Source organism: Panthera pardus, unplaced genomic scaffold (assembly GCF_024362965.1).
Source record: "Panthera pardus isolate Hobbes unplaced genomic scaffold, ASM2436296v1 HiC_scaffold_17, whole genome shotgun sequence".
In the NCBI taxonomy this organism is placed as follows: domain Eukaryota; kingdom Metazoa; phylum Chordata; class Mammalia; order Carnivora; family Felidae; genus Panthera; species Panthera pardus.
In genome coordinates this window covers 71,640,006-72,216,721 of record NW_026526732.1, presented here as the reverse complement: position 1 = coordinate 72,216,721, position 576,716 = coordinate 71,640,006, and the positions used below count along the sequence as shown (strand labels likewise).

Sequence of the window (576,716 nt, the reverse complement as noted above, 5' to 3'; positions counted from 1 at the left end):
TTGAGCTGCAGTATCAACAGAGGTATCAGGTGACCCCATTAAGTTGTTCACTCGAGCTGGCCAAGTTGTTGTTGACCAAGTTGGGATGAGAAGGTTGAGATTTTAAACCACCCTCCCCCATCATCATCCAGTTATTGGATGAAAATCAACCCATAAAGGAGGCCATCTTCTTGGGAAAGGCAGCTCTCTTCAGCTGAGGCAATCCCCAGCTCAAGGCTGGCTGTACTCCCAACAGCTGGGAGAATAAGTCTTTCATTCCTGATAGGTATTCTGGGTATCCACTATAGCTCCTTCAGGACTTTATAGGCTTTGATTAGGATTTTATCTTAAATGCATTTGAAAACCATTGAAGAGATTAAAGTAGGAGGGTGACATGATTAGCTTTGTATTTTTTTAATGTTTATTTATTTACTTTGAGAAAGAGACAGAGAGCATACACAGAAGAGGGACAGAGAGAGAGAGAGACAGACAGACAGAGTCCGAAGCAGGCTCCAGGCTCTGAGCTGTCAGCACAGAGCCCAATGCAGGGTTCCAACCCATGAACCTTGAGATCATGACCTGAGCTGAAGTTGGACTCTTAACCAACTGAGCTGCCTGGGCGCCCCAATTGGTTTTGTGTTTTTAACATCTCACTCTTGCTAGTGTATAAAAAATGAAGCAGACCAAGGGTAGAAGCAGGAAACAGCTGGGAAGCTGCTGCAGAAGCCCAGATGAGAGGTGGTTATGGCTTGAGTTAGAATGACAGCAGTGGACCACGTTTGATATCTACTTCAGAGGTAGAAGGTTAGGTCTTAGAAATAGATTGAACTTGACTGTGAGGATAGGTAGGGATGGTGTTAGACATGATTCCAAGGGTGCTAGCATAAACCAGTGAGCAAACAGAGGTACTGTTTACCAGATAAGAAATACTGGATGAAGGGCCATTGGGAATGAGGGTGGGGAAGAGACATGCTAAGTTTGATGAACATGAGATATCCGGGTGAAAATATAAAGTAAGCCATTCTAAATGTAGACCTGGAGCTCAAGAAAAGAAGCTTGAGTTGATAGTAGAAATTTGGGAGCCCATGGATCCTTATTGAGCAAAAGGAAGCAATGGAAAGAGAAGGAAAATAAAGAACACCTGGAACAGACCCCTGGGGGACCCCCACATTGATGGGATGGATGGTTAGCAGAGAATGAAATACAGAAGAAACTGAGAAGAAAGGAATGGTCAGAGAAGGGGAAGGGAAGCCAGGGAGTGCAGGGCCATAGAAATCAAAGAAAGGGAGTGTTGAAGAAGCAGGGAGCATCTGGCAACATCTAGTACTGCTGAGAGAAAGTGACCTAAGGGTAAAGATGGCCAACTAATCCTGGTAAGCACCGCTTCTGTCAGACACAGAAGATATACAAGGGAGAGAAGAAAATGTTTCTGCTTTATTTTGTTGGTTTCTGTTTGTCTGGTTTTTGTTTTATTCAACTTCACACACGATTTTGGTAATGAGTTGTCATCACATCTCAGGCTTGTTGGCTTCTGAAATGGCAGGTGATCCAGGCTGTGTCATTCACCTACTGTATTAGTTTCCTGTGGATGCTGTAACAAATTACCAATAACCAGGTGGCTTAAAAACAATACAAATTTATTGTCTCACAGTTCTGGAGGCTAGAAATCTGAAATCAAGATGCCAGAATGGCCACACTCCCTCTAGAGTTTCTAGAAGAATATCTACCCCTTGTTTCTTTCAGCTTTTGGTGGCTGCTTCTTGGCCACTTCTTGGCTTGAATCTGCATCACTCCCATCTCTGCCTCTGTGGTCACATTACCTTCTCATCTTCTGTGAGTGAAACAGATTTCCCTCTATATCTCTGATAAGAACACTTATGATGGCATTTAGTGCCCAAGTTTCTTGGAAACCTAAATATCCAAGTTCATCCTTTACAGGATCTGCTTTCCATACAACTGTAGGACACAAGTCAGCTAAGTTTCTATCTGTACATAACAAAGATCACTTTTCCTTCAGTTTCCAATGACATGTTGAGCCCTCACCAGAAGTGCTTTTAATGTTTATAGTTCCACCAATATTTTATCCAAAGCAATTTAAGTTTTTTGCTGTCATGCACTGCAAAGTTCTTTCAGCCTATGCCTGTTATTCAATTCCAAAACCACTTACAAATATTTGGCATTTGTTAAGCACCACCCACTTCCTGCTGCCAAAAATCTCCATTAGTTTCCTATGAATGAATGTCTTCTCCAGTCACAGGACCAGTCTGAGGAGAAGGAACATGGCCCAGTGCAGACCCATTAGAGATCTACTGTGAGATTTTTAAAAGTTTACCTCAAAAGAGGAAATCCTTATTTATTCTCTAGTTAAGATTGTTAAGCTATATGTCTAGGTTGTGGACATCTGGTTTCCCTCTAAAGTAGAGAAAGTCTATTCTCACCAGGAAAGTGAGTGTCTCACCAAGACAGTAAAAACATAGATAAGGGACAGATATGCAGAGTGAAGATCCATCCTTAATTCTGGTTTCTGAACCTTTAAGCCCTTATCAGGACCAAGCCTGAGGGACTCATTTAGAGGCTGGATGAAAGATAGGGGACCAGCTAAGGAGACTGAAAAGGCGTGGGCAGGGGAATAGAAGGATACCTGGAGTTCATGATCTTCCAGACTCTGAAAGATAAAGTGGCTCGAGAAGAAAGAGATGGTGGAGTGAGTCCAGTAATGCAGAGATATCTAGAAGGGAAGACTGAAAAGTCTCCCCAGCAATCTAGAGCAGGGTAGTGTGCAGGAAGCCCATTCTAAGAAATTATGAAGACTGAGACAGGATTAGACATAGGTGAAGAATGGGCAGGTAGCAAGGAGGCACGGAAGGGATTGATTGAGAGCATAGGTGGAGAGATGAACTTTGGGTAAGAGAACAAAGAAACCTGAATGAATTCAGGTAGGATTGGTGATTTGTTGGCAGGAATATGAGAACCTCTATCTTCTCTGTAACACATGAGGTCAAGTCTGTTTGGGTGAAAAAGAGAAAAGCAGTAAAATTTAATGGAACAGGAGATGGGAGTGATATACAGAAGTTCAGAGGGATAGGAGTTTTAAAGAAAGTGGCAAAGACATTAAAGGCATTAAGGGTAATGCCTAAGTGCCTTACTCCAAAAACATCCAAAATTGCCTAGAAATTTTAAAATCTTGGTAACATAGCCCTATAAGCCATGTTGTACTGCTGTTCATATTAAATTATAGTCAGACAAAATCTCAAGTTCTCAAAAAGGGTCATTAACCCAAGCTCCCTGCAACCAGAGACATTTTTCATATTCCTTTTTTTTTTTTTAATTAAAAACCATCTGGGAACAATATTAGAGCTCTGAGAACCTTAGGGAGAGAAAGAAGAGAATGGATAGAGAACAGAAGAGAACTTGGAGCTACTAAAGACATCCTTGGTCGGGGACAAAAATCCTTAAGGTGTGAGTGTTCTAGGCTTTCCTGCCCTGCTCTCTAAAGAAAACTAGGTCTTTGCAAACTCAGTTCCTAAGGTTTTGTGATGTTGAATGGAGACTGAGCAGAAAAAGACAGAAGTGGGAAAAATGAAGGGGAAGTTGTGTTGTCTAGTGTTGAGATTTATTCTTGGCCAAGAATAAAGAATAAAGGCAGGAAGGAAAGGAAGGAAGACCAGAGTCCATTGCTGGCTTTGACAGAGAGCTTGGTTTGGAGACTTGAGACTAAGAAAGAACATTAGGGGAGCAGCTGCCGGCCAGTGGCAGATATTAAGACTGGAAGAGGTGGATAGAGATGGATTTTAAGATGCTTCATTCTGTATATATATATATATATATATATACATTTAGAGACTTTTAGATGGCTCTTTATATTTCTGCATTTCTTGCAGGTATACCAGGCTATCTTTTCAAAGATGCTTGTCTAGCAAATAGCCTTAGAGGACAGAGATGGTGTCTCCCTCCTGAGCAATGAGGAGGCATGCTTACCCCAGTATAAAACACTCAGGTTCCCTAAGCTCAGGAGTCCTATCCTATAATGCAACCCACTGAGTGTGTAAGTGTCATTTGGCTTTCTTTGTGTCACCGTGTGGAAACTGGGGCAAAAATGCCGATACGTTGGCTGCTGCTATTGCTGTGAGCAAGCTCTTTGCCTCTGACCCAGAAATCTCACGTTTTCTACCAGCATCCATGGGACTATGACACACTAACTACTTAGCATACAAGTAGGTTAAACCTCCGATCTGTCACAGTGCTGGACAATAACCTCTATCCATTCACTGGTCAGCTTCTTAAAAGACTAAAGCACAAATTTGAATTTTTTCATGATATTTTTCAAAAGGTTATTCCTTTGAGTTGACATCATGAAGAGACCAGGCTATCTCCGCATTGCTCAGTGAACACCACTTATATTCAGGCTATAGCCCACCTTGATCTTTTCTTGAAGTCAGATCGTGTTAGTCCTTTACATAAGCACCACAATATAATTTTTATTTCTTTCTGTATTTTTCCCTGCCACACACTGCAAAAGAGGACTGGAGTTACCTTACAAAAATTCATAGAACACGACAAAATAAAAAAAACAAGTAATTGAGGAAATCAGGTTAAAAGAAAAAACAAGGACAGGAGAAACAGTTATGAAAGCAAGTGCATATTGTCACATCCTGGAGATGGGTCACAGATTTTGTTCTGAGTTTTCTTGCAGTCATCACAAACATGAAAGCAATTATGGTTCAAATGTACTTGCTTTTCATGTGCTTGAGTTACTTATCAGCTCTTCCCTAGGATACAAGTTGTGTACCCTAATAAATCTAGTTTAAGTGTGAATTTCTAAATCTAAGAACTGTTTCTATTTTCGTACATGAGCATTACTGCAGATAGGGAAACTAGCTCAAGACTTTACTATGTACCATTTGTATGAACTTGGCAGAGTCCCTTAATCTTTCCAAATCTCTGTTCTGTTATCTGTAAAATAGGGATAGGGCCAAACTCACAAAGCTTATTCATTCATCCATTCATTCATTCATTCAGTCAGTCATTCAAATATTTACCTAGCATATGATGTGCGGCTCTGTTGTGAAAACTGGAAATAGAAGTAAACAAAACAAATGTCCCTGTCTTCATGGAGTTAATATCAGGCAGGAGAAATCAGCTATAAACAATATAACTAAGTGAATACAGTTTAGATGATGTTACTATGGGTAAAAAAAATAAAAGAGGGAGAGGGATAGTGAATGCTGGGAAAGTGTGGAAGGATTGCAATTTTAAACAGAGCCATCAGGAAGAGTCTTATCGAGAAGGCAAAACTTAAGAGGGAGCTAAAGAAGGGAAAGAAGGAGCTATGTGGGTATATGGAGAAGAGCATTCCATGCAGATGAAGCCATAAGTGCCAAGGTCCTGAGTCAGGAGAATTCCTAGCTTGTTGGTAGAACAATAAGGAGGCTTAGTCCAGCCAGAGAGGACTAAGCAAGTGTAAAAGTTGGAGGAGATAAAGTCAGTGAGGTAACAGGATGCCTGAGTAAGGCCTTCTAGACCCTCATAGGGGCTTTTATTCTGAGTGATATGGAGAGCTTTAGAGCATTTGGAACAGAGCCGTGACATGATCTGATTTTTATTCAAACAATCATTCTGGCTGGTGTCTTGAGAATGAAATGATGTGGGGATAAGAGTTCAAACAGGAGTAAAGGCAAAAGCAAGGGGCAAGTTATGAGGCAGTTGCAACAATCCATTTATCCAAAGATAAATGGGGAACTCGGTCCAAGGTGTTAGGAGTGGACATGGGGAGAAGAGGTGGAGAAAAGATACAAATGAGGTGATACATATGAAAACAAATATGAAACCTATGAATTCCAATGAGCAGATCAAAAATTACTTTTATACTGCATTTTGAAGGAAACCTCTCAATACAATCATCCCCAAGAGTAGCATCATCAATACAAAGGTCTTTGGCATGTTCCAAAGACTGGATTCCAACTGGACAGCTTGGAAGAGAAACCAGAGGAGAGAAATCCCATCCAAGATACAGAATTGAGCTATCATTTGTCTGTATTTCCTATACTTTTCTTCAGTTTTTAATTTTTTTTTCCCATAAACATAAATTTTAGAACTAGAATGTGATTGTTTTCCTCACGCACGTGACCCTACTCAGGACCATTCAGGAGCCATGCAGAGCACACCTCAGGACTGTCCACCCAAGAAATGGGGCAGGAGAGTATTTATCCAGACGCCGTACACCAAATGGTCCATAGGTTTCCCTTGGATGTTACCACCTTGAGCATGTGTCACAATGGCTGAATGGGCTCCTGCCAGCTACCAGGCGGTGTGGCAGAAGTGTAGCTGGCCATCACAGCCACAACTGCATAAAGAGGTGGGTTGGGAAGATGTGAAACACAGCTCGGGCACTTCCACGTTTACATCAAGGAGCATGCTGCGGTTTGCAAATCTCAGTGTAGAAATGTTTTCCTGAGCCCAAAACCAGGAATTAAAATGACTGTTCCTTAATAAATTTATCTGTAATTTAGAGATTAGTGTCCTGGACTTGGCCAAGAGATTGTTTCTAGCACCGCACATGTCTCCTTACCAGCTTGTGACATCTCCAAGTGTCAGGTTCCTTATGTGCAAATGGAGAGCAGTAGCTACTGTACCAGGTAGCACGGATGTGAAATTAGATGACATTTATGTGCATACACATACATAATCTGATACACACATACATCTAATGTTAATACATAGAATTCTGTAAAATGTGATCCCTATGTGCAGTGCTCCCGTGGCTCCCTGTTGGCAGTTCTGAGCAGAGCTCAGGCAGGGGAAGGATGCTGCATGAGGTCGGACAGGCGTCTTGGATCCTCCACAGCCAGCACAGTTAGCTTCTCTATTTCCTGAAGAGCAGCGGAGTCGGAATCTGGGGCACCAGTTCTTCCCACTCTGTTCGCTTTCCTCCTTCCCAGCATGTCCCCTTTCTGTTCCTAATTAGTGAATGTGCCCATCAGAGAATCCCTGTGTGGCCACAAAGGTGCTTCTTTACAACAACATGTAGGTCGGATTCTGCCAAAGACCTATACATACCTACACCTGCTTTGTCAGAGAAAACCAGGGATGATGTCCAGCCTCTCAGGGGCATCTCATTTTCACCTTTTCAAGTGAAATCCATAATCGACACCAACTGAGAATGTTAAACTGCTAATAGTCCCTTAAAAGTTTCACTTCTTCCTTTTAATTATCTCATTGCACTTGAAAAGAGGCAAAGGATGACAATTTGTAGCTATAAATTTGTGTTCTAAGTAACTCTATTTCCTTAATTTGATTTCAATGTATTTCAGGCTGTATCTTCTATGCTGTACCTGATGGGACAGGGAGGGAGAAAATACATTCTGGTTACAAAAGCATGTTTATGGTAAAAAAAAAAAAAAAAAAAAAAAAAAAAAAAAAAAGGCCGGGGGTGGGGAACTAGAGAAAAGTACAAAGATCAAAATACTCACAATGACTATTAATATATTGAAGTATTTGCTTCCAATAAAGTAATTTTTTGTATATTTGGGATTATTTCCAAAGTAAAATTTTGCATCCTGTTTTTCTGTATGACTTTATTGTGAGATCATTTTCACATGTAAGAGTTGACAATCTGAAGTTAGTGGTAGAAAAGGTAAATGAAAGGGGAACTTTGCCAGACTCAGCACCTCTGGCAGTAGACAGATGGGTCCTGCAAGCCTCACCCACCGTATAGGAGTGGGGTGGGGTAGGGGTTCTGAGGAAGTGGATAAAGATGGGCCACATGGAACATTCAAAGACAAGAAGCTTCTAAACTGGGAGATGAGAATATTTTCCCGATTATTCATCACACATGGCTCTTTCCTACCCAGGCTCAGAGTAACATGCCCAGTTGGGTAGTCTGATGCTGTTTCTAAATGAATTTGCCATCCAACCTTTTTCTGTTGGCTGTTCAGATAAGGTTTTCTTGTTTATTGTTATACAAACCTCCGGAAGTCAGATTTATGCTTTTGGCTTCACACAGCCCCTCATGTGAAACTCAAAGAAAACGAAAAGGTAGAAGATGTGGGAGGGGAAAGGTGATAAGCTTACAGATTCTCTATTCAGGGAACAAAACCCTCATTTTCATTGACTTCAAGGTTATATTCACTTTTCTAGATCAGGATGCGGGTCTTTACATTGAGATTTCAAGGAAGGCTGCACTTATAAATTAGTAAAATGTATGAGTCATTGCAAAGTTGTGTTTGATCCAAGATTCAGCTACCAGCCTAGCATAACACCCAGCAGCTGTCCTAAATTCAGTGGGCCCTTCATTAAAATACCATTCCTGGAATCCAACCAGTCTTGGGGTTAAACTACAGAATTTGTATGGTTGTCCACATTAATTTTCAATTACTTAAAATGCTGGACTCTTGTTAGAGGTTAGCTGCTGTTTGAGAATGTGTATTTATGTGAAAGAATGGTTGGATTATAAGGACCATAGCAAATGTAGCTTTTTAAAATGAACTTTGGATAATCACCTTGACCCCTGTGTTCCAAAAACATTAGCCAGTTGTGAACCACGCTGACGTGGTTTGTGGCTTTTGGAACATACTCAGTCTATTGGGAAATACGAGGGGAAGAGGGAAAATCAAAAGTTACTGTATCACTCAGTAAATAGTATTCAAAGATCGGTTCCATTAAACCAGTAGAAAAGTTTCTTTTGATGACAATTAACCTCACAGACCACAGAGGTTATTAAGTTGAATTATTTATTCAAAGGATAAAAGTCTAAAAGGAAAGGAAAAAGATCTTTAAATGACATTGCCTTGCACAGATTTTAGGCAATGAATCAAGTTCCCAAACAATTTCTCTTATTAATGGCCTTAATTGTATTAGATTATCAAATCAAGTGAAAGCCAGCACATTCCATGTCTGGGGCCTAGAATATCCACACATTATTGCATTCATGCATGTCTCTGCTGGCATAGGAAAAGAAGCCATGTTTCACAGGAAGAATGATTTTCCAGCTTTTAGTCCAAAACTGACACAATGCTGACACCAAGAAAATTGGGAGACTATCACTGAAGCTTCGATCATATAAATGGAAATCCAATTGTGTTTCTTTTGCATCCTGTGAAAAAGGGTGGGCTTCTCAGAGATTAGGGTCTACAGCAGGGGACGAGCCTTAAGCTTTGAGATTGGCAGTTTGGTGCTTTTGTGCAATCAATATTGTTTATGGATTGCTCTGACATGGCTGCATCCATTTGAAGGCAAGAAAAAAGAAACTACAAACACGTACACTTGAGAATTTCAGGAAATTATCCAAATGCTCAAATCCTTCCCTGGGGGCAATGGTTTTCAACAGGAGTTTACATGATAAATCCATGCAGTGAATACATTTAAAAAATAATAATCTGGCAGCCTCATGGAACAATAGCAGACCCATATCGGCTGCTTATTTTGAAAAGAGTCCTTAGTTCGAATGTGTATGAAATTAGGCCATCAAAAAGGAGACAAGACAAAGGAGATCCAGAATGACTATAACAGGCAAGGCAGCTTATCCACTAGTCACTGACAATGCCGTGCATGCTGTGGAAACCACTCAGAGCAGGGCTTACAAAGAGGCACACAAAGCCAGCATGGAAATGGATGATAAGCACAGATCTGCGGCCATCAAGAGGGAGAGAACAGGAGGCAGCTGCAAACACAGGAGGCCGGAAATGATAGAGTCAGTCCGTAAATAAGCACACCAATAGTAATGACCTCGTGAGGGCCAGAATTTGCTAGCTGGGTGTCACTGCCGTTAGTTTGCTCTTTGCCACCTCCACAGCTTATGAATTGTTGATAAACAAGGTCAACTTCCATGGCCAAAGTTATGGCAGAGTTCTAGTAAGGAGAGAAAAGCTGCTGCAGATTCCAAGTGTGGTTTTAAAAAATATCATGTCTGAAGCTAGAGTAAACAGCAAAGGCTAAATTTTCAAAAACAAAAAACTAGGGCCAGCATTTGTGAGAAAGCCCATTCCCACCCACACTCTGGCTGGCGCAGGAGATGTGGGCATAACTTGCAGGAAGTTGCTTCCGAAGTGAGAGCCCGCCGACAGCCATCATAATTCTCCCAGTGTAATCCTGCAACTCAGCTCCATCTTCTGTGAGTGCAGGATCGCCATGTTTCCAAGAACTTTTTTAACACCTGAGTCATTGCTTTACCGCAAGGGACAAGTGTTCCTCCAAGACAAGTGACATGCAAGGTATAAGCCAAAAGAAGCTGTTAAAAAAAAAAATCAGAATTTGCAAGAACCCTATTTCCAAAATATCCTCTTTATTGACAGTCTCCATGCCCATGCCTGCAATTTCTAAATGTTGTTGGCTCCATTTAAAGAAACTTGCCAGCCAATCACTTTTCGGCTTCCCCAATCCCCCGCCCCCACTCTGGAGCCATAGGTATAAACCATCACTGAAGAATCAAAGGCTATAGTGCCCAACCAGGACTTGCACAACATAAACCATCCCCTCTAGATTCCCAAATGGATGTGAGGCTATCGAAGTTACTTTGTATTTTCGGCAGTGGAAGAGTGACTTAACAAAAGCACGGTGAGTAACACAGTTCATTAACTGGTCAAAAGGTTAAAGAAAAGGAGTGAGGGACTTGCCCTTAAGAAAAAAGAAGTCTCCCTGATCGCGGTTTCATAAATCGTTCCCTAGCTCTAGCACAAAAGAATGAAGGGGGAAGGAACGGATGAAGAATATTGTTTTCTTTCCATTATGTCTCCTGGCTCCATATTTACTTGGAGAAAATTTCATGTTTTATAGCTCTACTCTGAGTCAACGTCTGCAGAATCACGACTGTGCTGTGCTTTCCCAGCTCAGAAGGCACCATGGGCATTTAGAAGGAGGCCAGCATCCCTAATTAGCAAGGTGGTGGTTTTGGGGGGTGGAGGAGCCCGTGATTGCTACTTCGTGCAAACAGAGAGAGAACTGCTCTTTGAAGCACAGCCCTCGTTTCCAAGTGAAAGGCAGGCTTCGAGAAAAGCTTCTGTGATAGGGAGTCTCCTAACATCAGCAGGAAATTATTGCGCAGCATTTGGGGCTCTGATGATTCCTCTGGTATGCCCCCCCCCCCCGCCCCAGTTCCAGTTCCATCCCTTGTTTGGATTACAAAAAAGAGATCGTACTCTCAGGCCTCATCATAACAAGACTCCAGGGGTTAGGGAAAGAGCTTTTCTCCAGTTCTTAAGAATATAAGAATTTTGTCAGCTGTAAAAACTGTGTGCCGAACCCTTCTTACCAAAGATCATATCGTGTTGAAGAGACATCTTTCTTTATGGTAGATTTGCTCTCAACGCTAGAAGAAAAGATGTCCTCATGCGGTTACCTTGAGGGGGACCAGCGCCGCTAATAACACACAGTCCAGCCTGGATTCTAAATGTGAATAGACCAACGGGCCTAGGGGGAGTCGTTCTGGGCTGGGGAAGCGGGCTGGCAGCGGCCCATCTCACAGCGTTGACTCATGCCTGAATCACAGCCAGGCTGGCAGGATGTTGTTTTGGGGAAGTTCGCAGGCCTGTCAAAAACCTGCTGTTGCCATTGGCTGATATTATGCAAGATTCCAAATGATATTTATTTATATTCTTCTTTTGGGTTTGTTGTGTGTTTTTATCCCCTCCCCTCCCCCACTCCACAGGCACTAGAATTTCAAGGGACCAAAAAGAAGAGAACATTTAAAAGGTAGGCAAGAGCCCATTAAAAATAAAAGGCACTTCGCCCCTGAGTTCCTATCAGCTCTCAAGTCAGAGCAATGCCAAGCAATTCACTCTAATTCATTAGACCCCTCTCTTCACTCCTGCAGATGGATGCGGTGGGGGGACAGGCCTGGGGAACGAAGCAGAGCCCCCATTTAGAATGCCATTGATGGCAAAGTGCAGCGCGCAGGTGTGTCCACGCATGTTCCTTTCCACACTCATAGACTCTTGCTGGACTAAGGGTTTCTCACGGTAAACGTGTAATTTCCCTGATGAAGTTTGGCCTGGGACTAGAAGGATTCCCTTTGTTTCGCGTCTGACTGATGATGGAGGAGGCGGAGGGGACTGTGTGGTTCTTCGGAGATTTGAGGAGACTTAAGCTTCTCAATCTGAGTCTCTCCCACGCCCGCAGTCTGTAGGAGTTTAACTCTAGAGCTGAGGAAATGCTCCCAACTGTAGCGTGTAGCGCTGATAAGTTCCTTTGCAGAAACTTGGTAGGCAGGAAGAGTGTGAGTGAATTCATTTATGTGGCTAATTTAAGACACAATTGAGAGGCACAGTGTTCTAATAGATGGCTGGGAAGTTAAGAAACCTGAGTTCCATTCTTAGCTCAGATGATAGCTCAGTGCTGTGAAACCAAGGGTTAGCACTTTCCAGACAAGTTTGAACTCTAGAGACAGTAATTCAGGATGAAATTATATGTAAATACAGCCATGATCCCCATTATCTAGAGCTTTCATCATTCTGATAAAACCCAAATTTTGCTCTCCCTAAATTCTTAGAAAAGTCCTAATGAAAAATGTTCTTTGAGTTAAGCCTCAGGGAGAAAAAAAGAAGAAATTGTTTAGCATTCACTGTGCAAGGGGGAGCTTTCTTTGGAACGTGGTTCAAAGCAGACCTGTGGTGTGGGGGAGGGGCACTCCCCCACCCTGGCAATGGGGAGACAAACAGGGTTCTTTCAAGTCCTGCCTAGGGCACTGGACACAGCTGCATCGCTGCCTTGCTGGAAAAATGACCTTGGCCATTAGCTTGAGTGCTTGGTGGTTGTTTCCATCTGAATAGCACACTAGGAAGATTTTAGATTTGGGAGACAAAACAATCAATGCCAATAGTTTTGCTGACCTTATATCCACTGCAGTCGACTCACTGACTAAGGTTTACTTTCTCTGGCCACAAGGATTACATAAAAATAGACCTCAAGTATGGTTATAATCAAATTAGTTACCAAATTGTCCCTCAAAATAATGATCACTTAACAAACTAGCACAGCGCCCGCTAAATAATACTGTAACACAATGTCCCGCTGAAAGTACTTTTTCCCCCTTCAGCACTAAAAACATCTTTGATTCTGATTTCCCTATGAATTTAAATTTTCAACTTTCAAAAAAAGTATCTGTACCCTGTTTGACTTTATCAGTTGTAAACATTTCATTTTTATTATATTTTATTGATTCAATCATTCAGTAAATATTTATCAGTGCCAACTGTGGGTCATGCACCTTGTTAGATATTTGGAAATCAAAGAGAAACGTCTATCCCTGATCTTAAGGAATTGACAGCCTAGAGGGCAAGACAGACCAATCAGGATAGACTGGGTCACACTGCTCTGACATAAATTTGTGCGGGTTCATTGGGGGTGTAAAGGCAGGAGAGGATGGGAAAAGGTTAGGAAAAGAGGTAATGTTGCCAGGTGAACTGGGGAGATGCCAGGACCAGAGGCTTCCACTCAGCCTGTCCTAAAGATGTTTCCAAAGGCTCTTGGTCTCATCAGGAGCACCCTGGGGTTTGGGTTTCTATCTATTATTGACAGTTGTTAACTAGCGGGGTAAACTATTCATTACTTGGGGTGGGGATTTTTGGGAACAAGGATTTCTGGCCTCCTTTGTCAGCCATCTTGGGCTTGTCTCCTTTGATTTGGCTTCATGTGGCTTTGTTTTGGAGGGCTGCCAGGACAGGCCTCTGACTTTCCAGATACCTGGCCATGACTTCCTCATTGCTGGCTTCCAGGAATCCTGTTAGAACCTAACTAACTGCCTCTAACAGTAATGCATAGGTATTTCTGTAGGTAGAGAAACGGGGTGTGCTTCTGGAGCAAATTCAAAGCACAGCTCAGCATGAGGTATTTAGAAAGTCTCAATGTTTGTAGCCAAGGCAGAGGGAGGAGCCAGGTAAGAGAAGAAGCAGAACGTGAGAAGTTAGCACAGGGGGTGCCTGGGTGCCTCAGTCAGTTAAGCATCTGACTTCAGACCACGTCATGATCTCGAGATTCATGGCTTTGAGTCCCATGACTTTCTCTGTGCCGACAGCCTGCTTCAGATTCTGTATCTCCTTCTCTCTCTGCCCCTCCCGAGCTCATGCTGTCTCTCTCTCTCTCTCTCTCAAAAATAAATAAAAACATTAAAAATATGTATTTGAAAAAAAAAGACGTTAGCAGAGTTCAGATCTTAGAGCCCTGCTCATACTTTTCTAGACTTTATCATGAAGGCAATGGGAAAGTATGGAAGGATTTTTATCAGGGAAGAGATGTGATTCAATATGCAGAAAAAGACCCCCTCTTGTCCCTGGATAGAGCTTAGGTCAGAGAGAGTTTTAATGGATATTTACTCCCAAGTACAAATTCTCTCTTTCCTTCTACTAACAAAACTGTGTTTTGCTTTAGAAACCAACTGCTCCCCGTGCCCCTTCAATGGGGTTTGTGTGGGATGCCTTGACCCTTCTCTGGCTTAGTCGGGCATATGACAAGATGGGAACCAAGGAGAGCTGAGCATGAGACTAGGCTGAAGCAACTAAGGAAGAGGCTGTCTCCTTCCACCGAGATGGCTGGAAGAACAAATTTGGAACTGAGCTGTGGCAGGATCCACATCAGGAGTGCCTGCCTGAGATGGAGCCACACAGAAGAAAGTGGAGTATATGGATGAAGCGAGTCAGTGCTCTAATTATGTCATTTTAGACCCTGGATCGAGCTGTCCCTGAATTTTCTGCCCTCTAAATTATAAAAGCCCATTTAGCCAAGTTTTCTGTCACTTTCAACCAAAAGATTCTCAATTAATGCAGCAAGGTAGAGAGATCAATTGGAAGATGAATGAAATAGACTAGGGCAGAGATGAAAAGAGGCGGAACTAAGGCAGAAGCAGCAGGAATGAAGAAAATAGTGAAAAAAGTGAAAGAAACCAAGGAGGTGGAAACCCAGGATTTAGTGACTGATTAAATGTGAGGGTGAGGAGAGGAATGTGCACCTAGGACAATTATTAGCTTTTTAACTTGACTGTCATGTCAATAGCACTCACCAACACAGGGGATATTTGAGATGAGAAGGAGAAGGTTTGAGGGAGAAGAGAATGAGTTTGATTTTGGATATAATGAATCAGGTCCTCTGGGATATCCAGATGGAGATGTACAGTAAGCAGTTGGATAATGTTCTGGAAGTCAGAAGAGAAGTCTGGATGAGCTTGAGATCTGAAATACCAACGTGGTCTACAGATTCTTACAATTCATGACAACTATTAGAAACCCAAGATGGGAATAATCGATAGATACGAACCAAAAAACAGCTGCTTCTCAAAGATGAGACAATTTACATTTTTGGCATGACCATTCTTATTTGTGCAAGAGTGTTCAGAATGTTGCTGAATTTTTAACATCTCCCACTGCTAAACAATAAATGTTGGAACACCTCCCATCCTTTAGTCAATGGGGCACCTGGAAATGCCCCCATATAGTTCCAAATATCCCCCTGGGGGGCAGTCATCCTCATACCCTGTCAATCACTATGACTAGTATGTGGATCTGTATGTTAGCAGGTGGGTAGCCCTTTGCCACTTTATCATTCACACAAATATAGTTGAAATGGCTTACCTATAAGTACAAGTGAAAAGCCACGCAATGAATACAAGTTAGAAGGCAGAATGCTTTCCCACTGTGTCATCCTGCCTGACTCTTCTGCTCTTCTCAAGACTTCAATCTGCTCAGACCACTCAGAAGTTCTATCTTCAGTGGCCACTCTCATTTCATGTACTGCCTCAAATGTATCATTTTCAAGTGACAAAACGACTAGACATATAAATGTGCATGAGCACTGTGTTACAGTGGCCTACGTGGTGCCTTTTCTTTTCTTTTTTTCCTTTTCTTTCCTGACCTTTCCTTTCCTTTTAGAGAGAGAGAGCGAGAGTGTACATGAGGGAGAGGCAGAAAGAGAGAAAGAGAGAGAGAGAGAATCTTAAGCAGGTTCCATGCTCAGTGCAGAGCCCAACACAGGGCTTGATCCCATGACCCTGGGATCATGACCTGAGGCAAAACCAAGAGTCAAACATTCAACTGACTGAACCACCCAGGCACCCCTATGTGGTGCTATTTCTAAGTTTGGGGAAATGTTTACTATCATTCAAAACTAACTAATATGCAGTACACTTTAAAATTGAGATCCTCAAAACATGAAGGTCACATTTATCTGCAAATGAGGTTTCCATGTGTGAGTAATAAGGTACCCAATGTGTTGGAGTGACCTGTAATATGGGGTTTGTAGAAACTTCCAATGAATAGATGTTACTGATTCAATGAATAATAGGTATATCTCAGACTAATTTGAAAGCCTTCATTTTTTTTTTTGACAAGCTCTTTAATTTGCACAGTACTGTGAATTAACTTGTATGTAAACATAGCAATCTGATGAATTAAATAAAATGCATTGAATGCATGCTATGCCATACTCTTGCTCCTGGAATTAGTCTCAAGGAAATTAAGTCATCTTTCTCTTGTAAAGCAGAAGCTGCAGGAGGCTGATTTTTCCTCCCATTTGTATTGGGAGAAGAGAGAACCTGAGGTAGGTTGGGGAGAAAAAGACAAGAAAGAGGAAAATAACAGGATGATCGAATCCTGCCAACAGTGTAGACCACAGCTCTGGACTAAGCATGGAGGAAGTGTCATCGTCTGTCAGTGCCATGTCTACAGGAGCTGAAGGCCAGTTTTCAGGCCCAGAGCCTGTGCAAAACAAAGAACATGAAGAAAAAAGCCCTGATCCAATATGCTTGTTAACAACCTCGCATCTGGCCAACATTTCATGGTGTCATCACTTAATTACCAAACAGAGTCACCTGTGTTAAGTGGCCAGTTTAGACTTTCTTCCCCAAATCATTAACATTAAAACAGAGACAATAAATGGAAACAAAGTGAACCAGACAATGTCTTATCTCTGCCATATTTCATAGTGTGTGTTCTATAATGTGGTGAAGAGACTGGAGCCCAGACACTTATTTCAGGGAATAAAAAGGAAGAGAGGAAGAGCCAGGCCATTTCCTCTACTCCTCTACTTAGGGGGAGTTCTCCAAGTGCAGAGCCATTTACCAGAAGGAAGAATGGCTTCTAATTGAGCAGTGGAGAGATTTGGCAACTCTCTGAAACTTACATCTACTAGAGGTTGAAAGAGGGCAAGGAAAAAAAGAAAGTAGGGGTTAAAAAAAAATGTTTTTGATGCATGCCCAGCAATTTTCTTCAACGAAATGCACTTGCTCTTTCTTCAGTGACTTCATCTTCAAAATCCCAGGACATGCTGTTTGTCCTGCACTGAGCAGAATCTCATTCAGCATAAGCTGCCACACGGCGATGCTTTTGTTAACAAGGAGAGCCTCCCATGAACTGACAAAACCAGGAATACTTCTAAATATGCTTTATAACTAAGCAAATGGAATCAATACTGTTTGGTGATACCACATGAATCAAGGACGATTCTTTACCTATTATTCCAGTGAAAACTAGATTTCCAAATCTTATTTTATTTATAAAATAATTAATAAAAATATCAGTAATATTATCAGTATTATTGGCACTACATATTGAAAACCTCCTTTGTGTACTTGATTAACTGTAGGGATTATTTTTCCCATTTATTGTTGACAAAACTCAGTATGTTCAAAATCCAGGGACTTGCCCAAGATTACCCAAATAGGAAGTGGAAATGCAAAGCCTAAGGCTAACTCCAAAGACTGCATTTTTTCTGCTACAGTATTTCCCTATGCCAGGGATTCTAACACTTTAGCATGTATCACAATTACCTGATTTCTGAGCCCAAACCCAGCACTCCTTTCTCAGTAGGTCTGGATTGGGACCCAGAATTTGCAGCTTTAACAAGTGCCCAGTGGTGCTGATGCTTCTCATCCAGAGATGGAGCACCACTTTGAGAACTAAATGTTTACGTTTATGTGTATTTTTGTCATCTTTGGTTCTTTGAAAGTGGGCTGCCCTTGTGTCCAGAAAACAAAAGTGCTAATTACTACCTGGTATTCTTTTCTCCAATGTAGTCTGGAGACATAAGTCAAATATGGGTTTATACAAAAGATAATGAGGTATTACCAAAAATTAACATCCCTGATGTATAGCAAGCACACACGCCATGACAGGCAATTGGATAGATGAGTCCCAATAATGTTGCTTCTTCAAAGACAGCCCTTGGAGAATTCATACCTATTCCAAAGATAATGTTATTAAATATCCTTGTGATAGTAAATATTTATTCTTTGAGGGAAGAAAATAAAGCCACTTGAAGTTTAATGAAGTAGAGAAAACTATCAAGATAGAATATATCTTGAATTTTTAAAAAGAAATTTTCTTGTATGCCCATTAGACTAATCATGAATAAAATTCTGAAGGAAGAGGTTCAAATATTCATAGAGTAATGGCAGGTTTCCAATGTAACTTCTTTGTGTATGTGGATGTATTCTGGACTAAACTATAAGAGTCCTTCAAACTCTGAAATACAATTCAATAGCAGGCTGGATCCAAAGGACTTATTTCTTATTACTGTCTATTGTGTATTGCAGGGTCCACAAATTCCATAAGATCAGTTTCCTGGAATGTTTTAAAGTAAAAATGTATTGCAGCATAGCATACATGGGGAAATGTAAACAAATTATCAGCACGCAACTCAGCGAATGTTCAGAATGAACACATCCAGATACTCACCACCAGGTCAAGAAAAAGATATCACCCACATCCCAGAAGTCTCCACCCTCATGCCCACTGCCAGTCACAATTCCTTTTAAGGTAACTTCCTTCTCTCCTTTATTTGGTTGCATAGTCAATTACATTGATTGGTTGATTTTCAAATGTTAAACTAATCTTGTGTTCCTGAAGTAAACCCAAATTAAAGTTTTTTGCCCTTTTTTTAATGGAGGATAAGATTTGCTAAGATCTTGCTGTACATTTTTGTATCTCAGTTTATGAGAGAAATTGAGTAGGCGGTTATCTGGTCATGGTATCGAGGTTATCAAATAGCCCTATCAAATAAGTTGGGAAATGCCTTCTCTTTCTCTGTTCCCTGGAAAATTTTGTAAGATTGAAGTTATTTCTTCCTTAAATGTGTGGCCAAATCCTCAAGTGAAACCTTTATGGACTCTAGTTTTCTTTGTTAGTAGTTATTTAAGATGAACTAATTTAATAGGCATAGGATCCTTCAGATGTTTTTGTAAGATGTGATTTTAGAAATTTGACAATTTCATCTGAATTTTCTAATTTAATAACATAAAGTTGTTTATAATATATCCTTATGTTTTTAACGTATATAAGATCTGCAACAATGTCTCCTTTTTATTTCTTATATTGTTATTTCTGCCTGTTCTCTTTCTTCCTAGATAGGAAGTTATCAAACATGTCAATTTTTTTAAGGTTTCAACTCTTGTCTCTCTTCAAAAAAAATATTTTCATAAACTGTAGCATGTAGTATGTATTAAACTATTAAACTACAAATTCATCAATCACAAAGGAAAAATGCAGAACAACAGAAATCTCAAACTAAAGATTAAACAGCCAAGCTTACAGGAACACCACAAAGTATGTTCCAGAGAAGATTCTAAGACCTAAGTTATCAGCTGCTTTCTTCGCATTTCCATTTCAGTAACTTTACTATATCGTGATTGTTATTCACCTATTATAAAATCCCAAATTCACATCCATTATCTCATTAAATTAAGCTTTTTTGGTCATACTGATGTCATAGGTGCCAAAGTTTAGTAATGTTTATGTCAATTCATACAAAAAAATGACTCGAGATATTATAGCTAGATAATTATTATACATTTGTTTTCTACTTCTCTAACTTCCAACCTTATCTTTATTATTTACTCCCTTCTACTTTCCTTGGATTTAACTTACTGTCATTCCTTTCACTTTCTGAGCTGGTTACTTATAGCATTGATTTTAAGACATTCCTTTTCTTATTTGTGTGTAACCTAATTTGTGTGTACCTAAATTTCCCTTCAAACAAGCTTTCACTTCATAACACAAATTTTGATATGTCATATTTTATTATCATTCAGTTCAACAATTTCTTCTTTGGATTGTCTAGAAGTATTCTCCTTAATTTCAAAACGTTGGGGGATTTTCCGTTTGTTGTATTCTTATTTATTTATGTCTAGCTTAATTCCACTGTCATCGATAAGCATACTTTTAACTGTCTCAATCTTTGAAACCTGCTATATCTTGTTTTATGTCCCAGAAGATAGTCAGTTTTGGTAAAATGTACTTAAAAAGAATGTGGGTTCTGTCATATGGCTGTGTTCTATATATTTCAATGACATCAAGTGTGTAAGTAAGTATTTCAAATTTTTGATATGCGTGCTTATTTTTCCTGCTTTTTTCTATTGACTATAAAAGAATTGTGTTATTATGCTCTTTTTGTATTTGCCATCCCTTTCCCCCCCTCTGCCTTTGTCTATATATTTTCTACTGTCTTCTCTTGCAGTTCACTCATTCTCTCAACTGTATCCACCTGATACTAGATGCTTTATTACAGCTATTGTACTTTTTAGCTCGCAAAATTCTACTTCATCCCTTTTTTCTATATAGTCCAATTATCTGGTGAAACTTTCCATCTCGTGATGTTTTCTTAAGCATGTCAATCCCAATTATGAAAAAAGAAACATATGACCGATGAATTTAATAGCTTGGACATCCATAAGTATGTATCTAATGTCTATTTCTCTACTTGTTCTGTTTCTTTTTATGAGCGGCAATTTCTTACTGAATGCCAAACTTGCGACTGAAATATTGTAGACGGGTGCAATGTCATCCTCCTGCCTAGTGAATTTACACTGTCCTTTGTCAGGGAGTGAGCAGATCATTTCTGCACTCTTTTGAGGCTCAGTCAACTTAGCCTGTATGACATAGTCAGCTGAGAGCCTGGGGTATTGAGCACTCACATAAAGGTAGGTCTTGGGCTCCCATTTTCATCTCCTTAGCACCATGAAACTGTTAACAACAAACAAAACCAAACAACAACAAAAATACGTCACTCTGCTTTCCATCTGCTTTCTGCTCAGTTTCATAGCCTCTGACCCTGCTCGTTTAAGAGTCAGGAAACGCCTCAAGGGGCAGACTGGTGCCAAGTGTGAACCAACTTCTCTGGACCTACTTTTCCTGTGGGATCAGGGTGCTTCCATACCTGGACACTTCGACAGGCCCAAACTCCAGCTTGCCACCTCAGCTCTGTGAGCTTGCCTGTAGCTTTGCTTAACAACCCAGCCTCTGTCTCTAGTCCAAGATTGGGGAAAAGCTCCAGGAAGAAAGCGGCATGTGGAAATCCCTCTCACCACAGCAAACTTCTCTTCTCTCTAAGGTCTTTGTCCCTTAGGTCTTGGCTGCCTTGGCAGGCCCTAATCCTTTCAAACTACTGTTTTTGCTTTTTGTTTTCCTGGCTTTTCTAGCTGTTGTCAATGGAACCATCAGGCTTTTATAAACCACACCATCATAACCAGAAGCTAGAGTACTCAGTTTCATGAAATATTTTTGTTATATGACAACCTGCCCTCCTTCCCATGCCAACTGCTACACTCTTGCAGATATCTGTAGTACGGGATAATGCTCTATCTCTTTCAGCAACACTGTCACCCCAAATTTATGATGGAATACTCTTACTAAACAAACATAGTAAACTTTAAAAACAGCAGCTTGCATTAGGATGCTGAGATTTCCAATGGGGCAGCCATGTAAGCGTGTCTTCAGGATCAACTATCGTGTTTGCATCAAGGACACACGCAGTCCTAGTCAGTGACTGAGCACAGCCAGGGTAGCAGATCCCAGCCATTTCTGCTCAACATGGGATTCTTCTACAGGGAATCCTTTACTGGCCTAGACTCTCTCAGAATAGTACTTATGCCTTAGGCTCTTCCTATGCAAGTGTCTTTCCTTTCTTCTCTTCTTTCTCCGGTGTCAAACCTGCACTGCAGTCTGAAGGCTTTCCCTGTCTACCCCTCTCCCTCTCCCTTTATCCTTTACAGGCATTACTCCAAAACAATGTTTTGAACTTCTCACTCCATCCACGTCTGCTTCCCAGAGGACTTGAACTGACACTCACGTGAATCGCATTCTTCTAAATATGTCTCTTGAACTCACTCATGATGGCTAAAGAAGTCAAAATCTTGGTTGGGCTTTCCCACCAGTTTCTGTCGCATGTACTATGGTGAGATTTATCTCACTTCCTTGGGAACTTAGCAGTGAGCACTTTTGAAATATTAAAACATTTCTTTTCTATATAGTTCGCTGTGCTTTGTTGTTGCTGCTGTTGCAACAAACATATTAATTTTTTCCTTAATTCTTTCATTTAAAAAGGAAACTTTACTGAGCATATAAAACATGATAGCCATTTTGCAAGATTTTCTTCTCAGAAAAAAAGAAGCCCTAAGGGCTGACAGCTCAGAGCCTGGAGCCTGCTTCAGATTCTGTGTCTCCCTCTCTCTCTCTGCCCTTCCCCTGCTCACGTCTGTCTCTCTCTGTCTCTCAAAATAAATGAATAAAAAATTAAAAAGGAAAAAAGAAAAAAAAAGCCCTGCCAGGAAGCAGGACTTAACGAGAAGACATCAGGCAACTACCAGAAAGTTGATCATCTTCTGAGGACAGGTATTTCCCCAAAAGTATGGCCAGGGAGAAGGCTCATGATGGCCTGTAGGAAGTTCACGATGACTTCTTAGTTCCCTTCCATTACTCATGCTAAAATGACTCTCATTTCAGAAAACATTTTTCTCTGTCATTCTCCTAAAATCCATGGAAATCAGCCTGAACAGTTTCATTACCATTATGTGGCAGAGAGGAAAAACAGATATCTGACTAAAATGCCTGCTCTAAGGCAGTCATGAGCACAAATGTGTCAGTGACAGAACTGAAAAGAGAATGATATGATTCTAACACATCATCCATTCCTTGGCTCACCAATCCCTTCCATGGTCTCATGGCCAACTCCACACTGCTGAATAATTTTAAAGAAAATGCTGGGCCCTGACAGCTGGAGTAAGATGAGCTCTCACTCTTTCACAGTTTTTAACACCAGGGTTCCAACTTTGATTAGTTACATGGATCAATAATTTCCTCCCTTCTTGACAGGGACCCCATTCTCAAATCTACTAAATTTCATGTGGTACAGTGAACAAGAAAATACAAATACAACAAACTCCGATGAGAAGATTGAAAATATAACTAACTGATAAGCTGAAGGATCTCAAGATAAGGAATTGAAATACCACAAAGAAATGAGAATTACAAAAGGGCTGTGTGTTTAGAAGACAAACACAGTTTAAAGCCCACTGATTCATTTTCCCAGTCCTAAAAGGACAATAAATCAGAAATACTCAAGCCACCAAAGATAAGATGATACTGAAGCAATTTTGCAATCCTAATTACAGTGAATTCTTTCTTTTTTGCCTTACATCCCTCTGTGGATGAGTCAATGCTTTTTCTTCCCTTTAAACTCAGGAGGAAACTTATGGTTGAGCTAGATAAGAAAAATGTGCAATATTTGTCTGCTCTAGTTTGCTACCACTGTTTGCCATTACTGAAGAGAGTGCGGATTTGTCAGGAAATCTTTCTGACAAAACTATGAGGTAACCCTATGTAGTACCCTTTTACCATCCTTTTCAAAGCTCCTCCTGGTGAAATACCCAGATGTTCCCACCCCAGGGAACCAATTCTGTGTGCTCTTTATGCTTTCCATTCCCTATCATCCTTGACCTGCTGAGGTGTTAATTCTACCAAGCTGTCAGAACAGAGCATGGCATTTTGGCCTCCAAACCTTGGCTCAACTCCCTCTCTGCCTAGAATTCCCTCCCCACTCTTCTCCATCTGTTTAATTTCTGCCTTTTCTTAAAGGCACACAATTGGTTAGGACTTTTTTGACTATATGTAACTAAAATAATACTCAACCCAGCTTAGGCCAAAAGTGCATTTTTTTCTTGAACTTAGGTACCCAAACTATGAGCAGAGTAGAATCTAGGTAGCCACCAGCTGTCTGGAACCAGGCTCCCAGATGCTGTCTAGACCTGCTATCTCCATTTTCCCCCTCTGACACTTTCAGGAGTTCAGCTTCATTCTCTTAAGTAAGCTTTTACATAATGTTGAAGCCATGGTCTTCTGCAGCTCAACTCTTCATAGCTTTGCCAACAGAGAATAAATGCTCCCTTAGGTGAAATGTTTAAATTCTATGTTAGGATACTAGGTCACCTAAGGTCACAAAACTATATTTATGCTCATGGGAACAGATCAATATTGTCTTCAGCCCTTACTAGGGGTATACAGTTGAAGAAGTTGAGAAGGAGAATTCCTTAAAAGAATTCCCTAAAAAGATGGACCTTTTTCCAGAAGAAGAAAAATGTGATGGTTCGACCAAAGAATGAGTGACCTCCTATGTCTCAGTTTAATTTGCGTCTGTTCAAATTATCTTCATGTACTTGGATAAGCTAGCTTGACTTTCTTGGCCTCAGTGTCTTCATCTATAAAATTAGAAAGTTGAGTTAAATTGTTTTAAGGATGCTTTAAGCTTTAGAATTTTATAATTCTGTGTTTCCAAGTCCCTCTAACATAAAGGCTTTCTTGAGCATCTTATATCATTCTATCCCTTCCCTGAATATTAGCATTACTGATATAATTTTTATGGATTATATAAAGAAAAATGTTTATGTTGAACTTTATAATTAGTCTCAGTTAACTATTTAGGATATTAATTCAGAATATTGATAGTATCAAACAGAAGCAATAGGAGTAAAATAAAAATAATTAAGATAAAGTTACTACTATGAGAGGAAAAAGGCGGTAGAAAAAAAGGAATTCTTCCTGCAGTCATCAGGTAAGATGGTAATTGAGCCCAGGTATTAAATCTCTCCCCAGGTCATCACCATAGTTAAAATGGAATAACCAGTGGAATGTAGGGTAATAGGAAGTTGGAAACAATTTCACCTCAGCCATGGAAAAATAAAATTCCACCTGTGAGGTACAAACTACAAGGTATTTTAGTTAGACACATTGCATGTAGAAATTCTGAAAGATATTAAGGTACCTTCCTGAGAAAGCTAAGCCACATTGTCAGAAAGAAGAAGAGATATGAGAAAATCTCCCCACCCTCCAAATATGTTACAGTGGGATTTGGGCTAAAACCAAGTGAAAAACAGGAGATAGAAGCCAATTCTTTCGGAAACCCATTTCAACAATTTGGGTCACCAACACTCAGTAGTATTACTTGAGTATCTGGAATGGAGACTGAAACAAAATTGAAAACTAGATGCAATGGGCCGGTCCCTAGTGCACTAGCATCATTAACAAGAAAAGAAGGAACAACAACAGAAAGAATAAAGCAAAAAAAATAAGGTTTTTTTTTCAAATTTCTTTTCTGTCAGATAAAGTGAAGGAAGGGGCCCCTGGATGGCTCAGTCGGTTAAGCATCTGTCTCTTGATTTCATCTCAGGTCATGATCTTACCGTTGTGGGATCAAGCTTGCTTAAGATTCTGTCTCCCTCTCTCTGACCCTCTCCCCTACAAGCACTTCGTGTCTCAAAATAAATAAACACACAAAAAAAACCTTTAATAAATAAATAAAATGAAGGAAATTTTGTAATATTAAAAGAAACAAGTTATGACCAAGAGTTCTATAGCCAAATCTATACCCAAATGGAAATAAGGTTGTATAAAGAAAACAGAGAGATATGATCAAATATGCAAGCGTCAAAATTGAAATTTTTCAATTTTTTCAATGCAATTGAAAATTTTCAAGAAAAGGGGAAGAAATAGAATTAAAAAGAGTTGTGAAGCAAACAAAGAAGTTCCAAATAATTGTAATAAATGTGGTAAACAAATGTAAATACCACAACTAATTTTTTAAACAGACACCTAAGATATAAACAATGCTACTTTAACTATATTAACTGTGTTATATTAATAACAATAATGAAGTAGGCAAAATCTTAAGGTATGCCATCCAAAATCAAGATGTGAGAATGGAAATAGTGAGATAAAGTCAAAGTCATCAAATAATATACTTAAAATTGGTGAATTTAATTATATATAAATTATACATCACTAAATAGAGCTAAATGCATATACACACACATACACATATGTACACATATATACAGAGAATATTATGAGCAACTTTATGCAAAAGAATTCAAATATTTAGATATAAGAGAGACTTTTTTAGAAAAAGACAACTTTGCAAATTTGAGAAAAGAAGAAATAGATAATATAAGTTGTTATAGTTCTACTAAAGAAATTGAATTTGTAATTATAAAAATTTTCCTGTGAAATATTTGACAAAATTCAATGTTAGTCCATCATAAAAACTTCTAATAAACTAGGGGAAAAAGTGAGCCTCTTTATGTGATTAAAAGTGTCTAAAAAAAAAATCCAACAGTCAAGGGGCGCCTAGGTGGCTCAGTCAATTAAGCATCTGATTTCGGCTCAGGTCATGATCTTGCGGTTCATGAGTTCGAGCCCCGTGTCGGGCTTTGTGCTGACAGCTTGGAGCCTGGAGCCTGCTTCGATTCTGTGTCTCCCTCTCTCTCTGTTCCTCCCCCCCCGCCACTCTCTCTCTCTCTCTCTCTCAAAAATAAATAAAGATTTAAAAAAATGAAAAAAAATCTAATAGTCAAAATCATATTTAATGGTGAAAATTGAAAACTATCTCCTTGAGATCAATAATAGACAAAGGTGCCCATAGTCAGCACTGCTATTCAACATTATACTAAAGAAACCAAGCCAGAGCAACAAGGCAAAAGTTTTAAAAATTGAAAAATAAAATATAAAATTAATTATATTTACAGTCGATACAATTTTATAGATAGAAAATACAGTCATTTACAGATAAATTGTGTGAATTAAAAGTAAATTCAGCAAGATTGCTGATACAAATTCAATATACAAAAATCAATTTTCTTTACATATATCAACATGAAAATTTTTTAATGACATTTGGAAACCAATAACATTTATAATAACATCAAATAAATAATTAAATACTTAGTAATATATTTTAAAAGTCAGAAAATATCTCTATCCAGAAAAGGAGAAAACCTTATTGAGACAAATTGAAAAAATCTAAATAAATAGATACATAATGTTCACAAGTTGGAAGATTCTATATTTTAAAGGTATCATTTTTCTCCAAATTAAATTATATATCCAATTCAATACAAAGAAAAATCCCAACCAGGTTTTTGTTGTTGACATTTCTAATTGACAAAATAATTCTAAACAGTACATGGACATTTATAGTTCCAAGAATGGTAAAGGCGTTCTCAATGAACTAGTCTGGAAGACTTACATATATCAGATGTCAAGGTTTATTATAAAGCTGAGTCAAGACACAAGGATATGCAAACGGAATAGAGACTACAGAAACAAACCCACAGTTATACAGTCACTTCACTTACAAGAAAAGTGACACTGCCTAAGAGAATTCTTTTTTCAATATAGAGAAAAATAAATGAATCATGACCTCATACCATACTTAAAAATCAATTAAATAACAACCCCAGGTAAAAGTTAGATCTAAATGTGAAACTTAAATAAATAAAGCCTCCAGATTATTGTACTGGAGTATAATTTCATGACTTGGAATAGACAAAGCTTTTTTTAATGACACAAAAATTCATAACAATAAAGAAAATGATTGATAATTGTGAGTATTAAAATTAAGGACTTCTGTTCATCCAGACACAGCTATAAAAGAGCCAAAAGCAAGCCAAGCCATAGAGGAAAATATTAATTTGCATGTATCTGGCAAATGACTCCCATCCAAAGTATATAAGAATTCCTAACAATAATTTTAAAAACTAGGAAATATTTTATTCAAGGAAAGTGCTTGAATAAGAACTCACAAAATATCTGAATAGTCATAAACAGGTAAAAAAAATTTAAGTTCAATTTCATGGAAATTCAATGACCACAATGAGATACTAATACACATCCAACATAGTGGTTACAATTACCAAGCGTTGAAAAGTATGTGGAGCAACTGAAAATTTCATACACTACTTCTGGGGATGTAAATTGGTACCAACACTTGAGAGAATTTTCTTCTTATTATTTCCTAAAGCCAAACATACACATACCCTATGACTCAGCAAATCCACTATCTGGTATATAGCCAACCAAAATGCATATTATTTACTTCAAAAGACATATACAAACATATTCATGGAAGCACTATTTGTAATAGCCTCAACTGGAAATAAACCACATGTTCATTAATAGTAGAAAAGAAAAGAAATGGTGGTGTCGTCATATAATGGAATACTATACAACAATAAAAGTGAATGAACCGCTAACAAGACAGAAGACCCTCACAAATACAATGCTACGCTAAAGAAGCCAGCATGAAAGAAGCATAGCGCATGGTTCATTCACATAAAGTTCAAAAGTAGTTGAAACTAATGGGTAGAATAGGTGATTATTTAGGGGAGGGAACTGGTAGTTCATAGAGAGGCTACATGGGAAGCCTCCAGAGGCCTGAAGATAATCTCTCTGCGGTGGCTCCCCAAATGGGTTCACTTCATGAAAAATGAATCAAATTGTATACTTACAATTTGGTGTATGTTGCTGTACATATCAATTAAAAATTACTTAAATTAAGCTCATGACATTATATGATGATATCAATTTTAAGGGAAAATGGTGATCTGTATATAAGAAAAAAAGTCAAAATGTGGGTTATTCCCGTGTATTAGAAATACTTAAGAATTAATTACTTCAGAATTCATTGCTTTAGAATTGATTTGAGTTGTTGCCTATTTTCTATTTTCCCTCAGTGACCAAGAATCACTTCTATTTTAAAAGAAAAATAAAAAGTATTTTAGATACAAGAAGGCCTCTTTAGGCATGACCCATCAGATGACTTGACCAGGAAGGCTGTATTTTACAGATGAATCTGGAAAAGAAGGTGCTTCTTAAAGAGGTGGCTGAGCTGAACAGGAGTGATTAAGGTGCAAACAAAAACTGAATCAGTCTAGACAAGTACAAAACATTGTACTTCAAGTTAAACTCAGTGAGAAATGATAACATCTCATATTTCAGTGGCCCTTTGTAGTTTCAGTGTACTTTCCTGTCCATATTCTGATGTTGGTCTCACAAAATTCTGTGAAGTAACTGGGACAAGGGCTATTATCATCATTTTATGAATAAAAACTGAGTCCTAGAGAGATAAAGTAGCATGCCAAAACCTAGAACTTAGTGAGTGGCAATATGAAAGAAAAAAATAGTGACCCAGAAATTCTTGTCCCAATTAGGTCCTCTTTTTATGAAAAATAGCAATACATGCTGTTAAGTATTCAAAGACATTCAAAATGGGTCTCTCAAGTCACCATCCCCCAAAATTACTCAAAAAACCAATTCTAGACACAAAAGCAGTATATAGTAATTAAAAAGCAGTAAATAGTAACTAAGAAGTTAGGCAGTAAAAAGTACGTGAAAAGATGGGGCGCCTGGGTGGCTTAGTCGGTTAAGTGTCTGACTCTTGACCTCGGCTCAGGTCCTGATCTCACCGTTCATGGGTTCGAACCCCAACTGGGGCTCTGCGCTGATGACGATGGTGCAGAGCCTGCTTGGGATTCTGTTTCTCCTCTCTGTCCTTCCTCTGCTTGTGTGCACACGTTCTCTCTCTCTCTCTCTCTCTCTCTTTCAAAACAAATAAATAAACTTAAAAAAAAAAAAAAAAGTATGTGAAGAGATATACATTAGCATTAAAACTAAACTTATGGAGGGGTGCCTGGGTGGCTCAGTCGGTTAGGCATCCAACCGGCTTCGGCTCAGGTCATGATCTCATGGTCCATGAGTTCAAGCCCCGTGTCGGGCTCTGTGCTGACAGCTCAGAGCCTGGAGCCTGTTTCAGATTCTGTGTCTCCCTCTCTGTGACCCTCCCCTGTTCATGCTCTGTCTCCCTCTGTCTCAAAAATAAATAAACGTTAAAAAAATTAAAAAAAAAAAAAACTAAACTTATGGAGTTAAACATAATAAATAAATATTGCCAAACTGAATCTAGTAAATAAAAGAATTATTAATCAGCCTTATATTTCTAGGTATATATGAGTCTGAGTTTATAGTCATTACTATAGTTAACATTGGCATGTATTTGACATATCATGAAATCAAATTTTATTTCCTTTTTCTTATACTTTGGAAGTTAAAGATATGCTTAAGGTATTTTGTTGAAATTTTCAAATTTGAAACAAATGCCCTTGTTATTATATTCTTTATAGGGTAAATGATAGAAAAGAAAAGCAGATGCAAAAGGCACAAGTACATATCAAACAAGATGACAGGAATGAGAACTAGTGGCTCATTTAGATCAAATGAAATAACTTAAATTTTAAATTAAAACACAAAAATTACAACATTAGATTAGCAAATAAATTGTAACTGGATGATTCTCTTAAAAAAAAAAAACACTCAAAATGATGCTGGAACCTTAAATTTTTTTTTATGTTTATTTAGTTTTGAGAGACAGAGTGCAAGTGGGGAAGGGGCAGGGCTCTGTCTCTGTCTCTCAAATATAAATAAACATTTTAAAATGTTTTTTTAAATGTTTAAATAGGCTTATATCAGGCAAAAGGAAAGAGAAGGCAAGGGAAGAAGTATTAATATCCAACAAAGTAGATTTCAAACCAGACATTAAATATGATAAAAGAGAATTATTTTATAATGAAGTGTCTCCATAATGAATATAGAACAATTAAAAAATACATAAAATGAATGAAGAAATATATAAAATAAGACCTTTTTGAAAAGAGATTGACCAAAAGGCAATCATAGTTAGTGAAAGATTTAATCAGCACTCTCAGGCTCTGACAGATTCAAGTAGATAATAAGGGCATGAAGCTTTAAATAATTTCAACACTAACCCTGAATTAATACATTTATAATATCTGTTCCCTACAGGGACTATGCCTTCTTTTGAATGCCTATGGATCATTTGCAAAAATTGATTGTAAATACAACTTTTGAATTAAAAGTAGACATTCCATGACCCACATACTTGGGGAGTCAGGGCAATATGTCAACAGCCAGTAACAAATGCGTAAGCCAGAAATCTCAAACAGCTTGAACATTTTTTTTTACTCTGTCCTAAATAAGTGTTAGGCCCACAAGGATATCAAAATTAAAATCACAGGCTCTTATTAAAATAGTAGAATTGAAAACATTACCTTTCAGAATTTTGGAAATGGGAATGAGTCATACTTAGTATTTGAAAAACTGAAGAATTTCTTCTTAATTTTCTTTATCCCTTTTTTTTTAAAAAAAAATCTGCCTTTCTGATGATGTTCTCTTAGCTGACAAGATTTAAATTCAATCATCTAATTATCCCTAATAAAAACTGAAAAATGAGACTATATTCTGGAAGAGTATCTGGACCAGCAATAGACCTGAAGAACTAAGTGCACTTTTGCAGCTGGGCTGTAAAGGCAGGTGCTAGAGTTGAACCTGCACAGACTTCGCATTCAATGACTGGAATTGCCATCCCTAATAACACCGCCCTCTGCTCCTTACATGGGTTTCTTAGCTGCCTACAAAACCTGAGAGTGACACCTGCTTTTCTAGAAATGATGTTCTTGGAAGACATCATCAGGGTGATGGCAGGTAGACAGGAGAAGGGAAGTACCGTCTAGCAAGTTCAATGCCACTGGTACCAGATTAATGTGAATAGCATGTCTGCAGTGGGCCATGGGGTCCCGCTCTGGCCAGGCAGTGATAATGCTCATAGGGTAGAGAGGAAAGATGGTACATGCAGCTGGACAGCTCTGATAACTGGGGAAGTCAGCTGTGGTGTGTGGCCACCCGTTGACAGATATAACAGTCCTGTAATGAAATTCACTAAGTACAATGATAAGCAAGTTTCATCCGTTCCATTTCAAAAGAGGAGTTAAGAAATCTGAATCTGAGGGACTCTTTTACACTCCATTGAAGGCAATAATCTCAGTATCAGTCAGGGCCAAATTTTCTCCATACAATTCAGAATGAGAAAATGCTTCTGCTTCCGGAATATCTAATATCACCATGCTAGCTTAAAGTCTATAAAATGCAGGTCATTCGGTCCCATTTCCATAGTAATCACAGCAAGTGGGACCCTGAATCCAAAAAGCTGCCAGCATATACTTCTGGTGTCTTTAAGGGACAGCTCAGCATTATTTCCTGGTATGACTGAGAGATTTATAAAGTGTGAAAGAGTCTAAGCATGTCTCTTAAAATGTGACTAGCCTTGGAAACCCTGGGTTAAAAGTCAGTAACAAAGATAGGGTAAAGGCAGGGGCACCTGGGTGATCAGTGGTTTAAGCATCCAATGCTTGATCTCAGGGTTGTGTGTTCAAGCCCTATGTTGGGCTCCGTGCTGGGCATGAAGCCTACTTAAATAATAATAATAATAATAATAATAATAATAATAATAGGGTAATGGCCAATTCTTTTGGAAACTTAACAAAGACAGATGGTAAATACAGTAATTATGAAACTACAGTTTGCAAGGTGCCTCCAAATATTAATGTGTGACTGGAAATCAGTGCCCCTTCACCGGAGAGAAAAGGGAAGAGCATGTTTTTGTAGAACCCTAGTTTCCTGTCCAAACGTGTAACCTAGATTCTATCCTTTCAAGCCTTGTTTATTCCCTGGTACTGTTTAAAAACAAAACCTGGTCTCCTGTCATATATTCTTACTTCTTAACAAATTCTCCCCACTTACTCATTAACTCTACAATTAGTCATTGGGTAAATAGTATCACATCGTATCTTGGATTCTCCTATCCTTTTTATTACTGATTTCTATAGTTAATACATATTGTGGATTAACATTGTGCTATCCCTTATCTCCCTTGAAAATAAGTGTTCTGAGGCACCCCGTTATTTTGCTGAGCCCACCAGGACTAAAGGCTCACATTTTTTAGGTGATTGGCTAGAGTCAGAGGGTTAAGTTTGACTTGGGAGCAATTTTCCTTCCAAATAAAATCAACTGGTTTGTGTGGGTCTAAATGAAGACTCTGAGACTGTGGGTTTCTATAGTTGTCTTCTGACTTGTAATTCTTTTCCTTGTTTTTTCCATTATAAAAGGTGGGTTAAGGCTCACTAAGCTGAAAAGTATAAAATTATATTTCAAGGTAAGGTAACTATGGCTGAATCAACATCTTAACATCTCTTCATATTCTCATGGCATTGAGAGAAAATTATTTACGTCATGAAAAAGTATGGAGTTTTCAGAGATGGCCACACTATCTAGTTCCAGCCATACTGACCTCTGTAATTTATGTGGGAAAAGTACTGGACTCCAGGAATGTATGTACAAAAGCAACTTTATTTTTATCTTCTATTGTCACTTCAGATTTTCTCCGTAGGGAATTTTCCTTTCTTTTTCCCTTGATGAGCATTGAAACAGGCCCTGTGACTTTTCTGTTCACTTATTTGTAACAGCTTTATTAAAGTATAATTTACATACCATAAAGGACCCCTTGTGAATGTACAGTTTGATGATACTGTTAATAAGCTTTAGTGATTTGTACATCCATCATTACAATCCAGTTGTAGAACATTTCCATAACTCCTCCAAGTTCCTTCAAGCCCATTTGCAGTGAATATCTGCTGTCTCCCAGCCTGAGAAACCACTGATCTAGTTTCCGTCAATAATTCTGCCTTTTCTGGACACTTCATGGAAATGGAATCATACAATTTAATTGTCTTTTGTGTCTGGTTTGTTTCACTTACTATAATGCTGTAAACTTCATCCATGTTGTAGCATGTATCTGTGTTTCATTCCTTCTTATTACTAAATAATATTCTATTCTATGAATATGCCACAGTATAGTTTATCCACTTCTCAATCAATGGACATTTAGGTTGTTTCCATTTGGAGCTATTGTGAATAATGATGTTATGAATATTCATGTACAAGTCTTGGAATATAAATGGATTTGCACCAATTGACCATAAATATAAAGGTTAGTTTGGGGACTTCTCAATTCTGTTATCATTGATCTGTATACCTATCCTTATACTAATACCAAATTTTCATGATTACTGTAGCTCTATATATTAAGTTTTGAAGTTGGATAATGTAAGTCCTCCAACTTTGTTCTGTGCTAAAATTGCTTTATCTAATTTAGATCTTTCACATATCCATATAAATCATTGAATAAGTGTGCCAGTCAAAATTCAACCAGAGAAGCAGAACCAGTAGAAGAGATATATATTATGAAATTTATTACAAGCAATTGGTTTATGGTATCGTAGGGGCTGACTAAGCAGATCTGAAACCATAGGCAGGCAGGCAGGAAGGTCAGCCTAGAACTCAAAGGCAGGGGCAGAAGCTCCTGTCTGCAGAGAGAACTTGTTTTTCTCAGGGAAGCCTCAGCCCTGATTTGAAGGCCTTCCAACCAATTAAATCAAGCCCATCAAGATTATCCACCATAATCTTTCTTACCTAAAGTCAAATAATTAAGATAATGACATCTGCCAATTTCCTTCACAGCAACACTTCAATTGGTATTTTCTTGAATAGCTGGAGACTATAGATTAGCAAAATTGACCCATAAAAAAAATTACAATCGGGTTGTTAGTTTCTACAATAAAAGCTTGCTATGATTTTGAAAAGGATTATGTTCCTTCTCTAGACCAATTTGGAAAGAATGTCCATCTTAAAAATATTGAGTCTTCCACACTAAAACATGAAATGTCTCTCCATTTATTTCTGTCTTTATAAATTTATCTTAACAATATTTGTAGTTTTCCATGTGGGGAGATTTTTAATTACTAATTCAAATTTCTTTACTTGTCAAAGGTACATTCAGATTTTTCTCTTCTTGCATCAGTTTCGGTAATTTGCGTCTTTCTAAGGAATTGTCAATTTCATCTAAGTTGTCTAGTTTATTGGCACAAAATATTTCATAATATTTTCCTATAACCATTTTAATTTATATGGCACCAGTAGTGATGTCCTCACTTTCATTCCTGATTCTGGTAATCTTTATCTTCTCTCTTATCTTCCCTGTCACTCTAGCCAAAGGTTTGTCAATTTTGTTCATATTTTTAAGGAACTAAATTTTTGGTTTCATTAGTTTTTCCACCATTTTTTTGTTTTGCTTGTTTTCTATTTCAAAAATTTCCACTATACTCTGTTATTGCTTCCTTCTGTTTGCTTTCAGTTTATTTTATTTATTTTTTTTTTTTAGTTTATTTATTTTTGGGACAGAGAGAGACAGCATGAACGGGGGAAGGTCAGAGAGAGCGGGAGACACAGAATCGGAAGCAGGCTCCAGTCTCTGAGCCATCAGCCCAGAGCCCGACACGGGGCTCGGACTCACCGACCGCGAGACCGAGACCGTGACCTGAGCCTAAGTCGGACGCTTAACCGACTGAGCCACCCAGGCGCCCCTGCTTTCAGTTTAGATTGCTCTTCTTTTTTCTGTTTTTTAAGGCAGCTATTTAAAGTTCTCCATTTTCTGTGCAGCACTACTTTATTTTTTTTTTAATATATGAAATTTGTCAAATTGGTTTCCATACAACACCCAGTGCTCATCCCAAAAGATGCCCTCTTCAATACCCATCACCCACCCTCCCCTCCCTCCCACCCCCCCATCAGCCCTCAGTTTGTTCTCAGTTTTTAAGAGTCTCTTATGCTTTGGCTGTCTCCCACTCTAACCTCTTTTTTTTTTCCTTCCCCTCCCCCATGAGTTCCTGTTAAGTTTCTCAGGATCCACACAAGAGGCTCAGCACTACTTTAGATTCTACATAGTTATATGTTGTGTTTTTGCTTCCTTGAGTTCAAAATATCTACTTTTCCTTTTGATTTCTTCTTTGACCCACAGGTTATCCAGAAGTGTGTTATTTAATTTCCAAAGAAATTGGATTTTACCAGGTATCTTCATATTGTGAATCTCTAATTTAATTCTGATCTGAATCAGCATTTGGTCTAACCTAGAGAACGTCGCATGTGCACTTGAAAAGAATTTGTATTCTAAAGTCTTTGGATGGAGTATTCCATAAATGTTGGTTAGATCAAGTTGGTTGTTGAAGACTTATGTGTTCCTGTTGATTTTCTGTCTAGTTGTTCTATCATTTATTGAGAGCAGTACATTGAAATCTCTATTACTATTAAACTGTCTATTTCTCCTTTCAATTCTGTCAAATTTTATATCATGTATTTTGAGGCTCTGTTGGTTTTATACACATTTTTAATTATTATATCTTCTTGATATATTGATCCTCTTATTATTATGAAACACCCATTTTTCTTCACTAATATTTCTTGTCTTAAAGTCTATTTTGTTTGATATTATTATGGCCGCTTCAGCTATGTTATAACCACTGTTTCATAATATATAATTTTCCATCTTTAACCTCGAAACTATTTGTGCCTTTGAATCTAAAGTGTGTCTCTTGTAAAACAACAACACATAGGCAGATCTTGCTTTTTTGTACAGCCTGACAATCTCTGCCTTTCAAGTAGGGTGTTTAGTTCACCCACGTTTATATAATTATTGATATCATTGGATTAAGTCAGAAATTTTGTTATTTGGTTTCTATTTGTCTAGAATTGTTTTTGTTCATCTGCCCTTCTTTTGCTGACTTTTGTATTAAATAAATGTTTAAGTATCCTAACGTAAGAGGAAAATCTTCTAGACATAGATCTAGGTTAAAAGCATTAGACATGAATCCAAAAACATAGTTTCTAAGAGAAAAAAATAAATAAATTGGACTTAATAGAAATTAAGATCTTTTGCTTTGTGAAATACCTTTTTTAAAGGATGAAAAAACAGATTACAAACTGAGAGAAAAGATTTGCAAACTACATATTTAACAAAGAACTTATACCCAGACTACATAAAGATATCTCAAAACTCAACAGTACAGAAACCATCTAATTAGAAAATGGACAAAAGACATGAACAGACATTTTACCAAGGAGATATTGATGACAAAGAAGCACACAAAAAGATGTTCAACATCAGTAGCCACTAGGGGAATGCAAAGTAAAAGCAAACAAAGTACTACACACCAGTTAGAATAAATAGCTAAACCAAAAAGCATTAACACCAAATCCTGACAAAGCATTTATCTTTGTATGTATCTTTTATACAAAGCTGGTAGGAATGTAATACGGTACAGCCACTCTCAAAAATTTTGCCATTTTCTTATAAAACTAAATATTTACTTATCATACAACCTAGAAACTTTGGGCATTTATCCCAGAGAAATAGAAACTTATGTTCATACAGTAACTTGTATACAGTGTTTATAGCATGAATCTTTACTTTTAATAGCCCAGTGCTGGAAACAACCCAAGTATCTTGCAATAGGTGAGTGGTTAAACAATCTCTGGGACAATCATACAATGGAAAACTACTCAGTAATAAAAAGGAACAAACTATTGATATATCCAACAATTTGGGTGTATCTTAAGGGCGTTATGCTCATTGGGGGAAAGGCAGTTTTGAAAAGTAACATACTCTGTCATTTATGGGATACCCTCAAAATGATAAATGAGATGGAGACAGAGTAGTGATCTCCAGCGAACAAGGATGGGATGGGGATTGAGTTTGGCTACAAAGGGTTAGCACACAAGAGTTCTTTATGGTGTTAAAACAGTCCTGTATTCTTATGTATCCTGATTGTGACGGTGGTTACACAAACTTATACTTGAAATCAGATTGCACAAAACTATACACACACACACACACACACATGCACACACACACACACACACACACAAATACATGTAAAACCCAGCAAAAGCTGAATACAGTCTGTAGTCTAGTTAACAGTATTGCCAGGGTCAATTTCCTGGCTTCCTGTCTTATGCTAGTTGTATACAATGTCACCACTGGGGGAAGCTGGTTGAAGGGTGTAAGAGACACTATGTAGTATTTTCACACTTTCCTGGGAGTCAAAATCAATTCAAAATAAAAAGTTAGAAACAAAACACACACTCACATACATACAAAAAATGTCTGGTACAATATATTATTCTATACCTCAATTTTCATCTAATTTTCATCTTCTTGGAGTTTTTCTTCTCCTGGATTGTTCAGCTGATCTCGTCCTCCATCAGAGTCAAAGTTGGGAGTAGGGTGGGCTGGGGGTACACAGTAAGGAAGAAAGCAGGATAGGAAAAGGATAGGACATTCCTATTTGATTGGTACTACTGCATTAGGATGGCCTGTTCTGCAGGCCTGGCAGGCATTTGGAAGTGGGTGCTCACCCACATTTGGGAGTTCTTCAGAGACTCCCCTGTTGGACCTTTGGACCACAACTGCCTGAGTAGGGGCAGGGCCTCTCCACTGGGTGGCCATCCCAGTCTCCTCTCTGCCTCTGTACCTATTGGTATACCCTATGACTTCTGAATGCTGACCCCTGGCAGGTCATTCCTTGTGAAGAATCTCTTAAAGCAATCTTATGCCAACACATTCTGTGGTTCCCACCTCCGGAAACTGGGACTCCCATACCTTTGAACTGCTGACAAAAGTGCGTGAAGTTACTGCACAAAGAAAGTGTCCACTGTGTGCCCACAGGCCACTTGATTTTTCTCAGAAGTGGGTTGGTGATCGGTTCTGTGTGTGCTCTCTCACTCTGATCTTAGCAGAGTGCTCATAACAACATGAATTTCAAATACCACCAGTATCTCAGCAAACATGTATCTTGCTTCTGATATCACTGCATTTGGTCTTAAAAACAAAACCCAGTGGCTTGTTGAATTAGTGTTGACTGCAACTTGTCTGATTTGTTTCTCATACCTAATAGAGAAACAGGTCAATATCTTGAATTTAGCTTGGATGGATTTTTTTTTTGTTTTTGTCACGAGTAGGCACTCTTTTTTTTTATTTCAAGTTTTTCTTTAAATTCAAGTTAGTCAATATATATGATGAAATTGGTTTCAAGAGTAGAATTTAGTGATTCATCACTTACATATAACACCCAGTGCTCATCACAACAAGTGCCCTCCTTAATGCCCATCATTCGTATTACAAGACATACCACCAATCCTGAAATTCATTGCTGGACCATGATAACACTACAGTTTAGCAACCAATTAAACACACACACACACACACACACACAAACACAAATTAACCTTCACCAAACTTTCTCACAAGCACAGATCTCTGCAGGGCCTGAAGACTGCATGGAACCCTGCAGCTTGAGCAACACTCTGTAAAATGACACACTAATAAGAAAAAAAAGAGGGGGGAGGGTGGTTTACAGCAAATGATTCAGCAGAGCTTGAGGGAACTAACAGGCAGAATCCTAAATTGGATATGTCACATTTTGGCAATAACAGCCACTTGTGATTAGTGTGAAACAAGGCGCTAACAGGCTAAAGGGCCCACAAGACGCCAAAATAAGTGGAAAACAAATGAACCTCCAACAAAGGATGGAAATGAAGACAACTCAATCATTGCAGGCTTCCTGGTCTCTCTGCAACTCTACCACCCCCAGTATACAGATTCGGACTCATTTCACAATCTTTCCTCACCTCCACACTGTGCTGTCTCCCTCCTCAAGCCCACCTCCTGGCCCAACAATGGGACCCGTCCTCACAAGCCTGGTCTCTCTGTGCTCCATCGCTACCTCTGATTTCTCCTCTACAAATCAGCAAACCTTCCTCACCTGCTATTTTCACCTCATCACTCCCAGGGAGGTCAAGAACGTATTGCATGTAAGGTCACTACCTAACTGTTCCAAACTCTTTGACTCAATTTTGTGAGTAAAAGCAGATTCTCTCTACAAGAATGTCCCTTTATGTTAAAACACAGACTCATGGAGAATACAAGACAACACGAGCACATTTTCATGTGGGTCTGGCTTTTCTGAGGACCCAGTCAGGGAGAAATGCGTAAGATCCCTAGCCAGAGAGGGTGTGGGTCTCAGGTTGTCACCACGCCTGGCGAGATGTGGCTCATGCTGATGGCATAGAAGGACACAGGCATGGTTCTGACCAACTGAGTCCTCTTTTAATGACAGATAATGTAATCTTTAGGGCTACTTGAAATATAATGTAAACCATGCATGAGTTTACGTTTTCTAGTGGCCACATTTTAAAAAAGCAAAAAGAAACAGGTGAGATTAATTTTAATGATAATATTTTATTTAACCCAATATAGCCAATATAGCTATACAACCCAATATAGCATGTAACCAACATGAAACAATTATTAATAAATTCTTCTACATTTTTTTTAGTACTAAGTATATTTTAGATCTGCTTCATCTCCTACCTATCAAGTGCTCAATGGCCACATGTGGCTAGTGGCTACATGCTGGACAGCACAACTTTAGAGAGTGTTCTTACACATTGCTGCACACTCTTGAACTGGATGACCGCTCCCAACGACACCAGTGATTTGGGGACAAATTTCAAGTTGATAATATTTTATTAAAATTTCCAAACATATTTATAGAAAATAAAGGTGTTTCTTATGAGAAACTCTAAATGTTTCCATGAGAGCAATCTTTACTCATTCTTTCAACTTCATTGCCACTTTTTTAAAAAAGTGTTATTTTCTAAAGAGAACTCAGTTCAAGCCAAATAATACTTTCATTTCATTTAAGGGAATTTATTTTAGGAATTATCAAAAGATCATTGACAAATTATTTTTTTACCTAAAGTAGTCTAAGATTTGAACCCAAATTTAGCAATATACTGTAGGTCAATTATCTTTATATGCTCTTACCTCTGATTCATTCCTATTGTCAATTCTTTCTTACTCAGACCATACTCTGGACCCTTGAAAATTTTTAAAGATATAAAATTAAATAAAGAAAATGTGTAAAATACCCAACTTGGTCCTTAGCTCATGATAAAATGGTAGAGAAGACACACCCATGTTCATAGCAGTGTAATTCACAGTAGCCAAAAGGTGGAAGCAACCCAAGTGCCAAACAACAATGAATGGATAAACAAAATGAGATATGTATGTACAATGGAATGTTATTCAGCCTTGAATAAGGAATTCTGACATATGCTATAACATGAAGGAAACTTACAGACATTTTGCTAAGTGAAGTAAGCCAGTCAAAAGGCCACTTTTGATTCCACTTACATGAGGACCCTAGAGGAGTCAAATTCCTAGAGACAGAAAATAGAATAGTAGCCACCAGTAATGGAGGGAGGGGAGAATGGGAGGTTACTGTTTAATAAGGACAAAGTTTCACTTTTGCAAAATAATTGGAATTCACTGCTGAAGATGAATTGATGGTGAAGGTTGCACAACCATATCTATAAACTTAATGCCACTGAACTCACTTAAAAATGATGAAAAAGGTAGGGACATCTGGGAGGCTCAGTCGGTTAAGTGTCTGACTCTTGATTTCAGCTCAGGTCATGCTCTTGCAGTTTGTGAGTTCACGTCCCATGTTGGGCACTGTGTTGGAGGCATAGAGCCTGCTTAGGATTCAACCTCTTGCTCTCTTTCTGCCCTTTCCCCTGCTCATGCTCGCTCTCTCTCTCTCTCTCAAAATAAATAAATAAACTTTTTAAAAATGGATAAAAAGGTAAATTTTATGGCATGTGCATTTTAGCACAATCTAAAAAAAATGGTAGAGATGAAAATCCCATCCCCCTAAGGAAGACGCTCCTACCTAAACACTGACAGTGCCCAACTATATGCAACATTTTCTCCGTAGATTTCTGGGCATTCTCATAAAGAACAGAATGTTTGTATATCCTCAGTTTTACTTTATCCTATGGTTTCAGCTCCATTCTCCAAAGAGTTTTGGCCTGCCTGGTAACTGATAACCTATGTAATCTGACCATTAATTTCTCTTTCTTCCTCCTAATACTGTTTTGCCAGTAGGGCCATGAGACCTCAGTCAGGAGTCTGAAGAATCGGAAAAGGGCATAAGGAATGAACAGACTGAATAATGTTACCCAGAGTCACAGAAAATGGACTTAATCACTTTCTGGGTATCTTCCGTATTGTAGCTTTCCTTCAAGGTCTTGGCAATGTAAGCTATGACATCTGGATGCCTGTCCTCATCAGCATTTGGTGGATCATGCCTGCATCTACTGAAAGATGTGTGCATTGCACCAGGACTGTATCCCCAGCCCATGTGCACAAAGAGTGTGTGACCTCAGTTTAAGCTGTGTGGCTGTTTTTCCTGGTGTGTCTGACAGTACTGAGAAGCTGGGTGTGATTAGGCAGAAGAAAAGATCCATATGAGGCCAGAGGGACTCCCTGGAAGCAGAGTCACAAGGACATCTGGCAAATTCCCATCATCTTGTACTAGGTGTATGTTTTGATCCCAATTTTTGTCATTATCAGGGCCTGGAACTGACTTTTGGCCCCAACCCAAATTTTGCCTCCACTCGGGCTACCCATATAAAGCCAGACTCTCTGGGTGGACAGAAATGGAAGATGGTTTAGAGTAGGAAGCAAAGGGCTCAGTGGCTACTGATCGGCTTTTTTAAAAACTGAATCAGGTGGTATTGTTAAAAAAAAAAAAATCTTCTCCATTACTAGGAAAACGTAATAATTACATAGATTTTCACTACTCTTTCAAATATTCAGTAGGTGCTTTTGGTATTTCTTGGTCCCATTTTGGTTTTGTGAATAGCTTTTCTTGAAAAAAAAAAAGGCAAACACCTTTTAAAAGCAAGATGAAAGCAGATTCTTGCATACTAATGAAAGAGTAAGACAAAAACTCAAGGTGCCAGACCCATGGCTGCCTTTCCTGAAACCACTTAAAGAGGGAGGATTTCATTAGGATCCCCAGCAACACTTGATCCACAGAAGGGTAAACACAGGGGAAAAACTGTTACTTCCATCTTCTGCTTTTATTAAAACTTTTTATTTTATAAACTGCGTTATTTATGTAATACTTGGAGGAAATAAAAATACTGATAGGCAGAAAGAAGAAAACAACCCGTAATCCCACCACCCAGACAGCTGTTGTCAATATTTTGATGTACAATACTATTTTAGATGGAAATAAACCAACACTCTATGTTACTTTATTTTTCTAATATTTGAAAATTAAGGTATAATTTGTATACAAAGCACATCAGTTATTTACTGCTGCCTTAAAAAGTACCCTCAAATTTCGGCAGCTTAAAATAATAATCAACATTTATTATCTCACACAGTTCCTGGGGATCAGGAATCTGGGAGTGGCTTAATTGGGTGGTTCTGGTTCAGGGTCTCCCATGAGGTTGCAGTGAAGATGCCAGCCAAGCTACAGTCATCTGAAGACAGGACCAACCATTCCAAACTCCCTCTCTGGTCATTAGCAGGTTCTGGCTATGAACTGGTTGTCCAACTGGGTGTTACAGATTCTCTTTACAGGGCTACCTGACTATTCTCAAGGGAGCAGCTGGCTTCCTAGAGCAAGTGATCCAAAAGAGAAAAAGCATGAACGAAAAGATCAAAATGGAAGCATCTTTAATAGTCCCTTTTATAACCCAGTCTCAGAAGTGACATACATCACTTCTGCTATATTCTAAGGGTCACACAGACCAACACAAGTACTACGTGATAAGGCATGAGTGCCAAGACATGGGGATTACCAGGGGCCTTCTTAGAAACTGGCTTCCACAGATAAAATGCAAAGATTTTAAGTGTACATTTTAATTTTTTTAATGTTTATTTATTTTTGAGAGAGAGAGAGAGAGAGCCAGAGCACAAGTGGGGGAGGGGCAGAGAGAGAGAATGAGACACAGAATCTGAAGCAGGCTTCAGGCTCTGAGCTGTCAGAACAAAGCCTGACGCGGGGCTCAAACTCAAGAACTGTGAGATCATGACCTGAGCCAAAGTCAGATGCTTAACTGACTGAGCCACCAGGGGCCCCAATTTTAAGTGTACATTTGATGAGTTTTGACAAATGTACACACTTACGTAATTATTATTGATCAAGAAATATTCCTGTCAGTGCAAAGTTTTCTCATGCCCCTTTCCAGCAAAACCTTACCTACTGCACCAAAAGCAACCACTGTTTTGATTTTTTTCACCATAGAATTATTTTGTTTGTTCATATTGTTGATATAAATGGAATCACAGCGTATACTCTTTTCTGTCTGGCTTCTTTCACATAGTAGTAGCTCCTGGACTCATCGAGGTTGTTAAATGTATCAGTAGTTCATACTTTCTTATTGCTGGCTAGTGTCTTATGGTATGAATATACCACAAACTGTTCATTCATTTACCTGTTGACAGATATTGTGTTGTCTCCAGTTTGGAGCTAATATAAATAAAGCTATTATGAACATTCTGATGGAAGTTTTTTTGTGAACATACGCTTTCATTTCTGTTGAGTAAAAACTAAGGAGCTTAATTGCAGGGTCACAAGGTTTAATTTTATATGTTTAATTTTATTTTCAAAATTGCCAAACAGTTTTCCAAAGTGATAGTACCATTTTACACTTCCACCAACAATTTATGAGAGTTCCAGTTGCTGCATATACTCACCAACATTTAAGTTTCCGTTTTTAAATTTTAGCAATATGGTTGGTATATAATGGTATCTTATTGTGGTTTTAATTTGCATTTAATTTGCATTAATTTGCATTGTGGTTTAATTTGCATGTCTAATGTTATTGAGCACCTTTCTATGTATTTATTGGCCATTTACATATCTTTTGTGAAGTATCTGCTCAAGACTTTTGCTAATTTTTTAAAAATTGGTTGTTGTTTTTTTTAAATATTGACTTGGCATTACTTATGTATTCTGGATACAAGTATTTTGTCAGATATATGGATTGTAAATATTTAATCCTAGTCTGTAGTGCATTTTTTTCATTGTCTTAATGGTGTATTTTTATGATGATATTCTGATAAATCCAATTTATCAATTTTATGTTTTATGATTAGTGGTTTTTGTGAGTTAACTAAGTAATCTTTGCCTCTCCAAAAATTGCAAAGATATTCTCCTATGTTTTCCTCTGGAAGCATTATAGTTTTAGCTGTTTTGTTTAGGCATCTGATCCATCTTGATTTTTTTTTTTTTTTTTTCTTGGTGTGTGGTGAAGTAAGAGGTGAGGTACATTTCTTTTTTCATATGGACTTCTGGTTCTTCTAACATTTGTTGCAAGGGTTTTCTTTTCCCTTTCAAATGTGTTGTGCCTTTACTGAAACTCAATTGATTGCATATATTTGCACCTATTTCTCATTTCCCTATTTCATTCTACCAATCTATTTGCCTAAATTTACACCACTACCACACTCTCTTGATAACTATAGCATGATAGTACCACTTAATGGAACCTGCTTTGAGCACAAAACAATATGTCATGAACATCTTCCCAGGACAACAACTCTACTGTGACACTTTCAGCTTTTATGAATGCATAGTATTCTATTCTATGGATGAATTATAGTTTATTAAACAAATTCATTATTGTCAGATTTTTTTTAGTATTTATATTTTTAAGAATCACTTAAAAATTCTTCAGTGAACATCTTTAGGATTGTTCTGAATTATTTCCTAAGAATAAATTCCTAGAAGTGGAATTGCTAAATTTAAGCATGTGTTGATTTTTAAGGATTTCCATCTATATCACCAAACTACCCTAAAAAACTGTGTCCATTTGCAGCTGTCAGTAGCGTATGAGAGAGCCAGTGCTATGTATTATCACTTAAAATAAAAATTGCTGTGTAATTTTAATTGATAGACAGCACTAGTATATCACTGGTGTTCTAATGTGCATTTGTCATTTATAATTTCTATTTATTAATAAAATGAAAATATTTTATGCAGATTGACTATACAGACGACCATACAAATACAAATGTCTTCTTTTTTGAATTGCCTGTTCATGCTATTCGATCACTTTTCTATTGCCTTTGTTTCATTCATAATGGACTAATGGTCAAAGCTAATTGTAGCCTAAATGTAGAAGTCCTTTCAGGATAATTACAGTATAATTAAATATATCATTTTTTCTAGAAATAGTATAAATGCAACGAAATCACAAAAGTGAGTCCATTAAATGGTCACATAATTGTATTCACTATAATTATATTATGACCTTGTTCCAACTACGAATTCATTTTCTTTATCTTCTGCTTAAAATTAAGACTCTGCTACTTCAGGGCTTTGGCACCACATTCAATCTGTCCAGATGGCTCCTGACTTCTCATTTTGCCCTTGCTTTGCCCTGAAAACTTGTTATTTCTGTACTCTTGGCCTGTTCCTTCTAGATGTGGAAGTGCCACTCCCTAGTCATTCCTTTCAAATTCCTCCTAAAAATTATTTTTTTACCTGCCCAAGTTTTTGACCATATAGCCTCACTATCAATCTCATGTTACTGAAAAATAAAATGGCAAAAGAAATGTTTCTTTAAAAACCTCAAAAACATTAAAAGGGAGAATTTCGTATCACTTACTCAACTGTTGTGCATAATTCTCTTCATCACTTGAGTGTCACTGTCTAGAACAGGAAATTTCCCTCTGATCTTAGTACCAGGAATAGTTATGACTTTGAGCAGTTGGTTTGTTTTTACGTATGGACTTCATGAATCATTGAATTGATCATGCTCTTCTGTCTAAGCTGGCTGCTAGAAATCTCAGAGTCAGATTTGCAGTCCATCTGTAGCAAGTGGATTGCATCTCAAGACATACTTTCTGTGTATTGATCCCACTCCTGTTTTTCATCATCTTATTTTTTTCTATTCTCTTCCTATTTTTCCTACTATTTATTGTCCATTTACCTTGACATTCTTTACTTAAAAAATTAAAATCTTATATTTCTAACACTGACTTAAAACTCTTTTTTCAGAATAGGATGGATTATCTATAAATAAACAGACAAGCTCCTATATACTAAGAGAAAAAAACAATTGTCATAGCCTAATGTCATAATTCATGTCTCACCTATCATGGGTTAAAAGCTCTAAAAAGCAGTACCTCTTGCAGTCCAATCTTATTCCCATTTGCAAATAGAGAGATAAATATCAAGAAGTTAAGTGAGGGGCACCTGGGTGGCTCAGTTGGTTAAGCATCTGACTCTTGGTTTTGGGTCAGGTCGTGATCTCACAGTTCATGTGTTTGAGTCCCACATCGGGTTCTGTGCTGCTGGTGCAGAGCCTGCATGAGATTCTCTCTCTCTCTCTCTCTCTCTCTCTCTCTCCCCCCCCCTCTCTCTGCCTTTCCCCTGCTCTCTCCCTCTCTCAAAATAAATAAATAAACTTAAAAAGAAAAAAGAAGTCAAGTAAACCACACCCAAGATCACAGCCTGAGTCAGTAACAAAGGTCTATAGAAAAAGTTACTTTAATTTTGATGGTCCTCCCGGCTCAAAGAGAAGTACAAAGTAGAAATATTCCAAAAGAAAATGCTATTATATCAATAAAAACATTAACCTCGTGTGTTAAAACATACAGAGTTGCTTAAGACATTCAAATTTAGGACAAAGATGATTTTAGTTAGCTGTCAGGGGAGACTGAAAGGCATACTTGAGGATTAGGATTAGGGAGAAGGGTTAAGACTTGAATTATTTAAGTCAGGTGTAAAGTCCTCTAGGAGACAGTGAAGGCCCAGAAGAAGGAATGAAGAAGGTATTTTGTTGACAAAGGAAGGACATCATTTGGCCAAAGTGGAGGGACTGTTTTGTTAACTGTGAGCTTAAATCACATTTCCCGCCTTCATAGGGCAAACCAAAAGCCAAGGGAAATTTTCAATTTTGCTCTTGGGAATGACTGGACGTCACCCTAGAATCCTAATAAGATAATAATGAGCTGGCCTTTTTGTTGTTCGAAAACACAGCTGAGAGAAGAATGGGAGGTCTCATTGAGAGGGGCTATGTTCGTTCGGATTCATTCACAGTGAACCTGGCAATGGAAAAGAAGTGTTCAATTTAAGATTCGTTGTCCAAAAGAAATAGAGAGGATTTAATGATTGTTTATGTAAGAAGTAAGTGGAAGAAAGGTAATTGTAAGGCCTCAAATATTGGCTGTTTTCAGATGTTCAAGAAGCATTTGGAGATATGGGCCTGGACACTTCATAAGAAGTCAAAACTGGAAGTGGCGATACACCAGTGTTTTAAGTCATTCAATTTGGCAATTCAACTACTGAGTTTCCACTTTATATCTTATACTAGACCATATAGAAGGTAAAGAAGAAAGGAAAGACATGGCAAGGCAAGGCTTAAGGACAAAGAGGTGTGCAAACAAGAGTGAGGAACACAGATATAAATCAGGAGCCAAGTGAAGTATAAAAAAGTCTTAAATAGAAAAAATCTCAAACAGAATGAAAGAGCATTCCACAGAATGGGAGAAAATACTAGTAAGCCATATATTTGATAAGAGATTAATGCCCAGAATACATAAAGAACTCCTACAACTTGATAACAGCAAAATCACAAATGACTCAATTTAAAAATGGGCAAAGGACTCGAATAGATATTTCTCCAAAGAAGACATGCCAATGACCAATAAGCATATCAGAAGATACTCAACATCACTGATCATCAGGGAAATATAACTAAAAACCACAATGAGATATCACCTCATGCTCATTAGGATGGCCATGATTTAAAAAAGAAAAGAAAAGAAAGAAAAAAAAAAAACAGAAAATAACAAGTGTTTGATGAGGATGTGGAGAAACTGGAACCCTTGTGCATTATTGGTGGAATATAAAACAATGCAACTGCATGGAAAACAGTATGGTTTTGAAAGGAAAACCTTTTAAAAAATTACCATATGATCTACCAATCCCATTTCCAAATATATATTCAAAAGAATTGAAAACAGGATCTGAAAAAGATATTTGCACACTCACGTTCATTGCAGAATTATCCACACTAGCCAAGAGGTAGAAGCAACTAAATGTTCACTAGCAGATAAATGGATAAAGAAAATGTGGCACATATATACAATGGAAAACTATTTAGCCTTAAAAAAAAAAAGGAAATCCTGTCACATGCTACAACATCGATGAAACTGGAAGATATATGCTAAGTGAAATAAGCCAGTCACAAAAAGATAAAAACTGTATGATTCCATTTATAAGAGGTATCTAAAGTAGCCAAACTCATAGGAACAGAAAGTACAACAATGGTTACTAGAAGCTGGAGAAGGGGTAAAGGGAAGTCATTGTTCAATGAGTAGGGTGTCAGTTTCGCAAGATGGAAAAGTACTAGAGATTTGTGGCACAAGAAGGCATATATAGCTAACACTACTAAACCATGTTCTTAAAAACTATTAAAATGCAGGGCACCTGGGTGGCTCAGTTGGTTAAGCATCCAACTTCACCTCAGGTCATGATCTCGTGGTCCATGAGTTTGAGCCCCACATCATGCTCTGTGCTGACAGCTCAAAGCCTTGAGCCTGCTTCGGATTCTGTGTCTCCCTCTCTCTCTCTGCCCCTCCCCTTCTCGCTCTCTGTCTCTCTCTCTCTCTCTGTCTCTCTCTCTGTCTCTCTCTCTCTCTCTCAAAATAAATAAACATTAAAAAAATTTTAATTGTTAAAATGGTAAATTTTACATTTTTTTTAATCACAATAAAAAGAAGAAGAATAGAAGAAATCTTTGAGGATGTGAACACTGAAAAAGAAATTCTAGGGCTCAGAATCAAGCCTTGGAGGAACAACAATTTGAAAGGAACTCTTGGAGAAAACAGAAGAGTAGAGAGGTTAAATAAAGGTATAATATCACTAAAACTGAGAGAAGGGATATGTTATAAGAAACAAATGCCACAGACAGATGAATAAGACATCAAGGAAACAAACAGAAGAATCATTATAGACCTGAGATGAGGCATTTTCAACATTTATTAATTGATTCAATCCACAAGTATTTATTGAGCTCTAACTATGCACCAGGCACTGTTTGAACAGAACAAAGGGGACAAAGTTTTTCTTTTTCACTGTGTTTGCAAACAACCAATAAATATATGCCAGCTAGTGGTAAGTATTTTGAAGAAAATAAACAATCTAAGAGGTGAGGGGGGGGGTCACTATCTTGTTATTCGGGTTTTTTTAAATAGAGTGATGAAGATGTCATCTGAGTAGAGAAATGAAGGAAGTCCTGTGAATATATGGGAGAGGAGCATGGGGAAGAGGGGCTAATGCGAAGGCTTGAAACAGGAGTGCACTTAGCCTTGAGAAGCAATAAGGAGGCCAGTGTGCTTGAAACAGTTTGAGAAGGACAGAGATGAGCTCTGAGAGGTGGCAAGTTGGCTGTGGCACTGAGGATCAAGAAGGGAGGGATATGAAGTTTGCAGTTATACAAAGAGCTCACTAGCAAAAGAAGGAAGAGATGAAAGAAACTGGTGATCAGTGTCTTATTGGTGTCACAGGAAGTTCTTGTTTGCTTTTTAAAAAGGATATGTAAACATTTGAGGCGGAAGAAGGAGAAGAAGAGACAGAGGGAGCTATGAAAGGGGAATTTTTAAATTCTTTATTATTTTTTATTTTAATTCCAGTATAGTTAACATACAGAGTTGCATTAGTTTCAGGTGCACAATATAGTGATTCAATAATTCTATACATTACTTCATGCCCATCATGATAAATGTACTCTTAAATCCCCATCACCTGTTTCACCCATCCTCCTCTCCCCTCTGGTAACCATCATGAAATGGGAATTATTATAGAAATAAAATCCTTTCAAAAGGAAGAAAGAATAAAATTGAAGACATAAATCAATATATTAGATTAAGGAAAAGGAAGAAATGCCTTTTTTTCTTCCAAAGACCCTGGGGATAGATACAAGAATAAACCTTACAGCCATTGATGCCTCCTCTAAGAATATGCTTCTAATACAGCCAACCCCCTAAAATATATATAAGTCAGACAGTATAAATTCAACTCAAATAGTAGACAGATGGTCCTAGAAGTCTGTAGGCATAGATAGATGTTTTAGATGATTCATTAGAGCCAAGTAAAGGAAGCTTTTAGTTGTTGACTTAATGAATTACTATAGAATTTTTACAAAACCTTAGACTTGGCTAGCTATGGATTTAATAAGTTTGGTAATCATCACAATAAAGGAGAAATTGTTTGATCTTCATTTTCCTTAGGGCTTCTAAAAAACTTGAAATTATCTTAAAAGAAATTTAAAACCAATACTTTATAATAATTTTGAGAGTTCATAAATATATTAGATTACATTAACAGCATGATTTTATAGAAAAAATCAAGCCAGATAAAACTAAAAAGTTCTTTAAAAAAAATCACAACCCAACTAAAGTAAACATTTGAGAGATTTAAATAATATTAGACCCTACTATTCAGCATTAGAAATGTTAAGTTAAACAGTCTTAAACATTTCTTTTTTTCCTTGTTCATGGCTCCTCTTTGAAAGGTTTGCAGTAAACAAGGTATTTTGGGTTTGTGATAAATACACAACATGTCTTGAAATGTAACATACGTGTTTGATATAACTGACTAGAGCTTAGGCCCAATACTGGAAACCATTAGAAAAAGCAGAGGGGCACCTGTGTGGCTCAGTTGGTTAAGCATCCGACTTTGGCTGAGGTCATGATCCCACAGTTCGTGGGTTTAAGCCCTGTCTTGGGCTCTGTGCTGACAGCTCAGAGCCTGGAGCCTGCTTCAGATTCTGTATCTTCCTCTCTCTCTCTGCCCCTCCCCTGCTCACATTCTCTCTGTGTCTCTCAAAAATAAATAAATATTAAAAAAATTTTTTTAAAAAGAAAGAAAAAGCACAGACAAATGAGATGAAGGACAAGTTAACAGCATAGTACCTTTCTGTTAACCACAGTGCAATACCCACCAAGTATCAAAATGACTTTTGGTATTAGCTGATACCAGCCTTTAACTTCATTAATATCTTTCTAAATCGTGAAACATAGCATCCTTACAAAAACATGTATAAAATATACATGTAGACTTAATTGTGTGATAATCATCATCCTCCCATTGCTTTCCCTCAGGGATAACTGCCATCCTGAATTTTGTTACTCATTTCCATGCCCTTCTTTATAGTGTTTTCACCTCTGTAGATGTTCCCAGACCGAATACTGTATTACACCAGCAGTGGATAAGGGATCCTGTTTGACTTACATCCTGGCATTGGGATTGAACAATTTTTAGATTTTCACCCTTCTGGTGGGTGTGAAATTATACTTCATCGTGGTTTTGATTTACATTTCCCAATTACTGAGTTTGTGCATTTTTTCATGTGTTTATGGGACAGCTGGAATGGCTCTTCTGAGGGTAACTCTTCTCATTTTGTATCAGGCTGCTCATTTTTTTCCCCTTGATTTCTAGCAGTTTATTATATAATTCTTTGAGTTATACATCTTGCAAATATCTTTCCGAGTTTTTGACCTGCTTTTTCACTTTTTGATGTATATCAGTGAACAACCATCCTTAATATTAATGTAGCCAACATTTACCAGTTTTCCCCCTGTGGTTTCAGCTTTTTGTATAAATGACTTAATTACATGATGATCAGAAAATGATTACAAATTAGTTGGGCTGGCTCTTGTCCTAGCAAGAATTCAGTTTTTATAAATGTTTTATGTGGGCTATACATTAGTATGTAGAATGTGTATTTTCAAATGTGTATTGAATGTTGTGTTTTTTAATTTTTTTTTTCAACGTTTTTTATTTATTTTTGGGACAGAGAGAGAGACAGAGCATGAACGGGGGAGGGGCAGAGAGAGAGGGAGACACAGAATCGGAAACAGGCTCCAGGCTCTGAGCCATCAGCCCAGAGCCTGACGCGGGGCTCGAACTCAGGACCGCGAGATCGTGACCTGGCTGAAGTCGGACGCTAAACCGACTGCACCACCCAGGTGCCCCAAATGTTGTGTTTTTTAAATGCCCATTAGATCAAGCTTCATTGTTCAGTTAATATCTTCTATATTTTTACTAACGTATGTCTGCCTGACCTATTCATATTTTACAGAGTACTATAGTATAGGTTTTTCCATTTTTCTTTGTAGTTCTGACAACTTTTGATTTATATATTTAGGAACTATGTTATTTTGTGCATAAGGCTTAGTTTTGTATAACTATAAGGTGAATTAAATTTTTTAATGTTATATTATGGTTCTCTTTATCTCCTATTCCCTTATAATTTTCTTAATCTAATGTTAAAATAACTTCCCCAGGCTTCCTTTGATTATTTGTCTAGCACGTCATTTTTCCATCCTTTGGTTCTAAATATTTATGTTTTTGTGATGCATGTGGTCTATTGTAAATAGTATATGGCTGGATTTTTTTTTTTTTTTTTTGAAGAGAGCATACGAGTGGTGGGGAGGGGCAGAGAGAGAGACAGAAAGAGAAACAATCCCAAGCAGGTTCCATGCTCAGCATGGAGCCCAATACAGAGCCACAACCCTGGGATTACAACTTGAGCCAAAATCAAGAGAGACACCCAACTGACTGAGCCACCCAGGCACCCTTGGATTCTTTTTTTTAATCCAGCCTGGCCATCTTTATATTTTATCTATTGTGTTCAGTCCATTTACATTTATTGTGATTGATAATATAAAGAATCTATCTATCTAAAGAGATTTACTATGAGGAATTGGCTCACATAATTATGGAGTCTGAGAAATGCCACAATCTACTGTCTGCAAGTTGGAGACCCACAAAAGCAGGTGGTATAATTAAGTCTAAAGGCCTAAGAGCCAGAATAAGTCTCAGCCCAATGGCAGAAGACCAATGTCCAGCTCCAACAGTTAGGCTGAAAAGGTGGAATCTGCCTCCCTCCATCTTGTTGTTCCATTTGGACCCTCAGCTGATTTCATGATGGCCACCTTCAAAGGAGAAGGCAAGCTGCTTTACTGAGTCTACCAACTCAAAAGCTAATCCCATCCAGAAACACTCTCACAGACAACACCCAGAAATTATGCTTAGCTAAATGTCTAGGACCCTGTGATCCAGTCAAGTTGACACATAAAATTAACCATCACCCCTTTTAATAACAATAATGCATTCCTAAAATGTCAGATGTATTGCATAAAAACAGAGTTTATTTCCTATTATTTTAAATGAGAAAAATGTATAAATGTGTTATACTTTGACCCTACCTCCAAACTAATTTTCTTAAGTAAAATACTTAAATATAAATAAACCATCACATTAGGATGTAAAATGCTTAAGACATTGTTTTAAGGTTATCAAATATGAAAGTCTGCATGCATTTGATGAACACTATGTTGACAGTATGGCAAAGTAAATAAAAGCAAATAAATAAATTTGTTAGAAAAAAAATGCAGTGAAAAATTTCCAATAAAAACAAGACAATTACCTGCAATAAGCTGTAACTCACCAAGTGAGGAGAAAACTCGATACTTGATGAAAACTGCAAAGGGAGCAGGACCAAAGCAGTAATTGTCACTGGTTGTAGAAAGAGCTGATGTGCATGAGTGAGTTGATAACAGTCAATTTCAAGCAAACTATCCAACTCAGAAGCTGATAGAAATTCCCTATCATCTGGCACTGCTGAAGAGGCTCTTGAACAAGAGAGCTGTGAGACATTTTCAAAGAAGGTCACCAACATTTAAGCATGAGAACATTTGTAAAACGGAGCTTTATTTAAACTCCCATTATTTACATTTGTTTTCTCTATTCTCCACATTTTCTTTCAATGCTTTCGTAGAGAGAGAGAGAGAAAGACCTCCTCATTACTAGTCAAAAATGAAGGCTAAATATGAAAGGCCCTGTGGAAATGTGCTCAGGACAAGCACACAGTGGCAAAAGAGCGGTTCCCACTGAGTGTGATGCTACGACATTTTGCTCAGGGCCAGTGTCCCTTTTGTCCGAACTCTGCATGCTTTTCAAAAAATCTTTATGTGATTCTAATGATTCGCCCATTGTATTTAGAATGTAACCTGATACCTTTCCAGCACATCATTTTGTTAAAAATGCATTGAGTATTTGGAATACAATTAGACACTGCTCCTATATAACCAATGACTGATTAAAAAAAAAAATGTATTCACAGATATGTAAGTTCTGTGATACTTGATTATTAAAAACCAAGAGGAATTCTACTGAAAAGATATGAGCTGAGGAAAAATATGCAATATAGGCTTGAATTTTAATCTACTTTTACTATCTGATTCTTTTTTCCATTGTATCCCTATTCTCTGTTCTCCCTCCCTGCTTTTTTCTTGCTGCCAAGCCCAAATGTGGGCTGGTTTGTGGTCATGAATTATCGAGGGAGATACCAGATACTGTTTTTCTCATTCTTTACACCAATTCGAGTCAGGGAAATTGCCCTTGCTGCTCCCTTCGACATGGTGGCCTTCGTTCCTCATTTTCCACCGCGCTAAGGGTGGGGCTTTTCAAAGTCCAGGCTTATTGGGAGATCACTGCTAAGACTTCCCCAGCCCGGCTGTCCTGCCCCGTATCAACGCCTCTGCCGAAACAGAAGCAGGAGCACCTATACAGCAGCCCCAGGACTCCAAGCACCAGGGCGCGCATTTACTCCAACATCTTTATTATTGTTTGAACCCAGGGAGTTAGAGGGCTATCAATTAGCTTTTTTCAGTTCTTGCTAAATGAATCCAGAAAATTGACCAAACAGGTCAAAAACGCCATAATGTTTTCATGGGGCAAAATGTGACAAATCAGATGAGCAAGCTGAAGGTGAGCTGCGTAGCCAGCGGTCGCTGAGGGTAGTGTGCCTAGCGGGGCATGCTGTCCACCAAATTCAGCAGGCTGATGGTTACCAAGCATCTCAATAGGGACAGCTGTAAAGAAATGTCATCCTGTTTTTGTTTAAATAATCGTAGGGACATAGAAAAAAAAATGGCTGGTTATCTCTGGGTGATGGGGACTATGCCTTATTACTTATTTTTGCTTATCTTTTTTCCCCAAAATTTCTAACATAAACCTGTTTTATTTTGTAAAAGAAATGGCAGTATGTTTCCTGAAGGCAAAGACAAATGATATACAGCATTTTGGGGACTGGAGGCCAGGTCTACACTGAAACTTCAGAAGGTCAGAGCTTTGCTGTAGATTCCACAGTGTGGACGCACCTCTTTGGTCAGAAAGAACAGAAAAAATGATAAAATGACTTAGGAGAGTAAATGCTGTGGAAAAGTTTCAGTAGGCAAACACAGCAGAGGATGGTTTCTAAATGTTACAGGTCTAAGAACTTAGGAAGATCTATTCCTTCAACTCACAACGAAATGCTAGCACTAGAAGATTAAAATGAAAACGGTTCTTTTGAAGGCTCACAATGAGAAAAAAAATCCTGAAATCGCCTAAGATTAGAAAATACATTTAAATTTTAATTAGAATGATTAATTGGCTCAATATTCCACACACACAGAAAGGTACCAAAAGAAAAGCAGGCTTCTTCTTGAGGTGGTCCGTGCTGATGTCAGCAAAGAAGTTTCTTTATACAGTCCATCCATTCATTCGATTAGCAAAAATTACTGAGTACCTACTATATGCCAGGTACTATGGCAGATCCTGGAACCACAGACAACTAGTGTATCATTCATTTATGCTCTCAAGGCATTTAGTTCTTTTTAGGAAGACAGGTTTGTACATGGGCTACATGTAGCATGACTGAAGCATGTTCATTGGCAACTAAATCCCTTTGTGAGCTTTCCTCAGTATAGTGATCTCTTTTATCTCTTCACCAGGCTTGTAAAGGGACCAGTTTCCAGTCTTCATATCCAACCTATTTCCCCCCATCCAGAGCAGTAGTTTCCATTGTACTCAGGATGCATTTGCAGAAAACAAAGGAAATCATCTTAATCACCTACAATGTGGACAAAAGGCTTTGACAAATTTTCACCAGGGGATGTAGAGTCCAATCTGTGGTAGATTGGCCAGGTCCAAGCCCTGCCCTCCTACCTATACTGCACAATCATTGGTGGCTAGAATATGTGATCCCCAAATGCAACCAAGAAACAGAACTCAGATAATGGTGTTTTGATGTAGAGAATGTATAGATTGATAATCTCTGATCTAGAAACTTCCAGAAATTGCTTCAATTTTATGGTTCTGCAGAACTGAAAAGCTGTACCTCAAATGCAGCTATGTGTCTAGTCAAGAATACAGGCATTTGATACAGTCACTCTTATTGACAAAGCAGTTTGAGGAAGTGACTCCAAGACAATAGAGTGAAGTCAGAGCATGATGGAAAGCTCATGACTTGTCAGGTTTATGCCCTCTGCTTCCTAGGACCCGTTCTCGAGAACCTGCCCTATCCATCAGCCTTGGAAAGAGCATTTCAAAGGTGACTTCCCCATGGAGTAGGTAAGCCAATCAGATTCTCAGGAGAAGGGTTTGAAAACTTAGTGATAGAGACCAGACTGTAGTGAGTCAGAGGTCATGATACAGAGTTAGAGCTATGGCCCTACTGGGTAATGGGCAAGATGAGTAAGAGAATAAACCAGCCAAAAAAGCAAGACTAGACAGAGGAGAAGGAAGTGGAGAGAGCCAGAGATAAGAGAAATTGTAGGATCCTGAGATATGGGGAAGGCATTGGTTCTTCACGCCAGTCCTGAATCCATACACAGTCATTAAGTGATCTGCATTTTTAGATAAGAGCTCTCTCTTTACTTGGGCTGTCTTAGGTGGATTTGTTTTCTTCAGATTCTAAAGAGCTTCGACTAAGACAAATCAGAACACAGTTGAGCAGAACCATTTTATTACTCGGTATAAATAACATTCAAATGCTTCAGTGAGTAAACAAGCTCTATTAGTGAAAAATCAACAGAATACTGCAACGCAAATCGTGAAAAATGCACTGCTGGCTTCCATGGTACCTTACCATGAGAGGGTGAAATGGATTGCACATTCAACTTGAGATTCTATGGGAAAGCAAGAGGCATGCCACAAGGGACATTTTAAGCCCTCATCTCTGATGGAAATAACAGCTTGAGTGCCTTGATCGACTACCGGGCTCAAAAATGTTATGAAATCAGATGGTCCCAATAGCAGCAGTAGTGATATTAATTTAAGAGTAATTCATAACTCAAGACAACAAGCTGAGGTTTCATGACAGGCCTCTGGATTTTCCAAATCACAGTAGCGTCTGATGGCCTGCGGGCATCAGCTTTTGTTTTCTGCATAGTGATATCAGAATAGCGTTTATGTGCCTGAGCCACAAACACATTTACACAATCTCTTCCAATACTTACAATTCATTTATTAAATGGTCATGGCTTATTCCTCCAATAAAGACAAATTAGTCTTTTGCTTAGGAGCTAAACCTATAAACTGGTTTCTTGTCTACAGCACTCATCCATTATAGATCTTGTGCCTTCTGAAAGATGAATAATTATAGTCCCTGAGGAGATTTGCTATATATATTGCTGTGGTAGTCATCAAATTTGAGGGAGGGTTGATAGGTGTGAGCAACAATGATAAAACGAACAGCCCTCTTGTCTGTCAGGCAGCAAAGTGAATCGGTGAGAACAGCCCTCATTACCTCAAGTTGAGTGGGTATGTGTGTGGCGTCCAATTTCTGGGCATGGACTCTTTCTCTCTGTGATAAAATAAATACTATACCATAAAGACTTACTTATCATAAACAAATTCATCTCACGAGCAAGTAAAAGAAAGAGCATACATGACGTATAGATGAGTTCATTTGGGGCCCTGTTTTATATAAATAGGCTGCCCTTTAAAATAAAATAGCCATATTATTTTTTGCCACACTGGAAGTCTATATTCCTTTGGGAAAAATGGCAGATCAGAAATCAGAATCTAACAAGCTGTGCATAATAAATGTGTAGCATATGTTACGGCTGAATTCATCCCTACTGTTTGCAGCATATACATTCTACCTAGAATTGCAGAAGTGCTTGTTATCTTGATGACACTGAGGCAAGGAGAGAAGATGACAAGAGGAATGCCATATATAGCACAAGATATTGCCTCTTGGGACCGTGTCAGGATTCCTAGCAATAAATCCTAGGGAATAAATTCAGGAATCACTAGAGTTTAAAATTGCCATATCCTAATTATAGACTGCTCTTAGCAGGTTCTGTGGATTAATTTTACATACTATGTTGATTTAATTATAACATAGAGCTTTCACAAAATGCAGCTTATAAATGATGTGAACCTCCTGTTAATTCAGTATATTCTTTGGATGATTCTTTCCTACCAGTTCATACTGGTAAAGCAAATCCTCTCTCTCCAGCTTCAAAATCCCCAGTTTCGTCTCTTTAAAATGTCTACATGATTTATTATCTTATCCTTCATTCAGCAAATATTTATTGACTGCCAACGATGTGTAAGGCATTCTGCTAGGCTCTAGGAAAGATGTAAGAATGTATAACGCATACCGTCTAGAAAATTCATCTTTTTCGGACAATAAGGCACGCACATATGAAAACTGAAACATCAATACAGCACTTAGAATAATGCAGGATAATAAAAGAGATCTCTCAAAACTGTACATTTTGAAATGCCAAATAACTAGTATAGACGAAAATAAAAGAGACTAGAAGAAGCAGTAATCTTTTAGTACTTGGTGATCAGAAAAGGCTTTTTGAAAAGGAGCAGAGAAGATTTGAACCATTTTAAAAGAGGCAGTCTGAGCATGGACAAGCAGGGGTTCATATGCAGAGGTGAGCAAGGCATGGCAAGTTGGGAGAAAATGGACCATTCCTCAGGCTGGGGGTGGGGGATGGAGATTTAATTGGAGTGCAGGAGAGCAAGCAGGAGAGTAATTTGAAGATAGTTTGTAAAGCATCTTGACTAGCAGTATGTGCTTCGTCTTAAAGGTAATGAGTATCCATAAAAGATTTTATTATCAAATCAACTCTATTAAGGCATAATTTATATAGTCAGTTGCACACAGTGTGCATGTACTGTTAGATGAGTTTTAACAGATGGGTACTTTCATGTAAGCACCACTACAAACAAGATATAAAACATCCTTATCACTCCAGAAAGTTCTCTTGTGACCTCTTCCAGTCAACCTCTCCCAAACCCCTTCTTTTTCATTAACAATAGGTAATAGCTAATAGTGGACCAGTGGACTGTGGTCCACTATTACCTATTACTGGACATTTTGAATAGTTCCAGGTTTGGGCTATAAGATTTTTAAGCTGCTGTATTCTATTTCATACAGCTATAAACACTTTCAAACAGGAGGGTTTTTAAAGTTTGGTGAATTATTGTCTTAAGCCTGAGCCTCCCAAGTGGTCTTATTGGGTTAAACTATATGTATTCCATTCGCCCACTAGATTTTTTTTAAGTGTGGTATGACATCTGATGCCATATTTCTGCCTTGCTCTGACTCCTAGCCCCAAGAAGACATGCTAAATTCCTTCATTGGTTTTATGATCAGCATCAGTAAGTCCATTTAAGACTTGAGGTTAAACATGGCAAATGATCATATGCATATGCTTCCTCTCACTCTCAAGACCCTGAAAAAGTGAAAGTAATGAGATAAAGATACATATCATATATTTATCCACAAGACAAAGAGAGGTGGGTAAGATATTGGCAGCCAAGAAGTTTCAACATATCTTGGGAAGACAAAAGGCAGATAGAGTTGCAGTAATTGATTTGGCAGAGAAAGCCATATTTGAAAGATCCTTAGAGATAAGAAACCACTTTATCCATAGAATCCTTGAGATTATCATACTATCAGTTAAATACTGCAGAAAGAGGGGTGAGGTATGCAGTTGAAGAAGGGATTGGCTGGAAATATGCATGTATGCAATGGCTAAACCCCAAGGCTCCCTCTCTCACATTATTCTGCCAGGCAATTAACACCATCTCTCCACCCCAACTCTGCCCCAAGCAGGAAAAGAGTTTAATTTCATGAGAAAAAGATTTAATTTCATGAGAAATTAAGGAAGAAGTACTGAATTCAGAGATTCCAGAGCTAGTAGAAGACATAAAATGAAGAAGTTAAATGAAAGAGAGAATACTGAATGGTGGATGGTCCTTACTTTACTCACTCCCATGACATTGGTAGCCAGTAGATGGCTTGCAGGAAGTGGATAACTCTTCTCATAGAAGCTGAAGCCTTCAGGTAATTAAACTCCAAAGGGTGCCTTTAAAATCAAATGGCCACTTCACTGCCTGATGCAGTGAAGTCTCCCAGCTGACAAATCTCACCTGTGCATACAGAGATTCCAAGAAACTCATTATTGCTTCTTTTTTTCCTTAGAAATGAACAATCAAGAGCTATTGCCACTTTAGGAAAACCTCCAACATGAAAGAGAGAAATAAAAGCAGAGAGTAGAAAGGAACCCAGAAGAAGGAAAACAGTGCTGGAAATGGAATAAATCTTGCCCCCCAAAAGTAAATACCCTTAGAGTGATAAAAGAATGTGCTACATTCATAAAATAAGAATGGAAAGCTTTCAAAAAGGAATAGCTAAGAATCAGAAGGTGCTCTTTAAAATTAAAAATTATAGAGAATCAAGGAATTCTCCCAGAAATAAAGCAAGAAGACAAAGAGGTGGAAAAATAGTAGAAAACCTAGGAAGTACATCTGAATTCTGGAGAAAGAAAACAGCCAAAAAGGAAGGAAGAAAATTGCCAAAGAAATATATGAAGATTGTATGAATACCTAGACAGAAAGGGCCATTTAGTAAAGTTCAAAGAGACTCATATTAAGGTATATTGTTGTGAAATTACAGAATACCAAAAATAAAGAGAAGGTTAATAATTTATTAAAGCTTTCAGAGATAAAAACAATACCACATACAAAGGAACATAGATCAGGATGAATTGGATTTTATAATAGCTACAATGGATACCAGAAAATGATAGAGAAATATGCTAAAAGTTCTGAAGGAAAATTATTTAAAACCTTGAAATGTATATACCCAGCCAACTATCAATCAAGGGTCGGAGTAAAAGGAAGATATTTTCTGAAAAGTGAGTCTCAAAAACTAACTTCCCATGCACCTTTTCTTAAGAAACAACTGAAGGATTTTCCCATAGAAATAAGGAAAATTATTGACATAGCAGAAGACATAGATTCAAAAAACTGTGAGAATTCAACAGGAACACTATGAATGAAATTCCCAAGATGACTTGAACAGAAGTTCCTTTTGACAGCTGTGCAGGAAGCCTAGAGACTAGCATGTCCAAGATAGGACAGGAGCCCCAGTGGTTCTGGGTGGGGGTCCCCAGGAAAAACAAGATGGAATTGATAGACTATCTGAAATGTTGAAATGTCTTACAGAAAATCATATGAGAAAAAAAAAGAAAGCAGTTAATAAATTCAGGTCTGAAATGAACAGGGAGTGGGGGTAATGTGGGATGTAGGTGTGTAAATGCACGTGTGTGCATTACATGTGTGTGCATGTGTGTGTTACACATGTAGATGTACAAGTGCACAGGCACTCATGTGCGGACACGTGTGTGTGTGTGTGTGTGTGTGTGTGTGTATGCGATAGGAGAGAAAAGTGAGGACAGAGGAAGAAGGAAGAGATTATACTAATTCAGAGGTCCTGGCCAAAATCTCAGGCTTCTTTATGGAAATCCTCAGGTGATTTGTTTGTTTTTCAGTTTGCTGTAAGGTTAGAGGTCACTGCTAATTCTGCGGAGTGGACTGTGGTGTGTTGTACCTTCTTGGGAGCTGAAATTTCTCAAATGTGGCCATCCTCACTGCACAGCCCCTGACTAAGGGCTAGAGTTGGATGGCATTCAGAAGTCTTGCTACAAGAACTTTAAAAGTCAGCAGGTTCGGGAAGGAGCCAAAATAGCAGAACAGCATGGAAGTTTTTTGTGTGTCTCACATCCATGAAATACAGCCAAACCAACACTAAACCATCCTACACACCTAGAAAACTGCTTGGAGGATTAACACAATAATCTACACAACCCAAACCACAGAATTCAGCAGGTACTCGGCGGGGAGAGGTGAATTTGGGGAGCAAGAAGACGCGGAGGGCAGAGAGAGGACAGAGACGGGGGAAGGGGAGAGAATACGGGAAAAGCACCCCTCCCCAAAAGCAGCTGGAGAGAAAGTGGAAAATTGGAAACAGCCACAGGGACTAAACTAAAAAGAGAGAAAGGAGAAAGGAGAAGGTTTAAATTCCATTAAGACTGTAAAAAAGGGGAGCGCAAAGGCTGCATCTCTGCAGCTCGATACCTTGTGGTGCTCTGGTGGGAAGGGTGAATCTCCAGGAACAGAGTGGGGTCCAGGAGGTTCTCAGGCCACATGCGGAAAAGCGGTTCCACTGCTGGAAGGACGTTTTGTAGAGACTATTGAAAGCACCTGGTCCCAGCAGACCCCAGAAAATGGCCACATTCGCTGGTGCTGGAACAAGGTCCTTAAGGGTGAAGCCTGGTGCCAGATGTGTGCTGTGATTTTCCATAATCCCTGAAATGCTGCTGCTACACTATCTTGCAAACTTTTTCTGGCGGTCTGGCACCTGGCCGCAGTCTCAGGGCACCGGCAGCAGCAGGGTCCAGCAAGTGTTCCTGGTTGCAGCCGACATTCGGCCAGTGCTCATTCGGCCATTGCTCAGGGAGACCCTCCCGCAGAGGGGCGGAACAGGTCAAAGCGGCAGTCCTGCAGAGGTAAGGGGCCGGAGAAAACAGCCGCATCCGAGACAAAACTCGGAAGAGAGGTACTGCCTGGAACCTGGTTACGGAGAGTGAAAAAGCGGGGAGTGGACGAAAGCTGAAGACAGAGGACAGGTGCGCAATTGCTGATCTGGGAGAACAGACTGGGTAACTGGGCGGCGCCATTCTCACTGCTCTCGCGCATGCGCATACGCACCTACGAGCCCCGAAACAATCCACCCCAGTAGGATAGCAGCGCCATCTAGTGGAGAGCGGAGCTGTTACACTGAGCCCCACCCAACTGGGCCAACTTCACGCTTCAAGAACACAAGTTTCACTGCAGGCTTTGTTTATGGACTATAAAGTGCTACCTAGACTTCTAGGGGAAAACAAAGTAATTTCAGTCCTACTTCAATCTGTTAGCAGGTTCATCTATTCAATTTTCTTTCTTTTTTTTCTTTTTCTTTTTCTCTTTTACACTTCTTTTTCTTGAATACAAAAAGAGAAAAAATTCATTTTTATTTTCAATTTTTATTAAAAATCTTTTTCTTTAATTTTTATTACTATATTTTTTACTTTTGTGTAATTTTTTTCAAATTCTATTTTACTTCCATCATTTTATTTTAGTCTACTACAGTGTATTCACTTTTTCAAATTTTCAAACGATTTCTTTTTTTCTTTTTTAATCTTTTTTCTCTTTTTCGTTTCTTTTCTTTTTTCTTGGATACAGAAAAAGAGAAAATTCATATTGATTTTTAATTTTTATTAAAAATATTTTTCTTTAATTTTTTCTACTATATTCTTTACTTTTGTGTATATTTTTTCAAATTCTATTTTATCCCCATAATCTCATTTTAGTATACTTCAGTGTATTCATTTTTTCAAATTCTCAAACAATTTCATTTTTTTCTTCTTCTCCCCCCCCTTTTTTTTCCTCTAATCTGTAAAACCACTTTCAACATCCAGACCAAAACACACCTAGGATCTAGCATCATCTACTCGATTTGTGTGTGTGTGTGTTTAATTTTTAATTTTAATATTTTTTAAATTTTAATTGTCTTTTTAATTTCAATTTTTGTACCTCATTAATTCCTTTTCTCCCTTCAAAATGACAAAACGAAGGAATTCACCCCAAAAGAAAGAGCACAAAGAAACAACGGCCAGGGATTTAACCAACACAGATACAAGCAAGATGTCTGAGTCAGAATTTAGAACCACGATAATAAGAATACTAGCTGGAGTTGAAAATAGGTTAGAATCCCTTTCTGCAGAAATAAAAAAAGTAAAAAATAGCCAGAATGAAATTAAAATGCTATAACTGAGCTGCAATCACGGATGGATGCAGCGGTGGCAAGGATGGATGAGGCAGAACAGAGAATCAGCAATATAGTGGACAAACTTATAGAGAATAATGAAGCAGAAAAAAGAGGGAGATGAAGGCAAAAGGGTACGATTTAAGAATTAGAGAAATCAGTGACTCATTAAAAAGGAACATCAGAATCATAGGGGTCCCAGAAGAGGAAGAAAGAGAATAGAGGTAGAAGGGTTATGCGAGCAAATCATAACAGAAAACTTTCCTAACGTGGGGTAAGACACAGGCATCAAAATCCAGGAAGCACAGAGGACCCCCATTAGATTCAACAAAAACTAACCATCAACAAGGCATATCATAGTCAAATTCACAAAACACTCAGGCAAGGAGAGAATCATGAAAGCATCAAGGGAAAAAAAGTCCCTAACATACAAGGGAAGACAGATCAGGTTTGCAGCAGACCTATCCACAGAAACTTGGCAGGCCAGAAAGGAGTGGCAGGATATATTCAATGTGCTTAATCAGAAAAATATGCAACCAAGAATTCTTTATCCAGCAAGGCTGTCATTCAAAATAGAAGGAGAGATTAAAAGTTTCCCAGGAAAACAAAAATTAAAGGAGTTTGTGACCACTAAACCAGCCCTGTAAGAAATTTTAAGGGGAACTTTCTGAAGGGAGAAAAGATGAATATATATATATATATATATATATATATATATATATATATATATCAAAAGCAACAAAGATTAGAAAGGACCAGAGAACACCACCAGAAACTCCAACTCTACAAGTATCATAATGTCAATAAATTCATATCTTTCAGTACTCACTCTAAACATCAATGGACTCAATGCTCTAATCAAAAGACATAGGGTAAGAAAATGGGTAAGAAAACAAGATCCATCTATATGCTGTTTACAACAGACCCACTTTAGACCTAAAGGCACCTTCAGATTGAAAATAAGGGGATAGAGAACCATCATGCTAATGGTCAACAAAAGAACACTGGAGTAGCCATACTTAGACAAAAGATGCAGAAGGGAATTATATCATAATCAAGGGGTCAATCCACCAAGAAGACCTAACAATTGTAAACATTTATGCACCAAATGTGAAAGCACCCAAATATATAAATTAATTAATCACAAACATAAAGAAACTCATCGATAGTAATACCATAATAGTAGGAGATTTCAACACCCCACTCACAGCAATGGACAGATCATCTAATCAAAAAATCAACAAGTAAACAATGGCTTTGAATGACACACTGGACCAGATGGACTTAACAGATATATTCAGAACATTTCATCCTAAAGCAGCAGAATATACATTCTTCTCCAGTGCACATGGAACGTTCTCCAGAATAGACGATATACTGGGACACAAATCAGCCCTAAATAATTGCAAAAAGATTGAGATCATACCCTGCATATATTCAGATCACAATGTTATGAAACTCGAAATCAACCACAAGAAAAAATTTGGAAAGGTAACAAATACTTGGAGACTGACGAACATCCTACTAAAGAATGAATGGGCTAACCAAGCTGTTAAAGAGGAAATTAAAAAAGTATATGGAAGTCAATGAAAATGATAACACCACAACCCAAAACCTCTTGGATGCAGCAAAGGCGGTCATAAGAGGAAAGTATATAGCAATCCAGGCCTTCTTAAAGAAGGAAGAAAGATCTCAGATACACAACCTAACCTTACACCTTAAGGAACTGGAAAAAGAACAGGAAGTAAAACCCAAAAACAGCAGAAGACAGGAAATAATAAAGATTAGAGCAGAAATTAATGCTATCAAAACCAAAAAAAACAGTAGGACAGATCAATGAAACCAGAAGCTGGTTCTTTGAAAGAATTAACAAAATTGATAAACCACTAGCCAGCTTGATCAAAAAGAAAAAGGAAAGTACCCAAATAAATAAAATCAAGAATAAAGAGGAGAGATCACAACCAACACAGCAGAAATAAAAACAATAATAAAAGAATATTATGAGCAATTATATGCCAGTAAAATGGGCAATCTGGAAGAAATGGACAAATTCCTACAAACATATACACGACCAAAACTGAAACAGGAAGAAATAGAAAGGTTGAACAGACCCATGACCAGTAAGTAAATCGAATTAGTAATCAAAAATCTGCCAAAAAACAAGAGTCCAGGGCCAGATGGCTTTCCAGGGGAATTCTACCAAACATTTAAGGAAGAGTTAACACCTATTCTCTTGAAATTGTTCCAAAAAAATAGAAATGGAAGGAAAACTTCCAAACTCTTTCTATGAAGCCAGCATTACCTTGATTCCAAAACCAGATAGAGACCCCACTAAAAAGGAGAACTATAGACCAATTTCCCTGATGAACATGGATGCAAAAATCCTCAACAAGACCAATATTAGCCAACCGGCTCCAACAATACATTAAAAAAATTATTCACCACGACCAAGTGGGATTTACACCTGGGATGCAGGGCTGATTCAATATCCGCAAAACAATTAACATGAGTCATCACATCAATAAAAGAAAGGACAAGAACCATGTGATCCTCTCAATAGATGCAGAGAAAGCATTTGACAAAATACACCATCCTTTCTTGATAAAAACCCTCAAGAAAGTAGGGATAGAAGGAGCATACCTCGGGATCATAAAAGCCATATATGAACGACCCAACGCTAATATCATCCTCAATGGGGAAAAACTGACAGCTTTCCCCCTGAGGTCAGGAACAAGACAGGGATGTCCACTCTCGCCACCGTCATTCAACATAGTATTGGAAGTCTTAGCCTCTGCAATCAGACAACACAAAGAAATAAAAGGCATCCAAATCGGCCAGGAGGAGGTCAAACTTCACTCTTCACAGATGACATGATACTCTATATGGAAAACCCAAAAGATTCCACCAAAAAACTGCTAGAATTGATTCATGAATTCAGCAAAGTTGCAGGATATAAAATCAATGCACAGAAATTGGTTGCATTCCTATACACCAACAATGAAGTGACAGAGAAATCAAGGAATCGATCCCATTTACAGTTGCACCAAAAACCATAAAATACCTAGGAATAAATCTAACCAAAGAGGTGAAAAATCTATACACTGACAATTATAGAAAGCTTATGAAAGAAATTGAAGAAGACACAAAAAAATGGAAAAATATTCTATGCTCCTGGATAGGAAGAACAAATATTGTTAAAATGTCAATATTACCCAAAGCAATCTACATATTCAATGCAATCCCTACCAAAGTAACACCAGCATTCTTCACAGAGCTAGAACAAATAATCCTAAAATTTGTATGGAACCAGAAAAGACCCCAAATAGCCAAAGAGATCTTGAAAAAGAAAACCAAAGCAAGAGGCATCACAATCCCAGACTTCAAGCTATACTACAAAGCTGTAATCATCAAGGTAGTATGGTACTGGCACAAGAACAGACACTCAGATCAATGGAACAGAATAAAGAACCCAGAAATGGACCCACAAACATATGACCAACTAATCTTTGACAAAGCAGGAAAGAATATCCAATGGAATAAAGACAGTCTCTTCAGCAAGTGGTGCTGGGAAAACTGGACAGCTACATGCAGATAAATGAACGTGGACCACTCTCTTACACCATACACAAAAATAAACTCAAAATGGATGAAAAACCTAAATGTAAGACAGGAAGCCATCAAAATCCTCAAGGAGAAAGCCGGCAAAACCCCTTTGATCTTGGCCGCAGCAACTTCTTACTCAACACATCTCTGGAGACAAGGGAAACAAAAGCAAAAATAAACTACTGGGACCTCATCAAAAGAAAAAGCTTCTGCACAGCAAAGGAAACAATCAGCAATACTAAAAGGCAACCGACAGAATGGGAGAATATACTTGCAAATGACATATCAGATAAAGGGTTAGTATCCAAAATCTATAAAGAACTTATTAAACTCAACACACAAATAATCCAGTGAAGAAATGGGCAAAAGACATGAATAGACACTTCTCCAAAGAAGACATCCAGATGGCCAACCGACACATGAAAAAATGCTCACCATCACTCATCATCAGGGAAATACAAATCAAAACCACAATGAGATATCACCTTACACCTGTCAGAATGGCTAACATTAACAACTCAGGCAACAACAGATGTTGGCGAGGATGCGGAGAAAGAGGATCTCTTTTGCATTGTTGGTGGGAATGCAAGCTGGTGCAGCCACTCTGGGAAACAGTATGGAGGTTCCTCAAAAAACTAAAAATAGAACTACTCTAAGACCCAGCAATTGCACTACTAGGCATTTATCCAAGGGATACAGGTGTGCTGGTTCGAAGGGACACATGCACCCCGATGTTTATAGCAGCACTATCAACAATAGCCATAGTATGGAAAAAGCCCAAATGTCCATCGATGGATGAATGGATAAAGAAGATTTGGTATATATATTCAATGGAGTATTACTTGGCAGTCAAAAAGAATGAAATCTTGCCATTTGCAACTACGTGGATGGAACTGGAGGGTATTATGCTAAGTGAAATTAGTCAGTCAGAGAAAGACACAAATCATATTACTTCACTCATATGAGGACTTTAAGAGACAAAACAGATGAACATAAGGGAAGGGAAACAAAAATAATATAAAAACAGGGAGGGGGACAAAACAGAAGAGACTCATAAATATGGAGAACAAACTGAGGGTCACAGGAGGGGTTGTGGGAGGGGGGATGGGCTAAATGGTTAAGGGGCATTGAGAATCTACTCCTGAAATCATTGTTGCACTATATCCTAACTAATTTGGATGTAAATTTTAAAAAATAAAAAATAAAATTAAAAAAAAAAAAGAAGTCTTGCTACAAAAGGATGTCCTGGGGGTCCATATCATAGACCTTGCGCAGAAGTCTGCCATCACAACCTGGTGCTGAGTTGTATAAAGTAGACTATGTCAAATCTGTCTCAAATGCAATGCTACCTTTTAAAGCCTCTACATGATACTTCCACTGGTTAAATGGGTTTCAGCAAGGAGTACAGGAGACAGGGAGGCTTCCTGCTAATTTTGAGAAAACAGATGACTTTGCTTTTTTAACCTCTGAGTGGAAGTCACAGTGGGGATGCTATTTTGCTATGTTTACTTTCTTTTTTTCTCTACTCTACTCCCTTGACTATTATTACTGATTGTTAATATTTGTCATTAAGATCTGAGACACACACACACAAAATCTTGAAAATAGTCTTTATTTCACACAGCATAATCTTACACAAATGACAGAGATGACACCAGGATAGAGTCAGAATAGCTGCCTAACCAAAAAGAACAGCAGGTATGTCAAGGGCATGGGCCTGGCCATGGCACCAGATGGTGCAAGAGGGTCCTAACAGGGTGTAATAATTGGGCAGCAGTCCCTGGAGGCTGGGATCAAAGATTTGAATTCAGGTCCTGGCTATGAACACAGGCAAGCAATGTGACATGCTTGTGCCTCAGTTTTCTTATCTGTAAAATAGAAATAATTGCTCATATTGTGGGATAGTTTCAAAGAACATATGTGAAAGCTGTTTACATGTAAGGATTATAAGTATAATTTATTATTATATAATTCATATCATAACATTATATAATTCATATGATATGCAATACATAATTACAGTAAAACCTTGGTTTGTGAGCATAACTTGTTCTTGAAATATGCTTGTAATCCAAAGCACCTGTATATCAAAGCAAATTTCCCCATAAGAAATAATGGTAACTCCGATGATTCATTCCACAACCCAAAAATATTCATATAAAAATGATTATAATACCATAATATAATACAAAATAATAAAGAAATACAAACTATAAAAAAGAATAAACAAATTAACTGCATTTACCTTTGAAAACCTTCGTGGCTGGTGTGAGGGAAACAAGAGAAAGGAGGGTAATTGTGTAGGCCGACTTTCACTATAACCAATGGAATCACTGCTATCTATTGGCTCAACGGAACCTTTTTCTGCATGGGGGCCATTGTATGTGCTCACACAGATGTTGACTACTGTACAGTATTAATAAACTCTTGTCATACCAAATTTAATGTAACTGGCGATAAGGCAGCAAAAGAAAAGGTCTATATTTGCAGACGGGCTGACCTAGAATGAAGCAAAGCACTCCTAAGCTTACTCTTCTGTGGAAAAGCAAAGGACCGTCCATGCGTGCTTTGAAATGAAAAAATACACTAGTGCCAGTTGTGGGCACCTTCCAATGTTCTGAAACAAATTACTGATTTCTGCAAACACCAAAGCCTGAGACCAAGCATCTGAGCATGGGAGATGATCACCCACAATCCTGCAGTGAATACGTGCGCGCGCGCGAGAGCGAGAGCAAGAGAGAGAGAGAGAGAGAGAGAGAGAAAAGAACCATTGGCTTAGTTGTGATCATGTGACATTCGGCATCACACACTACTCGTATTGGAAGACATCACTCACTCATCAAGTTAAAATTTATTAGAAATGTTTGCTCATCTTGTGGAACACTCGCAGAACAAGTTACTTGAAACCCAAGGTTTTACTGTGTTATGACATATTTTATCACATAAAACATATTGAATATATATTAAATATCTTTCCATTTTTCAGAATTAATTTGAGGCATCGCTCCCAACATGTAAACAATTAAACTGTGGCTGATATAAAATCATCACTAAGGTGACAGTCTTCACATTATGCATTTGGTGCAAACACCAATTTCTCAGCTGAGGTAGCTGCTGAGTTGTGAACATAGCACTGGGTGACCTTGGGATCCAACACAAGTCACCTTGATTCCACCACTCCTCAATGTGCACCCTGGTCAGGTCACACCCCCTCTCCGAGCCTGAGTCTTCATATCTGTACAATGAAGGAGTTAGATCAATGGTCTCCAAGATTCTCTCCCTGCTTGGAAATTCTATTTCTCACGTGAGGCATCTGAGTTAGGCATAAGGGTAGTCAGCAACTGTGTTAATTACCTATTACTGCATAACAACCCAAAACTTAGCAACTTCAGCCTCATTTATTATCTCACAGTTTCTGTGGGTCAGGAATCCAGGCTCAGCTTAGCAGGGGGTCTTTGACTCAAGGTCTCTCATGGTCTTTAATCAAGCTCTTGGCCAGAGCAGCAGTCATCTTAGGGGTCAGTGGTGGCAAGAATCCATTTCCAAGCTCATCCATGTGACTGTTGACAGAATTCAGTTCCCCCAGGGTTATCCTCCAGGGACTGAGGACCTGAAGTCATTGCTGGATGCTGCCCAGAGCCACCTTGCCAGGTGGGCTCCATAGAGCTACCCAAAACAAGGTACCTGGCTTTCCCCAGAGTGAAAGCTCTGAGAAAGAGTCAGAAGGAAGGAGAGAGGAAGGAAGGAAGAAAGGAAGGAAGGAAGGAAGGAAGGAAGGAAGGAAGGAAGGAAGGAAGGAAGGAAAGAAGGAAGGAACTCCCTGACAGAAAGTGTAAAACACAGTAGGATCAGAAGGAGCAAGGGCTGGGACGCCTGGGTGACTCAGTGGGTTGAGCATTTGACACTTGATTTCAGCTCAGGTCATGATCTCACAGTTGTGGGATTGAGCCCTGCATCAGGCTCTGTATGGAACGTGGGGCCTGCTTGGTATTCTCCCCCTTTCTCTCCTTCTGCCCCTGCCCCTCCTTGCTCATGGGCACGTGCCCTCTCTCTCTCTCTCTCTCTCAAAAAAAAAAAAGAAAGGAAGGAAGAAAGAAAGAAAGAAAGAAAGAAAGGAAGGAAGGAAGGAAGAAAGAAAGAAAGAAAGAAATGGGTTCAAGGGCTGCTTATTCCTTCAATTTTAAGTATCCATGACCTTTACAGTTTTCTGCCTCCCTCTATCTTTCTTGATGCCAAGATCCAAGGGGAAAATGGTGTCATCTTCATCAAATGCTGGTACTGTGCATTGTGGGCACCTGTTAGTAGTCACATGAGAGGGCTCTGCATGACACACATGTCCCTAAATGGGATAAATAGTATCCCCCCAAAATTCTTGTCCACCCAGAACCTCAGCAAGTGACCTTATTTGGAAACAAGATCTTTGCAGATGTAATTAGTTAAGGATCTAGAGATCTAATCATGCTGGATTAAATCCAATTATTGGTATCCTTACAAGAAGAGAAGAGGACACAGAGACACAAAGAAGAGCATGTTGGCGCCTGGGTGGCTCAGTCGGTTAAGCGGCCGACTTCAGCTCAGGTCATGATCTCGCAGTCCGTGAGTTCGAGCCCCACTTCAGGCTCTGTGCTGACAGCTCAGAGCCTGGAGCCTGTTTCAGATTCTGTGTCTCCCTCTCTCTGACCCTCCCCCGTTCATGCTCTGTCTCTCTCTGTCTCAAAAATAAATAAACATTTAAAAAAATTTTTTTTAATTAAAGAAGGGCATGTGAAGACAAAGAGTCAGTGATTGCAGTTATGGCACCACAAGCCAAGGACTCCCAGGAGACACCAAGCTGGAAGATGCAAGGAGGGCTTTTCCTCTAGAACCTTTGAAGGGGGTGTGGCCCTGCCAACACCTTGATTTCATTTCTTCTGGTTTCCAGACCTGTGAGGGAAGAAATTTCTATTATTTTAAGTCATTAAGCTATGTTAATTTGTTTCAGTAGCCTCAGGAAACTAATGCAGTCTCCAAACACCCATAGGACTAGGGGTAACTCAGAAACAAATGAATCAATAATTATTTCCCTAAAGTGAGTGCTAAATTTTCAAGTCCTCCTGTAGCTAAGGTGGGTTGTTTTCTGCTTTGGTGACATTGCAGAAGAGGGGAAAAGGAGCAAAGAAAAGTGAAGTGTTGGATGTGTTTTGGTTTTCTGGCCAAGGATGTGCCCTGCTTGAACACTGTCCACTGTTCCTCAGAAAGCATCACTGTGGACAAACGTGCATCAATCTGTAGACAGTGTCTTCTAGAGCAAGGCAGGGTAGTGAGATCATGGGGCCACTGTGTCCCAATTGAACTAGAGGGTTAGAGATGTTGAGAGAATTATTCCTTCTCAGAAACTGCAAAATTAGCAAATTCTGCAAGGCACTGACTCTGTGTGTGATCATAGAGCTCTGCTCAGAGAAGGAAGCTAATTAGGGAAGTTTGGGAGGAGTTCAGAATGACATGAGATGGGGAGCCAAGGAACATGAGGGGAGCAGACAGTGTCTATGCGAGTTAGGCATGCAGACCTTGGCGCTAGATCAGCTCGGGGTTTGCAGCCTCGCTTTGTTTCTTACCACCTGTACCATCTGAAGGGACTCTAAAACTTCCTAGTCTCCCAAATTGGAAGATCTACCTATCTTATGCTGTTACTGTGAGAGCTGATGCAGTAATGTTCAGAGAACATCGGATTATGTGCTTAAAACACAGCTTAATAAATGTTAATCATTGTCATTATTACTATTATGGGCTAGGACACGGTTTTAGCAAATTGGACAGGTCCTGATGGACGTGGGCGGGGGGGGGCAAGTCTCACTGATTAGCCTAAATGATCCGGGTGGTGGGGCCGGGTGGTGGGGACGTGGGTTGCAGAGCTTTCAGGCTCAGAAATGAGACTTCCTTCCTTCGGACCCTGAACTGTTCCTTTGAAATTCGATCAGTACAATGTGTATTTATTCTTGTTAAGACTGAAATCCTACAAGAGTTGATGATTTAGAAAACGATTCATTTTATATATAAAGCAATTATTAAGAAACTGTCAAATAATTAAATAGAGAAAGAGACAGTCATCTTATTTAATGAAAGAATGAATTAGCTAGCTTACTTTGGAAAGAACATAATTTTACTTTTGAGCCAATACATTACAAAAATTAAAACATAAATGCAAGCAGAATATAGACCTGTACTGCCCAACACAGTAGCCACTAGCCACATGTGGGCTATTAAAAATTTGATATGTGGCTAGTCTGAATTGCAGCATGCTATTACTGTAATATTTACTCTGGAGTGTAACAGCTTAGTACAAAAAATAGATTTAAAATATCTCAATAATTTTTATATTTATTACACGTTGAAATGACAGTATTTTACATATGTTGGGTTAAATAAGAATGTATTATTAAAATTAATTTCACTTGTTTCTTTTTCCTCTCAATGCAGCTACTAGAAAATTTTAAATTACATCCATGTCTTGCATTTGCCTTTCCCATTATACCTTTATTGGATATTCTTGCACTAGATAACAAGAGGCAGGAGCTCCTTGAATTTATTTATTCATACATTTATTCTACCATTATCAGTTCATTGTACTGGAAATACTAAGACAAATATGGCGGTCTTTGTCCGAATTACAAGGTCAGAGTTTATCGAATTAGGGTAGGTTGCATGGAGCCAGCAGGCTCAGACACTTGTGTGCTGGGCTGGGTAAGCTACCCCTTGTTGTATCCTGTTCTATGCCTGGCAGTCGCAAGACTCACCCTGCTCGGTCTTCTGATTTTGCTCTTCATCTTTATCAAAGCCTTTCCTTCCTTTGCACCTACTCCTGCACCACTGCCCCTCCCAGCTCCAGCAGGAATGCAGGAATGCAACACTTACATCTGCCCTCCAAGGACCACACATCCAGAACTCACCTTCCACAGTCTCTAAACCACTCCCAAAGAGCCAGCTTCCAAAGAGGCTAGACCTGTCTATCTGGATTATTTACTAAAAATTAGCAGAGTTCTTTGTTTGAGACACAGGTGTTTGGGGGGAAAAAAACCATCCCAGACAACTATAGAATGAATAATTCTCTACCTTCCTTTCTCTGCCCCTCCCCAGCTCCACTCTACAAAATTCTATAATCTCCATCTGATAACATCAGTATGTAATAACATGACATGACTATGAATTTAACTTTTTTACACCTGACTCTTCCCTGCTACAATTTAGTCCTTACCCTGTGATTCTTCTCACAGCAAAGGAAAAACACCCTACGGGAGCAAGCTACAAGCACTTACCTATGTTTGCACATAGTTCATGAATTAGCCTTGCTTCTTTTTTCATATTGAATAAATACAAAATTTTAATATTTTTTGTTTTTTTGATCTGGATATCTTATGCCCTCACCTTATTCTACTTGATTTCAAAGCGTTAAATTCTTTCATGTACCTTCAGAGTTCTTATTTTCTAAAACTTGTTTACCTTAGTCTCTTTAAAGCCCCACCCTTCTACCAAAGGTTTTGGTGTTCCATTATGTAAATGAAAACAGTGCTTTAAAGTATGGCATGCAGAATGAAAAACAGAACCGTCGGTTTCCACTTTTTATACTTCTCTTTATCTTTACCCAGTACATATTCCCCAGCCTAGTAACAGGGTTACGTTACTGAGTCATGTTCAACGTCCATGTCACTCTTCCCTGTCTGTCATTCTTGTACAATCTGCAATTCCCAACAGAATTTTGTTTCCCTGCCTTTCTCGCCATCCTGCTGTTTTCATCTGAGGTTCCATTCCACCTGCTTTAAAATTGGCAAAGAAAAACTCTTAAGAATGGTTGTTTTTAGGTTGTAAGCGAAATTGTATAAAATGGGAGCTCTAGTCTTTTTTATTTCTTCAGCTTATCTTATTCCCCAAAGTGAAAAATGCATCTGCTACTTAAAGCATAATTCTTTGGGCAGTGGCTTCTTGGTCAAAATCAAATTCCTTCCTTTGCCTTCAAAAATAGCAAATACATCAAGAGTGTTGTTTCATTCTATATATTGAATTATGGAATACCCCTAATATTTCCTGGCCCTGAAGATTTCTTAATGTTTGCAGGATGTAGTTCCAGAACACTATTAACTCAGTTAAAGATATATAAAGGGCATGTGAATTTGGAGTCAGAAAAAGATGCTGATATACAATGTTTTTATTTTTAGCATGTTGATACGGGAGGCCAATTTTTGCATTGTAGCTTACACTGTTTTCTTGTGACTAAAATTGAAATTGAAAATAACTTTGGCTAGTTGGTAAGAGTTTTATGATCAAAAGTCAAATTATGGAAATATTAAAACCATTTGTAAAATAAAAAATAAATTTTAAAAAAATAAAAAAGAAATGAAACCCAAGGCTTTAAATCTTTTAATAATCTTCGTTGAAATCTCCTAACTCTAAAAAAATAGTACATTTCCATTATAGAAAATATGATGGTTGAAACAAAGGCACAAAGAAGAAATAAGATTATTTTAATGAGTTTTTATTTTTTTATTTTTAATTTCTGAAATGTTTTTAATGTCTGAGAATCCTTCTTGCTCATAATTCTCTTTTTGCATGAAAACTGCTCTTTTTATGGCCTCAACACTCAATGAGGATGCTACTTAGACTTCTTTTCACTCTCTTTTTTTAAATAATTTATTTTAAAAGTTTATTTATTTATTTGGGGTTTTTTAATATGAAATTTACTGTCAAATTGGTTTCCATACAACACCCAGTTATGCTAAATGAAATAAGTCATACAGAGAAAGACAGATACCATATGTTTTCACTCTCTTAATGTCTACCATTAATCCTCTTTCCCTGGCATAATTACTCCAATTGTCTAGGTAGATCGCTTTCTATGCTAGCTCCTGATTCTCTTCGAATACCTAGTGCTTTTTCTAATGCTGATGCATATGCTGATTTCAGTATTAGTAGCTGGAAGTTGTATGGAATGGATCCATCTGGTAACTGTGTAAGTCAGACTGGTTAACGTCACAGGAATGCAGGCCCTCCCTCACGTCTCTCATTGCCTCCCAAATCACACAAGATCCCAAACTACATCAGTGGCTTTGTTCCTGCTGTGGTCCATGTAACTCAGATATGAATTACACTGTGAATTTGTGAGAGTCCCAGAAAAGCTGAGATTCCACCAGGGTACCATAAATGCAAATATATCTGTCAGCTATACCCTTAAAGAGAAACTAAAAATTCAACTACTAAGTAGAGATAGTAGAGTACTTGAACTCAACTCCACAGTCTCCAGTCATGATACCCTCTGTGAAGCACAACTAATGGACACGGGAAACTCAAAAAAAAGAAAAAAAAATGCGTATGTGCCAGGAAGTCCTTTACATCTTGACCTCAGGTGAGGTTATACTGAGAACACAGGTAAAGCCAGGTACTGCCAAAGATAAATTCAAGATGATGTCAACATGAAACTCTATATCACAGGGGGAAAAGAAATAAAAATTTTAGTTACATGGACAAAGAAATAATTTTATCAAAATGGCAGCAGACATGCAGGAGACTATGTTATCCACTTTTCAACTGCATTTTTGTCAAATGTACAAAGACCTTATGTCCCAAATTGTTGTTTTTGCCCTCATATCTGTCCTCTCTCTGAAAATATCATGCGTTATCTTTTACTGAATTGTCAGCCTAACTCTAGTTCACCTTGATCTCTGTTCCCCTTCTGATCCTAGCTTTTGAAGAAACGTTCAGCAAAGCTTGCTCTGGCCTGGTAGACACAGAGCACCGGTTAGGAATTTGACACACTTGGGTTTCCATAGCAGCTCCATCCCTTACAAACTGCATGACCTTGGGAAATTGCCTGGCCTCTGTCACCCTCAGTGTCCTCACTTGTGAATGTTAATGAGAATGCTCAAAGTATGAGCAACATGTTACTCAAGTATGAAGAGTAGGGGCCCAATTAGGGAGAAGAGGAGTATGAATCCTCCAGTTTTTAACTGGAGCCTTTAGAAATTTAAGGATTCCAGAAGTTCCTTTCATGTACAATGCCCTGCATGGGTGCTCAGAGAACATAAAACCTCCAGGGTAACCACATACCTTCTCTCTGGGTGCATAAGCCCAGCCTGATCAAACTGGAGCTCTGAATAGAATTGGAATAAAAGTTCCTTTTGCAGAGATAGCTCTCCTGGAAACAATGCTGAAGCCTAATCCCAAAATTTTTCTGCATTCCCCTGCCAGGGGCAAGGACAGGTGGCAATTTCACTGAGCTCTGAAAGCCCTTTAATCCCTTCTGGAAATTATTTAAGGTCGCCTCACTCCATTGCCCAGGCTCCCCTCTTGGGCCCACGAACATCCAAAGTTATCTTCTCGTTTTGAAAATTCCTGGCTCTGGAACCACCAGGGCTTCCTTTGCCACAGAGGAAACTTCCAGTGATGTGTTCTTAAAATTAGAGTCCAATTCACGAAGCTTCAATTTCTTACCATTACTAATAAGGAGATTTCCATGCAGAAGTAATTCGGATAATATAGGGCAGGGGTTAGTGAAGGAATTACAGGTTTTCTTCTTATTTTTACTGTACTACTTCTGATTTTTGATTTAATAAACTGTGCTAAAATTAAACACACGTGCATGCATCAGAACATGAGATCAATAAAACCCAAATATAAGGTAGAGATGAATATTGACTTCTACTAATTACCTTCCCTCTACTTCTTTGACTCCAAGAAAGATTTTTCTTCAGCGCCCTATCAGTTTGGGACCCTCCCACCAAGTTGAAGTCTGAACCGAAAAAATAAGTTCCAAATACTCTCAGTGCTGGTATTTGGGAGAGTTTTGCCTACACCCATCTTTTGTGGGAGGACAGGCACTTTGAGGGAAATGGATTTCTGCTCCTACTTGGCCGACCTGACACGACAGACTTAGCAAAGAAAGCATGAAAGAGACCCCTGAGGCAGCCATTGTTTCCCCCAGCTGCCTCAGAGCCTGATGGTTGTTCGTGTCCATTGAAATATGGTCCACGTATGTTTCGTTCTCGGCAACAAAGTCAAGCAACACTCTATTCTAATAGAATAAATGCGCACTGCTCTCCTCTACGGTTCCCAGCCATTTTCGGTTAGGCACGGCCGTGTCCCAGCTGTGCCAATGGGTTGTGAGGAAAGATGATGTGTGTCACTTGTGGACGGAGACAGCAAAAAACCCATGAGTGGTCCTCCTTTCTGTCTTTCTTTGCTTCAGGGGCCAGTGGCATTCCAACATTCCAGGTGGCAGCACATCTTCAAGCAGAGACTCTAGGGACAATGGCCAACAGAGCCCCCCAACCACCACTTTCCACTTCAGTTCACAGTGGATTTGTCATGTGCACAAGCAATAAACCTTCAGGATTTCACACTATTTGGTGACCATGGCATAACCTAGCTGATCCTGGCTAGTACATCCTAAAACCCAAACCCTTTTTCTTACTCCAGACTGGGAGCATTTCTTTTCCTTGTACCCAGAAGTCTAAGCCACCCATTCATAAATGTGAGATGACAGTCACAACAATGCAGAAATGACATCTGACCAGATGCCTATTGTGTGTACGTGCATTAATAATTGGAAACATTCACAAGGATTACCTCTGGACAGTAGGATTATGGATAAATTCAATTTTTTAATGTTTATTTATTTATTTATTTATTTATTTATTTTGAGAGAGAGTGTGTACATGTGCCTGTTCAAGCAGGGGAGGAGCCAGAGAGAAGAAGAGAGGGAATCCCAAGGAGTCTCTGCACTGTCAGAGCAGAGCCCCACCTGGGACTCCACCTCAGGAACCAGGAGATCATGACCTGAGCCAAAATCAAAAGTTGGATACTCAACTGACTGGGCCACCCAGGCGCCCCTGGACAAATTTAATTTCTGTTCTTTATATCTTTCTGTATTTTTTCTAGTTTTCCTCAACATGTGTATATTCCTTTTATAATCAAAAAATAATATTAATATTATTGTATATATAATTAATAATAATAATATTTATCATGTTATTAATATAACATATAAGAATATAATAATATTAATATTTTTTTAAAGAAATTTGTCACATTGATATCAGTAAAAGATATCAGGGCAGATGGGCTTCAAAAAACAGGTTCTTCAGCACTGTAGGCACGACTTGCTTGCCCCTTCCCTGCCCCTAGCTTCAACCTCCCCCATCTCTGCTTACCAATATCAGCCATGGCTTCCGTTGGGGCCTGGGATCTCATCACTCTAATCATAAGCCACATATTTGTGGCCCTAAACCTGCACTAGACCCCAAATTCGAGGGAAGGCCAACATCACACTGAAACACAGTGTGAGCAGAGCTGTGCCCTCTCCCAGACTCTGGGGGTGAGTCTGCCCCATTCCCCGCTCCAAGCCTCCGGCATTCTCTGGTTGGTGGGTGCCTGGCCCCACCTTCACATCACCTTCTTTTCTCTTAAGGATACATGTGATTATATTTAGGCCCCACCCAGACAATCTAGGATAAACTCCTCTCTAGACCATTAACTTAATCACATCTTTTGCCTTAGAAAGTAATATTCACAGGTTCTGGGAATTAGGACATGGACATACATTTTGAAGGGCCACTATTCAGCCCACTACACCTAGCAGAAGATGAAATTAGCATTCCATAATATTTGTTAAATGGACCAATAAATTATGAATAAGTGAATGACTCCTGCAGGTTTGACCTCCTTCGTGAAGTCTGACTTACCTTTTTTCCCAACCCTGGTTAAGGATGCCTTATCTACTCCAAACTGCCTATGCCCAACATTATTATCACATGTTAGAACTGTGTGTCTAGAAAAAAAAAGTGCATTTTGACCTGAACGTGTGGCCCTTGACCGGCTAATACATTTTTGGCACAGAACTCCTTTGGAAGAGGAAAGGCCTTGTTTCCTTTTGTCCCGTTGGCTGTTTAATAAGGACAGTAGCGTGCTGAGCAAATCCACATGCGGTCTGCAGCCCTTTCTCTCCAGACTGATGGGAGGATTAATCTCCATTGGTGATACTTCTTTCTTTTGCAGTCAAGTCAGCGGGAGCTCCCAGAGTGAATCTCACCAGATGGAAGGGTGAAGGTCCAGACACTGCCTAACATAGAATCAACACTGTAATTATTAGTCACAATAAAGAATCAAAGTCATTGAGTAGAGAGGCCTGCTATGGCAATCAGTGTGAGGACAACTATTGGGGAAGAATGCATACCTCTAACTTAGCATTAAAACTGCTTTTCTCTTCTTAGGTGAATCAGAGATAATCCAGTGCAGTGATATCTGTACTTCCTCAGAGACCACGGATCCGCTCAGGCATTGTCCAAGATCTGCATTTCTGGCCAAGCTGATTCCTGGTGCCATGTCAGTGTTATAAACTTAAACCACAGATTGGATTTAAGACACATCTCTCATTGTATCGAATCTTAAATTTTGTATCAGTATGAATTCTCATCATCTCTGAAGCATCGGAAGGCCATAAATTATGAAGGAGTGCATTCACATGGGCATTGGATGGGGAACCGGCTCCTCCTGGTCACCCCCAGTGGGCAGCAGAATTCCGAATTCAGAGAGCTGACATTTGACATCCCTACCTGCACCCTCCTTGTCCAGACAGATATGACATGAGTATACATTTGCTACTGACACGAGCATCCCCCAAGGAGCCCTAGTGTTTAGAGATCAAAGTCAAAGCACTGCTACTGTCAGGGGAGCCGGCATCAGTGAGAGGGAAACAGGAGCAAAATGACCTTTTAGCAATGAGGCTGCTACAAAAGGGCTGCGGTTCTCCTGGCGGGATGCAGGCCCAGGCCGTGTGGAGGTCCAGGGGACACAAGGCTGTGAGGAAAGGGCCCGGATGGAAAGAGGCATTGCTCCCCAGGGAACGTGCCTGTCACTGCTGATTACAGGCTGGCCCTGGATCCTACCCTCTGCTGAGAGGGATGGCCATGAAAGCACCCACACTATTAAGTGAAAGAGTGTCCCCGCATCCTTTCTTTACCTCTTGCCTTCCCTTTGCACACTCACTTTAACAGACTAGCCCCAGCTTCTTTTTGGCTTCCCGTCCCTTGCTTCCCTGCTTACACAGCAAAGCCTTGAGCAGCCAAGATCAAAGAAAGTTATCCCTACTAATCGATTTCTTCAAAACCACTAGTCAATTGGGTTAGCCTTCACCTGAGTTTTTACAAATTAAAATACATGTTCTTTTCCCTATAAACAGAAAAAGCCTGGAAGAATGTACACCAAAATGTAAATAAGCTAAAAGGGATTCTATATGACTTCTTGTAGTTAAAAGAAATCAATAAAGGGGGTGCCTGGGTAGCTCAGTCGGTTAAGTGTCTGACTTCAGCTCAGGTCATGATCTCACGGTTGGTGAGTTCGAGCCCTACATCGGGCTCTGCACTGACAGCTCAGAGCCCGGAGCCGGCTTCGTATTCTGTGTCTCGTCTCCCTCTCTCTCTGCCCCTCCCCCGCTCACATTCTTTCTCTCTCAAAAATAAATAAACATTAAAAAAATTTTTTTAAAAAGAAATCAATAAAAAATACTTTCTATTAAAAAAAAAACAAAAAACAGAGGGGGCACCTGGGTGGCTCAGTCGGTTAAGCGCCCAAGTCTTGCTTTTGGCTCAGGTCATGTTCTCACAGTTCCTGAGATCTAGCCCTATTTAGAGAAAGAGAATTCCAAACAGGCTTCATGCTTACAGCAAAGAGCCTGCTTAGGACTGTCTCTCTCTCTCTCTCTCTCTCTCTCTGCTCCTCCCTTGCTCTCTCTCTCAAATTAAATAAACTTAAACACACACACACACACACACACACACACACACACACACACACAGAGTAAGTTCAGTTTCACTCACTGCTTTACCAAAAGAAAACAAGAAGATCTATCTGAATCGCTATTCGGGAAGCGACGGGTGTGTTGGGGCGTGTGTGCCTGTGCTGTGCTTCTCGTAATGATACAGTGTGTGTGCACTTGAAGAGCTCAGGGACAACAGAGCAGGGAGGGCTTTTGCCTTCCATCTGTAAGACCCTGAAGTGTGAATGCTTCATCTGCACTCCCCTGCTTGTGCAGAAGAAACAGTCAACACCTCCTCTCCAAATCACAGCTGTGCAGCCAGGAGGAGTAGGGCTCCTCTCGGTGTGTGCGCCAGGAACCCTCTGGAGGAGGTGGTGCATTGTGCCTGGCTACCAACAATACGTAACTAGCAAAAATAAAGACGTAACAAAAACTATGGATAGGGACGTGCACACACACATTCAACCAACTAAGCCAACAGAAATTACACATGTAAATAAACATTAAAACAAGGAAATGGAAAAAAATGAAAGAGATAGTGGAATTACTAAAGTGACTGAAAACGGAGGAAGCTGACCTAAAGATGCCCTTGTGTTGAGGGGGAGGAGAAAAAAGGGAGAAGGGAGGACAGAATTTCCTCTTCTTTATATCTCATCCTAAAGCCACGCCTTGGAAACATAACAACTCTCAGAAAGCAGTTGATATTTCCAGTTTCCCTCTTGGAAATGTAGAGAGCTGGAAAGAGCATTGCAGCCACAATTTACAACAGGAAATACTGGGACAAATAACAAACTGACAACTTTCCCTGAACCCATAAAAGAACTGAGGTCACAGGGCAAATATCCAAACTTAATTATAGGGAGAAACAGGCACCTGCAAAGAGAAACAAAGCCTAGTATTTGTTTACCTGGAGCAAACACTGCCAATTTCCAAATAAGCTGATAAGAAGATTTCGTGAAATTTAACAGAATCTCTAAAGGCCAAGGGTGGGTTAGTGAGACAGTGTGAAGCCCCTGGAGCCACAGACCTAGGGAGTTCATAACCTCTTGCAGAATTTATTCCACAAGCCTCCCCAGACTCATACAGGGAAAGCTTGCATCCACAGTGCGGGGTGGGAACAGCAACCCCTGCTGAGACTCCACCCAGACCTCTATTTCCCGTCTTCCCTGTAGAATGAAAGCTTTTATCTGCAAGGAGAAAGAACAGCAACAAAAATCTACACCTTAGATCACTGGTAAAGCCTACCGGAGCTACAAGAAGGGAACAGATTTTTTTAAAAGCTCTACCCCTGGGGAATGGCAGGATCATGTGCTAGGATAGCACTACCGATGGAAGAAGGGCAGGAACACTCGTCAGGCCTCCTGCTGAGACTCAGGCTCACAGTGCCTGCTGCTGAAGACTGAGGCTAAGTCAGAACATCAGAGAACAAACAACCCCCTTCCCCAAACCACTCAGTAACAGGCGCTGACAAAATAACAGTAGGTTGCAGCTGGAAGAAGTCCAAGTAACAGACTCTCTCTGGTTAGCAGACACTGAGAAAACTCCTCTGGCAAAGTAGCCCACACTCTGGGGCCCCAGGGTGGCTCAGTCGTTAAGCTTCCAACTTCGGCTCAGGTCATGATCTCACAGTTCAGGAGTTTGAGCCCCGTGTTGGGCTCTATGCTAACAGCTCAGAGCCTGAAGCCTGCTTCGAATTCTGTGTCTCCTTCTCTCTCTGCTCCTCCCCCACTCATGCGCGCGCTCTCTCTCTCTCTCTCTCTCTCTCTCTCTCCTTCAAAAATAAATAAAAACATTAGGAAAATTTTTTAAAAAGTAGCCCACACTCTAAAAAAAAAGGTATTACTAGGGAAGTTTGAAGCCCGTGGTATACTAAGGGTAACCCAGCACAAAGAGTCTTCAAAATCTCTCCAACTCCTGACTGAATTCACACAAACCTCCACAGTAAAGACATAGAGGGGAAAACAGATCCATCTTCAAGCATAAGAAATAATTACTTCAATATCTTCTGGTATCTTCTATCCTATAAAATATGGGAAGTTCTCTACAAGAAAGAAAGAAAGAAAGAAAGAAAGAAAGAGAAAGAAAGAAAGAAAGAGAAAGAAAGATAAAAGAAGCATATAAAAAGGTAAGGAAAACTGAATCTGAAAAGCTAAAATAATAGAAACAGACTCATATATGACACAGGTGTTGGAAATCAGTCAGGGAATTTAAACCAACAATGATTAATATGTTTAAGACTCTAAAGGAAAAAACAGGCAACATACAAGATAGGTAATTTCAGTTGAGAGAGAGAGACACTGTAAGGAACAATAAAAGAAGGCCTTCAACAGAGCATTTAGGAGCTATGCTATATCAAATGGTTTGATATTGTAAAGTTGGAATCCCAGAAGTAAAAAATAGAAAGAACAGGGCAGAAGAAATACTTAGATAAATAATGGTGGAGAATTTTCCAAAAGTAACAGCATATACTAATCACAGATCAAATAAACTCAGAAAACACTCAGCAGATTAAACACACACACACACACGCACACACACACACACGCACACACACACACCTAGGTTTATCATATCAAAACTTGTGGAAATCAAAGACCAAACAAATCTTATAGGCAGCCAGAGGGAAGAAAACACATTGCTGATAGAGAAACAAATTAAAACTACATGAGATATCACTAAAAACTTACTAGAATGACTAGAAAATAAACTGAGAATATTGAGAGCTGGTGAGGATGAGAGGAAATTGGGGACTTATATTGCAGGTAGAGTATAAAAAGCAGTTTTCCAGTTACTTATAAATATACATGTATCATATGACCTCACACCTAGTACCTCCCCCAGAGAAATGAAAAGGTATATTCACACAGATGTTTATAGTAGTTCTATTTATAATCACCAAAGCACTAGAAACAACTCAAACGTCCTTCGTTGGGTAAATGAACTTTAAAAAATATGTTACGTGCACGCCATAGAATTACTTAGCAATGAAAAGGAATGCACTATTGGGGTGCCTGGGTGGCGGAGTCGGTTAAGCGCCCGACTTCAGCCAGGTCACAATCTCGCGGTCTGTGAGTTCGAGCCCCGCGTCAGGCTCTGGGCTGATGGCTCGGAGCCTGGAGCCTGTTTCCGATTCTGTGTCTCCCTCTCTCTCTGCCCCTCCCCCGTTCATGCTCTGTCTCTCTCTGTCCCAAAAATAAATAAAAAACGTTGAAAAAAAAAAAAAAAAGAAAAGGAATGCACTACTGATCCAAACAGCAACATGGGAGAATCTCAAAGGCACTATGCTGAATGAAGAACTCAGTCTCAAAGTTGATATATGATTTCATTTATATTACAATTCTGGAAAAGGCAAAGCTATAGTGATGGTGATGTTTGCCAGTATTTTGTGGCGAGGAGAGGGTGTCACTACAAAAGGGCAGCATGAGGGATTGTTTTGGGGCAATGGAACTGTTTTGTGTACAAATTATTGCTTCCATATGCTATACGTGTTTAAACTTATAGAACTTTTCCCCCTAAAAAGTGAATTTTATTGTATATTAATTTTTTTAAGGTAACAACAACAACAAAAAAGAAAGGTTGAGACAAAGAGACACTGTGAAATTTTATAACCAGGAAATTCATGCTCCAGCCAATGAGGCTTATTCTCTCGTGATCATTGGATTACTTGATCCTGGTTGTGATTTGTTAATAGCATGGGGTTATCTTGATTGCTGGTAAGATTCTAGTTCAATGTTAGAACACCCATTTTGCCTTGCTACCAGCTATCATGCAGTTCTGCAACGGGTCAGAGAAAGTTGCCTCAGCAGAAGGGTGACATCATGGTGGTGCCCTAGAGAACCACCAACATCATGATAAAAATACATATGTTAAAGAGCAGCAAGTTTTCTGGCTCATTCTATTTAATTGTAGCAGAATAATGATGAGTTATTTTTTTTAATTTTTTTAAATGTTTTTATTTATTTTTGAGACAGAGAGAGACAGAGCATGAGCAGGGGAAGAGCAGAGACAGAGAGGGAGACACAGAATCCGAAGCAGGTTCCAGGCTCTGAGCTGTCAGCACAGAGCCCGACGCGGGGCTCAAACTCACAGACTGTGAGATCATGATCTGAGCCAACGTTGGATGCCCAACCGACTGAGCCACCCAGGCGCCCCTAATGATGAATTATTAACTTATGTTTTCTTCTTACCATATTTTTCCCTCTTGCCTCCAATCTGAGCAGATGGACAGACTTTTGTTTGCCATTGCCTCAGAGAAGTTTGGAGCAGGAGATCGCATAAGCAACCTGCAGTCAACCAGTCTTCTTACTTCGGTTTGCCAAGTCCTGAGCCAAATGAAAGGGTGCTGCTCAGGACTAAGGGTGATAGGGAGCTAGAATTCCTTTGAAGGATGACAGCATCAGAGCAGAGGATGCACTTGGAAACATTCAGGTTCCAACAAAGAATGAAGATCCATGGTCGACTGCCTGGCAGTGCCCTTGGGTGAACTTGGGATCAACAAGGGAAAAACAAAAGGTACCTGAGGAGGCAAATACCCAGCACTGGAGCTCCTGATCATAGCAAAGCTTTCCAAGTCCAAGAAAGCAAAAAAGCTTCCAGACATATGTAGAAACCATTCTGATCCAAACAAAGGTGGAGTGAAACCCATGGCCTCCCACATAGTTTGCTTTGCATGAGTTTCCTGGAAAGGAGCCAGGAAGAACCTGAAAAGGACCAAGAAGAACTCCATTAATAGATAATGTTATATTTTCTGAAGGTTAGCTAGATGTGGGCTTGGAATTAGGTTAAATCTCATTTAAAGAAAATGAAATGTTGTAACATTTTTTGAATGCCGTCAGTGCTATTGGGTCCCCACCCAAATACCTTTAGCACCTTGCTTGCTGGTTCAGTTTCCAAATGCCAAAACCTCCAAGCCTATGTCTAAGCGCTCTCCGTGGCTGCTGGAGTAATCTCTGCCTGCATTAAGTTCCAGAAAATTAATGCCTCCCCAGCCCCACCCCAAGAGGAACCTTCAACCTATGACTAGTGAATATCCCAGCTCCTTTGCCTATAGGGCAGCATAAGACATGTGTTTTATATTGTTTAAGTGCCGGTTGCCCACAGTGGTAAATTTCTTGATAAAACACTCATGCTGTCTTCCTTCGTTTCTCTCTCATTTCCCCAGTGACTTAACTAGTAATTTCCTGAGATTACTTCCATATAGGAAGTAATATATGCCAATGTTAATATTTTATATGCTAAAGTTTGTATCCCCCCACCCCCAGAAATTTTTATGTTGAAAACTAATAATCCCCAATGTGATGGTATTTGGAGGTGGGGCCTTTGGGAGGTAATTGCATCACGAGAGAAGAACCCCATAAGTGGGATTACTGCCCTTATAAAAGAGACCCCAGGGGCACCTGGTTGGCTCAGCCAGTTAAATGTCCGACTCTTGGTTTCGACTCAAGTCATGATCTCACGATTTGTGGGTTCAAGCCCCATGTCAGGTTCTGCACTGACAGTGTGGAACCTGCTTGGGATTCTCTCTCATTTTCCCTTTTTCTCTGCCCTTCCCTCTCTCATGTGTGTGGGCATGCTCTCTCTCTCAAAATAAATAAATAGGAAAAAAAAAAAAAAAAAACAACTTTGTAAGAGACCACAAAGCACTCCCTTGCCCCATCTGCCTTGTGAGGACACAACAAGGTTTAGACTTCCCGGCCTGTGAGAAATAAATGTCTATTGTTTATAAGCCACAAAGTCAGTGGTGTTTTGTTACAACAGCCCAAATAACTAAAACACTGCAGACACCATTTACACTCAAGTCCTTATCTCACAGTCCATTTCTGGGCAGCTCAAAATGAAAACTCCCAAGGTCCTGGCTGCAAATTAATACCAACTACGTTATTTTTTAAATTTATATTTTTCCTGATTATTGTTGGAGAGAACATTTATTCTGCCCCCCTCCTATTTCCATAAGGGGAAGGATGGTCAAAACGTTAGCAGATTCTTACTCTCTGTCCACATGCACCCCTACATGGAAGGAGCAAGTTATCTGGTTGGTGACTTCAAGGAGAAGAATGGAGCGTGTTTGGCTCTTCTCAGCCCAGAACTGCCTGCCCTCAGACAGGGTGCCTTCTGGTCTATCCAGCCCTGTGGCAGTTTCCAGGTCAGGATATGCCTGTCACTGTACAAGTGTCACATTCAGAGGTTAATAATTAATATTTAACCCAATTTGATTATTGATCTAAGCCATTCTCTAAGTCTCTAATCAACTCTCCGCGTGATACAGCTTAATGCTGATCATCTATCTCCTCTGTTTTACTTCTTAACTGATCCTAAAGAGAGAAAGAGGGCAAAAGATGATATTTAATTGTTGTTTTATAAGTTCTCCCAACTATTTTTGAAATTAAGCATGTATTTCATTTGTTTATGGATTATTTATATGAGTTTAGAATTCTAGGTTGATAGAATTTTGTTGTTCCAGTTCTTCACAAATGTTGCTCTCTTGTTTTGTGAGAAACAATACTATCATCCTCAACTTTCTGTTCCTTTGTTTATGGCATGTCTTCTTTTCTGGCTGCTTTTAAATTTTTCTATCACTGGATTTGAGCAAATTATAATACTATGTACCTTGGTTAGATTTTTTTTTTTCCTGATGTTTCTCCTGCTTGGAGCTCGCTCACTTTCTTGGATCTATGGGGTTTTAGTTTTCACAAATTTGGAAATTTTTCTGCCATTATTATTCAAACTTTTTTCTATTCTCTTCCCTCCTGCAAGACTCTAATTACATATATATTAGGTTGTTTCATACTGTCCTGCAGCTCACTAATGAATGCTCTTTTAATATTTTTTAATCCTTTTTACTCTGTGGTTCATTTTGAGTTGTTTCTATTACTATGTTTGCAAGTTCACTAATGTGTTCTTCTGCAATATCTAATCTACCATTAATTCCATCCAGAGTATTTTTCATCTCAAACACTGTAGTATTCACCTCCATGAATTTAACTCAGGGTCTCTTTTATATCTCCCATGACTCCAGTTGATGTTTTGAACATCTGGATTACAGTTACAACTATTTTTTTTTTAATTTTTTTTTTAACGTTTTATTTATTTTTGAGACAGGGAGAGACAGAGCATGAACGGGGGAGGGGCAGAGAGAGAGGGAGACACAGAATCGGAAGCAGGCTCCAGGCTCTGAGCCATCAGCCCAGAGCCCGACGCGGGGCTCGAACTCACGGACCGTGAGATCGTGACCTGAGCCGAAGTCGGACGCCCAACCGACTGAGCCACCCAGGCGCCCCAGTTACAACTATTTTAATTTCCTTGTGTGCCAAATTTAACATCTGCATCAGTTTTCAGTTAGTTTTGCTTGGCTGGTTTTGGTTTTGTGTTTGTTTGTTTGTTGTTGTTGTTGTTGTTGTTGTTCTCTTCATTATGGGTTGAGTTTTCCTGAATCTTTTTCGCATGTTTAGTAATCTTTAATTGGGTACCAGAGATTATGAGTTGTGCCTTGTTGGGTGCTGGATATTTTTTTATTCCTATAAATATTCTTGAATAACTTGGTCTAGGACACAATTAAGTTCCTTGGAAACTAATCCTTCCCCCAACCCCAGCTTTGTTGAGGTGTAACTGAAAATAAAAAGGTATTTTTTAAAGCATACAATGTGATAATTTCATATACATATATACTATGAAAGGATTCCCCTATCAGCTTAATTAACACATTACTTCACATATATAACCTTTGTGTGTGTGTGTGTGTGTGTGTGTGAGCACATTTAAGTTCTACTGTCTTACAAAACTTCAATTATACCATATGATATTATCAACCACAGTTACCATGTTTTACATTGGGTCTTCAGACTTCACTCACTTTATAACCGAAAGTTTGTATCCTTTAACAACCTCTCCCCATTCCCACACACCCCCCACAAATGTTTCTACTATTTCTGAGTTCAACTTTTTGTTTCGTTTTTTGTTGTCATTGTTTCCACATATAAGTGATACTAGGGCAACTGATTCTTTAGGCTCTTTCTTTTAAGAATTGTTAAGCAGGGGGCACCTGGGTGGCTCAGTCGGTTAAGCAGCCGACTTCGGCTCAGGTCATGATTTCACGGTCCGTGAGTTCGAGCCCCGCGTCGGGCTCTGTGCTGACAGCTAGGAGCCTGGAGCCTGGAGCCTGTTTCCGATTCTGTGTCTCCCTCTCTCTGCCCCTCCCCCATTCGTGGTCTGTCTCTCTCTGTCTCAAACATAAATAAACGTTAAAAAAAAAAAAATTAAAAAAAAAAAAGAATTGTTAAGCAGGTCCAGAGCAGAGGTTAATCTAGAGCTAATCAGTTCCCATGGCTGAGGAAAGACCCCTCTGAGTCCTCCATCCTGTGAGTTAGGAGGTTTTCCAATCTGGTTTGTAGGAACAGGCACTGTGGGAGCGATGGCCACCGTTCCCCTGGTCTTTCCAGGTGCTTTTTCTCAGGTCTTTGGTTGTCTCCTCATATGTTTGTGCTGATCAGTACGCTGCTAAAGACTCAGGGGCCTCCATGTGTCTCTAGAGTTCTCTCTGTGCACAGCTCTCCTCCCTCTGGTACCTTTCTGTCTGCACTCAGCCACTTTGCCTCCGTGGACCTCAACTCAGGAACATTTCCAGCCTCTGTCTGGGTTACCCTCCCTGTGCTCAAGGCAGTAAGCTAGGGCAAGTGTAAGTTTCACCTGGTTTGGTTCCCATCTGTCAGGGATTACTGTCCTTCACTGCAAAAAGGAAGATGAAATAAAGTCTTTGTCAAGCAAAAAAGAAAAAAAAAAAACAACTGAGAGCACTCACCACCAACAGATCTTTAACAAACATGTTACAGGAAGTTCCCCTGGCAGAAGAAAAATGATACCAGATGGAAATTTGGATCTACACAAAGGAATGAAGAATGTCATAGTGGTAAATATCTGGGTAAATATAAAATCATTTTATTCAAATGGATAGCCAGTCCCAGTACCACTTATAGAATAGTCCATTATTTTCCCACTGAAACGAAATGCCTCCTTTATTATCTACCAAATTTCTTAAGTACACTTGGATCTGTTTCCCTGTTCTCTGTTCTATTTCAGTGACCTACTTGTCTATAATTATATACTAGTACCATTCTGGTTTTATTTCAATCACTATATAATTTGTTTAATATTTGTTAGGACAAGTTCACCTTGTTCTTCATTTTCAAAATTTCCTTGATAATTTCCCCATGTTTATTCTATGATATAAATTTTAAAAATCAATATATCCACTCTGCCTGCCCATAACATATATAAGTTTCTGTTGGGATTCTGACTAAAATTATCACAAATCCATACGTTAATTTTCAGTACAACAGTTAGCTGGGAACAAGTTTTCATTAGAAGAAAGACATCACAAGATTCTGGACCTGGGTAGAACCATGGGATACTGCATTTCGTGCTGAAGCAGTGGCAGCTCAGGACAATCTCAGGAAATGTTTTGTGGAATACCAGCTGGGCAGGGGACATTAGTGAGAGGGCACATCCAGCTCAGCCGGGGAGCCAGGAGAGCAAAGCGTGCACATGTGATGGCCATTCTGATTTACCTAGCTCAGTGGCCTGTCTTAGAAACATCATCAGCTTTTCTCCCAGAGGTAAATTTATTGCTAAGAAATTCATCAAAGGAAGAAAGGGGGAGGGAGATTATCATAAACCCAATGAAGTAGACAGACCCAACTAGAAAGGTTTCTAATCCTTGGTCATGAACTTGCCATGGCTCTGCCATTCATTCTTGTATGTGCTCTTTGACATTCTCAAGGAAAGGTGAAAGGGGCCATGATACCGTGATATTTAAAAACAGGTGGAAAAACATACTATAAAAATATTAAATAATTTTAAGAAAACAAACAGCTAAAAGATAACGTGTTCCAAGAATTTAAATTTCCCCAATGTACATGGAGGACTCTTTCAGTGGAGGCAGCTGCCAAAATTCCCACGGGTAAACTTCACCAGCCACCTGCCTGCCTTCACCTGGAACCCACTGCAGCGGTGAGAAGGGCGAGCAGTGGGCTTACCTGAGCTTCCGGTCTGTGGAGCAGGGCTCACTACCAGAGGGAACCAAGGGGCACTAAAAGTCAATCTGACCTTATTCTTAGCTGTGCTGGGAGCTGATGGTTCTCCATCCCTGAGATGATTGTACTTCCCAACTGAAACTCTAAACTGAGAAGGGTTTGAGATAAAAGCTTATAGCACTCACATAGAAATGTGTTCACATTTTGCCTAAATGCTTTCATACAAGAATTTCAGAGCACTATAAAAACCACGTGGCATCAGGGTTCACATATCCCCATCTTTAATGCAGAGGAACAGAGGAGAGAGGGAAGTATTGAAGTCACTTTGAGCTGGAGGATGACTCGAGGTTAGAGCTGAGGTTAGAGCACATGCACTTGGAAGCATCCCACCCCCATTGCTGCTCTCTCCCAGCTTGCACGGCAGTTCAAAAATATTCCATACGATACAGCGCTGTGCCCAGCAAGTGCCTGGTAATTACAGATATCAAGTATTCCTTATGCCAAATCCTCAGCTTACATCAGTTATTGGGCAGATTCAAAGGAAGGGAAAGATGGAGCCCCCATCACCTTCAAGAGGCTTACAATGTACTCAGAAAAGACATTGACACATAACACAGGTATGTCACACTATGAGTTCCTTGAGGTTGGAAACTGTTTTATTCAACTTTATACCCCCAGAACCTGGCCCTCCCTCAAAAAAAAAAAAAAAAGGGTAGGCTAAACTAAACACTTGTTTAATCCACAAATGAGCAAGATGGAAAATCAGCAGGTTCTGAAAATGGAGGATTCACAGTGGGCTAAGTGAAGAGGGAAGGCTACATGTCAGACCCCAAAAATCCTTGGAGAAAAATTCTTACATGATTATTGATCTTAAGTCCTCCCTTTTCACTTTGTACTGTGGAATATAAGTGAGAAAGTGGGGTCACAATGAATTATTTTCTTTATCTAATAAGAACCAGCTCATTCATTCATCCTACAAATGGTTTTTAGTGCCTACTAAGGGCCTGACATTGCCTCAGGGCCAAGAGATGTAAAAGTGAAGAAGTCAGGTGGTCCCTGCCCCGATACTCCAGAAGGCCATAGGGTCCACGTGCTCATGTGCTGATTTCCCCTTGCCTCTTCTTGCATTTTGTGTTAGGTCACAAGACTATCCTAATATCAGAGCATAATAGATCCTTTTATTTCTCCTTTTACCTAAAGAAGAGAGATGAAAGCCCATTAGGATCCCTCTGTGCAATGAAAAGGTTAGCAGTGTCTGTAAACAACAGATTATTCCCAGGCCCTTGGGAACCTCTAATGAGAAGAAACTGTCATGCTCAAACTCTCTGGTGACAGTTTCTTTGGGGAGTTTCCCTTGGGAAACATTGACTGGACAAAATGCACTTTTTTGTACTATGTACAATCCATTACTCCCAAGAGAAAGTAGAGCTGGAAATAGTTCCAGGACACTATAATTAGCAGCACAATTCTCATAGCAACAAGGAAATCAGAAGGGGAATTCAATCTCAACAGCAAGCCACTGTCTTGCACCTTCTTGCTCTTCGACTTTAGTTCCATTTTTACAGCCATCTTTCTGGGATACAATGTGGACTGTCTCCCACAAACACCTATTCTATGGGTCCTGATATGCTCCCAGATCCATTTTCTAACTTCACTGGGTACCTGTTCTCTGACCCTGTCCAGTTAAGTCAAACACATTCTCAGAGATCTATTGAGCAACGTTACTACAAAGGACAGATGAGAAAATTATGGCGCATAGGCCAAATCTGGCTTATTGCCTGTTTTTTAGATAAAGTGTTATTGTAATGCAACTCTACCATTCATTTATGTATTGTTTAGGGCTGCTTTTGAACTACAACTACAGAGTTGAATAGTTGTTATAGAGACTGTATGACTCACAAAATCTAAGACATTTACTAACTGCCCTTTACAGAAAAAGTATGTTGACTCTGCTATAGGATGATTGAAATTTAGGACACACGTTCTATACTTTTCATTATATCAACGACACAAATGTTTATGTAAAGAAAATTGTATTTATATCTTATCTTTTCAGATAATATAAATTTCATATGTAGTTTTGGGTAATTTATCTCCGGTCATAAAATTCAATGGGATTTGTATCTGCATTACTGTTTCATTGGTTCCCAGGGTGGCTAAGGCTAATGATATATTCCACTGGGTTCAAAGCAAGGCTAGTAGATAAAGAGGTAAAACATTTCGAGATGGGCTCAGATGAAGTTTGTTTAGAGAAAGGGAACTTGGAAGGATATCTTGTCTTGACATGTACCCTTCCTCCTCAGGTCAATGTTTCAAGCAGTCCATACAAAATTAAAACAACAACAACAACAACAACAACAACAAAAACTGTTGTAGACTTCATAAGATTAGTATCATTTTCAGTTTGAATGAAAGGAGATCATCTCAAACATTAAAAAGAAAAATCCTGAAGGGATCTAAAATTAAGCCCTACCTAGGAAGCAGGAATTCCTGAGACATAAAAATCTTGTCTGCTATAAATGATCCTTTATTAAACTTGCTTAGGGACCATAAGAGCAGGAAGGCCTCTCACTGAGCAAGCAGTCATTTTTGTCACTTTGATATAAGCTATCTGTAGTTACTACTTAGCTAGTTGATAGTTTATTGGCTCAAAAGAGTGGCCTGTACCTTAAATTTGTAGAAATAGCTTTTTCTCTTGATAGGAAAGTTTACTCCGGCAGTACCTCTGACAGATCTATGGGTCAGCAGAATAGCACAGACGTGCTGAGTAGCTGCCATCCAGTGGCTGAACTGAGTAACTGCTTTAACCCTTAGGGGAGATTCAGCTTGGGGCCTGAAGAAAATAAATCACAGAAATGTGTCTTAGATAGAGGCTTTATTGACTTTAGTCACACTGAAAGTGTGAGTGAAACTTATTTGCAGGTGGTATAATTTGATAATTGAAAAACTAAAAGTCTCCATTGAAACTATTAGAATAAGGGAATTTGATAAAGAGGCTGAAGATAAGATAAATATACAAAGACATGAAGCTTTTCTTTATGCTAGTGGTAACTGATTCAAAATGGAAATGGGAAAAATAATCCCATTTGCATTAGTTAGGAAAGCATGGGAGAATGGTTTTCTTTCCTCCAGGAGGCTTCAGGCAAAGTATTTGGGATCATGACACTGATCTGATAGCTTTCAGAGCCATGAGGCTCTCATGAGCCTCTCAGTTTCTCTCATGAGCACAAACCTTCCTATTTACAATTTTTATGGGGTTTCTCAGTTCTACACTATACTGAACAAACCCTAATGCCATCCATCCCCATTCCTTCCATTCCTGCTAAATTCTTTTACTGAGCTCTCTAAAACTCTTAATCTATAATCAGAAACCTAATCTCTGAATGATTGTCCACAGAGAACATTGCTTCTCCTGCAGTCCTCTGGCATTTTATTACTCCCACATTTCATGCTTTTTGGAGCCAAAATGGAAGTAAGCCTATTTCTCATTCACCTTTGCCTCTTTTTGATGAAGTTTTGGGGTGATGGGGAGGTTTAGAGCCGACAGCCAAGAAAGAATTCTTAAAGATGTTTGGTGCAAAAACGTGATTTTATTAAAGCACGGGGACAGGACCCATGGACAGAAAGAGCTACACAGGGGTTGTGAAGAATAACTGGTTATATACTATGGAGTTGGAGGAGGTAAAGTCAAAGGGTAAGTTTTCAAAGAAATTTTCATATGCTAAAGAAGATTCACAGGATACTGGAGGCCTAGCTATTGTCAAGCTAAGGTTATTTTTCCCTCCAGCAAGGCATTAACATTAAGACAGTAGGGAGTTCCTGGAGAAATGTTCTACTCTGCCAGCCTCAAGTATTTGTCAACGGGCTGCAGGATATAAGGAAATTTAATTTTACCTGCCATTTCCTTCTTGCCTTTGTTCCCCATATCACTATGGAGGAGTGATGTTGGGGTTCCAGGAAACTGTGTCTACAGGTTTCTGGAGATTAGGCTATTGATAAGGTTGCCTTTTTCTTATAATTGAGTAAGATATTTGTAAACTGATGGAGGCCCATGTCCTATATGACTGTGATCTCTATCCATTAACCATTTGTTTTCTGTCCTTTCCTTTGTTCTTGGGCAGCCGGGAGTACCTGAGGAATATCACACACATCCCATCTGGGGTGGGGTGGGGGGGTGTGCTGGCTTGTGCTTTGTCCTTAGCTTGCCTTATGCTCCCTTAGCATTTTCACTCAGACTACCACTTCATACCTTCTCTTACTTCAAACCTCCTACTCCTTCTCCCCCAAACTCTCGGCTGATGACCTCATCTTACACCTGACTGAGAGAACAAGAGCTATCATTAAAGCGTCCTCCTTCTCAGTGTAAATGTATAGAACAGTGGTTCTCAACCAAGGGCAATTTCCAGAAACATTTTGAATGGTACAACTGAAGAGAGGTGCTACTGGCATCTAGTAGTAGGTAGAGGCCAAAGATGCTGCTAAATATTGTACAACCGACAAGACAGCCCTAAACTACAAAGATCCACCTGGCCCAGGATGTCAACAGTGCTAAGTTGAAAAACCCTAGTGTAGACCAACCTGCACAGACATCTCTTTCTTCTCTTATTCCAAGGTAAAGATATCTCTGTCCCCATCAAAACTAGTTATCTCTCATTCTCAAGGACTTTCCTCTTGAAACAATCACTTCTTTCTTCATTTCTCCCTCTCTATTGTATGTATTCAGTCACTCAACAAAAATATTGAACCCTTACATATTCCAGAAATTCTTCTGAAGTGCTGGGATACAAAACAGATGGAAATTCCTGCCCTCTGTGAAAATTACATTCGAGGGGAGGAAGACAATCAAAATTATAAATAAGTGAAATACATGTATTAGTGATGAGTACAAAGGGGAAAAGAGAAGAAAAAAATAAACTCCATGTGAGGGCAGGGGTTAAATTTTAAATAGGGTGGGAAGAAGAGGGCTCCCTGATATGTTGTAATGTGATAAAACCTGAAGGAAAAAGAAATACAAAGAAGGAGTGAGCCTGGTGTCAGGTTTGCCAGGGGGGGTCCAAGGAACAGAAAAAGGCTGGTGCAACTGGAGCAGATGAACCAAGGAGGGAGTTGTAAAATATGAAGTTAGAGAGGTAATGAAAGACAAATACTTGTATAATTTTGGCTTTTACTCATCTAAGTGACAAAGACTCATCAAAGAGTCTTTGGAGGAGTTGAGCAAAGGATTTTGTCATCTAACTTATTCTTTTTTTTTCTTTTTCTTTTTCTTTTCTTTCTTTCTTTTTTTTTTGAGAGAGAGAGAGAGCTAACGCACAAGTGGGGAAGGGGCAGAGAGAGGGCGGGGAACAGAGGCTCTGAAGCAGGCTCTGTACTGACAGCAGAAAGCCCGATATGGGGCTCAAACTCACAAACTGCAAGATCATGACCTGAACCAAAGTCAGACACTTAACCAACTGAGCCACCAATGTGCCCCCATCTGACTTATTCTTTAACGCAGAAGTCAATAAACTATAGCCAGCAGGCCACCACCTGCTTTTTGTAAATAAAGTTTTACTGCAACACAACCATACCCACTTTTTTGAATATTGTCTATGGTTGCTTTCAACCTACAGTGGTAGAAATGAGTAGTTGCTGCAGAGACCACATGGTCCACAAAGCCTAACATATTTGCCATATGACCCTTTACAGAAAAATGTAAACAGTAGAGAGACCTTAATAAATTCAAGAAGTTCAAAAGGCATAAATAAAAAGATATATTTGACCACACAAACTTTAAAGTTATTTAAGTTGTTAAGTAAAAGTTATTATAAACAAAATGCAGAAACAAATAAGAAATTGTAAAAAATACATTAATTACAAATAAAGAATTAATGTTGCTATTACACAGGGAGTCCCTGAAAATTGATAGAAAAGATACTGAAATCCAGGAGAAAAACAGGCAAAGAAGATGAACAAGCAATTCATAAGAGAAAATGCAAATAGCCAGTAAACATATTAAAATATGCTCAACATCACTAGTGGTCAGAGAAATACAAACTAAAACCATAAGAAGATCCATAAGAAGATACCATTTGTCACTTCAAAATTTAAGAGCATAAAAACAACTAGTCCTAACTAGGATGCAAAGGAACAGACACTTCCCATCCATTGCTGGTGGGGACGTGAATTCCTTCAGGCTTTTGAAAAGGTAATCTGTCAATAGCTATTAAAATTAAAATATACAGATTTCTTGAGCAAGCCATCCCACTTTGGAAAATCTATAAAGACAAAAGTGTCAGTCTATATATATAAAAAAGTATCAGTCTCTCTCTCTCTCTCTCCCTCTCTCTCCCTCTCTCTCTCTCTCTCTCTCTCTCTATATATATATATATATATATGTATATACACATAATAATATATATGTATATATTATTATATATTTTATATATGTATATATATGTATATATATGTATATATGTATATATTATTATATATTATATATATTATTATGTATATATATTATTCTTTCAACTTTATTTGTCCATGCAAACAAGCACCAAAAAGGGATGGGGGGGAGTATCTCGTAATAAACACCAGTACTACATAATATTATATAGCTATGTAAAAGATTGAGGCAAAAAAAAAAAAAAAAAAACCACCTAATCTCCTTAAGTTTCCTTAATGCACAAAGAGGCTCCATGAATCAATATTGAAAAATACAAATAATCCAAGTTTTCAAGTGGGCATAGAATACAAACAGTTCATAGAAAAATAATCCATATGCCCTTAATGACAAGAAATGGTACTGAGTCTCACTCACAATGAGAAAAGTGCAGTTTAAAACTACCTTGAGATACAACTCCACCTATCATTGCAAGGGACAGAAAGTTTGATGGCATAACTATATTGCCAGAGCATGAAGATTTGGGTCCTGCCTTACTGGTAGAACTATAAATGATACAGCCTCTCTGGAAGGCAGTTGGACTATAGGTGTCAAATTAAAATCACACAATGGACCTAGCAATTCTATTTCTAGAAGTGTGTCCTACAGATAAATTTACATGTATGCAAAGTGATATAGTTACAAGGACAGGGAGAGGTAGACTAAATTTCTATTGGTAGGGAATGCATGAAATATATTTTGGTATATTTATATAATAGAAAGCTAGGCAGCCATCATAAAAATGAGGGGTACCTGGGCAGCTCAGTCAGTTGAGCATCCAACTCTCCATTTCAGCTCAGGTCATGATCCCGGGGTTGTAGGATCAAGCCCTGTGTCGGACTCCACATTCAGCTTAAGATTTTTTTTCTCTCTCCCTCTACCCCATCCCCAGTCTCTCTTTCTCTCAGATGAAAAAAAAACGAAGGAATGAAAAAAATAATAATAATGAAAGAATGAGGTAGTTTTACCTGTATGGATATGGAACACTTTCCAAGATAAATTATTAAGTACAAAAAAACAAGAGAAGACAGTACAGGAAGAATTCTACCCTGAAAAGAATGTGTGTGTTTTCACGTATAGAACAGCTCTGTAGGGCTTCAAAACATAATATGATGGTGATTGTGCTATGGGACAGGAGTAAGAGAAACATAATTTTCACTGAATAACATTTATTCCACCTTTTTTCTTTACCATGTGCATGTAATGCCTTTACAAAAATAAATAAGCTTTAATCTTAAAAGCAGATCTATAGTAATGGACCTAGAGAGGTGCCCACAATGTATTATTAAGTAAGAATTTTAAAAATTGCAGAGTAATATGTATAATATGATCCTATTTTTGTTAAAACACTAAGTAAATCAAGCCATATATATAAATATATATATATGTATATGTATATACATATACATATATATATATGTATATACATATACATATATATGCACATACACACAGAAAGAAAGGTGTGGCATGAGCTATGAACATAGATTATCCTGGTGGAAATGGGTTTGCAGTAGAGTGGGTAAGAGATGATTAGCTTTTCCTTATATGTCTCTTTTTTATTTCACTTGTCATAATAAAATAACATCATTTCTAAGTTTTAATAATCTAATACAGTAAAGAAAAAAGACCTCAATGGAACTGTGAGTGATATTTATGTTCTTCATTATTCTTCTGTTGTATTTTGATATATATTGCAATGAGCTCAAAACCACAAAGTCTTAACCTATTCAGCATCATTCTTCTCTTATAGTCTCCTTTGGAGATATGTGTACTGTGCCCCACTGAGACTACATGCTTTTCTGTCCAGAGATGCAATGTGTATCTGTTCTGTGCACAACCCCGTTGAATTACACTCTACATATACAAATACTTAAGAGGCCACATTTACCTTGAACACACACTACCAGAGTACCTGCTGTCTTCACTTCTCATTTGGCCCTCGGTATAAGCTACGGCATAAACAGTAACAGTGCCATGGCAAGCCTTAATGAAGCTTGAGGCAGAAGGAAAAACCAGGAATACTGATCCTGTCTTTATTTAAAATATTGATATTTTTTTAAAAAAGTTGATATTATGTTCATCATGGGTTGTTGCATTAATTTTTATTTTTAAAACACTGCATTATTAACTTAATGAGTTTGTTGGTGCCCCCTTGAATTTTACACCAGAGGCAAATGCCTCTTGCCTCACCCCAGCCTTGCCCTGCTCAGGCCAAGACAAAATGAAAAAGGAGGACTAGGATGGGCTTATTCCAGGAACCCAGAAATTAATGTCAGAGGTTTATACACAGCCAAGAGCCACTGGGTGAATTCAAACACTCCCACCTACCCAACTAGAGCATGAGCTCCTTTGGTTTTGCCTTTTATGCCAGAGCTATTCTGTGCAGTACAATAGATTCTAGTCACATGAGGCTATTTAAATTTATGTTAATTAACATCACAGATGTAGAAGGAGGAGGAGGAGACCCTGGTACACGTCTGAGGCAGCTCTGTGAGGACTGAGAGGGTGCTTCATGGGAAACGCATGGGACATAATGCAATGCCCGGTTCACAGTAGATACAGAGTCATTAGTTCCTTCACTCGTCCATTCAACTGCTATATGATCTTCTACGTAGCAGGGATGCAGTAGAGAACAAAACAGAGCAAAACGTCTCTGCCCTCACTGAGCTTACATCACATTAAGGGGGATAGAGATAAACAAAATAAATGAGCAAAACAGTGATAAGTGCTAAGAAGAGCAATAAACCAAGGAAAGGGGATGGGATGTTTGTCTAAGCGTTAGGCAGTAACAGCAGCAAGGAGGGTGTGGAAGAGTGGTGCAGGAAAAGTCACATTTGAAGAAAGACCTGAAGAAGGTGAGGGAGGGAGCCATGTGCATATCTGAGGGACAGGGTCCAGGCAGAGGAAGCAGCAAAGACCCTGAGGTGGGAAGGGAGCCATGTGCATATCTGAGGGACAGGGTCCAGGCAGAGGAAGCAGCAAAGACCCTGAGGTGGGAAGGGTTTGGTTCATTGAGGAATGGCGAGGAGGCTACCGGCCAGAGTAAGAAGTGAGGAAGGACGGGGATGGTGTGGCCACCATTGGTCTGGTGAGCATTAGCCTCTCCTGCCCAGGCATAGATCTTGCTACTCTGTGAAGCTATCCCTGCCATATTGTCTTTTTTCCTGTCCCTTTCTTATTTTAGGCTACCACATGAGGTTGTGTCACCATCCCACTGCCTCCTCTTGGCCAGCAGGACCTGCTTTCTGACCTCCCCTCCCCCATCACTGGAGTTTCTCCTCTGGAACTCTGAGTCTTCATTGATTTTCCTTCCTCCAGGAACATTGCACTGGTCAACATTCCATTCCTCGGGCATCACGCACCACCACAGTGTCTGCAGGGTGTCCATCTGATCACCAGTCAGCCTCCACTATTTAAGTTTACAATTCTCGTTGCCTTCTCCTTGTGGATCAAAACTACCTAAGACCAAGTGTGATACTCCAAATGGTCAATAACACGCAGGCAGGGCCTGGCAAAACACGTTAAAGCTGGAGCAGGTGCCGGGCCGCACCGTGCCAGGTTAACTTTGCTGCTGGCTGGTGTAAGGTCTGGAAAGGGCGTGGCACGTTCCGGGTTCGGAGTGGTGGCTGCTTCCTAGCCGGCGTGGAAGGGTTGACTATCTAACAACTGGTACAGCCATATCAGCACCTGTCAGCTGAATGTGCACCCTGCTTCAGGCCACGTTTGCCACTTACTACTGACTGCTGCTTTAGTTTCCTATCTGAGACCCTGGCTTAAAACTTACCTTAGACTTAAAATGGACTCCTCCAGCAATGATTATCAGGAGAAGCAAACTTTGTCTCATTTGTCCATGAGTCAACTACACTCATCAGGACAACCCTCGTGGAAGGGGCAGTAGTCCTCTTCTAGAACCATCTGTGCAGGGAGAAAGATACGTGAGTGGATGCAATTCATCCTCTTTAAATCATTCAGAGATGATCCACTCACGTGCGACACCACCAACTGCTCATTTTACATCAGACATTCAGATCATGTTCACAGCCACTGAAACAACACCACATAGGCCTGCTGAGCGATCAGACACCAGGATAATCTCTGCAGCTAACAGAAGCTTATTTGTGACCCTGACAAGTGGAACCTGTGTGAAAGACGGAGGCCGCCTCCAAGTTCCCCTGCCTTCATGTTTCTTCTTTTTTTAAATTATTTTTGCTCTATTGATTTTCTTTTATTAATAACTGTTTGATTACCTCATGATGCATCTTTTTCATGTTTCTCATTAAATCTGAAACCACAGTCACTCCCCGAAAAGCTCCTCAGCACAGACAGTTCTCAAACTTTTGAAGATTGTTGTGCTTTGCCAGTGCCCAATACAAGGCAGGTGTGGAGCGTGGCAGGGAAGGGGCAGTGGGGAATGTGAAAAGAGGTGGGTTTGGTAGGCACTCCTCCTACTGCCTTTCAAAAGTCCTGTCCCCTCACCTTCTCTCATCAGAGAGAGCATTCAACTGATACTGCCAGGAAGCACAAAAGCAAAGGGCGTAAATGAGGTCATCCTGCATGCATCTGGGTTTTTCGTTTCTTTCTTTTTTTATTAACTTTACTTATTTATTTTGAGAGAACAAGAGCAGGGGAGGGGCAGAGAGAGAAGGAGACAGGGAATCCCAGGCAGGCTCTGCACTGTCAGCACAGAGTGCCCAACACAGGGCTGGAACTCACCAACCATGAGATCATGACCTGAGCTGAAACTAAGATTTGGATGCTTCACCGACTGAGCCACCAGGTGCCCCTCATTTGTTTATTTCTTGAGCTACCTTGTCAGCTAACAGATGTTGGAGGAAACTTCCGGTTCAAGTGGGCAGACTAGCTGCATCTATTTGCCTGCTACCCCTCATGGTAGTTGCTCCCCTCAGCAAAATATGCACAGATGCCCCCGCTCCCAGAGACCACCAGAAATATGAGGCATTAAATTAGCAGAGCAAGGGCAGGACTTGCCTAACAGAGGGTACTTACAGAGTTTTGTTAGGGAGGGATTTATGGTAGAAGTTAGAATTCCTCCCTAAGAAGGAATTGGTCAGAATTTAGAAATTAGGCAGTTACTGGAACAGTCAGTGCTCTCAGGAACTTGTAAGTCCACAGGGGTTTCTAGTAATACATTAACTGGTATTGAGGCAGTTTGAAATGCTTGTCTTACCTGTCGTGGCTTTGGTATACTTCATCTGTTTTGCAAGTCATGGTACTACTCTTCACTGCAAACAGTGGTTCTGTTCTTCAAGTACAAAGATTGAAAAAGAAAGAAATCCATAATAGGGAGTGCCAGAAATGGCATCACCAGCAAATGAGAAATTGCAGCAAATTCCTGGAAAACAAGAACAATGTGAGTGGTTAGATGGATGAAACAGGCAGAGAAGACACAACCTAGGATTGTGAGAGAGTTTATAAAGAGGGACCACCTTTGTGTGTGACCAGACATCTAAGAGTAATAGCTGCTTTGTTGTGCAGTGCTCTCTGGGCCATGTGCTTTCCATACATTATTTTACTTCATCCTTGGAATGATTGATATGGTAGAAATTACTACCAATTTTTTATAGATTAAGTATCTAAGGGGTACGTGGGTGGCTCAGTCGGTTGAGTGTCTGACTTTGGCTTAGGTCATGATCTCATAGTTCATAAGTTAGAACCCCGCATCAGATTCTGTGCTGACAGCTCAGAGCCTGGAGCCTGCTTTGGATTCTGTGTCTCCCTCTCTCTGCCCCTTCCCTGCTCACACTGTCTCTCTCTCTCTCTCAAAAATAAATAAACATTAAAAAAAATTTTTTAAAGAATCTCAGACTCAGAAAGATTAAATAATTGCCTAAGTTCTCACAGTTAGCAAGTGTCAGAACTTGCTTTCAAACTCACAGAACTTGACTGCAAGCTCTATGAAACAAGGATTGTTATCTCTGGTTCAGTATTGTATCCCCAACTTAGTTCAGTAGTTGACACATGGCAGACTCTCTTCTCTCTCTCTCTCCCTCACTCCCTCCCTCTCTCTCTACTCCTCTTTCTCTATCTATCTATCTATCATCTATCAAGAGAAAATAGATGAATATTGGATGGATGGATGGATGGATGGATGGATGATTGGACCAACCCAAACCCAAGTCCAAAACCACCACACCTAATTGTCTCCCCAGGGCTCTAAAGTACCCTATAAATCAGTCTTGAGACTATATCCAGAAATGTTAGTTAAATCCAGAGAGATGCAGATGGACCTTAGAAAGAAAAGTTCAGACTTCGGGTGGGAAGGAGATGAGCAGCAGAGAGGCAGGAAATAGGAGATTATGGTCAGACGAGGGGCTAAGAAGAAGAAGCCAATAATTGAGAGAAATTTTGAGTGGCAGGCCTGGGGCACCATCCCAGCACAGGAAAAGAGCCTATTACCTTGTGCTTGGATTGAACCAAAAGGCCAAGGAAGCAGCAAAGCATGATGTGCAGCCAGAGGCTCAGGGAGCCAGGTGCTCGCTATATTTATTCATGTATGTATACGCTGCATGCTTCTAAGAAGAACATAAGGTACCTTACAAGGATACACCAAGTACAAGGTAACATAAGTAAGAGCTAGGTGAGAAAGGAAAAGGCAGATAACAAGGACTGGGGCATAAGAGGAAGACAGGAAAGATACAAGCATGCATATCTTAAAACCCCATGCACAAGCTGTGGGGCAATCGCACATCTACCTCTAAGCTTGCTAGAGGAAAGGAGTCCAGGGGGCACTCAGTAGTCCCTTTCTTCCCTGTCCAAGTATAGATTACTTAAGACACAGACATGGAAATCAGACATGTAGCAGGAGCATGGTAATAGCAAATTTTGAACACACAGCTAAAGTAAGCAACCAAATCAACTTGCCACTGCTCTCCACTGGCACACAGCCTCTCATGGCTCTGTCCTCTGTGGGAATGTTTATATCCAAAGGCAGGAGCACTTAGCCAAGAGGCCTGGGGCAAGGAGGGATGGAAAGAACCCAGATCCTCAATGCTCAGAGCCTTTTACAAGTTAAGCCTTAGCCAGTCAAGAAACATTAACTGTTGGTTGTTACCCACCAGCCAAGGAGTCCTACACTGTGACAGAGAGAGAGAGAGAGAGAGAGAGAGAGAGAGAGAGAGAGAGGAGTGGGAAAGAGGCTGAGACTGTTCCTCCAGTGGCAGTGCTCCCCATGCAGACACAAGGAGTGGGGCTACCTGCTGGCTGCTGACATGACCCTGGGGACCATAATGAAAGGGTTTGTTCACTTTTTCATCTTTTTGTGTCCTTTTCCTCACCTTATAATTATTGGCAGCAAACATGCACCAGGGTAGGTTGGGAAAATCTGGTTTTGTCTAGGCTGCACACAGAGAGCCTAGCTAGGTGGGGAATGCCACCTTGGCTCTCCAGCACCATGTGACAGAATGGCCTGGAACCTTGCTTTGTTGTTCTGCTCCTCCAGTCAGGAGAGAAATGAGTGCCTGAGACCAGAGCCAGGCCTAGCGTGATGCAGAGCCTGTGGTGAGCTCTTTCACAGGGAAGTTTGCACCTGGTAGCATTCAATTATTAATCATTGCAAATCCCCTGTGATTTTCAAGAAAAATGACACCTGAGAACTATCCAATTTTCATATCAAAATCTAAATTTTTGAAAATCTTATCCCTGAACTATCTATAGTGAGGGTGGTAGAGACAATACAATGGGTGATGGTCAGAGCTTAAATTATGTAACTCCTGGTGTCACAGATACTTTTGCATAAAGTCTGACTCAGAACATTAAAGAACGTTTCCTAGAGTAAATGCAGGAGCTATACTTAAAATCTGTGGGGAAAAAGGAAACTGTAGCTCTTAAGCATGAGACAAATTTCTCTCTCCCACTACTTTTCTTGAGAAAACTCAGAGATCCTCATTTGACCTGAGTTTTAAGCTATTTCTGGAGCCATGTAGAACACCAAATCTGCTAATAGGAAGCATTACCATTGTGTTATTTTTAATGTTTTGGCACTAAAAGTTCCCTGACTAATCAATTATTTCCAGCTCAGCTAAGCTTTCCACCTAAGACTCTCCAGCTCAATGTCTGTCAGCTCCTCGTCGCTCTGTTTCACCTCAGCACCCTTAGAGCAGACAGGAAGCTACAGGGTCCTTCATTTGTAAAGTTCTTCTCAGAAAGAGACTATAAGGGCTGAGAGCTACAGTGAACTTCTGAAGGACATGGATTAACTTTCCACTCTATTACCAGCTTTCTTCAAAATCTTTTCTTAATTATCCCCTTTCTCAAGGAGTTATTATCATTAAGCTAATTTAATGAACAATGTTAACTATTATGGGGGGAATTAAAAAATATTGAAGTCCTGGGGCGCCTGGGTGGCTCAGTCGGTTGAGCGTCCGACTTCAGCTCAGGTCACGATCTCGCGGTCCGTGAGTTCCAGCCCCGTGTCGGGCTCTGGGCTGATGGCTCAGAGCCTGGAGCCTGCTTCCGATTCTGTGTCTCCCTCTCTCTCTGCCCCTGCCCCGTTCACGCTCTCTCTGTCTCAAAAATAAATAAAACATTAAAAAAAAATTAAAATAAAAAAAACATTGAAGTCCAGTTGCTTCCATCACAACAGAATTGAAAAAAATGAATATACATACTCTATCCAATAAATTATTGCTCAACCAATTTATACATAAGGAAATATAGGCAGTAAATTATCAAGGATTGAAATGATTGACTTGATAGCAATGAAACAAATCCAATTTAAATAATTTCAGATTATCATTACTCATCTATTTAAACCATTATTAAGCCTTGGTGATGGATCTATTCAGAAATATATGTTCTAATACATTTTGGGGAGAGCAATTTATCAACACTGATTAAAAGTGATGAATGTCTGAAAAAATTTAGTTCCATTTTATGACATCTACCACAAGCAAAAATGAACAAAAACAAAAACAGTGTATAAAAATGTTCACAGGGATGTTATTAATAATAGTAGAAAACTGCAAATAATCTGATTCCTAGAAGTAGGAGAATGGTGGAGAAAATTGCTAGATACCAACACAATTGTTGCTGTAGTACTAGACAGCTCTTCAAAAATATGCTTAGTCAACTCACATTTAATGTAATTATTGATATGATATGTGTTTCTGTTCATGTCTTTTGCCATTTCTCTGTTCCCCTATTACTGCTTTTTTTTTTCTTGTGGTAAGCAAATATGTTTTAGTGTTCCATTTTAATTCCTCTGTTGATTTTTTAGCTATATTTTTAAGGTTATTTTCTTAGAAATTGCTCTTGGGATTATAATGTGCATATTTAATTTATCACAGTCAATTACAGATTGATAGTAACTTAATTTTGGTAAAATATAGCCAGTCTATTTCAATGTAGCTCCATTTCTTCCCTCTTCCTTTGTTATTATTGCTATATATACTATATATCATTATAGATACCATATATACTCATGTATAATAATATATAATGTATGATATCACAAATAATTATATAGCATATCTAATACATCATACTATATATTGTGCATGATATATATCACAAATCCAACAATATGATATTATAGTTATTGCTTTAAGCAGTCATTTTTTTTAAATAAAATATGGAAAGAGAGAAATATATTTAATATTTTTAATGCTCTTCATTTCTTCCTGTGGATTTGAGTTACCATCTGGTAGAATTTCATTTCAGCCTGACTGACCTTCTGACTTTCTTCAGTATCTTTTGTAGAGTAGGTATTTTAGCAGAATAGTCTTCCATTGTTTTGCTTATCTGGAGATGTATTTATTTCACCTATATTTTTGGAGGATAGTTTGCATGATACAGAATTCTTAGTTGGGTTTTTTCTTTCAATGCCTTGACTATGTCATTTCACTCGCTGTTAAGCTCCATCATTTCTAATGAGAAATCAATTCTGATACTTTCCATCCTCTTCTTATTTTTAAGGTTTCCATGTTTGAATCCATTCATCTTGTTTTCCATACTTTCGTCTCTTTAATTTAGTAAGATGTGCAGTATTATTGCTATTGTTGCTCATTTAACTTTTTAGTCTGTTTGTACTGCTTTGTATAGAGGGTGAGTGGGTCCAGGTTCATTGTCCTTCAAAGTCATAACTTCCTGTCTTGGTGCTGCTTCAATCCTATGAAACATCCAATTATGGCAGGTTTAACTGAAGTGAGATGAGGCAGAGCTAAGCACCAAGAACCTGCAGAACCCAAGCAAGTGGGTGGCATTAGCAAGGTCCAGCAAGAAGTAACAGGATGAATGACAGATAAACAGGACCGTCAACAGAGGTCCGGCAACATTCAGAAGCATAAGCAAGAAGATAACCAGTAGCATGGATGCCTATGATCAAATTAGCAGAATCCAGCCGAGTGCTGGGATCAAAGTTTGGTTCCAGTTTGACTCTGTGGAAAACACCAGGGCTTTGGCATTAGAGAATCTTATGTGATCTTGAGTAAGTTCTCAGTCTATGTGAGCCTTATTTTCCTATCTATAAAGAGGGCTTATAATACCTGTTATTATTGCAGGATTTTTGTAACGACTAATATGTGTAATGCACAATGTGGGACATGGTAGGTGTTTAATAAATGGTAACTGCTTATGGTATTATAAGTGAAGGGACTGATAATATAAGCAGGACCTCATTCCTAAAGAACCTGTCAAAGCTTAGATGTAAGCACTAGGTGAACAAAGTGAAGATTTAGTTCTTAAAACTTAGACCCAAGGTAAGATTCCATTTACCTTCATGGAGGCAAAGGTCAGAGCTGGATTTTGTTCATAAGTCACCTAAATATTGTACCAGAACGCCTCATGTTTCTATTTGAAGCATCTGACAATGGTGATACAAAATGAGCATGTTTAACAGTTTGTGAAGTTCTTTTCTACAATGGAGATCATACATTAACACTGTTCCAGTTACCATGACTTGGTAACAAATTTCTCCAAAATCTAGAGGCTTAAGCCAATGACATTTGCTTATGAATCTTCAATTTGAGGAAAACTGGGTAGGGTGGCTCTTCTACGCATGACTCAGTGTCAGCTAGGGTGATTGGAAGGCTGAGGTTGGCAGTTATCTGAAGACTTTTTCCTTCACATGATGCCTGCTGCCAACTGAGACCTTCGCAGGGGCTATTGGCTGAGACACCTACTCTTCATATATCTTGAACATGAACCTGGACTTCTTCTTTATATGATGGTTACGAATGAAGTGTGTGTGTGTGTGTGTGTGTGTGTGTGTGTGTGTGTGACAGAGAGAGAGAGAGAGAGAGAGGAAGAGTGAAGGGGGGGAGAAAGAAAGAGAGGGAGAAGAGAGAGATTCAATGAATGGAAACATAAAACCATATCCTTGATGGAAGAGTACCAACATTATAGTTTAAAAAGAGCCTGTTGCATGGAATATGGTGATGTAACCATCTTTGTAGGAAAAACATCTGCCACTCAGCTTTTGAGGGGTTTGTTTCCAGAATGTATGAGAAAATTCAGAATTAAAAATAAATAAAGTTTATTTATAACAGTAATTTGATCTAAATGAAAAGTCATGATTCTCAGAGCGATATGAAGTGCACTTTCTGCAGCTGCACATGTTACTGATCTGGCAGGGGAACAATCTTAAAATAATTACTAACTTTGGAAGCAAATGCTAACATTTCTTTGGTAGGTTTAGGTCTTCTGGTTTTCATGTGGTCAATGATATTACTACAGCTTCCTTTGGTGGGTGACAATTTCAACAAATCATTGTGTAAGTTATACATTCATCACCACCTTTCTTGAGAAACAAAACTTCAATAATTGATATTTCATGAAACATGAACTTTTGTTTTTTGAGCTCATTGACCAACAAAAGAGTTTATTGTAAGATGGGGGGTGGATAAAATAGGTGATGAGGATTAAGGAGGGCACTTTCTATGATGCGCATCAGGTGTTGTATGGTAGTATTGAATCATGACATTGTACACCTAAAACTAATATTACATTGTATGTTAACTACCTGGAATTTAAATAAAAGCTTTAAGAAAAGAGACATAAATAAATAAATAAATAAGTAAGTAAGTAAATAAATAAATAACTTATAAAAAAGAGTTTACTGGGTTGCCTGGGTGGCTCAATCAGTTAAGCATCTGTTATTAATGTGATGTATCACATTGATTGATTTGCAAATGTTGAACCAGCCCTGCATCCCAGGAATGAATCCCACTTGATCACGGTGAATAATTCTTTTTATATGCTGTTGAATTCGATTTGCTAGTATCTTATTGAGAATTTTTGCATCCATATTCATCAGGGATATTGGCCTGTAGTTCTCTTTTTTTACTGGGTCTCTGTCTGGTTTAGGAATCAAAGTAATACTGGCTTCATAGAATGAGTCTGGAAGTTTTCCTTCCCTTTCTATTTCTTGGAATAGCTTGAGAAGGATAGGTATTATTTCTGCTTTAAACGTCTGGTAGAACTCCCCTGGGAAGCCATCTGGTCCTGGACTCTTATTTGTTGGGAGATTTTTGATAACCGATTCAATTTCTTCGCTGGTTATGGGTCTGTTCAAGCTTTCTATTTCCTCCTGATTGAGTTTTGGAAGAGTGTGGGTGTTTAGGAATTTGTCCATTTCTTCCAGGTTGTCCAATTTATTGGCATATAATTTTTCATAGTATTCCCTGATAATTGTATCTCTGAGGGATTGGTTGTAATAATTCCATTTTCGTTCATGATTTTATCTATTTGGGTCATCTCCCTTTTCTTTTTGAGAAGCCTGGCTAGAGGTTTGTCAATTTTGTTTATTTTTTCAAAAAACCAACTCTTGGTTTCGTTGATCTGCTCTACAGTTTTTTTAGATTTTATATGGTTTATTTCTGCTCTGATCTTTATTATTTCTCTTCTTCTGCTGGGTTTAGGCTGCCTTTGCTGTTCTGCTTCTATTTCCTTTAGGTGTGCTGTTAGATTTTGTATTTGGGATTTTTCTTGTTTCTTGAGATAGGCCTGGATTGCAATGTATTTTCCTCTCAGGACTGCCTTCACTGCGACCCAAAGCATTTGGATTGTTGTATTTTCATTTTCGTTTGTTTCCATATATTTTTAAATTTCTTCTCTAATTGCCTGGTTGACCCACTCATTCGTTAGTAGGGTGTTCTTTAACCTCCATGCTTTTGGAGGTTTTCCAGACTTTTTCCTGTGGTTGACTTCAAGCTTCATAGCATTGTGGTCTGAAAGTATGCATGGTATAATTTCAATTCTTGTAAACTTATGAAGGGCTGTTTTGTGACCCAGTATATGATCTATCTTGGAGAATGTTCCATGTGCACTCGAGAAGAAAGTATATTCTGTTGCTTTGGGATGCAGAGTTCTAAATATATCTGTCAAGTCCATCTGATCCAATGTATCATTCAGGGCCCTCGTTTCTTTATTGACCGTGTGTCTAGCTGATCTATCCATTTCTGTAAGTGGGGTGTTAAAGTCCCCTGCAATGACCACATTCTTATCAATAAGGTTGCTTATGTTTATGAGTAATTGTTTTATATATTTGGGGGCTCCCATATTCGGCGCATAGACATTTATAATTGTTAGCTCTTCCTGATGGATAGACCCTGTAATTATTATATAATGCCCTTCTTCATCTCTTGTTACAGCCTTTAATTTAAAGTCTAGTTTGTCTGATATAAGTATGGCTACTCCAGCTTTCTTTTGCCTTCCAGTAGCATGATAAATAGTTCTCCATCCCCTCACTCTCAATCTAAAGGTGTCCTCAGATCTAAAATGAGTCTCTTGTAGACAGCAAATAGATGGGTCTTGTTTTTTTATCCATTCTGATACCCTATGTCTTTTGGTTGGCGCATTTAGTCCATTTACATTCAGTGTTATTATAGAAAGATACAGGTTTAGAGTCATTGTGATGTCTGTATGTTTTATGCTTGTAGCGATGTCTCTGGTACTTTGTCTCACAGGATCCCCCTTAGGATCTCTTGTAGGGCTGGTTTAGTGGTGACAAATTCCTTCAGTTTTTGTTTGTTTGGGAAACCTTTATCTCTCCTTCTATTCTAAACGACAGACTTGCTGGATAAAGGATTCTCGGCTGCATATTTTTTCTGTTCATCACATTGAAGATCTCCTGCTATGCCTTTCTGGCCTGCCAAGTTTCAAAAGAGAGATCAGTCACGAGTCTTATAGGTCTCCCTTTATATGTGAGGGCACGTTTATCCCTTGCTGCTTTCAGAATTTTCTCTTTATCCTTGTATTTTGCCAGTTTCACTATGATATGTTGTGCAGAAGATCGATTCAAGTTACGTCTGAAGGGAGTTCTCTGTGCCTCTTGGATTTCAATGCCTTTTTCCTTCCCCAGTTCAGGGAAGTTCTCAGCTATGATTTCTTCAAGTACCCCTTCAGCACCTTTCCCTCTCTCTTCCTCCTCTGGGATACCAATTATGCGTATATTATTTCTTTTTAGTGTATCACTTAGTTCTCTAATTTCCCCTCATACTCCTGGATTTTTTTATCTCTCTTTTTCTCAGCTTCCTCTTTTTCCATAATTTTATCTTCTAGTTCACCTATTCTCTCCTCTGCCTCTTCAATCCGAGCTGTCATCGTTTCCATTTTGTTTTGCATTTCGTTTAAAGCGCTTTTCAGCTCCTCCTGACTGTTCCTTAGTCCCTTGATCTCTGTAGCAAGAGATTCTCTGCTGTCCTCTATACTGTTTTCAAGCCCAGCGATTAATTTTATGACTATTATTCTAAATTCACTTTCTGTTATATTATTTAAATCCTTTTTGATCAGTTCATTAGCTGTTGTTATTTCCTGGAGATTCTTCTGAGGGGAATTCTTCTGTTTGGTCATTTTGGATAGTCCCTGGAGTGGTGTGGACCTGCAGGGCACTTCCCCTGTGCTGTGGTGTATAACTGGAGTTGGTGGGCGGGGCCGCAGTCAGACCTGATGTCTGCCCCCAGCCCACCGCTGGGGCCACAGTCAGACTGGTGTGTGCCTTCTCTTCCCCTCTCCTAGGGGCGGGATTCACTGTGGGGTGGCGTGGCCCGTCTGGGCTACTTGCACACTGCCAGGCTTGTGGTGCTAGGGATCTGGCATATTAGCTGGGGTGGGTAGGCAAGGTGCACGGGGGCAGGAGGGGCAGGCTTAGCTCGCTTCTCCTTAGGTGATCCACTTCAGGAGGGGCCCTGTGGCAGCGGGAGGGAGTCAGACCCGCTGCCGGAGGTTTGGCTCCGCAGAAGCACAGAGTTGGGTGTTTGCGCGGAGGAGGGAGCAAGTTCCCTGGCAGGAACTGGTTCCCTTTGGGATTTTGGCTGGGGGATGGGCGAGGGAGATGGCGCTGGCGAACGCCTTTGTTCCCCGCCAAGCTGAGCTCTGTCATCCCGGGGCTCAGCAACTCTCCCTCCCTTTGTCCTCCAGCCTTCCCGCTTTCCGAGCAGAGCTGTTCACTTATGACCTCCCAGATGCTAAGTCCCGCTTGCTGTCGGAACACACTCCGTCTGGCCCCTCCGCTTTTGCAAGCCAGACTCGGGGGCTCTGCTTGGCCGGCAGGCTGCCCCTCCGCCCCGGCTCCCTCCCGCCAGTCCGTGCAGCGCGCACCGCCTCTCTGCCCTTCCTACCCTCTTCCGTGGGCCTCTCGTCTGCGCTTGGCTCCGGAGACTCCATTCTGCTAATGCTCTGGCAGTTTTCTGGGTTATTTAGGCAGGTGTAGGTGGAATCTAAGTGATCAGCAGGACGCGCGGTGATATCATATCTCACTTACATGAGATCCCTAGAGTGGTGAAATTCATAGAGACAAAAAGTAGAATGGTGGTTACCAGAGGCTGGAGGGAAAGGGGGATGCAAAGTTAGTGTTTAACTGGTACAGAATTTCAGTTTAGAAAATGAAAAAGTTCTGCAGATAGATGGTGGTGATGGTTCCAGAACAATGTGAATGTACTCAGTGACACTATGGTGCACACTTCAAAATGGTTAAAATGGTAAATTTATGTGGGGTGTCTGGGTGGCTCAGTTAAGCATCTGACTTCAGCTCAGGTCATGATCTCACGGCTCATGAGTTTGAGCCCTGCATCGGGCTCTGTGCTGACAGCTCAGAGCCTGGAGTCTGCTTTGGATTCTGTGTCTCCCTCTTTCTCTACCCTCCTCCACCTGCTCACTCTCTCTTGCTCTCTCTCTCTCTCAAAGATAAATAAACATTAAAAAAAAATTTAATGGTAGATTTATGTTATATACATTCTGCTACAACAAAAAATATAAAAAACAAATAAATAAACTTATTTATATTTATTTCACATACTAAATGACTAACCATTCTTCAGTTAACATTCAGAATACATGCTCAGTGGAAGGACAGCTATGCCTCCATAGCTTGTACATATTTCACTTGTTTTACATAACCTATCATTTTCCAACTTCCCCACTGACCCCACCAACTAGCAGCCTGGTGGCTTCATGCAAATGGCTCACATGAGTGGCCAGTTGGCACCCAAGTTGTTGGTTGGAGCCCGTAGTGGCCAAATCCTTTTCCCACCAAACTGGAAAGAGATAGCTGAGTGCACTTTGTTTTATTGGTATGTCTTCACCTTTAAGTGCATGTTGCACTTAAGAGGGAGGTGTTACTTACTCTGCATCATGGAAGGGTCAAGAAAAAAGAAAAGTATTATCACTCTTCATCATCTTTCAGATTTAACACATGTGAAGGTGAGAACTCTGTTCCTTACACACTTTCTTACCTACTACTAGCTAAGACCATGACAGAGGCCAGAAGTACTCCATGAAGATGGCACAAAAGCTATCAAGATTATTTGAATGCAACTACTACTAATAATATTATCTTTAAGAAAGGAAACATATGGGGAAAATATCAAATGGAAGAGGGTCATGTAGACAATAACAAAAACAGAACTGCCCTGGGTATACTAGGACTTATGGTTACCCTAAAATGGGTATAATAACTAAACACACCTCATTACAAGGGTCATTATAAGAATTCAATGTGGTTATGTTGTGAAAGCATTTCATGCGATCTAAAGTGCTATATAGAGTTTTCTATATATAGATCCATATATGCATCCTCTCTCACTGATTATTTCAAAGAATGTTACTATCATTTTGTAAATTTCCGTAAAGTATCTTGCTGTGATTTTAATAGTCATTGCATTAAACCTATATATTAACCTAGAGAGCATTTTCATACTCACTGTTTTTAGTCTTTTAAATAAATAGTATGGCACAGCTCCCTACTTACTCAAGTTTGCCTTTATTGTCCTCATTAGACTTTTATACATTCTTCAAATAAATCTCTTTGTCCTGGATTATATTAATAGCCAAGGATTTAATGTCCTGTTGCTATTTTAACAGAATCTACATTTTCATTGCATTTTCCAGCCTTGCATCACTAGAGTATATAAAGATGTTTTTGTCTATGTGATGAATTAATCTTGCATTTTTTTTTCTCACCTCCTTTAATCTCTTTTGCCTCCTACTGCTCCAATTCTGATGTCTCTACCCCAAGTCCCACTCCCCTGAGCACCAATCACATCTATACAACTCCCCACTGCCCAAATACCCCTCAGGCATCTCAAATTTAACATAACTAGAAGAAATTTCATCTTCCTCCCAGAACCTCCTCGTCCTTTGATATTCTTAATTTCAGTGAACCACATATCCTGTTGTACAAGGTAAAACTTAGAAGCTAGCCTTGACCCTGTCTCCTCTTTCACCATACACATCATCACATACCAAGTTATATACAGCCTATATCCCTCATGTCTGAAATCCAGTGTCTCCTCTCTCTTCAAGTTCAGGGCTGGAAATGGGCTTTTTTGTTTGCCTGTTTGTAGCTCTTCTCCCTCCTTCTATTTTTGTCTGACTCTTGCTTTCCCCCCAACCCCTGCCCACCCTTACATACATTCAAGTTGTTCTTCATACTATAGCCAAAGGGATCTTTCTGAAACCATGCTGCTCCTATGCTCAGAACCCTTCAAAAGTTATCCAACATGTTTGGGAGAAAATGTGAATTTCATCCTCCTCTTAGGTGAGTACACAAGATTGGTGACTTGGTGCCAACCTGTATCTGCATTGTCAGTTCTCAACACTGAACCACCCCCCCCCCCTTTATTATAGCCACAATGCTTTACCTCTGCTACCCAAAGCAGCCATTGTCTTCTTTGGATTTTGAATGATTCCCATTCCCTCCATTTGGAAACACTTACAACTCTTTTAGGTCTTCTTTAGGAGAGCACCCATCTCCAGAAAGCTTTCTCTCACCTCTGGGTAAGAGGGTAAGATTCCACAGTCTCTTTGTCTCCAGAAGCAAAGCTTGTGTGTGCAAGAGGCAGGCATCCCTGAAGTGGGCTTATGCCGGGGACAACACAATATGCTCCCTGTTCTTGGAGTCTTAATACTCCAGAGGGAAAGCAGATCACAACTGAAACAGATCAGAGCTTGAGACTTGGTAGTACATGTAACCAGCCACCTGACTGGAAAGTCCAACTTACTCTCACATTTGTTCAGCATGCATGGTAAGAATAGCAAAACTTTGTCACTGAAATCCAAGAGCAGCCATACAGACAAGTCCAGCTTTGTGTCAGATTGAGGTCCCTCCCACTTCTGCCAGGGTCACTGATCAGGGAAACAGACGGTCAGTATGGTAGACAGTAAAGGTAGGAGCAGAGGATGCATTGTGACATACCCTCACCTACATGGGAAACCCACTGTTTCTCATTTTTTTTTTAATGTTTATTTATTATTTTGAGAGAGAGACAGAGCTTGAGCAGGGGAGAAGCAGCGAGAGAGGGAGACACAGAATCTGGGGCAGGCTTCAGGCTCTGAGCTGTCAGCACAGAGCCTGACGCAGGGCTTGAACTCACAGATCGCGAGATCATGACCTGAGCCAAAGTCAGACGCTCAACTGACTGAGCCACCCAGGCTCCCCCCCCTCACTTGTTTTTAATTACCAGCTTAAAAAAAAACAGGATATATCATTCTGGGATTATCACCTACAGAAGTACAATGACTAGGGGTAGTTCAGAGGGAGAGTTGTAAGCCCACAGGGCAGTCTATTGGATTGCACGGTGGTTTCCATGGAGGGTGGGAATAGCAAAGATGGCAGTGGAAGGTGTTTTTAATTTGATTTTTGCAGTGAGTTGCTATCTTTAAATGTATTAAAAAGTGTAATGTGTGAACAAATTCTAGTACAGCCGGTTATTTATCAGTTTTCCAGTAAATTCTAGCATGGCGTAAGAGGAAAAGGCACTGACATATTACATTCCTAGTGGACATTTGCTCTCCCTTTGCCACAGACACCTGCCAGAACCAAGCCAGGTTTGTCAGGAACAGCAGCGCATTTCATTCATGCCGGCATATGTGCTCACCCTAGCTTGCATCTAAGTTTTAGTCTGTGTTCGTTTCAAGAGTATTTCTTGTATGCAGCTACATGCTTGATTCTGATTTGTCATCGTTGCTGCTGTTGTTTAAACTAGGAATCAACCCTTCATTTTCTATAACAGATCCATCCCATTAAGCTTATGTAATATTCTCTATATTACCCTATAAACTTCACCATTTTTCTTTGTTTCCTCCTTTTAGAATGTAAAAGTGTGTTAAATTCTTTCTTGTGTTTTATTTTACTTTTTCATGTGTATTTATTTATTTTGAGAGAGAGCATGAACTCAGGGAAGGGGCAGAGAGAGGAGGGAGAGAATCCCACTGACAGTGCAGAGCCTTAAGTAAGTAGTTATAGTACTCTTATGTTCATTACAACATCAAATAATGATTCAACAAATATTTATTGAGAATCTAGTATGTGCTGGGCTTGGAGGCACAGTGGTGTATCAGCTTACTTTTGGTACATACCTAATCACCCCCAAATTTTGCAGCTTCAAACAATAATAGACTGTTTCTCACAATTCTGGGTGAAGTCAGGGAAGTTCTAGTCTGAGCCAGAGGGGAAGATCTCCACTGGGCTTGCTAGCAGCTCAACTGGTAACTAGTTAATCTAAGATGACCTCACGCATATGTCCAGCAGCTGGCAGGTGTTGGCTGAGGTGTCTACATTCCCCTCCAGGTGGCCTCACATCCTTTGCAGGCTAGCTCAGGCTTATCCATGTGGCAGTCTCACAGCTCCAGCGGCAGCAAGAGAGCACAAGCCCCAGTGCACAGGTGCTTTTACACCTCTGCCTACATCATGTGTGTTTGCTAACGTGCTATTAGCCAGAGCAAATCACATGAGCAGCCTAGATTGCAAGGATGGAGAAACAGATGCTCCCTGGGAGCAGTGGCAAAGTCCAGAGCAAGAGAGAGGATGCAAAGGAGGAAGAACACATGCTACTCCTGCAGTCCACCTTAGTCCACCTCAGCTACAACTGATATACATTCTTCTCACATGCAAAGTATGCCTGTTCCCATCCCAGGACATCCAAAAGTCCTGTTCAATTATGGCGGTAGGTTTGAAGTCCAGGATCTCATAACCTAAACCAGGCCCACATGTAGCTCCTCTTAACCCAGAGGCTGATGAACTTAAAAGACAAGCTATCCGATAGTAGTCTGGGCTTGCAACTGGCATCTGAAGTGGGACGTGGAGCAGTCTTATAGGACTGAACTCTTAACCTATGGAATCTGACATTATCTCTGGGTAGATAGTGTTAGAATTGAATTGAATTGAATTCTTGGACACCTAGTTGGTATCCAAGAATCGCTTGGTCTTGGGGGCAGGGGAACCACTTCCCCTAATGTTGTAATTGGGAACCTTAAAAGACTAACATAGCAGCAAAGTCACATTGTGACCTACCATATTTACAGAGTAAACCACCTACAAACAGCAACCATTTATCACTTCCCATGATTCTGTGAATTGACTGGGCAGTTAATGATCTAGGATGGCCTTATTCAGTTGAGCAGTTTATAACCTGCACATTGAGTTGCTTCAGTCCTTCACTTGCTTCTCACTCTCCAGCAGGCTAGCTCAGGCTTGGTCATATTGCAGATTGTCACAGATTGAAAGTATGCACAAATTCTTTCTCTCCCTATACTCATCCCTTTGCAATGGGATGTCGCAGACTCTGCTGCCCACAGATATATAAACCAGCTCAGCAGAGATCAGCTGAGACAACCCAGATCAGAAGAACTGACCCACACAGTCACAAGAAACAATAAATGTTTATTGTTTCAAGTCTCTAAATTTTGAGACGTTTGGTTTATAGCAAAAGCTGCACATGTTAATGTAATATGCAAGGTAATATGCAATGGTAAACAAAACAGACCTTCCATCACATCAACCAAGAATAATTTTATTAACAAAAAATGTAGACATAAAATCACCCCCCATGAAGCTATGTCCATAAAAATCAAACTGTTTCAATTAATAATGGTTCTATTTTCCTCATATCTTCCAATAATATTTAACCCCTATCTATTCTCTCATATAGCAGGAATGGGTTTTAAGAAAAAATTTGATGAGGGAGGGTAAGGGAGTATTAAAGAAGTTATGTTCAACTTTTTTCCTGCATATTGCAATCATTTTATTAGTGGGATACCAATATTTTACAGAAGGGCATTTGAAAACGACATGTCTAATTTATCTATTGATTTTATTTTAAAATATTGATCTTGCCCTTTGGGCATGTTCTAGTCTACTTATCTCTTATTAGTGTGTTTCATCTACTTTCAAATCCATAAAATCCCTTGTAATGATCTTGCCAACTGTGAAACTTTGTTGATAACCCACATGGGCTCTCTAGCCCTTGAAATCATCTACTTCTATTTTAAGAACATGAAGTGAACTTGACGAGATATTATAATTGTGGTGATAAGTCTATTTCTCTTCATTTGCATTTCATTCCCCGCCCCCCCGCCCAAGCCCTTCTTTTCTCTAAAGCTGAGGGTCAATAAAATCATTCTTATTTTAACATGTTTAGAATTTATTTCTGTTTTCTTCTCAACAACTTATAAGTTCCCTTTAAAGTTGTGGATATTGTGACATGGATGTATCTGCTGAATCGAATGCTGGGCCTCATATGAGATTATGTTTTTTCCATGCACTTAATCAATGAGTATTTATTGAGCATCTATGACATGAAAAATATTCAGCTAGACACGGTGGGAGTCACCAAGATGCCTTTCAGAGCCCTGACGATACAATCACACATTTATTCTAATATTCTTATTCTTCTATTTCTTCTCATACTCAGGTTATTCACTAATTCTCTCTCTTGTGTTTATTTTCTCTATATTAGTTCTCTCTTAAAAACTTAACTCTGATTGAACTTCACTGAGTTGTGACCTTGGTCATCATCAATTCTTCATGGGGCAGTGTCTCTCTGCCACTTTCATAGATTTTTTCTTTTAAATTTTTTTTAATGTTTATTTCTGAGACAGAGAGAGACAGAGCATGAGTGGGGGAGGGGCAGAATGAGAGGGAGACACAGAATCTAAAGCAGACTCTAGGCTCTGAGATGTCAGCACAAAGCCCGACTTGGGGCTCGAACTCACAGACCATGAGATCATGACCTGAGCCGAAGTCAGAAGTTCAACAGACTGAGCCACCCAGGCGCCTCCATAGATTTTTTTTTCTATCATCATTAAGCATAATTTAAATTGCAAAGTCAATCATACTATAACAAAATGAAAAAGTGTTGACTATTTATTGGAGTAGCTGAGCACTGAAGTATGGAAAGGTTTTCCATGCTTAAGTCCTAGAGAGAGTATAGAATGTATTATTTTACCCAGAGGCAGGAGCAGGACTACAATTATTTTCAGAAAAAAAAAAGTTTTGCTTTAAATTATGAATTGTATTCCTGGTTACTCTACTATTCTCAAAACTGGGGAAGAAGAGAGGGAAGATGGCAGCGTAGGAGGATGCTGGGCTCACCGCGCGTCCTGCTGATCACTTAGATTCCACCTACACCTGCCTAAATAACCCAGAAAACTGCCAGAGGATTAGCAGAACGGGGTTTCTGGAGCCAAGCGCAGACGAGAGGCCCACGGAAGAGGGTAGGAAGGGCGGAGAGGCGGTGCGCGCTCCAGGGACTGGCAGGAGGGAGCCGGGGCGGAGGGGCAGCCTGCCGGCCAAGCAGAGCCCCCGAGTCTGGCTTGCAAAAGCGGAGGGGCCAGACGGAGTGTGTTCCGACAGCAAGCGGGACTTAGCATCTGGGAGGTCATAAGTGAACAGCTCTGCTCGGAAAGCGGGAAGGCTGGAGGACAAAGGGAGGGAGAGTTGCTGAGCCCCGGGACGACAGAGCTCAGCTTGGCGGGGAACAAAGGCGCTCGCCAGCGCCATCTCCCTCGCCCATCACCCAGCCAAAATCCCAAAGAGAACCAGTTCCTGCCAGGGAACTTGCTCCCTCCTCCGCGCAAACACCCAACTCTGTGCTTCTGCGGAGCCAAACCTCCGGCAGCGGATCTGACTCCCTCCCGCTGCCACAGGGCCCCTCCTGAAGTGGATCACCTAAGGAGAAGCGAGCTAAGCCTGCCCCTCCTGCCCCCGTGCACCTTGCCTACCCACCCCAGCTAATACGCCAGATCCCCAGCACCACAAGCCTGGCAGTGTGCAAGTAGCCCAGACGGGCCACACCACCCCACAGTGAATCCCGCCCCTAGGAGAGGGGAAGAGAAGGCACACACCAGTCTGACTGTGGCCCCAGCGGTGGGCTAGGGGCAGACATCAGGTCTGACTGCGGCCCCGCCCACCAACTCCAGTTATATACCACAGCACAGGGGAAGTGCCCTGCAGGTCCGCACCACTCCAGGGACTATCCAAAATGACCAAACAGAAGAATTCCCCTCAGAAGAATCTCCAGGAAATAACAACAGCTAATGAACTGATCAAAAAGGATTTAAATAATATAACAGAAAGTGAATTTAGAATAATAGTCATAAAATTAATCGCTGGGCTTGAAAACAGTATAGAGGACAGCAGAGAATCTCTTGCTACAGAGATCAAGGGACTAAGGAACAGTCACGAGGAGCTGAAAAGCGCTTTAAACGAAATGCAAAACAAAATGGAAACGATGACAGCTCGGATTGAAGAGGCAGAGGAAAGAATAGGTGAACTAGAAGATAAAGTTATGGAAAAAGAGGAAGCTGAGAGAAAGAGAGATAAAAAATCCAGGAGTATGAGGGGAAAATTAGAGAACTAAGTGATACACTAAAAAGAAATAATATACGCATAATTGGTATCCCAGAGGAGGAAGAGAGAGGGTAAGGTGCTGAAGGGGTACTTGAAGAAATCATAGCTGAGAACTTCCCTGAACTGGGGAAGGAAAAAGGCATTGAAATCCAAGAGGCACAGAGAACTCCCTTCAGACGTAACTTGAATCGATCTTCTGCACGACATATCATAGTGAAACTGGCAAAATACAAGGATAAAGAGAAAATTCTGAAAGCAGCAAGGGATAAACGTGCCCTCACATATAAAGGGAGACCTATAAGACTCGTGACTGATCTCTCTTTTGAAACTTGGCAGGCCAGAAAGGCATAGCAGGAGATCTTCAATGTGATGAACAGAAAAAATATGCAGCCGAGAATCCTTTATCCAGCAAGTCTGTCGTTTAGAATAGAAGGAGAGATAAAGGTTTCCCAAACAAACAAAAACTGAAGGAATTTGTCACCACTAAACCAGCCCTACAAGAGATCCTAAGGGGGATCCTGTGAGACAAAGTACCAGAGACATCGCTACAAGCATAAAACATACAGACATCACAATGACTCTAAACCTGTATCTTTCTATAATAACACTGAATGTAAATGGACTAAATGCGCCAACCAAAAGACATAGGGTATCAGAATGGATAAAAAAACAGGACCCATCTATTTGCTGTCTACAAGAGACTCATTTTAGATCTGAGGACACCTTTAGATTGAGAGTGAGGGGATGGAGAACTATTTATCATGCTACTGGAAGGCAAAAGAAAGCTGGAGTAGCCATACTTATATCAGACAAACTAGACTTTAAATTAAAGGCTGTAACAAGAGATGAAGAAGGGCATTATATAATAATTACAGGGTCTATCCATCAGGAAGAGCTAATAGTTATAAATGTCTATGTGCCGAATACGGGAGCCCCCAAATATATAAAACAATTACTCATAAACATAAGCAACCTTATTGATAAGAATGTGGTCATTGCAGGGGACTTTAACACCCCACTTACAGAAATGGATAGATCAGCTAGACACACGGTCAATAAAGAAATGAGGGCCCTGAATGATACATTGGATCAGATGGACTTGACAGATATATTTAGAACTCTGCATCCCAAAGCAACAGAATATACTTTCTTCTCGAGTGCACATGGAACATTCTCCAAGATAGATCATATACTGGGTCACAAAACAGCCCTTCATAAGTTTACAAGAATTGAAATTATACCATGCATACTTTCAGACCACAATGCTATGAAGCTTGAAGTCAACCACAGGAAAAAGTCTGGAAAACCTCCAAAAGCATGGAGGTTAAAGAACACCCTACTAACGAATGAGTGGGTCAACCAGGCAATTAGAGAAGAAATTTGAAAATATATGGAAACAAACGAAAATGAAAATACAACAATCCAAACGCTTTGGGTCGCAGTGAAGGCAGTCCTGAGAGGAAAATACTTTGCAATCCAGGCCTATCTCAAGAAACAAGAAAAATCCCAAATACAAAATCTAACAGCACACCTAAAGGAAATAGAAGCAGAACAGCAAAGGCAGCCTAAACCCAGCAGAAGAAGAGAAATAATAAAGATCAGAGCAGAAATAAACCATATAAAATCTAAAAAAATTGTAGAGCAGATCAACGAAACCAAGAGTTGGTTTTTTGAAAAAATAAACAAAATTGACAAACCTCTAGCCAGACTTCTCAAAAAGAAAAGGGAGATGACCCAAATAGATAAAATCATGAATGAAAATGGAATTATTACAACCAATCCCTCAGAGATACAAACAATTATCAGGGAATACTATGAAAAATTATATGCCAATAAATTGGACAACCTGGAAGTAATGGACAAATTCCTAAACACCCACACTCTTCCAAAACTCAATCAGGAGGAAATAGAAAGCTTGAACAGACCCATAACCAGCGAAGAAATTGAATCGGTTATCAAAAATCTCCCAACAAATAAGAGTCCAGGACCAGATGGCTTCCCAGGGGAGTTCTACCAGACATTTAAAGCAGAGATAATACCTATCCTTCTCAAGCTATTCCAAGAAATAGAAAGGGAAGGAAAACTTCCAGACTCATTCTATGAAGCCAGTATTACTTTGATTCCTAAACCAGACAGAGACCCAGTAAAAAAAGAGAACTACAGGCCAATATCCCTGATGAATATGGATGCAAAAATTCTTAATAAGATACTAGCAAATTGAATTCAACGGCATATAAAAAGAATTATTCACCGTGATCAAGTGGGATTCATTCCTGGGATGCAGGGCTGGTTCAACATTCGCAAATCAATCAACGTGATACATCACATTAACAAAAAAAAAAGAGAAGAACCATATAATCCTGTCAATCGATGCAGAAAAGGCCTTTGACAAAATCCAGCACCCTTTCTTAATAAAAACCCTTGAGAAAGTCAGGATAGAAGGAACATACTTAAAGATCATAAAAGCCATTTATGAAAAGCCCACAGCTAACATCATTCTCAATGGGGAAAAACTGAGAGCTTTTTCCCTGAGATCAGGAACACGACAGGGATGCCCACTCTCACCGCTGTTGTTTAACATAGTGCTGGAAGTTCTAGCATCAGCAATCAGACAACAAAAGGAAATCAAAGGCATCAAAATTGGCAAAGATGAAGTCAAGCTTTCGCTTTTTGCAGATGACATGATATTATACATGGATAATCTGATAGACTCCACCAAAAGTCTGCTAGAACTGATACATGAATTCAGCAAAGTTGCAGGATACAAAATCAATGTACAGAAATCAGTTGCATTCTTATACACTAACAATGAAGCAACAGAAAGACAAATGAAGAAACTGATCCCATTCACAATTGCACCAAGAAGCATAAAATACCTAGGAATAAATCTAACCAAAGATGTAAAAGATCTGTATGCTGAAAACTATAGAAAGCTTATGAAGGTAATTGAAGAAGATATAAAGAAATGGAAAGACATTCCCTGCTCATGGATTGGAAGAATAAATATTGTCAAAATGTCAATACTACCCAAAGCTATCTACACATTCAATGCAATCCCAATCAAAATTGCACCAGCATTCTTCTCAAAACTGGAACAAGCAATCCTAAAATTCATATGGAACCACAAAAGGCCCCGAATAGCCAAAGTAATTTTGAAGAAGAAGACCAAAGCAGGAGGCATCACAATCCCAGACTTTAGCCTCTACTACAAAGCTGTCATCATCAAGACAGCATGGTATTGGCATAAAAACAGACACATAGACCAATGGAATAGAATAGAAACCCCAGAACTAGACCCACAAACGTATGGCCAACTCATCTTTGACAAAGCAGGAAAGAACATCCAATGGAAAAAAGACAGTCTCTTTAACAAATGGTGCTGGGAGAACTGGACAGCAACATGCAGAAGGTTGAAACTAGACCACTTTCTCACACCATTCACAAAAATAAACTCAAAATGGATAAAGGACCTGAATGTGAGACAGGAAACCATCAAAACCTTAGAGGAGAAAGCAGGAAAAGACCTCTCTGACCTCAGCCGTAGCAATCTCTTACTCGACACATCCCCAAAGGCAAGGGAATTAAAAGCAAAAGTGAATTACTGGGACCTTATGAAGATAAAAACCTTCTGCACAGCAAAGGAAACAACCAACAAAACTAAAAGGCAACCAACGGAATGGGAAAAGTTATTTGCAAATGACATATCGAACAAAGGGCTAGTATCCAAAATCTATAAAGAGCTCACCAAATTCCACACCCGAAAAACAAATAACCCAGTGAAGAAATGGGCAGAAAACATGAACAGACACTTCTCTAAAGAAGACATCCGGATGGCCAACAGGCACATGAAAAGATGTTCAACGTTGCTCCTTATCAGGGAAATACAAATCAAAACCACACTCAGATATCACCTCTCGCCAGTCAGCGTGGCCAAAATGAACAAATCAGGAGACTATAGATGCTGGCAAGGATGTGGAGAAACGGGAACCCTCTTGCACTGTTGGTGGGAATGCAAATTGGTGCAGCCGCTCTGGAAAGCAGTGTGGAGGTTCCTCAGAAAATTAAAAATAGACCTACCCTATGACCCAGCAATAGCACTGCTAGGAATTTACCCAAGGGATACAGGAGTACTGATGCATAGGGGCACTTGTGCCCCAATGTTTATAGCAGCACTCTCAACAATAGCCAAATTATGGAAAGAGCCTAAATGTCCATCAACTGATGAATGGATAAAGAAATTGTGGTTTATATACACAATGGAATACTACGTGGCAATGAGAAAGAATGAAATATGGCCTTTTGTAGCAACGTGGATGGAACTGGAGAGTGTGATGCTAAGTGAAATAAGCCATACAGAGAAAGACAGATACCATATGGTTTCACTCTTATGTGGATCCTGAGAAACTTAACAGAAACCAATGGGGGAGGGGAAGGAAAAAAAAAAAAAGAGGTTAGAGTGGGAGAGAGCCAAAGCATAAGAGACTGTTAAAAACTGAGAACAAACTGAGGGTTGATGGGGGGTGGGAGGGAGGGGAGGGTGGGGGATGGGTATTGAGGAGGGCACCTTTTGGGATGAGCACTGGGTGTTGTATGGAAACCAATTTGACAATAAATTTCATATATTAAAAAAATAAATAAATAAATGTGAAAAAAATTTTTAATAAAATAAAATCTTTAAAAAAAAAAAAGCTGGTTGACATTATAAAACTATGGTATGCTACAGGGCTCTGGGGTTCAAATTTTAGTTCTGTCCCTACCTGATACATGACACTCACTTTCTAGCCTCAGTTCCTTCATCTGTATAATAGGGGTGATAATGAAATCTAGCTGAGAGGGCTGTCATGGGTAGTAAATGAGAGAAGCTATGTAAAGCATTTAACATTGTGTCTATGATGGAGTAAATATTTAATGAATGGTAGTTAGTATTACTATGTCTGCACCCAGTACTGACCTTAAAAAATGAAAGTCATTTTATTTTTCACAAGTGCTTCTTTACAGGTTGTGAATTTGGCCTCATCAACCATTCCCCCAAGTATGCATATCTCTGATTTAGAGGAAATCATGAATCACTAAGCTTGAAGAATGTCAGTGTGAAAAGAAGTCAAATAAATTTATTCCATCCCTATTGTGAGTACTGACCAATGTTGGTATTCAATTGAATTTGAATAGTACTCCAAACAAAACCATAAATATTCATTACTTTATAAATGCTATTTTAGAAATCATTAGAAAATTCTTAAGAGTCATATATAATGAGACGGAAGAAAATTCCTGCATTTCTGATTTACCTACAGGTCTTTAGATACCAATCTGAAAACAGCATGACTTTCAAAATTCACATAGAAAACAAAATGATAATAATGTTTAGCTTTTAGAAGTTTAGACTCAAAAGCTTTAATACAATTTACAGTTCTTTTTAAAAAACAACATCATTGTACACAGAGATAATATCCTTATAAAACTATAACAGTAAAATTAAATGGCCAATGTAAATTCCCAGAACAGCCAAAGAGAAAATGAAATGAAAATAAAATAAGTATTACTGGTTTTCTCATTCAGAGCAAAGCTATTCAGTTTCTGAAATATTTGGAAGCTATAAGAAAGTTTTTCACACAACTGTTTTATCATTTAAACATACAAAATGTATTTGACAAATCCTAAGGAGACAGAGAAGACAAAAGTGAGTTTACTGAGGGATAGAAACTCCCTCCCAACGAAGTCAGTAATCCTGTGGTTTTATGGAGGTTTTTGTGCCTGTGAAAGGGGTTTAACACCACGTTTCCCTGAAATCCCTAAAGCAAGACTAAGGTAAGAAGGCACTGAGGCTTCCATATGTGATTCCAGGGACACATCCTCTCAGAGAGCAACACAGATGTAGATAAAAAACTTTATCCCCCAGCTGAGTTTGAAAAAGAAGACCTGATGCTTGAAGACACTAAGAAGATTAAAGCATTAGCTGGTTTTTTTGTGTTTTTTTTTTTTTAAGCTTCAACACACTATCTTCCAGATGGTCCTTATTGAGAGTAGAGAGCTTGTTGGTTTTAAATGTATAAGAAATCCTTAGACTCCCTGGGTACAACCCTTACAGAACGCAACTTTTATTTTCACTTCCTGGGCAAAGCTCTTGTCCGTGGCCCCTGGTGTGGAGTGAAGAGGAGCTGCCTCAGAGAAATTCCCCACCAAGTCCCACAATGTCAGGAGGAAGGAGTGTCAGCAATGGCCAATGGGATTCAAGCAGCAGCGACAACAAAGTTCAGGATGTGAAATAGAAGCCCCATTACTACTCCCATCAGCTCATTCATTATTCTGTTTGCCGATTGTGTAAGCCAGATTGGAAAGGAAGTCCAGATTTATTCATGTCAACAGAGGACAAGGTCCAGTGGCCAAGCTATCTATGCATTTGAGGTGGGACTTTTCCCCTAGGGGGTTAGAAAGAAGGTGATTTCAGATACAGCAAAAAAATAACGAATAAAGGAAGGTTGGAGGAGTGGAAGGGGCTTTCACCAAAACTTCATTCAGTGAGGAGCTAATGTAAAACATGACTGTGGTCGATAACACTGTACTGTAGAATTTAAAAAAAACAAACAAAAAACTTAGTTCTGCTAAAATATCACCTCCTCAGACCAAAACACTCTGTTCTTTTGCCCTGCTTAGTTTGTCTCTGTAGAATTTATACTCCCTAAAGTTGTATTATGTAGCTATTTGTCTATTGATGGATTTGTCCATGCATCAGCTTTTTATTGATCACCTACTCTGACAGGCCTATTCTAGGCACTAAAATTACAGCACTGAATAAAACAGGCCAACAACTTGCTCTTATAGAACTTATATCTCATTTAGGAGCAAGGGGAAAGATTGAAAATGAGCAAATAAACAAGTAAATAGAAAGTCTGTCAGATAATTATAAGTGCTTTAGAGAAAAAATAATGCAGGAAAGAAAAATGAAGGACAACAGCATGTAGGGAGTGGCAATTTAGACAGAATAGGCAAGGAGAGCCTCACTGAAAAGATAAAATCTGAGCAGAGAGCTATAGGAAGTAAGGAGAGGCACATGTGGCTGACCAGGAGGGAAGAGTGTTCCTCCCTAAGCAGAGGAAACAAGTGCAAAGTCCCTGGGTCAGGAATGTGCTTAGTGTGTTTGAGGAACACAAGAGGCCAGTGGTCCAGGAAGAGGAAGCAGGGAGAAAATGGTGAGTGATGAGATCATAGAGACATAGGCACCTGGGCATATAGGGATGTTTTAAGGATTTTGCCATTAACTTTGAGTGAGAAAATCACTGGTTCAGGGTTTCAAGATAAAATATAAAACACCCAGTAAATTCAAACATCAGATGAAAACCAATTTTTTTAGTATAAGTATATCCCAAATATTGCATGGGACATATTTATATTTTAAAAGTATTTATTACTTACATGAAATTTGAATTTAACTGGTCATCCTGAATTTTTCTTGGCTAAATCTGGCAACTCTACATTGGATAGTTTTGAGGACAGGACTGACAGTCTGATCTAAGTTTTAAACAGGATTGCTCTGGTTGCCGAGGTAAGAATAGACAATGGAGGCAAAAGTGGAAGCAAGGAGAACCTCTTAGGATGTTATGGAAAAATCCAAGATGGCGAGGCTTTTTCTCAATGCCAAAGGAATGAATGAATCAACAAATGGATGGATAGATGGATGGTACTTTAATTTGACTAGAGTGTGGGGCAAATTAAAGTGGGAGACTGGGAAATATGCTGGAATGCTGGAAATGTCTACTGGGGCCAGATCAGAGGGAGCTTTTAGTATCAGGTGAGAGATTTGTACTTCATCTTTTAGGAAATGGGAAGCCCACAGAGGTTTTAGAGTGGGTGAATGATATCATAACTGGGTTTTAAAAGGACACTATGCCACCACAGGGCTAAAGAAAGGAAATAACTAGCAAGAGACCAGTTATGGGACTGTTCCGTCTCTGGTTTGGAGATGCCGAGGGTGAGAACTAGGGTGGGGCCTGCCAGACTGTTACTCATTAACTCTAAAAAGATGTTCTTCCTTATGAATTGACCCAATACCAAAAAATTAAATATTTATGAGCTCCTGAAATAAGAGCAAAATGTGTGGACAGTCATATATATATATATATATATATATATATATATATATATCTCAAGAATTCATTGATCCAAGCAATGGGAAACCCTCCCCCCACATACACACACCCCCAATGGAGATACAGAGATCTGCCCCCACAAAGACAACATTCCTCCATAGATAAGTAATTAGACATGGAGAAACAGGAGATAATTTATATGAAACCATTTGGTAATTTGTCCCTAATATCTACTTCAAAACTTCCAGTTAGAAGGCAGTTCTGAATGATCCCAAGGTTGCTGGGACCATGGATGTACACACTTCCTAATAGCACCCTGGCTGTGTTCAGGCCTCTTTACCCATACAGCCATGGTTGGCAGAGAGGGCAGCTCTCATCCCTGCCCCAGGGGTGGAACTCACCGGTCTAAAGGCAATTCTATCCCCTTTGTGAGTGATGGGTAAAGAGTTGAACCTGTCCCATTTCTCACTGAAAGTTAATAGGAAGTAAGGGAGGGAGAGTGATTCTGGGAAAAGTGTCCTTCATTCTCAAACAGATCTATAGGAAGCGCCACCCTCACTTCTGATTATGGACAGTGTAGGGTCTGGATGTGATGAGTCCAGCTCAGGGGATGGATGATGGAATGAAGAGAAGGAAAGAACCTGGTCCTTGACCACATGACTGAACCACTGAACCAACAGCCCTGAGGCCCACCTTGCCTCTGTGATCTCTGCCGTGTGAGATACTAAATGCCCTTGTGGTTTATGCCACTGAGCCAGAAATTCTATTGCTGAGAGTTGCTGCTACCTGTGTCTTCACTGCTATACCCAGCACAGTATGCCAGACTCAGAGACCAGCAGGTCTCAGATACTAACCATGACCTCTGATGCACAAGAGTTAGCTCATACTGACCCATTTGCAACACTGATGCCCACTGGCAAGGCCTTTGCCATGTGAGAAGGGACATCCTTTTGTCCACATCCAGGAGGGGCTTCGTCTATAGAAACCTTCCCCCCTCCCACTTACTCTGCCCCAGAAGATGGGGAAGGATCTGTCTGATTGGTAAGAGGCTGATTAGCTCAACCTCTCCTCTCCCTCCTGGAGACACCAGTCCTGCCCCTCTACTGTGTCAAGGACAAGGTGGCTAAGTCCAATTCAGAAGTGAAGTGTTAGCTAGCCCACTTGGCTGCAGCTTTAAAGGCACTTTTCAGTCTTGTTGTATCAGTAACAAATGTCGTATTTTGACCCACATCTGTCTGGGTCCAGCATCCCTCCCTTCACTGGTTCTAAACTCAGGGAAGAAAGAAAGGGCTGTCGCTTCCATCACTACCCACCCCCCATGTATTGTTCAGGTTAAGGCTAAGCTTCTATAATGAGGTGGCTTAGCTAAGACAGAGGTGATTTCTCTCACACATGAATGAGATGAGACTCTGGATTAGCAGCATGTTCTGCCGAACACAATCATTTGTGGACCCAGGTTCTTCCACCCTGTGCTTCTGCCACCCCCAGTTTATCCTCATATGCATTATGGAAGCGGGGTCATCGCCGTATCCATATTCCAGTCCACAAGAAGGGAGAAGAGAGGATAGAGAAACAAATGCCCTGTGTAGTAAGGCCATGACCTAGAGATAGTGCCTGTGATTTCTACTTAACTCCAAATCCAGTCCTGTGGCTACTACTGCCGACTACAAGGGCAAAGTGTATCTTTGGCTTGGTGGCTCTACTCCCTAGACCTCTCATTTCTTTGGATGATTCACTCCAGGATTACTGCCTTGTTCCACAGGATAGAATAAGAAAATCCACTTAGCTACACAATACTGAGCTGTAATTGGGTGCCAGTGAAGACTGTGGTTCTTCTTGGACAATGTGATTCCCATGAAGCAGCTCCTTCATATTGATGCTTCTCAACCGTATTTTTGAGGGGCTTCTCCTGCCCATTCTAGGAGGTGAAGGAGCTGAGCATTTGCCACCAGCAGCCATGACTGGGAGCCAGGTCTTAGCCTTGCCTGGTGCACAGAGACACTTAACAGATGAAGCAATGAATAAATAAATGGGTGGGTATGTTGGTGGATGGATGGATGGATGGATGGATGGATGGATGGATGGAATCAGTCCTCTTCAGTCTAATGCTGTCTCCTATGGGTTATGCCACAGTACTCCATCTGTGATAAAGTGGGGAGTTCCCGGGCAGGAACATTCTAAGGACTGTCCAGCAAAAAGCAGCACCTAAGTGAAATAAGCATGGCAGAGAATAAACATTTTTTAAAACTTTGTTGTTTTCTTTGCTGTGAGGAGTCTTGCTCTAAGGATGACACTGGCCATGTTCCCTCCAAAATATAAAAGTTAAAAAAAAAAATCCCTTCTCTAAAGTCTCTGCTGCCTGGAGTTAGCTATTTCTCCCACATTTAAGTCATGAAGTCAGAGGAACAAGGGTCTGCATGTTTTTCAGGGTGTGAGATGTGTCTCTGTGCAAGGGAGGTCTTGGGAAGGGTTGGTCTGTGGACCAGCAGCTGATGCTGCTGGAGCCACAACCCTGAGCAGGTGGCATGTCAGTCCCGGCAGCCAAAGAGAGAACAATCTGTGGACTATGGATTGAGACCTTCCAATCCTCAACTAGCGCAAGCCAAGGTGCTCTCTCACAGCATCTGGAGCTTCACTAACAAGTTCCATGCTTCAGTGTTTCCCCTGTCACAAAAAAAGGTCAGGTACCAATTCATCATGTAGAGTTGTTTTGAAGAAAATAAATAAGTAAAAAGACGTGTCAGGTAACTCAACAGGGTCACATAAATCAAAATTTATATTTGCACAGCTCTTCCCCCAGGCTCCTGTCCGAGGTCAGTCCTCATTCCTTTGGTTCGCTCTTCTCCATGCAACCCCATCTTTTATGCCACTAGTCTATCAAAACAGCTCAGACCCCTTGGGAAGAAGAATCTCACCTTCCCAGTTACCATCCAAAGAAGTTCATGAAGAGTGCAGTGTCAGGAGGACCCGGAAAGGGTTTTAAAATAATGAATCTGCCCTCTTGGTAGTGTCCTTTGACAGACTTTAAAAACTTCCCTTTTATAAGAAGACTTGTCTTGGTGAGCAGGTAGGCCACCTGAGAAAGAAAGGAGACTTTTCAGTGGAATGCTTTTATCCATCTAAGTACCCCCATCAGACTGTGGAGATCAAGCCCCAAGTGCTACAAAGGAAAAGGTGGCATTACCGTGCATTTGGAGAGACTTTCATCTGCCAGGCAGGCAGGGAGGGAGGGAAGAAGGATGAAGTATTATTTTAACCTGGTCCTGAAAGCATAACAATAAATGGCAGTTCCCTGCCCCTCCTTCTGGGAAGGACTTCACTGCAGCCTCCTCAGGCCTAGTAATTGGCATTGGCTTGGCTGGGCCCTGGCACTGCAGTAAAGCACTGCCCTTGTCTGCCGGCTGCCCCAGAGGCCCCTTCCCTCCTCTGACACCCCATCGGGTGGGCCTGGGAAAAACCGCAAACAAGGAGGGTAATGGGAAGCTGCGGAATGGAAGGATAGAGGTTGCTAAAAGATTAGAGCAGGACTCCCATGTGTCCTCTCTTTGTTGTCAGTACCTGAGTTCAGGCTCTCCACTTGCTATAAAAGACATGCTTATTGCCTCATAAAGCAAACATTTTGCACCTTACCAGGAGAGAATTTTCTTTTTAATGCCATTCTGGAGGGAGAAGCAAAATTCTCTCTTCCTGAGGTCTGAGTATTATTGTGCATGTTGGGTATTGTGTATACCGTGCATATTCAGTAAGTGCTCTCCTGAGCCCTTTGCTCCTCGTCCAGAGCAAACATCCCTGAGCCTGTCTGGGTTTAAATTGCCAACTCCCGACACCTTGTGGGTAGGGGGCTGGAGAACTCACTCGTGTTTCTCACCCCACCGAGAGCAGGGCCACTATTCCTCTGCCAGTTTGAGGTGAACTAGTCGTTCATCTAACAGATTTTCAAGGAATTGACAGCAGCTGTCCAATTCAAACCTCCATGCACTAACCTGGCATTCCTGTCTTGCCTAGGGCCACACACTGATTATGCTGCATTACGAATGCTTCTTCATTTCCTTCCTGCAGCAGACTGTGAGTCCTTTACAGTCAGGGGCTCCCTTTCACTTTTGTACCTCCAGCACCTGACACAGTAGCCCTCTTACTGTTGGAGTGATCACAACATTTATCATTCAAACCAGGAAACTTTGAAAGTGGGAAGGGCTGCTAACTCAATGGGATATTGGGACGACTGCCATAAACCAGGACCATCCTGGGCAGTAGGAGTCATGATCAGTCTATTTGTAGCAATTAATAAAATTGCTCAAATAAAAGGCATTCACAGGACTGGGCCACTTCCTGTTAATTGTACAGTTTGAGCGTCCCTAAGTAGAGATAAGAGAAACCTGGGATGATATGAAGCACCCCACTGAGTGCCAAAGGTGTTCGTCCCAATCTACTCCCTGCACCATGGTTCTGTGGCTAATGATATGGCACCCAGCACAGAGAAGCACTCCATAAATACCCATTGAACTGAATTAATACACTTTGCTAAAACGCTCACATAGTTGAGGTCAAGAATATTGTTATGGGTTGAATTGTGTTCCCTAAAAATATATGTTCAAGTCCTAACTCCTGGTAACTGTGAATGTGACCTTACTCGGAAATACAATAATAGTTTTTTGAAGATATAATCACATTAAGATGAGGTTATACTGGATTAGGGTGGGCCCTAGTCCAATGACTGGTTTCCATATTAGAAGGAAGAAACTTGGACACAGACCCACCAGAGAAATGCTACGTAAAAGACACAGGCAGGGATTGGAATGAATGCCTACGAGCCAAAGAACTTGAAAAACTGCTGGAAACCACCAGAAGTTAGCAGAAAGGCATCGAACAGGTTCTTCCTCAGAGCCTCCAGTAGCAACCAACCCTGCTGATATCCGAGTTTTTACTTCTAGCCTCCAGAATTGTGAAAAAAAAAAATTTCTATTGTTTTAAGCCAATCAGTGTGTGGCAATTTTTTACTGCAGTCACAGGAAATTAATATAGATGGCACATGTTCATTGTAAATGAGAATAAAAATTGCAGTACCAATATAACCTGGCATAATCAGTCCTTCACACTCTTACCTCCACCTACCTCTCTAACCTCCTTTCCTACTACACTCCTCTGAGCATCCTCTACTCCAGCCATGTTGTCTTGTTCATCTTTCCAGGGACGTGCTTTGCTATTTCGCAGTTCTGTGGCTTTGCAGATGCTATTCCCTCTACACTGATCTCCCACATACTAGTTGAATAGCTAACTCCTCTAGAAGTCTTTTCTAAGCCTCTCAGAAAGATTTAAAGCTCCCTTCTTTGAAGTCCTACAGATGTTCTCCCTCTCTCCTCGTGTTCATGGTTGTGATCTCTGTTCTGGTCTATTTACCGTTAGGTGTTGAGTGCTTCCAAGACCTGTGCCTACTCCTCTCTGAATCCATGGTACCTAGCAGTGCACAAAGTGGGACATCATAATAATTCAAACAATAGATTGGAGAAATTTGACCCTAGGGAATAGTGAGGGTTTAGTAAGCAGAGCGGACAGTGTCACTTTTTGTGGGAAGATAAAGCTAGCAAGGTAGGTTGGATCCAGATAGGGACAGGTCTAAGAAGCCATGAAGAGAAGTTTGACCTTATCCTGCAGACTTGTAAGAGCCCATGGATATTTTTTGTCTGTGACCTGAAAGGATATGTGCTATGGAACAATGGTTCCTATAGTAGCATAGAAGACAGGTTAGAATGGAAGCTGCATAGGTGTCCAAAAGCTCAGCAGGGAGGCATTTGCCAGTCCAGGTGGGAGATGGCAAGTCCATGAACTAGGGAAGATGTGATTCAGATGGACTCAAGAGATGTGTCTGAGATATAATCAGGAGTCTTCACAGCCAAATCGTTGGTCAAAATGGTGGAGAAAAGGAACCCAGGAGAAGCCTGAAGTTTCCCATGTGTGAATATGATAGGCAATCGTGCCATCCATCATGAGAGGACCACTCAGGAGAAGCGCATAGTTTGGGGGAAGGACCAGGGGTGCCCAGAAAGTGAGTCCTGTCCTGGACATACCTGGAGATTCCCAGGAAGCCACTGCATAAGTGGTTCTGGAGCTCAGACAAGACAGCCGGTTGCAGACACTACTCTGGGAGTTGTCGAGGTACAGGCAGGGGAGGCTGAAGGAGTGGACGAGGCCCTCGCGGGAGAGCCTACACTGCAAAGGCAAAGTGGGCTGTTGACAGACCCTGAAAAACACCACAGCAAGTGAGAGCCTCTCCACAAGGCACTTCCTGGATTTCCTTACTCTGAAACGGCGATGAGGCTGCCTGGTGTTTCCGCAGCGATCTGCCCTCAAAGTCCTCTGGGCCGCCTCAGGAACAGCTAGCTCTCCTATGAGGAATAACTCTTTTAGTCTGCCATCTCTCAAAATTATTTTTTCTGTTTGCTAATAATATTCAGGCACAAAAACTCTGGCTCACAAGCTTGGGATTAATGTGATGAAAATCCATATTCACCTTGAACAGGCTGTTTCAAATAACAGATATTTATTTGATCAGACTCCATTATGCCCTCAGCTATATCCCTGCGTACAAGAAAAAAGGCTCAGCCCAAGGTTTTGGAGACCATTGTTCGGGGTCCTTTGGTCCCTGGAACACAGTAACCACAAGAAGAGACAAATTAAAAATTAATGAATGTGCTGTACTAGATGTCTTGTAGTCAAGGATATTTATGTAGATAAAAGAGCAAGGGGGGAGGGGAAGCCTTCGTGGCTAATGTTTTTCTTTATAATTATTAGGCAGGGAAAATTGGTAAAGAAAGTGGGGGCAGGGACAGGGCAACCGAAACAAAATTAAAGGCCTGCATTAAGGAAGCAAGACAAGCAGAGATGAGAGTGTGGAGACAATCGGGCCTTTTAAGCTTGTATTGCATGGGGGACAGTATACAAAAAAGTGTGGGGTACTTCAGGGTAATGAGCAACCCCATCTCCACTCAGGCCACTTTGCCCAAATCCAGGCCAGCCCTGATTTGGATAATGAGACTGTTTGGACTAGCTTGAGGCCAGTGGCAGAGACTTACATAACAAAACAAAAAAGTCTTTGGTTTATCTACCTTCCTCTAAGAAGACAGGAGGCTTCCTATACGTTGTAATCTTTTTCAGCTATGGAGTAGTTTTCTGCAGCTGCTATTGTGATTACCACCAAAGGAGATGTGTGTTTCCTAATAGGAAGTGGATTAAAATGCCAATAATCAAATAAAAACATCCCCCACTCCAAACACACACACACATTTGCTGAACCCTGAAAAAAAAACCTAATACTTCTTTTTAAAAACTATAAAATCAACAGATTTCCCCCCAAAAAAGTACCTAGAGAATTAGAAGCAAATCTACATATTTTTTAAAACTACTGAAGTATCACAAACCCAGAATATGAAGAAGCTTTCCAAATCAAGCCTGAAGCAAACAAAGATTCCATTTGGTTAAAGTCGTGCTTCATAAAATATACTACTATGCTATTTTAAGATGATAACTAAAACTTTGTGGATTAAATCCCAATAGAAAGCAGAATATACATATTGAGGATGAGGAATTGGTTAAGTGATAAAAAATATTATTTGTGAAACAGACTAGCTTTTGGCAAATTCGATCAGTTGGTTAGAGCTTAAAGAGCAGCAGAGCCAAGATTAGGGCTGTGAATGCCTCGTGGGCCAACTGGTCACTGCTTTGTTTGGGACTGTGAGCCAAAGGATCACCAGTGACCAGTATTGTGCTTCTCATGAGGTAGAGCTGATGTAAGTGTCCTTTTCCAAAGTACATAAGCCATCCCAAAGTACAGAGCCTGCTGGGTTCCCCAGCACAGTGGGTTGTGATTTTCATTGTTCGTTAGAATCACCCACAGGAGCTTTTTATTTTTTTTATTGTTTATTTTTTATTTTATTTTTATTTTTTTTCCCACAGGAGCTTTTTAAATCTATAGACACTCAAGCCTCACCCTGAAATTCAGATCCAGTGGTTGGAGGGGGTTGTGCAGCCCTGGCATCTGTGGTTTATAAAAAAGCTCTCCAGGTTCCACTGTGCAGTCACCACAAGAGCCCTGCCTTCACCAGCCCAGCTGGTGGCTGAGTCCCCTTCCTTTTCATTCACATTTCTTCCTGGGTCAGGGAGTGCCATTAATAACCCCTCCTCCACCAAGTGTCTGCAGATGGTGCAAAGCCTAGTCACGCTGAAAGCTAAGAGAGTCGGTGATTGTCTCCAAGCAAGGAATGATGTAATCTGATTTGTATTTTAAGAAAATAACCATGTAGGCAGGACAGCAGAAGGACTGAGGAGGGAGAGCCTAAGGGCAAGGAGACCAGTTGGGCGCTTGACCAATGTTGTCCATCAAGGCCAGGGAAAGGCAGTCCAGGGATGGGAGGATGTAGACAAAGTCTGAAAACATGTCTGAGATTGAATCAATAAATTTGTCGACTGTTTCAAGAAGGGCGAGGGCAAGGAAGGAGCTGGGGGTAGAAATACAAGATGCAGAAATAAGATTAAGTGGGACAAAATGAACAAAGGAGAAGACCAACTGATTTGGGGAAGGAGAAAGAGCATCAGTCTGCCTGGAGTGCTTGCCTTCCTTTCTAATCCATTGCCCAAAAGGGCTGGAGCTGGTGACACAGAGCTAACATTAGACATGATACTATGGGTTTGTGCTGCAGTGATCTGTGTTTTTGTCTAGACTCTGAGCTGCTGAAGAGCAGAAACTGGTATTGTTCATCTTTTTTTAGTCTCAGCACCTAACTAACACAGTAAGCACGAAAAACATGGTTGTTTCACAACAAGGTTTTTGATAAAAAGATGAGTGACATAATGGAATTGGGAACAGCCTTACTGGGAAATCACACTGTTATCAAGCCAGCTTTATGATATAGACAGTTTCATATAAAAAGGAGCCAAAATGCCTTATTCACTTGGGCTGCAAATGGCTTACATGACATGATGATTCCAGCAACATCTTTTGGGAGGAAGTGTTAATGAGGAAAGGTTTTTAGGCTAATGAGGAAAGGCTCTTAGGCTTGAGTCATCACGCTTTGGTGCAGCTTGTGCTCTCCAGGATAGGCAGCCTTTGACAAAAGCCACTGTCCATGGTAGGTGCCATATTTTTAATGTGGGAGAGAAGGCCACAGATGTGGAACTGAGACCGGAGCCTGTGTCTGTCCTTGTCATGGACAAGGACACCCCCAGTGGGGGTGGAATTAGGGGAGGGGGGACATGGATGGGCAAGAAATGAACTTGACCAGAATAACCTGAGGAAATGGGGATATGCTACTCAGCTCAACAGCAGAGAAACCATTTTTGAATGGAATGCATGATGGTGGCAATAGCTGCACAAGTCAAGCAATAATTTCCAAGAGCAGAGTGAAACAGATTCTATGGCTCTTTTTCAGAATTGCCATTCTTTGCTTTCAGCTCTCCCTGCAACACCCCCTTTCTTTTCCTGAGTTCCCTGAAATGACACACTGAATATGGTTAATTAATCAGTCAATCAATAACCAGTGATTATCAGACAGCTGCTATATGCCTACCAGAGAGGAAGCCACCAGTGTGCAAACTGGGGGGTGACCCAGACCAAGGCATGCCTAACCTCAAATGTTCCACAGGCAGCCTTCGACCAGATGCTCCTTTCTCACCTCTCCTCACAGATGCTTTCTAAATACTTTGGTCCCTTCTATACTGGGAAATTGGTCATGTCAGCTATAGTTATATTTTTCCCATGAAATCCCTCTGTGTGACTTTTTATGGTCAACCCCCCCCTCCCCCCCCCCCCCCCGCCCCGCCACCACCAACCCACTCCAATCCCTGAGGGTGACAGTATTGCATTGCCAATGAGAAGTACAATATCCAGACTTCTCTGTCTGCAATGCCATGAAGGCTTCATTTTCACATTTCTTTTTGGCTGGAAGTGTTAACTCCTGGCTTCGGGAGTTCGCGATGGGTTTTCCTTTCGACATCTATGATATTCATTATAAACATGTACTCGCTTTCCCTGTCGTCCAGGTTTCTCTCTTCCATGTCTTATTTGCTTCAAACCAGAACTCAGCAAAATTCTGCACTGGGCAGTGTCCACGGGGGACTGTTGCTGATAGCTTGGGAGAGAACAGAAAGAAAAGGGGAAGAAGAGAAATAAAGAAGAGGCCAGTAGAAAGGACTCTTGAGGCAAAGGGAGTTATTGAAATGGTTTGGAAACAACTCACGGCCTCCTGTTGTCTGCGGTCAGCTTTTGTTTTCAATGTCTTGAACTCAGTCACTACTTTATTTATTCAGTTCTGTGAGCCTGATTCAGCTTTAAAAGTGCCTGATACATGTCTAAGCATACTCCCTGCAAAAGCATCCATCATGGAAATGAAGCCATATTACAAGAAAGCACAACTAACACGGATGGGGTAAATTTAAACTATGAGACAGGGAAAAATATTAACATATAAATATTCAGAGCCTTACCCTCTACTGTGCATGAAAGAGTTCTGGACTTTTCTATGTGTGTAACAAAGGCTGTGGCAGGAAGAACCTTGAAGCCTGACTACCTTGCTTTAGAAGGAGCATAGAATCAATACATAAAGGAGCAACCACCACTTAGAAGCACACCAGAGGAAAGGAGAGAAAGTAGAGAGAAGCTGAGGACTGGAGGGTAGTGAGAAAGAGAATTTTTAGATCTTTTCTGCACACTATGACTATAATCTGTCTTCAGTATTTTCCCAATAAACCAGAGTGAAGATTCAAGTTACATTCAGGGGTAATAGATTTTACTTTGAAAGTGACTCCACACTGAGGAAGGGCCACGTGACAGCTTATCTTTATATGGGTTACAGATGCATCGAACATATCTATAGAAATTAAGTTTGAGTAAGAGCTGACAAAGAAAGCAGTCAGGGAAGGGTGTTCGGGGGAAAAGGTGAGGGAAATAAGACTCTCATAACTGTATGAAAAAGTCAGCCTTAATTTTTCACTAGCCTGTCATTGAATACTCAACAGTCATTTATGGAACAATGACAATCACGAAAGAGGCCCAGGGCCCTATATCTCCTGTAGGTAAAACCTTCTTATTAAATGTTAGTTCGTGGCTTCCTCTGTGGGCAAAGCAGCAATGCTGACCTGCACCCCTTCCCAATAACAGGCTAACTGGAGACACCATGGCAGTGAGGTCAGGACTCGTCTGCTGGAGAGGTTATTAGCCTCACTTCTCATAGGATTAGGGGCCTCCTCTTTGCTCTCTCTCAGCAGGTTATCTGGATGTATCCACCATCTTGGAGGCTAAAGGGAAACTTTGAGAGAACAACCCCTTTCCCTTAGGGTTTACTGAAATTATTAACAAATTACCATAGGTGAGAAATCACTTCATAGCAAAAAGAAGTGATCAGTTCCCCTAAATCACCATTCAGAATATTTGAGGGAAGAATGGTTTTGAGAGATGCTGGGAAGGTGGGCAGGGATGTTCCCTCGCCTTGCCTCCACAACTCCAGCTTCTTGGGCTGCATACCTGGGGCTGTATCCGGGCCCAGTGGAATGAAAGAGGTTGTGCCCAAGCAGAGAGTCTCGGAAGCTCCAGGCCGGGCAGGTGGAGGGCTTGTCCCAGAAGATGCAGGCTTCAACCCTCACCCCCAGCCCCCTGGCCTCTTCAAGGAAGAAGTAGGAAATTTTCCACCCTAGGGGATGTTACTTTGTCAAAACAACCACAGCAATCCTGACCCACATTAATGTCAACCCCAAGAGTGGCCCAGGGAAGTCCAGGGTCAAGTTTTGGTGCCTGGTATCTAAAACTACATAATCACCATGATCACTGTTAAACTCTATGAAACATTTACACAGACAATAGATTAGAAACATAGCCCATATTTACATTAGAGCTATTCTTATTTTCTTCATCAAATTAAGTGTTTCTATTTGCCTGATTTTCAACCACAGCCATTTGTAACTTTTACAATCAAAAAATATCTCTTTTAATTGTGAAAAAAATGGCAAGTCCTTCCTCTGCCCACGATTAGGGTAATAACCTCTCCAAGCCTTGGTTTTTTTTTCATCTATGAAATGAGAGGCTATGTGTGTGACTTGTTTGCCAAGGTCCCATTCAGCACCAATATTCTGGAAATTTGTGAGAAATTTAATTATAAGCAATACTAATTTAGCCACAAGAGAGTATAGTTCTTATAAACCCATTAGAAGTCCCAATTATTTGTATCTAACTTGACAGGAAAAAAAATCAAATTTGGCTTGACATAAGGGAAAATCATTATATATACTAATTCTATTTTCTCTTTTGGAGAACTTAATGGTCCATTCATTTATCAGATTTGGTTAAAGGCCTATTACGTTCCAGGAGCCCTGCCAACCATTGTTATAATCTTCACAGCAGGTCATACTTCTATGAGAGTGGTGTATCAGTTAAGGTAATGCTAGCTGTTGTAACAGACAAACCAACAGCTATCAATGGCTTCCTACAAGAGACATTTGTTTCTCACTCACTTCAAGCCCAAAACGGGTATTCCTGATTGGTGTGGAGGTATGATCTTCCACGTGATGATCCAGGGGCGAAGGTCCCCCATCTTGTGTCTCTGCTACCTTCAAGACACATACCAGCTCACAGTCCTCAACCACCTTAATCTGGCAGAGGGAAAGAAAGCATGGGGGTTTTTCTAGCAGCTGGTATTGTAAGTGATCCTCATAATTCCTGCTTATATTCCATGGACCTTCCTCAGTCACATAACCATGCATCACTTCAGGGGAGGCTGGGAAATACAATCTCACTGTGTGCCCATGAGGAAGAAGAACAAGTCTGGTGATTAGCTGTCAGTCCTTGCCTCAATAGGCATTATTCCCATTTTTAAATTTTAAATTAAAAAAATGTTTTTAATGTTTATTTATTTTTGAGGCGGGGAGGGGCAGAGACAGACAGACAGAATCCAAAGCAGGCTTCAGGCTCTGAGCTGTCAGCACAGAGCCCCATGCAGGGTTCGAACTCACAAACTGCGAGATGATGACCTGAGCCAAACTCAGACGCTCAAATGACTGAGCCACAAAGGTGCTCCTATTTCCATTTTTAAAATGAGAAAATGAGGCTTAGTAAGTAGGCGGTGACTCGAATTTGAACGCAAGACCCCAACTGTGACACAAATGCCACATTCACATAAATAGAAAATTAGCATTGTTAATGCTGTGATACTGATAAGGGGAAAAAAATAACAAATTCATTGGGAAGGGAGATTAACCTTGCCTATTAGAGGTTTGGGGACAGAGGATCAGAGAAGTTAAGTCAACTACTTAAGACCAGACAACTAGTAAATGGCTAAACTGTGACACCAAGCCCAAAGCCCCCTTTCTACTATGCTACCAGATTTCCTGAAATTCCATCTTGAAGGATGAATGTGTGGTTGCTGGCTGACAAGAGGAGACAAGGCACCGAAGGGAGAAGGAACGGCATGTATATAAGTCTGCAGGCAGAATAAAGCCTCCAGAGAAAGAGCAAGTCGCTTCATATGGTCAGTTATCTGTTACTAAAGCAATCAAACTGTCTATAGCCAGCCCCAAAGTAGATTACGTCTGTGGAATATTATTTCTTGGATAGCCCAATTGTTATATTGCCTGTCATTTTTATTTTTGCATAAAGTTGAACTTTATGGTTCTATGGTAATAAAATCCTTTCATTTATACCATGTTCCTACTCACTAAGCTTTCACTAAGATATACCCTTTTATGTTACAGCTATATACTTTGATTAAAGCAGTTACAAATTCATCTAATTCCACATTCAAATAACTGCCCGATCAATTTTTATTTTCCATACTTTCCCTTTTGATCCATTATCCCATTTCTCCAGAATGGCTCTAAGATAATCTGCAATCCCTGGCATCTTGCTCTACGTATAGGTTCTGATCTATATGTTTAATAGTCTTAATAGTTTTGCAAATCACCTGGTTTGCTCTGTGTTATTCTTCACTATTTGCAGCTTGATTAAAGTCATGAATCTCTGAAGTATAACTATGTTTTCAAGATTGCCATCTAAATTATGTAAATAACTAGCCCTGTAATTAGCTCTCTTCTTTGATGAGCTTCCTTTCAGGTTCAAAGCATGTCATCTATATTTACCAGGTTTGAGGTGCGCTTATCCGCCAGATAGGCATGCCTATACAAGAGGTGAGGGTCCCCAGGGTAGTGTCATGTCAGCGTCCTGAGTGAGATGGCTTGCCCACCAGCCTTCCTCTCCTTGCTCTACTCATACTCTTGCCTCCCATCCTGGAAGATTCTTTCAAGGAATGCAAACTGCCAAACCCTTATTTCTCTTACTTCTCAGGCTCCTAAGTTTGAACACCATGTTTCTTTTTCCGTATTTTATCTCTATGGGGGATAACTTTTCAGATCCTTCTAAAGGAATTCTTTGTATTTCTCACCTTCACTTGGAGATAAGAAAACAACTAAGCAGTTTCCCCTTTAATAATACAGGGTTCTTCTTTCCAGCAGGATAAGAGCTAAGGCTTCCAGGCTGAACTTTGGAAGGACCCAGTCATTGGTCCTGTCCAGGATTTTGCTGTATGCAGGATTCCTGTGGGATGAATCTGGGCTTAAATTCTACTCTGCCACCTAGGAGCTACATGGCAGTTAATCTCTCTGAGCATCAGATTCATCACCAAAATGGGGTTATAATATTCACTTCATAGAGTTTTTCATGAGAGCTAAGAGAGGTTATTGTGTGTCAGATCCTCTGGCAGCATCCCTCAGAGAAGTGTTAATGCAATGATTACACATTGGATTCTGGACCAGGACCCACTCTACCACATCCGTGACTTTGAGCAATTTACTCAGTTCTGGGTCTCAGGTTCTTCATCTCTAAAATGGGCTTACTGATATCATTTATTCATTGGGTTATTTTGAGAATTAAACTAAGCACCAGCGCTGAGCTGGGAACCCAGTGGCCACTATGTTCTTAGTTAGCTATTACCATTCTGGCCCAGTGCTCACAGATGGCAGATGTTTGGGAAAGTTAGTTTCCTTTTCTCCTCATGCCCTTCTCACAGAGGCCCTAGTGTTGGGTGGGGGCTTATTGCCACCTCACCAAGGTTGGATAGTGGTAGACTGGAAAGTAGCTATAAGACCGGGAATAGGTCTTTGTTCGAGCTCTCCACAAATAAAACCATAGATTTCTGAGAACTGACACTTACTACTTGCTTTTTCCTGTCACAATTGAGTGTTACAGCTGGGGTAATTTGTGGATTTTCATCTTGACTTTTCCACCTTTGCCCAATCACCCTAGTGTCCTAAACCCAAACAGCTTCAGCCACTGATGTGACTTTCTGGAAATCTAACTAAATACAGACCTAGCTGGTCAATCTCCTCACTCATACATTCCATTGCTTTTTGTTTGTTTTTTCCCCAGAAAGAATGCTATGAGGCCCAGGACAAATCAGCCAGCAAACCATATTGACTCCATGGCACTGTCCACTAAGCACTGGCCTGAGTACATGATGGGAAGGCATCTGCCCCAGTAAAGTTCTTCTGCTAAAGTGAGCTGTGGTGGGCTCCATATCCATGAGGAGGAGAGCCCTTGGGCAATGGTTAGACAGTTGGACCAATGTCCAGTGGACCAATGATATGCCTCCTGGAAGAGAGTCTTGAGCTGGACTTAAAAGCAAGATTTAAAACACCAAAGGGGGAATAGAAATTATTCAGTTAGAGGAAGAAACCCTATCCACACTGTCTGTTAGGTTTGTAAGCCAAACACTTCACATTTGAAAATGGAACTCTGCAAACCCATAAAGACAGAAAGTACATTAATGGTTGCTGGGATAGGGACTGGGGTGGGATTGCTTATGCATATGGTGTTTGGGGGAAGGGTAATGAAAATGTTCCAAAATTAAATAATGGTAGTACTTGCACAATTCTGTGAATATATGAAAAATCACTGAATTGTTCATTTTAAAAGGGTAAATTTTATGGCATATAAATTATACTTCAATAAAGCTGTTATTTTAAAAATGGAAGAAGAATGAAATCCTAATAAGATCTTTTCATGGAAAGTTCTCTCTATTATGCTGGTCCTCCTCGGGCCTTGTGAACTGCCAGAAAGCAGACATGCTCATGATACAATGCCACAAACCATAAGGATAAGCACAAATAGTAATTGGTCATGACGTTTTTCCATCTAACTCAGTAGTTCTCAACCATGAGCAAAATTTTCTCCCAAAGGACATTTGGCAATGTCTGGAGACATGTTTGGTTGTCACAATTTTGGGGGGTGCTACTGGCAACTAGTGGGTAGAGGCCAGAGATGCTGCTAAACATTGTAGAATATACTAGACAGCCTCCCACAACGAAGAATTATCTAGGCCAAAATGTCAATCTGAAACCAGGTCTAGCCAAAATTCTACAGGTTCCTCTTAGCCATCTCTCCCTTAATGCAAGTTTTTTAAGGCACAGAAATGAATATCTAAAACAATTCAAAAGTTCTCTCTTCAAACAATTTTTCCCTGTGTATAATTGTAGCAATAATATCCTAGTTTCAATTTGTTCCAGATTCACAAGGAAAATAGGCTTTTCCTGTAATTTCCTGGTTTATTCTTCTTTTGAAAGCAAAACTAGGTGAAATCTTTGCAAGAATATGGTATTTTGCTAAATTAAAAAGTTAGTATATTCAATTCAATTATTCTCTAAAGTTTCCTAGGTATTCCTCTGGGCGCAAAAACACTTTTACTTAAATAAACAAAAAATTTTTTTTCTTTTTCCTTTAAAATGAAATTTGGAAGAAAACTGTATTGTTGGAAAAAGAGAAGTAGGTGTTCATTGTTAAGGGGATGTTGAAACCAGGAGGCAGTTTGGGGAAGGGAAGGGAACCAGAGCTTTGAGTTACTACTCTGAGTTTGATTCTGAGCTCTGCCTTTGTCATCGGTGTGGCCTTGAGCAGGTCACTGTTCTCTCTAAACCTCATTTTCCTCTCCTAAAAAAAAACAGACTTAATGCCCATCCTTCCAGGTTCTTGTGAGAGTCAAATGAAATCATGCATGTGTGGCACTAAGCCTATGTTCAGTGATGTCCACCACACCCTAGAGTAGCCTTGGCCTTGGGCCAGTCTAGACCATCTACCTTACCCCTGATACACATCACTACCTACCTACCCCCACACATTAGTAAATACAGGACCTCTTTGCTCCTTAGCAGGCAGGCATTAGTGATAGTTCCTAGAAATGGCATTAAGGAAATGGGTTTGCAACCAGGGGTGGCTCTGCCCATTGGCCAAATCTAGAGCAGGGCTTGTTGGTGATGGTTTCTACCACCTCCAAGGGGTAGCACCTTGGGACTGCAACAGCCATCTCCCTGTCTACGGCCAGGCAAGTACCCCCTGGTACTGTGCCCCTTCTACTCTTAACTCACATGCATTGTGTCTCTTATGTCCTTACTTCAGACTCCAGGTCAGCTGGGGAATGCCTTCAGCAAAGGGGGCACTAACCTTTGTAGAGAACCCACCAAGTTCTAGCACATCATCATCTCATTTAACTCTTAGCAGTAAGTAATCATGATCGTGAACATGACCTTTAACAATTGCTTAATTATGTGCCAGGCACAGTGCTCAGCACTTCACATGCATTGACTCATTTTAATTCATAATAAACATATGAAGAAGGTACTACTATTATCCCCATTTTATGTGAGAAAACTGAGGTACAAATGGGTAAGTAATTTGCTCAACAACACAGGAGAGGTGAGTCGGGACTTGCACCTTGTACACTAAAGTGTTTCACATGAAATCAGGAACATCTGCTTCCTTCGCCCTCTCCTGCCTTACCCTAAACTGGCTCCTTTCTGTTTAACAATGACCTACCTTCAAGGTGGGAACCATAATTAACCTGATTTGCCTTAAGTTAGCATATTTGGAACATTGTCCACAGGGATAGTGTTTCAGGACCAAGTTCACCTGCCTCCTGGAATGCCAAGAATCAAGTGCAAGTTCTTAAACTCAGATGCCAAATCGGACTCAAGTCAAAAGCATACATTTAAAAATTGGATAATACTAAAGTCTCAGCCTTCAAAGTACTTTTAATTCTAAAATGAGGTAGTCATGCTAGTTTTCCATTCCCCTTGGGATAGAGGAATGTTTATGCAGCCCCTGATGGACCTGTTTACCTTTAGGATAGAAGGATCCATGGTGCCTACAATTTTTGGGTGTCCTGATCTGTACCCAATCATCCCAAGAGAGTTCTAAACCTAGGTCTGTATTCATGTGGATTCAGGGGCTCTGTTCTATTTTGAACCAATTATCTTTCCTTCCAGTAAGTTGTGTGCTTATGGGCAGTCCTAGATTCAATATGGCCCTTCTATATCTCCCAACCCAAGAAGGACCACACATTCTAGGACAGTTCTGGGCTATAATCAATTCCCATGCTCAATACAGCCTAGACTTTGAACTCAGAAATGACCTCTGGGGAAATGGAATATACTAATAGAATATACCAAACATGATATATCACTGATGAATCATCCATCAAAGATCTACCCCAAATGACATATTCCCTCTGCTTAGAGTGCCTGTTTCCACTTTCCTCCCAGCATCTTACTTGGCCTTCAAGAGATGAAGCTCAAATGCTTCCACCTCTGGGAAAACTTTCCCATATGTCTACTAAATGAATCTCTCCCTCTTTTGGATTCCTGTAGAAATGTGGACCGATGGCCACTCTAGCACCTACTGTACCTTGAAATGGCCTGTTTAGGTCTGTCTCCTCCACCAAATTGGGCTGTGGGCAGATATTATGTTTACTTGTTTCTGGAGTCCCAATGCCTACCAGTATCTGGAGTAGAGTAGTTAGTGAAGACCTTTGTGAAAGGAGGGAAAATAAGAAAAGAAAGAGGGAAGTAAATGTATAAGATGAAAAGCAAGAGAATGCTGAAGTTTTCCACAAAGAATGGACCACCAGATGGAAATTATATTAGTGTCCCAGGGCCACCACGAAAAATTACCACAAATTTGGTAGCTTAAAACAATAGAAATTTATTGCCTCCCAAGTCTAGAGGCCAGAAGTCTAAAATCAAAGTGATGGCAAGGCCATGCTCCCTCCAAAGGCTCTAGAGGAGAATCCCTTCTTTCCTCTTCCATCTGGTGGCTCCTGATGTTCCCTGGCTTGTGGCCATATCACTGCAACCTCTGCCTCCATCTTCACATGGCCTTCATCCCTGTTTGTGTCAAATCTCCCTCTCCTTTCTCTTATAAGGGTATCAGTCATTAGATGTAGGGCTCACTCCCTAGATTCAGGATGACCTCATCTCAAGATCCTTAACTCATTGTGTAAAGACTCTTTTTCCAAGTGAAGTCACACTCATAGGCACCAAGGGGTAGGATTTGGACACATCTCTGGGGGAACACAACTCAACACACCACCATGTAGAAATAAACTCCACATCTTCAACACCCCCCACTCCCATCCCAACCCAGGAGTTCCCAGACTGAGGCATTCTATTCAAGGGCTTCCTAACTTATTCACCTCCCAGCACACATATAAATGATGTTGTGGTATCATGTTGGCCTCATGCCCTGAGGTCCCCTCAGAGAGGATCTGGTTGCCCCAGGCCTGCTCCACTGCTCCATGGCCCTGAGTTGAGGGGCTCATTATCTGGCCATTCTGGTGATCCATTTCTAGCAGCTGCAGCACACCATCAAGACTCTGTAAACACCTAAGAGTCACAAACCTTGGGATTGCCACCTCCAATCTCATAATATCTAAAGCTGGCAGAGGCTTACAAATATTTCCCCCAAGGAATCTTTTTCTTCCTTGGTGTCTACCTCACCAGAATTTCTTGCTCTCCTGTCGTGGTCTAGGAATGGATGAGACAAGGCAGGCCTCTACCTTTGACTATAAAATACCAGAAGGTGGGGTGCCTGGGTGGCTCAGTCAGTTGAGCATCTGACTTTGGCTCAGGTCATGATCTCATCAGTTGATGAGTTCGAGCCCCACGTCAAGCTCTGTGCTGACAGCTCAGAGCCTGGGGCCTGCTTCAGATTCTATGTCACCCTCTCTCTCTGCCCCTCCCCTGCTCATTCTCTATCTCTCTCTGTCTCAAAAATAAATAAACATTAAAAAAAATTTTTTTTAATACCAGAAGGTATCAGGTGACCTCTCTCTTCCCAAGTAGCATGGATCTTACCTCTGTGGTTGTAATCCAGTTTCAAATTTACACTCTAATTTCTTTCATTATGCAAACTGGGTTTCTAATTATGTGCAGGGCATGCCCCAAACCACGCAGATGACTGGTGTTCTTTATTCTTTCACTCCTGTGTGTGTAGAGTGAGGGGCTTTTATTCAGCAGTTACGTGAATTTTTTGTGTGAGATCTTGAGAAGAGGAAGATACAATTTTCCTCTATGTGGAACAATTCTACCCAGCCCCAATATGGATTCAGGAAAAGGCTGTTCCTAGATAGAATTCACTTCACATCTCTATTTTGTATTCTGATGGTGATTGGAGTGTAATCTGTCTTTCCTGAAACACCCTAATCAACTAACTCAGCCAAGTTCTTTCCTAAACAAATCCTGCACAGCTTCCAGTTCTTTTTCTGCAAGAAATACCAAATTAGCTGCTTTGTGGTTTGCTGGTAAGCCCTGAGACCTTTATTTCATTGTTAGGCACTCCCTGGCCTATGGGGAGCACCACCGGAATATCTAAAACTGTCTATTGTTGAAGTTCATTCCATTTCATTTCTGTGCCTGCTTCCGTTGGTGATCGTGAACATGGGCTGTATATCAAAATGTTACCAGAAGGGGAAAAATACATGAATAAGATGATTATGATGGCAAAAGAATCCAATTCATTTAAAATACCCACATTTCTTTTCAGATTTAATCATTCTTTCTTCTGTGCGAGGATGATAGTATTGGCTGATCTTAAAGATAGTTAAATTTTCTAAGAATACATTCTCAAGCATGCTGCAAAATATGTGGCTCAGCCTTCCATATTCAAATGGGAAGGTAATTTTGATAAAAGCAATTTTTGCAGAGGCTATTCAAACTCACTTATAGAGCTGGGGATGTTATTTTGGTGGGCAGAGTCAGTTTGCCCTTGCTGGGTTCACATGTCAGCAAGGACCCTGACAACCCCGGGAATTTGACAGGGCTCATTTGCAGCTTCAAAGACAGGAACCATTTAAATTCACAGATTTCATAGCAGTTGGATATAAGGAATTGTGGTGATGCTGAAATATTGCCCCTTAATTCAGCTGTGAGGCAGCGCATAAACTATCACATCACAGTGCCAAAATTTTTAAGGGATGACTTTACTGTTGTTAACTGGATTAAGACGGGTCATATACATGCTTGTCCTATGCCCTGTGACTCCTCTGGGGTAACTATATAATTTATCATCCAAAGAGGGACACTTCTAGTAAAAGTGTCTATACTTGTAATAATTTACAAGAATGGGGGGGGGGGGGGGAATGGCATAAACCAGTACTATCCCATGCAAACTAGGAAAGATCGCCAATCCCTATGTCATCCCCACCTCATCCCTGAACATTCCCCCCACGTTCCCCCCAGTGACCTTGTGAATAGCAGTGGTTGTGGGGGTTGGGGGTCGACCATGGTGGCAGCCATCTGTATAGTACCTCCCTTCAATATCACATTCATATTTTGCCATTGTCGATATATAAGATCACATGGAGATGACTGAATGGTGGTCTCAGCAGGAATGCATGTGGCTCCCAAATGTATGCAGGAAACTTCTCCATCCTCAGTTATCTTTAGTTGCCAACTCACTATACAACTACCCACCTCACCGTCACCATTTCCTTCAACCCATTTATAACACATAAGCTAGAAGCACCCAAACTTCCATTAGGCAAATGATATTCAGCAACTCTTCTGATTAAACCAACGTTTGGCCTTGAGGACAGAAATAATTTAGAATCATAGATTTGGGAGAACCCTGGAGAACAAGGCTGCTCCATCCACTGACCTTAAAGGGAATGGTTTCAGTCACATAAGAATAAATTTTATCATTAGAATCTGTCCAGAAATGGAGTTTCCAAAGCCTATTTCAACAAGTCTATTCTCATATTTACACACATGAGTAACCAGAACTCCTTATGTTTCACATGTTCTGCAGTTGAGGATTTATTTCCTCTTGTCTGCCAATATGGAGTGCCCCCTGTAAGACTTACCTCTTCTCTGCTCTTTTCTTTCTAGCCTTCTTGTTCCAAGGTTTTCATAATGTTTTTGGTTACACAGACTATCTGACAGATGATTCGGAAAGGATAGTTTTCCTATCCGATATTTCAAGATCCTGGAAATCTAGACTGATAATAACAATATTCATGGTTTTCAACAGAGACACCCAAATGTTATTCCACCTCACTTGGTCACAGACACTGCTTCACCACCTAGTTTTAAATATGGATTTCAGGGGTACCTCGGTGGCTCAATCAGTTAAGCATCTGATTCTTGTCTTCAGCTCAGGTCACGATCTCATGGTTGTGAAACTGAGCCACACATCAGGCTCTGTGCTGAGCATGGGGTCTGCTTAAAATTCTCTCTCTCCCTCTCTCTCTCTGCTCCTCCCCACCTCAAAATAAATAGATGGATAGATAGATAGATAGGGATTTCAAATCTAGAGAGTTCAAAACTATTGTGTCCTGGGTTTTTTCCCACCTAGTCTTTGGCATCTAACCCCTCCTCTGATGTATCAAGGACATTTGTGTTCATTAATATGTGTTTCTGCCTTAACTAAACCAATTAAGATGAAAGACAGTTACAGATGGAAAAACTGTAAAATGCCTTGCCTTGGGAGGACACATGATGCCTTGAGTACTCAATATATTTGCAGAATTGAATTAATTTCAAGCCTACAATGTCCATTTTAAAAAGTATTTGGACATATTTGTCATGTCTCCAGTGAAGAATTTTCTGTTACTTACCCTGAAAGAAAGTTGGGGATATTTCATCATTAGGAAGGTTTTGCTTATGAGTCACACTTATGAGATACGTCGGACAGGGTTCTTGGCTGGGAGCCCTCCTGGACCTGAATCCAGTTCTGTGACCTTATAAAAAAAATCACTTCACCTCTCTGGCCTTGGGGTCCTCATTCATAAAACATAGAGCACAAACTAGAATCATACTCAAATCTCCCAGATTGTAAATTCCATGATTCTATTCTTCTATTTAGATAAATAATGCATTTCCTTAAATTCTTTTTTAAATGTTTATTTATTTTTGAGAGAAAGAGAGCAAGTGGGCAGGTGCAGAGAGAGGGGGAGGCAGGTGCAGAGAGAAGGGGAGACAGGCTCTGTGCCAACAGCTGAGATCCTGATGTGGGGTTTGAACTCACAAACCATGAGATCATGACCTAAGCTGAAGTCAGACGCTCAACTGCCTGAGCCACCCAGGCAGTGGTCCTTTTTAAATTCTCTTTTTAAAACTACTGTTCATAAGAAACATTTAAAACATACAGAAAATTACAAACAACAATGTAACAACTATTAGCTATCCGCCACTATTTAAAGCATCTTAAAATTGTTTCAATCTCCTTAAAATTTTCTCTTTAAGGGGCGCCTGGGTGGCTCAGTTGGTTAAGCATCCGACTTTGGCTCAGGTCATGATCTCGCATTTCGTGGGTTTGAGCCCCACGTTGGGCTCTGTACTGACAGCTCAGAGCTTGAAGACTGCTTCAGATTCTGTCTCCTCTCTCTCTGCCCCTCCCAGGCGCTCTTTCTCTCTCTCTCTCAAACATAAATAAACATTAAAAATTTTTTCTCTTTAAGAAAAAATATAAAGGAAGGAAGTAAAGAATCCTTAACCACCTTTGGTGCACTTGTCCTATGGAAAAACAATTTCCAAACAGTGTAGAATAAAAAACAACGGTTTCATTTCATTTATAAACAGTGTCCTTTGGGAAGCCTCACAGAAAGGCTCGCTACACACTTGGGTGGACTGGTAAATTTCTCATACTTATTCATCAACATTGTCTCTCTTACAAGGTAAGCACCAGGGAAACCTCTGTCTTGCAGAGTGTCATAGAAAATACCATGTAATAAAAGTTCTGTGATAATAGTGATGGCATTCACTCCTCTGGATCTAAGGCACTGAGGAAAAAGGACTGAGACAAATCAAGATAAACATTAACCTTTATTTGTACTAGAATCACATACCTTGTAATTACCAAACCAAAAGAAAATTAGCATCAGCATTATTAAATCCTCTACAGCTAAAAATGGGCGAGAGTGATAATGACCACTTACTTACTTTAGAGCATCTCACATTAATATCAGAGTACAAAGTAATATTCCAACATCCAGTGGAAAACATAACTTTCTGCATTTTATAAATATTGCTGCTGTGGGGTACTGAAAGACCAAGTTATTTGATAAAATTACATAAGACAATGAATGGTCAAGCTAGGATGTGAACTCTGATGGAGAGAATAACATTAACCATTCAAAGAAGTTCTTGCTGTTAGGCAACAAAAAACATTTCTAAAGCAAATGAACTACCATGCATCTGAAATAATGAGCAAATTAATTCCCCATCTGGGAAACATCTTCCAAATTGGTAGATATCCACCTGGGAAAATGGTCCTTTTCTAAGGTCCTAAGAGACTACAGACACATGAGAAAACTCAGATTAGTACCCAACAGAGTGTGTCAGACTGAAGCATCTAGTTGTGATGTTAAACTATGTGCCATCCTGCATCTGAGATTCCAAAATCAAAATTCAAAAAGCAAGCTCTTTAAATACCTTTCTAGCTTACCAAGAGGGTATGACAAAATGCCCAGGGAAATCAGATATGATGAAGGGAATTTCTTAAGCATGAAAAGACAATATTTACACACAAGGCACCATTACTGACTGTTAGAAAATCACCAAGAAAGTCCAACACCAAATGCATGGTATATTTCCCTCCTACTCTCCCAAGTTCTCGTCATTCATGACTACACAGAACAAACATTATACAGCTATTCTTAACTGTTGAAAAAAATATCTCTTAACATGTTTAAATATTATATTGATTTAATCTCTTTCTACCATTACCCTAGTAATAGCTAACATTTATTAATTCCTCCATGAAAGGCACCTGTGCTAAGCACTTCACATGCATTTTCCCATATGACCTTCATAACACATGCATCAAGTGGTATTTGGGTGGGGGATAGATAACTCAATGAAAACCAATCTAAGAAGAACTATAGAAAGCAAAAAGACCACATAAAAGACAGTGCAAGCCTGGCTTTAGGTGTAGCTTAATGCCAGGCTCAGTGGTGGGGCTCATTTTCCTGGCTCAGCATTCCCAAGTTGCTCTTTCCCCGGGCTAGCTTTATTCTGTACGTGGTCTGGGTCTCATAATTTTAAGATGGTGGCCAATAGCTCCAAACCTTACTTCCTCTCAAATCAGGCCTAGTGGAGAAAGTGTCTGCCTCTATTCCAGCATTCTCAGCAAAAGTTTCTGGATCTGAATAGGTCACAAGCTGATCCCCACACCAATCGCTGAGGCCAAGGAAAACAGAATGGCATTTCTTAGGCCCAGGTCCCATAATGCATCTGAGTGGTAAAGTGAAGTCCCACCCAGACACTGGGGCTGAGAGCAGGAAAGAAGTGGCTCCCAGACGGAAATTCCAGAACAAAGGTAAGTGGATGCTGGAAAAATAGTTGATACAAATTTTATAAGGCATGACAGAAAGTTTGAAAATATTCTGGGTGGGGAGAATAGCATGATGCAAAAGTGTGGAGGGACATAAACATGGTTTCTGTATAAGGAAACCGAATTCATTCCATCAGCAGTATACCGTGATTGAGCAGTGGAAGACAACATTAAATAAGAAGGAAACATCAAAAATATGGAAGGCCTTCAGTTAGACCTGGAGGTTTAGATTTAATAGGCAATAGAGTCGTTGTATAAACTTGGAGAACTAAGATGAAAAATAATTATGCAAGAAAGTTGGATGTGAAGATGTGATTCAGAGACAGCTGGGTATTAACTCTGCTTTCATTAATGTCCCATCCCTGAAGTTATGGCCTTTTTGATGCTGAGTTTGGCTTCAGAACAAGGAGAGCTTAGGCATGTTTACAAACCTTCCCTTAATTAGAAACACATAGACTATTAGTGTCAATTTTTCTGGAATATTGATATAATACTTCAGACTAAATGGGCAAGGTCTTAGAAAAAATTGTGCTTTCATGATCTAGAAAGAAGTAGACAACATTGCTGGCAACTCCAGAGCCTCATTAAGGATTTCATGGGCCAAGAGAAGCTACACCAAGATATGCTCTAGTGTTCCTCCTCTGCATAGTCTCACTGATTGCAATAAGATTGTGTATTTCTGGCTATTTAAGAAAGGAACTTGGGGTGCCTGGGTGGCTCAGTCGGTTGAGCGTCCGACTTCAGCTCGGGTCATGATCTTGTGGTTCATGAGTTCAAGCCTCGTGTCTGGCTCTGTGCTGACAGCTCGGAGCCTGGAGCCTCTTCAGATTCTGTGTCTCCCTCTCTCTGCCCTTCCCCTGCTCGTGCTCTCTCTCTCTAAAATAAATAAACATTAAAGAAAAATTTTAAAAGAGGAACTTAATATAACTTTACACCTGAGGGTAATGCAGGGGAGTTGGTGGTAGAAGAGAGTCTTTACCCACAAATCCACACCCCAACAGCAATACCACAGTTAGTGTCAAAAGTAAGGTTGGCACAAATACCCTTCAGTTACTATGTTCAACTTTGGAGGGAATGTTGAGAGGTCGAAGGAAGGAATATGAGGGGAAAAAAATGAAAACTGGATATAGACAGCATAGCCCTTAATATGAAACTATAAAATGAGACTATTAAAGTTTTAGGCATATTTTGAGGGACAGACATATTAGTGGAATTAATCTATTTATCTACCTCCAACAGGTCAGCCCTAGGGGATAATTTTAAAAATCATTTCTCAAGAGAAGATGTCCCTCTGAGCACCATTCTCTGGCTTCTCCGAAATGTGCCAGTCATGGCACTAGGGGCGACTGAAGATCCCCAAAGATACGAAAGGATAATGAACCAGAAAAATTTCTCTTCTCCATCATCTGCCCCCCTCCAGGTTCCCATAAAGCAGAAATTAGAAAGTTGCTGAGGTTTTGGAAGTTTGAAGTGGTGAGCAAGGAGCTGTGATTTGCTTCAAATCTTGCCTACGTAACTGCTACCACAGAGGAATGACAAACCAAGGAAAAATTAAGTCTAGTCAAAAGATTTTTAAACACTATCTTCACTGGCCTTTAAAAAAAGAAGTGGCCAAGGAGAACACTAGTTCTGATTTAAAAATCTTAACTGTGAGTAGTTATTCTGCTTCTAAAAGTGTGTGCAAATAGTTTCCCCAGCATGCAAATCTGACCTTGAGACAGATTTAGACAAATGTCCTAGGAGTTAATTGGGTTAAATTTTGTGTTCTGAAGTTTCACATTTTTCTTAAATAAGAACATAGTATTTTTATTAGTAAAAAGGTAAACAATTGCTTTTTGAAACTTCTACTTGAAACAAGTATGCATATGTAACCTGATGCAGAAGCAGATTTGTGTGTCCCGGCTAATTGTAGAAGGAAAGGAATATAAGGCATGATTTTCAGGATGTTCATGGCTTCCAAGAATACTGAATTAAATGATCTCAAAACAATTCAGCTAAGGCATTAAGTATCTAACTTCTGTGTTTTAGACATGATTCTGTTTGGGGCATAAATGAACTTGCTGGATCAGAGCCAATGGAGATAAGGGGAAGCTGGCAGTGCGCCCAGTATCTCCAAAGTGAGAAATCTTACGAAAATAAGTGTTTTTCCTTTGTTTTGAGTCACCTTAGAATCTTGGCTTGACTTCTTTGGTAGTAAAGAGGGTGATTAGACAGCTATACTTCCCTCCTTTCTTCAGCAAAATGTAGGGAGATGTTGTGGAAGGTGAATATTGTAGAAGTCAGGGGGGAATGTGAAATGGATAAGTTGAACTGAGGGTACAGTACTGAGCACTGAAGAGAAAAAATATCAGGGTTTCTATTAGAAAATATGTCTCTTATGGAGAGAATAACCAAAAGTTGCTGAGACAGAAAATAGGCAGAGCCCCACTGGAGACAATGTGTGCCATTACTTGGAACACGAACACAAGGGACAGAGCCAGCCAGACCGGCAGGCAGGAGGGGAGTGGGTGGAGAGCCCCTGCTCCCTGCCCTCAACAGAACCAGGCCCCACATCCGCACAACCTCCCCCTGCCGGAGAAATAGAGACAGCAGCCCATGCCTCCCCCAGACCTACACAAACTGAGTAAGCCAAGCAGTGAGACAAGGGACGTCCATTGAGACCTCACAGGGGCACCTGGGTGGCCCAGTCTGTTAAGTATTGGACTTTTGATCTTATCTCAGGTCATGATCTCATGGTTCAGTTTATGAGACTGAGCCCCACGTGGGGCTCCGCGCTGGGGGGTTCTTGGGATTCTCTCCCTCCCTGTCTCTCTCTGCCCCTCCTTCTCTCTCTCTCTCAAAATAAATAAAATGAACTTAGACGAAAATTGGGGGACACAGAACTCAGCTTTCAAAGGAAAAGAAGTCATGGAGGAGAAAGCTACATGCTTCAGCAGTATTACCATGAAACCTGGCTGAGATGAACCCTGCCTGGGCCCCAGGTTCCTGTACAGTGGTTCACAAATATATTGTCTGATAAAAGCAAATGTAAAAAAGAAAAAACAAAAACAAAAAGCAAATATCTGACTAGCCACCTAGGATCAGGAGGTACACTTCAGTCAAATATATTTATAACCAAGTCCTCAGACAAACTATTAAAACACTCAGACTAAAAGGAATATATGGAGTCAGATACTGACTCTGGGACTGTAAAACAAACTGGAGGCAAAAAGAACGTTCAGGGTCTCTGGGCCCTGACTCTGTGTGCTAGAAGACAGTGGGCTTCAGTGATATATGTGATTATTCCTTACATTGAAATGCATGTTTGCTTGAGTAATACCTTCTGGAATGGTAATGTGAGCTCAGGTCTGAGGTCTGTACAGTAGCAAGAACTGATGGGGACCTGGATATGTGAGCAGCGCTGCCAGCAGCTGTGCACAAGGCAATCTGGGGCCACAGGAAGCCACTCAAAGATAGGCCATCTCTTCCCGCCCCGAGTGTCCCCCTCACATCTCATAAGATTCTGTATTCTTGGCTGATCAAAGCAGGAACTTGATATAACCTCACTGCTAACTAATGTGAGTGGGTGGAGAGGAAGTGGACCTCTTTTTGCCAGATTGTAGCCCACTTGACATATTACATACCTTATCTGGAAAAATGTTACCTAGACAAAATAAGCAGGCGTGCAATTTCTATAGCAAGAAGTCAGAAATCTCTGGGTTTTATCCTCTGTCCATTGCAAACATAATGCTATTCGCCACTACCTAAAGTGCTTCTTTAGTCTCTTCAACTGAAAAGTATAGTTTAGCTTACAAATATTCTTCCCTTATGTCTCACAGGAGGCTGTGAAATTTAACTAGAAGACATTTATGATCTCCGATGGAAAGTACTCATTAAGCATAATTATTATCATTACCATTATTATCATTACTTGAACCTATTTGTACTTTCTATTTGTACTTTCCTCATCATATATATATATATATATATATATATATATATATATATATATATCTTCATCTGGCTTGATGTAGTCCACAAGAGCTCTGGCATTAGTGTTTTTACCCACTCGCTCACATACCTCAGCGCCTGTCCTGGGCTAGCAGGTGGGTATTTCGAAGCCTTGGGTCTGGGCACTGGGCCTCATGGCAACCCTAGATCTCGTGTTCCCATAGGTGGCACTTTCTGACAAGCATAAAATTTCATTCCAAAACAAATGTGCCAATAGTTGGCTTGCTGTGGGTACAATTAGTCACTTTCTCAGAATGAGGAGCAAAGGGCTAATTGTTCTGCAAGTGGACAATTGCTGCTGTAATTATTAGCCCCTGTAATTTCTCATCCATCCATAATTGCACATGTGGACGAGGAGAACTTGGGCTGTTCTTGCAATTCTGTCCATAAGGCTTCTCATTGTTATGCTCAGGTTTTTTTCCACTTCTATCGGTCACAGTTGGTTGTGCTTTTCCATGATTGTCCTTTTTTCCTCCATAAAATATCAATGCCAAAGCAGCTTTTAAAAAGTTGTCCAGAACAATTTAAATACTGAATCAGCCCTCTAGTCAGGGTTTGTGTTAAATGTAACTTGAATATTTACAAAGGCAAGTTTCTGGCTCAAGTTTGTAGAACTGTAGAGGAGAATAAAGCTAGAAGTTTCCCCTAGGTTTCCAGTGTCTTTTCTCCCCCATAACCCACGCTCTCCTCCAAATCTCCAAGAAAAGAAATTTCGGTTTCACAGCCTCCCTTTGGAACTCCATTTCAGTGTTCTGCCTCTAACTTTAAAATGTTAGAGCCTTGTATGCTCCCATTTCATTGTGAGTTTCTTTGGCATTGTGGAGCCAGATTTGTTCTATCCACATCTGTAGCCAGACGCCACCTTCAGCGGTCAGTTAATCTGTTTTAGGTTTACGTGTGAAGTTTTCTTTACATAAAATGCTCCTGGAAGCAGCTGATCTTTCTCCTGAGGCATTTGGCCAAAACTCACTCAGATTCCTTTCACCTACATCCCCCAAACCTCAGCACATGGCAGATATGTATCTGGGTGATAGATGAAGCTACAGAGAAGACTTGCCTCCTTCCAGTTTGCAAAGCTGCTCGAGAACTCCTCGTACAGAAGGACATCCCACTGTTCCCGGTTCCTGGAGCGTGGCTGGCTGTCCTAGACAAACAAGTTTCCCCAGCGTCCATGATGCTGCAGGCTTATCTTCAGATGAGACCTGAATACCCAAGAAAATTCTTCTTAGTTTTGTGAACTCTCATAATGCAAGAAGTCACAAAGCTTGGTAATGCTGGGGAAAGCAAAACTGATTTAAAGGATTTGAGAAGAATCATGCCATTAGCCAATGCTTTGATTTTTTTTTTTCTTATTCTTTCGCTGGTTCCAAATAAAAGTGAAACTCACTGGAAGATATTATATCTACCTGCTAAAGTTGAGAAATAGACTCTGGTGAAATTATTTGCTATTAAAGGTAAGTCTGCCTGTACATAGACAGTCAATGCATGCCTCCCTGCCTGCAGATCTTTCTGGCAGCCTCAAAATAACATTCAGCTGCTCCCTACCTTATGACCCCTAAAAGCTACAGCCTGAACTCCCCCATGTAAGAATGTTAATAACCACTGTCAAGATCATGCATTGCATTTCTAGTGCCAAATTCCCCTTCTTTCGCTCAAACTGAATGGAATCCTAAATGCGCCACATTTGCTTTTATGAAGATGCATTTGCCAGTCGGCCTCAATGCAAGCCTGAGCACTTCAATAGCATTAATAAAAGGGGTGGTAATCTGAAGAGTCTTATTTTTGTCCCTAATGTTCACCCCAAAAGGAAATGTGCTTCTTACTAATAATAGAGGATGTGACCAAAAACATTGAGTATACTTATCTGTTCCTAGTTCAGTTGCCAAGGCTTATATTTCCCATCAGCACTCTTTTAGAAAGGCTAAAACAATTAACCTCTTTCTCACTTGCCCTGCCAAAAGCCAAGGTCTGGCAGTTTTTGTTTAGGAGATTCAACTGAAGACCAGCCCCTCCTCTCCTAACACACAAACCAAGCTGACACAAATACAATGAGAAGAGCTAGCATTTACTAAGAGCTATGTGCCCTGAGCTAGCAGTCAGGCACTGTTTAGCACTTTACATAGGCTCCCTTGTTTAATCCTCACCATAGCCCTGTGAGATAGGTCCTGCTAGGACCCCCATTTACCATCATGGAAACTGAAATATAGATGTGTTAAGTAACTTGCCCAAGATCACACAGCTGGTAAGTGATGACTGCTCTAGAGACACTGCTCTGGGTCACTATATGATCCACCTCTGTGTCAATGTTGTTTTACATTTTAAAATGATGTACACTGACCCACTGCCCTCTAGTTGGCATCAAGGAGCGTAGGCTAAAGCAAAGCTCTCCCCCATTCCTTAAAACCCATGCTCCCCTTATGTTTCCTGCTGTCACTTAGCTCATTCATGGTTTGGCTACATTTGTGACTTCCAAATCAAATGTGCTAAAAAAAAAAATCATGGGCCCCGGTCCAATACAGGTTCTTTCAGATTCACTCAGAAGCCCCTGAGTAAGTTTACAATATAGCACATGTATTAGACAGATGAGCTCATTATCAGATTATGTGTCTAAAGAAATAATGAGCAACACAAGAGCCAGTCACATCAGATTTATAGCCATCGGCATTTGTCAATGATAGTCACCAACTTTAGTGCTCGTTGGTAAGCGTCCGTGAACTGCACGTTAGCAAAAAAGAAGGCAGTTATAGGTAAGCAATGTTGTCATGTGCTTCAATCCTCGGTGACTTGGCCTATCTCCATATGCCATATAATAACAACTTTTGTGTTAATCCATATACAAATATCTTCAACTTTTGTGTTAATCTGTATACAAATATCTTCATTATTTTAAAATAAGTTTTCAGAAGCTATTAATCCTTGTCATAATTTGGATGGGCACTTGTATGCTGCTATTTTGTTTGTCTTTTAAACAAAGGCTAAATTTTTTCAATTTTATCTTGATAAAACTCTTATACTCTCATTTTTAATGCCTTCAGCAAACTCTGTATAGACAAAGCACTGAAAATAAAAGTTGGCACCAAACTATATCCTATGACATCAAAATGTTTCCCTAGTGTTAAAAAAAAAGTCACAAGCAACTTTTTTCTACACTCAATTTGATAAACTTAAGCCCCAGAAAATGCAAAGGGGATCCAGATTTTTATTCTACATGTTTAACAGGGTGTGTGTCCAGGCTGCGATCCTTTTCCTCCTCCTGAAATCAATAAACCCGCTTCCCTGGCTTATGTCCACCCAGTTCACCTACTCCTAGCACAAAATCTTATCTAGAAGAGGAGCAGACTTAGAAACACCTTTGCTCTAATTAAGTGTAGAACAGAATCACCCTGGGTTGAATTAACAGTGGTTTTTAATTTTCTAATAGTGGGTTAACTCATCACACATTTTAGGCCACAGAATGTTTTCCTCCTCATAAAAAGCTTGTGAGCAATATGTAAAACATCTTTCTTGTTCCCCAGCTTATAGCCTTCCAAGTTTTCTTCTCATAACTAATACTGTTTCTCTTCAGAGTAATTAACTCAAGGAGAAGCCAGCAATCTGCCTTTACCTTAACCTTCATTGGTTTCTAACTAAAAACAAAAGAAGAAGAATCCAATGTTTGGCCAATGGCCCAGACAACCACTTCCCTTGCCAATAGAGTTTCCAACAGGTGCTGCCATTCTCTGAAGGCCTAGAGATGTGGATTTTGAACAGCAAACTCTGTTTTCATTCTGCCTTTGGCTTCCCTCCGGATTCTAAAATGACTGTGTTTAACCATAGACCTACAGATCACAGAAGATTATTTTTTCTCCACTCCAAGCAAAAGAAAGCACAAGCCCAGGTTTATCAAAAAGGAAATTTCCAGCAGTACTTTAATTAAATGTTAACCTTTCTGTGAAGAATTATAAATTGCATTAGAACATAAACGTCAACTGATGACATTTGAGACCTGAGCTGAACTTATGTAATGTTTCCAATAATAAGTGTGTCTACTTAAGATGTCAGTTAAAAGTTCAAAACCTTGATATGTGGGTGCTGTCAAAAGGAATCGTTAGAGCCACACGTTGGAGTCGGTCTTCAGGGAGAAATTCCAGAAAGGTGATAGATTTTGACCAGAATTGAGGCTTACTTTTGGTCTCAAGATCTGTGTTCTTTCCATTCTCCTGGGCCTCCCAGATAGCTTGGAGAATTCTTAATACTAAACATGTTTACAAGTCAGACGCAGTCAATTCTAGAGTCAGGATCTATAATGCTCTTTTCCCTTTCCCTAACAAGCTGATAGCCCCTGACTGACATCCCTTCCCCTCAGAGTAATGATATGGCTGGTCCTAATCTCCCAAATTCCTTTCAATCTGCTTATTGGTAAGAAATGGCTATCCCTTCCATCCGGGTGACAGGTGCCATAAACTGCACATTATTCTGTCAGCCCTAAAGTCAAGGCATTGATAACTTCCACAGGGACAAATTTGATAATGATCTCTTGGTATAAAATTGTCTTTTAGAGAATTAGATAAATGTGAAACGCTCCACATTGTCAAGAACATCACTCAAGGCTGCTTCACCCGTCTTGACAGCCCACGATGGCAGGACACATTAGGAACCCAAAGACATGGACATTTGTTTTCAGACCTGCACTTCCTGCAACCTGTGCCCCTCTGCTTCATTCCAGGCAACAATCTTGGCTCCACAAAGTGCTTGCTGGCCACACTCTTAAACCTGAGCAGGACTGAGTCCTGGGAGCAAGGACTGCCTCTTAAGGGCAGGCTTTCAAGTCCTGCTGTGAAATCTGCCAACTCTGTGGAGAATAAATAATTCATCTCACTCTGGTAATATCTCTTTTCACAGAGACTTCTGTGACAGGGCCTTGACAATAGCAATGGTCATTGTGTTTGTTAACCCCCAAGTAGTAAGGAGAAGGACTGGGGACGGATAAGAAAGACCCTGAGTGACTTCCAGAATATAACTTCATACTGTTATCACAGTCAATGTTGGAAATTGTTTTAACAAAAGGAAATAAAGTGGATTCATAGGGTTTCTGAACTGGCAATTGCTGGAAGAGTCCATTTGGTCTAGTGTAAGGCTCAAGTAGGACCACATCTTGGTTGCTCAAGAGAGATCCCTGGCCTTCTAGACCTTCTTTCACTGGCTGCTTCTGATTTTTAATTTTCCAGAAAGGAATTTATTTCCTGTGAGTCAAAATTCCCATCTTGCCGCGGTGGACAGCCTTTCACTTGAGATTTTCCTTTTCCCAGCCCTCCATGAGCTCTCTCCTCCACCAGAAGTATTTGGAAGTATCTAATAAGCACTCCCACATGATGTGGCTCTGTGCAATTCTATCCAGAACACTCAGATGCCAGCCTTGAGATTTAAGATTTCGTAAGTTTACAAAATTCCATGAGGAGACAGAGCAAAGCTTTGCAATGGTTCTCCACTTCACCCTCAATAAAGACAGAAGTCCATACAATGGTCTTCAATGCCTGCATAATCTGCCCCCCCTCCAAACCCACCACCCTCCCCCCACACACATCCACACATACAAACTATGACCTTCTCTTCCTCTCCAACTTTTTCTCCTTTCCTCTTCTTATTCACCTGGCTCTAGTCACATCACCCACCCACTTCAGACCAACTCCTACCTCAGGGCCACTGCACTGGCTGCTCCTCTGCTTGGAGCTCTCTTCCCCCAGGTGACCACAAGGCTCACCCCTCTACTTCCTTCAGATCTTTGCTCAGGTGTCACCTTTTCACTGAGGACCAGTCTGGCCACCTTCTGTCATACTGCAACCTCACTCCACCCACGCTACCACCACACCTCTGACCCTCTGACCCTGTTCTGTGATGTTTTTCTCTTTTTCTTTTTTTTTTATTTAATTTATCTTTTTAATTTATATCCAGGTTAGTTAGCATATAGTGAAATAATGATTTCAGGAGTATATTCCTTAATGCCCCTTACCCATTTAGCCCATCCCCCCTCCCACAACCCCTCCAGTAACCCTCTGTTTGTTCTCCATATTTAAGAGTCTCTTATGGTTTGTCCCCCTCCCTGCTTTTTATTAGTTTTGCTTCCCTTCCTTATGTTCATCTGTTTTGTGTCTTAAAGTCCTCATGTGAGTGAAGTCATATGATATTTGTCTTTCTCTGACTAATTTCACTTAGCATAATGCTCTCTAGTTCTATCCACGTAGTTGCAAATGGCAAGATTTCATTCTTTTTGATTGCCAAGTAATACTCCATTGTGTGTGTGTGTGTGTGTGTGTGTGTGTGTGTGTGTGTGTACACCACATCTTCTTTATCCATTCATCCATTGATGGACATTTGGGCTCTTTCCATACTTTGGCTATTGTTGATAGTGCTGCTATAAACATTGGGGTGCATGTGCCCCTTCAAAATGCCATACCTGTATCCCTTGGATAAATAGCTAGTAATGCAATTGCTGGGTTGTAGGGTAGTTCTATTTTTAACTTTTTGAGGAACCTCCATACTGTTTTCCAGAGTGGCTGCACCAGCTTGCATTGCAACCAACAATGCAAAAGAGATCCTCTTTCTCTGCATCCTTGCCAACATCTGTTGTTGCCTGAGTTGTTTTAATGTTAGCCATTCTGCAGGTGTGAAGTGGTATCTCATTTTGGTTTTGATTTGTATTTCCCTGATGATGAGTGATGTTGAGTATTTTTTCATGTGTCAGTTGGCCATCTGGATGTCTTCTTTGGAGAAGTGTCTATTCGTGTCTTTTGCCCATTTCTTCACTGGATTATTTGTGTTTTAGGTATTGAGTTTGATAAGTTCTTTTTTTAAATTTTTTTTTAACGTTTATTTATTTTTGAGACAGAGAGACAGAGCATGAATGGGGGAGGGGCAGAGAGAGAGGGAGACACAGAATCGGAAGAAGGCTCTAGGCTCTGAGCCATCAGCCAGAGCCTGACGCGGGGCTCGAACTCATGGACCGCGAGATCCTGACCTGAGTTGAAGTTGGACGCTTAACCGACTGAGCCACCCAGGCGCTCCAAGTTTGATAAGTTCTTTATAGATTTTGGATACTAACCTTTTATCTGACATGTCGTTTGTATATATCTTCTCCCATTCCGTCGGTTGCCTTTTAGTTTTGCTGATTGTTTCCTTTCCGGTTGCCTTTTAGTTTTGCTGATTGTTTCCTTTCCTGTGCAGAAGCTTTTTCTTTTGATGAGGTCCCAGTAGTTCATTTTTGCTTTTGTTTTCCTTGCCTCCAGAGATGTGTTGAGTAAGAAGTTGCTGTGGCCAAGGTCAAAGAGGTTTTGCCTGCTTTTTCCTCAAGGATTTTGATGGCTTCCTGTCTTACATTTAGGTCTTTAATTTATTTTGAGTTTATTTTTGTGTATGGTGTAAGAAAGTGGTCCAGGTTCATTTTTCTGCGTGTCACTGTCCAGTTTTCCTAGCACCATTTGCTGAAGAGACTGTCTTTATTCCATTGGATATTCTTTCCTGCTTTGTCAAAGATTAGTTGGCCATACATTTGTGGGTCCATTTCTGGGTTCTCTATTCTGTTCCACTGATCTGAGTGTCTGTTCTTGTGCCATACCATACTGTCTTGATGATTATAGCTTTGTAATACAGCTTGTAGTCTGGTGTGATGTTTTTCTATATCAATTACTTTCTAACGTACCATATTATATACTTAGTTATTATGCTTATTCATAATAGGTGCCTCCCTCAGCTAGAATATCTGCCCCACTGGAGCAGAAATGTTTGTTTTGTTCACTGCTATATCCCCAGCACCTACAATGGTGCCTGGCACATAGTAGGTGCCAATAAAGATTTGCTTAATGCATGAACAGACACACAACAAACCAGTGATGGGCTTCCCAGGCTCTAGCAGAGAAGTAAGAGAAGAGGACTGGTGGGGAGATGGCTCTCACTACCCTGTTTGCTGAGCTGGAGATAGCAGTCAGTCACACAGAGCTGGAGAGCATTTGGGAGCCTCTCCACAGAACCTGGATTTCTAGAAGGCCTCATTTGCCTCCCTGCTGGCTCAAATACTGCTGTCTCTGATTTTCACACACTATTATTTCTCATAACAATCTCTTCCAGTTCATTTATGGACTCTACCCAATGTCTGTCCAACTGAGCTTACTAAACACAAATCAAATCATCCGCTCCACACATGGAGTTCCTACTCTGTGTCAGAAATATTCTAGGTGCTGGGGATGTAGCAGTGAACCAAAGAGACAAGATTCCCTACCCTAAGGAAGCTTACAGTCTAATGGGTGTGGCAGACAATAAGCAAGATGTGTAAAACCTATAGTTTAATGTTGCTGAGGAAAGGCCTATTCATTTCTTGCTTAAAATCTGTCCCCAGTTCCCTACTGTCTCCAGAATAAAACCCAAGCCCCTTATGGCCAGGAGCATACAGCTTTTCCATGTCCTTTCCTGCAGCTCAGTGCCTGCTACATGCACTCCACTTTCCAGCCAAAATGAACCTGTTGCAGTTCCCCGATTGTGCCTTGTTCTCTTACACATCTGTGTCTTTTTATGTGCTGTTCCTTCTGCCTGGAGTGCCCTTCTCCCTTCCCTCCACCTTTTTGGCCACTTTAATTTGTACTCAATACCTAGCTTAAGCACCATGTCTTCCATTAGTCTTTCTCTGTCGCCCCATTACACCACCCAACCCCTACTTCAATGGGGTACCCTTTTTTATTTTTCCCCTCTCACTGGGAATACCTTTATCCCAATATATTCCCCACCAGCTTATAACTTTCTATGTCCCCACTGTCTGCGGACATCTTTAGCCTTTATATCCCCTGAGTGCCTGACCCATTTCATTCAACAAATATTTGTTGAATAAATAAATGGATGAAGGGAAGAATGGAAGAAAGAAAGGACAAAGGGATTAATAAAAAGGTAAATGGATGGAAGCAAAGTGATATGGGTTGAATTGTGTCCCTCAAAATTCATATGTTGAAGTCCTAGCCCCCAGTACCTCAGAATATGACTATATTTGGAGATAGTTTCTTTCAAGAGGTAATTAAGGTAAAACAGAGTCATTAGGGTGGGCCCTAATCATACACAACTGGTGACTTTATAAGAAGAAGAAATTTGGAGACAGTGACACACAGACAGAATTCCATGTGAAGACACAGGGAGAGAATAGCTATCTAGAAGCCAAGGAGAGAAGCCTCCCATAAAAGCCACCCATGCAAATACTGTAATCTAAGACTTGTAGCCTCCACAACTGAGAGAAAATAAGCTTCTGTTGTTTAAGCCACCAAGTCTGTGCTATTTTGTTATTGCAGCCCTAACAGACTAATACAGAAGGATGGATGGATGGATGGATGGATGGATGGATGGATGGATGGAATGATGAAGGAAGGAAGGAGGAAGGGAGGATGAGCAGATGGATGATACCCCTCACACAATCTCTGTGGCCCCAGCTAAATGTCATCTCAAATTCTTGACTCTGCCTGTGATATTCTGACCGCTCCAGAAGGTCACAGTCCAACTCAGTATATAGTATAGAAGACTCAGCCTTTGGTCTCCACCCCTCACCCGTCCACTGTCCTCTGCCATCTCTACTTCCCCTGAAAATCCTCTCTCAGGCACCTTCTCCAGTTCTCCCAGAACACTCTCCTCCATCTCTGAAGTCTGTTCCTTCACAATCCCTTTATGAAGCCTCTTCAGCCCCAGCTCTCAGACTGCTGGAGACTTCCAGAAGAATTTACATCCTCTTTTCCTCTATTGTAGCCCATCTCCAGCACCTGTCTGGGCTCTCATATGCCCATTTTCCAGGATCTGAGCACTTAGGTGGCTGCATCTGGCCAAGCTTGTGAGGCTTCCTAGGCCTCCACTGTTGCTCTCCTTCTCCTCTCCTTAGTGTTGGTGCCCGAGTATGTACTCAAGCTGAATGGCCCAGATCCACTTGACCTTGGTTGGGCTGCTCACCAATCTCTCTGCCTCAAACTCCACATTTTTAAATGGAGATAAATAGTAGTGTCTGCCTTATAGGGTTACAGTGGAAACCAAATGTGCACAGAAGAGTCTTACTGGTTATTGCAATCCACTCAACTTTCTGCAAATAGACTTGTTGCCTCTAAACCCACTCACTGCTGCCACTTTTTTCATTACTTCCTCCAGGCACAGCTCTGCTTTTCCTCTTTCTTTTTAGTTTAAGCAAAATAGGAGATGTTTCTGGGCTCACAAAACTGGGAGGAACCAGAAGAACCTGGACAGGCCCAGCAAAGTCCCTCTCCCTGACCTCGCCTGCCATCAGCTTTAGTTTCTTCTTGTGCAGCCCAGCTTCTCCCTGGAGATAAGAGCCTGGCGTCGCCTCTGAAAGCCTGCCTGGGAATGGTCTGTTCTGACTCTCCCCCCAGGTGTTGGAGGCAGCATTTACTGCCCAGCTAAAAATATTCCCCATGACTGGGGAGCCATGGGGAGAAGCCAGGGTATAGAGGGGATGGCAGTTTTTCAACACAGTACTGCTTAATTCTTTTCACTTGTATACATGTATTACTATGACAAAAATTTAAGTGAAACAAATTGTTTCCTCCTGACTGGCAAACAGTTAAAAGACAACCTAACTGAAAAGCAAGAGCAGTTCACCTTTTCCTTTTTTAATTATGGTAAAACAGACACATAACACAACCTAAAACTTAGCCATGTTTAAGCATACAGTTCAGTGGCATTGAGTGCAGTCACGCTGCACAACCATCGACACCATCCATCTCCAGAATTCTTTTCATCTTGCAAACCCGAAACTCATTAAATAATAACTCACCATTCCCTGCCTCTTGCAACCACCATTCCACTTTCTGTCTCTATGAATTTAACTACTCGAGGTACCTCACAGAAGTGGAATCATGGGATGCCTGAGTGACTCAGTTGGTTGAGCATCTGACTCTTGATTTCAGCTCAGGTCATGACCTCAGGGTCATGGGATCAAGCCCACATTGGGTTCGCATTGAGCGTGGAGCCTGTTTAAGATTCTCTCTCCCTCTCACTCCACCCCTCCCCTGTTCACATGCACACACACATGTACACGCTCTCTCTCTAAGAAAATAAAATAAAATAAAATAAAATAAAATAAAATAAAGAAGTGGAATCACACAGTATTTGTCTTTTTGTGACTGGCTTATTTCATATAGCACAATGCCTTCAAGGTACATACATCTATGTTGTAGTATGTGTCAGAATTTTACTCCTTTTTAAGGCTGAATAACACTCCAACATGTGTATAGACCACATCTTGTGTATCCATTCATCCATCAGTGAACACTTGTGTTGTTTCCCCCTGTTGGCTTTTGGATATTATGCATAACACTGCTATGGACATGAGTTCACAACCAGCTCAGCCTTTAAAAGTATGTTTTTAGGAGCTTCTCTTGTTTTTATTATAAAGATTAGAAAAGCAGAAGGAGGCCAGGGCACCCAGGAAATAAATTATCCCTCCATCGTCCCTGGCCATCAAATGGGACCATTCTCCATATTCTTTGTCTGAGTGTCCTCTGAAGCAAAGATTATTATCCCCATTTGATACCAAGAAATTGAGGCTTAGAGAGGATAAGTCACCCAAGATAACACGGCTAGAAAGGGGCTGAGATTCAGCCCAGGTCTGACTCCACGGTCCAAAACCTTTCTGCCGTCTCTTGCTGCCTCCCACAAGTGGAGTCAAAGCTGTACCCGAGGTGTGTGCACATGGGAGAGAAAGCAGGAGGCTGAAACTCTATCCCTCCCTCCCCCGTGACTGAGGGGCAAATATCATTTTCTAGGGTGGCTCAGTCGGTTAAGTGTCTGACTTTGGCTCAGGTCATGATCTTATGGTTCGTGAGTTCGAGCCCCACATCAGGCTCTATGCTGACAGCTCAGGGCCTGGAGCCTGCTTCAGATTCTGTCTCCCTCTCTCCCCTCCATGTTCTCGCTCTGTGTCTCAAAAATGAATACATGTTAAAATAATTTTAAATACACAGAGAAGAAAGAAAAGTACAGAAAATTGAGCCTAAAGGATGCAGACACGAAGCCTGACGTTCAAGTCAGAACACACTTAACTACTTATAACAAGGCTGGAAGGGAGAAGAATTCTCAAAATCTGCAAGGAAAATGAACAAGAGGGATCATAGTGCCAGCAAGTATTTCAAGGCTATAAGTGGACGGCAAAATGGCAGATGAGTTTTAGGAGAGAAAATGCCAGGAATCACAATCAGAGAAAATCATCTAAGCTCAACTCACGGGAGGATTGCTCAGAGGAAGTAGTGTGGCTCTGGCAGAAACCCAGGTAGGTGCAGGCCGGGCAGAGGACACAGAGCTGCCCAGTGCACCTTTGCAGAGGAAGGGAGCAAAAACTACTTGCCATTTTTAGGGAGGATATTAATCACAAACCAGAGAACAAAAGGAAAACAACAATAAAAACGCTTACAAAGATGAAAACTAAGGCTTTTGTGAGGAAAATGAGTGGATCCCACTGCAAGGCATATAGAAGAAATCATTTTTCTGAGAAAATATCAGGGCTACGGCATCTGGGTGGCTCAGTTGGATAAGTACCTGACTCTTGATTTGGGCTCAGGTCATGATCTCTTGGTTTGTGAGTTTGAGCCTCACGTTGGGCTCTGTGCTGACAGCACAGAGGCACCTGCTAGGGATTCTCTCTCTCCCTCTCTCTCTGCCATTCCCCTACTCATGTGTGCTCTCTCGCTCGCTCTCTCTCTCTAAAAATAAATAAACATTTTAAAAAATCATTAAAAAATAAAGAAAATATCAGTGCTGCCTGTTATTTGCATCAAAATGGTATTTAGAATACTGAGCAGCCTCATGAGTGCTCCATGAGCAACCTGAGAACCTGCCTGGCTCACTCATCCCTGTCCATGGCATGTGCCCCCTCTGTGGTGTCTCAGGAAAGCAGCCACAGTTGTGACAAGGGTACAGGAAAAGAGGCTTAGCCAGGGGTCCACAGCTGTAGAGAGAGGCGTCCTAGGATGAGCTCAGGGGGACAGTCTTAGAATCTTGCTTTTGATGCATTGTGCTGAAACTTCTAAATCTAAAGCAATGCCTCTGCCACCTGGAACAAGAATCTCAGGTAAGAACAGTGATGAAAATTGTGGCTTCCTGGGTCCCATCCAGGTCCACGTATCAGGACTACCAATTTCCTTGCAACCAAGCACTTAGAAGTAGGGCTTCCCTGCGCCCTGGGTCTGGCACACGAGCCCCACATAGACTTGATCCAGGGGCCAGGTCCTAAGCTCAGTTTTAGATGGCTTCCCTCAAGGCTCCCGAGGGCCACTCTGACCTGTACTCGGGCCCCAGAGAAGGAACTTCTTGAACTTGGTGGGACTGTAGTTTGGGAATGAGAAGGGAGTAAGTACAGGAGATAGGAGGGCAACACTGAGGAACGGGAAAAGCATATTGTGGAGAGAAAAGGCTAGGCAGTCATGAGGCTCCCTCTGAGCTAGGAGTGACCAGTGGGGGGCCCAGTGCAGTTGTGCAGGTCTGTATAAAGACTTGTATAAAGGTACCCTACAGAGGTCATGCATGGAGGTGGGGGTACACACAGAGGCTGCCTGCCTAGGCCTTGACCCTAGCACAGGGTCCACCACAAGGGGTGTCCTTGTCCACCACAAGGACAGGGCCTCTTTCATATTTACACAAAGATGCAGCACATGGGAGTAAACAGTCCTGGGCTTCTCAGTACATATCACTGAGTGACCGTGAGACAGTTTGTGGATGTGCGTGCCCCCCTTCCTCTGGGGAACACATGGGTTACATACAGTGAGCTGCACCCATGCCTGGACTGTGCTAGGTCAGCTCTGGCTCAGCAAAGCCACATCCCTCGCTGGCAAGTTGGGGAGAAAGTTATATACATGCTAGGCTCATTATCCACAGGGAAGGTACCTACCTGACGTTACACCACGGGCTGGGCATCAGCCCTTTGCCTCATCCAGAGGCTTGGCAGGGCCCCAGCATGCAGAACAGAACAACGAGTCCCTAACCAGTGCAGCCTGCCCCCTCTCATTCCCACCCATAGGCATAAGAATCTCTCACTGCCATTAACCAGCCAGCTCCCAGGGAGCAGGGGATAATACCCTCCCTGTGGCTGCTCCACAGGGATGACATATAAGAACCATCCAAAGTGCAAGGGGATTGACCCTGCTCTGCAGCGCTCTTTTGGCTTAATAGGAACAGCTGGTCAGTGAAGTGTTTGCAAGCAATTTAACAAGGCTCAAACAGCAAGAGGCATCTGCCGATAAATCAAAAGGGAGCGCCCAGCTAAATGAGATTTAATTTAAATTCCTAACTCGAGCTGAGAGCAGAGTGTGGTTGTGCCTTCCAGTTGTATTAGTACTAGCAAGACCTGGGCCTTGGGTGGGGAGATGGTCCCAACGAGAGTGAGCTGTAAAACCAAGCCAAACTGATGACAGGAAGGTAGAGGGAGAAGGGAAAGAGATAAGTTGTCATTTCTTCTCTCATAGAAACAAAACAAGCTTCACTCCATTTGGAGGCCATAAAGCTCATCATGGCCATAAGCACGTCCACCATGGCTACCCCATTACAGCAGAGGGCAGGAGCCCACGCACAAGAGCACAAATGAGCCCAGCAGGGAAGAGAACTCGTATGGAAATGTCATCAGTTACAGTCATGATGACACCCAGGGAAAACACGAGCTGCTCTTTCTCATTGTTTCCTCCCACAAAGAGCATCTCCATCGGGTTCCATTAAGTCCTCCTCTGCCAGTGAGCTGTGCTCAACCTTGCGCTTCCATATGTAAATACCCAGTCCCGAATGGACTTGACTCTCCCTTCCCATTTCTTTTTAAAATCAGTGCCCTGGACTAACATCAGGCAAAAAGCTGATGGCTGCTTAACTCATTCCCTCTGCATGTGCCTCAGGAAGTTGAGCAGCGAGTCACTGAAGATTCCTCCTTTCAGGAAGCCTATCCCAACAGCCCTTCTCTCATGTTTCATTTCACTGGGGCTAGCAATGGCTTCCCCGTGGGTCTTGAGAGTGTAGGAGGATCTCAGTCCCCAGGGCTTGTTGGCAGAGGGAGTGACTCAGAAAGCACAGGGGTGGAGAAGGAGGTGACTCTCTACCAGTGGAGGACACCAAAAAGTATGGCTTAAAGTTTGTGCACATCCACTCACTCCTCATCCCCTCCCCATCCTTTCCAAGCAAAGTGTTTCCTTCCCCACCTCCATACTCCTCTCAGCTACTCTGACTCTCTTCTTCAAATACATCAGCCCATGTTTCCTTGAAATCAGAGCACGTTGGGGCGCCTGGGTGGCTCAGTCGTTCGACTTCAGCTCAGATCATGATCTCATGGTTCATGAGTTCAAGCCCCGCATGGGACCCTGTGTTGACAGCTCGGAGCCTGGAGCCTGCTTCAGATTCTGTGTCTCCCTCTCTCTCTGTCCCTCTCCCTCTCATGCTCTGTCTCTGTCTCTCTCTCTCAAAAACAAATAAACATTAAATAAATAAATAAATAAATAAATAAATAAATAAATCAGAGCACATTAATTAGAACATGTGACCTGCCACAGTGACCTCATCTGCCTTTGTAATAGGTTCCAAGGCTGACAGTCCAGGGCAATCCCTTACACAAGAGTGTATCTGTTAGGAATTGTGTTTGATTGTTACTAAGAGCAAAGAGAAGACGTTTATTTTTCCCTCACATGAAAGTTCACAGGTGGAAGTCCTGGCCTGGCTTGGCATGGCAATGGGCTTTGAGAACTAAGGCTCCATTAATTTTTTGACTCTATAGCTTCTGGCTTTCATTCTGAAGGCCACCTCATGAGCAAAGATTAATGATGAAACACCAACCATCACATCTGGATTCCAGGCAGAAGGCAGAAGAAAGAGGAGGGGGGAAAAGGCACTTCACAACTGTCTATCTTTTAAATAGTTTTCCCACAAGTCCCACCCAATAACCTTTTTGTGTATCTCACTAGTTAAAACTTAATCACATGTCCACATCTAGAAACACAGGAAGCTGGGAAATGTGGTCTATTAGTTGGGCATATTGCCACCTCCCACAATAACTAGGGATTCTTCTGCAAAGGAAGAAGAGGGGTGCCTGGGTGGCTCAGTCGGTTGAGTGTCCGACTTCAGCTCAGGTCATGATCTCACTGTTCCCAAGTTGAAGTCGCACGTTGGGCTCTGTACTGACAGCTCAGAACCTAGAGCCTGCTTCGGATTCTCTCTCTCTCTCTCTCCCTCTCTCTCTCTCTCCTCTCTCTCAAAAATAAGCATTAAAAAAAATCAAAGGAAGAAGAGAAAAATGGATTTGGGCTGGCACTAGCAGCCTCTGCCACAATGGACAGCATCTGGATTTCATTTGACAAAGACTCCCAAAAGGTTCTGAGGTTGAGATGGTGATACCCAGACTGGGGACCAGTCTGGGGGGATTCTAAGCAGCATCTCAAAGGGTGTTGTGGCTATACCAGCTGGGATAGAAGCCTTCAGTGAGCATCACAGGGCCTAGTCCTGATAGAAGATATTAACAATAGCTGGAATGAAGATTTTCTAGAAGACAGGATATTTGTCCCAGTGAGGAGGAGCACACATACAAAAATTAGCAAAAATACCAGTGTGACAATGTCTACAGGAGTCCAAAGGGGAGCACATCCAGGGCAGTGAGGGAACACACACAGTGAGTGATCTGCCCTGGATTCTGATACAGGGGGTTTTTCCTGAATCTTGGGCCCTCTAAACACAGCCTTGTTGTCTGTTGGTGTTTATACACATATAGATACCAAAATAATAAATAAAATATATTCCTTTTTGCATATACTTTGTGCTTAGTAAACATGTACTGACTGATCAAAATTAGCCACAGAATTCGTAACATCAACTTCAGTGATATCAGTGACAGGAGCAGATGGAGGAAGCAGGTTTAAAGATTCTACAGCACCTAGAAAAGAGATCCTCAGCTCTTCTCCCACAGATATTTTGAACATGACTATGTTTATCTGAATTGCTTGCAAGATGTTCTTCAAGTAATTACGTAGATTTGATGGACTAAAGGAAAGAGGCAGAAGAGGGACTCCCTCCAGTCCTGAGTGCCACAATGAACCAGGAACACTGCAAGTTGTTTGCAGAGTAATATTCAGAAATGGTTCCAGTTCAGGTTTTTGGTTTTGCTTTGTTTTGTGCTTTTTATTTTGAAATAATGTTAGACTTGCGAGTAGTTGCAAAAATACTAGAGAGTTCCCATGTACCCTTTATCCAGGTTCCCCAAATTATAACATCTTACACAATCATAGTAAATTATCAAAACCAGGAAACTGACATTGGCACAGTATTAGCTACAGACCATATTCAGATTTTACCATTTTAGCCCATGGATATATTAATGTAAACACCATCCTAATCAGGATATAAAAGTGTTCTGTTCCCACAGTGAAAACCCTTTTCTACCCTTTGACAGTTCCTTCACTATCTCTAACCCCTAGCATTCAATAATCCATTACTATAATTTTGTCATTTTTTTAAATGTTATATAAACTATGCCATATAATACATAACTTTTCTAGATGTTTTTTACTCAGCATAATGCCTTTAAGATCCATCCAAGTGACTATGTGTATCAATAGTTTGTTCCCTTTTATTGGTGAGTAGTATTTCATGGTATGGATGTACCACAGTTTGTTTAACAATTTACCATTGAGGACATCTTTGCTGTTTCCAGTTTTTGTCTATTATGAATAAAGTTGAAAAAAAAGTGTGCTGCTATAAACATTTGTATACAGGTGTTTCTGTTTCATAAGCTTTCATTTATCTAGAATAAATGTCCATGAGTATGACTGCTGGGTCGTATGGTAAATGTATGTTTAACTTTGTAATAAACTGCTGATGGTTTTCCAGACTGACCACATCATTTTATATCCCACTAAGCAACATGTGAGGGCTCCAGGTGCCTCACATTCTTGCCAGAAATTGGTACAGTCAATATTTTTTATTTTAGCCATTCTAATAGGTGTATAATGGTATCTCATCATTATTTTAATTCGTATTTTTCTGTATTTCTAATGGCTAATCATTTTTTTGTATTTTTATTGGAATAGCTTTATTGAGACATAATCCACATACCACATAATTCATCCTTTAAAGAACATAATTCAACATTTTTTAATATATTCACAGAATTGTGCAACTCATACCACATCAATTTTAGAACATTCTCATTACATCATAAAGAAGCCCTGAGTCCCTAGAAGTCACCTGCCCACCATTCCTCGCATCCTCCACTGCCCCCAACCCTAGTCCTAAGCAACCACTAATCTACTTTACGTGTTTATGGATTTGCCTAGTTGGGACATTTCATATAAATGGATTCATATAATATGTGGTCTTTTCTTCTTTTTTTTCTTTTTCTTTCCAAGTTTTTATTTAAATTCCAGGTAGTTAACATATAGCGCATGATTAGTTTCAGGTGTAATCATGTTGAACATCTTTTCATATACTTATTTTCCATTTATATATTTTCTTTGGTGAAATATCTTCCAGTCTTCTGCCCATTTTCTAATTAGGTTTCTTTACTGTCAAGGTTAAAGGGTTCTTGATATATTCTGATGTAAATTCTTTGTCAGATATGTGATTTGCAAATATTTTCTCCTAGTCTATGGCTTATCTTTGTATTCTATTAATAGTATCTTTCACAGAGCAAAAGTTTTAAATTTAGATGAAGTCTGATTTAACAATTTTATTCCATGGACTGTGCTTTTGGTGTTCTAAAACATCATCATCTAACCCTAGGTCATGTAGATATCATAGAAAGTATCTTCTCTGATCACAATAGGATAAAGTTAAAAATAAATAATAAACGGAAAACCAGAAAATTCATAAAATTGCAGAAATTAAACAACACACTTTTAACAACCAATGAATCAAAGAAGAAATAAAAAAGGAAATTAGAAAATGCTTAGAAATTAATGGAACTGAAAATACAACAGAACAAAACTTATGGGATGCAGCAAAAACAGTGTTAATGAGGAAATATATATGTATAAATGCTTACACCAAAAAAAAAAAAAGATCTCAAATCGACAACATAAATTTACAACTTAAGAAACTAGAAAAAGAACAAACTAAATCCAAAGCTTGCAGAAGAAAGCGAATAATAAAGATTAGAGCAGAGATAAATGTAATAAAGGATAGGAAAAAAATCAATGAAACTAAAAATTGGCTGTTGGAAATAACAAAACTGACAAACCTTTGCTAAGATGGACTAATGAAAAAGAGAGAAGACTCAAGTTACTAATATTAGAAATGAAAATAGGGACATAATTACCAATTGTATAAAAAAGAAAAAGATTTAAGAGGGTAGAACAATTGGACACCAACAAATTGGACAACGCAGATGAAATGAACAAACTCCTAGAAACCTACCAAGACTAAATCACAAGGAAATAGAAAATATGAATAGACCTGTAACTAGTAAGAAGACTGATTCAGTAACCAAATATCTCCCAAGAAAGAAAAGCCCTGATTTAATGGCTTCACTGGTAAATTCTACCAAACATTTAAATAACTAATACCAATCCTTCTCAAATTTTTCCAAAAAACTGAAGAGGAGAGAACTGTTCCAATCTCATTTTATGAGGCCAGCATTACCCTGATGATACCAAAGTCAGACAAAGATGCTACAAGAAAACTACAGATCACTATCCTTTACAAAGTGTGATGTAAATAGCCTCAACAAAATACTAGCACACAGAATTTAGCCACATACCAAAAATATTATACATCATGACCAAGTGGAATTTATTCCTGGAATGAAAGGATGGTTCAACACATGAAAATCAACTGATGTAATATGCCACATCAACGGAAGAAAAGACCCTTTCATGATAGAAACACTCTACAAACTATGAATAGAAGGAAATTACCTCAATATAATAAAATCCATGTATTAAAAACCCACAGAAAACATTATATTCAATGGTAAAAGCCTGAAAGCTTTTTCAGGAATAGAGGAATAGAGCAAGGATGCCTGTTTTCACCACTTTTATTCAACATAGTACTGGAAGTTCTAGCCAGACCAATTAAGCAATACAAAGAAATAAAAGGCATCCAAACTGTAAAGGAAAAAGTAAAATTATCTATTTTTGCAGATAATATAATCCTTTATGTATAAAACCTTAAAGATTACATACACACGTGCACACACACACGCGTACACACACACACACACACACACACACAGACTGTTAGAACTAATAAATGAATTAAGAAAAGTAGCAGGATACAAAGTCAATGTACAAAAATTAGTTGTATTTCTACACACAATGAATAATCTGAAAAGGAAATTACAAAAATAATTTCATTTACAATAACATCAAAATAATGAAATACTTAGGAATTAACTTGGCCAAGGAGGCAAAAGACTTATACAATGAACTACAGTGAGATATCACCTCACACCTGTCAGAATGACTAAAATCAAAAACAAGAATCAACAATTGTTGGCGAGTATGTGGAGAAAAAGTAACCCTTGTGCACCTTTGGTGGACAAATGCAAACTGGTGCAGCCACTGTATGGAGGTCTCTCAAAAATTTGAAAATAGAACTACCCTATAATCCAGGAATTGTACTACTGGGTATTTACCCCCCCCCAATACAAAAACACTAATTCAAAGGAAGATTTGCACCCTGACATTTATAGCAACATAATCTATAATAGCCAAATTATGGAAGCAGCCCAGTGTCCATCAACAGATGAATGGATAAAGGAGATGTGGTATATATATACAATGGAATGTTACTCAGCCTTCAAAATGAATGAAACCTTGCCATTTGCAATGACATGGATGGAGCTTGAGAGTATAATGCTAAGCAAAATAAGTCACTCAAAGAAATACAAATATCATATAATTTCACTCCTATGTGAAACAAAACATTTAAGAAACAAATGAGCAAATAAAAAGAAGAGAGAGAGAAAAACCAAGAAACAGACTCTTAAGTATGGAGAACAAACTGATGGTTACCAGAGGGGAAAGGGGAGGGGGAGGAGAGATGCATGAATTAGGTAATAGAGATTAAGGAACGTACTTGTCATGATGAATACAGTGACGTATGGAATTACTGAATCACTATATTGTATACCTGAAACTAATATAACACTGTATGTTAACTATACTGGAATTTAAAATAAAAAATTTTTTAAGACTTATACAATGAAAACTACAAAACAGTGCTGAAATAAATGAAAGACATAAATAAATGGAAACACATCCCATGTTCATGGATTGGAAGACTCAATATTGTTAAACTGTCAATATACCCAAAGTATCTACAGATTCAATGCAAACCCTATAAAAATCCCACTGAGTACTTTACAGAATGAGAAAAATCCATCCTAGAATTCATATGGAATCTCAAGGGGTCCTGAAAACCCAAAACAAAGCTACAGTAATCAAAACTGTGTGGTATTGGCATAAATACAGAAATACAGATCAATGAAACAGACGAGAGACCAGAAAAAAATCTTTGCATATATGTCGAATTATTTTTGACAAGAGTACCAAGATCATTCAATGGGGAAAAGACAGTCTTTTTAATAAATTGTGTAGGAAAACTGGATATCCATATGCAAAAAAAAAAAAAAAAAAAAAAATGAAATTGAGCCCTTACCTAACACCATATACAAAAATTAACTTAAAATGGACCAAGGATTGAAATGTAAGACCTAAAGCAATAAAATTATTAGAGGAAAACATCAAGCAAGAGCTTCATAACATTGGACTTGGCAGTGATTTCTTGGATATGACACCAAAGACACAGATAACAAAAGAAGAAATAGACTGGACTTCATGAAAATAAAAAACTTTTGTGCACCAAAAGATACTATCAATAGAGTAAAAAGGAACGCCACAAAACGAGAGAAAGTATTTGCAAATTACATCTCTGATAATGGATTAATACCCAGAATATATATTCAGGTAGAGTTAAAACAGTATCACACAGGACATCCTTTTTGAGGTCCTTTGGCTAGAGAGGATAGGCTTTTCCGAAGGTTTTCTGGCGTGTCAACTGGAATTTCCAGATTTTAGGCTTCTCTAGTGCCCAGGCTAGGATGTGCAGGAGGCACACACAGTCACATGCAGATGCATGTGCACACACAACACTCACCTCTGGATTATTCTCGAATCCCCAGGTCTGTAGCCATCTGTCTTCTTTCCTCCACCTTCCGAAGTCTTTTGGTAGTTGGTGCTTCATGCATTTTGTCCGTGGTTTTTAGTTGTAATTAGAATGAGGAATAGATGGGATGCACTTTCCCCATCTTGTCTGGGATCAGAAGCCCCTGTTCAGTTGTAATGGAAAAGTGCTGTGCTCAGGACGCAGGGTAGATTTAACCCTGCAAACAGATGCTCACTGGGGCAAGCTTGATCCGTAGACTCCGAGGTAAAAAGGGAGCAACAGCCAGCTCCCACAGACATAGGGCGTCCTGGGTGTCTGGGGGTTACATGTTGGTGATAGGGCTGCATCTGCTCTTGATTATCTACCAACAGAAGAGGATCACTGAGTTTTGGTTTCGGGTTTTTTGTTTGGTTTTGGTTTGGTTTTTTTTTACATCTCATGAGAGGGGAAATTAACTCTGCCAGTCAGCATCAGGGCACAGACCAGCCTTTGGTGAGATCTGGGGTGGGGGTGGGTGCTCCGGTTAAGCAGACAGGGCAGTAACGAGCCCACGAAGACTTCATGGTCCTCACAGGAGGGTGCGGGAGAGAGGTGATAAGCACCGAGGCGAGGCGCACTTTTGCAACCTCCCACGTACACGTGTGGGGAAAGGGCTGAGGGCCACACCAGGCACTTCGCGGCTCTAGGACGTGTGGGCCACGTCCAGACCTCCTCCAGAGAGAGGCCCCGTGTGACGGTGTCACCAATGTACGCACGCAGTCCACCTCCTTGGTGAGCAAGGCCAGCCTGGCTGTGAGTTTGAATACGGACTCTGGCCTCAGCAACTCACTCAAGGGAGTGAGCAAAACTGAAGGAATTAAGAGCAGACCCGGTTCTAGAAGGAAGCAAGACCCTTCGTCAGTGCACATTTGTAAGAAAGCACGAGTGCTGCCCATGACCGCAGCCTGTCACCCCAGGGTCTGATCATCAAGCAAAGCCAACTCGGGGCGCGCTGGGAAAAGAAGTTCGGTGTTTGCGAGCCTCAGGGTCGTGCAGCCAGGCAGTGCCCTCACCTCCTCCTGAGGAGGCGCCAGCAGCCTCGCCACGCCTCGCGCCGGCAAACTCTGCTTCCCAGAAGACGTTGCAGCAGCTGCGCGTCCTCGCTCCTCATTCTGAGGAGAGGCAGTCTCTCTTCTCTCTGCTTCAGCGAGTGAGTTCGCGTTTCCACTGTTTATGTGTCTTAAAAGCCAACATTTTCAGTGTGCTTTTGGTGTGGAAAGTGATCATTCCACAATTGGCACGGCGAGATTATGTCTTAGGCAAGGCACTTCCTTTGAAACTGAATTGCCATGTGTACAGTGTTGTTATTGAAGACAACACATTGCCTGGCTGCGCGGGGAACAGAAGAGGAGTGAAGTGACGAACCACCTCAGGAACGGGAGCGCCAGTCTCAGCTCCCGGGGCGAGGTAGAGCTGGTTTGGGCAGGCACCAGGCAGAGAACACTGCCTGCAACACACGTGCTCAGCAGGCTCTGCGCATGCGCAGGCCCCCTGGGGGGGAGGGGCCTCACTCCAGCAGTGCTCTGCCGCCCCCCCCCCCCCCCCCCCCCCCCCGCCCCGCCATCTCCCCAACAGCTCCCCTAAAGATCTTCCTGTTCTGGCCACTGATGGCAAAACTTGCTCAGAGCAGAAGGGTGGGAAATGGCTTCTTCTGGAACCAAATTCAAGTGGAATCCCAAATCTGCAAAAAATGTGGCTATGCTTCTTGTTTTAGTCCCTCTTGGAGGTGTTCCCACTCTTCACACACATTCTTGATGCTTCTCCCCTTCCCTTCTTCAATTTTCTGGACCTCAGAATGTAACCCTGAGGAAGTCGGCTAGGTTAGGCATTAAGCTTGAAAGTAGACATTTCAGTGAAAGAAATGTAATTGGGGTGTAGACGCTGCGAAATCAGCTTCTTGTGTCATCACACCCCTAAAGGTGAAGTCATGAAACTCAGGATACTGGAGGGTTTTTTTTTTTTTTTTTACTCAAAATGGATGGATGGGTGGATGGTTGAGTGAGTAGTTGGGTTGGTGGATGCATGGATGGATAGATGGGTAAGTGGGTAGATGCATGGATAGAAAGATGAGATGAAAAGTGAGGAACAACAGGCTCCATGGCCCCTTGAAGACCCTATCCAGTGTGTAGCAGGGCCAGCCTTCTTGTCTTCCACGTCCTGTCGGAAAATCCAGCTCCTCCTTGGCCCTGGCCCTGACTGACTGCTGCATAAGTAACAGGCAGGACTTGGAGTACTCTTACCCATACCGACACCTGTGTCTCTGCCTTGGCTAATGCGAGAGCACCGTGTCTTCCAGAAAGACAGATAGTAATAGGAAAAGGCCCTGGGCTGAGAACCAAGACACAGAGCTATTCAGCTTCAAGGCCAAAATCAATGAGCCACCATTACCCTATTCTTACCTTAAAAGTGATTCAGCAGAATAGAAAAAAAAAATTCTGTGTTTACTGGCCATGCAACATGTCTTCCTATCCTAGCAGGAACAGGAACCTGGGCATCAGAACAGTGTGCCCAGCAGATCTCCTTCCCAGCTGCTAGGCAGCATCTTGGCTCCAGACACCTGCTGACTCTCAAAGCCTTCGCCTCCCAGTGGGTGGGAGCCAGGCTGGGGCCTGGGACCTGCTACCAGGCCCGATATCTGAGGTCAGTGGTGCTGGGACGGTAGTCTGCAGGACCCCAGATGGGAGCGTCACAATGAAGGCAGAGACTACTCTGCCCCTCCTAGCTCACCAGGGAGCTCTGTAGGGGCCAGACTGGCTCCTCCCCCAGATGCCTTCTGGCAAATGGTCCTTTGCTGGCACGTACCTTGAGGAACATGTTTGCTGGCTCTGAGCTGGCAGGTGAGATGGGCATGAGTTCCATGGGGGCCTTCTTGGAGGGGGTTACGCTAGTCTGCTTCCTTTTCCTTCCTCCTCTTTTCAACAGTTTTCCGGCTTTCCACTCTGTCTTAATGCTCTGGTCCTAAACTTTTTCCTCTTTTCAGCTTTGTCAAATCTTCCCTACTCATCTGTTCTGCCTGCCTCCTCCATATCCCAGCATGTTACGGGCCTCCTGAGATCCAGCTTCCTCCTTGTCAGGAAGCCCCTATGCCAGATGCTGTCTAACTTCCAGCCTGGAACTTCCCTTTAAAGGGTGGGTATTTTCCTCCTCAGATCCCCAGAGCAGAGATCCTGCTCCTCACACCCTCTCTGGGCCCTGTGGAGGACCCAGGACTGAAAACTGAACAATCTGCCCCACCGTACCCTCTGCCAGCCCTGCCCATGCCTCAGGAGCCACTAGCCACATGTGACTCTGTGCGTTTACATTTACAGCCATTAAAGTGACACAAAACGTAAAATTCAGTATTTCAATCAGATTAGCCACTTATTGGTAGTTACCTGTGGTTAGTGGCTACTATGTGAGACCATGCAGAAAAACATCTCTATCATCACAGAACTTTCTCCTGGACAGTCCTGCTCCCCACAGGGTTTGGGTCCTAGGGCTGAGAAATGCCCTGACATATGGAAATGGCAGACACAGTCCTAACCATTCCAATCTGAACCCTCATGCCTCTAATGTCCTCCTACATTTCTTTCTGAGAAGACTTTAGCACTAAGTGTGAGTCAGAGAAAGACCCCCAAGTCCCTAAACATAAATACGTATTGAAATTTTAAGTAGTCAGCCCTCTGCAGTCACCATTGTCCATTCCCCATACCCACTTCCCTGGCATGCCCCGCATGAGAAACATGAGGACTCAGGGAAGGCAGGGACCAACCAGACCATCGTGTTACTGTGAAGGGGAGCCAGCTAGTCTTGTCCTCTAGGACAGGAATTTGAAGCAAGACATATGTTCTGAGAATTCTCCCAGCCAATGCAGGCTGGGATCAGAGGCTGCCTCAGCTTTCCAACCAACCCAACTGATCAGGAAGAACAACCACCAGTCTTGTTCCACTTGCACTTTTGGGGGCCCCCTGCCCTCCATGCACACTCCCACGTGGCCACATGACCAGCAGTCCTCAGGTAGGACCTGAGTCCCCATGCACACAACACAAGAGACACAAGGAACACTACTTGTCTCTGCCCTCTTGGCACCAAGAGTCCAGAAGGTGAGGCAAGACCAGCCTTCAAAGCGAAAGGCAGATGGGTGTTCTGTGGTCATCTTTCTATCCACTCCCCTTCCAGATTCTGTTCTTACAGAGTCCAGAAGGGGCCCAGCTGTCTACAAATGTGGGAGCCTGCCAAGTGGATGTGGGAGCCCTGGCCCTTGCTTCCTTTTCAAATGCTTCCCTGATGGGTTTATGGGCAGCAGAACTTTCCCACCTGGTTCTCCTCCTGCCTTGAGATCTCATCTTCACCTTCTTACTTGTAGGCACCTCTGCCTCACTTTGCCCTTAAATGTTGCATGCCCTGCCTTTCTGCCTAGAGCCTCTCCTTCATTCCGTTCACGTCTGCTGATCGGTTTGCTGGGGTCCAAGGGCAAGAGACTAAGAAGGAGCTATGTGGAAAATGATTTGACTTGCTACCTGGTAAAAGTCACATAGCACGACTTCTATTGCATTATATTTGTTAGAAGCTAGTCACGAAGGCAAGTCCCTATTCAAGATAGGAATAGTGTTAAAGAATTTGTGGACATGTTTTAAAATCTGCACAGATAGTAGATTCCAAATCTGATCCCTTCTCCTCCCACCTGCCACCTTGATCTATGTCCTCCACACCCTGTTGGGTCCCCGAGGCAGAAATGAGAGTGTCTCTCCAGACTCTTCCCTGCTCACCCCACACCCATTGGGCACCAGGCCTGTTGACCTCCCAAATTTCTCTCACATACCTCAACTCCCCTCCATCCCTCTACCACTGCAACGGTTGGGCCTCCATCTTGTCCATTGGGTTCTCTGCAGGGTCACTGCTGACCTCCCTCCTCCCTCCCAGAGGTATTTTAGGCCACCACTGGAATGTACCTCAGACCGTCACATGGCCTTTCACTTTCTTGAGTAGGAACATGAGGACTAGAGAAGGGAATGACTTTGTCCAAAGTCACACAGCTAACCAGAGGCAGAGGCAGGCTGGAACTCAGCCCTGCTGTCCACAAGGGCTGGGCACCTTCCAGCAGCACCCTCACTGCTCGAGGGCAAATCTTTAGATGTTCTTGGAAGGCACTCTCCCAACAGAGGCCTGGGGCAGTCTCTCTGCCTCTTCCTTTCAAGCCCAAAATATGGTCTCAAATTACTGGGTTTTGCAAAGAAATTGTTGCTAGAGGAATAAATAAATGGCTACTTTTATTATTTTCTTTATTCCAATGTACCAATTTACCAGTTAAGTAGGCATTTCCAGATTTCTGAGTGTCATCATCTCATGAAGGAACTATTCTTGCTCTTAAGGAACTTCCATTCTAAAATTAAACAAGACAGACAGAGGAGATAGACACACACAGAGAGACACTATGCCTTTCTTTTTTTGGTAAGGGCTGGGGGAAGCGCAGAGAAAAGGAGAGAAAATAGAAGAGGAGAGAGAAAGATCAGCACTGTTTGGTGGACGGAAATAGCATGAGAGCCAGCAGAGAACTTGATGGGATCCGTCCCCCAGAAGAAGGGATTTCGAAGCTGCAGCACAACTATTTATTTATTTTTGCATGTGGAATCAGCCATTTTATGCGACTGATAAAATCAAGGACAATTAGACCAAATTGAGCTTTAATTTTGGATTGAAAGTGTGATTCTTCCACAGAGAACTCCCTCCCACAACATCTGAAATTACTAACTAGCTGCGGAAGGCACCCGGAGCCAGCAGCCCAGATAAGTGTGAGCTTATTGCTTGTCAAAAAATGTAGACACTGATAAGATCCGGTGCTCCTGCAGGGGCATTAGAAAGTCTAGACAAGATGCAGATTAAGGTCGCACCTTAGGGAGCATTATTTAAAACATTTGCTTGTTTACAGTTGGTTCAACTTTGGAACTGAGGAAGAAAAAGGGGCCCAGAACCCCTGGAGTACCTGGGCTGCTGGTTTGGGTTGGAGAAGAATTGAGGTGGAGGAGGTATTGGTAGGACACATTCCACTCAGGAGCTAAACCTCCCTTGTAATGTCCTTCTTCAAAATGTGCTGAGCCTCCCCGAAGCTTCAAGAAACAAAAATTCCATCACCTTTTTTCTCTTTTCTCCCTCTCCTCTCCTTTGCCAACCTGGTCCATAGCGGCCTAACATCCATGTTAAAAGTTCAGACTCTTGGAGGCCAGCTGTGGGGTGGGACCCCTCCTGACCTTACCATCTCAGTGTGACCTGGACAGGTGAGTTCTGTCTGAGCCTTGGGGCCCTCATCGCTACGTGCCAGTAGTGACGGCACCTACCTTGCAGGTGTTGACAAGATTGATGAGATGATGTGTGTAAGGCATTAGCACCATGCCAGGCACAAAGTCAGAGTTCAAAAAATGCTTGCCATCATTATTCTATTTATAACCATCATCGAATACAGCCCATCATGCTTCTAGGCCACTTTCCCCGGTGCCTGCTAACTGTCCCTCACTAGTGTCCCTCCTCTCTTGGCTGGTCTTCCCTTCGGAAGTTTCCATTCCTATTGGGAAGCCAGAATGCCAGGCCAGGATGGGTTTTCTCACTGTGAGGAGTGTGGCACTCCACACGTGTCCCTCCTTGGGCCCCTTTGGCCAGACAGAAGGGAGAGTGAACCAAGCTTTTCCCAGCTGCAGCAGGGATGCATCCAGCTAAGGTCAGGGGAGGGGTGGACAGAGTTCATCACTGGCCTTCTTCCCCTAGGGAGCAAACTTCGAGCTCGTTGGTGAGGAAGTGCCAATGGTTGAGAGATAAGGCTTCCCACTTCCTGGAAGCATTCAGGAAGCACAAGGGGACTCTGTAATGAGAGACTACCCAGCAGGGGGACACTTGGCTGGGCCTTCAAAACCTTCCCTCTATGTTCTAGATTGGTGTCTGGTCTTGAAAACTATGGCCATGTCCAACAGCACCCACGCCTTTCCTTCTATGCTTTTTGAACCGTGTTTGACTCTCCCTTCCTCAGTTGAACCTAGATTTCTCTTTCCCTCAGGAGAAAGAGAAGCAGAGGCTGAGCAAGCTCTTGGTGAGCACAGGGGCCTTGTGGGCAAATGAACTGGATGGAGGAGGGAAAGGAAGATGCAGCGAAGAACTTGCTGTCACCCTGTGAGAAAGTTCCTGGAGGAGTCATTCATTTGAGTAACACTACCGAACAGAGTTTCTGCCCTGAGGGGGCTCACAAAGGAAGGGAGGGATGACAGATAATGTAAGATACACACAGGGCCTGCTGGAAGCCTACAGGAGGGGTCAGTAAAGGCTTTGGGGAAAAGGAAAGGTCTGGCCTAGGATGTCAGGTAACAAAGCAGGAATTAGGGGTTAGCCAGGCTATAGGTTGGTGGAAAGAAAGTCTGGCATGGTGTGTGTGTGTGTATGTGTGTGTGTGTGTGTGTGTGTGTGTGTGTGCATGTGTGTACTGTAGTGCTACAATCTGTTTAGGGTGGCTGGAGGTATAAGTGTGAAGGGGGTGGGGGGGATGTTAGGAAATGGAGAGGTTGGCAAGGGCCATATCACAGAGGCCCTAAAGACAGTGTTACAGAATTGGTATTTTTCTCAAGTGGGTGATTGGAAGGCCCTGAAGACGTTGAAACAGATGAATGCCACAGTAGGACTGCATTTTCCATCACCCAAGACTGCCTTTGTCCCAGCAACAACTGGTTAGGTCTCGGAAGGTCACAGCCCAGCCGCTCCCTTTCTGCTTTGGTAAATTGAGACCCGAGACAACATTGTTGTCCCTGCCTTTGCTTAGCAATTGAAGTAAAACAAAGTCGTCTCCCATGTCTTCAGAGGCCCTTGAAAATGTATTTTTAGGGGTGCCTGGGTGGCTCAGTCGGTTGAGCGTCCGACTTCAGCTCAGGTCATGATCTCTCGGTCTGTGAGTTCGAGCCCCATGTCAGGCTTTGTGCTGACAGCTCAGAGCCTGGAGCGTGCTTCAAATCCTGTGTCTCCCTCTCTCTCTCTGCCCCTCCCCCATTCATGCTCTGTCTCTCTCTCTCTCTCTGTCAAAAATAAAAAAACATTAAAAAAAAATTTTTTTTTTTAACATTTATTTATTTTTGAGACAGAAAGAGGACAGAGTATGAAAGGGGGAGGGTCAGAGAGAGGGAGACACAGAATCGGAAGCAGGCTCCAGGCTCCGAGCTGTCAGCACAGAGCCTGACGTGGGGCTCGAACTCACGGACCGCGAGATCATGACCTGAGCCGAAGTGGGCCGCTTAACCGACTGAGCCACCCAGGCGTCCCAAAAATAAAAAAACATTTTTAAAAAATTTAAAAGAAAATGTATTTTTATTTTGTATCAGAGTAGCACATGTATATAGGCTGAAAAAGTCAAAGATGTAATAGAAAACAGCTGTCACTGACTCATCTGTCTCCCTCCTGAATTTCATTCTTCAAAGACAATGTCTTCTGGTATTTACCTCCACATCTGCAGGCAGCATGCATGGAATGCTGTTTTCAGTTTTAGACTCATCGTGGAAGACGATGCCGTCTCTCCCATTTATATACCGCCGCCTCCTCTCCATTTTCTCAATATATTTACATCACTGCTGTTAGCGAAGTCAGTGGCTGTTTTAATGTTTTCAGCACAGCTGAGCCACCTGATATACTAGAACATTTTTTTCAGTTCGTTTTTTGTCTTTCTTGGAGTTAGTAATTTTCAGTGTGCTTTGTTTTTTAATAAAACAATTGCTGACTCATTCCCAAACTCTCCAACTGAGCCCCAAACCTCCTTGCTGTATCTTTGAAAGCAAACCTTCTATAGGATCCCTTGTTGTTGTTTTCTCTTAGTTCCAGGTGGGAGGTGCTGCTTTCCAGGCTGCCAGCTGGCACAGGGGGGCTTCTTTTCACTCTCAGCCTGGAAAATCCATTTGCCTTCACAGGCCCTTTTGGGAACCATCTGGGGACCCTGCTTCCTCAGGAAGAAGAAGAATCTGTACAAAACTTGAAAAAAAAAAAGCTAGAATAATTTTTCATTTTCCTTTTAATTGTACTAGAAACTACTCTTAGCCACATGCATGCCTTGGCTTTCTGAGAGTGCAAAACTGAATCCCCTCTTGGGTTTTAAATCCACTATAGCCTCTATTTTGCCAGTCTGATTTATACAATGGCTTGCAAGAAATGCAGCTGTTATTACTTCCAGGTGCACGCACAGTAATTTAACTAAATGCCATCAAAGCCTTTCTAAGTAAAAAGGCCTCCCGGGCTTATTTCAATGAATAGATAAAGCTAATTTGTAATTAGTACATTTAGTTGTTAATATGCAAATGAGGCCGGCTGTTATCTGTAATTAGCACCAAATTCTTGATTGCTAAGGATGCTGCTAAAATACTTAGGCAAGTCTGTCATCCTCACTCAAGTCTCCAACTACCTGAGGCTCTCCCAGACCTCACTCTGGCCCAGATCCCCCCCCCCCCGACCCCGTACCCCCGCACTCCGCTCCCAGGTGTGCAGCTGCCTGCTGAAACTCTCCTCACTGTTCTAGAAGCACCTTGAACCTGCCTAATCTGAACTCATCCAGTTCTGTTCCCTCCCCACACTTGCAGCCCCTTCTAAAAAACCATTCCTCCAATACACCATTGTCTTCTCTTTCTCCTCCTTCTCTGGCAGAATCCCCATCACAGAATACACCACCATCCAGCGAGTCACCCACGCCAGAAACACGGGCTTCCACCTGAGCTTCTTCCTCTTCCTCTCCCTCTGCATCTCATCCATTTCCAAGGTTGCTGCTTCTTTTTTTTTTTTTTTAATTTATTTTTTTAATGTTTATTTATTTTTGAGACAGAGAGAGACACAGCATGAGCAGGGAAGGGGCAGAGAGAGAGGGAGACACAGAATCTGAAACAGGCTCCAGGCTCTGAGCTGTCAGCACAGAGCCCAACGCGGGGCTCGAACTCACGAACTGTGAGATCGTGACCTGAGCCGAAGTCAGACGCTTAACCGACTGAGCCACCCAGGCGCCCCCCAAGGTTGCTGCTTCTTATTCCACCCTCCGTCACTTCCCTAGGACAGGGCGCACCCACCCTTCCCACAGTTTCCCCTCCTTTCTTGGCACTCCCATTTATTGCCCACATGCCAGCCAGCATGATTTTTCCGACCGCCCCCTCACGTTACACCTTTCAAGTCTCAGTTTTGACGTGACATCCACTGGAAGAAAGATATCCAAGATCCCCAATCCCCAGGTCCCCAGGTCTGACACAGCAGGTCAACCCACTCCCATAACACCTCATACCATCTCCTGTAGCATTTAAGCACCCAGCACAGTATTGGCTGTTCATTTGTCTGCTTCACTCCTTAGAATGGGGATCCAGTAGACCATCAACAAATACTTGTCAAACGAGTGACTGAACTGGTTTTCTCAGGTTGTTTTTACAAGTTCTCCATCAACTTTTGCTATTTGATTTTTGCTTGCAAAGAGACTCCTACCCCTGCGTGCAAGGGAAAACTTTGTCTTAACCTTGATCAAAGGTTGGTAGTGAATACTGAGTTAGAAAGGCCTCAGTGAACCCTTGTGTCTAGTCTTATTGCGGCCTCCAGGTAAATGCACAGTCCACTCTGGAGGGCTGGGATCTCCCCGTCTCTGGGTTGTGACACCTTGGACCAATGGGGCCCCCTGTTGGGTCTGGGTAGCTTCAGAGGTGCAGGCAGGGGGCTGCCGATGAAGCCGGAGGGCCGTCAGCCCCGCCACACTGTGTACGCTTCCAGCCTCCATCGCCCACATCTGCAGCCACCCAAATGCATATTAAGTCCTTTGATGGCAGGCTCTAAAAACATGGGGAAGATTTTCTCTTTGGTAGGAACATTTGAAATAACATCTTTTCAAGTGTGTCGAAGATCAGAATATGAATAAGATGGGGGTGTGGTAGGAGGGAGTAGTGGAAGGAGGGGCTGGGCCCCGCAGCTTGGTCTTTTCTGAAAGGGGTGGTGGTGAAGCTTGCTTTCTTTTCTCTGCAAAATGACAAAATCACTGTGGGGACATTTACAGCCAGAATTTTTTTGACATTTTTTTAAATCTCTGAAATCATCAAAAAGAAAACATTCTACCATGTGCATTGGCACGAGAAATGCTTTATGTCGTGGGGTTGTCTACAAGACACTAATGGAGCCTGGTTAGCTTCATGGAGATTGCTCTCTGAGTTTTCGGATCTTTGAAATGTTACTTATAGTCCCCTGGGCAGCATTTACACCATGTGAAAGGTGGGGTGGAGAGTACTAAGTCCTTACTTCCAAGTCACTGCAGACACGGCCAGCCCGTCAGGTTGGAATGGAGGGGCAGGGACAGCAATGAAAATACTCGAGGTACAGGACACTGTCCAACCGCCGGTCACTGACTTAAACCAGCCTTCACAGTTGGGTGCTGGAGGCCAGTCCTGGACCCCTAACTCACCCCTAAAAATTGAGGAAAATGAAGGAGACTTAGAGCTTTATTCAGAAGGACTAGGAATGGAGCCCAGTGATCTTGGTGGGTCATAGAGCCTTTGGCTCCCTCCCTCATCCACCCCACCCCCCACCCCTTGTGGATGGTGACTTATTGGGCAAAGTTCATGAACAAGCACTTGGCCTGGAAGACAAAAAACCATAACACTGAAGTCCCAATAAGGAGGCAAGTGGCTTTCATCCAAAGTCACATGACCACCTAGAAATAAATCGCCTACTTCCCACATTTTCCACCTGACATCCCATTGTGGCCATCAGTCCAGCCTCAACTTTTGCTGCCCAGTTCATTGTCCTTTAGGATCCAGTGTGATGCCAAATCCAGCGCCTACTGGCACTTAGTGACAACTAAGCGAAGATGCACTGACTGTAGGGACACCTTTCATGTTACTGAATATACTGTTCTTTGTGTGGAAGGGCAAAAATGGCGGTGAAAAGGGGCTGGGGCCTCTCAGAGGATGCGCCTAGGTGGACGCCACAGCCAGAGCCTGAAATAGACTCTTCAGCACAGCGTGACCCTGGACTGTGCCCTTCTAGGAAGCTCAGGACATATTATGGGCTGGTTCTGAGGCATAATCTCCACATCTGAGAGGGGCTCTGAGTAGTATAACCCCATATCATGGATGAATGTAGGTCGGTCTTTCCATTTGGATGTAGGAGACAAGGTCAGCTTTGTGTCCAGGATTTCTCTCCTATCACAAATGCTTACAAAAAAATGTCTGATAGCTTGCTAGGTGCCAAGAATAAGGGAGTCACCTGGTCAGAACGTATTTCATGGCAGTAAGCACATGGAAGTGACAGTGCTGCACAGGTGTGCTCAAATGCCACAACTCCAAACTTGTCCAAGAAACTGCTCCTGGATCGTAGAACCCTCTGGGCATTAATTAGGCAGAAGCTCTAGACCATTCCACAAAAACATGTACATAGACACAACTTTTGCCTAGAATTCCCCCCAAAGCAAGACCTTTGAGAGTTCAGTTATAGCCTCCAAGTTAAGATACTGGTTTAGAAGTTGACAGAAAAGTCCCTCTAAAAAGATTCTTCACCGTAGTAGTGTGCAAAATATTGAGTTCTCTTTGAACACATTAGAAATTATCGGTTTTCTCCAAACTAAGATTATTTACAACATCTCAGGAATCTTTCTGTCAATAAAGCAAGATACACCTGTGGCATGAAAGAGAAAAAATTTGTCTCCGAGGAGGAAGGCTGGAAGGAACTGGTTTTCTCCAGAATGCACATCAAATGCAATCCTGATTCCCTCCAGAGATTGTCTGAGTTGGGGTGTGTCACTGATGTTTTCTTGGGCAGGTCTGCTTCTGATCACTTATCTGAGCAGCGTTTGTCTAGGGTGTGTATGGCGACAATGTTACTAATGAATTTTGTGTGGGTTCACTCACCCTGGTGTGATTTATTGCCAACGGATTTATTGAGCTGTGATTTGGTGTAGCTGAAGCATACATTACCTCACAGCTGGAGCAAAGCTCCAGGGGGGTTGGCTCCTTGTTTTTATCTATTTCCGTTACCACCTTTTCCTTCCCAACATTCCAGATGCACTCTCCAGAGTAATCACCAGAACTGGAAATTTTAAGAATTCACTGTCCAATCCCAACTCTTCACTGGGATGATGGAAGCACTGGGTTTGGGGAAAACGTTTCCCCTGGGGCAGCTTAAATGGAGTGAGCTGCTTGGCAGGGCCTTGGTTGGCTCCTGGAAGGGCTGAGAGAGGACAGCTTACGATGCACAGTCAGCGTTCTGCGAAGTTGATGAAGCCCCCTCTCCGCTTAGCAAGCTCTGCCATCTCGGTGCGCCTTGCCCAGAGGAGGCAGTGTTTCTAATCCCATGGGCACATTTTGGGCCCTAGGAATGAACCCCTACTGGTGGGTGTGATGACAGGTCCAGGTCAGGGGTAGAGAAGGAGGGTCCTCAGGGTATGCCCCTGTCTGACCACGGTCGAGGCCTGAACCTCCGCAGTAACAACAAATAGGATAGGGCCCAGCTGTCTGTTGGGTATTGGTATTTGGGACAGGGGTTTACTGTAGCATCCGAAGATCTCAGGCCTCTCAGGCTAAGGCACTGCTCCCTGCCAGGAACATTCGAGTTGGTGGCAGATGCAAATCAATATCCTTTCTGCATACAAGTTGCTGCAAATCATTTTCCAGGGTTTTCTCTCTAGGTACCTTATATCTTCTCAACCTTGGGGTGAGTTCCAGGAGAAGAACTGGGTCTTCTGTTTTTTTAAGGTCCGCCCACTGCATCGCGCCTGGCCCCAAACCTGTAGAATTGTGTTTCTGGGCTCATGCCTCTGTACATGCAGTCATGAGTCCCCCTGCAATGTGTTTCTGGCCACCAGCAAAATCTGAACCGACTAGAGCACACCCCACCCTGAAGACCCATGTCAAACGCCACCAAGAGGCCACGCGGAGAAAGAAAGCAAGGGGTCAAGCCCCAGCTCCGCCTCGTCCTGGCCACATGATTGCGAGCAAGTCTCGGAGCCCCAGTCCACTCCCCTGTAGAGCGGGAACAGTGGTGATTACTTCCCAGAGCCGCCAGCAGGGCTGGTCACGGGCTGGAAGAGGCTCGTTCATTGTAAAGTTCTCCACGGTGTTTGTTCAAGAATACGGCCCTTCCTCCAGGCAGCAATTCCCTGAAGCCAACCAAGCCTCTTTCAAACCTCCACACCCGTGTGTACGCTTCATATCTCGCCCTTCTTCCGCACGGATCATTTATCACTCATCCGTGCAATACGTGCTTGCTGTCCGCCCCACCCCCAGCCTTGGCCTCAAACACATTCCCACTGGGGAGCTTGTGAGGGCCAAGATGACAGGAGCTCAGAGGTACACGCGTGAGAGCCTCCAGCACATACGAGGATTGCTGCCTGGGTTGTGGGATAAATATTCAGGTTCTAAGAAGAAAAGACGTGCAGATACACACAGCGGTGAGGTTTCCAACTTCAAGTTTTCCTCTGCAACAAAACTGTGTTTTCCTATTAGCAGCAGGCTTAGCCAGCCATGTGAATAATTTTAAACAGCCTGAAAAATTACCATTGATTTCAAAGCATTGATTTTCTGCACCACAGTAACACATTAAATCTCTTTTCTGAAAAAGACAAAAGAGAGCTAAAAGAATAAACTTTCAGTCCAAAGAGTGGGGGTAAGGGGTCCTTACACAACAAAATTAATTTAGTAAGTTGCCTATTTTTATAGTAGATGACCTGTGAAGGACATTCAGCTTCTATCCAGAAAATCTTGTTACATAAGAAGTAAAATTTGGGGCCTCTGGGTGGCTCAGTCGGTTAGGCTTCCAACTTCAGCTCAGGTCATGATCTCAAGGTTTGTGAGTTTGAGTCCCGCGACTCTGTGCTGACAGCTCGGATCCTGGAGCCTACTTCTGATTCTGTGTCTCCCTTTTTCTCTGCCCCTCCGCTGCTTGTGTGCGCACACTCTGTCTCTCAAAAGTAAATAAATGTTTAAAAAATTTTTTTAAAGACCGAAGAAGTGAAGCTAATGAACTGCTAGCTGCCAGAGTGGAGGACAGTGTGGTGTGGACTACAGGGCTGCCTCTGTCCGCTAAGACCTAGTGCCCAGAGGCAGGCAGGGGGAGACTGAGACCAACCCCCCAGGTTGCGTGTCACTCACGGTTACCCCAAAGGCAGATGTTAGGTCTCCCAATTGGAGTCCTGTGAGTCGGGTCATCTCTGGGTTTGACTTGTTTTGTTACTGAAACCACAGGTTTAAAAATGGAGTGTTCGTTTTCAGCTCAGAAGAAATCTCCTCAGGCATATGTGTGATGATCTAAATGTATAACCACCATTCATAATTTTTTCCAAGACAACTTTGTTTTTGTGACCTTTAGCAATCTTGTTATAACCAGTAGAAAATGCTCAGAGCTAAAACAGTTCAGTAATAACTTGGTCTCTACGCTGGAAAAAAAAAAATTCCCACTGTCCTTTACCCTGTCATTCCCTGACTGCCCCCCTGCAAAAAAAAAAAAAAAAAAAAAAAAAAAAAAAAAGACCCTGAAACTTCTATACTTGGTTTCAAACTCAAAGCATATTTTATTTATTTATTTATTTTTAGAATGCATCAGTTAAATCTGTTCATCTTTTTTGAGTTGAGGGACTGGAAGAAATCACACATCGTTTCTGATGTGATATACCCATGGGCGGTTTTGCATCCTACCCAAAGATAGCTCAACTTCATTTTAAGATGTTTTGCCTTCTATGGCAATCAAAATCAAACTTTTCTAAGTAGACATGTGCTTGTAGGTTACGCAACTCTGAACACCCATCAGCGGTGCGTGTGGTCTTTGCTTCACCTTGAATAAACTTCTAAGCCCCGGAAAGGTGTGTGTGCACCTGTGCTCCCCATGGGTATCTGGGTGCCTCATGTTGCACAAGCCCCAGGATGAAAAGAGGGCAAAGGGCGGTCACTTCGGTGGTACATATGGGCCTTGGCAAAGGTCAGACTGTCTGCCTAATTGGAGGCAATTGTCTTTCCTCCCATCTTTATCTCCATAGGGAATAACACCAAATGAGCACAGAATCAGAAAAACAGGGACCAGCTGTGCTAAAGTCACCTAATATTTCTGGGTCTCACTTTACTTACCTCTAAAATGGGACCAGATGCCCTAGAAGGGGACTTGCAACTCAAAACTCAGTTTCATGCTTCTTCTCTCCAGGAAGATCTCAGGATGTGATCAGGGTCCAGGAAGTAACTCTCTCCGCCCCAGATTTCCTCCATCTATCTGGCCTCCTGCTTGTTGTTACACTTCTCCTGCTTCTCGCCCCAGGGCAGTACCGTCCCTTCCACATGCCTACCTGGGCTCCCTCTAGCCCTGCACCCCGCAAGCAGCCCTTTCCACTGGATCCCATCAAGAAATCTGGGGTAATATATATGTCACCAGGACAAGCTCTAGATAAATATTTGTCACTGTTCCTGGGCAACTTGATTGTGTCTATTATCATAAATTCCCTTAGAGTCATTTCAGTTTCCTCAAACTTTCTGCTTACCCCTTCTCCTAAAGGAAACTGGATCTTTCTCCAACTGTAACACTCTCTTTTAAAGGAGGCCATTACATTCGGTGAAATTATTCAGGACCTACTATTTATTTGTTGGGTTCAAGAAATGCTTGTTGAGTAAGTAAGTGAATGGACAAATGTACCTTGTCGGGTGCTATAGTAGACTCAGAAACAGGCCCTCTTCCCAGCTTTTAGGAGGGTGGTCTATCTATGATGGTGGAAAGGATGAAACACACATAAAAATAGCTGGAATACTAGCAGCCCCACTCTTCTTTTTACAGCAACACTGCTTGTAAATAATGAAAGACACTAGCTCAATACTGGTTGAGAAATAGTCACTTCCCTAACCACCCCCTGCAAGTTCCTCCTCCCAGCTATCCTGCCTCTCCCTTGGTATCCAGACCTCCCTACAACCTAGCAACCAGAGAGGGTTAACACGTGGCTCGGCAGGGAACGTTCAGTATGCTGCTCCAGAGCTGTTCTGATTGGTCAGCACCAGTGCCTATCAGTTGGTTAATATTTTTTCTATCACTAATGAATATGAATTAACCTCAGGTAGATGCCAAAAAGAAATGATAAAAGTAAGTAAAGAAAGGAGATATTGAGAGACTTGGTTCCACTCCTTAGAAGTGGACACCAGTCTTAAGCCTGGCCATTTAGAAAGGGCATCATTATTTCCTGGCCACAGTGATTGGTTCACTAAGGGGTAAATGACCAATCAGATACAATGAAATATAATGAAACTTTTGCTGGGACTGTTAGTAGATAGACAATTATTCTTTATGATGGATGTGAATTGAGATGTAATTTTTGAGGGACCAGGAGCTACCATATGAAGCCCAATGATACTTGAAGCTAAGAGTTGTAAAGCTCCTGGATAAGCCACTCCTGAAGTCATTCCCGCCTTCTGGACTATTTAGTCATCTCGAGTAGGTGAGTTTGTTTTCCTGTCATTGTACAACAAAAAAGTTCTGACACTGGAGTGAGGCAGCAAAGAAAATACAAGTGTATGAGATATGGAAAGCAGTGCCCCGCCATTTTTCTGTGTAACTTGGCTTTACACTCTGATCTTTCAATCTGGTCTCCTCACTCTCTCCCATTCACCCAGGCCATCATCCCCTTCCAACTTTCTTGATTTCTTACCCAGTCTGGGGTTAAATCCCTCATCTTCTCAACCTTGTTCTGTTTTCTCTTTGCCAATCTCTAGCCCTAGGCCAATGGAACATTCTTCTCAGCTCTTTTCACATCATGAAAAATATAGAAAATGACAGTCTTTGAAGGGCACCTGAGGGTAAGCTAAAGCATTAAAGGTGTCTATGTGGGTCTTGGCAGGTAAAGGTCCATTAGATTTTCTTTATATTATAAAATTGTGGTAAGTAAAATACAAAGTCCTGAGAAAAATACAGCTTTATATGAAACTTCAAAATAAAATCCTTTCATGGGGCACTTGGGTGGCTCAGCCCGTTAAGTGTCTGACTTTGGCTCAGGTCATGATTTCACAGTTCATCAGTTCAATCCCGGCATCGGGCTCTGGGCTGACAGCTGGGAGCCTGGAGCCTGGAGCCTACTTCAGATTCTGTGTTTCCCTCTCTCTCTGCCCCTCCCCTGCTCTCTCTCTCTCTCTCAAAAATAAACATTTAAAAAAAATAATAAAATCATTTCAAAATGTTAAATGAGAAATTTGAGCTTGCTTCCATGAACATGCCTTTCTAATATCAGGTTTAATGTTTCAAATGCTGTCCTAAGATCCTGATCAAAACTTTTTAATGATAATCTCTTCAACTTCTTGGTAGTCACTATCAGTGAGAAACCTTGCACATGTTGGGAATAAAAAAATTAAAACCATTTTTTGGCAATCTTTCAAAAATGTGAACCATTGAAATGGTATTTAAAGAATCCAATTACATGTTCTGTTTTTCACTTCTACATATGAATTCATTGTGATTTCTTGCTGACAATACTTGTGATAAAGCAAACGGACTTCCAATCCAAGAAAATTATTCCTACGTAAATTATTTCTAAATAATGGCGAGGCCGTCATGTGCAGAAGGCACATGCATTGTTAAAGCAGTATTCTCGTCCTGAAATGAATACCACTATAATAGTTTGTCAGTCACAGTGGACAGGAATATGTGACACACAGGAAGGCAGAGACAGCGCCACCCGCTAATGCCCTCCCCAGTTCCCAGGAGCCCCTCCTGATCAGCCACACCCCAGGTCATGTGCTCAGCTGCTCCACGCTCTTCGTCCCAGCTGGGCAGTGTCATGCTCTGCCACCGACCTCACCCGGTCTCCACGGTAGCGCCCCAGCATCATGTGTACTTCAGGTTGGTCATTGGGTTTTCACCTGAAGGAACCCCATGGTGCTCCCTCTCAGGAGCCCAGAGACTTTCTCAGCTGGAGGCAACAGTTCAGGTCCCACCCAGCCACCCCAAGGGCTAAGAGGTTCAACACCTCTACAGCAGACCTACTACCCCTGGCCACACACAAAGGGGTCTTGAAACAGGACGGGAAGCTGTCCGGACAGGTCATCGCAAAGGAAACACACGGAGTAACCGTTACCCTTGGGAATATTCCTTCCTGTGTTGACAGATTAAGCCCCAAGTCCAGCCACCTCCTTTTCCTCATATTTTCTCTGGTTTTCCCCTTGACTCCAGCCATCCCCATCATGTTTCTGGGGGTTATCTAGAAGCCAAATTCAAGACCCTTTTTCTCGGTCCTTCGCTCTCCATGACTTTCCTGGAGCAATCGCAACTATTTTTTACCTCCTCCGTCAAGAAACCTTTCTCTTGGCTCCTGCAGGCTGGGGCTTCTTGACAGGATTTTCTTTTCCTTACTTTCTTGATCTTTATTTGACCTTATTACATCTTGATGCCTTACCTTACTATTTTTTTCTTCCACCCACTAACATGAGGGATGCTGACCCTCTTTTTACTTCCTGTCTTCTACTCACACTGCTTTTACCATCACTGCTGTGTGAACAGATTTAAAATCTGTCTGAGCTCCATTCTAAATTTCTGCCTTGTCTTTGGCCAGTTGCATCTGAATCTCCTGACAGCACCTCCCGCTCACCACGCTCAGAAGCCCCTTCCCCGTCTCAGCCCCAAATCAGCTCTTCCTTCTCACTTCCCTGTTTCTGGACAGGGTACCACCATCCCCCCCATCTCGGTTCGATCCCTTGAAGGTAACCTTGGCTTCTCAACTGATTATTGAATCTTGATGGCTCCTGAAGGCCTGCCACATCCCTCTCCTCCATTTCTGTACATGCCACCCTTTTCTAGGTTCTTGACCTCTCACCGGGATTAGTACAGTAGCCTCTCGGCTGGCCTGTCACCTTGTTTCTCTTTCTTCTGCCACCTTAGACAAATTACTACCAGTTCCTTTTCACAAAGAACTCCCATATTTAGAAGGTTTCAATAGCTCTTTATTGTGGCCCAAGTCGAGCCTAACTTCTTAGCCAGACATTCAGATCCCTTCATAATCTGTCCCCGGCCTATCTATGAAGCCCTAATTCATTTATAGATTTAGAAATACTTACTGAACTTCTATACTTTGTGCCAGACTGGCCTAGGCCCTGGAAATACAACAGTGAATGAAATCACATTTTTAGCTCCCATTCTAAATAGGAGAGTGTGACAACAGCTAAATGTGCAAACATGTTAGATCAGCACTTGTAGAAGAATAAATGAGGGTAAGGGGTAGGTGGTGATGGGAGTAGTAGTTTAGATGGGATGGTCGGCCAGGCCTTTTTGGTGAGGTGGCCTTTGTCTCGAGACTTGAATGAAATAACAGTGAGTCTTATGAACAGCTAAGGAAAGAGCATCTGGGTAGAGGGAAGAGAAAGTTCAAAGTCCTTAAAGTGGGAACATGCTGGGCAAGATGACAAAACTACAAAGGAGCCAGTGGGACAAGAATGAACAAGGCAGACAAGAGGTGAGCTCAGAAGAGGTGGCTGGAGGCCATGTTATGTAGGCCTTGGGGACTATGACATGCTTTTAGAATTTAATTCTGAATGAGGTGGCAAGCACTGGAAGGTTCTGAGTAGTTGAGGGACATGTTCTAAAAAATATTACAGACAGCTGTGTGGAGAATAGATGGGTGAGGGGATGAAGGAGAATGAAAACTGGGATACCAGTTAGGAGGCTATCACCACAATGTAGGCAAGAGATGGGACGAGAGACGGAGAGGTTGAGAAGTTGTCAAGTTCTGGTTACAGTCTGAAGGTGGTGCTGACAGCACTTGCTGATGGATTGGACGTGGAGTGTCAGAGAAGAAAGGAGTCAAGGATGATTCTGAAGCAACTGGAAAAGTGCAATTGCCATTAACTAAACTCTACAAGAAGACGGTGGGGAGGGAAGCAAGTCTGTGGGAGGAGGAAAGTTCAGTTTGGGATGTATTCAAGTTTGAGGTGACTGTTAAACATCCAAGTGAAGATGTCAGCTTGTCAGTTGGATATTTGAGTCTAGAATTCACGAGTGGGATCCAGGCTAAAAATAAATTTGGAAATTATTTGTGTATAGATGGTATTAGTGCTCAGGGATTAAGAGAGATCTCTTCCAGAGAGTCTACACTCTAGAGGCCAGGGGACTGAACCTGGCTCACTACAACATTTAGAGGCTGAGAAGGTGAAGAGGGCTCAGCAAGGGAGACCAGTAGGTAAGACAAAAGAAAACCAAGATACTACAGTGCCTTGGAGGCCAAGTGCAACAATGATTCAACAAAGAGAGAGCAGTTTGTGATTTGCTTTAAAATAATTGTGTGTGTGTGTGTGTGTGTGTGTGTGTGTGTGTGTGTGTGAAGGAGGATGGGGGGGGGAGACAAGAGCAAATGCATCTTGACTGAGTCTCAAGTGCGGGTACAAACAGGAACTACAACGAAATGATCATTGCTAAATATGGGTAGGTGGGAGTTCACCGTACCATTTTCCTTACTTTTGTGTATGTTTGAAATTTCCCATTAAAAAGAGAAAAGAAAAACAAGAACAGGAGAAACTGTTAAATGTTGATGGTACAGACAGGTCAGTTAGGAGAGTGGACCGGACCCTGCAGAGGGCACTGGCGGTGGCGATAAGAGTAGTCTCAGTAGAGAGGAGAGCCTGTCGGCAGTGGGTTCAATAGAGAACATAAGGAAAGCATAGGATTGAGCGAGTGTGATCACCTCCTAGGAATTTTGCAGGAAAAAGGAATAGAGAAATGGGTAGCCAGAAGGAGATCAAGGGGCCAAGGGTGGCTGGTTGGTTTGTCATTTTAAGTCAGAGTGATTGCAGCCATATTTGCTACCACTGTCTTTCACACAAGCTCTAGACAAACTCTTCCAAAGCACCCTTCCTTCCCCACGTTTTCTGTCCACATCGACCTACCCCATTCACCCTACCCATCCACTAAGGTCTAGAACGCCCCCCCACCTCCTGCACCATCCCGATTGTATGTAATGTTTCCAGGCATACAGTTTCTACCCACATGCAGAATTTTCAAGAAATTTTTTATGTTAGACTTTCAGTTGCCGTGTTGCCTGGCTAGGCTGTCTGTAGCTCTCATGTTCAACGTGTATCAGAGCACACAGTGTGTTTATACCAGAGATCAAAACTACACAATGTTCCCCTGACAGCTTTCAGAAGGGAAGCAGAACTTCTACAGAAACTACAAAGTTTCTGATTCCTTTAGATCCTGGAAGATAGCTTTGGAGAGTAGCAACAAGAATCCTATCTTTCACTGGCCTTTCCCACTCTAAAAAGACATGGCTAGAAGCAGCAATTTACGCTAAGGGATCACGGACTGGTATTTATTTTTAAAACTAACTGCAAAGCCTTAGCAGTCACCAGAGGACTTCTCTTTGAAAACATCAAAAATTGGGCTCGAGTAGGTGGGTAGGGAGAAGGAGCCTTCTAGTTTAAGACGTGGCAGTCTCCGTGAAACTGCACCAAAAAATAAGACGTGATTAAGAACACTGCTTCCCTCACACCTCCCTCAGAGCGTATAACAGCCAGGAGGCCAGGGCACTTTAAGATTCCTCCTGCTGAGAAGTTTCCTCAGCATTTTCGGTGCAAACGGCAAGAACAGACAGGACACTTCTAATCAGGATTAAATACAAGAGGCATCATAGATGGCCTCTGAAGAAATTCTTAAGAAATGAGATGTTATCAGAGCTTGTATTATGATGAGAAGGCCAGAGTGACAAAAAAAAAAAAAAAAAAAAAAAAAAAAATCACGTTCCATGTGCGGCTAAGCCGAGGGAGACCAGAGCAAATGCATCTTGACTGAGTCTCGAGAGCGGGTACAAGGGGGTATCTGAACCTACCTCCTGCCCTAATTACTACCAAGGGCCTGCTGCTGTCACCCCGGGTATGGGTCGAGAGCCTTGTCTGGAGGGGAGACCAGGGGAGACGATCACAATACAGTGTGAGATCTAAGAGGCTACCTATGGCAGGAAGGCTCCCTTGATCCTGACATCAAGGGAGGCTGGGGGTTTCTGGCAGCAGTGGCAGCACCACGAGCAAAGGTTCCTGGGTTTATTTTATTTATTTTTCAAAATTTTTTTTTGTCTTTAGTTGGAAATAGTATTTTTTTTTTTAACATTTATTTATTTTTGAGACCGAGAGAGACAGAGCATGAATGGGGAGGGTCAGAGAGAGGGAGGCACAGAATCCAAAACAGGCTCCAGGCTCTGAGCTGTCAGCACAGAGCCCAACGCGGGGCTCGAACTCATGGACCGCAAGATCATGACCCGAGCCGAAGTCGGCCGCTTAACCGACTGAGCCACCCAGGCGCCCCAAAGGTTCCTGGGTTTAGAGGACACGGCGTTGTGGGAACAGCGAGGCATACAGCTGTATCAAGGGGCAGGCATGATCCAAATCTGGATGCAGGCCGAGGCCGGATCATGGAGACCCTTTGATGTCATGTGCCAGGGAGCTCTCACCGGGGAGCAGGAGCGGGTCTGCAGTCATGAAAGGTCATTCTTGGTGGCAGTGATCTAAAGGAAAAACAGACTGACTACGTGCCCACCTCAAAGTTGTGACCATTGGCGACTCTGTTGTTCGGGTTCGTTGTCAAAGCCAAATTCTGTTTTTCTGTGTTGTATTTGGCATGTTTATTTTTGTACCTTAAACAGCTGAGGGTGTCATCCTATTGGAGTATCTGTCAACGTTCAGACAACTCATTTTTCGCCTGTACGCTTTACATCTCAAGGGCACAATATAATCAACAGTTGTGAGGTAATTATACTCTGATCAGCTCTGGCTATGAAAATGACCTCTAGCTATGGAACCAGGGGCTGCTTCTTCCCTTAGGGGCTTCTTGCCTGCCTCCCCACTTACATACAAGCTGCCTGGAATTCCACCTATGCAAGGATTCCCAGCACCGGTCCATGACAAAGATTTTACCAGTTTGGGGTGAAATGTAGAAGCAAGGGATAGTGTAGAGAATCTTTCACAAAACAAAATTTGTTCTATATAAAGACACGTCCTTTCTTCTAAGTTATGTCCTACTTCCTTTTTGGGTGTTAAGATTCCCTTTACTGTATGCAATAATGGCAACATATTATTTCGTAAAGCCGTTGCAAGTTAAAATAGTTGGCAACCCCAGGTCCATGGGCTCCTTTTTTGAAATGTGAAGTCTTCTTCTTAGAAGCCTGGGGGCCCCCTGCTCTGAGCGCCCTCCACCCCCACCTGTTTATCATGCACAGTGGCCACCTGATACCAGAGTCCAGTGAGAGGAGGGACACTTCTGGGTTAACCGAGGCTGACACCAACCTGCCAAAGCATCAGGGTTGACAGTCAACTATGCGACAATCAGGAAAATTTTGGCCCAGTGTGTAATTTAATCGCTTATTTCTTCCTAGTTATGTCTTCGGAACTTAGCATCTTAATGAGAATATTAAACTTCTTTTCATGGCCTCTGTGTCACTCACATTTAAATATTGCCAAATAAGTGGTTAAATAATAAGGCCCTAAAAATATGTTTACTTTGCCAATCCCAAGTTCATCTCCTTGGTTTGGAGAGAGATGCTTGAAACCCATTTCCTGTTGGCACCAAAGAAACAGAGTTTGGGGCCCCTGGCACAGAAGCAGCCCCCAAGCCGGGACTGCAACAAAGCTGTGAGGAGTACCGAGCAATAAATCAGGAGCTGGAGTCAGAAAGGCCTTTGTTGGGGTCTCAGCTCACAACTTACTAGCTATGTAACCATGGGTTAGTTATGTAAGTCTCAGGTCCCTCAACTACAAAATGAGGTTAATAATGGTCCCTACCTGCACAGAGGAGTTGTTTTGGGGACAGTCTTGGTGCTTGGTGGATATTCGGTAGTGGTAATACTCCCTTCATTGTGAATATGGGCTATTTACAAAGCATGAGCTTTTACAAGAATCATGTCGGACCTGAAAAGGCTCTTTTTGATCATCTGGCTCAATCTCAGCCTCTTATAGATGGGGGGAGGGGGTACAGGGTGAGACCTAGAGAGAACACAGAGCCAGTGAGAGTCAGAGCCTAGACTTGGTCTCTGGGGTTAGCCCAGGGTTTTTTCCCCACCACATTAGTTTTCCCTGCCTGCGAGTATTTGGTTGACTTTCAAGGTTTTTTGACTGGAAAGGATTATACACATAATTCAAAACCACATCATTTACAAATTTTAAATGGCAAATTCCATGGTACAAAAATACAGAGTCGACAAAAAAATGGACAGGTCATTACTTCATCATTTCAGAATATTTACTGCTGAGTATTCTGAAAGAATTAAATGTGTTCAAAATAACGTGACAGGATATCTACCCATATAATAGAGCGCTAGGATGAGGTACACGGACAGAAGTACTATAAATATCACTTAAAGATGTGCTCTCCCCTGCTCCCCTACCCTCCAAAAAGAAAAGGCGCAAGCTACATCCCCCATGTCAATCCAATTTCTTGGTTTCTCAGGAAGAAGAATAGAGGATTTTCCAAGTCTTTATGCTAATTCTAGAATGCAACAAAACCAGATGGATTACGACGGGTATGGCTGACAGAGGCAGGATAACACCAGCAATAAAAGGGACACAAAATCATTAGGTACATAGAGGGACACAAAGGCATCACCAGCCAAACAAAGTACATACACTTTCTGTTATTTTAACTCAGTGGTTTTATTACAATACGCACTGACACACAATTAGAGAAGGAATGTCCTGACGTTTTCTGAGCATTTCATGGAAAGCAAATGTAACCATCCAGGCAGTCGAGTCATCCGCATCTTTTCCAAATACAAAGCAAAAGCTTTTATATGTGATAACTCAAGAAAGCAAAGTTTTCTTATTCTTGCCTACAAAACCTCAGTGTCAGAAAATAGTTGCTGTGAAGTGGCCTGAGAAGGGAAGGGTTTCTTTCCTTCCTGATGTCCCAATTCCTGCCTCTCAATTCTCCCCCTTGACTTTCTAGATGACTTCTGATGATACTGCAGACGACAGTGTGTTCGGGGGCTAAATGGGATCTACTTATTAGGCCGGCTATTATACTTCACTGTAATCGAAAGGAAAGGACAAATTAAGGAAATTAAGTTTTAGAAAATGCACAAAGGCAAGGAAAAAGTATCTGGGTGTATTAAAAATGAGATGCTCTTTTCACATAACTCATTTAAAAGGTTACAATTACCATAAACATTTTAACTCCATTAAAGATCACTGGCAAAAGCTAGCTCTTATATCTGCAAAAGGGCTCTCCACTTATACAGGCTCGGGAGAAAGCAACATAGTGTGTGAGAAGAGTCACTGACCCTGGTGAAGCAGGCATCGGACTGTTTGGAGTTGCATAGGTATTTTTTCAGATCCACTTTGTACAAGACACTATGAAACCTTACAAATTTCCACCTTTCAACAATCATTGTGGCAGTCAGGTGTTTTAATCCCTTTAGTGCCCAAACTCACAAAAGCACTCTAGGAATGAAATACTAAAATGACATTCTAGATAAATTCACTAATGTTACATAACTTGGAAAGAATAAAGGAAAAAGCCCAAGCATGACTCCTAGTATTTCATATAGAAAAGCACTACAGGAGAAAACTTTGTTTAAAAACATTAAAACTCAGGTGAATATAAATACATTTTTGGTTAATCTGTGCTATATCATATAGAAATCCTGTCAGATATTCAGTCAGCTGGGTAACTCACTTGGATTTTTCATGTCTGATTGTATTAGTAGAAGAATATACACTGCTGCGTATACTTACATATATATGCATATCATATATAAAATTCAGATCATGAAAATTTGTTTTAAATACACATATACTTAAAACCTGTACCTCTAAAAATAAATATATTCGCCTATAATAGGCAAATTCTGAGAGTTCCTTCACAAACCAATCAGAACACGGCTTCTCAACAATGGCAGATGACCAATTAGCTGCTCTTTAAATCCATTATCAACCAGTAAATGTTTTAAAATTCAGGTGTACAACAGAAATAGCATCCCGAGAACAGAACACAGATAGAATTCTGGCTTTGAAAATAAATGTCTTGGCTTCCTTGATGTTTAGTTTCTACAGATGTCTACTCTTTGCCTCTGCATTTATCTAGCAGTGGGAGAGCATTTTCTAGTGACAGCATTCTATTCCATTGACATCACCTTCTAATCAAAGGAGTCAGCTGGCATTTCCTTTGCCGCTTTGTTCGAGGGAACTAACACAACATCGTCTGTATTTGATATCATTCCCATCATCACAGTGAGTTGTGTGTTTTAATGTAATTTACAATGTGCTGATACCACTGAGGTAAAGCAGAAGTAGCCCTGACATTAAAAAACAAAAAAAAAAAAAAAAAAAAGGGAGGAAGGAAGGAAGGAAGGAAGGAAGGAAGGAAGGAAGGAAGAAAAAGGGTCTCCCAGGAGAACAACACATAAAAGGAACCTGGTGGTATATATCTAAGTTCTATGAAGTAACTGAAAACCACTGCCAGAATGGACACATTGGATATCTGATATTTTAGTTCAAAGAATAGAAACAGATGAAAATACTCAATATACTTCCTTTAGACAGGATGCAATTCACAAAAACGGGGCTTTACTTTTTTACTTTTACATTTCTAAAAAAACTTCTTAAAATGAGATAAGCCAGATTGAGTTGTTTAACATAGTATAATATATAATACTTAACAACCTTGTCATTTGTTTTTGAACACAAGAATCTCAGAAATGTAGGAAACCCATGATAAACGACAGCAAGAATGTTTAATGCCATTGCCTAGATTTTTCAAAAGGAGAATTTACCATGGTTGAAATACAACTTCTAAAAAATACAGTGTTTTTTTATACGCTCACAGTTCCAGATTACTAACTTTATAAATTAAAGGTCAAAGTTATCCATATACAAACAAGGCCTCTTTTGCATTGATTTCAATCTCAATTAAACCTTTGGATATTTCAATCTTCAGATTCCACAAGGTAAGGCTGAGTTTATCAGATATAAATAAACTGTGTGAAGTCCATGATGTATCGTAGCACTGAGGAAACAAATGCATCAAATATTTACAGGCTGGCTACAATACCTTTCTTTCTTTCTTTCTTTCTTTCTTTCTTTCTTTCTTTCTTTCTTTCTTTTTTTTTTTTTTTACAAAAAATTCAAATGCGTATCGGCATCAGGCCACATTCGCTTTTGAATTTCTCTGGTTGCAAAAATGGGGCAACAGCATTCTTTCTCACTCTTTTTTCCTCTCAATCCTCAAGTCAGAGGCAGGTCTTAGGTCAAAGGGCGAGGTCTTTTGGGGGGCGGTGGAGGCATGAGCTCTGTGTCAGGGTCCAGATGATGCTTCCGCTTCTGTCCTTGAGAAGCCGCCGCACATCTGTCGATGAACTCAAACAGCATCTCCTTGGTGACAGGGTTGGAGATGCTGTTGCACACAGCTGTGGACAAAGGGAGACACGTGTCTCACGCGAGGGTTAATTAAGGCAGCTGACTCACCACAGGGGGATGCCAAAGGGGAAAGGTTTGCATCCCAATATGCTAAACACTTGCATTTTACGGATTTGGGTGACTCGCTTCACACATTAAACTATTCTCCTCCCTCCCCCGCCCCCTAAAATGGGTGCTTTTCTGGTGCCCACTCTTTCTTGAACTGTTCATTTTAAAACAAAACGTTAAGTATCTGGATGATAAGCCTGCCTTCACTGTGGCTGTCCATCGCTCCAAAACTGTCTTCAGGTTTTGAACGGAGCACAGCGCATCACACTCTAGTCTATATTCAACCAAACTTCTACGGAAAACGTGTCGTCTCTCCTCTGAGAAAGAACTCCTCCCTGTCACGATGGCACCGGCCACCATTTCCACTGAACAGGGAGGCTCCGCTGTAGCTGGCAGATCATACATACTCTGTTGTTTTAACAACTTGTTTGAGGAAGTAAGGTATTACAACAACATTACGAATAAACGAGGCATCTCTTCTTATGTGGTCAAAATTTACTACCAGTCCTTTAAATCCTATTTACATATTTAGCTCTGGAAAAAAAGACACTGGCTTAATTTTTCCTATTTTCAAAATTAACTCATCTTGTCTGAACACAGATGCTAGTTCCAACAAAACCTTTAAATGTACAATAGTAACTTTTCATAAACTGCAAAACTGAAACTGGCAATTTCTGTATTTTCTCATAAGCTTATCATATAATCAGCAACATCACTGACTGAGCAGTCCAACAGCACACAATGCTATTAACCTTCAATCTTGGTTTTTATGTATGTTTTTCAGATTCACTAAAAACGCGATCCAGAGCAACTACTGCTACTAGTTTAGCTTGTAAACTTCATTACTTTGTGATGTTCTCCGTGAAAGAAACTTACTATTCTGAATTCTCAAAGCATTCAAGTTGTACCCAAAGAACACTATGAAGGACAGCAGAGCAGGTTTCAGGAGGTTTTTGTTTTGTTTTGTTTTTTAATGGTTTTCATTTACTTTGTTCTCCATTGTTTGTAAAGCTATTTTAGGAGCTGGAAATTACATTTTCCCCTGCTAATTTTGTCTTTTACCATCTGGCAAACAATGGTTTTTATAGTTTTGAATAGATCTGAAATTATCGTGGCTTTTGTTGTTGTTCAACAAATTCAACTTGTATACAGCCCATTATCCTGCCCTTTACACTTCTCTTCTGGGCGCAGGGGCGCGAGCCCACAGGCCTCGGGACAACCTACAAGCCAACTGGAGCCAGTAAAGTCACAACCCCTTTCCCAGCCACAAGGGTAGGCTCCGAATGACCCTACGGATTCACCCCATCAAACAGATCAATAAAGACAGCACATTTTGACTCCAAAACCTTAACGCTCTCTCTCCCTCTCTCTTTTCTAACGAAACAAACACTGGTAGATTGTCATACTCACCCATGGCAGTGTTGTAGGCATTAGGAAAACTTTTGTCTGTTCTCTGTCTCATGAAGACCCAGCTGTTATTCTCGAATTTGCATTCTATAATTTTGTTGTCATACTGTTTTAGCTCTTTTGTCACCTGTTTTATAAAAGAGAATTGAGGAAAATATTTAAATCATTTAAAAGGCTTTTTGCTTCCACTATGTGACAGACACATTAGGGAATGCCAAAAACACCTCGGTAACTCTTCACGCAGAGCTTTTTGTCATCTCAAGTGTCTAATCAAGCCTAAGGATGTGGTGTGCACTCCCTTGTACACATGCTCATTAATCCAACATTTTATAAATAGTTGTGAAAATGGCTGTCAATATATAGCAATTAAAAGAGGCTAAGCAGAAACCAGCCACTTCTGGGCCAAATGCAAATATGTTACCATAGGGACCAATGCCTTCAATATTTCTGTGTCCCTATGGCTTTCAGAAATTGCGTATGCTGCTTGGGTTCATCAGCTTTCAGAAGGGTCTCACCATCTAAATTCCCCTGTCAAAACCTAAGAAGTTCCCTTTAGTAGCTAAAAGTAAAAGTTACCCATAAAAGGTAAACATTAGGATCAGATTCAGGTAATGCGCATCCTAAATATTTTGCTTTTCAAGCAGTGATAACTAACCCAAACGCTAATCTCAGGTTATTTATTTACCCTTTCCATCTCTAAACTAGTATGAGTATACAGAGGAAGCCACTTTAGATTTTGGTTGGTGGGTTCTTTGGCTACTTCACCTCAGATGATTGAATATGAATTACAACTTACTCTATCAAAGCTAACAAGTATCCATGGTAACTATAAAACCTTTTAAAAGATATTTCATCAGGCTGTGAAGATGGCTTTCATAAATAGGAACCTAAGCTTATCTTTGCAGTTTTCAAATCAAATGCCAGTCATGGTAATATTTTAATTCAGTCTTCATCTTTCACAGCTAACAACTTTTCCTCACAATATGGTAGATTGCAATCATTTAAACTTCATTAGCATTATTTGAAATGCTCTCATTTTTTTTCTACACACATATTCAATACCACCTAGGAATATGAAGGGAAGCAAATTTTTAAAAGATGCTTTCAACTCAGAGATTAGGCAGTACATGCCTTCATAAAAACTATCAGATTGTATTCCTTTCCCTTAATGAGTATCATACTTGATTGGATTATTTGCATTTTCAACCAATTCAATAGGACAGATACATTCAGTGACTCTGGAACAGACCTGCCCAAAAAAGTGATGTTCTACTTATAGCAAACTTTTGCTAAAATTATTCTCAAATATTCACTATTCTAGTCTCAATTCCCCTCCCTTTCTTCCTAAGGATCCACCACCTTTAACTTTTGATACGTTACCTATAGCCAAGTACTAGGCAACTCATTCAGCGAGGTAACCACATTTATCACAATGTAGGGTCTAACAGAGGTACAGTCGCCAAACCTTTCAGAATCTCCATTTTGTAATTTCTAAAATGGACAAGGAGTCCCTAATTTACTGTGACACTGGAAGAATAATAAATGAAAGGACCTGGCATATAGTGGCCAACCAGTATAATTCTTACGAGAAATATAAAATTAGGAACTAAAATACTGCCTTCAAAAAATAAAAAGTAAAACATACTTTCTAAGTAAATTCACTAAAGAAACCAGGATGACATGGAAAGGTACACTTGGAAAACAGGTGTCAAGAAAATTATATCACATGTATCACAAAAGACAGGCTTGTATCGCCTGTACTTCACTGACCAGCAATTGTCCTAAGTCTGTATCACAGAGCATATCATTCTGGTGTTCCTGGTTTCAGAACTGCTATAAATTATGTGTTGCTCAATCTGACTACAGCAATTAAGCAGTATTACTAAGTATCTGTGTATCTATTTGGGCATGCATTAACAACAACTGGGAAACAGCTTTCTGAGAAATGCAGGCACCTGCCACTATACTAACCTAAATGTATGTCCATGTTCAAGAATAATCCATTATCTTTATTGATCACATCAGTTGTATTCCCAAGATAGACACACTGCAAGGTACTCAATCGGGTTAGGTAGTAAAATATATTTAACTGACAAAAATAATACTTCTCCTATGTGCACAAACTAAAGACAGTTGTCACTAATGGTCAGATCAAGAGAATGATTGCCATACAGGGAAGAAGTTTAATTTTAGTATCCAAATTCTAATTTGTTACTATGACAATAATCATCCTCAGCCAATTACGTATTATTATTTACTAAAACAAGACCTTGTCAGGCCTTCTATAATCAACTGTGTTACCCTAGTTTGAGCTAATAAGAACAAAATATTTATAAATCAAGATTTCATATCTGTACCCATAATTACATTGGATTAATGAGATTTTACTGTTTTTTTAAAGAGCAATATACTATGTATTTTATATTGTAAAACATTTTGTTCATGTATCCATCTTATTGAGAACCACACTTTTTATACTATTTGAATCTACCAATATAATGGGATTGGAAGACAGTCCAATGAAACTGGATCTTGGATCTCTGGAGATTTTAAATTAGCAGCTCAACAGTAAGCCCTGAACAAAGAGCCCACAACAGAGTCAGGTACAATCACAGGTGCTCCACTCTGCACTCTTTTTACAGAATACGTTTTGTAACTAGGTGCTGGGCAACCTACACTACCAAGTCACAAAAGGCAAACCATCAGTGTTGGCTGAACTGACCTACACCGAGCAGGCAAAGTTGCATTTCTGTTTCTAGTGGTGGGATGAAAACTCTAGAATTTACTTTCCCTGTTTCGGGAGAGCTGTTTTGCTATCAAGAGCGCATATTTCTTTTATAAAGAGACTGCGCAAAGGCTTGAGGGAGGGGGATTTCTCTGAACTAATTTGCTCTGGAGACTTTTTTTTTTTAAGTTTAATTAGAGAGAAAGAGAGAGACAGACGGAGAGAGACAGAGTGCATTAGCAGGGGAGGGGCAGAGAGAGAGAGAGAGAGAGAAAGAGAGAGAGAGAGAGAGAGAGAGAGAGGGAGAGAGAGAGAATGAATACAACAGAATCCCAAGGAGGCTCCACGCTGTCAGCAAAGAGCCCCGACACGGGGCTCAATCTCATGAACTGTGAGATAATGATCTGAGTTGAAATCAAGAGTCAGACGATCAACTGACTGAGCCACCCAGACACCTCTGGAGACACTTTAACAAATACCTTAGAGAAGCCATCAGTGAGTTGTTCTATTTTTAACGTTTAATTTTGGAATAATTTTAGATTTACAGAAAAGCTGTGTAGATGGTATAGAGAGTTCCAGTATTCCTGTCACCCAGCTTTCCCTAATGTTCATATTTTATATCTCATGGTTCATCTATCAAGTCAAAGAAATTCACATTGGTACAACACCATTAACTCCACTGCAGACTCTTCAGGCTTCGGTTTTACCACTAATGTCTTCCTCTGCTCCAGAATCCCATCCAGGAAACCACACTGCATGGAGTTATCATGTCTCCTTATTTCTTCTGATCTGTGACAGTTTCTCAGACTGTCCTTGATACTTTTGAAAAGTACTAGTCAGATACTTTGTAGAACATTCCTCAATTTGGAACTTTCTGACGTTTTCTCATGATTAGACTAAGGTTATGGAGTTGGGGACAAACGCCAAAAGGTGAAGTGTGTTTCTCGTTGTGTAATATGTGGGGGTATGTGATACTGACACAACTTCTTCCTGGCGATGTGAACCCTGACTACCTTGTTAAGATGGTGTCTGCCATGGTTCACTACTGCAGAGCTACTGGTTTTCTCCTCTCCATGCACTATTGCTTAGTTATGAGTCACTGTGAACAAACAGCCCCACTCAATGCTAAGGGAAGTAAGCTCCACTTCATGGAAGGAAGAGTGTCAGAGAAGTTGTGGACGTTTATTAAAACCACCACAGATATTAATAAGTTTCTTGAGGTATTTTAAGACTGTACAAATATCCTGTTTCTCCTTCAAGTTTTGCTCATTAATTTTAGCATTCATCTGTGAATCTTGCCTACAGCAATTATTCCTGTGGTGTTCTCATGGAATTTTCTTTTTTCTCCATTCCTTCTACATTTATTATCTGGACTTTTTTTGTAAGGAACTTGTCCCTCTCCCTTCCTTTATTTATTTGTTTATGTATATTACTATGAACTCATGGATATTTATTTTAGTCTTTGGGTTATAATAAACTACTACTGTCAATTATTTGGTTGGTCAAAGTGTTCCAGTTTTGGCACTGGGAACTCTCTCAGGTTGGCTCCTGTGTCCTTTTAATTTGCTTCCACTTTTACTTACTTATTTATTTTTAGACTTTACTTTCAGGCAATGCAAGATAGTACTCCAGGCTCATCTCGTATTTTTCTCTGCCTCAGCACTAGAATCAGCCATGAGGTCCTCTACCAGGAATTTAGAAGAACAAAATCACTCCTCAACAGTCCAGGCTATGCTAAGAAAGTAATGCTCCCACCTGTTCAGGTCAGAATTTAAAATTATTATTGAGAGAGACAGAGAGAGACAGAGAGAGAGACAATGAGACTCCGAAGATGAATATATGTTTCATGCCTAAGTTTCCACTCCCATCTTTTGTGAACTGTTCTCTGGAGCTAAATTAAGTTGACCATTTTTTTCTTTTTAAAGTTATAATTCTGCTCTTTGATAATTCAAGTTCTATTTCTATAGTATGACCGAAGGTAAATCTTAAAAACATATCTTAAGTAGATAAAAGAAAACTCTTATATTCATGTAAGTAACTCTAATTTCTAGTACTTATAAAGGTGTAGAAAATAAAATAACAAATTCGAAATGAAGTTTTCTGGGGCACCTGGGTGGCTCAGTTGGTTAAGCGTCCAACTTCAGCTCAGGTCATGACCTGGTGGTAGGTGGGTTCAAGCCCTGTGTCGGGCTCTGTGTTGACAGCTCAGAGCCAGGAGCCTGCTTCAGATTCTGTGTCTCCCTCTCTCTGTCCCTCCCCCATTCTGTTTTGTCTCTCTCTCTCTCTCTCTCTTTCAAAAATAAACAAACATTAAAAAAATTTAAAAGAAAAAAAGAAATGAAGTTTTCCTTGTGGTGTCAGAACAATACAAATAGCTTAAATCTGAATTATTAGATAATCTTTTAGAAATACTATATTATAGTAGGGTCTTGATATATTACTTTTAGAAAGTGCATCCACTACTGGAGAAACTAAAAAACTGGACAAGTTACCCTCTTAAAAAAAATGTTACACTTACCACCACCACTCTGTATAAATAACACACTTTGCATTTTCTAGGTTGGAAACAGAGCAGAAGTCTCTCCCTCATGAATGGTGGGTCTTCAAGCCACCAATCAGGTGTTCATTAATGAAAGTGGCCAATAAAAAAAAGGCAGCTAGAAATTCTGTCTTATTTATCGTAAAGGTCATTACTGACAAGTCACAACTCTAGGGTATGGAATTGCCACTAAACTACAGATTAGTACCTTCTAATAATATCAGAGTTAGTATAGTTCTTACTCAAAATGTAATATACAGATAAAAAAACATTATGACCATGTTGGCATGGTCATGGTGGAGTGTAGAATGAGGAATGACTTTTAACCTGTGTCATGCAGTATTTTCCAAACTTTCTGTATTATATGTGCTTAACTCTCATAATTTTTAATAATGAAAAATTCCTTAAAAAACTATTTCATAAAATGTAATACACATCAAGTTGGTTTTTAAAGCAGAGGTACAGAAAAATAAGATAGACATTTATAGAAAGCAAAGTCTTGGAATAAGGCCCTAAGACCACAGTTCCCAAACTAAGCAATGAGGTATCCTGGTGTGCTGCCACAAACTCACAGAGGCATTGTGGGGTATTTTAAATCTTTAGGGAAACAGTGGCATGTGTTGGACAGCATACAAACTACTAGTTGCAGGGAGTTCACAGTTTCAGTAGGAGATTCCTTGAGATGACATTATACCTTTGGAAAGCTGAGTTTTTGGCAGTTATTGTGATAAAAACCAAGTACCACAAAAATCAATGTGGAACAGTAAACGAAGTTGGTGGTGTATAATCTGACTCCAAGGATGGAGAAGTTATACAGTCCTTAACATGTGCTAAACTGTTAAAATCTAAATACTTCTTAAATTGCTTGGCTCTATCCCCTCAACCAGTGGAGGTGTTAGGTACTTCTTTTGGCTTAGAGATGCTGTGTATGAGGCAAAATGAATGAAGAAAGTTTGACAGTCTCTGCCCTAATTCCTTTTCATTCATTTCATTCATTCCCAGATTCTAATCCCTAATCTTACATGTAAGCTTGTATCTAGCACTTAGTGGAAACGAACCAGAGTTGTGAACAACTTTGTTTGAGGTGTAGAATATAGATTCATGGTAGAGAAGGAGAATTTCTATCACGTTAATTTCACTGGTTTTGATCTAGATCACTCAAATATGTATTCCCTGGGACACCTGGGTGGCTCAGTCAGTTGAGCATCCAACTTCAGCTCAGGTCATGATCCTGCGGTTCGTGAGTTGGAGCCCCACATGGGGCTTGTTGTTCTCAGCGCAGAGCCCACTTCAGATCTTCTGTCCCCCCCCCGCCCCGGCCCTTCCCTGCTCATGCTCTCTCTCTCTCCCTCTCTCAAAAATAAAATTAAACACATTTAAAAAAACTTTTAAAAATATATGTATTCCCCACTAATTTCCCCACTGTCAGCACAGTACCCAGTCCAGGGTAGATACTCAAAGAGAATGTTTACCAAATTCAAGAGAATCACGAGCCTCAGATTATCAACCAATATGTACTGTTGATGGCTGGTTAGGTAAAGTAACCTAGTACGATCTCTAGTCTTTCTCTGCCTCGTTCCTCCTTTCCACCTTTTCCTTCTTTCTCCCCAAACAAAACTAAAGGTGTTAGGGCTTAAATATCCTAAGTTTGTCATCTGAATAAACATTTGTACTATTTTTGGATGCCTAACATGGAGGTGATACCACTACCAGTCTTTGCCATCATGGCATTAAAAGCAGCACTTCTGCTTCTGGCAGTAAAGAACAAGTATAGAAAGTGAAAGAAGATTTCTTTGTGCCCTCCCCCCACTGGTCAAGCAGTATCAACCATTTCTAGAATGGTATGACCTCATTTTTATATAAATGAATCTTAACTACTTATTCACTGAGCACTTAGTATATATCAAGCATTATAAACTTGTGGCCCACACATATAATCTCATTTAATTTGCACCACAATCTTATGAGGTATGAATTATATTACTGCCCTTTGACAGGTGTGAAGCCTAAAGCTTAGAGTAGACATCCCACCCAAAGTCACAGATCTAGAAAATGGAACAGCCAAGTCTCAAATACGGTCTCCCTGTCCAATACCACAATGCCATTTCACACCCCATCGGCTATTACAAAGCCGGGCACTGTGTGGCCAATAAATGTAGAATTAAACAAATAAGGTTATTTTCCTGCTCAGAATTTGGCTGAAATTGGGTGTAGAAACCTCTGCATATATAAGTGTAAGAAGTCAGTCATATGCAAACACAAAGAAACTGGAGCTAACTCAACCACGGCAACGTGCTGTAGATCCATCCTTCCCACCATCTGACAAATATTGAGCAGGGGTGTGTCAGGAACAGGGTTGTAGACTAGCGATACGGACACAGTCCCTGCCCTTTGGCATGTATGGTCTAGTAAACAATCAAGTAGAAAATTACAAATTATGATAAGAGCTATGCAGAAAACAGATATGTAATAGAAACTAATACAGGGAGAAAGATATCTGATTTTTGTGGGGTAGTTTGAGGAGATAATATTTATTTTGAGACTTAGAATATGAGAAGCCAATTTATAGATATAAGGAGGGAGAGGGAGAGCAGGAGAAAGAGAGAGAGGGAAACAAATGAGAGTGGGTGGAGGGAGAGGGGAGTCACACATTTCAGGCAGTGATTACCAGTAAGCCCAAAGGTCTGAGGAGAAAAAAATCTTAAGATCTTCGCATGCTGAAGGAACTGAAAATAAAAAGTGTTCTCTACAAGCCTTTACAGAGGGTTCCATGTAGCCTGACTCCTTCCCAAGCTCTTCCTCTTCTATGTGATTCCCTATATATATAGAGGGTCCAGTTGCCTACTTGATACCTTTATGTGAAATTCCGTTAGACTTATCAAACCTGACATGTTCAAAACTCAACTTTTTATCGTCCCCCAAAACTGCTTCTCTATCTCTATATGTGGGAGCTCCATTCACCTAGCTCCTCATGTCAGAAACCTTGGTGCCCTTTTCTCTCATATTCAATTCATTACCAGGGTCTGCCTACCAATTCTACCTCCAAAATATATTCTGCACATGTCCATTTGTCCCCTCTCTCACTGTCTCTCAGATTCCTACGATAGTGTCTTCATCCACATTTTCCCCATCCTATCAATTCTTTACAGTGCAGCCCGATTGGTCTTTGAAAAGTGCAAATCCAATCAAGTCATTCCCTTAAAATACAAATAAAAGACATACAAGTTGGAAAGGGAAAAATAAGACCGTCTCTATTCATAGAAGACATGATTACTTACATAGAAGGAATTTACAAAGATGCTCCTAGAACTAATAAGCAACTTTAACAAAATTGCAGAATACAAGTTTAATACACTAAAACCAACTGTATTTCTCTATATTAGCAGTGAACAGTCAGAAATGTAAAATTTATAAAAAATAGAACTACCCTATGACCCAGCAATTGCACTACTAGGTATTTATCCAAGGGATAAATTTATTTTGAAGGGGCACATGCACCCCAATGTTTATAGCAGCACTATCAACAATAGCCAAAATATGGAAGGAGCCCAAATGTCCACCAATGGATGAATGGATAAAGAAGATGTGGTGTGTACACACACACACACACACACACACACACACACACACACACACATACACACACACAATGGAGTATTACTCGGCAATCAAAAAGAATGAAATCTTGCCATTTGCTACTACATGGATGGAACTAGAAGGTATTATGCTAAGCTAAATTAGAGAAAGACAAATACATGACTTCACTCATATGAGGACTTTAAGACACAAAACAAATGAACATAAGGGAAGGGAAGCAAAAATAATATAAAAACAGGGAGGGGGGCAAACCATAAGAGACTCTTAAATATGGAGAACAAACGGAGGGTTACTGGAGGGGTTGTGGGAGGGGGGATGGGCTAAATGGGTAAGGGGCATTAAGGAATCTATTCCTGAAATCATTGTTGCACTATATGATAACTTGGCTGTAAATTAAAAAAATAAAAGAAAAAAGATTAAAAATAAGAAATGTAAAATTTAAAGGCTCATTTACAATAATTTTCAAAAACATGAAGTACTTAAGTGTAAATAAAAAACATATGTAAGATCTGTATGCTGACAATTATAAAACACTAACAACAGAAAAAAATTAAGGAGGACCGAAACAAATGGAAAGATACACCATGCTCATAAATTAGAAGATTCAATACTGTTAAGATGTCAGTTCTTCCCAAAATGATCTATAGACAATGTAATCACAAGGAAGATGCCAACAGGATTTTTTTTTTTAAACAGATATCAACAATCTGCTCTAAAATTTACACGGAAAGTCAAAGGAGCTAGAACAGCCCAAACAAAAAGAATAATGTTGGAGGGATGATACTGATTTCGAGACTTAGTGTCAAGCTACAGTAATCAAGACAATGTGGTACTGGTGAGCAGAGAGACACACAGATGAGTGGAATAGAGTCTGAAAGTAGAACCATAATTACAAGGTCAACTGACATTTGACAAAATTGCAAAGGCAACACAAGGAAGAAAGGACAGTCTTTTTAACAAATGGCACTGGAGCAACTGCATACCCGTGTGCATATCCAAATGAGCAAGTAATCACCTCAACCTAAATATTTCACTTTACACAAAAATCAACTCAAAATGGAAAACACACCTACACAGGAAACCTAAGACTATAAAACTTCTTAAAGAAAACGCAGAAGAAAACCTTTGTGACATAGGGTTAAGCAAAATTACTTAGAAACAACACCAAAAACATGATCCATAAAACAAAAAGTTGATTAAGTTTTAAAACTTAAGCTCTATTTTTTTTTTATTTTTTAATGTTTATTTTTTTATTTAATGAGAGAGAGAGAGAGAGAGAGAGAGAGAGAGACAGAGAGAGTGCAAGCAGAGGAGGGACAGAGAGACAGACACAGAATCCAAAGCAGGCTCCAGGCTCTGAGCTGTTGGCATAGAGCCTGATGTGGGGCTCAAACTCACGAACCATGAGATCATGACCTGAGCTAAAGTCGGATGCTTAACAGACTGAGCCACCCAGTTGCCCCGAAACTTACGCTCTATTAAAGATACGGCTAAGAGAATGAAAAGTAACACACAGATTAGGATAAAACATTTGCAAATCACATATCTGACAAATTATTTGCATTCAGAATACATAAAGAACTCTTAAAACTCAGTAGCAAGCCACAATTTAAAAATGGGCAAATAATCTGCACAGACACTTCACCAAAGAAGGTATAGGAATGACAAATAAGCACATGAAAATATGCTCAAAACATCATTAGTCATTAGGAAAACATAAATCGAAATCACAGTGAGATACCACTATAAACCTATTAGAAGGTCTAAAAAAAAATTTACAAATATGAACAATATCAGGTGCTGACAGAAATGTAAAGCCACTGAAATCTTATACCATTTTGCTGGTGGGAATGCAAAATGGTATAACCACTTTGGAAGGAAGACACTTTGGCAGTTTCTTTACAAAGTTGAACATACACCTACTGTAAGAACCAGCAACCTCACTCCTAGGTATTTACTCAAGAGAAATAAAAGCAAACATTCACAGAAAAACCTCAATACAGATGTTTATAGTAGTTTTACTCATAGTCATCCCAAACTGGAGACAATTCAAATGCCCTTCAACCGCTGAAGAGCTAAACAAATTTTGGTATATCCATACGAAGGAATACTACTCAGCAATAAGAACCATTGATAAAAGCAATAACATAAGATGGATTTCAAATGCAGTATGCTAAGACATGACATCCTGGAAAAGGCAAAATTATAGGAACAGAAAACAGATAAGTGGTTGCTGAGTTTGAATGTGGGAGGAGTGGATGATTACACAGGGGTATCCCATGGGATTTGGGGAAAAGGTGATGAAACTGTGCTGTCAGTAGTCCCCCCTCCCTTATTTGTGAATGGTGTGTTCCAAGACAGATATCCGAAAATGTAGATAGTACTGAACCTACATATTCTATGTTTTTTCCTATACATACATATCTATGATAAAGTTTAATTTTAAAATTAGGTAGAGTAAGAGATTAACAACAGTAACTAATAATAAAATAATTATAGCAATATACTGTAAAGAAGTTATGTGAGTGAGTCTCTCTCAAAAGATGACAAAATGCTTACATGAGATGAAGTCAGGTGAATGATGTAGGCATTGTGACTTAACCTTAGGCCAATACTGACCTTCGGATGATACCGTATGTCCGAAGGAGGATCATCTGCTTCCTGACCACTGCTGACTGTGCAGATAACTTGAAACCACAAAAAGCAAAACCACAGATAAGGGGGAACTACTGTATTTTTATTCCAGTTATGGTTATACACCTGTATGGATCTGTCTGAACTCACAGAACTATACACCAAAGGAGTGAATTTACTGTATGTTAAATTTTAAAAGGTGAATTGAAACAAAAAGAAACGACGATATCAGTTTCTTAAAAAAGCAAACCTGGGGTGCCTGGGTGGCTCAAGTGGTTGAGCATCTGACTCTTGATTTTGGCTCAGGTCATGATCCCGGGGTCATGGGACCGAGCCCCGTGTCTCTGTCTTTCTCTCACACGCTCTCTCTCCCTCTGCCCCTCTCCCCCACTTGCGTTCTCTCTCTCTCTCTCTCTCTCTAAAATAAAAAAAAAATTTTAAATACTATAAAAAAAAAAAGTAAATCCAATCATGTCATCCTTTGCCAATGGCTTCCCATTACAAAGCACTAATTATCTTTCTAGCTTGTATGAATTGTCTTATAGCTCCCTACACCTTTCCAATATTTATCATTACTTGTAAATACAATTTTTGTTGATATCTGTCAACTACAATGGTTAATAACTATTGAATACTTAGTAGGTGTTGAGTACTGTTCTAAGTGCTTTACATGGATTAATTTATTTAATCCTCATAACAACCCTAGGAAGTTATCTCCATTTTTCTAGATAGAGAAGCAGAGGCACAGAGGAATTGAGTAATTTGATTAGGGTCTCATAGCTAGAGGCACAGAGGAATTGAGTAATTTGATTAGGGTCTCATAGCTAGTAAGTGACAGAGAAATGCATTGTATTCCTACTAGGTTTCCAAATACATTATCTAACTTAATCTGTATAAGTATCTTTTTCCTTTAAGTTTATTTATTTGTTTTGGACAGAGAGACAGAGAGAGAATGAACATGAGCAGGGGAGGGGCAGAGAGCAAGGGAGAGAGAAGACCAAGCAGACTTCACACTGCCAGTACAGAGCCGGATGCAGGGCGCAAACCCACAAACCATGAGATTATGACCTGAGCCTCAATCAAGTCAGACGCTTAACCAACTGAGCCACCCAGGGCGCCCGTTAATCTGTATAAGTATCTAATAAGACTTACAGAGGTAGAAACTGAAGTAATACGCATAAGGATACAGAGTTAATTTGTTTTGATAGCAAAATCCAAAGTCAAGGTCTTTATGAGTCAAAAACACGTGCCCTCCTTATCCTTAAGAATCTAGGCTCTACACTGAAAAAATATTAAAGGAGGCAAAGATAGATTCCACTTGTGGACAATTTCACTTCTTGTGTATAAACTGTAATTTAAATAATTATTTCCAGGGAGTACATTCCACTTGGGAGAGTCTGTGAGTGAGAGACAAAGTGATGTGTGACGGATGAAGGGCAGAAGGGCATAACATATTGGCTTGAACAGAGCACAGTGTCTAACAAGTTTCTTTTCCTTCACTTTCTCCAAATGCACACCATTCTGACCTGCATCATCTCTGCTATTTGCTATTCTAGTTGCAGCACAAACCACAAATCATAGCAAATTGCAGAATTTCTCAATCATTAAGGATTTACAATAGGTTAATTTTAAAATGGACTGCATCTCACAGCTGCAAAGCTTTTGTCTGGTTTCTAGACCAAATGAGAAGCCATTAGTGGATTGAAGACCTTTCTGTGGGCATGACTCTTGAAAAGAAAAGGTCATGTGGACAAAACAGGCAGCTCTGCCAGGTAAGGTGAGGTAATGGTAATGGCTTACTAAACAGGGCCCCAAACTTTGTGACACGATGCATCGCTCCCTGTTTAGTACCGAGCATGATGAGAATTATAAGCAGATGGTGGATTCAGTGCATGATTGGGATAATAAAAACAATACAGAACCAAGGAAAGCTCTAAAATCTACCATTAACATGGGGAGAAGGCTAAAAGCAATATGCACATCTAACACTTTTTTTCTTCCTAAACAGTTATAAGTATGATGAAAGACTCATCTGATGTTGCTTCTTTTTAAAGATATCTGTCCCATAGCCAATGCAAATAATTCATAAGATATATTAGTCAGATTGAATTTGATAAATGGTCTATTCACTTCTGGCAGTAGCAAACTCCAAACCAAAACTATTTTAATGACCATTAAATATCCACGCTTAACAAAGTTCACATTATACTAGATCTAAGGTTTTAGTGAGGCAATCGTTAAGATGTCAATGCATAGTTCAAATTTACTTCAGTGAGTCCTTCATATACTTTCCAAGGACTTGCTAACAATTTGGAGCCAATCTATGTTCATTTTTTTAATTCCTGTAGCAATGCGTGCTAGGTTTATATAACTTTATCTCTTTTCTTGAACTCAATTTAAACCCAGCTATTCAACTGTGCTCTTTTTATGGTGTACAGACCTCAAGAGAACTGTCCTCCACATGAATCTACACGCTGTGTGGCAATAAGCCAAAATGCTATAATAATAAATGAAAATTTCCTTCCTAGTCTGCCTACCATTTAGAACACCAACAAAAATGTTTAAGTTCTTCCCTTTTGATCATCTTCTAGAGTAAATGCTTTCCTTTAAAATGACCCAGCTTGCTCTAGTAGCACTAATGGGCGCCAAAACCCACAGACCCACACATCCCTGAGTCATTAGCTTAGGTACCCACAACACCTTAGTATAGTGATACCGCTCTTGTGGTAACTAGGACCCATCTGAACAAACAAAGCTTTCTAGGATTCCTTTCCTACAAGTTTGTACCTCAGGTCAATACAGATTTGCACTGAGATATTCTGACCACAGTACCTGTAACCTGCCTTTGCTATGTCCACTCGGCCATTCAGAGTCATTCTTTCACTCCTTGCCATGCACACTGCATTCTATCTTTATATATGCTTTCTCACCAACTATATTTCTTCTTCTTTTAGAAAGAAATCCTGGGGGCGCCTGGGTGGATCAGTCGGTTAAGCGGCCGACTTCAGCTCAGGTCACGATCTCGCGATCCGTGAGTTCGAGCCCCGTGTCGGGCTCTGGGCTGATGGCTCAGAGCCTAGAGCCTGCTTTGGATTCTGTGTCTCCCTCTCTCTCTGCCCCTCCCCCGTTCATGCTCTGTTTCTCTCTGTCTCAAAAATAAATAAACGTTAAAAAAAATTAAAAAAAAAAAAAAAGAAAGAAATCCTGGAGTTACTGACAAAGGTTTTACACAAATTCAGAGACACTGAATAGTAACACTGCTTAGAATCCAAGGGTTTTATTTTGTGTCTTTATGTACTCTTTGAAGGATATTCACAACAGATTTATTTAAATCTGCCTCATCAGCTCCATGTATCAGGCAATCCCAAACCACTAAAAAGATGTTGGAAGTTTGAAATGATTACAACAGGGGTGCCTGGGTGGCTCAGTCAGTTAAGCTGAAGTCATGATGTCACCTTTGGTGAGACAGCCCTGCATTGGGCTCTGTGCTGACAGCATGGAGCCTGTTGGGATATTCTCTCTCTCTCTCTCTCTCTCTCTCTCCTCTCTCTCTCTCTCTCTCTCTCTCTCTGTCTCTGTCTCTCTGCCCCTACACCTGCTTGCTTATTCTCTCTCAAAATAAATAAATGGACTTTTTAAAAAGAGAAAAATTATTTTCTCCAAAACATCACAATCCCCTTTCATAACATCCAGTATTTCTGACCTGATAGGAAACTTAAGATGATCAAATCAAACACTTTTATTCTAAAATATTTAAATACTAAAGTGCATCCTCCATTATCTCTATTAATTAGTGTATCTTTATGTTTGTGAACATTCATGCATTGAGGAAGTATAAAACTAGGAGCAAATAGAAAATTCATTATTTTGGTAACTGGTATGCAAAAATAACTTAATGTTTGTATTTTCATCAGAGCTATTGACTTTTTCAATTTTGACTGAGATTTTTCCTTCATAGGAAAGGGAAGGAACTAACATTTATTAAATAACTACTATGTAGCCAGCACTGTGCAAGTCTCCTTATATACATTATTCTTTTATAATAATTAAGACATTAAGGATCAGAGTCTTTAATTCTTTCAAGGTTGTGTTTAGATCTAGAGCTCTTTATCAAACTGTCTCTTAGTAATATCAAGGAAATCCAACATACTAGAGGAAAGGAAAATTTTATTATTATTCACTCCTAATCAAGAAATTACTAAATAGCTAAAGCAAAGAGTTAATGGAGTATCCTTTGCAGTCACCACAAAATTAAAGGAGACACATGAGCTCTAGCAGCAGGTCATGTTAAGTTTAATGTAGTGATCTTCTAAAATAGGAATAAGAAACTCAGACTGCATGGGACAAAAACAGATAAAAAAAACCCCACCAACCTCAAGTGTCATGGGTTAATTAACAGCAGTCTGGAGAAAAGAGGTCTGGAAAGAAGTCAGGAGGAATGAAGTAAGAGAAATCTCAAAAGTGGGAAGGGAAAAAACGTGGAGAGAAGACAAAGGACGTTCCAAGTGTCCTAAGCCAGGTCTGTGAAATGAAGATAAAGTGCTTTTCAGTTGAGTAATACATAACCAAGGAAGATTTCAGTGATGATTGGAGTTGTTTAAATTTTTAGTAGGCTTCAGTGATTTAAAACAGTGTTTTCGGTCCTGGCAATCGGTTTATCTGCTTTTATTTTCAAATTTGGGGTGGGGGCGGGGAGGATCTCTGCAAAGAATTATGCACGTACATAAAATGCGCAAAACCACTGGTTATTATCTAAAGATTTCTACATTTAGAAGCATCGGACTGCCGAACCTTTGAGAGATCAGAATTGTCACAATTCACAACTCCTGAGGATTACATGTGGAACCACATTAAATCTGTCATTTAGTCTCCCCTTCCCCCTCCCACTCTCTTAGGCTTTTGTTCTAACCCCGTCCTGGTGAGGATAATTGGAATGTCTCCTAGTGGATATATAGAGCAAGAATCAAAATTTCATGGGCAAAGAAAACCCTACAGCTTTGGACATTACCACTCAACTGCTCTTATTAAGCCTTCAGAGAGTCTATTCTGAATAAGGTAGCCGTGGTTAGCTATTATTTTCTGGGCTATAGTGCTAAGCTACTTGGAATTAAGTCTGAAGATAAGTAAGGTCAGTGGCTTTTTATCTTTCCTCTAAAAAAGTATCTGGTACAATCTTGATGCAGAATCAAAATAATGTATCAGGTCATATGGTTGGCAGGAATGCTATTAAATCACCAGTACTTTTATAGGATATTCTCACACCAGTGTGTCTCCCTCTAATTTTGACTAGGTCAGCTCAACTCCGTGACTATCAGAAATCACCATTTGGGGGGCACCTGGGTGGCTCAGTCGGTTAAACTTCTGACCGGCTCAGGTCACGATCTCGTAGTTTGTGGGTTCGAGCCCTGAATCGGGCTCTGTGCTGACAGCTCAGAGCCTGGAGCCTGCTTTGGATTCTGTGTCTCCCTCTCTCTCTGCCCCTCCTCTACTTGCATGTGCGTGTGCTCTCTCTCTCTCTCTCTCGAAAATAAACAAACATTAAAGAAAATTTTTTTAAAGAAATCACCATTTGAGTCTCTGAAGAGTATTCCTCCTACCAACACCATGCTGTGCACTTCTGCCCACTTTCAGGCCAGTAGACCCGCAACCCTGACCTCCCACGGCTTCCACTGTGGTGGACTATTGTGCCAGGAGCACACTTGCTACATGAGGGTCTGCTCTAGCCAAATGACAATACAGGAAGGATTTCTGTTTTGGGGGTTTATTCAAAATTGGAAAACACTATGGAAAAGTTACAAGCTGAGAACACATCATCTGCTTTGTTTGCCAGCTGCCAGCTGTCACAGAAGACACAGTGATCACCTCCTGGTACTGTGCCATGCCCAAAGGCTCCAAATTGTCACTGCTCTGTCTTACCACCACACTTGAGATGTTACCACTATGATTTCCATTTTTGCTTTTGGAACATTCCAGGAACAACAGTCCTTCAGATTCTACCATCTAATTGGTGCTAAATTTACATATAGTTATGCATCCCCCACTTTGGTGTTAAATGGGATATTCTAGTCCTTTTCTGTCCTTAGGACAGGGGAGGGGGAGAAGTCCCTGTTTTAACTACTGCACAGCCTGGAGTTTTACTAGCAGATAAATGCTGTGTAGCCCCACTCCACAGACTACTGATGGCAGAGCAAACAGCTGAATCTAAGCCACAACTAAACAAAACTAATCACGAAACATGAACTCAGAGTTAAATAGGTTGGCAATGGTTGGGCAAGTTAGGGGAAGAGGCAGACTGAACATCTGGGACTTTTTAAAAAATCTGACATGATAAAAGGAAAAGTAGCTCAATCTTAGTTACATATCTTTTTGGTGGTTTTGTTTTCCAGCAATGTTTTTTTTTTTCTTTTTTTCTTAAATAACTTTTTAGAAATCAAAATCCAACAGTGAGAACAATTATGTTAATAATGCCAGGAAATTTGTTTGCTTTGTTAAATTGAGCTTCAAAAGCACTTCAATTGAACACACATTTGTGATCACAAGTAATGCCTACTCTTACATCCATTTAGAATGTTTACTTTATTACAGCTTATTATAAATGTAAGTCTGAAATGCAGCACCATGGCTGCTCAATTTCCAGGCCATAGCTTTATGATAATCATATGAAATGTATTCATGTGTCAACAGAACTGTCTAACAATGCCCCAAATGGGGTCGTTAGCTGCTCTGTCTTTCTGGTGGCTACACAGTTCTGTGCTCCATAACATTAAGAAACTGCCACAAGCAGAGAGCGCTTTTGGAATTTTAACTTAGTTTGTACCATGTACTGTTTTGCCACACTTGGCTCAATTTAATTGCTACTCTCTCAAAATACAGGTGAGCTCCTACAAAACAACTGACCCTAAATACCCAAGCACAAGAATGGGATAAACTGGCTCTGTTACTTTATTTTTTTTATGGTTGGGTTTCACGTGGCAGAGGGGATGAGACTGGAGAATTCCTCTGTACTGGATGTTCCCTATTGCAGGCCGTGGTAAAAAGGTACCTGGGAGATACCTTCTGTCACCCTGGCATCTCACAAAGGAGTAAAGGAACACCTATGTAGATCCGAGAACAGGAAATGGATAGGGGTGGAGAGCACCCATCCCTCTCAAGTCCTCGTTGCCCTGCAGCTTTCTGGCCTTCCTCACTTTGCAACAAGTAGCCCATATAACTGTCTGGTGCAGGGATTGAGGTCTCAGGCAACATTTTCTCAACTCAGCATTTTTCTGAGGCTCTATTACACAGGGGCCAGGCCAAGGGTTTTATGCTCATTATTTCATTCACAGGATTGGTTTGAATGCAGCGGACCATCTGCTTTATAGAGGAAGGGACAAGCATGTACTGTCAGGAAACAGGGTCATGTGGTAGTAAGCTATATATATATTTCTGCTTCAGGTTTTTGTGTGTACTCTTAAGAACACCTATTGATACAGCTGTGCAAATGCTCAATCAATTTTAAGACAATTCACTTTTTAAACCCAGCTGCCTTACAAAGAGTAGTAAGTCCAGAATCTTGCCTGGAAGGGAGCATAAGAGCTCACCTAGGCCAAATCTCTTTTCAGATCAAAAACACTGAAGCTCACAGAAAGCCTACTCTTTGTCCAAACCGTATGTCTCTTTAGGAGCAAAGTTAGAATGAGGGTCCAGACTTCTGGCATTTTGGTCCAGCGCACTGATTCTGTGATCTAGAAGACAATCCTTAATAAGCAAAAGGGATAATTTTGCAGGCCAAATTTTCACTCGCAGTCCTACAGATTTCACCAAAGAGAAGACAGTTCACATCCCAACCTACTAACACACACACACACACACACACACACACACACACACACACACACTTCATAAAACATTTATATCCTTACTTCAGGCACTTTATATCCTTGGTTCATGCACTTTGCCATTTTCTCTTCTACTTCATTAAAAGAAAAACAAAATTGACTGAGATCCACTGAACTGCTTTCAAGACCAACCTCCAAAGTTAGAAAAAAGCCTCACAGAGCATGCAAAAAAGAATGGATGGTTCGAGCAACTATTAAGGAAGTGGGGGTGGCATTTCACCTTTTCTGTCTTGAATTGTATGAAAATGGAGGTGGACACCTCTCAGGACAGGAGTCCTCCCGCTCAGGATGCCAAGCTAGACCTCATCTCAGGGCTCCTGCCACCTTGTACATGTCATCTCCTTCTCCAGAGTGACTGCACTGTGAAGAAGCCGCCCTGGGCCAGGCACAGACTCTCACCTGTCTCTTCTGTAGTCCCTCTGGCACAACATGCTGGTGAAGAAGAGCTGATGCTTGACTTTAATAATTTCAAATAACATTTTTATGGCATTTTCCCCTAGGGAATTAAGCCTATTCTTTCAGTTCCTGAAATAGCATGTGATATATTACTTTATAGTAAAACTTCTTCCTTCTGTTTATATTCTCCTCCTCTTAGATGGCAAAGCTTTCCTTGAGCAAACAAAACAAGTGACCTTGCTTTGTTCACTGCCAGGTCCTGCTGAACACACAATGGGTGCTCAATAAATATGTGTTTAAAACAAAAATCAAACTTGATGAGTATTACAGAAAGAAATTATAGAAATGACATCACATGTTACAACATTCCAGCCACTATTCAATGACTTTCATCCTCTGGACTGACCTGGCTCTCTTCCTGATCCAGGCATTTGTACTTATTCTTCCCTCTGACTGGCACATCATTCACTCTTCCTCTCTGGCTAGCCACTTCTGCTTTACCAGGACCACTTTCTTTGGAAAAACCTCTCTGATTCCCCAGATTTTTGTGCTTTCACTGATCTACTCACAGTATGCTAATCGTCCCTTATCTTACTTAAAAAGACAGCCCACTGAATTCTCTGCATCTCCAATTTGACAATAAGCTTGATCAGAATGGAACTTTCATACAGTGCCTAGCACACAGTATGTGCTCAGTTAAAACTTTTCCATGCATACATGCATGAAAAGTTATGTACTTCTGGCCTGAGAACAAAACCAAACCAAACTAGAAGAAGTCCAACCTAATGACCCAGTCATATAGGCAATTAGAATGGATCAACCATAGCTTTCTGAGCAGAGGTCCCTTTAAACCATGCTGCCACATGGAATTAGGCTTCTCCTACCTTTGTGGATGTGGACATGATTTCTAGTGAAAGAGGAAATAGGGATGTTAGCTACTGGGGAGATCTGAAGAGGACAAGAGGGAGGAGAAAATAAGCAAGCAAACCCACTTGCAAGCATTTTTAAGTCAGATAGGAAACAAACATACAAAATAGTTAAGGTACCCTGTTCATTATAAACCAAGAACTTTCTGCCTCCTAAAATATGAAAGATAATGACACATCCATTCAGTATTTATCAATACTGTTCATGGTAAGAAAAAGGATGAATGCATCAAAGTGGCCAAATGGGAGAAGCACTAGATAATACACACTGTAAACATGCAAATTTTAAATAAGTAATTCACTTATATAGCCTTACTGACAATAACTCAAATTTTATAAACATTATAAACATTAACCCTTTAGATCAAAAACGTCTTTATAAACATTAACACTTCACATTCTTGTGAGCTAGTTTTACAAGACTGTAGATTTAAACAGTGACTTAGGACCCATGTAAATAAGGATGAATTCAAAACAGATGTCTACCTTCTTGCTGTTACACCATACTGAGCCTTTATTTTCTTCTTGAAACAATTTCCATGTATTTTCCACAATAAAAATCTTAAAAAAATATCTCCATCAAGATTTTCTACTAAATCTGCAGATACAAGGATCGGCAAATTGTCTCAAGAAACAGGACTGGCCAAATTAGTTCAAAGTGGCTTTGGTAAAAATATTCAACAGGACTACACAAAGCTAAAAGGCCACAGGCTGAAAAAAGACATATGACAAGCCACTGAAAGTCTGTCCTGAGAGTGTACACAGGGGTGGCTTCAAGACTCTAATTTATCATTTTACTAATGATCCAACAGATGATTTCATGAATACCCTACTAATAAGATCTAAATTCAAATTTGAAGGCTCTTTTGAATATCCATTAGGGAAAGTAATATAATGAAAGAATTTCAGAGGAGAAAGTTTTGCAAAAGAAAATTACAGAAAATAAAACATAATTTGCAAAAAAAAAATAAAATAAAATAAAAGATGAAGTCCTGGTAAATATTTAATATGTAAGGGAAAATGGAAACGCTGTAATCACCATGGAGAGAGAAGTCACAGTAGACAGACTGTCAGAACAAGATTTAAAATGAGACATTCCATTATATTCATATATTATTGCTATTAATAGTTCTCACCTCTTTTAACAGAAAGAGAGGCATATTATTGTAGCAGGAGGTACTTTTGGAGGAAAGACTCTTGAAGGGAGAAAATATACCTTACTGCTGACTGGAGAATTAGGGTTAAGTGTGAGCAATTTGTTAGGCTTGCTCTTTCTTCCATCTTTCTCTCTATATTCGCCCAGAAAATTATAAAATGCTTTTAAAAAGTAACAAGGAAGATATAAACACAGAAGCAATCATTCCTTTGTATTTGTTCTCTGTTTTGGTGTGTGGTGTGTGTGTACATGTGCACATACTTTGCGAGTACAGGTATGTGTATGTATATGATGCACATGATATACATGTATGTGTGTGTGTGTGTGTGTGTATATATATATATATATATATAATATGTAAATATTTTCCAGATTTTACATATTAGATCCAGACCTTTCAAAAAGCATGTAGGTGATGTTTGGATACAAAATCTAAACAAGTGCCCTCCTCAACGGCACCTGTTGGGATGAGCACTGGGTGTTGTATGGAAACCAATTTGACAATAAATTTCATATTAAAAAAAATAAAATTTTATTTTTAAGGTGCAAAAAAATAATTCTAAAAAGTTTGACAAGGATAAATCAAATCTTCCAAATGAGGATAGGATAAGAGCAGAAGACTCGGCTTTCATTTTTGAACCTTCTAAGGCCTAGAATGATGAACAAATCCCAGCCCTCTATGTACATATACATCACTGCCTGTTTAGTCAGAAAATGGCATATTCAGGAATAGAATCCTACATCATTGGTGATCAGTCCTGCAGCCTTTAATTTCATCATTTGGATGTATGTGCTTATTTTTATTTATAGCCTCCAGATCTGCAGATATAGGATTTGTGATTTCTAGTATTTACCCTATGTGGAAATGTATCAGATTCAACCCCCTCCTGCTCTTTAGTCCAAGAATAGGAACATATTCTCCTTTTTTTAGGGATATAGGTCATTTATACAACAAAAATTTCTTCAGCTGGTATCACTGTGCAATCATATTCTAATGAGTCAAAAGAGCTTCCCCTACCACCACCTGGGGGGAGGTAGGTGAGAATACATTTGTATCAGAAAGAAACCAACCACAATTCTTCTATGGTCAGGGCTATCTCTAGCACCTGCCCTGCAGCATGAGGAGGAAGGGCATCATTTGACTGCTGTCTCTGATGCATACATTGTCAAGCACCCTGACTCCAGTAGATCTAGTTCTTTTAGGAAAGCCAGTATGGTTGCTTCTTATAGACCTAACATTTTGAATTCTGCTTTATAAGGAATGCTGTTTTAGAGTAATTCCCATTTCTTACTGCTAATTAATATATCACCCTTTGGTAAACCATATCAAATTTATAAGGAGGAGCAGATCTATGTTACCATGTGGTCAGTCATGGAAGGTTTCAAGTTTACTTTCACCTGGCTCCAAAGCTCTTACTCATATAGTCTGATAGCACTCTCAACGCATTTTATTTGACTCTGAATATTTTCACTTTCTTTTATAAACCTCTAAAGCCAAATGGTCATAAATGTATTTTAGTTTGGGTGAAAAAAAAAGAAAAAACTAGAAAGGATCTTGCACAGGATTTAATGAAAAACTGTATTTCTGATTTTAAAAAATTGTTTTAAGGCAAAGATGAGAACCTCAAGTCTCATGTCCAAATCTGAGCTCCTTCCAACATACCACACTGCTTTCTTTTTACTTCTTCACAGATAACTAAATAACATGCAATTTAAGGGCAATTCTGTACAGTATCTTCCTCACCTTGCTACATTATTGAGACAATTTAGGAAAGAGGATGACAAGAAAACAGTAAGAACTTTAGAGTAGGTAGGACTAAGTTAAAATCCTGACTCGGGTCCTTCTGATACATGTGCAGTGCACTCCATGCTACACAATCCTTAGGCTCCATGCTATTTAATTTGTAAGCCATGTAACCTGGAGTACAATGCTCGCAATCTGCCAGATGGTTGCTGTTGGGACTTAATGAGTTAACTTATGTAAACCATTTGGTAGACATCAGGGGACACAACTCCGTTAGTCTGCTTTCTTGTTATTTCCTGGGGTTATTCTGCACTCAATTTATGTAGGAAAACATGAAAATGTATTACATAAACAGAAGAATTTTTCTTCCATTCCAGTTCCTTTGACTTCCATTTTAAACAAGAAAATAAAACTAAATAAACTGAAGAAACTAAACCCCATTGTGGTTCACGCTTATTCAATATATGCTTTATAATAAAACTATTAAGGGTAGTAAATGAAGGCAAATAATGAACTATTTGGTTTATTTGCATTCTATTTTTTGTCACTCTGAATTAGAAAACTGTTGGCTACACCAAGAGGTTATTTACGAATTAAAGTCAAAGTAAAACCTGGCTTTGAGACAGAACACCTTGAGCTCATAATATCTCCTTAAGTTGGAACCCTGTGTCACAGACATGATGAACTCCTGAGCATAGCATCCCCACGTGCCCTGTTTTCTCAGGAGAGGTGTATCAAGTTTTCGGCAGCCCACGTCCTCTAGGACAGATATTCAAAGAACATACCTGTGGTTTTAGTTATTTACTCACTCAGTGTCTCATGTCATAACTTCTCATGTGAAAAAAAAAATGTAAAAAGAAAGGATATCTGGAGATCCTAATGATCTGGATCAAAAGGTAATAAAAGTATAAGGTCCCTATTTGCAATGGCTTATTAAATGCCTTGGAGGAAGGGTGATGGTGGTAGAAGGAAACACCATTTTTTTAAAAACGACTTTTATAAACCTGGTATTGTGGTAAGTACTTTGTCCACACTATTCTAAATACTTCATACAATAATTCCAAAAAGTAGATACTGTTATTCCCATTTTATAAATGAAAAACAAGGTATAACCCATCAAAGTACATAAATTGGGTTAAGAATCTCACCAGGTTTGTCTAGTTCTAAAGTCCATCCTAAGGTTCAGGGGTTAATGTGATTTTCAATTGAATGGCAAATCATCCTTGTGCATTTTAATAGATTCATGAAAAAATTTCCATAAAGATTCCTAAAAACTAATTATGAAAGTTAATCCTACACCCCATGAAGGACATAAACATGTCTCACACCCCAGCCTGCCACATTTCTCACAATTAAATCTACATAAAAAAAGCACAATAGCCAAAACAAACTAAAAACTTAAGGGTTCTATTATTTTGGATAAGATATACTTTTTCTCTAAAATGCTAAATTTCCCTATTGGTTACATAGCATGAGCAATTTTCTCCCAGGAAATCTCTTATATTTATAGCAAGCTAATTACTCTCTAGAAGTGATTGTCACATGCACGCGGATGGTTTTAGGATTCAATTTTGTCAAAAGCTGGAAAATTAATTCATGCCTCATCCCATGCAAGCCTTATGTTTTAAGAGATTAAAAGCCACCACAAAGACCTATTACCAGGGAATTTCTAAAGACTACCCTTGACTAAAAAATTCATTAATCTAGTTTTCTTTAGATGATATAAGCTACCAGACAGTTTGTTTGCTGTGATAAATTCAAAATTCCACCTAATTACAAAGGGAATATCTGTTTATTAGAAAGAATAGTGTTTTATGTCTTAAAGTTTAGCCAAAAAAAACTTACATCTTAATCATGAATGTACTTTATTACATTAAAGCAAAAGATTTCAGGAAATCAAATGCTCACTAATTTTCTTTTCTTTTCTTTTCAAAGCATATCAGACATATAGGCATTATTAGTTGCACAAATTGAGGTATTCACTCTGCTCTCTACCAGTTAAGAAAAGGCACTTTTCCCATCTTTACAGCTGTTTTTAATACACACTTTTCTCAAAAGCTACAATAAGCTATTTACTACACAATAACTGTTTTCTCTCAAAAGACAAATGTAAGCAACATTTTGAAAACTTCAATTTGTTGCAATATATAACTGCTGAGTTTCTTAATTTGTATCAGCAAAAGTGAATTATGCCACTTCTGCTGCTGTCAAACAACAAACACTTAAAACGATTACCAATTTTGACTCTTGAGTTTTTTTCAGCTGAACATGGTAATACATTTCAAAAATGATGTCAAAGATGCCACTTGACTACCACAAATATGGAATCAACATATGGTGCATCCCTGAAGAATATGAAGAACCTTTTTTATTTTAGAGGAGGCAACATCTATTTCTTTTTTTTTTTTTTAATGTTTATTTTATTTTTGAGAGAGACAGAACACTAGCAGGAGAGGGGCAGAGAGAGAGGGAGACACAGAATCTGAAGCAGGCTCCAGGCTCCAAGCTGTCAGCACAGAGCCCGACGCGGGGCTCAAACTCACCAACTGCAAGATCATGACGTGGCCGAAGTCAGACACTTAACCGACTGAGCCACCCAGGGGCCCCAACACCTATTTCTTAATCTACAGTGAGTCTCACTAAAGCATGTCATACTATTATACTCCAGCAGTTACGATGATTTTGTACATGCAACCCTAAAAAGTTTAATAGGTTTCCAAGACTACCTATCGACATATACAGCATGTACTATTCACATACTTTAGTCTGTGAGGTAACTTTCTCATGTCAAGCATGGAAAGTGGCAAGTTAAGATATACAAAGGTAGGGGCACCTAGGTGGCTCAGTCGGTTAAGCATCTCACTTTTGATTTCAGCTCAGGTCATGATCTCACAGTTCATGAGATTGAGTGCCACATGAGGCTACACACTGACACCACAGAGCCCGCTTGGAATTCTCCCTCCCTCTCTGCCCCTCCCCTGCTCACGTTCTCTCTCTCAATAAACTTTTTAAAAAATTATAAAAAAAAAGATATAAAAAGGTAAAATCTTAAAAGGTAAGTAAGAATACAGGAAAATGCAAATACAACTCAGAGACAGTGCAGGTTCGGTTCCAGACTGCCACAATAAAGTGAGTCAAACGAATGTTTTTATATAAAAGTTATGTTTACACAATACTGTAGTCTATTAAGTGTGAAACAGCATTGTGTAATAAAATGTACATGCCTTAATTTAAAAGTATTTTATTGCTAAAAAATGCTAACCATCATCTGAGCTTTCAGTGAGTTGTAATCTTTTTGCTGATAGAGGGTCTTTGCCTCCATGTTGATGGCTGATGACTAATCAGGGTGGTGGTTGCTAAGAGCTGGGGTGTGACAATTTCTTAAAATGACAATGAAGTTTGCTGCACTGACTGATCTCCTTTCACCAATTCCTCTGCAGTAAATGATGTTGTTTGACAGCATTTTGCCCACAGTAGGACTTCTTTCAAAATTGGAGTCAATCTTCTTAAATCTTGCTGCTGATCTATCAACTAAGTTTATGTAATATTCTAAATCTTTTAATGTCATTTGAACAGTCTTCACAGCATCTTCACTAGGAGATTCCATCTCAAGAAACCATTTTCTTGAGATTGCAGCAATTCAGTCACATCTTCAGGCTCCACTTCTAACTCTACCTCTCCTATTTCCACCATATCAGCAGTTACTTCCCCTGCTAAATTCTTAAAATACTCCAAGTCATCCGTGAGGGTTGGAATCAACTTTTTCCAAACTCCTGTTAATGTTGATATTTCGACCTCTTCCCATGAATCACGAATGTCCTTAATGGCATCTGGAACAGTGAATCCTTTCCGTTTTCAATTCACTTTGCCCAGATCCATCAGAGGAATCAAAACGTATTTCTTAAATAATAAGACTCGAAAGTTGAAATTATTCCTTGATTCATGGGCTACAAAACTGATGCTGCGCTAGCAGGCGTGAAAACATTATACATCTGCATCAGCACTCTTGGGTGACCGGATGCATTGTCAATAAGCAATAATATTTGCGGGGTTTTAAAAATTATTTTATTATTCGTTTTTTCATTATGATAAGTAATCACCAATTTTACCCATCCTTCCACCCACCTCCCGTCTGGTAACCATCAGTTTGTTCTCTATAGTTGAGAGTCAATTTCTTGGTTTCTCTCTCTCTCTTTCTCTCTCTCCCCCCCCCCCTTTGCTCATTTGTTTTGTTTCTTAAATGCCACATGAATGAGATCATATGGTATTTGTCTTGCCCTGACTTATTTCTCTTAGCATTATACTCTCTAGTTCCATCCCTACTGTTGCAAGTGGCAAGATTTCACTCTTTTTTTGTGGCTGAGTAATATTCCTGTGTGTGTGTGTACACCACATCTTCTTTATCCATTCATCTATCAACGGACACTTGGGCTGCTTCCATAGTTTAGCTATTGCAAATAATGCTACAATAAATATAGAGGTGCATGCATTCCTCTGAATTTGTGTTTTTGAATTTTGGGGGTAAACACCCAGTAGCGAGATTACTGGATCATAGGGTAGTTCTATTTTTAACTTTTTGTGGAATCTCCACGCTGTTTTCCACAGTGGCCACACCAGTCTGCATTCCCACCAACAGTGCACCAGGCTTCCTTTTTCTCCACATCCTCACCAACATCTCCTTTTTTCTTATGTTTTTGAAATTAGCCATTCTGACAGGTATGAGGTGATCTCTCATTGTAGTTTTGATTTTTATTTTCCGGCTGATGAGTGACGTTGAGCATCTTTTCATGTGTCAGTTGGCCATCTGGATGTCTTCTTTGGAGAAGTATCTGTTCATGAATGAGCAGTAATATTTGGAAAGGAATCTTTTCTTCTGAGCAGGTCTCAACAGTGGGCTTAAAATATTCAGTAAACCCTGCTGTAAACATATGTGCTGTCATCCAGGCTTTGCTCCATTTATAAAGCACAGGAAGAGAAGTTTTAGCATAATTCTTAATTGCCCTAGGTTTTTCAGAATGGTAAATGAGCACTGGCTCCAACTTAAGGATACTGGTTCCATTAGCCCCAAACAAGAGAGTAAAGCTTCAGAGCCAGGAATTGACTTCTCCTCTCTAGCTAATGAAGTCCTAAGATGGCATCTTCCAGTATAAGGTTGTTTCATCTACATTAAAAAATCTGTTTAGTAACTAATCTTCATTGATTATCTTAGCCAGATTTTCCAGAGAATTTACTGCAGTGCTACAACAGCACTTACTCCTTCACCTTACACTCTGATGTTATGGAGATGGCTTCTTTCCTTAAACCTCATGAACCAACCTCTGCTAGTTTCAAGTTTTACTTCTGCAGCTTCCTCACCTCTCTCAGCCTTTGTGGAATTGAGGAGAGGCAGGGCCTTGCTCTGGATTAGATTTTGGCTTAAGAGAATGTTATGGCCGCTGTGATCCTTTACCTAGACCACTAAAACCTTCTCCATATCGACAACAAGACTATTTCACTTTCTTACCATTTGTGTTTTCACTGGAGAAGTACTTTAAATTTCCTCTAAGAATTTTTTCATTGCAATCACAATTTGGCTGTTTGGCACAAGAGGCCTACTACCTTTTGGCCTATATTGGCTGCTGACACACCTTTCTCACTAAGCTTCATCATTTCTAGCTTTTGATTTAAAAGGAGAGTATGACTCTTCTTTCACTTGAACACTTGGAGGCCACTGTTGGATTATTGCCAGCTCTGAGGTCAGTATCATGTCTTAGGGAATAGTGAGGTTCAAGGAGAGAGAACAGGCCAGTTGGTGGAGGAGTCAGAACACACACAGTTATCAATTAAATTAGCCATTGTAAGGGTATGGTTTGTGGTGCCCCAAAACAATTATAATAGTAACATCAAAGATCACTGATCACAGATCACCATAACAAATGTAACAGTAATGGAAAAGTTTGAAATATTATGAGAATTACCAAAATGTGACACAGAGGCACCAAGTGAGTAAATACTGTTGGAAAAATAGCGCTAATTATGGCATTATGGCTGAACCATTTCTGAACACGTATTATTCAAGTATGCAAGAGAACTCAACATCTTATGTTTAAGTTGGAAGGCCCCTAAATAAAAATTCAGAAAGGATCCTTACTAATTATAAAAGAGATAAAACCGTTCTTTAAGAGGTTCCTCTTAATAATATATTGCTTTTGGAGCATGTGGGTAGCTCAGTCAGTTAAGCATCTGACTTCGGCTCAGGTCATGATCTCATGGTTGGTGGGTTTGAGCCCCGCATCAGGCTCGGTGCTGACAGCTCAGAGCCTGCAGCCTGCTTCAGATCTGTGTCTCCCTCTCTCTCTGCCCCTCCCCTGCTCATGCTCTCTCTCTCTCTCTCTCTCTCTCTCTTTCTCTCAAAACTAAACATTAAAAAAAATTTTTTTTAATAATATATTGCTTTTATGAGATTGCCTGGAATCTAACATTAGTATATTTCTAGCTGGGTAGAAAAGCTCCCAGCTTCTGTGAAAACTCCTGTGTGTTTTCTTTAAGATGCCCATGTAAAGTTGAAGTTTACTGCTACCATGATTATAAATCATAAGGACTCAGACACAGAGATGAGCTCTATGCTATAGAGATAAGCAAAGTATCTAAATCTGCATGTGACTTAAAAGAGGAGTATGGATTATAAAGCACACTGCATCACTAGTGCTGTGACAAAAGGGAAAGCCGTGAGGCACTGACTGACAAGGGAACTGAAAGCAGACCTGGTTCAGTCACTTTGCTGGAGAAACTTGAAGATACATGTGTGCAAGTTAAGTTAGAGAAGTATTTTAAGCTTCAAAGCTCTTTTATATCACTCGGTATGGTTGTGAGTAGCAGTGACAGAGACATCAGCTACTGCCACAGTGAAGAAAGGGAGACTTGGAGTAAAGGCAGCAGGCTCACTGAAGAAAAAAACCCACTGCAGACAAAAGATTCCAAGCGTAACAGCTGATGCTTTTTGTCTTCTTGGCTGTATTCAAATAAGTAAGGAGAATCACATTCAAATATTTAGAACCACAAGAGCAATGCATGTGATTAAAAGAAATACAAGTTAAGTGTGTAGGCCCTTTAAATATACAACGCCTCCCCCCCCCCCCCCACCAGTGTAGGACTACTGCCTACTGCATTAAGGAAAACACAGAAGAATTAGCACCCACCCCCCTCATTAAAAAAAGAAAAGACAGGAACACAATGTCCATGAATGAAAGTACTATATTTTTCCAGGAGGATGTAGAGATCCCTTAGGCTCACTGGTCAAAGCTTATTGATATACATAATTAGTTACAAATTAAGGTTACTGTATTTGACAAATTCAGTTACCTGATTTTCCCTATAAATTTTGGCACTTAAGTTACTGGCAGGGGAAAAAAAAAATAGAAGTAGTATGAAAAGAACTGTCAGAATCTGACTGAGAAATGACAGCTGACAGCAAATCACCAACCACAAAAGCACAGTAATCTTGAACCACTTTCTGAGGCAGTAACTGGCTTAAGAGTCATTAACAATTCCTGAGGCCATCACTTTATTAAAGTACAAGCTAATAGCCTAAGATGACACTCGAAATAAAAGTTATATAAATTATAGAACACTTTAAGAAGGTAGGGAGAAGTTATTAACTTAAATGCTTGCTTTAAAAAGCTATATGGGAAATATTTCACGAAATAATGATGATGTTGGATAACTGAAGTCTTTACTGCCTTGCACTTTAAAAAAATTTTTTTTAACGTTTATTCATTTTTTGATAGAGAGAGACAGAGCGTGAGTGGGGGAGGGGCAGAGAGAGAGGGAGACTCAGAATCCGAAGCAGGCTTCAGGCTCTGAACTGATAGCACAGAACCCAACGCAGGGCTCGAACCCACAGACCATGAGATCATGACCTGAGCTGAAGTCGGACGCTTAACCGACTGAGCCACCCAGGCGCCCCTACTGCCTTGCACTTCTGTAGAGCTTGTTTTTTTGTCAAAGTGTTGTATGGGCCAATTCCCTTGAAATACTTGATCAACAATCTTGAATGAAAAATTTAAACCAGCAATATTTGCACAAAAACAGCACTGCAAGAACAAAGAAAGTGAGTGGGCTTAGGGAGTCAGAGAAACCTGGTTTCCAATCCCAATTATATCATTTACTGGTTGTATAATCATGGGCAAGTTATTCAACACTTAACTTCTCTGTGTCTCAAATTTCTTATCTATAAATACAAATATCTACTTTATTAAGACTGTTATAATAGTATAATGTGTCCTGGGCACATATGTGCTCAGTAAAAATGATTTCTTTTGCAATTTATAAAAATACCTTATTTCTATTCACATCTAGTACAATTAAAATCATATGTTACAATTCCATAATGCCAGAGCTAGGTATTTAAAATTATCATTGATCTTAACACAAACCTCTAACTTTGAAAATAATGTCAAAACATTATTATTTCCAAAAAGAAGAATAGATTATCAAGCCAGAAATATGCAATTTCTACTACCGGGTAGTATATATCACTACAGTATGAGTTTCTGCTTTCAGATTACCATACAGAAATACTGAAAAAAATGTTTAATGAAAATAGTACAGTATAGGAAGTAGAAATTTAGAATTATGTCTTATTCAATACTAATTATTATTTATTTTTAACTCAGTAATAGACTCTCGATGCTATGTTTTAAAAGTCACAATTTTAGGGGCGCCTGGGTGGCTCAGTCAGTTGGGTGACCAACTTTGGCTCAGGTAATGATCTCAGAGCTCGTAACAGCTCAGAGCCTGGAGCCTGCTTCGGATTCTGTGTCTCCGTCTCTCTCTGCCCCTCCCCAACTTGTGCCCACTAGCTCGTTCTCTCATTCTCTCCCTCTCTCTCTCTCTCTCTCTCTAATAAATAAACATTAACAAAAGCTTTTAAGTCACAATTTTAGAGATAACTCTCTGAACAAGCTGTGAATACAATAAAAAGGGTAATTATCACCTTCCATGGTGGAACGGTATACTGAACTGATTTCTTTTTCACAATAAAAAATATGCATTGAAAAAACCTGAACCAATCAATCTATTGTCTTTTTCCAGAATACAAGTCTCCTCTGAAAAATATACCTAACAGTCTTAGGCTTAGTCTTAATTTCTCAAGACACACACAAAAAAGAGATGAAAACAACTGAAATAGCAACTATGGAGAGGCAGGCTCTTTTATGACTTAAACGGTCAGATTCAAAGATATAAGTAGCCATATTAAGAAACGTTCTCTAATGCATTTTCTTGTCACAAGTAAGAGTTCAACTTGAGCAGCAACATAATGTCAGAAACAACTAATAGAAACGTTAATTTGAACTATTTTTATATTAGTTCCATTTCTTTGTTTCTCTTAGAAAGCGAACACTTCAAATAACATGAAAAAGACATAAAAATATTTTACTATCTGATAGTTATGACTTTAGGAATTCAGGACCCTTTTCTTATTGTCCATGCCAGTGACCTTTATTATTAGTTTATTTAGCTGGGGCCTAAAGAAACCATCTGGAATACTTATATGAATTGTCAGGGAAATGTCATTTCTTTATGCTGAGCTTGGTTCTCACCTAAAAATTTTAATGTTTCTCTAAAAAGGTATTAGGGTCCCCTTGCCTTGTTCCAACTTAGAAATCCTTACAGTGGTCTGTATGGTCTTGCTGTTAGTATGGTTGGGTTTTTAAAAATATTCTCTAAGGGGCACCTGGGTGGCTCAGTCGGTTAAGCGGCTGACTTCAGCTCAGGTCCGTGAGTTTGAGCCCCGCACTGGGCTCTGTGCTGACAGCTCAGAGCCCGGAGACTGTTTCAGATTCTGTGTCTCCCTCTCTCTGACCCTCCCCTGTTCATGCTCTGTCTCTCTCTGTCTCAAAAATAAATACACGTTAAAAATATTCTCTAATACCAAATCACCTCTTCAACCATATTTCCTATTATTTCCTTACATAAGCTTTTGCTTTTGTATCCAAGGCAAGTCTTTACAGTTCCACAACTTTGCATTTTCTGTTTTCCTGAAACACCTGTCATCCTTCTATCCCTACAGGGGGTAAACAGAAAAAGACAAAGACAAACACTCACTCTCTCTCAAACACACACACATTCTACTATTCACGTTATTGGTAAGACAACACAGTTTGCATTTCCTTTCTAAATCCCAACCCAGCTACCTCAGTCCACAGTTTTCCTCAACTTTTGACATTTATAGCTAATTCCAAGCATCTGACACATCACATTCTATCCTGAATTGTTCATGATATTTTAACAAAGAGATTTCATCCATCTCAGCAGCCAGACTATAGATAAGTTGCAGGCATATAAAATATCTTATTAATCTTTATATCCCTAGTCTCCACCAAAATACCTTAGATATATATACTTAGTTGATGTTCCTTTTTGACTAGCAGGTAAGTTTTGAAAACAGTATGTATAGTCAAGGGAACAGGGAACTGCAAACATCAGAGAGGAGTGGAAGTTAGGGAGAATAAAGGTACAATGGGATGGGAAAGGCTTATGGGAGGAACTTACATTTGCTACAGTGGACAGTAGGAAGCCATGTTGGTGGCAATTAAAAATGAAAAAAAAAAAAGCAAACAAATGCAGGGTAAACTTATGAAAGGCTCTGAAGACCATAAATAGACTGACTTTATGCTAGAGAGTGTCAAAATGCCTAAAACAGAGACGATCAAGGAGTGTAAGGTGTTGAGGAGGAAAGTGAGGTAGACCAACCTCAAGTCACTCAGGAGAGGTGGACATTAACTGTCATGGCTAACAGAACTGAAGTCTCAAGGAAGATTATGTTCTCATTAAGGACATTTGAGACGCCACCAAGAAGGAGTGGAATTCAAAGAACAGACTTGTCTTTACCTTTTTTCTACCAAGTGATAATTTTTCATGATTTTATTGCTTTAATAAATTATTCAGCCAGTAAAAGTGTCTAAAAATCAACATTAGACTTAAGATTTTACTTCTTATGGATAAGGATGACTTCTACAAGAGCTTGGAGTCTATATCTTTTAACAGGCTATAATAGTGTGGAATAATTCACCACTAGTAGTAACTTACCCTCACCAATATAATTTTTACCTTTTCCTCATGTGGTTCCATTCCACTCCAGAAATCTCCGCTTCATGACATCTAATGACCCACATCATGTACATATTCCCTTATTTCATTCATCCTTTTGCTAAACCAAAACCACCCTGAGAGTATCTCCTTGCTTATTCTCACAGTCACTGCGTTTTACATCATCCAATTACCCTTGTGCTATGCAACCAACCTACTCATTCTGAAACTTAAAAAACATCTGTTCCTTCTCCTTGCAATTCTGCTATAATTCTTTCTGCAGCTAAAATCAGCCCTGAGTCATCAAAATGCCTCCAAGATACACTGATCTTGAAAAACATTAAAATGTTTTAATTCCAGCTATGCTCACAAAGCAAATTCAACTTTGAGCCAGAAAATGAGAAACTGTTTATCACTATATCTAGCAAAACTGCCACACCTGGTTAAAAAAAAAAAAAAATCTTGTAAATGAGATATTAACTTTTTCTTAAGCTAATCAGAGCACTCAAAATCTCAGGTGATTTGTTTATATACCTGATTTCCTACCACCTGGTATCTTTCTTAAAGAAATAAATTAGATTTCCAAAGACTGTTTCAAATTAATAACCATACAAGACTTTCACCCAGATCTCTTGAACATTAACAAGTATTAAAGGTAAAATAAGAAATATTTAATATAAAAGAAAAATAATAAGTAGGGTTAGCCCTTCTAAAAATAATACCTGAGGAGGGATATATGACAAATAAACTTCAAACTAGCTGCTTTGGGAACAGAAAGAAAAATACTTCATAAAGATATCAGAAGATACTATAATTAGGAGCCTTTTAATATCTCACAGATTCACAAGTGTTCCCAATACAAGAACTCTCAGCTCTTGCTGTTAACAACCAATGAACATAAACACTCAACGCTAACTAAATAAGTAGCGAAGGTAAGATTATAACTTTGAGTTCTTTATACTCCAGTATCTTTTTACATAAACAAACCACAATGATGCTCTACCTTGATCCTCATGGTGAAACCATATTTCTTTTGGAAGAGTCATAGAGTCCAGCCAGTGTTTGTACAAGCAAAACTCAGAAGGAATTCAAGGACTATAATAATATTGTATATGATAATAATGCAACATAAATAGTAACTATACAGTATACACTAAATACTAGACACTTAAATAATACTCCATAGAAGGCAATAACTGCTACCTGTTGGCAACATAATCTTGGATTTGTTACTCAGCCTTCTAGGTCTTCCTAATCTGTAAAACTGGAAATGCTAAAAGTACCTGCACTTTATATATTGTTTCAGAATTAATTAGAACAGTGCCTGGCATTAGTGCTCAACAAATGTTGTCTGTAATATTTTTTTTGCTTGATAACAGTACTAAAACTGTGTTTTCAGTTTCAAAGAAATTAATTATCCTATTTTTTCCTTTTTCATGATAGAAAGTTTTCAAATACTGACAAAGAAGAAAAAAGATGAGATGCCCAAAGAGATATCATATGGTTACAATATTTGATGATAAATGAGAAAAATTATTATACATTAGGTATACATTAAACTTAAATACTCTTATTTTGTTTCTTAAAGTCTAAGCCCCTTTGCCCAAAACAAACAAGCAAACAAAAAGTTTACATTAAATGAATTTTGCACTAGATAACTTCTTTTATTTAACTAAGACTTAGAAAATAAAATCTGATATTAAAATATTGCAATATATTGAGAACAGATTCTGGACAGTAAATAACCCAAAATGTAATTTCAGGTGTCTATCCAAATAGATTCTGAATAGGTATTTTTATTTATTAAAAAAAATTTTTTTTAATGTTTATTTCTGAGACAGAGACAGAGCATGAGTGGGGAAGGGGCAGAGAGAGGGAGACACAGAATCAGAAGCAGGCTCCAGGCTCTGAGCTGTCAGTACAGAGCCCGACGCGGGGCTAGAACTCACGAACCATGAGATCATGACCTGAGCTGAAGTCGGTCGCTCAACCGACTGAGCCACCCAGGCGCCCCTGAATAGGTAGGTATTTTTAAAAGAATGTGTATATAATGTATGCTGACTGATAATATTTTGAGTGTTATAAGATTTAAGTCTTAGAAGAAATCTTAATTAAAAGTACTTTAAGGGGCGCCTGGGTGGCTCAGTCGGTTAAGCGGCCGACTTCGGCTCAGGTCATGATCTCGCTGTCTGTGAGTTCGAGCCCCGCGTTGGGCTCTGTGCTGACAGCTCAGAGCCTGGAGCCCGTTTCAGATTCTGTGTCTCCCTCTCTCTCTGACCCTCTCCCGTTCATGCTCTGTCCCTGTCTCAAAAATAAAAATAAAACACTTAAAAATAAATAAATAAATAAAATAAAAGTACTTTAATATCAGAAACAACATATTATTTAGCAGATGAATGATCACCTGTGAAACTATTTCTTGGGTATCAGAAATGCTCTGATCTGGTGACACTATAGAGAAGAATTTAAATATTAATATTAATATTAATTAATAAAATGTTTTAGTAAAACCGTAAATATTCAAATTGTACCTCAATGCTGACCTATATTTGTAATGTTAAACTTAAATTTGTAAAAGTTTCTCCAAACCTTATCTTGCATTGCATTTAGCATGATTTGTGAATTGCTAAAACTATAGAGTTGTCATTTTTACTTTCGGACAAATAATTCTACAGATAATAAAACTAGGGGATATGGAGAAAATGAATATTTAACTCACTATTTATAAAAAGCTATTTTAAAAGAGTATTAGATTTACTGGACTATACTTCTGTATTTTTGTTTTAGAAAATTAAAGATCCCTCCTATCCATGTCCCACAGTATTTATTTAGGACAAGGAGTCACTTCATGCAGCGGTTTCAAACTTCTGAAGGTGCTCAAAGTAGCAACTTTAGTACTGCCAATTAAAATCTTGGCAACATTTACTGATTTGTATTATCTAGTCTCAGAGTTTCTGCGTTTGTTACTGTTGTTGAAGAGCCAAAAAAGACGAGCAATCTGGAGCTTTCCCAACTGCCTGATTCATGGTCACAGACACATGAAATGGGTCTTTTCTGTATTCTTGGCAACTGAGGAGGGGAGGTTGTTTTTTGAAACTTTATTGGGCAAGAAGATGTGTGAGTATTCATAACGGACTCCTAGAGAAATTATTTTTATGTTTGGTGGGAATAAAGTAAAATATATAATTTCTAGAGGTCTCATAGAAATCTAGATCAGAAACTGGAATTATTTGTCTGAAATATGACTTCATAGTCACTTTAGGTGTAACCTTTTGTACTGAAATGGTTATCAGTGCCTTTGAAATTCCAGTCAGAGAACTACTTCGTTTTGGAAGTGAAATATTGGTAGGAAAAAACACAAGGGGATGAGAAATACCATGTTATTTCCTTTCACCAAAATAGGAGGGCTACTGCATTACAAATACCTAAACATGCATGATATAGTATCATTCACTTCTCTGAGAACATTTCAAAATTACAAAAAAGAACTGCTTATTCTTTTTCTCTCCAAACCACATTTAAGAAGAACTAAGCTTGATATAACTAAGCTAAAATAATTTCTAACATTTGTCTATAAAGTGTCTGGCTCAAGAGAGAATGAAAGTCACTGAAATTTCCAGCTAAGAAAAATGCTAACTTTCTTAATTGGAAAATAATTTGAGAACTATATTTAAAATGTTCTCAGAATAATGTATTCATAAAATCTACATTTCAAATAAAGCTACTGATGTTAATAATTTACAACCACAATCTTAAATTAGAAAATAAAATTAATTTATATTGCCTCAAAGATATCCCAACTCAAGATGTTTAGAAAAATAACGTTCTAAGGCACTAAATATAAATATGTATGTTAGAGCCAGAGTTCTAAATACTTTATGATTTCATGGCAAATACTTAATAGTTAAAAAAAACATCAAAGAACAAAAACCAAACCAAGCCAAACCAAGCTCTTAGATAGAGAGAACAGACTGGTAGTTGCCAGAGGTGGGGTGGGAGTGGATGAAATAGGTAAAGGGGGTCAAAGGTGCAAACTTACAGTTATAAAATGAATAAGTCACTGGGATTTAATGCATAGAATGGTGACTATACTTGGTAATACTGCACTGCATATCTGAACGTTGCTAAGAGAACAAATCTTAAAAGTTCTCATAATAAGAAAAAACAATTTGTACAACTATGTACAGTGATGGGGGTTAATTAGGCTTTGGTGATGATCATTTCTCAATGTACACAAATATCGAATCATTGTGTCATGACACCCAAAACTAATGAAATTTTATATCAGACCTCTATAAGCAACAATAACACTCGGTTGTCTAAGCATCCTCAATGATAATGGTAACAAGTATCTATTTTATGTGCTTTTATGTCTCAGGCACTATACCAAATGCTGAGGATCTAGAATTGTACAAGACCAGTGTCAACAGGGCTTATCGTCTTGTAGACAAGTATTCTAAGGACAGGAAGATAAGAACACTAAAACTGAAATGTGTGACTACAGACAGGCCTTACGTGTTACTAAATTTTGGCAATAATGCTGCCAAAACCACTGTGGTAAATATGGCAGGATAACTACTACTATGAATACCTGTTAGAAGCCTACTCTGCAGTTACTGTGTGACTTGTTAGTAGACAATGCATGATTTTAACATCCAGAAAGTTACAACATGGGCTCACCTGACAGCCCTGCAGTAACCCTGAAGCACTTTGTGAGCAAGTATGCAGGAGAAAAAGTTGTCAGAGACTTAAGAGCTATTGCATACAGGTAGGAAGACTTTTAGCTTCCATGAGGGTTTTTTTTTTTTTTTTTAAAGCTTCTCTCACGCTTTGAATCTGTTTTCAACAAAGGGATAACCATGTCTTCCCTTATTACTACATATGAGACACTGAAAATGTGCCTCTTCTTACAGTATTAAAGAAAATTTAGCCATTATTCAATGAATATGTTGCACAAATCCAGATCTGATTCCATTGCTTTCTCTCAATTTCTCACCTATCTCCATTTCTTTCCAATTTCTTCTCCTAGGGGAGATGTTACCTTTATTTCTTTCTCTATCCTCAAAATACATGAAATTACTTGGAAGACAGAGTAGGCGTGGAAGGCTCCCTTCTGTTCTTGAGAATGAATTTTTTTAAAACAGAAAATAGCTTTACTTGGCTGTATGAAACATCTTAATTCATTTCTCATTTACCTTTTTCTCTACTTTCCTCCTCCCTCCTCCCAACAACTATGACATCTTATCATTTTCTTCTCCCTCCAAAGCCACTCAGAGGGCTGTCATCAACTCAGGGGCAGGTAAGCTTCCTCATGATCATCTGCACTGCAGAAGGATGGCAGTCTGCTGCCAGAATCTTAAGGCAGCATGAGCTGGACAAGTCCTACCCTGCAGCAGTGTTTGCCAGTTTGCCAAACTGAGTCGTGACCCATATTCCAAGAGAGAAGTCAATTTAATGGGTTAAGACCAGCATTTAAAAACCAAATCAGGGGTTCCTGAGTGGCTCTGTTGGTTGGGCATCCAACTCTTGATTTCGGCTCAGGTCATCTCAAGATTCGTGGGATCGAGCCCCACAGAGTGCAGAGCCTGCTTGGGATTCTCTCTCTCTCTCTCTCTCTGCCCCTTCCCTGCCAGAGTGCCCCACCCTCACACATGCAACTGCACATGCGCAGACGCTCTCTCTCTCTTAAAATAAACACTTTTATTATTTTTTTTTTAATTTTTTTTTTAACGTTTATTTATTTTTGAGACAGAGAGAGACAGAGCATGAACGGGGGAGGGTCAGAGAGGGAGACACAGAATTTGAAGCAGGCTCCAGGCTTTGAGCAGTCAGCACAGAGCCCGACACGGGGCTCGATCCCACATACCGCGAGATCGTGACCTGAGCCGAAGTCGGACGCCCAACCGACTGAGCCACCCAGGCGCCCCAAATAAACACTTTAAAAAAAAAATAGAAAAATAAACAGAACAGAATGGGAAGTAACTATTGCATCACACTTACTTTGAAATTCCAGTCTACATTGTGTGTATATAAATATATGTATGTGTAGAACAGAATCTCAATAGAAATACATTTCTTACCTTCCTACAGGTCATAGTCAAAAATTTGGAAGCTACTAAACTAGAATACTCAGTTTTAAGGACTACATCTTTACCTGATGTAATACTTCAGACATTTTAGAAATTTAAAATATGGATGCTAAATATTTTCTTTTAGTAAAAAGTGCTGATCTGATATATATATTATTTCCTAAACTCCAATATTTTCTAAAAGATCATCAGTCAAATTAGTTTTCTTAGTGTTTTTCAGTCTTTTAATAATTCAGAGTCCCCACTTGACCTTTATAAATTTAACCAACCCAAGAAATTAAAACTGCCAAGTCACTAGCAATCTCAAAAATATTTTTAAGTAACAAACGACAATCCGAACTCTATATACCTTAAAGAAAAAAATATTCTACTTTTTTTTAAGAGAAAAAAGTCTGAGGGATGGTATGAATTTCCAAATATGCTTTCAAAAATGAAGAGATCACCATTTATTTGCATCTGTTGCATATGCATATGAATGCAAACACCAATACTGTATTTCCTTGGCTATAAAGAGATTTTTAAAAATTCAAGCTCCAAAAGCTTGGAGTAGGAGACTGTGACGAATGGCACCCCGTTCCTCGGGAAGGATGGAAGCAGGATCTAAGGCAAGAACTTAGCTGTACTGACTATAAAATAACTGCCTCAGAATAATGGTTATATTCTTTACTTTTCACATATGGTTGCTGTGTGGAATTCATAGTTAAAATACAGAGGACATTTTTGAGCCATTCTGCAGTGTCAAAGTGGAAACTGTCTGACTGAGCCTCACAGCCTCTCCCACTTCTTAGGCTGTCAGAGCTGGAAGAGGCAACTAATACCAACCCCTGCAGGGAGGGACAGCCCTGTGGCCTTGAGTCTTTCCAGAACAACCCCTGAGTTGATTAAAAGTGATGTTGACAGGCTTCAATTCTTCTTGGTTTTATGGATTCTGGCTGCTAAGTAGAGCCTCCAGGACTAGAAACCTACAGAAATAGCATTAAGATTTTTACTAGACTGTGAGACTCTCTAGAAAACAAAACAGAATAATAAGGATAAATTGTAAACTATTACTTAAACTTGAACATGTCTATAAAAATAAGCTACGAATAACAATTTATATACATACAATTAAGACAAAGGTATTACATAAAGATATATGGAAATACCATCCCCCCAAATAAGGGATTTCTGAAAAACTTCTGACAGCCTGAAAGGATACAAATAGAAATTAAGCAAAATTTTGCTTTAATCAAAACTCCCCTTTTTAATTTCAAAGACTGCATATAAAGGTATAATGAACTGTATCTCTTAAGAAAAATTAAGTCATGTATAACCTAGTACATTTAGAACATTAATGTCAATAAAGTTAAAAGAAGTTAGTCTTGGATGAGGGTGAAATCTGCTTCATTTATAGCACAAAACAATAGCGGTGAATATGTGAGGCAGTTCCTGACTCTGAATGACAACTCATCAAATGATCAGTGTTTTATTTAGTTTATTATATTTTAGGATAAAACAAAAGACAATCATGCATGTTTAAAATCAAGATGACAAACTCCCCCTAAAAATTTAAATGTATATGCTTTCAATACCTTTTTGGTTAATTGAAAAATCTGGGAAAACATATTTTATTCACTTTTTAGGGTTCTTAATTTGCGGTCCCTAAATAACCTTCAATAGAGTCCATGAACTCTCTGAACTTATAAATAGAAGTGCGTGCATGTACACTTTTCTAGAGAGAGGGTCCACAGCTTTCATAGGATTCTGAAAGGAATTAATGATCTGAAAAGAGAGTCACTGCCTTGGGTGAAACTTATCTACACAAGGACTGAGGTTGTTTGAGAAAAGAATGACTTATGGAAGTTGTTAAGAAATAAAGGTTAAGTTGGAAAAACTTCCCCTAAAAACAGTAAAACCTGAAACTAGTATGAAGATGTATTAGTCTAAGACTATAATGAAGTCACATGTTTGTATATATTTGTGTCTTTATCTAGGACTTGGCTAAGAAACTAGAACTAAAAGATGGGTAATAATGGAAGGGTGTGTATGTGTGTGAGAATGGTTGTAATGACTTATACATTAATAGTGCAGGTATCTCTTGTCATGCTACAGCAATTTCTGAACTCATTTAACATTGGTCCAAATATCTATTATCCTTTTTGTGTTTTTATTTTTCTCTCTTTCATCTTTATAAAATGGAGCTGCTTTTTAGAAATACAACTGTAAAATGTATCTAATAAAAAGAGCCTCTAACACCAAGCCACTCAAAACTTAGATCTGTGATGTTAGTGAATAATTCTTTTTCCTAAATATTCAAGTGCACAGTTTCCTAACTTATTTACCAAAAAAATTCAACTAATCTGCTCTTAAGGAAAGCAAACCAGTTTCCATTTATTAAAGGTTTATCTGATATCTATGCCACACAACACTGTATCATTACACTTAGTTTATTTAATGAGAGAGAAATGAATCTAACAAGTATTGGTATTTCATGTCCAAAGAATCAGGTGCAAGGTAAGGGAGGAAATGAACCTTAAATTTCTAGTCTAATCTCAGTCATTTAAACTATGATTTTTTTATTGTTTTCCAGTTAACTTATAAATATTCTAATTAGGTAAAGATCTATATAGCATTTTTAAAGACACCATAAGAATTATGAAGGAACTTGAATAATTAATAAAGATAAGAAATCCTTGCACGGTTTATGAGAGAAACCTTTCTGACAGCAACATCAAAGGGAAAAGGTGCCCTACAATAATGGGCCCTTTTCTTTTGAGTTGATTATCTAGGCATAAAGGGTTGACAATGGATTGACCTCTGTCACTGAGCTTGTCAGGAAGGGCCTGGATAAAGAAAATGTTATGTTAATAAATCAGGTGAGTGACGGAGGAATTAACCTCATACATATATTAAACTATGTTTTTGAAACATGTAACACACACACAAATTCTACCCCTCCCTAAATATATAATACAAGCCTCTCACTTTTTAGTTATTTCAGTTCTAATAAGGAAAAACAGGATTTTCCAAACCAATGGACAGAAAAAAATTAGGCTTTCAAAATGTTCCTGCAGAAACTTATTAGGATTCCTGGCAATACTATTGAATTCGGTGAACAGGATAGTGAGAGAGGTTTATGAAGAAACTATTGCCAACTCATGTTCCAGGGACATTAAAAAAGGAAGAAGACAAATGTACCTGAATGCTTGTCATTACTTAAGAAAGAATAAAAGTTCAAGAGGGTCCACAAGTTAAGATCCTGATGATGAACTTTTGAGAGTGTTTTTATTTAAATTAAATGAGTGGAGGTATTTAAAGAGGTGCTGATGCTATGGTAACCAAAATAAGATTTTTCATTAAGAAAGTCCAATAATGTTACTAAACCTCCTCAACATTAAATATTTTTTATGTCCTCTATTCAGGCTCAGTCTTTTCTCAAAAATCCTTGTTTTTCAAAGCATAAAAATATATGTTATTTACACAGGTAGAAAGGAATTTGAACTCATACCCCTCAACTGGAACAAGAAACAACTCATGGAGCCAAGACACAAATGTGAGGAAAAATCAGAAAACTAAACAAAAAACATAAAACAAATTTTATAGGCCTATAAGAAAATATTAACAAAAAGTTATAATAACAAGAAAGGATGATCTCAAACTGTCCTTTATATTACTACTTTAAAGTTCATAACATTATTCCACTTCTTACATGAAAGCCTAGATGGAATCTAGGATTCAACCCTTAAGTAATATTACTATAAAAACAATGTTTGATGAAAGATCGAACACTTTCCCTCAAAGATCATAAATAAGGCATGGAGGTCTGTTCTCACCATTTCTATTCAACTCTGTGTGTAGGCTTTAGTCAATGTAGTAAGGCAAGAAAAAGCAGTAAAAAGCATCCGGATCAGAAAGAAAGAAGGAAAACTGTCTTTTATAGTAGATGGCATAATCATTTATGCAGAAAATCCTATGAATATGCAAAAAAGGACTAGAATAATTGAGTATAGTAAAACTGCAGGATTTAAAGTAAACACATAAAAATCTTTTTATATACTAGCAATGAACAACCAGAAATTGAAATAAAAAATACTTTTATATCTAGAAAAATATCTCTATGGTCAATGTCAAAGCAATTACTGCCTCTATTTTCTTCCAGGAGTTTTATGGTTTCAGGCCTCACATTTAGGTCTTTAATCCATTTTGAGGTTTTTTTTGTGTGTCGGGTGGAAGAAAGTGGTTCAGTTTCATTATTCCACATGTAGCTGTCCAGTTTTCCCAACACATCTATTGAAGAGACTTGTCTTTTCCCATTGTATATTCTTGTCTCTTCTGTATTAAATTGATCATATAAGCATGGGTTTATTTCCAGGCTCTCTATTCTGTTCCACTGATCTGTGTCTATTTTTGTACCAGTAGTATCCTGTTTTGATTACTACAGCTTTGTAGTATATCTTAAAATCTGGGATTGTGATACTTCCAGCTTTGTTAAATTTCTCTAGATTGTTTTGGCTATTTGGGGTCTTTTGTGATTCCATACAAATTTTAGTAATGTTTTTTCTAGTTCTATAAAAAATTCTGTTGGTATTTTGAGAGGGATTACAGCAAAATAACAAGCTTTGCACACTAAGGAAACCATCAACAAAACAAAAAGGCAACCTTTCACTGTTGGCAAAAATGCAAACTGATACAGTCACTATGGAAAACTGTGGAAGTTCCTCAAAAATTTAAAAGCAGAATTACCATATGATCCAGTAATTTTACTACTGGGTATTTACCCAAAGAAAATAAAAACACTAATTCGAAAAGATATATACATCCCTATGTTTATCACAGCATTATGAAAGCAACCAAGTGCCCATCAACAAATGAATGGATAAAGAAAATGTGGTGTATCACACATACACCACACACACACACACACACACACACTGAAATATTACTCAGCCATAAAATGAATGAGATCTTGCCACTGCCATCTGCAACAACATGGATAGACCTAGAAGATATTTTGCTAAGTGAAGTAAGTCACAGAAAGACAAATACCAAATGATTTTATTCATATGTGGAATTTAAGAAACAAATGAATAAACAAAGAAAAAAAAAAGAGACAAACAAAAACCCAGACTCTTAAATACAGAGAACAAACTGGTGGTTGCCAGAGGCGAAGTGGGGGAATGGGGATGGAAGGAGTGAAATAGATAAAAGGGACTAAGAGTACACTTATTGTGATAAGCACTGAGTAATGTACAGCACAGGTGAATAATTATATTGTACACCTGAAATGAACATACCATTGTATGTTAATAATATTTCAACTAAAAAAAAAACTTTTTTCCTGCATTAATTGTAAACAAAAATTATGCAAAAAATTCTTTATAAAAATGTTAAAAAAACACTTTTATAACACCACAAATATAAAATATTTGTGGATAAATCTATGAAAAATGAAAAAGTTCAATTTAATAAAACAAAATACTGTTGAGGAATATTAAAGATTTAAATAAATGGAGAAATATGTGGTCTTCACGAATTAAAAGATTCAGCATTGTTAACATATCATTTCACCTCAAATTGATCTATAGATTTAACATGATACAAGTTAAAATTCTAGTGGGCATTTTTAGAGAATTTGGCATTTTAAAATTTGTATGGAAATTAAAGGAACCTAATTAGTCAAACAACTTTGGAAAAGAACAAGGTTGGAGGATTTACCCTACTTGTCTCCATGACTTATTATAGAGATACAATAATAAGATAGTGTGGTATTGGTGGTGGGGTAGACACGAAAATCAATGGAACAGAACAGAGTCCAGAAATAGATTCACACACACATAGTCAATTGATTTTCAACAAAGATGCAAAGACAATTCAGTGGTGGCAAGAATAGTTTTTTAAAAAATGGTTTTGGGATAACTGGATATCCACGTGCCAAAAAGACGGGGGGTTCGACATTCCTCTATACCTTGAACTTTGAATCTTATATTAAAATTAACGCAAATAGATATTACATCTAAATGTAAAATCTAAAACCGTAATGATTCCAGAATACAAAGGAGAAAAATCTTTGTGACTTTGGTTAGGCAAACATTTCTTAGATCAGTACCAAAAGCATGAGCCATGGGGAAAAACTTATAAACATTAACATTAATAACTCTGCTCTTCGAGGAGCCTGTTTAAGAGAATGAAGAGACAAGCCATAGCTGGGGGAAAAGCTGCAAATCTTAAATCTGATAAAGGACTTATATCCAGAAGATATAAGAATGCTCATAACTCAACAGTAAAAAAAGAGAAAAACAACCCAATTTAAAAAATGGCAAGATTTGAACATGCACTTCACTAGAGATGTACAGATGACAAGCACATGAGAAGATGCTCAACATTAGTAGCCATGACAGAAATGCAAAATAAAACTGTAGTGAAATACCACCCTGTAATCATAAAAATGACTAAAACGGCCATTGCAAGGAAATCTCACACCCTACTGGTGGGGAAACACTTGGGTTATTTCTTAAATATTAAACATACAACCGCCATTTAATCCAGCCATTCTCATCTTAGGTATTTACCCAAGAGAAATGAAAAGTATATATCCACACAGAGACTTGTATACAAATGCTCAGAGCAGCCAAAAAGAAACAACCAAATGTCCATCCACAGGTGAAAGGATAAAGAAACTGTGCTATTACCATACAATGGAATACTACTGTAACAATAAAAAGAATGAGCTATTTGTAAGTGCAACAACATGGATGAATCTCAAAATAATTATGCTGCGTCAAAGAGGCTAGGAGAGGAAAAGGAGGAGAGAGGGACAGGAGAAATAATGTATAATTCCATTTATATAAAATTCTAGAAAATGCAAATTAGTCTATGATGACACAAATCAGATCAGTGGTTGCCTGGAGACTGGAAGGGAAAAAAGAAGGGCAGGAGAGAGGAATTTCAAAGAGGCACAAGGAAACTTTTAGGGGTGATGGATATGTTCCTTATGTTGACTACAGCGATGGTTTCACAAGTGTTAAGAAGTTCAAAATTTATCAAATTACACACTTTAAATACTGCTTTGGCCAAATTTAACTCTACCATGGGCAAGAATATTAAAATAATCAATTCTTTGAAAAACTGAATTACTTCTTCAGCAGAAATATGCAAAAACAGTAATTCACATTCATATTTTTAGTATGTTGATAGTTATTGGCAGGTGCCTGGTGGGTTCTGGACAAGTGAACTACACCTAAGAAAAGTATACTGGAAAACGAACAATCATACCTTGATTTGGGCAAAGGGTCTTTCATAACCTCCAACATAGAGCAGGCCAACGTTCTGAGGAAGTAACCTACAAAAAAAACAAAAACAAAAACAAAAAACCCACATTATTTTGAAAATACTCTTCCCTATATAAGAAGCTTGTATAACCAACAAAATTTGTATAACAGATAAGTAACATGAAAATTTAATATCTTTGCAATTATTCTGGTCTTTTGCACTATGGGATAGTAACTAGCGAAGGACTTTTTTTTTTTTTTTTTTTTTTTTTTGTTAACTAATTTGGAAACAGATTATCACAGGAGGGTACTTTATTTTTGTTTGTTTACCCAAGTATAATTAACATACAATGTTACATTAGTTTCAGGTATACAATATAACGATTCAACAATAATTCTTGTATTTCAGAAAATAGTGGTAAAGGCTGACAATGGAAACTTCAGACATAGAACAGTATGACATTTAGTAATTCTTGAAAATTACTATACGATGTCTCTGGAAAAAAGTGAAAATAAGTAAAGTATATAGTTAAAATTCTATAAGGATTCAATTCAAGAAACACTATCTATACCATGTACTACAGGAGATAATACAAACCTAAATAATTCAGTCCCAAAATCTAACAGGAAAACTAGACACATAAATAAATAACCCTTCCAAAAGGTGGTCTGTGATAAGTGCTACATAGATGTATTTGCCACTGCAAAGTAGTGATGTAAGAGGTACTTCCTATGGAGGGAGCTGGAAAAGTTCAAATAGTTGGGACTTAGTTTAGTCTTAAAGGGTAGATAGGGCAAAGGGATAAACTTAAACAAAGCCCTGAAAATGCAGAAGATGTGAGACAAAAAGTGGACAAGTATGGCTACAATGAGGGATAATTTAGTTAAAGATGAAAAGTCAGATGATACTTGGAATAGACCAAGAATGTCAAATGCCATTTCTTTATTTTATAAGCAGTATGGAGTCATATTTTTATAAGATGTAATTAGTTCTTATAAAAAAATAAATGCATATGAAAATAAAAAGCAAACCATATAGAGAGTAAAAAAATAACTAAAGGTTACCTTCCCTGCATCATCCTTTCCTTCCTATTTCTACTTCAAAGAGATCCATCATTCCTGACTGTATTAAACATTGTGAACGAAGAACCACCATCATTAGAACTGTGTTTGGGGAGTGTGCAGTGGCACAGGTTATGAGAAGAGTATAATTAAACATTCTTGTGAGTATCTCCTTTTTCTTTTATCATATCTTTTCTCAATGGACACTGTGAGTAAATGGACACAATTCCAGTTTTAACGTTACTATACATAAAGAATATGAAAAAAAACTCGCCTGTACTCCTTGCTCAAAGCAACTAGGCCAAAATACATCTCCTCAGAGTCTAGGTAATTAAAGTTAATAGCCTTTTATGGCAGCAGGCAAAACAATTATCTCAAGGATGACTGTATATTCTACTGCATGAATCTGAGAATGAAACACTGAGTAGTATTCTAAAGTGAACAAAAGACTGCAAACTCCAAATTATCAAATGGAAAATTCTCAGTGTACTATATTGGTCTAATCATAAAAAACCAGAACACAAGATTACCATAACCACTTTTTTTTTTCTTTTTTAATTTTAAAGAGAGTGAACCAAGGAGAAGGGCAAAGGGAGACAGAGAGAGGGAGGGGGGAAGGGGGGGGGGAGGGAGAGAGAGAGAGGGAGAGAGAGAGAGAGAGAGAGAGAGAGAGAGAGAGAGAGAGAGAGAGAGACATTCTCTTAAGCAGGCTCCACGCTCAGTGCAGAGCCCAACATGGGGCTCAATCCCACAATCCTGGGATCATGACCTGAGCTGAAATCAAGAGTTGGAAACTCAGCCAGCTGAGCCACCCAGGCGCCCCTATCATGACCATCCTTTTAAATTTATCATTAGTGACTTCAAAAATCCTACTTAATTCCAAGATATGCATTTCTTCATTTTTTAACTTCTCTGAACATTGGATGCCTCGGATATTCTGTGGTGTCTTATAATCATTGTCACCAGGTGACAGCTGTGAGATGGTTTTGCAGTTACCTTCCATTGACTCAGTCTAGGAAGGCTAAAAAAGGATACTCTCAAAGTACCTTAGACTTCATGAAATAAGGTAGATATTTAATCTCCCAGGAATATCCTCTGCTCCTTGACATTCTTTAAAGGCCCAGAAAGCATTACAGGTTACTAAAAGAATGTTACTAGATGATGAACACAATCCTGATTAAACCAAGTTAGCAAAAAGCTACTTAAGTTTAGAATATAAGTGATACTTGTAGTAATTCATTTTAGCAGGTTGTTGAAGGTCATAAACACGACTAAAGGGATTTGTTCACTGAATACAAGTAGAAAGCATCAGAAATGTCTCTGCCATCGATTAACATATAAGGAATTAAATCCCTCACAAATCATTGCCAGTATCACAAATTTAATGTTAGTTATATATAGCAGTGGTAATTTATGTCCTATATAACAAATGTTCACAAAAACCTTAATAAACCCCCTTCAGAAGTAAGAATAGTCACTGTTCATACAAATAGATGCTAGAGAAAGAAGAGAGTAAACGCTGGCTGACATTTAAAAATCAATATGCATCTAATTACTATGTATATGCATTTCAGGAAGCTTGCCAATATACCATTTAGGGTGTCTCCCTTCCTCCAAATTGCCTATCTAACAGCTAGCTACCTTTCCTTAAACAGGAGATTTCTTTAATGGATCAATTATGTAGCATATATATGTTTCACTTTTTAAATACTGTTCTTTTTTCATTCATGTACCTATTATTACTTACCATAGATTATATTACCACCACCAGATGAGTGGGTTTTAATATGTACCATAATCTAAAGGCCTGCTATGTGCAAAACAATGAACACTTTGAGACATTTTAAGATGGGGTATTTCTTTAACCATTTTACCTCTCAGAAAATTATTTTGCCCAATTGTATACATAATTATTGTCAAATAATAGGCACCATTTTTTGGTGATAGAGTACTTGTGTATAATACAGCAATCACACATTTTAAATCCCCAGAGTAAGGCATTAACTCAGCACTCACATGTGCATTCACATTTATATGTTAAAATAGAAACTCTGACTCATTCAGTACCAGAAAATTGCTTTGCCCTTAAGTTATATGAACATCAACATAACCCTTATACAAATGCTAACAACTCCTAAAATATTTGCTTGTAACTAAATATTTCTATAGTGTGGCTATCAAAGGGGATGTTTTTGGAAAGTAGCAATAAGACAGGGGAAGTGGGGGGCTTGAGGAATGAGATGCACCCATTAGAGTTTTTGAAAAAGTAAACCTAGGCAAGACTAATGTTCATTTTGCTTCAACTTCCCAAATACAAATATTAACAAATACTTGTCCTGGAAAGAAAGATGAGAAGTTATTTCCAGAAAAGTTTCTCACATAAAGGACAAATAAAACTTGTCAGGTAACAGAATGAACATTATCTAAAAGAACCTAATTCACCATAACCTAATGCTATATCTATATCAGATGTAAAAAAAACAAAACAAAACAAACAAAAAAACCTGCTTTAAAAGGAAACTGAGTCTATAATTGCTTCAAATTAAAAGTTAAAAAAGGAATCATTTTAAAATATGTAAGCTAAGTAACTCAAAATTAGCAGTTCTGTCTACAAGCCCTAATTACAATACCCCCTGATATATTTTTCATCTGCAACAAAATATCCTGAAAAAATTTACAGTATCTTTAACACTGATTTATATATCCTACATCTTACAGAAACAGCATCCAATGTATCTACTAGTAGGAAAATAGAGAATGCAAATGCACTTAATATGGTATCAATAGTGGCCTTTTGCATTTGAGAAAATGCATATTACTGAGAAGACCTCAATTATTCTCTAAGACTCCTCGTAGGATGTAAATAAAAGTAGCATATGTCGTTAGGCCCCAAAAAACTTGGATGAGCCAATGAGTAAGTTTATTATTATCTTTAGAGACTTTTCATAGCCTACACTTTTCTATTCTGGTTTATTTTCTAAACCTTAGTACATGCTTAACAAATGCTCTAGACTTTTGTTTAAAAAAACAAAAACAAAAACAAAATAAAACAAAACAAAACAAGAAAACCAACCACCACCACACCACCAGTACCACGTTTATATAAAGAATCTGGGTCGCCGGGGTGGCTCAGTCAGTGGAGTGGGCTGACTCTTAATTTTGGCTCATGTTCATTTTGCTTCAACTTCCCAAATACAAATATTAACAAATACCTGTCCTGGAAAGAAAGATGAGAAGGGTTATGGAATTGAGCCCTGTATCAGGCTCTGTGCCGACAGTGTGAAGCCTGCTTGGGATTCTCTCTCTCTCCCTCTCTCTGCCCGTCCTCCACTTGCACATGCATGCTCTCTCTCTCCCAAAATAAATAAACATTAAAAAAAAAAAAAAAAAAAAGAATCTGCATGTCAACAGAAATAAGTTACCTAAAAATGATGTATGACTAAGTGAAATATACATTAAGTAAAATAAATAAAAGAAATAATAAATAAGACTGGGGAAGGATAAATACTGAAGCAAACAACAGAAAGCTGCATCATTTTGCAAAAGGATATAAGAAGAAATGTTGACCTACCAGTATTCAGAGAATAAATATATTTGTAACTATTTTATTGCCAGAAAAAAGTCAAGGTAAAAAATATTACTGAGGTAAAGCAAGATACCTCAGAATAATAACAGTTCAATTTGTCAAGAAATTTATATGCATTTAATAACCTAGCTACAAAATATGTAAAACAATTAACAGTGTACATGATGAAATTAAAGAAATCCACAATCACAGTCAGACTTTAAACTTTTCTCTCTCAGTAAATGATGGGAAAAAAACAGAGCACAAAAGCAGTAAGAATATAGAATAACTCAAGGCACCTGGGTGGCTCAGTCAGTTGAGTGTCCAACTCTTGATTTCAGCTCAAGTCATGACCTCATGGTTCATGGGACTGAGCCCTGCAATGTGGAGCCTGCATTGGATTCTCTCTCCCTCTCTCTCTGCCCATCCCCCACTCACACTCTCTATCTCACTCTCAAAATAAACAAACATAAAAAAAAAAAACTATTAAAACAATAATATAGAAGAACTCAGCAACACCACTAACAAAAACATATAGGACACCATCCAACAGTTGCATGGATCACATGCATGGATCACAGAATATGCATACACAGAAACTGTATAAAAACTGGCAATATGCTGGACCATAAAGCAAATTTAAAAAAATAACTTCCATTACAGTCTCTAAACACAAGATGTCAGTTTGAAGTCAAGAACATAAAAATAACCAGAAAATCCTCATGTCTAAAATGACAGAAATACATCAATAAATAATCTATAGGGCAGAAAGGAAATCCCAGAGGAAATTATTAAATATTTTTAACTAGATAACAAAATAAGAATAGATCAAAACTTATGAGAGGGGCGCCTGGTTTGCTCAGTTGGTTAAGCCTCCAATTCTTGATTTCAGCTCAAGTTATGATCTCATGGATCCTCCCACTGGAAACTGCACTGACAACAGGGAACCTGCTTAGGATTCTCTCTCTCTCTCTGCCTCTCTATCCCACTTGCACGCATACATACACTCACTCTTTCTCAAAATAAATAAACATTAAAAAAAAAAAACTTGTATAGCTAAATCCAACTTAGACAGAAATTTATAACCCAAATGTATATGCCAAAATTCAACCACCTTAAGAAATTAGAAAAATAGCACTAAATTAAACTTAAGGAAAATAGAAGAAAATAATAAGCAGAAATTCACGAATAGAAAACGTACATTAGACAGGATTAAAAAGATTTAAAGAAACTATTTCTTCTTAAAAAAAAAAAAAAAGGTTGATACATCCCTAATGGAACTGACAAATAAAGCACAAATAATCACTATCAATGACAACACAAAGAACACAGCTACATATACCAAAGAATAATAAGAGGATATTATAAACACTTTTACACCAACAAGTCTGAAAACTGAGGCTAGAAAAACTTTTAGAAAAATACAATGTACTAATAAAACTGACACAAGAAAAAATAGAATATCTTAGTTGTCTTACTGTAAAAATTTTTTAGTGATCTCTACAAAGAAAGCAAAAGATCTAGATGGATTCTTCACCAAATTCTACCAAGTATTTAAGGGAAAATTAATTCTAATTATACACATTTTTCCAGAAAATAGAAAAAGGAATATATTTTTATTTTACCAAGTCAGCATAACTGGCACTCAGACATGAAAATACAATGTTGATCAAGAGAGAATGAGAAGATAAGCCATAGACTAGGAAAAAAATATTTGCAAGACATATCTGAAAAAGAACTGCTACCTGAAATATTAAAGAGCTCTTAAATCTCAACAATAAGAAAATGAGCAACCTAATTTAAAAAAGGCCAAAGACCCAGACACCTTGCTGAAGATATATATGGCGAGTAAGCATACAAAAAGATGCTGAACATCACAAGTTATTAGGGAAATGAAAATTCAAATGAGCTACCACTCTCTACCTATTAGAATGACCAAAATCCAAAATACTGATACTGCCAAATGTTAGTGAGAATGTGGAACAAGAGCTGTCATGTATTGCCGGTGGGAATACAAAACAGTACAGCCACTCTGAAGAACAGTTTGGTAGTTTTCTATAAAACTAAACATATTCTTACCATATGATCCAGCATCATATTCCTTGGTATTTACTCAAATAAGTGAAAAACTTATGTCCACCTAAAAACCTAGCAGCGAGGTGATAATAACAGAAGAAACGATGTGCTAGGAAAGAGAGGATATAAGGGAACTCTCTGTATTTTCTGCTCAATTTTTTGTAAACATAAAACAGTTCTAAAATAAAGTTATTTTCTTTAAAAAATGCAATGGTGATAATACAAGAAAGAAAATGTATAGGTCCATTTCTCTCATGAACAAAAATGCAAAAAGCAGGAAGGAAAGCCCCATATTAATGAAGTGGAATAATTTATCATGTTAATGGATAGGAAATCTCAATGTTGAATATACTTAATGCAATGTTAATAATCCTGACAGAATCCTTCTGAGAAACTTGTTAAGGTCATTACAAAATAGACATGGGAAGGCAAAAGAACAAAAATATAAAAGATTCCCCTAAAAAAAAAGAACAGAGTAAGAAGACTGGCTCCAATAACAAAAATGTGGTATTAGCGTAGAGCGGGCAAGTGGACCAGTGGAATATAACAGATTCTGGAAAGAGATCTATACACACAAACACTTGATTTATTAAAGGTGAGACTGCAGGAAGTGGAGAAAAGCCTTATAAGTGTTAGAAGGAAAACAAACCTGGGTAAATTCCCCTTTAATCTTAATATGACAAAAGAAAATATTGGTAAATCATACTATATAAAATTTTTAACCAAGTATCAGGGCAAAACTAGCATAAGTAAAGTCAAAAGACACCCGACAAACTTTGAGAAAACATTTGCAACATACACCACAGGAAAGAAATGAATAATTCTATTATTAAAAACTCTCAAAAACTGAAGGGGAAAAGGGCCAAAAACCTGATGAAAAAAAATGAGAAAAATAAATAAAAATACAAACACACACAAAAAGGACATTAAGGATACATAAAAATATACAGGGTGCCTGGGTGGCTCAGTCGGTTGAGCGTCCGACTTCGGCTCAAGTCATGATCTCGTAGTTCACGAGTTCAAGCCCCGTGTTGGCCTCTGTGCTGACAACTCAGAGCCTGGAGCCTGCTTCGGATTCTGTGTCTCCCTCCCTCTCTACCCCTCCCCTGCTTGTGCTTTCTCTCACTCTCAAAAATAAACAAACATTAAAAAAAATATATTAAAATATTCAAACTTACTCATAAGCAGAGAAATACATATTAAAACAGCCCTAAGATACCACTTCTCACCTATCAGATTGCCAAAAATTGAAACATATGGAGAATTACATTCTCTTGGATAGGCTGGTAAAAATAAAAGGTCTCATAACCTGTTGCTGAAAAAGCAAACTAAAAAAAAGACTACGGCAATGCTTCTGGAAGGAAACTTGGCGAAATCTAACAAAATCACATATGTACTTAGCTTTTGACTGGGTAATCTCTCTTCTAACAATATGCCTTGAAGACATGCATCCAAAAATTGAAAAATACAGATATACAAGGCTATTCATTACACACTATTGGTATGCAAAGTATTGGAACAGCCTAAATACACAGCACGGTAGTTATGGTAATCCACACAATGGAGTAATATGCAGCTGTAAGAAATAATGAGGAAGATCTTTATTTACTGATAGGGAGCAATTTCTAAGATATACTTACTGTTTAGCAAAAAAAAAAAAGAAGTACAAAAGGAGAGTATGTTATTCTTAATGTAAGAAAGAAAAAGTATTAGAAAATATTCATGTATCTGTTCATTTGTGCAAAAGGATTTCAGGAAAGCTAAAACAGACACTCAGGAGATTGTTTCCTTTAGGGGACAGGTTATTAGGGTGAATGAAGGGAAATTCCACGAGAATATCTTTTTGTAAATCATGACTATTATAACCATGATAATGTTTCATACAACAAATAAACAAGTAAGTAAACAATCAAAATCAGAATGTTGAGGGAACCCAAAACGGAATAAAAATAACTGTATTACAAATGAAAAACATCTGACATTAAGGGGGATGGGGATGAAAACGGACTTTAACTTCAGAAAACAGTATTTTGACTATATTTCATAGGGTTACAGATTGAAAGAACTGTACACAAATACAGTCCTTGAGCTAGTAAACTTCTTACTCACAAGGGTATGGGTTAGTAATTCTGAAAATGTTGTATGTATAGTAGGATTTAACAAACAAATGTTAAGGATAAGGAGATGGAGCTTTCTCACTGTACAAAGAGTTACATATAAGCAAAGGGGAAAAGCTAGAATTAATACTATGCTGTATTAGAATCAGACGTATTAGCAGGAATTCATAGCTTTTAATATATTCACAGATGGATAAAGAAATAAATATAAACGTGTGTATAGGTACATGTTAGTATATGATACATTCCTAACTCTGCCAACTGAGAGGGCTGTAATGACACTAAGCAGCAATAACTAGACCAAGGATCTAGATTTTTCTATCATTCACCACACACAAACACAAATAAACACTGGGGTCCTTGTAGAAATGGCTGATCCCCGGACTGAGAGAGGGAAAATATAAGAAGATCCTGGAACACCTTATAGAACTAGAAAGTAAAAAGTGCAGAAAAATAATGAGAATGTCAAAAAGACATAGGGGCCCCTGGGTGGCTTAGTCGGTTAAGCGTCAGACTCTTGGTTTCAGCTCAGACCATGATCTGATGGGTTCATGAGTTTCAGCACTGTGTCGGACTCTGTGCTGACAGTGCAGGGCCTGCTTGTGATTATCTCTTCCCCTATCTATCTCTCCCCTGCTCATGCTCTTTCTTTCTCTCAAAATAAATAAACTAAAAAAAAAAAAAGACACAGAAGCCAAACTGAAGAAGTTCTCAATAACCAAAGTCAAAACAGCAACATAAAATGACAGAGCTGGATTATAACCTACAAACTAAAATATTCTTAAATCCTTACCAGTAAAAATAAGCATATGAGAAGAGGGGACAGTTCTTCTTTAGAGTAAAATCCCCCATTGATACATTGAAAAAAATGAGGGAAATTGAAATTCACCATTATTTGAAATATGCACATCAAAACTGAAAAACACAACAGTGATGATTGTTGTAGGCCAAAGCCACTGAAAGATATTAGAACTAGAAGATGAAAGTATGATGAGAAATCTGGTATTTGCCTAGTCTCAAAGTTTCTCCCCAGAAAACACTTACTAAATCCAAAGAAAATATAGCAACTTTAGAGAAACCCAACAAAGTAACCAAACCTAACATCACAGTATTAAGATTTATCAACATGTCCCTCCCCACTTCCCTAACATGCTCACTGAGGACACAATATCACTTCCATGGTGTTCCTGCCAAAAAACACAAAAAGGATCAAACTAAGGGACATCCTATAAAATATCAAACCAGTATTGACCAAAAAGTGTCAAGATCATGAAAAACAAAAATGAAGTATTGTCACAGATTTGATTAAGGAGACATGAAAATTAAAAGCAATGTGGAATCCTAGAGGAGAAAAAGTGGGGAAATTGTCAAAATTAGAATAAGTAATTTGGTTAAGTTCATAGTATTGTACCAACATTTATTACCTGATGTTGACAATATGGGAAAACAATGTGAGAGATATACAGGAATATTCTGCACTATTTTTGAACTTTTCTATATGCCTAAAATAATTTTAAAATAAAAAAATTTTTAGGGGCACCTGGGTGGCTCAGTCGGTTAAGCGTCCGACTTCAGCTCAGGTCATAATCTCACGGTCCGTGAGTTCGAGCCCCGCATCGGGCTTTGTGCTGACAGCTCAGAGCCTGGAGCCCATTTCAGATTCTGTGTCTCCCTCTCTCTCTGCCCCTCCCCTGTTCATACTCTGTCTCTCTCTGTCTCAAAAATAAATAAAAGTTAAAAAATTTTAAAAAATTTTAATGTTTATTTATGTATTTTGAGAGAGAGAGAGTGTGTAAGCAGGGGAGGGGCAGAGAGAGAGAATCTCAAGCAGGCTCCATGCCACCAGCACAGGGTCCAATGTGGGGCTCAATCTCACAAACCATGAGATCATGACCCATGCTGAAGTCAAGAGTTGGATGCTTAACCAGCTGAGCCCCCAGGTGCTCCTAAAATTAAAAAAAATATTTTAAAACATGTCATTTGAGACAACATGGATGGACTCAGAGGGTAAGTAAGCCAGACAGAGAAAGACACATACCATATGATTTCAAGTATATGTGGACTCTAAATGGGTGATGGATTTTAAGAAGGGCACTTGTAATACTTTTAATACTGGGTATTATAAGTAAGTGATGAATCACTAAATTCTACTCCTGAAACTAATATTACACTGTATGCTAACTGGAATTTAAATAAAAACTTGAAACAGCAAATAAATAACAAACAAAACAAATGAACAAACAAATAAGAAAACAGATTCTTAAATACAGAAAACAAACTGATGGTTTGCCAGAGGGGAGGCAGGCTGGGCAATGGATAAAATAAATGAAGGAGATGAAGAGGTACAAACTTTCAGTTACAAATAAGTCATGGAGATGAAAAGTACAGCTCAGGTAATATAGTCAATAATACTGCAATAAGTGTTGGTTAATTATACTTATTGTGGTGAGTATTGAGTAATATGTAGAATTGTTGAAACAGTATGTTGCACACCTTATTAACACTGTCCATTATACTTCAAAAGGAAGGGACAGGGAGGGAGGGAGGGAGGGAAGGAAGGAAGGAAGGAAGGAAGGAAGGAAGGAAGGAAGGAAGGAAGGAAGCCTGCCCTACCCCCATACCATACCCAAAAATTACCTCAAATGGACTGAAGAACTGAACGTTAAGAGCTGAAACCATAAAACATCTACGAGAAAACACTGAAGTAAGCTCCTAGACATCAGTCTTGGCAATGATTTTTTGACACCAAAAGCAAAGACCATAAAAGTAAAAATAAACTAGTGGAACTACATAAACTAAAAAGCTTCTGCATGGCAAAGGAAACTAAACAAAATATAAAGGGAACCTACACAACAGGAGAAAGTATTTGTGAATTATGTATCTGATAAGGGGTTAATAACCAAAATATACAGAGAACTCATACAATTCAACAGTCACACACACACACACACACACACACACACACACACACACACACACTTAAAAAATGGGCAGAGGAACTAAATGACAAAAAATGGCCAATAGGTACAAGAAAAGGTGCTCAACAGCACTAAATTACCAGGGAGATGCAAATCAAAACCAAAATGAGATATCACACTTCACACCTATTACAATGGCTATTATAAAAAATAAATAAATAAAACTAAAACAAGAGATAACAAATGATGGAGAGAAGGCGGAGGAAAGAGAACCCTTATACACTGCTGGTGGAAATTTAAATTAGTACGGCCATTATGGAAAATAGCATGATGGTTCCTCGAAAATATTAAAAACAGAACTACCATGTAATCCAGCAATTCCACTTCTGGGTATATACCTGAAGGAAATGTCTCAAAGCGACACCTGCACCCCCCATAGTTACTGCATCATTATCTTACAACAGCCAAGATATGGGAATGACCTCTGTGTCCACCAGTGGATGAATGGATAAAGAAAATGTGCTATGTATACAAAGTGGAATATTATTCAGCCATTACAAAAAGAAAGAAATCCTGCCAATTGCAACAACATAAACCTGGAGGACATTGTGTTAAATGAAGTAAGTCCTACAGAGAAGACAAATAAATACTAGATGATCCCAAAGTATGCAGAATCTTAAAAAAAAAAAAAAACAAAACAAAAACAAACCTCCCAGAAACAGAGAACAGATGTGTGGTTACCAGTGCTAGGAGCTGGGGGAAATGGGTGAGGGTAAAGTTACAAACTTCCAGTTACAAGATAAATAAGTTCTGCAGTTTGTGATGTACAGCACGTGGCCAGAATTAATAATACTGTATTGTGTATTTGGAAGTTGCCAAGATATTAGATCTCAAAGTTCTCATCATGAGAAAAAAATTTTTGTAACTATGTGAGGTGATGCATGTTAACTGAAGTTAACCTAAGAATCATTCACAAGATATACACATACCAAATCATTATGCAGTACACCTTAAAGTAATACAATGTTATACGTTAATAATATCTCAAAACTAGGAGGAGAAATGGCAATTTTTAAAAGACATCATTAAGCTACTGAAAGAAGCTACTGAGTAGAAGAAATTTATAAACATGAATTATATCCTAAGTGGGGCACACGCATATCCTAGGACACAGCCATTCCAAGTTAGGTAGATACCCGTCAGACGTGTGTGTGTGTGTGTGTGTGTGTGTGTGTGTGTGTGTGTGTGTGTCCATCCTAAAGCACACACAAATAATGTTTGACTGTATGGGTAATCACCCCAAATGCCATCTATCCAAATGCCTTTATATAATATGATGTTTTAGACAGTGTGAAATGTGATGTTTTAGAGAGAGAGTGAAAATGAATGAATTGCACACATTATGGATGAATTTCAAAATAATGACACTGAGCAAAAGAAGCCAAACCTAAAAGAACATAAGGTTGCATTTATGTAAGGTTCAGACAGGCAAAACCAAACTATGCTGTTTAGAGATCCAAACCTAAGTTATAAAAGTATAAAGAAGTACAAGGATGTAAGTCTGGATAATGGTTACCTTTGGTGTGAGGGATATGAGAAAGAGCATGCAGGAGGCACCCAGGATTTCAGAAATATTTTCTTCCTTGTCCTGCGTAGTGGTTAAATGGGTTCTGGCTACACAAAATTTCACAAAGCTGTACATTTAATTTGTTTTATGTACTTTTCTGTAATATTACCTTTCATAATATAAGAGGTCTTTATATAAAAAGCACCAAGAAAGAAAACAATATAAGCAATCAGTAAGAGGGTGAGAGTGACTCCTAAATGAGGGGTATAATATTAATTTATAAATTAACATATTTTAATATTCCTGTATAAATAGATGAGTATTTTAAGAGATGAGCTCCTAGGGAATCCAAAAGTCACCCATCTCTTAGTACTCGAGCTACATATTCTATGGCATAAATAGGAAAACAGAACTCACATATCAGGCCATAATGGTATTTTAAGATTGAAAAAAGGAAATATAATTACATTAAAAATATATAGACACATTTTCTACTCCCAGCCAAGACTGAGTCACAAGAACTCCATTAGGCTCTACTCCCACTAAACAACTAAATATACAATGTTACACAACGTTTTTCAGAAACTGGACAAGAGATAGTACAGGTCAGTGGTACCTGAGAGAAGGAAAACAAAGGAAGTGATTCCCACCACTGTCACAGCTCACTACCTGGAGTTTTTGTACCACCATGCAAAAGGGGAGAATCCAGGCCTATAAAACCTAAAATATTTACTATCTGGTCCTTTAGAGAAAAAAATTGTCAACTTCTATCTAAAGAAATGAAAGTAGATGTCCACAAAAAGACTTGTACCCAACTTTCATAGTAGCTTTGTGCCTAACAGCCAAACACTAGAAACATTTCATATGCCCATCAACAGATAAATGGATAAATTGTGATACATCTATGTAATAAAATGCTATTCAGCAATAAAAAGAAATGGTTTATTGATAGGTTTAACAACGTGGATGAATTTAATATTGAAAGAAATGAGGGGGAGCACATATTATATGCTCCTATTTATATAAATTCTAGAAAATGAATACTGAACAGCAGACTGGTGGTTGCCAGAAAAGGGAGTGAGAAGAAGGACGAATTAGAAAGGGACAGGAGGAAATCTGGGAGGGTGATGGAAATTTTCATCACTTTATCCTGGGAGTGATTATTTTACGGGTAAAAATCAATCAAATTGCACACTTCAACTGTGTGTAGTTTATTATATATCAATTTACTCCTTGATAAAGTTGTAAAAAAAATGTACAAACTTCACTTTCCAAATTTTGTTAAATATATTTAAAAAAGAAAGTCTACAACTGTTCACAGGCCATATAGCAAACTGAGTCTACAAGTAAGTCTAAACTGATTATTTAGACTCTGATTTTTTCTTTTTTAAGTTTATTTTGAGAGACAGAGACAGTGTGAGTTGGGAAGGGGGAGAGGGAGAGAAAATCCCAAGTAGGCTCTGCACCCTCAGCGCAGGGTCCAATGTGGGGCTTGAACACACAAAAGTATGAGATCATGACCTTAGCCGAAACCAAGAGTAGGACACTTAACTGAGTCACCCGGGCACCCCTCTGATCATTCTAAATGAAGAAATCTGTTATTTGAAGAACTGTTTGTGTAAACATGAAACAGAATCATATGAAAGTGGATCTTAACAGGGAAACCATTAAATACGTATAGCTCCCTGCCTAGTTTGTTATCTAATGATCCTAAAAATTATTCTATGGCTTACTTATACCTACAAAAGAAGAAATGGGAGAATGACTTATGCAAGAATTAGCCTCAAATTTAAACATCTGAAATCATGTGAATCACCATCATATCCATAAATGTTCATCTCCTTGACAATGACACCATGATGGATGGATGTGTAAAGCACATTTGTTAAAAGGTTAAATGGAATAAAACTTTCATTTCCTGTATTGGCAAACTCTGAATCTTATTTTATTTTTTTTCCCTCTATTTTTGTTGTACTAGCTTGCCCTGTATACCTTTGGACAAGAATTTCACGGTGGAGTCCTCATTTTCCCCTGGGAAAATGTAGGAACATTATGGTAAGAAGCCATTTCTGCAGGAAAAGAAGTACAAAAGATGCTCTGGAGAGTAGAAACAGAGAAATTTACGCTGAGTGGATATAATTCACAATTCAATTTTTTCAGTCTAAATTATAGCACCATGTCACATGTTACCAGCTATTTCAATAATAGCTATGATCAATCAAAGAGAAAAATGTTGTTGTTGTTTTTTTAAATCACAGACCCCAGAATGACTGAGATTGTTAGATTCCACACTGAAAAAAGAATTACTGCAAATCTGAATTTCAGCCTCACTGAGCTCTTTACAAAATGCTGACATGTGAACTATAACCAAAAATACAGAGAACTGCCTAAGTATCTCATTGATAGAATACATATTAAATTGGCCTTCTCTCTGCTATTAATTTTAATTTGAATATTCCTTTAGTAAACATTATATACTTTACATATTAAAGTATAGATTACAGTAGGTACTGAATTATTATTTTTTCATTGCTAGGCATGTACTGGCAATCTTTATTTCTTAAGTAATTAATTCATTTATCTTTTTCATGACTCTATAAAAATGAATCAGCCTATTCGGAGTTAGCTCAATAGACGGTTCCTCCTTAATTCATCAGTATGTTCTTTTGTTCAAAGTAACTACTGTAGTCGCTACTGACTGAAGAGCTGGTAAAATAAAATAAAAGAACTTGAACTACCACAATTCATTTTATCCTTTATTGTGATATCTGTTCCAAATGTATTTTTAATTAATGATATGATACTAAAATTCTTTAAAAATTACTTCAAAATTTAAAATGACTGTCTAGAATGTTTAATTGCATGCAATTATTTTGCTTATAAATAACAATATTTATCCTTGATATATGCCTCAATCAACTAACAATTAAAAGTTAAAACGTGTGAGTTAGTTCAACCTCAATAATGTAACAACTATAATCAAGTAATCAAGACAGTTTCAGAATCTCGGGTACTGGGCTGATAAGAGGAAATCATGAAATGTCCCAAAGAAAGACACTTTCACCAGATAGTGCCATCAATGTCATAAAGCATGATAATTTTAACAGTTCTTAAAACGATTAATATAAATCAAATGTTACCTAACTAGGACCACATTTTATAAAAGACTTAAAGACCCCCATATCCTGATGGTTAGGCTAATTAGATTATCCCTGAAAAGTGAATAGAGGTTATCTAATAATCACAATATTTTCCCACTCACTTTTCCCATTCTATTAAGTGATTGATATGAATTCTTGAAATGGGTTATGGTCATTACAACTTTAGAATATGTTCAGCAGGAACATTATGGACAGTCATATAATGTTATCTTTTCCTCAACCTAACCAGGCTTTCAGAATGACTTAAACAAGACATAGTTTAAAAGCCTATTTTTTTATGCATCAATAGTTATAGCAGTTATTCACAATAGCCGAAAAAGGTAGAAACAATCCATATGCCATAAAAAATTAATAAAGAAAATGTGGTACACACTACAATCTAATTATTATTCAGTCTTTTTAAAAAGAAATGAAATGCTGGGGGTGCCTGGGTGGCTCAGTCGGTTGAGCCTCCAACTTCAGTTCAGGTTCATGATCTCACGGTTTGTGAGTTCAAGCGCCACATCAGGCTCTGTGCTGACAGTTCAGAGACAGGAGCCTGCTTAGGATTCTGTGTCTCCCTCTCTGCCCCTCCCCCACTTGTACTCACTCTGTCTCTCAAAAATAAACAAACATTAAAAAAAATGGAATGAAATGCTGACATGCTACAACATGGATGAATCCTGATAATATTATGCTGAGTGAAATAAGCTAGCCACAATAGGATAAATGTATGATTCTACTTATATGAAGTGCCTAGCATAGTCAAGTTCATTGAGACAGAAAGTAAAACAGTGGTTAACAGGGACTAAGGTGAAGAAAGAACAGTGTGTTATTATTTAACGAGTACCCAGTTTCTGTTTGGGATAATGAAAAAGTTCTGGAAATGGACATCGGTGATAGGTGCACAACATTGAGAATATACTTAATGTCACTGATTTGTACACTGAAAAATAATCACAATGGTACATTTTATGTTACACATATTTTATCACAATTTTTTCAAAAAAAACTTTTAAGTTTATTTATTTTGAGAGATAGAGAGAGAGTAGGCAGTGGAGGGGCGGAGAGAGAAGGAGTGAGAGAATCCCAAGCAGGCTCTGTGCAATCAGCACAGAGCCTGATGTGGGGCTCGAACTCACAAACTGTGAGATCATGACTTAAGCTGAAACCAAGAGCCAGACGCTTAATCAACTGAACCACCCAGGTGCCCCCATCACAATTTTTAAAAGCCAAAACATATCCATTCCTAAATATAAGTCTATCAATGACTTTAAACACTTTTCTCTTCTTGATTCCCAAAGATTGTTCCAGACCTCCTCCTTTCTTCAAATCTCAAGCCCATCCTTTCATCACCAAAAAACACTTCCATTTCTCACTGAATGGAGAAGATCTAGTCTTGACCTAGAAGTTTATCCATCTTCCATTCATGTGTATTTCTATACATATATTCTTAGCTTCTTGTCTCCATGCTAAAGCTCTCTAGTCCTCCATTTAGTTAGTATCTTCCAAACTTTTAACACTTTCTCAAAGATCTGTAATCTTTTATTTTCTTCCACTCTTAACAAGAAGGGTTATAAGGTCAAAAATGGTAATTCTCAAGTTGAGTCAACTAAAAATCACTACAGAGTGGTAATATTTATGGAAATAACCCACCTAAGAGAGATGACTCATGATGCTATTGAAATGGTGGCTTGAAATCATGGAGTAAGGCCGATTCCTAACTGTAGTGCTTATTAACTACATAGCTTTAGGCAATTCATTTAACTCTTTTTTAGCCTTTTTGTTGGGCAAATGGGTATAGCTTACTTCACAGAGATATTCTGAGGATTAAATGAAATAATATATGTACTCAATGTCTATTAAATCAAAATCAGTTGAATGCATTAAATGACCAAAGTATACTCTCAAGATATATAACATTTTAAAAAGAAGAAAAAATTAATTGCCTTGTGTGAAATATATAAGTTTGTGGTTAATGACAAAGAAAAGAGTTTAAAAATATAAACCTGTCAGAATTCATATGGCACATGCATGTCCACATGTATTAAAAAGAAAAAGAGAGGCAGATGGTCAGAAGGGATAGAGACTGACATAATGCAAAGATAAGTTATCTGGATGCTAGAAAAGTATTTACTAACATGGAAAACCTGACTTTCCAAGTTCTACAGCTTGAATGATATCCTTCAGGGATCACCTAATCCTTTTTCTTTAATTACACAGACACAAGGCAATCTTCTGATGAGTAGTTAAATTTCCTTAATTTCCAGTAGTTAGACTGGAAATGAGATACTGTAAATAGCAGGCCTAAATACGTCTGTACAGTTGACCCTTGCACAACATGGGTCTGAACTGCACGGATCCACTTACATGCTGATTTTTTTTCCAAAAAATACAGTATAGTGCTCTAAGTGTATTTTCTCTTATGATTTTCTTATAACATCTTCTCTGCCTTACCCTTACTACAAGAACGCAGGACATAATACATATAGCATACAAAATACATGTCAATCAACTGTTTATGTTATCAGTAAGGCTTCCAGTCAACAGTAGGCTGTAAGTTTTGGGGAGTCAAAACTTATACAAAGATTCTGACTGCATGAGGAGTTGGTACCCCAACCCCTGTGTTGTTCAGAGGTCAACTGTGTGTTTGTGTGTGTGTGTGTGTGTGTGTGTGTGTATACACATACATACGTCATGATACATCATTATAAAATGGTACTAAAAACTACAAAAGCAATGATAATAATAATTATTGTTATTTATTGACAACATCAACATGAAAGACCATGTGCTAACTTAATTTTACATTACAGTGGTCTTCTCCTCCCTAGTATTAATTTTAATTTAGGACTGTCATTTAATCTTGCCAAAGAACTTCAAGAGTTCCATTATTATCCCCATTTAATAGATATGGAAGCTAACAGAAATGACTAATTTGCCTAAGGGCACACAACTTGTAAGAGGTAGAACTGGGAATCAAAATTCTCTTTCCTCTGCCTCTTCTTAATTTTCATGTTGTACAGGTACTGTTTTAATAACTAAGAAGTTTGGTTAAGGATAATTAATTACCCACAACATGATCAACTCTAACAGAAACAGTGTGGGGCTTGCAAAGCTCTATCCAACCTCTTCAGGTGTGTAGAATATCTCTTCAATCAACATGGCCTACTTAAGAAGAGAAGGGGGAGAGGAAAGGCAACAACAAGGGAGGAGAATTAAGTCAAACCTGTATTCATCTTGGCTCTCCCCCATCTTCTTTTTCCCTCTTTATGAAAACTGAATCATTTATTGTATATGCCAGACTTTGGGCCAGCTACCAAAGATACACAGACAGTGCCTGTATATAAGTCCCTCGGGAGCTTACATCCTTAAAGAGGCAACAGATTTGAAGTAGTTAAACTACAAGTAACTAAGACAAACTGGTAAGTCCTATTATAGACCCACATGAAATATGTATTGTGGTAATCTGAATACTAAAGACTTAAATTCTGAAAGTAGAAGGGAGCATGTTAAGTGGACACCCACACACTGGTTTTTAGGGAATTCCTTTTGGATGCACTATAATTTCACACTGGAACCACTAACAGGAGCTTTCATAATTTAAGACTCTCTTATCAAACATCATGAAATGTCATCATATAAAATTTTGGATTAGAATCCCAAGTTTCTAGTACAGTGTACAGTGCCTGATCAATGGTTGCTTGGTAAGAAAAAACAAAAGTAAAAAAAGGGAAGAAAAACAAAACAAACAAAAAACAACACATACCTCCTTGGGGAAGAACTAACCACTGACAATATGCTTGGAAAAAAAATACTTGGAAAATGTAATGCAGATTTTTAAATGAATGGATATAAAGCAAATTTATATGTAGATTAATTTGCTATAAAATATTTTGATATGCAAAACCAAACCTGACAGCTAAAGTTCTAGCATGATCTAAACAAGATAAAGACTACCTGGTCTTAGGGAAATTTAAAGTAGGATTCCTACAAATGAGATGACACATAAGGCATAATAGAAATAATGAGGAACCTTAACAGCTTCCTAAAAATCTTTAATTTAGTTTTAGAAAAATAAACCTGAGGTACTCATGCAAAATTAAAAAATGTTGCTGTGTTACAGCCTTAGCAGACTAAAACATCTGAAACTATCTGTGGCATAATAGCAAACATATATTATTTTGTAAATTCTCTGATTATGGCTAGTAGGGCCCAAGATACTTTATTTCTAAGGTCAAACGTAAATATTTTACTTCATTTCCTAAAGTTGGTCATTATTATCAATTCACAGGTTCAGAGCCTCCTTTCATTTTCTAGCAGGTGATACCAAAAACAGTTTGGGATTTAAAACAACCTCTTTTTAAGACTAGAATTTCTGCTTCAGGTATCTGAATTGATTATATGTGAATTATTGGGATGGGAATGGGAGGAATGAAAATAGAGAAGGAAAAAAAGTCAGGAGAACATAAGGGACACCAAAAATAAAAGAACTTCAGTTTACTAGCCAAGAAGTATTTTTTTTAATCTGCTAATATTCCTTGACTCAAAAAAAAAAAAAAGTACCTTTAATTAAGAAGAGCAAGGCAGCAGCAACAGCAGGCAAGAGGCATGAGGCAAATCTTAGAATCAATATGAACACTGAATATGTCATCAATGCATTGAAATGCCCTTTTTAGGGGGAGAGGGTGGGAAAGTAAGCCTGTTCTAGCACTTAAGTGAAATAAACCAATGTGTTGCTTCTGAGATCAGATTAATTTTAGTGGAGGTATCATTACATTGTATCCTACCAAGTACAATGCTTGTAAGAATAACAATCTTTGCTATCAAATGAAACACATAGCTGGGGCACCTGGGTGGCTCAGTTGGTTGTGTCTGACTCTTGATTTCGGCTCAGATCATGATCTCATGATTTGTGAGATCCAGCCCCACATAGGGCTCTGTGCTGACGGCACTGAGGCCTGTTTGGAATTCTCTCTCTCCCTCTCTTTCTGCCCCTCCCTCCCTCCCTCTCTCTCTCAAAAATAAGTATTTTTTTAAAATAAGAAAAATAAAACACATAGCTAATAAAAACAAAAAGACAATGTGGAATTTTCTAGATATGGATGCAAAGAAATTGTTACTATAAATAAGCAGCAGCACTGGTAGATTTTCTATCAGATATCATATAAGAAACGCACCATAATATGATTCTATAATTTAAATGATTCCAAGCAGAAAATTGGAAGATTTCAACTAGTACTGTTTTTAAATAGAATTCTACTACTATACCTGAAAATGGCAAGTACATTTCAACTATTTTATGAGGTAAAATATAATTTGGTAAGGCAAGTATCAAGGTAGCCTGAAATAAACAATTCCATGTGTATACAAGGCACAACAAAATTAAAATCCAAAAGTGCACAGATACTGAGTGAATTCACCTATTTTATAAGTACTTAAGTTAAATTTCAACAGTCTGTCATTCATTAGAGAGGTACTCAAAAGATTATAAGTACAGTACTGAAGAACTCCTGAGGAGACACAGTAGATTAGAGTCTTTATCTAATATTGCCATAACTAAAATCATCCAAAATACTCTGCTTCATTTTTTTTTTCATAGAGTACAAATAATGTTGTTTATAAAGTACCTACCGATGTTGCTTAAAAGTATCAAATTTGCATTTACTAAAAGTTTTTTTGAGTGTTTTGTTTATTTTGTATTTACTGAAAGTTTTAACCATAGTTTAAAAGTCTCACGTGAGAATGAAACTCAAACTATGTAGCTACTCATAAAATATGAAGAGCACAGTACTTTCAATTATAACCAATCCAGGCTATGAAAAACACATAAAATAACCTCATACATGTAATGCCAGTTTGAAATGAAGAAATTTCATGGATTAAATATATGTTGATACAAATAACTGAACACAAGTATGATGGTTCTGTTTAAGCCACTGATTCTTCATACATCTCTCTCAGGGCAGGGAGAGTTGCAGGTGCTAGGAACATTATGAAAGGAAAGAATCCCTTTATACAAAGACCACTTGTAAGACAGAATTAATATACTAATTTATAATTCCTCATAGGAATATGTAATATTTTAGCTTAACTTTTCTTCTGCTTGTTAATATTGTATAATTCTTCCTTCCATTGTTATTCCCCAAGAGGGTGTTCTGCAGAAATAAATGTGGAAACTGAGCCATCACAATATAACAAAAAGCGGTAAGAATAAAGAAAGAAAATCGATGCTGACTGCATCGTCAAGAAAACACAATGAATTACATTGACAAGAAGTCCTCTTGCAGTAATAAAAGTGCAGAAATACCTTGATGCTTATAATGCCTTGCCTCAGAGAAAGTGACATGTCAGCATTCATATGAGACCATGGCGGTAACAGGTTTATATAGTTACGTGTATAAAAGAGAAGAGCTGAAAAGTTTCAATATAAGACTTTGCTATCAAGATACTTAACATCTAAGAATTTAGATCTTATTTTCTGATTTCCTTATCATCAGCAACTGGAGGAATTGTGCTTCTTTACTGTCTTGTGAATGTGCCACAGTCCCCTCTACCTGAAATATCCTCCCTTCTTCCAGTAGTACCCATTTCTCCAGATATAGCTCTAGTGCCATCTCCTGTGGAAAGCTTGCTTTGACAGACCCACCACCCTCCTAATTTATGACTGTTCTGAATTCCTGTGCAGCATCAACAACCTGTGCCACACAGTTTGATCCTTATTTGTATATTGTCATACACAGTACACCATTGCTTCATGTTTTTTCATTTTGTTTTTCACGTTTTTAAAAAAAGGCAGACTGCCACATGTTTCTGAAGAAAGGCAGAAAACACTTCATTTGGATGTGTCAGAGTCTTGGAAGCTTGACCACTTGAAGTTTCCTAAGTAGAAAAGTAGGGAAAATGAAAAGGCTAACTACCCAATTAATGCTTCAAAATCACCAAATTGTCTGGCGTCCTTAAAGTCAGTGCCTCTATTTCCACCTGGAACTCAAAGGCAAATGCCACACACTAGGCTCAGTAACCTCAAACAGGTGAATTTCATGTTAAAATAAATATGCTTTTTAGCTTCCCTCATATTTAAAGAACATAAGTAAATGACAGGGAATCCATCATTCTCTTCCTTATTAGGGTAAAATAGTCATTAATGAAGAAGGAATGATAATGGCTTTACTGAAAAAAGACTAACTGTCCCTCTCCATTAAGCTCATTGCTTCCCAGCAAAATTCAGAATTTCATCTTAAGATTATCAAACAAAAGATTCCAAGATTAAGAAATTTAGCTAAAGTTTTAATTAGATGGAACAATCCCTTGTTCAAATGCCAGGATAAAAGGGGATAAGGGGTCAAGTATAATTTCAAGATTCCTTTGAGGAGATAATGCATAATTACTTCAATAATGGAAATGTACAGTATATATAATGTGACCTATGATGAATGTAAATTATATATATATATAAATTATATATATGTGTGTGTGTGTGTGTATATATATATATACACCTACAATGCATCTATAATATAAAGTAATAAACCATGTTTACTAGATTAGATATTTAAGAGATCATTTTTTAAGGAAATTTGATTCCAAATTTATCTTTCTCTCTCTGAATCCTCTAAAACTAACAACAGATTTAAGACTAATCTACCAATGACTGGCCCTATAAAAAGACACTTGCTATATCAAGAGATAGGATATTACACACAAAAAAAATTCCAAATAATGATTAAACCAATAAAAAAAAAATCTAGCTCAAAAGTAATGAGGACATAAATGTTTTCTAAAGATCCTTGAATAAGGCAGAAAGGCTGTGATTGATCCCACACAATGAGGTTGTATTTCTATCATTTCACAATGGTTGTCATTAAGAATAGGTAAGTTAATAGAGGGCTGAGAAGTTGATTTCCCAGCATCTCATAATATCAAGAAACACATTCAACAACAAAGACTTTTTTCCTCATAAAAATTTGCTATTCTGCATTTGCAAACTGTTGGACCCAAGAGAATAAATCTACTCTCCAAGACTCAATTTTCAATTTTACCAGTTACAATCTATCTTAAAGAATAAGCATGGAGATTTCATTTTTTAGTGACTCTTATTCCATGGAAATAAACTTTCCACAGTCAAAAAATTTTAATACATTTAGAAATAAATGATGCCCTATTATAATTTGTGAAAACTAAAAATACAAAAAGTCTAGTAGCACCCTAGGCCTTCACCAGTGATAAAAAATACCAGAGTAGGAATGTAATTTTTAAAGACTTCTTAACTCCTGTGTGCGGAACCAGGTGACACGTGTTTTTCAAACCAATACACCAAAGTATACAATATCAAACATCTTTCTTTCTTATGTTTAATCTCACAAATGATACGATTATAATCAGTAAGAGAAAGAAAGACTGCTCTCCACAAACAGTATAGGCATTATCTCTACTATTTCTCTTCCCTAATAAAATTTACTAGGTAGAAATCCATTTAGGAAAAGGAGAACACAGTGGTCATATCAACTAGATTGTTCCATCTTAAAAGTTTAAATTATATATTTTTTGTTCTATCAATTTATGACCAATAAAAAACATTTTTAAAACACCAAGGAGTCACAGCTATATAAAGAAAAAAGGGACTTATACCTGACATACAGGACATGTAAGCTGCGATAGATCCATCTTGTATCTGCTATCTTTGTACTTCAAGAAGGTGTTGATTGGCTATGCTAGAAAGGGATAAATCACATTTCAGGGAACAACTATCATTTGGTTTAATCAGAGATAAATCTAAAACAGAGTGACTCCATCAGAGGATTAAGAAAATCACTACTGTGTGCTCTTCATGACTTCTTAGAGCATAAGTCTCAGGGATTTTATTCTTGTGGGCAAGGAAATGGGTAGGAACTGTTTCTCAGAGGATAGGTAAATAGTTCTCTAAAATATGGGAATACAAACTAGGTCAATTCCGAGCTATCACTTTTTCCTAATTTAGAGAAACTTTGATGGCAATACTTTTCTAAATCATGACAAATGCTATTATCTAAAGCACTCATACTCTCTCCAAAATACAAAAGGCCTTCAAAGCCACAGGTACTATGTTTTATGCTGGAACAATAGACTCTACCCTCAAGAACATTATTTTTTAGTGAAAGACACACAAAAATCAAACTCCATAATTCAATGTAATAAGCTGAACACATAGAAGAAGGACCAATGGATTCAGTGCAAAGGGGACCACCATTAAGACTTCATGTGCTTCTGTTTCATTAGAAACAGTTGGGTTTTTTTTTTTCAGTAGTACTTTAAAAAAAAATATTTTAACTTTTATTCATTGCTGAGAGACAGAGCAGAGTGTGAGATGCGGCAGAGAGAGAGAGGGAGACACAGAATCTGAAGCAGGCTCCAGGCTCTGAGTTGTCAGCATACAGCCCGATGGAGGGGCTCAAACCCATGAACCGCAGGATCATGACCTGAGCTGAAGTCACACGCTTAATGGACTGAGCCACCCAGGCACCCCCTCCAGTAGTATAATTTTATTTGATGCCATATCAATACATTTTGTAATTTAGGTTGAAGAACTTAGATTCTCCTAGGCCTGGTAGGAAGTTCCAGTAAAGCCAGGGTCAGGGGAAGGAGAGATGGCCTTTCAGACTTAGAATCCAAGGGCTCTCTTTTCCAGGTCACAGTAACAAACTATTTCTTTCCAATCTCTGTTTTGCATTACTGGGCCCTGGATGGCTTCTGCAGCCAGCATAGTTTGCCCTAGGTACCTGGCTACCTCACTGACCACTGTCCCAAAGGTAATAGCCCTGCTTTCTGGGGTGACACCTGTGAACTTTGGAATGTATGTTTTTGCTCGCAGGCTGAGATCTGCTGCTGTTAGATTCCTCCACAACTCCTGCTTCTCTCTTCTCCCTCCTTGCCCTGGCAGCTAACGCCCAATGTCAGATGTCAGCTTTGGGCATGGAGATTCAACGTCTAGCTTCTAGACTATAGGGCTGGTGGCCGGCCTTTGTGTAGTTCCTTGGTGCTGCTACTTTCTGAAGTGTTACCGCTCTGGCCCCTGGGTTCTTACTCATGGCTCTGCTAGATTACAGCCACTTCCAGCAGCACTTTGGAATTTGAAGATTTTTCTCTGTCTTCTTATTTTAGTAAAAATGGAATTTATGCAGTTTCATTTATTTTCCCTGTTGTTGTATATGTTTTCCAGGAGGAAAAGGGATGGTTTTTAATGCTAATATAAGCTTCAGATTTTGGCAATAACATCAAGTAGGCATATGCCTTCCTCTGAGAAACGAGGAACCTAAAAGGTGACTAAGGCCACAGTTTTCACCTCTTCAAAATGCACCGTATTCAATTATTCATATGCAAGGGTGCCTGGGTGGCTAAGCGTCTGACTTCAGCTCAGGTCATGATCTCACAGTTTGTGAGTTCGAGCCCTACATCAGGCTCTGCGCTGACAGCTCAGAGCTGGGAGCCTGCTTCGGATTCTGTGTCTCCCTCTCTCTCTCAGCCCCTCTCCTGCTTGTGCTTTCTCAAAAATAAACAAACGTTAAAAAAATTTATTTTAAATTATTCATATTCATTTAGTGAGTGAATTGCCAATGTCTATGACTTTTAGAGGAAGGAGGATGAAATCTTAATTAACAAATATTTATCTTAAGAAAAAATCCTATGCTGGGACACTAAACAGCTTTCAATCTAGATTGAGACTGAATGGGAGAAAAATATAAAGAAAGAAAATAAGGTCAAGAGGGACTCCACAACTGAACTGCTTTTGGAACACAAGTTAAGCTGCTGTAGTCATTTAAATACATGTATGTACTGCAATATTTAAGATCATATGGCTAAGTGCTGTCCACAAATACAAGGCACGTAATTTTAAATTTTCTAACAGCACATTAAAAACAATAAAAAGATGAACAAGATGACATTAATTTTAGTCATACAAAATATTATCATTTCAATATGGTAACAAATATCAAAGTTATTAGTGAGATATTTTACTCCTTTTTTTTGTACTAAGTCTGCAAAATCTGGCGTGTGCTCTGTGCTTACACATCTCACTTCAGACTAGCCACATTTCAAGGGCTCAATAGCCCTGTGTGCCTAGTGACTACCATCCTGGTGAGTGCAAATGGAGAGTAAGCAAACCATCTGTTCGTTCAGGGATGTAACTCAAACAAAAATTCGCAGAGAACTCTACTGAACAAAGAAGAGAATTCTGCTGCATCTCAAAGTAGAATCTATTATACTCACTGAAGCCAAGAGTGGAAAGTAACCGCTCATAACACTATCTGCCTCTGTGAAGACTAAACAAACTAACATAGACCTGGGCCATGCAGCCAGAACCTATCACTAGACAACTTTCTGGAAGGCTAGCAAATGGAGATAATATGCAGTAAATAATCATCTTGAACCCAGAGGCCATACTCTCTTTGCAGAAAAAGATTCCACCCTAATATCATCTATTTTGTTTAAATCAAACTGGCAAATTTTTCATTTAGATATCTTAAATTTTTATAATCTACAAGATTACCTCACATTACTTAGATTAGCTTACTTTTTAAAATCTAGAGTTCTAACTATATTTCAATCAGCTTGATATTCCTCTACTATATATTTCTCTCTTTCAGCCTTGTACTGTTACAAAAGTACAAAGTAGGAGTTATTCTAGATGATGTAAATAGCATAATGTTTGTATACAGATGAATGCAATTAAAATTGCTTAGTGATTCTTTGAAACTTTTTGCTTCTTCTGCTATAAACTGAATGTGTCCCACACAAATTCATATGTTGAAACCCTAATCCTCAGAGTGAAGGTATCTGGTGGTGGGACCCTTGAGAGAGGATTAGGGTTAAATTAGGTCATGAAGGTGGGCCCCTCATCATGGGATTAATGCCCTTAAAAAAAGAGGAAGAGACTTGGGATCTCTCTCTTTCTCTCAGCCCACACACATCAAAGAAGGCCATGTGAAGACATAAGCAGGCAAAAGGCCCTTTCTGAGAACCCAACTATGCTGGCACCCTGATCTCCAACTTCCAGGCTTGAGAACTGTGAGAAGTAAATGCTGTTTAAACCATCCAGTCTGTGGTCTTTGTTAGAGCAACCTTAGCTAAAACATGCTCAGTAAGACTAAATATACTTTCAAAAACATAGAGCATGAATTTATTAAGCAATATATAAGTACGCTTCTACTCAACCTGTGTGCAAACTACATCCAGACTTCTAAAACAGCCTAATCTAAAATAACAAGGTTTTATTATATGTATGTATTTAAATGCACTATATTTGGTCTAAAGGTTAAAAACTACTGCCTTCATCCAACAAAAATTCTAAGTATGTCTTAAAAAGAAAAAAAAACATGAGCAATAGATACATGATTTCAAAAATGGGAACAAAATATAAACAAATGGTATTTTCATTGAAATGGATATTACACACCAGATTTTAATTATCATTCATACCATTTCCAAGCATAATATTTAAAACTCTTCTCCTTTTTAAATGCTGCCTTGCAACCACACTAATCTAAACAGTGAAGTATAATCTGTTCAGGACTGGTATGCAGAGGTCTAGAAGGCAAATGATCTCTGAAGAGACATATTTCCATTAAATAGTAAGTCCACAGCATTTTGTACTATCCTATTATATACAAATTTAGGGGACAACAAAATGACATCAGTAAAAGGAAAATTTTATAGAAAAAGGTATATTCTCTCTCTCCTTGAAGGAGTTGAAAGAAACTGGGCATCTTTTTCAATGACATGATACATTTACATCTACAAATGAACCTTTGTTTCCTTCATCATTTCTAACTTTAAATAAACAGAAAACTACCTTATTGTTGAATAATCTCCAAATACAACCTTTAATCTTTCAATATTCAACCTTTTAATATTTCTTATAAATACATCCAAACTACTAATATTTTATCCAAAATGATTCCCCCTAAAGCTTTACATTTGAATTATAGCATTGCCATTTAGAAATTTGCTTTCTAAAAATCATCAAGATTATATTCTATATACTTAGTTATTAATTCTTTGTAATTTGTAATTGTAATTTCTTATAATTGCATCTTTCTAATTATTTAGGACCCCTAGAGACACCTTACCAAAAATAAGGTTTAGTCTGTATCTTGACAATCTATAAACCCAGCACATATGCCCAAACACACATTTATATACCCAAGACAACATATAATGTAGTTAAAGTACAACAGTATTGTGTAACATGCATTACTGGTTTCATATTACTAATAAAAGCTTCTTAATGAACAGACTAATTTTTACATAGTAGTTTACAGACTCTGTTCACACACACTATATCTCATTTAATCTATTTACAATTTTATACAATTATGCTTAATGGGCCTACACTATCAACTTACTTTGGATAACTATTAATTGACAAATCTTAATTTAACAGGTTAACAGGCTTCATGTAGTGTATTCATAGAGAGAATCAACCTTCAGTGCCAAGATGTTTAAATTTAAATTAAGAATTCTCAATAAATACTTCAACATAGTGACCTTCCCTATAAATACCTAAGTATATAAACTATTAAACAGATGAGAGGGGAAAAGAGAAGAGAAGGAAACAAACCACAAGAGGCTCTTAAGGTAGAGAACAAACTGAGGATTGATGGAGGAAGACGAGTGGGGGATGGGTTAGATAAGTGATGGGCATTAAGGAGGACACTTGGGATGAGCACTAGGTGTTGTATGTAAGTGATGAATCACTGAATTCTACTCCTGAAACAAATACTGCACTGTATGTTAACTAAAATTTAAATAAAATTTAAAAAGGCAGATGGAGTATAAGAACCATTCATTAGGTCTCTCACTGATCCATTTATTCAATTTTTTGAGTACCTACTTAGTAGCAAATATGATTCAGGTTGGACTGGCATCTAAGTGACATTTATTAGAATGGAATTTATATTTTAAAATAATTGAGCCATGATCACCTGATTTTTCTTCTTTTTAAGTTTTTATTTAAACTTCAGTTAGTTAACATAGAGTGTAATATTAGTTGCAGGGGTACAATATAGTGGTTCAACACTTCCACATAACACCCACTGCTCATCACAAGTGAGTTCCTTAATTCCCATCACCTATTTGACCCACCTCACCCTCCCCCATCCCTGTCCACCTTCCTCTGGTAACCATCATTTAGTTGAGTCTGTTTCTTGGTTTGCCTCTCTCTTTTCTTCCCTTTGCTTATTTGTCTTGTTTCTTAAATTCCACATATGAGTGAAATCATATACTATTTTTCTTTCTCTGAATGACTTATTTCACCTAGCATCATGCTCTCTCTAGTTCCATCCATGTCACTGTAAATGGCAAGATTTCATTCATTTTTATGGCTGAGTAATATTCCATTGTACATATATATACCACATCTTATTTATCCATTCATTAGCTGATGAACACTTGGGCTGTTTCCATAATTTGGCTATTACAGATAATGATACTATAAACATCAAGGTGCATGTATCCCTTTGAATTAGTATTTTTGGATTCCTTGGGTAAACAGCTAGTAGTGCAATTGCTGAATTATAAGGTAGATCTATTTTTAACTTTTTGAGGACCCTTCATACTGTTCTTCAGAGTGGCTACACCAGTTTGCATTCCCACCAACAGTGCAAGAGGACTTCCTTGCACATCCTTGCCAACGTTTGTTGTTTCCTCTGTTGTTGATTTTAGCCATTCTGACTGGCACAAAAATGGACACACAGATCAATGGAACAGAAAGGAAAACCCAGAAATGAACCCACAACTACATCGTCAGTTAATCTCCGACAAAGCAGAAAGGAATATCCAAGGGGAAAAGTCTCTTCAACAAATGGTGTTAGGAAAACCGGACAACAATATACAAAAGAATGAAACAGGAACACTTTCTTATACCCTACACAAAAATAAATTCAAAATAGATTAAAGACCTAAATGTGAGACCTGAAACCATAAAAATCCTAGAGGAGAACACAGGCAGTAAGCTCTTTAACATCGGCCTTCTTTCTAGATATGTCTCCTAGGGCAAGGTAAACAGAACCAAAACTAAACTGCAGGTACTTCAGTAAAATAAAAAGCTTTGCACAGTGAAGGAAATAATCAACAAAACTAAAAGACAACCTATGGGATGGGAGAAGATATTTAAAAATGACATATCGATAAAGGGCTAGTATCCAAAGTTTTACAAAGAATTTATAAAACTCAATACCCAAAAAACAAATAATGCAATTAAAAAATGGGCAGAAGACATGAATAAACATTTTTCCAAGGAAGCTATACAGATGGCCAACAGACACATGAAAAGATGCTCAATGTCACTCATCATCAGGGGAACAAAATCTTAATAATCTAACCATGTTAAGAAAATGGACTATTAATAGATAATAAAATTAAAAATTAATACATTGACTTGACAGCCCAATGAAAAGCAAGCTGAAATAGAAACAAAATCAACATATCCATATTAAAAAACCAGCTATCAGGAAGGGGTCACTTGTTTATCTTATCTTAGGGGAACTAAATTCAATTCAAAACATGTACTTGAGTATAGGCAAAGTGTAGGCAAAAGTGTAAAACACTTTTATAGGTACTGTGGGGTCAAGTTAACAATTCACTATAAGGCAAAATACAATAAATGTTAACAGCAAAAAAAAAACCATGAAACTGCAATTAGTTTGGACTTGGGAAATAAAATTTGTAATAAGTTTCATTATATGCAGCCCTAATCTTGGACAACTGAGATAAGAACTTTAAACTTTATTATCAACTCAAACAGAGCCATTTTAAAGAAAATGCCCACTGTGAAAAACAGAAGCGTTAAATGGAAAAGCAATACGTTATTACCCAGCTTTACCTCACAATGACCAGAATCTTAACAATAGAGTACAAAAGGAGAGTCCTAGAAATAGGAGAAAAGGTTCAAAAAATAGCAGAGAAGAAATCTCCATGGGGCTACAATATTAATCACTACATCAGGATTCTACTTCCCAGACAATACTGCAAATATGTTTCCCTGGTCAATGTATTTAGCAGAATAAGAGCTAAATCTAGAACCCAAGACCCTTACTTTTTAATGATAATCACGCTAAAAAGAACATATCTTTATTTTATATAAATATTTCAAAATGAGAAGATAAATATGGAGTAAAATATGATTAAATAAACTAGTTCCCAAATTCCAATTTACTTGACGCAATAGTATTGTTTACCATGATAGTATTGATTTTAAACCTATCATAAATTTTCAGTAAGTTTTATATTGCATATGTGCAATATATAAGGTATAGCTATGCGATATAATTAATGGCAAGTATATGCATTATGTCTGTTATATATACACCATTTTTTCAGTTTTTCCATAAATTGTAAAAATTCAAATAACTATCATAATTCTTGATAAGGAGAAAATATTTTTTGAAATTATTGTCTTGTGTGTACAGACATTTTATTATGCTGCATATGAAAAAAGGGATACAATAATGATGAAACATTCTTGATGCATCAGACTGAAAAATTAGATATTTATGGACCATGTCTGAAGCTAAAGTTCTAACTGGATAACTCTTTTTCCCCCCTTGCTCTCATTTTGAAAGATATATAAATTTAATTTGGTTACTGCCATGGTCTACTGGACTGAGCACAGACGGCATTAAAAAAAAATTTTAGAGTTCCAATCTTGGCCTATTGTTCCAGTTCTAATCTCAATTCACTGAATGCTCTTGGATAAGTCATAAACTAAATGACATTTTTCAATTTCCTCATCTGTAAAATGGAGATAACTATCCTATAAGTCATTATTTAAAACTGAAATTAAAAAAAAAAAAAAACTTAAAAATCTGAACTGAATACTTGAACATTTGAAAATCACCTGACTCATGGGAACCTTAATCTTTCAAATGGTGTGAAGTAGGCTCCAAATAAATGAGAACTTATAATTTAGAAAAGATGCTTTGACTGGATCACCAGCTCCAGAGGTGATCTATGGTTTTCTAATAAAAGGCCAGACTCCTTTACAATCTGCAGCACAAAATTAAAAGAGAATACAAACTGATATATTTGAAAACTACCTTGGTAGAAATGCGGCAGGTGTTTATTTTAGTTACATCTTCCTGCCCCTCCATTCACAAACATCTTGAATGGAGACAAATAGCTTTCCTAAAGAAACATGCACCACTTTTGACTCAATTCAGTAAGTAATTAGTGAGTAGCAACACTGTCAACTGTTCTTAAAAGGTTACATGTAAATTAAATGATATGTTCCTGAGACTTCAGCTTACAGGAAGATGAAGACGACAAACTTTTCCTTATTTCACTCGCTAAGTACAACTAAAACCTAGGGACATGATATGTAACACAAGAGTAAGGAGACTCTAAAAGGTGGAGAGGAGGCACAGTCCAACTAGGGAAGTCAGGACCCTAGGGACAACATGATAATGAATATCCTGGGTTTTCTTTTTGCTTCATATGTTTCAGACAGTACCAGACAAGCCAGCAAGCCAAAAACATCAAAGATAAAACCCCCCAAGGAAAGTCTGCTCTCTTTATCCAGGAAAGGGGCAACCTAGCAAGATGAAAACTTTCAGATAATTACCACTCTACTCTAGCAAAACATTACAGAAAAAACTGCCCATCCCTAGCCATAACAACAAAGGCTAAGTGGGGAGCCTAGACTTCCAACCTCACCAGACTATAACAAGGAGCTCCAATCCTTTGACAGTGTATGGACAGAGAAAGCTGAGTGGGGAGGCAAGGTGTATGAGACACTCCCTGCCATAAAGTCAGTGAAGACCATGGTGAGAACCTAGACTTCTATTTCCACCCTGCTCTAAAGAGGCACGACTCCATCTGTCACCGGGGTGGTTTAGGAGAATCAGGATTTCACCATCAGACAGTGGTAAAAAAGGTGATTGCCCTTTCAAGATAGTGTCTGTAGAGGCCAAATCGGGATTCTGAATTTATATCCCTGCCCAATGGAAACGAGGGGCAACCTCCATTCTCCCTACAACCCCTGTTCTATAGACCCCAGTGGGAAACCCAGAATTCTACTCCAACTGTCAGTAACTAAGCAGCATTTTCTTTCCCCTGCTAAAGAGTTGTCAGGGTAGACCTGCTAAAACAAGAAGCTTAAATAAGACAAGATGCAGAGTCTGATAACACAATGTCCAATATGTCCAGATTTCAATAAGAAATGGTTATACTGAGAATCAAGACAATCTCAGGCATGAATATGTTTTTGCTTACTTTTATACAATTTATGAATATCACTTAATCATTTTTTAATGTTGACAGAATTTTCTAAAATTAATCACAAAACCACAGATCCAGGAAGCTCTGAGAACACAAAGCAGCATCACTACAAAAACCAAAGACAAAGAGAAAATTGTGAAGGATGTCTGAGGGGGAAAAAAACCCTCACCCTACCTATAAAGAAACAAGAATAAGAATTACATCAGATTTCTTGGCAGAAATCATGCAGGCAACATGAAAGTGGAGAGAAATACAAAGTGTAAAAAGAAGAAAAATCCACCAACCTAGATTTTTTTTACCCAGCAAAATTATCCTTCAAAAGTCAGAGACAAAGATTTTCTCAGACAAAAACTGAAGGAATTTGTTGCCAGAAGACCTGCCCTGCAAGAAGTGTTAAAAAGAAGTTCTTAATAGAAAAAAAAAAAAAACATTACATAGGCCAGAAACTCAAATCTACATTAAAAAAGGAAGAATGTCAGAGAAGGAATAAATATTATTTTTCTTATTAATTGACCTAATTAACTGTTAGGTCAAAGTAGTAATAGTATATATGTACTGAGTGATTACTGCAATTGCATAAATGAAATGAATGACAGCACTGTTTTTTAAGGGATGGGTCAGAGAAACTGGGAACAGTCTGTATGGGGGCTGGGGGATGTATAGGGGAATTCTTTGTACTATCTGCTCGATTCTTCTATAAACTTAAGATAATTCTAAAAACTAAAGTCTATAAACAAAACAGTCACACGAAAGCATATGATGGAAATATCAAAAAGTAAGAGAAAAACTATTTGATTTTCACTGTAGCCAAGAGAAATGATACAGCACTTGATTAACTGAGATAATATGTGTAACATGCATGACATAAAAAGGGAAATTTAGCACATTAAACACAACCAGTCTATACATGATATTATTATTATTAACAAAGTAGTAAGACAAAAAGGAAAGCAAATTATGCAACTGGGAGCTTTTGTTAGGAGTTTTTTAAGTTAGAGGATTCCTCATGTGGGATCAGTAACCAACAATCCACAACTGAAATATTTCTAGCTGGATTTGAGGTGAGCAAGATGGAAAACAAGAGTAAAGTGAGGAAGCAATACAAAGAAACAACAGCTTCATATAACACAAAAATCATTCAAAAATATCATTAAATAAATATCTTTTAACACAGGAAAACACCTTTGGAACAATAAAATAGGAAACAAGTTATTTTTATAAATCCTAAGATACAATAACTTCCCAGTATCTGTCTATATAAACTTCAAAAGTAGAAAACATGAAATTTTGACTACAGCTTCACTGGGTGATATCCCTGTCTTTGTTGAATAAATATTTTAACATTTTCCTATCCATAAGGCACAACATTAGCTCATTAAATTATGGCACAAATAAAGTACAGATGTAGGATCAATAAAGTAGTTGGCAAAAATGACAGCACCAATCTATTAACGGCTGAGGAGGAAGCTAAAATGCATGAGCGGGTTGAAACATGAAAGAAGAGTCATAAGAAAGGGCAAGGTATGAGTTTCACATATTCAAAAATAAGAAGTCTTCACTGATTTCAAAAAAATAATTTGAAAATATGAAGACAAGGTTTGTGTTTGTGTATGAAAATAGAAAGTAATTAAATAAAAGAATTTTTGCTTTTAGAAACTATTTTCTATCAGGTAATGATAGATTTTTTGTAATTGCATCTCATGTAGAACAGATTGAAAAGACTTTAAAATGTTAAAAATGTTTACAATTCTACCAGTTCAAATTTCACACTTTAGAATTAGGATATATTCCCCCCCATGCAACTGCTGTGTAAAAAATTTTTTTTAAATTATGTCCTACCTAACACATGTTCCATGTATCTAAGCTAACATTGTTTAATTTTATTATAAAACCAAAGTAAGTCCAAAATTTGAATTGCTATATAAAGTTCCTATTAAAATGTATCCTTCAGATATAACATGAAGTAGCAGAAACTTTTTAAAAAGAGTATCAACCAAATATATGAAAAGTATTCAAGTACTTCTCATACCCAAGTAGATGACTTCTCCTAATCTCTTTAGTTGATCATATTTAATTTTTATAAACAAACCATTAAATAACATATAGAACACATATGTACACATTAATACTATCTTAGAAGAATCAATAAAATGAATTCATCAATTACCTCCCAATCTGCCAATAGCTAGATATCATCCTAGTCTTCTTCCAGAAAACCAAATTTATGCTGAACTCCCAATGTTCCTTTTCCAGAAACAAAGATATCACAAAAGAAAATAAAGGAATTCTGAACAGAAAAAGGAGAAAAGGCTGCTTAGGAGAAAAATCAAGAGGGCCACTCTGGAATTTAAAACTGCTCAGAAATAGAAGAGCACAATCAAAGGCAATCAAAAAATGAAACAGAATACTGCTTTACTTTGTCAGCCCCCACTCTCCTCCACATACTGAAGCCCAAAGATGTAACATCATGGTCCAACAACCATTACTCAAGTCGTCAGCAATTATATGGTCAAGAGCATACTTTCAAAAGACCTAACAAAGAGTAATTAGATACAAGAAACTATTAATACTGGTTGTATGGGGGCGCCTAAGTGGCTCAGTCCATTAAGTGTCCAACTCTTGATTTAGGCTCAGGCATGATCTCACGGCGGTCAGATTGAGCCCTGGGATGGCTCAGCATGAAGCATGAAGCCTGCTTGGGATTCTCTCTCTCCTCCTCTTTCTCTGCCCTTCCCCGCACACATGGGTGTGCTCTCTCTCAAAATAAATAAACTTTAAAAAAAAATTAAAGAAAATAGTGGTTCTATGTGAGTAATACAGAGGAAGAACTTTTACTTTTCACGGCTCCAAAGTTTTGTTTTCCCCCCTCATAAGCATCTATTAGTTTTATAATTGAAAATAAACCCAAATAAATAATTATCAGTATAATTTCTTAGCCTTCCAGTTGCTATAAGCAAAATCATGTATTCTCTTCACAGGGATAGAGATCATAAAAATAATCATATAACCTAAAATACTGTAAGAAAGAAGCTAGAATAATCATATGTATTTCATCAACAGATGATATGCCCTTCCATTTATGGCATGATGACAATGCAGCATAAAAACAAGAGGTCCTGCATTCTGTGAAAATACAGGATAAACAGAAAATGTTGGCTCAGACAAATAAGACGGATACAAAGCCTAAGGCAAAACAAAATAGTGTTTTTAACAACATGTATTAAAGTAGAAAGTTGAGAGTTTACTTTCCAAAAGGGAGGAAGAGTCAATGACACAGAAATCACAGACAACTAAGAGGAAATGATTGTTTAACTGTTTAAAAGTTCATCAATTCTGTTCAAACATATTCTAAACTTACAATGGAAAAGCATTTAAGAATGCTTTAAAACAATCTAAAGCTCCTGACTTTTATGTTGTATCTGTTTTAAAAATTAGTTGAAGGTTAAGCATTAAATATAGGCACATGACAGTTAGCCTATCAGAATACCTCTCTACAGCAGCATCACCATCAAAACTATATGCTTCCTTTATCTTTCCTATTTGTGATCTGGAAGGAAAGGTTTTAAATACATTGGGGAAAGAAAGATATCACAAGTTTTTAGTGGAGACATGAGCAGAACAAAGGATGCTCTGACTGTGATGAAGAGTATTATAGTTAAATAAGGATTTCCAGTCTCACCACTTATATTCAACATAGGACTGGAAATCCTAGCCACATCAATCAGAGAAGAAAAAGAAATAAGAGGCATCCATGTTGATAAAGAAAAAGTTAAATTGTCACTATTTGGAGATTACATACTATGCATACAAAATCCTAAAAACTCCACCAAAAACTATTAAAACTAATAAATGGGGGTACCTGGGTGGCTCAGGCAGTTAAGCATCTGGCTTCAGCTCAAGTCATGATCTCTTGGTTCGTGGGTTTGAGCCCCACACCAGGCTCTGTGCTGACAGCTCAGAGCCTGGAGCCTGCTTCAGATTTTGTGTCTCCTTCTCTCTCTACCCCTCTCCTGCTCATGCTCTCTCTCTCTCAAAAATAAATAAACATTAAAATTCTTTTAAAAACCAATAAATGAATTCAGTAAAGCTGTAGGATACAAAATTAATATCCAAAACTCAATAGCATTTCTATACACTAATAACAAAGTAGCAGAAAAAAATAAAAAAATAAAAAATTCCATTTACAGTTGCACCAAATAAAAATGAAATACCTCGGAATAAATTCAATAAAACCAAGGAAGTAAAAGACTTCTACTCTGAAAACTATAAAACATTGATAAATTGAAGATGGGGGCATCTGGGTGGCTCAGTTGGTTAAGCATCTGACTCTTGATTTCAGCTCAGGTCATGATCTCACAGTTCATGGAATCAAGCCCTGAGTCGGGCTCTGAAGCTGAAAGCATGGAGCCTGCTTGGGATTCTCTCTCTCTCTCTCTCTCTCTCTCTCTCTCTCTCATCCCTCCCCCACTCACGCCTTCTTTTTCTCTCAAAATAAATAAACTTAAAAAAAAAGAAATTGAAGATTACACAAAAAAATGTAAAAATATTTCATGCTCATGGAACAGAAGAATTAATAGTGTTAAAATCCCCATACTACCCAAAGCAATCTACAGATTCAATGCAATCCCGACCAAAATACCAACAATGTTTTTCATAGAACTAAAACAAATAATACTAAAATTTGTGTGGAACCACAAAAGACCCTGAATAGCCAAAGCAATCTTGAGAAAGAACAAAGCTAAGGGAATACAATCCCAAATTTCAAGATAAACTACAAAGTTGTAGAAATAAAACAGTATGGTACAAGCGCAAAAACAGACACATAGATCAATGGAAAAGAATAGAAAGCCCAGAAGCAAACCCACACTTATATGGTTAATTAATCTACAAAAAAGAAGGTAAGAGTATACAATGCAGGAAAGACAGTCTGTTCAATAAATGGTGCTGAGAGGGGCACCGGGGTAGCTCAATCAGTTAAGCATCCAACTCTTTGTTTCAGCTCAGGTCACGATCTCATGCTTTCGTGAGCTTGAGCCCCATATCAGGCTCTGTGCTGATGGTGCCAAGCCAGCTTGGGATTCTGTCTCCCTCTCTCTGCCCCTCCCCTACTCGTGCTGTCTCTGTCTCTCTCAAAATAATCATACATACATACATATACACACACACACACACACACACATACATACATAAATAAACAGTGCTGGAAAAAACTGGACAGCTACATGCAAAGGAATGAATGTAGACCCCTTTCTAACACCATATTCAAAAATAAACTCAACTTGGATTAAAGATCTAAGGGTGAGACCCCAAACTATAAATATGCTAGAAGATAACACAGGCAATAATTTCTCTGATATCGACTGTAGCAACATTTTTCTAGATATGTTTCCTATGGCAAATTAAACAAATGCAAAAATAAACTATATGCATCAAAATAAAAAGCTTTTTCACAGGAAAGGACACCATCAACAAAACAAAAAGACAACCTGCTGAATGAGAGAAAATACTTGCAAGTGATATACCCATAAGGGGCTAATATCCAAAATATATAAAGAACTTACACAACTCCAAAAAAATCTAATTTAGAAATGAGCAAACAGGGGCACCTAGGTGGCTCAGTCCATTGAGCGTTCGACTTTGCATCAGGTCATGATCTCATGGTTCATGAGTTTGGGCACTGTGACAGGCTCTGTGCAGACAGCTCAGAGCCTGGAGCCTACTTCAGATTCTGGGTCTCCCTCTGTCTCTGCCCTCCCCTGCTCACACTCACTCTCTCTGTCTCTCTCTCAAAAATAAACAAACATTATGGTTTTTTTTTAATGAGCAAATAGGCAGTTAAGTGTCCAACTCTTGATATTAGCTCTCAGGTCATGATCTCATAGTTGTGAGATAGAGTCCCACCCATGTCATGCTCTGCACTGGCAGCATGGAGCCTGCTTGTGATTTTTCTCTCACCCTCTCTCACTGCCCCTCCCCCGCTCATGCTGTCTGTCTCTCTCTCAAAATAAATAAATAAACATTAAAAAAAAAAATAAGCAGAGAACTTCAATAGACATTTTTCCAAAGAAGACACACAAATGGCCAACAGACACATGAAAAGATGCTTAACATCACTCATCAGGGAAACGCAAATTAGAACCTTACATCTGTCAAAATGGCTAAAATCAAAAACACAAGAAATAATGAGTGTTGGCAAGGATGTGGAGAAAAAGGAAGCCTTTTGCACTGATCATGGGAATGTAAATTGGTTCAGCCACTGCGGAAAACAGCATAGAGGTTCCTCAAAATCTAGAAATACCATATGATCCAAAAAATTCCATTACTGGATATTTACCCAAAGAAAATGAAAACATTAATTCAAAAAGATTTACGTACCCCTATGTTTACTGCAGCATTATTTGTACAACAGCAACCAAAGTGTCCATCGATAGACAAAAGGAGAAGGAAGATGTACATGTGTGTCTGTGTACACACACACACACACACACACACACACACACACACACAGAGTGGATTATTTTGTAGCCATAAAAATGTTGCCATCTGCAACAACATGGATGAACTGAGAAAGATAAATACCATATGATTTCACTCAAATGTGGAATTTTAAAAACAAATGAATCAACAAATGACACTGTAATAGCGTTGTATGGTGACATATGATGTACACTTGGGGTGAGCATAGCATAACCTATAGAGAAGCTAAATCACTTCGTTGTATACCTGAAAGTAATGTAACGTTGTGTATCAGGTATACTCAAGTTTAAAAACAATTTATTTTATTATTATTTTATTTTAGAGAGAAAGAGAGGGCACATGAATGGGGGGAAGACAAGGGGGTGGGGGAGAGAGGGAGAGGGAGAGAGAGAATGAATGAATGATGAATGAATTTTTTTTTTTAATTTTAATGTTTATTTTTGAGAGAGAGAGAGAGAGAGAGAGAGAGACAGAGTGTGAGCAGGGGAGAGGCAGAGAGAGAGGGAGACACAGAATTGGAAGCAGGCTCCAGGCTCTGAGCTGTCAGCACAGAGCCCAACGCGGGGCTCAAACTCACGGACTGTGAGATCATGACCTGAGCCAAAGTCAGACACTCCACCGACTGAGCCACCCAGGCGCCCCTGAATGTATGAATCTTAAGCAGGCTCCATACTCAGCACAAAGCCCAACACAGGCTTGATCCCAGAATCCTGGGATCAAGACCTAAGTGGAAATCAAAAGTCCAATGCTCAACCAACTGAGCCACCCAAGGCACCACCACTGCAAAAAAAATTTTTTAACAGTACTGTAGTTAAATGAACCAGATCTATTGACAAGGCTGAGAGAAAACTTACCATCAAATAGTTCTTCAAGAATTCCAAGGTAAGATTAGATTGCCAATAGCTAACAACTAAAGTTTGGCAGCATTTACTTAAAATTTATGTGTCAATTTTTCAAACTTTAAAGAGTGGTTACTGAATAGTGATTAGAGATTAATTTTCTAGAGTTACAGTTCTAAAGAAAAATAGATTTTTATCCCTATTCTTCCATTTACATGCCAGGCAAATGGAGAAGCATTACCTTTCATTCGGAGAAAAATACATAGACCACAGAAGCAATGTCTAAGAGGAAATAATCAGGCATTACAGGCTAACCCTTCAATATCCAAGCACATAAAGGTATGCTAAATTTCACAAAGCTGTACCAACAGTTTTAATCTGAAATAGTAATAGAAGAAGATTACTTTAGTCATCTTTTATATAAAAAGTACACAAAAGGGAAGTATAGAATCCTTATTCAAACAAAATATTATTCAGGGAGCAGTCTGAAAATCAGAACTATAATATAGAAAGTTAAGTCTTGGAGTAAGACAAGAATTTGAATACTGAGTCATTTATTTAATAGCCATGTGATTTTAGGCAAGTTACTGAACCACTTTAAATTAGTTTACTTACTTCAAATGAAGATAGCAAAACCTACTTTATAATCTTATTGTGATGAACTGAAAAAATAAATATAAACTGCTTACTAAAAGCCTGGAAATGTATTAACACTTTGTTGGTACCCTTCTCCATTTTCCCCAAAGATCTAAAAATACCTTTTTTAAGCTACATTCTAATACTGAACTTATATTCACATTTGCTACCATAGAATGAATTTCAGTATTAAATAAACTTTATCATCTCCAGAATATATCACTTCAAAGAAGGAAATAAAACAACCAGTGTAAACAACCAGTAACTGCTCTAAAATAGTTGAAAAGAATAGGATCACTATAAATACATAAGATAATAGAGAAAGAGAAAACTGATCACCACATTGGCTCTTTTTCTCAGGAGAATCTTACTTCAGTTATTTAACATGAATAGTTTTATGTTATAAAGTGAGGCTGATCCCTCATAAGAAAAAAGGATTTCTGTGTATTGTCAACGTAACTTATATCAAACAAGGTGAGTAATTTTGGAGAAAATAATTTGAAATCTCAGAGTTGTAATAATCTGTCACCAAAACACAGCAATACTTTGAAAAGGATGGTTTTTTCTATCTACTAAAATAAGATAAATCTAGAGTATTTAGAAAGTTAACAAACAGCTCTCATTTTCTTTAAAAATATGTTTAATAAAATAAGCAGCTAAGGAAATTTATCGAATTATGAATATTTTTCATTGCAAATAAATCAACTTGTTTCTATATGTATATAGTTTTAGTCTACTTAAAGACCAAAACAAAAAAAAAACTTTCTAGAAATAGAAAATTACCATTAGAACACTGCAGTAATAATTGTTGCAAAGCAGGATCCACCAATGGAAGCTAAAACTAATGGGTAAAAAGAAACAAGATATTTGCATAGACCGACTCCATCTTCCTCAAGCATTTATTAACAACAACAAAAACAACAACAAAGCACCTTTACAGAGGAGACACCTAGCAGCCACCACCTTAACCAAGTGTTGAAGGAACAGCACCGGAACTAAGACATAGCTATTTACATCATCTACTACTCTCTGATACGATGTACTGAGAAGGGCACATCACTTGTGTGTTATTCTTAGGAAAAATGCACAACCTCAGTCTAATCAGTTAGGTACTGCACTGTTTCCCCAAGACGACCCTCATGCTCAATCATTCCCTAGAAGGGCTGACAGGACTCAGAACTTGTTACACTCATGGTTATGGCCTATTACAGCAAAAAGAAAAGAATAAAAGTAGCAAAGGGAAAAGGCACATGGGGCCAAGTCCAGGGAAAACCAGGCACAAGCTAAGTGAACAGTATATAGGAACTCTGTAATATTTGTATAGGTATTCTGAAAGTCTAAAGTTATTCTAACCAAAAAGTTAGTATTATATAGATTTTGAATTGTTATGGGGTGCCTGAGTGGCTCAAGTCAGTTAAGCATCTGACTCTTGATTTTGGCTCAGGTTATGATCTCACAGTTTGTGGGATCAAGCCCTGCATCAGGCTCATGCTGACAGCACAGAGCCTGCTTAGGATTCTCTCCTCTCCCCCTCCCCAATTCACACATGCATGTTCTCTCTCTCTCTCTCTCTCTCTCTCTCTCTCTCTCTCTCTCTTACTCTCACTCTCTCTCACTCTCTCAAAATTAGTAAAGTTTAAAAATAAAATAAACATTATTATGGAATTTTCAAACAAATTCAAAAGTAAAAAAAGGAGTACATGACAATGAACATGAAAATGAACTGTCACATAAACCTATTCTACAACAAACATCACCTCATGGTGAATCTTGTTTCATTTATTATCCCCATATCTCATTTATTATCCCCATCACTCATACCTCCATATTATTTTGAAGTAAATCACAGACATGATACCATTTCATATGTATATATATATATATATATATATATATATATATATATATATATATATTCAATATGTATTTTTACAAGTCATTTCTAAACACAACTACGATACTCTTGGTTCCATCTAAAAAGACAGTTCTCCATATCATTAAATACCTAGCCTATGTTCAAATTCTTCCTATTGTCTAATGTTTGTTTGTTTGTTTTTTAAGAATATCCTTATATTTCAATGAGTTAATAAATCAGTGACAGCTCTTTTGGTTCTGTCTCCCCTGACTTTGCATTTTATTTTTCAAAGAAACCAAGTCATTTATTGTGTAGAGTATCCTATAGTCTGGATTTTGCTTTCTGTATCACCACAATGTTATTTTACATACTACTTTATTCCACTGTACTTCTTGAAAACAGGTGGTTAAATCTGAAAGAGATTCATGTATGTCTATTTTGGTATAACTACTTCATAGGTATGTATCAGAAGATGTATAATGTCTGGTTACCTCTCTTAATGTGATGTTAATGCCACTGATGATCACTGCTTACATCTAAACTATCCAGTATGGTAGCCACTAGCCAAGTATGACTATTGAGCACATGGAATGGGGCTAACTGAAACAGACATAAGCTGTAAGTATAAAATACACACCAAATTTTAAAGGCTTAGCACAAAAAAAGGGACTATAAACTATCTCGTTAATATTTTTATATTGATTACATGTTGAAATGGCAATATTTTAGAAATACTGTTATATAAAATATGCTACAGAAATTAAATTCATCTGCTTCCACTTTTTTACTGTAGTGACTAGAAAATTTTTAATTACATGTATACCCACATTATATTTCTTTTGAACAATGAAGACCTAAATACGTTAATGTTTCACAAAATGATAATAGTCTATCATTCCTTCTTCATTACTTGGCTGAAAAAACTTTGATAAAGAAAAACCCAGCCTTACTGACTATTTGCTTACCTGAGGTAAATTTTATATAGTAAAGTCAGAAGAAAAGACTTGATTCTTTCCCTTAACAGCTTTCAAAACAATGACTTGGTTTCTTTATATCCTCTAAATATAACAGTGCCAGTTATCAACTGTAATTGATTTACTACTTCTTAGCTCTAAATCTACTTTTCTTGCTTTGCTTTCGGATTCCGGATCGGGACCCTATAACACTTCTCTCTGGCCAGCTGGTACAATGCGAGGCTTTATCAATATAGAACAGTGAAGGGACACTACAAGGTCATTGCATACATTCTGGTATGCTTTTCTTCATTGATGCAACTGTCAGTTGAATATTGTGTGGGAGGCCAAGTGGCCCTCACCTCAGAGGCCTGAGCAAACCAGCTCTGGCTTACTGACATTCTCTGGCAAATTTCTTCATCACCAGAGTAGCTTTCGGCAGAGACTGGCTCTGGTTTTCCACCATTCTACCGCAAACTTTTCACCACCTGCCTGCTTCCTGCAGTCTACTGGGGGCCTGCTGCTGTCCTCTCACCCATTTTCAGATCTAAGTCATTCCTCAAATCCACAGGCCCTTGATGAAAGGGAAGCTAGGTACTTCTAAGGAAAGCCCTTGTAGTATTGCTGCAACTATAAATTTTCTACCAAATCATCCCCAGAGGCGCCTGTTCCTTTTTAATAGGGTAACCGTGCCATGGAGAAAAATAAATATACAGCCCTTTCAGAGCTTACTATACACTAACTCCAGGGGAATGAATGCTAATTCTTGGGGACATAAAGCACCACTATGGCCCATGAGTCAAAGTCAGGACTTAAAGAGGCCAAGTGATAGGTGAAGTCTTAGCACAAGTTTGATTCACAGTGCACCGTTAGTCCACACACTCACCCTGTAGTTAATTCTCCACTGGTGAATGCATACCTGGAATCATTAAACATACCTGGCATCTGGAAGAACCTCTACAGCCACTCTCTTACCCATGTGCTAAGGGTCATTATAGTAAAAAAAGGATAGGAAGAAGCTCCTGGAACTTCTCTGTATAACAAGATATTAACAGCAGAAGCAATATTGTATCCTTGGGGGTACTGCAGAGATTATTGTTACAATCAAAATTAGAAAGAAGCAACAAGAGTGATACCTATCACATTCCCATTTAATTCACCAGTTTGGCCTGTGCAGATGTCAGGTGGATCTTGGAGAGTGACTAGACTACTGTAAGCTTAATCAGGTGGTGCTTCCAATTGCAGCTACTGTTCTAGATTATTACTAGAGCAAACTGACACAACCTCTGGTATCTGTTACGTAACCACTGACAAGGCTAATGTCTTTTTCTCAATACCAATCTGTAAGGAACTATAAAAGCAGTTTGTTTTACCTATGAGGGTCAACAGTATACCTTCACAATGTCTATTCTCCTACTCTCTACCATAATATAGTATAGAGAGATTCCCAGTGATATTTTACCAGGGTGTTCCTCATGATTTTTGCTTGCTCTTTAACCTTCCAAATAAACTATATAATCAACTTGTGCCACCCCAGGAAAAATAATTAATGGCATTTTTATTGAAATTTGGTTAGATATATAAACTAGCTCAAGAAGAATTAAATCTTTGTGCTGAGTTTTTCTATCCAAGAACATGGTATGTCTTTCCAAATGTTTATTTGGGGGACTTTCAAAGATGTTTTATAGTTTTCCTCATATATATTTTGCACATTTTTTTTATCCACTTACCCTGAGGCATTTTCTCTTTTGCTACTGTAAATATACTCTTCCAACATATAGTTGGATATACTCTTCCAACATATATCCTAATTGGTTTTTGATTTTGCATATACAAGGCTATTGAATTTTACAAAAATGTTTCACTGTATCAATGTTTCTATACATTCCTGTGGAATATACTCATCTAAAAACAAACAGTTTTACTCCTTTCTTTTCCAATTTCTATGCCTCTGATTGTTTGTCTTGCCAAACTGATTGGCTAATACCTACAATATAATATTACATAATAGAGTAGATATTGACCATTTTATTACTCCTGAATGTAACAGAAAGACTTCTAGTGAATCTGACTTCTAGGGAAGTTAGTGATTTTTGGTGAGATATAAAAAATCATGTTATGGAAGGAGGCACCCATTAATTCTTATTTTACCAGGTGGTTTTTAAATGAATGTGTAATAAGTAGTGTGAATTATCAAGATAATTGTATGATTTTTTTATCTGTATCTCTAATGAATTTTACTACACTTGATTTTAGCCAAAAGGCTGAGAAGCGATTTTAATGAATTTTACTAATGGATTTTATTGACACGCCCTTGTATTTCTAGAATATAGCCCACTTGGACCATGACATATTGTATTATTTTTTTAATGTGATATCTGTTTCTTCATGAAATAAGTACTTATTTTTTTTTCTTTTTATTTCAGTGCGTACTGAAGTTGTGTTTTTAAAAATTATTTTTTTTTACTGTGTATAGGCCTGGCTCTGTAAAGTCTGGGTCAATAAGCAAAGAAGTAATTACCACACAGTGTGATAAATACTATACACACAGAGAGGCCTAGCCCAGATGGGAAAAAAAGGGTTAAGGATGGTTTTCTGGAGGAGATTCTTGAGTGTAGACGTGGTAGTAGTAAGTAATAGTAGACAGCAATAGTAAGATATACTAGAGTAGATAGTAGTAGTAAAATGTAAGATATGAGTAAGAAGAAGGGACCAAATCAGGAAGCTTCCACTCTTCACCATACTGAGAAGTTTGGACTTTATAATGCAGTTAAAGGGCTATGGATAGATGGAGAAGTGATAAAATTTAATATCTGGGTTGCTTTCTTTATACGTAGATTACTGCAGTTAGCCTTCTAGCTGGTCTCCTTGCTTCCACCCTTCATTCCTGCCCCCAGTCTATTCTCAATGCAACAGCTAGAGTGATTCTTAAAAAAATAAAATAAAATTTTAAAAAGTCTAGTTGTGTCACTTCTCAAAACCATACGATGCCTCCTCATTCACTCAGAGTAAAAGTCAAAGTCCTTAAAATGGCCCAAATAACTGCTCTGTGATCCCTCTGTTCTTCCTTTGCTTACTGTACTCCAGCCAGTTTCTGAAATGCACCAAGCACATCACTTCTGCATTAGGACCTCTGCATTGGCTGTCCACTCTATATTTTCCCTCTTCCCCCATTATCCGCATGGCTAAATTCCTTTGTCTTTCACATCTTGGCTCAAAAGTCATATTCGCAGTAGAAATATATTTAAAGTTGCACCTTCCCCACAAAACATTCCTGATCCCTCTTACCTTATTCTACTTTTTCTATGTAGTCCTTTATAATAGCCTATAAAATTTCCTTATATTTTAATTCAAATTATCTCTCTTTACTAATGTACCTATAAGAATTCTTTTTAGTTATAATCAATCTATTACTTTATCTTAAAATACCACTTGATATTCCATTTTTCCTCTTTAATGTTATCTCATTCAAACAATAATGTAAACTTATATCCATGAAGATGTGCTACAGAGTGGTGGTTTCAAATAAATTTTTAGTATTGAATTTCTTTCTTTTCTTTTTACATTTTGACCTCCTTCACCCATTTTTCCTACCACTTGGCTCTGACAACCATCAATCTGTTCTCTGTACCTAAGAGTTTGTTTGTTTTTAGATTTCACATATAAGAGAGATCATACAGTGTTTGTCCTTCTCTGACTTATTTCACTTAGCATTTTCTTTACCCATTCATCCACTGACAGGCACTTAGGATGCTTATATGTCTTGGCTATTGTATATAATGCTGCAATGAACATGAGGGTGCAGATATCTTCTCAAGTTAGTGTTTTTATTTCCTTTGGATAAATATTCACAAGTAGAATTTCTGGATCATATGGTGATTCTATTTTTAATGTTTTTTTTTTTTTTTTTTTTTAGTGTTTATTTATTTTTGAGGCAGAGAGAGACAGAGCATGAATGGGGGAGGGTCAGAGAGAGAGGGAGACACAGAATCCGAAACAGGCTCCAGGCTCTGAACTGTTAGCACAGAGCCCGACGCGGGGCTCGAACTCACGGACCGCGAGATCGTGACGTGAGCTGAAGTCAGCCGCTTAACCGACTGAGCCACCCAGGAGCCCCTATTTTTAATGTTTTAAGGAAGCCCCATATTGTTTTCCATAGCAGCTATACCAACATACATTCTTACCAACAGTACACAAGGGTCCCTGTTCTCCACATCCTCAGCAATACTTGTTATTTCTTGTCACTTTGATAAAAGCCATTCTCACAGGTGTGAGGTGGTATCTCATTGTAGTTTGGTTTGCATTTACCTGATGATTAATGATGTTGAGCATCTTTTAATGTACCTGTTGGCCATCTATAGATCTTCTCTGGAAAATATTTATTCAGATCTGCCCATTTTTTAACCAGCTTTTTTTGTTATTGAGTGGTATGAGTTCTTTATAGATTTTGGTATTAGCTTTTATATACAATTTGCATATTTCTAACCACAAAGCCAAAACCTATAATAGTACATACACAAAAGATAAACAAAAAGGAATATAAGCATGCCATTAAAGAAAGCCATTAAACAATAAAGGAAAAGAACAAGAAAGAAAAATAAAGAGGAACAACAATAACAAAACAGCCAGAAAACAATTAACAAAATGGCAATAAGTACATACCTACCAATGAATACTTTAAAAATTTTTTAATGTTTTTTTTATATATTTTTTTAATGTTTATTTATTTTTGACAGAAAGAGACAGAGCATGAGCAGGGGAGGGGCAGAGACAGAGAGAGACACACAGAATCTGAAACAGGCTCCAGGCTCTGAGTTGTCAGCACAGAACCCGACATAGGGCTCGAACTTGGGAATGGTAAAGATCATGACCTGAGCCAAAGTCAGGTGAGATCATGACCTAAGCCGAAGTCAACACTTAACCGACTGAGCCAAAGTCAACGCTTAATCGACTGAGCCACCCAGGTGCCCCTCAATAATTACTTTAAATGTAAATGAACTGAATTCTTCTATCAAAAGACCTAAAAAGGTTGAATGGATTAATAAACAAACAGGAACTCTCTATATGCTGCCTATAACAGACTCCACTTCAGAGGCAGGAACACACACAGAGGGAGAGTGACAGATGGAAAAAGATATTCCACACAAATATAAGTCAAAAGAAAGCTCGACTAACTATATTCATATTAGAAAAAATAGACTATAAAACAAGATGTAGAGGAAGAGACAAGGATGGGCATTACATTACGATAAAGGGTCAATCCAACAAGAGCATATAACATTTATAAATATTTATGTAACTGACACAGAAGAACCTAAATATACAAAGCAAATATTAACAGACCTAAAGGGAGAAACAGCAATACAGTAATAGTAGGGGACTTCAATGCTCCACTTACATAAACAGATCATCCAGAGAGAAAATCAATAAGGAAACACCAGTCTTAAATGACACATTAGACAACATGGACTTAATAGATATATATAGAACCTCCCATCTTAAAAGCAACAGAATACACATTCTTCTCAAGTGCACATGGAATATTTTTCCAGGATAGATCACCTGTCAGGCCACAAAGCAGCCTTAATAAATTTAAGAGGACTGAAATCATATCAAGCATCTTTTCCCACCACAATGGTATAAAACTAAAAATTAACTACACAAAGAAAACTGGAAAATTTACAAATATGTGGATATTACACAACATGATACTGAACAACCAATGGGCCAAAGAAGAAATTAAAGGAGAAATAAAATATGCCTTAAAACAAATGAAAATGGAACTATACCAAAATTTGTAGGAAGCAGCAAAAGCAGTTCTAAGAGGGTAGTTGGTAGTAACAAATGCCTACCTCAAGAAAGAAGAAAATCTCAAATAAACAACCCAACTTTATACCTCAAAGAAACAGAAAAAGAAGAACAAACAAAACTCAAAGTTAGTAGAAGGAAGGAAATAAGGATTAGAGTACAAATAAATGAAAGAGAGGCTAAAAAGACAATAGAGAAGATCAATGTTAACTAAGAGCTGGTTCTTTGAACAAATACACAAAATTGACAAGCCTTTTGCTAGACTCACAAAGAAAAAAAGAAGACTCAAATAAATGAAATCAGAAATGAAAGATGTTAAATTGATGCCACAGAAATAAAAGAATCAAAAGAGACTACTATGATCAATTATATGCCAACAAATTGAACCTAGAAGAAATGGATAAATTCCTAGAAACATACAATCTATGATTATGATGAAATAGAAAGTCTCAACAAACTGATTACTAGTAAGAAAACTGAATCAATAATCAAAATCTCACAACAAATAAGAGCCCAGGCATCACTAGTGAATTCTACCAAACACTCAAAACAGGATTAATATCAAGCTTTCTCAAACTCTTCCAAAAAATAGAAAAGGAGAGAACTGTCCCAATCTATGAGGCCAGTATTATCCTGACATCAAAACCTAAAAAGAATGCCACAAAAAAAGAAAATTACAAGCCACTATCCCTGATGAGCATAGACAAAAAAATTCTCAACAAAATATTAGCAAACCAAGTTCAATAAAACATTAAAAGATTATATACAATGATCACATGGGAATTACTCCGGGGATGCAAGGATGGTTTGACTTTCACCAATCAATGTGATATACCACATTAACAACATAAAGGATACAAATCACATGATCATCTCAATAAATGCGGAAAAAGCATCTAATAAAAACTCTTTACGATAAAAACTCTTAACAAAGCAGGTATAGAAGATAGATACCTCAACACAATAAAGGCTATATATGACAAGCCCATAGCTAACATCATAGTCAATAGTGAAAAGCTGAAAGCATTTTCTCTAATCTCAGTAACAAGACAAAGATGTCCACTCTCACCACTTTATGTAACATAATGTTGGAATTCCTAGCCAGAGCAATTAGGCAATAAATAAATACTTTAATGCTGGTGTCTATGTCATAATTAAATTGAAATAAATTTTGCTTCAATAGTATATTATATATGCATTGTTTTGGAAAAATAAACCTTGATTTTGAAATTACATATTAAAACTTTAATGCTACTTCCCATGAAGGCAGAGATTCTCTTTTCCTTTTTTTTTTTTTTTTTTGCCCTAAAATATAAAACTGTATCTGGGCATATTAAATATTTAACAAATGCTCACTGAATGAAGAAAGCAAGAACAGAAAACAAAATATCAGCAGTTATTGAGTACAAACTCTATACAAGGCAATATGCCCTTTACATATATTATTTTACTGAATGAATGAATGAATGAATAACTGAATGAAGGATAGGAAGATAAAGGATATATTTTAAATATTATTAATGACAACCATAGAGAAAACAAATAAAAGTTCACTCTCCATGGACCTGTTAATAATTCTATTTGCTATGCTACTTGTTAATTCTAAGACCATTTGCCTTCATATTTATCCTACAGGTGAATTACATATTTGGATGCATACTGGAATATTTAATCCCAAGAACTGCTAATGGATAAAACTATTAAAAGGTTAAATGGCTAACATAAGTTAGTACTTAAGTTACATGAAATTTATTATCGAAGAGCAAATATTTTGGAGTATGCCTGTTTTTTTAAGTTTACATCACATGGAAACTATAATCTCCCAGAGACTTAATATCAGACAGACTGTACTAATGACATGATCTCATATGTAATCCTTGTGTTTTTATTTAATTTCATAAACTGTGCATATCAGAAGGAATACAAGTTATCTCACCAACATACTTACTTAGTGAGTAAGCAATGGGTTTGACTGAAATTTAAAAATACTATTACTTCTACCTTTCTAACTGTTTAACACTCCAGGAAAGATTCTGTATCTCCAATTTTTTGTGAACAATACTGAGTACATACTCACGTATAATTAAACACACAATGTTTTTTAAATTATAATGCTCCTCATGACAGAATTACAAAATCTAATAACATTATGAAAATCAAGTTTATGAAGCATATTACACAAAAAGTCCCTCATTCAACACCAAAGGTTTTAACAATTTAATCATAAAAAGGCTCATTAATTTCCACAACTGAGGCAAAAAATTCCTTAGTAGTGAAACACCTTAATCAGGATACATCAATCAAAAAAAACAAAAAACAAAAAAAACCAAAAAACAAAAAAAACATCAATCAAGAAAGCTAGCATGTCCTTACAAACTCTTGGTCAGAGAGTCATATTAAGACAATATCAACCTTAAGGTGGATATCAAATTATACATAGCTATGTAAGTGTCATACCACCTGACATGCAATACATATATCTGTTTACTTTGTCTTCTTCCACTGGGACGTAAAATCTATGATGGTAGGGACTTTCTCTTTACTATTCAGTGCTAGACAGCCCTGCCCCTAAAACAGCATTTAGTATGTGGTAATGACTCAAAACAAAAACAAAAACAAAAACAAAAACAAAAACAAAAACAAAACAAAAAAAACTTTTTAATTGAATGAATGAAAGTGTATAACTTTTCATATGGCTATGATAAATAAACCAGACAGATCTTTCATTCTGTCTTCTTGAACACATTTTATCAATAAAACCTTAAAATTTTTCTTGAATATACCATGTTGTATCAAATCTAAGAGGCTACTGATATAAAGAGCCACAATTAACTTACTTACCACTAAGAAATAAAGAGCCACCACGTGACAAAGGCAGTGGATGCTATGGTTGGCTACCAGATCTCTCCTCTCCAGAAACGAGGCACTCATCTTCCCAGGTATCAGGAGTACTGGATATTGACAGCTCCCACTTGAGTAACTCTCTGGGAATTGCCCACAGCTGAAGGGAGCCCCTTCACCCAAGGTTGGGACTTCCTACTGTTACTGGCATCTAATGATGTGGAAGTGCAAAGGGCCAGTCCCTGTATCTCAGTTAGGGACAATTTTGAGGGACAATCTCAGTTCCAGAGCTTCCCACATGTCACCTGAGGCTTCTGCTGCAAGTGCACCACAATTCAACTTTTCTCCAAACCAGCCCTACTTCTGTCATTCTCTTACAGATGATGTTCCCGAGGAAATTCTCCAATAAACACATGCATGCAAATTTCTGCTTCAGAATTTATTTCCTAGAGAAATCAACTTAAGACAGACACCACTGACTGAAAGTCCATCCTGATTTTAGAGATGTTAAAATGTAGGGTGGGGGAAATGTGCACCTTAAAATTGTTAAAAGACTGTAAATGGAATTAAAGGATCACAGAGAAGTTTTTAAAATTTAATAAAGCACCATGACCTACCACTACTAGTGCCTTATGTGAGGAAAGAGTTGACTTTCTCATCTGGGTCAAAGCAGAGTAAAGACATCAGGCTAGAAAGCAGAAGTCCAGAAACAGATCACCATAAGAAGGTGAACAAACTGTCCTAGTATCTGTTGGTATCTGGGGCTCTGAACTTCAACAAGGCTCATAACTGAGTGGGGGTTGGAGGGAAAAGGGTGGCAGGCGGTGAAAGTCAAACCAATTTCATCTAAAATTCAAAAGTCAGGAGGTCCTCGCTGACATCTAAATTACAACAAAAAGACCTACTGAAAAATCTTCCCCCAAAAAACACAGTAAATAAATAAAGCAAAGACCTGGAGTGAACACTGGGTCAAACCTTACCAACACAATCACTGAGTAAACTAATAGACCTACTCAATCACTCTCAAGTTCAATTCTCCTTATACAATAATGAAATATAAAATAATACTAATACAAGCTTATTCAACAAGTCAAAGGGAGTCCCGGTGTTGGTGCATATGAAATACTAATGGAAATCTTATTAATTGGAAACTAATATGTGCTATCCAGGTAATTTCCATACTAAACTGTATAGGTTAAATAAAAGGAGACTGAGCTATGAGTAAAAATTATAGAATGTCATTGTTTATAAAGAACTATGAGAGCTCCACTTTTAGAATGACAAGCAAGCCACTGATTTATCTAAGTAACTGAAGTACGGTTAGTTGTTAATAGGGCTAATATTTATCCCTATGCTTCACTGGGCAGTGAGGTTCAAAAAATTTCATTTTCAGGGCTTCCAATGAGCAGAAATATATAATGTATGAAAACATTCTGTTACGTATAACATAGAATATACATGAAAAATAAACTTTTAAAAAACATGGCACACTTTGAAGAACTTCTGAAGAGCAACTTATGTAAGTAGCCACTGAAATTTTGGCAGACATAATTACAGGAAATTTTGCCAGAACATGTCTAATGCAATTATTTCAAAAATACTTCCAGCACTTTTTGTAAGCATAAGGATTCCAAATCTGAGGTACCTTCAAAATGACACCTTTGGTGTTTCACTGAATTATGACAATGTTCTAGGGCATTAGAGAGGGAGGAAAAAAAAAAAGCCCTTGATCAACAACAGTTGTATCTGTGTATGTCTCCAAAATGCTAAAAAGTCTAATCTAATTTCATTTCTGAAGCATGACAAAATTCTAAAATGAAAGCTGGTAATATTCAAGTGTAGTATCTTTTATACTCAAATATAAATTATTCGATACTAATTTATCCAACAAAAATGTAATGGTCATCTATTCTGTGAGAGATACAAAGATTCATTTATTCATTGAACAGGTATTTATTAAATGTTTCCAATGTATAGAATGGTATATCCTGGGGGAAAAGGAAGAGCTTATTATTCCAAGGAGCACAAGGATAGAATAAAAGAAAAAAAAACATTTAGTCCTTTCTTGTTATTCACAGTAGATATGTTCTATAAAGTCACCAAGAACACCAAATTAGTGAATACTGAACTACTGCTCATAGGGGAAATACAGCATTAGGTTCCTATAATCCTCTGATAATATTTTTGTCAACCAAATAGTACATAACCTTGCTTCCTGTGTGTTTCTGTTTAAAGACACATTATTTAATATATATTGTTGATTAACACTGAACTCACAGCCAACAACACTATAACTCGTGCCTGAATGAGATTTATCTAACACATATTTTCTCCAAAATGCACATCACTGCTTTCTTACACTAAGAAACACTAGACAGCAATTTAGCACTACACTTGGAGGTCATTTAAACAGCAAAATCACCAATAAAAAACACAAAAATGTGAAAAACATAGCACCACAAAAAGGAGACTTGTTTACAATATCGGAGTTGAAATAAGAAAGCAGAGCACTGCCTTGTTCAACCTCAGTTGGGAACATGTACATCAGAGGATTCCAACTTTCTGTCACCCTGTGCATGTCCATGAATGATTGCAAAAGCTCCGCAAATATTAATTTTGAGGTAACAAATTTTAGCAAGTAGGCAAATTCAAAGCCAGAATCTGAAAATAATAAAAATCAACCTCATACAGTCAATCATATATATTGAGAGCAGAAAGTTACTTCAGAGATAATCTTTCTAATATTTTCATTTTTCAGATGAGAAGAGTATATGATGTTGCATGATATAAGAAAGGTCAGAATCTAATCAATGAAGGTCCCAAACCAAAAACATACGGCACTTCACAGAGAACGAAGAATATCAGGATAGCTTAATTGACTCTGCAGCACACTAAGACCTTAGTAAATTATTATAGCCATACTATGCTTCATTATGTGGTTAACCTTATTTTCCACCATTCTGCCCCTTTTTTTACATACTAGACATAGGAAGACTGCTGTCTCTCTAATCAAATAGGGAAATACAGAACTTTCTTAATTCTCTGGGTAATTTATAGCCTGAACCAGATTTAAAACTCTGTATCTTTCTGGCAAACTATACCTATATTTTTAGAGAGTGGGGAGGTCATAAGAAAGAGAATGTATCAGGGGAGAGAGAGAGTTGAATACAGTGGTGAGTATTTTTCCTTCTCCTCAGAGGAAATCCACAAAGTTGCATATATCCAGGAGGACAAAAGTGCCTGATAAGGAAATCCATATTAGTCTACTCTACAGAGCTAGGGGCCCAGCAGGAAGTCTAGGAATTGGCCTCCCTTGAAACTTCAGTTTGACCTTGTCAAAGTTAAAATAAGGGATGATAACTAGCGAACTTAAGTATAGGTTCTGAAACCAGGCCCAAAACACTATTACTAGAAAATTTAGTAGCTGGGGCACCTGGGTGGCTCACTCAGTTAAGCATCAGACTTCAGCTCAGGTCATGATCTCACGGTTCATGGGTTTGAGCCCCATGTTGGGCTCTGTGCTGACAGCTCAGAGCCAGGAGCCTGCTTCAGATTCTGTGTCTCCCTCTCTCTCTCTCTCTGCCCTCCCCCACCTGTGCTCTGTCTCTCAAAAAATGAATAAACGTTAACAAAATTATTAAAAAAAAGATAATTTAGTAGCTAAACATCAAAATGGAATGATGAGCTTTGACAGCTTTCTTTTCTAACATATATTTGGACTGACTATGCAAAAAACAATGGAAATAGACAAATTCAGAAGATGGAGCGGGGGGGTGGGGGGAGGAATGGAAGGAAAGAGAATTTTATGTTCATGGACCAAAGTCTGATTAAATGGTATGCAAAGTGACAGGTGATTATAATTCATTTAAAAAGAGTAAATTTAGTAAATTAAAAGGAATCTAGTGAAATGTTTATGACTTTCTAACATCAAAGAAAACAAGAATAAGTGGTAACTTACCAATATCAGAATTTTAAAGTAAACATATTTCTCAATGCAGACAGACACATGTGACAAAATAACTATCCTGGACAGATGTTAGGATATGTAAAATTATGGCACAAAATACAAACTATATCATACCATATCAGAAGACAAGTTGAATATTTTAAACAAACAAACAACAACAACAAAAACAGAAACTAAACTTGAATCCAAAGGGCAATTCTCAGTTGTCATTAAGTTGACTTTTAGACATTATTTGACCAAAGCCATCATTTCTAATTCCTTGCCAAGTTTTTTCCAATCGTCTTTTTTGCTGATTCCTCCTCTTCTCCCCAGTGTCTAAATGTTGCCAGGCCCAGAGCTCAATCCTTCAACCTGTTCTTTATTGACGTTTCTTATTTAGCTGTATAATCTAGTCTTAGAGTTTTAAATTCCATCTGTATACTGACAATGTCCAAATATATCTCTAAAATTCGAAATTCTTTATATTCATCAGCTACTTAACATATAGAGATGAATAACTACTACACTATCAAACTCAACCTATTCAAAACTGAGCTCTAAACCTTTCTTCCTAGACCCACTCTTCCGATATTCTTACCCATTTTCAAATGATGGCAACTTCATTCTAGGTTTCAGGCAAAAATCCTAGAGTCAACCTTGACTCCTCTCTTTCTCTCACATCTGTCAGCTCTATATATCAGTTATAGTTTAATCTGGAGAGCAGAACCATCCATGATATGGACTCAGGAAGTGATTATAAGGATGAGACCTTACACCACGGTGGAAGAGGAGAAGGAATAAAGATCACAAAGGAGATGATTAAAGGATCTGAGAAAAGTCACTAACCAGGGACCATAAGGAGCACTTATAAAGAAGTCTGTGGAAACCTGGTGCCTTTGTGTTTGATGGTGGGCCTGAAACCAAGGACAGCTGTACACACAGATGGGGAGAAAATCTGGTTGTGAACTGGATGTGAACTCCAAGGACAAACTAGAACCATATCTATTTTTTACAGCATCTACACTTGATGATGTTGGTGACTTGAAGAAGACACTATTTCCCTTTCCCAGAGCTGTACATGTACCTGGCCCAGCATTCAGAGAAGCTAAAAGAGGAGATCAGTGCCAACAGCTTGCAGGTCTAACTACTGTCCTACACCATTCAGGTAAGCCAGCAGAGCAATGACAATGTGCACATCTGAATATAACAGCTACTACTGCACTTCGGCCACCCAAATATCACACATCTCTTGAGGCCAGCTCTAAACTGCTACCATACAAGGAAAGGAACTGTAATTTTAATTCAGCTAAATTTAAAAAAAAAAAAAATCACCATACTTTACCTCCAAAAGATATTCAGAATTTGACCACTTCTCACCATCACCAATGTTACTACACTAGTCTTATTAAGTCAAAAGAACTCTTGCCTGGATTCCTGCAACAACCTCTTCACTGGTTTCCCTGAAACTTTCCTATCCATTCTCATCACAGCAGCCAGAGGGGTTTTTATAAAATGTAAATCAAATCATGCCATTTCTCATCCCAAAACCCTGCAATGCCTACTTCCCTCAGACTAAAAGCTGAAGTCCTTACACTAGCCATGAGGTGAGATAATACAAGGTCTGATCTTTACTACTTTTCCCTCCCTCATTTACTCATCTCTTGCCATACTCTCCATCATGCTGATCATGGAGCCTTTTGTTCTAGCTGTTTCTTTTGTCTGGTATGCTCTTCCCCCATATATCTGTTTGGCTAGTTCCTTCACCTCTTTCAACTCTTTGCTCAGATCTTACTTTATCAATGAGACTTAAAATACTTTAACTTGTCATTCCCCCCTTCCAAGCTACAACACTCAATCTTTTATTCTATTTCTTTAAAAGAAAAAACTTCCATGCTACTTGCCTGTCAGCATATCATTTAATTCACTTATCTGTTATAGTTATTGTCTGTCTCTCTTGCCTAAAATGTAAATTCCATAAGGCAGGGATCTGATTCTTTACAAATGTATCACAGTTTCTAAACCAGTAACTGGCAAATAGAGGGTGCTCAATATTTATCTGCTTAACAAATGAGTCGACTGTAGTTCTAAAAGAAGAGAAGAAATGGGGTAATGATAATATTTGAATAAATAATGGCAGGAGATGTTCAGAACTGATAACAAAAAAATACATATAACATTTTCCAGAAGCCTAATAAATTCCAGTTGGGAAAAAAATCCACACCTAGACTCATCATAGTATATCTGAACTACACTAAAGACAAAGATTGTCTCTTAATCAAAGAAAATAAAAGTTACCTTCAAAGGAGATAATTACACTACAGCTGATTTCTCAACAGTAACAATGAAAATCAGAAGGCACCGGCAGATCATCTATACATTAAAGACAAAATTTGTTTACTTCAAATCCAATGCCCAGTGAATAAGGATAAAATAAACACTGCCATAAAAACAACTGAATTTATTACAGGCGGGGCCAAAAAAAAAAAAAAGTTAAAGGATGTAAGTAACTACAGGCAGAAGTTCAGTAATTTCACAGAGTAGAAAGTATAAGATGATAGAAGCAATGCATAACAAAGGAAGTTATAAGTAAAAAGGAAAAGCAATCAAATATTGAATGTACATAATAAATTAATGTCTGGTGGGCTTTAATATAAAAAAGAAAAAGTCAACAACACTTAAGTTGGAAAGGGGCTGATTAAAGTACACTACTTGAACAGGTAAAGATGTCAACTTTAGACTGAGTTAAATATGCATGCTAAAACTTCTTTGGGACGCCTGGGTGGCTCAGTCGGTTAAGCATCTGGCTCTTATTTCAGCTCAGGTCACAATCCCACAGTTTATGAGTTCAAGCCCCGCATCGGGCTCTGTGCTGACAGTGTGAAGACTGCTTGGGATTCTCTCTCTCCGTCTCTTTCTGTCCCTACCCTACTTGATCTCTCTCTCAAAATAAATTAAAAAACTTAAAAAAAATTTTTTTTTTAATTTCTAGAGTAACCATCAAAAAAACAAAATTTCAAGTTGAGCAGGGGGAAAAAATCTATCAAAATAAAAGAAGGCAAGAAAAAATAGCAAAGTAAACACAGAAAAGGTAAGATACAAAACATGAGAGGGCAAAATTTTTTCATATATATGACTAATTCAGGTAAATGTAAACAAAATGCTTCATTTAAAAGATAAAGACTGTTCATTTAAAAGATAAAGATAACCAAAACAAATAGTAAATCCATCTAAACGCTGTTTACAAAAGAGAAGTCTAAAACTATAAAGAAAAAGAAAGATTAAAGTTAAAAGATAAACAATATATAGCAGGTGTATTCATTTCCTAGGCCTTCAAGAGTAACACAGTACCACAAACTTGGTGACTTAAAACAACAGGAATTTATTGTCTCACACTGCTGGAGACTAAAAGGCTGAAATCAAGATGTTGGCAGGGCAGGTCCACACTTCCTCGGAAACCTGTAAGAGAGATTTTTTTTTTTTTTTTTTTTTGTCTCTTCCTAGCTGCTGGTGGTTTGCTGGCAATCCTTGGCATTCCTCTGTTTACAGCTGCAGCCCTTCAATCTTTATCTCCATCATCCCAGGGCATTCTCTCCTCGTGTATCTCTGTATCTTTTCCTTTATTTTATCTCCTCGGATGACACCTGTCATATCAGATTAAGAGCCCACCCTATTCTAGTATGACCTCATCTTAACTTACATCTTAATTACATCTACAAAGACCCTATTTCCAAACAGGGTCACATTCACAGGTACCAGGATATTCAACATATCTTTTGGAAGGACATGACTCAACCTCCTACACCAGGCAAACAATAACCAAAAAGAGATGAGGAGGGGGGAAGAGAAGAAAAGCTGTCAGAGTTCTAGTAATATCTAATGTCAGAATGTACTAGGTGAGAAGAAAGGTATTACAGTAAGACCATTAGGAGCTCTTGCACTAGTCCAGGCAAGAGAATGCTAGTTTGAACTAAGTTCATGTCTAAGACACAGAGGAAAGTCAACAGATTAAGTAATATCTGGGAAGTAAAATGATATTACTTCATAGGATAACCAGATAAAGGAGGACAAAGATGACTTAATAGGTTTTTGGCTTATGAAACTGGTTGAAATATGTTGCCAATCTCTGTCTTCTAGCCAGAGTAACTTTCTGAAACACAGATAATATAGATTCTTTTTATAGTCTTCACTAATTCTCCAAGGTTAGTCCTTGGGAGTTAATTCTTTACTCTGGCTTTCTTGGTCTATCACAATCCGGTCCTGGCCTCCTTTATTCAAATCGCCACTTCTACAAACTCTATTCAATAAACATTCCATGAGATTACATGACTTCTTTCAGACTGTACTTTACCTTAAATGCCAAGTTGACGCATTTACAAAGCTCTGCTTAAAGGAACCATCTTCGTTAGAACCTTCTTTCTGCTATTATTGACAATTAAGATATTTTTATATGTAATATATAAGATTGTCTGGGCTCCTGTAGTACTTTATTCACAGTTATAGTACCATATCTGTCACACTGATGTTTATCTACATTTATCTCCCCAGTCAAGCTACTCACACCTTCAGAGTAGGGCTTATCCATCTTTTTATTCCCAGCACCTAATAACATGGTTTGCACAGAGTTTTCAATAAATGCTTACTGAATAGTGATTCATCAGTTATAACTAACACTGCTCCTTCCTTACTATGAGGCAAATCTAAAAGTAAACGGAACACAAGTAGGATTGTGATTTTTTTTATAAATTAGATTCTGAAAAAGATGAATAAATGTCTTTGTTTCTTAGTAATGAATTCATGCAATTTATAGTTAATTTATTCTAAACTCCCTTGAGACCATGTAATATGGTCTATACTTTCTACAATAAGCCCATATTTAAATGCCCAAAGCAATTTTTAAATCTAAGTAATACACATGGCAAGCTCTACCCATAAAAGTTAAAACATCACCCAAAAGAGATACATTAGATGATATTTAAGGAATTCAGGTATCATATAAATAATTTAGATTGTCAATTTCCAAATAATTAAATGAAAATAAAATGTACTTTTTAAAAAAGCTGTAAAAGCTAGATTTCTTTTGATGCCTGAAAATGTGTCTGAAACCTGCTGTGGCTTCTGTTTATCAATTTGAACCTAAAGTATCTTTAAGCTGCAGACACACAAAACTTCTAGTTAATATAAGTTTCTAATTAAAAGAATAGAAGGTAGTAATTTAGTGTAAATACAATTATTACATCTATACTGTTACACTAGACAATGCTGGTATAGTATATGGGCATTTAGGAAATCCAGAGCCTCAATTTCTATTACATAGTGAAATGCATTTCCAACAAAGTATAATTTTTTTAAACAAAAGTCATAAATAACAGGTATCAATATACTAATAAAATTAAGATATTAAAAATAACCATGAGCACTACTACTACATATAGATTTGCAAAAATCTTGGATCATAATTGTTCCTACTATCCCATTATTCAATACTTGGAAGTCCACTTTGCTAAGATAGTTTTCTGATGTACACAAAGACAAAATGAGCTCCTTTCATACCCTCCCCCCATATTCTGTCCCCTGAGAGTCAAAGCTTAATATGAGTTCCATTTTCCAGAGATAAAAGGACTGCATTAACAATGATGTGCCCTAGCTTTCTTCTTTTTACAATAAATTACCATATTTATATTTTGATGCTGTCATACGCTACAGGATATTAAATATCCTCTTGTCATAATTAACTCTTTAAACCAAATTAAATGGCTTGGCTCAAAACGGACTGTGGAAGTTAAAAGAATATAATTCTATTACTCATTATTTTGCAATTATTTTAATAATCAGAGCTATTTAATTTATTCCATAATTGATATTAACTGAGAAATACAGTGGCTAAAAAGCTCAAATCTTTCCTCCTTTAAGATATAAACAAGAATTTGAAGTTGGAAGTGTTTAGCAATAAATATTTGGTAACTTCAAAAATATTTTAGGCCAAATCCTAATGCAAAAACTACAACCAATTGCTAATTTAAAAAATCCCATCCGGGGTACCTGGGTGGCTCAGTCAGTTAAGCGTCCGACTTCGGCTCAGGTCATGATCTCGCGGTCTGTGAGTTCGAGCCCCACGTCGAGCTCTGTGCTGACAGCTCAGAGTCTGGAGCCTGTTTCAGATTCTGTGTCTCCCTCTTTCTCTGACCGCCCCCACCCCCGCCCCGTTCATGCTCTGTCTCTCTCTGTCTCAAAAATAAATAACGTTAAAAAAAAAAAGTCCCATCCATAATTATATCAAATATAAGCCACTAGGCTTAGTGATATTTTTATTAAAACATAATTGTTTCTGCAGTAGACTAATGTAATGCCAAGGAAAATAACTCTCCTTTATATAGTCACTACAAACAGAGAAGTACATTTTTAGGAGTAAATGGAAATTCTCTACTTTTCAAGGACAACCTAAAAATTTCTGAAGACATAAAGGTAAAGATTCTAAAAGAAAAACAAAATTTGTTGCATATGGTCTAAAAAAAAGTTTCTTCTAAATAATAAACAGAAATAACAAAATTAGGATTTCAAACTAACTTTAGGATTTTAATAAAAATGCAAATCAATGAGCACTATTAGAATGTAACCTTTTATTTCCTTCAACATTAAGGTGATAATTTGTTTTTTGCAAGTTAAAACACAATGGAAAGATTTATGGTTATGTGAAATTACTAAATAAGCATTCTTCTTAAAAATATTATGTGAAAATATACTTGAACTTAGAGAAAGGTTCTGAAAAAAGGGTATATTCAAGGTATGAAATGACCACCAATGAGCACCAGAGCCAGGTGAAATAGGGATAAGTTTAAGTAATTGATAAAAATCTGATAATTAAAATATAAATTCCAACAAACTGTTTGAAAGAAGTATAAAGAAAAAATAAAAACACAATGCACATGATTTATATCTAAAAGGATAGATTTTACTCACAAAAAGCAAGAGAAGCAGGGGAGTAGCTAAATAGTGTATCAAGCTTCTTGTCTTACACATGGGAGTTAAGAGACAGTTTCACTCCAGAGTGAGATATTTAGAGTTTAAAAAGCCTTTGAAAAACTTAAGGGTGATTACAAATAGAAGTTAAAACACAACACACAATACCAGACCATAATGAAAATCTCTATCCTCTCTGTTACAGACTGAATGTTCATGTTCCCTCAGATTTCTTATGTTGAAATCTAATCCCCAATGTGATGGTATTTTGAAGTGGGGACTTTGGGAGGAAACTAGGGTCATGAGGGTGGAGCACTCAGGAATAGGTTTAGTGCTGTTATACGAAGAGTCCAGAGGGGTGCCTGGGTGGCTCAGCTGGTTGAGTGCCAGACTCTTGATTTCAGCTCAGGTCATGATCTCAGGGTCATAAGATCTAGCCCCACACTGGGATCGGTGCTGAGTGTGGAGCCTGCTTGGGACATTCTCTCTCTGTCTCTCTCTTTGTCTCTCTCTCTCTCTCTCTCTCTCTATCCCTCTCTTCCACTCCCTCTCTCTCTAAAATAAAAAAGCAGCAGCAGCCACAACCACCGCTGCAGACAGAGAGCTGGCTCCCTCTTTTACTGCCATGTGAGGATACAAGTCTGCAACCTGGAATAAGGACCTATACCAGAACCCAATTATGCTGGCACCTTGATCTCAGACTTCCAGCCTTCAGACCATAAGAGATAAATGTCTGTTGTTTAAGCCACCCAGTCTATGGTATATTGTTCTAGTAGTTTGAGCTGACTTCTGGATGTGGGAATGAGGGAAGAGGGTTATGCAGGAATACTTTTGTGATCATAATTTATAAAACAAGTAATAAAAATGAATAAATATATTTTTTAAAGTCAAAACCCAGAAGGACTACTTGAAAATTAAAAACAAAAGATTAAGGGGCGCCTGGGAGGCTCAGTCGATTAAGTGACATCAGCTCAGGTCATGATCTCACAGTTCCTGAGTTCAAGCCCCACATGGGGCTCTGTGCTGTCAGTATGGAGCCTGCTTCAGATCATCTCTCCCCCTCTCTCTCTGCCCCTCCCTGCTAGTGCTCTCTGTCTCTGTGTCAAAAAATAAACATTAAAAAATTAATAAATAAAAGATTAAGGATCATAGTAAGATAATCATTTAAACATGTGTGACTCATGTCCAGCTCCAAATTGTCAGCCTTTTAAGCCAAATAAGTGTCTTTTGAATATGGAAGGAAAGTGATTTGTGGCTCTCTCCTGCATAGGCTGAGAAGAGCCCTAAGATGAAGACTGAAAATTATCAAACTGTGGAAAGAGCACACACAGCACAGAAATCTGTGAAAATCCTAGAGATAAAAGAAACACTGACCCCACGTGATGTGCCTGACCTTCCTGGCCCATTAGGGGCTAGGGCTGAAAATGTCTGAGGCCTGAGATGGGAGAATGTGCAGAGTAAGAAAGCAGGGAGGCTTTCCCAATTATTTACTACAGGAAACTAGAAGCTTCTATGTAAGTGATGCAGTGGAATAAAGATCACATATCTTTCCTTCTTGTGTGGGCCGCCACCATTTATAGCACTCCAACAACCAGATCTGAGCCCCAATGAACCAATACAGAAAAGATAAGAACACGACAGCCCATCAAGGAAGGAAAAAGAATCAAACTGACATTAGGCTTCTCATCTTTAACACTGGAGCCAAAAGAGAATAACAACGAGAGAAAACAACTGCACCTCAGGAATTCTATACTCAAGACATGATTAACCTATCAGGAAAAAGAAAGATACATGCAGTTACGAACGAATTAAGGGTAATAACCTATGCTATTACTGAAAAACTTACTCAAGAAAAATACTCCTGAGAGAAAAATACTCAGGAAATGATTATCAAGAGAACAAGTGAATCTGAACAAAAAATGGAAGATGAAGGAAAGAGAAAAGTGGTAGGCAATAAATCTTGCAATATATAAATGCTACTAAACTTAAATTAGATAATGACAAACTGAAACTATGTAGTACAGCAGCCAAAACTCTATATTCTTCAAATAAAAGGAATAGGCACAGTTATAAGACAAATTCTTAAAAAACAGCCTTGAAGTGAAATTTAAGATGTTTTAGTAATATCTGTAGGGTTGGGTTGGGCAGAATTTCTGGTAAATATTCCAGTAAAACTTAGGTGGGGAATGGTAGTGAGAATAAAAACACAATCACAAAGTTACACCTTTCCCAAATTAATCCTCAACACTGAAATTTTCCAACATCAGGCTCCAAAAAGCATCTTTTACTCCCATCTTTACAAGTTTAGGTAACAGCCTTAGCATCGCCATCTGTCTCATAAGCATTTGTTTTTTTGTTAAGTTCCAGCATGTCATACATCAGACGCATGATTATTTATGTGAATTAAAATATTTCAGGGGCGCCTGGGTGGCTGAGTTGGTTAAGCATCCAACTTTGGCTCAGGTCATAATTTCACAGTTCGTGAATTTGAGCCCCGCATCGGGCTTTGTGCTGACAGCTCAGAGTCAGAAGCCTGCTTCGGATTCTGTGTCTCCCTCTGTCTCTCTCCCCAAACCACCCCCCCCCCTTCTTTCTCTCTCTCCCTGCCCCTCCCCCACTCATACTCTGACTCCATCTCTCAAAAATAAACATAAAAAATTTTTTCAAAGATATTTCTAAATGGATTTCAAGTCTATTTTTCCTTGCTAGACCTCAATTTCAGTTATCCCAGATTGTTCTTACTCATTTGATAGTTTTTCCCACTACAGTGCAGCTTTTAAAAAGGTAAAGACGTGGAGCGCCTGGGTGGCTCAGTTGGTTATGCATCCAACTTTGGCTCAGGTCATGATCTCACAGTTTGTGAGTTCGAGCCCCCCATCAGCCTCTGAGCAGACAGCTCAGAGCCTGGAGACTGCTTTGAATTCTGTGTCTCCCTCCCTCTCCGCCCCTCCCCTGCTCACGTTCTGTGTCTCTCTCTCTCAAAAATAAACATTTAAAAAAAATTTAAAAAGGTAAAGATGCCCCCTCCACATAAGGAAGAGGAAAATAAAAAGCTCTGAAGTGATTACCATTTGGTAGAAGTGTTTTATAAGCATTACTTATTGTTCCATAATAAGTAAAAGCCTGTTTGATAGAAAATTACCAAAATTAATTTTATAACAGTGTTGTCATAAAGGTAATTCAGAAATTCAATTTAGAAAATATTAACTAAATATACTCCAGGGCCTGGTACATCGGAAAAAAATAAATGAAAGAATGCTCAACAAGGAAAGGGTTGGCAAAGAAGTAAAGGAAGCGAGCTTCTGAGAGATATTATGCTTTTGTTGAAAGGTGTGCACTGCTCCAGGCATTATCTGACCTCCTGAGATCATATGCAACAGTTTATGCACACATTCCTTAGACGTCATGTTTTATAACACTGACAAGTTTAAATAATATAAACCCTCTTTTAAAAAAACATAGAATGTTCCATATTTGGGATATGTTTAATGTTTCCTCATGGTTAGATTTAAGTTATATATCTGCATCAGAATACCAGATAAATGAAACACATGATGTCCATTGTCTCCCACTGCTGATGTTCATTTCGATAAGCCAGTCACAGGTTTATCCTATTTCTCAACTGAATAATTACTATTTTCCCCTTGTAAGTTAGAAGCAATCCATAGAAAGACATTTCATAACCATAAAAATATCCTACTGCTCATAAAAATTTCTCCCCTAGACTTAGCATCTATTGATTATTCTTGCTTGAGCCAATCTTTACTAGGACAGTGGCGAAATGTTTTCTACCTCCAAGATTCCTTCCACATTTCCCAATGAACATTCTACTTCAAGCAAGACTACATTTTCTCTCCATTTATTATCAGTATGGGCTCATGGATTCCTATTTTTATCAAGGTTTGTGATTCATTACTGTCCTTCATTATGTTGGTGCTCACCCTGTCCTAAGATCTGGCCAGTGGGAGTCCCTTTTAGTTGACTCCTGTATGCCCCCATTTTTTCTTTTTTCACCACTTTCTTACTTTCTGGCATAAGAAGATGTTCTAGGTTCACCCTTTCGCTTCCCTCCCTAGCCCTAGAATAAGCCATTTCTTTGAGGATGTCTGGTTCTTTTGAGTGGGAAATGGTATTAGAAAGCAGCATCTTGGTGGTAGATCCACTCATTGTAACTGAGGTGTCTGCTTCCAGGTTCTGTCAGTGCACAGAGCTAGGAAAAGTATTTATATAAATATGTATACTTATATATGCTTATATATTTGTATATATTGTACACATATATACATATTCAATTATTTTAAAAATTCTAATCCACTCCATAGGATTCTTCACTGTCTTCTATTCCATATTTGTGTCTTCCTCATTCCTCAATGAGAACACTGTCTCCTAAAATCAGTACTCATTTGTTCAATCCCATAAAACAGTTTTACGTTTCTACACTGCAAAAAACAAATCTACTAAAAAAGAATTTAAAATTTGTTTACAGTTCTCTCCATCTCACTCCTCCAGAGGGTCTATAAGTCAAATACGGTGTTCATAAGTTATTTAAATTCTCCCCCACCCAGAATGTGATTCAAAGGAGGAATTTAACTGTACTTAATTCATACAATATTCCCCAGAGATATCTACCAAGTGACAAGCTTCTTGTAATGTAAAAGCTAACTTAGAGAAATTTCAATTAAGGAATACATACCTGAGATTAGAGCAAAAGACACAGCAAAAAGGTTCTCATCATAAAGAATCATTTTAAAGTGAATAAATATAAAAGTTAAACTCCAAAGAACCAAATGATGAAACAAAGATGATCCCAGTTTCTCATTTAAATTAATAAGTGAAAGGAAATAGTTTGACTCCAGTGAGGTCACACGCAGATGTTCTGAAACCACATGCTCCTTTTCTCCTAATAGTTACTCACAGGCACTTTGACTATGATATTTATTCTTGGTAGATGGACTGAGAAAGATTTTCTGCAGGAAGTAGGGAGGATGAAACAAAGGAGTTCACAGGAATTAGTAATACCTAATACAGATAGCCAGGCAGAGGAAATGAAAAGCCAGCTGAAGCTCCTCCTTTCTTCTCCTAGCCCACAGTGGAAATAAAACATAACCAAGAATTTGAGATGGGCTACATGGGTGATGGGCATTGAGGAGGGCACTTGTGATGAGCACTGGGTGCTGTATATAAGTGATGAATCACTGATTTCTACTCCTAAAACCAATATTGCACTGTATGCTAACTAAAATTTAAATTAAAAAAAGAAAAGAATTTGATACAAAAACCCCCTAAAGAACTAAAATCTAAGGAAGCATCTGTCTTAAAAAACGTTTAGGCGATGAGACTATTTCAAATAAGGTAACTAAAGTGTTATTATGGACCATTTGCTAAAAGATGAAAATAGTCATTGACCAACTATGCCAAATAGCTTAATCATTAAGCATACCATGTAATAACATTGGCTACAGTAGTGTTTTTATCTCTAATATCACTTATTTAAAATAATTTTTAATGATGCAAGTTAAGAGTGAAGCATTTCATACAAAATAAAGGCAGAAGAGGAAAAAACAAGAGAGAAAAAGGCTCAGTTCAGCAAAGAAATAACTTTTTCCCCATATAATTTATTAGCTATATTCTTGCTGACTTAATCCTTTCTTATACAAGAACATTTTTTTCAACATTTTGAATATTTTACCACTATTATTTCCTTCTTAAAAATAAAAACACTAGGTCAAACAAGCATGAGGAATAAAATTAATCATTCTATTTTTTAAATAAACTTGAGCAGAAGGAAAAAAAACCCTTTAGTCAGCAAAGAGGACATTTTCATACATTTTCTTTTTTTTTTTTAATATTTATTTTCAAGAGAGAGCAAGTGCAGAAGAGGCAGAGAGCAAAGGAGACAGAGAATCTGAAGCAGGCTCTGAGAGGTCAGCACAGAGCCCCATGTGGGGCTCGAACTCACAAACTGTGAGATCATGACCTGAGCCGAAATCAAGAGTTGGATGCTTAACTGATTGAGCCACCCAGGAGCCCCTTCATACATTTTCAATAGGAGGTAAAGTGGAATCATGTAGTTGATTCTACTGATTTCATTGTGCCAGCATTTCTCAAATTGAAATGCACAGACCTGAGCAGGTTAAGACCTGAGCCCCTTAATAGAAGGCAGAGGTCAAGACCCTTGCAGAAAGACCTAGCAACACTACCTCATGTACAGAGTATAAACCTTCACTGGCAAACAAAAACCTGTAGGCCATATCTAGCCTGACACCTGTTTTTGTAAATAAAGTTTTATTAGAACACAGCCACACTCATTCATTTACATACTTTGTGACTGCTTTTGCACTACAATGGCAGAGTTAAGGAGCTGTGATAAAGACTATATGGCCTGCGAACCCAAAAATATTTACTATCTAGCCTTTTATTAAAAAAATATGTGCTGGCCCTTGCTGTAAATCTTCCTCTAATTATTCTTCAGAAGACTGGCAGCGCTTGCTAGGGTGATTATGCACTGGAAAAAAGAAATACTTGAACCAGTCAGGGATTACCAGACACTCCCTTTAAACAGACATTAATTACCAGGGATGCAAAATGCCAACAAGACCTGTCAAAGAGAGCTTAGGGTGGGTGATCAGGTGATAAATGGGTTTCTGGCTCAAGTTTAAATCTAAATGGGGCAGTGTGTCCACAGATATAACCTGTGGTTATTTTCCAGTTCCTGAAAGTATAACTGGAAGAATTTCCACCTTTGCTCTCTGACCCAGGGCGTAACCCTTATTATACTAGGAAAAGCCACTGAAAGCCCCTGGAACTTGCTCTCCCTACCAAGGATAGAAAGCAAAAGCAATCATGCAGCCATATCCCCAAGACAGGTACAGAGATTAGTGCCACCATCAAAGACTTAAAAAGATACTGGAGTGATAAATATCAATCATATATCCATTTAATTTAGATGTTTAGCCTATACAGAAGGTGGATAATCATGAAGAATGATTACAAATTACCATACATTTAATCAGATTGTGACAGCAAATGCTGCTGCTGTTCCAGATGTGCTATCTTTAATGAAGCAAATCAACACAATCTGAAATCTTACATATAACTACAAGTTGGCAAATATGTCCCTGTATTAACTGAGGTACTATCAGAAGATACTTGCCTTGGCCTGGCATGACCAACAATGTAATTTACGGCCATCAACTCTCCTGCTTTTTGCCATAGTATACTTCATAGAGACAGTGGTCATTTTTTCTTAATAGTTTAATATAGTTTTTATTATGTGACATGCAGTGGACTAAATGTTTGTATGTATTATCTCATTCACTTTCCACAAGGGATAGGCACTTCTATTATCTACATTATACAGCTATAGAAACACAAGTAACACAAAGATTTAACCTAAGAGTGGCAGAGCTGAAATTAAAATCTAAGTGGTAACCTTTCAGAGCCTCTTTGCTTAAGAGGATCTACTATACTAAGTCTGGTGAATAGAAGAGCTATTTTGTTTGCACATTTATCCATTTTTTAGTTGACTGATATTTGGATTGTTTCCACTTTTTGGCTATTATGAATAATATTGCGAAGAAGATTCATGGACCGATTTTTTGTGGACACAGGTTTTCATTTCTCTTGCATATATACCTGGGACTAAAACTGCTCAGTCATATGGTAAGTCTATCTTTAACATTCTAAGGAACTGCCAGAGTGGCTGCACCAATTTACAATCTCAATATCAATGTTTGAGGGTTCCAATATCTCTATACCCTTACCACCACTTTTATTATCTTTATTTTTTCCAGAGATGGTGATCATTCTAACATTATATAGAACAAAACATTTATCCACAATACTGATGATTCTGGACTTACACTTATTAAAAATGAGGAAGAAGCAAAAAGTTCTTTAGATCCCTTAGTAAGACATATATGTGAGACAAAAGATGAGAGAGAAAATCCACAAAATTAAGGAGTCCATTACTGAAGTAAGATTTTAAGCAGTCCAATGGCCTAAGAGCTGTCAGATAGCCTCTCCAAGGTAAAGACAAGTTACGACATGTGCACTATTTACTACTAAAAGGGGGTTGGGGGAGCGGGGACACAATGCTTGAAAAGCATTTATAAGTTGGGATCAGAGAAACAGAAAGCTCTGTAACAAATCCAAGCTATAGTATAAGCCGTTCTGCTACTTGAACCTTATAGCCCACCATATCCATTGTCTAGAGCTTTGGGCAAGGCCCAATAAGAGAATCATACCAGTCTTCAGGGTTTTAGAGCAAAAACATGCCATTTCCTAAAGATCATCAATCCTTTAAGAAACAGATCCTAGCTTGCTATTGGACTTTGAAAGAGACTGAAACACGTAACCACATGATGACTTAAGTTGCCCATGATGAAATGGGTACTATTTGACCCACTAAGCCATAAAGTGTTGGGACAATAGGAACATACTATTCATTAAGTAGAAACGCCACATAAGATACTGGGCTTGAGTAAGTCCAGAAAATATAGGTAGAGGTATGGTTTCTTTACTTAGGCAACCGCTTTCTTCTCTTCAATCCACACCTAATATCAAGGGGGAATTTCTTATTACCAGATGGGGGAAGGAAAAAACTTACAAATAGTTTAAAGTTCCATGATGTCCTAGAAAAAAAGGGAAATGGACTGCTGCATGACAACAGCCTGAAGACATCAGTGATGGGAAATTCTACCAATGGGCCGAGCTTTGAAACATACAGCCTGGACTGAGAGATGATGGCCAGAAGCATAAATTTACACTGACTGCCGATAGTTCAGAAAACTGGTCAAGGATATGGAAAAAACAGGATTGGAAGATTAGTGACAATGAAGGTATGGGGAAGGTGGGAAAGGTACATAAAGGGAACACTCAGAATAGGCATGGATTATGAAGAAATAGGTATTCATTACAAAGGAGGCTTTCAATAATCAGGTGGCCAAAATGACTCATTCTGAATGTCAATCCTTTTATTTCCCCAGCCATCCCAGAGTTTACTCAAGGAGTTCTTGTGAAAATGGCAACAGTGGAAGAGGCAAAGGCTATGATGCCTGGGCTCTTTCCTCAACACAGATGATCTGGCCACAGCTACCACCAAGTGTTCAACTTGCCAACACTTGAGACCACAATGAATGAGTCCCTTGATATGGCATCATTCCCCAGGAGAACTAACCAGCCACTGACCCACAGAGCAAGGATCGCTATGATCACTACAATGACAGCATATTGTAAGTCTTTTGGTAGGTTGATTACACTGACTTCTATCATGGAAATAGAAGCAGTTTATCCTTACTAGATCACATAAATATTCTAGATAACATTTTTTTTCTCTTTAACACTTCTACTAACATCACCTTCTATGGACCTATTGAATGTCTTACTCATTAACATGACTTGCCATAGGGGCACCTGGGTGGCTCAGTTGAGCATCTGACTTCGGCTCAGGTCATGATCTCATGGTTTGTGATTTCAAGCTCTGTGTCGGGCTCTGTGCTGATAGCTCTGAACCTGGAGCCTGCTTCCAATTCCAGTCTCCTCTCTCTGCCCCTCCCGTGCTCATGCTCTGCCCCCCCCCCCCCACTCTCTCTCTTGAAAATAAACATTAAAAAAATTTTTTTTTAATTTAAAACATCAGTTTCCATAAAACTTACTTCAAAAACAATTGGGGCAATGGGCTCAACGCCTTGAAATTCACTGGCCTCACCTCCCACCTAGAAGCAGCTGGCTTAACAGAACAGTATAATGGTCAACTGAAAATTCAATTACAACACCAGTTAGGAGACCACATTTTAAAAGGATGGTTGTGGGCTAGGACTTTAAATCTGTGACCAAATATATGGTGTCCTTTCTCCTTTAGCCAAAATACAGGAGTCAAAGACCATCCTTATCTCAATATGATTCTTAATTATCTACTCACAGAACTTTTGTTTTCCATCCGAGCAACTTTAATGTAGAAATTCTGGTTTGCAAATAAGAGTGCTTCTATATCAAGGGACACAAGAATACCCCACTGAATTAGAAACTGAAACTGCTAGTTGACCATTTTGTGCTTCTCATGTTATCTGAACCAACAAGCAAAAAGAGAGACAGACAGAGAGAGATGGATTACTCTGCTAGCTGATGTGACTGATTCTATTACCAAAGACAAGCCAGATTGTTGCTACAGAAACCACTAGGAAGGGCTATGTCTGGAACCTAGGGTATTCTCTGGGGTGCTTCCTGTCCAACAGTAAAAGTTAATGGAAAACTGCATAAACAACAAAAAAAGGTAAGACCACTGAGGACCAGACCTATCAGGAATAAAGGTTTTGTGTCACCTCACCACGTTTTTATGTTTTAGCCTAGATCATCTCAGAACAAAGGAAAAATGAAATGGACAGAGGGAAAAGAAAGCTTCAGCTATGGTCTTATGACCGGTGTCAAGACTGCCGATGCCGACTAACTTTACAATTCAGTCATTAAGCAATAGTATTTGTATGGAATCATGACTGAATCTGAGGAGAGATTAACATCACCCAGTGATAGACAGCATGACTGTCTCCTAGAAATGGGTAAATGATTAACTGGGAATTTGTGTCCCTGTACTTCGAAGGGACAGTAAGAATATATGCACCTCAAGTGAAAGAATACCATTTTTGCTGTTTTATGGAAATTCAAGCATGTGTAGAAGTGAATGGATGATAAGTAACTAAAGAAGTGGACTGAGGTAATATTAAGGTATCGTCACTTCACTTCAAACTCATTCTCTTTGCTCCAGTTTGTTGTATAATTCTTGGGGGCAGGGGGTAAAAGACTAAAGAAGAAAGAAGGTACCTATTCGCTCCTGTTTGCAGCAAAAGTTCTCTACCCTGGAGTGACAACTGATCCCAGTAGTACCAGTTGACTCCCCTGAAGTTTCTACCGCAGTCCTCAGATCAACTGCATTGGGCCTCCTCTGAAAACTCAGCACCTGCTAGCCAGTACTGTACACGTCTTCAGATGTCAAAATTTAGAGCCATAAGATATATCCTCCGAGATCTTGAGGCAACACCACCAGCAGCTGGCAGTGACCTTCTTATAAGCTCTCCAGGGCCTTCTCCAAGCTTTTCAGTTTTTTTTAAATATTTCATTTTTTATTTTTAGAAAGAGAAAGCAGAGGAGAGGGGCACGGGGGCAGAGAGAGAGTGGGAGGGAGAGAGAGAGAGAGAGAGAGAGAGAGAGAGAGAGAAAATATGAATCTCAAGCAGGCTCCAGGTTCAGTGTGGAGCCCAATGCAGGGCTCAAGCTCACTACCTGAGGACCAGGACCTAAGCCAAAATCAAGAGTCAGATGCTCAACTTACCGAGCCACCCAGGTGCCTCTAAGCTTTTCAGTTTTAATAATTCACCTCCATTCATTTGTTCCCCTTTGCATGGTAAGTGCTTCCTGCAGTTACTATCTCTTCAACATATTTTTGCCTTTTCAGTTCTTTAATAACTGATTACAATTCTTCATATTAAATCAATTCTGTTAAAATATTTTCTGTTTTTGTTTTTGACTATACCCATATTGATATATCTATTAACATCACATAACTATATGTGAATATAAAATCAAACAACAAAGTTGGATGGTAGGTCTGAGTTCAGTTTCAAACCTTTAAGAAAATCTTATATCTCAACAGTCTGGACCAATTTATAAAAGACACTATTTAGAATGTTATTAGCAACTTTCCTAGAAACACATATGAAGATATAGATGTAAATATAGATGAAGATATAGATATAAATCTCAAAAGATTTATACAATAAAAAAAAAAAGACACTGAATATTTCCAATCTTCCTATTATAGGTGATAACTCAATTTAATTCTTATACACACACCTTTTTGTATTTTTATGTTTATATATACACTTCACCATTTGATATTTCTTGAGTGTTTATTATATTCAAGTCACCATGAACCACATAGGGGCGCCTGGGTGGCTCAGTCGGTTAAGTGTCCGACTATTGATTTCGGCTCAGGTCATGATTTCATGGTCTGTGGGACTGAGCCCTGAGCCCTCCTGCATTGGACTCCCCACTGAGAGCACAGAGCCTGCTTGGGATTCCCTCTCTCCCTGCTCCTCCACGCTCTCACTCACATTCTCTCTCTCTCTCAAAATAAATAAAAACTTTGAAGAAAGGAAATATGCACTTTTAAATCAATTTTAATTAAAATAACAACAAACACTTAAATGCTTACCAGGTGCCATCTGTTCTAAAATATTTTACATATATTAGCTCATTTAATCCCTGTAAATCTCATGACTCCAATTTCTATTATATGAATGAGGAATATGAGGCACAGAAAAAAGGAGTGTGCTCAAGGTCACACAGCTAATAAGGATATTTAAACCCAGGCAGTCTAACTCTAGAATATGTGCTCTAAACTACTTGGCTATACAAATAATAAGCTCACCCCACTCACTATAAGTCATGGAGACTGTACTCAAGAGTTAGCACTTTCCAGAATATAGACTACCTTCATAATCCTAGCTTTTCACACAATGACCACGGTTTTTGGTTGCAGATAAATTAATATAAACCCACAATATTTTTAAAATAACATATAGCTCTTAGATGAAAATCTATATAGTGTGCCTATAAAGTTCAACACAATGTAAATAACTGAGATATAGAGAAATTATTTAGGTCATGATAAATCAAAGTTAATACACCCCAAATTTTCAGAAATGATACTAAAAGCAGTTAAATAAAAAGCAAATTTTAGGTTTTAATTGCCATTAACAGGGCATTCAACATAATGCATTTTTCTATTTGTGTTAAATTTCAATCTCATAAGAATCTATACTATACCCACTTTATTACAGCAGCTGGAGACATTTTCAAGGATTGGTACTTGTATTCTATCTTTTAAGACATTCTACTCCATTCTATGCTTTAGATTAGATGAGCTTTTAGATTTAAAAATACTTACAAGTACAATCAAGAAAAGAAACGAGCTTGTCTGATGGTATTTTAATAACTTAGTGTCACTTCACTGGTCACATGCTATGATTCTTACAATTTAGAGACATAGCTATTCTCCTTTCAAACTATTACAGGCAGATTTCTTAAAATGCTCTCTAACATACTGCATCTAACATAAGCATTAGATACAAGCTCATTTATTTAGTGGAAACTGCTATAACACATAACATTCTTTACGTTAAAAACCCATATTACTCTGGCTAACTGAATATTACATGTTTTATGTAATAGTTATCACACTGTATTTCATATTAAATACCCTATTTTTGAAAACTGACACCCATGTTTTATAAATAAATTATGTACCTACACCAATGTAACTTCCATATTCCCATCATAAAATCACCCTCAATGCTGACATTTTGATGTTTTAAAAATGCATTAGGACCGGGGCGCCTGAATGGCTCAGTCGGTTAAGTGTCCGACTTTGGCTCAGGTCATGATCTCACGGTCCGTGAGTTCGAGCCCCGCATCGGGCTCTGTGCTGACAGCTCAGAGCCTGGAGCCTGTTTCAGATTCTGTGTCTCCCTCTCTCTCTGACCCTCCCCCCGTTCATGCTCTGTCTCTCTCTGTCTCAAAAATAAAATTAAAAAATAAATAATTATTTAAATAAAATTAAAAAATAAAAAATAAAAAAAAATTTAAAGAAAAAAGATGCACTAGGATCAAAAGTAAATCCTTTTCTTTTTCGGTAAGAAGACATTGAAAAATAGCTAAAATTTTAAAAGAACAAAATGTACATTAAAAAATACTAAGAACAAAGCAAAACTGGGATGACAAACTACTAAACTGAATTCCATTCTGCTGTATTCAAATGCAGTGGACAACTGCAAGGAAACAGTTGTTTCCTTGCTAGTTAGAAAATGGACATTCTATACATAGCCTCACGTAGCTTTTTAAGTGCTAACAATTATGACCCATAAAAAGCAAAACAAAATAATTTTTCAAAACTCAACATCAATAAAACACACACAAGGGTTTATATTCCTTAACTCTGTATTATAAATACAGTATTAGACAAAATAGAAAATTAAGTAATAAAGCAATTTAAAATTTTTTATTTTACCTTTGGACTCATATTTCACAAGAACCATATTCATCTATGTCTTTTATGGGAAAAAAAAGATGCAGGCAGCCTATCAGAATTAATCCCTCAGCTTCCACTGCTAGAAGTGAAGCAGTCTTCCAAAAGGCATTTCCGAAAAACATATCAGGCCTACACTCGGCTTGCAGGACTATCAACATACAGGTTCCAGAATTTACTGGCAACTCAGAATATCTGTACACCAGATACTTTGTCAGGAAGAATGATCTTGAATTTAATACTTATCAATACTTATCCAAAGATTTTATACATATAGTTTGAGGCAATTTCAAAAAATTGATTGATAAGATTTAATTATCAATATTAATAATTAATAGCATATTAATATAAAGCATTTTTATAATGTTGATTAACAACAAAAACAAAATGTTAATGATTAACATTAATTGGTATTGATATTAACATTGTTTCCCAAGGATTAAATAAGAGAAATAATGTTTAGGTAAGTACTGATAAGAAGTAAACTCAAAGTTATCCTTTCTCACAAAGAATCTGGTGTACAGATATTCTGGGTTGCCATGTTATTTCTTTTATCTACTCTTTGATTATATATATATTCCATACAGTCCTATATATAGTCCTATAAATACATATATTCCATACCATCCTATAAATAGTTAAAAACCCATCTGTCCTTGGATAAACTCAGACCAATACAGAGTGAAATACTTCCAAGAAACAGTATTTGGGGCCCCAGATAATTGTTCTAACTAAACTATACTATATACTAAGTCACAAACTCTTATTTAAGGATGTAAAATATTAAATACCCTTATTTTATGAAAATTGACACTCATATAATTTATCACACTCCCTTTTTTTACTTAGGATTCACCACACTGCACACTATCCTTCATCTAAAAATGCACAGTCTTGTGGCACCTGGGTGGCTCAGTCAGTTAAGTGTCCGACTTCAGCTCAGGTCATAATCTCACAGTTTGTGAGTTTGAGACCTGTGTCAGGCTCTGTGCTGACAGCTCAGAGCCTGGAGCCTGCTTTGGACTCTGTGTCTCCCTCTCTCTCTGCCCCTCCCCTGCTCGCTCGCTCTCTCTCTCTCTCTCTCAAAAATAAATAAACATTTAAAAAAATAATACCAAGAGCACACTTTACACACTGAATGTTAGCCAATTTGACAATAAATTATATTTTCAAATAAATGAATAAGGAAAGAAAGAAAGAAAGAAAGAAAGAAAGAAAGAAAGAAAGAAAGAAAGAAAGAAAAAGAAAGAAAGGTGGGACTAACCACATTTCTTTAAAATAAATTAATTAATAATAATAAATAAATAAAAATGCCCAGTCTCTTAAGAAACTTTATCTTCTGGAGTCTGGATTCATATAACTGATTCTTTGTTCCATTAGCTACAAAAAACAAATCTGTAGTTTACCTTTGGCACGCAAAAAGGATTCCATAGCATGTACTGGTAACCTTTTCATCCTTTTGTCACTGTTATTTACTTTACGATTTCCTTGATCAAACATTACTTACTTTATTGTTATATATTTATTTAACATCATAAAAATTTGTGGAACAAGGTGAAATGAAACAAGGAATTCTAAAATAGCAACCAATAAAGTCATATAAGGAAGATTAACCAGTAAATGAAAAAAACACCTAATGAACATTATGAAAAATCTTAATGAAAATCAACAATTAAAACCTGACCCTAATAAACTATGGATAAATGTTTGCTATGTAAACGCAAGCATGAAGTAGTTTCTTTCAAAGTAAAAAGGGCTTACCTCAAAACATTTAGTTATAATAACAATGATCATATCTTACTTTTATAATTCACCTGACAGGATTACTTAAGTGAAATCTATTTTCACTTCTACAATTTAACAAAGTTCGTTTTTTATATGAGAAATATCTGTACTTTTAAAGACCAAAATTAGTAAAGTTTAAAGGATGCTACAAAACATTACTAGCTCTAATAGCTGAAAATCAGATGTAGAGGTATTATACATACATTGTAAAATAAAGTATTTCACTTTTGCAGAGGGAGGGTAACATATATGTAACATATCCAGTAAACAGTGAAGCCTTATACAAACAGTATTATTTCATGTAAAAATGGTGGGAAGTGCATACTTACCCTTCTCCTCCCATTCTTGTTATCTTTAGGCGAAAATCCACAGAATTCAAACTAGGAGGCTTCCATTTCAAAATATCATCACATCGACCAGGTTTATATTTCTAAAGTGAATTAAATGACAGTGATTAATAACAAGCTAAAAAATAAACATATCAACTACTTTTTATAGTATGCTTTGTATTTTCTTAAACTGCAATACAGCTGATATACAATGTTATATTAATTGCAGGTGTACAACATAGAAGTCTGACAATTCTACACATTACACACTACTCACCACAGTAAGTGTACTCATCATCCGTTGCCACACAAAGTTATTACAATATTATTGCCTATGTTCCCTATGCTGTACATTTCATCCTCATTACTTATTTATTTTATAATTGGAAGTTTGTGACTCTTAATCCCTTTCAATTACTTCTTATTAAGCAAAACCACTACTTCTTTTCTAAATATAAGTTTTATCTTAACTGATGAGCGAAGCTAGTTACTGACCTTCTTAGTAACAACCTTTCTCCTTTTCCTGCCAAAGTATGCAGACCTTTATTTGTGAAAGTCCATAAAAAGAATGAAACCTGTTATTCTCTCCAATCCTTCTAAAAATGGATAGGAAGTTTGATAGTTTAAAAAAAAAAAAACAAAAACTGTTTTTCTCTTGTTCAGCTTTACTGTGGCATAATTTACAACGAATAAAGTTAACCAGTGAATTTTAACGCATGGATTCAATCAACTTAAAAATTTCATAATTTGTGCTGCCTTTTGTGCCCTCTTTAAGGAATCTTTGCACATCCTAAGATTGCTACAATTTTCTTAGAAAATTTTATCATTTTAGCTGTTATTTGGGAGTATAAGACCCATCTGAGGTTAATTTATTTATATAGTATGAAGTAAGGGACTAGGTTCATTGGCATATGGATGTCAAATCAATACAGGGCCATTTGTTGAAAAGATTATCTTTCTTCCCTGAGTTGCCTTGGCACCCTTGTCAAAAATTAACCACTTACAGCTACAGATATATGTCTATTCTCACTAATCTGTTACACTGAATAATATGACTTTCCTCCCACTAACAGCACACTGTCTCAACTACTGTGACTTTATAATAATTTTGAAATCTAGTTGTGTAAGTCCTTAAACTTTGATCTTTTTCCAAACTCTCTTAGCTAATGTTTTACTTATATTTCCACATAAATTTGGGGCACCTGGGTGGCTCAGTTAAGTGTCCGACTTCGGCTCAGGTCATGATGTTGCAGCTCGTGGGTTTGAGCCCTGCATCAGGCTCTGTGCTGACAGCTCAGAGCCTGGAGCCTGCTTCGGATTCTGTGTCTCCCTCTTTCTCTGCCCTTCCCCCACTCACACCCTGTCTCTCGCTCAAAAACAAATAAACATTAAAAAATTTTTTCCACATAAATTTTAAAATCAGCTTGTCAATTCCTATGAAAAATAAGTCTATTGGGATTTTAACTAATATTGCACTGAATCAAAAGGTCAATATGGGGAGATAGGACATTTGAACAACACTGAAACTTCCAATTCATGAACATTGCAAATCTGTTTATTTAGGTCTTCCAAAATTTTTTTCAGCAATGTTTTCTGATTTTCAGTATATAAATCATAACACAATTTTTGTTAAATTCATTCCTAATAATTTAATATTTTGGTGGGATTATCAATACAAAAAATCAGATGTGTTTCTATAACAAACAATCAGAAAAGGAAAGCAATTCCATTTACAGTAACATCTAAAAGAACAAAATACATAGGAATAAATTTAACCAAGGAAGTGAATGATCGTATACTGAAAACCAAACCATTACTGAAAAAGTTAAAGAACTAAAAAATGGGAAAACATTCCGTATTCATAGAGAGTGTGATATTGTGATCTACAATAAGAAATAAACATTTGGTCTTTGTCCCATTTCTAGTGCAAAACTCCTAAAACCCTTGGAATTCCCTAAACAAGGCGAGCAATAGAGGTCTTTTGTCCTGTCAATTGAAGTAGATTTTGGAAAGCACTTAACATTGAAAGCTGGTTGCCAGAGCAGCCAACCAAGTGATTAGGGGGTAGGAATTTTCAGTGCCACTCCCCCAACTTCTGAGGAGGAAAGAAGGGCTAGAGGTAAGATTCAACCACCAATGGCCACTGATTTAATCAGTTGGTCCTATCTAATGAGGCTTCCTTAAGAAAACTAAAAAAAGATGGGGCGCCTGGGTGGCGCAGTCGGTTAAGCGTCCGACTTCAGCCAGGTCACGATCTCGCGGTCCGTGAGTTCGAGCCCCGCGTCAGGCTCTGGGCTGATGGCTCGGAGCCTGGAGCCTGTTTCCGATTCTGTGTCTCCCTCTCTCTCTGCCCCTCCCCCGTTCATGCTCTGTCTCTCTCTGTCCCAAAAATAAATAAAAAACGTTGAAAAAAAAAAAAGAAAAGAAAACTAAAAAAAGACGGTTTGGAGAGCTTCCAGACTGGTGACCATGTGAAGACTCAGTAAGAGTGGCAAGCCTGGAAATGGCATGAAAACCCTGTGCCCCTTCCCCAGTCCTTGTCTATGCACTGATTCCATCCAGCAAATTAATCAAACCTGAGGGGGGGTCATGGGAACCTCTGATTTATAGCCAGCTGGTCAGAAGTACAGGTGATAACCTGGGCTTGCAACTGGCATCTGAAGGTGGGTTGAGGAGGCGGCAGTGTTGTAGGACACAGCCCTCAATCTGTGGAATTTGACACTACCTCCAGGTGTCAAATTTGAGCTGAACTGTTGTACACCCAGCTGGTGTCCTAGAATTGCTTATCGATGTGGGGAACCCCCACATACACACTGGAATTGGCCTCAGAATACCAATGTAGGAAGGCTTACTATTGTTAAGATGTCAATACTACCAAAGCAATCTACAGATTTAATGCAATCCCTTTCAAAATCCCAACAGCCTTTTGTGCCTCAAATTCGTAAGGAATTACAAGAGACCCAGAAAAGCCAAAATAATCTTGAAAAGAGAACAAACAAAGTTGGAGGATTCGCACATCCCAGCTTCAAAGCTTGGTACAAGGCTACTTGTAAACAGAGATACTGGCATAAAAGTAGACATACAGACCCAACAGAAAAGAATTGAGAGTACAGAAATAAACCTATACATCAATAGCCAACTGATTTTTTTAAGAAGAATGCAAAGTCTGTTCAATGGGGAGAGAATATTCTCTTCAACAAATGATGCTGGGATAGCTAGAATTCCACATGTAATATAATGAAATTGGACTGCTTTGTCCCACCATATAAAAACTAAGTAAAACTGGACCAAGGACCTAAATATAACAACTAAAACCATACAACTCTTAAACAAAAGCATAGGGATAAATTTTCATAATCTTGGATTCTTAGGTATAATACCAAAAGCACAAGCAATAAAAGAAAAAATAGGTAAACTGGACTTCAAATTACAAAACTTCTGTGCATCCTAAGACATTATCAAGAAAGTAAAAAGACAACTTACAAAATGGGGAAAATATGCAAATCATATACCTAATAAAGATTTAATATCTAAAATATATAAAGAATTCCTACAACTTAATAACCAAAGACAACCCAATTTAATACTGGCAAAGAATTTGAATAGACATTTCTACCCAGAACATATAAAATGCCCAATAAGCCCATAAGGAGATGCTTACTATCATTACCCATGAAAGAAATGCAAAGCAAAACCACAATGAGATACCTACTAGGGTGACTATCACCAGGGGAAATAACTAGTGTTAGAGAGGATAAAGAGAAATTAGAACCCACATACATTACTATAAGGAAGATAAAATGATGCAGCCACTAAAGATAACAGTTTGGTAGTTCCCCAAAAAGCTAAACACACATTTACCCTATGATTCAACAACCCCACTATTAGGTACACAGCCAAAAAACAAACAAACAAAAACAAACAAAAAACTGAAAATACAGCCCCAAAAAACTGAAAACAGGGACTCAAACAGATACTTATATGTGAATGTTCAGTGTAGCATTATTCACAGTAGTCAAAAGATGAAAACCTATGTTCCATCACTATAAGAATGGATAAACAAAATACGGTATGTATACTCGATGGAATATTATTCAGCCATAAAAAGGAATGGAATTCTAATGCATGCTACAAAAAGAATGAACCTCGAAAACACCATTACAAGTGAAATAAGCCAGACACAAAAGTATAAAAGTTGTATAACTCCACTTATAGGAAATATCCAGAATAGGCAAATTCATGGCAACAGAAAGTAGATTAGAGGTACCAAGAGCTGGGGTGGGGAAAGGTGAGCTCTCACTTAATGGTTACAGAATTTCTGTTTGGGGTGATGTAAAAGTTTTGGAAATAGTAGAAATAGTTGTAGAACACTGTCCATGCAGTTAACGAGATTACAGGAAAAATAAGTGTTTTAAATGTATTCTGGCAACACAGTAAGAAAATATTTTAGTTAAGTGAATTAAGAACTGATTATAAAGGAATGATCATTGTAAGCCTTGACAAATGGGTAATATTCATTTATGCAGACTTATAGCATGAAGTAAATACAAGTAAAACACAGGAGTAGAAAAATATTAGGATCTACTGAAGGAGAGGCAAGTATGTCTACAGGGAGTGGAGCCATATTATGAGAAAGATATTCATTGGGATGGAAAAATTGCTAAGTGCTCTCATTACAAATATTTTTCTTAAATATAAAAGTCAAACTGCATTCTAACACAGTTTTAAAAATTTGAGAAAAACTGCAAAAACCCTAGTCACAGGATTAGTTATTTCAAACAGAAGTCCAGGGGCACCTGGGTGGCTAAGTTGGTTAAGCATTCGACTTCAGCTCAGGTCATGATCTCATGGTTCATGGGTTCGAGCTCTACATCGGGCTCTGTGCTGACAGCTCAGACACTGGAGTCTGCTTCATATTCTGTGTCTCCCTCTCTCTCTGCCCTCCCCTACTCATGCTCTGTCTCTCTCTCTCTCTCTCTCTCAAAAATGAATAAACGTTAAAAAAAAAAAAAAAAAACTTCAAACCGAAGTCCATACAACATCAAATTTAGTAAAACTTACGTTGTACTAACAAAGACAAACCACTGGAGCTGATATTAAAGATATTTTATCTGTAGCAAATTTAAAAATATATGCTATTTCCCCCAAGTCTTATGTTTAAACATGAATGAATATAAAATCAAATATATAATATTTCAGTGGAAGTTTCATCCATTTATTTGCCCTGAGAGATTCACTTAGGTAACATACATCTTTCAGAATGATCACAAATAAATCTCTTTAGACTTATTGAATATAATTTTTTAAAAATGCCAAAACTGCAGAATTTTCCAGTTGTCAACCCATTAATGAGAAGACTGATAAAAATTTAGTCTTTTTTTCTAATAAAGCATACCTGACAGATATGTCATCGACCTTTTAGTGAGAGTGGTTCACTGTGGTAGTGAGGGGTAAAAAAAGAGCAAGGGAAGAAAGGAAAGTCAGCATCCATCTCAACCCCATTCACGACCTCAGCCAAGAGAATGTCAGACAAACTATCATTTACTTCTGTTCTCTATTTATGAGCATGAGTATGAGACTACTTAGAAACCAATACCAATCTAAGTTATTAAATGCAGGAAAGGTTAATTGTGTACAGTTTTAAAATATTTCACAACAGGTAGCTAATGACCAATTCTAAAAAGAATCTGAATATATAATGTTATTTGTATAATAAATATTAAATATCCTTCGCATTCTTCTCTCCGGAAATCAAGAGCCAAACTTGAATCTAATGAGAAAACAGCATGTACTAATTCTGTTTTTACACAGCAATAATTCATAAACTTAAGTCATTCCTCATCTCCTTGCACACCAAACCATTTATATTCATTTGAAATACTAGACTTGATATTATTGGGAATTCAAAGCACCTTTATGAAAATTAATGAAATTCATATTAATAAATTTTAGAAAAATATGGTAGTTCTCAATTACTTAATGTAAATTCTACAATGACATAGATTCCATGAATAAAATGTATTTAAATACTTATTAGAATGTAAATTCTACTCCAGCAAAAATAGTATCTAATTCTGTGCCTACAAAACACCTAGTACAATGCTCAACAAATACTTAATAAAAATTTGCATTTTATTGTGCTAAACTTTTAAATTCATTACAAAATATTAGTCTCAGTATATTTAGGTTTACTTTTTAAATAGAATAATTTAGATTATGAAATGACTTAGATTAGCAATATTTGTGAAAGATTAGGTGCATCAATCACTACCAAAAAATCCTTTTTTCATGATCCCCAAAATGATAAGGGCAAAGATATTATATAATACAGGGACTTAGTCTTTTAAAATTAAATATTTATGAGTTACCCAACTTAAAATACAGAATCTTGCTGAACTATAAACATGGATACAAAAACTTTTTTTCAAGCTATAATTTTCAGTGTTTAATTAGGGAGTAATGCATTTTAATTTCATTAAATTCACCAGCATGTATCTAGATTTAAATAATTATTGAACTTATATTTAACCAATACATATTTAGTTCTATAGAAATAAATCTGGTTTTAGCAGGTAAGCTGTGAAGTACAAACTTGGGGGTAGATTATGTCTGAATGCAATCACCTATATAACCCAAGATATCTATCATCCTCTTAAAGAAAAAATGTAATGGATACAAATTCAGAAACAGAGTAAAAGATGTTTGGGAAAGTATTTATCAAATGAGAACAGAACCTGGCGTAGAGGTAGAGGATGGCCATATGCCAAACAGAAGTCTCTAAAACACGGATAAAATGAAATGGAGGCATAAGTGATATATTAGTTGGATAAAGCTGCAGTTCTCAGCTAGGGGTGATTCTCCCCCACTTTCCGCACCTCCATATTTGGCAATGCCTGCATTTTTGGTTGTCACACTAAGGAGGGGTAGGGAGTGCTGCTGCCATCTAGTGGGCAGAGACCAGAGATGTTTCTAAACCTAAAACCTGCAGGGCAGCTGCCCACAACAAAGAACTATCCAGCCCAAAATGTCAGTGGTACCAAAGTTGAGAAACTCTAATGTAAAGGAAGCTGACAGTAATAACAGCAAAGAGGAGAAGACATTTATTTCCTTTTTGCCTCTACTAACTACTAACTTCATGATTTTAAGAAAGTTCAAAGTGGGACTTTATCTATCTTGCTTGTAAAAATGCAGAAATAGTATTGTTTGCCTAAAAAATGGTATCTAGACTAGAGATACCTAATACTATGTAGCCCTATGCTACTCTATGATTCCCACTAGTAAAATGTGAGCAGTTATGTTATCATATTCCATCAAGGCCCTACACTGAAACCTGAGGCATAATGCCTTCTTCACAAGGATCACACCCTGAAGCTAAGAAAGATCCCTGGCCTTACTATATTAATTTTATTTTTATTGCTTTTCTAGCATTTAGTTTTAAGGAAAACAGAAGAAGTCCTATCTGGTACTGCTACTGGATACAGGAGTAAAACAACTCCAGACTTAGTGACTTGGTTATTTGTCCATGTTTCATGGAGAAGCAAATAGCAAATATCCATTATACAAAATCAAGACACATAAATACCCTATATGGGAGAAAAGTCATTCAGTCAACACAGAGTACTTAGAGTATGCGCCCAGTTATCATACTAGTTGGAGAAGATAGACTAACAAGACAGTGAGCTCAACCACAATGAGGCTTCTGAACTTGTCATTTTAGTGTAAAATTATTAGAGAATTGAAACAATTTCTTGGTTTATTCAGATTGGAAAAATTACACAAAAATATTTTCAGATTACTATTTCTGCTCTCTTATTCACAAGTCTAATTAATTTCTTCTTGCTATTGTTGTAAACCTGTGGCTAATGAAACAATTTTTGAAAAAAAAAAAAACAGTTATACAAAGACTTCTGAAACTTCAGCTTTAGCTTCTGTATCTGGGCAGTTCCAGAGAACTACAGTGATTTTAAAATTTAGTCAATAAGGAAACTGGGATAAAGGTGGGTTAAATTAAAATAGCCAATTAATATCAAGACCAGTTAATTGACCTGAATAAGAATACTAGAGAAATGAGCAGACCTGAAAACATGCAGTAAACTCCCTCTTTTTACAGATAAACAAAATGACAACCAGACTGGTTACAACTTGTCCAAAACACTCCCAAATCGAAGTAATGCAAAAATCTTCATACCATTAACAAAATAAAATGTATCATTTGTCCAAAAGCAAATGATGAAAGGTTGAAAAGGGTAGATTAAATGATCTCATGAGTTGAGATTATAAAACTGTTCCAAAGGAAACCAATTTTAAGTCAGTGGTTTTCTAATTACTCTAGTTTTGTGCAGGGGGATGAGTAGGAGGAGAAAGCAACTGGCAAGTGGCCTGGATAGTGGGGAAAAGACAGCTCAGAGAACCTAATAAACTTCTTCAGCATCTAACCATTTAGCTCATACTACCCGTGAAAACCTACTAAGCCAAGTATCTAGACCTATCCTTAGCATGGGCCTAAATCTCCCAGGGCACCCTGATCCTCTCTCTGGGCCCACTAAAGTATCTCCACTCCTCCATCAGTCTGCACTCTCTCACCTCATACACTGTAAGGTAATGTGCCGCTATGTCAAGTTTCTCCATAGAATGCAGGTGCTTTATCCATCTTTATTATTTCTAAAACTCAGCAATGAATATGACATATAGTAAGCACCCAGTTTATTAGATGAAGGAATGAGCTAATACATTCCACAACTCCAGGTTAATACCCACTTAATACCTAAGATTATTGTCATATGGTAAAAAATTCCATTAGCTTTTAGACCTAGCAGACTCACAAAGTTTCTCCTTTTCTCTGGTAGACACAAGTCTAAATAAAAGCAGTCTACTGATAGATGATCAAATTCTAGATACAAGTAATACCTGCAGCCTAGTGACTTTTATACATCAACTAAGTTAACCACTTTTTTGCTAATTTATACTACATAATATCACTAAAATGCTTTTCTATGCTTCTAGCATTGGTATGAAGAATTGCTATGACACACAGTGCTCTCAGATGGAGGGCAGATAATTTAGTTAAAAAAGGCAACCGGAGTAATTTTGCCCTCCTGTCAAAACTAGTTTAAGAGAACAACTCAATTTCTTTATAAAACAGTGATTTAATAAATCTGGCTTTAAAACAACTCCAAGAGTCCCAATTATCTCAGGAAGCAAAGAAGCTCTCAAAAACTTCATAACAAAAATAATTTTATAATTTTATGTTACATTACTGAACATGGAAACACACACACACATACTCCTTAAAAGAGAGATGACAGAAAGCAAAGAATAGCAAAGAAAACACATACACAGATAGAGGTATCACACAACAGGGCATGGTAGACAGGGAATGGAAAAAAAAATCAATATATATTACTACATAGGCTTATTCTGCTTCATTAAAAACCATCAGAGAAACATTAACATTAAACATTTATCAGAGGTTTTAAAAAACTGTCTATTAAAGTCATTTGGGGTAAATTTCAACATCAGAATCAATTTTGAATATACATTCTTCAAGTATCTATTCTCTGCCCTTTTTTACAGTTACTCACAGCATATAATCCACTCCTTTAAAGCTCCAAGTACACCCACAATAAAAGTTACCTCTAAATCTTCATCTGTAGTCCAAGCCAAGTGTTCGCTTGAGGTGTGGGGGCGGGGGGCAGGGTGCTGTCCTGTGCATCATAGAAGGTTTAGCAACATCCCTGGCCTCTGCTCACTGATACCAGCACCAACAACCACCCCCTTTCAGTTGTGCTAATGAAAAATGTCTCCAGACACTGTCATATGTCATCTAGTGAGTGAAATGGCCCCAGTTGAGAACCACTGGTCTAGAGTATGCATTCACTCTTTTTCTTTTCTAGCAAATATCTATTGATCAACTAGAAGGTCTGTGTCAACCTCTGCTAGAGGCCAGAGAGATGAAGGTAATGTGGGTTTTCAGACAAATAAGCAATTAAAACAGATTGTGAGTTTTATGAAATGTGCAGTTCAGAGCTGTAACGGCAGGAAATAGAAGATATAACATATAATCAAAACGATCGAGAAGCTTCCCAGAGGAAGTGAAATTTAAACAGAAGAGTTATAGGAGGGTGCCTGGGAGGCTCGATCGGTTAAGCGACCGACTTCAGCTCAGGTCATGATCTCACAGCTCGTGGGTTCGAGCCCCGCGTCAGGCTCTGTGCTGACAGCTCAGAGCCTGGAGCCTGCCTTGGATTCTGTGTCTCGGTCTCCCTCTCTGCCCCACCCCCACTCGTGCTCTGGCTCACTCACTCGCTCGCGCTCTCTCTCTCTCTCTCTCTCTAAAATAAGAGAGGCGCCTGGTGCCTCGGTTGGGTGTCCAACTTCGGCTCAGGTCATGATCTCGCTGTTTGTGGGCTCAAGCCCCGCATCGGGCTCTGTGCTCACAGCTCAGAGCCTAAAGCCTGCTTTGGATTCTGTGTCTCCCTCTCTCTGCCCCTCCCCTGCTCATGCTCTGTCTCTCTCTGTCTCTCAAAAATAAATACACGTTAAAAAAAATATTTTTTAATAAATAAACATTTAAAAAACTTTTTTTAAGCAGAGAGTTATAGGGAAAAAGAAGGAGTGTAAGCACAAACAAGAGAAAGTACAGTGAGACATTCAGAATGTATACAAAACACAGCACCTAATATTCACCCTCTGAGAACCTACTACGGTATAGGTACTAAAAATATCAATGTGAAGGAGATCAATGTGGCCTTTGCTTTCATGGTACTTATAGTCCAGTTAGGAAAATATGAATTCTTAAAATAACTAAAAATCACAGTATGGTGTGAAATGTTTTGGAATCAACAAAAGTTCTGTGGTAGCTGGGGAGAATCGCACTCACCTAGCTGGAACTGGCTTTCCCAAACAAGCAAAACACCTAATGTGACATTCAAAGGATGAATGGGAGTAATACAGGAAAGAAAAAAACAGTTTGAGGCAGAAGAAACAGCTTGTATAAATATGTGCTCATTATAGAATACTTCAGTTTGCAGCTTTTACAAAATGAACCGGTCTACCAGCAGAAAGAGCCACTAAAGTTATCACCGAAGTTCAACAAAAGGAAAATAAATTTTTTTTTCATTCTAAATGGACAGAATGCATCTTTTCAAATACTTCCTTCTAAAATTCTGAATTGTCACAAGCATAAGAGATGGGAGATGTCAAAAATAAGCCCTATCTTGTTGCTGACCCCAGTATGTCCCCAGATGCTAAAATTAGAGCATTAACAAAATATACATTTAAAGATACAGAGGAACAAATTCTGAAAAGCAAAGTGCAAAATAACATGCTACCTTATGTTATTATGTATTAACATATGTGTAATTGAAATTGAAAAGTTAAATTAAAAACTAACAATAATAGATAACAAGAAGGGAGGACATGTGAGAGGGAGGCTTTCTTCTATGCATTATTTTTTTTTTTTTACTACATGTTAAAATTTCTGTATTGTCTGGTTAAAAATTAAAAATATACCACTGTAAAACACAATTTTTAAAAAATATCTGCCATTAACATTTCAACATTGAACCTAAGTTATCCATAAAAAAGAACTAACCTTAATTCATTGTGTTTAGTATGTATCATTTATATGAACACTGACTGATTTTGTACATTATATATTTACCTATTGGAATTCACTGATTCGTTCATTTTTGTTAAGTCCTTATTTATATTTATTTCCCCTTGCTCTGCTACCAATATATCATCATTAGCAGTGTCTTTTAGTTGTACAATAACGTTATTTATCTATATTCAACTGAGACTGATTACGAATTATTCACCTTTAGCTGTTTATTTTGTCAACAAAATTCAATGGAAGTGAAATATCTTATTTATTAAGAAAACTAGAAGAAGACAAAGCAAGCTAAGAATATTTTGCTGCGTTCTAAAAGTTGAAAAAGGAAAAAAATTAAAAATAAACAAGGTGTATTTTCTTTCTTGGCACTTCACTATCACAGTTCTTTGGAAATTATTATATTTTTCAGTAAAAAATAACACATTTTGAGAAAAGATAGAATGACACTTTTCCAGTCTGCCAGGAAACAGAGCCCTTCTTCAAATGAAGACCTATCAAAATATGCAAGCAAATGTCATGGCAACAGAAGCTCTCACCATGGTAACATCATCTCTGCTTCAGAGGAAAACCACTCTAATTCGTCATGTACTCCAAGACAAGGCATTAGACTAATTCCAATTTTCATTTTACAATCTATCCATAACATTCAATATACCTGGCAGTAGTAAAGGTTTAATAAAAACATTAATATTTCACAAGAAAGCAATATTAAAATCAAAGCTGACTCAATTTACATGCAAACTGATTAATGCCAGATACAAAATCAAGCTGACCCACCTTACAGAAAATCAAGATAGTGATGAAAACAAAAAAAAATTGTATCACGACCGCTTAAGAGTAAATACTCTTGACTCAATATGGGAACAATTATATGTTTAATATTCACAGTATAGCTGGTAGATAAAGAAAAGCCTTTTTTAAAAATAAAACAAAGAATTTTTATTATTTTTATTATTACTACTATTTTGCAATTCATTATATATTTGTTTTTATTTCCATGATGGATTATTAATGGCACAAAAATTCTTACTTAGAAACATGAGTCTCCAGATGACAAAAGTAAAATCAAATATGAATTTTAAAAGGTTAGAAATTAATCAGTTACTACCATGAATAAAATTTTACTATGCTACGTAAATCATTAAAATCTTGTAAGAGCCAGTTAACAAGTATTATCAACTTTGTAAATTAAATTAAAAGATCTTATAGCCGTCAAGTAAAATAATTTACTACCTATAGCATATTAAAATGCCAAGTCATTTTAAAATATTTATTTTTAGATGACAAACCACAAAAAGTTAGCAATTCAAATTGTCAATAAAACCATAAAACTGAAAACCTTGTATATGAGTCTAATAAAACCTAACTGGTTTATGGTGTAGACTAATAATCAGATGATCACTTCAGTTTGATCAAAGTTTGAACCTCAACCCTTAAAAATACATAGGTTTATATTAAAATAAACAGCTAATTTTTTCTTTGAAGAAAATACCCATTTTCTCTCAAAATATTTAAATATTGTATCAAACAGCTTACATATGAAATTTTTAAAAACCATGTTCGTGAATAAAGTAATATAAGTAAGTCACCTTTACGTAAAAATCAGTTATTTTTACATCAACAGCAAAGCACATGGGGAAACGAATAAGCAGCATGTGATAAAGAAGAGAGTAAACTGCCTTCAAATCTAATTTTGGTCATTAAATTGAGAGTAAGGGGAAATCACTAGAGAGAAAGAAGATCACTCTAGATGCAACAAGAAAAAAAGACTGAAGGGAGACAAAGTGAATGTTGCAGGACCAGCCAGGATGCCACAGCAGCTGACCAGGCAAGAGTCAACAAATGGTAAGTCAGATTAGAGCCGTGGTAGTGGTTATGGAGAGAAAAGGGAATAATTTATGAGATATTTAGGTGATAAAGCAGGAAGATTGGCAAGACTTGGACGTGGATTAGAGGGATGAAAGAGGGGAAGATGTCAAAGATGACATCTAGATTTCTCATTTAAGAAGCTGCATTTAAGTAAGTGGGGGTAGCAAATGCTGGGAAAGGAAAGGTGTTTACAGTTTGCATATTTGCTTGTTTCTGAAAAATTCAAAAGGCAGTATCAAGGTAGGCAATTAGATTAATATACATGGAGTGTAAACAGAAATTAAAGTCTGGCTTATAGGAAATAACTAAAGCCATGAGTGCAGATGAGATTTCTAGGGAGAGAGTAGAGAATGAGAAAAAAATGAAGGTCCAGGACACTGAGCCTTGAGAAAGTCCAAACTTCAATGATTAGTAGAAAACGAAGAACTTGAATGAGATGGAGGAGAAATAGTATGACTAGAAGAAATTAGGAACATGTGGTGTCATAGAAGCCATGAGAGTACTTCCAAAAACAGTGCTAAAAAATAAAATGAGCTGAAAAATAATCTTGATTTTGCAATGAAGAGAGATTATCAAAAAAGCAAATGATTCAAATGATATTTACTAAGGCAAAAGCCCTTTTAAAAATACAATCTTATCCAAAACTACAATATACAAAAGAACTAAGTCGGAGCTGCTGTGATGTAAACACAATGCTTACCTAGTAACCTGTCCCTCCATGTGATCCCGAGGTAGTTAACAGAAAACAACAATTTTGGAAATTAGTGTTTTGAAACCATTGGGCTAATCTTGGAAGTATCTCTTCATCTCAGATTTTCTATAATTCTATAAACGCAATTTAATCTACTTTGTTTAAATTGAGGCTTTCACAATAATTAATGGCTGCTCTGTGTTTTAGTAAATATCAGATACTGGTGTATTCCTTTATAATCACAAAAAAATACTCTAAGCTCTATTTTCCTGAACACACCATTAATTAACTTTGCTTTCCTTTTTCTTATAAAAATAATAAACTATGTGAAACACAGAACATTAAATGAAATGGTAAGGAAACTTTCCTCTAAGCTGGTGCTGGGAACTTTGCCCTCAACAGAATCACCACTTTTATGGTATCTTTATCACTATTTTTCAGTATTTTCTCAAGATTCAAATATTTTCTCTTTTTTTTTCTTTTTAGCAGGAGTAACATTTTCTACCTTTTATTCAACTTGAATTCACTCACTGTAATTAATATAATAGAGCAGAATTAACTTTTTGCTAAGTTTTAAGTAACTAGCACCAAATAAATATAGGCCAAAGAGTTTTTTCACAAGTAAAAGCACCAGAATCCTCTCATCTTTCACCATTCATTTGCTTCTGGAATATTTCTGTAGTATCAGAGAAGGGATCAGAGGTTAAAAATCAAGCTCTGTCTACCCCAACCAGGACCGCCTCTCCACTTTACACAGACTCACTCGGATTGCTAGAATGGTCACTCAATCAGTTCTTTTCTTAAGTTATTTGAATTGTTGGGTCAAGGGAGCCAAGAGATGCAACACCACACTGTGAGAAGTTTTGAAGATTTTCTGATAAATGTGGTGGACTGAACAGGTGCATTTATATCCACTTTGATTTGAAACCTCACTAAAGTAGGAGTTACAGAAAAGAGTTATCAACAGAAAAGGAAATACAGGAGAGAAGACAACAGCAGAAAACAACATGTCAATACATTTTTGAAAGACAGAAAGGAGCTGGAGAAGTTAGTAAGGCACAGAGCCCAGAAAACTGAATACTCAGTGCTTGCAGAGGAGGACACCAATGAAAGCAATTCATGCTACATGCCACAGTTCCCCAGAATGGATTAAATAACGTAGGAAACAGATAACCAAGAAGGCTGCCAAGGGGGACAGAACTGAAAATAAGGAGAATTGTTGAAAATCTTTATAAGGAACATTAAAGTCTTTAGTTCCCTCCTCCACCCTGGGCAAAAGGCAGGAGATAGATACCCTTATTCTGTGGAAAAACTGAAGGACAGAAGCTCAGTCCAGAAGATTCAAGCATAACTGAAGAGGCAAACTGAAAGTTCAGCAAAGCTTACCTACTGAACCTTGGGCCCTCGCCCCCTTTATCTTCTCTTTTCCAAGAATGCTAACAGCCAAGCAAAGCAACCAAGAAAGACCCTGAAGTCTTGGTCTTTAAAGAGGCCAAAGAATTCCAGAAAAAAAGAACTATAGATTCTAAAATTTGGATAACTCCCAATAGGTTGTCAGCCAGAGACCGCCTTGGATCCTCTGTCCCCTTCTCAGTCTGCCCCTCCCCCACTCGTGCTCACTCACACCTGTGTGCGCGCGCGCTCTCGCTCTCTCTCTCTCTCTCTCTCTCTCTCTGAAACAAACATTAAAAATTTTTTAATAAAAGGTGAAAGATTTACACATATGATTTCACTCGAGGAATTTAAGAAACAAAGCAGATGAACACAGGAGAAGGGAAGGAAAAACAAAATAAAAACAGAGACGGAGGCAAACCATAAGACTCTTAAATACAGAGAACAAACTGAGGGTTGCTGGAGGGGTGGTGGGTGTGGGGATGGGCTAAATGGGTGATGGGCATTAAGGAGGGTACTTGTTGGGATGAGCACTATGTTATTTTAAGTGATGAATCACTAAATTCTACTCCTGAAACCAATACTACACTATATGTAGTAGTAAATTCAACTAACTTGAATTTAAATTTTAAAAAATTTTTATTTAGATTTAAATTTACATATATTTTAACATGATAAAAAATACCATATTATATATATTACTATGACTATATACCACATTAATTTGCCATAAGTGCCCATCACTTACCCTGCCTGCACTTAATTATTAAAGCTGAGTTCATGAAAGTTTTTAGATTTCCCCAGAAGAGAAATGTAAAAATGTTGGCAAATTTTACATTAAAAATTAGTACTTAGTCTGATTAAGGTTCATAAATTCTCATTCAGAACTTGCTTTAAATAGCCCAATGAAGGTAATTTACAAATCATACAAGGGCAGAATAAAAATTTATATTACGTATTAGCGTCCACAGCTATTAGATGGAAATACTGTATCAAGCTAGATAACTGTGGAAGGTTGAAAAATGGCCCCAAAGATAATTGGGAAAGTTTATCCAAGTTTTTTTAATGTTTATGCATTTATTTTTGAGAGAGAGAGAGAGAGAAAGCAGGGGAGGGACAGAGAGAGAGGGGAAACGAAGAGTCCAAAGTAGGCTCCAAGCTCTGAGTCGTCAGCGCAGAGCCCAATGCAGGGCTCGAACCCACAAACCACGAGATCATGACCTGGGCCCAAGTCAGACACTTACCTGACTGAGCCTCCCAACCACCCTGATCCAAATGGTATCTATACCAGAAATAGAAAATGGTATTGCTTACCCCTAATAAGTAGTCCTAAAATTAGCTATGATGAATATGAATCAGGGATACTAAGTTATCCCTGACAATATATTGCCTTTAAATAGTGGAAAACCAGACCCACACTTATTTGATTGAAAAGGGAAAGATTAGCAAGCCTTAGATATTAAAAACTAGAAATAAATAGACTTTATAAACAGAGAGTAAATAAAAACTGGAATGGGACTGAATTTCTCATTGTGTGATGCAATGTCATTTAATACTCCATCTCTGGACGATTTAAAATCACATCTACCACCACTGGAAACTACAACTGTGTGTAATCAATTCTGCTCTTACCTCTTTACACAGAAAACTTAGAGCTGCTGAAAAGGAAAATTAAGGTCTTTCCTTTGAATATGCAATAGCAATCACAAAAGGCCATTTTACTTGGTAAAGACAAGGAACTTGATGACAATACATAAGCACAGTGGTTTCAATACCGAAGAATTAGGCAAAAGAAAAAATGTTAAGTATTCTTTCTTTGAAAGCAATGAAAAGAAATCATAAGAGTCATGAATTATTAGAAAAATAGATCTTAAACTCTGCTTCCTTTAGCAGAATATCATGAATACAGTGCTTGATAAGGTCATTCAAGTTCACCTACTTAATAGAAACTTATGCCTTCATTTTTTGAAAGATGTAGAAAAGTCAAAAGTCTCTGTGTAGAAACCAAGTATATTCTTACCCGTGGCTTTGGTAAATCAAAAGTTTAAAAATGGAATATGTAGGACCCCACCTGTGGTGGTGGCCCAAACTACAAACACAGTATGTAAGAATAGAAAAATCAGATTGAAATTGCAAAGTAAAATCATAAAAAAATAATAAATGCTACAAAGTTGGATTCAATGAAATTTTGGATATGAGCAAGAAAATAGCTCTCCTGGATACATTTATGCTAAATTGGAGCCTATTCTGGATGGCAGAGTTAATACATTTTATACTCAGAATATCCTTTTGAAGATTTAACACAAATACAATAGAAATGAAAAAAAAAACCAGAATTGGCAGACATGTCAGTAAGTACCACATCCTTCTTATAGCCACATGACAATCTATCAATTAACAGTAAAGTCTCACTAAAGGGCACACTATACACATTGTGAAAGGTATGCATTTGTGGTAAAAATTAAGACATAATTGACAAAGTATTGTACTTTTGAGAAATAAAACTAGATTGAAAATGATCATGAGAAAATACAATTACAAATGAAACACAGACTAAAATCATTAAACTTTCATGGAAAATGAAAAGGATTAACCAAAGACTAGTACAGTATACTGCTATATTATCACGTAAACTTTTATCAAAATAAGTAGTTGTGAAATATTTTTTATAACAAAATATTGTTATAAGTCTTTTGTAGATATATACTAACCTAAGGATCTGTTAGGCTAAATTAATAAGAAACTGATAACGTCCACTGATGAACAAAATGTGATCCTTGCAAAGCCATTCCATCTACTACGTATAATTTAGCATGCAAAAGTGAGAATTCTATTGAAATGATGACAGGAAAAAAAAACAATAGAAATAAAGTCATATAATGGTGATAATGATAAACTTCACAAAAACTCTATCTATTGCAACAGTCTAAATTTCCATTTAAGAGATGTATTGTTTTTAGGAAAATAAAATAAGAGTTTATTCTCTCTCTTATTAAGAATTCTTTACCCAAAACATTTTCCCAGATGTTGACAGGAAGAAGGAATTCTTAAGTGTTGATTTATATTGACATACATTGATCATCATATGATCATTTCAGAATTTCAGAGCTAAGTTATTAATTATAGCCTGTACATTTTACAGATGAAGAACTGGAGAACCAAAGAGATATTAAGTGGCTTATCTTAATCAGAGACCAATTCTAACCCACTGCGAAGTCTCTGAGAAGAATATTCAAGTAGCAAATCTAACATTATTGTTTCATGAAGAATAAATAGGTGTTTGCATTTGGGGCTCTGTAAGGAAACAAGTGAGACTTTAAGTTACTGAAAACTTTCATAAAAGAAAAAAAAGACACAGCATAAAATAGATTATACATATGCATGTATAACAAGAAAAATAAAATAGGTATAAATTTTTAAATAGTCTGCCTATATTTCTTTTTGGTCTGATTGCTGAGACTAGGACTTCCAGTCTCTGCCCTGTTCCTGACCACAGAGGAAAAGCTCTCAGGTTTTCCCCACTGAGGATGTTATTTGCTGTGAGCTTTTCATATGGCCTTTATTATTTTGAGGAATGTTCTCTCTGTCCCAACTTTGTTGAGGGCCTATATCGTGAATGATGTTGTATTTTGTCAAATGCTTTTTCTGAATCTGTTTAGAGGATCACATGGTTCTTATCCTTTCTTTTATTGACGTGGCATATCACATTGATTTACAACTGCACCAAAACCCATAAGATAGGAATAAACCCAGCCAAAGAGGTAGAAGATCTGTACTCTGAAAACTATACAACACTTATAAAAGAAACTGAAGAAGACATACACAAAAAATGGAAAAACATTTCTATGCTCAAGGGTTGGAAGAACAAATACTGTTAAAATGCCTATACCCAAAGCAATCTACACATTTTTTAAAATGTTGTTTTTAAGAGAGAGAGAGAGCACACAAGTGGGGCAGGGGCAGAAAGGTGGGGGAGGGCAGAGGATCCAAAGCAGGCTCAGTGCTGAAAGCAGCAAGCCTGATGCGGGGCTCGAACCCATGTCCTGCGAGATCACAACCTGAGCCAAAGTCAGATGCTCAACCAGCTGAGTCACCCAGGTGCCCCAGCAAGCTACACATTTAATTCAATCCCTATCAAAATAGCACCAACACTATTTACAGAGGTAGAACAAACGATCCAAAAATTTGTATGGAACTACAAAAGACCCCAAATAACCAAAGCATTCTTGAAAAAGAAAAGTAAAGCTAGAGGTATCACAACTCCAGACTGCAAGTCATATTACTAAACTATAGGGATTAAGACAGTATGGTACTGCCATAAAAACAGACACAAAGATCAGTGGAACAAACTAGAAAACCCAGAAATGGACACACAACTATATGGTCAACTAATCTTTGACAAAGCAGGAAAGGAATATCTAATGGAAAAAAGACAGTCTCTTCAGGGGCACCTGGGTGGCTCAGTCCGTTAAGCGTCTAACTCTGATTTTGGCTCAGGTCATGATCTCACACTTTGTGAGATTGAGCCCCAGTCAGGTTCCACTCTGACAGCACGGAGCCTGCTTGGGATTCTCTCTCTCTCCCTCTCTCGCTCTCTCTCTTTCTCAAAATAAATAAATAAAACTTAATAAAAAGTTCTTTTAAAGAATTTAAGGAAAGAAGTAGTGATAATCATAACAAATGAAAATACAAGGCAATTCCTAACTCTAGGCAAAAAAAGTTTCCTATGAAAATAAAATATTATACAACTTGACTCAGATGTGAACAATATTTATGTTACAACAGAAATACAAATACTGAATATTCATTTGACCCAAAATGTGATATAATTATAATGGGATGACAGAAGGAGAAGGGGTGATGTTGGAGGAGTGAAAGAGCTCAATCCTGTTCTTCAACAGCAGAGAGTAGGCAGATCATGTATAAAACAGAAAACCAAGGAAGAGCAGCATAAACAGATTTTGTAGAAGTAGGGAGGGAAAAGAAAAAAAACACAGCTAAAACAACAGAAAATAATCCCCTCCAAGGAGTGGTACTTTGAGTGTGGGGAAAGTAGAAGAGACAGCACTATTTTTCAGTACAAGCCAAGATATTTTACTTTTAAAACCATGGCATGTATTATTATGTGTTACTTGAAACTTATAATATTTTTCCACAATATTACCTCCTATATTTTGAATGTACAAAAAAAAAAAAAAAAAAAGGAAAAAACTGTAAGTAATAAGGAGGCATAAATCCTCAAAAAACTATTACACCCAGATCTAAATTACATATATCATGATTGAGCAGCATTTATGCCAGAATGTAAGGACAGGTCAACATGAGAAAATCACTGTAACTTACTACATTAATGTTATTAAAAGGAAAACAACATGGCAATCTCAATCAAGAGATACCGAGAAAGCATTTGTTAACTCCCAAAATCTATTTATGATTGGGGGAAAAAAAAAAAACTTTGAACAGGAACAAAAATTTCTTGGCATGATAAAAGTTATCTAACTGAAATCTACCAAAAACATACTTAAGAGAGAAAATTTAGCCACATTCCCTTTGAAGTTGAGAATAAGGTATGAATGTCTCCCCCTCCTCCACCCAATAAAGTGTATGTTTCAGCCAGTACTAGAGGTCTTGGCCAATTGGTAAAATTAGACAATTATTAGAACTAAGACTATTCAGCAAGATTCTTGAATCAACAAAATAAATCAATCAATGTGGCAGTACATCAGAAGTACCAACAAAGACACCATTTATTGTGAAAATGGAAAATAAATATATAGAAATTAGACAACAGTTAAAAACTCAAACTCAATTAGAGAACAGAAAAAGACCCAAAAACAGCTAAACCTTATTCATTGAGATGATTTAACACTGTAAAAACATCAATTTTCTCCAAACTAAATTCAAAGCAATTCCAACTGAACTCCTAATTCCAACTGAACAAAAATTTCTGGGTAACCAGAGAAACTATTTCTGAAATTTATATGTTAAACCAAATGTCCTCACATATTTAAGAAAATCCTGGCAAAGAGAGACTTGCCTTACCAGATATCAATTACAAAGTCATTGTAATGACAAGTGTGGTTACTAGGATGGAAACAGACTAATACATTGGCTGACTTTCCTAGACATCCCAGAGACTGACTTCCGTGTCAGATCATTTCTCTTACATTTATCAAAATCTCACATACACGTGAGTATGAACCAATTAGTTTAACACAGTAAAATTTATTGTAATTACTATTATCTTTAGACTTTATTTCAATCTAGGGAGTTTAAGCCTGGAAAATACTAGAACTCAAAGATCTAGTAACTTCCATCTTCCTAAGATAGCATTTTCTACAATTTCTATCCCCAGCCTCTAACCCTCCTTCATCACCTCTTCCCTCAACCACAGAAGAGTTTCCCTCCACCTGTTTGGCAAAGGGGACTGGAAGGAAGACAGAAGACAATCACATATCTACATTATATTTAGGCCTACATATTAAAGTTCTAGTATTTATGTAACTTATATATAATATAGTGTTTAATACACAGTTTTCAAAAATATTAGTTTCTTTCCCTTTTCCACAGGCATCCAGGTTGAGGTCTCTCAATACAACTTCTTAGCTACACCCATGCCCTAATTTCTAAGGATAGTGTTACTGATGGACCAATGGAGCTTATGAGACAAACTGCAGCACATGATGAGGTATAGCACATGAAATACAACTCTATCAAACATGAACGTGAGTTAGAGTCACATGGAGAGCTTATTAAAGCACAAATTGCTAGGCTCCATCCCAGGGTTTCTGATCAGTAGGTCCAGGGTGAGCTGCTTTTATAACAACTTTCTGGGTCAGGCTAATATTCCTTGTCCACGGGCTACATTTTGAGAAAGAGTGCCCTAGAGAGAGCACAAGTTGTCACAGGAGGGTAATTTTGCTCTCTGGGGGAAAGTAGGCAGTGATTGCATATATTTTTGGTTGTCACAAACTGAAGAGATGGATTAGGGGAAGAAGTAATCCTGGCACTAGTAAATACAGACCAAGGATCCTGCTAAACACCCTACAACACACAGGACAGTCCTCCACAGAAAAGAATTATCTGGCAAAAAAAGGTCACTGGTGCTAAAGTTGAGAAACCATACTATAGAGTAAAATGTAGCTTATTCCAAAATATGACTTGATCATTCAGTCAAAGTTCTTCAGTGAGTTTCAGAAATTTGACATATAATATTCAAAGAATTGTATTTTAAGTATTAAAAATTATTTGAATTTTACTCATCCATCCATGACAAATTTAGAAATATTAATATTTAAAGGTAGATTGGGCTACAGAAAGAAATAAGCGTTTATGTAATATTACTGGTAGATTTCTAGTACAGAAATAATTAACATTCATTTTGCAGGAACTAACTTCCTTGAAAAATAAGGATCAATAATATTTACTTCTTAAGCTGAGTGAAGAGCTAACAATTGTTCATTTGACCATTACATATATTTAGTAGAAATATTTTATAATAACTTGTTTTAAGGAAAAGCAGTTATCAATCCTAAGTAAATATACCTCAGGAAAATGTACTTTATATATACAAGCAGGTATAGACACATATTTACATACATAATACATACTACAAGTGCTCCACGCACATGCACACGCACAAACACACACACATTGCTATACACACACAAATGAACTTACTCCAATAGGCTGAAAGATAAGTCCATCCATTTCATGGCTGACTTCTTTGGCAAAATTTCCTTCAAGTAGCTATAAAATAAATACACATATTTTTAAAAATAATCACTTAAAGAGTATTTTAATTTTTTATAAGCTTTATAAAAACAATATATAAGCTTTAAGAACTGAAATACAAGGAAAGGGCTCAGTCGATTAAACATGTGACTCTTGATTTTGGCTCAGGTCATGATCTCACAGTCATGAGATTGAGTCCCACATTGGATTCCATGCTGAGTGTGGAGCCTGCTTGGGATTCTCTCTCTCCTCTCTCTCTCTCTTACCCTCCCTAGCTCATTCCCTCCCCCAACCTCTCTAAATAAACAAACAAACAAACAAACTTAAAAGAAAAAAAAAATGAACTGAAATACAAAAAGGGGGAGATAGGTGATCCAGAGAGATCTAAGTTAGTTAACATTTGCAAGATATTCTTAATGTACGAAGATTTTTTCATGTCAGGCTAAATATCTTAAATAGTCAAAATAACAGAGAAAATATTTTTAAAAATATATATTTGAGCCAGCACAAAAGGAAGGAAGACAGAAGCCAAAAGCAAAGTGAAATCAAAAATTGAGAAGTAATAAATACAGGGAATAAAGTATAAAACATACACAAAAGAAGGAAACAGCAGAGAAGCTTGTGAGGGGATAGATAGAGGCTGGGTGGGGCAGGAGACACATCCCCTGAGAAATCTGTAACCATTAGTGAGCTCAGACATGGGATTGCAGTCCAAAAATATAGTATTTGTGTCTTCCTCACATGCATAAGCAGAGGATTTTTAATTTTTTTTCTTTTTTGTCCTTTTTGTTGTCTTTTTTAATATATTTTTTCAAGCAGAGAAATGCATTACAAGGGATACACAGTATAAAATACAAATGACAGTTTTTTCAGTGTCCTTATCTACTAAAGAGTAGGTATAGGCCCAAAGCTATCCAATAATTTCTGAGCATGTAGTTTTAAATGCTTCTGTTTACCTTTTAAATGCTTTTTATTATTATTTATTATTAAATGCTTCTGTTTTCTGTTTAAATGCTTCTTTTTACTTTTTAAATGCTTTTTATTACATTGAAGAAAAGAAGATGTGACTGATGGAAGCCCAAAACATTGATTTCTGTATTTCAGAGAACAGATGCACTTTCACAGAGCCATAGTCTGACGAACTTAGAGTGCAGTCAGGATAGGTCTGGAATTCAAATACACTGTATCCAAAATTTTAGATATGCTGTGGGTGATACATCTCTTTAACCACAATCATATCCTCTGGAAACCACTACATCTACAGGGAAATTTGTATTCCAAAAGCAACAACCAAAATTTCAAGCTTATTTCACATGCAACAAAATCTGAGTCTCTTCCCCAAGTGTGGCTTCATCTTCTCTGCCATTTCATTCTTCAGAATCTGTAACTTCTCTAAACTGAGGGCAGTTCAGCCAAGAAAAATAAGAGTAATCCTAGTATCTAACTAGTTTAAGACCAATTTGGCTTCCAACATCTAAATTCATTTAAAACTATAATGCTCCTTAGTCAAATTCATAGGGACAGAAATTAGGGAGCTGGGGGGGAGGATAAGGAGTTAGCGTTTAACAGGTACAAAGTTCCATGCAGAAAGATGAAAAAAATCTGAAGATGGATAATGGTGATGGCTGTACAACAATGTGAATGTCCTTAGTGCTGCTGAACCATTGTTTAATGACAGTTAAAAAGGTAAATTTTATGTATATCTTAAGACAATTTTTCTTTAAAAAAAACTGTAATGCTCCTGAAATTTTCTTTATTTCTTTTGTTTCTTCTCTTCCTCTTATCACAACACAGAATTCTTAAGTGGGGAGCTGGCAAATTGGGAATCTTAGAGCCACATTATCAAGGGTCTGGCCAAATGGGCAGAAATTTCAGGATAGTTCTGGCATTCATACATTTGTCTCCAATGCACTCATAGGTTTAAATGACCTAGCCAACTGAGGAAGAAATTTGCCAAAGTAAAAATTCCATGTGGATTAAAAATACCTATTTCTTATAAATTCCTTTTAAGAGAAAAAAAAATAAACTCTAAGCATCAAAGAGTCAAAATAGCTTACATTCTTGCTGGGAATTTGGAAAGCAATGTTAAAGCCTTTATTTCATGTATGTGATATATTTACCCTAGAGGAAAAATTTTTTGGAACTTGTACTAATATTGAGAAGTATATATATTAATACCTTCATGTTCTACTTCATCTTTTTTTAAAAATCCATGAGCTATGATGGATAAAATTTCAAGCAAGGGAGAAAAGTATAACCTTAATATTTCCTGCACTCAATTATGTAAGAAAAGGTAACCTCCTACATTCATAGACATTCATAGCCCAAATTCTGCCGAGGAATAACACAATGAAAACCAAATGCCACAATCACGTTTTTAAAAAAAAGAAAAAAAAATTCTTGGCTTTTTTTTTTAAATTTTAAGTTAAGGAGGGTCTCAAACTCATGACCATGATATCAAGAGTCCATGCTCTACCAACTAAGCCAGCCAGGTACCTCTAAAAAACATTTTTTTAAGTTTTATTTGAGAGAGAAAGAATGAGCAGGGGAGGGGCAGAGAGAGAGGAAGAGAGAAAGAATCCCAGGCAGGATCTGCACTGTCAGTGCAGAGCCTGACATGGGGCTTAAACTCACGAACCATGAGATCACGACCTGAACCAAAACCAAGAGTCAGACACTCAACCAACTGAGCCACTCAGGAATGTGGGGTCTTTGGAGCATCAAAGATACCTATATAGCAACACAAACCCACCTGAAATAGAGAACAGATTGATTCAACCACTAACCACCCCCCTTCAAATGAGACCTAGTAACAAACTGAAAAAAGAGATATACCCATTACTAAGCACAAATACACTTACCTCAGTCTCTACTGTTCAAACAGGAAAAAAAAAAAAAATATATATATATGTATCTCAACCAATATATATATATATATATATATATATATATATATATATATATATACACATCAACCAATGAATATATTGGTTGATATATATATATCAACCAATAAAAAATATATCACACATACACAAAGCAAGAAAAAAAAATGATCTACATTCAGTAGACAAGACAGCCAACAGAATAAGACTCAGAGATGTCTCATGTTTTAGAATTATCAAAGACTTTAAAGTAACCTTAATAGCCGAAATGTCCATTGACAGATGAATGGATAAAGAAGATGTGTGTGTGTGTGTGTGTGTGTGTGTGTGTGTATGTATATATATGTATACATATATATATGTATGTATATGTATACACACACACACACAATGGAGTATTTATTACTCAGCAATCAAAAAGAATGAAATCTTGCCATTTACAACTACATGGATGAAATTAGTCAGAGAAAGACAAATATCATATGACTTCACTCATATGATGACTTTAAGATACAAAACAGATGAATTAAGGGAAGGGAAGTAAAAATAATATAAAAACAAGGAGGGGGACAAAACATAACAGACTGTTAAATATGGAGAACAAACAAAGGGTTGATGGAGGGGTTGTGGGAGGGGGGATGGGCTAAATGGGTAAGGGGCATTAAGCAATATACTTCTGAAATCATTGTTGCACTATATGCTAACTAACTTGGATGTAAATTTTAAAAATAAATACATAATTAAAAAATAAAATTAATAAACAAAATAACCTTAATATTTTTTTAATTTGTATTTATTTTTGAGACACACACACACACACACACACACACGCACACGCACACACACACACAGAGTGTGAGTGGGGGAGGGGCAGAGAGAGAGGGAGACACAGAGTCCGAAGCAGGCTCCAGGCTCCAACCTGTCAGCACAGAGCCCGACACGGGACTCAAACCCACAAGCCGTGAGATCATGACCTGAGCGAACTCAGACCCTTAACTGGCTGAGCCACCCAGGTGCCCCAAACCTTAGTATTTTAAAGGAAAAGATGGAAAATATGTATGGACAAATGTGGAATTACAACACAAAGAGATGAAAACTACAAAAATGAGACAAATGGAAATGAAAGATATAAAAAACAGTATCAGAGAAAAAAAGAATGCTAATCAATGGGATTATCGACAGACTGAGCACAACAAAGGAAAGAATCACTAAAGAAGAAACAATTTTGAATAAGAAAAGTGTAGCACTTCTTCCAACTGAAATACAAAAAAGGTGGCAGGGGTGGGGGGAACAACTGAGAATCAAAGACCTGAGAGATTAAAAAGACAGAACATCTGTACAACTGGAAAGTGATTTTAAAAGAGAAAAGTGGTAAGGAAACACAAAACAACTAGGAGGAAAAAATGCCTCAGATTATGGCAAAATTAAACACACATATGAGCATGCACACATAACACACACCCCAGTGGAAGCCTAGAGAACAAGAAGGATGTAAGAAAAAAGTATGTACAAACTCCAGCAAGAAGGAAAAAAACCTTACATGCAAAGGTACAAAAATAGGAATGACAGTAGACTCTTTCTCATGAATTATATAAACCAGAAGATAATAGAACACCAGTTTAAAAGTACTAACAGAAAAACTGTAAACCCAAAACTCTTTAGCAAATGAAAATCTTTAAAAAATGAAAGCACAATAAAAAAATTTTTCAGACAGACAAAATTTGGTAAGATGAATTTCCACCAGGCCAAAACACAAAAGATTTTAAAAGAAAGTTTTCTGGCAGAAGAAATAAGATATAAACAACAACAATAAAACCTGTATATAAACAAAAAATAGGAAGAGTTGTCAGAAATGGCTGACAACTAGATATAACAGACACCCAGGACTCTAAGATGGCATTCTCCATACCAATGAAGAAGAAGCTCATGGACCTCAAACGAGGAGAACAGTCAAGCTGGATACTGATGTGGGGTTTCACCATAAGGGCATTGCCAGAGCATTGCAGAGAGGTTATTACCAGTATTACAACAAGTAGGTCAATGTGAAGAAAGGAAGCATCACTGGCATTTCTATGTGCTGGCAGCTTATGTGCTTTTCAACTACGTCATTACACGGAACACACACATGAGCTGCTATGCAAGCACCACCGAAGAGGGCCCGGTATGGAGGCACATTCACATTCCTGACTATGACCTTTGCCTGGCACCTTTGAATCCTTTAATTAGGATGAATCACATCCTAATTAAGAATTAACACCAAATAAAAGATGACTGGTGAAAAAAAAAAAGGAAAAAAAGAAAAAGAAATGTTTGAAAACTAGAATAAATATAAAATATTTGTTCTTCACTTCATTAAAAGATAACTAAAGCAAAAATATTAAAATATTGTGTGGTTTATAACATATTTAGAAGCAAAATATATGATAGAAAATAGAATGATATTGTTGTATGGGTCTTACCCTAACTATAAAGTGATATAATATTATTTAAAGGTCAACAGTGAACGATTAAAGGGATATACTATAAACCTTAGAACAACTCCTAAAATATAAAACCAAGATTTATACCTAATAAGCCTAAAGTGGTGCTATAATGAAATCAAAACATCAAGGAATCCAAATGATGGCAAGAGGGAAAAAAGGAAATGAGAACACATGGGCAAACTGAAACCAAGTAGTAAGGGGGTGGATCCAAAACAAGCCACAGTATTCATTAATTTTAAATGGTACAAGCACCCCATGGTAATGGTAATAATTAAACTTAAATGGTACAAGCACCCCATTTGACAGAGACTGTCAGACTGGAAAAAAATAATCAAGAACCAACTATATGCTGTCCAGAATAAACCCATTTTGTATATAAAGATTCAATTAAATTAAAAGCAAGACAGATTAAATTTACACGATGTTATAGCTCAATTATACCTCAAAAAAGCTGTTTGGATGGAGAGACAGAAAGATAAATGCATAAGGACAGAAAAGATATTAAATCCTAACACTAATGAAAAAAAAAAGTGGCTAGCCTATATTAATATTGGACAAAGACTTAAGAACAAGAAATATCACTAGAGATAAAAAGGACCTATAACAATCTTAAATGTATATGCACCTCAAAAAAAAACACCTCAAAATGCATTTTTTTTAACTGACAGAGCAGTTAATAAAAATATGGCAAAAATCTCAATTATAAATGGAGAATTTAATACTCTTCTCTGCGTAAATGATTCAACAAGCAGAAAAAAGTAGAGGTGAAGATGTTTTGAAAAGACTTATGTCATGGCGCCTGGGTGGCTCAGTCGGTTAAGCATCCAACTTCAGCCCAGGTCATGAGCTCGTGGTTTGTGGGTTCGAGCCCTACATCGGGCTCTGTGCTGACAGGTCGGAGCCTGGAGCCTGCTTCGGATTCTGTGTCTCCCTCTCTCTCTCTCTCTCTCTCTCTCTCTCTTCCTCCCCCACTCATGCTCTGTGTTTCTCTCTCAAAAATAAATAAGCTTAAAAAAATTTTTTTTTAAATTAAAAAAAAAAAAGACTTAGAGTAAGCAATTAGTGAGGTTCTGACAGGATTCCTGGAGGCCAGCAATAAGGAAATCAAGGCCAGCTATCTGGAAAGTCAGAAGCCTATCCTGGAAGCACTCCAAAACAAAGCCACAGGAAGCCTTAGCAAACCAGCCAGCCTCAAGATGGCTGACAAAGGCCAAAAATCCCCGACCAAATAAGGAAGAAACAGCACGAAATCCCCACCCCAAGAAATAAGTACTCTACCCTCTAGTTAACAAATGTCAAAAAGAAAAAGAAACCCAACTGTCAGGGGATACAGCTTCTGCATGCACCCGCTCTTGCTCTCAAGGTCGTTCTTTCACGAGCTCTCACTCCCACTCCCTCGCGCTTGCTCTCTTGTTCTCTCTCAATCAAGCTCATGGATTCTCATCTCTACTTTTCACTTAATAAACTTTCTTGCTTGTGTTACTCATGCCCTGTGCTGCTTGTCTGTCCTTGAATTCATTTTGTTAGAAGACCAAGAATCTTCTGTGACTCTTTTGTGATTGGCTGGGTCAAGGTCCCAGGGTCTGAGGTCTCTCCAAGTCACCCAGCAACACTTAATAGAAGAACATCAGACAGAAAATCAGTAAGAATACAGAACACTACAGCCACACTGAAACAACCTGACACCACTGACATTTATAGAACACTCTACCCAACAACAGGAAAAAACACTTTTTTCCAAGTACATACAGCACATTTATAAATCAAAGTCATACAAAGTATGTGCTCTAATCACAATGAATTAAACAAGATATAAGAAAAAGATATCTGGGAAAACCTCCCATATTTTTGGAATCTTAATAACACGCTTCTAAATAACCAATAAATAAAAGAAATCAAAAGGAAAACTTAAGTATTTCAAACTGAATGAAGATGAAAATATAGTAATTGAGATTTGAGGGATGTGACTAAAGTGTGCTTAAGGGAATTTATTGCACTAGATGACTAATTAGAAAAGAAGTCACAAATCAATATCAACTTCTACCTTAAGAAACTAAGAACTCCATAGAGAATTCAGGAAGTTCTGAAAAAAGAAAAGAGCCACCTAGACTGAGATCTTAAGTCCAGTGAAGGGAACCATGCACCCCTAAGGTGAAGAGGGTACAGTCTCAGCTCACTGGATGACAGAGAAGTTGATGAAATGTCTTGATGAAGTGCCTCACAAGCTTTTAGAGATGGAAGTTGTGGTTAGAAAGCAGTATGTCTGCGTTTAAAAGTTCAACGTAGGAACAGTAGCCAGAGAGAAGCTGCCAAAGTGAAAGTGACTAAATCAGAAGAAAGTCACTAAGATGAAAATTGCAAAGAAATGGAAAACCCAGGGTAATAAATAGATCAAACCAAACATTACGGAAGATGTATTCAACAAGGGCGATGGGCAGTCTGAGAGAATTTATGTCAGATGAAATCTCCAAGGAAGGAACTGTTAACCAAGGAGCCAAAAAGACTTTCCATATACACAGTTAAAATAGTCAGGTTTTATTTTAATAACTTAAATAAGCAGATAATTTAAAAGCTCACTTTGGTATTCTCTTGTCTCCAGTATTACATTCCAAGATAGAATGTTCTATACTTTTAAGCTACTTTGGTTTTTCCCTCTTCTATATTTTAAGTAAAACTTATTTATGAGTTGCCCTGCTATTCTTATATAAGAAGTGCTAACCTAAGTTTTTCTTAGATAATTTGTTGGAGGATAACAACTCAATAAAAATAAAATTTCAGTCAGTGTCCATTAGACAGGTATTTCCTGATTGCCTACTAATGCTAGAAACCTAGCTAGCTTTAAGGATACTGGGGACTCAATGATAATATAAGCCTAGGCCAAAATGCCTAAACAATACCTTAATTTTAATTTATTAGTAAAAACATTAAATACAATGACGTAATTAACCACTTCCTGTCAATCCTTATGCAGAAACACAGTTCAATTTAAATTACCCAAGTTGTTTCTAAAACACTTCTAAGAAATTTCTTAAAAAGCTATCTTACTTTTAAAATGTAAAAAAATTTTTTAAATAAAATATAAAAGTTTAACTGCAAAACCCTGAAGAAGCTTTAAAGTGAAATGTGTGGTTAATTATCCTAAACTAGGATACATTGTTTTACAGGATTACAATCTTATTTTCCACCAGATCAAATTAGAAGACAATTAGATAACAGGTAAAATAGCAGACATAATATACTGAATAATTATTAATGAAGCATTATAGTGTGTCATAAAGTCTTACTTATAAATTTTTAACTTGCTTACCTATTAACATAATCTTATCACTTGAATACCATCTGAAACATCCTAGAGAAGGCATATAACTTTCTACTGACCAGAGATTGGTGGAAATGACAAAGGTTATACCAGGTGATTGACTCTGAATTGATATTTTATGTGTCTATGAATCAGAAAGTAATTGGAAACCAAATCATTATAAATGCATAAGCAGAGTAAGATAATGCAAAAGGGCTTGAAATTAGAAACATTAGAAACCAAACAGAAACTGCAAAGTTACAAAGCATAGAAAGGAACCTTTTACAAATAAGTAAAATGATAGCTTAAGACTACAATGAAGAAGAAAATGAATCTGCAATGTAATTGGGAATGCAAATTGGCAATATCAATTCATTACAATAAAGAAAAATACACCAAGGGAATACTTAAACAAGAAAAGAATAAACTATCTCCATTTTTCTCTTCTGGACTGTTCTACTCACATCAGACATTATCTGAGCAAATATCGCCACACAGCCTCAAGTGACTGCCTGAGAATACTAAATACAGTTGCTTATATCTGCTGATTATTTAAATATGCTTTCATAACTCCCCTAAAATTCAAGGCTTTATTTTACCAATCCCCCCAAAATGGAAATTTCCACCCACCTAGATATTATTCTTCATTCTTTTTCATTTCTAAAGTCTAATTTCTGGTTTAGGCTAAGACTATTCAATGCTTCAATACCCTAAATAATTGTTCTAATCAGTACAAAATCATTTTACAAAACTCATCCTTCCTGCTCACCAAAAAGCCACTATCATTACCTCATTTTAAAAACAATGATTTGGGATGCCTGGGTGGCTCAGTCAGTTGAGCGTCCAATTTCAGTTCAGGCCATGATCTCATGGTCCATGAGTTCGAGCCCCATGTTGGGCTCTGTACTGACAGCTCAGAGCCTAGAGTCTGCTTCAGAGTCTGTCTCCTTCTCTCTGCTCCTCCCCCACTCACATGGAGAGAGAGAGAGAGAGAGAGAGAGAGAGAGAGAGAGAGAGACACAAAGACAAATAAGCATTAAAAAAAATTTTTTTTTAAACAATGATTTGTGGGGTGCCTGAGTGGCTTAGTTGGTTAAGCATCCAAATCTTCATTTCGGTTCAGGTCATGATCTCACAGTTCATGAGATGGAACCCCACAATCTTGGAACATTCATCCTCTCTCTCCCCCTCTCTCTCTCAAAATAAATAAATAAACACTTAAAAACAATGATTTGATTTCCATTATTAACCAATGATGATTCAACAACTGTATCATTCAAGGTAGCTAATCAAAATATAAATAGCTTCTGGAATACTATTACTGGCTCTTTCATTAACTCATATTACTACAATTAAAATTAAGCATAACAGATCTGATGAGCCCCACGTGACAAGTTAGAAAATCTTAAGAAAAAATTTCTCTGGGAAATAGGGGTTCTTTATTATTTTTGGTAGCGGTCAGTCTTACTTTCACCAAAATTCCCTCATAATTCTACAAAATAAAAGTCAACTCACCCTCAGGGAACAATCAAAGTTCTTTGTGCCAGACTTCTTTTTAATCTCAAAATTGAGGCATCATTCATTTACTCAACAAATATTCATTTAGTGCCAATAACTGACAGCCATTCTATCAAATGTTTGAGATTTAAAAGAGATCAGTTTTTATCCTGAAGGAACTAGCATCAGAGTCTAGCATGGAGGTCTCAAATTCAAATATTTCTAAGTGCCAGGCCATGAACCTCAACAGGACTGGGCATAAGATACCAAGGACTAGTAAGAACTATGATGAACTGGACAGCACACCCTCATCTATAAGCAAATTCAATGTTTTTTTGGTTTTTTTAAGTTTTATAGGAGATTAAACTTTCTGGATCATACCAGCTTATTACTTGTGGTTAATATGGATCTATAAAGACATAAAATAATAATTTTATAGTAAGTGCCTTTAGTAGAGTTGGTTAAAGACTTCTGAGAAAATAGAAAATTATAATTTCATCTCTCATTCAATTATATTCAAATGTTTACTGAGTACTAATTATGTATCCATGAAAACGAAAAAAAAAGATGAGAAGAATGAGGTAAAACATCTAAACACTTTGTGATGTGCCAGGCACTTTTCTAAGCACTTTATATATAATAACTCATTTTAGCATCATAACAATTTTATAATGTAGGGACCATTATTATCCCCATTTTAAAAGTGAGGCTTAGAACTTGCCCAAAGTCACACAGCAAGGAACTGAGAATCCAAAATCATTCTGGCTCCAGAGTCCATGTTCCTAACTGCTTTTCTATACTAGTGTGTCACATTTCTAGAAATTTTCTCCTAATCTCTTGTCTAGCTTATATGCTCCTTTAACATTCTCTCACAGCATCCTGTGCTTCCTTCCATCACAGGATTTTCCTCTTTAATTGTCTGACTACCAAATTGCGCTGTAGGTTTTTCAAGGTCAATAAAATCACACACATATCATTGAATCTTCAGCACCTATTACAGTAAACTGGCACAGAGTAAGCTCTCACTCTCACAAATGTGTACTAAGTAAATATAAAATGAATAGCACAGTTTTGGGAACAATAAAAATAAGCCAAAAGATATAGTTAGATAGAAAACACATGGAATGTATTATTCCAAGAAACTGTGTAAGATGAAAACATAAAAAATTGTAAGAGAGGTTTAAAAGCTGGTAATATACGTACAGATTATTAAATGGTAAGATATTTTTAAAGATGAAATCATCTCTCATAGCTAATAATTTTCTTCCAAACCGTCCCTTTATTACCTTCATTATATTCAGCATAACACTAATACGGTCCTAACTGGTCTTCTTGCTTGTAGATTAATTTCCTCTCTCCAAACTATTTCTACTCACCTCCACTATTTAAAACAATGTTATAAGTCACAGTCACAACTAAAAATCTTTAAGTCTTCCTCACTGCCTGTATAGTCCAAGCTTCGTTAGCATAGTTTTTAAAGTACTTTTTTTCTGGGACACCCTTCCTAAATGTTTTCCAGGATGTTTATATAGACTGCAGCTGGTAAAAAAGTATAGACGAGTATCTCCTTTGTGGGTAAAAAAGCATGACCTACTAGTTTGGAAAAGTATTAAGCACTTTTGGCAAGAAAAAAACAGAACTGATAACCATAAACATGTATGTGATACATAAAAATAAAATTAAGTTACATAAGTGGCTGGTCTGAATACTGCCAGAAAGGGGACAAAAATTAGAGAAAGAAACAAAGAAAGAAGTTAAATATTTGTAGTATGAGCATAAAGGTGAAATCATCATAAATTTTAAGACTTTCAACAAAGAGCTCTCTGGTAAACTGCAAAACAATACTATATCTCACTAAAAAATACATCCTTTGTTTGAATACGTGTGTCCTGAAGCACTAACTTTACCAAAAGAGAGGTCTGGGCTTTGCCCTCCACTACTGAGAGATGATCTCTAGGACCCTGAATGTCCTGCCTGACAAGCACATCTTTGTCTGCCTGAGGTGTCTGGTTACCAGAGACTCTAACGATGTGATTTACAATGGAAACTTTGGAACATGCCATATTAGTTCCGCCCTGCAGAGAAATGGAGACTAAATCTATTAGCCCAAATCTTCAGGGGCTGAAGACTAAAGGTCAGCCATGCAAGCAATACGTGACTGAACTACAATATAAACTTTGGACGCCAAAAGCTCAGGCAAGCCTCCCTGGTTGGCAATACTCTTTGGGTATTGTCATGCAGCTTACTGAGAAGAAATGTTGTCCTTAACTCCCTAGGAAGAGGACCACCAGAAACCTCACATTTGGGTCCCAGATTTTGCGCCATGTGGTTCTTCTTTTGTTATTATAAAATTGTAATCGTAATTACAGTACCTTCCTGAGTCTCTGAGTCATTCTAGTGATTATCAAACATGAGGGAATCCCCAGGAGTCCCAGAATTTGTAGCCAGCAGGTCTGAGGCAGAGGTGGGCCTGGCAGCCAAAACTTAAAGCTAGTGTTGCAAGTGAGGGCAGTGTTGGGACTACGCAGTTGGCCTGAGCTCATTGCAATAAGTTTTTGTCAGTGAATTTCTCTAGTTAATACAATTTAAACTGTCCTCAAGTCATAATGGTCAGCAGGAAAACATATGATTTCCCTTGTTGGGCATTACTGCCAAGAGGCTGCTCAAGAAGTTGCAGAATTATAGAATGAGGCTATAGTTCCCCTGTCAGTTAATGGGTAAAGTGACCCAATTAGCCACCACAGATGAGATCTTCAAGAGACACTGACTATCTCTGGATGAAGATAAGCCATACGGGGATACCAAATGGCATTTACCTGTGAACTAAACATGTTCTATAGCCTAATAAAATATGGAAAAATGGTAGTGAGACCTTAAGAAATATACTTTGCTTTCCATAATATAGAAAGTATATAACATTTCCCTTACTTTTTGTATTAACTTTAAACTAGCATAGAAATAGAGATCATATAAAAAATAGGACCTAAGATTTATATCTAGACTGCTGTATAAAACACTTCATGAACAAAATAGCAAAATATATTATACCTCTGTTATAGTCTCCCCCCCCCCCCCCACCCCGGTACTTAAAGTTAGGCATTTATCAACAATTCAATGCACCAAAGCAATTACATGGTTCACTGGAATTTTACATAACACCTTTAAAGAATATCTGCGGGGCGCCTGGGTGGCTCTGTCGGTTCAGCGTCTGACTTCAGCTCAGGTCATGATCTCACGGGTCCGTGAGTTCGAGCCCTGCGTTGGGCTCTGTACTGACAGCTCAGAGCCCGGAGCCTGCTTCACATTCTGTCTCCCTCTCTCTCTGCCCCTCCCCCATTCATGCTCTGTCTCTCTCTGTCTCAAAAATAAATGAACATTAAAAAAAATTTGTTTAAAAAAGAATATTTGCTCTCATTAACTGTATTATCATTAGCCTCCTATGTCCAACTTAAAATTCTTACCAGTTCTCTTTCATGCATCTATTTACAGATTCTTTCCCAGAAACATACTTCAGCCTGGTGAGAAGTTTCCTTCTCATGAGGTGTACACGTGTGTAAACAGTATATAGGTGGACAAATATGTGCACTCACAGTCCCTAGGCTAAGACCAAAAATTCTAAGGACATGCAAAAAGAAAGGCAAAAGATAAAAATAGGGAAAGAAATGAAAATCCTTGTGAATGAGGAAAAAGAATGGAGAGAACTAGTGGAAGAAACCCATGGCTTATGATGGGGTATTTGACACAAAATAATGGGTTTCAGAGAGAAGACTTAGCAAAGTATATTTCAGGTACTGGAAAAGCAATGTGCTTAAACCAGTAACAACCCCACTATGGATTTACTACTCTTTTGTTCTTGGGTATATAAATCTATGAGTCAGTCAAGATTCTACTTGAAAATAACATTCAAAAAAATTCTTAGGGATCCTCCTAGAATCAGTAATAAAATCTAATCATATATTGATAAAACACTGATCTACAACACACCAACGTTTTTATAAAAGGTAACCCAGATATGTGAGTACTTAAATCTCATCTTTTCCTGGATGTGATCATAGTCTAAAGACCAGGGTAGAGGAATGATGGAAAGGGGGAGTGCTGCAGGCTGAGGGAAACCACCTCTCTCATCATTTCCAAACAGGAATATGGATTCCTTGTACTGAGCATAAACAACTCTGGTCTCATGTGCATAAAAGAAATCCTAAACTTACTTAAAGCTTTCACTTAAATGCTTTTCTTCTCAGACAGCAAAAAGTAACATACATGGTATCATGAACCTCCTCATACTAGGCATCTGAATTATAGTTACTGTACCTCATCAATATCAGACAGAACTGAAAGCTACATTCTTGGGTCTTTCAAAGTTTGGTTTCTCTGATCATCTCATCTAAAATAAAATGTAGTCAGGGGCACCTGGGTAGCTCAGTTGCTTAAGTGCCCGACTTTTGATCTCAGCTCAGGTCATGAGCTCATGGTTCCTCGGATCAAGCCCCGAGTCGGGCTCTGCACTGACAGCTCGGGGCCTGCTTGGGATATTCTCTCTCTCTCTCTCTCTCTCTCTCTCTCTCTCTCTCAATCTCTCTGCCCTGCTCATGCTTACATGCGCTCTCTCTCTCTCTCTCTCAAAAATAAATAATAAATGAAATGAAATAAAATAAAATAAAATAAAATAAAGTAAAATAAAGTAAAATAAAATAAAATAAAATAAAATAAAATAAAATAAAATAAAATCAGTAATCATATTTTCCCCCTCCAGTTGTTTAAAAGGAAAAAAAAAATACTCTCATGCCTATTTCTTTCAGATTCTATGCCAAACTCTGATTATAAAACATAACCTGTCCCTATGCCTCCTTCATTACACTCCCCCACCTCACTCACCCATTGGTTTCAAAATATTCTATCTATACAGAGGTAGGATGATTCAACATTTAACAGTTTAAGTTCCTCTATCCAAATGTAGTCTCTGTGAGGTTAAGTATTATGTCTAATTGTTCCTGAATATTTTAAGCATCTAAAAAAACATAATCAAATACACTATCATAAAAAAGTTAATACATTAAGAACATAAGCTTGAGGCACCAGGTTGATCAGAAGCATAATTTAGCTTTATTTTATCCATGTGGAACCAAATTTAGTCTAATGCACATTTACTGATAAAACAGGGTTATGGAATCAGCAACCAATTCATTACAGGTATGACAACACAGTTTAAAACATTTCATCACTGCGCTGCAAAAACGTTAATCAAGAGGAGAAAAGAATTTTAGTATAACACATACTGAGAATAATTTTAATGAAATTAAGTTGGGTCCCTTCTAAAACTAGTGATAATCATAATTGTGCAAAATTTAATCAGTATTTCTTTTCTAAGGAGAACACTATTTAGATCTCCAAAACCATTTATGTGACCAAACATTTCTCTTTCTCAGGTTCATAGTAAATAGAAGAAAAGTAGACTTCTGTTAATTTGTTTATTGCTGGGTAAAATTACATCCACAATAAAGAGTTCAATAAAGATAATTATGCTATTCATTTAATGTCTTCAACCTATTTTCTTTTGGTTTGTAATTCAACAAATGTGTAAGATTACTTCATTCAGAAAGATATTAATTCAGAAATATAGTTATTATTATAATACCAATGGACTAGAAGAAATTATTTAATATTTAGAATACTGTTTTTCCTTACCTTGAGTATCCTCCAAAGTACTTTTTACATAGTTTTAAAAGATAAAGGGGATAATATAAATCATCTTTTTTCTAAAATGACTTAGTATCTCAAAAGAAAAAAGAAGGGCATTAGAGGAACATTTCAATACTACCAATACTAACAGAGAAAGTAAGATGGGGTTCAGAGATGAAAGAGCCTCACGAAAAAAACAATGAAAAGGCCAAGTTCTGAAAAGGTCCTGGAAGAGCTCGTGCAACCAATAAACATGCTCTGCAGCCCCCATCTGAATGGCTGGATCTGCCTTCTCATAAAATTTAAAGCTACTTCCAAGACTTTACTTTTTACTTTTGTATAAAAAGTCCTAATCCTCTGGCATCAGATACACCAGCCACTCTAACGTTAACTCTAATTTTTCAATGCCAGCTGTCAAACTCCCAGAAAGGACATTTGCACATGAATCATGGTTTTCTTCTACCTGTGCACCAGCATACATGTGGACAATCCACCCCAAATCCCAGTGTCCAAGTTCCTCGACTTTTCGATGCCGGTGACATTCTCTTCTATTTTACCTCATTCATGTCTTACACCACTCACAAACTTAGAGTCACAGACCTCACTGTGAAACACAAAATAATAAACCATCTGGAAGATAACAAAAGAGAACATTTAGATGACCTTGCGCATGGCAACGGCCTTTCTGGTATAACACCAAAGGCCAAAGGCGTGATGCACCAAAGAAATAATTGATAAGTTGAACTTCTTTAAAATTAAAAACTTCTGTTCTACAAAACAATGTCAAGAGAATGCGAAGACAAGCCACAGACTAGGGAAAAATACTTGGAAAAGACAACGTATCTGATAAACAACTGTTACCCAAATATACAAAAAACTCTTAAAACTTAACAATAAGAAAATGAATAATCCAATTAAAAAAATAAGTGAAAGTCCTGAACAATCACCTCACCAAAGATATATAGCTAGCAAGTAAAGTTAGCATGTGAAAAGATACTCAACATCCTATGTCATTAGGGAGCTACAAACTGAAAGGACAATGAGATACCACTACACACCTATCAGAATGGCCAAAAACAAAAAAACAGATACTACCAAATGTTGGAGAGGATGTGGAACAACAGGCTCTCTTGGGCCCTGCCAGTGGGAAAATGCAAGATGGTACAGCCACTTTGGAAGACAGTTTGGCCGTTTCTTACAAAATTAAAGATACTCTTACCATATAATCCAGCAATAGTGCTCCTTGGTATTTACCCAAACGAGCTGAAAATTTATGCCCACACAAAAATCTACGTGGGAATATGTATAGCAGCCATATTCATAATTTCCAAAACCTGGGAGCAACACCAAGACATCCTTTAGTAAGTGAATGGATAAACAAACCGTAGTACATCCAAACAATGGAATATTATTCAGTGTTAAAAAATGATTTGGAGCACTTGTATGGCTTAGTCGGTTGAGCGTCAAACTCCTGATTTCAGCTCAGTCATGATCCAAGGGTCGTGAGATCGAGCTCCATATCAGGCCCTGCACTGAGCATGGAGCCTTGCTTAAGATTCTCTCTCTCTTCTCTCTCTCTTCTCTCTCTCTCTCTCTCTCTCTCTCTCTCTCTCTCTCTGTCCCTCTCCCCAACTCACACTCTCTCTCTAAAAATGAATGAATGGATGGATGGATGAATGAATGGAATATAAAAATATGAAAATAAAAAAATTATCTATCAAGCCACAAAAAGATACAGACGAACTTAAATACATATTAGTAAGTGAAAGAAGCCAATCTCAAAAGGCTACACACTGACATTCTCCAAAAGGCAAAACTAAAAAGACAATAAAGAGATCAGTGGTTGCCAGGGGTTAGGGAGGAGGCAATGATGAACAGGCAAAGCACAGAGGGTTTTTAGAGCAGTGAAACTATTCCATATAATACTGTAATATATATATATATTATATATATTATATAATATATAATATAATACTGTAATCTATAGAGATCCATGTCGTTATACATTTGTCAAAACCCACAGAACGTATAGCACCAAGAGTGAAGCCTAAAGTAAACAACAGATTTTGAGTACTAATGATATGTCTAAGTCAATGGAGGTTCATCAATTATAGCAAATGGTGCAAGACATTGATAGTCAGGGAGAGGCTGTCCATGTGTGAGGGCAGGGAATATATGGGAATATTCTGTACTTTCCCCTCAATCTTGTGGGCCAAAAATTGCTCTAAAAAAATAAACTATTTAAAAAATTTTTTAATGTTTATTTATTTTTGAGAGACACAGAGTGTGTTGGGGGGAGAGGCAAAGGGACAGGGAGACACAGAATCTGAAGCAGGCTCCAGGCTCTGAGCTGTCAGCAACAGCCCCAGACAGGTCTTTAACTCACGAGCCATTAGATCATGACTTGAGCCGAAGTCAGATGCTCAACCGACTAAGCCACGCAGGCGCCCCCAAAAATTATTTTTAAAACGAAAAAAGAAGGGAGGGAGGGATGGGGAAGGGTGAGCTATTGAACCATAAAAAGCACTAGAAGAACTTTAAATGTATATTGCTAAGTGAAAGAAGCTAATATGAAAGGATAATATACTATGATTTTAACTATATGACATCCTGGAAAGGGCAAAATTACAGAGATAGCAAAAAAGATCCATGAATGCCAGAGGTTCAATGAATGCCAAAAGGGACGAATGCAGGAACACAAATTACAGATTACTCTGTATGAGCCTGTAATGGTAGATACATGACATTTTGCATTTGTCCAAATCCATAGAATTATATAACACAAGGAGCTAACCCTAACATAAACTATGGACTTTAGTTGATATTAATATTGGTTCTGCAATTGTAACAAATGTACCATACTAATGCAAAAATACACCATAGTAATGAAAGATTGTAACAGGGGAAACTGTGTACTGAAGGAGAGAAGGTCTCTAAGAACTCTGTACCTTCAGTTCAATTTTATGTAAACATAAAACTGCTCTTAAAAAATAAAGTCTTTTAGGCGCGCCTGGGTGGCTCAGTCGGTTGGGCGTCCGACTTCGGCTCAGGTCATGGTCTCGCAGTCCGTGAGTTCAAGCCCCATGTCAGGCTCTGTGCTGACAGCTCGGAGCCTGGAACCTGTTTCAGATTCTGTGTCTCCCTTTCTCTCTGACCCTCCCCCATTCACGCTCTATCCCTGTCTGTCTCAAAAATAAATAAACGTTAAAAAAAATTTTTTTAATAAATAAATAAAGTTTTAATTTTTAAAAATGCAGTATTGGAAAGGAAACATATAGGCCAATTTTTATCAACAATGTACATAGAAGGGGGAAAAAAAAAACAATGTACAGAAGGGAAGGGAAAGGAAGGGGAGATCCAGTTGACACAACACTACTTACTGAGCAGACCCATTCTTTCCCCACTGCTCTATAATGTGACATGTGTCATAATTCAAGTGACCATGTATTTGGGACTGTTTCCCAACTATTTTGTTCCTATACATTTTTTTTAAGTACATGTGGTACACCAAGATGTTCACTGCAACACTGTTTGTAAGAGTCCAAGACTAGGAACAACCCAACCATCTATCAATAATAGAATGGATAAATAAATTATGATATACACAGTATACTACAATAAATATGATCAAACTATGTCTACATGTAACAACAGAGATGAACTGTACAAATATGAACTGAGAAAACCCAAACACAAAAAACTCATATACTATTTGATTCCAAGACAGTAATATTACTGCTCAACAAGAATATTATTAATTTATTATGATACAAGTTTAACAATAGTGATTATCTCTGGAGAGAAGGGGTTGAAGGACAGAGACTAGGAGGGCACACAGGGAATACTAGTAGTGTTCTAGATTTGTGTGAGTTTGTTTGTTTAAAAACATTTTCTTTATATAAAGAAAGAACTGGCTAAATTTTAGAAAATATATGTTTCACATTCTAAATAAATTTCTGAAAAGCACACTAAAATATAAGGAGCAGAATCAACTATGCTAAAAAACAGATGTGTGAAGCATAGGAACATTTTAAGAGCTTTCCAACAATACAAAAGAAAAGAAGAAAAAGATAAAAGATAATCTATACAGAAAAATACATATTAAACAAAATTTTAAAATAAAAAATACATATAGTAGGTAAAGCTATATTAGTGGACAAACAGAAGTAGTTAACATTTCTAAGCCAAACAGGGCTAAAACTTAAACAGGAAAAAAGTATGTCAACTTATTTTGATAATAAAATTCATAATGGACAAATAAAAGTAATAAATGTTTATGTGTAAAAAATAACATGTTAAAAAATAAAAGAATTTAATACTAAGAGGCTTTACTATTATTCCTCAGAGAATGTTTATAAAAACTGATGATCTATTAAGCCATAAAAAATTCCCACCTAATTCCTAGAGGAAAATTTGTCCCAACAGAACAAAATAAGTTAAAACTAAGAAAAAATAATAAATTGAAAACAAAGGGAAAAAGTTGATAAACTTGAAATTTAAAAATATTCTGTTAAGTGTTGTTTGTCAAAATAAAAGAAAATTACAATCATCTGCTTCGGGGCAGACAGCAATAGCAACAAAATTACTACACAGACCAAGATTTGGGATACAGGAAAAGTGGCCAAAAGTGAGTTAGGCAGTTCTTCCTTGGGAACTTTTTCCAATTCTAAACATTGGCAAAATTTAGAAAATCTAGGCTTTCCCCTGAGCAGAGGGACACTCTGAGAGACAGAGAAACAAAGGAGAAATTTTGTTTGACTCACAAAAATAGAGAAACAAAACTGGGAAGGGATTTAAAGATATAGCTGAATTTTCCCGCAAGATTACTGCAGAATTTTGAAGTTACACAGATATGCAAAAAACAAAAGTTAAGAGATAACATTTTATCTAACAACAATAAAATAATATGAAAATTTTAATGAAATTTATACTTTTTAAAAAATTACATATTAACAAAATTCACTCAAAAATGTAAAACCTTGAGGGGCACCTGAGTGGCCCAGTCAGTTACGCTTCCAACCCTTGATTGAGGCTCAGGTCATGATCTCACGGTCATGAGATGGGGCCCTGCATTGGGTTAAGGCACAGAGTCACCTTTTTCAAAAAATTTCCTTCTCTGAAGTGCCCTACAAATTATTTTAGGGCTGAGTGTATTTAAACTTGCACAGAACAGTTCATTATTATGTAAATAAAACTACTCTCAGAAAAAGTTAGAAATAATCCATTTCATGTAACATAATGAATACAAAAGCCAACTACAAAATCAACCTCTATCACAGGCGCCTGCATGGCTCAAGTCAGTTAAGCATCCGACTCTTGATTTCAGCTCAGATCATGGTCTCACGGCTCCTGAGTTCAAGCCCTGCATCTGGCTCTGCACTCTCCCTCTCTCTGCCCCTGCCCCACTCATGCTCTCTCCCAATCTCTCTCTCTCTCTCTCTCTCTCTCTCTCTCTCTCACTCTCAAAAAAATAAAAAATATCTACTATCAACTACAGATCAATCTCTATCAGTTATTCAGCAGTTCTGGGTGGTGGTCTAGGCTCTAGAAATATGTCAGCAAATCTTCTCTCACATTATCTATCTTATCAAAAAGTGTGTCTGTATCACATAGGAGTATAAATGGGTGGCATACCAATTAAAAACAAGTGATCTAGAAATGCATCAACACTTATAATATGATGGCTTAATTTTTTTTTTTACAAAGCTATCAGTACAACCCAGTATTTATTTGCCAATCAATAGTATTGGCATAACTATGTATCTATATAGAGAAAAAAATGAACCTCAATTCCTACCCCACACTATAATTAATTTGAGTTGGATAAAACATACAGACATAGAAGCTAAAGCCACAAAGCTCTCAGAAGAGAACAGGAGAATATTTTTCTGACAAGATTAAGAGAAGAAAAGATTTCAAACTTAAGCAGGACACACAAAAAAAGTACTAACCATAGAATAATTGATATTAAATTCACCGAAGTTTAATTAACTCCTGTTTATCAAAAGACACTGTTTAGAAAATGAATCAGCAAGTTACAAAATTGGGAGAAATTATTAGGAAAACATATATCTGACAAAAGATCGATGCCCAGGATATAGAAAGAACTTTTCCCACAAAGAGATAAAATAACCTAATAAAAACGAAAATTAAAAGTGAATGGAAGTCTATAAATTTCTTTGAAATGTATCAAAAAAATGGACTAATGGGTGAATAGAGGAATAGGTACATGAAGTAAGTCGTGTTAAATCAGGGGCACCTGCATTAAGCATCCAACTCTTGATTTCTGATCAGGTCATGATCTCGCGGTTCATGAGTTCAAGCCCTGCATTGGGCTTTGGACTAACAATGTGGAGCCTGCTTGGGATTTGCTCTCTCTCTGACCCTACCCTGCTTGAGCACGTACACACACACACACACACACACACACACTCTCTCTCTCTCTCTCTCTCTCTCTCTCTCTCTCTCACACACACACACACACACAATAAATAAACCAAAAAAAAAAAAAAAAAAAAAGATGTGTTAAATCAGATATAGAAAAATGTAATATCCAAATGGTATGTGGGCAGTACATTCAGTACAATAAAATTCATTCAATTTTTCTACATATTTAAATGTTTCTTAGTAAAATCTTACTGAACAATATCAGAGATCTGAAAAGGACTAAGGAGGTGTGCTGAAAACTAGAAAGAGGCAGCCATAAGATCTGAAGACAGCTCCAAGCACACTATAAATGTCTTCAAATGAAATAAAGTATCACAAATGAAAGAAGCAGCACTGGTGAACAGCAACTAAATGAAAAAGTCATAGAAAATGAGCAGAAAGGTAGGCAAAAGTTAGATCACATAGTTTACTATGTGCCAAGATAATGAATTTAGATTCCACTTTAATGTAAAAAGATCTATGGTATAGGCACAAAAATCCTAAACAGTAGCAAATTAAGTTTAAATATACATTAACTGTGCTATATAATATGGTAGCTACTTGTCTATTTAGACTTATGTTAATTTAAATTAATTAAAAACCAAGTTCTTCAGGTGCACCAACCACAAGTCAACTACTCAGTAGCCTATGTGTCTAGTAGGCACTGTACTAGGCAACAAAGATTATAACAGAACATTTCCATTGTCACAGAACATTCAATTGGACAGTACTCCTTTCAAAGAAAATACACATAACACAAACATGTCAACAAAAGAAATCATTTAAGAAAGTGAAATTTTCTGTAAGTTTTCTTAAAACACAAAAGTAGAAATAAAAATAAATGTAGAAATATTTACAAAATGCCAAAATTCTTACCAAATGAAATGCTTTTAAAAAATTCTGTCAGTTATCACAGAACATATTTTGAAAGGTACATTCAGAGCTGAGACAATAAATTGATAACCAACACTTCCAGGGGCACCTGGGTGGCTAAGTCAGTTAAGGATCAGACTCCTGACATTGGCTCAGGTCATGATCTCACGGTTCTCTCTCTGCCTCTCCCCTGTTCACTCACATGCATGTGCACACATGCTCTGTCTCTCAAAATAAAAAACATTAAAACATTTATTTTAAAAATTCCCCTCTAAAATGGTAAATGAATCAGACTGAAAGGATCCATCAGGCCATATTCAATTTCAATAACAAACAACATTATTATCAGACTAGATCATGTAAAACTGAACACCAGAAATACGAGAATACATAAAGTTATCCTCATTTTATCTTGCATCTGCCTCTAAACCAAAATGGTTTCACCATTATATCTGTAACTGCATAAAAAAAACAACAACAACAACTAAGGATAATCCCTGCAAAACCTCTAGAGTATGAACAGATCTTCACACAAAGTTGTAAACAAAGATTCTTCTCTTCACCCATAGTTGCATAACAACCTCTCAAAGGTTCTTTTTCTTTTACTATAATACAAGTAATACAATATAAAGTCACAGACATATGTATATATAAATCACAAACCTTAAGGCTTGATTTTCTTTATGAACTACCAGTCTTGGACATACTCTTAAGAACTTTCTATTTAGAGATAGAAGAAGAAAATAAAAGCAGGCCATACCTAGAAAATAAATCTGAATGCCAGATGAAATGCATAAATATAAATAAAGCCTCAATTTCCTAACTAGCAAAATATACAAAAAAATAATAAATGAATAGGGGCATCTGGGTGGCTCAATCAGTCAAGTGTCCAACTTTAGCTTGGATCATGATCTAGCAGTTCATGGGTTCAAGCCCAGTGTCGGCCTCTGTGCTGACAGCTCAGAGCCTGGAGCCTGCTTCATGTTCTGTGTCTCCCTCTCTCTCTGCCCCTCCCCTGCTTGTACTCTGTCTCTGTCTCTCAAAAATAAATAGACATTTAAAAAAATTTTAAATAATAATGAATAAATTCTAATAAGCTACATGAGTACATGCCTTTGAAAAATTAAATGTAATAAAAGAATAGCTTTCATAATTCTGTTTAATCCTCTCAAATGTTATTAGATAGATCTTCACATTTATTACTTTTTCTTCCTATATACCAAATATTTTGCTTTCAAAACCACAATAAACAAATCATTGTAAAAGTATTTTCCACAGAGTTTTAATAAAGCAGTCAAACTGGACATGAGAAAGTAAAATGACTCCAAGCAGAGAAAAGCAGTAAATTTACTGCTAAGAACTTTCAAGAGATTATCAGGTCTTTCTTTTATTTTTTTATTTGAATGTGTGAGATGAGAGAGAGGGATGGAGTCTTACTTATTTTTTTTTTTTTTTTTTACTTAATTTTTTAATCAAGCATAATTTCCTTAAAACCACTCGGGGTCAGTTCCTTGCATGTTCTCTGACTAGGACCTAACTACATACAACCCTACAGGGAACATTAACTGCACCAAAGGGGAAAATAGGGAGTTGAAAGAGGCAAACAAACAGAAAATGCAAAAAGACAATCTACTATTTCAGGAGAAAAAAACTTTACATGTGTAAAATAATCCAAGATCAGCCTTAGTCATATTAAAGTAAAAATGGGGAGTTCACAAAAGAGAAAATGAATTATTTTTGCCCACTAGTAGAAAAATAAATAGGCATTTAGGCAAAAATGCATCAGTCAATCTTACCGCTTTATAAATGGCTAAAATTTTGCAGTGGTCTTTCTACCCACTTACATAACAGATGAATACAAAAAGAAGAAAGAAAAGAAAAGAAAAGAAAAGAAAAGAAAAGAAAAGAAAAGAAAAGAAAAAAGACAAGACAAGAAAAAAGGCAGCTTCTCAGACTAAATACAAACAGAGCTTTGAAGTTTAAAATATTGTCTGTCTAGCAGCTGTAATACAAACTTTCCAAAACATCTACTGAAACACCTAAGAAAAATGCAGAATGAAAACTTTAAACCTCATATTAGGACAAAAAAGTCCACATGCTACCACAACTTAAAGACTGATAGGTCTCTATTCAAAAGGTTGGTCAATGCGGGCACCTGGGTGGCTCAGTTGGTTAAGAAGTCTACTCCTGATTTCGGCTCAGGCCCCTCCCCTACTTGCACACTCTCTCTCACTCTCTCTCAAAGTAAATAAATAAACTTAAAAAAAAAAAAAATTAAAAGGTTGGTCAATGGACCTTGCATATCATACAGACAGCAGGCCTGACCAACAAAAATGACCCTTCAGCACCTGGGTGGCTCAGTCGACTGAGCGTCCGACTTTGGCTCAGGTCATGATCTCACAGCTCGTGAGTTCGAGCCCTGCGTCAGGCTCTGTCCTGACAGCTCAGAGCCTGGAGCCTGCTTCTGCTTCTGTGTCTCCCTCTCTCTCTGCCCCTAACCCACTCGCATTCTGTCTCTGTCTCTCTCAAAAATAAATATTTTTAAAAAAATAAAAATAAAAAAAATGACCCCTTCAAATTCCCTCCCTGTCTACTATAGATCACAAACACAAGGTTTATACCAACCAAACAGAAACCAGGTAGCTGTTCTTCCACATGTGTCTACAACATCATGGGGCAAACTGCTCCTACATCCTCTCTCTCCCCGTGTTTTAGATGGTTTTCAAAGAGTATCTATAGGGGGTCCCTTGGACTCTTTCAGACAGTCCATGAGGTCAAAAGTATTTTCATAATAATGCTAAGCAGTAATTAACCCTTTTCACCATCACTGAGTATACGGTGCAGTTTTCAGAGACAATGTGACATATGACACCACAACTAACTGAATCCAGCCGTCTTCCATGAAGCCAGACCTTTTTTAATCCGCAAAAAGGCAAAACAATGCCAATCTTGTACTAAATTGTTTTTGCTTTAGAATATTTAATTTTGCACAAAAATGTTATTTCTATTAAGATAGTAGGTTTATTGTTTTAAAATAAACATTTGCAATTATAATTTCTAATATGATAACTATCATTAGATATAACCCACATAAATTAAAAAAACTCTCCAGGTCCTCAATGATTATAATGAGTATAAAGGAGTCCAGAGACCAAAAGTCTGAAAACTGGTACTCTAGGTAATCTAAGTCTCTTATGGACCTTCACTTCCTTTGCTGATACAAACATCGAGTCAAAGGAAAGAAATGGGAAGGAAGAATATGTGCATTGGTTTCATGTTCACTCATAAAGGAAGTGCCGGAGTTGCAAAGAGACAGGAAGCTCCCAGAGAGCAGAATATATTGAAAACTAATATTCATAGACTCCATCTGTTCAGAGGATCATGCAGAAGACAAAGGAATAGTCCATTTCACTCTAGCATAGTCCCAGCTAGACAAATGACATGAATGTAAACTAGAATGCCGACTGAAATTTAAAGAGTGCGCTCAAGAAGGATCTACAACTCTTGCAATCTAACAAACAGTAGGAAAAATAATATCATCACAAAAACTCACAGGAAAACTAAAACTTTCAAAATAAATTCCATTTTTAAAAATCCATGAAAAAGAAATAAATTTTTAGAAAAGTTTTGTATCCTCAGTAGGATACCAAAGGACAAAATCTTTTTTAAAAAAAAAGACAAAGAGAAATAGAGTAATAAGAACTGGATGAGGAGAAAAACAAAACAAAGCAAAACAAAACAAAACAAAAAAACAACATGAGATTAAAAGAAGATGAGTAAAGCAAAAACTTAATATTACAGAGAGGGTAAAAAAAAAAAAAATCCACATTAGGGAAAATAAACCAACATTAGGGAAAATTAAATCTTTCTTATGAGACCAAGCTCAAGATTTTCCAGAATGCAGGAGGGGGAAACGGAAAAAACTGAATCACTATATTGTATAAAAAAATCAATATCCAAGATTACATTAAGTATGTCCAAAGAAACCAGAACACTTAGAACGATGCAAGAGAAAAGGGCATTTAATACCTACATGCCTTTCTTGAAAATGTACTTTAGTCAGCACTGTAGTTAGCACTGTAGTTAAAGATGTTACGAACTTCACCGACTCTGGTCAGAGACATCAATAAAGTGATAGGAATTAAATTAACTCAGAACAATAAAAAGCAAGTGGAGGACAACCATCAGAAGATGAAAAGGATTTCAATAGATTTCTGAAATACAAAGAGGACAGAAACCTATTGATATTAAGCCAGAACACACCCACAACAATGGGGGGGGGATCTTCACTGAAGAAGAGGGAAGAGCTGATCATCAGTAAAGTGATACCTGAGGGGAACAAACAACTCTGAAAATTGCTAGGCTACCAAATAAGAACAACAAGGATCACGCATCACCTAGCTAATGTATTTGGAGATCTCTGCCATTTGTGTTTTAGAATACAAAAAAATTATGTTCTTTATGATATTTCTACTTTAAAAACTGACTTCTGCTTACAATTTCCTTCATCTAACAGCAAATAAAATTCCAGTGATACATAGGCATATCTCCACAGAGAAACCTGAACTGTGATTCTGTTTACATTTCTTTAGTCGAAAATAAGTCTTGTAAGAGAACTTAATGTCATCTCTAATAAAAACTATAAATCTGCCCAGTGCCTTAATCAACCCCAAGGTTTTCAAATTATTTATTGCCTTGAAATTACAGCGTGAACACTGATGCAGTTCTCTCCTTCACCTCTTGTAAATCATCTCAACAATGAAAATATTTTTATGTGTGAATTTATCAAAGAAATTTTCTTAAACTAACTCAAGTTTTCAGCAAAACTCAGAGGCAAATATAATCCACAAACTCTAAAACACAAATGTAGACTATAAAAAGTAGTTAGAATCCAAGAGAAAAGGGCTAAGGAAAGTTCAGAGTGTCGCTGGAAGAACTAGCCAGCAGATGCCAGAAATTATGCACAAAAATACACTCCGAGAGTAAATAGCTTTCTTAAGCGAAAAAGAGAATTTCAATGTTTGAAATACTGAGTACAGAAGGCAGAATACAATGAGGTACAGACAGAACCACAGACAACTGAAAAGAATCACACAGAAAAGGCATTTGCCTAGAACAAGCCTGAGTCCGGCCAAAGCAAAGCTTTGAGTAATATAATCTAAAATATCACTTCCTATATTCTCCTCTCATAGCAACCTCCCACAAATAACTGATCCAGGAATATCTAATTTCTTTAAAGATAGGTAATATTAAGGAACTGACACAGCATCAATACAAAAGTACTGAATGAAAAGAGGTAGAAAGGTAATATGAGGTAGAACGGTAATACTAACAGTGCAAACTTCACAGAAAAATACTGCCATACAACAGATGACAATTATTACCACATACTTGATCATGACTTTTTAAAATAAAACTCTCACTGATATAAAGCAGACCAACAAAGCAGAAATGTAAAAAGATCCGAGGAAAAAGATGGCATAACAATTGAATAATATAAAAGGTAACATGACAAAACACAGGAAAATAGTTCAAGGGAAAAATCATCAGCACAGAAATGAAAGAATATAGCAAATATAGAACAATAATATAGAACAAAGAATAAGAGAATGGAGATTTAAAGGACACAACAAAATGAAACAGAACAAAGGAAAAAGAAATTAAAGGGATCAGAGCACCAATATTAGATTTAGAGCAATGGTTCTCAAAGCAGGGTCCGTGGACAAGCAGTTGCGTTTCACTTGGGAATTTGAGAGAAACCGCAATTTCTCATGCCACCAAAGATTTACTAAAGTCAGAAAATCTGGAAATGGAACCCAACAGTCTGTTTTAACAAGCCCTCCAGACAATTCATATCCACACTAAAGTTTTGGAACTGATGCCTTGGAAGATGGAAAAAGAGACACAATATGAACATAGCCAAAATGTCCAAAGAGGAAAACCAATCAGTATAACATCACAAATATTTAAATATAAACAATAAACTTAAAACTTGAATCTGCATATTAAGAAGGGCATAAGTAACAGAGAAAACTGACCTAGAACAGTGAACTCCAAGACATATCTAGGAAGTTAGTGAACTTTAAAGATGAAAAAATAATCTTTTGAGCAAAGAAACAAAAAGATTAAGTTAATTAAAATGGAGGGGGGAAGAAACAAAAAATCAGATGGCATCTTATTGCTTCACAACAACATTAAATATTAGAATACAGTGGAACACTCACAGGTTAAGCATGAGCCAGGATTTTTATATTCCTTTAAACAACCCTTCAAAAATAAAAATGACAACAAGTAAACACTCTTAAACATGCAAGAACTAAGGGATCACTGTTCTCATGAAATATTCTTGAGAAAACTACTAGGAGTTAAAACTTCAGCTAAGCAAGAATGGGAAAAGGAGTACTATTATCAAAGCAGTAAAGCATAATTAGCTATAAAATAAATGTGGGGATTAGGAAGAAAAAACAGAAAGTAAATATCATCTACCCCAATAATATGAAAATAATATAAATAAAAATTGAGAGAAAAAAAAAGGAGAAATGATGGGTTGGAACTCCCATCTTTGGAATTTAATGTTAACAAATCAAGTAGTAGAATATAAGTATACTTCACAGTAGGAAAATAATATCATTTATTAAAAACTAATAGTGGAGAAATGGGAGTAAAAGAACAAAGACTTATATTACGCATAGGTAGGAATTTAATAGGTAATATTTAAAGAAATACAAAACCAAAGATATCATAGAAAGATACAATTGTGAAATTAATCACTAAAACAAAAATACAGACAACCCAAATACCAGAAAACTAGAAATGCATGCACCAACACACATTTTAACAGCAGAATGAAAGACCTGTGGTTAACTATGAAAAGAGAAAACAACACAATAACAGCATCAATATCCAATATATTTTTCACATGGATAAATGTAAATGGAATAAATCATCAGTTAAAAAAATAAAAGAGTTATACACATGTCCATGTAAGTAAGAACTTGGACAGAAATGTTTGTTGCAACATTATTCACAATAACCACCAAGTGAAAACAACTAAAAATGTCCATCAACTGAAGAATAGATAAACAAAGTTATATATCCACACAAAGAAATATTTTGGGGGCCATAATAAGGAATGGCATACTGATTCATGCTACAACATGGATGAACCTTAAAAACATTATGCTATATGAAAGAAATCAGGCACAAAAACACCACATTTTGAATAATTCAGCTTCTATGAAATGTCCCCAAATAGTCAAATCTATAGAGACAGAAAATAGACTGGTGGCTGCCAAAGGCCAGAAGTTTGGAAGAATTAGGGAATGGTTGCTAACAAGTACAGAGTTTCTTTTGGTGGCGATGAAAAACGATCCAAAGTTGACTGTGGTGGTGATCATACAACTCTGAATTGCACACTAAATTGAATTTATTGAAATTGTACATTTGAATGAGTAGACTGTGCGATACACAATTACATCTCAATAAAGCTGTTTAAAATTCTAAATAACAGAAGTGTTACAGTGTGGATCACAAAGGAAAACAAAACTTCACTGTATACAAAGCACATACCTAAAATAATAAGATTCAAAAAACCTTTGAAGTAGTATGATAAATAAAGGCAAAAACAAACAAAAAGAAACAAGGCTCACAATATTAGTCACAATCTTAAAAGTCAAGACAAAAAAAAAAACCTTTATAAGTCTAAGGGAATATAAATCCAAATGAAGAAATAATTATCTATGAAATTATCATCACCAAAAAGCACAGTATGAATATTCATGAAGAAACTTTAGAAGACACTATAATTAAACAGCCACTAGTGTTAGGAAGATTTCATTCACCTCACTTAGTCTATGACAGATCAACTGAGCCAAAAATAAATATGAATATAAAGGCTAAAACAAAAACATAATTAGTAAGGCAAATTTGATTGACATATATAAATCTTTACTCTGAGTTGATAACACCTTTTAAAGGGTCTGTGAAACAGTCCCAAGAATTGATAACACCTTATAATAAATTCCAAAAAGCAGAATATACAGATAATATCCTTTCACCTTAACACGATAAAATTTAAAATAACAAATTCAGAAAATAAAGACTTCTACCTTGAAATTTCAAAACTCTTTAACAAGCATGAAAAAAAGCAAAAAAGAAAACAAAATTGCAGACTTCTTAAAAACATGACAAAAGTTACTCAGTATCCTATTCTAGTTATCAGACTACGTATGGCAGGCGCAGAAGGAAATTTTAAAGTACTAATATCTATAAGAAAAGAAGGAGAGTTAATGAATTCAATTGCCCAACTAAAAAGATAGTAAAGGACAATAAAGAGAAATACAAACCAAAGATTAATAAATAATAAAAGTAAGTTTTGCTTAGGAAAAGAGCAGAAGTAAGAAACAAAAGAAAGCTGGTTTATTGTGGAGGGGAAAAAACTTAAATAGCTACCATTATTCAGAAAAAAGCAAAGAAACAAATATTCAACTAATAAATCCTGATAGGAAATAACCACAAAAACAAAAGAAATTTAAAGTCTTATCATCAATTACTTTCCTCAACTATATACAGTTAATTTTAAAATATCAATAAAATGGCTATTTTGCTAAGAACGATAATTTACCAAAACAGGGAAGTCTAGTTGGCTCAGTCAGTTAAGTGTTAGACTCTTGATTTTGGCCCACATCACAATCTCACAGTTCATGGGTTCGAGCCCCCTGTCAGGCTCTGCACTGATAGCACAAAGCCTGTTTGGATTCTCTCCCTCTCTCTCCCTCTCTCTCTCTCTCTCTCCCTCTGCCCCTTCCCTGCTCATGCTCAGTCTCTCTCAAAATAAATCAATAAACTTAAAAAAAAAAAATAAAGAAAGAATGATAATTTACTAAAACAGACTCAAGAAGAGAAAAAAATCTAATCAAACCAATTTCCATAGGAGAAGTAGAGGAAGTCCAGTATCTGTTAACCCAACCCCAAACACTAGGACTCAAATAGTCCATGGGAGAATTCCATAAAATCCATCAAAACTGGATAATTCCAATGCTATTAAAACTACTCCAGCCAGAACAGCAGAAGAAAAAATCCTAAGTTCTTTTTGTGGAGTAGAGCATTGATGTAAAAGTTACCAAAGAGTTACAGAACAAGATCACTTATTAACATCAATACAAAAATCCTAAATACAATGCTAGAAAAAAAACCCATTCATTACATCATTTAAAAATAATACACTATGGAGAAATAATCCATGTTCATGGACAGGAAGACTCAACAGTGACAAATGTCAGTTCTTCCCAACTTGATCTATAGATTCAATGCAATCCCAATCAAAATGCCAGCAAATTATTTTGTGGATATCAACAAACTGACTTTAAAGTTTATATGGAGAGGCAAAAGACCCAGAACAGCCAACATAATGTTGAAAACAAAGAAATAAAGTTGGAGGCCTGACACTCCCTGACTTTAAGACTCACTATAAAGCTACAGTAATCAACATAGTGTAGTATTAGCAAAAGAATAGACAAACAGATCAACAGAACAAAACACAGATCCCAGAAACAGACTCACATAAATATAATCAATTGATCTATGATAAAGGAACAAAGACAATACAATGGAGCAAAGACAGTTTTTCAATAAACGGTTCTACAACAACTATCGTATTCCAAAAAATGAATCTAGACATAGACCTTACACCCTTCACAAAAATTAACTCAAAATAAATCATAGACCTAAATGTAAAAAGCAAAACTATGCAACTCCTAGAAAATAAGGTAGGACAAAACCTAGACAACTTCGGGTATGGTGATGCCTTCTTAGATATAACACCAAAGACACGGATCCATCAAGACATGGATCCATGATCCATGTGGTTTGAGAAAACAAAACACATGCTGGAAAAAATATCTGAAAAAGCACATCTAATAAGGACTCTTATCCAAAATATCCAAAGACTCTTAATAACAAAATGAACAAATCAATTAAAAAATAGGTCAAAGACCTTAACAGACACATCACTAAAGAAGCTATAGAGATGAAAAATAAGCATATGAAAAGATGCTCCACATCATATGTCATTATGGAATTGCAAATTAAAAAAAAAATTATTTGTGTGTGTGTGTGTGTATATATATATATATATGTATATATATATATATATATATATATATATATATAATCACTACACACCTATTAGAATGGCCAAAATCTGAAACACTGACATTATCAAATGCTGAGAAGGATGTGGAACAACAGGAACTCTCATTCACTGCTAGTAAGAATGCAAAATGGTAAGCCATTTTGGCGGTTGATTACAAAACTAAATATACTCTTACCATATAACTGAACTATTGTGCTCTTTGGTATTTACTCAAAAAAGTTGAAAATTTATATCCACACAAAACCTACACGTGGGTGTTCACAGCAGCTTTATACATAATTGCCAAAATGTGGAAGCAACCAAGAATCCTTCAGTAGGTGAACGGATAAATAAACTGTGGCACGTCCAGACAATGTAATATTACTCAGCACTAAAAAGTGAGCTATCAAGCCATGAAAAAGACATAGAAACAACACTTAATGGCATATTAATAAATTAAAGAAATCGATCTAAAATAGTGTGATTCAAAAAATAAAGTAGTATGATTCCAACTATATGACATTCTAGAAAAGGTAAAACAAAAAATCAGAACTTGCCAAGGGACAGGGGAAAGAGAGGGATGATTAAGCAGAGCATAGATAAGTACGGCAATGAAAATACTCTGTATGACACTATCCTGATGGATATGTTATTAATATACTTGTTCAAACCTACAGAATGTACAACACCAAGAATAAATCCTAATGCAAACTAGACTTCGGGTGATTATGGTGTCAATGTGTGTTCATCAGTGGTAACAAATGTAACATTCCAGTGAGTAATGTTGATAATGTGAAAAACCATGCATATGTGGTGGCAGCAGATGTAAGTGAAATCTCTGTACCTTGCTTTAAATTTTGCTGAGAGAGAAGGAGCTAAGATGGCTGAGTAGTAGGAGGACCCTGGGCTTGCCCCATCCCTCAAACACAGCTAGATAAATATCAAATCATTCTGAATACCCAAGAAATAGATCTGAGGACTATAGAACAAACTGCACAACTGGAGGAAGAGAAAAGGCCACATTGTGAAAGGCAGAAGTGCAGAGACATGGTTTGGGAGAGAAACAGACTGCAGGTGCTGTAGACGGGAGGAAGGGAGAGAGAGAAAGAGGAGTACACAGGGGATCGCACAAGGAAAACACCTCCCCAAAGCCACTGACTGGGAAAACAAGAGAGGCTGATTTTCTGAAGTTTTTACAACCAGTGGAGCTCAAAGAGTGTAGTTTTAGAGGCCCATGGTGTGGCCAGTGGTGGAACCCAGCAGGCGCTGCAGTGCTCCTGTGGATAAGGAGGGCAGATAGCCTGGGAGCAGACAGTGCCGTCTGAGGATGCCCTGGCAGGCACTGGGAGAGATGGTTCCCCCTTCTTGGAGCACATCTGGAAGAGGTGGCACTGCCTCTCGTGAGTCACAATCTCATGATTCATGGGTTCAAGCCCAGTACTGGGCTCTGTCTGATAGCTCAGAGCCTGGAACCTGCTTCTGATTCTGTGTCACCCTTGCTTTCTACCCCTCCCCCACGCTCTCACTCACTCTCTCTGTCAGAAATAAAAAAAACATTAAAATAATTTTAATAAAAAAATAAAATAAAAATCAGAAAGGAACTCATTGACAGTAATACAATAATAATGGGGAGTTTTAACATACCACTTATCAATGGACAGATCATCTAAGCAGAAAGTCAATGAGGAAATAATGGCTTTGAATCACACACTGGACCAGATGGACTTAACAGCTATATTCAGAACATTTTATCCTAAAGCAGAATACACATTCCTTTCAAGTGCACATGGGGCATTCTCTAGAACAGATAACAACTAGGCCTCAACAAGTACAAAAAGATTCAGATCATATTACACAAGTTTTCCAATCACAGCGCTGTGAAATTTGGAGTGAATCACAAGAAAACATTTGCAAAGACCACAAATGCATGGAGTTTAATGAATGTCCTACTGAAGAATGAAAGGGTCAACCAGGAAATTAAAGAAGAAATACAACAATACATGGAAACAAATGAAAATGAAACCATGACAGTGGAAAACCTTTGAGATGCAGCAATCATAAGAGAGAAGTATATAGCAATATAGGCCTACCCCAAGAAACAAGAAAATTCTCAAAATCACAAACCAACCTTACACCTAAAGGAGCTAGAAAAAGAACAATAAGTGAAGCCTAAAGCCCATAAAAGAAGGGAAATAATAAAGATTAGAGCAGAAATAAATGATATAGAAAAAAAAAAAACAAAAAACAAATAGCAGTGGAACAGATTAATGAAACCAGGAGCTGGTTCTTTAAAGAGTAGAAGTGTTAAATCTGTAGCCAAATTTATCAAAAAGAAAAGAGAAAGGACCAAAATAAATACAATCACTAATGAGCAAAATCATAACCAACACCACAGAAATACAAACAATTATAAGAGAACATCATGAAAAATTGTATGTCAACAAATTGGGCAATCAAGAAGAAATGGATAAATTCCTATAAACATAAACTACCAAAACTGAAATAGGAAGAAATAGAAAACTTGAACAGACTGATAACCAGTAAAGAAATTGAAGCAGTTATCAAAAATCTCCCAACAAACACAAGTCCAGGGCCAGATGTCTTCCCAGGGGAATTCTAACAAACATTTAAAGAAGAGTTAATACCTATTCTTCTCAAACTGTTCCAAAGAATAGAAATGGAAGGAAAACTTACACATTTATTCTACAAGGCCAGCATTACCCTGATTCCAAAACCAGCTAAGTCTCCACTTAAAAAAAAGAGAACTACAGGCCAATATCTCAGGTAAAGTTGGATGCAAAAATTCTCAACAAAATACTAGCAAATCGAATTCAACAGTACATTAAAAGAATCATTTACCACAATCAAGTAGGATTTATTCCTGGATTGCAAGGGAAGTTTAATATTTGCAAATCAGTCAACATGATATACCACATTAATAAAAGGAAGGGTAAGAACCATATGACCCTCTCAATAGATGCAGAAAAAGCAGTTGACAAAGTACAGCATCCATTCTTGATAAAAACCTCAACAAAGTAGGAACAGAAAGGTCATACCTCAAGATAATAAAGGCCATATATGAAAGACCCACAGCTAATATCATTCTCGATGAGGAAAAACTGAGAGCTTTTCCTCTATGTTCAGGAACAAGACAGGGATGTCCACTCTCACCATTGTTATTTAACATAGAACTGGAAGTCCTAGCCTCAGCAATCAGAAAACAGAAAGAAATAAAAGGCATCCAAACCAGCAAGGAAGAAGTCAAACTTTCACTATTTGCAGACAACATGACAATCTATGTAGAAAACATGAAAAACTCCACCAAAAAATTACTAGAACTGCTACACTAATTCAGTAAAGTTGCAGGATACAAAATAAGTATCTAGAAATCTGTTGCATTTCTACATACCAATAATGAAGCAGCAGAAAGAGAAATCAAGGAATCAATCTCATTTACGGTTCCACCAAAAACCATAGGATACCTAGGAATAAACCTAACAAGGAGGTAAGGAATCTGTACTCCCAAAACTATAGAACACTGAAGAAAGAAACTGAAGATAACACAAAGAAATGGGAAAACATTCTATGCTCATGGATTGGAAGAACAAATATTGTTAAAATATCTACACTACCCAAAGCAATCTGCACATTTAATGCAATCCCTATCAAAAGACCAACAGCATTTTTCATGGAGCTAGAACAATCCAAAAATGTGTATGGAATCCAAAAAGATCTCAAATAGCCAAAGCAATCTTGAAAAAGAAAAGCGAAGCTGTAAGCATCACAATTCCACACTTCAAATCATATTACAAAGCTGAAGTGATAAAAGACAGTATGGTACTGGCATAAAAACAACACAGAGATGAATAGAACAGAATAGAAAATCCAGAAATGGATCCACTACAATATGGTCAACTAATCTTTGACAAAGCAGGAAAGAGTAGCCAATGGAAAAAAGTCTCTTCAACAAATGGTGCTGGGAAAACTGGACAGCAACATGCAGAAGAATAAAACTGGACCACTTTCTTACACCGTACACAAAAATAAACTCAAAATGGATAAAAGACCTAAATGCGAGACAGAAAACCACCAAAATCTGAGAGAAGAACACAGGCAGTAACCTCTTTGCTATCACCCATAGCCACTTCTTACTAGATATGTCTCCTGATGCAAGGGAAACAAAAGCAAAAATGAACTTATTGGGACTTCACAATAAAAAGCTCTGCACAGAAAAGGAAACAACCAACAAAACTAAAAAGGCGACCTTCGAAATGGGAGAAGATATTTGCAAGTGACATATCTGATAAAGGGTTAGTATCCAAAATCTATAAACAATGTATAAAACTCAAACCCCCAAAAAATAATCCAATTAAAATGGACAGCAGGCATGGATAGACATTTTTCCAAAGAAGACATCCAGATAGCTAAGACACATGAAAAAAAATGTTCAATATCACTCATCATCAGGGAAATGCAAATCAAAACTACAATGAGATATCACCTCACACCTGTCAGAATGGCTACAATTAACAACACAAGGAAACAACAGATGTTGGCAAGGATGCAGAGAAAGGGTAACTCCCTTATGCTCTTGGTGGGGATACAAACCGGTGCAGCCACTCTGGAAAATAATATGGAGGTTCCTTAAAAGTGAAAAATGAAACTACAATATAATCCAGCCATGGCACTACTAGGTATTTGCCCAACAGATACAAAAATACAGATTCAAAGGGGTACAAGCAATCCAATGTTTACAGCAGCATTATCAACAATAGCTATATTATGGAAAGAGCCCAAATGTCCATTGACTGATGAATGGATAAAGAAGATGTGGTGTATATATATGCATACACACAACGGAATATCACCCAGCCATCATAAGAATGAAATCTTACCATTTGTAACAACATGGACGGAACTAGAGAGTATTATGCTAAGCAAAGCAAAATAAGTCGGAGAAAGACAAATACCATATGATTTCACTTATATTCAGAATTTAAGAAATAAAGCAAATGAACATAGGGGGAGAAAAGAGAGAGAAGCAAACCAGAAAACAGACTCTTAACTAACGAGAACAAACCAAGGGTTGCTGGAAGGGAACTGGACAGGAGGATAGGTTTAATGGGTGATGAGGATCAAGGCAGGCAATTGCTGTGATGAGCCCTGGGTGTTGTAAGTAAGTGATGAATCACTAAATTCTACTCCTGAAACCAATGCTACACTATCTGTTAACTAACTTGAATTTAAATAAAAATGTGAAACTTAAAAAAAAAAAAAGTTTGAACCAAACTGCTGTAAAGAAAAGAAATAACAATAATAATGAAGTCTTCAAAAATAGTAACAATACATTAAGTAGGACTTATCATATTAGGACGTATTTTCATATAACTCATGAGATAAATAAATCTAACAGAAAAAGATAATTGTATTATATCTATAGATGAAAAGTCATTTGGCAATACTGAATACCTTTTTTTTTAATGTTTATTTATTTACATTGGGAGAAAGCTCACACTCAGGGAAAAGGGGCAGAGAGAAAGGAAGAGAAAATCTTAAGCCAGTTCCACACTGCCAGCAAAGAGCCCCATGTGAAGATCAATGTCACAAGCCACGAGATCATGACCTGAGCCAAAATCAAGAGTAGGACGCCCAACTGACTGAGCTACCAGGCGCCCCATAAATACCTATTCTTGAGTAAAAGTAAAACAACTCAATATTCTGGTTTCTCTTCGGACTGCATAAATCTTTCAGCTTTTAAAAGTAAAACAACTCAGCAAAATAGAACCAGATACTTGTTTAACCTGATAAAATAGATTTCAGACTCAGAGGCAACATATACTTGTAAGCAACACTAGAAGTACCGCCATGCAAATCAAGAACAAGATCCCTATAACTATCACTACAATTTAAATCTGTATTCATGCATAACTGAATCAGACAAGAGAAAAATATATTAAAAATCTAAAGAATAAAACTGTGTCTATTTATACTTAATATGATTGAATACCTAGAAAATCCAAGAGAATCAACTGAAGAATTATTATAAACAACAAAATATAGTGAGAACTGGAAAAATAAAGTCTGTATACCAAAATCAACAGCTTTCTTTTTTTTCTTATTTTTAAAAATGCTTTTTAATGTTTTTATTCATTTTTGAGAGAGAGAGAGAGATAGACAGAGAGAAAGAGAGAGAGTACTAGCAGGGGAGGGGCAGAGAGAGAGAGGGAGACACAGAAAGCCAAGCAGGCTCCAGGCTCTGAGCTGTCAGCACAGAACCCAACACAAGGCTCAAACCCAACAACTGTGAGATCATGACCTGAGCCAAAATTGGATGCTTAACTGACTGAGCCACCCAGGTGCCCCCCAAATCAACAGCTTTCAAATTTAAAAACTTGTATAAAAGGCATCTGCTAAGTCCTACAGGTAACAGCACCCTTAATAGTTAAAATAGACTTTTCCTGCTCCAAAGAAAAGGAATAAATATGGCTGTATCACTCTCACTACCTGTATTCAACATTAAATAAGAGGCTCTTAGCCAGTATAAAAAGAGAAAAAATAAAAAGGTATCCAGATTGGAAAGGAAAACTAAATGTGCCCTTTTTTGTTTTGTTTTGTTTTGTTTTGCAGAGGACATGACTGTCTATGTAAAAAGATATGATGGAATCTATAAAAAGCTAGTACATGGGAACCTGGGTGGCTCAGTTCATTAAGAGTCTGACTGCAGCTCAGGTCATTATCTTATACTTCGTGGGTTCAAGCCCCATGTCAGGCTCTGTGTTGACAGCTAAGAGATTGGAGCCTGCTTCAGATTCTGTGTCTCCCTCTCTTTCTGCCCCTCCCCCACTTGTGTTTTCTCTCTCTCTCTCTCTCTTTCTCTTTCTCTTTCTCAAAAATAAATAATTAAAAACATAATCTAGTAAAGTAATAAGTGAGTTAGCAAGACTGCAAGAAAAAATCAATATACAAAAATCAATGTATTACTATATGTTATCAACAATTAAAAATTGAAAAATTTAAATACTATTTATAATATATCAAAGAGTATGAAATCAATCTGAAAGAAGTCAGATGAGTAAAACCACAAAAATTTCTTTTTTTTCTATTTTATTTTTTTAATTTACTCCAAGTTAGTTAGCATATCATGCAATAATGATTTCAGGAGTAGAATCCAGTGATTCATCCCCTACATATAACACCCAGTGCTCATCCCAACAAGTGTTCTCCTCAATGCCTATCACCCATTTAGCCAATCCCCCCACCCACAACCCCTCCAGCAACCCTCAGTTTGTTCTCTGTATTTAAGAGTATCTTATGTTTTGTCCCCCTCCCTGTTTTTATATTATTTTTGCTTTTCTTCCCTTATGTTCATCTGTTTAAACGGAAAAATTTTCTGAAATTAAAGACCTAAATAAAAGGAGAGAAATACCAGTTTGATAAACTGGAAAACTCAACACTGTTAGGGTATCAAATCTTCTCCCCCAAATTGATCTATATATTCAATGCAATTCCAATCCAAATCCCAGCATGCACTTCGTAGATACTGACAAACTTATTCTAAAATTCACATGAAAATGCTAAGGCCTAGAAAGTTGGAAGGTTAATCCTATCTCATTTCAAGGTTTAATCTGAAACGTAATCAAGACAGTGTGGTACTAGTGTAAAGACAGACAAATACAATCAAGGGAACAGAACAGAATCTAGAAAAAGACCCAGACATTCCATGACAACTTAGTTTTCATAAAGGTGCAAAAAGCAAGTCAATGAAAAAAGGGCAGTCTCTTCAATAACTGGTGCAGAAATAATTGGATATTCATATACAAAACAAACAAAAACCTATCAAGTGACTAAAAATAACTCCAATGTCTAAAAATAACTCAAATGTCTAAGACTATGGAATACTTAAATTATGGTACTGATAAGATGAAAATCTTTGCATCTGTGAAAAAAAAAGGAAAGGGGGGGACTATCTCTACATACCAATACTGGGGTAAGGGGACTCAAAATATATTAAGTAAAAAAAGCAAAGAATAGAATAAAAGAAAGAAAGAATAAAAGCATAGAATGGTGTGTTAAGAATCATCTCTTGGATAAGGTTGGTAAGAATAGTAAATGTATTTGCTTATATATGCATAGGAAAATTCTGATGGATACAGTTATAAGCTAATGGCAATGGTTATTCTTCTGATGTGATAAATGAATAGAAAACTTTCATAGAAACTTTTTGCTGTGTGACTTTAAAAATTTTATAAACATATTAATCCATTCAAATAATTCTTTTTTAATTGGCCTTCAAGCTGTAAATACAAACAAGCTGTAAATACAAATAAGCTGTAATCTGAGAAGCTGCTATTTGTTTTTACTATTTTGGATGCTGTATTCTAATTATGTATACTAAAGTTAAAAACTGAACAACTCATTATCTCTTCACTGGACTTGACAGATCAAATGACAAAATGAGTAGGTTGTTAACAGAGCTATGTTAAGTCCTAAAATCAAAGTTATCTCCAAGATTTTAAAGATATATAGAAATAAAATTCTATTATTCTACACATTTCTGTGCATTCTTCATAGTTGTAAATTTTGTTTAAATCCACATAAAAACTAGCATTCCTCATAAAAAAATGATACATAATTCTCTCAAAAATGCTTTATTATTCATAATATCACTATCTCACCCATTCCCATTAGTAATGATAAAAATAATAAGAATCTCTACAGCAATCATCTGTTACATGTAGCTACTATCCTATAACTGGTGTTGCTGTAGTCTTACCCTTTAGACCAACTCTGCTACAAAATGTGCTTTTCTTCTTTATTACATGAAACAACAAAAAAAAAACAACAGAACTGGAAAATGAGAGGAGGAAGTTATACTTAAAATTCCACATACTAGAATTCTTTTAATTTTTTTTTTAAGTTTACTTATTTTGAGAGAGAATGCACACGCGCACGTCAGCAGGGGAGGGGCAGAATCCCAAGCAAGCTCCGTGCTGTCAGTGCAGAGCCTGATGTGGGGCTCGAACTCATGAACTGTGAGATCATGACCTGAGCCGAAATCAAGAGTCTAACACTTAACTGACTGAGCCACGCAGGCACCCCTAGAATTCCTTTAAAAAAAAGAGTATCTTAGAATTTTTTAGGGGTTATATAAGCTAAGTGTTTAAAAAAACAACAACAGGGTTTTCTAGTGAAAAACTACATGAAAAGTTGTTCAACCTAACTGCTTCACATCCCTTAAGAACAGTTCTAATAGTAATCCACTGCAAATATTTCTAAGTAGCACTGATTGTAACTAAAGAAACTGTATGATCTAAGACATTTTCTTAAATGTTGAACTTGAATTATGACAGCACAAGCTGTCAAGTTAGTTTTTTTAAAAAATGAATGCAAACTGAAACCATGTGGCCTCTGCTCAACTTTTACACTGATTTATAATTTAGAAAGTGTTTCTATAAGAATGCATTGCTCCAGTTAGCAAATTTTCACTAATGACATAGTCCATGTTAAGTGTCTATCAACCTTATCCTTACCCTTACCCTACAGATTGGGCAGGGCACAGAAATAGATACCCCTTTAACATCCCTGCTGCCAAAACAGACACAAAAGGCAAGCAGTGAGCTGTGGGAAGATCATGGCAGCAGGGATCAACCAAGAGTTCCATGCCAAGCAGGTGTTATGCAAAAATTCCATAAAAATAGAATAATAACTTCGTATTCATTGACATGAAAAATGATAGGCACTGGACAGTGCTGGGATTACTGTAGCTATTATATCCAAGGGCTCATTCCAAATTAAGTGGACATGAGCAGAAGCAGGTAAAATACTACAAAAATTTACATCATCTAGCATGTGGGATTATATTAGAAAAGAGTTTAAAACGCATACTTGCAGATGTTGCTATACTTCCTATATTATTCTATCATAACCACCCCTTCTCCAAAATATAATAATTTCATGGTGCATCTTTACTGTCAAATACTATGTAGTAGTTAAAAATAATGAGACAAATCTCTAAGCACTAACCTGGAAATATTTCCAAGCCACACTGTTAGGTAAAGAAAACAACAATCCCAGAATGATGCATTTTAAGTGTCAAAACAACAGAAAGAAACAAAAGAAAACCCTCAATATATGTACATATGCAAATGATTTTTTAAATAGGAGTAAGTACCAACCACTGGTGGTTGGTGACCTTCAGAAGGCATAACAGGTAATTTTCACTCTATCTCATTCTTTACTGTCTACAGCTTTTTAAAAAACATAACATAGACCAACAGCCATGAATCAAAAACTATTATGAGAAACAAGAAAGGAACCTAGTTTAAGTTTCCATCACTGAGAATCTTACTCTGGAGAAGACTTGGGAACTGCACAAGTTTGTCCAGAATAGTGCTATATTCAATTAAAATAATTTCTGGAAAAATCAAGACAACTGGGCAGTAATATGTCATTCATAATCCTCTCACAAACTGAATTATGACACACTGTAAGGACTAATTAGAAAATTTTACCTTTCTTGAAGTATAGATGTCAAAAAATGGCTTATTTCTGACACTAAATGGTTCCTGTGTTTTGTCAATGAGCCCAGTCTTCATTTTTTCATGTCGAGGACTTATTATTTCTCTTTCTATACACTGCAGACGAATATTAAAATCACAATCTCCAACTGGCTGTGCCTGAATCAAATGAGACAATTATTTCAATTTCAATACTAAAAACTATTTTATCAGCATAATTATTAAAGCCGTCACAATGTACATAGCAGTCTATCTAAGGAGCATCTTTAAAGTTGTCCAGTGCACAGACTGCACAACCACATGTCAGTCCTAATTTGACTAATAAACACACCTAAACACACACATATAGACACACAAGAGTTATTTAAATTATAAATGCATGAAATAGTATAAGAATGATACGATATTCTCCAATATAAACTGAAGTTTTCACATCTGAATTAAAGTGTTAATATACTGACTAATCATTTTTATTATTTGAATTAGTACAATTATATGAACAAATAAAACCGGTATAAAACTAAAATCCACATAATTCAGGAAAGTATAAGCAAATAACATATCAAAATAAGCAACACAGTCGCCTATAATGTTTTTTGTTGCTTAAAGTGCTAATACATCAACAAGTAGAAAATAATTATTAGACAAATACATTCTCAACTCTGAAAACTAATCTAGAACAAAGTTTCCATAATATATTCAATTATACAGTTATAAAGTTCTCTATATACAGTATATATACAACATGGTCCATATAAGTGGTATCTATGATTTGAACCATGGAATAAAAAGAGTGCATATACTTTTTACATAAATTGAAGGTAGGGGCTTAAACTATCCAAATGGTATAGACAAATATAGTTTATAACATTTCATCTGGTGACAGTATCATCCAGATAAGTAACATCACCTCATATCAAGTACCCCTCTTTTTTATTTTGCAGATGGGACACCCTTCCATGAATTTTTCTCACCTTTTCATCTTCTTCCTCTTCCCTAATCTATATCACCCAACATAACGTTTATACAACCTAATGCTTACAAAAGGGTGGCAGCATTTGCTTAAGCTGTAGACATTAAATATGCCTTGAGAATGACTTTTTCTCAGCTTTGAAAGGATGACAATTTTGATACTCAGCAAAGAATAATAAGCCCTAGATATGAGGTAGTATATGTTCCCTTTACATAAAGGCATACAACTGTTTGTAAAAGGTATGTATTGAAGAAATGTTAGTCAATGATCACAAAGTTCATGTGTAATCTTTCCCATACCACCTACATCATCAATAAGGCTGAAAAACCTAAAATGTTAGGCTTACTTATTATACCTATTAGATGAATTCAGATCCCTATAAAATTAATGTGGAACAAGTAAGTCCTCCTTTTTTAAATAAAAAGCCTAACAACTGTTTACAAATATGTAAGTTGTCTTAATTCTCTCCTAAATACTTTTCACTTCAAAGTATGTATACATAAATTCATCAAAGCAACAAGAAAAAGCTGAAAGCAGGTTCATCTGCAAATCTATGCTGCCTATACTAAAGGAGGCAGTTGATAGATGGTAAATCATTGAAAACAGACAACAGGAAGAACTCAGTAACTATTAACTAACTGGCCTTCTAGTTTTGAATTCTTTCTCACTTCAAAATACTATCTAAGCTGCCACTGTGGTTCATCTTTCAAAACAATAAAAGTGTGAGCCTATCATGAACATAACTAAAACGAATCAAGAGTGCCCTATTACAGAACTAAGCTAAAATGCCTTATTCAAGTCACCTGACCCCAATCCATTTGCATTTCCTGCTGTGTCCCATATCTCCTCAGACATCAAGTACACTAACAACCACCCAATGCTCCTGACATCCATGATTCTATCCTTCAAAATTAATCCATGTAACTTTCTCTATCTGCAAGTCAACACTTCAGTAACTCAACTACACCCTGGCTAAACTGAAATACTCTCACTTCTCTAGTGCCTTTCATACATTTCTATATCCCTAACATACCTGCATTGTTGTTATACTATCATAATTCTTTACATTTATTCCTCGTCCATGAGTCCAGTGGCCCACAAATTTCTCTTGATTTTGTACCCAATCTAAATACATACCTAACAAATGTTTATAATATATGCATGTTAATTTCTAATGAATTGCATACATGTACAACTGTATGTTATAACACAGACAAAAACTGAATACATAAACACAAACATGAAAAATTCTTCTCAAATCTGTGATAACAGCCTTCTTTGGAGGCCAGTGTACTCTATTACAAACTCCCTGAAAGCCAGAAATTATGTCTTATTCACCTATGCATATCCAATACCTAGAACAATACATATAAAAGATGATTAATGAAATTCTTGTACAAAATAAGGGAACTAAAAGGATTTTTAACAATTATTTAAAAAAATTACTTTTTTCTAATAGTGACCTTGACTTCGTGATTCAAAATAAGCTGGCTAATCATCAAGGCTCCATATTAAATTAAGGAATTAAATATATGATGGTTTCAATTATAAATATATACTAATATCAGAAATGTGGGGGGAAATGTGACTTTAAAACCAATGAAATATGGCAATAGGCACTCAATAAATATTTATTGAGTAAATAATTACAGCCCTAGAGAGTTAAAGCATAACCTAATCATATCACAGCAAAATATGGATGAATTTCCTAAACGGGATGCAAAAGCACAAACTTTCAAGTCCAGTAAGTTTGATTTCATTAAAATGAAAAACTTCTGTGCATCATTAGATACTAATCTGCAAAAGATACTGTCACATACATAACCAAAAAGTATTAGAATCCAGAATAATTAATTCCTACACATTAAGATTGACAACCAAATAACAAAATTAGAAAATTATTCAACTTACAATTAAATCACACACTAAAAAATCCAAATAAGTAAAAATGAACGTTTGAAATGCCTTAACTTCATTAGTAATATGGGAAAAGCAAATTAAAAAAAGATGAAATACCATTTCATACGCATCCAATTAGCAAAAATTTTCAAGTCTGATAATACCAACTGTGGTAAGCTGTTACACCTACTTCTGAGAGGAATTCAAGAAGGTAGCAAATACACCTCAAGTTGCCAATTCAGAATCTCTGTGATGTAGGTTTCTATATCATAGGCAGGAGTGAGGAACTGTACTTTTTAAAAACACATCTCAGGTGTTTACATCCCAAGAATGAAAACTGTCCTAGACAAACTCTGATATGCACACAAGAATATATAAAACTGTTCAATAGTTGTATAACAGCAAAATATGGAAACCCAAATGTTCAAAAGGAAAAAAAATTTTTATATGTTTATGCAAATTAATACTCAATACTAATTAAAGTGAATGAACTAAACCTATATGTATTAATACAGATAAATCTCAACAAAATAATGTGGACCAAAATGCTGAGTACCACAGTACAGTACAATGGCATTTATATAACACTAGAAACCTCTCACCACAATACCATATTATTTTATGGACACACACATAGACAGTACAGGTATTAAAAACGTTCATGAAAATAACAAATATCAAATACAGGGTAGAAGTTTCTTCTGCGTAAAAGGTCGTCCTGTTTTCGATGAGAGAGGTGTGCACAAGAAACTTCTACTAGATCTGTAATGATTTATTTCTTATCTTAAAAAATAGGTAAAAATGACAAAATGTTAAGCTTCAACATATCTGGTGGTTAATACATGTATATTCCTTAAATTATTCTCTATACTTTTGTATACACTGAAACTTCTCATATTTATTTTTTAAAGAATTAGAAGGCTATTGTCAAAGTTCCCAGGCTAAGAAGTGAACCTGCACTGAACACATATTAAAGCAGAGCTCAATGTCAAAAAGCAAAGAAGACAAAACTTCCCCAATCACAACAAAACAATGCAACCACCACCCTTTATGTCTCATTATGGGCCAATGAACATTATTCCAAAATCTGTGATAAGAATAGTCAATTCTGGAAAGCATTACTTTTGAGGAATACAGTAATCACAAACACAAATATATATATTGAATATAGATATAGATATAGATATTGAAAATTTCCAGGGAAAAAAAATGCCTTTTTAAAGTAACCTGGATTAATGCAATCCTGAATCTTGATACTGTAATTTAAAATACATACCCCAGGGGTGCCTGGGTGGTTCAGTCAGTTGAACGTTCGTCTCTTGGTTTCAGCTCAGGTCATGATCTCACAGTTCATGAGATCGAGCCCAGCGTCAGGCTCTGTGCTGACAGCTCAGGGCCTGCTCGGGATTCTCTCTCTCTCTCCGTCTCTGTCTGCCACCCCCTACTCATATGCATGTGCACTCTCTCTCTCAAAATAAATAAGCTTCAAAAAATAATAATAAGTAAAATACATACCCCAAAAGAGAACTTTTAAAAATTTGTTATAAATCTTCAAAATCGTAATACTTAGACAACACTTTTAAGTCCAGAATTCTTAATTGCTTTTGGTCTGCTTTGAATACTAAATGACTATGCAATTTGAATAATGTATGTCTAGAGAAATGATTATACCTTTTCGTAGGTGTACACTGTTGAAAGAGTTTCTTGCATTTATAGAGTCATCTTGTATTGTCTAAATAATCTAGACAGTGATACTAAAATTAAACTAAACAGGCAGATTTGGGGGCTGGTCTAAAACTATAGCATGGGTAGAGAATGTAATTCCTATTTTTTGATATCTGTTTATAACAGAATTTTATATTTTGTTTTAAGTTTCCTGCCTGTACTCATGAATAACATATTTATGCCCCCAAGTTACATGCTCAACACCCATAATCAGCTTCTCTCTCTTTTTTTTAAGTAACAGTAATAAAATTTGTGGATTTGTTTTTTTAAGTGGGTATAGAATAACTAAAACCAAGAGTTTACATCCTATAAAATGCTGTCTTATTTATCAGTTAAACTATTTTTCTTTACTCACCTGAAGTATCTAAAAAAACTCTAAAGACAAAGAAATGTAAAAAATTATTAAGATTTCATATGAGTAACCTCAGTCACAATTTTTCTTTCCTACTATCTCTAAGGCAATAACACTTTTTAAAAAATTTTTTAATGTTTATTTATCTTTAAGAAAGAGAGAGACAGAGTGCAAGCGGGGGAGGAGCAGAGAGAAACAGGGAGACACAGAATCTGAAGCAGGCTCCAGGCTCTGAGCTGTCAGCACAGAGCCTGACACGGGTCTTGAACTCACAAACCCTGAGATCGTGACCTGAGCTGAAGTCAGACACTTAACTGACTGAGCCACCAAGGGACCCTGGCAGTAACATTTTTTATGTGTAAAAATATAACTATTATCTCAAGGGCAATTTTATAAACTATAAAAGGTACTTACATTGAATTTAATTATGTCGTATATCAAATACCTAGGAACAGCCTGTCCATTTACTCTGTCAATAATCATTTCCTTGAAAGAGAAAAGAAAAGAAGGTAAGTTTCTTCATATTTTAATGGCAATTTCTTTAATTTGATTCAAACGTAATGTACACACAGCAAGTACATAAATCATATAATATACAACCTGATGAAACATTAAAGTGAACACACTTATACCCAGATCAATACACTGTCTGCATTCCAAAACTCCCTGTCATGAATTTATTCTGCACTAAAAGAAAATGATATGACAATATCTCATTATGCTTTTACTATTTGAATTACTATGCTACATTTTGTTTCATGTTTGAATTACTAACCAGCTATTAGAACAAAGGAACTATAAATTTTAATTCTAAATATGAGGAACATTTTTAAAAATAATTTTGTTAAATCATTACTGCTTTAAATTTTGTTACAGGCCAATTATTTAATCATAAAATCTATAAGTAAAATGGTGTCCTTATTATAAATATAATCCTCATGCAAGTCAAATCCCAAATACAAAATCTAACAGCACACCTAAAGGAACTAGAAGCAGAACAGCAAAGAAACCCCAAGGCCAGCAGAAGAAGAGAAATAATGATTATAATCATAACAGAAATTATTATATGTTATATTAACATTTAATATAACATTAATATATTTATTAATATATTAATATATGTTAATAATAATTAACATATAATATAACATTATATTAAATGTTATAATCATAACAGAAATAATACAAAATCTAAAAAAACAGTAGAACAGATCAATGAAACTAAGAGCTAGTTTTTTTGAAAAAATAAACAAAATTGATAAACCCCTCGCTAGACTTCTCAAAAAGAAAAGAGAAAGAACCCAAACAGATAAAATCACGAATGAAATTGGACTTATCACAACCAACCCCTCAGAAATACAAACAATTATCAGAGAATACAATGAAAAATTATATGCCAACAAACAGGACAACTGGACCACTGGAAGAAGTGAACAAATTCCTAGACACCCACACACTACCAAAACTCAAATGGGAAGAAATAGAAAATTTGAACAGACTCATAACTAGTGAAGAAATTGAATCAGTTATCAAAAATCTTCCAACAAAAAAAGACACCTGGGCCTGCTGGCTTCCCAGGGGAATTCTACCAGACATTTAAAGAAGAGTTAATACCTATCCTTCTCAAGCTGTTCCAAAAACTAGAAATGGAAGGAAAGCTTCTGGACTCATTCTATGAAGCCAGCATTACTTTGATTCCCAAACCAGACAGAGACCCCACAAAATAGGAGAACTACAGGCCAATATCTTGATGAACATGGATGCAAAAATTCCTAACAAGATACTAGCAAATCGAATTCAACAGCATATAAAAAGAATTATTCACCATGATCAAGTGGGATTCATTCCTGGGCTGTAGGGCTGGTTCAATATTCACAAATCAATCAATGTGATACATCACATTAATAAAAGAAAGGGTAAGAACCATATGATCCTGTCAATAGATGCAGAATAAGCAGTTGATAAAATACAACATCCTTTCTTAATAAAAACCCTCAAAAAAGTCAGGATAGAAGGAACATACTTAAACATCATAAAAGCCATATATGAAAAGCCCACAGCTAGTATCATCCTCAATGGGGAAAAACTGAGAACTTCCCCCGTGAGATCAAGAACATGACAGGGATGCCCACTCTCACCACTGTAGTTTAACATAGTGTTGGAAGTCCCAGCCTCAGCAAATAACAAAATGAAATAAAAAGCATCATATTTGGCAAAGAAGAAGTCAAACTTTCACTTTTCGCAGACATGATACTATATACACGGAAAACCCGACAGACTCCATCAAAATACTGCTAGAACTGATACATGAATTCAACAAAGTCACAGGATACAAAATCAATGTACAAAAATAGGTTGCATTTCTATACACCCATAATGAAGCAACAGAAAGAGAAATCCAGAAATTGATCCCATTTACAATTGCACCAAAAACCATAAAATACCAAGGAATAAACCTAACCAAAGATATAAAAGATCTGTATGCTGAAAACCACAGAAAACTTATGAAGGAAATTGAAGAAGACACAAAGAAATGGAAAAATATTCCATGTTCATGGATTGGAAGAATAAATACTGTTAAATTTTCAATACTACCCAAAGCAATCTACACATTCAACGAAATCCCAATCAAAATTACACCGGCATTCTTCTCAAAGCTAGAACAACAGTCCTAAAATTTTATAGAACCACAAACGTCCCCAAATAGTCAAAGTAATGTTGAAAAAGAAAACCAAAGCAAGATGCATCACAATCCCAGACTTTAACCTCTACTACAAAGCTGTAATCATGAAGACAGTATGGTATTGGCACAAAAACAGACACATAGACCAATGGAATAGAATAGAGACCCCAGAGGGGCGCCTGGGTGGCTGAGTCACTTAAGCGTCCGACTTCGGCTCAGGTCATGATCTCGTAGTTCGTGGGTTTGAGCCCATGTCGGGCTCTGTGCAGACAGCTCAGAGCCTGGAACCTGCTTCAGATTCTGTGTCTCCTCTCTCTGTTCCTCCCCTGCTTGCGCTCTTTCTCTCTCTCAAAAATAAAGATTAAAAAAAGAAGAAGACGACGACGAAGACCCCAGACCCCAGAATTGGACCCACAAATGTATGGCCAACCAACCTTTCAAAGCAGGAAAAGTATCCAATGGAAAAAAGAGTCTTTTTAACAAATGGTGCTGGGAGAACTGGACAGCAACATGCAAAAGAATGAAACTAGACCACTTTCTTACACCATACACAAAAAGAAACTCAAAATTGATGAAAGACCTAAATGTGAGACGGGAAACCATCAAAACCCTAGAGGAGAAAACAGGCAACAACCTCTTTGACCTCAGCCGCAACAATTTCTTGCTCCAAAGGCAAGGGAATTAAAAGCAAAAATGAATATTGGGACCTCATCAAGATAAAAATCTTCTGCACTGCAAAGGAAACAATCAACGAAACTAAAAGGCAACTGACAGAATGGGAAAAGATACTTGCAAACGACATATCGGATAAAGGGTTGATATCCAAAATCTATAAAGAACTTAACCAAACTCAACACCCAAAAAACAAATAATCCACTGAAGAAATGGGCAGAAGACATGAACAGACACTTTTCCAAAGAAGACATCCAGATGGCCAACAGACACATGAAAAGATGCTCAATGCCACTTGTCATCAGGGAAATACAAATCAAAACCACACTGAGATACCACCTCACACCAGTCAGAGCAGCTTAAATTAACAACTCAGGAAATAACAGATGCTGGCAATGATGTGGAGAAATGGGAACCCTCTTGCACTGTTGGTAAAAATGCAAACTGGTGCAGCTGCTCTGGAAAACAGTGCAGAGGTTCCTCAAAAAACTAAAAATACAACTACCTTATGACCCAGCAATAGTAGTACTCAGAATTTATCCAAAGGATACAAGAGTGCTGATTCATAAGGGCACATGCACTCCAATGTTTAGAGCAGTGCTTTCAACAACAGCCAAATTATGGAAAGAGCCTAAATGTCCATCAACTGATGAATGGATAAAAAAGATGTGGTTTATATATACAATGGAATACTACTTGGCAATGAGAAAGAATGAAATCCTACCACTTGCAACAACGTGGATGAAACTGAAGGGTATTATGCTGAGTTAAATAAGTCAATCAGAAAAAGACAGATACCATACATTTTCACTCATATGTGGAACTTGAGAAACTTAACAGAAGACCATGGGGGAAGGAAAGGGGAAAAATAATTTCAAACAGAGAGTGAGGCAAACCATAAGAGACTCTTAAATACAGAGAACAAACTGAGATCTGATGTGGGGAGCAGGGGAAAGGGGGAAATGGGTGATGCGCATTGAGGAGGGCACTTGTTGCGATGAGCACTGGGTGTTGTATGTAAGCAATGAACCACAGGAATCTACCCCAAAACCAAGAGGACACTGTATACACGGTATGTTAGCAAACTTGACGATAAATTATATTTTAAAAAATAATAGTAATAATTTTGTTAAATCATTATTGCTTTAAATTTTGTTACAGGCCAATTATTTTAATCATAAAATCTATAGGTATAAATTATGTCCTTATTATAAATATAATCCCCATGTAACCCATATGGTCTTTCTTGGTCCCATGTCCCTCTACTATGATCAAAGGGAACAGGACAAGAGAATATATTACATATCATAGCCATTAAGTGGAAAAAACTTCAATTATGCACTTGGACACAAAAGAGATAAAGGACATTAAACAATAATTACAGAGAGACACTGGGGTGGTTCAATTGGTTACGCGGCCAACTCATGGTCATGATCTCACGGTTCATGACTTTGAGCCTTGCACCGGGCTCTGCACTGACAGTATGGTGCCTGTTTGGGATTCTCTCTCTCTCTCCCTCTCTTTCTGCCCCTACCCCGCTTGTGCGCTCGCACGTGCTCTCTCTCTCTCCCTCAAAATGAAAAAATAAAACTTTAAAAAAATTTTTTAAATTAAAAAGATGATTACAGGTACATAATGGAGTGTTTTATAAAATTTTAATTCTCAAAAATATTCCAAAAATTCTTTCTTTCCTCATATTCTTCCTAAAAAACTAAGCAGGGTTTTTTTTGTTTTTATGATCTAATTTCACGACAGAAAATCCACAAACAACCATCTAAAATTACAAAGAACACAATGATTTAGGACAAATATACTTTAAGAAACTATTACTAATTAATCTCTTTCCCAAATATGTATTTGTTAACCTACAGGTATTTATTTATGGTTATTATCTTGAACCCAACCCATGGCATAAATTAAATCACTTCGTTATCTTAAACTGTTTACTAAAATATTTTTACTTAAATACTTGTATCTGAGAATTTTATGAGCCATCAAGATGGCACCAAAAACAGGATTATTATTTTCAAAATTATTTTCAATATAAGGTTGGAAATTAAGTGAACTTCCAGGTTTAGATAGCAGACATCACAGCATTTCTCTCCCAAATTACCTGATGAAATGAGCAAAAACATATCTTCCTTTGGACATTAAAAATAGCAAAACGGAAAATTTATTATCAGCAAACAAAACAAGTAAAAGGAAATACACAAGTAAGCATTAAAACACTGAAAACTACTAAGACTCTGGTAAAGCAAAAAGGCACACCAGGGTTCAGCTCCCAGCTCGCCAAATCCCTAGAAGCTCTACTTGTAAAATGATAAATTCTTGATAATTGTCACTATTCCACTCAAATACAGATAGAAACAAACTCGGTAGTTATTCTCGTCTTCCTTCTTCTCTCTTCTGATAGAAGTAATAAAAATAGCACAATACTCTTTCTGCCTGAAGAAAGACTCCTGGACTCCATAATAAATTAAAGAAATAACCTGAGCATTACTGGAATAATATATGATTCCCAATTAGCTAAAGACGACATTCACCGAAAGCTTTCTAAAAAGACCAGAACTCAAGGATTCTAACAAAAGACCCAATACCTAGGCTGAGATATTCCCAAATGGCCTCCCCACCACAATGTCCCCCTTCCCTACAGCTGCCACCATTGCCCTAGGCTACAGAAAAGTAGGTAAATATAAAATACCTAAGCTTAAAACTTTGGTTAAGAAAAGTGGAACCCTTGGGCACTGTTGTTGAGACTGTAAAATGGTGGAAGCACCTGTACAGTGGCAGTTCTATAGCACTATGGCAGTTCTGTCAAAAAATTAAAAATAGCACTTCCATATAATCCAGGAATCCCACCTCCGAGTTTATATCCCAAGAACTGAAAGCAGGGTTTTGAAGAGGTATTTGTACACCCATGTTTATAACATCATTATTCCAATAGCTAACTGGTGGGAGCAACCCAAATATCCATCAACAGATACGTGGATAAATAAATGTGGTATACAGATATGGCAGAATGATATTCAGCTTTGAAAAAAAGGAAATCTCATGCTGCAACATGAATAAACCTTGAGGATATTATGCTGTGTAAAATAAGCCAGAAACAAAGACAAATCCTATATGATTTTCACTTATATGAGGTATCGAAAGTAGTTAAAATCACGGAAATAGAAAGCAGAATGATGGTTGTCACAGACTACAAGTAATGGGGAGCTGTTTAATGGGTACAGAGTTTCACTTTTACAAGATAATGTTCTGGAGGGCTGTTACACAAAACTGTCCACATAGTTAACACGATTGGGCTTGTATCCTTAAAAATGGTTAAGATAGTAAATTTCATGTTATGTGGCTTTTACCACAACTATAAATTTTAAAAAAATTTTTAATAAAACCCAGTTAAGAAGGGAAAACAAATTTCCTCTTCTAATCAAACTGGAGAATCAGGAACTAGATTTACCATCTTGCCTGAAAAAAACCAAGTAGACAAAATATAGGCAGCAATACCAAAGCACTGGACATCTAACAACAAAGGACAGTAACCTGTAGGACACAATAAATATACTATGTGAGCCCTTACAATTGTCCCAGTTAATTGCCCAAGGGGTTTCCAGGGCTTCAAAGCAGGCAGGGGGATTCCAGGTAAATTCAGCAGCCTCCCTGAATTAAAAAAGAAAACAAAGCAAAAAAAACAGAACACGTTGTCCAGGGAGACCAACAGGACTAGAGTTCTCAGGGCAGAGTATAACAGAGACAGACAGAGAGAGAAAAAGACAGAGACAGAGACAGATGCAAAGAAAGAACTACAGATATCCTGACACAGACTTCCATGAATGTTCAACAGAGCATAAATATGAGGAAACTACTCAAGGCTGGGAAAAGAACCACTAAAAAGACTTGGAGGGAACCATACAAGCACTGAGATAAGATGGGGAATAATGCCTGCTGCTAAAAGCCAGATTAATTCACAGGGCCCTGAGGACTCAGAGAAGCATTTTGTCTCAATAGTAAAGAATAACTATCCCTACACCAAACTCTGCTTTAGTCCACCTAACAAATCTTAAAAGCAAGACTCGAAAAGTATAAACCAGTTCCAAGTAAATTACATGCATCCCAGAGCAATGCTCAAAATATTTACAGGAATACAAACATATCAAGCCTCCAACAAGGTAAAATTTTAAATGTCCAGCATCTAGTCAAAAATTGAACAGGTATGCAAGGAGGAAAAAATGTATATATACACACAACCCATCAGGAGGAGAAAAACCAATCAAAAATAGGCCCAAAACTGACAAACATGTCAGAATCAGCAAGCAAGAAAATTAAGACAATTATAATAGTATTCCATATATTCCAAAAGTTAAGCAGAGATATAGAAGACATAAAAAAGACTCAAAATGAATTTTCAGAGGTGAAAACTACAGTGCCTGAAGTGAAAAATACTATGAATACAACGAATAGCAATTTAGACACTGCAGAAAAAAAGATTAGTAAACTTGAAGACACAGCAAGAGAAACTATCCAAAATAAAACAGAAAAAAGTTTGTTTTTTAATGAAAAGAGCATTGATAACAAAATCTTGAAACAGGTGAAGGATAGAAATAGTGGTAAAAAAATGTTCTACTTTTAATGAAAATTGTAAACCCATAGATAAAGGATGCTCAACAAACCTAAACGTGAAAAAAAAACTGAAGAAAACTACAACAGGGGTGCCTGGGTGGCTCAGTCAGTTAAGTGTCTGACTTAGGCTCAGGTCATGATCTCACGGCTCATGAGTTCAAGCCCCACGTCAGGCTCTGTGCTGACAGAGCAGAGCCTGGAGCCCACTTCAGATTCTGTGTCTCCCTCTCTTCCTCTGCCTTTCCCTCTCTCTCTCCCTCCCTCCCTCTCTCTCTCTCAAAAACAAACATTAAAAAAAAACCACAAAACTAGAAGATACATCAATTTCATATTGCTCAAGAATCTGTTAGAAATTGCTCCATTGTCTTTTGGTATTAAGTATTGCAGTGGAGAAACTTAGACCTTAAATCCTTCAATTGTGGGCCCCACCAAAAAATAAACAAAACAAAACAAAACACCTGCATGTTTTACTTTCCTATCCTCTGTACTTTTCTGTATTCCATTCCTTTTTACTGAAGATCCCAGGTATCCACCCTTCTACCTATCCATCCAATATTTCCTGAGCCGAAACTACGTATTAGACATAGCTCTAAGTGCTGGAGAAATTAAGCATACAGTCCCTACCTTCAGAGGAGAGTCCCAGAAAGAGAAGAGAATAGTTAAGTAGCTGGGTCCAATGAAGAGTTACAGCTTTAATGATAGATGGCCATATAGAGTGGCCATGTAGCTTATTGTCTATATCAGAATACTTCTGATATATTGCTAACTATACCAAGACAACAAACATAAACCTACACTCTTTCAGCCAAATAAGAAAAGGAATACCAAATACATAGGGAATAAGCCTAACAAGGAGTAGTTATTTCCACCTGAAGAGTAAGAGAAAGGTATGCTAAGACACTTGGGACCCATGAGTTGAACCCTGAAGGACACAGTGGTCATTTCCTAGCAGGACAGTGGATGAGCCAAACTGTATTACAAAGGCATGGAAATGATGGTTTTGAAGCAAATTGTCCAAAGCTCAGTATAGATGGAGGTTATGTTTCAAGGGTTCACAATCAAAGACAATGGCAAAGACACAGGCATGGCCCAGATATAAAGAATATTATGTTTAGCAGTTTGGGTTTCATGCTATGGGCAATGGGGAACCATTGAAGGGTTTTAATGAGAGGAAATAATTAACTGTTCTCTGGAAACCTGTAGACCTCCAAAGCTCATCTCAAAGATAACCCATTCCTTGAAATCCACTCAACTAAGGCCACCTAGGTGACGAAATATTCTGGAATTAGCAGTAATGGTGGCATAATCTTGTGAATATACTAAAGACTACTAAATTATACAGCTTAAAAGGGTGAATTTCATAGTTTGTAAATTATATTTCAAGTTTTAAAAATAAAACTAAATTTTCTTAAATCCTAAGATCAGTTCCTCAGAATGAAGGAAAATGATGGAACGAACCCCAGATACACAGCATACATTAAATGTCAGCTATATACATTTAATTATACATATTCTGTAAATATAGGCACAACAAAATGACTAAAAGAAGATACAACAAAATGTTAAAATGTAACCTCTTCTTAACAGTTGAATTTTTTCTACTTTATGATATACAGACTTTCTAAAATTCTAACAATGAGTATGCATATTCCTTTATAAAACATTAACAGTTGAACAGACATGCCATTTTTCCAAGATTCTTGCTATTAACTTTGGTGATTAACTGCTACATTCTCCTCTTAGCCTCAGTATAAAATTAACTGAATTTCACTGATTGTTTCAAATGAATTAATGCCATACTTCTAAACTCCTATTTTCTGCATTTTGTGGGTCAAAGAACATAATTTAGAGAGCAAAACAAAAGCTTCAATGCTCACATATGACAGCCAGACAATTAGGTAGTTTGAGTTATTCTTGGATTTGGAATTTTACAAAAACAATTTGCAAATGAAAATGTAGAAGAAACAGGAAACTACAGAGGACTGTTTTAATTAACTAACTGGAAAAACAGATATGGCAACTATAATTCTGGTCCAAGTAAATTGACATCATGAATCATAATGCTATTTTAAAACTTCACAAGAGTCTATTATGCAGTTTTCATTTGTCCAAGTTCGGGGTGAAAATAAATAGTATTGCTCAGTTAAATCTTCAGATGGTTAAACATCTAATTTTTAAGCATTATTTCCTACCTGGAATGCCCTCAGCCCATGTCCAACAAAAATCTCTTTCTAAAGAAATCTTTCCATATCAAATGCCAATTCCTCTATAAAACATCCTTCATTCCAAACTAACTAGATATAATTTATTTCTCCTCCAAACCACCACAGGACTTCTGTAAAATACCAGTCAAGTTATTGTTTTATTTGAAGGTCTCCCCTGTCACTACCAATTTTTCTCCACCCCTACCCAGTGCAGTGAAATCTCTCAAGGGCGAGGCCTTCTTTTCAACCCTCTGCACTTGGCACAGCAACTTGAACATGGAAGGCATTTAAAAACATCAGTTCAACAACAAACTATGCTAAACTATGACAAATGCTGTAACTTAAAAGTCTTTTTCTTCCTTTTATTTTATTAATTATAATGCTAAAAAACTCTATTGTAAATGAGAGTAACACAAACAAAACTATTCTTGCTGTTCCCTTGAACTAACTACCAGAGCTGTCACACTGGCTGTGCAGGTTACAAACGGCAAAACTCCAGGGGTACCAGTCATACCATGTGTGTGTACGCATTGCACACACATGCACGTACATATGTTACAAATGTTTGCATATATATACACATGTGTCATTTTATTACAAAATGGCATTTACTGCACACTGTCACAGGAATGAGAATTTACTAGCAGTCCCCCAGAGTAGACAGTATAGATATCTCTTTGTTTTGTGACTCTATTTACTCTGCTCAGTCTCTGCCACTCCATCCAACTATGCTACCCTCATTCTGCCTTTAGTACCTGCTCATAGTCATCCTCTCAACCTGGACTCCTACCATCACTCATTACCTTGATCTCACTTCCACTGCTCTTCTTCACACAACCTCAACCTCTCACCCTCCTCGATCACATCCCGAACCTTCTCATCACCCCAAACTATACCTCAGAAGTGACTAATTCAGGGGCGCCTGGGTGGCTTAGTCGGTTAAGCATACAACTTCAGCTCAGGTCATGGTCCCGCGGCTTGTGAGTTTGAGCCCTGCGCTGGGCTCTGTGCTGACAGCTCAGAGCCTGGGTCCTACTTTGAATTCTGTGTCTCCCCCTCTCTGCCCCTCCCACACTCACACTGTCTCTCTCCCTCTCCCTCTCTCTCTCTCAAAAATAAAAATTAAAAAATAAAAAAAAAAAGAAGTGACTAGTTCAAACATCCTATTCTCCCATCACAGTCTTCCATTTTCTGGTTTGCACACTCAAATAACTAGCTGGTAAATAAAAACAAACAGCATAGGATGGGGGCCACAAGCATTCAGGTCACTTGGAAAGTGGGATTCCCTCTGTTAAACAAATATATATTTTATGCATGTGATTTTCATCAGGATCATTCTATCATTGAGAATTTAAGTAAACATTCACAAGCCACTCCCTATCATCCCAATAGTGGATAAAAACCAGAAAGAGGAGCAAATTTCATCTTGATTAAGACAAAAAAAAAAAAAGCATTCTCGTACAAATTCCAAAGAATTATTAGCCACACATAATTCAACCTGGCTCACAAAAAAGATGCAACATTGAAGAAAGTTTGGAAATTTTTTACACGGAAATAGCATCCCTATAGAAAGGGAGACCTGAAGTTGCAGGAAGTTTTATAAGAAAGATGTAGAGTCCCTTTTTCCTCCAAAGAAAGACAGTGAAGGTGTGGCCAAGTGATAAACCATATAACCAAAAACAGCAGAGAAAGATGAATGGTCTTAAGACAAGCCTACCAGAGATTACTCTGCAGGGAGAAGTATAAGCTCATTGTTGTATAGATTTGCACATGAAGTACAGCCTAACTTCTTAATCAAATAGCGTATTCACCCAAAAGCTAAAGAGAGCAAAATCTAAGCAGCAAACTTCAGAATGGCCAGGAGATTGGGTACACCTGGACTGCCAAACATTAAACTGTATGCTAAAGTCAGAGTATTAAAATCAACCTAAAACTACCACTGAAAGACCAAAATATTAATGGAATGAAAAAACAAATCAAGAAAGAAACAATGATATATAAGGGAATCCACTATACAATAAAAATAATATATCCAATTAAAAAGGAAAAACAGACACAACAATAACAAAAAGGGAAAAATAGATTCACTGAATGGTGTTGAGACAACAGTTTAGACATTTGGAAATAAATAAAATCATACCCTTATCTTATTCCTTCTTTCAAAATGTATTTCAGATATTTCAGATATTCAAATGTATTTAAATATACAAAAAATACCATAGAAATACAGGAAGGAAATACTGGTGGGTATTATAACAATTGTAAAGTAAAAATATGAATAAGAAGGAAAATGAGTAAAAATTTCTTAAAATGACACAAAAGGCAAATATTAATTACTAAGATGTTTCGGGTGCCTGGGTGGCTCAATTGGTTTAGCGTCTGTCTCTTGATTTTAGCTCAGGTCACGATCTCACAGTGGTGGGATCAAGCCCCGTGTCAGGCTCTGCTCTGACAGAGCAGAGAGCATGCTTGGGGTTCTCTCTCCCTTTCCTCTCTCTCTCTCTCTCTCTCTCTCTCTCTCCTAAAATAAATAAATATTTTTTAAAAACCCTATTATAGTAGTTTATAATTTTACCAACATAAATTTACCTATATAAATTCAAACTCGTGCCACAGAAAACACCAAAAAGTAAGATACATTTTTTCCAATATCCATGTCAGAAATACCCTAATGGGCAAAAAACTCTTATATATCAGTAAGAAAAAGGTGAAAACCCAATAGAAAAACATATAAAGGATCTGAGCCAGCAACTCAAAGAAGAAACACAATAACTCATAAAGAATAAACTGTTAAACCTCATTAACAATTCACATAAATGCAAAAAAGAGGTAAACATTTACTTACTATGTCTCAGATACTGTTATCAGCACTTTATAAACTATCCAACTTAATCTTCACAACAGCACCAAAATCTACTATTTTTAGCCTCCCTTCACTACCGATGAAGAAACTGAGTAAATTATTTAAATCCCTCATAAAATAACTGATAAAGCCAGTAAGGCATCATCAGTTAAGCGTTAGGGCTCTTAACCACTATGCTATACTGTCCCATAAAATAAAAAAGAAGTCTTTCCCTCATCCAATTAGAAAATATTCAATTTTCAAAACCCAGCATTTAAGACAACGTACATATCCTTTACAAATGGTTCACAGAACTGTGCATGTGTTTAAACGTTCAGGAAAGAAGGGTACCAGTTACGTCTGTCAATATTTATAATTGGCATGCCACAGCATGGGAACAAGGTATAGCCTACTACCATCCCTTTCTTAGAACCACTACTCCTCCTGCACTCCAAGCGGGAGTGCTGCCATCAAGTGACCAGCCTCCAGTGTCACTCTTCCATGGATACGTAACTCAGGCAGGCCTTTTGAAGTTCTCCCTGGGATTGACATATGGATGTTGGAAGAGAAAGAGTTTTCTTTCTGCTTGCACTATAATGCAATTTGCCTCTCATGTAAAAGAGCCTTCATGCAGAATGAGACCAAACAGACAAGTAAAGCAAAGAAAGAGAAAGAACTTGGCCAGTATCCTTTGAGCCCCCAGATCCAGCCAGAAGCAGGCCAACCTGAAACAATGATTTGTGCCAAAAGAGTTCTTTCTTTCCTCAGTTACTTTAAGTTGGGCTTCAGTGACTTGCAATCAAAAGTTTCTTAATACACATTATAATCTCACCTCTAAGAATCTTAGTTATACAACTGCACAAATGTGAAAGGAAAAAGATACAAGGATATGCATTCAAGTGTCTTACCAAAAAAAAAAAAAAAAAGTCAAAATGCCCACCAAAAGAGGACTGGTTAAATAAATTACAGAAGTGTTTCTTAAACTTGCCTGATTAGAATCACTTGAGCGTTTCCTTTTCTCTTTTTTTTCTTTTCTTTTTTTTTTTAACAGTTTATTTATTTTGAGAGAGAGAGAGAGTATAGGAGAGGGGAAGAGAAAGAGGGAGAGAGAGAATCTCAAGCAGGCTCCATTCCATCAGCACAGAGCCCGACACAGGGCTCAATCCCTTGAACCACCAGACTATGACCTGAGCCAACATCAAGAGTTGGATGCTTAACTGACCAAGCCACCCAGGCGCCTTTCACTTGCTTGCTTATTGAAAGTACAGATACTCTGGCCCCTGGGAGAGTCTAATTCATTAGGTTGAGGTTGGGCTATTGAGATGGCTCATATTTTTAAAGAGCATCCCCTACAAAATTTTCACAGTCAAGATACTTTGGATACCCCAAATTATAGTGTTTACATATACAATGGTACATCATTCAGACATTTATGTGAGAAAGGTGTCCAAAACAAATTGCTACATGGGGAAAAAAGACAAATCACAAAAATACATATAATACTTGGTTCTCTTCACACAAAATATGTAGCTATACCTGTGTATATATATTTAACCAGAGCACTCATTTTTAATCAAAGCAGAGGTTCCAACATTATTCAGAATCTTACTGAGTCCCAACTACCCTAAAGGACCTATGTTCTGAGTTGCTATTACTAATAAAAATGTTATATACCACACAAGCAGACATAAGACAACACTGTGGCAAAGAGAAAAGTCTGGAACAATGTTCATCAAAATGGTAACAGAAGTTACTCCAATGGTAGGTTCAGGTGATTTTTACCAGCTTTTTTCTAATGTTCTATATATACTATTTTAATTTTTATTTACAATGAATAAATATTTTCAGAATTGGTTAGAAGAAAGCTGTTTGTATGGAAGAAAGTTAAAATATTTTTAACCAAGTAATTTTATGGATTATTAAATATAGATTTTCTGAAATGGGAAAATTCTTATTAGCTTTCAAACTTCAAACGTTAAAGTACAGTGGTTGCTTTCAAAGGCATGATTCTCTTTAAAGAGCCAAGGGAAATGTGGTATGTTGTATCACTTAATTAAAATTCAATTTTGACATATAAAATAATAAAATTAGTCTTTTTGAACAAGAATTATTTTTTTTAATCACAAAGAACAAAAAAAAATAGATTTAATTTTGTTCATTTACTCTCAGACTCAAGACAATGGTCAAGTGAAAACAAAGGTAAGAGATAAATGAAATTTAACATCCTAATAAAAACTAGATTTCTTTCTTTACAGGTCAATTATACCTCAATTAAAAAAAAAAACTAAAAAAGAACTAGATTGTAAGTTTCCTATTGGATTAATAAAAATACAATTTGCAAGAGAAAGAAAACAACAATGTTTAATTTAAAAAACAACAAGAACAACAATATATGACTTACCCCATCCAAGAGAGTATTTGATAAATGTATACGGAGATCTTTACGAAATGGAAATTCCAGATTTGAAACATGAAACACCGAATTATCTCTATCAATCATAAAAACTTCATTTGTGCCATCGATCAACATCATATACCTGTAAATGAAACATTAAAAAAGTAATATTGGTGCGCCTGGGTGGCTCAGTCGGTTAAGCGTCTGACTTCAGCTCAGGTCATGATCTCACAGTCCGTGAGTTCAAGTCCCACGTCGGGCTCTGTGGTGACAGCTCAGAGCCTGGAGCCTGCTTCGGATTCTGTGTCTCCCTCTCGCTCTCTGCCTCTCCCCCACTCATGCTCTGTCTCTCTCACTCTCAAAAATGAATAAATGTTAAAAAAACAAAATTTTTTTTAATAAAAAAAAAGTAATATCAACAGTGCAATTCTAGCATAGGGTCGTAAGAAATAACAGTTCTTTTTCCTTAGACTTACAATAGTTGCATAGAATAACGTTCACTAGATCCCCCCACCTCCTGGCCCCAACCATTATCATTCGGATTAAATTTTTAAAATATTTTTTTCTATAAAAACACCCATTTTTTTTTTTTTTTTGGAGACAATGTGATGTCAAAGAGCAACCTTATGTCCCATCTTAAGAAAGAATGGTTCTCTAACTTTTATTAGATCTTAAACATCAAAGTTTACAAAACACACATACATCTATATGTAACTACTGCATTTTCTTAGCCCAACAATTCTATGAATTAGTTATTACTCTCTCCACTTTGCACTAGGGAAAAAGAGGAAACAAGTGATTTGCAAATGGCTGGGCCTCAAACTATCCAGTGTTCTTCTCCTACACTTCAGTTAGCAAAACAGCTAACCTTTCTCTTTGAATCAAGATTATGATATAGCCAGATATCATCATTTCAGGTACAATTCTCATTCATTTCTATAAAATTAAAGTTTTAAATATATTAAACATTAAACAAAATATCTTAAACATTTTCAACATTCCTAAGGATTTTTAATCAGTCCTTATCTTCTTAGAGCCAATCAATTTATGGGGCAATTTCTATACTTCAAAATTCATCATTCCTCAAATGGTCAAGTTACCATCACTGCTCCCCCATCAGTGGATCATCAAGAACGAAACTGTACTTCACACCATATATAAAAATAAAGTCCAAATGGATTCAAGTTGAGAAAATCACAGATGGATAGGCTGTGCTACCAAATGAATATGGCAATATGTGGGATGAAAATGAAGATGATATCCAGGTCCCAAAATCGCCAAAGGAGAAAAAGTTGACAGAAATAAGAAAGAAAGTTAAAAGGCATAAGGCTCAAAAGAACGGAATTTTATTTTACTAAGTTGTTCTTGCTGGCTGTTAATTAAAAGAGTGTAAGAGTAATAGTCTGGATATACTACTGAGAATGAAGAATGCTGACCCACCTGCCCAACCTCCTGCCCAAAAGATATGTCAGAAAAAAGAAGCAACAACTGAAAGATGGAGCTAATCAAGTTAAGGCCAGCAGGTAGAAGAAACATTAAAGGAAACCTTAAATGAAGAGATGGAAGGTAAAATAACAGAAGTTAATATAACAGAGGATAATTTGTTTCCCATAAACAAATGTTCTAAAGAGCAAATATACATGTTTAGGAGAGGAGAGGAGAAATGGGAGAGCTGATTAAGGTAAAAGAAGTGTGTAACAAACAGGTTGAAAAGCAGCAAGGATGATGAAAAGAGCTTACATTTGGAGACTAAATTGGAAGCATGCTGTTACTAGTGTTTTCAAAATAATTAGTCCCAGCAGGCCCCCGGAGAGAAGGTGGAGAGCTCAGGCCCTTGCTACATATTGAAACAGCTGTAGCCCTAGCAGGTATGGGTTGTGGACAGTCAGGTTACACTAGGAAAAATAAAATCAGCCTCAGTCTGGAATGACTCTGAGAGGCTCCTAAACCAACTACCAGGCCAGCAGGGTGGCAGACAACAGAAATACTTTGTTACCAAAGCACTCCTGCACATGCTTTTCAAAAGCAGCAATTCCTGGTTGATAGGGAAAATCTAGATTCCTTGGAAGAAGTCAGCCTTGCCCTGGATTATGTTTCAAAGAAAATTTACATCACCATAAGGAAAGGTCAAATAAAAAGCAACTGTGATATCTTCTGCAAAAATGGTACTGAAGATATAATCCATCACGTTGTTCAAGGACTTAGGCCAGCACTTTGCAAAGCTTAATATTTGCTTTAAAATGTATTTTGTGGCAAAATGAATTAGTGAAACAATATATCTTTCTCCTAAAAAGTCAAGATATTAGGATGTCAAGGTGTTAGGAATATTTAGTCATGAGAAAACATAAAAAGTCTCCTTATTAAAAAAAAGAAAAAAAAGAAGTCTCTTTATTCCAATAAAAAGGAAAAAAAGGCATCCAAAATGGTAAGGAAGAAGTGAAACTTTCACTATTTACAGATTACCTGATATTTAGAAAACCCTAAAGATTCCACCAAAAAACTACTAGAAGTGATAAGTGAATTAAGTAAAGTCACAGGATACAAAAACCAACGTACCAAAATCTGTTGCATTTCTATATACTAATAGGGAAGCAACAGAAAGAGAAATTAAGAAAGCAATCCTGTTTACAACTGCACCAAAAATAATAAAATATCTAGGAATAAACTTAACCAAGGAGATGAAAGACTTGTACTCTGTAAACTATAAAACACTGATGAAAGAAATCAAAGTTGACACAAATAAACAGATATTCCATGCTTATGGACTGGAAGAAAAAATATTGTTAAAATGTCCATACTACCTAAAGCAATCTACAGATGTAATCCAATCCCCATTAAAATACCAATAGCATTTTTCACAAAACTAGAACAAATAATCCTAAAATGTTTGTGGAACCACAAGAGACCTCAAATAGTGAAAACAATCTTGACAAAGAAAAAACAAAGCTAGATGTATCACAATTCCAGACTTTGAGTCATAGTACAAAGCTGGGGTATTTAAAACAGTATGGTACTGGCACACACACACACACACACACACACACACACACAAAAGACACACATAAATCAATGGAACAGACAGAAAGCTGAGAAACAAACCCATGAATATATGTTCAATTCATCTTCAACAAAAGAGTTAAGATAATGTGATGGGAAACAGTCTCTTCAACAAATGGTATGGGGAAAACTGGACAGCTACATGGAAAAGAATGAAACTGGGCCATTTTCTTACACCATACACAAAAATAAATTCAAAATGGGTTAAAGACCTAAATGTGAGACAGGAAACCATCAAAATCCTAGAAGAGAGCACAGGCAGCAATTTCTTTGACATTGGCCACAGCAACATTTTTCTAAATAGGTCTCTTTAGACAAGGGAAACAAAAGCAAAATTAACTATTGGAACTATATCAAAATAAAAAGCTTCTGCACAGTGAAGGAAACAATCAACAAAACCAAAAAGGCAATCTTTGGAATGGGAGAAATTTGCAAATGACATATCTGATAAAGGGTTAATATCCAAAATCTATAAAGAACTTATACAACTCAAAATCTAAACACACACACACACACACAAATAATCCAACTAAAAAATGGGCAGAAGACTTGAACAGACACTTCTCCAAAGAAGACATACAGATCACCAACAGACACATGAAAAGATGCTCAACATCACTCATCATCAGGGAAATACAAATCAAAACTACCATGAACTATCACCTCACACCTGTCAGAATGACTAAAATCAAAAACACAAGAAAGAAGTGTTGGTGAGGATGTAGAAAAAGGAACCCCCTTGCACTGTTGGTAGGAATGCAACAATGCAGCCAGTATGGAAAACAGTATGGAGTTTCCTCAAAAAAAAAATCAAAAACAGAATTACTCAATAATCCAGCAATTGCACTACTGTGGATTTACCCTAGGAATATGAAAATACTAATCCACTGCACCCCGTTGTTTATTGCAGCACTATTTACAATAGCCAAATTATGGAGGCAGCCCAAGAGTCCATTGATACATGAATGGATAAAGATGTGGTATACACATACAATGGAATATCACTCAGCCATAAAAAAGAATGAAATCTTGCCATCTGCAACAACATGAATGGAGGCAGAAAGTATATACTGCTAAAACAACATAAGTCAGTCAGAGAAAGACAAATATCATAATTTCACTTATATGTGGAATTTAAGAAACAAACAAAGAGAAACCAAGAAGCAGACTCTTAACTATAGAGAATAAGTTGATGGTTACCAGAAGAGAGGAGGGAAGGGGGATGAATGGAATAGGTAAAGGGGATTAAAGAGTACACTTATCATGATGAGCACTGGGTGATGAATAGAATTGTAGAAGCACTATATTGTACACCTGAAACTAATATAACACTTTATGTTAACTATACTGGAATCAAAATTAGAAACTTAAAAAAAAAAAAAAGAGTCTGTTTATCTTATTTATCCCATTATCCTTAAAACTTAATCCTGATATCTGTTAGTATTCAGCAGAATTAGTGGTCTACAGTCACAATTTGAGAATGGCTAAATTATGCTAATAAATTTTAAAATTCACAAAAAAGAGGTGGTTTTCCTCTTCTGTTCATATGATGACAAAAATTACATTTCCCTTTTCACTGGCTGCTCAGAAGCTCAGAATTAAATATAATGTTGAAATAGAATAAATATTCAATCCCAGGGTGCTGGCATATTTTTTTTCCTGTCATAATTATTTTCTATTCATCCATACTTTAACACATATATATAAGAGATATATAGATATAGATATAGATATCTTACTACCAGACCTTTCTACTTCAAGTAGAATATTAAAAGAAAATACCGTCTATGTACACTTATTGTAAATAGATTTAAAAGATCAAGGAAAAAGGCTTTAGAAGATAGAATTCAATATAAAGGATTGCTCATGGGAAACAAGCTTGCATCTGCAGAGAGATACCAGAGAAATTATTTAGCAGTTGGTATTCAGGGATTCTTCTGCACATATAAATTTTCAGGCTTTGGAACAAAAGTTTCTGGGGTATGATTTTTTTGGTTTGAATTCCAGTCATTCCAAATCATGTGTTCTTTTGTTATGTGATATCTCTGAAAAATAAGGAGCTTGTTCATGTTAGGGAGGAAAGATAAAGAATATAAAAATATTCCACATGACTCCAAAGTCTCTGAAAGCAGCCAGATTCTTTAATAATAATTAAAAAAAAATTTTTTTTTTAAAAAAGCCACTATCCCATATACTGTTATATGCTGGCAAGACACTAAACAAATAACCCAAGCATAGTTAAGTGTTGAAAAGGTAAAGTACACAGCACTACAGAAGCATACAAAAGGTGGGACCTGTCAGAGCATGGGGGTGGGGAAATACATCCCAGAGGGATTCTCATGGAGCTGATCACAGCACGTTATCATCACTTACTGAGCAATGACCATGCACAGAGCAAGGAGCAATGTTCAGAGTGCTTGACATTAACACATTTAAGCCTTACAGCAATCCTACCATGTAGGTAAAATTATTATCCCCATTTTCCAGATGAGGAAGCTGAAACACATATTAAGTAACTTGCTCAAAGTCATAAAGCCAGCCAAAAAGCAAAGCTGATATTAAAACCTAGACAATAGCCTGTCTCTACAACCTCTATAGTGTACTGCCTCTGGCATGCATTATGCAGGAGTTAGCCAAGCAACTATGGAATGGGAGGGTAAAGGAAAGGGAGGTAGGAGTGCTGACAGAGTTTGGCACACAGTCTACCAGGTGCAATATCTTTGAGACAAAAACGAATTTGCATGTTCTGGCAATTAAAAAAATTTCAGAATACTAAGCATAAAGAGAAAAAGAGGAAATGGCATGGCTTGAGGCTAGAGAAGTAGTTCCAAACTTAGGAATTAATGAAAATCTTTTTTTCACTTTATTACTAGAAAATGGAAAATCCCTTCTAGGAGACAAACAGAAACTATATGGGTAATTCAAACACAGGAGATTTAATAGAGAAAACTGGTTATATAGATATTGAAATGCTGAAAAGGTAAAAGGGGAAGGCTAAGGGAATCAAGAGATTAGTAACTGCAGGAAGCACTACCACCAAAGGGCTGGGGGAACAAAATGAAAGAAGTGCATCATGAGAAGCTAGGAACCTGGAGGAAGGGCAGTATGAGGCTATGCCTGAAAGAGGGTGAGGAGGTCCATGGAGCTAGGTGTTCAAACCTCGAAGGAGTAGGCACCACATAGCTGATACCTTGGCCTCTAAGGAGAAGAGCCCTGCAGCTCAAGTTTGAAACTCTATGGAAGAGGCACAGAAAAGAGGCTGCTCAAACTGCTAAGGGGACACAGCCCAGTGGGTGAGGAAGAGATGCAAGTGGCACTCCATCTATCTAGAATGTACCACCCAGAAGCTGGTACCTGTGAGAGGGAGCAGCAGGGCTGGTGCTGGGAGTATCAAAAGAAGCTGGAGAATGAAGTGATAGTTATGTTTGGCTGCTGGAGGTACAAAGAAACTAGAAACAAGCAAAGTCCTTTCTCTTATCTCCCAAATTCCTGCCAGGGCTCCTACTGTTAAAATCCAACAAGAAGTGAGCTGGCAAGGGGGTCTGAGAAATGTAGTTTGCAGAGTCCCAGTCTCCCACTATGATTTAAAAGGTGGACTAAAGCTGAAAAATAATAAGTAAATAAAAGGCAGACCACCGAAAGGCTTTTAGCAAAATTACAGCATAATCTGATTTGCATTTTTTAAAGTTCACCCCCACATAATGTGTTGGAACCAATCTGTAGACCAGAGATATTATGAAGCTTCTGTTGTATACCAAGTGGGACTACAGTAGCAAGGATTACTCAGAGGTAAATGGATAAACTCAAGACATTTAAGAGGCAGATTAACAGGACAATATGCTATGGGTTAGATATGGGAGTGAGGAAATAGGAGAAGTCAAGGATGACTACCTAGCTTCCAGCATGAGTAACTGGGTATACTTTATTTACTGAGCCATGGAGCATTTAAGGAGGCTAACTATTTGATTTAGCTTGGCAGAAGTGACAGATCCCGTTTTAAATATGGATACAGAAATTTTTGTTTTCACACTGAAAACCAAAAGGCCTTTCCTTGCAACCAGGTTAGAAATAGGCTCAGGTTCTAAACTAGACAATCAAATGTTCCCTTCATAAAAATTTTAAGTTCAATGAGTAACAGAGAGGCACAGGAATAGCTCAAAAATTATTCACAGCAACAGCAGAGTCACTGTCAACAAATGCCAATGGTGGCTTCCTCCTCAAAGTGTTCCTGTGTTTGACCTTGCTCAGGTCCTTGATGCCTGCCTGCCCTTGATTCATACCCACTTTCCCAGACTGGTTCTCCTGAGAGCCTTCCAATTTATTCCTTTGCTGAAATTAGCCAAAGTCAGCTTCTACTGCTTACTGTCAATATAATGCTAATGGATATACTGGTTACTTTTTTTTTCTTTTTTTGCCCACTGTATAACAGGTGGATTCACGTACTGTAAATGTGCCTATGATGTAACCTCACTGGTCCCCCAACCTACCCTTAATACCAGGGGTTACATGATCCTAGCTCTTTACATAATAATTTCATATGAAGATTCATGCCATCTATTTCCTGTCCTTCAACAGAGACAAGTGTGTAACGTTATGCCCAGAGTTTACTTTCCCTTTGTATCTTTTCTCTCCTAAGAGTATACAGCCAAACCTCTACTGTTTCTATACCAGCTACATTTCCTCTCGTCTCTATTACCAATAGAATTGCACCCAAGTCCCTGAAACCTAATTCTCAAAGTTCTAAAAGTACACAGAAATAAATTCAGGTATACTAAAGTTTCTTACAAATTAAATTCAGTTTAGAGACACTTCCCTAGATACAATTATAAACCTTAAGAGCAGGTGACCAGACTCTGCCCCCTACCTACCAACACTTGTCACACCCTGTTCTACAAACAATGCAAAACAGCTGACCTGATAGGCCAAACACCTGCTTTCTTCCTTCCCAATGGGGGGCTTTGCACACTTTGCCTTTTTCTCTTACTAGCTCACTACTCAGTAAATTTTATCTACTGTAATCACTTTTACAAAGTGCATCCATGTCTCCTTTAACCCAGTTTTTTTTTTCCTGTTTCTTTCAACTCCTAAAAAAAAATGTTACATATATTTTACCAAAAACTTTCTCAAATAGAAAGACATTTTCCTCCTTCTTATCTCATTCACTTAGTTCCATTAATGAGCCTAAGAACACTCTGATCAAGGCTAGTGACATATCGATATCAAGCAAAACTGAAAGTCCTAAAAGACTTTCATCCACCTACACAAAATAATCAGTGTCACAGAGTCCCCTTCACAATCTCCATAATACTCTCACTCTCTTCCTTATCCTGTAAAAGCAAATCAGTATTCCCCAATAGAATTTTTAAACTAGTCAAAATAGTGTTTTTTATAAACTTCCTACAATTGTTACAATTATAGTTTGGTTAGTTACCAGTGTTGGAATAGTACCTTCTGTCATTTTTCAAAGCTGACATATAGAGTAAGTAATATAGGTACCTTAGGAATTAAGCAAGCTCTATAGCCTAAGTTAGGAATCCAAACACCATTTAAACTAGAATTCTATGGAAACACAGCCTAAAGTCTACCAAAATAAGTTCAGGAATCTCAGAGAAAGACTTCTGGTAAGTTTAGGAATCACTGTTTGCATTACTTTCACAAAAGGAACAATAATTGATGATAGAACAAGGTAATCCTACACATGAACTTTACTTTTTTTTTTTAATTTTTTTTTTTTTAACGTTTATTTATTTTTGAGACAGAGAGAGACAGAGCATGAACAGGGGAAGGGCAGAGAGAGAGGGCGACACAGAATCTGAAACAGGCTCCAGGCTCTGAGCTGTCAGCACAGAGCCCGACGTGGGGCTCGAATTCACAGACCGTGAGATCGTGACATGGGCTGAAGTCGGACGCATAACCGACCAAGCCACCCAGGCGCCCCTGAACTTTACTTTTAAACTAATTGCTATTTACCTGTTTATGTGACAAAAATAACATTTCAACCCCCGAAAGAAAAACTATTTAAAAGACAAGTAGAGCTTTCCCTTATTTCATCTTCCAGAAACTCAAAGAATTCACATGAAGGTCATTCTATTTTCACACTAACAGAGAGAACACACACACATATACAGTAATACCACCACCACCACCACCACCTGACCTTTTTAAAATTTTTGAATGCTGCTAACAATCACTGAAATGAAGATACAATTCTAACATATTCTCTTCATCAAAAACTACCAAAATTCTCATTCAGCATTATAAAAGATTCCAACCCAACAAGCAATTTGATTTTGATTTACTGATTCTATAAGCACAGAAGTCTTCTTCAAAAAGATCAGCTCTTTTTTTAAGACATTAGGGAAAAATTAAGCAAATCTGAGTAAAGTATGGACTTTAGTTAATAAAAAAAGGATTAGCTCTTTTTTAATCCTCATATCACATCAATTTAAGGTCATGAAACAGATGTGATTAAGGTTTTATGGTCTTAAAGTCACTTTAAGCCCTCAGCTTCATTCTATTAAGTGATCACTTACATACACACAACAGTAATTAAACAGACAACATGTATTATTTAATTTTAAATTGCAAAGCCCATTCACTTCCCCACCAATTTAATTGTCAAATCTGTCTAACCAGCCTTTGATCTTAGAATGTTGATTGGATATTAAATGGCAAGCCAACAGCATGCCACTGAACATTTAGACAACTCACCAACATGTAAATATCTTCTACCTAAGCACAGCCATCTTTATTTTATGTTGTTTACACAGCAAATTTTCTTTTTTTTTTTAATATATGAAATTTATTGTCAGATTGGTTTCCATACAACACCCAGTGCTCATCCCAAAAGGTGCCCTCCTCAGTACCCATCACCCACCCTCCCCTCCCTCCCACCCCCCATCAGCCCTCAGTTTGTTCTTAGTTTTTAAGAGTCTCTTATGCTTTGGCTCTCTCCCACTCTAACCTCTTTTTTTTTTCCTTCCCCTCCCCCATGGGTTCCTGTTAAGTTTCTCCGGATCCACATAAGAATGAACACATATGGTATCTGTCTTTCTCTGTATGGCTTATTTCACTTAGCATCACACTCTCCAGTTCCATCCACGTTGCTACAAAGGGCCATATTTCATTCTTTCTCATTGCCATGTAGTACTCCATTGTGTATGTAAACCACAATTTCTTTATCCATTCATCAGTTGATGGACATTTAGGCTCTTTCCATAATTTGGCTATTGTTGAGAGTTACACAGCAAATTTTCTACTACGTCTCTTCATCTACTTTTTTTTGTTTAAGCTTGGTACTTGGTAAAACTTAGTCTATGGAAAAATCATCAGTCAAACAACTCTCACTTTTATTTCAATTTAGGTAATTCGTCGCAAGCAAATCTTGAAGACCTAGGGGTATCTACCATCAAAAAAAAAAAAAAAAAAATCACAAATTCTCAAAGCTTTCTCATTACAGTATGTGTGCTTATTTCTATTAATAGGTATTAATAATTTGCAAATATAGATGTTTCAAGACACCCCCTTCAACCAGCAAGATTTAGAGTATTGTTCAAAGCTTAAAAATCAACACTATAAAAGTTTAGCAAGGCATAGGGCCCATGTCAGTTTCTAAATTCCTCCCTCCATTCCACAGAATTACTGATACATAATACAAATAATCAAGTGTGTAATAAGATATAGCGCAAATTTGTTCCAAACCACCCAACAATTAAAAAATAACTTAATGTGCTTACTTTGTTTACATGTGCCAATGGTACAAATGCTATCATTATGGTCTTTGGAAAGCCTATAATACCAGACTCAATAGTGCTTGCTATCTAGATCCCTAAAGAAACAGGCAGGCAGATTAGAACCAAAAATCTCATCAAATATTATTAAATGATTCTAATGGTCCAACTCCTAAGTATGTACTTTAACTTCAGAATTGCAACTTCTTTATCCCTTTCTCATTTTGCCATCCTCTACTGCTCAAAAATTTGTGCATGCCTGTTTCTAAGCCTATATATTGTAATAGTACACCATCTTATTCCAAAATACATATCTTCAAACTCTTACTCAAAACTCCCTTCCATGAACTCTCTCATACCAAAAACAGACCCTATCCAAATCACTCTATCACTCCCAAGTTTTCTGAAAATTATAATTCTATTATGTACAACAAATAATCGCCTCTGGTAGAAGAAAAGCATACAGGAAGAAAGTACGATCCTTAAAATCCATTTTAAGGAGTTTCAGCTTTACTTTGTAGTTGATCATATTTATAGCTGAAATGAAAAAAAAACATTAAAAAAATGATATACTCTAAATTTATTTGCCAACTTTAGAGTTAAAGGTATTTGTACTAGATACCATTAATTATATGTGAATATATAGTAAATAAGGTTGAAGATATCTAAGGCAAGATAGAAGGCATCAACAAAGAAAAACACACGGAATGGGGTGCCTGGGGGGCTCAGTCAGCTGAGTGTTCAATTCTTTATTTCAGCTCAAATCATGAGCCCAGGGATGTGGATCAAGTCCTACATCAGGCACCACGCTGAGCGGGAGCCTCCTTAAGATATTCTCTTTCTCTCTCCCTCTCTCTAAAATAAAATTTTAAAAATTAAAAAAAGAAAGATACACGGAAGTCTACAATGGTAGTTAAGAACATGTATCCCAGACACTCTTCTTAGGTCTGTGATTCTGCACAAATCACTTGACTGCTCTGAGACTCAATTTCCTGGTCAAAAGTCTTCACCTCTCAGGGTACTTGAAAGAATTAAATAAGGTAGTCATCAAGATAAAAAGCTTCTGCACATTGAAGGAAACAATCAACAAAACTAAAAGGCAACCTACTGAATGGGAGAAGATATTTGCAAATGACATATAGGATAAAGGGTTGGTATCCAAAATCTATAAAGAATTTATCAAACTCAACACCAAAAAAAACCAAATAATCCAGTCATGACATGGGCAGAAGACATGAATAGACACTTTTCCAAAGAAGACATCCAGATGGCTAACAGACACATGAAAACATGCTCAACATTGCTCATCATCAAGGAAATACAAATCAAAACCACAATGAGATACCACCACATACCTGTGAGAATGGCTAAAATGAACAACTCAGGAAAAAAACAGGATGTTGGCAAGGATGCAGAGAAAGGGGAATACTTTTGCACTGTTGGTGGGAATGCAAACTGGCACAGCCGCTCTGGAAAACAATATGGAGGTTCCTCAAAAAATTAAAAATAGAACTACCCTACAACCCAGCAATTGCACTACTAGGTACTTATCCAAAGGATACAAAAATGCTGATTTGGTGCATGTGCACCTCAATGTTTATAGCAGTGTTGTCAACAATAGCCAACTTACGGAAAGAACCCAAATGTCCATCAACTGATGAATGGATATAGAAGATGTGATGTATATACACAATGGAATACTATTCTGTGATCAAAAAGAATGAATTCTTGCCATCTGTAACAACATGGATGGAGCTAGAGTATATTACGCTAAGCAAAATAAGTCAGAGAAAAACAAATATATGATTTCACTCATATGTGGAATTTAAGAAACACAACAGATGAACACAGGGGAAGGGAAGGAAAAATAAGATAGAAACAGAGGGAGGCAAACCATAAGAGACTCTTAAATACAGAGAACTGAGGGTTGCTGGAGGGGAGGCGGGTGAGGAGATGAGCTAAATGGGGGATGGGCATTAAGAAGGGCACTTGTTGCGATGAGCACTGGGTGCTATTTAAGTGATGATGAATCACTGGGTTCTATCCCTGAAACCATTACTACAATGTATGTTAACTAATTTGAATTTAAATAATTTTTTAAAAAATAATTAAATGAGGTAGTACACCCATGTTCATTTCATAACAGCACTACTCACAACAAACAACTAAATTGTGTAAGCAACCCAAGTGTCCACTGACAGATGAATGGGTAAGAAAATGTGGTACACAGTGGACTATTATTTACCATTTAAAAAGGAAATTCTGACGTGGCACAACACAGATGAACTTTAAGGACATTGTGCTAATGATATAAGTCAATCACAAAAAGACAAGATATTGTATGGCTCCACTTATATAAGGTACCTAGAATGATAAAAGTCAGACAGAAAGTAGAATGGTGGTTACTAGGGGCTCGGAGAAGAAGGGTATGGAAACTATCATTTAATGGATATAGTGTTTTAGTTTTGCATGATGAAAAGAGTTCTGAAGAGGAAAGCTAGTTGACATTTGTGTACATTATGAATGTATTTAATATCACTGACCTTAAAAATGGTTAAGATGGTAAATTTCATGTTATATATATTGTACCACAATAAAAATAATAGAAAGAGAGAAGGAATTAAGCAAGTTACTACATGAAGGGTTCAAAAAGTACCCAGTACATGGTAATAAAATGTCAGCTATTATTATATTGTGTCCAAGGCACATAGCAGTAGTTCATCAAAGCTGGATATCATTCTTATTAATACTACAACTAGTATTTTACACAATCCAAAAAAGAGTTTAGGTTACTGACAAAACAAACTCCGGATAAGACAGAAAGGATCCGTGTTAAAACTCTGTAGACAGGAAAAAAGACGATCCTTCTAATGAGAGAAGAAAAAGAGATAAATGCACAAATTTTGAAATGTAGAAAAACAAACCATAGATTACCCACAGCCCACAAACTCAAGCTTGTAAGTATATTTACACAAAAGTAGACAGCAACTACAGTAGTTACTTAATTCATTTATCCATGAATAGGTGTCATCCAAGTAAGTTCTGTAAAATCAGAAGCTGTACTACTTGAGCGAGCAATGACTCAAAACAGAACTCAAATTAAAAAACAAATCAGGTGGATTTCTCAATCTGTCAAGAAACTTGTTTTCTAAACACTAGAATGATAAAAACAAAACTGAGCCTAAAATATTCCAGTGTATTGCAACAGTTTCGTAAGATTTACTAACAAGAATGGTACATATAAATATACAATAGCTTTAAGCTATTGTATATAATAGAAAATTATGTTTTAATCCCACAATCTAAAATAAAATTAGTGACAGCATAAACTAAATTATAATTAAACTTACCTAAGTTGATATTTCCCTTACCAACACCCTCCCCCCCCAAAAAAAACGTAATTATCATAAAATAAGAGCTGACTGATAAAGTCCCCTCCTATGTACGAGTTTACAAAATCAACTAATTAGCAGAGTTAAGGTAAATCTAACAAGTAGAATATCAAAGCATGCCTTTCAACCAGTGAACAGAACAGTCAAATCTGGACTGAATTTATTTGCTACCTGCAACATGCATCTTGCTAATTACCACTTCAGTGGACTAGAGTATGCTCTCTCTTCCTTTCCACCAATCTACAAAGAATTAGAAAATCAGGAATCTTAAAGGAGTAGAAGAGTTCTCACACAGTCCCACTTCACCCAAGTAGCAGGTGCACATACGTGAGCACACGTACACATTTACCTCACTTCCAGCCCTGCAACAAACCTAACACCACATAAGGCACAAGAAAAGCCAGGCTAGATTTAAATGCAAGTACACAGACACTACCAAAGACACAAAATCTAGTCATATCACCTCCTCCAGTTCTTACAAGTCTGAAAATAAAGTATGCATTAATAGTCACTTTGCATAAACAGAAACTTATGATTTACCCTCCTATAGGAAGAAGCTTCTACCTCAAAAACTAGATTTGAATATAGATATTTTTAATGCCTTCTAAGTTCACTTAAATTTGTTTCTCAATGGTTACCTAAAGTCCAAAATGTAAGCACTCCAAAACAGTAAGTGGACACAGACATAGTTGAAAAAATTCTAGTTCTTCAAATCCTCAAAAGCAATACAGTTAGAAGACAATCTTATGATACATTTTAAAAATTCAAGATGAATCAAGTTGGCTATTCATTAAAAATGAGTTGCCATTTAATTAGGTGGAAAGGAAGATTTCTCCTGGTTTTTAAATATTTCCTACACAAAGAAATATGGCTTTTTTGCCACATTAAAAAAATAAAAGCACAGGGCACCTGGGTGGCTCAGTCAGTTAGGTGTCCGACGCCCCATGTCGGGGTCTGTGCTGACAGCTCAGAGCCTGGAGCCTGCTTCGAGCTGAATGGCTTTCTCAAGGTCACACAAGAACACAGGGGCAGAACCAGGATGCGAAAGTGGCTCTGAGCCCCCACCTGGATGTCCCACAGTATACTCTGCCCTTCTCCACCTTCTTCTGTTTTCAGGCTCTTGGGCTTGGCTTTCCTTCTTCCAAGGATTCTGTGACTCCCTCTCTCTTTACCCCTCCCCTGTTCACGCTGTCTCTGAAGAAATAAATAAACGTTAAAAAAAAATTTTTTAATAAAAATAAAAGCCCAACAATTGCTAATTAGGTATAGGCTGCTGAACATCCTGAGAAAATGGAGTAGATTCTTGCTACTTAGTATGTGGTCCTTGGACTAGCAGCCCCAGCATTGCCTGAGAACTAGTTAGAAATGCAGAACCTTGGGCCTCACCCCAGACTTCCTAAATCAGAATTTACATTTTAACAAGATCCCCAGGTGATTCATATGCACATTAAATGATGAAAAGTTCTGGATTAAACAGCCTCTAACCATCCTTAACATTCAAACTGCAAACTAAGATAGAAAAGCCAAACAGATGAAATCAAACAAAAAATTAAAAAATTTCTTAAACATATGGAAAAATGAAGCTTTTGCTAAAGTGCCTGTCCAAAAGTCAATTCCAAATAGATTTTTTTCTCTCTTCTTAGCTATAGAAATATTCTTATTTTGATGACAACTCAGGTAAAAGGAACAAATGGGAGTACAAAAGAGCAGAAAAAGAAGACTAAGCAAGATCATCAGTTAGTCCCAATCACAGTCTTCTAGTTTTCACATTTTATATTATGCAGCTTTTGAAATTTTTTATTTTATTTTTTTTGAGAGAGTGTGTGTGAGGGGGCAAGGGTGTGCTAGTCGGGGAGGGGCAAAGGGAGAGGAAGAGAGAATCTTAAGCAGGCTGCATGCCCATCTCAGAGCCAACATGGGGCTCCGGTCTCCATCTCACAACCATGAGATCATGACCCGGGGAGAAATCAAGAGTTTAACTGACTGAGCCACCCAGGCACACCCTATGTTACGCAACTTTTGAAACTGACTACTGGCTAGACTAACTGAATGAATGCTAATATAATCTACTTACAGTAAAAGCTTCCAATGAGTCCCATAAAAGGTTCACCTAATAGCCCTTGAATTATAATTGAAAATGGAAAATAAAATGTTGGGGGGGGGGGGTTGCCTGGGTGGCTCAGTCAGTTGAGCGTCTGACTTCAGCTCATGATCTCACGGTTTGTGGGTTCGAGCCCCGTGTCAGGCTCTGTGCTGATAGCTTGCTCAGAACCCGGAGCCTGCTTTGGATTCTGTGTCTCCTTCTCTCTCTGTCCCTCCCCTGCTTACACTCTGTCTCACTCTGTCTCTCAAAAATACGTAAATATTAAAAAAAAAAAAAAAAAACTGTTGGGGGATGACTACAGGCAAATTACTATAGGGTCTTCCTGTGCCCCCTGCAGGACAAGTTCTTGGGGATGTCTTGGTAAGGTGACATTACCCCCTTTCTTTTATTCTTCCACTCACCAGAGTTAAGTAGTCTGCTTCCCTTTCCACAGCAAATTTTCATTTCCCTGTCTTCTGAACCACTATGGAAAGCACTCTCTTACCACTATTTCAAACCCAGCTCTTTTAAGTTCCTCAAAGACCACTGGGCTAACCAACTGACTCAGCATTCCAGGTGGCCTTAAACTTCAAGAAGACTGAGATAAAGGATCTCCTACCTTATAAATCCCTAAGAATAATTCAAGAAAAAGCAGGAGTTAACATTAAAAATTTAAATCAGAGTTTCAAGGCTCAGTAATCATTAAAACTCTGACACATTTAAAAATATAAACAAAAGGTTTAACCAGGCACCAGCAGTAACAATTCTCTTTCTTTGTCCTAAGTACCAAACTGCCCAGGGGCCAGAAGTTACATAGATTCTGGATTTATACCAATTATTAGTCAGCACTGTCCAGCTCAGGGTATTTCCCCTCATGACTTCCTTCTCGTTGCCCCTCTTGCCTTTATTACTCACCCTTCACTAATCATTCTCCTAAGAACTCCTATGGTCTTAGAGTTTAGGCCATGTCATTTACATGCAATTGTATTTCATGTTGTACTCTCGTGCATTCCCATGTTAATAGAGCAATTTGATTTTGACCCATTCAAGCGCCTGAACCAGGTCTTTTAATTTTTTTTTTAAGATTTTTTTAAGTAATCTCTGTACCCAACATGAAACTCATACTCATGACCCTGAGATCAAGAGTCAAAAGCTCTACTGACTGACCCAGCTAGGCACCCCATGAACGAGGTCTTAAATTTTCTTTTAAATATGCACTTCTCAACTAATTTTTCTCTCAAAACTTTGCCACTGAAAGTGACCACACATTAGAATATTTTATTTGGTAGTTCCAAGCACATAGTCAGAACAGCTACCATTTAAAACATGTCAAAAATTAGGAATTTTCTTTAAACCAAACATCTTTTTATTTTCATATCATTTCTACCAGAGCAATGAATATTTTGTTACTTATTTTAATAAAAGGGAGAGAAAGACCTCATCTATAACGATTTTACTTGTAACACAGATATTATACTTTACCGTAAAGATCCTCAACTACTTATGTTAAACTTATAAAGGGAACTAATAGTACAACTAAGGTATTTTTAAGAAAGACATACACATAGGGAAAATGTAAGTAAGACTATATCTAAGAGTACCAATTGTTCTAAATTAGTTTTAATTTTTCCATTCATTAGTAAATAATACTTAATGGATCACACTATTAGAAATTAACTGGTTTCCACTAGTCTTTGTTCATGTTCGCATAAAAGCACCAGGAGATATTCTAGATGTACCACTCTCAATAGCTAAATACTAAATACAAGTAGCTAAATACTAGTGAGGCTACAAAAATAAATATAATATAGACTCACAGTATCAAGGCAACTACCAAGGCCAGATCACAGAGTAGACTCAATGTTCAGTTGCTTAAAGTTATAACATAAGCAACAATTTCATTTGTTGTACTTATATACTGTAGTCTGTACCTCTAGCAACAAGTTTCTATCATCGGGCTACTATAACACATAAAAGGCTTAAATATCATTCTAAATAATTCACGAAGAGACAAAATTTAGTTCTCTGCCCATGCAAAAGTATTATAAAAATTAAATTTTCTAAATTCCAAAATGTTGCTAAAATAAAATGTGTCCAAGAAAGCTCACCTGCCAGCAAAAATATCAGCAACAGCAGCAACATTAGAGCTGGGCTGAAAGCCAGAAACGCAGTGTACCAGGATGGGCTGCCTATAAAATCTTTAAATCAGACCTCCCAATTTTAAAAAGAACTGTCAGAATTACTCATTTTCAATTTCTTTAACTAGTTCACAGATACTAATGCAAACTTTTGGAAACCAAATTACCATAAACATGAAGAAAATGAATATAGTCCCCCAAGAAAGTAAAAATACTATATATGATTTTTAAAGAAAGCATATGGTCATAGAAATTTCTTTCCTAAAATATAATAGAGCACATATGTCAAAATCACTACTCTATATACCACACACAAATCAAATGACTTTTCTATCCTAGGACCATAAATTTCACTATCTAAAATAAAGGAGTTACATTCCAGCATCAAGTTTTTCTGTTAGACTACTTTGCTCCCAACACAGACAAGTGAGAGCAAAAAAGCCCATATGGGATTAAAAAACAAACAAACAAACAAAAAAACTTCACATCATTCTTTCACTCTTTGAGATTCCTATGTAAGAACAATGCATTTTTCTGAAGCAGACAAAATACTTTTAGGGATTTTAATATAGTGTAATCATAATTTACAAAAATACTTCCAAAATGACACTACCATTTTGATGCAATGCACCGAAGAATATGTCAACATTATCAAAACTACCATGCTTTCGATACTCTTATATACATGATTCTCCTTAATCCTCACTAAATTCCTAAACATCCCAAACTAATATTATAGGTATGTAACAGATGTACAATGCACTGGGAACCACTAGAATTCTACTGCTACAAAAGCAGCCTGAATTAAAGCTGTTACTCTGCTGCCACCTAGTGAGGTAATAAAATGCCAGAACCAAATCAAAAGTGACTGGAAAAAAATTTTTCAGGGATGATATGATAAAAAATCTTTCGGGGATTAATAAATCATTAAAATATACTAGTTTAGAACATGATCTTTAAAATACACTGCATAAAATGCTACAATGTTACTTTAAAAAAGATATGTGTATATTCCCATAAACATATTCTAGAGCATAAAGAATATAGCAATAATTACAATAAACTATCATATGTAAAATAACTCATATGAAAAAAATTACCCAAAACACTATCACAGTACGGTTATAAAAGCAAAATTTTCAAAACAATCTAAATTGCTAGCCATACAGGATTTGTCCAATAAATTATGGTACATTCTATACAATGGAATATAGGAGATCTAGTATGAGTCCTTTTCCTCCCGAGACACTATCAAAATAACAAAAAAAAAAACAAAAAAACTTTTTACATACATACATAGCCATCTGGTGATTTAAAAAATATGACAAGTCCATAAATTGGACACTCCCCACCCCTTCAAAAAGTGGAACTTAATTTTTCTCCCCTTCAGTGAAGGCTGGATTTGTATCTCACTTCCAGCAAACAGAATATGGCACAAGTGATTTTATCTCATATTTGAGATTAGATTATAAAAGACTATTTCCATCTTGGATACCTTGGAGTAACTACTCTCTCTCTTAGATCACTTGCTCTTTGGGGATGTTCGTTGCCATGTGGTAAAGACTCGGGCAGCTGTAGGGACCCACTTGGAACCGCAATGTTTGTATGATCAGTATTTTAAGCTGAAGACAGTTGAGACTCAACAGATGAAGAATAAAGCCTCCTCAGAGCTTCACTTAGCTGACTAAAAGCAGAAACTTCTGGAAGTAGAGCTGCCATAAATTCCCTCTTCAGGGAGGTTTTACTCCCAGAAAGGAAAATAAGAGTGAAACTATCTTAAATCCCCTAGGGGGCAGGGGGAGTATTACAGCCCTGAAGAAGACAGAAGAAGACCACTCACCCCAGCATAAACAAACATTATTATAAACTTTCTTATTTCCCATTTGTTCCCCTAAAAACACATTTGCCTTTCCCAAAGAAACCCTTTTGTTCTTTACATAACAGTCTTTCCTTCCTACTCCTTCTTCCCTATTAACTTAGGTATATAAACCCCTAACTTGAGTCTTTTAGCAAACCACTTCTTTTGTGCACTCCTATATGCATATGAATAAACTTTGTTGGTTTTTTTCTTTCTTTTCGGTCTTTTGTCAGTTTAATTCACTGGCCCCCAAACACAGAATCTAAGAGGGTAGAAAAAAAGGTTCCTCCCCCGACCCCCACAGCCTGTGGACAGACCCACAATGCAAGGAATGGAGGCTTCAGGCCTAAAGCCAGTGAGGAACTGAGACATGGAGCCCTGAGATGACAGCAGGCTTGGAAAAGCTTGACGGCAACCTCATAAGAGTCATAACCACACAACTGAATTGCTCTCAAAATCTATGACGTAATAAATATTTGTTGCTTATTTAAGCTGCTAACTTTGGGGGGTAATTTTGAGGTAATTTGTTAGGTAGCAATAGATAACTAATGCAACACACAACGATGAAGATAATGAAATGAAGGGGGGAAGAGCATCTGCAGATGAACTATTTCAATAAATTTCTGGTCAACAAGAAATAGATGGAGAAGTGCCAAGAACCACTGCACAGAGGTTACAACATCCACAAATGAAGCTGCCCATTCTGCAAGGCCCCAAAGAAGATCCAGACAACTACAAAGGATGACTAGAGTAACAAATGGACTGAAAAAGAGGGACTGGTTATTTTTAACTAATGTAAAACAATTACATCCCTACAACTCACATACATAAGACATGTAGGTTACCTCCTAAGCAAAAGGAAAAAACAACAACAGCAGAGGGTTCTTCTCTAAAGAAACTGAACCAAATCCTTAGAGGAAGAAGTAAAGCAACTGTACCCACATGGGCAATGGGGCCCCAAAACACAGACCTCTCTGAATAGTGAGATTAAAAGGTCCTCCAGCACAAGTACTTAATAAAAAGCAAAGGTTACAAAAAAAAAAAAAAAAAAAAAAGCAAAGGTTACAGTTGACAAATCCAGCCCACATTCAGAGCTTCCAAACAGCTTTTCTGCTTCATTTTTAAATGCAAATCGCCAACCAAGAATCACCATACGTTTCAGGAAAACCAGAAACATGAAGAAAAAAGATGGCTCGAGAAAGAAAAAATAACTCTAAATACCCTCTATATAGTATTCTCATAAAAGATTTAAGAAGTTGATCAGGCACCTGGGTGGCTCAGTCAGTCCAACTCTTGATGTTGGCTCAGGTCACGATCTCACAGTCCGTAGGTTCGAGTCCCATGTCAGGCTCTGCTCTGACAGCACGGAGCCTGCTTGGGATTCCCTCCCCCTCTCTCTCTCTGCCTCTCCCCTTCTTGCTCTCTCTCAAAATAAATGAATAAACATTTTTTTAAAAATTTAATTTTTAAAAATGCAGAGGTAGTAGCAGCTCACTAATCTCCAGGTGACACTTTTGTTTCTCCATCCTTCTAATTCCTTTGTACTCAAGTCTATGTGTTAAGTCCCTATATGTTTGAGAAATTAGAGTCCTCTTTTCACATGATAAAAAAAGGAAATGTAATACTTTCCACTAATATAACTAGTTCCAGTGAAGACATTTTTAGGTATTTTCACCATTTCAATTCAACCAGAGACCTAAAAAATTGTTTTAAAAACTATGTTCACCAAACAGCATGTAAATATAAATGAAGTTGACAATATTAAAGTTAGAGTTTAATATTAAATATTAAACATAAGAGAGGTAGATGAAGGCAGGGAACTTTATTTATTTTTATTACATTTATTTATTTTTGAGAGACAGAGAGAGCACAAGTGGGCGAGGGGCAGAGAGAGAAGGAGACACAGAATCCGAAGCAGGCTCCAGGCTCTGATCTGTCAGCACAGAGCCCAACGCGGGGCTCGAACCCACAAACTGCAAGATCATGACCTGAGCCGAAGTAGGACGCTCAACTGACTGAGCCACCCAGGCGCCCCAAGGCAGGGAACTCTTAAAGTCCTCATCTTACAATATGAAGAGTCAACAAACACTCTTATAGGGGTTATCAGAACAGTGAAGGGAAGTCTAAATATTCAGGCTTGATCAATAAAGAACTAACAAGAGTATAACTAAGATGAGAAACTAGAAGTAAAGGCAAGCACAAAGATTTTGTGCTACATTCCCCATAACCACTCTAAAAATTCACCTAAAGTTGATTAATAAAGAGATATAATTATATTATTAGATTTACATATAACCACAGGATAAGTAAAAAATAGAAATAGTTTCAAGTGGTTGCCTTTACTGAGCAGGACTGATGGAGAAAAGGAAGGAATGGGGCCCTCCATTATATGCTTTCCAATATTGTTTTTTTAACCATGAGCAAGTATTATCTTAATAAAGAAATAATTTTTAGTCATCAGACAAAAAATGTTTAATGAAATGGAAAAACATTTAGGACGGATTAGGTAAAAACAGCAGATTACTGAACTGTAAGTCACAGATATTAAACAGTTTATGTAGAAAACATAATAGAAGCTCCATTAATAGCAAGGATCACTGTAATAAACCTCCAGCACTTTGAGTGGTAGTTGACACATAATACACACTGAAAAATACCGTGGAATGAATACATTTTCACTTAACTAAACAAAATAATACATACAAGAGAGGAAGGTCTAAGTGGATACACACCAAAATGTGAGAAGCAACAACCATCACTAACTGGGAAGATTATGGATGCTTTTCATTTTTGTCCTTTTCCTTATCTTCATTTCCTAAATTTTCTATAATGAATACAAATTACTTTTATAATGGGGAAAAACTTTTTAAAACACTACCATTATTCATTATTACAAGACCAGAATCACAATACAAAGACATTTTTATGACATATCAAGTCCAAGTTAGAAAAATTCACAACTACTAATAATGGAAAAGGTTTAGTAAGGTACAGGCATCTTCACTGATCTTGACCTAATTAAGAAGATTTGAAAAGCTTTCACTATAATGGAATACTGCAAAATTATTATTCATTGCACAAATCGGGTAATTAGTTGCAATCCTTATATAAACTAATCTCACGAACCTACCAGTTCTACAGATAAGAAGTCTTTCTTGGTTATGCTTTTTAGAACTTCATAGTCACACAAATTAAATACGTAAAATACTGGTTTTTTTTTTAAAGTTTATTTATTTATTTTGAGAGACAGTGCATACACAAGCAGGGGAGAAGCAGGGCTAGGGAGACAGAGAGAGTCCCACGCAGGCTCCACACTGTCTGCACAGAGCCTGACACGGGGCTCAAACTCACAAATGGTGAGATCGTAACCTGAGCCAAAATCAAGAGTCAGATGCTTAATCAGCTAAGCCACCCAGGCACCCCAATACTGTATCATTTTAAGTGGTTCTCCATCAGAGAGTAATGCCACATCCACTGCTCAGATTTGCCTTAATCTGGAATAAAACTTAAAAGCCACTTACAATGGTTTGGGCAACACCATGTATGAAAAGAGCAGAAAGATATGAAAATCATTTTCATTTTTATACAGCAATCAGTCTTCATAAAAAGAAAAGATCAAAAGAAATATTCCAAAAGTTTGTTTTATTTTTCATTTGTTCCTGACATAGCTGATTACTTTTTCTTTTTTTTTATATTCTTTTGTATAAAGCACACATTCTTTAAAAATCAATGATCATTCTTTCAACAATTTTTCACTGATTCACAAAGAGGAACAGTTTTTTTTTCCCTTTTTTACCCAAACCAGTAGTTGCCATTTCTATAATCATATATAATGGACTGTCAGAGCACTTGAGCAAATAACCAATTTGTAAAGGAATTGTGAAAAAAGAAGCATGAAATCCATTTAACATCTCACCCGACAGATAGCTCCAGAGCTAAAATAGGGGTAGAGGACAAATGTTCTTCAGCCTGGGCAGTAGCACTATTCAATACTAAAAAACAAATGTGTTTGTATCTCTTACTTATTCCACTATCAAAATTAAAAATTCATGTAGGATATCCAATATTATACTCCTAAAATCACAGTGAACACTCATATTTCATATGGAATACCAAGTAATACTCTTTAGCGGCTCTTTGGTACCTCTCCTTATTGATTGTCTTGTACTATACATAGTTTTACTACAACTCTTATATCTTAAAGCTGCTTCAGAGTAGGAATTCTATTTTGTTTACCTACAGTGTGCTGTATCATCTTTGAGACCTTATAAGGCCTACAGTCGCTTGATAATTACCTAGTAAAGCAATAAATACTATTTCTGCAAACATACTCATTCTCCCATCAAGTGAAAATTGCAATGCTATTCCAATTACCATCACAAAGCAACATGAGGAAAACTGGTAAAGTTCTCCTATATTTTACTTAAAAGAGAACAATATATATCATATCCGATTTATATGGAGGCTCAGGCAGTGAAGGAAGAAGGTAGCAGGCAGGTAGATGGAGGCATAATGTACACAGGAACCAAACATCCAACTCTTAATATTGACTATCCCAAGGAGTGGGATAAAAGTTCTCACAGGAAGAACTTTTAATCTCCCTATATAATGTTTTATAAGGAAGACAATATCAGTAAGTAGAAACTAAGACAAAAATGCACCTATAAGAATAAAACAGTAAAATTAACCAAAGAGATGTTGAAAAAGAATAATGAAAACATCATCTGGCAATATAGAAATAATAAAAGAAATACAGTTTATAATACAGTATAGTGGTAGGGATCCCAGGATCTGCAGCCTGACCACCTGCATGCAAATCCTGTTACTTAAGTCCCATTACTGTCACTTAAGTAACTGTATGGATTTGAAAAACTTACCCTTATGTGCCTCATTTTCCTAATTCATAGAACCAGAATAATAACGATATCTACACTTCATAGAGTATGTGCATGAAATGAGCTACTCTATGTAAAGTCCTCAGAACAATGTCTAGTATACATAAATGCTCACCAAGTGTTACCTGTTAAAATAATTATTGCTAAAAAAATAAATTGTTGCTATAGCCAAAACCCAAAATAAACTTGAGCAACCACAATGATATTTTTTAAAATGCTAATTAAAGCAATAACAAAATTTTATTTTTGATTGTCAGCTTGTCTACATCATTATTTATGAAACTACCCAAAATTGCCAAGGATGCAGTGAAATGGGCTCTTTTAGGCAATGGTATTTGGGGTGTATCACAGAGCCTTTGGCAATATGTATCAAGGACTTCAGAACTTTCCATAGTCTTTAAGTATCTAAGTACTATATTCATCATAACCTACACAAAGATGGGTATGAGATCATTAGTTATATATAACAAAAAAATAAAAACAGTTCAAATGCAAGCAAATAATTTTATCTTGACAAGAATTAAGCCATAATTTAGTATACATTAAAAATGGAAAATGTTTGGGGCACCTGGGTGGCTCAGTCAGTTAAACGTCCAACTCCTGACTGGTTCAGGTCATGATCCCAAAGTCGTGCAATCGAGCCCCACATCCATCTGCCTGCCTAAGTAAGATATGCTCGTTCGCTCGCTCTCTCTCTCTCTCTCTCTGCCTCCCCCAGCCCACGACTCACATGTGCATGCTCTAAAAAAATAAATAAATGAAAAATAAAGCAAATTGTCCATGTCAATATAAAAAAATAATACAAAAATATTAATACAGTTTAGTTCTGATTTTGGCATATGGTAGATATTCAATAAATATTTACTGACTATATGAATAACCAAAGAGACAAAGTCAATCTCTTTGTCCTATATTATCTTCTTTCATGTATTTGGGCCCTGTAGCCTAGCTGTATTTTAAAATACATATGCTTAGAGGTGCCTGAATGGCTCAGTCAGTTAAGTGCCTGACTTCAGCTCAGGTCATGATCTTGCAGGCCATGGATTTGAGCCCCGCATCAGGCTCTGTGTTGACAGCTCAGAGCCTGGAGCGTGCTTCAGATTCTGTGTCTCCCTCTCTCTCTGCCCCTCCCCTGCTCATGCTCTGTTTCTCTCTCTCAAAAATAAATTAAAAATTTTTTTAAATAATAAAATAAATAAAATAAAATACATGTGCTTAGAAATATTAACAAAAAAAGGATTTTCTTAATATTTCAAAGTTCTAGATGTTTGCTATACCTAAAATAAGGGGAGCTGCAAATTCTACCTCGGGGTTGCACCTGTATTTGCCACAGAGGTTTTACCTGTTTCTGTTTAGCTCTAAGCCTTCTCTACCCAGATTTGGTAACAGATATTGAATTCACTTGATTTTCATGTTTAAGTACCACCACTTCAGGGACAATCTCTCTATAAATTAGGAATAACTCTCATAATTAGCATTTAGTCAAAGAAACTAATACTTAAACAATCTTTTTATCCATTAGTAAAGCCTAAGGATGTGACCAGCTGATACCGATTTCAAAGTTTGGTTTTAAGATGTTAGACTGTTTTTTGACCAATACCTACTTTTCTTCTGGTGCAGTAACTACACTACACCCTAGGAGAATCGTGAATGAACTCTAGGAAACTAAATGTTGGGTCGCATGTAAAAACAGTTTTCCGGGGTGCCTGGGTGGCTCGGTCAGTGGAGCAACCGACTTCGGCTCAGGTCACGATCTCACGGTTTGTGAGTTCGAGCCCCGCGTCAGGCTCTGTGCTCACAGCTCAGAGCCTGGAGCCTGCTTCGGATTCTGTGTCTCCCTCTCTGTGTCTCCCTCTCTCTGCTCCTCCCCTGCTCATGCTCTGTCTCTCTCTGTCTCAGAAATAAATAGCCATTAAAAAAAATTTTTTTTTAAACAAAAAAACCCCACAGTTTTCCAAGGAGTCTTTAGCTATGACTACAATAACATCCGTTGAACACTATACTAAGTATTTTATATGCATCTCCTGTAATCATTTAATGAACAAATTCTCAGCCGTATCCTTAAAACTCAATGGCTGGCTAAACATTACTCTGATTCAGATCACTGATTTTTACACTATATTCCACAGGGTACCTTAAGCAATAGCTCCTAAACCAGACTAGAAATCAGAATCAACTAGGGTGCTTTTCAAAGTAGATTCTCCACAACAAGCAAGACCTACTGAATTTGGATCTCTAATTTTGTTGTTGTTGTTTTTTTATAAAAGTATCCTATATGGTAATATAACCGTGATGGTAATGTAACCCAAACGCCCAGTGGTTTGGGGACTGTTGCCCTAAAAAAGTCCCACGGTGACATTAAAGACCACCCAGAATATAACCACACATGCTCTCTGAAAATGTGCAACACCCAAAGCAGCACCACTTTGACTTATTTTATATAGTGAGGCTCCACATAAGAGTCAGGCTTTAAAGAAGGAGTAAAAGGAGTTCTGCTACTTTCTTTTTTTAACTAATTTACCACCAGATATCAACTATAGCTTTAGATCACTAAACAGTGTTTCTGACTGACCTCTAATTATTCTTGGTTAGTCTCTCTTCTCCATGATAAAACAGAAACACAGGAGTCACAGCATTATTGTGTTCCTACCAGTTGCAAGAAAACTGGCCTGGCTCCCTTCCAGTAGGTTCTAATGAAATTACTGTAAAAAACAAAACAAAACAAAACAAACGAAAAAAAAAAAAACAACAGGACTAGAGTCTGTCAGTGATGTAATCTGCTCTACACTCTAAGGGTTTCTACTTATCACCAGAGGTGTGATGCTAAACATTTAGTAAACCCGAACATTAACTATATAATGAGAAAAAACTACCATAAACCAAGTTTTAACAGCCCAAATACTAGAATACAGAACAATAAAGAAAAAAGCTATAGGAGATCAGAGTTGTATTGCTGATTTTGCCACTACTTGTATGATTGAAGCACTGACCCCTTAGACACTTCTGCAAAACTCTAAGTTTCCCTAGAACAGTTCAAAAATTTTAAATCCTTTTCAGGTATAACTTTATATAGTAGGAAGTTTCTAAGTATTGAATATGATATATGGTTTTAATTAATGCTTATTAGTAAATAAGAGATAAATTCTTATTAATACTAACATTCAAGGTTCTTATGTTACATATAAGGAACAATTTGCTTTGCAGTCAAAAAAAAAAAAAAAAAAAAAAAAAAAAAAGGAGCTAAAGCAAATTAGTATTTGCTCTAATCCCTTCCCTCAAGTGGAAATGAAAAATAGCTCAGTGAACAAATCTAAATTAAAGTAGTATACACATTACTTAATTGATCATAATTTGATTTACTCATTTTGTTCCTAAATAACATAAAACATATTTTGGTTTTTGTTTGTAGTTCACTGAAAATTATTCCAGAGACATCTGAAACCTCTTTAATATTCTTCTCAGCATGTCAGACTTTTCTAGTCTAGCGTTTCATTACCTTATCCTCACTGTTCCTGTCTGAACATTCAGCTCCAGTCATTAGAATAAACATCTGCTACAAACATCATTAATGAGATACATATCAAAGGATCCAAGCAAGCTACTAACTACCTGGGGTAATTACACTGTTCTGTATAAAATCCTTATAGCAGCAAATACAGAAATTGCCTGAACATATTATAATTAGTTTATCCATACAATAGCTATTTCTGTAAGTCACTAAGTACATTATTAGGACATATAGAGCATCACCATACATGGAGGACTCTATTATAACAAAGGCATGGAATGTGATTTTTATGGGAAAAAAAGGCTTAATTTTCTTTTAAAGTTATACATTTCCTGAGTTACCTACATTACATAAAACACCTTGTCAAAGTACCAGGGGCTTACCAATGACTTACTATTAACAGGAAGAAAACTTTTTTCTTTTTTAATTTTTTTTTAATGTCTATTTATTTTTGAGACACAGAGAGACACAGCATGAACGAGAGAGGGTCAGAGAGAGAGGGGGACACAGAATCCGAAGCAGGCTCCAGGCTCTGAGCTGTCAGCACAGAGCCTGATGTGGGGCTCAAACTCACGGACGGTGATATCATGACCTGAGCCGAAGTCGGACGCTTAACTGAGCCACCCAGGCGCCCGGGAAGAAAACTTTTTTCAACTTTTATAATTTACTGAAGCAAATTTTAAAACAAAAATACTTTTGTATTAAATGTAGGTTTTCCTACTTTAAGCTCACTTTTACACTTTCTTATAAAGAAAGGAAAGCACATTTGAGTTGTAAGGAGAATGTATTCGATCATGGATTGGCAAACTTTGATCCAAAGGTCCAATGTGGCCTGCTACCTGTTGTTGTAAATAAAGTTTTACTGGAACACAGTTACATTCATTTGTGTATGTAAACAAATGAATTTTTGTGCTACAAGGGCCGCGCTGAGATAGTTGAGGCAGGAATAACATGGTCCACAAAGCTAACAATATTTACTATCAGGCCCTTGCAAAAAACATTTGCTAAACCTTGAATTAGATGAAAACTTAAAACTGGGGATCCTGTCTTAAGCACTCCTGATCCATTTGGCACTAGACAGAGAGCCCTGGAGGTATGAGTTTTCAATATAATTTCTGAATGGATGAAAAAAGGAGATTCCCAGACCAGGGTTCAGAAAGAATGAATCTGTCTACAATTTCCTCCAAGAAACATTATGTAAATGTATCTCGCTTACTTAAATAGATGTGTTATAAAAAGCTGACTATAAATTACATTTCCATAAATGCCTAAGTGGCTTTTTAATTCCTGCAAAAATTTTCCTTGTAATCCAAGTCCCACATTTACCTTATAAATTCAATTTTTCTTAAAGCAGTGTATGCTTGTATGTATGTGTATATTATATGTAAGTCAGAAGATAAGTATATGCATATATAGCTATCTTTTCTCTACTGACTACTGAATGTTAAGTGTTTTAATTACTTCATTTAATCCTTTTACAACTCTATGGAAATAACAGATCATCCTACATTACATAAATCCAAACAAAAGTAGCTGTTTCTTTCTTAAGTCTATGTAGCTTTAAATTCTATCCTAATGGGTTGTCTGGGTAGCTCAGTTGGTTGAGCATCAGACTCTTGATTTTGGCTCAGGTCATGATCTCAGGGTCGTGGGACCGAGCACCAAGGAGCCTGCTTAAGATTCTCTCTCCCTCTGAGGCGCCTGAGTGGCCCAGTTGGTTAAGCGTCCGACTTTGACTCGGGTCATGGTCTCGCAGTTTGTTGAATTGGAGCCCTGCATTGGACTCTGTGCTGACAGCTCAGAGCCTAGAACCTGGAGCCTGCTTCAAATTCTGGGTCTCCAGCTCTCTCTGCCCCTCCCCCACTCGCACTCCATTTATTGTTGAGAGACAAACATTTAAAACAACAAAAAAAAAGATCCTCTTACCCTCTACCCCTCCCTTCCACTCACGCTCACTCTCTAAGATAAATCAAAATTAAAGAATTTCACAATCACTATGTTTCCCTTATCTTTCATGTGAAGACATTAGCAGCTTTTCACAGACCAATTCATTCAATAAATATTTATTAAGTGCCTACCATGTGCCAGGCACTATTCTAGGCACTGAGGACACACTGGTTAAAAAAAATAAAAATCCTGGGGCACCTGGTTGGCTCAGTCAGTACAGCATGCAACCCTTGATTTCAGGGTTGTGCGTTCAAGCCCTACATTGGGTGTAGACCTTATTAAAAACAAAAGAAATCTATTTGGCAGAGAGAATAAATAATTCATTTTTTTTTAAGAAGATAAAAATCCAGCCCTCATTGGAGCTTGCCTTCATCATGATTAATTCATAAGAAGACTTTTGCTTATCTATTACAAATCATTCCATAACTTTGCCCTTTTTCTATTGTCAACATAGTGTGAGTTATTACCTTTGACTTTGCTACCTATGTGACAATAGTAGTTACAAAAAAATAATTTGGGGATGCCTGGGTGGCTCAGCAAGTTAAGCATCCAACTTTGGCTTAGGCCATGATCTCACAGTTTGTAAGCTTGAGCACCACGCTGGCCTCTGTGCTGACAGCTCAGAGCCTGGACCCTGCTTCAGATTCTGTGTCTCCCTCTGTCGCTCTCTCCCCCTCCCCCACTTGTGCTCTCTCGAAAATAAAATAAGAATAAGAATAAGAATTTGGTTTTTACCTAGATAACGATTCACAACTAGTTCAAATTAAATTTATACTATTTAATCTCTAGATTAAAAAGAAAATAAAATTTGAAGGGGAAGGGAAAATAAAACATGAGATTAATTCTAAAATTTTGACATAGTTCTATATCTTCATAATTTTTTAACAGACACTGAATTAATTTTGAATGAATGAATTTTAAAGACAGATCATTTCTCTTTATTGCATTACAAATTACAGAGAAATTCTATTATAAAAGTTCTTATTACCTTTACCAGAATATTCTACAGGATCTGTGAAAAGGCAGAATTTCATAATTACACAACAGTTCAATTCCAACTGCATCTGCAATACCCTGATATCACTTCTCCTGATACTGGATTTCCACCCAACTATAACAGACCCTCACCTTCTCTGCATCTCCACTATGACCAATACTGATTTAGATCTACCCTTGAAATTCTCCCATGGGTCAAGTTATATGTAGTAGTTCCCTGGACATATCACACTTTGTTTATGCTATCTGATTAAGTATTGTATTCTTTCATTGTATTCTTTCATTTAATCACTTAATGCTAAGCAGTATACTAACTGGTTTAAAGTTATTACCTCTTTTAATTCTTACAACTTTAATAAGAATAACACATCTTCTCTGACTTATATAAATGATCTAGACATATAACAAGAAGAAAAGCTCTCCAATTCATTTTAAAAGAGTGGTACAAGCTTTGTACCAAAACCACACAAAGACAGTACAAAAACATACAGATCCATGTCACTTACAAACATAAATTCAAAAAACCATCAAATTGAATCCAACATGATGTTGGAGAAGTAGTTCAACTTCAGAAAATCTATCAGTTTAATTCACTACTAAGTAAATTAACAGATTAAAGGTAAAAACTCATATGACTTATCTCAATAAACACTAAAAATGCATACAATAAAATTCAATGATGATAAAAATTCTTAGCAAACCAGGAATAGTAATTTTCTTAACTAGATCAAGGCTATATAGTAAAACCTACAGCAAATATCATACTTAATACTAAAACTGAGAACTGTTCCTGCTAAAGTTAGAAACATGACAAGATTACCCAATACCATATAATTTTGCATTGTCTAGATGTCTAATACCATAACATACAAGTACTGATTATAAGACTGAATGAAAACAGAAAATATTTCCAGATATGACATACACAGGAAATTCAAAAAATCTATAGTCACACTATTAGAAAACATAGTGAGTTAGTGAACAAGAGGGTTCAGCAAGATTGCTAGTACAATATCAACATGCACAAATGATTAGTGTCCTCATGGAACTACTTGCCATGGGTGAGATGGTACTTCTGAATTCAAAGCAAGGAACCTCCTTTCAAAGTCAGTAGGTATTAGGCATTTCCATTTAAATTTCCAAGTAATGATTTCCAAGTTTAATGGCCTCCTTTCAGGGCCACATGCAAACAGGCAGTTAATTACAATATAAAAACATAGGTTCTTTTTTAAAATTTTAACAAAAGACATGTGAGATCTCTATAGTGAAAGCTATACAAACACTACACAGAGAAACAGAAGAGGACTTAAATAAATGGAAGGATATACCAAGTTGATGGGTTGGAACATTCAGTACTGGTACATGCAGATTAGATGCAAATCAAATGAAAATTCTAGCAGGCTTTTTCAGAGAAACTAAAAAGTGGATTCTCACATTTAAAGAACATGCAAACAATCTAGAACAGTCAAACAACTTTTAAAAAACAACAACAATGCGGGAAGGCTTATACTACCCGATTTTCAAACTTGCTATAATCCTAAAGAATTCAAGACATTACGGTAAGGATAGACACATAGATCAATGAAACAGTAAATACAACAGCTACACAGTAAATTGATTTATAACACATGTGCCAAGACAATTAAATGGAAAAAGGATGGTCTTTTCCAATAAATGATACTAGAACGACTGATTTTCATTGGGAAAAAAATTAACATTGACTCTCACCTAACACATATACAAAAATTAACTCAAAATGTATCACAGCCCCAGTGTATAAAATTTCTAGGAAAAAAACATTAAGAAAAATCCTGCAGCCTTGAAGAAAGCAAATATTTTTCAGAAACATCAAAAGTATAAATCATAAAAAAATGTAAATGAAAACATGTCTACACAGACGTACATACTCACAAATGTTTACAACTTCATTTAAAATGGCCAAATACCAGAAACATCCCAAATATCTATCACAGGTGAATAGTGATATAGTATATCCATATACTATAGTAAGACTCCATTAAAAAGGAACAAATTGTTATTATACATACTAACAGAGTTTTAGAATCGTTATAAATTCATTATATTGAAAGAATAAAGTCAGACACAAAAAAGTACACATTGTGTGATTCCATGTATATAAAATTCCAGCAAATGCAAAGCAATCTGTAATGACAGATGCTGGCTGACTAGGGCTAGTGGCAGCAAAAGGGATTGACTGTAAAAGGACAGGAGGGGTGCACCTGCTTGGGGATTCTCTCTCTCTGCCCCTCCCCCATGTGCACTCACTAGCTCTCTCTCTTCCTTTCTCTCTAAATAAATAAACTTAAAACAAAAAGGACAGGAGAAAACATTTAGGATAATAAAATGATCTGTATCTTGATTATGGCAGTGATTTCATGGAGGTATATGTCTGTCAAAATTCAATGAACTATATGCTGCATATAAATTATAACTCAACTACATTGACAAAAATAAAGCAATAATGTTGTAAGCCATGTGGAAAAAGTTTATGTCTGCTTTTGGCACAGTGAATTGGTTCAGTTTCTCTAATAATGAAGCAATGAATAACAAAAGTCCTATTCAGAGCAGTAATCCCCCTGTGGGGGTGGGAGGGGATTTAAAACCCTCAGTTTTAAATGTTTTTCCCATTTTAAGTATTAGTTGAACACTAATATTTAAACATGTATGAAACAAAATATTAAACAAAGATCCTACATAAATTTGAAAGAGGCTACATGTTTTAATGAACTTTCATTTGAATGGTGTATGTGGAAATTTTAAAAACAATTTGGAAAATAAAATGAAAGGATCTCAACACAAACCTCCAAGAAAAATATAAACACTGTACTAGATTACATAAAGTAGCTCAGAAACACAATATAAAACTTTTACATATTTAACAGTTTGGGTAAAATAGCTTCCCTTCTACAAGAAGAATAACAGCAGTGAAGGCAAAATACCAGGCACAATTAAAAACTATTTTGCATATGTTAACTCAATTAATTATCACAAAACCAAAGAACTGATTTTAGTATAACCTCCATTTTACAAACATGGAAAGTGTGATCACAAAGGTAGTAACACGATGAACCAAAATTTCAACCTGGGCAGTTTGGTTCCACAGTCTGTTATCTCAGTCACTATGTTATGTGGCCTTTTACAGGGTAAAAGTGTTCTTTCCTTCCAATTTTATGATTTCTTGACAACAATACATGTGTGCACACATACACCCCAAAATAGGTTATTCCCAAATATATCAAGAATTATTTGTTAATACAGGTTTCATTTTAAAAATGCATTAGCTCGCATCATAGGGGTCTCAGAATAAGAGAGAAAAGGGGTCAGAAAACTTATTTGAAGAAATAATGGTTGAAAACTTCCCTAACCTGGGGAAGGAAACATACATCCAGGTTAATAAAGCACAGAGAGTTCCAAACAAGATGAACCCAAGGAGGTCCACATCAGAACACAGAGTAATTAAAATGTAAAGATTAAGGAATTTTAAAAGCAGCAATACAGAAGCAAAAAGTTATGTACAAGAGAAAGCCCATAAGGCTATTAGCTGAGTTTTCAACAGAAACTTTGTAGGTCAGAAGGGAGTGGCATGATATATTCAAAGAGCTAAAAAATACCTACAACCAAGAATACTCTACAAGGTAAGGTTATCTTTCAGAATTGAAGGAGAGATAAAGAGTTTCCCAGACAAACAAGAGGTAAAGGAGTTCATCCACCACTAAGGGCCTTACAAGAAATGTTAAAGGAACTTCTTTAAGGTGGAAAAGAAAGGGCCCTAATTAGATGAAAAATTATGAAAAAAAGAGATGTAAAGTATGACAACATATATATAATGTGGAGGAAAAAGTAAAAAAGTTCTTTTAAAATGTGTTCAAACTTAAGTGGCCAACGACTTAATATGGACTGCTATAATCTCAGGATAGGATTCTCATGGTAACCACAAACCCAAAACCTGTAATAGATACACAATAAATAAAGAGGAAAAAAAGCCAAACATAACACTACAGAAAGTCATAAATCGTAAGGAGAGTAAGAGAAGAACAAATGGAACAGAGAAGCGCTACAAAACAACCAGAAAACAACAAAATGACAGTAAGTACATACCTATCAATAATTACTTTAAAAAATATATTAGCATCTACTGTATATCAGGGCTATTCTAGAATGCACTTTATATCAACACTTCACTACAAACTTACAACCCTAAGAATATTATTTTCATTTTACATATGAGAAAACTAAGGCTCAAATTTGCTTCATTTATGCAAGGCATGGAGATACAAAGTTAAGAGGACCAAACCACAAACGCTACTTGTCTTCCTTGAAAGCAATGTACTCTTAACCACATGTGTTGTCTCTCTTATTAGTCTTATTTAGAGCTGCTAAGCTCGGTTTCACAGTAACTTCCAATACTCTCATTTCACCTAATTTTTCTCCCAACTTTAAAAGTGTTAATTAATGTTGGTTCTAATTTCCAAATATGTCAATGAACCTTTAAGACTTAAATACTGCTTTTTAGATATAGAACACTCAAACCTGTTATTCTGTAGTATTATTTACATTTATGCAATATATCCATCAAAAAAATCAGTTATAAGCACAAACATATCAGTAAATCCTAAATAGCTCTGAAATATGTATATATTCACATTTTACAAGTCCTTTATCAAATACTATCAATTACAATGCCATGGTTTCATTAATCACAAATTACACATTAATTTGATTTTAGTATAATTCTCCCATGGGTCAAGTTATATGTAGTGCCCTAGATATAACACACGTTATTTATGCTATCTGATTAAGTATTGTATTCTTTCATTTAATCATTTAATTATTTAATGCTAAGCAGTATACTAACTTCTATCTCTGTGCTCTTTCTACTCCTCAGTACGGTTTTTCTAATATGACCTTCTTTCTTCCCTTCTCAATCCATTCAATGAACCAAAAGATCATGAAAAATATTTAGAGGAGGGGCGCCTGGGTGGCTCAGTCGGTTGAGCGTCCCTCAGGCCATGAACTCGCAGTTTGTGGGTTGCAGCCTCGCGTCAGGCTCTGTGCTGACAGCTCAGAGCCTGGAGCCTGCTTCGATTCTGTGTCTCCTTCTCTCTCTGCCCCTCCCCCACTTGTGCTCTGTCTCTCAAAAATAAATAAATGTAAAAAAAGAAAAATTAAAAAAAGAGGAAAAGTATAAAATAAGAATATTTCAATCTATAGAAGCTACAGATCTCTCAAGAGCATAAAACACTCAATACTATTCTGAATACTCAGAATAGATATTCATTCAATATCTACTAGCATAATGCCTTGCAATCACTGTTGATATAAAGGTACAGAAGACAGGCTTGCTCCCTAATCTTGTGAAGCTTACAATATAGTAGGAGATACAGAAGTAAAATAATTAGAAAGGAAAAAGTAACTTCTGATAATGAAAAGTGCTATGAAGAAAGAAATACTATGTTTTGACAGAAGGAGACATCTCATTTTTAAAAGTCTGATTTTAATGAAATGTAAGACACACAATTATAAAATCTTCTATCAAACAAAATGATTCCACCTATTTCTGAGACTGCAGTGGCTTAGTGTTTACCAATTTACCTATATAACTAATACAAATTTCTCACTGTTTCATTTTTAAGGAATTCTGTATTTCTATCTATATTCTTTGGCTTTACAATAAGGAAATAGTCCCTATTCAACAATGTTTTAGAACTTACAACAGATTCCTGTCAAAACTGTCACTATTACCTCCAGGCCTTGTCCAGACTAATAAAAATTCCTAGGCATTACCTTTTATTGCTAACTCTATCCAGGTCTCATAGCACACTCAATTTCAGAGATCCTTCCATCTAAATACTGTTGCTAGATACAATAAATAGCCAATAAACTAGGGAATAAGGATAATAAAAAGAGGTCCCTAACCCTATCATAACATGACCTTAAAAAATTTTACTGTTTCCCCCTGTTTCTCATATATAAATCATATATTTGGTAGATAACTTAAAACAGTATACTTTGGTTGGCATTTTCTTCATGATTATGGGAGCATCATTCTTTTGTCTCCATGGCTACTTGTGTGATATAGCATATACATCTATTGAAGAAAATAATCACTTTGTAGGGGAGGGAGGTAGAAAAGTATACTCTAAACTTGGTTTTTGAGTTTGTGGTCTTGTCTTAACTTTTGTGTTGGCTCTAACTGAAACATGCCAATATGTGTTTTCAAGAGTTTTTGTTTAAGTATTGTATGAAAGTTTACAGAATGAAGGAAGTTCATCTACACTTGAATCTGTAAGCAAGATAACACACAAGTGTACCAAGTGATTAACTTTGTTGTTTTATCAATTTGTATGAATTTGGAGTATCTGTTGCCATTACTATACATGTGCAAATAAATGTGGCTTAGACTTCTGTGACTGCTTAAAAAAAAAAAAAAAATTTTACTGTTTATTTATTTTTGAGAGACAGAGCACAAGTAGGGAAGGGGCAGAGCGAGAGAAGGAGACACAGAATCTGAAACAGGTTCCAAGCTCTGAGCTGTCAGCACAGAGCCCAAAGCGGGTCTCGAACTCATGAACCAAGGCGCCCCTTTCACAACATGGCTTTAAATAAAATAAAGTGGGGTACCTAGCTGGCTCAGTGGGTAGAGCATGCAACTCTTAATCTAAAGGTCATAATCTCACTGTCAACCACAGTGGTGTAGAGACTACTTAAAAAAATAAAAAAATAAATAATAAATGAATACATAAAGTGGAGTCTAGGGCTCATGGCTATTGATCAGCTGTTCTAATTCCATGGGTTCCTAGACCATTCTACAGCCCTCCGAGGGGTTTTTTCACCCTATAAATCACAGAAAGTCCCTCCCCCATGCTATTGGCCTTAAATTCTACTGTGCCAAAGAAAGATTTTGCACTAGTCCAGAAAATATGTCACATAAATTTTTTCCTCACAGATTAAAGCATCACAAGACAGAGTAGTTATTCAAAAAGATATTTAGAGGTTCTCCTTTTGTTTTTGGTGGAGCACAGGTCCATGAGAAATAAGATATTTCCATTATCAGTCAAAACATCTTAGCTCAAATTACTGTAGCGAATCATTTATAGGTCTGACAGCATTGAGACATGGGGAAAGGAGCATACTAATGCAGAGGAGGGAAAATAAATGTAGGATGGCTGAATACAAATGGCAAATTTTACAGACTTTGTTATTCTGCTCAAGGTTTGCCAAGATCACAGCCTGGATATTATGGAGAAGACAAGGTAGAAAGTAAAGAATATCCAGAATATGAAACTCATCAGATCAAAACTATGCCTCACTCCCAAATCCCCGGGGCCATTTTATAGTATCAAGTCTGGAGAAATGCACCTCATCATTTTCACTCCTTCTCCACTCAGAGGTAGGAAGCTGTTACAAAGGTAACACTGTTACAATACTACATATCTATTAATAAACCCTAAGACATTGTTACATAGCTATTAAAAATATATATCAACAACTTAACTTCTGCTAACCCTTACTACCAATTTAATAGATTCCAAACTTATTCTAATCCAAAAAAATTAGATATAATTTTAACATTTGAAAATAAGCAATCAGGCAATTTTTATTTATCCTTCAAAATTATACATCCATAAGGAGGAGGGCATGGAAGGGACGAATCATCCAAATTGTCTGTATCTGAATCTTTAGCTGTATCTATCCTTATAAATCTATCCTTGTAGAATGAACAGTCTTAGAAGCACACAAGGCAAACTTAAATTTACCATCTGATATCTCTATATTGCTTAAAATTTTACCATGTATTAATATTAATTTTTTAATTTACTTCATTTTTAAATTCAAAATAATATGAAAAAATGAACATACATATGTAAAACATACTTGTTATTTAACTATTTGGATTCACTATACTAAGCATTAATACAACTGCTTCATAACCAAAAAAAAAAAAAAAACAAACAAAATCAAGACCACAATGATGATAATGGTTATCTCTATGTGATAAAATCACTTAGTTTCTTCTTTTCACTTGTTATTTTCTGAACTTTGTTTAATGAGCCTGTGTTACTCATAAAATCCACCCCCCCAAAAAGCTAGAAAATGCTAGGTTGGAAGGAAAGATGGGTTTCCAACAAAGAAAGACAAATGAAAGGAAATATTTTGATATATTCCCCAATAAAAAAGTATGTATGTATGTATATATATATATATATATATATATATATATATATTTACTAAAAAGCAAAGCATGTTGAAATAGTGTCATTATATTCACCTAACATTAAAATCAAGTTGTATCTGCCCCACTCCATATCTTCATAGATATCTCTTAAGGTCACCACAAGCAAAATGTAGATGAAGATAACATGATCCAAAAGGTGTAACTGCCACCTTGACATTCAAAAGCTTCTTACAAAAATTAAGTGCAACCTATATCATCTTCAAAATAACATTTAAAAATGAAAAGGTGAAAACAGCATCTCAGAGAAATATCTGCATCCCCTTTTTAATTGCAGTATTATTCACAATAGTCAAGATATGGAAACAACCTAAATAACTATCAACAGATGAATAAAGATGTGCTATATAAATACAATGGATTATTATTCAGCCATAAGAAAGAAGGAAATTCGGCCATTTACAACAACACAGATGGACCTTGAGGACATTGTGCTAAGTGAAATAAGTCAGTCAGAGGAAGACAAATACTAGATGATAGCACTTACATGTGGAATCTAAAAAAAATCAAACTGATAGAAACAGAGACTAGAACGGTGGTTACCAGGGGCTGAGAAGGTAGAGGAAGTGGGGAAGTACTGGTCAAGGGTATAAAATTCCAGTTACAAGACAAATAAGTTCTAGGAATCTAATGTACACCATAGTGGTGACCGTAAATAATACTGTATTATACACTTGAAAGTTGCTAAGACAACAGATCTTAAATATTCTCACCACAAAAGAGAAATGGTCATTATGTGAAGTGATGGAGTTGTTAGCTAACAGTACTCATCTTGCAATCTATACATGTATCAAATCAACACATTCTACACCTTAAGCTTACATAATGTTATATGTCAATTATATCTCAATAAAGCTGGAAAAAAAACCTAAACTATATATATGTTCTGTTAATTATTCTGAAATATTGTCTTTATTTTGAAAAAGTTAATAGGACTTCTATATTAACATCTGTTAAAATAATTACTTCAACTATCAAAACATTTGATGAAAAAATACATATTGCAATGCCATAAAAATAAGGACTACAAAATAGAAAAAGTTAAATACTACTGAGGATCATAAAATTTATACTAATTAAAAGCATAAGAATATCAAACTGAAGATAAGCTTTGTTGTAAGACTATAACACCCACAAGAGTGTATAAAAATCACAAAAAGTATTAGCAAAAATTAAGAGAAAAATATCCGAAGGAACAAAATAGAGAACAAAATATTCGAAGGAACAAAGTATCAGAAAGACTTGGTAATTTTTAGATTCTAAACTGACAACACATCTGTTAATTTGAGAAGTGCTCAACAACCACTAAACACAGGTGGTGGGCAGCAGACATGCCAAAAAGGACAATATCATCAAGAGAAAACACTCTCAAACTTAAATTTGGTATAGATTTATGTCAAACTAACAGAATTTGGGGGGCAGGGGGACCTGGCTGGCTCAGTAGGTGGAGTATGGAATGCTTGATCTCGGGGTTGTGAGTTCAAGCCTTACGTTGGCTGCAAAGATTACCCAAAAATACAATCTTTAATAAAAAAGAAGTCTGAAACCAAAAATGAAGCAGAATGAGAGAAACTGACTTACATAACTAAGAATACTAGCAAAACAAAAATTATATATTTGAAACATGATTATTTTGCTGTTCAAGTCAGAAATTCACACTCCAAGAGTACAAACCTTCTTTACCAACAAAGCAGTATTCTTCAAGTATTAGAATTATTTGTATAATTTGTTTTAGAAATCTAACTTACCGAGTACCATCTGCTTTCCAGCTTACTTTATATGGCTTCTGCTCCAAAAGTTTAATATTTTGCTTGTCCATGGAAACAGGCTGTGCTCCAGGGAATCCAGACCTTAAAGGAGAACATTTTATTACTATTATGGCTGGCATCCATACAAAGCAATACGTCCTAAACCAATCTCACATTAGTCACACACTTACCACAACATTCTCCCTATCATGAGATTAATGTCAACTGGAAAAATATCAGCTTTCCCAAGAATGCTAACAAAACATTATCTTCTAGACATTTTGGATGTGAGTTAACAAGATTCTAATTGCCACTACATACTATAACTATTGGGCTTTTTAAATATTAATATTCATGATCTAAAGCTAAAGCAGGTATGTTTACAAGTTTACTTCAGGAAGAAGTTTCAATCTTGCTTGCCTTAATTATCGTACGTTATTCTAGACCTCATATTCCTCCATCATGACTCTGCCAACTTGGCATTAACTCTACAAGGTTGGCAAATTTCTGCTCAAAAGATGCCCAGAAGTGACAAAACAGGAGAAATATAGGTCAAGATTGAAGTACACTGGCAAGGGTTTAACACAACACTGAAATCATTATTACTTCATTTCATCTCTTAGTTAAAATTATTTCTGGGTAATTGATCTTAATATACCAGTCAAAAAGTTCTTTATATGAAGAATTTTTAACAATTAGCAATCCTGTTTCATCACGTTCCAGCTGTATTACAATTTTCTGCCACAGACAGCAATGATCAACAGAAATGACCATAGACAAGACCTGAGAGCAAAAGATTAGAACAATGAACTCTCTCCTGAATCTCCTCCCATGAAACGACTGATAGATATTTTCAGGTCATGGTGGGGGGCAGAACATATTTATATAAATATACTTATATACATAAAACTGATTCCCCCAGGTTTCTGATTACAGAAAAACTGGAAAATGTGGTACATTCAAGTGGCACCTATTCTCCCTTAATAAAATGATATGGTGATACAAACATTAATCAGCAATAGTAGAATCAAGCACACTAAAATACTGGATAGTGACAAAAGTAACTTTCTATTCTATTCAGAAGACATGTCTGAGTCATTTCATTTTGACTCAACTGTCTAGTAGTCTAATTTTGACTCAACTGTTCTTGAAAAAAATCTGATAAACTCTTGCTTGATATCTTTTTAAGCACTCTGTGTAAACATTCAATCTTCAAGGAGCAAAGAAGCTGTGTCAATGTTTGCATTAATGTTAAATGTTGCAGAGTAAGAGTAAGTTTTACTTAAAACTTTAAAATGGTTATTACCCTTCCCAGCCACAGAATTGATGACACTTCTGCTGTACCTCTCCTAACTTTGGTTGAGTTGTTACTTGAGTTACACCTTTAACAGTTACACCTTCCAGGAAAATAGCACCCTTAAGATAAAAAAAAAAGGAAGAAGAAGAAAAATATTTTGTTAGAAATGAAAATCTATTTCCAAAGACTGAAAGATAGACTTGCTTATTTTTACGTCTGAGCAAATATATGAAACAGAAATGGTCTGCTCCAGAAAGATCTATAAACTCCCCCTGGGATTGTACACTCACTTTCCTTAATCCAGCATATGCTTTTCAATGTACATATATAGCCCAGTGTCTATATCATATTTCAAAGTACTCAAATGGACATTACTCATTAATAACAGCAATAACAACTTACCTACCATTTACTCAGAGGTAGGCAAAGGATCTGACACTTTACAAACATTTTCTCTAATTCTTATAACAGCTATGAAAAGTAGATTACAGTGTATTTATTTCACAAATGAGTAAATGAGACTGAATGCAATTTATTTGAGAGGTAAAAACAGAATTTGAACTCAGGTCTACACTATACCATTCACTACTAGTTCTCACTACGGACAGAAAGAGGAGCTATATCTCTGATGGAGTATGGATTTTAAGGGGATAAACACCCACGATATATATACCTTTGTAAACTAGAATAAGAGTGTAACAGTAGACAAAGTGGTAGAGTCTTCGGATATAAGAAAAACTATTACTCATCACTGAATTTTTAATTTAAATTCTTTAACTCACAACTACATAAAGTGTCTTATTGTACTTCATAGCAAGCATATTTTTAAAATATCACAGAAGTGAAGCAGATGGAGAATTTATATATGAAATAAATAAAGAACACTCCTGGAAATTTTAAAGACTAAAAATACAGTCTAGATTCATGTTACAATTACTTTCAGACTCATAAGAGGGCTGGCATCAGTCTCAAGAAAAATCCATAAAACAACTCTAGCTGTTAACGTAATTAAGGAATAAAAAATATGGTCTACAAGCTGCAATGATCAACCTTCTGGCAAAGATTTGGCAACTCGAGCCACTTGGAAAGGAAAAAAAAGAACACAGTATTTAGTCCATGTACGTCCCTGTCAAATCTGGAAGAGTCCTGAGTAATCCAGCAGACACTAGTCCTACTTTTTGCCCCTAATTCTGAATCACTTTTTATAGTTATCTTATATGTCATCAACTCTGTTTTCCATAATAAGCACACTTTAGAGATTTCAAGAGCCAAAGGATTAAAGAGTACCATTCCTCTCATATGACACCATCACCTCTTTTTACCTTCTGCTTTAGGACCATTCTACCATTAAATACAATAACTAAAGAATGAGGATAAGAACTAGGTTCACAAGATATTTAGTGACTGAGATACTCAGATATCTATAATATCCTTATAAAGCTATATCCTATATATATATTAAAAAGAGAAAGCATAGGGGCGCCTGGGTGGCTCAGTCAGTTGGGCGGCCGACTTCGGCTCAGGTCACGATCTCGCGGTCCGTGAGTTTGAGCCCCGCGTCCGGCTCTGGGCTGATGGCTCAGAGCCTGGAGCCTGCTTCTGATTCTGTGTCTCCCTCTCTCTCTGCCCCTCCCCCATTCATGCTCTGTCTCTGTCTCAAAAATAAATAAACGTTAAAAAAAAAAAAATTTTTTTAATAAAAAAAAAAAAGAGAGAAAGCATTCAGAGAGTTCAACATTCAGCACCATTATTCCAAAGGTACTAACAGCACAGGATTTTTTTTAAGTTTTACATGAAAAAGGTTCACTCATGAGCATGTATTTCCTGAGGAATATTCAGAAATCAAGGATAATTTCTGAAAACCAAGGGCCAAAGTATCATAAATTATTCCTAAAAACATAAATATTCTTTTTTTGGCAAATAAAAAGGACCAAAACACAGAAATAGGATCAATACTCAACCAAGTACTTTCCTAGAATATTACTAGGAAATATTTTAATAATTCTATGCAGCTGAACAAGCTAAATATTTTTTTTAAGTTTATTTATTTATTTTGAGAGAGTGAGAGAGCAGGGGAGGGGCAGAGGGAGAGAAAGAATCCAAAGCAGACTCTGTCCTGCCAGCAAAGTACTGAATTGATATCTGGGATCATCTCTCTCTCTCTCTTTTTTTTTTTTTTTTTTTTTTTTTTTTTTTTTTTTTTAAGTTTATTTACCTTGAGAGACAGAGACAGAGTGAGTCGGGGAGGGTCAGAGTGAGAGAGGGAGACAGAGGATCCAAACCAAATTCCACGCTGTCAGCACACAGCCGGACGCAGGGCCCCAGCTCACAAACTGGGAGATCAAGACCTGAGCCAAGATCAAGAGCCAAACACTTAACCAACTGGGCCACCCAGGCACCCCAAGCTAAATATTGTTTTTAATTTAAAAGAATAAATATTGAGCCTCAGTACATACTTAGCAACTATTAAGCTTGTTTATAAAAGATATGTCCAACCATCTAGCAAATGCCTCTCATTCATTTATGTTTCTTCTTCCTTAATCTTTCCTACAATGTCTCAATTTCTTTTTTACTGTCTTCCCCTACTTTCTTCTGCAATAATAATTAATCAGAAAATGGTAGAAATATGTCCATTAAAAACAGTAAGGCTGATGCACTTTATACACCAATAATATTTAGTAACTTTTTAACTTAATTTGCTGTTTTGGCTGTCATTACAAGTTTCCTCTGACAGAAATATATTATTTAAAATTATGTAATAATTTCAAAAAGGATCACTAAATCTAAACAGCAATGTCTTAAGTCTGGAACTATTTTCAAACATACTATAATTGAGATTCAAAGTCAATGACATTTACTTTCACTTTTTAACAAACTACCATTTCAGTTTGTGGGAATAAAGAAATATCAAAAGTGAAAAGAAGATAACGTATGCTTAAGATGAAAGAAGTGTATTTCATAAACAGAGTCTGCCAGACTTAAAATGGAAATTCATATGGCTATCACAAAAAGGAAAAAAGGAATCAATGATCAGTCAGAGGGAAATTGAGGAAAGTTTTACAGAAGATGGGGTCAAATTATATGCAAGAAGTGAGTGTTATCTGTGTGTGTGTGTGTGTGTGTGTGTGTGTGTGCGTGCGTGAAGGAATGAGTAAGCAAGTATGTGTGTAATGTGTAACAAGGATATTTTAGTAATGAAGAAAAGGCACTAACAGTTTTATTCAAAGAGATGATCCCAGGGCCACCTGGGTGGCTCAGTCTGTTAAGCATCCGAATCTTGGTCTTGGCTCAGATCATGATCTCCAAGTTTCCTGAGTCCGAGCACCATGTGAGGAGCCTGTGGGATTCTCTGTCTCCCTCTCTCTCTGGCTCCCCGAATCACGCTGTCTCTGTCCCTCTCAAAATAGATAAACTTTAAACAGAGAGAGTGAGAGAGAGACATGATCCCAGCTATCAATTCAAAGAAGCAAACAACATAACTATAGGTCATACTCTTCCAAATCAATACAAGCATGTATTCAAAAGATGAACAAAGGTGTCAGGAATGTGAGGGCCACGTACAGGACATGCGTGACTATTAAAAACCCTAAAGTCACTATCGGAATTCACTACAATGAGTCCATCACTTCAAATCATAGTCATATCAATAGGAGTCAGGAAAGGGGAACTCTAACAAAAATAAAGTGTCAAACCAAAATAAGTTCACTGTGTTAAGATGTGAACCATAAAAATTAGTCACTCTTGGATTGCTTCTGTTAACTATCTTCAACTCAGATTGAAATAACAGGAAAACGAAAGTTTTCCAACCATCGATTTGCCAATTATTTACATCTACATTTCTCATGACTGTCACCAATACTTTGACATCACCCAAAATCAACTCTCCAGTCATCTTTCCTCTCTGATGGTCCTGTCCTCACTGCTTTGGAGCTCCTTCTCCTTGGTTAATCTTATCACTAATTACCTTCCCAAAGAGTTCCAATATAATCCCTAGAATCTCTTTTTCATAAATAACCTATAACCTCAACCTTTTTCATGAACACCTCGTCCCCTATGTCTTAACTAAGAGCTAATTCTCCACCAAGAAGACCACTTCTCTCTTAAATAAAAGCACTCATTTTCCCACTGCCCAAGTCCCATAGGGATACTGTAAAGCATTCACCTATATCCTCACTTGTTCTCCTTGCCTCTCAATTAGACTTAAATCCATTCAGCTGTATCACTCAACTGTGGTAGAGCAGACATCCACTGTAGTTGGTGGCACAACAGCTGCTCTCTCATCCACAAAGACAGGACCCTAACAGCCATGTTACATGACATTACAAGATAACATCCCACTCCAGCCAAAGTTGATGGGAGCATGAGCAAACCACTAACTCAGTCTGAATCCATTAGATTCTCTCTTCTGGTAACCTGGAATTGGGATTCAAAAGTCTCTGCATGTGGCTAAAATTACAACATGTAAGCTCAGAAGATACAGGACAGTTATAATCTCCCAGGTAAAAAAGGAATCACAAAGAGCCAGTCTCCAAAGACAAAGCTAGTGAAATATATGACACAAAAGGAAAGAAACAGAAATAGAAAAAAAGCAAAGATGAGAAAATAAGAACAAAGAGCAGAAACTAGATTCTAAATAGCTTTCCAGGTCCAGGCTCCAGTCCCTTCCTGAGATCTGGCTTTGAGTCCTACCCATTCACTCACAGTAATTTCTTCTTCCTATTAAAGCTAGTTTGAGTTAATTTCTGATACTTGCAACCAAAGAGTCTAAAGTAGTAAAACACTCTATTCTTCATGTACTGACATCCAGTCATTTCTCCATGTTCATCAAAAACAGTATTTCTCACTGCACTAACTTCTATCATTACATTGGTAACATCAACATCCATTAGATAATCTTTACCCATCAAACAACCTTGGCTTCACAGTTCAGTAATTTCATTTACAATGACCATCATCTTTGCATAACTTGAACAACATGCTCCATGGCCACACCATCATCATTCCATACTGCTCTACCTTTCCATTCATCAATTCAACTCACACTGATTGAGTATGCACAACATCCTAAAGCCAACATGCCACTCTTTGACCTTTTTCATTGAATAGCTTAACTCTTTTACCCTAACTATGCTCACTGTTCAATTTCACCAAGACTAACAGTCCCTTTACCTCTCCCTCTTCTCAGTGTAACAGCCCCCAGCCTTACCTTACTTCCTATTCAGCTAGACTCTATGGCTGATAACTTCAATTCTTCTATGCCTGATATCCTCAGTACTCCTCAACCTTTTGTCCTTTCATCACACCCATACTAAATATACCCAACCTTGTATCAACCTACCACTAATCTTCTCTACTCCCACCCATAGACAGCTGAAATTCACAGAGGAAAAAAATCACAGTCTCAGTGCTATGGATGAGATTTCCCTCCTCTTGTGGAAGACCTATTTCTCCATCTGCTTTTGAACTCCATTCCCTTTCATTTCCTCAGACATTGCTGTATCATTTATTCCCTAAATTATTTTCAAGGTCATTGACTCCACAGCTGCTTATCCACAAGCAATAAATATGCTGGAATTTATTCCATACTAAACAGCCTTTCTGATTATATCTGCATTAAGCAGTCACCCTTCTTCTTCCTTTCTGATCATAACTAAACTACGTGAATGAACACCCTGTACTAGTGTGCAGAAAAAGGCCAATACACCAAGTCTGCTTACAAGGTTGGCACCTGGGAACAAGATTCTCAGAGTGCTCTTAGTCAACTGATAAGGGTGATTCACCATGCCTAGACTATCCGTACGAACAATAGGGCTTATGCTGAACAAACACTTTCCTTCTGGGATTGTGTAACTTTTGGTACACACATAGGCTGCCTACGTGACCAGCCATTACTAAAAACTTGGGCACTAGGGCTCTAGTGAGCTCTAATGAACTTCCCCAGGCAGAAACATCAGACATGTTGTTGCATCTTCACTGCTGCTGGGAAAGTAAGCTCTGTACAACCTCATGGGAAGAAGAGAGCATAAGAAAGCCTACATATGGAATCCCCCGGACTCCACTTGTCTTTTTCCCTTATGATACAGTTGTATATCCTTGGAGTATCACTATAATAAACCTTGGCTGTGACTACAACTATATGCTGAGTCCTAGTAAATCTCCAAAAGTGGGAGTGGTATTGAGGACCCCTAACACAATTCTATCTCCATTTTCTCACCTCCCATCAGCTTCTTAAAATCATTAATCTGACCTGTCCCTACTGCATATTACAGAAAATAATCCTCATATTTGTCCCCTCTGTGACATTTCATACTATCAAGTCACTCACATCACTACCTAACTCTAAACTATTTTTCATATTTCTTTGTCCTCCTGTGCTACATCCAGGAAGAATTTCCTAGATAAATCTTCCAGCTTGATAATTTCCTCTACAGCTAACTTCATTCTGCTATCCAACCCACCTGCGGGGTTGTTAGGTTGGTTTTTTGTTTTGTTTTGCTTTGGTTTTAGTTTATTTGTTTATTTTTGAGAAAGAAAGAGCAAGCGGTGGAGGAGCAGAAAGAGAAGGAGAGAGGGAAAGAATCCCAAGCAGGCCCTGCAATGTCAGTGCAAGGCCCAACATGGGGCTCAAACCCATGAACCATGAGGTCATGATCTGAGCCGAAATCAAGAGTCCGACACTTAACCTACTGAGCCACCCAGGTGCCCGGGGAGGGGGGTTAATTATCATTTCCAACGTCTCTAATTGGTTCTTTTTCCTAATAGTCGGTCATTATTTTATAGATTGATATCTTCTCTCATCTTGCAAACAAATGTTCTATTCGCTTTTTATAAACTGCTCCCTCTGGTATTACCTAAAAAGAATGAAGTAGTTAAAAATGTACTAAGAAAAGATATCCAGAGGTGCCTGAGTGGATCAGTTGGTTATGCGTCCAACTCTTAACTTCAGCTCAGGTCATGATCTCACAGTTGGTGAGTTCAGGCTCCACACTGACAGCACGGAATCTGCTTGGGATCCTCTCTCTCCCTTTCTTTCTTCCCCTCTCCCACTCGTGCTCTCTTTCTCCCTCTCTCAAAATAATAAAGAATCTTTAAAAAAAAAAAAAAAGACATCCAAGTTTTAAAAAAAGCTGCAGAAAAATACATTTACATTACAAGAGGGTGGAGAGCATAGGGCCAAAACTCAACATATGTATATATAAATACATAGGACAATAAGTATTTAGAAGGATAATCAAAAAGTAGAGAACAGTTGGGAGTGGGAGTGAAAAGACCTTCACTTTTTACTCTATACATTTCTAGATGTTTGTATTTTTATTTTATTAAAAAAAAATTGATCTTTATGCCATTTGTGTACACTTTTAAGCTAGGGAAGTAAATGGGAAGAAATTCTTCTAAGATGACAAAATGCCAGTGGTAAGACAAAGGCTGAAGAATTTTAAGTTGTTTTTTTAGTTTTCAAATTTTCTTTAATGTAAGTATACTACTTTTAATAAGTAAAAAATATATTTAACAATTTTAGAATTTATGAGTATGATTTGAAAAGAGGGGGAAAAAACTACCTAAGTGCTTTGAAATCAAAGCTACCCGCTTTCTCCAAAACAAGAGAAGGGAAGATTTCTGTTTTTGGCAATGGCAGACTAGCTTATTGAGATCAATTCTGCAGCCACGAGAAAAAGCTAGATAAAATGTTAAAATCACCTGTTTGAAGACCCTGGAGAATCACAAAGGCAGTAAGAGCTTGACGGGCCAAGAACTCAGAAGGAAAGGAACCCAGAGAGGTGAGCTAGACATTTGGTATAGAATTTCCTCTACAGGCACTGTTTTCAAAATGGTACCTAGGAAGCTAAACACAGCTTTCAAGAATATCACAGGAATGGGAAAATAAAAACTGGAGCTCCAGGCCCCTGAGGAGGAAAGCTCCTGGTTATTTCTCCAGGCTTTCAGTTAGGATCCCCAAAGGTCTATACTCTAAGAATTCAGTTGCATCAAAAAGAAACCGGCCCCCCAAAACTAAAGACTAGTTTCTAAATAATTCAATCCTGACTGAGTTAAGATGCTCTATTCCTAACACTGTGTAGCAACAAAAGTAAATGTTCTCTGAAGAAAACATTTTATTCTCAAATTATTTCTACAATTTCTCAGACCTAATGTCTAATAATCACAAATATGCAGGTATGCCAAAAAAGAAACAACTGAATAGAAATCGAAAGGACATGAGAAGAAAAACTAAAAAAGACCTAGAAGAGAGCTACATCAATTAGTCATCTGACAAGGTTTTAAAATAACTGGAATTAATAAATTCAAAAAACTAAATAAGATGAAGAATTCCAACAGAGAAACTGAAAACTGTTTTAAAACTCAAATGAAAATTCCAAAAGTGAAAGTAAAATAACTGAAATTATATACTCAATGGATGGATTTAACATCAGCTTATAGCTACAGAGGCATTAGTACCCTGGAAGATAGGTCAGAAGAGAATATCCAGTTTGAAAACTGGAAAAAAAAAAAGTGGAAAATATAGAAAAGAACATAAGAAACAGTAGGAGAAGTGGGGGGAAAAGCCTACTGGGTGAGTCTCTGAAGGAAAAGGGAAAAAGAATGGATCTGAACCATATTTGAAGATATAATGCCTGAGAATTGTCTAAAACTAACAATAACAACAACAAATCCAACAGTAGATTCAAGAATCACTATAAATAGAAGGCAGGATAAATACACAAAGAAAACTCCAAGTAGAAATATCATAGTAAAAGTGTTGAAAATCAAAAACAAAAGAAATTAGCTTCAGAGAAGCAACTTCTTTTTTTTAAACAATTTTTTTAATGCTTATTTATTTTTGAAAGAGAGAGAGACAGAGCATGAGCTGGGGAGGGGCAGAGAGAGAGGGAGACAAAGAATCTAAAGCAGGCTCCAGGCTCTGAGCTGTGAGCACAGAGCCCACTGCAGGGCTGGAACTCACAGACCATGAACGAGATCATGACCTGAGCCAAAGTCAAACCAAATGAACCACCCAGGCACCCCAAGAAGCAACTTCTTAATAGAAATGGATTATGGAGTATCTTCAAAGTGCCAATCCAAAATTCTACACTGAGAACAAACATTCTTCAAAATGACAACAAGAAAAGACATTCTTACATAAATACTGAATGTGTTGCACAGACCCACATTAAAGAAAATACTAAAGGGAACTCTTCAGTTAGAAGAAAAACTATCCAAATGGAACCATAAAAATATATGAAAGAAAGAAGAACACAAGAAAGGATAAATATGTATATTTAGATAAGTATATCTAATAAACATTCACTGTACAAAATGATGACGAGGATGATGCCTTATGGAGTTTAAAATGCATGTTGAATTAAGATACACAATACCAAAAAGGCAGGAAGAGGTAAACGGAATCAAAGATTCTTGCATTGTTTAAAAAGTGGCAAAAGTACTAATATATACCAGACTTTAACAAGTCCAAGACAGATACTGAAATCTTTTTTCTTTTTTAATGTTTATTTATTATTGAGAGACAGAGAGAGACAGAGCATGAGCATGGAGGGGCAGAGAGAGGAGGAGACACAGAATCTGAAGCAGGCTCCAGGCTCTGAGCTGTCAGCACAGAGCCCAACACGGGGCTCAAACCCACAAACCACAAGATCATGACCTGAGTCGAAGTCAGACGTTTAACCTACTGAGCCACCCAGGTGCCCCCAGATACTGAAATCTTGAATAACTACTAAAATAACAGTAAAAGAATGTATAACTACCAAGCAATGGGTTGGGGGGATATAAAAACAATTAAGCATAAAGAAGACAAGAAAGAAAAATAAAAAGAACATACCATAAGTGGGAGGTTGGGAGGGGAGACTGCTAAGCTTTAAATCTAATTACATCAGTAAAATAAATGTGTATGGACCAAATACTCCAATAAGGCAAAAACTGTTCACTGGATAAATAAAAGCCAACACCACAATGCTTAAAGAAGACATACCTTAAATAAAAGATAATGTTTGAAAGCAAAAGGATAGAAAAAAAGATAATCCATATGAACACTATCCAAAAGAATGTTTGTGCAATCATACTAACATTAGATATTTCCAATGCTAAAAGTGAAGACACTGGGAAAATACAATAATCCTTTACACATATTTGTATAAACTAAATATCACTCCAAATACATAAAGCAAAACTTGACAGAACTAGAAAGAGAAATAGGTAAATCCACAATCATAGTAGGGAAACAAGATTTAGGATTTTATTTTAAATGTTATTTATTTTCCTGAAAGAAACGTGCCCATCTTGGCTATGTTTCTCTTAGTGCTGCTGAAGCTCACTTGCAACTATAGACATTTAATAATACTTGATATTATAAAATAATTGTCATTTTTAAAGTCCCCTGCTTCTGGGGGGAAAAAAAAGGAACCTGCAAACTTTAGTATATTTTGCAAAATATTAACTCTTTTCTTTAAACTCTTTTATACAAGTACTATATTGTAATTAAAAAACACATTAGGCATATATATGTTCATATTTAATGTTGTTCTTAAAAATATAGTTGAACAAAAAATGATACTAAAAGAAAGTAATCATCTATGCTATGTTATGCTATTAGCCCTTCTTTAGAATGTGATTCTTATTTTTCTAGGTATGTGATTCATTAACCAATGAGTTATACTAACAGAATAAGTTTTTTTTTTTTAATTACTTCTATGTTTCAAAGCAATGAACACTTTTCAGTGGCCTCAAAGTCTTGAAGTTTGAAATATGTAAGTACATATTAAAACAATGTTTTTCAAAGAGGGACTTTGTCTTAAAAGCCCAAATGACTATATTATATGATTTACATAAAATCCTTGCCTGTGAATCATTGCCTACTAATGACTTGTAGACTTTTACTGCTCAACTATGATATCCCACGTTCCTTAATTATTAACTTCATTAAATTTAATTATCTCCACACTGTCCCTTTGGACTATACCATATACTTGCGTATGCACAACCAGTACTTTCCTTTTCAGCGTCTCTCCTGAACCCCCAAGAAAAGAGAACTCCTAATGGTTTTGTTTGGCCTTTTAATGGGAGTTGTGCATAGAATCAAGAAGATTAATGGGAGTTGTCCACAGAAGAGTCTTCTCAGTTCAACTTTACAGAAAATATGAAAGTATCACCCACGAGGAGGAGCAGAATTTATATGTAAAGGTATTTTAACTATGTGACAATTTTGTAGATCATTAGCAAAAATTTTCCTATGTAGTTGGAATCTCCCAATACTTTGCAAAAAAAAAAGAAAAAAATAGTAAATTCTCAATCTAACATGTAAGAGTTCTTTGGGGGATGGGCTAAATGAGTGATGGGCATTAAGGAAGGTACTTGCTGGGATGAGCACTGGGTGTTATATGTAAGTGAGAAATCACTAAATTCTACTCCTGAAACCACTATTATGCTGTATGTTAATTTGATTTAAATAAAATTAAAAAAAAAAAAAAGTTCTTTAGTTTACCTAAGAAACAAAACAAGATGAACTTAAACTTTTCCCATAGAAAAGGGAGACTCATGGCTATCAAGAATCTTTAGAAACAGCCAGAATGAAATAACCTTATAAATCCAGCTAAACAAACACATAAATCTCAATAAACCTGCAGAAGAAAAAAGTAAAGACTATAATATTTTTAAACATTACCAGTTTTAACCGTTCTTTTCTCCTTTTGCCGAAGGAGGCACTTGACCCAGGTTCTGATTCCTTTTTTCCATCTTCATCCTCATCTTCTTCTTCATCATCCTCAAAACACCAATCAGGCAATAGAGGTGGGGGTGGTGCTTCCTCTATATCACCGTAGCGACGAAAAAGTTCTTTCAAGTAATCGCCCTTATAAATTCCTGGTGGTCTGGCTTGAGCAAAAGTAGCAACTGCTGCTTCAATACTATGAAAACAAACACCACGGAGTTTCCTCACTACTCTTCGTTTCTGCAGATTTATCAAAACTCACTCTTTCTATTTCATACACCAAATGAAGTATAATACATTTATTAAATTGACAAATCACAGTCCCCACTCCCAAGGCATTCAATCTATTAAGGGACAAATTCCTTCTGAAATAGATTTAATATAAGATACATTGATAATTCCTAAAACCTAGAGGTAAGCTGCAATGAGTATATAGAAGAGATCTGGGTAAAGTCTGTGAAAAATTTTAAATAAAGCCTTGAAGGTTGAGGTCTGACTCTAAGGGAAATCAAAGAAATGTGAATAGCCATATGAATAAAAGTAAAAGTCTGCTAGCTTTTAAGAACTTTCAACAGACCCACGTTAACAAGAGCAAAGGTCATCATCAGACAGAGGCTAAGCATAGGGCAGGGCTGACACAGGAGCCTGGGGTTATTGTGAAAAGCACCTGAAAGCCCAGAAAGTCAAAGCCAGAAGATACGCAGCTGAGAACATATAAACAGGGAAATATACCATCACATGTGTACTTCAGCTGATTATATTCAGAGAAGGACCTACTGTGTGAAAGGCTTCATTAGCAAAAATGATGACACTCAGTAAACAAGAAAGTTCAGGGAGTAATATTCCATATCCCTAAGGAATTTCAGGCAACAAAGGTTCTAATCTCTCAGGATCACTTCAATAAAGGCATGCTTCAAAGAAAGTAACTCTGTCTCAAAAATACTTCCTCCACATACCATTCTAAGTTTTTCCTAATATTCTACAGCTATTTTAAAAAGGTATTATTAAAAAAAAAACGAATAAGAGATGCCTAGCTGGCTCCACCCAAACAGCATTTGACTCTTGACAGAGTCGTGAATTTCGAGCGGCACTTTGGGCACAGAGCTTACTTTAAAAAAAAGAAAAAAAAAAAAAAAAAAAAGAACAGAACAATAACAACAGTAGTAACTTCCAAAGGTGAATGTAAACAAAATATTGAAGAAAAAAAAAAAATTATCTCTGATAATTCTGGAGTATGTGAAAAAATCTGGAAAAGAAAATACATAGTATATAAAAATCCATAAGCACTCAACTAAAATGCTACTTAGTACAAAACACCAGGTAATAAATGGTATTCTAAAGATTAACCAAGTCTAAAATGAAAACCACTTCAAATTTTTAGTCATGACTTCACCAAAAATTTAGCAATATAAAATGATAAAACTAAAAAATTAATACACTTTTTATCAATTACCAGTCTTCTGCCATTATAATAAGAAACAAATACCTCCAATCCATTTTCTCCACCAAAAAGGCACATATGAGGAAACCAGTGCGATTGAAACCATGGGTACAATGAACACCTAGAAAATAAAGTAGCCTTGGTTTAAAATTATCACTTCAGAAACCACATCTTAAAATTCCGACCTGCAATCAAAACATTTTAATGATTTTATAAAATTACATTTTTAAAAACCTGGCTCTCTCTTATTAGTAGTAACTTGTCAATTTAACTTGCTTAGAATCTAATTTAAAGCACTAGCTAGAAGTTTAGTATATATTGGTTACAAATTATCTCTAAGATCTAAAGATTTCTCTTAAAACTAAATGATTCCAAGCACTCTAAATAAGAAGGCTGGGTTTTTGTTTTTGTTTTTTTAATTTTAGTGAGAGAGGGGAGAGAGAGGGAGAGAAAGGGGAAGAGAGGGAGGGAGAGAAGGAGGGAGGGGGAGAGAGAGAGAGGGAAGGAGGGAGGGGAAAGGAGAGGGAGAGAGGGAGGGGGAGAGGGAGGGGGAGGGGGAGGGGGAGAGGGGGAGAGGGAGGGGGAGGGGGAGAGGGGGAGAGGGAGAGGGAGAGGGAGGGGGAGAGAGGGAGAGGGAGAGGGAGAGGGAGAGGGAGAGGGAGAGGGAGAGGGAGGGGGAGGGGGAGAGAGGGAGAGGGAGGGGGAGAGAGGGAGGGGGAGAGAGGGAGAGGGAGAGGGAGGGGGAGAGAGGGAGAGGGAGAGGGAGGGGGAGGGGGGAGAGAGGGAGAGAGGGAGAGAGGGAGAGAGGGAGAGAGAGAAAATCCTAAGCAGATTCCACACTCAGTGCAGAGCCCCACGTGTGGCTCAATCCCGTGACCCTGGGATCATGACCTGAGCCTAAATCAAGGGCCAAACATTCAACTGACTGAGCCACCCAGGCGCCCAAGAAGGTATTTTTATCAAACACACAACTCTAAAGGATGGACGTGCGCGCACACACGCACACACACACACACACACACACACACACACACAGGATACTTCACTGGATATAGAAAACATTTGACTAATGGATAGTAAGTATTATAAAAATAAAACTACTTTGAAGTTCTCTTAGAAACCAAACGATAGCATCTTTACATTACCTTACAAGATTGAAAATAAATTTTCAGAAAAACCTGAGAAAAAGGAATTTATTTTTCAGGATATTTTCAAGATTAGTGTGATCCTACCTCTACATTCCAAAAAGCTGCAAATGAGTTTCATAAATTCCAAAAATGACTGCTTTTTTTTTTTAAGTTTATTTATTTACTTTGAGAGAGACAGACACAGCACCAGTCGGGGAGCAGCAGAGAGAAAGGGGGGAAGAGGAGAGGGGAGAGAGAAAGAGAGAGAAAGAGAGAGAAAGGGAGAGAGAGGGAGAGAGAATATCCCAAGCAGGCTCCACGCTGCCAGCACACAGCCGGATGCAGGACTTGAACCCATGAAGCCGCAAGATCGTAAGCCGAAATCAAAAGTTGGACACTTAACCAACTTAGCCACCAAGGTGCCCCCTGACTGCATTTTTAAATTATTTTAACTATTTTGAAAAGGCAATTAAAACAGCTTGGTGGACACTACTAACATAACATTACTTCCAGATTAACTCACTTTTCTTGCAAACCTCAAAAATGAAGCCTGTCCTGTTATCTCTGTTTAATGGAAGGATATCCTGACATTTAAGACTATACCTTCTTAACAAACTACTCTTCTCTTTGTATATAAAGCAGCCTGATATAGGGTAACCAAAATCAAATACAGAAATAAACTAAAAGTTAGAATTACAAAACTTCTAGAAGAAAATATGGGAGAAAACCTTTGCAACTTTAATGTAAGAAAAGACTTCTTAGACAAAACATGAAATAAAAGGAAATATTGACAAATTGGACTACTTCATGATGGCAAATGTTTGCTCTTTAAAAGATGTCATTAAAAAAATAAAAACACCAGCCACAGAATATATTCAAGTTACATATATTTGATAAAGGACTTATATCCAAAATATGTGAAGAACTCTTACAATTCAATAACACAAGCACCCTAATATTTTTTAAACTGGGCAAGAGATTTAAAAAGATGTTTTACAAAATGATATGTGTAAATGGTCAAGAAGTACAAGAAATTAATTTTCATGAAAATGCAAACTAAAACCACAATGTAATTGAAAAGACTGACCATATCAAATGTAAGTGAGGATGTACAGTAACTAAAACTCTCATGCACTGCTGGTAGGAATGTAAAATCCTTTACATCCTTTAGAGATCACTTAAGAGAACAGTTAATCACTTTAGAGAACAGTTTAGCAGTTTCTTTTTAACGTTTTTTTTTTTTTTTTTTTTTTTTTTTGGGACAGAGAGAGACAGAGCATGAACGGGGGAGGGGCAGAGAGAGGGAGACACAGAATCGGAAACAGGCTCCAGGCTCCGAGCCATCAGCCCAGAGCCTGACGCGGGGCTCGAACTCACAGACCGCGAGATCGTGACCTGGTGAAGTCGGACGCTTAACCGACTGCGCCACCCAGGCGCCCCTAGCAGTTTCTTAAAAAGTTAAACATACACCTAAATCAAATGACCAAAACATTCTATTCCTGGTTATTTACCAAAGTAAAATAAAAATCTATGTGCAAAGACACATATAAAGATGAATGTCCACAGCAACTTTATTTATAATGGGCCAAAAACTGTAAACATCCCAAATGTCAATTATCAGGTGAAAGGGTAAACATGTAGTATGTCCATGCAATAACTACTACTCAGCCATAAAAATGAATTAGTAATAAATGCAATGAGGATGATTTCAAAACCTTTATGCTGTGTGAGAGCAGCAGAAAACAAAAAAGTATGTATACAAATTTCATTTACATAAAATTCTAAAATATTCAACAATTGGTATGGAATTATGAATACAGAATATTGTATGGAATAATTATGGCCAAAGCAACCCTGAAGAAAAATAACAAAACTGGAGGTATTGCACTTCCTGATTTCAAACTATACTACAAAACAGCAGTGATAAAAACAGTATGTACTGGCATAAAAAGAGACATATAAGCCAACAGAACATAACAGGTAACCTAGAATTCAACTTCGGCATATACGGTCAACTAATATTCGACAAGGGAAGCCAGAACACTCAATAGGGAAATGACAGTCTATTCAACAAATGGTGTTCATGCAGAAAATAAAACCAGACCCCTATCTTACACCAGTCACAAAAATTAACTCCAAATGGATCAAAGACTTAAACATCAGACCCAACGCCATAAAACTCATAGAAGAAAACGTAGGGAAGAAACTACTCAACATTGGTCTTGCCAATGATTTTTTGGATATGACACGAAAACCACAAATAACCAAAGCAAATGGAACTTCATCAAACTTCAAAGTTTCTGCACAAAAGAAAGAAACAATAAAATGAAAAGCCAACCTACAGAATGGGAAAGAAATTTTGCAAACCATACATCAGATAACAGACTAATATCTAAAATATATAAAGAACTCATATAACTCATTAACAAAAAAACAAGCGAATTAAAAAATGGGCATAGGATCTGAATAGACATTTTTCTACAGACATTCAAACGGCCAAGAGGTATATGAAAAGATGCTTAACATCGATAATCATCAGGGAAATGCAAATCAAAACCACAATGATGTTATCACCTCACACCTTTTAAATGGCTATCAAGAAAACAAGAGTAAGTATTGGCAAGGATGTGAGGAAAGGGGGAACCCTCAGACACTGTTGGTGGGAATATACATTGGTTCAAACACTATGGAAAACATTATGGAGGTTCTCCAAGAAATTAAATATAGATCTACCATATGATCCAGCAATTCCACTTCTGGGCATATACCTAAAGAAAATGAAAATAGGATATTGAAGAGATATACGCACTTCCATGTTTATTGCATCATTATTCACAATAGCCAAGATATGGAACGATATAAGTGCCCATCAACAGATGAATGTATGAATAAAGAAGATGTGGGGTGTGTGGGTGGGTGTGAATGAAATATTTCCATTTCCAACAACAGAGATGGACTTGAGTATATTGTGCTAACAAGTGAGGTAAGTCAGACAGTAAAAGACAAGTATCGTACAATATTACTTATATGTGAAACCTAAAAAAGCCAGACTTATAAAAATAGAGAGTAAAACGGTGGTTACCAGAAAATGGGGGGTGAGGGGGGTGATACAGGACAGGGTTATTTAAGGATACAAACTTGCAATGAGTAGCAAATAAGACCTGGAGATCTAATGCACAGTATAGTGAATACAGACAATACCATATTATGACCATCAAACTTGCAAAGAAACTACAATTTAAATTATTCCAACCACTAAAAAGAAAAAATAATTACATAATGTGATAGAGGTGTTAGTTATTGTTACAATGGCAATCACATTACAATGTATAAATACATCAAATTAACACATTACAAACCTTAAATTTACACAATGTCATATGTCAAATATATTTCAACTAAAACAAATTCTAAAAAATACAACCTATAATTATAGAAAATAGAAAGAAATTGTCTAATCTACAACTAAGAGTTGTAGAGAGGACGGACACGAATGTGCTGAACCTTGGCTGTAGGTTCATGGGTATCTACACCACTAAATTGTACATGCAGTTTATTAAAAACCTCAATAATGTTGACTGTTTTTAAAACTAGATGTTGAAGTGAGATGCTGATATAAGTCTGCAATTGGCATTAATTACATATTCTAAATATTAATGTTCATCAGTGTGGCCTTGTTTTCAGCAATTGACTCTATCAAAAATGTTGTAACTTTAATACGTTTCTAAAGGTATACCAAGAAAGTATCATTTTCATGTCATTTCTGTAACAGGGTAAGAGTTCTTTCCAAAAGAAGGTTTTTGCTACTTAAAAAAAAAATTAAAAACCCGTATCTTAGAGTTACCACCAACTAAACCAAATCACCTATTTCTACATTCATAGTAAATAATCATTAAAATTTAAAATAAAAACTTCAGCCAATGAACAACACTCAACTAACAAGGATACAAAGGAACTGCAGACAGGAGCAATCCGTGCAAATAAAAATATATATGAATCAAAACACTACATATGGCTAACTATAAATGAATCAGAATGGCTAAAACATGGAAAATAAGAAAGTAATACCAAATGCAGTTGGAGACAATGAAAGGGTCAACATTCTGAAGAAACTTGTGTACCATACTAGAGATTATAAGGGCAATGGAGAGATGGAGAGATACTAAAATTTTTTAAGCATGGCAATAAAATTATCATGTTTTAGAAAACACTCTCCAATGGCAGCTCAACAGAAGGGCAACAATGAAAGCAAGAACAACACTAAAGAAGCCATCTCAGTAATTTATGTGAGAGATAAGGGTCTAAACAACAAGGGTCATGGTGATGGGGATAATGAGAGAAGGTAGACTGAAGAGACATTTAAAGCAGAACCTCCAGGGGCACCTGGATGGCTCAGTCAGCTGAGTGTCTGACTTCAGCTCAGGTCATGATCTCACAGTTCATGAGTTCAAGCCCCGCACTGGGCTCTGTGCTGACAGCTCAGAGTCTGGAGCCTGCTTTGGATTCTGTGCCTCCTTCTCTCTACCCTTTCCCCACTCATGCTCTGTCTCTCTCTCTGTCTCTCAAAGATGAATAAACATTAAAAAAAATTTTAATAAAAAATAAAAGCTTTAAAAAAAAAACGGCAGAACCTCCAATCTGAGGGGTGAATGACAATCAACACAGAGAAAAGATGTAAAAGGAGTCTCTGGTTTGTGACGTGGGTGACTAATTGGGCAGTGGTACCAGTGACTAGGTTAGAACAAGGCAATGAGTACAGCTGGTGGTGAGGAGTTTAAGGTCCTTTTGGGACCTACAAGTATTTGGAAATGATGGCAAAGAGCTTCGCAGAGAGGTGTGGCTAGAATTACAGATTAAAGAATAATCAATAAACCAATAATCGATAATCAATAGTCAACTATGGAAGGGGTCTATGGTATAGATAAGATCACTAAGAATGGGTATGTAAAATAAGAGAAGAAAATTAATGAGATCTGAGGAAAACCAACCTTTCAAGAATAAGTAAGGGGGGAAATCTACTTTAAAAAAAAAAAAAAAGACTAAGAATAAACCATCACAGGGTCAAGAAAACAAAAAGAACATGGGGTCATGTTCAACAAAAAAAGAGGAAGTTTCAAGACATGTGTCCAACTGTGTAAATGCCACATAATGATAAGAACTAATAATCACTATTTGACTAAGAGTGCATTGGGGGGATTCCACATTGCAATGGCATGAATGGGAAAATATGGATTCAAATCAATCTTTCAAAAAATCAGCTGGGAAGTGGAAGGGGAAGGGTTTTCTTGAGGGGATGAGGTATCATTTAACATTAGAGACTTAGATATGTTTACAGGCTAAGAAGGACCTGCTTAAATCACAGAGGTTGACAATAATAGATAACAAAGATACAACTGAAATGAAGTTTCTGAAGAAAAGGGATTAAAAACAGAGATCAACCTTGAACAGAAAAAGACAGCCCTTAGAAATAAATGACTGTAATCATGAAACTCTACAAAGTCCATCATCTCCATTGCTTTTTAAGAAAAGGGATTTCAATGGGGCGCCTGGGTGGCTCAGTCGGTTAAGCATCCGACTTCAACTCATCTCGCGGTCCATGAGTTCGAGCCCCGCGTCGGGCTCTGGGCTGATGGCTCAGAGCCTGGAGCCTGCTTCGGATTCTGTGTCTCCCTCTCTCTCTGTCCCTCCCCCGTTCATGCTCTGTCTCTCTCTGTCTCAAAAATAAATAAACGTTAAAAAAAAAAGGGGGGGGGTTTCAAAAGTTACACAAAGTTAGCTGTACAGACTTTTCTGCCCAACATGAACCTAACCTAACATGTACATTTTCTTTCTACTTCATATTTTAAACCAAAGTAAGCAAAAAATATTCTAACTTTAAATCTGTTTCTCACCTAAACCACTGTTTTTGCATCTAATTTCTACTCTAGCAACATAAAATATTTTTATGAATAGAAAATGAAAGGAAAATTGGCAATTACATGATTAAGTCATGAAATATAATTTTAAAAAGTACCATGGCTTTTAATATTCAAGATTCTTTGTTATGCAAACACATAAAGTTTTAGTCTTATTATACTTCAAAACATTAATAAATGACTTGAGTTTTTATTTTTTTTTAAGTTTGACAACTTCTTTTTTTTCATGTTTATTCATTTTTGAAGACAGTGAGAGAGAGACAGAGTGCAAGTGGGGAGCGGCAAAGAAAGAGAGAGAGACAGAATCCGAAGCCAGCTCCAGGCTCTGAGCTGTCAGCACAGAGCCTGATGTGGGGCTCAAACTCAAGAACTGAGAGATCATGACCCAAGCCAAAGTCAGATGCTTAACCAACTGAGCCACCCAAATGACTTGCCCCAAAATGACTTGAGTTTTAAAGTAAGATAATATTACAAAAACCTTCACCAAAGCAAATCTCTACAGAAAAATTTGGAAGATTATATATTTGATATTAAAAAAATTCCATTAATTAAGTAGTATACTACAAGTTTAGAATGATAGATCTTCAGTGTTAAAAAAAAAAATTTTTTTTTCAGTTTTCCTCAGTTCATTATGAGAATGGGTCCACCTAGTGGCAAGTAAAGCAGAGTTCATATCTTAAGATTGGTTCACTATTAACGATTTCAAGTCAACTTATTCAAATTTGTTTTCATTTTCCAAGTAAGCTAATACAATGAAATAAATTTATATGACATGTCAAAAAATATTAACACTAACATATGTATTACGGGAAAACCACAGTTCTTTAAAAATCAAATCAAGAAACAATCTCCCCAGCAAAAGGAGAGAAAGATGAGCTGTAACAATAGAAACATACATCCTGGATAAATAAATACAAATTAGGAAAGGGGTGACTTATAAAGGGCAAGTGGCAACCTACCTTTTTAAATAAAGCCTGATTTCAATATACACAATTACCTTTCTATCTCACTAGTCAGATAAATTAATTTTTAAGATCAAAAAACTTATCTGATCAATCTATATCAGTGCTTCTTCCCAGAGGACATCTGGCAATGTCAGGAGACATTTTAATGGTCACAACTGGTACGGTGTCACTAGCATCCAGTGGGTAGAGGCCAGGGATGCTGTTAAACCTACTACAAAGCACAAGAGAGCCTCCCAAAATAAAGAATTATCCACTCCAAAATGCAAGTAGCACTGAGGTTGAAACACCCTGATCTACGTGAGCAACAAAGAGGAAAAGGAAACAAACAGTTATTAAGAACTTACTATGTACCATCTTAAAGATCTTTTTTTTTTTTTAACGTTTTATTTTTGAGACAGAGAGAGACAGAGCATGAACGGGGGAGGGTCAGAGAGAGGGAGACACAGAATCTGAAACAGGCTCCAGGCTCCGAGCTGTCAGCACAGAGCGCGACGCGGGGCTCGAACTGACGGACCGCGAGATCATGACCTGAGCCGAAGTCGGATGCTTAACCGACTGAGCCACCCAGACACCCCTTAAATATCTTTATTAAACCAAAAGTTTTTGGCCAAAATAAATGTATTCTACTCATGAAAATACACATTCACAAATCTGTTACAATATTTATAACTGGAAATACCTAATTACAGGCATTAATTATGTATCTATTATACATAATCAACCATTTAAGAAATCAGCTGTTTCCCTTTTAACACAAAACAGATTTAGATTTCTCCAGTCCACAAAATTCTTACTGTCAGAATTATTTCTGTACATGCAAACAAATATGTACACGCAAACAAATGCATTATAGTTCCATAATCCCTTATTTGTAACTTTAATTTCATTAAAAAGCTCTAAAAAAAATTAAGGTTTTTGGTAAATCATTTTGGAGACAAAACCTGACCTGAACTGATGTGACATTACTTATAGTCTATTTTTCCCACTTAGCATCAATAGAATATTCATACATTTAACTGCCGAAATGTTAATGTGTTTAATTATGGAATGGTCTCTAACACCAAGTATATCTCTAAATACTATGTTCTAAATAGGAACCACTAAAAGGAACCAATCTCCTTGGAAAAATAACTGATTCCAGGTCTGGAAAACATCATGTGCCAGAAAACAAGGAAACCATCAAAGACTAATGGATGATAACAAAAGAATACAGAAACCAACTTGAAAGGGCTCCCATTGCCCTAGGATGGAGCAATGCAGACATTAAGAATAATGTAGTTCAGTTGGCTGAGCATCTGACTTCGGCTCAGATCATCATCTTCCAGTTTGTTAATTTGAGCCTCACATCGGGCTCTCTGCTGTCAGAGTACAGCCCACTTCAGATCCTCGGTCTCCCTCCCTCCCTCCCTCCCTCCTTTCCTCCTTCCCTCCCTCTTTCTCTCTCTGCCCCTCCCCCACTCATGCTCACTCTCGCTCTCTAAAATAAAACATTAAACAAAAAAGAATATTGACTGCAACTGATTTAAATATATCAACTATATAAAAATTATCTCAACAATACAAATGGATAATTTATTACAAGGTTCAACTTGTTTTCCTAAACCTGAGAGAGTTAATCTTTCTGGAACTATGACATCTGTTTCCAGATGTTAACACATTGCCCTCCTTTGAATTCTTTAAGTACAGTTAGCATTTACCCCTATGATAGCTTCTCTCAAATGCAGAAACAGTTGTCACTCAGATAAAAGCCTCAATACTCTTTCAGGCTATATCTTCTGGTTGTGCACCTAAATATAGGTGTATATATGTGTACTCATTACATATATTTTTGTCAATGTGTAAATATATACACACATATCACAGTACTGTATGTCATATATTTCCATGTTATTGTTCTCCTGTTAACAGTTCCATAGTATATGACATAAATGCCTGCGTTTATCAGATATGTAAGCTGTTCTCAGTTTTTATTACAAATGAAGCTGTGATGGAGGAACCTGTGGCTCAGTCAGTTGGGCATTCAACTTCAGCTCAGGTCACGATCTCACAGTTCGGGAGCTCAAGCCCCACATCAGGCTCACTGCTGTCAGCGCAGAGCCTGCTTCAGATTCTCTGTCCCCCCTCTCTCTGCCCCTCCCGTTTACCCTCTCTCAAAAATAAAAAAAAAAAAAATTTTTAAATTAAAGGGGCACCTGGGTGGTTCAGTCACTTAAAAGTCCAACTTCAGCTCAGGTCATGATCTCACAGTTCGTGAGGAGCCCTGCATGGGGCTCTGGGCTGACAGTCCAGAGCCTGGAGCCTGCTTCAGTTTTTGTGTCTCCCTGTCTCTCTGCTTCACCCCAACTCATGCTGTCCCTCTATCTCTCAAAAATAAACAAACATTAATAAAAAAAAATTTTTTAGTTAAGAAAAAAAACAAAGCTGTGATGAAATTCCTTTCACATAAATTTTTATGTCCATCTCTACTTCCTTAAAATGAATTCTTAGATGTAGTCTTGATGAGTCAAAAGTATCTAAACGCTTTTAAAGATCTTGAGAAATCCCACCAAATTGTCTCTACAGAGAAGCAGTATCAATTAACACTCTAATTAACCATGTATAAGTGCATCCAATGTATCCAATCCTTGACATTAAAATTTTTTAAATCTTTGCCAATGTAACAGCAGACGGTAACAACATATATTTTGTTTTGTAGCTTTTGTTAACAAATAAAAAATTTTTTTCATGTTTCTTGGCTATTTATATTTCATTTTTTGTAAGTTGCATTTTCATTGTTTTCCATATTTTTCCATTGAAGAATGACTCTTTTGCCCATTGGATTATAAAATCTCTTTGTACATATTTTTTATCTGTCATATGCTTGAAATATTTTTCCAAACTTATCAAATAATCTTTTTGCTCTGTTTCCATTCTGTTTGGTAGTACAGAAATTCTTTTTTCATTTTCATGAGTTAATCTAGAAAACAGGGTAGCAACTAACTAGAGATTTGAACTTTGAAATCAAAAACTGGATTAAAAACCTGGCTTAAATATTTACTAGATGTGTGACCATGGGCAAGCTACTTAATTTCACTGAGACTTATTAGTTTCCTTATCTGTAAAATGGGGATACCACCACATACTACATAGTTGTTATAAGGATTACATTCATTCACTTCATTCATTCATTTAAAGTTTCCCATCATGTCTGCCAGGCAAAGAATAAACATTCATTTATAGCAGCAGTTACTATTATTACTAATAAATGACACACTTTAATTCTTGACAGCAGCTCTCAAATTTAAGTGTGCATTAAAAAAAACCACCTAGGGGGCACCTGGATGGCTCAGTTGGTTGAGTGTCCAACTTTGGCTCAGGTCATGATCTCATGGCTTATAGGTTTGAGTCAGACTCTACTGACAGCTTAGAGCCTGGAGCCTGCTTCAGATTCTGTGTCCCTCTCTCGCTCTGCCCCTCCCTCGCTCATTCTCTCTCTCTCTCTCAAGAATAAAAAAAAAAAAAAAAAAAAGAACAACTGGATTCCTAGGCTTCAGCCCCAGAGTTTTTGATTATGTAGGTCCAGGATGAGGCCCTAAAACTATTTTTTAAACAAACATTTCTAATAAACATCCTCAGGTAATTCTGATGCAAACAGTCCACGCACACTCCTAAAAAAATATTTATGGATTCTCCCTTTGATGATATACTTGGAATATCCTACCTTACTCTGGAAATAAATAAATGCTGACCTGTATTTTCTCCTATCTTCTTACAAGTCCTTTTAAAAGTATTTAATTCATCTAAAATATATGTTATTATATACTGGGCTAATTTTCTCAACACCATTTGTTGAATAATCACACCTTCCCCCTATGATTTAAAAAACATCTCCTCCACCACCAGGGAACTTCTGTAGTTTCCACTGCTTTACCCTATGCTTTAATAACTGGTAAGGACAATCCCCTCATTACTTTTGTTTCTCAAAATTTTCTTGCTCATAATATTGCCTGTTTGATTTGCCAAACAAGTTTTCTCCGTGCTCAATGTATGTTGTCTTCCATGGCAACAGTAAATTTTACAAACAAAAAATTCATAGTAATTCTTCCAAAGTCTCTCTGGGATTAGAATTACATTAAAAATTGGAATTAGTGGAGACAAATGTCTATTTCTTCAGGTCTTTTAATATCCAGGTATATTTCCTTCATAAAGACCTCCTACACTTCTTAATAACTTTATTCTTTGGTATCTCATACTTCCATTACAGAAAAGAGAAGTGGTTTAGAGTGTGAACTTACAACTCAGATTGCTTAGGATATGATCTAAGCTGTAACCATTACTAGCTGTGTGAATGACCTTGAGCAAGTCACTTAATCTTTCCAAGCCTGTTTCTCATCATAAAATGGAGGTGACAATAATGTCTACTCAATAGGATTACTGTGAAAAGAAAATGAATAATGTATGTAAAATGGTTTACAGGGTGACCAGCAGAAAATAAATCTTCAATAAACGTTAACCACTATTACTAATAAGACCATTCTCTAATTTTATTTTTAAAAATGTTTATTTCTGAGAGAGAAAGAGAACACACAAGCAAGGGAGGGGCAGGGAGAGAGACGGAGACAGAGGAGCGAAGCAGGCTCCACGCTGAGAGGACAGAGCCCAATGCAGGGCTTGAATTCATGAACCATGAGATCATGACCTGAGCCAACGTCAGATCCTTCACCAACTGAGCCACCTGGATGCCCCTCTAATTTTACTTCCTATTTGCTGTTTATTTGCAAGAAAGTTGATGCTTTCTTATTTATCTGTGTCCAAATATATTATCTTATTTATCTGTGTCCAACTTTCTTACCAGTCCTAGTAGTTTTTCAGTTAATAACCTGAATAGAGAAAATACTAGCTGCTTACGACTTCAAAAAGGAGAAATCGCAAAAGAAAATATATTAACAAAAAAGTTTTAAAATATTACTTGAAAATTAAAAGGCAAATGAATTGGAAAAATTTTCCAATAGAACATATACAAAGTTAATTTACGGCATTTAGATATCAGGAGAAAAAATTATTCAATAAGCTGTGCTAAAACAAAGAATTGGTTATATAGAAAATATTTAAATTAGATCAATTCAGACCATATGACAATATAAATACCAGAAAGAACAAAGATTCAAAGCTAAAAATCAAACCTTAAAAATTCTAGAAGCCATTCCTAGTAGTACTGTTTAAAACAGGGGGGGAGAAAAACTGAAAATAAACCAAATGTCATTTTAAGTAACTGTCTTTTTTTTTTCTTATTTAATACATTTGTTTATTGCCTGCCTTCCACCTCCCCTCACCTTTTCCACCCCCCCCACACTAAAATATAAGCTCCAGAAGAGCAGAGACTTTGTTTTCTTCACTAATATGTTCCAAGAGCCTACATCTTGCAAAGAGTAGCAAACAATAAATATCTGCTGAAATGACTGTCCATCAACAGAATGGATAAATGGTAGTGTATTCGTGATGGCATGTTATACGGCAGCAAAAATGAACCGCAGTTACGTACATCATCATGGATTAGTCTCAGAAATACAATACTGAATGGGAAAAGAAAGTTTCACAATACACAGTATAAAATGCAATCTTATAAAAAGCAACTATGTAGTGTTTAAGGGAAACTTTCCCAATAGTATACCCGAAGAGGGGCACTTAGGGTTTTATCTTGAAAAATATAAAAATTACAAAAATGTATTCCATAGTTTACAAAAAAGTTAGTCTATTACTTTAATAAATACTTGCTAGCAATTACTTAAAAAAGAAAACAAAAAAACTTCCATATCACCTCACCTGCAAAAAAGAAAATGGAAACTCAATCACAAAATAAAATATTCAAACAGTGGTAAAGCCAAACATACCTATAAGTTCAGGTGGGTTTCTTTCATTAAACCGCTCACACAGACGAATAAATGTCTCGGTATTCTCAGTTGTAGGGCACTCACCATGTCTAGTAATATGGAAACATTTTTTTTTTTTTTTTGAAAAAGAAGAAATTGAAATTTCAGCAAAAGTTTCAATATTATACAAATTTAATACATGACTTACCCTTTACACTGAAGTTTTATATATTTGATTCCTTCTTTTTCTATGTCATTTCTGTCATAGAACCTTGAAGTGTTTGTTAGGTCCACTAACAAGCCCATTTTAACCTTAAAAAAAAGAAAAGAAAAGAAAAGAAAAGAAAAAGGGCAGATTTACTAGTAACTGAATTTGTTCCAAAACAAACTGACTAAATGGCAATACTCCAGCTTCATCCATCTATATTGAGGGAGATTTTAGTTCTGCCAACGAACTACTGACAACAAAAGCATCACTCACTTAAGTCTTATTCAAGGCACTAGAACTTAGCAGGCACTAAATGAAATAAATTAACCCCCAAACTAACGATGGAACAAGAACATAAACAAAACCTACTCCATTTCAACATCATAAAAGTCTACCTAAAAAAAAAACCAACGTGGATATCATTTTCTGCATCTCCCACTCCACCTATGATTTACTAGACAAGATGATAAAACAGGAAAGGCCTCCATCTAAAAGGTACCCCACTCAAGCTGCAGGCATACATCAACCCAGCATTCCAAGAAGCTATCACAACATCACATGCTAGGCAGTTAAATGCTAAAGTGAGTACTAGATAAGGCAAAAAGTGTGTACAGTCAAAATTCTCTTGTAAATCCCTTAAATAATCAATGAAGAACAGGGCTCATGGCCATAATTGTGCAATTCACTGAAGACTTAATCCCATCTCTCAGCAGTTTTTCTTCCCGCATTGGAACAAAAATCATTATTTCTTCTGTTCAGCACTAAGTTGGCTTATGATCAGGGGCCAACTGGTTTAAAAAATAATTAACAACTAGAATCACATTCAGACTAGTAAGATAGTCTCACTAAGAAATGCACACCTGAGGAGTGCCTAGGTGGCTTCAGCTCAGGTCATGATCTTGAGATCCGTGGGTCTGAGCCCCGCGTCGGGCTCTGTGCTGACAGCTCAGAGCCTGGAGCCTGCTTCTAATTCTGTGTCTCCCTCTCTCTCTGCCCATCCCCTGCTCATGCTCTGTCTCTCTCACTCTCAAAAAATGAATAAATGTTAAAAAAAATTTTTTTTTTTTTGAAAAGAAATGCACACCTGAACTGAGCCAAGTAAAAGAAGAGTTAATTCATACATCTTCCACTTCATTCTGAAGTATATACTCTCTGGGAAGAATGGCAAGAGAAATAATCTATACTTCTTAAACTGTGATTTTTCTCACTTTCATTGCTATTGCTTTTATTGAGTACCTATTATTGGATGTGCCTAAAGGACACAGGAATACATAATTTGACTCCATTATTAGAGAGCAAAAAAATGGCAAAAACGTTTATATTTCATATACAACAAAACTGACAAAACTGTGTGTTTCTAAAATATTAGCTACCATAATGTACTCCACTGATATCTCCAGATTCCTTAGTTCAAATGCAGATGAGAGATAGGTCTACCCATCAGATTAGCTCTTACTTATAGAAGTGTATTTTTGATAGCAATTTCTACAATCTGCCCCACCTGGGCCTACTACTCTTCCCACATACCTTCTGCAGTGATCTTAATTCCTTCAGAGGACATGTATTGTCAAACACAAACATTTAGAGCTTATTAATACAGCTGCTCAGTGAGTTAGAATTAGAACCCGTGTTGTGTGTCTACAGGTCCAAAATAACAAATGGATGAAAAGTGGTGATAAGCAAGAAAATATGAGTTTTCTAAACACACAGGAATAGTTTAGCCAGGGAAACTGAGAAACTGTACTATAGGACTTAATTGCCCAGAACCCCATATATATGTACATGTGTGTATGTGATATGTCTGTGTGGATAACATATTTGTGTGTGAATCTGTTTGCATACACATACATACATACATATATTACATACACATATTTATTTTTCATAATAATCCCAATCCCTGAAGTAAGCATATTAACAGTATCTATCTCATAGAATTCTTGTGAGATTTAAATGAAGTCCTTCCTCCGTGCCAAACACTATTCTACATGCTTCCTATGCACTAATTTTATTACTTTATTTACAGATGAGGAAACTGAAAACAGGAAGAGATACGTAACTTGCCCACAAAGTTGTAAGGGGCAAACTGGAAATCAAAGCCAGGCTATGTGGCTTCTAAACTCAAACTATAATTTTCAATATGATTACTGATAATGAAAATAAAAATTAAAAGTTTACAAGCTAAAATAAAAAAATATTAACATATAAAGACTCAAGAAAACTACACCAAGAAAAGGGATAAGTAAGAGGTTTTCAAATCTAAATGGCAATTTTTCTAACTCATGATAGAAGCCTTGCACATAATGCAGAGCACCTGGGTAGCTCAGTCGGTTAAGCATCTTCAGTTCAGTTCACGATCTCAGTTTCTTGAGTTCGAGCCCCACATCAGGCTCTCTGCTCTCAGCACAGCACCTGCTTTGAATCCTCTCTCTCTCTTTCTCAAATAAACATACAAAAAAAAAAAAAAAAGACTTGCACATAATGGGTACTAATATTTGCTGAATGTACTAGAATGGAAGAGTACAAAGATTAGTATTAAAGGCTGAATTACGTCCCCTGAAAAGATATGTCCAAGTCCTAACTCCTAGAACCTGTGAAGGTGACCTTATTTGGAAACAGGCTATAGGATCATTACAAATACACTCAAGTTAAGATGTGGTCATACTGGATTAGGGTGTCTTTAAAAGACAGAAATTTGGACAGACACACACAGGAAGAATGGTAACAAGAGAGACAACCCACAGAGCTCACGCTAAGGAATGCCAAGGATCACAGGCAATCACGAGAAGCTAGGAGAAAAGGACGGAAAAGATTCTCCCTCCAAGCCTCCAGAAGGAGCAAAACTTTGCAACACCTTGATTTAGAATTTCTGGTGTCCAGAACTGTGAGAGAATAAATGTTTTAAACCACCCAGTTTGTGGTAATTTGTTACAGAAGTCCTAGGAAACTAATCAGCATTATGTCCGAATAATGTAAAAATTATAATGTTTCATTTAGAAAAATAGTTTGGCACTTATTGTAAAACTAGCCATGCACTCAGCAATCATACTCTTGAGTATTTATTCCAGGAAAACAAAAACTACTGTTCACACAAACACCTGTGCATGAATGTTCACAAGAGCTTTATGTGCAATACCCCACACCTGGAAATAATTCAAATTGGTTAAATGGTTATTTAACCACTCAATGGGAGGAGTTAAATAAACCTGATGATACATCCATACAACTGACTACTACTCAACAATAAAAAGGAACAAACTTTTTTTTTATATAATTTATTGTCAAGTTAACTAACATATAGTGTACACAGTGCAAATGCCCATGATTCATCACTTACATACAACAGACAGTGCTCATCCCAACAAGTGCCCTCCTTAATGCCCATCACCCATTTACCTCCCCCTACCCCCACCTACCTCCCCCTTCAGCAACCCTCAGTTTGTTCTCTGTATTTAAGAGTCTCTTATGGTTTGCCTCCCTCTCAGTTTGAAACTATTTTTTCCCCTTCCCTTCCCCCATGGTCCTCTGTTAAGCTTCTCAAATTCCACATATGAATGATAACATATCTTATCTTTCTCTGACTGACTTATTTCACTTAGCATAATACCCTCCAGTTCCATCCATGCTATTGCAAATGGCAAGATTTCATTCTTTCTCATTGCCAGGTAGTATTCCATTGTATATATAAAACCACATCTTCTTTACCCATTCATCAGTTGATGGATATTTGTGCTCTTTCCATAATTTGGCTATTGTTGAGAGCGCCGCTGTAAACATTGGGGTACATGTGCACCCCTATGAATCAGCACTCCTGTATATTTTGGATAAATTCCTAGCAGTGCAATTGCTAGGTCACAGGGTAATTCTATTTTTAATTTTTTTGAGGAACCTTCACACTGTTTTCCAGAGCAGCTACATCAGTTTGCATTCTCACCAACAGTGCAAGAAGGTTCCCGTTTCTCCACATCCGTGCCAACATCTGTTGTTTCCTGAGTTGTTAATTTTAGCCACTTTGACCAGTGTGAGGTGGTATCTCAATGTAGTTTTTTTGTTGTTGTTTTTTCTAAATGTTTATTCATTCGGGGGCAGACAGAATCTGAAGCAGGCTCCAGGCTCCCAGCTGTGAGCACAGAGTCTGACTTAGGGCTTGAACTCATGAACCGTGAGATCATGACCTGAGCGAAAGTCGGACACTTAACCAACTGAGCCACCCAGGAGCCCCTCAATGTGGTTTTGATTTGTATTTCCATGATAATGAGTGATGTTAAGCATCTTTTCATGTGTCTGTTTGCCATCTGAATGTCTTCTATGGAAAAGTGTTTATTCATGTCTTCTGCCCATTTCTTCAATGGATTGTTTTTCGGGCATTGAGTTTGGTAAGTTCTTTATAGATTTTTTTTTTTTTTTATAGATTTTTTTTTTTTTTTATAGATTTTATAAAGAATCTTTATAGATTCTTTATAGTTTTGTTGACTGTTTCCTTTGCAGTGCAGAAGGTTTTTACCTTGATGAGGTCCCAATAGTTCATTTTTGCTTTTATTTCCCCCCCCTTCAGAAACATCAAATAAGAAGTTGCTGCGGCTGAGGTCAAAGAGGTTGTTCCTGGTTTCTACTCCAGGATTTTGATGGCTTCCCATCACATTTAGGTCTTTCATCCATTTTGAGTTTATTTTTGTGCATGGTGTAAGAAAGTGGTCCAGTTTCATTGTTCTGCATGTTGCTGTCCAGTTCTCCCAGCACCATTTGCTAAAGAGACTGTCTTTTTTCTGTTGGATACTCTTTCCTGCTTTGTCAAAGATTAGTTGGCCATACATTTGTGGGTCCAATTCTGGGTTCTCTATTCTATTCCATTGGTCTAGGTGTCTGTTTTTGTGCAAATACAACACTGTCTTGATGATTACAGATTTGTAGCAGAGGCTAAAGTCCGGGATTGTGATGCCTCTCGCTTTGGTTTTCTTTTTCAATATTACTTTGGCTATTTGGGGTCTTTTGTGGTTCCATACAAATTTTAGGGTTGTTCGTTCCAGCTCTGAGAAGAATGCTGGTGTAATTCTGATTGGGATTGCACTGAATGTATAAACTGCTTTGGGTAGTATCAACATTTTTACAATATTTCTTCTTCCAATCCGTGAGCATGGAATGTTTTTAAAAGGAACAAACTTTTTGTTGAAACTTGGATGGACTTCCAGGGCATTACACTTAGTGAAAAAAGCCAATCCCAGAAGGCCATATACTGTTTTATTTCATTTATACAACATTCTCAAAATGACAAAACTACAGAGATGGAAAACAGATTAGCAGTTTTCAGTGTACAGGGATGGGAGGGGAGGAGTCTGACTATAACGGGGTGGCAGAGGGAGTTCCTTCGTGGAGATGAAACAGTCCTGTAACCAACACCAGGAATCTATACATTGGATCAAACCACAGAGAACTATTCACACATACACACAAATGTACGTAAAAACTGGTAGAACTGTAAAAACTAAATAAGATCTGTAATCTATTCGAAAATACTGTAATGTATGAAGGTCAATTTCCTGCTTTTAATATTGTACTACAATAATATAAGATGTCACCATTGGGAAAAGCTGGGAGGAGGGTTGACAGAACTCTATGTACAAGTTTTGCAACTTCCTCTTAGTCAATGAATTATTTCAAAATAAAAAGGTTTTTTTAAAGCCACCTGAAGAACAAGAAAGGGATAAAGTATACTAAATCAATATCAAAAATGTTTTGTTTCTTACCTTCAGACTCTTTAGATAATTTGAGAGCATACTGGGATGGAACCGATTTTCTTCAGCAACTTGACTATCATATCTTGGTCCTAACATTGTCTTCAGAGGTAAGAATCTTCCTAAACAACATTAAGATGGGTAACAATTTTCATTAAAGAAAATGTTCCAAGTTGAAACTATAATTAGCAATTCTCAAATCACGTTCTTAAAATGTTTTAAATAGAACTGTTCATGAAGTATTCTCAATCTAAACTACACCTTTTACAAGTACCACCTTAGAATGTTTAAATAAATTCCAGAAATTGACAATCAAATATAATAGCAAAAGAATAATTACCAGTGAATGGAACTTCCAAAAAGACTCTTAAGTTTGGGGAACAGGGTGGGGTGCAGGGAGTATGGACAAAATAGGTGAAGGGGCTTAAGGAGTACAAACTTTCACTAATAAAATAAATAAGTCACAGGGATGAAATGAACAGCATAGGAAATAGAGTCAATAATATTGTAACAACACTGTATGGTGACAGAAGGTAACAACACATCATGGTAAGCACTGGATAATGTACAGAACTGTCCAATTACTGTCGTACACCTGAAACTAATATAACATTCTATGTCAACTATAGCTGATTAATAAAATTTTTTAAAGTAAAAATAATAAAAAATTAAAAAGCATTGGGTAATAGTTTTTTAAAAAAGACTAAGGTTTTAAACTACTACATTAAAAAGTTACTGCCTTAAAGTTCTTAAATACAGGAAAATTGATAATGGAGTGAATTAAATCAGTTCTTTAAAATTCTTAATTTTACTTTTTTACTATGAACCTTCTCCATCTTATGCACTTTATCCTGCATTCCAGCATAGGGATCATGCTGACAAGCATATCAACCAAAATCACCTTTCAAACAACCATTATCAGTGATCATAATTTCAGCAAGACTGACCGACCTCTTTGACCTTTTTTTTCCTGAATCATAGTATAAGCATAAAAGTAGCCACCTCATATAATCAATTTTAAAATCAATTATTTTAACTGATTTATATCTTAAAACACAATATCCATAAGAATAAATATCTACCTAAAATAACCTCAGTAAAATCTTAACATCTGTTCAGAGGTTTTAACCTAAATCTCATAAAAACATAATTTTTAAAATTTTTATTTTCTACAAAACTACTCAAGATCACCAATAACTTCTACACTGCAAAATCCAATTGTCAATTCTCAGTTCTCAAAGAACTGGTCACTGTTCAATTCAAGACCACTTTTTAAATTCAATTTAATTTTTAATTCTTGAATCACGTTTTCACTTGGCTTTCAGGATACTACATATTTCTGGTTTTCCTCCTATATCTCTGGCCTCTACTTCTCAACCTCCTTTACTAGCTCCCCCTAACTCCCTGACCCCTCAATGTTTTGTCCCAGGGCTCTGTCCTCACACCTTTCTATCGACATTCACTCACCTGGTGTCTCATCTGGTCTCACAGCTTTAAAAGCCATCAACGTGCTGCTGACTTAACAATGTGTATCTCCAGTCCAAACCTCTCCCTGAACTCTAGGCTCAGATATCAAACTGCCTACCTGACTTAATCTCCACTTGATGTCAAAATATGTCTCAGACCTCATTTCCAAACCTGAGTTCTCAATATTCCAACTCCAAAAGCTGCTCCTCTCATGGTCTTCCCCATCTCAGCAAATGGTTAACATTATTTTTTTAGTAGCTCAGGCCAAACCGTTTAGAGTTATCCTTGACCCCTCTCTTTTTCTCATACCCCATGTCCAATCCATCAGCAAATCCTCTCGGATCTATCTTCAAAATATATCCAGAATCTGATCACTTTTCACTTCTCACCACCTCTACCATCATCTCATCTAAATTCTTATACTTCATTTAGCTTATTTAACAAATAGTTAATAAGTACTTATTGTGTACCAGGCATTGTTCTAGGTACATGGAATACATTAGTGAAAAGAAAAAAAAAAAAAAAAAAAACAGATAAAAATCCCTGCCCTCACAGAGCTTGTATTCTATTGGGGAAAAAATGAACTATAAACAAGAAACATAACAAATAAGGAAATAATATGATATGTTAGAAGATTCATCCCATTAGACCCTCTCTCCTCCTCACTGCTGTCTCAGAAGTCTGATCCTGTTTCCATCAGCTCCTCCAGGCTTCACTTCTTATCAACGTCAGAGTCCATAGCTGATCATCATAATCAGTCCCTTCTAAACACCCTTAACCTCCTTCCTCCTCCCGCATCACTCGACCACACTCACCTGAGAAAAACCCAGACCTCAACAAACTCAACCATCTGACTTCTTTGGCCCTACACCTGTGCAGCTCAGGGCTCCCAGAGAAAATCTCACAGCACAGCAGATAGCTGACACCATCAACCATAATCACCAATCTCAAAGGCAATCCTACCACACGCCACCACCTTCCGTGACAAATATTTCATATATTCCTCATTCATAAAATATAGCAAGCTTCCCCATCCCCTTTTCAACTGACAGCTTTATGCTACACCTCAGTGAAAAGGTAAAAAGAAACAGAAATAATAATATAAGCTAACTTTGCATGCTCACCACATATCAAGCACCATTTAAAACATTTTACACAGATTAATTCATTTACTCCTAACAAAAAAGTAAGTGCTATTATTATCCCCATTTTACAAGTGAGAAAATCAAAGCAAGAGAGATTAACTTGCCCAAATGTCACACTTTATTCTAATAAATGGGGTAAAAGAGGGATTCAAACGCAGGTGATACAGATGTTAACTATTCAACAATGCCTCTCCACCATCAGACAAAAACTTGTCTCACCTTTGCGGTTAATCTACAAACCTTTCTGTATCTCAATTCATCTTCTCTCTCATCTCCCATCCTTCCCCCATTAAAGGCAATCCCCTCCCCTCTGCTCTGGATTCCCTTCTGTGTTCCCTCCTCAAGGACCATGAATCATCTCTTCCTCCCCTCCACGTTGTTACCAACTTTTCCAGTATCTTAACATCTCAGCAGCATCTCATATATTTGACAACTCCTTCTTTCTCAAAAAATTCTCTTGGCTTCCATGGCAATCCATGGTTGGATTACACCATCCCCAATTTCTGGCTACTCCTTCTCAATTCCTACATTCTCTCTTTTTTCCTCTACCAGACTTCAAAATTCTGGATTTCTGTGGGTCCTGTCCTAGGCCTTCTCCATTTTCTCTACTCTCTAGAAGGTCTTATCCACTGCCATGGCAGAAACAATGCTATCTGTTGACCAAATTTTTTATTTTCCTCTTCCAGGGCACATGGAAAGACTACATTTCTCAGCTTCTCTTGTCGTTAGGTGAGGTCCATGTGACTGGATTCTAGCCAGTGGGATATCAGCAGGGGTTAAACATACTACCAAGGCTGGCCACAAAACCCCCCGAGAGATCACTCATTCCTGCTCTTCCCCTTCTATGACAACCTTAGAGGTCACACATTTAAAAGGATGGCAGGACAAGATGTAAAGAGCCCAGAGGTTCACCACATGGAGAATTACCTACAAAAGCTAAGCTGACAGACAATGCATTGAGATATGAATGAGAAATAAACATGTTTTGATTGAAACCCCTGAATTTGGGAAGTTGTCTGCTAAAGAAACTAGCATTACTTATCCTGATTAATCAACTACCATGTCTTTAAATATTGTCTTTATTTGATGATTGTTAAATGTGTATCTCCAACTCAAACTTGTTTGAATTCCAAACCATATATCCAACTGTATACTCAACATCTCTTCTTGAGTAATCAGCACCTTAAGAATACCTCTTCCAGGGGCACCCGGGTGGCTCAGTCGGTTGAGCGTCTGACTTCGGCTCAGGTCATGATCTCACGGCTCGTGAGTTCGAGCCCCGCGTCGGGCTCTGTGCTGACAGCTCAGAGCCTGGAGCCTGCTTCTGTTTCTGTGTCTCCCTCTCTCTCTGCCCCTAACCCACTTGCATTCTGTCTCTGTCTCTCTCAAAAATAAATAAACATTGGGGCACCTGGGCGGCTCAGTCAGTTAAGCGGCCGACTTCGGCTCAGGTCATGATCTCGCAGTCCATGGGTTTGAGCCCCGCGTCAGGCTCTGTGCTGAAAGCTCAGAGCCTGGAGCCTGTTTCAGATTCTGTGTCTCCCTCTCTCTGACCCTCCCCCATTCATGCTCTGTCTCTCTCTGTCTCAAAAATAAATAAATGTCAAAAAAAAATTTTTTTTAATAAATAAATAAACATTAAAAAAAAAAATTTTTTTTTAAAAGAATACCTCTTCCAACCCACTTCTCCCCAATAAGCCCTAATGATACCAATCATCCTACTGCATAAGCCAGGAACTTAGGACTCATTTTTAACTCTTTCCCTCATTCTATATTCAAATTCTGTCCATTTTCCCTCTTTAACATCTCTCAAATCAGCCTACCACTCTTCAACTCTACTTTTAAACCATCACCATTGTCTTTCACCTGGACTATCACAACAAATTCCTAACTAGTCTCCCTACTTCCATTTTTATCTCTTTCACTTCATTAAACATAGAGCAATCAAAGTAAATTTTTTTTTCCAAGTAAACTCTACACCCAATGTGGGGCTCAAACTCACGACCCGGAGATCAAGAGTCACATGCTCTACGGACTGAGTCACCAAGGTGTCCCTATTCAAAGGACACCTTTCTTTAGTTTTGACAAGTTTTTTTTTTTTAGTTTATTTATTTATTTTGACAGAAAGAGAGAGTGTGATTGGGGAGGGACAGAGAGAGAGAGAGATAGAGAGAGAGAGAGAGAGAGAGAGAGAGAGAGAGAGAGAGAGAGAGAAAATCCCAAGCGGGCTCTATGCTGACAGCAGCACTCAAACCCACAAACCATGAGATCATAACCTGAGTCAAAATCAAGAGTCAGACACTTAACCAACTGAGCCACCCAGGCACCCCCAAAGCAAGCTTTTTAGGGCACCTGCCTGGCTCAGTTCACAGAGCACGTGACTCCAGATATTGGGGTTATGAGTTCAAGGCTCACACTGGCATGGAGCTTACTTTAAAAAAAAAAAAAACAGTAAGCTTCTTAAAATTGATGTCAAATCACCTCATTCCAGTGCTTTAAAAACTGCAATAGTTTGCCAGTGCAATTTAAAAGCATATAAATATTAAAATTCCTTATCACACACTATTAGCATGTATGATCTGGCTCATACTCTCCAACCTCATATCTTCACTTTCAGTCTGAGATCTCTCCTATCATCATCCTATCCTAAAGCCTTTCCAAAAAAAAAAAAAAAAAATACCCCACAATTATCCATCTCGCAAACTTCTATTTATTCAAGATAATTCATGAATCACCTCCTCCAGGAAGCCTTCCATAATCCCCTTCTTCTTCCTCATCACCTCTTCCCCAACCTCAAATAAAGAATTAGGCTTATCACCTCTGATATTCCATTATATTCTATAACAGTTGTGATCGTACTTGTTACAACATAACTATCTTAAAATGATTTTCTATTCCCATGAGATTATGTACTCTTTAAGGTAAGGAACTATGTCTAAATCATCTCCCTAGCCCCAAGGACTAGCAGAAAGTAGACTCTCAAATATTTGCTAAATAATATGACTCCAAAGCCACCATCCCTATCACTAGACTGTTTCATATTACATTCCTACAGTTAGTTCCTGGTGGGTTCTTCACATAGGAAGTACAAGTAAGTACCAAGTAATTTTTTTTAAGTTTTACTTATTTTAAGTAATCTATACCCAACATGAGGCTCGAACTCACAACCCCAAGATCAAGAGTCATGTGCTCTTCCAACTGAGACAGCCAGGCGCCCCAAGTACAAGATTATTTTATGTTGAATGATCTACCTATAAGAAATGAGAATTTTGCATTCTTCAAAGTGTTCACCTGAAATCTATCACTAACCAGGTGAAAAAAAGGATTCTTCAGAAATAAAACTTGGCCCTATCTTCTGGAGCTCTCTCTCATTGGAAGTCTGGTTTAATTAAAGAAGGTGACTTCTTTAATAGTCAACAGTGAAACAGATTATATTTAATTAGTACCATCTTCTAAATCAGGAAAATCATTAACATCTAACACCAATGAGATGCATCTAATGTCTACAGTGAGAAAATTTAAGCAGCCATAACACATCTTCCTAATATGCCAAAAACCAAAGAATTATCCAATAAGCATGGATTATTTTTATAATCAGAAAAAAAAAAGGAAGAAAATATGAGGCAGAAAATGGAATGTGAATTATTCCTTATTTTTCACTGAAGACTGCAAGAATATAGCTAGTATTTCTCACTCCACCTGTTATAAAATATTGCTAACCTTGCATTTCCAAAATAAACACTTCTAGGATATACAGACAGAACTTTGAGGGAACTTTGGAGAAACTTACCAAGAATTGTACATTGTATTCGCTTTACTTTCTAATAAGCATCACAAACCAAAGCAGTATTGATTACTATTAGTAAAGATCCAATTTGATTATCAAGAGGCCTGGGGTTCTGTCCAAGGACAATTAATCAGATAGGTGAGCTTAGTATCTCACCAAGCCACAATAATTAAGAATCTAATTTTTGGAAGCCAAGATATTCCAATACAATAATAAAGAAAAGCTTTATTCCTGGCCCTTCGTTCCCAGTAGAGGGAGAAATAAAGGCACACAACTCTATTCCTCAGAGAGGCATAAAGCTGCCTGAGTTAGCGCCTTACCTGCTGCTACTACCTCCAGTCAGTGTCACATTCCTTCCATTAATCTAACAGTAAGTCAGTATTCTGATCTCTGTCACTGCCAGCCTCCAGATTACATTAGAATTCTGGTATTAAACCGTTTTTCTAATTCCAAATTTTAGAAATCACTTTGGCAAGGACTTCTTTATGATTTTGTTTTTCTCACAAATCAGTGCAGGAGATAACTCTAATAAAAGAATCCAGGAAACATGCTCCAAACTAGAAAAGAAGCCAGGCATCTAAGTTTAGAGGTTTCTTCATAGCTCCACAGAGAAAACCCCATGTAAAACAGAAAGAATTCACTACTAAGTCAGAGATGGTAATGGGAAAAAAGTCAAAACGGTTGAAGATTTAAGACCTACGAAGAAAAATATAAAGAATTGTGATCAATTCATTTGAATAAGTACAATGATTATAAAATACAAACTGTTTTCATTTCAAGTGCAAATACACGTAAAAATGGTTAGAGCATAAAGAAAAAGGGGCACCTGGGTGGCTCAGTCAGTTAAGCGTCCGACTTCGGCTCAGGTCATGATCTCGTGGTTCTAAGTTCGAGCCCCACGTTGGGCTCTGTGCTGACAGCTGAGAGCGAGAGCCTGCTTGGGATTCTGTGTCTCCCTCTCTGTCTGCCTGTCCCCTGCTCATGCTTTGTCTCTCTGAATCTCAATAAATAAACACTAAAAAAATTTTTTAAAAGAAAAACATTTCCTCATTCTAAGACTTCCTTAGGTTATCTTTCAATATCACTTGTCCACAGTGGATATGGTTTTACTGACAAGATTTTATATAAAATGTGAAGAAACGCTGACAAATTCAGGAGAACCTGAATAAAAAGTGACAAGAGAATCTCTTCCAACAATTTTAAATAACTAGTCAGATATACTATACATATGTACATAATAAGCAATCATGGGGGCGCCTGGGTGGCTCAGTCGGTTAAACGTCCGACTTTGGTTCAGGTCATGATCTCACAGTTCATGGGTTCAAGCCCCACATCGGGCTCTGTGCTGACAGCTCAGAGCCTGGAGCCTGTTTCAGATTCTGTGTCTCCCTCTCTGCCCCTCCCCTGTTCATGCTCTGTGTCTCTGTCTCAAAAATAAATAAACGTTAAAAAAAAAAAAATAGCAATCATGGTTTACTACAAAACCTTTTAATTTTTGTTGCAAAATACCTTCTAGAATAAGCAGTAAGAGTTAAAATTTAAATCTCTCACTCTTGCAAAAAAAATAATAAACAAAATAAAATACATCTTTCACTCTTCAAAAGACATTGTTAAGAAAATGAAAAGGCAAGCCACAGATGGGAGGGAAAAAAATTTAAGCATATATCCAACAAAGGGCTTGTATTTACAGCTCAACAATAAAATAAAAACCCAATTAAAAAATCAGTACAAGATTTGGACATTTAACAAAAGATATGTGAATTGCCAAGAAACTCAACATCAAACCACAATATTACTAAATACCTACAGTCGGTAAAATTAAAAAGACTGGTCATACCAAGTGTTGGAGAGGATGTGGAGCAGAGAACTCTCCTACATGGATGGTGGGAATGTATAATGTTATGACTTTGGAATGTTAAGACTTTGGCATCTTTTTAAAAGGTTAAACATACACCTACCATATGATCCATTCCTGTCCCAGAAATTTACACAGAGAAATGAAAGCCTATGTCCAGACAAATAACCATACAAGTTAATTTGTAATAGCCAAAAACTGGAAACAACCCAAATGACGGATCAGCAAGGGAATGGATAAACAAATGTGATATATCCATAACAATGGATACTCAGCAATAAGGGATGAACACATATACATACAAAAACACGGATAAATCTCAAAATAATGCTGAAAGAACCCAGAGACCTCCCCCTCAAAAAAGTGTACATATTATATGTTTCCATTTCTTTTTAAAAATTATAGAAAATACAAACTAATCTATAGTGACAGAAAGTATACAGGAAGTTGCCTGAGGAGGAAGGGATTACCAAGGGGCAGGGGGAAACTTTGAGAAGTGATGGTTATCTTCACTATCTCCATTGTGGTGATGGTTTCATGAGTGTTTCAGTGAAGTGTGTGCACGTGTGTGGTCAATATCTACCAAACTGCGCTTTAAATTTAAGGCTTACTGTGCGTCAAACTCAATAAAGAGGCAAAATTTCACATTAAAAAAAAACAAACTCTAGTCTCACGGTAGATCCATTTCACCACTGGGAAACTTCCCCTCCTCTTCGGCCCTCCACCTCAAGACTGACACTTGTCCTTTCTCCCCCCGAGAACACTGGACAGTTCACAAACTTCTGACTAAGCTTCAAAGTAAGGCTCACTGTGTTCTTGGATCCTCTGTTCCTGCCACACAAACCTCCGGTCTACCTTCCCGTTCGCAATAAAATAGTTAGCCTTACAGGTGAGTGACACTTGCCCCCACCCACAGACCCACCCCCCTCCAATCCATTTTCCCTAACACTCAACCACGAAGCTTCATCGGACAGAGCACATCTCGGTCCTGAAATACCACAAACAATCACGGAACCACCGAAAGCTGCGCCCCTCAGACGGCCCACCCCTGGGTCAACCGGTAAGCAGGGATTCGAACACTCCCCCTCCCAGTCCGGGTTACCTGCCACAGGCTGGCCGCGTCGCGGACAGTTCAGCCACCGCGGCGGGATCTTGTTATGAGCCATGTCTCGGGGCCGTGCAGAGCCACCCCCTCCACCAACGTTCGCCGCGCCAACGCCACCGCCTCCTTGCGATCGGCTCTGCAGTAGGGGTCCGAGGCACCCGGATCCCGGCCGGGGTCCAAATCCCGGCAGCTTCTACCCGGGAAACGTCAGCGGCGGCGCGCCACTTTCATTCAGGATCAACTCCACCGCTCTAAGCGAGCCCACAATGCAGCGCTACTTCCGCCCCCAAAGGCCCCACCCACTTCTTTCCGAGGTCAGAGGGGAAGACCGAGAAGCTCCGTAGAGGGACGGGAAAGAGTTAAAGCCTTGGCGAATGGAAGGGACGCGTCTGACGTCGCCCCGCCCCGCCGAGATTCCGGCGCGCTCTTTGGGCAGCTTTGCGCAAGCGCAGGTGGCATTGTACTGGTCCTGCAGAATGACACGTATTTTTTTCCCACCTAGACAGCCTATACCTCCCCGAAAATGTAGGGAAGCCAAGCCTCTTTCACGCGTAGACTGATCCGCAGCTTCCCCAAAGGCATGTATTTTACTGGTGAAAGGGTCCTTCTCACCACTGTTACAGATCTAAAGCCTGATCGCCCTTTTTTCTGCCAAGCTTGACGTCCTGGAGGGATCTGGGTTTGATCTGGAATTTGGGAAGTTCTCCCTGATGCGGTTCAGGGGAACAAGCCTTAGAGAAATTATAAGGGCGAGAAATTGGAATGCCAGAAAAGAAGAATTTGGGGAGGTGTACTTCTAAGGATCCATGAAGTATCTAAAATTAATCCCAAAGCATTTTTCGAGAGTTTTGTTTACATTTCTGAAGAAAAGTTTCCGCGTATTTGGGAGTGTCAGGGGGGGCCATGTCTCAAAGTTACTAACTTGTGTATAATTGTCAAAGGCAGGAAGTGCCGGCCGGAATACCCACCAACTGGCGGTGTTCCTTGCCTTACCAAACAAACGGTCTTTCCCTTCGAGTTAAGCAGGGGTGATTGGAAGCATTTTATAAACTCGGTCCTGTAATAAGACCTGTAGTTACCAGAGTAAAGTATTAAACGTAAAGCTGGATAAGGGGAAATTAATTATAATGTAGCAGTTTGGTTTTAAACAATGCTATATTTGAACTGCAAGGTTGTGAGGTCGGGTGGGGGGTATATTTTAAAGAGTCAGTGGGAAATTTGGGAGGCAGCTCAGCCCCTGAATGCCTGGACTCTCTCGGTAAGATTCAGAATTCCCCCATAAAGAAAGAGGGGCCAATGGCTATCTCTCTGAGAGCCTGAGTTAGGTAACACTCCTGGTCTACCTTGAAACCCTGTAAAGTCCACCTTACAACTACTGACCTTTTTGTGAGTGTATCACACCTCTTCTGACAGGACAAGATAAGATCCAGTTTCCTTACATACCAGAAGTCGGCCTAAATAGTGCCCAATTCTCTGCATACCATGCCCAGAGTGGTGAAGTGTTTGATCCTCCAAATCTCTAAGGATGGAAAAGGTGAGCCTAATCTTGGGAGAATATCTCACTTTTCGGTTTATTCTGACATGTGTGGAAGGGTGCTTCTATCTGGCTTCCCAGAAGTTGGCAAAATGTCAACGAGTGATAGTCGTTGTTTTGTGTGTTTTTGGTTTTTGGTTTTTGGGTTTTTTTTATCAATTCCCATTTTCCCTCGCTGGCAGGGACTAAGTTGGTATCATGTATGCTCGGCTTCCTTCCTCATTCTGGTGACCCCACCACCACCACCACCACCACCTCCTCCACCTCCTGCCTGTACTTTACCAGCTACAGTACATAGAAGAAATTCAGAAGGAGATCATGGTGGGCTAAGCTTGGAGCAAAGAAGGAACATGAGTCACATCTCACATAGAGGTTGAGGTTCTAAGCTCAGGATATGGGGCCAAGGAAAACAAACTCAAAACTCTGTTCCACTGCTGAGCACCAAATGAAGTCACTGACTGGCATTTAGGGTTATGTACAAAAAAGAGCGATCTTCAGACAACAGACCCACACTTTTCACAGCCAGTTTCTCCCCTCTAAGCTTCACATCTTCCTCGAGGGCATAAGTTCAGAAGCAGAACAATAAGTAGCCTCTCTCTCTCTTGCTTGCCTGCACAGGCCCAGGTAAGTTGATAGGAGTGGGTACAACACGACTTCTTTGCAGTCAGATTCATAGCTGCCAACAGCTACTCTAATGTTGTAAGCCAAAAGAGGATGTACTGTGGAGCTTCTTATTTGCACAATCTCCCTCCAAGCCTAATAAGGTATTAGTAATTTTATGTTTTTAACTTTAAGTTCAGGCCTGTTATTAGTTTAATTGTGGGCAAGCAAACAGATATGTTGAAGTCCTAACCCTTAGTCCTCAGAATTTGAACTTATTTGGACATTGGATCTTTACAGAGGTAACCAAGTTAAAATTTGGTCATTAGAGTGGGCCCTAATTCAGTGGGACTGGCATCTTAGGATAAGGAGGAATCTGGACTTGAAGACAGGCTTACACAGAGGGGAAGATGATGTGAAGACACAGGGAGAAGACAGCCATGTGACTAGAGGAATGCATCTATAAGCCAAGGAATACCAAAGATGGCCAGCACATACCAAAAGCTAGAGGCAAGGAAAGATTCTCCTCTGGGGCTGTCAGAGAGGGCATGACCCTGCCTACAACTCGGTTTCAGACTTCTAGCCTCCAAAACTGTGCAGCAATCATTTGTTGTTTTAAGCCACTCAGCTTTGGGTACTCTTTTGTAACAGCTCCAGGAAACTGATACAAGGACCCCTAAAAACTTGGATCTGCCCTTGTTGCAACCCATGCTTTCTGGATCTAAAGCTCTTGAAGCCAGTGTCCTCTGGACTAAAGTCCCTAACCTTAGTATAAATGCAGACAACTTTTCCCAATCCCTTTTAAAGGGAAATTTATCTGGTACACTCTTAGGGTTTTAGTGCCCAAAAGTCTGTTCTAAAGAACTCAGACATTCAGCCATTAGTACTAAATCACTGTTTGCTGTAAGAGCACTGAGATCTTCAAAGGCAGTATTAGGTATTTCTTCAGGTGGCAAGCATTAATTCAAGTATCTGCCAGCATCTCCATAGTCCTCACTGCCCAGGGATTTACCATCCCTGTTCCTGAGGTGGGATTCCATCCCCAGAAAATGCCCTTAGACCCAGAGGTTCATCTTCCAACGGAGGACTCTTCCACTGACAAAGTATCACAAACTGGGGGCTTAAAACAACAGAAATTGATTCTCTCACAGTACTGGAGGCTAGACGTTCAAAAATCAAGGTGTTTGAAATCAAGGCTAACAGGGCCACCCTTTTTCCAAAGCCTCTGGAGAAGTATCCTTCCCTGCCTCTTCCAGCCTCTGGTAGCCCCAGTCATTCCTTGGTTCCAACCTCTGCTTCTGTCTTCACATGGCCAACACCCCCCTGTGTCTGTCGTCAAGATGACGTTCTCCTGGGGCACCTGGGTGGCTCAGTCGGTTAAGCGTCCGACTTCGACTCAGGTCATGATCTCATGGTCCGTGAGTTCAAGCCCCGCGTCGGGCTCTGCGCTGACAGCTCAGAGCCTGGAGCCTGCTTCGGATTCTGTGTCATCCTCTCTCTCTGCCCCTCTGTTCATGCTCTGTTCATGCTCTGTTCATGCTCTGTCTCTCTGTCTCAAAAATAAATAAACATTAAAAAAAATTTTTTAAAAAAAGATGATGTTCTCTTCTCTCTGTGTGGCTATGTCCTAATTTCCCTCTTCAAATGACCCCAGTCATATTGTAGTAGGGCCGAACCTATTCTAGTAAAACTTCATTTTAGCTTGATTCCATCTGCAGAAACCCTATTTCCAAATAAGGTCACGTTCACAAGTACCAGAGTTTAGAAGTTCAATGTATCTTTTGAGACAATTCAACCCATAACACCCACCCTTACCTCTGGAAGCATGTCCAGGCTTGCAGAAACAAGCTTTTCTGAACCCAGGAATTTGACTGCTGTATGTTACAGGGGCTGAGGGCAGGCCACTCCAAGATAGGTCACTGTGGCATGAAGATTATTCTTAAGGCAATTGAGACCTTGTGGACTCAAGAGAAACTTTTGTCTCTTCCTTAACTGCATGGAAGAATCTAAATTGGGGGGTCTTTCCCAGAATAAGGATAAACCTTATCTGAGTGACCCATCTCTATTGCAGGGCAAACATCTAATTACCAAACATCTCTTCGTCTTATTGCCCTATGGTGTGCATTCCTTTTCTTTGAAGTCCCAGACCCCTACCCCTTCTCTTTAGTTGGGGATGACCTCATTTTGCCTGACGGTCTTTGGAATTTCCACGTCTTTGAGGATTCCCTGTATGGACACTATTAAATTTTATTTTCTCCTGTTTATCTGTCTCATGTCAATTTGATTGTTAATCTAGCTAGAAGGACCTTGAAGGGGACAAGAGTTCTTGCTCCCTGAAAATGTCTTCCTTTTTAAGAGTATCATGCAGTTTTTTAGAAAGTCAGAAACTGAGACAGAGACCTTAAAAATCACCTTCCATGTGCCTCTCTGGTTTTGTATATTGCTAGCAGCTGCAGAGAATGAAATATATGAGCAAACTCAAAATCACCGTCTCTTCCCACTTTCCACCAACAGTGCTACACTTGCTTGAAGAGTTTCAAGTCTGTAGTCCATGCTTTCAAACTTAGTCTCCCCAGAGGCTCCAGATATTTTCTCAGTGATCCGAGACTTCTAAAGCCCAATTTCATGTCTACACATTGTTAAAAGATAAACTGAGGCATATTAAAAATGTTAAGAGAAGGGGCACCTGGGTGGCTCAGTCAGTTAAGCATCTGACTCTTGATTTCGGCTCAGATCATAATCTCATGGTTCATGAGATCGAGACCCAAGTCAGGCTCTGTGCTGACAGCTTGGATCCTGCTTGAGATCCTTTCTCTCTCTCTCTCTCTCTCTCTCTCTCTCTCTGTCTCTTTCTCTCTCTCTCCCTCAAATAAATAAGCTTTAAAAAAACAGTTCATTTGAGCAAAAATCATTTTGAATTGGGGCTTGCTAAACTGGAAATGGTTTGGATCACTATGGGGACAGGAGCCAGGGGAAAGACTTATATAAAGGAGGTGTAGAAGCAAAGAAAATAAATTATATTTGGCTATACCTTAAAGCCTAGTTGGCTGTTTGGGATTAGTTGTCCTTAGCATTTTGATTTCATAACCTGGAGGCATTTACAGGCTTAGATTTTGGTTTGCTTACGTAGCCTGCCATGACATTAGAGCCACTTCAGTCTAATGGCCTCCTTGTTTAATTCATCAACATCAATTCCCAAACAAGGACTCAATATGACGACTCCAGTTCCAGGGGTGCAAATACATGCCCAACCCTGAACAGGCTCCTACATAGAGAGATCTGATTCCCCACCCACATGTTTGTGCAAGAATATTACATCTCTATTTTCTATTAATCAACCTAATCTTAATTCTGAATCCCTTCCTACTAAATAGGTAGTGTGGGGGGAGGAAAAATAATATTTCCTCTACTCTTCTGAGTTTTTAGCCATTATCTCCTGTAATAAGAGAGATTAACAAGAAAAACAAAGTTTATTAATATGTATACATCAGGTATAGATGGGAGATACTTAGGGACACTTAGTAACACTCCCCACCAGAAAGCCCAAGACACCACCTTGAATACCATCTTCAAGTGAAGACAAAAGAAAGATGTTGGGGGGGGGGGTGTGCATTTATGTGGAGTGACCAGGGAAAGCAGAGTAAAATGTAAACTTTTTTATGCAGATTTAAGTGGCGCTTTCTCTGTTGATAAGTTTCTTATAATTTTAGAGTCATCTTTCTCTTCCGCGTACCAAAAGGGACACATGCTCACGAATGGGGGTTTCCTTTCCCCTATAAATGGTGAATTTCCCTTACACAACAGTAACTTCTACTCTTTTCAGAATTTCTTCTGTGTCTGCTGTTGCTCAAAAATAACCAGTTCAAAATAATCTTTCTTCCAAAGAGGTATTCTTCAGCAGGAAATGTTAGCGCTGGCATTTTGGGGGGGTTTCCCCCACTTCTATGCCTAGAATTACATCTTCGTCCCAGGGGCTCAGATAATATATCCCCAGGCAAGGTTGGCTTCCTGCACTGACACTTGACATGACTCCTTCAGCTCTCTACTGATCATTGACCGTACTATGGGAGAAAGGGCATCTTTTGTGAGGCTGGAAGCCCTGTTGCACAGGCCTTTTCTTTCTGAATGCACCTGTAGCTATTTCTCTCCGAGGCACTACAAGAGATCAGGGCCCAGTAACCAAAATCTAGAGTCTGGAGAAATATCCAATACTTTCCTTCACTAAGCAGACAGTCCCCCAGCAAGGATTAAATAAGTACATGTGACTGGATAATGTTTTGAGAAATTAACTTTTTTGGTTCAATGATAGAATGGACATATCTCATGAGGGAAGCATCAAAGATGATTCCAGTCTTCCTGTTCTACATAGGAAGGTCTCCAACTTTCTCACTAGCTCCAAGAATCCCAAGTCTATTATTTCAAATATAACAAAGAGCATTAAAAATTGTTTATTGGATCATTTCCTCTGCATGATGATAAGCTGGACATATTTGAGTTAAAAAAAGGAACTAGAATTCCCCATTTCTCTACAACCAAAAATTAAACTGTGTATGGCCACTAGATGGAGCTAAAAACCAGGTAATCAAGCCTTCTACTGTTTCATTGACCAAGAAAGTAGGTCAGTGAGTCAGGTTCTTCAATTACATTATGTGTGTGCCTGCTCCAAAGGTTGAATTTGGCCCTGGTTCACCAAATTCAGAATAACAGGTCAGTCTAACCTACAAGTGATTGAATAACAGTGACTAGCAGAGTGCCTCTGCTGTGCAGTTTACACAACTTTCTTCAATGGAAAATATAAAAGATTAGAAGGAAAAATAAGTAACTGCTTTCTAAACATTACTGTCAAGTCATGATGGTGTTCAGAGATATAAATAGCTATCTGTTTCTGTGTGCCATAAAAAAAAAACTTACTTCCACTTTGAATTATGCAGAACGTTGTCTGACTTTCCATTTAAGAATAATAAAATTTTATGTATGAATTATGCATTACCTTGCACAAAATGTTCAGAGATTCTCCAATTTGTGTCAATCCTCACAGTTCCATAAGGTAGACATTGCTATCATCTCCAGTTTATAGATGAGGAAACAGGTTCAGAGAGGTTCAGTAACTTGCCCAAAGCCTCACAGCTTGGAAGCTAAAGACCTAGGCTGCGAGGTGGTGTGTGCCATGCTGGAACCTGCCAGCAGTCAGGAGACCTTTGTTCATAATCCAAGCTCTGCCACCCATGCATATTAGGCTTTGAAGAGGGGAAATCACCCTTCAAGACCTGATTTGTTGTTTTCCCATTTGAAAATTATTAGATGGTCCCTAAGGCAAAGTGCCTTAAACTTAAATGCACTCACTCCCTTGGGATCTCTTTAAAATGTAGGCTCTGATTCATGAGGTCCGGGGCAGGGCTGAGATTCTGTATTTCTTTTCTTTTTTTTTTTTTTTTTTTAATAAGATGGCAGCTTTATTATTTTTTAATTTTTTTTTTAATTTTTAATTTTTGAGACACAGAGAGAACATGAGCGGGGATGGGGCAGAGAGAGAGGGGGACACAGAATCCGAAGCAGGCTCCAGGCTCTGAACTGACAGCACAGAGCCAGACGTGGGGCTCGAACCCACAAACCACGAGATCATGACGTGAGCTGAAGTCAGATGCTTAACCTACTGAGTTACCCAGATGCCCCAAATTTATAAAAAACATTTTCGCCTACATTAACTCATTTGATCCTACCAAAACTTGGTGAATTAGATAGGGAAGATATTTTCCCCATCACAGATGAAGAGACAAAGTCTCCAGAAAGGTTATGACAGACATAGCCAGTGTCTCCTGACTCCCAACTGCCAAGTGCCTTTCACCGCACCACACCGCTTCCCTACCCTACCTCATGGCTCAACATGTATATAAATCTATGAGCAAGGAGTGTGGCTGTGCTATAGATAAAGAAGAGAGAAAGACGTGGCATAAGCTTGGGATCACCTTATTAGGAGAAATGACCAAATGAGTAGTACATTGAGGCAGGTTGATGGCTAGGGAACATCTGAAGTTTCTGGTGATGTATTTCAAAACGCCAGGTTTGGATTCCACAGAATGCTAACTTCAAAGGTCATTGACTCACTTATCGAATGGTTGTCTTTTTTTTTTCTTTTAAGTTTACTTATTATTTTGAGAGAGAGAGCACAAGCATGCAAGCAGGGGAGGGGAAGAGAGAGAGAGAAAGAGAGAGAATCCCAAGCAGGCTCCTCATTGTCAGCACAGAGCCCGATGCGGGGCTCCATCTCACGAATTATGAGATCATGACCAGAGCCGAAATCAAGAGTTGGACACCTGACTGACTGAGCCACCCAAGCTCATAATGGTTATCTTCCATTGGGCCCTAGTTTTAGACTCAGAAAAAGTATACTTTAAGTCTGCTCTTTTCAATTCATATTTCTACTGAATGCTGATTATGTGAGGAAATCCAGAGATTACAAAGATGAAGACCCATCAATGAACCATAAAAAGCTTATTATTTAGTAGGGAGGACTTATTATTTCCATTACTCATGTATCGATTCATTTAAAAATATGATGTAGCACCTTGCTATATGTCATGTACTATCCAAGGAGAACAGTGGCAAATGAACACAGCAAGGCCCTGACCTCAATGACTTGACTTGGCCAGTACAGGATATGGAAAAAGTCAGCATAAGCGCCACAGGGGGGCGCTGTGGGGGGCTGCCCACCCTTCCACGAATCACAGAGAGGGATATCTGTCCCAATCTTGAAGAGTCAGGGGAAGCTTCCAAGAGGAAGTCACATAAGCTGAGCTGAGCTGGGGGTCTGGGGGACCATATGTGCAAAGGTCTAAAAGCAATGGTGTGTGGTAAATATTTAACAACCATCTCTCTGGGGATAGGCAAGCACGCCCTAATCTGTAGATTTTGCCAATGTCCTTGATATCAATACTCCCACCAAGGCAGACTTTAAGCTCCCAACATGACATCCCTAAACATGGGTTTGGGAAGAAGTAAGTACTTCACAAGCAGGTACAAATCAGCTCTAGAGTACCACTGCCTAGAGGTGCAAGTACATGCTGTGAGGAACCCCAAGCAACTCTGTGGGGTGTGTGAGGCTTGGGCAGCAGGTAGGGGAGGTGAGTGCAGATAGAAGAGAGAATAGGGAGAGGAAGGCTGGAAAATGACCAAATGCCACTTCAGAGTTTGGAGGTGATCCCAAGGTAAATATGGAGTCATTGAATGGTTGTTGTTTTTTTAATGTTTATTTTTGAAAGAGAGAGTGAGAGAGAGAGAGAGAGCACACATGCGCGGATCTTCTGTTCCCCTCTGTCTCTCTGCCCCTCCCCAAACCCGATGTGGGGCTCAAACCCACAAACCGTGACATCATGACCTGAGCTGAAATCAAAGTCAAACACTTAACTGACTGAGCCACCCAGGTGCCCTTCACTGAATGGTTTTAAGAAGGGAGTGACCCCATTGAGAGTAATATATAGAGAGTAATGGAGACAGAAGCCTGATTACAGTATTCTGCAGTGCGAATGAGAAGTGATAAAGTGGACAGAGTGGAGACAGTGAGTGCAGGCAATACCTATACTTGCCTGTGAAGCAAAAGGAGCAAGGAGCTAAGGCAGTAACTGTTGGAAGCCAAACTTGAAGCCAAAGGGTTTGATTCAGAGATTTTTTTTAATATAAAAAAAGATGATTACACTTCAGTCAATTACAATTCAATGAATATGACAAAAAGCCAGTGGAGAGAGAGATGAGGGGACAACTGATGGAGTGCGCCCTCTGAGGACAGGGAAGGATAGGATCCCAGGTACAGGATAGAGTATAGGATAGAGTAATAGAAGTACCATGAGATTACAGGGTTGTAAGTTCATGACGCATGTTGAGAGTAGAAATTACTTAAAAATAAAAGAAATCTTTAAAAAAATAAAATACAATAGAAGTACCATGAGATTTAACGTTTTATTCATGCTAAAAAAAAAATCCAAAGTAGCACTTGGAAGGCAAGACCCTAGTCAGTTTTACTCAATGCAGTAGCCTCAGAATGATGGCTGGAAATACAGCAGGTATTTGCTGAGTGAATTAACCCATGAATGGATAAAAGTAACCATTAATTAGACACACTTTGAACCAGGACTGTGAAAGTTATTTTCACACATATTCTTTAATTCTTACAACAACACTTAAGAAGTAAATAATTATTTCCATTTTACAGATGAGAAAAGAGAAGCTTAGACTGAGAAATGAAAGAGTTCAGGACGTGCCACCCAAATTACGTTGCTTGGGGCTATTGATTATTTGGAGCTGAAGGTATTTCAGAAACAGCAGATGCAGGAGGGTCTTTCTGATCTACCCTTTTCTACCTAAAAACAAAACCATAAAATTTCCCATGAGAAAAGTACCCTCCCTGTACCAGGAAGAGAAAAACATCCTTATCACCAGAAGACTGGGAATTGACACAGAAATGGGTCTGTACAAACAAACTTACTAATAGCCCCTTTCTTCCACTGGCTTCCTTTTCATTTATCTCCTAGCCACTTTCCCACAATTTACTGCCCTTCACTGAACCCCTTCGTCGTATCATTTCTTCGCATATTTATGGTATCTTTGTCTAAAAGGTGGAAAAGCTTCCTGTTCTGGTCACTTCTTCCAGTCTTCATTTTTTTGTGAAAGCTCTCACGCACATGCAAAAATGTAATAAAATCTGTCCACTTTTCTCCTATGAACCAGTCTTGTATCAGTTTAGTTCTTAGGCCCACCTCCAGAACCTAAGAAAGGAGAGGGGAATTTTTCCTCCCACACAGAAACATAACCCATAACCACACAGCTAATGAGTGGCAGGCATGGGATTTGATCCAGGTCAATCTGATTCAAAATTGTGGTTTTAGCAATGACTATGGAAAAAAAAAAGACTGTGATTTTAAGTGTCTGGATTCTAAATATTCAATAACTTTGTCAGATTACCATATTAGCAAATATTGATGCCTTAACCCACTCCAGACCAATTGAGTTGGAATCCTTGGAAGTGGGGGGCGCGTGAGTGGCTCAGTCAGTTAAGTGTCCAACTCTTGATTACAGCTCAGGTCATGATCTCACCATTTGTGAGATCAAGCCCCCCACCAAGCTCTGCACTGACAGCAGGGAGCCTGCTTGGGATTCTCTCCCTGTCTCTCTGCTCCTCCCCGGCTTGTGCACATGCTCTCTCTCTCTCTCTCTCTCTCTCAAAATAAACTTAAAAAAAAAAAAAAAAGAATCCCTGGAAGTGGGACCCAGATGTCCTATTTTAAAACTCTTGTAGGTGATTCTAATGTGCACAGAAGGTTGGGAACTGCTTCCTTGGATCACTTTCTAATTTGAGGCTGTAGGTATCATCTACCTGTCATTTTATTTTGAGGCAACATCTCTGCAAGTCCACCAAAGCAAAGATTTCTTCTTCTTTTTCTTGGGTTACTAAAGTACCAGGCACACACAGTGAGTGAGTCTCTTGTAATTGGAAAGTGTCAGCAATAATACCTATCCAATACCTTGTGGAGAAATAGTAAATATTTGAAGTAAAAATTTAAAAAATTTGAGAAAGGAAAAGGAAGACTTTTGATTACTTGCATCAGCAGAATAAGTAGAAATGAGCTAATTATGGAGAGACAGAATAGCATTACAGTTAAGCATGCTGCCCTTGGAGCCACAAATCCCAGCTCTCATGGTCACTAACTGTATGTCCTTCAGCAAGTCTCTGAACCTCTCTGCTCACTGCTTTCCTCCCCTAGGAAATAGAGACGATGTCAGCAACTCCTTCACAGGATTAAGAGAGTGAAATGAGCTAATATGTGTGAAGCACATGCAGCCCAGAAGCATTCTGGGTCATCTAAGGCTGTTATGCCTATCTTTCCCTGCTAGGGAAAGAGGATTTTGTCCATTTTCTTGCCAACCGTATCTCAAGTCCTAGAAAAGGGCCTGCCACAACGTGGCCTCTCCATAAATGCTGATTATTGTTGTCATTTTTGAAATTAGAAAATTAAAACAATGTTATGTGGTATGTGCCATTTAAAAATAGTCATTGATTCTAAAGCTAAAAATATACCATTTGCTCATAAATCATGTTATGCCATCATACTTTCAAAGGAACTTGGTGAGCCACCATAAGATAAAGAAACTGAGAGGCTCCTGGGTGGCTCAGTCGTTTGAGTGTCTGACTCTTGATTTCAGCTCAGATCATGATCCCAGGGTTGTGGGGTTGAGCCCTGAGTGGGGCTCTGCACTGAGTGTGGAGCCTGCTTGAAATTCTCTCTTTCTCTCCTTCCCCTCTCCCCTACTTGTGCTCCCTCTCTGTCTTTCTAAAAGAAAAACAATAAAGAAATTGAGAGCATCGTTTTAAAAATATGGTGAGACATAACTATAGAGAACAAATTGATGGTTACCAGAAGGGAGGTGGGTGGGGGGATGAGTTAAATAGGTGATGGGGATTAAGGAGTGCACTTGCTGTGATGAGCACCAGGTGATATATGGAAGTGTTGAATCACTATATAATACACCTGAAAGTAATATTACACTGTATGTTAACTAACTGGAATTTAAATAAAAACTTTAAAAAATATATGGTGAGGGGCGCCTGGGTGGCTCAGTCGGTTGGGCGTCCGACTTCGGCTCAGGTCATGATCTCTCAGTCCGTGAGTTCGAGCCCCGCATCAGGCTCTGTGCTGACAGCTCAGAGCCTGGAGCCTGTTTCTGATTCTGTATCTCCCTCTCTCTCTGACCCTCCCCCGTTCATGCTCTGTCTCTCTCTGTCTCAAAAATAAATAAACGTAAAAAAAAAATTTTTTTTTAAATACATGGTGAGACAGTCAAACCTTAAATTTTACATATGTCATCATCCAAATATTTTTAAAATATTTATTTATTTATTTTAAGACAGAGTAAGCAGGGAAGGGGCAAAGAGAGAGAGAGAGAGAGTCCTAAGCAGACTCTGCACTGTCAGAACAGAGCCTGACTCAGGGCTCTATCTCACCAACTGTGATCTGAGCCGAAATCAAGAACCAGAGGTTTAACCAACTGAGCCACCCAGGCGCCCTATCATCCAAATAATATTGACTTTTGGTTAGATTTAAAATATGCAAAAATGAAAAGCATTAAATATTAAGATTATGGAATTTAGTGATTTTACCCTTTTCCTCAGATTTCTTTCGCTATTATTCCACCATCATTTCTTTATCTGTTTTTCCTCCTGACAGCAAACTGAGAGCAACCTCATCTGCTCTTGAGAAAGAGAAAGAAAAGACAGGAACTAGTCCAACAGTTGAACTGCACTGAATAGTTTAATGCTACCCTTTTAACAGCTGGAAATTTTTCATGGAATGGTTCCAACCACTCCTCAACTTGGGAAAAAATCATTCAGGGACCTTCTGCCTTACAAGCAATTCATAACCCCTGGCAAAGTTGAATCTAAAAAATATACAACGTGCCTATGAGTCATCCTTAAAATACTTTTCTTTAATAAGCTTCTGTAATGGGGAAAAATTATCATTCCACACAAGCTTCTGAGACTTGTTACCACTTTGCAGATTGAATAACCCTTGGAGACAAGGCAATCTACCGGCTAGACAGCCTGGAAACAGCTTCCAGACCAATCAGCTGCTGGGAAACAGTTTTTGGCCCAATCACCCACCTGGAAACTGTACATGGACCACTCGCTGTCTTCTAAGAACCACTTCTCCTAAAATCTGCCACTGCTGCCTTGCAAACCAAACCAGAGAGAGAAAATATACCTGAATTATTTCTACACTGACCTTGTGAGTCCCAGCCCATCTGTGCCCTTTTGACAAGTGCTTCGAACTCCATGCCCCTCAGTGGAATTCATTCTGTATTGAATAATTTTTTGGCCAAGCCCTATCCTTTGTGGAAAGAGGTAAGGAATAAATACATTTAATAATATATCATTTTGTACATTATAGTGGGTTTTTTTAATGTTATTTTATGTTTTTTTTTTTCATTCAAACTAGGTGATTGCCAACCTTAGCTGCACATTGGAATCACCTGGGGAGTATTAAAAATCTTGATGCCCAGGCTTCACCCTGGACCAATTAAATCAGAGTTTCTGTCATCAGTCTTTATTAAAGTTCCATAGATTATTCTAGTGTGTGTCAGGGAGCAAGAATGTCCTGTCCCCTTCAAGGTCTTTGTAGCTGGACTAAGAATCAAATTGACACGAGACAGATTAACAGGAGAAAATAAAATTTAATAGCATTCCTAGGGGGAATCCACTCAGACATGGAAATAAGGTATATATGTCATTCTGAATTAAGGAGAAGGGAGTAGAAGTCTGGGATTTCAAAAGGAAAAAATGCAATTCACAGGAAAATGAAAAGGAGTGCATGTTTGGTAAACAAATGTTTGCTGGGCCACTCAAAAACAAGGAGACACAGAGGACTTTGATCAAACAGGCCTTGCTGGATTCCTCCCTGTCTACCATATCTAGTTCCTAGTGTAAGGTAGTTCTTTACGGTGATAGCTCTCTTCTTGGAGCAGATCCTCTATCTAAATGCTTTTTAGGCAGTTGAGGGGGGAGGTAAAGAACTTTTCCTAAACCTGTTGGATTTCGATTGCTTTTTAACTCAAAATAATCTTCATGCCATAATGGCCTACGCTTGGGGCAGCCTACCCTTGGCCCCTACCTATGCATCTTAAGTTGAAAACAACTGCCTAACTAGATCTTAAGAACTTGCCAAAGGCAAGCGATTTCTTGCATTTTGCATTATCTCACCCTGCCCTGCCTAGACAGTTTTTCTGCCCAGCCCTGGCAATCAGTTGATAGTAAACACACAGGGAGTTTCAGCAAGGTGCCTGGGATCTGGGGTAAGATCAGGACTACGTCACCCTCTGAGCTCAGTAAGGGAATATGGAATAGTTGTAAGAGCTTGTTATTGTGGACTCGGGTCTGTGTTTGAGGTTTATCTCTATCACTGTCTAACTCTCTGTCCTAAACTAAGTTAAATGTAAAATGGGGAAATAAAAGTATCTGTTTGAGAGGATGTCATGAAGATCACATTAGATAGTAATAAGTAAAGCACTTAGCCTGGCCCTGGGTACTTGCTCCATAAATAGCCAACTAAGAATAAACACAAAATTGTTGAGATGACCCACTTGCAAAAGTAATCCTTCCTAAGAGATGATTTGTAACATTAGCAGGGCTTAGAAAGTAACCTGCAGTGACAGTGTTCAAAGTGTATCCTCAGGCCTGTTATTTAACTCAACAGAAATGTAATCGAATCAACCCTCCTGTAACTTGAACATTTCAAGTAACATTATAGTAAAGGAAGTGTCCTTGCCTGCACAGTCGATAAAAAGAAGAAGGGGCACCTGGATGGCTCAGTGGGTTAAGAGTCCAACTTCAGCTCAGGTCATGATCTCACAGTTGGTGAGTTTGAGCCCCGCATCGGGCTCTGTGCTGACAGCTCAGAGCCTAGAGCCTCTCTTTCTGCTCCTGTGCCGCTTGTGCTCTGTGGTGGGACCATTTTTATTCAAGCTTTTGGGAGACTCTCTTGGATTATTGGAATGATAAGAAAGAAACTGCACTGCTAGTTCAGCTGCAACTTGACTCTTTAGAATCAATAGCCATTTTGGATTCAGGAAATCCTTGGAGAATATCAAACCTTACCCTATTACAAAGCCTCCTGGATCTGGGAGTTAGAACTATACATATAGCAGCCTGGTCTTTTGTCCTTGAGAAACCTCCTCTCAAAACCCAGCACATAGTAGGAAAAACTTTTCAAAATCTAGTTACATTTACATTTTAGTTTGTTAGGGCAGGAACTTCTGTTTTTAATTAACCTCTGCTGGTCTCCATCTGCATACAGGACACACAGTGAACTTGATTCTTCCAGTATCTACAAGAAGCCTTAGGAATAAATCAATTATAGATCTATTAACTCTATTAGCTCTTTCAAGCTATACAGCTGCTGGCTCATGACATTTCACTTTGCACCTGCCTCTCCATCCCCAGCTAGGCATCTTACCAATATGTATCGCTGGTCATAAATGAAAATAGAAATTTCTTCTGCTATGGATATAAAGGGAGGGACTAAATCCACTCTAAAAAATAGTCTTTTTTATATTCCCCAGAAAATAAACTATTATTTAATGATTCCAACTATTTTCTAAATGATGCCTCATATCCTCAATGTAATTGCAACCCTTTAATAAGCTTTATTTAATAAATAATACTCCTGAGGCTTGAGAGAGCTCATATAGGAGTTAACACGCATAATTTATTTCCCAGGGTATGGATAATATAGACTCAAAATTGTAATTTGTCATCAGTATATACTATGAGTATAACATACAGTGACAATTTTTTCTTTTTTAAAAACTTTTTTAATGTTTATTTATTTTTGAGAGAGAGAGACAGAGACAGAGATGGAGCACAAGTAGGGGAGGGGCAAAGAGAGAGGAAGACATAGAATCTGAAACAGGCTCAGCTCTGAGCTGTCAGCACAGAGCCCAATGTGGGGCTCAAACTCACAAACCTGTGAGATCATGACCTGAGCCAAAATCAGACACAAAACGAACTGAGTCACCCAGGAGCCCCTGACAATTTTTTCACATACATTCCTAGTTGTTTCATATACATCCCTAGTTGTTCCAGTCACATTTGTTGACATGACTGTCATTTTCCCCATTGAGTTTCCCTGGCACCTTTGTTGAAAATCAGTTAATTGTATATGTGTGAGTCTATTTCTGGATTCTATTGTGTTCCATTGATCTATTTACACCAATATTACACTGTCTTGATGACTGTAGAGCTTCTTAGTAATCTTGAAATCAGGTAGTAAAGTCTTTCGACATTGTCCTTTTTCAAGATCATTTTAGCTGTTCTGTATCCTTTGCAATTTCACATAAACTTTACTATCAGCTTGTAAATTTCTTTTAAAATGATCCTGCTTGAATTTTGACTGGATGGCTGTAACTCTATAGATCAATTTACAGAGGGTAGGCATAATACAACTATGGAGGCTTCCAATTCATGAACAATTAACCACTCCATTTATTTAGACATTTATCCCTACAATATTTCATATTTTTACTGTACAGGTTTTGCACATTTTTTGTTACATTGATTTATTCCTAAGTATTTTATTTTTTTATTTTCTTGTAAATCATATTATCTTTCAGTTATATATGGCCCAGTAACATAAAATGTATCTTGGTGAATGTTCAATGTGCACATTGAACAGGGGTGCCTGGGTGGCTCAGTCAGTTAAGCGTCTGACTTCAGCTCAGGTCATGATCTCATGGTTTGTGGGTTTGAGCCCCATGTCGGGCTTTGTGCTGACAGCACAGAGCCTGCTTGGGATCCTCTTTCTCCCTCTCTCTCTGCCCCTACCCTGCTTGCACTCTCTCTTTCAAAATAAATAAATAAACTTTATAAAAAAAATAAAATAAAATTATTGGATCATCTAAGTATGTCAGGTCAAATTGGTGAGAGTATTGCTTAAATCTTCTATATCCTTATTGTTATTTTGTCAGTTATTCTATCACATACTGATAAAAGAGTACTCAAATCTCCAAATATAATTACAGATTTATTTCTTTATTATCAATTTTTGCTTTTACATACTTTGAAGGTCTGTTATTAGGTGTATATACACTCAGGAATTTTACTTCTTCTTGATCAGTTGCCCCTTTTATTATTACAATACCATTCTTTATCCCTGGAAATACTCTTTTTCTTTAAATCTGTTTCCTCTGATATATAGAAATACTAGCTTTCTGACGTTCAGTGTTTGCATGGTATGGATTTTTTACTCTTTAATTTTCAAACTGTGTTTTTATATTTAAATGCATCTCTTGTAAATAGTATATAATTGGGTCATGCTTTTTATCCATGCTAATAATCGCTGTCTTTTTATCGGGCTATTTATTCTGCTTGTATTTAGTATAATTACATTAAAACATTATCATACAAAATACATATAAAGAATTACTAAAGATTAAAAATAAAAAGACTGGGGGGCGCCTGAGTGGCTCAGTTGGTTAAGCATCCAACTTTGGCTCAGGTCATGATTTCCCAGCTTGTGAGTTCGAGCTCCACGTTGGGCTCTGTGCTGACAGCTCAGAGCCTAGACCCTGGCAGGTTCTGTATCTCCCTCACTCTCTGTCCCTCCCCCATTTGCACTCTGTATCTCTCTCAAAAATAAATAAATAATTTAAAAATAGTAATAAATAAATAAATAAATAAAATAAAATAAAATAAAATAAAATAAAATAATAAAAATAAAAAGGCTGGGGCACCTGACTGGCTCAGGGTCTTAATCTCAGGGTCATGAGTTCAGGCCCCACATTGTGAGTGGAGCCTAGTGAGAATAAAATTTAAATATTAAATAAATAAATAGGCAAACACTCCAATAGAAAAAAGCGGAAAAGAATATAAAAAGGCCTTCCTAGAATAGATGTTCAATTTCCTTAGTAATTATGGAAATAAGAATCCACTTTACACCCATTTGCTTTGCAAAACTTAAAGATTCGTTATATCAAATGTTATGTCAAATATGTCATATATATATATATATATATATATATATATATATATATATATATATATGTCAAGGCATAGGGAAATATGTTGCAGGTGTATTTAAGTCTACCCCTTCATTATTTATTTCTTATTTGTCCCCTCTCTTCTTTGTTCCTCCTTTTTGGTCTTCTTTTGGATTGAGTATTTTTTGTATTCCAGCCTATCTCCTCTATTGGCTTTTTTCTAACATTTTTAAAGTGATTGCTAAAGATTACAATATGCATCCTTAATTCATCACAATCTACCTTGAACTGATATTATACCACTTCATGTAGAATGTAAGAGTCTTACAACAGTACACGGTGACAATTTTTGATAAAAGTTGTATATTGTTTGAAACTTCAGATTTATATATGTGTATTTATTTATTTATTTATTTATTTATTTATTTATCAAAACTCATTAAATAGAACATTTAGGATGTTTGCATTTCACTGTATATGACTTTTACCACACACACACACACACACACACACACACACACACACACACAAAAGGAAACATAAAGAAACATTAAGCTCTAGTTAATGATATGCATACTGACATGTCAAGGGATGAAGTTTACTGATGTCTGCAACTTACTTTGATACACATCAAAAGATAAGATGAATTGATGAATGCCAAGAAGAATGGCTAGATGGATAAATACGTGACAAAACAAATATAATAAAACATTAATTGCAGAGTGTAGATAATTCTTTCAATTTTCCTCTTTCTTTAAAAATGTTCATAATAAAATGTTTGATAAAAAAGCCACTATTCTGGGGTGCCTGGGTGACTCAGTCAGTTAAGCGTCTGACTTAGGCTCAGGTCATGATCTCATGGTTTATGGGTTCGAGCCCTGCACCAGGCTCTGCCCTGACAGTGAGGATCCTGTTTGGGATTCTTTTTCTCCCTCTATCTCTGTTCCTTCCCTGCTCGTGCTGACTCTCTCTCAATATAAATAAATAAACTTTTTAGAAAAGCCCCTCTTCTAATGTGACATGAAAATTAAAATCTAATTTGTTTTGTAATGTCAATTAATTATATAATGAAACCTTAAGGACAGAAAAAAATATGCACATAAATTTTGTTGTGGTGATGACCTTAAAGCTCTATCTCAGTAACTCTTGACCTTCTTAATTCCAGACCTGGCCTGAATCCTAAATTCAGCACTGTCTGCAAGGCTGCACAAGATCTCACCCTTGTGTGCATTTCCAGCCTCCTCCAGTAGCCCTCTTCCCCTGGCTCTCTGCCCACCAGGCATATGAGACTTTCAGTTCCCTAAATGCCCTGGGCTCCTGCTTGCCTGAGGCCCCAAGGCCTCCACCGAAACTGTTTCCTTGCCTGGAGTACCACCCTGCAACACCCTCTCCTTCTTTTCAGAAAGTCATGCTCATTACTCACTCAGGTTTCAACAGAAATATCATTTCCCCGATGAAATAGTCCCTCATCTCCCAAAGTAGGTCAGGTTCCTATCCTGGAGGAACCCTGGGAAAGCACCTCACAGGGTCTGAGTTGCTCTGAAGCCAGCACAGAACCATGGAATTTCCTTCTTAAAGATAGCAGATATCCTTAACAGGTCCTGACCTTTGTAACTTGTCCTTAAGTAAGTCACTCCCCTGCTCAGAAATCGGGAGGAGTATGTGTAACCTCTAAAAATCCCTGACTTAAAAGCCAGTTTTGGTTTAGAAATAATGCTGGCTTGCTTTTTATGTTACATAAGAAGAGCAGTGTGCCCCCTCAGTGCCCTAAATGAGGTAAGAGAGCCGTGATTGGAAGTTAGCCGAAAACCCAGAGCTTCTGCCCTCAGGAAGCGATGCGACAGAGGCAGAACAAGATGGAATGAAGATGAGACTAAAGGCAGGAAAACCACTTATGAGGCCACTGCAAATAACCAAAGGCCTGAATTAAAGCAATGAATGCTTTAATTCATGGAAAAAGAGAGAAGGTGACAGATTGAAGGGGAAGAATATATTGGTCTTTGCCACAGCACATGGCATATGTGGAGGGTGAGTGAGGAGCATTTGGGTAAGAGGATGGATTTGGGGACTCCTCTTTTGTCCTCAGTCACCACAGCTTTGGGATTCCAGTACAGTAAGTCCTAAGCTGAATGACATTTAGGTCTCTACATAGCATCTCCCACAAGCACCATAACCCCAAATGTCCAAACTGATAAATGTTTATGATCTATAATATTAAGCAATGAAAATAACACTGATTAGGGGCCCCTGGATGGCTCAGTCAGTTGAGCGTCCGACTTCAGGTCATGATCTCAAGGTTTGTGGGTTCAAGCCCTGCATCGGGCTCGCTGCTGTCAGCACAGAGCCCACTTCAGATCCTCTCTTCCCCTCTTTCTCTGTGCCTGCCCCCCTCTCAAAAATAAATAAATGCTTTAAAAAAATGATAACAGAATAAATTTATTAAAAGTTCTGGTTTTCTGGAAGTACCCTCCACAATATATCTCCTATGTCAACTCTTTTTTAAAAATAAGACTAGGAACAATTTCTCAGAAAGCATCATTTTATATTATAACAGAAATCTATTCTTTTGATAATGTTAGTTGAAGTAGCCACTGAGAAACAATCAATTTTAAAAAGAACATAGAGTACTTCTACAAAGATTTATTACCGATATGGATTTCTTTTTTTAACTTAATGACTCACCAGCAAAATCCTTTAGAATTGGAAGGCTCTGTACTTTGCAAGATTGCCAAATTGTCACTGATTTATTCCCCTAAGTATAATTTGAAAGAACCTGCTGTGTAAATCTGAATACTGTAAACCTGTAAACCATGAATCTTTTCAAATCTACTTTTCCTATTAATGGTACCTAATGCCTGAGATAGAATCACAAATTGGGAGGAATCTGGGCCTATTACTGTGCTAAACTTCTGTGCAAAAACAAAGAAATAAACAAAAACTGAAAAAGAAAGGGAAAGAGAGAGAGAGAGAGAGAGAGAATTTATTAGTCTGTGTTCCTGAAAAGGCTAGGGCCCAGTTCACTTAAACTATGGCTACGTCCAAGGCTTCAAATGATATCCAGGAATTTCCCTGCCTCCCCTCTTAGCTCCGCCTTCCTCTTGGTTGGTGTCACTTTCAGACAGCTTCTGAAGCTTCTGGGCTTACCTCTTCCCAGACTAAAGTCCTATAGAAAAGAGAGTTCCTTTCTCTGAGTGAAGAGTCAGTGTTCCAGGATGGTGTCAGCATCAGTCTGGAGCACACTTAAATTAGGATAATTAAAAAATAATTTATTTTCATGTTTTATTTACAAAAGCTGATTCTTAGCACTTCCTCCCAAGTCTGTGTTCAGTGATTTCACACTAGTAGCTTACAATGGGCCACGATGGGAATATTTACACTAAGCAATTGGCAAATGCTACAAATTAAGGCTCTTTCCCTCCTCCCCACCCCCCCACCCTGGCCATTTACTAGCACACCACTGAACTATTTGCAAAAGTGTAGGAAAGGTGTAAAGTTCTTGCAAGGACCCAGGACTAATAGCAGCAGAGGTCCAAAGGAACCAGGGGAGAGACTTTAACCAGACTCCAGAAGGAGAGAAGAGCAGTGACCTTTAATTAAGGGACATGGGCAGTCTGAAGGGGGTATCACAGGAAAGGAGCTGAAAGATAAATATCCTGACCACTGTCTGCACCAAAGTTGGCGACAATGTTTTATAGATTCTGGAAAGAAAAAGTGAAAATGACATAATCAATTGTTAATTAATATTATGAGGATGTGGAGTATTAGCTTCCAATTTATTTGCCTAATGCTAAAATGTCCAGTGCTAACTTTGGAAAGTCCCCATGCTTTCCTTGCTGGAAACTCCCATGGCCAGACAGTTCAGAGAGCCAGTCTCATTCTCCTCACATGGACTTCCTGTGTCTACTGGTTTCAGATTCACTTTTATATACAAGCCTGAGAATTGCCATTGAACTAAGAATTTAGTATGTGAAAAATGGTGTTTCAAAACAGCAGAGGAAAAGATAAAGGGTTCAATAAATAACATTGGGACAATGGTCTAGTCATTTGGAAAATATAATAAAATTAGTTCCCTATCTCATACCAAGATCATATGTTTCTGATCTTGGCAGGACAGAAAGCCTTAAGTAAAATAAGAAAAGCAAAAACCATAAAGTAATGACTAGGTAGGAAATATTTGCATATGCAGATAGATATGGATACTACATAGATATTTATATAGGTATTTATCAAACAAAATATATATAAAGAACTACTAAAGATAAAATGTAAAACGGCTGGGGCGCCTGACTGGCTCAGGGTCTTAATCTCAGGGTCATGAGTTCAAGCCCCACATTGTGAGTGGAGCCTAGTGAGAATAAAATTTAAAAATTAAATAAATAGGCAAACAGTCCAATAGAAAAGAGCGGGAAAGAGTATAAAAAAGCAATCCTAAGAATAGATGTCCAATTTCCTTAGTAGTTAATTATGGAAATAAGAATCCACTTTACACCTATTTGCTTTGCAAAAACTAAGGATTTGTTATATCAAATGTTATGTCAAATGTGTGTGTGTGTGTGTGTGTGTGTGTGTGTGTGTGTGTCAAGGCATAAGGAAATGGATACCCACTCACTGCCAGAGGGAGTATAAACTATTATGACCACTTCAGCAACAATTTGACAGTACTTTTAAAATTAAAATGTGTATATCCTGGGGTACCTTCTGGCTCAGTCGGTACAGCATGATCTCAGCGTCATGAGTTTAAGCCCCCATGTTGGGCATGGAACTTACTTAAAAAAAAAATTATAAAAAAATAAATAGGACGGTGACTTTCTGCCGGCTGCTGGGCGGGAGCGGCCCGTAGGCGCTGAGGCTGCCCCGGGGCGCCAGGCGTCTAGGGGTGCGGACCTCACCCACCGGAGAGAAGATTACGCACACCGGCCAGGTTTATGATGATAAGGACTATAGGAAAATTCGATTTGTAGGTCGAAAGAAAGAGGTGAATGAAAACTTTGTCATTGATTTCATTGCTGAGCAGCCTGTGAGTGGAGCTGACAGTCCTGTGGTCGCGTGTGATAGCGGCGGGGGGCGGGGTGCTTTTGCCACCCGGAACTGTACATAAACCTGGACAAAGAAACAAAAACCGGGACGTGCGGCTATTGTGGACCGCAGTTCAGACAGCAGCAGATCACTAGGGCGGCCGAGCTCTGCACTCGTCTCCGCGTTAACACCGGAGCAGTCAAGGGCCTAGTGCTGTGCGCCGCCGTCTGAATAAAGGGCGTTGTGACCCAGGGGGAAAAAAAAGAAAGAAAGAAACTGCGCACTTCAGTGGTTTTTTATATATTCATAGAGGTGTGCAACCATGACCACTATGTAATTTTAGAACATTTTCATCACCCCAAAAAAGAAATATCCATCACCTACCCTCCCCCAACCCTAGGCAACCACATATCTAGTTTCTATCTCTTAGATTCCTTTTCCTGGACATTTCATACACATAGAATCATACAATATATATATATATACATATATATATATATATATATATACACACACACATATATATATATACACATATATATGTATATATATGTATATATATATATATATTTTTTTTTTTTTTTTTTTGGTGTGTGTGACTGGCTTTATTCATTTAGCATAATGTTTTTAAGGTTCATCTATGTTGTAACATATATCAGCACTCCGTTCCTTTTTATATATTTTATTATATGGATATACCACATTTTTTAATTCATTATCCATTAATAGACCTTTAGATTATTTTTACCTTTTGGCCACTGTAATTAATGCTGCCCTGAACATTTGTATACATGTTTTTGTGTGGACATGTTTTTGTTTCCCTTGGGTATATACCTAGGAGTGAAATTGCTGGGTCATAAGATCATATGATAACCGTCTGTTTAATATTGTGAGCTGACATAGTGTTTTTCAAAACAACTGCACCATTTTACATTCCCACCACATTACTGTTCTATTGGTCTATTGTTTCCTTTTTTTAAAACCACCTCAAAAAAAGTTTATGTGTATATTTGTGTGTGTGTGTGTACGTGTACAAAGATCAAAAGAGCAAAATCCTAGTTGAGTATCAGGTTGGGAAGTCCCCCTGGGCTAAGGAGAAGAGAGAGTAACTAGAACCTGCCAGAGTCATTGGCAAAGCAGTCTGAAAAGTCAAGGGGGATGGCCCAAGACAATCAAGGTTAACACAAGTCCAGAAAGGCTCTCCAGCTGCTGGATGGAGGAGACGGCTTGGAGCCAAGAATCCTGTTTTTCTGATTTGTTTGGAACGCTACAAGATATTGAATCAAGACAGCCCTAAACATAAGGAAGATTATTACAAATAGGGTCCAGTTTCAGGAGAAAGGGCCTTCTGAGGATCACACCCAGGTGCAAGGGCTGGTGGAGCCAGTTTTGACAACCTACCAGCCAGAGTTCAAGACCAGGCTAGACCAGGCTCTAGACCTGCATTCTGAGCTGCAAATACTGGGCATAGTAGATGTGTCCCTATGGTGAGTCAGGTATGATGGGACCTGGGTGGCTCTCAAGCATGCTAGCTCTGGAGACCATTTCCTGACTGCCTAGTAGAGAGGGTTACTTTAATAGACCGGGCCACAGCCTTTCTGGGACCTGAAAGATATGGCAATATTATAATCAGCACACAGGAGTGGGAGGGCTGCAGCAGGCGGAGGCTGGTAGTATATAGCATAGGAATGACAAGTTCCAAAGAACTTTCACACACTCTAGCTCATTCGTTCCCAACCTGGTGGGCTGGCTTGCCCAAGGACTGTAATTATCCCAAAATATCTCGACACATTTCTAAATTGCCATTTATAACATAGTTTTTACAACTCTTTTCTAAACCTACAGTTAAGACATAACTGAGAAAGTCGGCTCCCCAGAATGGGAGCCCCTCACAATAATATTCATTAAATAATTATCCAACATTTCTAAATGTAAAATGCATTAAATAATCTTTTATCAATAAAAATTATTTACTTAAGCTTAATTTGCTCTTTTATTTCCACTAGCCAATGTAAAGTTAAATGTCCTGGGGAAAAAAGTCTGCACAACGAATCCTACTTTTCTGTGCTTCTTGTTCTCTCCATAGTTTCCTTTTGTGATTTTTTTTTTTTTTTTTTTTTTGGAACCAGACCACTTTGCTAAAGTATATTAAAGAGATTAAAATGTAGATAAGAAGATAAATCACTTGCCTCTAGTAAATAGCACAAAGGCCATCCATTCTATTCAATCCAGAAGTTTAGTTGATAAGGCTGCTTCGTATGTGCATTCTATTCAAAAGCATTTAGAATTCAAAAGCATTCTAAAGGAGATTAATCTGAATTGTGAGGAGATGTTTGGTTTTCTTCTCTTTAAATTCCACTCAAGGGCGCTGTTTATTTTAATAGCCAGGCAAATTTTACAGATGTAAAATTATAAGAAGTTTTATGTGAAAAATTCAGGTTAACAGACACCACATTCTAATGTAGTCAGCAATGATTTGTGGCTCATACAGGCATCTAGGGCAGCTGCCAGGCTGGCTTGACCCTTAATCCAGCTCTGCCGGAAGTATTCACATTTTCATTTGGCACGAGAGTGGGGCACCAGGGTGGCTCAGTCAGTTAAGAGTCCGACTTGGGCTCAGGTCATGATCTCAAGGTCTGTGATTTCGAGCCCATTTTGTGTCGGGCTGTGTGCTGACAGCTCAGAGCCTGGAGCCTGCTCCGGATTCTGTCTCCCTCTCTCTCTGTCCCTCCCCAGCTCATGCTCTGTCTCTCTCTCTCTCTCAAAATTAAACATTAAAAATTTTTTAAACAAAAAACAAAAGAACTTCAGTTGACACAGCCTCTTGAAGTAATGGATTCTGTATTTTAATGGATGCTATATAAAGAGCTATTTTTGTTGTTGTTGTTGGGAAGATTGTTAGGCTTCAGGAATGTTACCTGTTTCTATTTTTTTCCAGACTTGAGAAAATAATGAATGATTATTCCTCATGAGTTTAAGACTTCCACTTTTTTTTTTTTTTTGCAAATGGAATCTTTTTCATTTTTACCACCACACATAATTCTCTCTGCCCTTGATCATTTTTAATGTCCTCTGCTGGATCTTTTCTAGAGCTATTGTATCTCTGAAAAGCAGAGACCAGAGCCCCATGAAATATTCATCATATAAAGTATTCCAGGACCAGGCGCTTCTTCAATTACAGTCACCTCTCTTCTCTACAACAATCCCCAGACCTATTTCAATCATTTCCCCTGACACATCTCCCAGACCTGTACTTGCCAGAGACTGAACCTCATTTGAGAATCCATGGCTGGTCCCTCCATCTCCACATGAACTCAATGCAACCGAAACAAAACCCACCCTTGAGACCATAAACTTTCCTCCATCAAATATTAGAGTTTGAGAATGTGCCAAACATTGTGCTAAGTATGTAGAGGTAGGGATAGGAGGTGGTTTCAAATATTAGTAAGCAGTAGCCCTTAAGAAACATACAGTCTCACAGGAGAGACATACGAATTAAAAATTATATATCTAGGGGCTCAGTCGGTAGAGCATGCGACTCTTGATCTTGGGGACATGAACTCAAGCCCCATATTGGACTGAGAGCTTACTTTATTTATTTATTTATTAACTTATTATTTTTAATGTTTATTTATTTTTGAGAAGGGGGGCAGATAGAGAGGGGGACAGAGGATCCAAAGTGGGCTCCTAGCTGACAGCAGAGAGCCTGATGCCGGGCTTTAACTCACCAACCATGAGATGATGACCGGAGCCAAAGTCGGATACAACCGACTGACCCACCCAGGTGCCCCAATATAATTTTTGTAAGCTTAAAAAAGCAAGTAAGCCACCTGGGTGGTTCAGTCGGTTAATGCCCTGACTTTGGCTCAGATCATGATCTCACGGTTTGTAAGTCTGAGCCCAAATCTGGCTCTGTGCTGACAGCTCAGAGCCTGGAACCTGCTTCGGATTCTCTGTCTCCCTCTCTCTCTGCCCCTCTCCTGCTCGTTCTCTCTCTCTCTCTCTCTCTCTCTCTCTCGCTCTCTCTGTCTCTCAAAAATAAATAAACATTTAAATATATATATTTAAAAAAATTATATATCTAGGGGCACCTGGTTGGCTCACTCAGTTAATGTCTGACTTTTACTTTTGGTTCAGGTCATGATCTCACAGTTTTGTGGGTTCAAGTTTTGTGCTGGCAGCTCAGAGCCTGCTTGGGATTGTCTCTCTCTCTCTCTGCCACACCCCCATACTCATACTGTCTCTGTCTCTCTCAAAATAAATCAAAAAACTTAAAAAAAGTTTTTAATTAAAAAAATTATATCTCTATATGTAAATGTTATGGGGTTCAAGTCACCTCTAGGAAGTTGTGCTCCTTTCCTATCGCTGCTATGACAGATTACCACACATTTAGTGGCTTAATTCAACACAAATGCGTTCTCTTTCTGTCTCTCTCTCTCTCTATTTTTTTTAATTTTATTTAAATCCAAGCTAATTAACATATAGTGTAGTACTGGTCTCAGGAGTAGAATTTAGTGATTCATCACTTACATATGACACCCAGTGCTCATCCCAACAAGTGTCCTCCTTAATGCCCATCACACATTTACCCCACCACTCCCCCACCTACCTCCCCTCCAGCAACCCTCAGTTTGTTCTCTGTATTTAAGAGTCTCTTACGTGGCACAAAAACAGACACTCAGATCAATGGAACAGAACAGAGAACCCAGAAATGGACCCACAAATGTATGGCCAACTCATCTTTGACAAAGCAGGAAAGAATATCCAATGGAATAAAGACAGTCTCTTCAGCAAGTGTTGCTGGGAAAACTGGACAGTGACATGCAGAAAAATAAACCTGGACCACTTCTTACACCGTACACAAAAAATCAAAATGGATAAAAGACTTAAATGTAAGACAGGAAGCAATCAAAATGCTAGACAAGAAAGCAGGCAGAAACCTCTTTGACCTTGGCTGCAGCAACTTCTTACTCAACATGTCTCTAGAGGCAAGGGAAACAAAAGCAAAAATAAACTATTGGGACCTCATCAAAATAGAAAGCTTCTACACAGCAAAGGAAACAATCAACAAAACTAAAAGGCAACCGACGGAATGGAATATCAGATAAAGGGGTTAGTATCTAAAATCTATAAAGAACTTATCAAACTAGGGGCGCCTGGGTGGCTCAGTCGGTTGGGTGTCCGACTTCAGCTCAGGTCATGCTCTCACGGTTCGTGAGTTCGAGCCCCGCGTTGGGCTCTGTGCTGACAGCTCGGACCCTGGAGCCTGCATCGGATTCTGTGTCTTCCTCTCTCTCTCTGCCCCTCCCCCACTCATGCTCTGTCTCTCTCTCCCTCTCAAAAATAAATAAACATTAAAAAATAAAAAATAAAAAAAAAGAACTTATCAAACTCAACACCCCCCAAAAAAAATAATCCACTAAAGAAATGACAAAAGACATGAACAGACACTTCTCCAAAGAAGACATCCAGATGGCCAACCAACACATGAAAAAATGCTCATCATCAGGGAAATACAAATCAAAACCACAATGAGATACTACTCACACCTGTCAGAATGGCTAACATTAACAACTCAGGCAACAACAGACATTGGTGAAGATGCGGAGAAAGAGGATCTCTTTTGCACTGCTGCTGGGAATACAAACTGGTGCAGCCACACTGGAAAACAGTATGGAGGTTCCTCAAAAAACTAAAAATAGAACTACCCTACAACCCAGCAATTGCACTACTAGGTATTTATCCAAGGGATACAGATATGCTGTTTCGAAGGTGCACATGCACCCCAATGTTTATAGCAGCACTATCAATAATAGCCAAAGTATGGAAAGAGCCCAAATGTCCATCGATGAATGAATGGATAAAGAAGATGTGGTATATATATACACATATATATATGTGTACATAAGGGAAGGGAAGCAAAAATAACATAAAAATAGAGAGGGGGGACAAAACATAACAGACCCTTAAATATAGAGAACAGAGGGCTGCTGGAGGGGTTATGGGAGGGGGGGATGGGCTAAATGGGTAAGGGGAATTAAGGAATAACTAACTTGGATATAAATTAAAAAATAAATAAATTATTTTTAAAAAAGAATCTAAAAAAAGTCTCTTATGGTTTGCCTCCCTCTCTGTTTTAATTTTTTCCTTCCCTTCCTCTGTGTTCATCTGTTTTGTTTCTTAAGTTCCACATATGAGTGAAATCATATGATACTTATCTTTCTCTGACTGACTTACTTCACTTAGTATAATACACTCTAGTTCCACCCATGTTATTGCAAATGGCAAGATTATATTCTTTTTGATCATAGAGTAATATTCCATTATATATATATGTATATATATATACATATATATATACCACATCTTTATCCATTTGTCAGTTGATGGACATCTGGGCTCTTTCCATAATTGGACTATTGTTGGTAGTGCTGCTATAAACATTGGGGTGCATGTGCCCCTTCATATCAGCACTCCTGTGTCCTTTGGATAAATGTAGTACAATTAAATATCTAGTAGGACTGGGTCATAGGGTAGTTCTGTTTTTAATCTTTTGAGGAACATCCATACTGTTTTCCAGAGTGGCTGCACCACAAACGTGTTCTCTTATAGTTCTGGAGGTCAGATGTCAGAAATGAGTCATTAGGACTAAAATTAAGGCGTTGACAAGACTGGTTCTTTCTGGATACTCTGCAGGTAATTCCTATCTCTTCCATCTTTTAAAGGCTGCCAGCATTCTTTATCTCACCCCAGTCTCTGCTTCCATTAGCACTTTGCCTTCTCCCTTCTCTGACTGTCCTACCTTCCTCATATAAGGAATCTTGTGATTACACGGGACTCATCTGGAAAATTTTACGTCACTTAGTCACACCTGCAATCTCCCTTTACCATGTGAAATCACATACTCGTAGGTTCCAGGGATTAGGACATAGACATCTTTGGGGAACCACCATTCAATCTATCATTGAAGTCAAATGAGCAATGTCTTGAAATAACACTTCAATATTAAGTGGTAGCAATGACTAACTTTTATTTGGCCTTTGCTCTGTACCAGACACTTTCCTAAGTACTAGACACATTATTTTTCTCCTTCAGTCTTTACACTAGCCCTTGGAGGCGGTGCTTGTTGTAAGCCCCATTTTACAGATGTGGAAAGTGAGTCTCAAGAGATTAGTAACTTACCCAACAGCCCAGCTAGCAAATACAGAAGTCAGGATTCAGATGAAGGTGTCTGACCTACAGCCTTTGCTCCAAACCACTGATAAAAAGGGAAATGAAGGAGAAGGGCATTCCTGGACAAGAAAACAGTATCTTAAAAAGCCCAGAAGCTTGCAAGAGCTTGCACATTATAACTGTAATGAGGATGTAAAAGGAGGAATGATGGAAGACAGAAATGGGAGGGGAGATAAGGATTTGATGGTGATGGACTCCATGGTGGGTGGCAGGGTCCTGTGGCTAATGGTCAACCATTAAAGGGTTTTATTCTTTATTTTATTTATTTAGAAAATCATTTTTTAAGGGTGCCTGTGTGGCTCAGTTGGTAAAGCGTTCAACTTCAGCTCAGGTCATGATCTCATGGTCAGTGAGTTTGAGCCCCGCATCGGGTTCTGTGTGGTCATCTCAGAGCCTGGAGCCTGATTCAGGTTCTGTGTCTCCCTCTCTCTCTGCCCCTCCTCTCCTCACACCCTGTTTCTCTCTGTCTCTGAAAAATAAATAAACCTTTAAAAAAAAAAGAAAGAAAATCATTTTTTAAAGTTTGTTTACTTGCTTTTGAGAGACAGAGAGAGCAGGGGAGGGGCAGAAAGAGAGAATCTCAAGCAGGCTCCACACTGTCAGCCTGGAGCCCAACATGGGGCTCGAACCCACAAACCGTGAGATCATGCCGTGAGCTCAAATTAAGAGTCAGATGCTTAACCACTGAGCCACTCTAGGTGCCCGTGATGGACTTTAGAAAGGAGAATAACTTGATCAGATAGTTGTTTGAGAAAGATAACTGTGGCCTCATTTTCATTTTGGAAGTAAATGGCAGAGGTGTGAATATAGCAACAAGGAGACCTGCTGTGAGGTTTTTCAAAGATTCCAAATAAGCAATGGTGGAAGCCTGAACTAGAGCCTGAGGAGTGGGAATGGAGAGGAAGGCCAGACTGCAGCGTCGAAGAAGGGGCAGAATCTATTGGGCCTTGCTGACTAATCAAGGTGAGTGTGAGGCAGGTAAGGAAGGCGGAGTTAAGGATGTCTCAAGTTTCTGTCATGGGCAACTGGTGTCAGTAATTGGGATGAGTAATAGAACTTGGGAGTATTAAGACTGTATAGAAAACCCTCTACTTATATTAATAAAGTAATTCTCCACCACCTGAGAAACTCAACATTAATGATGCCAGTTACTCGGGTCCAATAGCCCACAGTGTCTCTACATCCTAGCCACCTGGTCTCATCCTGTTACCACAACCTAATGGAACTGACGATGGTGGTGTCAACAAATCAAACTGCCTACCAACCATAACATATTTAAAACCTGTGTAATCTTGCTCTGTCGCTGAGAAGATATTCTAAGAGGACTTTTAAAAACATAAAGCCTTTTCTCTCTTCTCTGGGAAGTTTGGGCTAACTGAGGATGAGACAAACACCACATGAAATAATGAACAAAATTACGAGAGATTTATAATTAAGCGCTAAATTATGAACTACATTCTATTCAGAGGAAAGTGATATATGCTATCAGCTCCCTCTGAGCTGTCAGCACAGAGCCAGACGTGGGGCTCGAATTTATGAACCGCGAGATTGTGACCTGAGCCGAAGTCAGATGCTAACTGACTGAGCCACCCAGGCGCCCCAAAGATATTAATTTTTATTGAGCATCTACTACCAAACCACCACCCTAAGAAGTATTGTCCCATTTTCCAGGGAAGGGAAAGGAATTTCCTCAAGTCACACATTTACTTATGGGGCCGACCCAGGGCATGAACTCAGGAGAGACTGTCTCAGAGGGGGCGCTCTGGGAAGGCACAGCAGAAGCTAAGACTGTAAGGCACACGGGGACTGGTTTGGACAGGCTGACGGGTGTGGCAGAGCAGGGAGAGTCACATGAGGAAAACCAGGAAGGCAGAACTTGGCACAAGTTGTTAGTTATGCCAGAGAGGAGACATTCTGACTGGAGACTTTCAGTTCGCCCACCACTGCTGGGTGTTTTAAGCATTTCAGTTTGGCAGTAAACATAAAAAGTTTAGTTACAGAGGCGTAAGCCTGGAATACTCAGTGACGGGCTCACTGCCATGAATAATTGTGACAAAACAACAGCTGTTACGAGATCATGAGGCAGCGAGCCCCACCTCAGTACACTTGTGTCCCACCTAAGGACTTTCCAAAGTTCGGAGAAACCAGGCCAGCTGAGCGTTCAAATCGCCACTCCCATCACACTCCAGGTATGTATTTTATTGGCGAGAACGATGACTAACTAGTGGGCTGACTTACATGCAAGTTCCTACTTGGCCTTTTTCCTGTCGGCAAAATTTACTACTGTCTTCTAACTCTCCTCCTATTTCAGTATTAAAAATTGTTACTCTCCCAGCAGTAAAGCACATCCAGCCAAGTGACAAGCAAAGAAATGTTAAGGAGAAGTACACAGACAATATGGGTTGGACTTTACCAGGAAGAACAAGAGCACATACTGGCCAGGAAGTGTTGCAAGGAATGAATTTTCTAGAGCCTTATGCAAACCTCAGTTATTATCCTGGGCAATGTTGCAATTTCACTTCTGGTTTATATTAACTAGTACTAGAAATACATAAGGAATGACCTAATTCTTTTCCTTTCATTAGAACTCTACACTGGTAGGCTGCTTCACTTACTAATTTAAAAAAATCAACATTGAGTATCCCTTTGACCTCAACCCTGATTTAAGTTTTGAAATATGTCATTACAATATTTAATAAATATGGATTCCTTTTTTTTAGCATTTATTCATTTTTGATAGATAGAGACAGAGCATGAGTGGGGTAGGGGCAGACAGAGAGGGAGACACAGAATCCGAAGCAGGCTCCAGGCTCTGAGCTGTGAGCACAGAGCCTGACACGGGGCTCGAACTCACAAACCATGAGATCATGACCTGAGCTGAAGTCGGATGCTCAACCGACTGAGCCACCAAGGCACCCCAAATATTGATTCCTTTTAAAAAGTTTTTTGAGATGTAATGTTACATTCCATGAAATGCACCCATTTTCAGTGTACAATTTAATAACTTTTAGTATGTTGACAGAGTCGTGCAAATATCACCACAATAAGAATTCATTTTTGAGCTTTTTTTTTTTTGAAGATGTTTTTTAAGTTCATTTATTTTGAGGGAGAGAGCCTGCATGAGCAGGGGAGGGGAAAGAGAGAGGGAGAGGGAGAGAGAGAGAGAGAGAGAGAGAGAGGGAGAGAGGGAGAGAGAGACAGACAGAGGAATCCCAAGCAGGCTCTGCACTGTCTGCTTGGAGCCCAACATGGGGCTCAATCTCACAAATGGGAGATCATGACCTGAGCTGAAATTATGAGTAGGATGCTCAACTGACTGAGCCACCCAGGCAGGTTCCCCTGAAGATTTTCTTTTTAAGTAATCTTTGCACCCAGTGTGGGGTTCGAATTCACAACCCTGGGATCAAGAGTCATGTGTCCCTATTATATGCTCTTGAAAATTATCTACTGAAAAATTCAAATAAAAAAACAAGCTCAGGGGCACCTGGCTAGCTCAGTCCATAGAGCACATGACTCTTGATCTCAGGGTTGTGGGTTTGAGGCCCATGTTGACTGTAGAGATTACTTAAAAATAAAATCTGTAATGGGTTCCTGACTGGCTCAGTCAGTAAAGCACATGACTCTTTTGATTTCAGGGTTGTGAGTTCAGTCCCGTGATGGCTGTAGCAATTACTCAATAATAATAATAATAATAAATGAAATCTTTTTTTATTTTACAAAATTTTTTAAGTGGGCTCCATGCCCAACATAGGGTTTGAACCCACGACTCTGAGATCAAGAGTCACATGCTCTACTGACTGAGCCAGTCAGGCACCCCCTAAAATAAAATCTTTAAAAAAAACTAATTTTCAAGAGTAAATGATAAGCCACAAAAAGGTTTGTATTCCAAGTTATTAATTAAACTTATTATCCAGTTTTACTTGAGTGGCCAGGGGTCTCTCACACTGCTCTTTCAGAAACCTGTGTTTGGAGAAACAGTGTGTCCAGATAATATGATTTATTGTTATAGCACATTCTGTAGTTTGACTACTACTTGATATCCCTGAAGTAAATGAGCACTGAGTAAGGAGGGGACTATGCCCTCACATACGGTAGCTAGCAACCAAGGGACTCTTAAAGTTACTAATGAGTTCATTTGGAGATCCAAAGAATCAGCTATTTTTAATGATTCTTGATAGCACACAAGGGAAGGCCCCTCATGGATCAACAATGTCAAGTATTTCTACTTTTGCTTTCAGCCCTGATTCTAATTCCCTCCACTCACCCACCTCTCTCACTGTGACCTTGAAGTATAAAACAAATCTCTTTCCAGTTTTTCCCTTTCCCACATGGATCTCTATGACCTTGATTTTGGCTTTATTTGGTTTGCTTTCCTTTCATGCTTGAAATGATTCTTTATCCACTTTCTCTGTCAAAAGTCATCTTTATTGCTGTCTCCCCTCTCTTCACAATCTATTCTGACAGCATATACTGAAAGTTTTGCTTATACTCAGAAATTTAAAACTTGGTGTGAGGAGTTTCTGAACTCTATGGTTCTGTAGTTAGCTCTTTCAGGATTTTGCATTCAAAATCTCACTCTTAAGCTTCCCACTCTCACCATCACCTCCTGCTGCCATCTGAGCTCTGACTTCAATAATTCTTCCTTATTCCAATGGATGTATGGTCCATTGATCCTAGAACCATTTCACTGTCCACAATGGCCTCATGTCTGTCCTTAACCAGCTTCTATCCATGATTCATTACTACCTACACCTGACCCTCCTTCAAACTTGCCTGGCAAAACCTAAACCCATGGCAAAAAATTGTCCACCTTTGCACCAAAAAGAACCAGCACTTTCAAGACCTTGGTTTTAGCCCTTACAACTCATTTATGCACTTGACCATGGCAAGAGGAAAACAGCCAATCATGTGGAGTGGCTCACATCAAATTATGACCACTAACCCCAAGGGTGCCTTTAGTGCTGCCTGACAATCCTATCATATTTCCCTAAATAGTTCACTTTCCACTCACCAAGACAACTGTTTCACACCTTCTCTTCTCTCCTCAAACCTCACACAGCTGATGACCCGATCTCCCATTTTCCTAAGAGAAGCAACCAGAAAAAAATGTCTTCCATGTGCTCTGATCACCAACCGCATTTATCATATTCTCTGCCTTCCCACATGGTGTCACAGATAAACTATCTAAGCTCCTGTCCAAGGTCATCATCTCCACTTGGACACTAGATCCAATTTTCTCTCATCTACTCAAAGACATTGCTACACAATTATCCCTCTCTCCTGAATAGTCAAATTGTCCTCTCCACTAGATCATTGCCATCACCCTATCAATATATTCTAAAATATCCTTATCTTAACACAGGACAGCATTTACCTTTCAACTCCACATCTCCCTCTTGGCTATTACCTTATCTCTCTGCTTTCTTGTAAACAAAACTTAAAAACAGTGTCTATACACACTGTCTCCACTAACTCTCTCTCTCTCATTCCCTTTTGAATCTATTCCAATCATGTTTTCACCACAACCATAACTTTTGTCAAGGTCACCTGCGAAGTCCATGTTGTTAAATCCTGTGGTCATTCTGAGTCCTCATCTTACCTGACCCCCTAGCAACATTTGCACAGCTGATCTTTCTCTCCTCCTTCCAACACTTTCTTCACTTGGCTTCCAAGAGAACACCCTTACTTCTCCTCCTGTCTCACTGGCTGCTCCTACTCCGTCCCTTTGGCTAGTTCCTGCTCATCTGCCTGACCTCTATGGATGGAGTGAGTGCCTCAAGGGTTAGTTCTTGGAACCTTCTCTCTTCTCTATATTCTACCCCCACCCTGACGATCTTAGGCAGCCTGTACCTTTAAATACTGTCACTAAGCTGATGATGATTCCTAAATGTACATCTCCAGACAGATCACTCCCTTGAACTCCAGATCCATATATTCAATTGCCTATTTGAATCTCCAATGTATATTCTTAAGCACATTAAGTGTATATGTGCAAAAGAGAATGCATGTACATGACTCCGCCTGCCCTAAAGCTATATCCCCTTACAGTCTTCTCCATCTTAGCAAATAGCTTATCAGCTGCACTGCTGAAACCTTTGGTTTTACCGTGATTCCTCCCTATCTCTCACACTCTTATGTTCAAGCTGTTGACAAAATCGGCTAGCTTTGGCCTCAAAATATATCCAGAGTTTCACCACTTTCATCACCATTATCATTATTCCCCTAAGCCAGGATTCTGTCACCTCTTGCCTGCACTATGGCAGCTGCCTCCTAATTGATCTTGCTTCCAACTTAGACTCTCTATAACCTTATAGCCACAGCAACAGAGAGATTCTGATCGCGTCCCTCCTCAGCTTAAAACATTCCAAGACTGCACTGGTTTCCTATCTCAAAGAAAAATCTCCCATCAAAGTCTTTACATGAACTTCAAGCCCTATACAATCTCATTCCCCTTATCTCTCTGACCTCATCTTTTACCATTCTCCTCCTTACTGTGTTCCAGCCACATCTGCTTCCTTGCTATTTCTCAAAGCCACACTCAACCACTGTTTCAAAGCCTCTGCACTTTTCCCTCTCTTTTTTGGCAAGGGTCCTTCTTTTATAAGGTTCTGGTCCACCCTCCCCCTTCTCTTCTCCCCTTGTTCCTTCCATTTCCCAAATATCTTCATGAGTTGCTCCCTCATTTCCTTGAGTTCTCAACTCAGATGTTGCCTTTCAGTGAGACTTTCTTTGATCACCGTATTCAAAACAGCAAAAGCCAAAATTCAAAACTCTGATCCTTTGCCCTTTCTATTCCTCTTCCCCATAGAACTTATTACCATCTAGTGTACTACATATGTTGTCAAAGTTTACTTATTTATTTTGAGAGAGAGAGAGAGAGAGAGAGCATGAACAGGGGAGAGGCAGAGAGAAGGAAAGAGAGAGAAAGAACCCCAAGATGTAAGGCTCAAACTCACGAACTATGAGATCATGAACTGAGCTGAAACTGAAGAGTCAGAGGCTTAACTGACCGAGCCACCCAGGCGCTCCTGGTGCACTACATATTTATTTGCTTATTTTTCACAGTACCTCTCTCTCCACAGAAACTTAAGTCTCATCCAAACAATAAATATTTATTGGATGGATTAACAAACTGAATATTTATTGAATAGCTACTATGTGCCTATTTTAGACACTGGTGGTATAACAGTGAACAAAAAATGACATGGTCCCTGCCCTCAAGCAGCTTGTATTTTAGTGCTAGAGACAAACAATGGACAAATGAACAGTATCGATGTGGCAGGACGTTTTTACCGCAATACCCAGGATTCGTGGTCTCGCCACTTCGAAGAATGAAGAGGTGGACACAAAATGAGCAGCAGGCAAAAGTTTATTAGAATAGAAGATTAGAAGTAATAGAAGGAAAGCTCTTTCATTGAAAAGTGAATACCTAACGACTAAAGGCAAGGGTCCTTCTTTTATAAGGTTCTGGTCCGCCCTCCCCCTTCTCTTCCCCCTTGTTCCTTCTCAGGTTCTATCCTTATTGGCTTGACAGCTAGTGTTGGGTTGTCCATTCCCGACTGGCTCATTTCCATTGTATGAGGGGTGGTCTATGGCCATGCTTGGGTCTTTTGTCAAATTCCTGAGGGAAAACCTGAGGGGAGGTAGGTGGTTTCTGTTAAGAGGAACCTGACACCTGAGGGGGTTTGCTGTGGTCAGACACTCCCAGCTTTGTTCCAAAATATGTGTTTTTCCACACCAGGGACCTCAGGCCCTCATCTTTCCCTCTCTGCCTATTTTATCCTATCTTTCCCTATTATAGTGATAAGTGCTATGAAGAAAATAAATCATTTAAAAGGATAGAGAGCAGTGAGAGTATCATTTTAGATGGCATGTGAGGGAAATTCTAAGGCAGCACTTGACAAGAACCTTGAATAACATACATGAGGGAGCCCTGCAGAGGTCAGAGGGAGAGAATCCAGCAAGTACAGAGCTCCTGAGGCCAGGCCAGCTTGGCATGACCAAGGAAAAGCAAAGCCAGAGTATGGGGAGAGAGCAGGACAGGGTACAAACGGTAAGACTGGTAGGCAGAGGTTGCAGTAAGAACTTGGGATTTTTCTGTGACAATATGGGAAGCCGTTGGAGCGTTTTGAGCAGGGCAGCAGTAGGATCTGATTCACATTTTAAAGGCCTGCTTTGGTGCTGTGTGGAGAGCAGCCTCTGGAAGGGTGAGGCAGGGCAAAGGGAGACCCCTTAGGAGGTCACCCAGGTATTCAGTGAGCACGGAAGTGGTGATAGCAACGAAGGTGGAAGAAACAGTCAGATTTGAATACATATGTATCACAGATTGGATGTGCTGATGAATTAGATGTGAAATGGGAGAGAAAAAGATCAAATGATTATCCAAGGTTTTGACCTGGGCCCCTGGGGCATATCCTTTACCAAGTTGGGGAACCTTTGGAGGAACAGGTTTGGGGAAGATGGTGTTTAAATCGAGATGACCCAGGGAGTGGAATATAGAGAAATCTGAAGACTGGACCCTGGCACACTAAGGAAAATGAGGAGGAAGAGACAAGAGACAAGGAGGGATGCAAAAGACATAGGACAGAGTAGAGTCCTGGAACCAAATGAGGGGTGGCAAGGAGGTGTTTCCAGTGAGAGGGAATGAGGGGCGGTTGGCTGGCTCAGTTCATAGAACATGTGACTCTTGATCTCAGGATTGTGAGTTTGAGCCACACATGGGGTGTAGAGATTACTTAAACCTAAAATCAAAAAAAAAAGAAAAAAAGAGGAACTGATAAATTGGGTCTAATGCGATTGAGGACTGAAACGTGATCATTGGATTTGACAATGAGGAAGTCATCAAAGAAATAGTGTCAGCGGAGTGGTGGGTGAGCAGAAAGCCTGATGATGGTGGGTCAGAATGGATCTGAGGGACTCAGAATCAAGTAGTACTAACAAGAGGCCTTGGGCAAATAGTTAAACCTCTCTGCTATCAGCTTTCTCGTCTGCTAAGGGAAATAGTAACTCCTTGCTCAGAAAATGTGGTATAAATTAATAAGAATTCAGAAATTTTTGAACTGTATGCAAAATCAACCTAAATGTTTTAATGTTATGTTTAATGATACATGTTTTTAAAAATGGGAAACAAATATATATTAAAGCCCTACTATAACACGCACTTTGCATGTTTTAAAAACATTTTTTTGGGGCGCCTGGGTGGCGCAGTCGGTTAAGCGTCCGACTTCAGCCAGGTCACGATCTCGCGGTCCGTGAGTTCGAGCCCCGCGTCAGGCTCTGGGCTGATGGCTCGGAGCCTGGAGCCTGTTTCCGATTCTGTGTCTCCCTCTCTCTCTGCCCCTCCCCCGTTCATGCTCTGTCTCTCTCTGTCCCAAAAATAAATAAAAAACGTTGAAAAAAAAAAAAAAAAAAAAAAACCATTTTTTTAAGTAATCTCTACACCCAACATGGGGCTCGAATTCATGACGCCAAGGTCAAGGGTCACATGCTCCATCAACTGAGACAGGCAGGTGCCCTGCACTTGGCATGTTTGATCTTATTTAATTTTGATTAATCCAAATATAAACATGCTATATAAAAAGACCGAATAGTGCAGCTCTTCCTGCCCATTGGTCTTGTCCCTGTGCTAATTTAATAAAAACACCTTTTTCGGGGCCATTGGGTGGCTCAGTGGGTTGAGCGTCCAACTCTTGATTTTGGCTCAGGTCCTGATCCCAGGGTCATGAGATGGAGCCCCAAGTTGGATGCTGCGCTGAGTGTGAGCCTGCTTAAGATTCCCTCTCGCTCTCTCTCTCTCTCTCAAATAAAAAAGTTTAAAAAAACACCTTTTTGCACCAAAAAAATTAAAAACTAAAAATTAAGACCAGAAAGAAGTAACAGAGGAAATGTCTCATTTAATGTTCTTCATGTGATCCTGAACACTTCATTTTATTTAATCATTGAAATGCTCAAAATCTTTCTAAAAGGATTTACATCGGACTGTAATCTGGATCTTTGATATTCATTTTAGAGAAAGTAAACACCCACTTAGTAACATTTTCAGATATGACGAACTTGTGGAAGTTTGTTCTTCAAAACCAAACAAAACAAGCTAGGGGTTCTTTTCTAAAGACATGTTAACCAGTCTAGCTACATACACATCTCCCTAGTATCAGTTTGTACAACTCGTATTCCTTTCTGTGATTCTCTTGGGTTTTGCCCTGTTCCTTTGTAACACTGTGCTTCCTAGTAAAAGCTCCTTCCTCAGCCTCAGGGCCTTTTCCCCTGCCTTTTCTGACAAGGAGTGGCCCACCCGCCCCAGCCTCTACCTTCCAAAACCACCCTTTTCCTTTCTCAGGGTTTAGACACAGTGCTTTATTTTTAAAGAACATCCTTCTCCAACACAGACTTGGGAGGGAAACTACTCCAAATTGGGAAGAGGGTTTTCATCGAAGAAAGATCTAAAAAGCATTGTCTTAAAGGTTTTATTTTTAAGTAATCTGTATGCACAACATGGGGCTTGAATTTACAACTCCGAGATCAAAAGTCACATGCTCAAGGGACGCCTGGGTGGCTCAGTTGGTTGAGTATCTGACTTCAGCTCAGGTCATGATCTTACTGTTGGTGGGTTTGAGCCCCGCATTGGGCCTTGTGCTGACAGCTCAGAGCCTGGAGCCTGTTTCTGATTCTGTGTCTCCCTCTCTCTCTGCCCCTCTCCCACTCCCACTCTGTCTCTCTCTCTCAGAAATAATAAACATTAAAAAAAATTTTTTTTAAGTCACATGCTCTATAGACTGAGCCAGCCAGGCACCCCTAAAAGACATTGTTTCAATTCTGCATACTTTTGAGTACAAATGTGTACTTTTGTTCCAGAATGGATATTTTTGAGCAAAAATACCAAACCTTGGGCACCTGGGTGGCACAGTCAGTTAAGCATCTGATTCTTGGTTTCAGCTCAGGTCATGATCTCACAGTTCGTGTGATAGAGCCCTATGTCGAGCTCTTCTCTCTCTCTTCCCCCACCCCCCCATAAAATTAAATAAATAAATTTAAAAATACTAAACCTCTTCTTCCTGCTGCTTCTGAACCTCTGTCTTCCTTGTCCAACACCCTTTCACCATTTGGCCTCGCTCCCAGACAAGGGCACCCTCCTAGACAGGGCAGTTTTAGAGGTGGGAAATCAGGCATGCTGAGGGTAGACTATTTGAGTTCAGCCTTACACATTGTACAGTGTGGTGGGAAATATACTGGCCTGGACACCAAGTGATCCAGCTTCTAATTCCAGCCCCATTGGGGGCCTCCGGCACATCACGTGTTTATCCAGGGCTTTAGTGGCCCTGTGTGGAGAACATGGACCAGAAGTGCTGTCGGGTTCTTGCTATCCCTGCTCCTCAGATGAGGACACTAAGGCATGGAGATGGGAAGGTATCGTGATAGATTCCTCTGAGGGTGTCAGAAAAGAGTAGACACTGAGGATTAATTCATTGTTTGATTTCTCTTGGCAAAACAGTGTAAGGAAGAAAAATAGCATCTTAGGACAAATGAGGCTTTTCTTCTCATGAAACCAAGTACAGATGTTTCTGATTTACAATGGTTTGACTTAAAGTTTTCTTTTTTTTTTTTTTTTTAGTTTTTTTTAATGTTTATTTTTGAGAGAGAGAGAGAGAGAGAGACAGAGTGTGAGCAGGGGAGGGGCAGAGAGAGAGGGAGACACAGAATCTGAAGCAGGTTCCAGGTTCTGAGCTGTCAGCACAGAGCCCAACATGGGGCTTGAACCCACAAACTGTGAGATCATGACCTGAGCCGAAGTTGGACACTCAACCAACTAAGCCACCCAAGCGCCCCTCAACTTAAAATTTTCAACTTGACGCTGGTGTGAAAGCTATAGTCATCCAGTAGAATCCATACTTTGAATTTTGAATTTGGGTCTTTTCCTGGATCAGCCATACATGGTATGATCCTCTCTCAAGATGGCGAGCAGAGGCAATCACGGCTCCAACCAGCCACACGATCACGAGTGTGAGCGATCAACATACTTAAAACCCTCTGTACCCACACAATCGTTCTGTTTTAACTTTCAGAACATATTCAATAAATTACACAGATACTCAACACTTTTGATAAAACAGTCTCTGTGTTTGATAATTTTGCCCAATTAGAGGCTGGACTAAGCTATGATGTGCGGCAGGTTAGTGTGTTCAAAGTGTTTTCAACTTACAATATTTCCAATGTATGAGGGTTTATTGGGACATAACACCATTGTAAGTGGAGGAAGATCTGAAATGGAAATTTCAGACATTTCTTGGAAATGCTAGTAAATAGATTTCTTGAGTCATTTTCAAGATGGTTATATCTCTTGGACCTGGGATTAATGGGTCATTTCTATTTCCTTTTTATCTTTTTATGTGTTCTCTGAGTCTTTTACTAATACATATTAGTTCTGCAATCAGAATGGGTACTTTAGGAGAAAAAAAAGAAGAAAATGGCTTTAACCGTACAAATGGAAGAGAACAGGAAAAAAACTTAAAAACTAATAATGATGAAACTGACATTTATTACATGTCATTTATTATGTATTGGACAGTAACTGGCTCATTTACTTTCTCTCAACTCTGGATAAGAAGCTATTTATTATTACTTCCATTTTGCATATAAGAAAAATGAAGCAGAGAGGGGTCAAATAACTTCAGAAGTCACAGAGCTAGCAAATTCAATTGCTGGGACTTCACTTAGGTAGTCTAACATCAGGGCCTCTTCTATTTATCACCTGCCTCATAAATGATCTAAAAATGAGGTATAATCTTGTATAACTTCAGAGAACAGATTTTTCATACTAATTACATTTTATTTAGGTTAATATTCCCTGAACACACATTAACAAAAGGCTGGAAGAAAGTGGTTTGAAACTATGGTAGATCTGTGATTTAATTTAACTCCGTGTAGACCAATGGTTGTCTATACAATTAACTCTAGCACAGAGTTGGCTTATCCACTCTGGTTTATCCACTCTGGTTTATGCCAAATCTGTGCTACAGTTGACAACATAGACAACCATTGGTCTATGCTGTGTTAAATTAAACAAGGAGACTATTAGACCTAGGTGGTTCTAATGTTTTTTGGCCTAAGTAAACCCATAAATATCTCAAGGCTTAGAAATCAAACTTGAGGACAACCAATCACAAACAGCCAATGAGTCTTTGTGAATAAGACAAATGCTTAAACTACAGCTAATCACATGATTTCTTTGCTTTGTTTCCATCTTTCCTTTGTAAGTCTTCGTAACTTCTGCTCCTAACCACTTCTGATTTGGCACTGCCTTAATCCCACTGATTTTTGCTCGAATAAACTCTGAAAAATTGTGATATGCCTCAGTTTGTCTTTTAACGGCTCTGATATCTGGCTTGTTTTACGTAGGTACCTCAAAGAAAGTTGAAAGAAGGTGATTCAAATTGCCAGGAAGAGTTTGGGAACATCCACACTGCCAATCAGTTTTTTAAAACAACATTTTTAAAAAGGCATAATCTATCCACAGAACAAGACTACATCAGCACCACAAATAATCAAGGACAAATCACACACAACGAAGGAAGTGCTCATCACTGCTACCCGTTTTGTGCACACAAGACAGTCCCTGTCTCTCAACTAGGAACGTCAGCCACTTTAGGCTTTTGAATGTTGGTCTTTCTCCTGTTGTCTTCTACCTACTGACTTTTCAATCAGCTCTCCTCCTGTGGCCGGATCCATTTCATGGCATATCACTCCCACCTCAGAAGACTGGGTCACAGGGGCGCCTGGGTGGCTCGGTCGGTTAAGCGTCTGACTTCGGCTCAGGTCATGATCTCACGGTCCGTGAGTTCGAGCCCCGCGTCGGGCTCTGTGCTGACAGCTCAGAGCCTGGAGCCTGTTTCAGATTCTGTGTCTCCCTCTCTCTCTGCTCCTCCCCTGTTCATGCTCTGTCTCTCTCTGTCTCAAAAATAAATAAACGTTAAAAAAAAAAAATTAAAAAGAAGACTGGGTCACAGAAGTGATTTCAGGACTCATAAGTGAGCAGAGGACTCAAGCTCAAATATTAGCTGAATGACTGAATAATTACTATAGGTATGGTCCTCTGGACAAGCAATCTGCCTAATATCTCAGGGAAGGAAAGGCCACAGAACTGCAAGCTGTAAGAGAGATTACCTACACTAACCAAATTAGGTTCTGACTGAGGAGGGTAAAGGAGTTCAGCAGAGCGAAAGAGATCAACTACCTCCATTTTGACCTCCATCTGTACTTGGTAAGTGATTAAGTTCTTCTTTCCAGCTTGACTCTTAACTCTGGCAAAAGACCCTGCAGGCAAAGCATTTTCTAATGGGAACTGAAACTATCCCCTCAAGCAATAAGGACTACCCTGAGCCAGCAAGACTTGGGCCGTGACAGTGATCAACCAGACCTTTACTGCCCACCCATGCATGTACCCACTGACTTTTGTCCCACATTTTCCTCATATAAACCTGGGAGTATTTTCAGCACTTTGGAGACAGTCTTTGAGATGCATGAGTCCCCTGTCTTCTCAGTGTTGGCCTCACTGAAATAAATTCCTGTCTTGTTTCACCACCACTCATTTCTCTGCCTTTGGATTTTGTGAGCAGTGACTGGCCGAACCTGGTCTGTTTAGGACCCCCAGAGCTAGGTGCTCTTGCACCCCTGTACCCCGGCTACACTGATGGGTCATTTCTGGACAGTCATTGCCGCATGAGATTGGGGCTCTCTTTCTTATCTTGTCAGAGGGCCAGAAGTTTTCCAAGATGGAAGAAGACCCCTCCCCTCCCATTGTTTTCCTCCTCAGCCCTCACTTTCTGGTATACGGTGCGTGTTGTAAGTGCATAGTGGCAGATCTCTGTGTTTTTCCTTTCCAGGTGGCGTAAGTGGCAAAGAAGGTGGGAACCAATTCTTTCTAGGGAAAAGACCTGTCCATCCTGTTCTCTTTTCCTCTGGTATCTCTTCAACTTCCTGTCTTCCATGTGACCAATTTGGTAGTAATATTTGGGTTTAGGGTTAAGGAGAAGGAAGGGTCATCCTTGCCAGAGCTCCCTGCCTCAGGGTTTCGCACACAAGCCCAGCAACAATAAATTAATGCAGCCCGGATTGAATTCTAAACACTATATCTCAGAGGTGCAAAGAAAATGTTGGAGATGGAACTTTAAAATCACCAATTAAAGTATTTTACTTTTCTAATTTAACGTAGTCTCCTTCCAGGTAATAACTCCCACTAAGAGCTGTTTCTCTCCTTTTTTCTTTTTCTCCTTAAGTAGGTGTCTGGAGGGCGGTGCTTAGGTGACCTCATGCTTGCCCAGAGCCTTGCTCTTTGGATCATCACCAGCCTGTGCCGCAAGAGTGCTAGTCTGGTCTTGTCCCTGAGCTGCCAGTCAGAAGGGCTGCTCTCCTGGCTCCCAGCTCTGATGGCTGGCAGGAACTTTTCTTGCATCATCTCCCTCCTTCCCAAAATGAAATTTGTCAACACCTACTTCCCAGAGCCCTACTAACAGAATGGCCACTGGGAAACATAATTTATGGGAGAGACAAAAACACATATATGCACCCCCAACATACCCTTTGTCACTTTATGTTGCCTCATCATTGTCTGTTGTCTGATTATCACTCTGGGAACCCTGAGGGGGAAAGAGTCTGGAATTTGGGGTTATCCCAAATACTTCATAAGGTCATGCTCTTAACAGGTAATTTCTAGTATTACTTCTACATATGGCATTCTTTCTCATTATACTCTTATACTCTCCTCATGTACCCCAGGAAAACGTTCAGGGATTTTCTGTTTTGCTTGCTGCTATAACCCCAATGTCTAAGTAGTACATGGCACAGAGTAGGTGTTCAATAAATATTTGTGGGATGAGTGAAGGGTTGATCACATCTGCTGTGGTGGATTTATCCAGGTCAGCTCTCAGAGGGGATCTTATTTCCCTTACCTCCAGGTGGTCGCAGAGCAGCACACGGAAGCTGATGTGTTGTCCACAGCGCGCGCCAGCTCAGAGGTAGTAGCTGAAGCAGTGGGGCTTGGTGAGATCCCTCAGGAAGAGCAAGAGGGAGGACAAATGGGGCCAAGAGTAGCCCAAAAGGAGCAGTTCTCAAACTTTTAAATCTCAGAGCCCCTTTATAGTTTTAAAAATTGTTGGGGCGCCTGGGTGGCTCAGTCGGTTGGGCGGCCGACTTCGGCTCAGGTCATGATCTTGCGGTCCGTGAGTTCGAGCCCCGTGTCGGGCTCTGTGCTGACAGCTCAGAGCCTGGAGCCTGTTTCAGATTCTGTGTCTCCCTCTCTCTGACCCTCCCTGTTCACGCTCTGTCTCTCTCTGTCTCAAAAATAAGTAAAAGTTAAAAAAAAAAAAAAAATTGTTGAGGGCTCCCAGAAGATCTCATGGGTTGTATCAATATTTATTGTATTAAAATTGAAACAAAACTTTTAAATATTTATTAATTTGTTTAACAAAAAAACCCACATTATGTGTTAGGATAAATTTTCATTTCATTTCATTTTCATTTACAACATAACTATCTTTGGGGCACCTGGGTGGCTCAGTCAGTTGAGCATCCAACTCTTAATTTCGACTCAGATCATGATTTCAGCATCATGTTATGGAGCCCTATGTAGGGCTCCATGCTTAATATTCTCTCTCTCCTCTGCCCCTCTCCCCTACTCATGAGTGCTCTCTAAAACAAAACAAAACAAAACAAATGAAATGAAATAAAATAAAATAAAATAAAATAAAATAAAATAAAATAAAATAAAATATAATAAAATAAAGCTATCTTTTCCAAAGCAAAAGTCACTGAGAGGAGGGGCAGTTCTTTTTTGGCAAATTGCCTATGTCTGGCTTCACTTGATCTTAGCCAAAAGGTCGAGAAGCGATGCCTATGTCTGGCTTAATAGAAGGCAGCTGGATTTCATGTCTGCCTCTGTATTCAATCTGCTGTGATATGTTTTAGTTGAAATTCGGCCTCATACAGACACACAGTGGGAAAAGGAAGGATCTTGGGGACTGCAGGGGTTCTCTGACCACATTCTGAAAACTGCTGTCCTAAAACGAAAGGTGCTGTAGCAATAATGATGATCTCCGCTACAGAGCCTCCAGCCCTCCAGGGAGTCCAGACCCTGCTATTAGAACAGAATCCCTGTTTCTCAGCCTCCTCCCACCAGCCTCTCTGCTTAGGATTGCACAATTCTTTAATAATGTATAAAATAGCTGACAGCCTTGAGCAGCAAAATTAGATAAGATATAAGTTCTTGGAGTATGCTGGTCTTGGGTAGAAGGAAGCATAACAGGCATCTCAGAAAGGGGATGAAGGAAAGAACACATGCATTCTTAGTAAGGAGAGAAAAGAGGTTATGAAGTTCAGGCGCATTTGCAAGCAAGTATGTTTCATATTTGCACCCAGTGCCTGGGCTGAAAAAAGGAAACAAACAATAAAGCTCAGCCTGCTGGGTGTGTGTGGAAGGAGCTGGTTCTCAGAGGGGGAGGAGCTGGCCTACGCAATTACATTCTACTTCAGTATCTTCTCAGGACTTGCTGGAGGGCCACAGCTTTATCCCCATTGGTTGAGGATCTCATGGAAAGATAGTAGACTCTACCAGGTACAGTTCTAAGACCAGTCAATTCTCAACACGGTGGAGTGGCCTTGCTACCACTGGTGGGAAGGCTTCAAGTAACACTTTCTGTTTATAAACCCTTCCTCCCAGGCTAATACCAGCAACCACCACCTTCACTGTGTATCTTGCTTACCTGCTTTACAGAGGGAAGGCACAGCCAACAGCTGTCACTTGCCCTCGCAGCCTCCAAATACTGCAAGTGGCCCAGCTCTACCTGGAAGGATGTATGTATGAATGTGAGTGACTCTGTACTACTGTGCCTAGAGGCAAAAGCCACACCCTGGAGCCTTTTTTTTTTTTTTAAATTTTTTTTTAACGTTTATTTATTTTTGAGACAGAGAGAGACACAGCATGAACGGGGGAGGGGCAGAGAGAGAGGGAGACACAGAATCGGAAGCAAGCTCCAGGCTCTGAGCCATCAGCCCAGAGCCCGACGCGGGGCTCGAACTCGCAGACCGCGAGATCGTGACCTGAGCTGAAGTCGGACGCTTAACCGACTGAGCCACCCAGGCGCCCCCACTGGAGCCTTTTAATAAACAGATGACAGGTCCAAACTTTGTCATTTGTTTTTTTATTTTTTATTTTTTTTTTAATGTTTATTTTTCAGAGAGAGAGAGAGAGAGAGCAGGGGAGGGGCAGAGAGAGAATCTCAAGCAGTGTCAAGCCTGATGTGGGGCTTGAACTCACAAACTGTGAGATCATGACCTGAGCTGAGATCAAGAGTCGGACACTTACCCAACTAAGCCACACAGGCACCCCATCTTTTGTTTTTTTAGAGAGAGAATGAGCAAAGGGGGAGGCAGAGGGAGAGAAAGAGAGAGAGAAAGAGAGAGAGAGAGAGAGAGAGAGAGAGAGAGAGAGAGAGAGCTCTCAAGCAGGCTCCATGCTCAGCATGGAGCCCAATGCAGGGCCCAGTCCTACAATCCTGGGATCGTGACCTGAACTGAAATCAAGAGTTGGATGCCCTACTGACGGAGCCACCCAAGTCCAAACTTTGTATCTGGAAATTTTCAAGGATTTTTCTTAAATACTATGAAATAAACTTACCATCTGTGCTGCACTTACTTCTATCCTGGCTTGTGACATCTTTTGCATTATTGCTCTACGTGGCTGTTTAGGTGGCCCAGGAGCATGACTGGACTGTTTAGCACAGTAATCCCCAAATCTCATACAGTCTTTGGTACACAGAAAGCACTTAAAAGTTTTTAGTTAATGAAAGGTAAGTACATTAATTCTGAAGATCTTACTATAATGTGTACCAAAAGTGTGTGCTTTCCACACATTATGCCGTTTAATTAAGATTATCTTGTAAAGCTTATCTTCTTAAGAAGGTATAAGTTCTTTGAAAGCAGGAAATGTATATTTGTGAGGTTTTTGTTTGTTTGTTTTTTTTTGGAAGGGGGGGCAGGCAGGGTGTGGAGGGACACAGTGAGTGTGGAGCCTGACACGGGGCTTGATATGGGACTCGATCCCATAATCCTGGGATCATGACCTGAGCTGAAATCAAGAGTCAGACACTCAACCAACCGAATCACCCAGGCGCCCCTGTTTGTGAGGTTTTTTAGATGTTTTGCATAGCAACCTATATCTACCTATCTTAGGGGAGTGTTCCCCAGATCCTTCTAAAAGGCACATCTTTTATATAATGTTAAAAGCTATATTTATGTATCATTTTGCTACAGAGTAGGACCTGCTTATTTTTTTTCTCAGTCTCACTAATGGTTTTAGATAGAGAACATTATTAGTTTATGTTCTAATAATATTCCTTGTTATTCAGAAAAAATGTCAGCTAAAGGCTTGTTTTACTATCCATAATGTAACAAAATCAGACTAAACATGAAAGCATATGTTTAACATACCAGCTCTGCTTTTATCTGTTTAAAATGGAAAAGCTTCCATAGATTTTTTTTTTTTTTTTTTTTTTTTTTTTTTACCTAAAGTGGGATAGCAGTTCCTGGGAAGGAATATACAATATTTCGATGAAAAGTTTGACAGACATTAAAAAACCAAGATGAATAAATTAATAGACCAAATAGAGAAATTTCCCACGTGGAAAGAGATTTCTGTGTCTCTACAAAAACTCACTCTACCTATTAGCTCAATGAATAAGTATTAACAAGGATTGGGATTTTTGTTATTGATGTTGTTTTATAATGCAACAGTTTTATTGAGATAAATTCGCATACCATAAAATTCACACTTTCAAAGTTTACAATTCAATAGATTTAAGCACATTTATAAAATTGTGCAACCATCACTACTATGTAAAACAATTTTTTAAAACATTTTTATTAAAACAAAAATTTTAGTGGCCTGGGTGACTCAGTCAGTTGAGCATCCAACTCTTGATTTCAGCTCAGGTCATGATCTCACAATTCATGAGATTGAGCCCTACATCAGGCTCCATGCTGAGCACAGAACCTGCTTGGGATTTTCTCTCTCCCTCTCTCTCTGCCCCTTCCTTCCTAAAATAAATAAATAAACTTAAAATTTTCTTTTAAATAAAAAATAAAACAAAAGTTTTTTGTTTCTAAAAAGAAACCCCATACCCATTAGTGGGCCCTCCACCCCCCCCCCCCCATTCCCTCTTCCCTCAGCCCCTAGCAACTGCTAATCTACTTTTTGTCTCTATGGATTTCCCTTTTCTGGACATTTCATATAAAAGAAATATTAAACTATGGGACCTTTTGTGTCTGGTTTCTTTCACTGAACATGTTTTCAAAGTTCACCCATGTTGAACCATGTATCTGTATTTCATTCCTTTTTATGGCCAAATACTATTCCATTGTATGGATATACCACATTTTGTTGGTCCATCCCATTAATCAACAGCCATCCATTAACTGACAGACATTTGGGTTGTTTTCACTTTTTGGCTATTATAAATAATGTTGCTATGAACATTTATGTACAAGCATTTGTATGTGTGTATATAACTATATATTTTATTTCAGTTCTCTTGGGTATATACTTAAGAGTGAAATTGCTAGGTTATCAATAACCATGTTTAACATTTTGAGGAATTGACAAGCTGTTTTCCAAAGCAGCTGCACCATTTTACAATCCTACCAGTAATGTATGAGGGTCCTAATTTCTCTATATCCTCACCAACATCTGTCTTTTTATTATTATTATTATTATTATTATTATAGCAAGCCTAGTGGATGTAAAATTGTATCTCATTGTGGTTTTTAATTTGCATTTCACTAATAATTACTAATTTTAACATCTTTTCATGTGCTTATTGGCCACTTATATATCTTCTTTGGAGAATTGTCTATTCAAATCCTTTGTCCATTTTTACATTGGGTTATCTGTCTTCTTATTGTTGAGTTGTAAGAGTCCTTCACATATTCTGGATACAAGTCCCTTATCAGATATATGATTAGGAAATAATTTCTCCCATTCTGTGCATTATGTTCTGTCCTTAACTCCAAACTCTGGGCAAATAACTTCACTTTCCTCATCTAGAAAGTAAGAGGATTCAAAAGACTCACTTTAGAATTAGCTTGCATATCACTGGGAGCAGGGCCGGTGACCCAGAAGTATAAGACACCAAGAGTTTCCATGTGATTCTTCTTCTGAAATACCAACATTATTAAAAATTTGGGGATAAGCAGAATCTTAAAAGTCCAGAGGAAAGAAAAACAGTACGTGCTGAGAAAATGGAAATTTTGACTCTGTTGAGAAACTGGTGGCAACAGTATCACAGTTGTGTCAAAGTAATCAGGATGAGTGGACTCTGGAGAGATAAATTATGCCTGCCTGCCCATCAGAATGAAGGAGCTGAGCATGTGACATTGCAGCATGCCTCCAGAGCTATCTTTTTGGAAAAACAATGTTATTTTGTGGCTTTTAACTTTAGATCACTTAAAAACCATTAACTCACACAAATCAGCTCATCTTCTGTCATTATTTTATTTTATTTACTTTTATTTCTATTTTATTTACTAGATGGTATCTAGTTCTACTTCTCACTATAGTCAGTTTCAAAAAAAAAAAATACAAAAACATCACATCCTTGATTTTCTTGATTTTTAGTGTTAGTTTTTGATCTTCCTGTTTAGAGTGTAGTACTTTTGGAAAACTATATTTTCCACACCAAACATAGATAGGTGTTTACAGACAGGAACTTGGAAGTATAATTTTTAAATGGTTAGAAGGAAAAAAATAAGGGCAAAATAATAAGGGAAATTGAGAATAACTTGAAATCACCAAAGGTTGAAACAAACAGGTCATTGATTGTCCCTGGGAACCTCCAAGATGAATTTGAGAGGACAGAAGATGACAAATAGCACTTCTACAGCTACACGTTTTGAGTCATTAGGAAGGAGCATCGGATGTTCTTAGATGCTTATTTAAAATATCGGTTCTAGTCTGTGGTGAATGTACACAAACCAAAACCTCGTGCTTTTCCTGTTTGAGAAGCCCCTGACCAAAAAATGGGAAGAGATTTAGCTTCTGCAGCCATACTTAAACCCAAAAATGTATATCTGATATGGGCCTAGCATCCAAAATATAGAAAGAACACTCACAACTCAACAACAGCAAAAGATAAACAGCTTAATTAAAAACCAGACAAAGGCCTTAAATGGACATTTATCCAAAGAAGATATACATATGGCTAATAAGCATATGAAAAGATGCTCAGCATCAATAGTCATTAGGAAAATGTAAATCAAAACCATGAGACATTGGGGGTGCCCAGCTGGCCCAGCCAAAAAAGCATGTGATTCTTGATCTCAAGGTCATAAGTTTGACCATCTTGTTGGGTGTAGAGATTACTAAAAAATAAATAAATAAAATTCTAAAAACTAAACCATATGATACCACTTCATACCCACTAGGATGGCCATAATCACAAAAACAAACAAGCAAACAAACAACAACCAGAAAACAAAGTGTTGGTGATGATGAAGAGAAATTGGAAGCCTCATACATTGCTGGTAGGAATGTAGAATGGTGCATTCACTCTGGAAAAGTTTGGTGATTCTCCAATAAACATCTGATTACCATATGACTCAGTAATTCCACTCCTAGGTATATACCCAAAAGAACAAAAACTTGTACACCAATGTTCATAGCATCACTATTCACAATAGCCAAAATGTGGGAAGTAGTAATCCAAATGTCCATCAATAAATGGATAGACCAACAAGATGTGGTATATCCATACAATGGAATAGTATTTGGCCATAAAAGGAATGAAATACTGAAACATGTTATGATATGGATAAACCTTGAAAACACGCTTAGTAAAAGAAGCCAGCCACAATAGGCCACATACTATATGATTACATTTAATGAAATGTCTAGAAAAGCCAAGTCTATAGAGACAGAAAGCAGTTCAGTGGTTACCAGGAGCGATGGAAGCAGGAAATGGAGAGAGACTACTTAACGGGTAAGGATTTTCTCCCAAACTGGTCAAAATGTTCTGGAACTAGGTAGTGATAATGGTTTCACAAGACCATGAATAAATATACTGTTTCTGAATTGTATGCTTTAAAATGGTTAAAATGTTGGAGCGCCTGGGTGGCTCAGTTGGTTAGCATCTGATTCTTGATTTTGGCTGAGGTCATGAGCTTACGGTTCATGGTACTGAGCCCTGCAAAATGCAGGGCCTGCTTGGGATTCTCTCTCTCTTTCAAAATAAATAATCATGAGAAAAAATTTAAATGGCAAATTTTGTGTTATGTCTATTTTGCCACAATTTATTTTACTTTCTTTTTTTTAATTTTTTTTTTGTTTTTATTTATTTTTGGGACAGAGAGACAGACCTCGAGCAGGGGAGGGGCAGAGAGAGAGGGAGACACAGAATCCGAAGCGGTCTCCAGGCTCTGAGCTGTCAGCGCAGAGCCTGACGTGGGGCTCAAACTCATGGACTGTGAGATCATGACCTGAACCGAAGGTGGACGCTCAACCGACTGAGCCACCCAGGCGCCCCAATTTTGCCACAATTTAAAAAATAACACAGGAGTGGGGGAGGGAATAAAGAAATAAAAATTAGAAATAATTCAAACTTTCAGGCACCTGGGTGGGCACAGTCAGTTAAGCATCTGACTTCAGCTCAGGTGATGCTCTCATGGTTTGTGAGTTTGAGCCCTGTGTCGGGCTCTGTGCTGACAGCTCAGAGCCTGGAGCCTGCTTTTGGATTCTGTGTCTTCCTCTCTCTCTGCCCCTCCCCCCCACTCAAAAATAAATAAACATTAAAAAAATAATGCAAATTTTCAAGGAAATGTACATTAATTTCTTGAAATAAAAATCCATAGCAAGGGGCTATTTAGTTGAAAGCACAAACAAGCAAATTACAAATTGCTTGAAGCTCCCCTCACAATTGATTGGGCCCAAAGTGGATACCAAACACAAGCTGGGTCATTCAGAGGCTTTTCTTGGGAATTTAGAAGAGGAATTCCTATGTTTGACTTGGTCACGGGATGGGAAGAAGCCTCACTGTAACAGTTACCAGTATGAATTACTGGTATGTCCCAGAGCTCTCCTCATGCTTGGTTTGTTTCCCATAGATTCCTTGAGCTTGGCATTCTTACAATAACTCTCATTTTAAAAAATACCATTTTGCCTGAGTTATTTTGTGTGGTTCCTTTGCCTTAAAACCAAACTCCTAATCCTCATACAGGAGATATTTAAGTTTTTAGGTATTTTTTAGGTATTTTAGGACATTTAGGTAATGTAATATTACCAATTGTATTAGGTTCCTACTGCTGCTATAACAAATTACTATAAATTTAGTGGCTTAAAACAACAGTAATTTATTCTCTCACAGTTCTGGGGACCAGAAGTTCAAAGAGAAGGATCGTGCTCCCTCTGAAAGCTCTCAGGGAGAATCAGTTCCTTGTCTCTTCCAGCTTCTGGTGTTTGCAGGTGTTCCTTGGCTTGTGGCCATATCATAATCTCTGTCTCTGTGGTCACATTGCCTCCTCCTCTTCTGTGTGTCTGTCTCCTGTATGTCTCTTACAAGGACACTTATCATTGGATTTAAGACCCACCCACATAATTCAGGATGATGTCCTCATCTCCAGTTCTGTAACCTAGTAACATCTGTAAAAATTCTTTTCCCAAATAAGGTAACACTTACAGGTTGTAGGGATTAGAGTATGGACATATCTTGGGGCATGGGACACCATTCAACACATTCCACCAGTATATAATGTAATATATAATATAATATAATATAATATAATATAATATAATATAATAATGTCACAGTGAAACATATGCCCATTTTAAAGTCTGCTGATTCATGTTGGCAATATGTATCAGTGTTCGATATTGCTGACATTGCTCAAAACATGTTTTGAAATTTTTTATTTGGTGTTGCCCTCCGAAATTTAGTCATGATCTTTGAAAACTATAATGGCCATGGTCGAATCACCATATATTTGTACAGTGTAACAAGCATTTTCACATCCTTGGGACCTAGAATTACCCTGAAATAGTGGAGGCAGATCCAACTGGTAGAGGGTTTTGTTTTCTTCTCAACAAACTCAGTGCCTTTATTTTCCTGAAGACCAAATAGCATTTGGAGCAAACTCTGGGAAAGAGGAGGGCCACTGAAACTGGGCAAACTAAATTTTGGCATCAGAATGCCCCAGATGGTATGGTTGGAAAAGTCCAAGGCATTCTTAACTCTCTCTTCCTCCTCACTCCACATCATGTCTACCAATAAACCAAATCCTACTGTTCCATCTGGAATATTTCTCATATATCTGATTCCTTCTACTCCCACTGACTATGCCTTAGTTGCCTCAGACCCTCCTTATCTGAACCAGTAAAATATTTTCTAACTTGTCTCCTTGCCTTTCAGCTTTGAGTGTCTTGCCCCTCTCTTTCTATGCCCTCCAAAGTATACTCACCTACAGATGTTGGCCCTACTCACATACATACCTTCCAGGGTCCCCACAACACAGACAAGAAATCGTAAGTTGCTCAACAGGGCCCTGAGTGGCCCTCTCAGTATGACCTCTGTCTAATTTTACAACTTGTCTGAATTAATTTCTGTTTCCTACCCCTGCTTACCTTGCACATTCATGCCTTTATGCCTCCACTTTAACTTTAACATCCTGTCAGTTCTGCTTTTTAAAAATCTATGCATTATTTTTAAAGTAAAATAAGTACTACAAGGCCCAAAACAAAACCAGAGGGCTCCTGGACTCCCTCTGACCACCCTTGCTTCCTGTCCACTCTCTCCATCCCCCAGGAAAACTCTTTCAGCCCTCTTACCTGGTATTTAGTATTGACCTTCATACTTTAAAACAAAATGCTAATAGCAGTATATTTAGTTTTTGGCTTAAGATATAAACTGATGACTTTTTACTATGAAGATGAGATTTTAGCTCTATTATTATCCAGATCCTACCTATATACATATTTATGCAAATATTATATATGTACATTCCCCTTCCCCATCCTCCTAATGTAGTTATAGCTTGAGTTTGGAGTCTATTGGTATTTGGTGGTTTGCATGTGATTGGTTCTACTATGAATATATTCTTTCTTGTACTTTTGTTCTTCTTTGGAATTAATCATTGTCTTGTTCTTTCCTTGACTTCATTTTCTTTGCTTCATTTTCCATTTACCTAGCATTTATTCATCCCCAAGTTCTCTCTGCCAGAAGCACATCTCTTTTCAATTCCTTCAAACATATTGAGGATTCTATCAGTTTTTGTCTTTTTCTTAGAAATCCTCCCCCAGAATCTTTTGTCCTCCTGCATCAGTCTGGGCTGGCTGCTTCCCATACCACCCTGAGCTTACCTCTGCCCTCCTTCTTGAAATTCCCTTTGCTCTTCTCTTGTGTGGGAGGAGTTTCCTAGATCCCATGTCTTATTCTTCCTGGGTTTCTTCTCTTTAATGAAGTATGTCTTCTAGTAGCTTCCTGAGAAAAAGTGCACAGGGAGTAAATTTCTTGAGCTGCTCTGTATTTGAAAGATCTTTATTCTACCCTTATACTTGATTGACAGTTAGCCAGTTCAGGCTGCTGTAACGAAGTACCATAGACTGGGTGGCTTATAAGCAACAGACACTTATTTCTCACAGTTATTTGCTAAGGTTTATTTCTTCCTGGAGAGTGGAAGTCCAATCAGGGTGCCAGCCTGGTTGGGTTCTGAAGAGAACGTTCTTCTGAGTTGCAGACTACAGATTTCTCATTGTATCTTCACATGGTAAAGAACTGAGAGAGGAATCAAGCTCTCTTATGACTATTTGAAGGGCGCTATCCCATTTAGGAGGGCCTCCCAAAGGTCTCATCTCCTGATACCATCTCATTAGGAGGCAGGGATTCAATACATGCATTTTGGAGGGACACACACATTCAGGCCGTAATAGGAGACAGATGTCTAGGTTGGAATTCATTCATCCTTGATTTTTTTTTAATGTTAATTTATTTTTGAGAGAGAGGCAGAGACAGAGACAAAGCATGAGTGGTGGAGGGACACAGAGAGAGAGAGAGACACAGAATCTGAAGCAGACTCCAGGCTCTGAGCTGTCAGCAGAGAGCCCAATGTGGGGCTTGAACCTAAGAACTGTGAGATCATGACCTGAGCCAAAGTCGGATGCTTAACTGACTGAGCCACCCATGTGTCCCTATTTTTCCCTGATTTTTGAAGTCATTGTTCCATTGCCTTCGAACTTTAAGCTGGTATTTTTTAGATACTGTTCCAATTCTGAGGCTTTGTACATGCCCTATTTCTCCCATAAAAAGATTTTAATAATCATGTCCTTTAACAAATTATTATTATTACCTTATTACCTTACTTGGTGTAGGCCAATTTTCATCCATTATGTTGAGCACTCAGTGGGCCATTTCAATCAGCAGACTCATGTTCTTCAGTTCTGGGAAATCAGTGTGGTTTATTTCTTTTGAAACTTCTTCCTCTCCATTTTCCCTGTGTTCTCTTTCTGAAATTCTTGCTTGGAATATTGTGTCTCCTGGACAGATCCTCTAATTCTCTTTTCTGTCCTATTTTTCAAACTCTTCATCTTTAAATTTTACTTTCTGGGAGATTGCCTTAAATTTACCTTTTATTTTTTTTCACCTGGGGTTTTTATTTCTGCCATGATATTTTTTTTTAATTTTTTTTTTAACGTTTATTTTTTTTTGAGACAGAGAGAGACAGAGCATGAATGGGGAAGGGGCAGAGAGAGAGGGAGACACAGAATTGGAAGCAGGCTCCAGGCTCTGAGCCATCAGCCCAGAGCCTGATGCAGGGCTCGAACTCATGGACCGTGAGATAGTGACCTGAGCCGAAGTCGGATGCCCAACCGACTGAGCCACCCAGGCGCCCCTCTGCCATGATATTTATACCATCTTTTTTTTTTTAAGTGTATTTATTTTGAGAGAGAAAGAGAGAGCAGGGGAGGAGCAGAGAGAGGGAGAGAGAATCTCAATCCACACTGTTAGTCCAGAGCCCGACATGCGGTTCGGACTCACAAACTGTGAGATCATGACCTGAGTCGAAACCAAAACCCAGATACTTAACCGACTGAGCCACCCAGGTGCGCCTATACCATATTGTTTTTGCTTTATGATGTACTATACTCCTAACACTCTGAGGCTATTAATTAGAGGGGCTTTTTATTCCTGTTTGTTCTCCTTGTCTTCCTGGTTGTTTCTTTGCTTGGGTCCTCAAAAATCTGGTGATCCTTGCCTGACTGCTTACATTTTAAGGTATAGCAATAAGAAGTTGGACTGTAAGCTCTGTGTGCACGGCATACGTTATTGGCTAGTGGGCATTGCTATGGGATGATCTGGTCAGCTGTATCTTAAAGAACCTCCGGTGTTAGTATTTAACCTAAGTACATATATATGCATTTAACCTAATTATTTACACACACACACACGCAGAATAACTGTAATGTGCTAACTTACTAGGTAGGCCAAAAAATTACCCTCTTCTCTCCTCTGAAACCCAAAAAGCTGGTGACATCATTTTAGATCTAGCATTTATAGCAATGAGTCATATCTGGCTGTGAGTCATAATCAATATCTCGGAGAAAACTTGGCAAAACATCAACATCACAGCTTCATTCTGAGCTTCTCCATGAAGTTGGTTGTGCTTGCTCTTCAGCTCTGCAATCCAAACAGTATTTTGGTCTTTCTCTGTACATTCAGGGCTTTTAAAAAATGATATGACTCGGGGAATGTTAGTTTTATCTTCTTGTACAAATCTTAAATTTCCAAGGATAAAATAAAGACACAGTAAAGATAAATCAGACAATGAGGATTTGACTGTTTTTATACAAATCTTAAATCTTTCTGGATGTTATAAGGACATGGGAATGTTCTTTCTTAGAAAGAATTAGCAGAACTTCATTGGCCAAATCTCATTTTTGCTTTTTATGCTCTGAGGTTACAAACAAGAAACAAACTCTACCCAGTCTCGCTCAAGTTTAAAAATCACAAGCATTTCTCTAAAACAAGTATTCATTTTGCAACCTTTTACATCACATGGCTGAAAGAGCCATAGCGTCTGAAATTCTGTGTCATATCACCCTAAGTTCAAGTAAAAATTGGGACATTGCAGTATTTTGTAAAAATGAAATAGGCTGTTTTCCCCATGGAATTTTAGCTACTTAGATGGACAGGATTGAACCGATTACTCTGGGACCTGAAAAATAAAGATGATTTAATAGGATATGTTTTAATCTACTTCCCTTAATTTATCTTAAATTTCCTGGAAATAGTTTAACTCCTATCTTCTGGAAATGTCAAACGAAATTGTCAGAAATAACCAGACTTATTAAACAAATGGATTTTCATGTTTTTGCACTGAATGAGAGTAAGAACACTTTCTATCAGGGCTTCATAGGCAAATAAAAACTTAATTTGCTGGGGGTGGTGGTTCTTTATTTTTGAGAGACAAAACAAAAATTTTAATTCTCTTGGCTTTAAAATGAAGAACATCAAAAACAGAAATCTTACTAAAAACAAACAAACAAACAAAAACTTTATTAAATCACAGCAATTATATTTTCTCCCCATACTGTCCTCTCTGGGTTTTCATGTTCTTGTTAAGGCTATCTTTTCTTTCCAAATCAATCAGATTTGAGAGTTTGGGAGCCATCTATTTTCCTCTCCCTTCTCCCTACCCCTCCTCACCCTCATCCATCCCACCTGCCTGATCTCTGGATTCAACTCATATTGTCAATCACCAGGGCTCAGGCCTTTATCTCCATGTCCACCATTCCATTTCCTTGGACTATGTTAGCCAGAGTCCTCAGGTGGCTCACAGCTAAGTTATTGCCATTTATCTCACTGCCTCCCATCTCTTTTTAGAGGAGTTTCAAGCTTAGTTGCCTAAAGAGTCAGGTGAGTAAAGGAGTGAAATGAGTTGGCTAAGCACAGGCCTTAACTGAAAGGACAGCCTCCACTCAATTGCAGCTGTTGTTTCACCAGGGATAATGGGACAGTGTCACCAGAAATCCAGCTTTCCAAGAAAAGTCAGAGATCCCCAGAGTTTCTATAGGTTCTCTCACTTCCCTTGGATTCCTGGGAATTGTAGGTACAAGAAGAGAGATGTTTGGGACCTAGAAGGTAGGTTATGAAATGTACTAGGCTGGCCAAACCTCAATGCTTGTCATGTGTACAGTCCCTGAAGTGGCCCTAAATGGTTCCTTATTCATAGGTGCCTCATCTTCCTGGCTCACCATCCTAGCCGACAGCCACCAAGAGGAGGTCTAAGAAAGTTCATTTGAACCAGGATGATGGTAATGAATCATCCAATCATCCAATCTGGACCAATCCAAACTGGACCAATCAGTTTTTCTCTCTCTCTGGAATTTGAACTTTAGATAAACAGTGAGTTAATTGGTAGTGATAGTGGATGTGGAAATACACAAAAAGCACAAACAAAGAGTAGTTGACTCATGGGAATACCAGAGCATTTAGAGTAAGGATCAACAAACATCTGCTAAAGAGTGACAAAATTACCTAGTAACTAGAGTTGCATGGGATCTTGAATAAATTTCGAGTTTCCAAACTTTATTCCTGGTCTGTTAGGCACTATATTGTTATTCCTGTGTCTCCTATGAGTTCTGGGAATGAAGGTTTTCTTTAAAAAAGGAAAGGGAGGGGCGCCTGGTGGCTCAGTCAGTTACGTGTCCAACTT

At 38.1% G+C, this 576,716-nt stretch overlaps 1 protein-coding gene, 2 long non-coding RNA genes and 1 pseudogene across 5 annotated transcripts; 3 read left to right on the top strand and 1 right to left on the bottom strand.

Moving 5' to 3' along the window:
• Nucleotides 1–208,964: 208,964 nt before the first annotated feature.
• RNGTT (RNA guanylyltransferase and 5'-phosphatase) lies at nt 208,965–515,368 on the bottom strand. The gene is made up of 16 exons (XM_019442831.2): nt 515,075–515,368; nt 505,731–505,840; nt 499,987–500,090; nt 499,800–499,888; nt 485,968–486,043; nt 484,437–484,677; nt 472,775–472,884; nt 471,469–471,570; nt 429,869–430,004; nt 414,861–414,932; nt 409,492–409,656; nt 365,654–365,722; nt 342,408–342,508; nt 261,209–261,275; nt 213,208–213,331; nt 208,965–211,739 (listed from the first exon to the last, which is right to left on the bottom strand). Exons 1-16 carry the CDS (start codon nt 515,136–515,138, stop codon nt 211,576–211,578), a joined length of 1,794 nt encoding a protein of 597 aa, XP_019298376.1. The 5' UTR covers nt 515,139–515,368; the 3' UTR covers nt 208,965–211,575.
• A 1,123-nt stretch (nt 515,369–516,491) lies between these two features.
• LOC109263392 (uncharacterized) lies at nt 516,492–537,159 on the top strand. 2 transcript variants are annotated; one of them, XR_002078184.2, is made up of 3 exons: nt 516,492–516,611; nt 528,428–529,101; nt 534,895–537,159. It is a non-coding gene; the product is annotated as an uncharacterized LOC109263392 (long non-coding RNA). The 2 variants fall into 2 exon arrangements; XR_002078185.2 differs by lacking the exon at nt 534,895–537,159 and adding an exon at nt 529,196–532,247.
• A 1,365-nt stretch (nt 537,160–538,524) lies between these two features.
• LOC109263244 (NADH dehydrogenase [ubiquinone] iron-sulfur protein 6, mitochondrial-like) lies at nt 538,525–539,201 on the top strand (annotated as a pseudogene).
• Nucleotides 539,202–559,967: 20,766 nt separating this feature from the next.
• Nucleotides 559,968–563,887, top strand: LOC109263393 (uncharacterized). 2 transcript variants are annotated; one of them, XR_002078186.2, is made up of 4 exons: nt 559,968–560,232; nt 561,926–561,985; nt 563,510–563,580; nt 563,740–563,887. It is a non-coding gene; the product is annotated as an uncharacterized LOC109263393 (long non-coding RNA). The 2 variants fall into 2 exon arrangements; XR_002078187.2 differs by having other exon boundaries at nt 563,499–563,580.
• Nucleotides 563,888–576,716: the final 12,829 nt, after the last annotated feature.

Bases quoted from the DNA above. Each gene is read 5' to 3' on its own strand.
- RNGTT (XM_019442831.2), bottom strand. From the start codon at position 515,138: ATGGCTCATAACAAGATCCCGCCGCGGTGGCTGAACTGTCCGCGACGC. The intron at 414,933-429,868 runs GTAAGTCATATA...TTCTCTTTCAAG, and splicing joins CAAATACTCTCTTGGATGGG to GAAATGATTATTGACAGAGT. The intron at 342,509-365,653 runs GTAAGTTCATTT...AATTCACTTTAG, and splicing joins TTATCTTTCAGCCTATTGGA to AAATATAAACCTGGTCGATG.